Source organism: Rhinolophus ferrumequinum, chromosome 12 (assembly GCF_004115265.2).
Source record: "Rhinolophus ferrumequinum isolate MPI-CBG mRhiFer1 chromosome 12, mRhiFer1_v1.p, whole genome shotgun sequence".
Classification (NCBI taxonomy): Eukaryota; Metazoa; Chordata; class Mammalia; order Chiroptera; family Rhinolophidae; genus Rhinolophus; species Rhinolophus ferrumequinum.
Genome location: NC_046295.1, coordinates 74133820 through 74610701, shown reverse-complemented (window position 1 = coordinate 74610701; position 476882 = coordinate 74133820). Strand labels below are relative to the sequence as shown.

Below are 476882 nucleotides of genomic sequence, written 5' to 3'. Positions count from 1 at the left end.
GCTTGAACAGCAGAAATCCATTTTCTCACAGTTCTGGAGGCTGGAAATCCGAGATAAGGTGTCACAGGGTTGGTTCCTTCTGAGGCCTCTCTCCTTGGCTTGTAGATGGCCGCCTTCTGGCCTTCTGTGTCTTTCCTGTGTGCTTGTCTTGTCCTAATCTCTTCTTAGAAGGACACCAGTCACATCAGGTTAGCACCCACCCTAATGACTTCATTTTACCTTAATTACCTCCAAAGATAGTCACATTCTCAGGTACTGGAAGATAAGACTTCAGCATCTGAATTTTGAGGGGACACAGCTCAGGCCCTAACAGACGCTCTTGAGTCGTCCCCCTCCCCTGTGCTCACGGCCTCATCAGTGCTCTTTGACCACTTTATCGACTCTCTACTCACCCCTCAAGCCCACCCTCCCCTGCAGGCACCCTGAGCTAATCATGTCACCTCCTGTTGAAAATCGGCCCCGGCCCCCACCAGCCTCGGCTCAGTCTCTCCACCCTCGTGCCCAACACCTGTCACACCAGGACCAAGAGCTGGCAGTTGACTCAGGTCTAGCCTGAGCAGGGGCGGGTCCAAGTTCTTGAGGTGGTTTTTCTGGGTCAGTCTTCAACTCTGTTGGGTAGGTGCTGTCATTAGTTCTACTAATAGATGAAAAAACAGAGAGTAAGAAACTTGCTCCAGATCATAGAGCTAAGAAATGCGTAAGGCAGGAGTCAAACCCAGGCAATCTGACTATTCTTCCATATTCTAGACCACTGTACTCAATGCACTAGGCTGTCTCAGCCTCTGTGCCTTGGCACAACTGTTCCCTCTGCCTGGAATGCCTTTCCACCCCTTCTCTGCCTGGCAAACTTCTATGTATTCTTCAAAACCCATCTCAAATGTCCCTTCCCTTGGATGATAGTCAGCCTCTGCTCTATACCATGCCCACCCAGCTTTCATTAGAACACCAATCCTAGTTGTCAGTGATTGGTGTGACTATGTCTGCCTCTCTGGGTCCAGGCACCAGATCTGGTCCATTGGTACCGTGTTTCCCTGAAAATAAGACCGGGTCTTATACCATATTTCCCGGAAATTAAGACCGGGTCTTATACCGTATTTCCCCGAAAATAAGATCGGGTCTTATATTAGTTTTTGCTCCAAAAGATGCATTAGGGCGTATTTTCAGGGGATGTCTTATTTTTTCATGTACAACAATCTACATTTATTCAAATTCAGTCACATCATCTTCTTCTGGAACATTGTCATAACGTACTAAATGCATCCATCTGGCTGATGATCTTAACTGGGGTTTATTTTCAGGGAAACATGGGTATATTCCCCACACTCAGGATGGGCCAGGAATGTAGGTTCGCACCAGTAAATCAATGAGTGAGTGAACAAATGAACACTTCATCACATACAAATTATCAACTTGGGCATATCTTTAAGAATAGATTCCAGTTCTTTATTAAAAGAGTCAGATGTTTCAAATCCCCAAATACCTACTTTTGGAGAAAAAGAAAAGTAAAACATAAACACATCATCTTCTCATGGAAGGATACCTTTTTGCCTCACTTTTAATCCTGAGCCCAGCGCAGCCTTTTGGGCCTTTGTGACAAACTCACACCTAGTTCCTGGGGGAGCAGGAGGTTATCTAAAGCCCCAGGAGAAAGGTCGGGGGAGAGAAGGAGGGAAAATAAACCAAAGGAAGGAAGTTCTTAGCACCCCATGGTTCCTTCCACATCGGAATAGTTGAAAATGATGTTTTGCTTAAAATCATCATCATAACAAAGGCTTTGTTTTTGTAAAAATGACCCAGCCCCTTGTAAGTGACGCTCATAACATCGTTGAAAAAGATTTGAACCATCCAGAAAAGGACAGAGACGAAAATAAGATGACTCCACACCACACTGCCCAGCTGCTCACACAAGTGTATGAGTTTTCATTTGTGTAGTCCCCAAGCTGTGCCTAGGGTGTGAACACTCTGCTGTGTGTGTTGTATTTTAATAATAATAACAAAAAAACTCACCATCCACAAGAAGCTCTTGATGTCATCTTCCAGACCTCACTTCTGTGTCATGTAACATACTGATTCGTTTGCCTAACCAATTACTGTTTATTGAGTACCTACTTTGTGCCAGGCTCTGGCTGGGTCCTGGGGATAAAGGGTGGAGATGCCTCTATAGGACAGCTTTTACTCGAATAATGATACACGTAATTATTTAGTGGCAATTGTGGCCAGAGCTATGGAGAGGGTGCTGGTTCTTTGACCCAGCAGTGAGGATGGGGAAGGCTTTCTGGATGAGGTAACAGGTTGGTGTGAAGAAAGAAGAGGTGATAACCTGGAGAGACTGAGAAAGGGCACATCAGGCAGAGGACAAGCCCCCAGACAAGGAATTTCGGTGTGGCCACCAGGGCGAGCTGCTGGTTCTCCTTCCTCCCTTGCTGCAGAGACCAGATTGTTTTCTGGTGTCACCTCCTCCATTCTCTAGTTTACTCATTTACTCAGGTAAATCCTGATGAATCTAAGCCAATTATGGCCCTCATCTCCTTGCCAGTGGTTGGGGATGGGGGAGGGCACATGGTCCAGTTCTGACTATGACAAGGGAAGGAACAGTCTGCTGGAGGACTTCTGGGAAAAATCAGCCAATCCCTTTTCTGCTCTGGACACCGTTGGTGATGATGTGATGTCCAGAATTGCTGCAGCCATCTTGCACCCCAGAGGATGAGACCAACATGTGAGGGTGGCCAAGCAAAAAGAGAGAATCTGAGGGCAGCTGGTTAGCTCAGTTGGTTAGAGCGTGGTGCTGATAACACCAAGGTTGCCGGTTCAATCCCCACATGGGCCACTGTGAGCTTCGCCCTCCTTAAAAAAAGAGAGAGAGAATCTGGGTGCTTAATGATGTCATCGAGCTTTTGGATAAACAATCCTGGACTGTCCTACCCAGTCCTGTTGTTTAAGTGATTTTGAGTTGGGTTTTGGGGGTGTCAGGTTTTGTCCTGCAGTTGTTGCTTAATGAGACAAGCACATTGTTTTTACCTGGATTGTGGGCTTACTGGGGGTGGGGGAGTGGGGATGGTGGAGTGTGAAGGTGGAGCTAGAGCTTCATCCCTCAAATTGTCCTTTGGCTCCACTAAAGCCCATTAAAGGGAGTATCCTTTAACCCAAGAGGTATCGGGGCTCGAGCGCAGAGCGTAGTGGGGAGATATGGCGGGAGATGGCGGGAGAAGTGGACATGTATCTGTGTGCATGAAAGCCATGTGTTAGCCCCAGGTATCCCCAAGTTGTCCAGGCACCCTTCGATAGTCAACTGACTTTAGCTTCTCTTTCCACCAACTGTGGGAAATGCCCCTCCAAAAGTCCCCTGGATCCCTGGGGGGGCTATAGTCTCTATCATGTCACTGGGTTCCTAATCGTGGCTTTGGATTTGTCAGTTTCTCTCTGCAGTTCCGTCAAAATTCATTTTCCTGAAACATTTTTCACATATTGTAAAAGTCATCACTTTAAAGTGTATAATTCAGTGGTTTATAGTCAATTTGCAAGGTAGTAGAACCATCATCATTATCTTGTTCCAGAACATTTTTGTCACCCCATAAAGAAACCTTATACCCATGAGCAGTCACTCCTCAGCCCTCAGAATCTCCTGCAGCCCCTGGAAACCACTAATCTTTCTGTCTCTATGGGTTTGCCTATTCTTTCCTTTAATATAAATAGACTCATACAATATGTAGCTTTCTGGCCTTCCTTTCACACCAAACATCCCATCAGATAATGTCCTTAGAATGTACAAGAGCTACTGCCATTACCTCTTGTTACAAATAGCACTTTTCCCCTTGCTATATATACACAAAATTTTATAGAAGTAAAACCATACTATGCATATGGTTTAAAATTTTTTTTTACACAACGATGTATCAAGGTCATCTTTCTGTGTCAATACAGATCTGCATAACCCTTCCTAATGTCTGCAGAATAAATTATGTGGTTAAAAAAATAAGTCTGGCTCCAGCTCAGTGTTCAAGGCAGACTAGTCCCCTCTGGATGGGTCTTTACTGCACTTCCAGCTTTTCAAGAGTGTAAATCGTGAGATGGATATCCTTGTGTGTACATTTTCTTCAAGTAAAGTCTTAGACATGGCTGTGGTCCAAATGCTATGCGTGTTTACTTCTGTTTTTTTTTGTTTTGTTTTTTTTTTTTTTTAGTGTTCTGCCCTACTGTTTTCTGGAAAGGTCAGATCAGACAAACTGTCCACAATGGTGAAGCATTGTGGCCTTCAGACTCCAACGGCTTGGGTTTTAATCCCTTCTCTACTAATGTATCACCGTGCCTTGTTCTTAGTGGTCAGTAAATAACAGGTCCAGGTACAGTTTATTTCAGGCCCTTTGCTAAGACTTTTCATTCTTGATATGACCTTAACCTATCTGAACCTCAGTTTCCTTATTTGTAGAATGAGGATAATGAAAGTGCCAGTCTCATAGGATTCTTGTGAGAATTAACTTAGTGTAATACATGTAAGCAGTTCTCCACTGGGGGTGGGGGGCTTTGCCCCCAAGGGGAACATTTGGAGACATTTTTGTTTGTAACAGCTGGGGTGGGTATTGCTAACATCTATTGAGTAGACACTAGAGATGCTGTTAAACATCCTGCAGTGCACAGGACAGCCCCACGACCTCCCCAACCAAGAATGATCCAGTCCCAAATGTCAACAGCGCTGAGGTTGAGAAGCCCAGTGTAAAGGGCCTGGCCCAGAATAAGTTCTTATCAGTGTTGACTGTCATTATTTACGCTCCCACCATCCTTTGGCCAAACCTTTTTAAATCTGCATTAACTTTGATGGGGAGGACATAAGATGGTGGTAGATTTCTAAGCCATCAAAGGAGCATTTCCTTATCCTCTCATGGGCCTGACTTCCCGACACAAGCCTCCATTCGGCCGTGAGTTTTCAGGGAACTGGCCGGCAGTTGGGTCCAGCTAAGGAACCTTGACCTTGTGAGCAAGAGCTTCACAGTTCCTGGAATTACTTCATGGTGTATTTGAATATGTAGAGGCAGGGACGTGTGGCGGGTAAAGGGTGAATTTTGAAGTCAGATCTGGATTCAGTTTCCAACTCAACTGCTTCCTAGTTGTAAAAACAACTTAGTACTTTTCTAAGCCCCAGGGTTTCCCATCTGTGGAATGGGATTATTGTGAGGATTAAATAAAATAATGTATCACCGTGCCTGGTTCTTAGTGGTCAGTAAATAACAGGTCCAGGTACAGTTTATTTCAGGCCCTTTGCTAAGACTTTTCACAGTTATTCAGCCTAATGGTAAACTCTGAGTTAGTCATTGTGGTCATCACAGCGAGGTCAGGACGCCGTGTCTGTTTATCCAGGTACAAGGGAAAGCGTCTTGTCGAGCTTTCAGGCCACATTCCACAAATGCTTGCTGGGCATTCATATGCTCCAGACCAGGTGCTGGACACTGACAGATAAAAGGGGCTCTTAATTCTTTTCCATTCATATCAAAGAGGTAAAGAAATAAGAAAACACAAACAAGATGTCAGGGAAAAGTCCAGACATATTAGCTTTCACTAGTCATGTAAATGGAGTAATTTCTTTATTAAAGCAAAAACAACAGGACAAGCTGAAAAGGCAGGAACGAGAAAATTTAGTTACATGTTATATATAAGAGAACTAAAATAAGCTATGGAGAAAAACAAAAACCTCAAGTGAAGTGGCTCTGTATTTATAAATTATTGAGTTATATTTCAAATGAATAACAAACCACACTGAAAGGGGAATAAAATAACTAACCCAACTAACTTTTGAACACAGAACTTTGATATATACCATAGTCTAAAGATGAAAAGAATTGCAAACAAATACTGAAATTTATCTAAGAGGCTTGTTTTTCTTTTTTTTTTTAATTATTTTTTTAAATTGGGGAACAGTGTGTTTTTCCCAGAACCCATCATCAGTCGTTGTCCTTCAATCTAGTTGTGGAGGGCGCAGCTCAGCTCCAAGTCCAGTTGCTGTTTTCAATCTTACCATGTTTCCCCGGAAATAAGACCTAACTGGAAAATAAGCCCTAGCATGATTTTTCAGGATGACATCCCCTGAACATAAGCCCTAATGCGTCTTTTGGAGCAAAACTTAATACAAGACCCAGTCTTATTTTCAGGGAAACACAGTAGTTGCAGGGGGTGCAGCCCACCATCCCATGCAGGAATTGAACCGGCAACCTTGTTGTTAAGAGCTCGCACCCTAACCAACTGGCTGCCCCACCGGCAGCTCAGCAGCAGCTCATTGTCTTCAATCTAGTTGTGGAGGGCACAGCTCATTGGTCAATGCGGGAATCGAACCGGCAACCCTGTTGTTAAGGGCTCGCGGTCTGACCAACTGAGCCATCTGGTTGCCCCCTAAGAAGCTTGTTTTTCATAGTGGCATGGATTAGCGATTCTGAAACACTCTCTGTATTGGAGGACTGAGTAAAAGGCACAATATATTGAGGCTGTTGGTTTCTTACTGCTGTAGGACATGCAAATATGAAACGGGGAAGGCCAGTGAGCTGTGGTATTGGACTGGAACTGGAGGTATCAGTAAGAACTGGGTTTACACTTATGTATGTCTGTATGTATTTCTTAGTTCTGTCCACTGAGAGGACCCAGCACCAATGTGCTCTGGGAACAATGAGCCCAGTTAGCGCCCAGCTCCTTGCTTCTAAATAACATCCTCCAGCAAGGAACCAGGGCTCCTTGAAGAAATAGCTGATTGCTGGGAGAGGACAGAGAAAGTACAAAGTGAGCCTGGAGCATCTTATTGTGCCAGAAAGTAAGGAAGTACTCAACAAATAATAGAGACACATCAAAGGGACATAGCAGCCAGTGTGAATGAGCTCTCACTGGCCCAATCTGGAACAATGTGCTTAGCAAGTAAATAATGATAGCAATAAGTTGTAATCCACTAAATAAGATAAGATTCATGGGCCCACTGTCTACAGAAGCATACACTTCTTTGTATGCTCTTCTTTACTGTCAGATGCTGACCAATAATGATAGAAATTTTAAGTCACAAATTTGCAATCATCAGAGTCATCATTAATATAGGTAAGAATCCTCAAGATGCTATAGCTAGAGGGTAAAAGTATGATGGGAATATCTGTATTCCTCCACAAATTATTTATTAATTGTAAAGAGAAAATAGTTATTGTACAGTAGATAAATCTGGCAGACACCACCTCAACCAAACGATCAAAGTGACCAAAGGACAAATCGACACCAAGTGCTTCATTTCTGTCGTACCCCTGCCCAAAATGCATAACTTGAGTGAGGAAACATCTGACAAATGAAAATTGAGGAATGTCCTACAAAATAAATGACCTGTACTCTTAAAAAATGGCCATGTGATCAAAGACAAATGAAAAAAATGCTGAGGAAGCGCTTTGGAGTTAAGGAGATTAAGGAGACATGATAATTTAGTGTGGTGTGTTATTTTGGACTGGATTCTGAACTGGAAAAACAATGTTGTAAATTAGATACAATGTCATGTCAACGTTCCATTTTCTAATTTTGCTATTGTGTGGTGGTTACTCGATGTCCTTGTTCTTAGGCAATATACACTGAAGTATTTAGGGAAAAGGGGCCTCATATCTGCAGCTTCCCCTTAGATGGTTTAGAAAAAAGATGTACAGAGAGTGTATGATAAAGCAAAGGTCACAAAATGTGAATCGCGGGAGGAGTATATGGGGATCCTTTGTGCTATTCTTGTAACTTTTCTATAACTTTGACATTATGTCAAAGTCAAAAGTTAAACAGAAAAAAGAAAGAAGAAAACCTGTTTGGATTCTTTTCTTTAAAGAAGCTATTTTCCCTCAAGGAACTCATTCAAATGGTTGCCTCTTTAGCAAGCCTAGACTCTTCCTTAGCGATTTCAGTAAAGATGCCAATCTTTCAGAAACAGGCTGAGATTTTGTTTATGAGAGCTTCATTTCCCAGCCACGCAATGCAGGTTGTGCTTCCGGACCACCAATCCTTCCTGTCAGGTTCATTGACAATATCCACTGGATACTTTTGCATTGTACCATCTCTGAATCTGCAACACTCATCCCTACCGCCTGGCCAGAGCAGAAGTTCAGGGTAGGAGCTTTTGAAATTGAAAGATTGAAATATCAGATTGCCTTAGGGGGAATAGCAAGAGTTGGGATTGAGAGAGAATGGGGGAGGAAGCCCACTTGCCTCTGCTGAGGCAGGGACCCTCATGCATGCCTGGACCCTAGACAAGAAAGCTCCTAGGACAAAGTGGTGCCTTGAATCCTCCGCCCTGTGTCTTGCTGACAAAGGGATTTGTCTTGGAACAAGCAATCAGGAGAGCGAGCAGGGAAAACTCCCTCTGCAGGGGTGACTCAGGACTAATCCCATCAGCGTGCTGAGGGATGAGCTTTGCTAAACTGCACTTAAGGGTTCATTGGAAGTTTACCAGCTTCTTCCACCCGGTTAAACTTACTCACAATGCAGTGAGGTCTCTGGGCTGCCCCTCTGATTTTGATCTGATCTTGAGGGTCTGGGCACAGGGTTTTCGGTTTGACTTTCCAACCTGCCTTGAATCCTTTCATCTTGGTTCTTAAAGGTCGTCAGGTTGATGGGTCTTTGAGGCTGGGATATTTGGAAGTGAGTGGCCATGGATGGGCCTGGGAAGGTGAGTGGAGGCCTTGAATGTTACCTCCGGGAGCATGGTTTGATTCTCAGAGCCATGGAAGGAGCCACGGGACAGTGATAGATAGAGGAGTGAAATGGTCAGGTGTTCATTTCAGAAAATTCACTCTAGCCACTAAAGTTGAGGATCAACGGGTGGAAAGAAGCAGAAATATCAGTGTGGAGGCTGTTACACAAATCCAGGCAAAAACTAAAGTGAGAGAAGTATTATTTAGACTTTGCTCTAAAATAGAAATGGCAAAATGTAGCATACATTCTACCACCCGAACTTCTTCCTCATGCCCACATTGCTCATTGCTCAGTGTCCTCCCTGGGCCTGGTGGGCAGCTCCCATAGACAGCCACGACCAATCAGTGTGAGCAAGCACGCTGGATGAAAGAGATTTCCGCCCCCTTCTCTCTGTCAGAGAGGGCAAGGAAAGTTCTGAGGAAATGCTTGTATTTGCTGACAGTTCCCATTGGGTCTGACCCAACCTGAGGCCCTGGGGATCAGACCGAGGGTGAGGCCCCACGTTAGTCTCTTAAGTCGGTTTCGGTGCCTTGTGCCTCACACTGCTGTATGCCCTCCACATTCCCACCTGGAGCTGTTTCACATCCATTATTTCATTCCAACCTCTGGAAGGTCAATGTTGTCATCCCCATTCTAAAGATGAAGAAACGGAGATCAAAGACGTCAAGTAAAGTGCCCATGTTCCACAGGTGGCAGGTGGCAGAACCGGGACTCAAATTGACTATCTGTCTGGCTCCAAAAGCCCTGGCTCCTTCCAGGAGAATCTCGTGCCAGCTGCACCAGCCGTTTGCATTTGTCAGGGCTTCATGCAGAAAAGCCAGAACAGGTTGGGGCTGACATCCTGGTAACAATGACTTTTCCTGTCAGTAAAATCCCTGGCTTAAAAAGACCTGGGAAACTTGACTTTTGAATCACCCTTATCTAATCTGCTCTGTGCTAAGCCATGGAGAAGGGAGGCTCTAGACCCTGGGTGGGGGTGGGGGGGCTCACTGAGGGGGTGCTGCCAGTTGGTGAGGGGCGGAGGCCTCTTGCTGTGGAATAGAATAAAGTTTCTGTCCTTGCACAGTTGGAATGAGGGCCCTGGAGCCAAGCAGCCAGGGCCAGGGTGGTGCCAGCCAACCTTTGGCACGTGAAATGCCACCCTGTGCTCATGGCAGATAATTCTTGGTAATAATTCATCTCCCTGGCAGGCGTGCATCCTGAAAGCCCTGTCTGTTCCTCTCTCATGGGGTCTCTGCTGGAATGTGGGGGGGTCGAGGGGCTGGCCCCAGATGTGGGCAGAGTTCAGACCGGGTTGGGTGAGTGGAGCAGTGTCTGGGCACTGACTGGGGTAGAGGGAGGCTTTGTGCTCTGGGCCCTTGGAACCCACCCCCACCCGTCATCTCCTCATTGGGGAGAAATAGCTGGCACATGCAGGCGAAGGCGGGCTCTCTCTGCTCCCTCTTCTGGAACAGTCGGGGTGGAGGATGCTTTCCCGGGTGCGGCCTGGCATCTGACAAATCTGCCCCAACTCCATCATGCCTGGGGTGCTTTCTCTGAGCTGCAAGAGGGTGAGAGGCAGGGGCCTTTTAAAACACACCAACTCACTCCTTGCCCCCAGAATCTATGGTATATTGGTCTGGGGTGGAACCCAGGTGTCAGCACCTTTTAAAACTCCCTAGTGATTCTGACGGGAGCCGGGGTTGAGAAGCACTCTTGTGTTGTTTGCAGAGGATAGCACTGCAGCTCAGCCATGTGGCCATGAACATGTGATGGAGCAGTTGGTGCCTCAGTTTCCCCATTTGTGTAATATGGACAGCAACAGTACCTACGCGTGGGGTCACTAGGAGGATTCAATGAGACAACGCCGTCAGGACTTGCACGGCGGCCGACACAAGGCACGTGGATGTTCTAGCTCCTCTGGACAGTTATTCCTATTTTTTCCTTTCTCACCCCAGCCAAGGGGAGATTTTAGGGCTTAATGTCCCAGGGAGAAAGTCAAAGGGCAGAGAGAGGGCCCCTTTGAGAACCACAGCATTAGAGGTGACAGAGGAGGCTCTGCTCTGACAGAGGCAGGTTGGGAGGTGTTGGACCCTCCACGGCTCCAGAAGCCTCACCCCTTAGCATGGATGCTGAGCCACTCCCGGCCCTCCGCTCTTGGAGCAGTAAGAACACCCTGTGGGGTGGTTGCACCTGGCTTTCCCCCCTCCGCAAGCTGAGACCTGCTCAGCTCGGTGTAGGTCATGTTCAATAGCCCACAGCGCATGACGCAGACCTGCCAGGGGAGCAATGCCCTGCTCTGAGCTGGGCATTAACTGGTTGCAACGGCAATAGCCACCACTTCCTGAATGCCCGCTGCATGCTGGTCATCTCGCTTGGGGTTTACAAAATCACACAAGTGTTGCCATGGCTCCTTCTGGCAGGTGATGCCGTCAGCTAAGCTGAAGGGTGAGAGAGAAGTCTGTTTGGCCCTGAAACCCACTGAGCTCTATGGCTTCTGTCGGCCAATGAGTGGTCTTGAACACTGAATTGGGGATGGAGCTGTGTGCCTGTCATGTCCAGCGCTGTGAGAGTATTATTGTCACAAAGGCCACAGCTTTCTTTGCTGAGCAAGTCCCTGGTTGCAGACCAGGGTGGAGTGCTTAGGCAGGTGTTTTTCCCTGAAGATGGGTTTTTTTCTTTTCATAGAACTTCGGGGCGGAGAAGGTCACTGGAAATATCCCGTCTGCTCTCTAGCCTTGGTGATCCGAGATTACATTCTAGAGTTCCGAGTGAAACCTGACTTATGGCCTTGCCAAATGTGCTGCACAAATAAATGAAGTGTGGCTCATCCAGTGTCGTCAGAGCCAAGGGTGGCTTGCTCAGCGGACTGTGTATGAACTTGCCCAAGATACTGAGACAGATCGCTGTTATTTGCAGACACTTGGGAGGGGGTGTGTTGGGGGGGGCTGTGCTCTGGGTGCTGATGACCTAGTGGGCCACAAGCTCTGCTTTCAGGGAGCTGAGTCCAGTGACAGGAGATAGACCCTAAGTAAGTAAACTAATAAATACCTGCTGGTGAAGAGCCAAGAGAGCACATGAGGGGCAACTTTAGACACAATATCAAGGGATAGCTTCCCTGGGGAGGAGACATTTCAGCTGAGACCTGAATGAGCAGAGGGAGGCAGTCAAGCACAGGTGCAAGTACCACTGTACCAGACAGAGGGAATAGCTGATGCAACGGCCGGGGAAGATGGGCCAGTGGGGACAGATGGGACTGGGACTGGTGACGGCCAGAGCCGGAGGCCATGGTCCAGACCCAAAGCCCAGTCATGTCTGCACTGCTTGAGACTAGGTCAGCCCCAGTGGGTCTCCATGGTGAGAGAGACACGGCCCCATCAGCCCTGCCATGGCAGGAGTGGCACTGTGCTTCGTGCTGGTCCTGTGGGGAGTGGGATCCTTATCATTGCCAGGGGCCAGGGACAGTGACCAGCTCCCAGGTGAGGCAGGGGCTCTGGCGATGCTGGCTGCAGCTCAGGGAGGCTGGGGAGGAAAGACCTGGCTGAATAAGTGAGTGTGTTTTTGGAGAAACTGGTCTAAATCCAAGTCACCCATCAGTGGCTTGAGAGCTCCTTGGAGGTACCTACGCCACCCTGTGAAGGGCTGTTGAGTCTCATGTGAGAGGCTATTCCCTTCCAAACCCATCTCTCTGATGACATCAAGGATAATGTTCATTTGCTATCCCCTGAATTTTTGCTAATCTTTGTATACAAAGAGCAGTTGGGCCGGGCTCACAGGCAGTGTCCACCGGAATGCAGTAGTGCTGCTTATATTCAGTGCCACGTCCCAGGCCCCTGTGTTTGTGGTCACTGGCTTTCTTTTTACTGTTGTAATATATTTCCTTTAAGAAATTAAACACATTTTTAAAAATTTTTGTTTTTGCTAACAGCTTATAAAGCTTCCCTTTGAAATAAAAGTATTTTGGTCAAAAGAATGAAATCATCTGAAAGAGAAATCGTAAATCACATTGGAGATGGTAAAGGGGAGTAACAAAAATCACCAAGTCCATAAGTGAATGACTCAAGTTTGGGAAACATAGGACAAAGTGAGGCTCAAGGTCCCCTGCCCCAAAGCCATGATACTCTTTTCCCCAGGAAAGCATTTCTTTCAGTTCTTACCTCTCCCTCAGCCCCACATTCGCTGATCCGGGAGCAAGTGTAAACAGTGCTTCTCTGCAGCCAGTACAAGAAGGTGGGGCTGCAAGGTAAGGTCTGAACACCTTGGGAATGGCTCCCTTCTCCTTTCCACTGGCAGGGATCTGGTTTTCAGCCTGACTTGGATTCTCTGCCCTAGTTTACTATTCAGATCAGTTTCCAGCAACAGTATAACAACAAGGCCAATTCTCATATTAAAAAAAAAACTAAATATTTTTTTAAAGTTGTTAAGTGTCTGTGTTGTGATAAGGATGCAGACCATAGCATTTAGCCAAGACTTTTAAATTAAGCTTTTGATCCTGTATTTATTTAGGTATATGCCACCTTGTTGCAAAAAAAGGAATTGTGGCAACTTACAAAAATAGATAAAATACAGTAGACTAAAAATAGAGATCAGAGTAAAGGTAAAAGCAGAAAGGTAGAATGAAGCTAGAGTCCTGTCGGAGACTCAGTACAATTGTTAAAAAATAATCTCAAATTTGACTTTGAGCTTCCCAAAGGCCAAAGCAAAGCAGAAAACACAACTGATTACAAGATTCCTAACAACAGTTAGTTTGGGGCTTTGGTATAAATCCAATTGTCTTAGAATTTTCTTTTCTCTATTAATATATACTTAACTTTGTTCCAAATGTGACTGAAAGCAGTAACTCCTTGGCTTGGCATTCAAAGCTCTTTACAAGCTGACCCCAACCTCCTTCTTGGGTCTCCTATGAGGATGCAGTTTGTGGCCTGGCCACACTGTATAAAAGCAACAGTTACCATTTCTGGAACTGCCACTAGAGTGGCACCCAGTTGGCAAAAAACATGTACTGACCAGTCCTGAAATCCTGACTCTGCCACAGACTAAGCTGCTCTGTGACCTTGGGTAAATCCCTCACCTCAGTTTCCTCATCTATAAAATGGGCACATTCAGAGCATATACCTCCCATTGTTATGAAGATGCAAGAATATGCACATGGCATGCTTAGCACACTGTTGATGCTCAGTGAATGACACGGTTACATCACCTGATTTTGAAACCTGACCCTCCACTTACCTGCCTACATGACAAATGCCTTAACTTCTTTGTGCTGCAGTTTGACTGTCTGTAAAATAAGGAAAATAACTGTGCCTACCACAAAACCACATACAAGGGTCTGAAGACAGAAGGGGCTTAGTGAATGTTTAGAGGCTGCAGCCAGCATCATCTCCCCCAGAAAACAATTTTGCTTGTCCTTTTTCAAAATCGGTCCATTCTAAATTTCCCTTTTTTCAGACTAATGGAGAAAGAGGAGCCTGAATACTTCTCACATGGTTGGGCTGTGATATCATGAAAGACAGTCTTGTAATACCCACACCCAGGGTCAAGGGAAACGCAGCCCCCTGAAGAGCCTGTGAGCAGAGCCGGTGGCTGGCTGGGTGGGGGAGTCCACCACTATGAGTCAGACTTTCCTTGGCTGGGCGTCATCATTCCCCTTGATTTCAGGGGTGAGTTAGAGCTTAAACAAAACGTCACCTGACAATACAAAAATCACCTGACAATACAAAGAAACATATTCTGCACCAAATGCATTTCCTCATGCTCTTAGGTATGCAGCTAAATTTCCTAACGTGGCAGCTGGGTATTCAAATATACAGACATCTGGGAGCTGGCATGGGGACAGAGTGAGGGGAGCAGGGTCTGGGGGTTGTGTAGGGATCAGCAGTAAATACCCTTAAGACGTGTTGGGATGGCTTGGGTGCTGGGAAGTCGACTGTCTTCCCAGGCAGAGCTGCCTCTGTGCCAGGAGAATAAAAGATCTAGACAAAGGAGATTGCCTGTGTCATGTTCCCAGCATGCCCCAAGCCACTTTCTAAACTTTTCTGGGCCTCTTTCTCCTTCGGTGAAACGAAGTGGGACTGGAGAACTTCTTCCCAGCTGTAAAAATACTGTCCAAAGCAGATGCGAGGCAGGCTTGAAGGTCTTGTCCTCTGGGCTGCCTGGGTCTGAGGCTCCAGGGAGTCATCAGCAGTGCAGGTGAGGTGGCCCACCTGTGCAGCCTCAGTCCTGAGTCCTGGACTCGGGCAGCCCTGGCACCGACATCTCTGATGCCAGCAAGAGCTCTCTGGCTGTTTCTAGCAACCAGAAGGTCCAATGCCTCCTTTGGACCCACCTGCTCTGATCCCGGCCCGCCAGGCTGCTGGGCCATCCCACCAAATGACCAGGTCAGGCTGACAAGGAAGAGGGAACCTGCTTCATCCTGGCCTCACCTTGGCCTCGGGCCTGGGTCCTTGCTCATGGCAGACCTGAAGGTATCCCTGAGTGCATATAGGTTGTGGGTTCAAAGGCCCAGAGAGAAAGGACTAGGTGGACCCCAGGCCCCAAGACTCTGGGAGGGGCTGGGGAGTAGTCCCATAGCCTGGGTATGTGCCCAAAGCCAGCACTGCTGGGTGGAGAGGAGCCTCGGGGCCAGGCCCAGCTCCCCACCCTGGTAGAGTCGCTGCTGGCAGGCAGCTGCCTGCAGCCTTCTCAGCTGCTGCTGCAGAAACAAATGATGGCCCTGATGAAGAAGAGAAAACAAAAACGAGTACAGAGGGAGGGGGAACTTGGAATGGGGGCCGGTATTTTTTCTCGGGGTGTGGTTTCTGTTCAGTGGCTGGGTGACCATGGAGGTTTGGAATGTGGTTGGACAGCGAGTAGGGTAGGGTGGGAGGGCTGGCCACAGGCAAGGAGCAAGGACATTAGCTAAGGAGCCTGAAGCCCAGGGCTACCAACAGCTCAGCCAGAACGGGGCCTGTGCAACACAGAGCCTGGCCTCCACCCACCATTGGTCCCAAAGGCCTCTGGTTTTGAGTAGCCCTGGGAAGGGAGACCTAGTGGAGAGAACGAGAGAAACTAGGGGAGAGAAGAGAAGGCTGGAGGTAGAGGACAGCATGGTCAAGTCTCCTGATCTGTGAAACAGGGCTCTTGTGACAGCATGGCCTGCCTGATCCAAACTGAGGTTGTTTAAGCTAGGGACGTCGGAGCCTCCGTGTGCCCATGTTAAATGGGCTTACCTATCTCTACCTTTAAGGGTGCTCTTGGGAAGATGAAGTGGGTCAGTGCATATGAAGCTCTTGGCACAGTGCTCTGCAAGTGAAAGGACGACTGATTATTCGACTGGGTGCTAAGGAAGCTTTACGCCGGTTACGCCACGTGCCTAGCACCTGGCCCCGGGCCGGCCCCCCTATAAATATTTGCTGATGCAGTCCCTGTGGGGAGCCCCGTGCCCACTGCCACTCTTCTCCTATGAGAGCGTCCCGCTCAGACCACAAAGTGCAGGGTGTAGGTGAGCTGGTGGCCGTTGTCCCAGGCGTACAGCACCCGCTCCTTGGGGTTGTAGTCGATCTGCGTGGTGTAGGCGTGCTCATTGAGGAAGGGCAGCTGCGGGCGGGCGTCGGTCCCCGTGTGCGTGTCGAACGCGTAGGCCACCTGGCCTTCCCGCTGGTTGTACGTGTCCACCGCGTACAGGATGCCGCACACCAGGAAGCAGTTCCCGTAGGAGTTCCGCCGCAGCCGCGTCTTCCACGTGGTCTCGCGGTGCACGGAGAGGTCGCCGGGGTCCAGGCGGCTCAGCACGATCACCTCGGGCTGGGCCCCGTCGCGGTCATCCACCGCGGGGTAGATGACCCACAGGCCGCTCTCGTCCACGGCGAAGTCGATGTCCGAGTGGCCGCGCCACTTCCAGGGCGTGGTGTCCTCGTACACGGCGTCGGGCAGCAGCGCCCAGGAGGCCACAAAGCGCTGGCGCAGGTCGTACTTGATGATGTTCTTGGTGAAGGCGCGGTTGTAGTAGAAGGCGCCCTGGTACACCACGTGGCCCGTGCCGATCCAGTTGTAGGGCAGCTTGTACATGTTACTCCAGCGGCCTGTGTGTGGAGGGTGGCTCGTCACACCGCAGCCTGCCCGGCAACCCCCAGCCCACCCAGGGACCAGCGAGGCCACCCAGGGCTCTCGAATGGTCCAGCAAGCGAGGTACAATGGGCCTGGAGCTGCGCCAATCATCTTACCTCGTCAGACCGGCCATGAAGGAGGGACTTGATTATCCCATCTGTAATGTGACAGCATGACCTGCCTGATCCAAACTGAGGCTATTTAGGCAAGGGACGTTTGTTGTCTCTCTGAGCCTCAGAGTGCCCATATGTTAAATGGGCTTACCTATCTCTACCTTTAAGGGTGCTGTTGGGAGGATGAAGTAGGTCAGTGCACGTGAAGCAATTGGCACAGTGTTCTGCAAGTGAAAGGATGATTATTCCTCTGGGTGCTAAGAAAGCTCTACACCGGGTACGCCGTGTGCCTAGCACCTGGCCCCAGGCTGAGGAGGAAACAGGCTCAGAGGGTTCCAGGTCACCCAGTGATGGAATGGCACAGCCAGGATTTAGAAACAGGCGGACACCAGCCCCTGTGCTTTGTCTCATGCTGTTCCTTCAGTCTGTACTGCCATTCCCCATCTTATCTGCCTGGGGAATGCCTCCTTATCTTTCAGAACCCTCAGCCAATGTTATCTCCTCCAGGAAGCCTTCTCTGACCTCCCCAGCTTGAGTGAGGGCCTCTCCTCTGGCCGCTCATTCCCTTTGTCCTGGCACTTTTCACTGGCTTCCTCTATGCCAGCCTGTGAGCTGCTGGAGGCAGGGACCAGATCCACGTGATCTGGCAGAGGAAGGCTCTAGCTGTTCCACCTGTGACTCCACAGCTCTTAGGGTGAGTCCAAACTCTTTCATGTGGCTCACCAGGCCTGCCTCAGCTGATTGTCTCATTCTACTCCCTCTCCTCCCTTCTATGCCACCATGTTTCCTCTCATTGCCAGGCCTTTGCACACACTGGGACTTCTGCCTGGAACACCTTTCCCTCTCCCGTCTACAGGAGCCTTCTTCCTCCAGGGCTCAGCTCAGCGTCCCCCATCTCCCAGCAGGCTTCCCACAGCTCCCTAAGCTCTCCCTCTAACACTGTATTGAAATTGTTTCTTTAAGTCTCTGCCTCCCACACAAGACTGTGGTTTCTGGAGGGTGGGTCACGTCTAAATGACCCCTTCCCCCCAGCACCCCCAGATCTGATAACCACAGTTCTATCCTTCCCTGCCCAGACCTGCAGCTCCTCTAAGGCCTGGGGCCATGCTCACCTGTAAAACAGGGTGATAACCCTCACCTCCTGGAATTAGGAAGATAACATGAGCTGACTCACACAGGGTGATTAACACATAATAAGCACCAGTGGGAAACTCTTAAGTATTGTTTCCCTTGACAGTAAGTTATGAGGGCAGGACTGCGTCCATCTTGTTTGCTGGGGCATTCCAGTTCCTGGCACAGTGCAAGCACATAAGGGATGCCCCCAGACTCCCGCTCTTAGGGTGCCTGACTATTTGCAGCGAGGCTAGGCTGAGGAAGAATGGACTACAGGAAACTGCAAGGCAAGGAGGGCCAAGTCTCCATGGGGGATCCTCCCCAGGCCACCCACCCTGCCCCATTTCCATCTCCAAGGTCCCCGACCTTGCTTGAAGTTTTCCAGGTTGCGGAACTCCACAAGGCTGTTTCCATAGTAGTAGTTGGTGACGTAGATCCTGTCATCCCGCGCGGTAGGGTCCTTCATCCAGGCTCCCTCATGGCGCCCATAGCTGTGGTGCTTCACAGGAGGGTCCACGGCCCGGAGGGTGCCCTCACAGCTGGCCTCTCTGCCTGCGGGCAGCGAGGGGTGCAGCATTTAGTACCTAGACCCACAGGCCTAGGAACCCTATCTGGGTCTAACTTAAACCACTCCTGATGTTTTGCTGGCAGCCTTTTGTTTTTTCTTCCCTCATAATCAAAGCAATGTCTGATCATTGTAAAAAACACAGAACATTCAGGAAAGGAACATGGAGAAAATAAAAATCATTCAAAATTCATTATCTAAAGAAATTTTTTAACATGTTATATTTCCTTCCTTTTCTTTTTTCTTTGCGTGTATAGTCATGTAGACATACTTTAAAAAACCCTGATTCTTCTGAATATAGTTTTATGTATCCTGTTTTTCCCCTCCACTCAGCAATTTCTCATACCATTAAATGGCTTTTTAATGATGTGATTTCAAGATTCTACAAGGCCACCAGACAGCTGTGCCCTTGAATTTATTTAACCAGTCCCCTCACTGATAGACCTTTAGGTTATTTCCAGTTTTCTGACATTAGAAATAGGCTGCGAGGAAACCAGTTAAGCTGCAGCTGTTATCCACATTGCTGATGGATCCTTAGGAAAGATTTCTAGAAATGGAGTGTGCTCGGACCAAAGTAGGGGATGGTTGAAAGGCTTGCAATCATGGGTAGCCAAGACGCCCTTCAGAAGCATGGGCTTGAGGATTTGTACTGAAAGGCACAGGCCAAAACCACAAACGGGGACATAAAAACAGGGCCAGAGACTGGGCATAGGAAGTAAAGGAGTGCAAATAGTTGTTGGTTTTGATGGCGTTCTAGGTGACTTTTGAAGAAGAATTTGTTGAAAATACTACCTGTTTCACTGTAAATGTCATCAAACTTTTTCTGTAAAGGATCAGACAGTAAACAGACCACATACTTTCCCCCCATGTTCTTTTTTTCTTTTTTTTTTACAACCCTTTAAAAATGTAAAAACAGCTTGAGGGCTGTACAAAAACAAGCTGCAGGCTGGATTTGGTCCACGGTCTGTAAAATGGGCTGTTGTGACAGCATGGCCTGCCTAATCCAAACTGAGGCTATTTAGGCAAGGGTCGTTATCTCCTTGTGAGGCTTACCTTGGCTGGGGACTTCTGGGCGTGAAGGCTGGGGACTTCTGGGCTGGGTGGGCAGGGGACTGGTGGTGGGGGTGGGGGTGGGGGTGGGAGTGGGGGCTGGGCTCGAGGAGGGGGTGCCAGGGGCTAAGTCCGCTCCCTCTGAGGCCCTGGGCCCATCCTCCTCTCGCTCCGCTGAGTTGGGTTCAGGTGGCCTGCCCTCCACTCTGGGTGGCAGCTGTTCCAGCCAGGAGGTGCTCTTGAGGGTGTTGTCTGTGGAGAGAAGACCCGGAGCTCACATCCCATCAGCACCTGTTTCTCCCCAGGCCCACTGGACTCCCAGCTCTGGGGCGCTGGGGAGTGAAAAGCCTGGAAAAGGGGGCTTCAGGTCAGCAAACCAGCTCTGAGCCCCCTGTGCGAGTGGCCTCGGCCAAATCCCCTGCCTCAGTGGGCCTCAACTCCCCCTTCTGTGAAATGAGAGTCATGAGGCCCACTGCATTAGGCTGTTGTGTTGATTAGAGGAAAATATGTAAAAACCTTTGCAGGTTCTGGCAAATATGAGGTGCCAAATATGAGACCCCTTTCCCTCCTAAGTGTCAAACACCTTGTACCAACTCTTCCATTTTCTGATTCAATCCCAGGATACAGAAACCTTTCTCCCATTTTACAGACTTTCTCCTGGAACCCAGCCCCTGGTTTCTCTCACCTAGTATTTGACATTTTAAGCAGGGAGGGGCAGGTACAGCCAGCATCCCGTTACTTCCAGACGCAGGTGTCTGTTCCTCTCTCTGTCCCCTCACCTCCCATCTCTTGGCTTTCTTGGCACCCCTCCCCCAACCCTGCTGGCACGGGCTTTGCCGACAGGACTTTTTCAGCATCCATGGGGCCAGGTTTGAGGCCATTTGGGTCATCCCTGACCCACACACTCTTTTGGGCTGGGATGGATGGCGTCTGGGTAGGGAAAGCAGAAAGACTCAATGCCACACAGCAGGGGACAAAGACTCCTCAGTTCCAGGGACAGAGACAGGAAGGGGTCTAAGGCGGGCTCTGCAGCCTGCTGACCTGGGTTCTAGTTCCACCAACTCTGTGAAACCTGGAACCAGTCACTTCACCTTTATGAGCTTGTTTCTTCACCTGGATCAAGTGCAGCGCCATGTGAAAGTATTCAGAGAACTGTGATGGCAGCGACAAAGGAGTGCTGCTGTTGTTACAGTGATGGGGACCCCCAGAGGTACACCAAGGCCCCTTCACTCCAGGACAGTGACTTGATGTCTTCCTGTTCTCTCCCTGCTGGGCTTCCTCTTTGCACAAAGGTTTAGCCAGGCCCTGCTGTGGGGCAGCCCCTGGAGTATCTCAGGAATGGGGGCACACCCTCTGGTCGGGTGTGGGGGGGCTGGCTTCAGCAGCCTGTCAGGGCAGGGGGCTTGTTCCCACGGGTCTCACTGGCAGAGTCAGATGCCTGCAGCTGTTCTTGGGCAGTGTCCCAGCCAGGGGTCAGAGGCTCTGTGCCGTGGTCAGGCTGAGCTGGCAGGATTCATGGTCAGGAGCTGGCAGCAGGGGCTGGGGGAAGAGGCCCCTGAGCTCCGAGGCCAAGAATTGAGGGGGCTCTGGAAGGAGACAGGTCCCTCACAATTCCACCGCCCAGTCCCCTTGGACGTGGGCTGGGCAGAAGGCCTCACAGGAAGAGGTAGTCAGAGGACTCAGAAGGGGGAGCAGGCTTGGGACACTTCTCAGGGACACTGATGGAGAGCGGGCATCTGGGGAGGGTCTCAGAGGAAGAATCAGGAGCCATACTCTTGGGGTTGGCCCGGAAATTTGAGTACTCTTGGAACTTTGTCTCATTTCTCAGTTAATTACTTTGCAGCCCTTTACTGTGATCCAGGAGGGGGCTGATAGGTGTCCATGGGCTCTGGTTTGGGGAGATAAGAAGTGGGAGGTGCTGGAGAGGCCATCCATTCCAAGGCCAGTCTGGAAATGGCGCCACGTCACGTCCCAGAACGCTGGCCTGGCTGCGGCCCCTGCACTCTGCCGCCCCACCTGTGGCAGCTGCCTGCTCACGAGTATAGCTTTGCCCACTAGATTGTGAGCTCTGGGAGGTATGGCAAGTACACAGTGGACCTTCAGCAAATCTTTGAATGAAGGAGGAAAAGCTCAGCGAGGGTGGTAATGGCTGTGAACACTGGAAAGGACCTGAGTGGCCCATCATGTTGATTATGTCATTTCATCCCCAACAACCCCACAAGGGAGAATTGTCCCAGTGTGTACATGAGCCAAGGGTACCAACAGGTAACCAGTGGAGCTGAAATCTGGGGCTTTCTGACTAGAGAGAAGACCCTGGATCCCTGTGGGGGATCCTTAGGGTGTGGCCATCCACCCGGGAGCCCCCACTCCCCAAGGTTCCAATCCCTTCCCCAACTCACCAGCCTCGGGAGCTTCCTTCCGGCCTGCCTTGTAGTAGGTGATGCCCCGGATCACAGCCTGCTGCTGGGCCAGGGCCCGGGGCTTGGCTGTGGGCTGGGGGAATCGGCCCTGGCCGCCCTCCTTCCTCACCTTCTCCACCTTCAGCAGCTTCTCCTTAGGAGCTTTAGGGAGGGCCCTGTCTACAAAGCTCTTCTGCACGCTGCCATACTTGTTGCTGTCTTTGCCTTTCCCTCCAGCTGTGTCCTGGGAAAGAAGAGAAGTGTCAGACTTGGGGGCTGGTTAGAAGGGATATTGTGGGGGGGCCATGGAGGCTCGGCACATGGGGGCTGGAAGTGCTCACGTTGCCCCAGGCCCTACATCCCAGGTGCTCATGAAGTCAGAGCTTTCCTCCCATAGTGGCTACATCCGCCGCTGGGGCGTGCCTCGTTTCCCCACTTAGCTTTCTGGCTCCCTTGCTGGTTTGAAGGCCAATCTGATTGGTGAGATTCCTGTTTCATTTCCTAACCCTGTACATTCCCACAGGGTTTGGCTAAAATGGGAGGTTGACTATTAGGGGAGGTCAGCTTCTCCTCTCTGTCTCTCTCTCTCCTTGGTCTTTGTTTGTGGGCAGAGAAGAGGTTCTCAGGCCCCAAGGCAGGGTGACCAACTCATCCCAGTGTGCCCGGAACGTTCCCAGTTTTAGCACTGCAAGTCCTGCATCCTGGGAAACCCTTCGGTCCCAGGCTGACCGGGACAACTAGGATGGCTAGTCACCAGGGCATTGCCCTTAGGGAATGCAGTTTCTAACATTTTGTGAATTTTGTTCTTGTCACTTCTTTTAAATGTCTCCGATGCTGGCTTGGCACAAGAACACAGGGCCTGTGACGTCAACCACTGTTAGGCAGAATCTCCAGGAGATACAGCAAGTACAATATTTAGGCCTCTACATGATTCATTTGTGCCTGTGGAACTGGCATGAGAATCAGCAGGAAGCCAGCTCTGGGGCCAGGGCACCAGGCTTCCTCCACGCGCGGTCGGCATCTAGGCGGCCCCAGCTGCGGACGCAAATAGCCCCATCATCAGAATGTCAGCAACTGAGGCTGAGGGGTGGAGACGAAGAGCATGGATTTGGCAGGCACACACACTGGGTTCTGGTCCCAGCGCAGACACTCTTTGCTTGCATGACCTCACTCCATGTTACCGCATGTGCCAAATGGGCGGTGAGCACCCCTCCTTGTAGGTGGTATGGGATGAACTGAGGTAGTGTCTGTGAGCAAGTCAGGTGCAGAGCAGGATTCTACGACATCAGCTCCCTCCATCCCCGACTCACCAAAAACTAAGGCCACTGTGGAGGGTGGTGTCCTGCACGCGGGTGACTGGCCAAAGGGGCACGAGTAGGGCTGAAATCTAGTCTTGCCCCATTTGCCAAGCCACACACCCTGGTGTGTCTCATAGGAAGGAGCCTTTGTACAATTAGTCCACCCGAAGGGGGCGGGCACCTCTTCTAATTTATCTGCACAGAGGGAGAGCCTTTTCTGTAATTTGTCTGCTCAGAGGAGGGCCTTTGTCAAATTTGCACAAAGGAGTGTTATGTCAGGGGGCCTCTGCCTGGTGACAAAACTGCCGCTCACTTTGTGCTCTAAGCTGGAACATGGAATGTCTGGGGGTTTGCTGCAGTTCTCCACTCCAGGTTGAGCTGGGGAAAGTGGTGTTATTCTGCAGGGCTCCCTGAGGCATTGCCTGTCTGCCCTAGAGCAGGGGTCCGACCACAGCAGGGGAGGTTAGCAGTGGTTTGCTGCAGCAGAGCTGGTCTCCCAGGGCCAGGCAGGCAGGGTCAGCTCTACAACCCTGTTCCCTTGGGAACGAGAATTCTGCCCAACACCTGGCTCAGGGAACAGACCCCTCCACTGGATCCCCATGTCTGTTCCTAGCTCACCCTCCCAACAGTGCTCACTGCACAGTGCCCCCTGCCCGGCCATGGACTCTCCAGCTGTGCCAGCCCTCATCCTGTCTTACAGCCCCCAGTCCCACCCAGCTGGCCTTCAGGGCTGAAGTCCTGGCACCTCGAGCTCCCCAGCCCACCCACCTTCTGGCCTGAAAGTCAGAGCGACCTCCTCACCTGAGCCTTGCTACCAGGGCCGGTGGCTGGGGGAGCGGCAGGAGCTGTGGCCGCATCCTTTTGCAGCAGCTGGAGGCCCAGGCTGGAGAGCTCCTTCTTGATGCTCATCATGATGGCCGACTGGTTCTCATAGTGCTTCAGCTGCTCGCTGAAGTGGCGCACGCTCTCCCTCATCACCTTGTTCTCCTGGCTCAGGTTGGCCTTGATGCTCTGTGGGAGCGGGACCGGAGGTCTTTCCAGCCTCCTCTGACCACCTCCCCACCCCCAGCTTCTGCCATCCGGCTCTGCTGCCCCTTCTCCTGAGCAGGGCCCAGGGCTGTGGGCAGGGCCACCAGTGAGCATGGGTGGAATACAGCATGCTGCTAAGAGACCCTGTAGTGACGAATTTTTTACTTAAAAAGTGAATGAATGAAAAAATAGGTAATATATGTTCGTAGTACTAAATTAAAAAGACACAAACGGTATAAAAAATATGTCTTCCTCCCACCTTTGTTTCTCAGTGCCGACAACTGTTAGGAGTTTCTTGTCTTTTCTTTTTTTAATACTTTGCTTTTTCACTTGAGCCTATTTTGGGAACTCTTCCGTATCTGTACACACAGTGCCACCCCTGCCTTTTACTGACCAGTGAGTATGGATGAGCCACAGGGTAGTTAGGCAGTCCCTAGGAATCCATCATTTAAGTTGCTACCAATCTTTTGCTACTTTAAATTTACCTTCTAATTTCACAAGCAATACATAAATCTCTTCTTTTAATAAAATGCTCAAAAAATGAGACTCTTTAGAGTGTTGCCATGGGTGAGACTCTGATCCCTCCTGGTCGCGAAGTCCCTGACTTCTCTCCAGGATGGTGCTGGCTCCTCCCACAGCACTGAGCCCCACCGTTACTCCCAACTGTGCTCCTCCCGGGCTCATCTCCCTCTTGCTGAGGACCCTGCCTGGCTTTAGCAGCCCCCAGCCATGCCTTCACTGCCCCCCAATCTACCCCTGGGTCTGAATCCTGCTGGAAACAGATGGACTGCTCAGAACCGCCATGTTCCTCTCTGGGGATCCCCCAACCCAGGGATCCCCATCGCTGGGCCATTGCCCAGGCTGGCCTTGTCTATTGGGCAGGACTCAGGAAAGCTGGGTACCCTGGTATCAGACCCAGGTCCCCAAAGCCCCAGCAATTCCGTGGTATGTGTGGAATTTCTTTATCTGGGTCTACCTCTCAGCTAAAGCAGGAGAGAATAGAGTCAGATGCAGGAAGCACCTCTTTGCTGTGACCTCTTTGCCCTGGAGCATCAGAATTATGAGTTCAGAATTTCACTGATAGAAATTTTTACCAAGGAGAAGATAACCTAAAGGTGATTTATGTCCAGTCGGCCCTGGGTATGACCAGAGTCAGGGACCAAGGAGCAGCAGGCAGAAGTCAGACAGAGCTGGGTTCAAGATTTTGCTCTCTGCTTCCTGGCTGGGTAACCTGGAGCTAGTGACTTTACCTCTCTGAGCCGCAGTGTCCTTGCCTGTACAATGAGGGACTTGATCATCACAACAACCAAATATCAGGGTGACTGTGAGGACTGGAAGGGCTAAGGAACAAGAAAGTGCGCTCTTGGGGCCAGCCCGGTGGCTCAGGCGGTTAGAGCTCCATGCTCCTAACTTCAAAGGCTGCCGGTTCGATTCCCACATGGGCCAGTGGGCTCTCAACCATAAGGCTGCCAGTTTAATTCCTCGAATCCCACAAGGGATGGTGGGCTCCGCCCCCTGCAACTAAGATTGAACATGGCACCTTGAGCTGAGCTGCCTCTGAGCTCCCAGATGGCTCAGTTGGTTGGAGTGCATCTTCTCAACCACAAGGTTGCCGGTTCAACTCCCGCAAGGGATGGTGGGCTGTGACCCCTGCAACTAGCAACAGCAACTGGACCTGGAGCTGAGCTGCACCCTCCACAACTAAGACTGAAAGGACAACAACAACTTGACTTGGAAAACAGGCCTGGAAGTACACACTGTTCCCCAATAAAGTCCTGTTCCCCTTCCCCAATAAAATCTTTAAAAAAAAAAAGAAAGAAAGTGCGCTCTAAACTAGATCACAGGGAAGACAGAGGTCAGACTGTACAAGCAGGTCTCTCAACCGCGGCATTACCAACAGTTGCCAGAGGGCTGTGTTGTGGGGGCCGTCCTGTGCACGGTATCAGTAGGACGGTTAGCAACATCCCTGGCCTCTACCCGCTATGAGCCAATAGCATCCACCGCTCACCTCCCCAAATTATGACAACCAATAACGTCTCCAAATACTGCCAACTGTCCCCTGGGGAGCAAAATCGCCTGTGGTTAAGAACGTCTGCTGTGAGGGAAGAGAGCAGAGGGGGCCAGCTCCTCCAGGATGAGGCTGTTCTCTCTACCTCCTCCCAGGTTAGCAAAAAAAACCCCTTTTTTAACTCATGGAATTATCATGTAGTGAACAGAAGTAAAACACAGATAATGCAAAACAGAAGATAATTTAAAAAATCATTTCTTTGTGGCTGTGGAAATAATTTCTGATTTCCATGGATTCCCCGGTCCAGCAGATGTACCCTCCAGATCGTCTGGCTCATAGTTATGTGAAGTGAGTTAACACTTCCTAAGATTGCAAAAGGAAAGGTCAAAGGATAACTGCAGAGCCGGCAACAGGAGAGCCTGGCATGTACTAGGTGCACAAGAAATACTGGTGCACAGTAGAAATTCAACAATTATTACCTTTCTCCCATGCTGGCACTGGCCTGGTACATAGATACTCGCCAAATGCTTTTTGAATAATTAAAAAATATTCAAAATTTTAATAAAGGTTAATAAAGGTTAACCTTTATTTTAATAAAGGTTAATATATTTTAATAAAGGTTAATATTTTAATAAAGGTTAATAAAGGGTTAATCTCCCACCCTGGGTCACAGGATGCCCAGGTGCCCCCTCCCTCTGAAAAGGAAGCTGGGAAAGGAAGACCCCTACGCCTGCTCCTGGCAGCTGCATATCCCAGGCTCCCAGCAGCCCAGCAGAGGCCGGATACAGGAAACAGGCGGAGGCCAGGCTATGCCAGCAGAGATGCAAACCTCAAACCTGCCGCCTGGATCCCTGTGCTCACCCACCTCTGTCTCTGTCCTTGGGGGACTGTCCTGGTTGCCTGCCCAGTCCTCCAGCACAGTTGCCCTGACCAGGAGAAGACACTCGGCACCTCTGCCTCCACTCTAGGTGGGTACTAGGACAGCCATGCTGCCTCGAGCCTGGCCCCAGTGGGTTGGCCAGTCCTGCGCCATGCTGCACTACCCCAGGCTGGCACCACTCACGTGGTATTTGTGTGAATGGTGGCCCCGGTGCTGTGCAATGTGTGGGTCCTGGTCTTGGTGAACTGAGGGCACCTGCAAGTTCCAGCCCCCCCCCACCTTCATAAAAACCAACAGGTGACTCAGTTTCTCCACTCAGCCTTCTGGCTTCCTGCGGGCCCTCAAGCCCCAGTCAGAGCACTTCCTCACTGTCTGGAACCTATGGACTGCATCTCCCTCTCCCAGCTCCCCGCTCGAGTCCAGCTTTCAACAGCCACCAGGGTCAAGACAGAATTACCCAGGCCCCGTCGGACACTGCCCTTGGCCCCCAGCTGGTAACCCAGAGGCTATCAGCCTGGCCTCTGGCTGCAGCTCTGCCCTTACCTCTTCCAGCGTGTTCATCTGGGAGGCCACCTTGTGGACGTAGGCATGCACTTTCATCAGGTCCATGCTGTACAAGGCGCCCTCCAGGAGATCCACCATGGACTGCAGCTGCCCGGGAAGGGTGAGGTTAGGGAAAGGGCAGAGCACAGGGCACAGCACGAAGGGTGCCAAACTCCAGAACCCCAGAGCCTCAGAATGGCCTGCGTGGGCCCTCAGCACCCACTAGACCCAGCCCGTTAATAATCACAAGAAAAACAACAGTCCGTGTTTTGAGCACTTACCGCGTGGCAGGCACTATACTCGCGGCTTTAATGAGCTCCTTAATTCTCACAACATCCCTACTAGGTGTGTAGTGGACACCAGAAGTGCTCCATCCACACCCCCTGGGGTCCTTCCTACTGTTTCTCGTGCCCATCCACGTGCCTCCCTATAACAGCTGGCATCTGTGACTCTCTTCAAAGAGTCACTTTGTCCTCAAAGTGCCCGGGAGTGTAAGTCCTCCTGGGTGGCCCTTAGGCAATGTCTGACTGGTGTAGGCATCTAAAAGCCAGCCCCAGTGGGACAACTGAGCTGTCATTCACACTCCAGTGTCCGCTGGGGCTGACGCTGGCACTTGGCCTGAGCCCACAGCCCTGCTGGTCTTCCTTCCCTTCCTGCCCCCATGTCTCCTACTTTGGTATCAGTTTCCCCTGGGAGCACTTCTGTAATAAATCACCTGCACAGGAATCACTCGCTTCAGGGTCTGCCTCTAGGGACCCAACTGAAGACAAAGTTTAGACAACTTTTATCTTCATTATACAGACTGGGAAGCTACAGTTTAGAGAGCTGAAGTGACTTGCCCAAGGCCACCCAGCTGTTCAGTGGTGGAGCCAGGAGCAGAACCTGCTTTGGTTAAACCCAAACCTCTTTCCTATCGTGCTTTACTGCTCCTGTCTTGTGTTCAGATGGGAAAAGAGAGGACAAGAAAGGGGGAGGGGCTTGCACAACAGGTCAGTGGCAAATGCTGGATCTCCCTTGCCCAGCTCAGGGCTCTTCTCTATAGTGCCCTCTTTCCCTGTCTGTCGCACCTCATCAGGATATGACGTTTCCCTCCAGATGGCTAAGATGCCAGCGAGAGTGTCAGGAACACCTTGGCACAAGGGGCTGGTTGGGAAATCAGCTTCCCCTGGCTTCTCGGGCAGGGCAGTTCCTCCAGCCCACCCTCCAGCATGGCCCCAACCCCAGCCCTGCAGCGATTCTCAGGGCCTGAGCAGGCCAGTGCTCCTGTCTGGCTCTGGCCCCGTTTCCAAAACAGTTTTACTCCCACTCTCCCACGGGTGTTCAAGCTGTTTCCAGCCAGAGAGCTTTTCTCTGAGTAGATGTTAATCTCTTAAAGCAGAAAAAGGGGGTAGTGGGCTCTGATGGAAGCAGGGGTAGGGCCTTGAGTCTTCTCTGTTCCCCTACAACCTTGCTCAGGTCTCAGGTTGCACAGTCCCTGTAGGGCTCTGTGGAGCAGTTTGAGAACCATGCACATAGATTCTCCTGTGCCTCAGTTTCCTTCTCTGTGAAATGGGGCAATAGGGTTGTGGTTAGGAGCAGTAATGTCTGGGCAGGGCTCAGCACAGAAAGGGCACACAGCAAGGGCTTCACGAATATTAGCAATAACAACTACTTAAGGGGGCGTGGGGGGCTAAATGGGATCCCTCCCGCTTCACTCTGCCAACCTTATGGCCACCAAAACTGGCTTCCCAAAGCATGGTTTTCACCATGGGTCTCTCCACTTCCTGTGGCTCCCCTCTGCCCATGTGTGGCTTCTCATCTCCTGAGCTTGGCATTTGTGCCTTCCTTGATCTGCCCCTGCTACCCTCTTCAGTCTCAGCAAATATTTACTCTGGGCCAGGCACTAAGGACAGTGATATGTAAGACAGAAACGAGGCTTCATGGTCCTTCACAGGCTGGCAAGGAGAGCAGAGAGTAACACAGAGGTGCCCAGGCTGGGGAACACAGACGGTACCACACAGGTGCCCAGGTCATTCACGACGACATGTGACCTTGTCTGGGAGTGGCTGTGGACTCGTAAAGTCTGCCACGGTAGAAGTCTGGTTTGAGCTGAGCTCTAAGGGAGCAAAGCTGGCAGGAGAAAGGCATTCTAGGCCAACGGAACAGCTTCTGCAAAGAGCTGGAGGTGAGAAGAGACATGATGTGTTCGAGCCGTGCTACTCGAAGTGCGGTCTGTGGACCAGTGTCAGTCCAAACTGCTCCTTACCAGTCCATGATAAAATCATTACAAAAGGTGAGATTAGGCTTTCATAGACTTTTAGAGTCATTAGAAAGAGCATTTTTTTTAATCTGTTGACTCTCATAGTCAAACACTGGACTTGTATTTTGCATATCTGTTTTTGTTTCATTTTTCTAAGAATTCATTTTTAGACTGTTTTACAAAAGTATTGGTTCTTGATAGATTAAACAACTGGTCTTTTACCATAGCTAGTTTGAGAAGCACTGTGTTAGAGACATTGGCAACTAGCAGAGAGAGGGCAGGGAGGCATCCTGTGCCACAGCCACTCCACTTGCTGTCACCCAGAATGCTCTCCTTTCTGTTCTGCCTGAGGCACTCCTACACATCCCTCAAAGCCCTGCCCTAATGTTCCCTCTTCCTCTGGGTTCCCATGGTTCCTTGGACATTCCTCTACCCAGCACTGATTACAGTGCCATTGTGGGGGTCAGGAGCTGTGTCCCCACAAGACGAGATTCCTCAAGGATGGGGCTATGAATAGCTCACGTCCAGAAGGGAAGGGAGCAAAGAGGTGAGAGGTACCCGCCTACAACCAACCTCCCCAAGAAAGGGGATCCAGAATCCCTTCCTTCGTACTTGGGGTCATGCAACTGAAGCCAAATCACAACTGGAGTTCCTAGTTTGAGGAGAAGGGCTAAGGTAGCCCTATCCCCCTCCCTCCGAGGCTTTCTCTAACCTCCTCTCCTGGGGGGCTGCCCACACAGAGCTGGGGAGCCAAGCCAAATGGGAGAGGCCTCAGCCGTGTCTCATACTGCCTCTGCCCCTTTCTCCTCTTGGGGTTCTATGGGTACCCCTCGAGTACGCACCCCAGCTCCTAGGGTATCAACCCCACACCCTACAACCCTACCTGGTGAGTCAATCCCACCACCACCCCATTCTCGTCCTATAAGGCTAAATGAAAGCTCCCCATAGCTGTGGTACACCAAAAAAGCCTAAGGGACAATAGGCTCCTGGCTAAGAGAGCTTCCCCGGGGATCCCTCCCCTGGCAAGGGAACACAGCAAAGAATTCCTGAGTTCAAATATTAGTGCTGCCAATTTCTTGCTGTGTGATCTTAAGCAAGTCACAGTCCCTCTCTGAGCCTTAGATTCCTTCACAAGTAAACCTGAGACCATAAGTTCCCTCTTCAAATGGTTGTGGCAAAGACTAAGTTAGCCAGCTTTTATGAAAAGGTTCTGTGTATCTTCATGTCCAGTAGTTCAGATCTCTTGCTTTTCTTCATGTCTTGCATACAGAGGCAAAAGTTGTCTTTGTTCCAGGCCATGTTGTACAATGTGCAGCAGCCTTGGAACATAGAGACAGTGTTTCCTTCCGGAGCAAGGAAGGTGTACTCAGTATCCATTATAAAAGATTTGGATCCTCTAAGTTGAGAGTCCTCTCTTGAAAAACGGCCCATTGTGCATGCAGGTATTCTCTGGCCCTCACTGTATCACCCAATGGGAACGGGTGGGAGAGTCAAGGTAAGAAAATGCAGATCCTCTGGCTGCTATGAATGATAAACTCCTTTGTCTCTGACCCGGGAGGCTGCGTCTTCTGCTGGCATTCATGAAACTGGCAAGCGAACTCGGTGGCTTACATGTAGGGCGATAGCTCAGTCAATTTCCCAGTCCTTATCACCAGAAAGGCAGAACAGACACCCCCATGTTTGGAAGAAATTATAAAAGAAAAAGATAGTCTTAAAAGGACCAAATTATCTGGTCCATTACAAAAAGGAAAACAGGACAGCAAGGTGGTTTAGAACACAGGCTTTGGACACAGTAGGACCTGGGTTCAAATCCCAGCCGCACCAAGGACTGAATTGAGCATGGTATGAATGGCACAGAGGTACCGGCTGGTTGTGGGGACTACCATCCAGCATGCACATGTCTATCCAAGCCATGGGTCCCTGGCATGGGGTTGTGTCTCTCAGGGGTGGTGCTTCTTTCTAATCTGCCTATGGTGTTGAGGGGAGGTGCAAGCACAGAATTCACGTGAAAGTATGGTATATGAAAAAGCATGTCATTATGTGAGCTTGGGCCAGTGACCTAACGCCTCCAGACCTCAGTTTTCTTGCCTATAAAATGAGGACAGATTCTGTATTTCGCAGAATGGTTTAAGAATTTAGGGAAAATAATCTGTAAAAAGAACTTAGCACAACATCTGGCATGCAGGTGGTACTTGAATATGGGGAATCTTACTAATTAAAAACATTAAGAGGGGCCGGATGGCTCAGTTGGTTAGAGCGTGAGCTCTCAACAACAAGGTTGCCAGTTCGATTCCCGCATGGGATGGTGGGCTGCAGTCCCTGCAACTAAAGGTTGAAAACAGAGACTGGACTTGGAGCTGAGCTGCACCCTCCACAACTAGATTAAAGGACATCTACTTGGAGCTGATGGGCCCTGGAGAAACACAGTGTTCCCCAATATTCCCCAATAAAAAAAAAGTCTTAAAAAAACAAACATTAAAATGCCACAAAATTAAAAAACAATTTAAATACTACATAGAGGTGCCAACAGATGAACTGGTTTAGGTGAAATACAGGACACTGGACTAGATGGTAAGGGTGAGTGCCATTCAGGTAAACTAGCCAAAGGACAGTGCCTCCATCATTTACTGGCCGCATGGTCTTGGGTAGGAAGCCTGTTTCCTCACTGTGAAAGGGACGATAACAGCAGCTGTTGTAGAGTTTGTGGACTTCTCACCGTAAGGACAGCTGGAGCCAGCCCATGCTAGGTACCCACGCGGGAGCTGTTCCCATCCCCACTATCAACTCAACCCAGAAAGTCTACCTTGAGGAGCTCGGGTGCCTGCTTCTTGAGTTTCTCCATCTTCCACTCGTTCTCGCAGGGGTTGAGCGAGGAGGGCGGCGCCGTGCAGGAGCAGCGGCAGTCGGTCCCTGAGCTCACGGTCTCTACGGTGTAGAAATCCTCCACTCGTGCCCGCCCACTGCGCACGCGGCTGCACGCGTCCTTGCTCAGCGGTCGCATGATGCACTTGCAGCGGCAGTCGGAGCCCTCCGAGGTCATCCGCACCTGGTCCACGTCACCGAACACCTGCAAGAGGGGTTTGGGTGAGCCACAGGCCAGTGCTGGGGGGAGGGGTACAGAGGAGAAGGCGAGGAGAAGGAGGGGACAGGTAGCAGAATCCAGCCTCCCTGTCCTCTGGGGGTACCGGTAGAGGCCAAGCAGCCCTTACAAGGAAATAGGGGCCTTCTAATAATAATAGCAAATAAAATAATTACTGCTGTGGAAAACAATTTGCTAGTCTTCAATAAGTTAACTTAGAATTACCAGCATGGTGTCAGGAGGGTACTAGACTTACTGGGTGGAATCACTTTGTAAGTTATATAATGTCTAACCACTATGCTGTACACCTGAAACTAATATAACATTGAATGTCAACTGTAATTGAAAAATAAAACATAAAGTAGGGACACAATTTTTTAAAGTACCATATGACCCAATAATTCCACTTCTAGGTATATCCCCCCAAATAATTGAAGACAGTTATTCAAAGACTTGTACATAAATGTTCATAGCACGATTCACAATGGCCACAAGGTGGAAACACCCCAAATATCCATCAATTGATGTATGGATAAACAAAATGTGGTACTTCCATACAATGGAATATTATTCAGCTATAAAAAGGAATGAAGTACTAGATATGCTACAACATGAACGAGCCTTGAAAACATGACGCTAAATGAAAGAAGCCAGACATAAAAGGCTACATATTGTATGATTCCATTTATATTAATACCCAGAATAGGCAAATCCATGGAGACAGAAAGCAGATTAACGGTTGCCAGGATTTAGCGGGAGGAATGGGGAGTGACTGCTTAGTGCGCCTGGGGTTTCCTTTTGGAGTGATGATTGCACAACATTGTGAATGTACTAAATGCTACTGAATCGTATATTTTAAAGTAGTTAAAATGGTAGATTTTGTGTTATGTGTATTTTACCATAATAGTAAAAATGTGAATGGAGACCTTTTACTGGGCACTTACTACATCCAAGGTTTCACATACATCACACCCCTTAATAATACCTGTGTATGGGGAGGGGGTATTGTTATCTCCAAAGTCCTTACCATGGCCTTCGAGGCCTATGTGAGTTGACACCCTCCCCTCAACCCTTCCTCTTGCCACCCTTTCCTTCCCTCCACTCCAGCCTCAGGGCCTTTGCCAATGTGGTGCCCTCATCCTGAAACCCTTATCCCCACAATTCCCTTGGCTTAGTCTCTTACATCCCTTACACATCACCTCCTCCAAGAAGCCTTCCTGGGCCACCCACCTCCCATTACTCTCTGTCCCCTTATCTACTGGCTTTGTTTTTCTTTATTGTACCTATTACCATCTGAAATATTATATCTGTGTTCACTTATTTTTTTCTCCCCTCTACTGAAGGCACCATTAGAGGCAGGGATTTTCTCATTCCCTCCTATATCCCCAGAACAGTACCTGCCTGGCCTGTAGTAGGAGCTCTGTAAATAGGTATCTGATAAATGAGCCTGCATTTTGCAGACACGCGAGAGCACAGGGCTAAGAACCTTTCTGTGCCTATTTCCTCGTTTGTAAAATGGGCTCCTGCCTTGTGGAATTGTTGTGAAGATTAAATGAGTTAATATAGGTAAAGAACGAGCCTAGCGCATAGTGAGAGTGTCTTATTAATACAGCGAAAGAAACAGAGGCTCCGAGAGGTGAAATCACGTGTCCAAAGTCACACAGCTTTGACTGGGAAGATCAGGCTGTGGCCCTGACTTTGGATCAAAAGCACTGGTCTGTGCCGCTGTGTGACCTTAAACAGGTTACATAACCTCTCTGAGTTTCATTCCTCTGGTTAAATGGATTACTCTCCATATCCAGCCTTCTTGTGGTGAGAATCAAATGAAATAACGCAACCTCCATTTAGTGGTTGCCCCCCCCCCATTTTTCCTTCAATCCCTCCCTGGGAGCCACATACCCAAGTATGCTAGCTGTGGTCACTGGTCACCAGGGGCAGCAGGACTTTGTGCCTTTAGGAGTCAGCTCAGTGAGATCAGTGACAGGTGCCAGGCTCAGTCATACCCTGCAGCCTGCCTTGCCCTAACACACCCACTGGGCTCTGGGAGCCCCAACCAGCCATACCCCTAGCTGGCTCAGCTAGCCCACCCCGAGCTCCAGAATCTTGGGAGATAGCTCTTCATGGCTCAGTCAACAAAAAAACACCCCAGGCCGCATGGCTAGTCAGCTGTTGCTGAAGCTACCAAGACACAACTGAGTTCCGGGCTTTCTGCCAAGCCCAGCACCCATGAGTTAAATGGATTAGGGGTCTCCGAGCCCTGTGGGGAAGGGCTGTAGGACTCCCTGTCTGCTCCAAGCCCTCAGACATCTATTTGAGCCCCTGGCCTCTGTCAGACTCTAGGTGATAGGCAGAGGTGAAGAAGAAATAGATCAAGGTACGTTCTTGACTTTTTCAGCCATGGGAGAAGCCGGAATAGTGAGCTTTGAGAGCACAGAGAAAGACACCCATGAATTTTCCTTGGAGGGCATCTTTAAGGAGAAGCAGGGCATTCCACAGAGAGCAAATGAGTTATGAAAGACAAGCAAGGGCCTTGGAGGAGGTTCACTCTGGCTGGTGCTTGCAGGGAGCCTGGGGTACTGGAAGTAAGGCTGGGGGTGGCAGGCCGGGCTCGTGGAGGGCCTGAAAGCAGGCTGAAGATTTTGGCTTCTCCTGAACATGCTGGGGTGTCATGGAACGGTTTTAATCGGGGGCCAGTGTTAAATCAGCATCATGGGAAGTTCACTCAGCAGCTTTGTGGGCAGATGGTGGAGGGAAGCCTGAGATGCAGAGTCCAGGGCGGAGATATTTATTGAGAACTCACTGAACACTGGGGAAGTGTAGGGCCGTGGTTAGGAACACAGCCATGGGCCACCAACAGCTGTGTGCTCTTGGGTGGATGACTTAACCTCTCTGTGCCTCCATCTCCTCATCTGTAAAATGAGGGTACTACTAGTGCCTACCCAACAAAGGGCTGTGTGAGGACTGAAAGATGGAAGTCCAGGAATACGCTGAGTCCAGCACCAGGAGCACACACTGTAGTCCATATATTGTAGCTGTTACTACTATCACCAATAATCCTAAAAGGGGGTTGTTTTGTCGATTGTTTTTCTCCACATGGGTGCATTGGTAGATATTCTTAGCAGTATCCTACAGATGAGGAAACTGACCCTTGGAGCCATCAAATGACTTGTTCAAGGGCCCCAGTGGGACAAGGAAGGTGGGGAAGGAGACAGCTAGTAGTGGAAGCTTTACAAAGTGTATTTGGGGCACTGCGGGGCACTGCTCCCCTGCCCGGGAACACTGACAGCCATGCTGGGGGTCCTGAACATTCATTCCTTAGATCACTAGGGCCTGAAGCCTGCCTTCTCTGCGAGACTCTTGGGCCTCCTTCCCAGCTCTGCTGGGACCTCGAGCCGCGTCCACCCACTCCCCCAGGTGGGGCTAAGAGCCCAGTGGGTGGAGATGGGTGTGTTCTGGTGGCCAGGCCAGAGAGGCCTCCTCCTTGGTACCCACCCATCGTCCCAACACCCTCTCCCACCAGCAGCAGCCTCCGCATCAGACTGCAACATTCCTTCCCTCCTCAGATGAGGTGCTATGTCCTGATGGGGGCGGCCAGAAGTTGGAACAGCGCCTCTGCTCCCAACCCCAGCTGCCAGGAGCCCCGGCAGGGCCCTATCTCCCGTGAATACTACGTCCTGTGGTGCTTCGATTGGAGGAGGCAGAACGACATGGTGAGGAGCCAAGCCTAGACTCAAATCCCAGCTCCCACATCTCCCTGCCTGGCCTTGACCCCCGTGAGCCTCAGCTTCCTCCTCTGTAAAATGGGGAGGACAACAGTCCTTTCCCCATACACTTGTCCTGAGGCTGAAATGAGTCAATATATGCAGAGTGCCTGGCACCAAGCCTGGCACAGAGTAACTGCTCTCTGAATGGCACTTGCTATTCAAGTCGCTGCCGACAACCCTCCCTCACGCTTGCACATCATTTTGTACCCCTTTCTTTGCTCTCGCCACAACCCCATCTTAGAGAGGAGACATCTGAGCACCAGAGAAGACTAGGGGCTTGCCCAGGGTCACACAGCACAGCCTGACTCCAAACAGGATTTGGTTTACATGCTTTTCCTCCCGTGACCACCCATAGTCACCAGGCAAGGGCCTCTTCACCAGCGGGGACAAAGAAGGGGGCCCTGGGTTGGGCTATGGGGGAGCATAGGACCTGGGGCTCCCACTCGGCCTGGCCTACCCTGCCCTTGGCATGAGGGCTGGAGTTGCTGCCAAGCAGGAAAGTCCCTGCCTCAGCTCCCCATCTCTCCCTGCTGCCTCGCTGAGCACACACTGCTGCCAAAGCCCCCAGAAGTGTGGGTGGATGGTGTTTAAAAAGGTCTCTAGGTATTTGCAAGGAAATCCCACAATGAGATGGCGAGAAGACGTACTTGAGATTTTTCTGAAGAGAGATGGATAAATCTGGTCAGAATTGGGAAGAAACAGACTGAAGCTGTGAAATGTTCTAGAAATGGAACAGGTTCAAATTATGTCACCTTGAGGCTGAGTCTTCCCTCTCCTCTCACGGCCAGCCCAGACTCACTGAGAGGCAGTTTCCATATCCTCCTGCAGGCAAAGTCCTCCCTTACCTCCCACTACCAGCTGGACACCTCCTCCTGGATGCCTCAATCCACCCATAACTGGATCCGGCACCTTCTCCTACACCTGTGTCTGTCTACCCTCCTGGCCACCCCAGATCTGAATCTCGTTACTCTGGACAACCCATCAGTCATGATCTTCCGATTCTTCTTCGGAAGTTATTTCCCATCTCTCTCCCTTGCTCTCCACTCCATGGCTACAGCTTGAGTTCAGTCCGCATTAACTGCTACCTGGACCACACAGCAACCTCCTCTCTGCAGAATCAATCTTCCAAAAGCTCCTCTTTGGTGATCTGTCACTCTCTTGCTCTACAAACCTCCATGGCTCCATCACCTCCATGAGTTCTCAGCTAGGGGATGTGCCTCAGAATTACCTGGGGTGCACTTGGAAAGTGCAGGTGCCTTGGCCCAACTCTACACCCCTTGAGTCAGACTCTGAGGCTCCCCAGGTCATCTGGATGCCCACTAAAGGCGGAGAATCCTGGATTCTCCAAACTCCTCAAGCTCCGTCCATGATATTTGAGCATCCCCACCCTTCCTCTTTTGCCCCTCAGTGTCCATGTCTGTCAAATGGGGAGGGCCCACTGAAGCCTCAGAGTGTTGGCAGGAGGGTTGTGTAAGATCCTGTAGTAAGTGCTGGGCATGGGGATTGGCACGCAGGATGTTTCTCAGGGCTCAGTCCTGGGTGTGCCAGCCAACGGGAATGCTGGGGAATACCTCCCCTGCAGAGAGACTCTCCCCGTGCATCCCTTGCCTGCTCCGGATCCTGTTTCCAATTACACCCACAGGCGGAAACTCCCGGAGCAGAGGCACAGCAACACCTAAGCCCCCCGGGGCCAGCCTGGCCTGGAACATCTGATCCAGCCTGGGACCCCATTTCTTGCTTACGCTAGTCCCTCCTGCTCCCCTGGCCCAGTTCCCTTAAGTCTTGGCTTTTTCCCTGTCCTTGCGCCCTGATCAAAAGTAGGGCTGACCAAAGACCCCCTTCCCACACATGAATGCATGGAGACGCCAGCAGTCCTTTCACAGATAGGGGAAACTGAGGTAGAGATGGGTAATTCTCAGCCACATTCCAAGGACACAGAACGAAAAGCAGGTTCCCAGAGGTCTCTGGTGCCATGCCTAGGTTTCATGTGGTTACCTGTTTGTCCTTCCCAACCTCCATGCTGGGCAGCCCCTTAGAAATGCCAGAGAAGCTGTGAACTCCCTCTCTCATTCCCCAGGCTGGACAAAGCACTTCCTTACATGGAAAGTACAAATCCTGTTTCGGAAAGACCTTGCTATAAACACGAAATTAACACGCTGAGAGAGGAGCTGGCGAAGACCACCAAGTTCTGTGGGGAGCGCTGGGATTAAGCTGCCACTGCACCCCAGAAAGTACTGGGCAGCACCGGAGGCTGGGCCTCCTAGGAGCAGGAAGCCTGAGGAGGGGCCAGCTTAACCCATTAAAGCCCCTCTCCCAAGGGCTCCCCCCAACCCAGGAAAATAGGACAGAGAGGCTTGGAGAGGAAGGAGGATTGTTATGCAGGAGGGAGAAGGTGATAATGAAAACAGCTCTTTCTGCAGAGCCAGCAGGAGTCCGGCTGTGCTGAGGAATGCGGAGTAAATTCACCCATTACTTGATTTTTATTTTTCCCAGCTGGCAGAAGCAGTGTGGGGTGGGTGGTGTCTGGGGGAGGGCTGTGCTGAGTCCCCCAGCTGCTTCATCCTCCACATTCGAGGATGTGTCTCCCCACCCCACCAGCCCCAGCTTGCCCTGGGACAACTAAACACACACACACACACCCCCAACCTAGCAAGTGTTTGGCTGACTCACTACATAAACAGGGTGTTGGGTTTTCTTTGTCTTTGCTTTGTTTTGAATGCTAGCCCTCCCCCACAAGCTCTACAGCCCTCTATATGCTCAGAGGATGCCCAAGACCAATAGTCCTCACAGCTGGGGACATCAGAGGGGCAAAACAATGATCGGGTTATGGGGGTGGTGGTGGTGGTGGTTCTGCTCACTTGTTCCCATACCTGAGCCACGTCAGGGAATCCTAGATGGCCCTATATGGAAAGGAAGATGGGAAGACATTGTTTTTCAAATGGGGAAACTGAAGCCCAGAGACAGGCAGTGATTTGTCCAAGTCACACAGCCAAAAAAACAACAAAGGTTTTTTGATTCATAAGCCAGCTGCCTCTCTACACACCCTAGTTTCCCCATCTGTAAAATGGGAATGATATTCATTCCCTTCTTGTCAGGACTGTAGCACATGGTCAGGACTGCGGCCCACTTGTTTTCATACCCTGAGCTGAATCTTCAGGCTGAGGGTCTGCCAGTGTCCACTGCTCATATACTTACCATGTGGTCAGTGGCTCTGCCCTTTACCTTCTAGGGCAGCCTCCCCTTCTACCCAGGAAAGAGGCTGGAGAGACATCAAGAGAAATCACTCCTTTGCTCTTATGCTCCATGTGCAGGGGGCCCTACCTCCTTCCTGTCCCTCACTATAACCTCAGTCCAGTTCTCATCCTCACTGGGTCATTTCCAGAACACCCCGAAGGGCCCCCTGCTCTGCCTGACCCTAAGTGCTTGCTTTCTCTACATTCCGGGTTCCCTGTGGTGAGATTTCATTATCACGGTACCATTTGTTGGGTACCTACCAAGTGCCAGGTTAACATTTTCCAGGCACAATTTCATTAATCTAGGGATCATCAATGTAAGGTGCGGGAACTATTACTGTTCCTGTGTTTACAAGAGAGGAAATGGAGGCTCAGAGAGGTAAAGACCAGAGGTCGCCCAGCTGAGAGGTGGAGGTGGGAATTGAACCCAGGTCTGCTAGACACCAGAGCAGATCCTTTTAGCCACAACTGAAAACAGCTCAGGTCATTTCTGGAGAGATGGTGACCTCCAGAGGGTGCATCAGATAGATCCCTGGCAGGCAAGTGGCCAGTCCAGCTGGGTTCATTGGGAAAGGACTCTGGGTCCCTGGCATGGCCTGAATGCCTTAAGCCAGGGGCTGCTGCAAACCTGGGAGTCGCTGGGTAGCGGTTACCCAAGGGTCTGCCCTCACGTGGATCAGCCTTCCATGGAAATTGAGCCAGATCTCCAGGCTGCCTCTGCCCAGCGCTCCTGGGAATCCCTTCCCTCGGCTGGGGACTGCATCTTCTGTCCGCTCCCCCGCCAACCTTTCATTGCCCCCTCTCTCTGGCCCTGGGTTTCAGGGCTGACCTCCATGCCGCACTGGACTGGGTCCCAGCGCCCCTTCTTCAGGCTCCGGGTCCCAAGCACCACTACCATCTCCAGCGCTTCTTTCCTCACGCGCTACTCTCCCCGGGTCCTGACTCCAGGGGCTTCCGTGTGAAGCCAGATGACCACTTTACCCTCTCCCGGTCCTTCGCTCCCGACCCCGCGCACGCTTGGCGCGCACCCCCAGCCATAGCGCCCCCTCGCGCCGAGCTCCCCGCGGAGCTGCTCCCGGGTCCGAGGGCCGAGAGTACCTTACTGTCGGCGCGCACAGAGCCGACGCGGAGCAGCAGCAGCGGCAGGAGCAGGGTCAGCCACCCGGCCCGGGGCTGTAGGGTGGCCGCGGTCATGGCGGGGCGGGCACGATGGGGACCGACAGCCAGGCGCAAACGCTGGGAAGCGCGGGCCGCACTGCAAACTCTGTGCAGCCGCCAGCAAAGCCTGCGCGGCACGCCCCCCGCCCGCCTGCGGCTCCCCGCCCCGCGCCCCCTCCCGCGCTTCTGGGGGCGGAGCGAGGGTGGAGGGGGCCATGCCGCCCCGCCTGGCCGTTTCGCTGCGGGGCCACTCTCCGAAGCGCATCCCTGCAAGGACACAAAAAAGGGTCTTGTTGGAAGCCCGCAGGAACTGCGGGGCAGTAAGAGCAGCGTGTGCTCCCCACACGGACTGAAGTCCTGTCTGTGAGATGTGGGACCTTGGCTGTGTCTCTTTAGGCTTCAGTTTCCTCATCTGTAAAATGGGGGAAATAGTGCTTTCCCTTTGGAGTGGTGTAAAGTTCAGATGAGTGAGGTTTCCAGGGCGGGCGAGCCTTTGAACTCTCCAAACCCCGAAACTGCCAGCTTTACCGTTTTCACGGCTCAGACCTCTCTCTCCCGCATGTTCTATTTCTCCCTCCAAGACCCCACCCGTCAACCACCAACTAAATTCCAGTAACGCCTACCTGTTAAACACCCTCCCTCATCGCTATCCTGAGGACGGAGCGCCTCCTCTGTGATTCTTAGGCAGCAAAACTTTCCCCTGGAGCAGTCTGTAGTCGCCACTCCTCAGGTTCCCTGCCCATCCCCTCGTTCCACGGTCTTCGGGTTCACAGTGCAAATGCCTTGTTGGGGTCCCCGGGACCTCTTGAAACCGAACCCGGCACATGTCTACCCTCCCAGGATCCAAAGCTCTTGATCACGCCTCCTCCTCAAACCCTCTCCTCTCTTGGTTTCTTTCGGATTTCCCCTCGCATCTCACCCCGGCTCCTTCTTAATCACTTTTGCAAGTCCTTTCACCTCAGCACATCCCCAGGGGCCGGACTCCTTTTCTTCTCTTCCCACACTGTGTCTGTAGGTGACTCCCCCCCGAGTCCACGATAGGGTATCCACTTGTGTGTCTATTTACCTGGCCTTGTAAACTTCAACGGCTCAAAAAGGAACACTTATTTGTGCCACAAATGTTTCTACCCTCTACTCCTACCCCACCCCTACTCTCAAGCACTTCCTCCTCACCCACAACCCTCCCCTCTTCATCTTTTTCATAAAATGTATCGCTCTATGAAACTATCTTTCTACTTGGTATGTGTGTTTCTTTGTGTCGTTGGTGCCTTCCCTTGTGGGAGAGACATAAGGCCACCAGTGCACATACTTTGTCGGAGAGCAGCTAGCTCAGTGGTCTCAAAAAGTGTGGTCCCAGGACAAGCAGCTTCAGCATCACCTGGGAACTTGTTAGAGATGCAAATTCTCAGCCTCCCCCCACACCCCCAGAGCTAAGGATGCTGGAAGTCTAGAGGTGGGGGCCCAGCAATCTGTATTTTAACAAGTCCTCCCCGGATTTAAGGTTTTTGAACCACTGGCCTAGCACATGATCTGATGTTCCGTAACTCTCAGCTGAATTAAGAATCATGTGCAGTAAGTGTTAAGTACAAGTTAGCTTCTTTCATAACTAGAGGTCCCCTGGGGAGGCGTCAAAATCAGGGCTAGATTAGTGTAGAAAATAAATATGGTGTGTGTTTTTATGTGCACAGATTATCTGGGAATGGATGCAATGAATCCATGTGGTGGTTATTGCTAAGGAGTGGAACCAGATGTTGGGACTCAGAGTAAGGAGAAAAGCTTTCTTTTCATTGAATACTTTTTTGCATACTGGGGATTTTGTAATGTGTGTCCTCTCTATTCAAATAGAAAAAACCTACTTAAAACAAACAGAACCTGGCAGTTTCCCTTTTCTAGCCCTTTCTCCCCTTGCAGCCTGGCTCTGCTTCTGACTAAAAGGCCCAGAAAGAGCAAGGCTGCTGTCACCAGAGAACTCTGCCCCCTGCTGGCTGTTTTTCCGCATGGCCCCATGGTCTCTGGTTTCCTCCTCTCTACTCCTCTCCCTCAGTGGGCTCATCAATATGGATTCTCAGGTCCAACTTGGCCTCAGGACCTTTGCACACGCTGTTCCTTCCACCAAAACTCTCTCTGCCCAGTCGGACTTACTCCTACTCATCTTTCCCATTTTATTTCAATGCTCTTTATCCCCAAAAGCCTCACCTGATCATCACCCAGGACCAGAATGAGCCCTGTCCCACACTCTCATAACACCAGGAACTTGTTCTCTTGTAGCGCTTATATGCGTTGTAGGTTTGTGTGATTGTTTGATTTGATTAGAATGTTTCCCTCACCACAGGGCAAGGCCCCCAAGATGAAGCTCACACCTGCCTCGTTCTTGGCTGTATCCCTGTCTTGCCGTTTGTCTGCCTCTGACCTCAGGACTACTTCCCCGCAGACCCCTCCTTATCCCTACTTTCCTTTCCAGCTCTTCTGTCATGAGCCTTGCTGGTGGTGGGAGTCCTTTTCATCTGATTAATGTGTAAATTGGGGGGGGGGAGTATTGATTCCTAGGATTGTTGGGGGACACTGGTGGGGAAAGGCTCCATAGTAGGTACTGGATGCATAGTAGGTGCCTGCCTCACAGGACCCTATACACTTAGGACACTGGCGGGGATCTCAGAATATTGTAATTGCCCTCACCTTTCTCATTTTTGTGGTAGTTGATTCTTCCCAAGAAGCATTTTCAGAAGAGCTGTAACTGGTATTAACTAGGACCACTTTTTATACTAGTTACATTAGTAATAGGCCATTTATTAGGCCAGATCTTACATTGTTTTGTGTGCATTGCATCATCTTCTTTAATTCTTGTAACAATCCTGTGAGGTAGCGACTATCATTATTATCTCTTATCCCTTAGAACCAGGACTTTGAAGCTTCGAGGTAAAATGCCCAAGGTCAGTTATTAGTAGAAAAGCCAGATCTGTCTTATTCATTCTTTCACCCATTCGGCAATTATTGTGAGTCTACTATGTTCAGGCCCTGTGCTCAGCAGTTGGGGTTATAATGATGAGAGTGAGAATAAAGGGATTTGATTAGTCAGGGAGATCGAGGAAGGGTTTTGGAAGGAAGAGACAACAGAGCTGGTCTGAAGGATGAGTTGTTTCCATGGGCTGAGTGATTGGCTGAATTCTTCTGCTCATCTTTGAGGGTCAACTTAGAATCTTTGTCCCCCACTGAAATCCCAGGACTGCAGGAGATTTCTGCAGTGCCATTTAGCCTAATCGGATCACAAGGAAGGGGCATTCACTACCTGCAGAGGCCTGTGATCCAAAGGGAAGTTCTGGCCCTGGGAAGGCCACATGGTCCTAACACATTGTAGAATCCAGAGTCGAGGGTATGCCTCAGCCGACCCGTCTCCTCTGTCCCCTCACCCTCCCAAACACACACACTAAGGGCTCTCCTCCCACTCTGGGGCTGCGTAACGGTGGTAGTGGTGAAGCAATCACAGAGATCATTTCTCACAGTCCACAGGGAGATCAACAGAGCCTGAAGGGAACACAGAGGGAATCCAGATGGCCCCTGGGGGGAAGTATTAAAAACAGCGTCCCTGAGGAGATATTTTAACAGGATTTTGAAAGATGCATAAGGTTTTGGCAGTGAGGTGAAGTCAGCAGCATTCCAGCTTGAAGGAACCAAAGGATCAAGTTCTAATGTCTGACCCAATGGGTTTGGCATCCCTTTCTCTGCTGTCTGACTTCATCAGTGTATGATAGGGACAATATTGGAGCTACCTCATTGAGTCGGTGTGAAGTTTAGACAACATAGCACTAATGTAAATCTCTCAGAACAGCGGTGGGGCACAGATTCAGGATGCAATACAGGTTAACTGTATTGTTGGTAAGGAACCCGCAAGTGCAGGGAAATGTTGCAAAACCTCCTGTGTAGCAGGTGAGGGAAGGGGCATGATGAGAAATGTGGGTAGGGGTCAGACCAGACAGGGACACAAATGCCAGGATGAGGGCTTTTTGAAAATTAAGGAATGACATACATAAATAAGCCAACGGATTGGTGGGGCGGGGTGGGGAAAGGGCGGGAAATGGGCAGCCAGTAAGGAAGCCGCGGCATAACCCGGCAGAGCAGAGGCGGGCGATGCAGAAGTGTTTTTGTTCTTTGTCTTCAAGCAGGCCAGGTAGGGCTTAGACCTTGGGCGGCAGCCGCGAAGAGTCCTTCCGTGAGAGGGTGGTCAAAGGCAGACGCCCCGGCAGGTTCAGAGGCTGGTGGCCGCGCGCCACCTGGTGGCCGCGACAGGCTCAGCCGGGAGAAGCAGACTTTGCAAAATCCGGGAAACTGAGGCGGGGAGCGGGGGATCTTCCAATGGGATCTCATCCCGATTCCAACCCCATTTTACAGATAGGGAGACTGAGAAAGGAAGGCGAACAAGGATGGGTAAGGAGCCTCTCAAACCGAGAGCTTCAAGACACCAGTTAAAAGAGTCTTGAGAGTTTCTTTAATGGTATCATTGGCTTAGAGCTTAGTTTGCCATTCTGTTCCACGGGAAGGCAGAAAAAGAGGAGGAAGAGAAACTTTAGTCTTTCCCGCCCACCCGGAGGTAAAAGGCTTTAAAGAGTACCCCGGAAAGAAGAGTTTTATAGATTCCATTTGCATACGAACGCAGTCACCTCGAGTTAAACTCCGGTCCTTTAATCTCGGGTCCAATTTGTCCCCAAGCCGCGGAGGAAGGCCCTCGTGAATACCGCCGAACTCCGCCCCATCCGAGCCCCGCCTACAGGGCTGGGCTTCGTTGCACGTGCTCACCCGGCTCCTTCGCGACCCGCCTCCTAGGAAAGAATCATTGTGAGGGCGGGGGGGATACAAAGAGTCGTTGGAATGGTTGACCATGCATAAATCACAATAAAGAAAAGGCTCTGAAGTAATCTTTATTAAATTTTACCAGAAATTTTCATTAGGGTTCATGATCTCGAAACGACTTGGATTTCCCTTCTTCAGGGCTGGTTATCCTTCCTCCCACCCCTTCAATTGGTGGAGTCTCGCGTGGATGGCCTCGCCGGACGGACTCCAATACCCAGCGTGCTCTGCAGAGCCGTGCGTGGCAGCGGCGCGTGACGTCGGGGGAGGGAGCTGGCCAGTGCTGAGGGGGCGCGGCGCGGAGGGGCTAGGAGCCGGGCGGCTCGCGGCCCAGAGAGCGCGGTGGCCGGGAGCCCGCCGGCCCCTGACAGCCCCCTCCCCCTGGCGGACGACGACGACGACGGCGACGGCGCCGGTGATGGCGGAGCAGCGAACCGAGTGCGAGCCTTGAGCACCACCGCATGGAGCGGGACGAACGGCCGCCTAGCGGAGGGGGAAGCGGCGGGGGCTCGGCAGGGTTCCTGGAGCCGCCCGCCGCGCTCCCTCCGCCGCCGCGCAACGGTGGGTGAGGGGCGTGCAGAGCCTGGGCCCAGCAAGAACCGGCCCTCTGTCCCCTACCCCGGGGATTTCCCTCCTCTCAGCGGACTCTCCCTCTGGGAAGCTGCAGAGGCCCCGGGTCCCCTCGGCGTGGACCTTCACCCGGGTGGCTCTCAGCGCGGACCCTCCCTCTCCTCTCCTACTGAGTGTGTACCTTCCCCCTCCCTCCCCGTTCCCCTCAGCGCGGATCCTCCCCCTGCCGGGTTCCCTCCACCCCGACCTTCATTTCCCCCTCCCCCATGTCCCCTCTGCACTGGCCTCCCCTCCCCCCTTCCCCTCTGCGCGGATCCTCCCCTCTCCCCCCAGATCCCTTCAACGCGGACCCCCTCTCCTCCTCCCCCGATCTTCTCAGCGCGGAGCTCTCCCCTTCCCCCGGGTCCCTTCAGGCCGATCCTCTCCTGGTCCTCTCCAGCCCCCACCTCAAGTCCGGTCAGTGGGGGCTTCCCCGCTCCCTCGGGTCCGCTCTGCTCAGAGCCTCCCCTTTGTACCCCATTCCGGGGTCTCCTCTGTGGGAGCCTCTGCTCCACAGGGTTCCTTCAGCGCGGAGCCCTCCCCTCCCCCCAGTCCCCTCGGTGCTCCCCCACGCGGGTCCCTCCTTCCCCCGCGGACGCTCCTTCCTCGCCCTGCCGACCCGACGCCACATCCACGTCCCCTTGGTTCACTCTGCCCCACACCTTTCTGGAGCCTCTTTCCTTCTCTACGGTGCGGTACTACTGCGAGCCTCCACCTCTGCGCCGACCTTCAGATCGTTAGCTACCGGTCCAGCGTCTCCTCTTTGGACCCCTTGGTGCCTGTTCCGCACTCCGTTGCCCTCTGCTCCTTTCCGGCTCAGCCCCCTTTTCTGTTTGGCGAAGACTTGCTGCTGGCTCAGGTCTCCGGCCCAAGAGGGTGCTGGGGACACCTGCCTTTCCCTCTGACTGCCGGCGGGTCCCGGTCCGCGCTTTCCCCACCTCCGTTTTCCTTGTCCCTTTCGCGATCCCGGATCCCGGACCCCGAGAATTCCTCACCTGGCCCGGGCCTTCCTACGGCCCTCCCCCTGCCCCCAGGACCGGGCCAAGTCCTCTATTTTAAGAGAATGAGGGAGTAGACTTACATATTTCAAGCTAAGGTTCCTCGGGGCTGTCTCTGGGGTTGACTCGCCCTCCGCCCCCTGGCTCCCTCCCCCTGCGGGGTGTTTTATTTGTTTCTGTTTGATATTTTCTCCCTCGGTGTTTGCAGCGGAATGTTTTTATTGGTAACGTGTAAGGAGCTTTTGTGAGGTCGTAAAAGGTGAACTTTTGAACTTGGAAAGCGCCCTGGAGCAATTAGCGCAGGCGATAGCCCCGGGAGGCCTGAATTACAAAGGGTGCTCGTACCGGCAGGCAAACGCTCCGGCGGCAAACCCGATTTATTTATTTATTTGCCCTGTCTTCTACCTTTCACATCTCCTCATTTCCGAATAAAGGACAGGCTCTTGGAGCTCCGTGCCTCCTCCCCTCTCTGTGCCATAAACTCGCAATTCTCTGAAAGATCTAGGACCGAACAGTGTCTAACAAGTAACAGATTTCAAATTGAATGCAAACACCCGGGACAGTTAGAAGGCACTAAAAATTAATTGCTTCAGCAAGAAGTTTCTCCATCAGGACAGTGACCTGGCAGGTGTGAAGAAAGTAACCTGAATATAAGTCACTTAGGCTCTCAATTGTTGAATGAATGAGGAGCTACGGAAGGAGAGGAATCTTGGGGTTGCCAATTCAGTAGACCTGCAGTTTTTACCAGTTAAGGGTGAAGTGTGTTTAGAGGACAACCTGGTTAACTTCACTTGATGTTGCTAACCAAATAGTGATATGTTTTCAAAGCTCTTGTCCTTTTTTAAGATGTCTGTGATGTGTGGTATCTAGGTGGCCAACTGTCCCATGGGATGTCTTTGGAGACTAATTTCTGAATGTGAACATGTTTGAGATCAATAAAATCCGGTGTCACAAAGGAGGAGGCTGGAATCCAGTTAGGGTAGAAGGAGACAGTATCATAGGAACAAAGGATTTCTTTAATGCTTTTGACTTTTTAAGCTTTTTAAGTGGAGTTTGGTTTGGTATTAATGTGTGAATGTTGTAAATCCTGATCTAAAATTTACCATGCTGATTTTTTACCCCAGCCCCAGATCTTATAGCCCACATTAGTGTATTTTCATAATGCCTTTCTGTGTGTGTATACTTCCTGTACCCACCTGTGCATAACATGTAGATGGATTTTGCTGCAGACTTCAGTTTTACTTGAGAATATTGTTGTAAGGGAAACCTAGGAACTGCATTTGCTATTAATTATTCATTAGTACATTTTAAAGAACTCAGTGGTAATTTTAACTCTTAATCAAATTTCCCATTCATAGTCTCATTTCCTCAATTGGTCAGAACCATTTAAAAGAATGTTATCGAGCAATCCATTTACCGTAGGCTAAGCTGGCTTTAATATTTTACATCAGTCCTATTTAGTGCTTCCAAATATTTCCTTTTTATTGAAAACACAATGGGACTTTTGGCAGTTTGATGGGCTTAAAAGAAAATACATGAAGCAGTAGACTATTCTGGGGTGCTTTATTTTTCAGTGTAAGAACGAGCATTGTGTTCTGTCTTAGAATTTATGTTCATTATCTATTATCTCTTATAACTTAACACGCTCACAGAAGAATTACCAAAAAAAAGAAAAAAGAAAAGTTTATTTCTGGAATGGTGGGGACATTTTTTTCTTTTGTACTTCCTAATTGATATTTTTCTCTAAAAGTAAATGAAACTGCTTAAGTTCTAAGCAGAAAAAATGAATTCTTCTGTCTTTTTATCCTACCGACTGATTTCCATTTTGTATAAAATATTGGCAATAGATAGCTATCTAGGTAGGAAGTCTTTTGGTTTGTGTCATTAAGAAATAAGCTGGAGGTGGAATTTTAGAAATGTTTTCCTGCCGGAAACGCCATTGATATTGAATTTACAGTCCTTTAAATGGTTTTTATTATTCTATTGGAACAGAGTTGCTAGCCTTTTGATGCATCATCACCCTTCCAGGAATTCCCTCTGCTGACTGCGCTGGATATTTTCAGTTGTTGCTTGTAGGTTTTCATAACAAAAATGAACTCAATTTAGTCATAATAGAGGACTGCTCCCTTTTTGGGGTTTCAAAGGCAGATAAATGATTTGAGGAAATATATGCTGAATATTTCTTTTGTTCATTTTATTTTAAGAGAATGAGGGAGTAGACTTAAATATTTCAAGCTAAGGAAGGTGATAAGCCATGATCAGTAATTAAAAGTGTGTTTTTTATAATTACACTTTAGAGGAAATGAGAGTTCATTAAATCACGTGTTATCTTTTTCTTACTATGACCATGCTATCCAAATGTTTGTCCCCGAAAATAATTTAGCAAATATTTTCCGTAATTTAACTTCAGTTTTGTGACTTTAAAAATTAAATTAATTCTGAGTCACCTCTGAATTTTCTACTCTGATTTAAAAAAATATGTAATATAGTGCTGCTGTTTTTTAGAACAAACAGCACCGGGTTTTTGTTTGTTTGTTTGTTTGTTTTTGTTTTAGTAGGTTTGGGACCTCCACAGAACACTGAGCAACAGTGAACAGATTCACTGGTGATTTTGAGCAGCTGAGATGTGAGATGATCACATTTCCAATCTTAGATTTACCATCCACCAAATTCTGGGTATTTCTGTCCCATGTAATTAAACTATTATCATGACATGCTTCCTAATCTGTAAGTCATTCTGAATTTTATAGCAAAAAGAAAGGGAGTTAGATGGGAGTGGAGGAAACGACAAATTACACATTCACATCTTTTATTCATAATTTCTCGGTTTCTCAAAATTTTTTTCCTTTTTCTTGAGTTGCGGGGCAAAGGTAGAAAATAAACTTTAGATTAAAATACCTAATTGTAGGTTAGTGGGGCATGGAGGGTAGAAATGCCAACTGCTGCCATGATAGTGATGAAGGAAGTTTCTTAAATTACTTGTATTGCTTATTGTGCAAGTTGGCTTTAAATTGCTAATGATGCTTCCATGTTTTGGGGCCCGGGGCTGTGTAAGTGAGTTTCATCCTGTATTAAGACACCATGGCTTCATTTTATAACTAGGCAGTTACTTACTGGTTTGTGTTGAATAAATTGGTCCATTACTGAATTGTGTTCAGATGGCAACTTGTGGGTTCAGAATTCAGGATAGCTCCTTCAACATAGGAGACTTCATTTTCAGCATGCTCATCTCGATCTTGGGACCTTGTCTTAATTTTTTGTTACATTTATTTTGGTCTTGTAGCCAAGTTAAATGACATTTCTCTGTTTATTTTTTTCCATGTATGTAATTCGATTGAAAGTTAAATTTGGGCACGATGCCTTTTAAGAGTAAATTTTACATTGTTGGTCAAATCTATTATTTTAAAGTAGGACTATAAGAAAGCCTTATTTTGTGTGAACCAATCATCTCTTATGTGAAAAAGGGTCATAGGAAAAAATCAAAGTTCTGAATCAACAGATAAAGCTTGCATTTCAGCAAGGAATAAAAGTGTCCTTGAAACAATTTTAAACAGAAGGTGGCTATTGAATATGCATGCCCACACAAGTAGTGATCTAATGTACCCACCTCTTTGTTACACTTTGAAAGTATTTCCCAAACCAACAAATTGTGAAAGAAAATATTTTCTTTCAAACTTTCCTATTCTTAGGGTCAACTTTTTCCTGGCTCAGGTAATTTCTTATGGGTTGATGGATGCCTCTGATTGATAACTAGGGTTTAGAAATACCAGAATTATTAAAAGTCGGCAAGAAGTACTGAGCAGGTAATTCTTTTTTGGGCGTTGAGCTCCTGTTAGAACTGAAGTTTCAGATTCATCTGAGCTGAATCTTAAAAAAAAAAATAAAAATCTGTGGATGTAACTTTGATGTACAATATTCCTAGAATCAAGCCTACTTTGCTATTTATTGCTTATTTTCCAAAATGGCCTGTCTCTACGAAAAAGATAAGGCTGTTAGATCTTAATTTCCCTAATACTGGAAAATTAGAAGAAAACCATTGTGAGAAGTCTAACCTGCTTTTCAATGTGATTTAGAAATAACTATAGAGAACTTTATTTTAAAGAATAAAACATCTACTTTATTTTGTTCTTTTTTTATTACCTGCTATTAAACAGTAGCCTGCGTAGAACAGCTTCTCAAGAAAACAGTTTTCCTCTGGTTACGATTATTTTAAATAAGACTTTACTATGTAACCCCGTAATTCTAATTAACAGTGATTTAGTTGGGGAGAGAACCAGGATTTCCTCAGCTGGCTGTTGGGGAGCTGAATTGCTTTTTACCCCACCCCCAGCTGCAGCAAATCTTTTGATCCCTAAGCTACAGTGGTTGTCATTCGAGAAAGCAAACTGAGAGAAAATAAGTTGTGAAAATAGCGTACTTTTAGCTTCATTTGCATTTTGGAATTTTTGTTCTTAAAAAAATACAGGAATAATTGAACCTTCAAAATTTATCTTAAAGGGAGCAAAGTGACTAAACTCTAATAAATAGTTCCTGGATTTCCTTAAAACTACATTTCTTGCTTTAAAAATTTTTGGAATGTTTTAATATTGATAATCACTATTTCAAAAGAGAATTTATCCTAATTATAAATTCACAGGAGACATTCAGGTGTTTTGAATTTCCTAGGAGTTTGTGTTTGGGGAAAACAAAAGTTAGCCCTTATGTATTGTAAACATTTTCATTCAGGGTAGTTTGTGGTTTCTCCATCAGCATTATTGGAATAAGTTCAAAACGAGAATCACAAATTCTTATGTCGTATACTAAAGAAACTCTGCAATTGCTATAGTAAGAGTTAACTTTAAAAAGTATCTTCAAATGATGAGGTCTTTGGATCCTAATTGTGAACTGTGCACCCTTCAATTTGTTTACAAGCTATTCAAGCATAAACCACAGATGGCAGTAGTAGCATATTTTTCTGTTTTCTGGAAAGATTCTTGCCTTTAAGTTGGTGTCAGTTTTATGGGCACTGTTGATAAAGTCAGCTGGCAAGTGTAATGTTTCCAAAACCAATTCCCTAGGCAGCAACATGTAATGTATTCTGGAAACAAATCCTGGCGGTTTGATTTGAAGATATACTCTGTGGGTGGTTTGAACCAGAATAGTGACTTTGCTCTCATTGTCAAAGTGAGAAATTATAAAAAGAATTTGGTAATGGGGATAGAGGGAATTGTTTGCCGAAGAAGCTCTAGCTCATTGGACCTGTAGTGATGGTATTAGCAAAGGATTTATCAAGTATAGATGCTTGAACAACTATTTGCATTGGAAACGATTTATAATTCATTTAAAAATATACTCAAGGATCATAGTTGAGAGAGAAATGCACAACTAAATTTCTCATGGGAAGAGGTAGATAGCCTTCTCAGCTTTTTATTTCCAACTCCTTATATTTCATAGTAGTATACAGTTTTAGATTTGTCTATAAAAGCATTCAGAGGTCTATGAGTGGGTTCTGCTTGCTCTTGCAATCCATCATTGTAGTGTCAAAATTTGTGTTCTTATTTTTTCCTCTAAAACCATTGATTGAAAAAGGACATGATTGAACAGATTTTTAAACTTCTATGGTATTTCCTTTGAGTCCAAAGGAAACAAAGGTATGATTTTGTGGTTTAAGACTCAGGAATCATTTCAGTAACAAATATGCGCCAAAATGGAGGACAGACTGATGCAGTGAAGGAAAGTACCTTAACCTGTAGCGAGTTTTCATTTAAAAAATTAATTTTATTTAATTCATGTACTTATTTCAGTCCTGAAGCTTATCATCTTGGAAGGATTAAAAATTCAGTCTTGATCATTTTTGTTAATTCCCTGTGTCCTACTGGATCAGAGGCAGTGTTCTTTTTATCACAACGCCAATATGTGCAATTTAATTTTTCTCTCAAAAAAAAGGACACAACAATTCTGTGAAGCCTTACATACTTTTTATCCTGCTTCCTCACTTCTTGCCTTTTAAATTTATAAATGAGTAATGAAATAATACTCAGTTGGATTGTAGTATTTTCTACCATTCATTATTTGTTGAGCATTCATTACTGGATTGTTTTGTTTCAGACTTACTCTCTTCCCTCTTATTGAGTCATTAAATGTGATTTACTGTAGTATTTAAACCAGTGGTTTTCAAATTGTGGTCCACAAACCTTTGGGGGGTCCCTGAGATCCTTTCTTGACGTTCTTGAGCTCAAAACTATTTTTATAATACATTATTTGCCTTTTTCACCATTTTGACATTTGTATCGATGTTGGGAAAACCATGGTAGGTAAAAACTTGGCACCTTAGCAGAAATCAAAGCACTAAACTGTAATAGTAGTGATTATATTCTTACTCTCCATACACTTGTATTAAAAAAAAGCCCATTTCACTTAAGTCCTAGATGAAATAAAAATGATTAATTTTATTAAATCTTGACCCTTGACCACACTTGTTTTTGATATTGTATGATGAATACACACAAAGCATTTCTGCTGCATACCAAAATAGAATAGTTGTTTTAAGGAAAAGTGCTGTGCAGTTCATTATGTTATGCGCTGAACTAGCTGTGTTTTTTTTCATGGATCACCATTTTTACTTGAAAGAACAATTAAACTACGGTTTGTTCAGATTTGGGTATTTGGCAGACAGTTTTTTTGGAAAATGAACAGGAAGCCTGTAACTCCAAGGAAAACTGACAATATTTGTTGCTAGTGAATAAAATTTGAGCTTTCAGGCAACAATTAGAATTTTGGAGATCTTGTACCTGTCACTATAAGCTTAACAGCTTCCTAATACTTAAAGCTTTTTTTGATGAGACAGATGGTGGTGGTATTATTAACATGTGACTTTTTTGCTATCATATAATGAAGCGTCAACATTTTGAAGATCACCTTATTTCAGTGAAAGCGTATTTTCCAAATCTCTGGGCGTATGATGTTACAGAATCCTGCATGGGTAAAAGATCTGTTCAAAATGTCATATAGACCAATGGATTTTAATGTAACAGAGTACACAAAGTTCATTGATATAGTTTTAGATTTCACATTAACCTTTAAGAAATGAATATCTACTAAGTTTTGGTGTATTATCAGTGAAATATATCTACAATTATTTTAATAAGTAAACATTTCTGTCTGAGGCCAGATTTTCTGCCTCTATACTTCAACCAAAACAATGTATCACAACATACTGAATGCCTGTAGGAGAATCTAGCTGCCAGAATTAAGCCAGATATTAGAGATTAGAAAAATAGAAACATTGCCACTCTTTTCGCTATTTTTTTTCGTTTTGCTGGAAAATAGTTATTTTTCATAAAAGGATATTATTTATATTAATGTGTAATGGGTTAAGACCACTCAGACCAAAACATGCGAGAACCCCTGTTCTAAATGAACTAACTTAATGTGTAAGAAAATGGTGACTTCACCAGACACTGTTATTAGTACTCAATTACTTTGATGTTTCTTTCGTTTCCTTTTCTTTTTTTGCCTCCGTAAAAGGGCTCCGGAGGAAATAAAATTGAAAATGAGCTCATTTAGGTTTTCTTTGCTTGAGACTAAATGAAGTGTGTCATAGTTCACCCTCACTGAATTCTCTGATAAGGCTTTTGTTACCTGCTACATGAAACCTGTTGCTTAACTGTTAATTATCTTGTGGCAGAAATTTTCCAATAGGACCTGTTTCCTCACAAAGGGTAGATTTAAGGGGTACATTTATAATTATGGAAAGATATCTGACAACATAAAAGTACTTTCTTAATATTAAGAGTCATTGCTATAAAATAAATACTTATGAGATTAAAACTCCTTTATCTTTTTAAAATAAAATTTCCCATCAAGAATAAATAGCTTGCTTGTTTGCTTTCAGTAGACCTGTTTGGCTTTCTGAATCTTCTAAAGTTGTGATTTTGGCAATGCCGTTTTGTAGATTGGTTTGCCTTTTAACCTAGCTTTCACTGAGGGAGGGGATAAGGGTCTACACTAGAGAAGCATCTCCTGGCTTCAGAATACCCTTTCCTAGTGTGAGTGACATTTTAGTGTAAGTCAATTACGGTGTTGTTAAATAGGGATTTATTCCATAGGATAGTTGCTAGGTAGAACTCATTCTGTAGTGAAATTGTTGGCAGAAGAAATGTCACATAACAATGTGAATAGCAATAAGGAATTACTGGATCAGAATTTAAGATGATGAAGCTTGGTGGGAGACGAAAGATCAGGGAGATACTTGGGCTTCCTTCCTGAGAACTCGGTAATTATCTTGATGTTCTTGGGAGTGTCACGTAATGTACCTTTTAAAGCATTTTTGTGTTCTGTGGGGGTTGCAATTTAGTCGTAAGAAACAGTCCTTTCCTTTTTTATTTTAATGCTTGAATTTTATTTCAGATTTCAGATGAAATCTTTAAATGCATTCTTTATCAATTGAGTTAAATTGCTTTAATTACTACACTTAATAGCTGAAGCAGATTTGGTTTTTTCTTCCATATTGTTGCTGTACTGTTGAAATCTAACCTGTCAGGAGACTTCCTTTCTAGCCTTACAGTCCTTCCCCCAAAATGTCCTTTTAGCAGATTAATAAACCACCTGGGGGAAACCCCCCACTGATATCTAGTTAGAGGGCTTTGTTTTTGGAAGTGGCAGTCTAGTTTCAGCCTGGGAGGAAGGATTTTGGTTAGATGGTGTGAGAGGAAAGAGAAGTGACTCTGGAGTGTGGCAGAACAAAGATCACAGCTATGTGACTTTGTCACTTGACTTCTCTGAACTGTAGTATTCTCATTTAATACCTAACATTTATATAGGGCTTATTATGTAATTTCTAATCTCTTTATCCTCATAACTTCATGAGGTAGGTGTTTTATTATTGTCTCCATTTTACATACGAGAAAACTGAAGCCCACAGAGGTTAAGCCCCAGATTTCACAGTAACAGCATTAATAATTTGTTTCCTAGATGTCATCTCTCCCCCGACTCCCCACCATAACGTTTCTGAAATTCACTGTAGGGTTATTAGGTTAGTGACAAAGTCTGTAAAATGCCAAGCATCGTGTCTGCCCCAAAGCAAGCACTTGTGAATCCAAGCCATTTGTAGTTGTTGAGGAAGCCCAGAACTCAACTCCCTATAGATTAGCGAGACAGTCACAAAGACCCACTCTTACAGATGCAAGTGACTTTTTTCTTTCATGTTGGCTTTAATAAGCCAACCACAAACAGTTGACCAGAAAACAGTTTTGCAGACTCAGGGACAATCCTTGATGAATCTAAGGAGTGCTAAGGAAAAAAGGGGTTTTGAGCTACTCAAAGCAGAGGTACCATATCTTGTTATCTGTATGCTCAGCACTAAGCCCAAGGAATTGTCTTTTCATGAATGTTGAATGAGTGAATGAAAGAAAGGAATGGTCAGGTCAGGAATCTGAGTCCTTTGCTGATAGTTGGAGAAAGTCTACAAAATATAAGGGAAGGGAATGTGCTTTTCAGTCACTTGAGGCAGCTTGGGCCAGTATATAAGTCAAAAGTGTGTTGAAACTAAATCCAAGATTTGATGGGCCCTCCTGGAACCAGAATGTAGTGTCCGTTTGGAAATGTGGCTCTTGTAACTAAAGTGACTAGATACACTGGATTAAGACGCCATGGCTAATAAACACCTGGCTGTGTGCTTGGCTGCATTCGGGAATGCGGTTTAGGAAAAGGTGGCCTTTGTCCCTTGTCCCTTTATTTTTTTTTTGTATTTCTGCCACATAGAAAGAAGGTGGCTATATGAAAGAGAGGAGAACCAATCCAAGAAGGTTGATGTGACTCTTTGAAAATGGAAATATAAGAGCCAATTGTCCAAAGTTTGTAAAATAGAAAGTGATTTCCTAGCAAAGAGAGATGACAGAAAAGATGTGGCAGTGTGGATTAATAGATTATGGTAGCAGTGTCATCTGAGCAGGAAAGGATTTGAGAGAGGAGGCCAGTCACATTATTTGAAGAGGTATGAGCTGCAGGAAATAGTTGATGGGCCTGGATTTTGCCCAGATTCTGATTCTAGCTTTGTTACAAAGCCATGTCTCTATGGACCCACCTATAAAATGATGGAGCTAAATTAGATAATCCCTGAAGGGATATTTCAGCTTTATGATGGAATGAATTGGGTAAAACAGGAAATTGCAATTTAGGAAAGCCGTGCTTACGGCACATAGCTATGGTGCTCACAGCTAGATTCTCTGTGATGATTCTGATTTCAGATACTGTTCTGTCACCCATCAAAGGACATTTACACTGTTATCCTGTTTTGCTTTTAGAACACATGGCTGCTTTAAAATCTGTAGGATCACATAGTTTACATGTAAATTCCATTCTCTGGGGTTCATGCTATAGAAATGTTTTCAATTAAAATTCTAATATTTCGACAACTTGTAAACGTGAAACTGGATGTAGAGTTACCACTTTTTTCCCTTTTAGATGTAGAGTTTTCCTTTTTTTCCTTTTTAACATGATCACTTTTCCTATTTATAACTCCTCCATGGCATACTTTCTCTTTTGTAGGTACGATTTCGTTCACGGAGTCACACCTATAGTTGATTTCAGAGTTTTTCCTCATTCCTTGTAAAGGGATTTGTATCTACAAAACTAATTCAGCATTGAGGAGAGTCCTATCCTCTTAAGATTAAATGCCTTACATTTGAGAAGGTGGATTCTTAAGGAAAATTGCAAAACCTCCTTAAATGCTGTCCGTTTTTAAAAAGGGAACCCAGCAGGAAAGGGGCGGCAGTGCATGGGGGAAGGGGGAAAGGGGGGTAGTAAGGGAGCTGCAGTTGAAATATTCATCAATCATTTTACTGGCACCAGGAAACCAATCAGCCTTTTAGAGGAGAGAACTTAATCAATCACCTAATGTGGGAAATTACAATTGCTTTCCCACAAAAAATTATTCCTTTACTTGCTGACAGATCAAATCTGAAAGATAGTTGGGCTGGCCAGAATTCAGAGCTAACTGAGGGCAAGCAGTTACTGAAAGTTCTACTGTGATGAAGAAATGCATTTAACATTGGAAGATAAAATTTCCTATCTGCTGTGAGCCTTTTCAAAATATTTCAAAGGAAGTTTGCTTTTCATATAGTGTTTCCATTAATAAAAAACAGTTACCGAGCATTTATAAGTCATATGAAATATGTGAAATACTGTAAATTTATTCTCCAAAGCTAGTTGTCAGGACCATAGGTGGGGCTCCTGACTGGAGAATACCCAGTGCTGCCAGTGCCTTGTTTGTAAAGCAACTTTAGAGCATTGTCTAAGGAACACATCCCGGGAACACAGTTGGAAGTGCTTGCATGTAAATAAAAGCTGGAGGGATTTAGCTGTATCTTGTATTTAAATTTTAAATGGTGTGATCTCTCTGAGCTCTGTGCTGAATTGCCTGTGGCCCTTAGGTCCTTAGGTGTGAGCTGCTTAGGAGTCTAATGTTTTTAAAATTAGAAATGCATGATTACTGTAGAAAATGCAGAAAACAGAGGGGAATTTACCTATAATCTTGCCTCCAAGCAACTTCTATTAAAATTTTTTTGTTTTCTTCTGGACTTCAAATCCTAGGTTGTTTTTTTTTGCTTGTTGTGATCTTTACAGTATATACCATTATGTTTTATGCTTTTTGTTTAAAGCTTTTTTTCTTATGTTATGAACTTTACTCATTCTTTACGAATTTATTTAAAACTTTTAATAGCTATATGACAACCCATTGTTTTTCCTTGTTGGATATTTAGATAGTTTTTAGTTTCTCCCTGATATATCTAACAGTACTGCCCAGACCATCTTGTGGTCTTTTATTTTGGCTTATTTTGGGGGGATAGATTTTTAGATGTATCTACCTCAATGTACCTTCACCGACAACCAGCTCAATGTACATTAAGATGTCTTGTATACTAAAATCTAGTCTTGTCAGCAGTACATATTTTTAAATAAATGCCTGGTACATAGAATTAGGCACTATGGTAGGCTGTTTGTTCTCATTTTTTTGAGAGATATTAGTCATTCCCAATGCCTTTTGTCCTTTGATTCTTAGATTTCTAGCACCAGGCCTCACACGCCTGTTGCCTTCTCACGTCCCCATCCCGGCCTCTGCAGCCTGGTCAGAGCAGAGTTTAGGGACTCCTCTGCGGCTGCTTTCTCTCTGTTAGAGACTATGGGGGAATGGGTGGTGAAGAAACCCTGGAGAATGGAGTGTGTGTGTCTTCTAATAACGCAACTGTGTCATCTCTGTCAGAGTCTTAAATAAGTCCTGAAACTACAACTGAATTTGATCAGAAATTAAGTGCATGGAGAGAGAAGTTAAACTTATTTCTTTAGAAATTCTGCATAATCTGCACGGGTTCTTCCGTGGCTGGCTTCTAAACTAATCTTGCACAGGAGTTATAGTGAAGAGACCTAAATACATCTTCAAATGCTAATTTGAAAGGCATTTGCAATTTTTAACAGGGCTGGTTTCAGAATGGAAATAGAAATATTTTGGGAGTCTGGCTATTTACAAATTTTGAACCACAGCGTAAATCATATTTGTTGAAATTAAAATTAGAGTCTTCTAGTTTTTATTTATATTGATTGAGAATAAACACGGATATTTGAAGATTATTTGCTCGGCTTCTATGTGCTCACCAATGGTGGTCAGAGAAGTTGCAGTTTACCAAGACACAGTTTTTATAATGCTTTTTAATAAAAAAGTGAATAAGCCAGCTGCTCTTTCCCTCAACTATACCAATTGCAAACATCCACAAATCCTGGTTAGTAATTAAAAGCCTTGCGATGACCTTGAATCTAACTGAACTACAAAAGCTGTCTTGAGTTAAATTTATAGCTTTTGTTGATTTCAAGAGGTTAGGTAGAATCGCATTCTGGTTGCTAAAACATTAAGGATAGCCTTGGATGTACACTGGAGATCAAAAATAATTATAAAGAGGCACTATTAGAGTGGAAAAGAGATGCCTGAAATAGACTTAAAAATTAAGTTTGTCATCTCTTCGTTGAGCATTTAAAATATGTACTTGAAAAGGCTTAAGGTAGGATGGCATTTTTTGGAGTGTCCGTTTCCAATATTCAGGTTTGCTGAAAAGATCTCTTTTCCCCATCTTAACATCAGAGATTTTTGAACCCAATGAGGAATCATAACAAATGTTTAATGCTTTTAAAAAGTAACAGTTTGTTTCTTAAAATGTTTTACAGGAATGGAAGTTTATTAGTAAAAGTTTCTGATTATACTCAGTGTGAAAGTAAAAATATTAATATTTTAAATGGTTTATATATGGATTTTACCATAAGATCTGTGAATAGGGAATTTTTCTGCTTACCATAAAGGGCAGAATATATTTTCAGTTGTTTAGAGATCCGTGAAATACTATCTTATATTAATGTGAGAAGGAAATTTAATTATTACTGTAAGAATAGTCAGGTTTTATGTGTCAGTAGGTGAGATAAGACACGTCTCCTAGCATCATAAATGTGATAAATCCCTGAAGAGTCCAGGAGTAAGGTAAATAGTTCGTATAAACACTAATGTCTTACGTAGCTCTTGCAGATTTTAGGATTATTTTAGTTTTCACATTTATTTAATGAGAATAATCTAGTGAAGAGACCTAGACTTTGATCAAAATAATTGATCAGAAAATTGTATACTTCTGTGTGTGTGTGTTTAACCAAGATAATGAAAGGAAAAAAGCAGGGCTTGCCATTTTGGGACCCCTAAAGATGGTAATGGGCATTCTCAAGCAATTTTAGTTTTGCAATACTTGATCTGAAATCATGTGTAAAAAGGTTGTCCAGGCTAAATAAAATAATTGGATCTCTAAAATTTTGACTTTTTCCTGAAATTATCCCGTTAGTTTCGCAACAATACCATTCAATCTCTGAATAGCAGATAACATTTTTGCAGAAAAGGGCAAATAGTTATTGCATTATGATAGACAAAATTACATTGGTGGGGGTGGCAATTAAAATTATGTCAGCGAATTGTTATTGTAGTGGTAACTGGGAGTCCAGGAGTGTTAGAGCATGAGTTTTAGAGTTAGGCTTGGTTTTAAATCCTTTCCTCCTTTTGTGTGTGTATTTGTTTTTTGTTTTTGTTTTTGGAAGGTGGTGGTGATGGAACGTAGACTCACCACAGATATGACTGAAGAATGAAATGAGGTAGTGTGTGAAAAACCTAGAGCGTAGCTGCGTTACTTTTTAGGAAAGTTATTTAACATTTCTCAATTTTCTTACCTGTAAGTACGGTTAATACTACCTCGTTCATAGGTAAACAAGCCAGTTTACCGAAATCCAAGTCATTGAAACTAGTTTGTGAAATGTTCAATTTAGTCAATATCCAATTTAGCAAAAATCAATTTGCTGAATCTGATTTGCTGAACTTACAGAATTTCTTGTCACTTGCCATCCCCTGAATTGCTACTCTACCATTCTTTCCCCATCACCTGCAGCGCAGATGGGGCTGTATCTTTCTACAAGCAGAGCATCTCTCTCTGCCCTAATTCTTCCAGCGGAGAGCCAGAATAGAGACGCATTGAACACTCTTGAAAATTCTGCTATCCTGTTGATCTTAATTTGGCAGGAAGCTTTAAAAGCTAATTAAACCGTCACATCAATACAAATTATTATAAACTCTAAATATTTAAAATTTTGGTAAATTTAGAGAATAGGCTATTTGAAGATTTGGCCATTTGGTGAATTGACTTGGAACTGCCTCACAGGTATGTTTGAAGAAATTAGGCAATATACGTAAAATACAGTTCGTATTACTACACAATGGTTGGACTTACTAAAATAGTCAGTTCTTTTTTTCCAAATACTCCTCCTTAGGGAACTGGGAACCGTCCCTCCTCCCTCCCAAGGCTTCTCTCACCTGTGGGCTCTCGTTGGACAAATGATCAAGTGATCTAGGTTGGTTTATGGACCACCTAGTGACTTCCCCTCCCATTATAACATTGCTGAATTTACCCAAATTAAATACCTTCTTTTAGCTTGGACATCTGTTATAAAGTGGCCCTGCCTTTCTTGTTATCCTTTGGGGTCTGATTTCTCAGTGATTTAAGCTACGTACCACTTTTCTGAAGCACTTTATTCCCACTCACTTGTAACTAGAATTATGAGCCTTAGGAGAGTCAACTGCAGCTTTATCAGGGTAAAAAAGCAAGGCCAGGTCCCTGGAGGTTCGTGGTGGGAAGTATGACAACCAGAGCAAATGCTCCTGTCTCTAATACACAGGAAGCCTGGCTTCCAACCCCCAACCCAAAGCCTCTCTGGAGGTCTTTAAAAGGGCTTGCTTTCTGGTTATATCCTTAAAAAGGGAAGGGAACAAATGGTTGTTTAGTGTTCAGTGTGTGCCAGGAACTGTACTAAACTATCTAATGTAATTCTTTCCACAACTTTTCTTTGATCCGTGTGATATTCCCATATTACAGATGACTTAACTGTGGCTTAGAGTTGAAAATAACTTACCACTACTTTTGCCCCTAGTCTACTAAATCAGTATTTGTTAAACTCTAGTCTTTCCTGTATCACCATCATGATTTTTGTCATTTCCTAGTATATTGTTCATTTTATATTTTAAAATTTTGAATGGTTGGTTAATACTTTGCAATCCCAAATTTATTTTAAAAGGAAATTTTATCGTTATCTTCAATGAAAAATTGTTTGCTATAAATAGAAGGTAACAGTAAAAATAAATTTAATTAAAATAATATTGTGTTAAATTCTAGCTAAGATGTTGTCTGCCTAAGTGTCTCTGATCAGGCCTTTTTTAGAAAGGGAGATTAGCAAGTATTAGAAAGGTAGAAAGGCGATAGACAAACTAGCACCAAACTGAGATTTTTCTTCTGCTATAATTAGAAGGATTGAAAGAGAATTGAAAAGGTTATGACTTTGGAATGTTTTAAAATGCTTTCTCTTTGTACCACTTAAAATCTTCCAGGTCTCTTCCCTTTGGGAAACACTGGCATAAATGATGGTGTGCTCATTTTCCACTTGAGTAAGCTGAGGGGAGGAAATTTGTTGGAAGTGAGTTGAACCACAGTGTCACGGACCTTACTGTCTAGGCTACACCTTTCTTTTCCTCCTCCTCCCTTTTTCTTTCATTCCTCCCCTTTCATCATTCCTCTGCCTCCCTCTCTCCCCACCTTTCCTTTTTTCCCCCTCCCATCCTTTAGGAGAATTCAAGGTAATGTAGAAAAGGAGATTTTTAGATGCATTTTTCTGATGTCAAAGGCTGTGAGTTAGGATTTCATCTTAAGGAACACATGTCTTTCTCCAAACATTGCATTTCTTGGTGCTTATTGAATTCTAGAAGTTGGGTGCAAAACATACAGTAATTTTGTAGGTATTTGTACGTCTACATGAAGTATTTATTGAAATGCCTATAAAGACATTATAAACCTTTCTTTGATTTCTAATTAGATAATGTTGGAAAAACAAGTTTGAAAAAGGATACTGCCAGCAGGTTTTGAAATACGTTATCTCAAGCGCAATAAAAAGCAATATCTTTGATTTTATTATCTTTTATAGTTTTGTAATTTACAATAATTATAAACTTAATTAGCATTTTATTGCCTTATGTTTCAACGGAGATAATAGGTACCTGATATAACTCTTTCATAACTGAAGTCTAGATTATAGTTTGAATATTAAAAAATTCCATTATTTAAAAAAGATCGTTTACATTTTAATTTGATTTTTTCTTTAAAACATCCTGAATAAGAAAAAGCATTTTCTGTCATTTTTTCCTTGTTTAATTTTGTATTCTGTCAGTTGCTTGTTAAAATATGTAAGGAGGAATTCTATTGTTTTAATAATTTGTTTCTCTAGCTATTATACAAGGAAAAGATTTGGTTCTGAATTATTTTATTGCATCTTTACAGTTCTTCATAGAAACATTTTGCACTTGGAAAGAAATTATGAGGAATTTTCTTAGAAAGCAGTTATGATAATATGTAGATCTAAAGATAGAAGAGTTTTTCTTATTCATAGAGTTTACATTGTGAATTGATTTTCCTTACCTACTTTATTGTACTTTGTGCTAGGCATATCTTTGAATATTTCTTGTGAATTCTTGATAAATCATCTTATGAAATGTATTCCTAATAGGTTTCTAATCCCACAGCGTAGTGTACAGCGGGTCAAACTTGGTTTGATTGGCATTTTAATAAAATTTTTCTAATATTTGGCATGAACCAAAATATATAATTCACTGCTTTATGACGCGTTGTACCCACCAAGAGTTTCAACTCAGAGCTTAGCCCAGGGTAATATTTATCAGTATGCCTTGGTATGAAGTAATAGAGACTTCAAGAGTTTGAAATTGTATTACCAATATGTGCTCTATCTCTAATTTTACCATTTAAATTGTAAATCACAAAAACTTAGTTTCTTTCTTGCTTAGAGCGTGTATTAAACTATTAGGTAGGTGCAAAAGTAATTGTGGTTTTTGAAATTTTTTTTAATTTTAAAACTGCAATTACTTTATTTATTTTTATTTTAAGAAGGGCGTAGCTCACGGTGGCCCATGTGGGGATCGAACCGGCAACCTTGGTGTTACTAGCACCACACTCTAACCAAGTGAGCTAACTGGCCACCCCAACCACAGTTACTTTTGCACTAGCCTAATATTTGTGTTCATCCTGTTAAAAAGAAAAGTTTTTGTCTAAAACTGATTTCTTAGCTGAAGTGTGATTTAGTAACTCTATTCATGTGCATATTCATGTGCATAACTGAGTTAGTACTCAGTTGTGACCATTGTCTTTCTGCGAAAATTTTGTAGTTACAAAAATTTTGTAGTTACCGGTTTGCCTTTTTTCTTACAGTGAAATTTATTGTGTGCTCACTGTGTGCTAATTATATGCAGCAATCTTATACCGAGAGTTACATTATGACTGTCATTTTGCAGATTAGAGAACAGTGCAGTTACTTGACTTGGCCCAGTAAATGGGAGAGATGGGATTCAAATTCAGGTCTGTCTGATGCCAGGGCTCACACTCTTGGAATCTCAGCACCAGCTTCTGGTAGGGGAGGAGCCTAAGGACCATTTGTATTTGTACTTGAATGAATATAGTATTTAGAAGACATTACTTCAATGATAGATGCAAAGTTTAAAACCAAACTTCAGAGTAATGTCTGTTCCATTTTTAGGCATGGGGACAGTGTACTGTTTAAAAATTGCTTGTTTAAAATTTGTTAACTTTTTTTCTTAACTGGTTATGATATTTTTTTAAAAAGATACTTTATGTGTGTCCAAGGAAAAGAACAAAGTCCAAAAGCCAGTTTGTGGTGGTGGAGAAGTATGCTATTGTGGAGTTTAGGACAGATCCTTGCCAATGGGGAGGCAGTGCTGGCCCCAGGCATGCGATATGAAAGCTGGTCTCTCTGTAGAATGGGAGGGAATTTTAATACTTAATGCCTTTCAGAAAATGAAGCAAAATAGCCTTAGACTACTTAAATACTACTTGGAGCAAGATTAAAAGTGAATAACATGAGCTAAAAACATGAGTACTGACATGATAGGGACTGTAAGTGACCAGTGTGTTTGTACAGCTTCGATTTCCAGGTCAGCGTGTATTTCAGTCGGTCTCGTTTACCTCACAAGCATGCTCTTCTCCTTTGACATCATTAGCCAATATTTGGTTCTGAAAATGATGGTCACTGTGACTTACTCAGGAATGTGAGGCACATTCAGAGAGAGGATTGCTCAAGTTAGGTCAGAACAGCTGTCCGCCAAGTAATGGTCTCTTACCCTGGAAGCCTGATGTTCCTGGTATTCCACTGCATTTTGGGACATAGGGAAGTCAGAACGCTGCTTTAACATTATCTTTGTGCTAATGCTAATGCCAGAAGAACTTTACCTCTAAGTGGTTAGAACTTATAGCAGGTATCAAAAACTATAAGGAAGCATGTATTACACAAGTGGAGTGTGATTTTAGTGGGGCAGAGTAGGCTAGTATCTGCTGTTCTTAAACATGCCCCAATCATTTCTTTTATTGGTCCGGTGATCTGAGATCTGAATGGTTGACCCAGAGGTCAGTTTTCATGTGAACGCTGTAGCCTCATCAAGAAGCCAACGCACATCTCAGTAATAGCACTGGGTAATGACTTAATAAAAGGGCCGATTCCCTGTGCTGGTGCAGAGTGGAACAGTTTCTCTAGAGCTGCTGCAAAGAGGTTTACATTTTTAAATCAAGAAATCAGTTTCCTAAGTATATCCTAAACTTATATTTCTGGTTTGGAGGGTGAAGGTCGGAGTGACTTCACCAACTATGAGGAGAATGGCTAACCCTCATTTAATGTTCACTGTGCGCCAGGCATCTCTTGAGTGCTTCACATTTTTAAAATTTCATTCAGTCCTCTCAACAGCCCTGTGTCATGTAAGTACTCTTGTTGTTCCCGTTTTTAGATTAGGAATATGCCAAAGCCTTTAGGGCCATGGTTAGTGTTTAAGTTACAGAGAGATGCTACAAATCTTACTCTATTTACACAATTTCTCCATCCTGTGAAATGAGGATTAGGATTGGATGGAAGAGATTAGGGATGATTTGATTTATAAGGTTCCTTCTAGTTAAAAAAGTAATCTAAGAATCCTGGCAACCCGTCAAGGGTTCCTCAACTGTTAGCATTATATGATTTGTACCCCTAGTACACACCACTGCCAACTTTTGATAAACTCATAGACTGTAGAGCTGGAAGTAATATTAAGACAATTGGGTAGGTTCTCCTTTTACTGAAGAGAAAACGGAGCACAGATCACTCAGCATTACAGAAATGGCTTATTAGTAGAGTGGTTCCTTGATAGCTATGGGGGATTGGTTCCAGGACCCCCACTTTGGATACCAAAATCTGCGGCTGCTCAAGTTCCTTACATAAAATGGTGCAGTATTTACATATAACTTATATTTGCATGTAGGCTACAGCAGGGTACACCTGCATCTCACTTCATTTGCCTGGGTTCAGCATAGTGCTTGGTGCAAATTTTGCTTTTTGGAATTTTCTGGGATTTTTTCCCCAAATATTTTTGATCCGTAGTTGGTTGACTCTGTGGATTCGAAACCTGTGATACGGAGGGTCGACTGTACCAGAGAAGACTAGTGTTTGGGTGTCTTGCCTCCTAGTGAATTACTTTATTGATGTCCCAATATTAGGAAATTGCTTTAAAATCAGAGTTGGCATAGACATATTTATCTCTGTGTAAAGAGTTAGAGTTTGGAAATAGGAATTTATTCCCTTTTCAAGCTTCAGGAGATGTCAGGGAAATAATAGTTGTAAAAAGTAGCTATTTTTGTTTCGATATTGAATTTGTTTATTTCTATAATTTAAGACCATGAATCTCATGCTAAAGAGTTGAAGATGGGGAGCCAACAGGATTTTTGAGTGGATTAGGAAATCTAAGTTCTAGGAAGTGAGGGAAGAAAGGTAGCAGGCAGAACAGTTATAATAGTCTAGGTAGGATACTAGGGTGGTGAGAAGGCTTAAACTAGGTCTGTGGACATTTGAGAGAGAATGAAAATGCCCTGGTGATTAATTAGGTTGATTGGGGTGGGGATTTGGGGGAGGATGGTAAAGTGGGTGTCTAGGAGGAGTCCCTGGGGATCTTTGGTTTAAGGGATGAGAGTTGGTGGTCCCTGGAACCTGACTTGGGAACACAAGAGAAGCAGGTTTCAAAGAGAAAATAATAGGTTCAATGCGACATGTTGAATTTGATGGAGCCTACACAGGATTCACCTGGTAGATATTGACAGGCGTTTGGATAGATGGGTCTGTGTGGTTCAGGAGAACAGTCTCATTGGAATTGAAAGTTTGGGGGTTATCATTTGGGAAGTATAGGTGAAAACCTGGGTGAATGAAACAACCTAGGATGAGAGGGTAGTGTGTGTGCTGGGATAGGCACTTCTTGCCCTCTTGACTTCATTTAGGAAAGAACATGTCAAACAGGACCTATATAATCTTCGTCTGTTAGGATATGACTGCCTCTGGGGCAAATATTTGCCAACTGTGGGTAAGGACGTCCGAAAGATATATATGGCTTACTGAGTATTATTGACAGTCTCTCTGTATTTACATTCTGCCTTTCCTTCCTGACCTGACTCAAGTGCCATTCGCCATCAAGTCTCTGCCAGTTCCCATAGGAAGAAATAAGTAGTTAGGAAGAAACAAGGCCGCCGCTGCTAGTTTCTCCGTTAGGACACTTACTTCATAATTCCTGTGTCCAGTCAGTTTTTTATTTTCCCTTTTATGTAAGACTGTAGGGGTAGCCAGCTTTATTTGTCTTTGTATTCCTTTTGTAATCTAGCATGGTGCCCTATACATTGAAAACGCTAGGTGAATATTTGTTGAATTTAATTTTAGGATGTAGGCAAGTTTAGCATCTAAGAAAAAGCAGGAGTTTTTTTCACTCATAATCCTCTTTGTGGAGTATCCTTTGTATTTATAACATTGGTTAAACAACATGTTGGTTGTTACTTTCGGGTCTTGACTCCAAGTTTGAATAGTTTTTAAAATTTCTTTTGGGGTTATTCCGTAGATATGCTTAACTAGCTTTGCTTCAGATTTCAAAGATCCTGGGGTGAAAGGTTAAAGATGTTGTATGTCTTTGCTGCCACACAATGGATTTTTGAAGCTGGGTGACAGAGATGGTACTGAGCTTTAGGCAATAATGACTGAACTGCTATGTCAGAAAGATTAGTGCCCAGAATTGTGTTTCTAATAAGAAATAATTTAAAAATCATTTAGAGAGTGTCTGGTAGGTTTTTTTTCTCCTTTGGTTGAAGTGGTCGATTTAGAGAGTTAAGCCAAATCGTTTTGTTACTAGGATTTTTTTAATGTACATTTTTCTGTTTATAAAAACAACATATTTTCAATCAGAGAAGTAGAATAGAGGGAAAAAAATCATCCGTAATGCCCACACTTAGAAATAATCACTGGGAAAAAAATAGACCAAAATGTGCCTTTTCATGTATACATCGTGAGCGTGCGTGCGTGCACGTGTGTGTGTGTGTGTGTGTGTGTGTGTGTGTGTATGAATATAGCTGAGCTCATCCTGAGAGAACAGTTTTTTTTAAGGCGGGCACAGCTCACAGTGCAACCTTGGTCTTATTAGCACCACACTGTAACCAACTGAGCTAACTGGCCACCCCTGAGAGAACAATTTTATGTCATGTGTTTTCATACAGCATTTGTCCATTATAAACTCTTTATAAACATGTACAATGTTTGCAAAATACTCCATTTAATAGAGTACCATAATTTAATCATTCATTCTCCTATGGTTGAATTTTTAGGGTGGCTTCCTATTTTGTACTATTTGTTGCTGACCCTTTTCTTAAGGGTAAATTTCCAGGACTGATCCAAAGGGACAGACGTTTTCATGGCCCGTCATGCATCCATGCTCTTCCATTTTTATATGGCGGTTTTCAAAGAGAATAAGGAAAAGGTATGTTCTGCTGCCTGTGGGGCGTCTCTTTGGTTGCTTCTGCTTTTAACTAATGGGTTTCCTGAACAGAGCTGGCTTCTACTCTTCCATCAAACCATCTGCTGAAGATGGTATGGGCACTTTCTGAAATGACCTCGAAAGCTCTCTGTGTTCATACTAACTTCTGGTCTATGTGAGAACGAGCCGAAAAAGTCTCCTTCACTTTCCTTACTCCTGCTGGGAGCAACTTAATAATTTTTTCAAAAGAAGCTAGTTCTTGCCTAATTATTTATTCATTCATTTAAAGTTTTATACTTTGTTTTGATCTGGTTGGTGAAGTTACTCTAACTGCTTCTGACATGGACATCTTGGATTATTGAGGAGGAGGTTTGTAAATGGACTCATAAGGTGTGGTATGTTTCTTCTTGGACTCTGAGGCCCTGCTGTTGTGGGAGTGTCAGGGTTTGTTCTATGAAATGATGCCAAAATTCCCGTCTGTCTGGCTTTTGCAAAGCAGGTAGTAGGGGTTTTATTAGACTGCTCTGAATAGAAGTTCTCTTGTTTTGACTTGTGGCTTTCCATATAACATAGTACAATAATCTCTTTTAACCTATAAGATGGAGATAATAATAGCTACTTTCAGTAAGATTCGTGTAAAGCATCAAGCCAACGCCTGGCATATAGAAAAGATTCAATAAATGGCAACTAACATGATTTTATACATTTTCTTGTATGTGTACATTTTGAAATTTATTTAACCTCCAGGCTGAATGAAAGATAATCAACAATCCCTTTTGTTACTCCAGAGAACCAGAAATTGTAAATGAAAGATGTCAGAGGCTCATCAGTTCATGCAGTTTTCTGAGAAATGCAAGTACTAGATTTCTATAGAAACACTAGTGACCTCTGACTCATCAAACCGAATTGCCTTTCTAAACTGTGTCCACCTTCTGATTCTGTATGCACAGCCTTGAAGCTGTGTACTGTTTTCATTTTTTTTAAAACGTCTTAAAATTGAAATGTCATCATTCTTGGGCTGGCTTTCTGCTTTCAGTCTGGTTTCAAGGCTGAAATTACAAAGCTAGAAGCCTGAAAAACTGTATGAAAGGTGATGTAGGTTGATCAGATGGAAGTTAATTAATGTTTCCATAGAAATGTAGACACTTTTTATGAGCGGCATTTAAGCTGAGCAAATAAATATATGGGCACAATAGGTTATATAATTGAGAATCCTTGGCTTCCCCTCCCCCCACTCATGTTACTTGCCCATAAGATTTCACGTCAAGAAAATAACATTAGGAAAAGGGCATTGTTTTTGTTGCACTTTTTAAAACGTGACCTCGACATTTGCAGGTGGAAAAAGGGAAATAAGACTTGAAGCTCTGCCAGCTAGCTTTTGCTGTGCAGACTTGTGGGGCTACGTCCCTGCATTCAAAAGCATTTTCTGTTATTCCTGAAGTATGGCCGGTCAGGTTGCCTCAGAGAAACAAAAGCTCATGGCCCAAGTTGCAGCCCACTCACTGGATAGAAAGGGAAGAGGCAGATGTGAATTTAATGCTCAGCCAATCCAAAGAAAAGTGTTTCTGTATCTGCTTGGGTCTGGGACTAGTTTGCAGGCTGCAAACCTGGCTAGAAGGCAGGCCATGGTCTGGCTAGCTAATGTTTGTTGCCAAAAACAAAAAACAACCACATTCCTTCTCACCATCTACCCACGCCATGCATAGTACCAAAAGGAGTCTAGAAGATGAAGTTGGGGGAGGGCCCTGAAAAATGGGAAATTCCTAGAATTTCAGGAGTGGTAGATGGTTTCCCATGTGTATGTTGACTATCCCACAGTGCCTTTTTTCTTTCTTTTTGTGCTTTTAGTTTCCTGGTTGAAATTTTAGAGCCCGACATTGAAGGAGTCAGAGTAGGGCTGACAAACTTCCCAGGTGTATGTTTGTTTCCTTTCCTCAGTGACTCTATTGCCTAAAGAATAAAAGCCCAAAACAACCCATGTATGGCAGTTAAAAACCCTTTATGATATGACCCTAGGTAGGGCTCCTGTCAAATCAAATTACCGGGTGCCGTTCTGTTTCCTCTTTGTTCATGCCCTTCACTTGTGGCTTCCTCTGCATATGTTTCTCAGATAGCCCTGTTTGTCTGGTGAATGCTTGCATGTCCTTTCTCCATGCCTCTGGCCCCACGGTTCCTGCTTCTGCTCTATTGATCACAACTACCAAGCACTTTCCATTGACCTGAGTGTATCATCACACTGACTCTTCACAACAGTCTACAAATGAGGATGTCGGCTCAGAGAAGTGAAGTTGCTTCCTAAGCTAACACACTTAGTAAGTGATGGTGTCAGGACTCAAGCTTATTCTCATATCAAAATGTGTGCTCTTACTACTCTGTACGGCTTTCTTGTCCATCTGTCTCCATCATTCATTCCCTACAGTTAATTGTTTTAAAAAGTTATTTTTTATTTCACCATCTTTATTTCATTCGACTTTCATTTTGTTTTTATTGTAGTAGAATATAAGTAACATAAAGTTTACCTTTTTAACCATTTTTAAGTGTATAGTTCAGTTGCAGTAAGTACATTCACATTGTCATGCTCTATAGCTAGTTTTTGTCTATTCTGTACCCCTTTAGACTATTCATTCTCTGCCTGTAGGGTCAGTCTTATTCATATGTATGTCTTCCAGGCCGGGGCCTGCTACAACGTGGGCAGGTATAACATTAATAACATTTGAAGGAATAAGTGACTATATTTGCAGGCTGATGGAAATATTTTTCTGATAATAACTGATACACTTATAAATTGGATAGTAAATAACACTAGCATAAGCATTTTCATAGTTCATTTTCTTTAAAGCTGCAACAGAATCCAAAAGGTAGTATAATAAATTTAGCAGGATGGAAAGCTTTCTAGTCTTACCTTGTCCATCATAATAGCTACTGGCCTTATGTGGCTACCTTAATTAATTAAAATTAAATACAATTACAAATTCAGTTCCTCAGTGTGGGGACAGAGTCCCAGAAAGCAGTTTCTAGGCTATCGGCCTCACGTGGAAAGGTGCTGGCTCGGGTAGTAGATGGCCGTCAGCTGTGGCTGGGTGGCCGTCAGCTGTTACCGGTTAGCCGTGAGCCACTAATATAAGAGCCATGGCTACGCTAGGGGGTTGGTCGGTTGGCAGAGAAGCAGATGGCGGATTGCGGATCATGTTGATCCTACTTTCTGTGTCTCCCCCGGCTGCCAGAGAGACTGGGGTGCAGGAAGACCCCTTATTGGGGTACTGGCGGATGTTTGCTTTTGTATCTCCAACTCAGCTACCAGCAAGAATATAGTGGTATGACTCCCCTATCTATGGCTCTGTGGGTGTTCCTTTTTGGCCTAGCCGTGTCCTGTGTTCTTGTGTGGGGAGTGGGACTAGAGACCCTGTATGACAGTTACAGTAGTCACATTCTAAGTGCTCAGTAGCCATATATGGCTAGTGGCTACCAGATTGGACAGTGTAGACAGAGATCATTCACATGTAGGAATTTCTATTGTACATCACTTTCTAAACTTTAAAGGCAGGGAAGAGTGAACTGGAATTTATTGTGATGTCATTGTGGTTTACTACCATCGCCTTTTGGAGAAAGAAGTAGTTATTCAACATTACTGAGCAATTTTTCCTGGGATCCTGGGACATGCTTCAGCCCTAGAACTGAGGGTATAGTTAGGGCTGAGACCAGATCTGACTGAAAGAAGGACACAAAGTTTCATTGGGGACCTCATCATGATCAGGAGAGACAAAGCAGATGGGAAACTGATACAAATGACCAGAGCTGATTGGTCCAGAAAGGACCAGTGAATCACTGTTGTATATCAGTACAAATCCTAGGTAAAAAATTTAGCTTTTGGGGGGAAATATGGAAAATAACTTTCTGTAGAACCTGAATTCAGTCAATGGCCTTGATCATGAAGGGGAAGCTCAGGGACCTGTGGGAGATAGAGTAGGGGCACCTAACTAACCAGAGCAGTTTCAAAACCCTTTTAGACCCATGATTTATTTCTGGAAGCTCTGCTTCATTTCATATCTTGCATTTAAAACTATATAAAACTTGAATTGCAGTTGACTAGGTGAAATAATGCTATATTTCATATATAACTAAAACATTTTAGGGGCGGCCGATGGCTCAGTTGGTTACAGACCGTGCTCTGAACAACAGGGTTGCTGGTTTAATTCCCACATGAGCCAGTGAGCTGCGTGAAGACAACGAGCTGCCGCTGAGCTGCCGCTGAGCTTCCGGAGGGGCGGCAAGATGACTCACTCAGTCGGTTAGAGGGTGAGCTGTCAACAAGGTCACCGGTTCAATTCCCGCATGGGATGGTGGGCTGCGCCCCTGCAACTAAAGATTGAAAACTGGACTTGGAGCTGAGCTGCGCTCTCCACACCTAGACTGAAGGGCAATGACTTGGAGCTGATGGGTCCTGGAGAAACACACTGTTCCCCAGTAATCCCCAATACAATTAAAAAAAAAAAGTGTCTTTAAAAAAAATTAATTTCAAATTTGTAGGTCTGTTTTATTTATTTCTTAGATTTTGAAACCAGTTTTTTTCTTCTCTCCTTCAAAGGTCCCTGAAAAGCTAATAGGTTCAGTCATTGCATCTGTAGCGCCTAACGGGGACTTGAGAGTGTGTGGCAGAGGGAGGGGAAGGGTTAGAGATTTGACCTGAGCTCTGACATCAGAATGCTGAATGAGGCTCAGGTGGAGAACATACCTGGATGTGCGGAGGAATGGAGGCTAAAGAGCACGTTGGCTTCAAGGAGCCACTGGTGCAGGCAGGCAAACCTCGGAAATACTGTGGGTTTGGCTCCAAACACCTCAGTAACGTGAGGATCGCAATGAAACAAGTCACAGCCCTTTTCTGGTAAAGGATCTTGCCTTCAATTTATAAAAAAATGAAACCGTTGTGGAGCTCCATAAAACGAGTTGCAGTAAAACAAGGTATGCCTGTAGTTCGGTGTGGATGGAGTATACTCTGTGGTGAGAGTGGCGAGGGAGCAAGAGAAAGTTGAAGTGGTAGGCACGTCATGAAGGAGGGTGTCGCTATATGCTTTCTATTTGGGGGAAAGATGTGATTTTTGATCAGAATTGTAGAAATTTACCTTTTAACGGCCTTATCTTAATTTTGCCAGTGGGTTTCAAATAGATTAGGTGACAGAGTCCTGACCAGGGTCCAGGTCTCTGTTGTAACCATGCTGCCTTCCTACTGTCAAATGAAAACATTGCTAGAGTAACATTTAACTTGCTTTTGTAAAAGACACATTATAGATGACAATTAGCTAGTATTTCAGGCTTGAATTTATTGGTGTTACCCATAAGTTGTATTTGTTCACATTTGGAAAAAAAATGGGTACTCGAAGATCCTATTGTGGTAAATACATAATTTTATGGTCAAAGAGTAAATACAGAAAAAGATAAGTAACCTTTTATCCTGTTACTGTAGTCAATCACAGATTGAGCAGTCACTAATCTTTTTCTTTTTGCCAAATGCCTTTTGGAGAAAAGCTTGTTGACTGGATCTTTCTTTGTGTGCAAGAAATTTCCTAGACTTAGAGCCATTTATCTATCACTTGCCATAAAGTAGGTGATTTATGTATAGTCTCCAAATCCTCACAACAGTTGAACAAGATGGTTATTTTAATCCCCATTTTAGGAAATAAACATTGAGTAGTGAATTAAACAAAAATAGTGGCAAATCTGGAATTTGAATTCAACTCTGACTTGGACAGATGCCCTTTTCACTATGCATGTCTCTTCTAAGTTAAAACATGGTAAGTGAATATAAGCTTTGCACTAGATTTCTGATTGCTTATGAGCAACACTGACTTGGTGATATGTCATCTTAGGAAACAATCTGTGTTTCTTGTCTTTCCCTTTTGAAAGCAATTTAAGTCACCAGCCAAAGATTTCTCAGAATATACCCTAATCTGTTGAATGTGTTGTAGTCGGTCAGGCGGATGGTTTTGGGGGTATCTTTACATATTTGTGTGGCGTAGGAATCTGCTTTGTGCTGAACAACTCTGATGACCTTTGCCTTTGTGTTGGATTGAGCTGAACAAACGTTGGGGTTACTTCTAGTAGCAGTGATTTGGCTACTTCTAGCCAGGAATCATTTTGCTAGCTAGATCTGTTTGCTGAGACCCTGAGAGTGGTAGCCAGATCTAGCCATTCCATTCACTTGTCATCAGGAGGTAGGATTAGCATTGTTCTCCATATCTCCTCAGCCCCCTGCACGAATGGTGATCTGTAAAACCAGAGACATTAGCCAGTGGTCTCGGGGCTGGGTGGAGGGAATGGAGACATAGTTACTGAATTCCATAATCAGGGCTCTTTGTGACCATGAAAGGAATTTGTTTGAAGGCAAATGTAGAGTCCTCCTTTCTCGGGGTAGCATATATCTGGCATCACTGCATCAGGCAATTTACAGGCTCAAAATATAAACAGAGGTTCAAGAACCATAGCATGTACAGTGAAAGCGATATTGGTGATGTTAGGTTCCAGCCCAGGTCTTCGAGGATGGTCATGAATGGGTCAGTAGTTCCCCTCCTATAATGTGTTCTTCGCTACCACACACACAGCACTGGAGTGAATGGACCTAGGAATTAGTTAGTAGTAGTAGCTCACAGGCGAGTACATTGAGCTCTGACTTCGTCAAGTACTGCGCAAAGCCTTTACATACACCATCTCATTCGGCAGACGTGTGAGGTAGACACTGTTGTCAACCCCGATTTATTTATTTTCCGTTTGAAAACAGTCACTGTTTATTAACTGATCAAATGATAAAAATAACCGTGGTAGATACCTTAGTCCGTCCTTCTGATAAGCCTGTTCTGGTTTTCCGTTGCCAGCATCTCCACCTTCCACAAAATGGGTAGTGTTTTTCTTCATTCTGCCTCGTGGAAAAGATAATTTGAAGGACCACAGGAAGTTGTTTGCTTCCTTGAAGCATTTTCCAACAGTATAGATCTCCTGAATCAGATCCTCCATGCAGATGATGCCACATTTACCAAGAGATCGAGCAATCATTGTATTATCTGTCTAGGCAGTTTCTATTTGTTGATTTTGCCATAACCACGCTAGGTCATTCATTTACTGACTTCAGGTTTGGGTACCCCTATGCAGTATATGGTTCCACAATCCTAAGCATGTTAGTTAAAGCCTGTTGAGTTGAACAAAGGTGCCATTGAAGATTTAGCGAAGGTGAAGAAGCTGCAGCACCTTTCGGACATTTGGGCTCACAGAGTTACCATTGGTGCCTGATCCTGCTGACAAGTGTCAGTCTGGGTTCCGTAGGTACATAGAAGTTGCCAGCTTTTCTTACATCCTTGCCATCCGAATCTCAGTCCTGTACTGAGTCCTTGATGGCCTGTGTTCTTGGTGGTAGTGCTTCGCTTTTTCACAGGTAAGCTTCCTTGCCTTTCGAAGCATCTTTTGGGCAAACTTCTTTTTCAGGCGCTTGATCTTCAGCTATCTGAAATTCCTTCACATTTTATTAAGGGTTTCTGGTACAGCAGGGACCTTCTTCTCTGCACCCTCTAGGATTCTGGCCAGAAAAAGGGCTATTGTTAACCCCGGTTTATAGCAAGGTTAGGGTCCATCTCATTTGGGTCTTATGCTCTGAAAGTGTAAAAGGGAGAAGTCTCCAAAGAAAAATCAGGATGCCATTAACAGAAGGGGGGTTACTAGGCAGATAAAAGCAATAGATGGCAACTTTAACTAGTTTTTTTTTTTGTATTTTCTTTGTTTTTTAGTCACTCTCTCTTTATAGTTTATCTAGTTATTCTGAGTTCAGAATGTTGTTTGTTTTCAGAAAATGCATTAAGGTTTGTCCTTCCTTGAGACTTCTAGTACAGTCTTTTCATTTAATGTCCAGGATAGGGAGCAACTTGCCTAAAGTCATATAACCAAACTAAAAATGGCTTGGACTAGAACTTAGGTGAGATCTAACTTTTTGATTACGCTACACTGCCTTCCCATGCTTTTGTCTTATTTTTAAGTCAGTGTATTTTAAGTGAATATTTATTCTCAGTTTCACTTCTGGAAGGATGTTCAATATCGAACCCATGTGTAATGATGAGTTGTTTCCTCATTACCTGGCATCTCTCCACAGCTTCTCTGATTCCCATTGCCTTTAAGGAGGAAGGCTTTAAAGTTGCTCGGAGGGGGTCTGCTCAGGCATCTCAGCCACTTTTAGCAGCTTCCAAACTCTGGTGTTCCAGATCAGATTTTCTCATTCAGAACTTCCACACACTTTTCGGGCTACGCTTACTTAGATTTTCAGATTTTGTGACTTTTTCCCCCCAGATTGTGAGCTAGAGGCAGGCTTGTGTTTTCTGTTCAGTTCATCCTGCATTTGAACACCTTTCATAATGTATCAGCGACTGTTCTGGGCCTAGAAGCAATTCCACAGATGGATATGGCCTGGTTTCTACCCTTGAAGAGCTCACTTTCTAGAGGAGGCAGATATTTAAATTGTTCCTTTATCTTTTGGTAAATGCAGGAGGGGCCTCTCCTTTTTTCCATGTTGTACAGTGGTGGTGATATTTGAGCTGGATCTTGAAGGATGACTAGTTTTTCACCAAGTAGAAAAGGAGGAGGAAGCACAGGAAGGCAAGAAGGGATGTGGCATGTTTAGTGAATGGTGTGGCCAAAACAGTCAGGATTACAAAGGGCTTTCAAAGTTGTGATGTTGAAACAGTTTACCTGCTACCTGAATCCCTCATCTCCACATGACTCCCAGTTGCTGGTCTGGCTTTTGGTTGCCTAGTTCTGATGACAGGAAATGTTCTCATATACCTGTAGTCCTAGTTTTGCTCCATAATTTTTGAATTTACCATTGCGATGCTACAGTTGATGTTTATTGAACAACTACTTTGTGCTTGTGAGTGGTAATGGGGATACATTTGTGAATAAGAAAGGCCAGGTCCCTTGCTCCATGGAACAAACATTTTAATAGTGGAGTCAGACATTGAACAAATAATTCTTTGTTGATGAATACACGAAGTATTATAGAAAATTATAATGGAACTTTGACCTTGTATATGAGACAAGGGTAAGGCAGGCAAGGAAAAGCTTTTCTGAGGAAATATTTAAACTGATAATGAGTAGAAAGCAAACTGGAGAAAGTCGGCAGTCATTCCAGGAAAAAAGAACTATTCATCAGCTATGTATAGAACACCTACTGTGTGCTTGCCTTTTGCCCTGCTTGATTTTTCTCTTACTATGATAGTTACTCACCAATCAGACAGATGTAACTCAGACTTTTGGGGTCTGAAATACGCTTTGAGAGCTATTTATTTCAATCTGGATACCATACTTATTAATGGAAGAATTGCTTCTATTCATGTGTATAGGTCAAATTCTTCAGCATCTGTGATAATTTTAAGTAAAATTACTCTGTTTGATATTTGCCGTAAGTTAATATTTTGTATATTTTGCTTTCTTTTGGAAAATAATTGATAAGTAGAACATGACAGATATTAAATGAATTGTAATTTTCCTATGAATTTTTATTCCAGCTTACATTGCATACTAATTTATAATTATTTGTGCTGTTGTTTATTGAGCCCTTACTGTGTGCTAAGGACTGTGCTAAATTAGCACTTTATATTAGTGTCTCACTTAAAAAATCCTCATTACTACTCTGGTAAGTGCTGTTCCTATCCATGTTTTAAATTTAAAGGTGATGAAATGGAGGCTCAGAGAGCTAAATGTTACAGAGCTATGATTTAAATCCAGATTTGACTTTTGAGTATGGATTTTTTTTTTTGACACTATAATATTTGCATTTTCATATGGAGTCCCTTTGAGTAATTCAAGAATTATAATCTTTTTTTTCTTATTATTTTTCTCTTTAGGTTTTTGTCAGGATGAATTGGCAGAGCTCGACCCAGGCACTAGTAAGTTCTGAATGTAACCCAGTGTTCATGACTGAAAAAAAAGGATGTATGTGTGTATACGTATAACTTTTAAACGTATAACTTAAGATGTCATTGATAGGCCTTATGAACTCAGATTTTATTTCACTTTAATTTATAATTATGGGGAGGGCATTGTATCTTTTTTTTCCTTCTCTCAGTTACGTTTTTTTCCCTTCTCCCAGCATTCAATGGCTAGAATCTAGCCGTTTAATAGAAAATTGGTTTGCTGAAATTTTCTATTTGATACTTATTTCTTTGCCCCATTCTCCATCCTTATGAAGCCAGTAACGACAAAATGTGTGCTTTTATGTATGCACACATATAAGCATATACCCACAACCACTTTTCTAAAGTATTGACTAGTTTTGACATAATTTCTTTCAAAGGAGAATTATGCTTGGTTTAAACATTTAAAATCAATAACTTTTGCACCACAGTTTAATTTCTGAAGTACCTTCATCTACATTCTTAAGGGTAAGGTACTAGAGTGACCATTTCGAGGTCTAATTAAATTATGCTTCTCAGGACTATGTAAGTCTTGCTCATAGATAATCATCTGTGTTTCCAGTGCTCTCAAAATGTGGCATACGTCATTCTCAGATATGGATAGAACTATTAGAAACAGGACGTGGGAATATCTAGTGTATACAGACTTTATTTTGCTGTCATGCCAAAAGGTTGATTAATAGTTTGGATTGAGAATCCATGAGATGATTTAGAGTTATTGTTCTAGTTCTGGTACTTTTAGGAATATGGGGCTGGCTATTTGTCACCACCCTGCTGTTGAGGTAAGTGGTAAAGTTCACCTTCTCACCATCCTGCTAATAGCAGCTCTCTGACATTGTGGACCTTCTCACATATTTTCCCTACACACCTTCATAGTATAAACATTTATGTTTGTTTAACTAATGCTTCCTAATTGAGAGGCAAAATGCTTACCAAACACCAGGGAAATAGATTTGTCTGTCTAGAAGTTGGAAAGTTCAGAATCAGTTTTGTAGGTAGTATAGGCTCAGTTTACTCCACCCTAGCACCCGAAATCCCAGTACCTATGAGTGAACACAGTTTTTTCTTTGTCCTTCTCTTATGAATAACCTTTACTTGGGAGGAGGAAAAGGTACATTCCTGAGTCATGGTCCTTTCTTAGAAACATTTTTGGACGCTAGGAAGGACATTGAGATGCCTTGTAATCTTTCAGACAGAACTACACATAAAACACGCCAGATAATTGAGAACTCAGTTAAATATTGAGTGTTCTCTCTGCTCCACGCCCATTTGTACCCTCCAGGGATACACAGATAAACAAGTCTAGGACCTGCCCGCATGTAGTAACTGTCTATTAGAAAATATTTCCTTGTCTGGAATTATTTGAAAAATGCTTTTTAAACCTAATTTAGCACATAGTAACCAAACTTATTCTTTTCTGCACTTAGTAGCAATTGAAAATACCTCATGCCCATCTTTTAGGAAAGGCCCCTGATACTCTCATAATGATTATTATTGAATGATTCTTCTTTCTGGGCCATCTGATCCTAACCCATTTAACGTTTCTGTGTAGAATCTCTAGCTGGCTATGATTTTACAGACCTCGCCATTCCATGAGGATGAACAAATACTGATTCACAATATTATGTATCAGTGCAGAATGGGAGTCACCTAAAAAAAAATCACTTTTCTTTTAAAAATTGTCCTTAGCTTATGTGGCTAATGTTCTTAATAATCCCTATATTATCTTTGTGAAGTTAGCATTTTTATTCTTTCTCTCTGAAGAAATACATAAAGATCTGATATTGTAATAATAAATGAGCGGAAGTAAAAACTTATCATTTTAATTTGAACCAGTCTTGCAGTTCAAATGAGCATGCTCAGCCCTACTGAGTGATTGGAATCCTTAAATCTAAGATGGGCTGTGTGTATTGTGTTAAATCGATTATTGTTGATACTGCAAATTTCTTGGCTTCTGATGAGGAAGGAATGACATCTCCTATGTTAATACTTCATGACTGTTTGCACATGAGATTGAGAACAATAGGGATTTCTCTGTGATGCATCTTTGGAATTCAGAGATCCCAGAGTCTCCCCTAATCCCTGAATTCCTGATAGGGAAAGCCTACTCATACTTGCTTATTTTGGAACAGGAAATACCATTGTTGCTGATTTCCCATTGTGCCCCACAGTGGTTGTTGACAGCAAGTTTGGGATAACAGGTGGAATGTGTTGGAACTATATGAGGAAGGAATGACTTTGTCCACTTCAAATGGCCTTTTTTTTTTTTTTTAAAGCCTTTTCTGTGATAGAGCAGATGGGTAGCCATGTTTAGAATATGGGCAGCTGTTCATGCTCTAGCTGCCTTCCTATGATTCCTGGGCTTCCTGGAGTCCAATGTTACGGCACAGGTTCAGGCGAAGTTCATTTCTACAAGAAGTATCTCTGTACCCAGCCCATTAGCATAAGCTAGGGACAAGGGCAGTCAAAGGTCAAGAGAAGTTCAAAACAGCATAACCTTTCTGTGCTTCTGTTTCCAAATAACCCCAGTCCGCCCTGCTCCTCGAGTTTTTTCCTCAGCCATCGTGTTTACCGTGTAGTTGTAAAACTCGAGAACAAGGACTGGCTTGATACAAGGAAAGTTAGAGAATAGAAGTCATTGTTGCTTAAAACAGGAGAAATAATTGATTTATGTCTGGGGGCCAATTAAGCTATAAAACAGGAACAGTAAAGGGACCTATGACTTCAGGACAGCTACTTGCTCTGATTACTATCCCACAGACAAGAGGCTCCCCAATAAAGGCTGTCAGCTTTCTAGGCTAAATTATTAATTCCTTTCATGCCTCTCAGGGATTGTAAACAGCACATAATACAGGAAAACAATTGATACTGTTCAGTTATTGGCCAGATAGAAGGTCAAAGGGTAAATAGTAGGATTAGCAACAGCTGTTCTTCTGCAGTCAAACTTTTGTCCCTTATCTCTTTCAGCAAAGCCATTCCTGAGTTTTTGGCCTGTAAATAGTTAAATCCATTTTTCTTCTTGTAAAGTAATCCTACAAATAACTAGAGAATAAACAATGACCAAAATTGAAAATACTCATTTTAATGCAGTTTCCAAAGTTGAAAGTGAGTATTCTTTTTAGTATGTGCTATGTTGTTTAATGTTTAAAGGGTATTATCTCAAGGAAAGTAACTACTTGAAATCAGACAGTTAGAGCTTTTTAGCTGTTTTTTTAACCATCTGCTTAAGGATCTTGGTATAGCTTGATTAAAAGAAAAAACAATGCCTTTGTTTAAACTGATAGTAGGACAATGCAGTTTCATTGTTGAAAACACTGAAAGGAAAATACAAACACCCTTAATCCCACCACCTGGAAATAACCATTGTTTCTTATTTGAGAATATGTCCTTCTGTTTGCATCTGAGCTTATTTTTTTTACATAAATAAATAGGAAATATAATACGTACACAATTTTGTATCCTGTTCTCTACCTGCCTCCCGCCCCCTCAGCATTACATTGGGAGGGTTGTCTCAAGTCATGAAACATTTTTCATAAATATTTTTAATGGTAGGATTTCATTACAATATTTCATTGTAATAACTTTACCGTGATTTATTCAACCATTGTCCTATTATTAGGCAGTTAGATTGTTACCAGCTTTTTCTACATTATAAATAATGCCATAGTGAACATATTTTTTATATAATTTTCTTGTCTGCATTTCCCTTGAGCCATTTAGTTTTTTATATCAGCTAATAATCTTCAGAATTAAGAGCATGTTCTCTGGCTCAAGATTGCTTGGTTTCCACTTGGCTTCTATTTAGTAGCGCCATAATCTTGCCCAAGTTACTTACTTACTTAGTTTCAGGTGTGCATACAACATAGTTATTAGACATTTATATACTACACAAAATGATAAACCCAGTAAGTCTATTACCCACCTGATACTGTGCATAGTTATTACAATATTGACTGTGTTCCCTTTGCTATACTATACATCCCTGTGACTATTTTTTAAAGAAATTATAGTTGACATTCAATATTATTTTACATTAGGTGTACAGCGTATAGTGATTAGATTGGCTAACTTATTTAACCTCTCTGTGCCTCAGTGTTTCCATCTGTAAAATGGTGACAATAAAAAGCTATTCCTACTTTACAGGGCTGTTGTGAGGATTAAATAAAGTAATATATGTATTTAGAATAATTCTTGGCAAGTGGTAAACACTATTAAGTGTATGCTGGTCTAGGTTATGCAGCATAATGTTGAAATTCTCAGTCTCTCTGTACTTACGGGCTGTTGTAATTACACTTTATTCAATTAAACTAGCCCGTGTTTCTTAATGACACAAAGATAAATCATTCTAGATGTTAGCAGGTGTAAGTTACTTCAAGTAAGTAGTTCCCTCAGAGGAGCAAAGCTCATACACTGTTGACCAGTTTGGTCAAGACTGTTTTTTGCCATCTGGTTGACTGTTAGGATGTTTTGGGCCCCTTCCCCCAACCAGCAGCAGGTAACTTCCCAAATGACCATCTGCCAACCCATTTAACCTCTTTGGAAACTAAAGAAGTTAACCCTATGCTTATTTAAAACAAATACTCAGGTTATGCACTTTCTCTTTGGTCGATCAGTAGCAAGGCCTTATAGAGAGCATGCTGAGGAAAAAAATTGTGCAATTAAAAACCTGACCGTTACCATTTTAAAAACACTGTAGGCTTCGGATTCTTGCTGACCTAGACTTCAAAATATGTATGTGTGTATATATATGTATTTTTCTGCTGATCAAGGACCTAGATAAAAGAGCATTTCAAAAGAAAGTTGAAAGTTAATCTTTGTCCTCTCTTGCCATACTGATAGATGCCCACCAAGCAGGGATCCATGGGTGACAGTGGGATGAACAGGCAAGATAAAAAACAGCTTTAGAATAAGACAGCCTAACTCCACTAGCTTGCTTTGGCTTTGTAGTCATCTGTCAAGTATTCTGGGATCTCAAGGAAACTTTTTGGGGATCGTTCACGATACAAAAGAGAAACATACATCTTAGTGAAAGTAACTGTAAGTTCTATCCAAATTTCAATATTCTGTACCATGTCCTAATGGGTCCATTCCTAGCTGTCAAAATGTATGTCACAATTTTTGATCTCAGAAAACAGTTCGTATAAGCCCAGGTGTGGTCTGAAGGAAATGAACTTAAGGCTGTGTGTTAGAGATCAAGGAAGGAAAGAAAATTAAGACTTATTGGGCATTCCATATGTGCCATGGCACGTTGCATATATTTAGTAGGAATGAGAAGAATATATCGTATAAATTTATCTAATTTTATTTTATTATTTATTTATGTATATATTTTTAAGGAGGGCGCAGCTCACAGTGGCCCATGCAGGGATTGAACCGGCAACCTTGGTCTTACTAGCACCACGTTCTAACCAGCTGAGCTAACCGGTCACCCCCATAAATTTATCTGATTTTAAATTTGACTTTGTAATACTTACTTAGTCCATTGTTCTTTCCTTTCTTCCCCACTTCTCTTTTTCCTCTTTGATGTGTATGCCAAACTACGATGTTTCCCCAAAAATAACACCAGGTCTTATATAAATTTGTGTTCTAAAAGACGCAGTAGAGCTTATGCTCAGGGGATGTCATCCGGAAAAATCATGCTAGGGCTTATTTTCCGGTGAGGTCTATGGTGAGGGGGAACATGATAAGACATAACCCTAAGGGACTCTGGTTTAGTTAGAAAGACAGACATAAAACTTGATGATATGTGGCTTGTAGTAAATAATAATGGTGATGGTAATAATGATAGTTAAAATTTACTGCACACTAAATGTTTTTCATTATGTGTTTTTCATTAAGCACTCAAAAAACTTGTTTAAAAAGATACTATCCCTATCTTACAGATGAGAACACTGAGGCCTGGAGAGGGTAAATGACTCGCCCATAGTATGTAGTGGAGAAGTATCTGAGACTTCAGAGCTGCTCTTGTAACTAATCTTCTATCCTGTCTCTAGTGCTCTTGACTGTGACAAGTCTCAAAAGCTAATGGAAGAGTTTGAGGCAGTATAATGATTTCTAACATACATAATGGGGGCTTTTTGTGTGCAGGAGAATAAAGACTTCTAAGTGTCATTTGGACTGTTGCATATATTAGAATGATTTTGGACACAAAATAGAATAATTCACTGTGGAATAGGTTCTCAAAGAGATTTCTTCTGTGGCTCAAGTTCAAGATTTATCCACTATTTACCAGACAGGTTCTTTCCTGAAACAAATGAAGATAAGTTCACAAATCTCCCTTGTTTTCCCTTTATGCCACCTTACCTCCACAACATTCAGTTAGTGATATAGGTATTTTGCAATCATAACTGTTCCAAGAGTCTGCTTCCAAAACTTCAGCTGAATCTGCCGGATCACTGCTAGATCAAGTCTCCTGAATGTGACCTTTTGCTGAGGAGTTCCCTTCTGATAAGGATTCTTTTGAACAGGATGGGGGTGGCATGAGATCCAGAGCTTAGGCTGAGCTCTCATCCCCTTGACCTCTGCCCCTATTTCAGAGTTTATACTGACTTGGTAGGGACTCCCTATGGAGCCAAGAGCGAGGACTTGTTTACAATTGATGAAAAGATAGTTGCATTCAAAGGCTGTTGTTGGGTCCTTGGAGAGTCATGGATCTCTGCCATTATCTCTGGTGGGTGCACGGAATGTCTGAACATCTGGGTCTGGAGATTTGTAATGGTTGACTAAGAAGGAATGAGAGAAAACTTTGAAGCTGCATAGGGTGCTGAAATTGTTCTTTCTGTGTGAGCAGTACTGCAGTAGGATTTTGAGAGCAGAGGAAGATTCATGGAAACCTATGTTTTATTTCATTAAAAAAAGACTGACAGTGGTTGTTGAAATTCAGTATATGATAACAAGGGGCATGTGTAGGAATTTTTCTCTTTTTTTGATATCTCACCAAAGAGAGTATTTGCTGTGTTAGGTGAACGAGTCAAGTAGTGGAGGGAAACCCTAGATTACTAAAGCCACCCTCTTCAAAGTTATGCAGAGTTTTACAAATTAATATTTTCTCTAATAAAAGTCTTGTGGTGCTGGATGTATACTGGGGAGAGTACAGCCCCTCATTCCCAAATGAGTCATCATATGCATTTTCTGGGAACACTTTGGTAAACAAAGACCCTTCGTTAGCCTCTGTACCTGAAGTTACATATCTTTTTTTTTTTTTTGTCTAGTATTTGTTGTTGATAGGAATCTGAAAAAAAGGTAAGCACTTTTTTGAAGGGTGCTAATAGTCACTAATGACCAAAATTGAATAAATACATGGGAAAAGGTAAACTTCATGAATAATAAGGTTCAAAGTGAAAATACAGTGTTACATCTTTTTTACATTAGCCTAAAATTCCATGCGCTAAATGTAGTCTGGACTATAGATGTCTTTTGTTTGACTACCCAACTACATAAAAGCATATTAGTTGCCAACTTTTAAAAGTTGCAAGAATTTCATAAAATTTTGGGTTATGGCCTTGATAAATGGGTCTAACCCGGGGCCTGGATTTGTACGTGGCAGCTGTTGGCTGGAACAGAGTAGTGGCGGTCCTCTGTAAGTGAGCATGCGCTCTCAGGTTTATCATAAATCTATATAGCCTCCTTCATCCATCTGTTTGTCAGGCATTTGAGTTTGCATCTCCTACATTAAAGAATGATAATTGTTAATGCAGATGAAGATGTGGGACAATGGGAACTCTTATGAGTAATCTAATATCTGTCAAAACTGAAAATGTGCAGGTTTATTTTTGCAGATTTAGCAGTTTAAAATTTAAAATTGCAGATTTAGAAATTCATACATATTCATAAGTATTCATAGGTTTTTATCGTATAAGAAATGACAGGTATGCAACATACACGAAAATCGTATATTTCATAGATACTTCTTTCAGAATTTATAATAGCAAAAAAAATGGAAATAGTTCAGAAGTTTAATAGGGGACTGGTTAAATGGATTGTTATCTATGCAATGGAATATGATAGAATCATTAAGGAGAAGTCAGATTTTTTTAGTCTGGAAGAAGATACACTGAACTGTTTGTTAACAGTGGTATCGTTGGGCAAATGGGATCACATGGTAACTTTCATTATTTTTGTGTTTCGATTTTTTTTTTTTTTAAACAAGGCTCTTAAATTAAGAAAAAAGATACAGAATGTACTTTTTAAAAAAAATCTGTGGTTGTCATTTCAGCTGCCAAGTTTCCAAGGCTATTCTGCCAAATTGAGCCACCTGGGCTCCAGCTTCCCACTTAGATCAAGATTTTACATTCAAAATTCTCTAGAAATCACTCCAAGGAAGGGGAGTCAGTGTCCTCAAGTAGCAGGAACCATGTTGAAGCCCAAGAACAGGGCAAAAGCCTCGAGGAACATTTTCAGGCTTCTTGCAGCCCTGCCTCCCTTCACTGATCAAGCTATCAGAATCTGCCTTCTTTTCAGTGTCAGGCTTGACACTGCTGTACTATTGAAAATAAAGGAAGCTCTACTAGCTTCTGTTATGAATTGTGCTCTCCTGCAGTTGCAGGGTTATGTTGCTGACAGTGACCCTAGTGGAAGATAGCATGGTGCAGTGGGAAAAGCATGTGTGAGTTTGCATCTTCGCCACTTCCTTGCTGCCTGACCATAGGCAACTGTGAAGCTCAGTTTCTTCATCCATAAAATAGTAATATTCCTTTTTAAGGCCTGTTTTAAAAAATAAGTAATATACGTGAATTGCCCAGCACTTAGCTGCTCTAACCATTCCTCCCTTGCTAAAATACATGACAAAGTGTTTCTCACTTTTTTATTAACATTTAGTGAGCATTTACTATGCTAATGGTTTTGAAACATCTCATTTATTCTTTCTGGCAGCTCTATGAGGTTGCTGTCAACTCTTGTTCTCCCCATTTCACAAATGAGGAAACTGACAGTTTAATACTTGGCTAAGGTCACTCAGCTGGTAAATGGCAGAGCTGGAGCCTGTGTGCTTCCAAAGCCAGTGTACTTTTTACTTTTTTAAAATAATGGTATGATTTACATACAGTGAAATGCACATATAATAAGTGTAAGGTTCAAGTGGTTTTCACAAATGCATGCACCCTTGTAATCCATGTTCCATCAAGATACAGCACATTGCCATCCCTTCAGAAAATTCCCTTATGCTTTTTCTCAGTTGATCCCACTATTCTACCCCAAGAAGCAATAACTTCTGGTTTCTGTCATGATAGATTAATTTTTCTTCTTCTAAAATGTTATATAAATGGAATCATACAACATGTGCTCTTTTTTTTTTTTTTTAAGATTTTATTGGGGAAGGGGAGCAGCACTTTATTGGGGAAACAGTGTGTACTTCCTGGACTTTTCCAAGTCAAGTTGTTGTCCTTTCAGTCTTAGTTGTGGAGGCTGCTACTCAGCTCCAGGTCCAGTTGCCCGTTGTTAATTGCAAGGAGCGCAGCCCTCCATCCCTTGTGGGAGTTGAACCAGCAACCTTGTGTTTGAGAGCCTGTGCTCCAACCAACTGAGCCATCTGGCCATGCGGCAGCTCATTGACTTCATTCTAGTTGGGGAGGGTGCAGCTCGCCGGCCCATGTGGGAATTGAACTGGCAATTCCGTTGCCCAGAGCTCACGCTCTAACCAACTGAGCCACCTGTCCGCCCCACATGTGCTCTTTTGTGTCTAGCATTTTTAGCATAATGTTTGAGACTCATCCATGTTGTTGCAGGTGTTAATAGCTTATTTTTATTTCTGAATATTATTCCGTTGACTATATCACAGTTTATCTATTTACCTGTTGATACCTCTGTTGTTTATAGTTTTGGCTATTATGAATAAAGCAGCTATGAAAATTTTTGTACAAGGTTTTTGTGGATATATGTTTTTATTTTTCTTATACATCCGAGTATATCTAGGAGTTGTTAGGTCATATTGCAGATGTATGTTAAACTTTTTATGAAATTGCTGAATTGTTTATACATTTTACAGTTCCAGGAGTCTGAGTTCCAGTTGTCCTACATCCTTGCAAACATCTGATATTGTCAACTTTTAAATTTTAGTTATTCTAGTAAGCATGTAATGGGACTGATGTGGTTTTAATTTGCATTTCCCTGATGACTGACTATGTTGATCACCTTTTCGTGCTCTTATTGACCATTCATATAGTATCTTTTAGAAGTGTCTATTCAAAGCTTTCACTATTTAAAAGAAATGTTCTCTGTCCTATTATTGAGTTGTGGGTATTTTTTATTAATGATACAAGTCCTTCATCAGATATATGTGTTGTGAATGTTTCCTACCAATTTGTGGCTTTCTGTTCTACTTTGCTCATGTGTTTTTTGATCAACAAAAGTTTTACATTTTTATGTAAGTCCAATTTATTAATTTTTTTCTTTTATGATTAATGCTTTCTGTGTCCTCCCTAAGAAATCTTGGCCTAAACCTGAAGTTACAAAGGTATTCTTCTGTTTTCTACTAGAAACTTTATGGTTTTAGCTTTCACATTTATGTCTATAACCTGTTTTAAATTAATTTTTTGTCGGTATGAGATGGGAATCAGTCTTTTTACATGAATATTCATTTGTTTCAGCTCCATTTTTTTTTTTTTTTGGTTAAGGAGGGCACAGCTCACAGTGGCCCATGCGGGGATTGAACTGGCAACCTTGGTGTTATTAGCACCACGCTCTAACCAATTGAGCTAACCGGCCACACCTCTTCACCTCCATTTTTTGAAAGATTTTCCTCATTGAAATTTTAATACACTTGTTGAAAAATAATTTGATCTTTATATGTGTGAGTCTATTTTATAGACTCTGTATTCATTTCCATTAACCTATTTTTCCACCAACGTTTTGAGTATTACAGCTTTGTAATAAATCTCGAAATCAAGTAGTGTTAGTCTTCCAATTTCATTTTTTTCAAAGTTTTTTTGGCTATTTTGGCTATTCCAGGGTTTTGTTTTCATTAAAAATTTTAGAGGGGCCGCTGGTTAGCTCAGTTGGGTTAGAGCACAGTGTTCTTAACAACAAGGTTGCCGGTTCAATCCCCGCATGAGCCACTGTGAGCTGTGCCCTCCACAACTAGATTGAAACAACTACTTGGCTTGGAGCTGTTGGGTCCTGGAAAAACATACTTAAATAAAAGTTAAAAAAATAAAAATTTAGAATCAGCTTGTCAAAATTAAAAAAAAAATAGCCTGCTGAAATTTTGATTGGATTGCATTGATATTATCAATTTGGGGAGAGTTGTCATTTTAGGATTGAGCCTTGTAATCTATGAATTCCATATATTTAGAACTGCTAGAGTAAATGGTATTATTTTAATTTTTTATTTTTTAATTATTGCTAGTATATAGAAATGCAATTGATTTTTATATATTGAGTTTGTATTGTACAACATTGTCAAATTTGTTTACTGGTTCAAGTAACTTAAAAATAAATTTCTTGCGACTTTATGTGTACATCTGTGAATAAAGAAAATTTTACTTCTTCCTTTTTGATGTTTATGACTTTTGTTTGTTTTTCTTACCTTATTGCTTTGGGTAAGATTTCCAGTCCTATAGTAGATAAAATTGGTGAGAAGAATGACATTCTTGTCTTGTTTATGATATTAGGGGGAAAGAGTCCAATATTTCACTGTCAAGTATGATACTAGCTATAGGTTTTTTTTCTCCTTTTATTTTGAAAAATTATTGTAAAATACATGTAACGTAACGTAACATTACCGTCTTAACCATTGTAAGCGTTCAGTTTAGTGCCATTAAGTACATTCATAGTTTTGTACAACTACACCACCATCCATCCACAGAACTCTTTTCATCTTGCAAAACTGAAACTCTGTACCCATTTAACAATATGTGCCCATTCCCCAGCCACTGGCAGCTACCATTGTCTTTCTGTCTCTGTGAATTTGACTCTCCGAGGTATCTCATATCAGTGGATTCACAGTGTTTGTCCTTTTGTGCCTGGCTTGCTTTACTTAGCATAATGTTTTCAAGGTTCACCCATGTTGTAGCATGTGTCAGAATTTCCTTCCTCTTTAAGGGAGAAGAATATTTCATTGTATGTATTTATGACATTGTGTCTATCTACTCATTTGTTGATGGATACTTGGGTTGCTTATATCTTTTGGCTATTGTTGTTAATGCTACTATGAATATGAGTGTACAAATATTTCTTCAAGTTTTTATTTTTAATTCTTTTGGGTATATCCCCAGAACTGGAATTGCTGGATCATAGGGTGATTCTATTTTTAATTTTTTGAGGAACCACCATACTGTTTTCTACTGGCTGCACCATTTTACATTCCTTCTAACAGTGCGCACGGGTTTTAATTTTTCTGCTTCCTTACCAATATTTGTTTTCTGTGTTTTTGATAGTAGTCATCCTAGTATGTGTGAGGTTGTATTTCATTGGAGTTTCAATTTGCATTTCCCTAAAGAGGAATGATGTGAAACGTCTTTTCATGTGCTTACTGGCCATTTGCATATCTTTGGAGAAATACCTGTTTCGGTCTTGTCCATTTTTAATGTCGTTTTTTTTTTAGTTGTGAGAGTTCTTTGTATATTCTGGATATTAACTCCTTTTCAGATATATGATTTGCAAATATTTTCTCACATTCCACGGATTGCCTTTTCACTCTGTTGATTGTGTTCTTTTATACACAGAAGTTTTTAATTTTAATGTAGTACAGTTATTTTTTCTTTTGTTGCCTGAGGCTTTGGTGTTATATCCAAGAAATCATTGCCAAAACCAGTGTCATGAAGCTTTTACTCTACGTTTTCCTCTAAAGATTTTTATCTATTTTGAGGTAATTTTTTTTTATATGTGGTGTAAGATAATGTCCACATTTGTTCTATTGCCTGTGAACATTCAATTTTGCCATTACTGTTTGTTGAAATGATTGTCCTTCCCCCATTGAATCGTGTTGGCAACCTTGTTGAAAATCATTGACTACATATGTGAGGGTTTATTTCAGGGCTCTCTGTTCTGTTCTATTTGTCTGTATGTTTGTCTTTCCAGTACCACACTGTTTTGATTACAGTAGCTTTGTAACAAGTTTTGAAATCAGGAAGCTATGTGTTATTTGTAGATGCCTTTTATCAGCTTGTGGAAGTTGAAGTGCTCTTGTATTTCTAGTTTGCTAAGGGTTTTTGTTTTTTATAATGAATGGTGTCAAAATTTTCAAATCCTATTTTTGCATGTATTTAGATAGAATGTTAATATGGTGAATTACACTGGTTGATGTTTGAAAATTGAACCAGCCTTGCAATTCTGGGATGAGCCTTATAGGGTCATGATGTATTATTTTTTTTTATTTTCATTTTTTTTAAAGATTTTTATTGGGGAAGGGGAACAGGACTTTATTGGGGAACAGTGTGTACTTCCAGGACTTTTTTTTCCAAATCAAGTTGTTGTCTTTTTAATCTTAGTTGTGGAGGGTGCCGTTCAGCTTCAGGTTGTTGTCTTGTTTTTTTAGTCTTAGTTGTGGAGGGCGCAGCTCAGCTCCAGGTCCAGTTGCCTGTTGCTAGTTGCATGGGGCGCAGCCCACCATCCCTTGTGGGAGTCGAACCCGCAACCTTATGGTTGAGAGGACGCACTCCAACCAACAACTGAGCCATCCGGGAGGCAGCTCAGCTCAAGGTGTCGTGTTCAATCTTAGTTGCAGGGGGCGCCGCCCACCACCCCTTGCCGGACTCGAGGAATTGAACTGGCAACCTTGTGGTTGAGCCCACTGGCCCATTTGGGAATCGAACTGGCAGCCTTTGGAGTTAGGAGCATGGAGCTCTAACCATCTGAGTCACTGGGCTGGCCCCGTATTATTATTTTTTGTATATTGCTGAATTAAACTTGGTAAATTTTTTTCTGGATATGTTTATAATAGTCAAAGCCTATATTCTTAACTTCCGTGCCATACTGTTTCCAAAAGATTTTTATTTTTATTTAACTCATTATTTTGGACATATTTCTTTTTGTTTTATTTGTGTGAACCTGTGTTAGTTTTTTGTGTGAACCTGTGTTAGTTTTTTTGTGTAGCCAAATCAACTGGTTTTCAGGGTAAGTTTAGGCGTTCTTCTTCTACTTAAAGTTTGACGTCTCCATCTAGTGGTATCTTCTGGAAGCACAGTGTTGAGAACCTGTGATAATCCAATTGGTGTTTTGTCCTATGTAGTCCAGTAGGTGGCAATAGGCCCTAACAGAAGAGCCAAGAGCAAGGAATCAGACAGAAAAATAGAAGAAAACAATGCTTGTAAAACCCGTAGTTAAATAGAACAGAAAACCAAGGTTATTGCTAGGCACATCTAAGAGAAGGAATGAGCCTTTAGCTCATTCTAAGAGCATGTATGAAAATTCTAATTAAAAATATGTGGGATTTTATTTTGCTGCCTCCCTTTCCTTGCTTCTCATACTTCAGAATCTTGGCTTATTCAGTAGCTATCCAGTCGCTTTTCTTTGACTATTAGGGGAATTTAGGGGAAAGGTGCTAGACCTCACCCTTCATGCAAAAGCTTCTGAGTTTGGGGAGGGGGGAAAGAAGGATGTGTGTTTATATCCAAGAGCTGAAAATCTATTTCCAGGGAGACTACAGGAAGATAGCACTCCATGCTGCCCCTTGGATCTGAGACTCTTTTCCTTAGGCACGAAGAAAGAAGCTTTTATGAATGTTATAGTCTAGGTGTGGGTTTCCCTTATACAAATGGGAGTTGGGAGAACAGATTTTCCTAGACCAGGAATTGTTTAAAATAGGGTAGAGAAGGTCAGTTAAGGGGATGTGAGATTCTCTGAAGCCATGGGTAGAATCATGGGGCTGTGAAAATTAAAAGACGGTGGGGTGAGTTTGTAATGCTGCCTAAAGTAGTTAAGGAGATGAAAAGTTTGGGAGGACACCTGGGCTGGAAGCAGTGTGACCTGGTGGCCTAGGACAGCTGCTTGGTGTGGCAGTGATGCCATCTTTGTTGACCTCAGCTGACTTAGGCAGGACTCCAGCACCTACCTAACCTGCATGTCCCTGCATTCCAGCTGAAAACAGTTCATTGGCAGTAAACTATAATGTACAAAGAAATTTGGGGGAAGGATGATAAATGTGCTTTAGCAACCGAGGTATGTTTCATATTTGAAACATGACATATACATGTCCAAATCTAATTACTGGAGCATTTTAATATAAGAATACCATTGGTGCAATACCTGTCATTATACATGGCGTGTGTCAAACTAATTTGAAAACGATGTTGCTGATTGAGCCACAACTGAAGATTAAAAAGCAAGGCTAGCGACCATTGAAAGCTGCTACTAATTTCCCCAACAGTGATAGTGGAGTTCTTCTAAGAATTGCAAGGTTTCCAACTTATGTGTTTATTTGCAGTAGGATATTTGCAACATTCCCACCCATTTTGTAGCCCAGTCTTAGTATAATAGTAATGAGTCTTTTGTTAACTTTTGTTGATAAACACTGACTTTTGTCAGTCAGCTGACAAGTTACTTATAAGTAACCTTTTTTCATAAGTAGAAATGAATTGAACATGAGTCACTCATAAGATGGATGAATATTGGATTAATTTACCAGGAGGATCCTTTATGCCTGTACCTTGAGAATCACGGGGCTCAAATATTGGGAAGGAGGAAGAGAAGGTAGAACGAGGCTCAGTGCAACGAGCCTTTGGAGCTTAGGCGTGAAATAGAAAAAGGGAATTCCTTCTGTGACTAATATCCAAATCTCACTGTTCTATTTGTGTATATGTATGTAGAGATGTTTATAATAATAGCTCCAGTACTGTTGATAGAATTACTACTCATTATGTCATCAGTTCCGTTGACAGAATTAATATTTGTTATGTGAGACTAACACCAAATGATTCTTCTAGGAATTGTTTTTCCTTATGTTGAATGGAGTAGATCTACATAATTAAGAAGGAAATAAAGTCCTTTATGTAATGATTTTGTGCTGGGACTTTTGTTGATTTATTTTGTGTCTGGATTATATAGCATGTTAGTTGACCAGGTATTTGTCAACATAACTAAGATGCAGTAAAAGCCAAACCCTAAACATGATTTTTATCAAAATAATCTTAATTGTGGTATTAATCTATGTCTCCTTCTCTGTGTCTCTCTCTGTGAGAGGTTTTGTTAGACAAAAATTTAAAATTAAAATGTCTTAGTCACCCTTTTCTAATAGTCACGATAATTTTGGCCCTTAACTATGTTTCACCAAAACTATATATTACATTCTCTTCACTTAAGTTTGATAAATGTGATTTCTGACCAGTTAGTTTCAACCTCTGACCTTTGTTTTTTCTTTTGAAACAACTGGGTAAAAATTTCATCAAGAAACAAATCTCAGAAGCCGCATTGGTAAATTAGTGGACATGGCCCTGCAAGTGCAGATGAAAGATCACAAGGTCATTTTCAAAGCAAAAATACATCGAGACTAGAAACAAGTTTGGGAGAAATAAATGTTGACTGAGAGTTGTTATGGCTGCTCACAAGTTAGCAGTATAGTACTGTCAGGTGAAAAGAATGCTACCCAGCAGGATTTATTGTCGATTAGTCTTCTTGATATACTCGATGTCATTCAGATCCTAAATATTAGTGATGTGATTATTACCTAATATTCAGAATTACAAGTTTAATCGAGGTAATATAGAAAATAACTACCTTTTGTGGGGTTTGCTGCATGTCAGGTGCTGTGCCACGCTGACCTCCGGCTGCTCACAGCAGCCCAGCTCCAGGGAGAGCCGTTGTTCACAATCTTAGCTGTGGAGGGCACTGTTCACTGGCTCACATGGGAATCGAACTGGTGACCTCGACTTTAAGGGGCGCGGTGCTCCAACCACCTGAGCCACAGGGCCGGCCCTGCTTATTTCTATAGGATCTGTTTGAGCACCTACCAGGTAACAAGATCTAAGGCTGTCCATGTACCCCTACCCTAGCCTTGACTGGCTCTGGGGCTGGTTCACATTATATACACACAAAGAAGGTACTGGTGACTTCAGTTGGCAGGACTTTTGGGAAGTGGGAACTGAAAATGGCTCTTTGATATTTAAATTTTTGTATTGTTGCCTTTTGGAATTGAAAATAATTCCAGTTTTCTAGAATGACTTTATTCCTTTGCCTTTCCTCCTAAGGAGGGACATTTTCTCTCCTAAGTGTATTTTGGGATTGAGTTGTATTTGAGCATTTTGGGTATTATGGCAATTGGTTGTAATTCCAGGAAAATAGATTTGATTTCATACTGGCTGTTTGGGTTTAGCAGGGTTAGGATTCTATCACTTATGAGATTTGTGAAAACATGCCTAAGGACGAGATTCATTTTTGGCATGAGTGAGTGAGAAGTTCAACAAATCCATTCCCCAGAAAACAATTATAAAGTTGGACAAAACTATCAAAAATAACCATAGGCTTATGACAAATTGAGAAGCATTTATTCATAAAAATCAGAGTTTTAGATAAGAACACAAGTTAGTGGTCTTGGCCCAGGATTGCTCCCATTTTTTTTTTTTATAGCTTTGATAGTATAGTATTCAACAAGGGCGAGGTAAGCCATGAAAACCAAAAGTTTCACTACTTCAGTGGAAGGGAATCACTTGATTTTGGGTGTTGTTAGTTAAAAGTGATGATCTTGGTGGCAAGTGAAACAGGGAGAGCCAGCAACTCTGCTAGCCTAAGGTTACAGTCCTGTTGGCACAAACAGCGGAGAAGACTAGACAGGGCTTTAATAGAGAGGTCTGGGAGATGAGACAACTACAGGGAGCTTGATAAGCTCTCCAGATATCCTGGGTTGACTGGGTGCTTTATGCACACCAGAAACCAGTGTGAGCCCAAGCCATCTACACATCTCTGGGCACACATCAAAGGATATGTGAGAAAGCCCAGCAGAAAGTAAAAACTACAGCAGACTTGAAGGCCTAAAGTGTGAGTGTGTTCCCCATCCCAACCACAGAATCAAGCAGAGAGTAAAATGACTCAAGGTGATTGAATACCACCTCTGACCAATCAGTAAGCTATTCAGTCAGAGGGGTGACTCCTAGAAGCCAGGCTTCAAAATAAAAACAAGGTGGGGAAACCTTGAGCCATCAGAAACCACACATTGTGGTAGAGACAGATTTCAGATTTAGTCCAGGAAAATTAGTTAAAAAAAAGGGGGGGGCTTTTTGGCGGCCATTTCTCTTGGAGCACTGCGATACCGGCCTTGCTGTAGGTGCTCCAGTCACGAGGGATGACAACAGCAGGGTCGGGGACCTGTAACCTGCAGCATTTGCCCGTCGTCACAATGAGTTTGCCCCTCAATCCCAAACCTTTCCTCAATGGATTGACAGGGAAGCCAGTAATGGTGAAACTGAAGTGGGGAATGGAGTACAAAGGCTACCTGGTATCTGTAGATGGCTATATGAACATGCAGCTTGCAAACACAGAAGAATACATAGATGGAGCATTGTCTGGACATCTGGGTGAAGTTTTAATAAGTGTAATAATGTGCTTTATATCAGGGGTGTTGAAGAAGAGGAAGAAGATGGGGAAATGAGAGAATAACATCTTGTGGGGCTTTTTTATAAAATAAAAAAATTGGTTTTTCAGCTGAAAAAAAAAAAGGAAACGCAAAAAACCATCACCATCGTAAACTTTAGTGGGAGAAAAGTCAGAATCCAGAGTTGCTAGCAGTATATTATTTTAAGTGTTCAGTATTCAACAAAAAATTAGAAGACATGCAGAGAAACAAAGTGTAACCTATAATTAGAAAAAAAGTCAATCAGTAGAAACTATCTCTCAGTGATTCCACATGTTGGATGTGGCACACAGACTTCAAAGCAGCTATTATAGATACTTCAAAGAAGTAAAGGGAACCATGTTTAAAGAATTAAAGGAAAGTGTGGCGACAATGAATGAATGGAGAATTTCAGTAAAGAGATATTACAAGAGGGAACAAAATTGTTGAGGAGGGACTCAACAGCAGATTCAAGATTGCAGGAAAAAGATACAGTAAACTTGTAGATCAACAAAAATTATTTTATTTGAAGAACAGAGAAAAAAAGATGGAAAAACAATGAACTGTGCCTCTGAGATCTGTGGAATATCAAGTATATACATAAGGATATAAATTTATAGAAGAAGAGGAGTGAGAGAAAGGAGGAGAGAGTATTAGAAGAAATAATGACCCAAAACTTCCTGAATTTGATAAGCATGAGTGTACAGATCCAAGAAGCTTCATGAACCCCAACTATGATAAACACATACCAGAGTCAAATTGTTGGAAGACAAAGAAAAAAAAAAAAAGAAAGAAAATCATGAAAGCAGCAAGAAAAAATAATGATTCATCACATGCAAAGGAACAGCAATAGGATAGGGCTGACTTATCATTGGAAGCAATGGAGGCTTGAAGGTAGTGGGGTGACACATTCAAAGTGTGGAAACAAAAAAATTGTTAATCAAGAATTCTATATCTAGCAAAACTATTCTTCAAAAATGAAGGCAAAATAAAGACTTTTCCACATAAAAGAGACAGGGAATTTGTTGATTGGTAGCTGACATGCCTTAAAATACTAAAGGAAATCCTTACAGCTGAAAGGAAGTTCACCAGATGATCATTTGACTACTACATAAGAAGAAATGAAGACTATGGGAAATGGTAAATATGTGGGTAAATACAACGCTGTCTTTTTTTTTTTAAATTCTCTTTAATTTTTAGAAAAGATATAAGATTGTATAGAGCAATAATTATAACACTATTATTACGGTTATAACACATATGGTAATAACAGAAAGGAGGGAATTGGAGGTATATTAGAGTAAGTTTCTGTATTTCCTGGAATTAAGTTAAAAGTTGTCCTAAGTGAAGATGCATATTGTGATGCATGGAGCAACAATGAAGAAAATAACAAAAATGCATAGTAAAAAAGTCAACAGAGGGATTAAAATGGCACACTGAAAAAATTTTAACACAAAAGGGAAGAAGGGAGGTTTAACACAGCCATGAAACAAATAAAAAACAGCAAAATGGCATACATAAATCCAACCATATCAATAATTATATTAAATGTGAACAGACTAACTGCCTATTCAAAAGGTAGGGATTGTCAGGCTGGATAAAAAGGCAGGACCCAACATTGTTGTCAATAAGATTGAAAGACACAAATAGGTTGAAAGTAAGGAGATGCTAAAAGATAAATCATGCAAACAATAACCATAGGAGAGTTGGAGTGACTATATTAACATTAGATTAAATATACTCTTTAAGACAAGAAATATTACTAGAGACAGAGTGACATTTCATAAAGACAGAAATGTCAATGTGAGAGGAAAATACAACAATTATAAAAATAGGCCTAACAACAGAGTGCCAAAATACATGAAGCAAAAACCAACAGAAATTAAATGAGAAATAGACAATTTTATAATGATAGTTATAGATTTCAATATCCCACTCTCAATAATTGATAGAACTAGATAGCAAATTAGCAAGGATATAGAAGACTTAACACTATCAACCAATTTAACATAGCTCATATTTATTGAATACTCCATGCAGAATATACATTCTTTTTAAGTGCACATCGAACAGTCTCTAAGGATATTCTGGACTATAAAGTAAGCCTCAGTTATTTTTAAAGATTAAAACGATACAATTAAAATCATAAAGATTAAAATCTAAGATCACAACAGAATTAGAGATCCATAATAGAAATCAAGGGTATTTCCAAATATTTGAAATTAAACAGCATACTTATAAATAACCCAGAAGTCAACGAACAAATCTTAAGGCAAATTCAAAAATATTTTTGACTGAATGATAGTGAAAGCACAACATATCAAAATTTATGGAATGCAGCTAAAGCAGTGCTTAGGGGAAAATTTATAGCTTTTAAATTTATAAGTGTGTACAGGCATACCTTGCAGTATTATGGGTTCAGTTCCAGACCACTGCAATAAAGCAAGTTGGAATCTTTTTGCTGGTGGAGAGTCTTGCTTTCAGTTTGTAAAAAATGCAACATCTGTGAAGCACAATAAGGCGAATTGCAATAAAACTTAGGTTTCTGCCTTATGAAACTAGATAAAGAGAAAACTAAACCCAAAGTAAGTATAAGCAAGGAAATAATGAAGATTAAAATGGAAAATAGTGAAATAGAAAACAGGTAGAGCACAATCTTCAAAACCAAAAATTGGTTCTCTGAACAGGTCAACAAAATTGATAAACTTTTACCTAGAATCCAAGAAAATAAAGAAGACACAAGTCACCAAAATCAGGAATGAAAGAGAAAATATCATTACTCTAGAAATTAAAAGGATTGTAAGGGAATGTCACGAGCAACTTTATTCCAACAAATGAGACAGCTTAGATGAAGCAGACAAATTCTAGACCCAAATTCCTAAGACATAAATTACCGAAACTTACACAAGAGGAAGTAGAATATATGAAGAGACCTATGACAAAGAAAATGAATTATTAATTAAAAACCTTTATTTAAAGATATGCCAAGGCCCAGTGGTTTCATTGGTGAATTCTATCAAACTTTTAAAGAAGCAACAATACTAATCATTCACAAACTCAGAAAGTACAGGAGGAAGGGACACTTACCAACTCATTCTGTGAGGACAGTATTATCCTGATAAAGCTAAAGATAGCATAAGAAAACTGCAGACCAACATTCCTTATTGAGCAGAGATGCAAAAATCTTAAAATCTTAGCAAACCAAATTCAGCAACATATACAAGCAGACTATATACCATGACCAGTTGGGATTTATCCCAGGCATGCAAAATTGGATTAATATGTAAACATTACCAGGAGTTGGCAGATGTTCTCTTAAAACGCTAGGTGGTAAATATTTTAGGCTTTCAGACCATACAGTTTCTGTTGGAACTACTCAACTCTGCTGTTGTACTGCAAAATCAGCAGTGGACAGTATGTAAATAAGTGGGCGTGACTATGCTCCAGTAAATTTTTATAAAAATAGCAGGTCATAATTTGCTGACACCTGTAAAATACTATATTAAGTTAAGAGAACCCCACGCGATCATCTCAGTAGACACAGAAAGTTGACGAAGTCCAACACCCGTGCACGATAAAATCTCTCAAAAATGAGGAATAGGAAGGCAACCTTCGGAACTTGATAAAGAGCATTTATGAAAAGCCTGAAGCTAAAATAATACTTAATGGTGAAATGTGAATGCTTTTCCTCTGAGACTGGGAATTAGGTAAGAATTTCTGCTCTTACCATTTCTTTTCAACATTCACCCAAGGTTCTAGTTAGTGAAAAAGAGGGGATAAAGGTATCTGAATTGGAAAGGATTAAAACGGTCTTTATTCATAGGTGACATAATCCTATGTATAATCCTAAGTAATTCAGAAACACAAAAATAGAACTAATTGAGCTTAGCATGGTCACAGGATACCAGATCAATATACAAAAGTCAATTGTATTTTTACATACTAGCAACAATCCAAAAATTTAAGTAAGGAAACAATTCCATTCATGATTGCATTAAAATAATAAAACACTTAGAAATAAATATAACAAGAGATACAAGATTTGTACGCCAAACATTACAAAATATTGTTGAGAAATTTAAAAAGACCTAAATAAATGGAGAAACATTCCATGTTCATGGATTAAAAGTCTAAATATTGGTAAGATGACAATTCCCCCCAAATTGATTCAATGCAATCTCTATTTTAAAATTCCAGCATACTTTTTTGAAGAAATTTAATCTTAAATTTATATGGAAATGCAAAGGACCTAAAATAGCCAGTACAAGTTTGAAAAAGAACAAAAGTTGGTTGACCTACATTACACAGTTTAAAAAATTAAAGTTATAAAAGTTAAAGTTATAAAAGTTATAAAAGTTAAAAAACTTAAAACAATAATCAAGACAATGTGATATTGGTGTAAGAATAGGAACAAGAACTGGATTGAGAGTACAAAAATGTATCCTTACATATCTGGTCAATTGATTTTTGACAAAGATGTCAAAACAATTCAGTGGGGGGACAGATAGTTTTTATTTCTTTCAACTCCATGGGAAAATTGGGTATCTGTATGAAAAAAGGACTTAGACCCTTAATTTAGATACAAACATTAGCTCAAAGTGCATCATACACCTAAATCTAAAACTGTAAAATGTTCCCAAGAATGTCTTTGTGACCTTGGGTTGGCAATAGCTTCCTAGACATAACACCAGTGGCACAAACCATAAAAGAAAAATTGGATAAGTTGGCTTCATTAAAATGTAAAGCTTTTGCACTTCAAAAGATATAATTAAGAAAATGAAAAAACAAGCTACAGATTGAGAAAATATTTGCATATCTGATATCTGATGAAGGAGCATACAAAATATATAAAGAACTCTTACAACTCAAGAAAACAAACAACCCAATTTTTTAAAATGGACAAAAAATACTGTGTATGATTCCACTTATGAGATACCTAGAATAGGCAAATCCCTAGAGACAGGAAGTAGATTAGAGGTTGTTAGGGGAATTAGGCAGTGGACAGTTACTGTTTAATCAATACAGAGTTTTGTTTAGGTTTATGGAAAAGTTCTGGAAATGGACAGTGGTGATGGTTGCACAACATTGTGGATTTAATGCGACTAAATTGTACACTTAAACAATTTGTGTTTATGCATATTTTACCACAATAAAAATAGACGAAAGAAAATTAAAATAGACTGAAAATTTGAATGGACATTTTATCACATGAAAAGGGGCTCAACATCATTAGTCACTAGGGAAATGCAAATTAAATTAAAATTACAGTGAATTTCCCTTTTGGAATGGCTATAGACAAAAAGGGTATACAAATATTCTAAAAAGTGTTGGTGAGATTGTATAGAAACTGGAAACTTTGTGTATTGCTGTGAGAATGTAAAATGTTACAGTCACTTTGGTAATCAGTTTGGCAATTTAATTAAAAGTTAACAAATTTACCACATGATGGAGCAGTTCCACTCTTAGGTATTTACCGCAAGAGAAATAAAAACATACATCTACACAAAGACTTGTATGTGAATATACAAAGCAGTATTATTTATAATATAATAGCCAAAACCTGGAAACAATCCAAATGTCCATCAACTGGTGAATGGATAAACAAAATGTGGAATATTCTTATAATAGAATGCTATTCAACAATTGAAAAAAAATGAACTACTGGATACATGCTACAGCATGCATAAACTTCAAAAACATTATGCGAAGTGAAAGACGCCAAACTCAAAAAGACTACATATTGTGTGATTCCATTTCTATGAACTATCCAGAGAAGGCAAATTTATGGAGACAGCAAATTTATGGGTCTAAGGGTAGAAGTGGAGATTGATTGGAAACAGGCTCAAGAGAACTTTTTGGGGTGATAAAATGTTCTGAAATTGGATTATAGAGATAGTTGCACAACTCTATAAGTGAATGAATAGCAGTCATTGAATTGTACACTTATAGTGGATTAATTTTATGGTATATAAATTACACCTAAATGAAGCTGTTAAAAAAAAAATGACCTAAGATTGGTTGGAAGGAGGTAAAGGAGGAGACTTTTGGATAAAATGGTTTAAGTTGATCAGTCAGGTGATGCCCTATTGATGATTTGTGATGTCTCTCGTTAATCTTTGCCTTGGAAACCTATAGCCTCCTGGCTCCCAAAGCCCTCCTCTGTCCCCTGCCCCGCTGATGAATATGGGGAAGAACTTTCTCCAGTGGAGTAACAACGGTCTCTTGTTTGGGAGGACTGACTCACCTGTTCGGAGTGTGGCTCTGATGGACCATCTAACCTAATGACACTTAGACATAGAAAAATGCCTCAGGTTATAGATTAACTCCAGCTAGACATCTTGGAACACGTGCTACTGGTTGACAGGTAGGTGAGAGTTTGGGGAGTGAGGGAACCTTGTCTCCTGAAAGTGGAGAGAACTCAAGGAGTGGTACCATCAGAGACCAGGATGCTTTGGGCTGTACTGCTGTGTACTGTTTGCAGCACAGCTTTCACTGTGTTCTCGCTGATGCCTCACAACAATCCTGTGAGACAAGAGAGGTATCTTTAGTCCTCCTGTTACAGAGAAGTAAGGCTTACAAGGGTGAACTTAAATCCATGTTTTCTGACTCCATGTATCAAACCATTTCTTCTGTACTCCACTGTTTTGCCTCAACTGTTTAATGGGAAGAGGAGGGAAAGGGGCATGGGATTTTGATTGATTGCATGTTTTTAGTAGATTGAGTTAGTAGGAATAATGGAGGAAAAGTTGGGCTACAGTGTAAGTTCAGCAGTTCTGTAGCAAGTATAGTCAGATAGGTTTGTCCTGGTATCTGGTAGCTATTAAACTTATGCGTGGGTTGGAACTATAATTCATGGCACAGATGGCATGAAGGTATCCTATGCTTGGTTCAAGCAGCAGACCACCCTAAGTTATAAACATAATTGTGCCAGAATTCATAAAGAAATTCACTTGACAAACATTTATTGCATGTGTACTCCGTGCCATTCCCCTTGTCAAGATGTGGGATTACAAGGTCCAGTGGATCCTATTGAGATCCAGCCTGAGAACAAGAGTAGGCTGGAATTTCCTTCTTTTCCTTCTCTGAGGTTGATGTGTCTGCCCTCCAAAGTGACCACTTCCACCATGGACCCTGGAGTACCTTACGTTCTACTCTCCCTGCAGCTGTGCTTCCTACAGACCCCATTTCTTGATAAAAATCGTCCATCGTTTCTTCCTTTTTCACTGTGCAGTCTCTCATCTGCATTACAGTCAAACTTAAGTAGATCTTGCATCTAAGAGAAATCTTTGCTTTTAAAACAAGACATTTAAAAATAGCTTTTCTTAATTGTTGAAATAGTTCATGGTTATTGCTAAACACTTGGAAGACATAGATGAGTTATAAATAAACAAAAATCACATTTAATTTTACAACTTAGAGATTGTGTTAACATTTTTACTTCCAGTCCATTTGAACTTCTACTCTGCTTTTTACTTCCTATCAGCCAGTGTATGCTTGCGCATGCACACAAACTGATTTTAGTATTTTATTTAGTATCAGCTCTGTGCAAAATATTTTACATATGTTCTTACTCCTCAAGTAACCCTCTGAAGCAAATCTTATATCTCCTGTTTACAGATGACACCAACTTTAAAGGGTAAGGAACTTGTCTAGGTTCACATTGTTGGCCCAAGCTCTTCACCACTACCTTTCCAGAAATCCGTTTTCATCCATCATTGTCACTCCAAATATTGTTCCCTCCAAGACTATCTGTAATTTTTTTTTTTTTTTTTTAAATATCCTGCCTTCTTCTTTGGGCTTGTCTCGCGGCCTCTTCTCCGTTTTCTCTGTGCTTTAGTCACTGTTCAGTTTTGTGAAAGCACGATGCCCCTTTGGCTTGTACACATGCCATTCATTCCCTCTGCTTGAAATGCTCACCCTGCTTGTCTCGTCCAGGTAGTTAACATTTACCATTCAAGTCTTCCATTTAAATGTCACTTTCTTAAAGTCACTTGCCAGACCTTTCTCACTCCCAAGACTGGATTGGCCCCTTCCAATATTTGCTCCCATAGTACTTTGTTTTTCTCCTTTGCAGAACTTTTCACACTTGGAGTTATTTTTTCATTAGAATTTGATCTGCCATTTGTACTACATACTTTTGTTTCCTCCATATTTTCTGGCATCTGTTGCAGTCGAAGTGCACGGTAGGTGTCCAATAACTATTTGTTATCTATCTTTTTCTTTCTGTACTCAGCTCATTCACTCTCAGCTCCATGCTTATAAGTCACAAATGAACTCCTCTTTCTTCCAGTTTGAAATTGCTCATTTCTTAATGCACTCCAGGCTCCTAATCTAATCAAAAGAATCTGGCTCCGTTCTTGACTCCTTGCTATACTTTCTATTTGAGCCAGTTGAAAGGTGGATCTGGTCTGTTGAGCTGGGAAGCTGGCCACAATATTTTAAGTGAAAAAAGATTACAGAACATTATGTGTAATTTGTGGTATTTTCTCTAAATATAAATACGTATATTTTAAATATCTGGGAGAAAATACACTGAACCAGAATGATGGTCGGAGCCAATTAGTGGACTTTAGTTTTCTCTCTTTTGTATGAATTTTTCAGTGACTACATACTAAAATAAAATCCTATTTTGAAAAAGAGAAAACAACCCAAAACAAAATTAAATGCCTTTCTGAGATAGCCTTTCCATTCTTTCCACTCCTGCTGCCTCAGCTCATTTGTGCATCCGATTTCTGTTTCTTTCATATCTCTTCCCTTCTTCCCTTTTCAACTTCTTGGTGTTTTTTTTATTATGTCCTTTTGGAGATCAGCACTTCACGTGCTGGCCCCCCATTCCCCCACCCCATTGTACTAATTCTAAAACTTTTCTGCCTGGTTCACAAGGCCTTTGGTAACTTGTCCTCTTCCCTTTTCAGTGCTATTCCTCATGACTCCCTAACAGTCTCTGTTCTGCGCCTGCCCCCTATACATGCCACATGTTTTCTCTGTTGCTGACATTTACTTACTGTCCCATCTGCAGAAAACACCCGTAAACTCACATAAATTGTCTCTCTTCCTGTAGCACTTAGTTTTATCCAAGAAATCTGCATAGGATTTTGGGGGTTGAAATATGTAGTTTTTTTCGTTGGAATATTTAAAGGCTACCGATCCTCTTGTGTAAATAAATGGCATGCTCATTCAGGTATATGTTTTTCAAAGAACATGCCAGAAATTCTTTTATAATGTTTTCATAAAATTTGGGAATAATTGGCGGTTGAAAATAAATGCCTAGAATGATGGCATCCTGAAAAATAGTTCTATCTGAATTACCTTCTATGTGTCCACCAATTATGAAAGAAAGAAAACTTTGATTTCTATAAATACACCTTGGGTAGAACAGCTGTTCATTCATTAGGTTCTTTAGGGGAGGTTTTATTAGGTTGGTGCAAAAGTAATTGCAGTTTTGCAATTATTTTTAACCTTTTATACCGCAATTACTTTTGCACCAACCTAATACTTTTTGAGAGAACATAAACTCACGTGCATCAGTCTCTAAATAATATGAGACAATATGATACGTATTTGGCTGCCACAACATGGTACAAAGTTTGATGTACTCTGAGGAGAGATACTCAGTAGCAACATGAGTATGACTACCTGTCTGTACTCAGAAGATTTTTGGCAATATCAGATTGTGGCAGAAAGGTTTAGGCAATAATTGAGAAGTATATGACATGAAGTATGTGTGGTGTCAGGAGGCCGATGTTAAGTTGGTGGACTTGGCTTTGCTTGGACCAGCCTTTGGCAGCTCAGAATCACTTGGTGAGCTTGTTATAAAATATAGATTTTAGGGCACGACCTCCTGTCTGTGGTAGAACTCAGGAATCTCATTTTGAAAAGCAAGATGATTCTCGTACCCAACCAGGTTTGGGAAATACTGATCTGAGCTCTTATGTTTTTCCTGAATTCTTGTCATTTTTTGCATTTTTCTTTTGTCTTTGATTTCTCTTTTTAGTTCTTGTTTTACTACACCTGCACTTTGACTTCATTCCTATCCCTGAGAAAAAAATTTTGGAAGGCTAAGTTGACAAGAGTCTCCTCCTGCCCCCTTTGGTAACTTGTCCTCTTCCCTTTTCAGTGCTGTTCCTCATGACTCCCTAACGATCTCTATTCTGCGCTTGTCCCCTTTTAAATCAAATGAGACTCTTTTTTATTTTTCCAGACTTAAGTGTGTGGTAAATTATCATGAGCACGGTCCTTGTTTTCCAGTCATTATCATGAAAGGTTTAGCGGCCCATCTCAGCTTATGTTACAGGATTCAGAGAATTGACACTACATTTTAAATTTTGTTAAGAAAAATGGTGTGCATCTCCTATCCCACTTAGGTTTTTTTCTTATTTGAGGGACATGGTTTGCAAAGGCCAGAATTAACGAGCCTCACAGTGGTGGTTAAAACAGAATATTTAAGTACATTCGAACAATAATAAGCTGGGCATTCATACTAAGGCATATTATATAGTCAACAAAATGAGTATGATGTGACAAGCTTCTCGTGGAAGGCCATCATGTATGGCTGAGTGAAAAAGCAGATTGTACAGCAGTAAATACAAAATGAGCTTGTTTTTATTTAAGCCACCCTCCAAAACAACCAAAAAAGTTCTCTAAAGATATAAAATACTTAGTTTACGATATTTTGATAATAAATAGGTAATAAGTAAATAAGGTATTTATGACAAGTTATTAAACTTATTGTTTATTGTATCTATAGGTGATTCCTATTGAGGAAATGCATTGCAGATGATGAAAGGGATTTTCAATTTTTACTTTATATATTTCTATATTTGAATATTAAGTAATGCGGATGTGATTCTTTTTAACAAAGTGTGAAAGCATAGATTTTTAAAATGTGGTGTGATATCAAGGTATCTAGTTTATTCTTTCTATAAAATATCATTTCCTTAACTCTAGAACATCTTAAAAAAACAAAAAAGAAAAGACAAAAATACCATTTAGAGAGCTTATTTCTTATTAGAACCGAAGAGAGCAAAAGAAGCTTTGGCCAGGATTGGAGACAGCCGCAGCTCCCACCCAGCACAGCAGTGGATGTACTCCAATGACTGCAAGTGCCTTTGTTTCCCTCGGGTTGTTTGGTCCGCAGTTTGCATTCATTGATCAGTGAGTTGATTCAGACTCAAACCCACCGACAGCAATGAATGTTGAGTGCAGCCATCAGTGTTTCCATTTGGTGGAGTTGCCTTGGCCCTCCCCAACGCCTGTCTCTTCTTTTCCACACTGGTTCTCTGAGGTGTGTATCTGGCATCTCTCTTACTAACAGTTCAGGGTCCTGTATGATTGATAACAATGACACTAGAGCTGGGAGGTTCTTAAAGATGGAAAAACTGTGGTTCAGAGGAGAGAAGCTAACAGGTAACCCTGTGACTACACAGGCAGTGCTTGCTTACTGGTATGAGTGCTTTTTAAGGGAAATTAGCACAGGTTATGTTTGGGTTTAAATAGTAATAACAGCTTACATACACTGAGCATTTGCTGTGTGTTAGGTATCGTACAAAGCACCTTATATATTACCTCATTGAACCTCAAAACTCCACGAGGGTAGGTATTCTTATTATCCCCATTTTATACGTGAGATAACAGACTCGGACACTTGCCCAGAGTCACACAGCTAGTTAAGGAGTTGAGCCACGTTGCATCCCGCATCTGTCTGACTCCAAACTTGCCTTTTTACTTGAATTTAACAAACATTTAAATAAGCATATATGTGGATGGAAATAGTGAGGGCAATAGCTGCTTTCAAACAGCTCACATTCTAACAGGGCTGTCAAAACTTAACCACATTGACTATAGTTGGAGGCAGAATGTGATAAGGGCGGTGCAGACAGTAAAAAGTTGTGTGCTATTTTTGCTTATTAAATCCTCTCCTTGTCCCTAATTAAAAGTTTTAAGGGTATGTGGGAGAAATGGGCATAAAATGCTTAATTGGATTTTGTTCCAAACCAAAATACATGTTTTCAATAAATCTCTCTTTGTTACATCCTGTTTCTTACCAGAATGACATATTTCTAGGAGACATTTAAGTATATTAAGCATTATGGAGTTCTCCTCATCTTGTTGAAATGAAACACTTGTTTGTCAAAACCACAACAAAAAGCAAGGAAGAAACAGACACTAGAAGTAGAGGGGAGCTTTTACAAACTTCACGGGACCACCCTTGATGGATAGGCAGTGGGACTGGTTCTGATGATCTCTGGTGACATGTGACGTACAGCCTGCTCCTTTGCTTCAGGAAATGTAGTGTTGTCTGTGAGGACCCCGAGGTACAGTCAACGGTCGGTGGTTTTTTCAAATCCCAAACTCACCGACAGCGTTGAATGTTCCTTGGAGTCCTCTGAAGGCTGGATCCTGGCGCCGGCAGCCCTGCTTCTGCCTGGTCCCCATTCCAGGAGCCAGTGAGCAGTGTGGCCACTGCTGATGGAGGCTCTCACATTGCTTTCCAGGTGTCAAGTTGAAAGCATTTAAATTATGAAATCGATTTGTGTGTAGCAGAGAGCTAATGAACTTCAGGATTGTGAGACTGCGTTCTTTATACAAGCCAATGCAAATGGTGGCTGAGAAAATGACTTCGAGTGGTATTTTGTAATTCTGAAAATGTCAAATACCCCATTTTATAGTAGTAAATGTTAATCACTAAAGGGTGAGGGTAAGAAAGAACATACCCTACTGTGTGCTGAGATTGGTATATTTTTATCTCGTTAAGTTCTCAACAACCCACTTTCACCTCATGAGAAAACTGAGTCTTAGAGAAATGAAGTCATTTGCCCAAAGGTCCATCCGAGCCAGTTACATCCCGGCTCGTAGCCAGGAGCCAAGGTTACGAGCCAGAACTTCAGTACAGGACTTACGATTGCAGAGGTCACTGACCATACTGCCTCCTCCCTTGTCCACTACAAAGCTTACTGTCAAGTATTTGGGACAGAACCTTCAGTGAGCGCTCAGTCAAACCAGTGCACAGCCTCTTCTGGTCTGCCTGTGACAGTAGGTGGGGGGTGTGGAGGTGAAATGTTTCATAAAGGAAGATGAAACAAAATTAACTTTCAGAGTTGGTGTTCTCCCTAGCCGAGATCCTGAAGCACTGAGTTATCACAGAGGTTCAGTGGTAGTCTGCATGTTGTTTTTCTCATTGAGAAAGCAAAAAATAAACAAAAATCCCACCACCTAACAGAAAGCCTTCATTGCCCCTCAGTAAAGTTACAGGAAGTAACTAAAATGTCAGGTGTCTTCGGCTTTGGCAGAAAGGATTCCAGTGCATTGTAGACATACTAGTTATTTTTTATTGGCTGTTGAATGTCCTTAATGGAAAATGAATTATATAGAAATCTTCAGAATGTAGGATTTATGATAGGGGGATCCAGGATTGGTCAGTAGCCAATGGGCTGACAACTGCTAGCTGAATTGAGGTTAATCTTTAATCAGGTTTGCTTTAGGTTTAACTATTAAAGATTGACTATTCTCATTCATTTTTAAAGCAGACAAGTGGTACACATTAACAGAAAAAATCAACCACTGAAAATTTTGTTTGAATATAAACTGTTTGCATTCTATATCAGTTTAATTATTTCACCCCCTGTCAAAACACTCCTGTTAGCCAGCTTTGTTGAGTTCTCAGTGACATGACAGTTACAAATGACTACAACAAAAATCAAGCAGTTGTTACTGTGTAGTATTTAAAAACTCTAATGGGTTTATTTTAAATGGTCTTCCCCTTGACCTGATAATATGACGGGAAACCTTATATCATTTGGATAAATATTCAGACTTAAAAAAATATAGTAACTTCTGCTACACCAAACCATTAGATGTTTACAAAATACCATTGCTTAAATGTATGGCATTTTAAGAAAAACGCTTTTTATAGACTTGATTAAAGAGTAAAGGGTAGGTTTCTAGAACGACATAGGAGTATTTCCCATTGTGTTTGAGATAGTTAATTTTCATGACAGTAAAGCCTTCAACGTCCATATTCCTTTAATTTGCTTTAACTATTTTAGTTTTTATCATCAAGCGTGTTTAAGGCACATGTTTGTCTTTTAAGTGAGTTTGGCAAAGGGGTTTATGTACTCAACGAAAATCTGAGAATTAAAAAGGCTAAGGGTTCAATTAGGCAAGAGTTATAGAAGCTACATATTTTAATAAATTGGTCCGACGATTAATTTTTGATTTAGACTGTTTTTGAGTTTGTGAAAACTCACCGTGCCATTCTTCGTCTTTTCACTTACCTCCTTTCTTTCCTTCTGTAGAGGTGCTACAAAATACTGAAACCCACATTGCTCCAAGTTGGAGATGTAAATGTTTTCGTAGTTCTCTTGAGGCCTCTTGATATACTTGAAAGACACAAAAGCATAAACTCAATTAAATAATGTATTGTAGGGATTAGTAGCATAAAAGAGGAGACACTGTCTGAGGCCGCTGTCTGCCCAGACACTTCCCAGGCTCTATGCAGGGAGCATCTCTGGAAGTATTTGGGCTAATGCTGCTTGCCTGGCGGACAAATTCTGAAGTTATAAAGATGACAACATGTCAGCATGAATCCTTGTTTCTCTTAGCCACACCGCTGGTGTTCTGCTTTGTCCCTTTTCTAATTCAGCAGCAGAATCCTAGGAATTCTTTCTGCTGTATGTAAGCCCTTGGCATCATGGAGCCCATTGTCCACCCAGGGGACTAGACATAGACACAGCTGATGACAAAGGATGATCGCTGTGTTGGCAGAATGATCTGAACCATGTTAAGGAAGAACAGAGAAAAGAAGCGTTAATTCTGCCTGGAAGTGCCATGAAAGGTATATCTAAGTGGTCACATCTGATCTGGGCCTTGAAGGTGTAGTCTAATTTTTACTAGATGGAGAAGGAAAGATATTCCAATAGAGGGAAAACTCTGCACAGGAAACCCTAGAGGCAGGAAGTTCAGGTGATGGTGAGTAGTGAGATGAACCTCTCAGAGAGTCAGTGAAGATACAGGACAAAAGCACTTGCCCTTCCTGCACACAGTTTTGAAAAACTATTGAGGGAATTTGTGTGAAAGTAGCATGCAAATGTAATTGCTAGGTCTCCTTTTTCTCTCATTGCTCTTGGTTCACATGTGCTCAAATAGAATAAATAAAGTACCTTGTCATGATAGACGTTTCCAAGTCGGATTCTTATTTGGCTGTCTCTTTTTTTCCTTTAAAGTGGTCATAGTTTAAAATGTTCATAGATTAAATATTTGGAGAAGCAGTATTACAGCATAGCAAAGAGCACAACTTTGGAGCCAGAATCTTGACTTTGCAACTTACTAGCTATGTGACCTTGGGCAAATTACTTAACTTCTCTGTTTGTGTGTTTCCTTATCTATAAAACGCAGATACTGATTGTATCTATTCATAGGAATGTTGTGAGGACTAAATGAGGTACTATAGGTCAAGTATGTAAAACAGCACCTGACACATTGAAAGCTATATGTATTATGTGATTTCAAAATGATTTAAATTATTAAAATCATTTACAACTATTATTTACATGATACTACATCAGATTATGTGTTTCCAGATTTTGGTTTCTAGTCCATATGCACTAGTGTAAAAACCTTCTTATAGTTAAAACAATCTTTGACTAGCTACTGCATTGTATAGTGCATTTTAAAGACATTTTTGAAATTAATGCTCTACCACTGTCTTTGTGACCTTAGGTAAAGTTTTTATTTCCCATAAGCTTCAGTTTCCTTAATCTGTAAAAATGAGAATAATATTACTACCTACCTCATATTAATTGTGAGGATTAAGTTAGACAATATAATTAGAAACTCTGGGAAGCTCCCTAAATACATGCACATAAACACAAAATTTTGAAAGCAGTTTCAGTTATGGACTCCCAAGAACCCATCTATAACCTTCCTATGAACTTAAGGTTAAGAAATTCTAACTAAGCTGTAGACTAAGATTTTTCAGTTTAGTCTTGTCACTGGTGGTTGTCACTGGAAGTCTTGCTCTCCATTTTATTAGGAGTGGCTTCTTGCCAGCAGTAATGTAAACTGTCGCCATCATCTAGTTTCACCTATTTCTATATCATAACCTGTGCACTTCTAAAATTTCTAAAAGAATTTCTAAAAGAATTTCTAAAAGAAGTTGCCAGATGAAAAGTTACACAAATATTTGAATGAATTAAACTATCTTGTTTTGCGACAGTTCCCCACCCCACCCCCATGTCCACAGAAGCCATTTGGTTTGGATCTGATCCCAGCACCATAACTACTAATTCTGGCTTTAAGTTAGGCTGAAAGGATGTATTTTGAGGCCATGCTTACAGAGGAGACAGCTGAATTGTGTTTTTTTGACTATTAGGAAGAGGGGAAAAAGAGTGCACCTAACTAAGATTGTGATTGTATATGGAATTATTGGTCATTGTTAAATTTAGTCAGCTTGAGGTTTTACCAGAGAGTTGAGAAGTAGCAATAGAAATTTAAATTCAATAGCTTGGAACATTTTGCTATTTGACATGGCAACTTTAGATCAGATTACTTCAGAATATATTTTAGATGAGTCTGGAAGACGAGGAGGCCAGCTCACTGAGACAAATTGGCCTAATACCAAAGGCAGTAAATACTTCTCTTCAAACGGGACACATACTTCAAAACCTATCAAATTATTCCAAGATCTACCTGGATTCTCCATCCCCTAGTTGCAGCGACTTCACGTATTTGAGTTATTACTATTTTAGATTGTGTTGCAAACCCATAGGACGCACTACTTCATTTTCCCATGGGAAATTAATTCACAGGCTATCCCTAGTCAGTGAACAACTCCTCTGAGTAACTGTACCAAGGATTGTTACTCAGCTGAACTGAATAAGTGAGTACATAAATGAGTTAGGAATATGAAGTCACAAAAGGAATAAGAACCAAAGTCATGCAGTAGCTAATATTTGTGAAAATTAAGGAATGAGCTGTAGAGAATCTGGGTTTTATTGTAATGTGTAAGAAGTGTTGGCAGAGATTTTTAAAGTCCTTTAGAGCCAACAGACACGTGTTTGGCTGCAACCAGTTAATGAAATAAACAAGAACAGTCACCAAAGAACTCAATCTTTCCTTTTTTACAATTATAAAACCTTGATGATATATCAATAATTTAGGACTATGTATTTCTTTCTTTGACCTAACTTAGTTCGTTGAGTTAAATTTAATCATATGGCACTTTATGATTTAAAACCTTGATTTCTGTTCTTACAAAGTTTATTGTTGCCTCAGGTAGATTACAGCTTTCTTTGTGTTAAGGCATCTTAAGTTATAGGTAATTAGACATAGTCATTCCATAACTAACTTTATAGTCATTCATAACATTTAGGGAAAATGCATTTTAAATGTTGCTTTTCTTGGCTGTTTCCAGCACATAATCAAATCTTTCTAAAATATGATTTTTAAAAAAAAAAAGTTTATTTTTGAATATATTCTCTAGAAAAGCTATGCTTGGAACTACCTCATACTTTCATAAATGAAATAGTACTGTACTAGGTTGGGTAAGCTATTGCTATTTGACATATTTTTTTTAGACTTATGTCTCCATTACTAACCTGAAATTAGACAATACTTACGTTTGAGTGGGAATGCTAATCATGGATGGGGGGAAAAATTCTGGGATGAAAGAATACAAAAATAAATTTCAGTTTATAGTTGTATAACTTTTAAAACTGTCAGGAGTATTAAAGGTCAGGAGTATTAGTCTAATAATTTCCAAGCCTGGCTTTGTATCAGGATTCAAAGTGGTGGTGCTGGGAAATGTAGATTGCTAATAATGCCTATTTCTAGGCATCATCCTAGACTTAGTAAATCAGATCCTGTAGGAATGAGTTCTGTAGTTTGCAAAAGCCCCCAGGGGATTCTGATGTAGCCATTTCATGGACATTTGGGGATCTCTGATTTAGGCCAAGATCTTTATTTAATAGATAAGGAAGCAGATTTAGAAGGGAAATGAAAACCCAGATCACACAGCAGGTCAGAACTGAAATCCTTAACTCTGTGTGCGTGTGTGTTCGTGCATGTGTTTACTTATACCACACTACCTTTTCATCATGAAAAAAAGCATGCTTTTTGCAGATGTTTCCTGCTGTCCTGTTGGTCACCTGCAAAGTGCTTTTTTCAAGTCAATTTGCCTGGCAGGTCAAACATTTTAGCCTTCGGGATGCACCCAGAACTAGTACAACCGGACCATTGACTTGAATTTGGTATGCTAACGTGAAGCGTTTGACTAAGTAAGCAGTGCTGAGGGCTGTTGGCTTAAAAACTGTCCATGGTATAAAATGAGAAATAGCTGGAAGTGATCAAAACTCTGGGAAGGCCCCCCAGGCTCTGACATTTATCAGCTGCTGCTACACTTGAACACTTTTCTCTAATCAAAGGTGACTGCCACTGGATGGAGGAGGCTTGCAGATCCTCTGGCTGCTCTCTGGGGAGGAATTTATTTTAATTGCCAGTGAGAAGGTAGGAATGATTTCAATAAAGATCAAGAACCTCCAAATCCACTTAAGCTTGGGCTCCTGGCCAAGTGTCCATCCTCAGGAGGGAGTTGGTGTCAGCTGCTGCCTCGTGACTTGAGGTATTTCAAAAAAAGCCAAAGGCGTTACGGAAGCCTTTCCTGAGTTGGCAGGCAGGAGTGGCACCAGGAATCAAGGCCTGACACATGTCATGAGCCTGGAAAAAGTGGAGATTGGACACTAATGATGACTCTTGTCAAAGCTCAGTGTGATAAAACCGGGAGGACTCAGCTTAGGGGTTAGTTTGCATAGGAGAGAACACCTGCCAAGAGTTTTCACTGCCCCAGCTGTATGTCAGTGACAAATCCTTCACCCTGGACTCCTGTCACTTCTTTTTAATGGGTGATGGTCGAGATGCTGGAGAGAGAAGGGACAGAAGCGGCTTGGTTATGTCCAGCACGTTGCCCTATTTGCTTGTTACCTTGTCATTCTCTGTGTGGAACTAAATTTGTGTGGCCCTACTCAAGGCTAGTGTTTTGTTCTGTCTGTATCTGAAGGTATACTGGGCCAGTCACAGGTCCTCTGTTTCCATAAATGCTACTGCTGGTGACCACACAAATGTTTGATTGGTAGTTATGAGAAAGCATTTTTGCTGATACAACTTTTTAGAAGTGTTATTTTCAAATCCCAGCTCTGCCATTTATTAGCTGTGTGACTTTTTTGACAAGTGGTTTATTCTCCATTTCTCGTCTGCAAAATGGAAGTTAGTAATTAATTGTACATATATCACAGGGTTGTTGGGAGAATTAAATCAGGAATATAAAAATAACCTGGTACATAACATTCAAATTTCAGTGACTGTTGTTATAATTATTTGGTCAAACTTCCTGCTTACTGGGAAGAATGGAATGAGGGGTTTCTAAATCTTGTCTGAGTGAATATAGAAATTGTGGTTTAGATTGAACATAAAATTGAAATCAGAAGGCTCAGCTAGATTCAAGTCAAGACTATGCTATATGTCACTTCAATTTCCATTAAAAAAAATTACACTAACCAAAGACAAACAAAATAAGCATCTGTAAGATCTCTTGCCACCCAAAGAATCTTTATATTTGTAAAAATTATTGAGGTTCTCAGTAGCTTTTGTTTATGTGGGTTATAGTCTTTACTTTTTACTGTATTAGAAATTAAAACTGAGAAATTAAAAAATATTTTTTAATTCATTTAAAAGAAAAATATAAATCTACATATCAACATAAATAGCATTTTAAAATAAAAATAAGAATATACATTTTAAAAACTTAGAAGATTGATGCTATTTTATATTTTTGCAGCTCTCTTTAATGTCAGGCATCCTAAAAGACAACTGAATTCTCATATCTGTATATATCTATCTACCTCTGCATTTATCTTTTTCAATATGTTGTTCGGGTGAAGAGATCATACGTATCTTTTTCAATATGTCATATGATCTCTGTACATAGATATATAGAGAAAAAGGGAGGATTTTAATAGTTTCTTCAGATAATTGTGTATATTCTTCTTTGATACTAGACTAGATCTTAACTAACACTCGGTAGTTTCTTAAAAGTTAGTTGAAGTGTGGAACCTGAAACCGTATCAATGAACTTTCATAATCTATTTTATTAAAAATCCACTGGCTTATCTTGTATTTTGCATGGGTTGTTTACCCATGCGTGATTTTTGTAACAGTATGCATTGGCCATTTAGGAAATACCGGTTCACTGAGTTATGCACATTTTTTCTGAATATTGACATGTTTCATTATATAATATCAAATAAATCAATTTTGTTAATATCACCACTAATCTCATTGGAAACAACTTTAAATGTTGAAAAGCCATGAAGCTTATAGAGCCAGACACAGATTTTCCAAATTCTAATTTATGTTTGAAATTTCCAAATTCTGATTTATGTTTGAAAACTTGAATTTTATCACTGGCAACAAATTTTGCCAGTTGTTTTCCTTAAAATGACATGCTCACTTTGTTCATTTTCAAGAAAATATCTGTCAAACATCCAAGTCTGAAGAACCATAATTTTTGGTTAGTTGTTCTTTCAAGTAAAATGGTAGTTCTTGAAAAAATTGGCTTGAACTCAAACAGTAGCTCAAACTGCATTTCCTTGAGACAACCGGTGTACAGCAGAAATGCTTTATGTATACTTTCCATTTTTGTCACACAAAGTATTAAAAAGTTGTATATTCAAGATTTAATAATAAAAATCAATAAATCTTATTGCTTTATCAAGGACATTTTTAAGTTAAAATGTCCCCCCTCCAGTATTTGGCAGCGATGAATACATGTACTGACTGTCAGTATATTTTGGTGCCACTGCTTTGATTAGTGCAGAGGGCAGCAGTTTAACCCAACGTTGGCTTTGCGCCATCAGTACAAGTGCCAGCATAGTGAAAAACTCAAATAATGCCTTATCATTAGTACAAAAATAATTTTGACTTTGCATACTGTCTGAAAGGATCCTGAGACATCTGTGGACCATACTTTGAGAACCGCTGCTATAGAGTGCAAATGTCAGAGAACTCTAGGCAAATGGTGGAAACTGCCCTAATCCCTTCAGAGTTAAGACTCGGGGCTGCAGTAGGTTATGGGAGAGCAGACAACCCCTGCCATATTGTTTTGGCATCCCCCGGGGCATAGCATTGTATTTAGGGGCTTAATTTGCACGTAGTAGAACTCAATAAAGGTTGATCAGTAAATGCAGATTGCCTAAATAGTATATTGCAACTACTTTTTTCTTTTATACCTTATAAACTCAGTTTTTTTGTGTTCTTATGGTAAACACCATGTCTTTTCTGAGTATTGCTGATCCCTCTGTTTGTTCAAAGTTATTCCTTTATAACCTAACTTATTTTTTTTAACTTAACAGATACTGATTGGAAATAGTATTTCTACGTGTTTTATTGCATATATATATATATATATTTTTTTTTTTTTGTAGAAAGGAAAGGTTTATTCAGAATGCCGGGCATTTTGGGAGGATGGCGGACTCCTTCCTGTCCAAAGGCCATCTCCCCGTTCCTAGACCAGTCAGAAGTTTTCATAGGTACACAAGGAGAACAAAGGAAAGGGGGAGTTGGTCAGGCAGGTCCAAGGGCTCATATCTTTCTTGGGGTCTGATCTGTTTTAGGATAATGTTATCTCTGGACTCCGGTCTCGGACTGGCCACTGTGGCCTGGGGCTTTACGTGTATTCCAGAATCTCGGCGCCTGAAGATTAAGAAATTGTCCTCGTGTTTTTTATTTTTTGTGTGGGGGGATAAGTACCTTGTTTCCCGGAAAATAAGACCTTGCCAGACAGTCAGCTCTAATGCGTCTTTTGGAGCAAAAATTAATATGAGACCTGGTCTTATTTTACTAAATATAAGACTGGGTCTATATAACATGATATGATATGATATGATATGGTATAATTAATAGAATATAATATGTAATATAATATATAATATAATACCAGGTCTTATGTAATATAATAATATAATAGTGGGTCTTATATTAATTTTTGCTCCAAAAGACCCATTAGAGCTGATTGTCCGGCTAGGTCTTATATTTGGGGAAACAGGGTAAAGCACGTGGCATTTGCTCTTTTATGATTTTGGAAAAGTAAGCAGTTAAACAACATACCAAGCAATGTTCAGATGCGAAGGTTAATAGTGCCTGGCATAGGTTTCAGTATTTAGTAGCTATTTGTAATATGTCACCTCCTTTTCTTGAGCACATGTACGCGCATGTGCATATATACAAATATACAAACATCCAATATATGTATATTCACATATATGTAAGTATGTATGTATGTATATATTTAAGTACATACAAAAAGAAAATACATAAATATCTATATAGGTATTTATATATAGGTAGCACATATAAATGTCCTTACATAAATGTATAGATCATTCACATTTAATCTCATGACAGTCTGGCCAGGTATTTGGTATTATTCTCACTTTATACATGAGGAATCAGACTCTAATAGGGGATGTAATTTGCTCAGTGTCACAGGGCTTTGATTTGTCTGGTGCCATACTTTTCATAAATGCTTAATTGCTCAGAGGGGTGAAAGCAGTAAGGGCTGGATTGGGTAGAATCAGTTATTTTACCGATGCCAGTTTTTCCCTAAAGCCTTCCCAGATTTCTCCCCAATATCTCTTTGTTTCTCTGCTTGGTTCTGTAGCATTTCTCATGGTGTATCTTGTTCTCTTTTCTATGATGTAAACTCAGTGAAAACAGAGACATCTAGTTCATATGCGTATATATCTATATATCTATATATATAATGCACTTGATAAATGTTTATATTAAACTCAAGTGTCCCTTGCTTGATTCACTGTTTAAACAGTATATAAACAAAATCATTCAAATATATTAAGTTAATTTTTTAACAAAGCCAGTATTTCATTTTGAGATGTGAATAATAACCCCATGATCTGTCTGTTCTAGAAGTTGCAGTGTGCATCTGTTTTTTTGCGAGCGGTGTCAAATGCCTTACTTTCAACTGCTAAGTTTGAAAAGCAATGAAAAATACAAACATATTTGTTCATACTGCTAATGTCGATTGATTAGTGTCCTCTTTGGCTCCTTAGAGATGGTTCCATGATAAGATAATTGTGGAGGGGGTGCTGACTTGAGTTGATACTACATTTATTTTTTTAGATCAAGGCACATGGAAGAAAGTTGTAAAAGTCTAGCTTGCTAGTCTTTTTAACATAAGAGATTGTCAGTTTGCAGCTTAATAAATCAATTTGGAGATCAAAGCATCTTCCATAAGATGTCAGTCACAATAAAGCCAGTAACTGGCAGGTGATTATGTCTCCAAAATAAATAATCAGAAGCAGCCAGTTATGATAACTGCTCTATTTTTGGATAGTCTGTATAAAAAGATTATTTCAAGAGTAACATCTGTAGAAGTGACTAACCATAAATGCTGAGCTAGCATTTTGAGTGGAAATTGGAGATGTAAGTAGAGGAGGGAGAGTAGTTGTCAGTCGGTTCCTTGTAAATCACATGCAAATTGGGTATCTTTGCTTTTTAGTATGACCTCAGCATATTGTTTTTGTTTCTAGGAAGTTCTTAGGACTGGGGCTCTTCCCTTTGGGGCTTTCTAAGCTAACTTTTCAAAGTTTTATTTTCGTAATAGAGTCTTAACTAGGTTGTGTGAAAGCAAATTGATTAAAGGAATTTATCCCAAAGTTTCCTTTAACTCTTTAGAGATAATTTAGTTACAGATGAATTAATGAATGTTTTGGCTGTTAGAAGTAGAATCTTTATTTGTGCTGCTCCAGGATATGGAAGTGAGGAGAGGCATTTCTGTCAAATCATAGCTTAGTCCGTGTAAATCTAAGGGGTGAAGAGTGCTGAGGTGAGAGAAGTAACACCCTTTCTGTGTATTATCTTAGTTAATGCTTCCAACAACCCTTCTGATAAGGTAATGGCTATTGCATTTGTCACTAGATATTCTGTCCTACTCCACTGTTCTCCATCTGACCACAGATGCTTGGTTTACGTGTCCCAAGGAAATTTACAGTCATGTCGTCCAGTCATATGAACATACCAGTTTACCAGTGGTGATTATGCTGAGTATATAAGATCAACCAGGTTGTGTCACTGGATTGAAATACTTAATTCTATAGTTACTGAAGGGTGGTGGTACGCACATCATTCAAACAGAGGATTTAAATCCATGAAAAAGCTGTTGATTAGGGTGCTCTTTTAATTTGTGTGTGTGTGCTGGGGCTAAGATTGTGCAGGGATCTGGCTCATTTAGGAAGAATGTCAGCTTCTAGGCCTGGGAGTATGGCCTTCAAATGGTTGTGAACTTTAAAGAAAATGTAATTGGGGTGGGATTTATTCAGACACTGATAGGCAGTAAAAAAGTTAACATGCTGAAGGTTTAAATTTTCAGTTAAATATTCTCTTAAAAATGGTTTAGAAATATATACTGATTACAGACTTTCTTATTTAAAAAAACTAGTGCATTTTCTTTAGGATTTATTTAAATCAAAATGAATTCCATTTTTGCCTTTGTGTTTTTTTTTTTTTTATGTTAGCGTTCTCAGTCTTCTGCCCCCTTAAAAATGTTGAGGGGCTTATGTGCATTTTAAATATGTAGACTTTTTTAAAACTACAATTTTTAGGTCTTTTGTCTGTTTTTTGCTATTACTGTTATTACGAGTCTTATATAAACACCTTCTGTTTAATGGGGTAATGTGGCTAAAATATGTATGATTAAAATAGACATTGGCAAACTAAGAAAACAGAAAAGTAAAGTCTAGATCTAACAGGTGAAAAATAATGCTATTTGAGTTCAGAAGAATATATACTTTTGGGGAAAAAAGGTTACAAGGGAATCTTGTGAGCTGCTCTGAACATTCCATAATTTGCCCTATTTATATATCTGTAAAAATCCATCACACTTAAACTTAAGATTTGTTCACCTTACTGTATGTAAGTTATACCTTAAAAAATAAAATAGTAATAATCATATCTGAAGCAAATTGGTAAAATCTTGATCATTATTGAATATGAGTTTATGGTTCATTTTACTGTTATCACTGTTTTTATGAAAATTTGAAATATTTCATGATAAAAATGAAAGAAAAAAATCTGTCAGTCTAAACATGTCAAATTATATCTACTTTTTGAGAGCTAATTTTTTTTCCTTCTTTTTCTTTAACCTGTCATTTTCAGGTTTGGAATTTTGCGTTTTTCTTTGATGTTGCTGGAGAGATATAAAATCTGGTTTTTGTGATATCACTTGTTCAAAGAGCACAAACCCAATCTTGATCTCAAAACCAGCTTGTATGTAAATTCTTTCCATTCTTGAATCTGAGTGGAGAAAAGTCAGACCACTTAGCTCTCACGTGGTAGTTCTAATTAAACCCTAGTTTCAAAGGTTCGCTCTTTCATAAGCATACCTACTCATTGAGGACTTGCTATTGTGAGAGCTGCTTGGTAGGGTGATGTTGCCATTTCATTTTGCATTCAAAGACACTGAGGTCAAATAACTCTTCCAAGTCCTCTCCTTGCTGAAGTAGGGAGGGCGCCCCATCCCTGGCCTCTAAAGGACACCTAAGCTGCTATGTCACAGTATAAATAGGAAGGGAATTATCATTCTTTGTAACTGACGTTTGATTACCACAAATCGATAATCACTATTTTAAGACACATTCATGAACTGTTTTAGAAGTCTTTTTAGGGCTTGAATGGCCTTTAAAATTTCAGATTATTTCTAATACTTTTGTAATAACTTAGCAATATGACTTTGTCCTTTAACATAACTTCTAGATTAAAGAGACATATGTATTTCCCTTTTGTATGAAAAAAGGCTATTTGTAGGTCATCTTTTCTAAAAAGGCAAGAAATGCTCTTTCCAAACCACATTAGAACTCATGCCAACTTGGTACCGGGCCCTCACCCGAGCAATGATGTAAGACTTTGGAAGAGTACACAGTGCATCTGCCAAAGCTCACACTGGTTCATTTCAACATTGTCTGTCTGCCAGAGCCCACAGCACAATAATTTTTTTCTGCGTGTACCAAATTATAGTCACATATATTTATCTCTTTGGAGGAGGGGAGATAAAGAGTTATTGTTTGATCAACTTACTTTCTGAGGTAATGGTGCTGTTTTGCTTCTCACATGCTTCTGAGCATTTCCCCCACCTTCCTGAGTATTTATTCTCCTGGGTGAATTCTTCCAAAATGTGACACAAGGGGGCAATTTACACCTTTCCTGGTTCATGTTTTGCAAGGAAACTCTTCCCTTTGCGTGGTTCTCTATTCAGGAAGTTCCATGTGCTACATTCCATCTATTTGCCAAGTCTTGGACTCTTATCCAAAGTACAGCATTTGAGTATGCAATTACACATACATATACTGGCAACAGTATATTCTTTCCTGGCTTCTCTTAGAGAAAGCTGGAAGCCAGAGGAGCAAATCCAGATGTTCTTGAGTCTGGCATCCTCAGTTAAGAATTCTAGATGGCAAGAGTTCATTTGGAAGTGTATCAGGCTTACTCAGCACCTGCTCTTGCTAACCATCACATTTTTATGACCAAAGATTCTGGAAGTTGCCTCCTTTGCTGAGCAGAAAGACCACTACACCAGAGCTGCATGGGAAGTGGCTCTCCATCACTTGAGAGAAATCCTTGATTTGCCTGAGGAGGCATGTAGAGGAGGGTAGCTTTGCTGCTGGGAGTAAGTCTTGGCTGAGAGCAGGTGCAACGGCGGCTGTGGCTCCTTAACCAACTCTGGCCTTGTGTCTGAAACGTTTGGCATGAGCATAAGTGAACCATTGTGGGCTTTCTGGCACCTAACATAGCACCTTGCACGGGGGGTGGGGGGTGGGAGGGGCGCTCACTGACAATATCCAGTCACCATTTATCACCATCTGTGTGTACCAGGCAATGTACTAGATGCTGGAGATGAGGAAGATCTTCTTTTTCAAGAAGCTCACAGTCTGGTGGGAGGCACAGACCCTTATCCATATAAATTACAGTTCACTGGTTTTATTTGTTACTCATGCAGTGTAGTATTTTGTTCACTTTGTCGGTCAGCTACAGAAGCCAGTCCATGGAATGGACGTCATCACCTAAGCACAGGCATGGGATTTCCCTTCAATACTAAAGTATGCTTATTGGCTGGCATTTGTGGCCTGTTTAGGCAGCCTTTCTGACTTGCTTAGGGATGAACATTTGTGGAGCGTGGAAAGAAAATACTAGTATTGTAGTCCGCCCTATGGGGGGGGCGGGTAAGTTTCCAGGACCCTCAGTGGATGCCTGAACCTTACATACTGTGGGCTGTGCTTTTTTCTACTGCCATGTGCTGTGGAACGACATCACGGTCAACAACAGACGGCACTCACGACAGTGCTCCCATAAGGTTGTAATGGAGATGAAAAATTCCTGACACATAGTGATGTGGTAGCTGTGGTCACGTCGGAGCTCAACGCCTTCCTGGTGTGTGATCACGTGATGCTTGTGTAAACAAACCTGCTCTGCCAGTTGTATAAAAGTATAGCACATACAATTATGTACAGTACATAAGACTTGATAATGATAATAAACAGCTGTGTTACTGGTTGACATATTTACTATACCATACCTTTAATGATTATTTTAGAGTGTACTTTTTCTGCTTATTAAAAAAAAAAGTTTGCTGTAAAACAGTGCTATGCTGTGCTATGTCAGCAGCAGCCTCGTACATCTTGTAGTGACCGTATTTCTTGTTGTATTATTTTCTCTTGTGCTTGATTCAGTCTGTGTTGTTGTGTGTAGTAATATGTGGTACACACTTGTAGCCCAGGAGCAACAGGCCGTACCACACAGCCTCGGTGTGTAGCAGGCTGTGCCATCCAGATTTGTATAAGTGCACTCTGTGATGTTCACACAATGACGGAGTAGCCTAATGACGCATTTCTCAGGACGTATCCCCATCATTAAGCGGTGCGTGACTGTACCTACATAACTTTTCACTTAAAGGAAGCACTTTACGGCTTCTCTTTGGTGTATCTGAATTGCCAGCATCACTACTCTTGTGCTTTGGAGCAATTATTAAGTAAAATAAGGGTTACTGGAACACAGGTACAGCAGGATACTTCAACAATCAATCTGAGAACCGAGACAGCTACTAAGTGACTAATAGGCAGGTTGTTTATACGGCATGGATATGCTGGACAAATGGGTGATTCATGTCCCGGGGGGGTGATGGAGTGGGAAGGCGTGAAATTTCATCACGCTACTTAGAATGGGGCACAATTTAAAACTTAGGAATTATTTATTTCTGGAACTTTCCATTTTAATATTTTGGGACCACGGTTGACCTTTGGTAACTAGGACTGTGGAGAGCAAAACTGCAGAATCAGGGGGAACTATTGTATAATGCAGAAAGACAGTTTGAAGAAGACTGCCAGAATTGGTTATTCTGTGCTAAGTAATGTTTCCTTTATCTAAAAAAGATGTCAAAATGCACCAGTCCCCCTAGCTATTTTGGATATCAGGCTGTTGTAAGGTAAGGGTAGGAAAAATGATTTCCTTCTTTCAATGGAATGTAGGCTTCTTTCATCTGAATTGTTACAGAGTTAGGGCAGAGCCAGAAACACATTTTTTTCATATTTCTGGACAGATGAGGTCACATTTACTTAATAGTGATACAGTTCCTGTGTTGTAACTTGTTATTCTTGTAGCTTTTCCCTTGTCCTCCCCTACCCATTTTTAAGGATGAATACATTACTGTTTCCATTATGTTTCTCTTAACTATAAGAAGAATGTTAAATTGTTTTTGTCCAAACTTGTTTTCCCGTTTCTTTGATGCAAAGCAGTATCAGACAAAGGATGTGTACTGCTACTATTAAAATAAGAACAGCTAGTAATACTTACATAGAATTTATGTTCCAGGTTTAGGCTTTTATACATAAAGCACTTGAAAGAAGGGTTGTCTAATTCTCACAACAAACCAGTAAAGTAGGTACTTATTATTTTTCCTATTTTGCAGATGAAAACAGGAAGGCAAAGTGAGGTACATAACTTGCCCAAGATCACATAGAAAACAAGTAGCAGAGCTAGGATTTGAACTCAGAAATTCCAGACCCATTGCGTTTTTGATTAGTGCACTATACTATTTCATACTCAGTTTGACATTGAATGATAACAGAGTTTCCTAAAAGTAGAGAGTAATATCTATCATTTGAGTTTCTCCTGTGTAGCTAGCATTACACATGTGATTTTACGTCTTTTCAATCTTAGGGTATGTGACTTGGTCACGTGTTACAGGTGATAATATCAACTAACATTTATGGAGCACTTACTATGGGTCAGGCATTGTTCTAAGTGCTTTACTTGTGTCATCTTAGTGTTCACAGTAGTTCTGTGGATAACTATTGTTACCCTCATTCTGAACATGATAAAACTGAAGCTAGAGAAGGGCACTTGCCGAGAGTCACATGGCTAAAGAGGGACAGAGGTAAGATTTGAATACAGAGGTAAGGTTTGCCTGACTCCAGACCTCAAGCTCCTAACTACCGTACGGTACTTGGTGGGAAGCAGTAATTCACTTGCTATTCCAGTGATGCGCTGACTCTCCAAGGACAGCGTAGCTCGAAGTCTTGTTTCTCATCCTTAACCCTCACATAGTTTGTTGATGAATCATGACCTTTGCGTTTCTGACTTGTTCATGTTCTCAGAAGAGAGAAACTTGAGAGGTGTCAGAGATGGTCTGCTCATCTGAAAACACGTGATTCTTGTCTAAGTGACTGATGTCTTCATGAAATCATGGCATTTAGTCAACTTGTCTTTCGTTAAGACTTTGGCTTTTTCTTTAATTCCATTTTCTGGGACTTACCACTTTTTATAGATTTCCTTTTGTTTTCCTCTCCAGAGATTCCTGGAAGTTTATAGTGGGGAAATCGTACACATCTACGAGATTCCATTTTGGGAATACTGTGTAGGCATACCTCATTTTATTGCACTTTGCTATGCTGTGCTTCACAGATGTTGTGTTTTTTGCAAATTGAAGGCAAGACCCTGCACCAGCAAAAAAATTACAACTCGCTTTATTGTGATTCTTGGTTTATTGTGGTGGTCTGGAACTGAACCCACAATATCTCTGAGGTCTGCCTGTACTTTATTTTTATCTTGCCTCCTAAGGATTATAAATTTGTTTCCTTTCCCACCTAAAGTATGGCTGGTATTGAAGATTTTTGTTTATTTTAAATTATTTCTTTTGGTGTGTGGGAACCTTTATATGTCCCACTAAGTCTTGGTAGTTCCAGTCAGCTCTTGAATCTCAGATCTTACTCACTCCCATAGGCCAACTCAAATCTAGTGATTTCAGAAATGAGTATTTCTGTCCCTCCCTTTTCTCTTTCCCTAAATATCTTTTCTTTTTCGGTCATTCTCAGTTTTCTTTCTCTCTTACCAGTTGGTCACTAAGATTTTTTAAGTCTACTTCCCAAATATCCATCGGACTCTGGCCCAAGGTACTCAACATCACTAGATATCAGAAAAGTGAAAATTAAAAAACAAAACAAAACTGATATACTACTCTATACCCACCAGAATGGCTCAAATTTAAAAATCTGACTATACAAAGTGTTGGTGAGAATAACTGGAACATTCACGCTCTGTCAGCAGAAGTGGAGTGTAAATTGGTACAAACATATGAAAACTCTTCAGTAATGTTCATGAAAGTTGAACGTAAGCAATTCCATTTCTAGGCATAGACCCAACAAAACTGGATAAAGTGTGTACCAAAAGACATGTACAAGACTGTTCATAGCAGCATTTTTTGTAATAGTCCCAAACTGGAAACAAATATCTGTCAACAGTAGAATGGATAAATAAATTGTGGTATAATCCATAAAATGGAATACTACATAGCAGTCATAAGGATAAGCTATCACACCACGCAGCAGCATGGATGAATCTCCTAGGTAAAATGTTTCACAAAAGATGGCGGACACAAAAGATTGCATAATATGTGATTACCTTTATGTAAAGTCCAAAAATAGGCAAAATTAATCTATGGTGACAGAAGTCAGAATAGTGGTTACCTTTGCTGAGGGGACATGGTGACTGAGAAGGCACAAAGCAGGTTGCTAAGGTAGTAAGCGGTGTGTTCTATATCTTGATTTGGGTGCTGATCCCACAAGTGTATTTACTTTGTAAAAATTCATTCAATTGTACATTAAAATGAATGTGCTTTACTGAATTTTTACAGTTGAATAAACATTTATTTTTTAAAAATTTAGCCAGTCGCTTGGTTTTAAAGTTTGAGGGCAAGCCTAGGGCTCAAGGACATGTGTTAAAACACCATCATCTAGTTAATGGCTTTGGGTTAGTCACTTAAGAGTGTCCTTAAAGAATGCCTTTTTTCATATGTATTTGCAGTAAAGATCTGGAAGGAGGCACACCAAACCATTAATACTTGGGATCAGGAGGAGGGTAATGAAAGAATTGGTGGGGTTTCACTTTTTATTCTCTGTAATACTTCTTACATTTTGAGTTATTTTTCAGTAACATGTTAAGCATGCTTTTTCAAAAAATAATGACTTTGATGGAGGCAATGATAAGTAACATGATCAGTAATAGGGTAAGTAAGATATTTGGGACTACGTAGAACTTTGGCGTCTTACAAATCAGATCCCATTTAGCTATATTCATTTTACAGTTCAGTAAAATAGCAAGAGACATTGCTCAGAGGTTGAATAGAGCAGAATGTTAAAACAAATTAAAAAAAGCTTAGCTTCCCCTTTACATCGTTTTTTTAAAAAATTGTGGTAAAAAACAAATAACATAAAATTTATCATCTTAACCCTTATAAAATGTATAGTTCACTAGTGCTGAGTATATTTACAATGCTGATCAACAGAGCTCTAGAACATTTTCATCTTGGAAAACTGAAACTGTACATGTTCAACAACTCCCCATTATCCCTTCTCCCAGGTCCTGGTAACCACCTTTCTGCTTTCTGTATGTATGAATTTGACTACTTTTGATGCGCCGTGTAAGCAGAATTATACAGTATTTGTCATCTGTAACTGGCTTATTTCACTTAGCATAAGTCCCCAAGGTCCATCCACGTTGTAGCATGTGATAGATAGCCTGTGGTCGAAACCATCATCTTTTCATCTGAATGACTGCAACAGCCCAAGTGGTCTCCTTGCTTCCAGTCTTGTGCATCTCTAATTCATCTTCCACCCAGTGGCTAAATGCAGATTTGATTTTGCTTCAAAACTGAGGTCCTGACTACCTTTAGATAAAATTTAAATGCGTTAACCTACTTCTTAAGCCACATCCTTTCCACATTGCTCCCAAACTAAACACACCCATTGCTTCATCCACTCTGAATTTTTTCCTTCATCATGCTGACTGTTTCATGTTCCCGGTCAGTATTTGTTGACAGTAAATCATGACTTTTACTAACGCTAAATATCTTTGTCAGCTGCCTCTGCATGGAGCTTAATGTCAGAATGTAATAATTTAGTAATAAAATACAGACTTCCCATTTCCTAGCTTTTTAGACCTTTTCTCAACAACTGAAAATAGTCTGATTTGAAAACAAACAAAAGAATCTTAAGAAATACTTGAAGGGAAAACTAGGGGGAAGAAAAAGAAAGGAAGTTTCTTTATTTTAAAGTCTTCATTTTACTTGGCCCACGAACAGAATACATTAGAGGTTTCTCTCCCCTGTTCACTATAATTTGATTCAGTAATTATTTATTGAGGGTCTGCTATATATTCAGTTCTATAAATCAACAGAGTAAAGGTCTGTCGGAGAAGTCTGTACACCTTGAGCAGCCATGCAGACCTCAGTAATTACCCAGTTAGATAACTCATTTGGTTTCTCACGCTGTGTTTTCTAACTGTTGGATGGAAAGTGACTAGTGTTGAGAGTTCATATACCCACCACAAAACCAAGTATCCAAGTATGTTGATAGTTTTTTTAAAAGCTCGTTATTGAGGGGGAACTAGCATATTAGACTCAAATGGGATCAAAGTCACCCTCTTTACAGGAGTTTAGCAAATGACTGCATAGGATTGGAATGATTTTCACAACTTGAGCCTGACAAAGGAAGCCCCTACCTACCTTATCAACCTTCTCTGTTCCCCTTGAGTTCCAGCCACATTGCACATGTATGTGGTTCCTTGAATATATGATTTGGTCTCTCACGTCACTGCTTTTGCTCCTATTATTCCTGATGCTTGAAAAGTTCATCTTTTTCTTTACTACTAATTCTACTTATCTTTCAAGACTCATCTCAGATTCCTCCTCCTACTTGTCTTCCCCTTAACAGGATAAGTGCTTTTACTTTGGGCTTCCGTAATCCTAGGCTTTCCTACATCGTAAAACTTAGAGCACTATGTTGTCTGTTTAAGGGTTGTCTCTGCTACTAGACTGAGCTCCTTGGGGGGCAGGTTTAAAGGCATTTTTGTGCTTAGCCGGCTCAATGACTTTGAACGAATACACTGTACTGTTAATGAATGTTTGATAAAAAAGAGCTCTTGACTGAGTGAATAACAAAAAGACCAATTCAAACCTCCTAAAAACCCAGTTGATATCCAGCCACAAGTTTTGGGCAGTACAATCCCTGTTCCTATATAGGCCATGTCCACCAGCAATCTTGGAACTCTGACTCTGTAAAGAAAAAAACTCCCTAAAGGGAAGAGAACTAACAATAATTGAACCCTGCTTTGTGTTTGGCACTAGGCACTTTGTCATTTGAGACTCATTTAGTTGTATGAGGAACTTAGAGTTTTCCATTTTGCAGTTGAGACAACTGAAGCTCAGAGAATTTTAGTTAGAAATTTAGTAATGAAACTTTGATTAAACCCATGTTGTCTTACTGTCTGTGCTTTTTTCCCTCCACATTTTGCTTTCTGTCCAAAATTAAGGATCTTATCTGGTCATATGTTGTCGAAAAGTAACCACAAATTTCTAGGAACTGTTTTAAAGGAGATCAAGTGCCTTAAAATAATGTTAATTCTGGTTTACCATTTACAGAAGGCTTTCCCATTTATATATGATAATCCAGAGGTGCCATTCTTTTAAGATATTATATATTCTTTTAAACAACATTCAAATATTAGCACAGGGCATTGGTGCAGTGGAAACTGTAGTGCATTTTAACCAACACTGAACATATTTCTCCAAATTAGACTATATTTTTTATATTTAAGTAAAATCTTTTAAGCGATCATATATTTCTTTCTATTTTTTCTGGAGACTTGAAGCCAAATAAATTAATGATATCTAGCTTTTTTAAAAGTTTCATACATAATTTAGACTGTGTTTACTTGCTGACACCCAGAAATCTACTTTCATCGTATGTAAAATTGCATTGTACTGTCGTATATTCTTGTGATTTTGGAAACCAGTTCTTTTCAAAGTTAGGTGCAGAAAAAAATTATCTAGTATCTGACAGGAAAAATTTTAAAAGGAGGGAAAAGTCCCACTAAACCACAGAAATTCAAACCGGTTTAGTGAAATGAGCCCCCAAGAACAAGTCAATCTGGACTCGGTTGTCTTCTAGCAGTTTTGACAATGGACAAGTCATTTCTTTCCAACCTTCAGTATCTTCAATAAAACAGAGGCTAATAACGGTACCGGATTCTGAAACACATTAGGTATACACAGGTATTCCTGAAGTCTTTTAGCAGATGCAAAGCTTTCCCAGAAATCTGATCTTCCACACTGAGCTGATCAGCTTTCATTTCTGGAATATGCAGTTACTGTGACAAATTCTCTTCTACGTGGTACACATATTCTCAAACCTCTGCAGGAAACCCGGAGCATTATTTTCTGTTAAGGAGAAATCCCTCTTGTAAGACTCAGATTAAGCAGGATTTATAGGAAAAGTACAAAGAAATGAAAAATGATAGTAGTTTTATTAGTTATTCTGTGGAAGTAAGAGGTTTTTTTTCTTCCTGTCAATATTTGAATTCCTCTTGATTCTAGGTACTTGGGTAAACATTACTGTGTGCTAGTATGAGGCCATGTGAGCGCAATCTATTCAATTGCATTATGTTGACTTTGGTTTTTTTTTCCCCTCTCTCTTAGGAAATCTTGATTTTTAAGTTGATCATTCAGTACAGTGCCCTGAAAGGATTTCCTTTTTCTATAGCCATGGCCTGAGATATGTGATATTTCAGCAGTTAGGCACGCAAATGTTACGTGATGTGAGAGGGCCAGAGTGTGAAGAATACAAAAGGCAAGCCTTTTGAGGAAAGGACTCTTCTTAACTACTTTGGATCTCTTATACGTGAAAGCACCGGAAACAAAGTTGTCGTTCAATAAAGATTTGTTGAATAAATAATGTTGTTTATCTTCTTACTTTAATAATAATGTATAGCATTTTCTATTACATTTGGACAACCATAAATATATATCCATATTTAATACTCTTTGCTCACTATTAAAAGTTGAAAATAATTCAGATGTGAAAATATTGATTTTTGTGCGTCTTAATTTATCAACACAGTTTTAATGTCATTGTTCTCCCACAGGTGGGAGTGATTCTTGATTCATGTCATTGTTTCCAAGTAATGAAACTCATCCATGAGATAGAGTGTTTTTGTTTTGTTTTGATTTGTTTTACTTTTGAGACTTTTGGAGCCTAATGATAAACTTCCCTGTGTCCTATTGGAAGGTTTTCAAGATTTCTGTCAACTGCCTAGCATTTTTAGGGATGTATAATTTATCTTATTAGGGATATTCTTTTACTTTCTTGTCCTTATTTCACTTTAAGTTCTCCTTTCAAAGTTTCTTTTTTCATTATTGAGCAAACAGAAACTTCATTGTATTTGGGTACTAGATAATTATGTGTATAGCACATTCTCAGTGTCTGTGAGCTTTGGTGAGACAGGTGCTGTCAGTTCCTGTTGGTGGGAGTATAAATTGGTCAGACTGAAAAATTTATCAGAAATGTGGGTAGTGATACAAATGAGTTCACTACAGTATTATTTATAATAGAGAATAATTGGAAACCACCTGGATATCTAAAAAAGCCATTTTTAATGCCTTTAAAAATGCTTATAAGTGAATAAATTAAAATATGAAACTATGTAAAGAATTGATTCCATTGTATATGAACTATATCAAGATATTAATAAGGATTTTCTCTATGAGTGGGATTATAGGTGACAAATTTTCTTTGTCTTTATCATATAAATTTTCTGTATAGATTAGGCATTACTTGTAAAAGGACAGCAAAACTCCCAATATTTAAAAAATTATTAATACATTAAGTAAATACAAAATAAGACCAGCGGGAAATTAACTAAATGTTGACAGTGGTTATCTTTAAATTAGTGGGATTATGAATAACTCTTTTTATTATGAATAACTTTTTGTCGTCATATTTTTTGTTTCCCAGTCTATCTGCAGTAAGCATTTTTAATAGTCAATTCTTTTTTTTTTAAAATAGTCAATTCTTTAACTATTATTTTTATAAGATGGAAAAAAATAAGTTATTTTATAAAGTATATCACTACAGTCAGGCAGGAATTTGCTTTCCGATTAGTTTGTATATGAGACCTTATAATAATATTTAGAGGAGAAACAAGCTTTCTTTGCCCTTCTTGATGGTATGGTGGACTTGGAATTCCAAATCTTTTAGATATATTTTTTCTATACAATTTCTGATGAAATTAGGAATACTACTAGAGATACGGTACCCTATCCTTTGAAATCTGTGTGAGTGCAGTGATCCATTTCACCATTAACACCCCAGCTTCAAAGTATTTTTCTCATATATTCTTGCTGTCTTGTGTTTAGCATACACAGCCAGAAACTCTGATTGGGGGCGGGACACCCCCCCCCCCCCCCCCCCCCCCCCCCCCCCCCCCCCCCCCCCCCCGCGAGGAGGAGAACTCCACGGGAGGTTCCGGGACCTGGAGGGAGCGAGTCTGGAGGAGGGAAGGGCCTAGTGCGGGGGGAGGGTCTGTTAAACCTAGAATCTGGGGTGTTTCTGACAAGGGCATCAAGTCTCTGCACCTGCACCCCAGAGGGCCTGGCCCTCGGTGGGAGGGGCTGGGCAGGGAGGGAGGAGCTTACTTCGCCTGCCAGCTGGCTGGAGGGGAGGGCCGCGGAGGCCCATTCTTCAGCGGCGGAGGCTTAGGCAGGATTGGATGGCTGAGAGCTCCCACTGGCCCAGCCTGGTCAGCCCCGTCTGCGTGCCCCCAACTCCAGGACCTATTCAGCTCCTCCCCCAATGACCACTCCCTCACCCCAGCTCTCTGCCCCCAGTTGCCAGAAGCCCCCTCCAGATAACCAGAAGTAGCATATCATCCACTAATGGCTCTTATTCTGCTTAGCTCTTAACACCTGAAACAAATATTTTAAATACACTTAAGCCTTTGAAATCTGTTATTTTAAAAATAATTATAAGTGAATAAAAGAAAGCTAGAGTGATTCTCATATACATGCATATGAAAGCAGAATGGATAATAGTAATACGTATCTGCTATTTGTCAAACTCTACTATTTGCCAAGTGTCTGTGGTGGTCCAGGCACTATGCTAAACACTGATAAACGTTATATAATTTTTACAACATCTCGGTGGAGTTACCACTTTGAGAACGGGTGCCCTTATTTTCCCTTTCTTCCCCTAGAGGAGGGACCTGAGGTTCAGAGACGCAGCTTTGGCTAGGGTCACCCAGTCAGTGAGTGCTTGAGCTGAGGCTGGATTCAAGTCTTTGTGAGGATAGTGCCCAAGGACAGGACCTTTGTCTTGTTTGCGATTATGTGTCCAATGCCCAGAACAGGGCCTAACCAATACTACAAACTCAATAGATACCCCATGAATGAGTGAACTATAGACTGAGAAGCTTTTACGTGGCCAAGCAGAAGAAATTGTTCTGTTCTAGTAACATAGGATTATACGGAGAAGTGAGCCTGACAAAATCTAATGCTATTCGAAGGCTAAATGCAGGTATTTCTTCGAAAGTTTAGGTCGTGGTAACAGATGACCCGATTGGGATCCTCTTTTTTGATGTAACTGTCTAATTTGTTCTAAGTACATCTGCCAGATCTCTTTTCCACTTGACTTTGGTATTTAATGAACAAAGAAAAAGCAAAAGACATCCGATACTGAGTCTTTACCAGTGGAAGAAAACCTGGATGGAAACCCAAGGTTCCTGAAAGTGTCAAGGGACTAGGATGGGAATTTCTTATTCCTTTTTTATTTTTATTTTTTAAAGACTGGAAATTTCTTGATTGGGAATTTTGGATATTGGAAGCCTGAAGCTCTGTGGAGATAACACTGTGCTGTTGTGGTACATGGATGTGCTTTACTCCATTGGTAACAGTAACTTCTTTATGTATTGTCCTATGACAGCAAAGACCATATTCCAATTGGAAGGGAGGTTAATATTTAGACACCTCATATACATAAGTGGTTCTAGTTTGTGACATGAATTGCCACAGAAGCCCAGTTGTGACTTCAGCCTCTCCTCTTCATTTATCATCCATGTCTCAAATATTCTTGATTGCCAAAAGCCAGCAGTCATGGGTTGAGTACTAGCTAGCTGTTTACTCATGATGATCGTAGCATGCACCATTGAAGGAAATGGTTTAAGTGCTGAGGGCATACATATCTGAGGGAAGGGAGTAAAGGAAATACTATCACATGTAGTGCTTCAGTGTATCGTGATCTGCTCCTGGAGCGCCACTCTATGCCCAGGTCCCCTTTACTCTATCCCTGCCAGAAATTACCTTGTTCTTAAACATCCATCAAAAGGAGACTGAATTTTTGCATGAAATAGTGGTTTACCACATATCTGAGTAATGGTCATTATTAAATCAGCCTATGCATTTGAAAGTATATCATTTCCTTAATGGCTTAAAATCCATGAGATTTTGTAGTTTAGCATATCTCTTTGCTTCAATCAAATGGGGCTGAGGGTGTACATTCTTCTGTTATCTATAAACTATGTTTGTTCAGCTTCAACAGATGGCAAGGCAGTTTCCCCAGATCATTGGACCCATTCTCAAAGTTTCTGAACTCAGATCGATGCCATTTTTTGAATGATACGGCTTCTAGCCATGGTTATCCCAGTTTATATAGCTTGTCAACTGCATGGAGACACTCAACCTGGGCCTAGCACTGTGCATGACATACATTGGGAATGTAATATTTGTTGGATGAATGACTAGAGAAAGAGGTCTGTGCTTAATCAGCATTCATTAAGAACCCAGAAACACCTGCTGAGGAACCCTTCCTCTGGAGACCTTTTGTGACTTATTTATAAATGCTGGTGGCATCCATGGAAATCCTTGCAATCAGATCTATCGAGTCTATCTAATCTATCTGCTTAAGCAGTCCTGTAAAACATCTTATGGTAACTAGACTTTGCAGAGACTGAAATTTGAATACCCTGTGACAAATCCAAATTTCTCACATCTAAGTGCTATTTGCTGTTTAGCCACTGGTATGAATGTGTTTTTTTGAACTACGCCTGGTAGCAAAGACTCAGAGAGAAGTAACTTGTTAAAAGTCACCTCTTTAGTGGCAGAGCTAAGATTTGATGTCATATCTAATCCAGTCAGTTTCTGGGAGATAAACCTACCTTTTCAGATTTCCCACAACGCCACCCTATCTCCCTTATACTTCTTGTGTTTTCTTTGGAAAATCTACTGCTTTACATGGTCTGAAAAATTATGTAGCATGTCCACCATTTTTTGGTTATTTGGCATCATTAAGAAACACCTACTATTTCTAGTTCCTGCTGGATTATTTTCAATTTTAAAATGAGTCTATAGATGTAGTAGGAAAATGTTTTACTCCGGAATTCCTTCTATGGCTTTGATTTTTCTTATACTGGCAGGAGACCATTGTAATTTCTCAATCATGGGCAATATTTTAGAACTTTCATGTTTTTGTTTTAATGACCAAGAATAAGTAGAAGTCTCATCGCAAAAGAGTGTTCAGGAAATATTACTACTTAACTTAAGAAAATGATTCTGTGCTTTTTATATGCAATAGCATTAAATTAGTGTCAGTATTAAATTACATCTTATAATATTAAAATTTGATGTTCCACCTCACTTTTCAAATACTAATTTTCCTGTATTCATTCAGGCAATTCATTTAATGTTTATGTTTTTAAGACTTGAAATTCCTTATTCAGTATTGACAGTTTTTATCTTTGTATGTTTGTTTTAATTAAAATTTAAGCAGAGAATGGCCTGTGCTCTAAATCAGCCTGTAACCCTTCTATTTCCATTCTGTATTTGGGAAGAGTCTCAGACAATGTCCTGGCGCCTCAAGCCCTTATTGCATTTTCACAGAATTGACATTTCCAGAGGGTTTTCCATGTGCCAGGAACAGTTCAAGATCATATATATATATATATATATATATATATATATATATATATGGGATCCTTGAGCCTTAAAACGATCTGTCAGGAAGGCATTAATATTTGCATTTTATGTGTGAAGAATCTGAGACAAAGACAGGAAGTGACTTATTCAGGATCATAGTAAGTAAGTGCCAGAGCCAGGATTCCAACCCATACCCCCTTGAGCTTAAGACTCACGTTTCTTGGACCTAGCAGGCATAGGATGGGTTGAGAATGGCACCAGAATTTAAGAAACTCATATCCATGTTTATCACGTTTATTTCATTTGATGGCAGATTTGTAGGTTAAGACATGTAGTAGTAATAATGAAGTCACTTGCATTGTTTTTAAACCACTAAAGCCTTGAGGAGGCACCACTCATTGCATCTGGTCTTGACCATAAACCGTTCACAGTAATTGAAGGTCATAAGGCATTGGATGTTTTGCCAGTTCATTACTACTATTACAGTAATCTAGGTTATTTAAATGTTCCTTGAGAAAAGCTTCAAGTTCAGTATTTCTTTTAAAGATTTCTGTCTACAGTTTTTCTGTGTGCTTTGGTTATCTCAGCAAGGGAGAATGAGGCTCCTTATCATTGCATTTCTGAAAGGGCTTTTTTCCATTTTCTTGAACAGGCATCAGGTTCCCAGTATGGAAACCATTGCTTTGTATTCACTTAACAAAATGCATGCATCCCTTGGTAGAGTTTACTTTTTAGCTATAGAACATTGTCCTTCCATCTAAAACCTAAGCCCAGATCCATAAATGTAAGACTGAACATACAGGGACCATATAGGGACATTTAAGCCAAGTGTGACATGAGATTGTTCTGGCAAAGCCAGGTTGCATGGCAGCATCGTCACACATTGGCTGGGGAAAGCTGTCGGGCATATGGGTATTTCCCTTTTATTCCTGTTGAATTACCGCCATGGCCAGCATTAGCATTTTAGGATACTTGTTTACGAAGGCCGGCCTTGTGTGTTGCATAGTATCTATGTCTAAGGAGTCACGCTCTGAAGGTTTAAGGGGGAAAATACAATAGTAAATAATAACCACCCTTTTTTGAATCTCTACTATGTGCCTGGCACCTTACGAGATGCTTTACATACTTTATTGTGAGTCCTTTAGGGTAGCTATTTCCCCGTTTTGCAGATAAGGACACTGAATCTCAGAGAGGTGAATGAACTTGCCCAGCACCACCTAGCTAGTTAAAGTGGATGCTGGTAATCCAACCCAGGTCGGCTGACGTCCAAGGCCCTTGCTCTTTGCTGTGCTGTATTGTCCATGGCAATGATTCTGTGAAGGAGACTAGAGAATTAGTTGCTTCATGTGTTTAGGAAGAACTTTTTGACACTAAGTAAGTGCCATTCTGGAGCATTTTAATTATGTTGGCCACTACTGTCTGTCTGTCACTACTCTCTAAATGGTCTTCATAAACTGTTGCAGGCCAAGAAAAAAACAAACACCTTTGATTTCAAAATGTTTTTAAAAAGACGTTTCTCAAGTATCATGGTGCTAGCCAGGTACCTTGTCAGACTTGTCATTATATTTTTTACTTAGAGATTAATTTCTTCCATGTCCAGCCGAGTGTGTAGTTGAAGACAGGTGTTCTGGATATGAGCATTGTCTAGACCAGTGCTGTCCAATAGAACTTTCTGCAGTGATGGAAATGTCCTGTATGTGGGCTGTCGAGTATGACAGCCGTCAGTTACATGAGTGCTTGAAATGAGGCTAGTGCGACTGAATTGTTTTAGGAATTGAATTTCTCATTTTAACTCAAATCAAAATAGCCACGTATGGCTGGTGGCTATTGTATTGGACAGCAGTGCAGTTTGAGGTCCTAACTGATGAGCAATGGTAGAATTTGAGAAAATCCAGTAATTAGTAGTTTAGAAGCTGCTAATTTGTGTTTCAGCAAGATTAAATTTGGCATGTGTTCCACTTAAAGCCATGGGACCAAATAGAGTAGAACAGTTAAGGTTTCCAAAGCACTTTTTGATCCTTTGATATCATTTGATGAATATTTCAGGTATGATATAATTTAGGACTTGTATTTGCTAATGGATCACAGAAGAAAGGCAGAAGAACAAAATCATTTACAACTTCCTCGTACAGGGTGTCCTCCTGCTGAAATGGACACCAGTCTGGCCAGTCGGTGCTCAGGTTGCAGCATGAGCGTCTGGACAGGACCGTGTGTACTGTTTCCTTCTGCTCAGTGACTGAGATTGGAGAATTATCTCTCCCCCTTTCCTAGAAGATCCAGTCATTTTATCTTCTAAGTCTAAAGTGAGGGAAGGAGAGGCAATTTCTAAATTTAGCCCAAGAGCTACAATAATTTAATAATCAACAAAAGAAAATAATAGTTTTCCTTTCCAATATTCCAAAATAAGTCTTTAGGACTTTGATTTTAGTTTTTTGTTTGGGAAAAATACAACCCAGAACTCAGAAATGTTCTTTCTATGAAAGAGTAGGTTTTAAATTGATATATATCTTCCAAAGAAACTTTTGATGGAATTAAATAATAGATTTTCTATGATATTTTGAAGAAAAGTTTGTTTTCCCTGGAGTCTTGGTACATTTTAGTTTCATTTTGATTGTGTGGTCTTATGAAATAATTTGTAAAATTTATTAATTTTATTATGTGTCACTTCTGTTATTAAGCATATTTTTTCTCTGACGTTTTATTTGTAAAACACCCCTCTCCTTTCTATCATAGCTCACGACTAATCAACTCTGGATGCTTTTGATTTTTCTGACTGTGCCAGGGCATTGAATGAAGTTCGCTGTAGTGAGAAAAGAGAGCACATGGGACTCGTGACTTTATGTACTCCAACAATAGAGCTTTTATGACATTGGAGGTGGTTAAAAAAGCTAGAAGTACCTCTCAAACATGGCATCGCTGTGTTGCCTTTTTTTTTTTTTTTTTTTTGTATTCTCAGAGCTGCCAGGAGTGCATCAGCCTGTAATTTCCTGTCCTCTGAATTCCCCATCTTTCTGCAGCTCCAAGCTTTGTGTCCCACAGCCTGTGACTCAGTGCTAACAAATCGCTATTGTCCAGTGGGGCGAATGGTGGCTGGAACTAAAGAATTGCTGTCTGGTTTCTATTCAAATCCAGGTAGTGAGATATATGAATGGACTTTTCGAATCGTCATGTGAATAACGTCTGCTCGGCATGAAGGCTCAGAGCCACGCTAGGAAAGATTAGCTCCTAGGCTGACCACTAACCTCCTTTGTGGTAGGAGGTAGAAACATTCCCAAGTATCATTTTATGCACACTTCATTTTCCATTTCATCCCCTAAAAGCAGGGTTAGCCATTCAGTTATTCAGCTACTTTTCTTCAAGTTTTGCTGTTTCTGTTGATAATATGGAAGTTTGGGGAAATGCTAAGTTGTTTTTCACTTACAATACTATTATTTTCTGTCGTAAGTTTTCTACCTTACATTTGTTATGGCGTAAGTTATCTTTATAGCATACATGCAACAATGAGAGAGAACAAGCTGCTTTTTCTAAGAAGCCAACCCTTTACAATGCTTTGCAACCAATGAAGAAAAAAGTCCTTTTATTCAATGCATTCTGCTTGTTTGCGTTTTTTTCTCCCAAAGTCCAAATTTGTACAAAGACAATATAAACAACTTCAAATGCAATATATTAACCAAACAAAACAAGCCTCCTTCAAGTTAGGAACCAACTTAAGCATCTGTAAGTATAGCAGAATCAGAATTTTTAAAATCAGATTCGGAAGCTAGGCTATAATTTATAATTCTCATCCTTGGAAAATTATTTTATCTTTCTCCTGTATACCTGAAAAAATGTCCACGGGCTTGAAGGGCCATGCTTTTTACATTCCTTCCATATCGCAGGTACTATGGAATGGAGAGCCTTTTATGTTTCTTTTTGTCTTAAACTCAGACAGCTTTGTAAGCAGTAGTGTGTAGATTACAAGAGTTAGACAAAAGCAGGCGCGACTGAGAAGAGTTGGGTTGGGGGGGAGCTTGGGGCACTTCCTGTCACTCAACACATTCCAGATCACTAAAAAATTTCCACACCCTCTGCATTCCCACTTGCCCACCCCAGATCCTAGTATTTTCTGATTCCATATGTTGTGGTATTTATCACACTCCTGTCTATCACTAGGCTCTGGCAAGACTGCTTCACAGGAGAGGCATTCCTTTAGATTGCACAAAGCATAGCTGGGAAAATGGCTGGCAGTTTCAGAATCTAGTCACGATCGCACGCATGAGCACCTCACACATCCATGCCCCTTGCCCCCCCTTCTCCCGCCCCTGCAGCTGGCTGACCTGTCTCACCCACTGCTGGCCTATGGAACGGCCAGGACTGTCTGGTTTGGGCCCGTGCCTTTGTCCATGTCTGGCTTAGTTCCTCTCTGTCTACGCTGGCCTCTACCCCCACCGCCCCAGGCGGCGCAAGTGTTGGGCCACACAAAACTACAGATAGAAAAGGTGGTAAAAACTTCAAACTTGGCTACATTCTCCCACAGTTTATTCTTTTGTGAATTTCTCCCTTCACTAAAAACTCTGTTTTAAGAAAACAAATACAAAATTAATTATCAAAAGGCAAAGAATGCAAAGCAACCTTTGTGTTCCTTATAATAACTGACTTCATAACTCTCTCCAGCTGCGTTATGGGGTGTGTATAAAAAGCTTCTGTTCTGAGAACAAAGGAGCACGTGCAGAAATGAGACTAAAAAATCCACTGACAGTATTTCACTACACAAATTACTAAAAAGATTTTAGTCAAGCCTCTCAACAGATTCAATGTTATAATGGTTTTTAGTTTAAAAAAAAAAAAATTGAAAGTGCTTACCCAGTAAAAGAACCGAAGTAGTCCTGAACTGTTACGTAAGACTTTTTACAGTTGGATCTTTGTCAAAAGGGGGTGGGGGTGATGGGAGAAAAGCAGCAACAACAATCAAAAAAGTTCGAGCTGCTGTGGCTGGAGGACAACTTCTGTGTTTCCAGATAGGATTCTTGCTGTAGAAATGGAACTTCCAGCCAGCACAGCATCCTGTCCCAGTAGAGAAATGAGTTTGTCAGTAAAAAAAATTAGATACTGGAACCCAGGCTAGACGAGGTATTGAACCGCGCCAGATTTCCTTGCAGCCCTGTCTGCTCAGCTCGCATTGAACTATATATGACCCAGATGATGGACAGAAGCACATTCAGTCATGTGCACACTGGAAGAAAGCGGATTTGCTGGTCCCTGGCAGTGCAGGGGTTTGTCTTCTGATTGGGCTGTGCCCTGATCAGTGAAATGTGAAGCCCTCACCATTCAGAGGCCGTAATTCAGGGCTGGCAGTTTGAGTGTCTGGCTGCCTCTAGTCACGGAGGGAGACTTTGAAGGTGTTGCTTTTGTTTGGTGGCATTACCCACCCAGAGGTTGCTTACACCTAGGAACTTATGTCCCGAGCAGTGCTAGTTTTTCTGAAATGCAAGACAGCCGGCTTTGCCCGAATCCGTCATCTTATTGTTGATGAACTTGGCTCTAACTTAAACCGATGACTTGACTTGAGAATTTTTGTGATCCTAACCAAAGCTCATGTCCAGACCACACTCTGGCCTTGATTTTGATAAGGTAAAAAAATAAAGGTGGCATGTAGCTTTGAAGTCTTCCAGATGATGTAAATTGCTGTTGATGAAAATTGGATGAGTGGACAGCAGTGAAGTTAAGTTAGGGATTCTGGAGTCTCTGAACCTACTAGGGTGAAGCTGTCACTCTTATACCCAGTCTGGGTAGCTGGGGGGAAGCTACCAAAGCACAGACCCCCATGTCTCTGTGACATAGCCTTTAATCGTGCAAGACAGCCGTCGTCTACTGTCTCCGGTATGTTTGAACTTGGGTCCTTGGGATTTATTTCCCATCTTTCTGGGCCACTGGGAAACAAGGTCATTATATAGGACTGTCAGTTACGGCATTTTTGCTTAGTCTATGAAAGTTGCTTTGCAAATTAATACTTAAAACATTTTTTTTGGAGCGATAAAGTTGTATTATGAGACCTTGGCACTGATATATGAAATCTACTCTACGTAGACTAATCTGTTTCTTTTTTCTGGGGACTTTCTTATCTCTTCAGGAATTATATAATCCAAACAAGACATACAAATACTTCGGCTTATTTTCTGCCTCTCTTACACTTGTGGAAATAAACACATGGTCAGAGTATAGTATCTATTTTGCTGTAAATCTGGGTTTGGATGTTTGTGTATTTGTAATGTCTTAGTTGTTGACAACATTACACAGTGTCTTCTGTATGAAGACTGCCCCAGAATTCATCTCATGTTTTCCGTGGGAAAACTGGGTCGATATGATACCAGATATAAAAATGATCCAAGTTAGAGAAGAGGGGAGGCATGCTCTCTCTTTCTGTAAGCCACTGGACAAGCATTTTTTTTTTTTAAGTTGTAGTACAATATACATAAAGTTTACCATTTTAACCATGTTTAAGTTTACAGTTTTGTAACATTAAGTACGAGGTGTGATCAAAACATGTGGTAAATGTTTAAAAAAATTTACTACAGTAAAAGATACATTGCCATTAACCCCCCTCAAAATACTCCCCTTTGCTTCAAACGCACTTACCCGTCATTCTTGCCACTTTCTGAAGCAGTTCTGGAAGTCCTCTTTCGTGAGTGTCTTTAGTTGTGCTGTCATGGCTGCCTCGATGTCCTGAATCATTTTGACTTTGGGGAAGAGCCAGAAGTCGCATGGTGCCAGATCCAGTGAATAAGGTGGATGAGGACACACTATAATGTTTATATTTGACAGAAATTGCTGTACCAGAAGCCATGTGACGTGGAACCTTTCCATTGTGATCACAAAATACAGTGAATGCTGCTGCCGAGTGCCATCCAATGGAAAGGGTAGTGGTGCATCAATCCTTAGTAACAGTGTGTGACAAGTTTCAGCTTGTTCAGTGCAGTCAGCCGGGTGTGAGCTATGGTTGAGAGAAGGTGTGTTTTAAAGTGTGCCATAAATCATCCTCCGTTGTGACAATGCTCCATGTCACACATCGCTTCTGGTACATGGCAATTTCTGTCAAATAAAAACATTACGGTGTGTCCTCATCCACCTTCTTCACTGGATCTGGCACCATGCGACTTCTGGCTTTTTCCCAAAGTCAAAATGATTCAGGACATCGAGGCAGACAGGACAGCACAATTAAAGACACTCACGAAAGAGGACTTCCAGAACTGCTTCAGAAAGTGGCAAGAATGAGGGGATGTGTGTTTGAAGTCAGGGGGAGTGCTTTCAGGGGGGACTAATGGCAATGTGTCTTTTACTCTAATAAATTTTTTTAAATTTAAACATTCACCATATTTTCTGATCACACCTCGTATGTTCACATTGTTGGGCAGCTATCACCACCACCCATCTGAAAGAACTTTTTCGTCTTTTCCCCTCGCTAAAACTCTGTACGTAAGACTAACTTCCTGTTCCTCCCTCTCTCCCTCCAGCACCTGGCAACCACCATTCGACTTTCTGTCTCTATGAATTTGACTACTCAAAATAATTTATGTAAGTGGAATCATGCAGTCTTTGTCTTTTTTGTGACTGGCTTACTTCATTTAGCATAATGTGCTCTAGGTTCATCCATGTTACAACATGTGTCAGAATTCCCTTCCTTTTTAAGGCTGAATAATATTCTATTATGTGTATATTCCACATTTTATTTATCTTTTTCATCTGTGATGGACACTTGAGTTGTGTCTGCATTTTGGCTTTTAAGACAATTATTCTTGACCGTTCTTAAAACCTTTGAGGGCTTCTTTACAGAGCTCTTCTGACCCATCTCGAGCTGTTCTGTCTTATAAATTAGAAGGGTTTGGTGTGCCTTTTAAATCCAGAGACTAGGTCCTAATGTCAGGTTTAATGTCAGGTTTGCTAGAGAAGATCAGATTCTTTTCAATCCTCCTGGATGAGATTTAATGTGTATTATACTCCAGTAATTCTTTTATGCTTACTTTTTTTTTTCAATTGGGGAAGGGGAACAGGACTTTATCGGGAAACAGTGTGTACTGCCAGGTGTTTTTCCAAGTCCAGTTGTTGTCCTTTCAGTCTTAGTTGTGGAGGGCGCAGCTCAGCTCCAGGTCCAGTTGCCGTTGTTAGTTGCAGGGGGCGCAGCCCACCATCCCTTGGTGGTTGAGAGTCCACTGGCCCATGTGGGAATCGAACCGGCAGCCTTCGGTGTTAGGAGCACTGAGCTCCTACCGCCTGAGCCACCGGGCCAGCTCCTGTCCTTCCTATTTATGGGTTCATCTTTCTAATGCACTGTGAGCTCTTCCTGGGCAGGGACTGTAGCCAATCCCTGTTGAATTGTTCCTATGCCTGTTGTATAGGCACAGGACCTGTAACAAAATAGACATCAATAAATACTAGTTGGGAAAATGTGAATGAATGAATAATAATAAACTAATAGCTAATTTCCTTTGGGTTTTTATTATGTACCAGACATTGTGCCATATGCTTTTTTATACATCCGCTTATTTAATCTTCACAATAGCCCTATGTGGTCAGTATTGTTATCTGCATTTAGTAGATGAGGAAACTTGCCTAAGGCCTCATAGCATGTAAAGACAGAATTGGGATTTGAACCCTTGTCTCTCTTGGCTCCAGAGCCATTGTGCTAGAGGCAAACTTCATAGTGCGGTAATGATCAGTGGGTTTGGAAACAGGAGATTCAGCCTCAGCATTGATTCCAAATCAAATATCCTTTCAGTGGGCGTCATTAGCTATAGCCCTGTGGTAGGTGTGGCTCATGAGTGGATGCTCAGAGGAAAGCTGAACAACTCCTGTTGAACTCAGTTCACAGACGTCCCGGCATATGTGAATTTTCTTTCCCGTGTTACTTTGAAAGTACAGTTAAATGGAATATACCACAATGAACGCATTGATAGTTTTTATTCATTTGTTCATTTGGCAGATACATATAGACATACACATATAGGTGTATAGGTATATATACACTGTTTGAGGTGCTAAGGAGAGAATCAAGACAAAAACAGAAAAAGTTCTTACGGAGCTTGCATTCTAGTGAAGAAGCAGAAAAATAAGTTAAGAAAGTAATATGAAGTAAAACAGGAAACCATACTGTGAAGAACATAAAATAGGATCATGTGATGATGAAGATGCCTTGGGTGGAGTGGGATGGGGGACTCCTTTAATGAGAAAATAGTCAGAGAATACTTGCTTCTCTGAGCAACTGAAATACTCGGATACAAGCTGAGTGCCACATGATGAGAAGCACCCTGGCATACAGAGACCTGGAAGAAGTGTGATCTGGGCTTTGAGAACAAGAGCTCTAAGACAGTACTATTGAACTTAGTGTGTCTGGGGAGCAGAAACATAGTACTTATGGCTAAAGTGGAGTGAAAGCAGGTAGGACGTGATGTTGGAAAGGTGGGTAGGGCCCTATCATGTAGGGCCTTGTGAGCTGTGGTGAGAAATTGGGATTTTTTTTTTTTTTCTCCCCCAACTGTACTTTTTCCCAACTTAGATTTTTTTTCCCAAATGGTGGGAAATGGGAAAGTTTTCAGCAGAAGAGTAATTTGTTCTGCAGGCCAAAGAAGCCCTTCCGTGCAGCTATTGTCTATGTTTGGTTCCTGATGCCACCTTTACCTGGAGTCTTGCCCAAGGTGGGGACTTTGCCAAGGCTTTCACGTGTTAGTGCCACCTCTGGCTGTCCTAGCAGAATGGTATTTCTGTTACAACAGTTCTGGGGCTACTATTGGTTTCATTGCTCTTTCCATCAGAGAGGGCTTGTCCAACAAGAGTTGCTTCTGGGTGATTTCACACGTTGCTGTTGTCTGTATTAATTTCAGATAAAATTCAGTTCTTAATTAGATCTGATGTTTCTGTGTCACTAACTGAGAAGGACTGTCCTTGGCAGATGATGACGGCTGGTTGTTTCATTTGTATGATGTATTTAAAGGCATACTGATAGAAATCTGAAATTGACAAGTAAAGAAGAACTTTCCAGTATTCTTAAATAAGGTTCTATTCAGATATTTTGACTCTAGTAGAGTTAATTGCTAACATTTCGCCCACATTATTGTATTTTTTTCAAATTCTCATATTCTGAAAAACACAGAAAATAACATTAGACAAATCTGACAGTCTCATTTTATAGGTCAGTGGCTTTCAAGTTTTTTTTGACCATTATCAAAAAATGTATAGGGGCCGGCCCGGTGGCTCAGGCGGTTAGAGCTCCATGCTCCTAACTCCGAAGGCTGCCGGTTCGATTCCCACATGGGCCAGTGGGCTCTCAACCACAAGGTTGCCAGTTCAATTCCTCGACTCCCTCAAGGGATGGTGGGCTCCGCCCCCTGCAACTAAGATTGAACACGGCACTTTGAGCTGAGCTGCCGCTGAGCTCCCGGATGGCCCAGTTGGTTGGAGTGCATCCTCTCAACCACAAGGCTGAACCGAGTCCAGCCCGGTTCAACTCCCGCAAGGGATGGTGGGCTGTGCCCCCTGCAACTAGCAACGGCAACTGGACCTGGAGTTGAGCTGCGCCCGACACAACTAAGACTGAAAGGACAACAACTTGAAGCTGAACGGCACCCTCCACAACTAAGATTGAAAGGACAACAACTTGACTTGGAAAATAGGCCTGGAAGTACACACTGTTCCCCAATAAAGTCCTGTTCCCCTTCCCCAATAAAATCTTTAAAAAAAAAAAAAAAAGATTCCATATATCATTTAAAAAAAAAATGTATATAAAAAAAGATACTTTATATCACAATTTATTATACAGATATTTGTGTGTGTGTCTGAAACCTCACTTTCATAAAATAATACTTGTCATTTTTACAGGTAGCATCATTTGATACTTTTTTCTTTTATTTTTTTTTAACTGTAAAAAATGTTATTTGTGAGCCACTAAATTGATTTTACAACCCATAAAGGGGCATCCTGAACTTTGAAACATTACAGATGAGGAAACTGAGGCTCTGAGAAGGTGTGACTTCTCTAGTGTCCAGAGCAAGGAAGTGGCAGAGCTAGGATTTGAACCAAAGCTTGATTCCAAAGCCCTTATTTCTTCTACCACATCATATAGCTTCCCGAGTGACACTCATCTCTAATGATACTGAACAAACAAAAACCCCACCACAAATGACCTTTAATAATGACCATATAAAATGTAAATTTCCCAAAGCAGCGGCTATAGGAAGGGGCAGAAATATTTTTCCTCTGGCCATGGCCTCTGTAGTTTTCAAGGAGCTGTTTGGCACTTGGAGTTGTCTGTCCGTATCTTGGACAGAATGCAGTTGATAGTACTCATTAGTTATGCTGGGAACCCACAGATTCCCAAAGCACTTGTATTTCATTTTTCAGCCTAGTGCTTAGCTTCTTAAAATAATAGCTGTGTAAAACCTAGCTTGTGAGTGTGACAGTGTGTCTTCTCAAAAGTGAGCTGGTGGCAGTGTGACCTGGAGTGGGCACTCAGATATGGGAAAGGATACCTGGGGTCTGAGTCCAGCCCTGCCTGAGAGTTGCCGTGTACCCCCTTTCACACATACTGCACGACCGCCCCTCCCCCGCCCTCATCAACGTCCCCCCCAGAACTGACACATTATTACCCCCCAGAATTCTGTTTATATTCTGGTTCATTCTGGGTGTTTTACATTATGTGGGTTTAGACACATGTATCATGATATCACATTGGCTTTTTATGTGGAAATTTAGTTTCACTTCCTGAATATTGGAATTTGGAAGACATTGGTTTGTGGGGACCACAGAACAGAATATTCTTAGAAAATCCAAACAGACACTGTATGTATGTAAATGCCTTACGTCAGTTCCAGTGCTTTCTGCTTTAACTAGTGCTTGAAGGGGGCTCGGAGAAGAGTGCTGAGCCGGTGAGGAGCGAGAATGCAGGCTCAGGTGGCTTGGCAAAGCCTACCGCGGCCACCATGGAGCTGGTGTGAACTGGAGGTGATGGTCAGGTCGATCTGGCTTCTGACGTTCTCACGCAGCTGGAATTTGAACCCACATTGGTTTGAATCCAACTGCTTTTTCTTTCAACAGTATCTCTAAAATATGGGGCACATATTGAAAGCTCAGAAATTGGTTTAATCTTTGGGAAGATCCAAACATATCTGTTTTTCAGTTGTCTGGTGAAAGGATGGAAAATTAAAAGAGTCTGTTACTATGTACAGATTTGGAGTGGGTTTTGTGTGTGTCTTATTTGCTTTATTTTTTTTCTGATTATTTTTCTTTCTGAAGGTAGAATATCTTTTTTCCCCCTGATCTTAAAGGCAATACATGTTCATTGTTAAACATGTCTTTTAAGTTTATTTCTCCTAAGAGCCTTACCGTTAAGGCATCTGTCAGGTTCTCACTGTAGAACTGTTAGGTAAAACTGAAACCATGAAAAAAGCTCGGGAGACATAAAGAGTGTTTTGATATTTGATACAGAGACCTACCCTGACCCTTCTCCATAGCTACAGGCCAGAATTCTTAATGCCTTTCAAATATCCTTCTCCGCGTAGCACTGGTCCCTCAGACCTGCATGCTCCCCTGTCTTATTTCTTTTGGTGGGATGAGTCATGTGGAATTAAAGCTGTGGTCACCTCTGTTACTGCCTCCTCCATGGCCTTCAGACGCAGGCAGCCAGCTGAGCTGGTCGTCTCAGCCTCCACATTGTCTTACTGTTACAGTTCTGCTTTCATCACCAGGTCATCACCTTTGCCTCCCCAGCAATCATTTTTTTAAAGCTACATTTTTTGATCACTTTATATGTCAGAAACTATGCCAAGCAGTTCTCAGACAGGGTTGATTTAGCAGTGTCTGGAGACATTTTTTTGGTTGTCACAACGTGGGGAGGGTGAGTAGATAGAGACCAGGGACGCTGCTGAATATCCTATAATGCAGGACAGCTCCCCTATAAAAAAGAATGACTTGGCCCCACATGTCAGTAGAGTAGAAATTGAGAAACTTGAATTATGTTAATGGTTTTACATCTTATTTAGTTCTCACAACATGTCTTTACGTGGGTTTTATTATCCCTCCTTCATAGATGATAAAACAGGCTCTCAAGGTTTAAGTAACTTAGAGTCACAGCTAGTGATGGAGCCAAATCCAAACTTAGGCCTGTCTGACTCCGCCTGAGTTTATGGTGGTCACGATAGGCAGCCTATTCAGAACTGAAGCCCTTACCTTGAGCTTGGACTACTCTAGTGAGCTCCTCCCTGATCCTCTCGGCTCTTGTCACTCCATGCAAGTCTGTCTTAAGCAATACATAAGGCTTTAATTATACTGCCTCTCCGCTCACAGTCTTCCAATGCACGTGGAGTGTACGTTTGGTTCCTCAGCCTGGCGCTCAAGGTCAAGGCAGTCAGTCCCTGAACTACTTCCCAACTGATTTCCACAACGCCCTTTCAGAGTTTCTAAAACATGCTTTATATTCTTATTTTTTTGCTTCTTTATATTTCCCAATATTCTGTAACACATATTCTGTTATTGTAATTTATAAGGTCATTTTTTTTTTCTTAAAGATTTTATTGGGGAAGGGGAACAGGACTTTATTGGGGAACAGTGTGTACTTCCAGGACTTTTTTCCAAGTCAAGTTGTTGTCCTTTCAATCTTATTTGTGGAGGGTGCCGTTCAGCTTCAAGTTGTTGTCCTTTCAGTCTTAGTTGTGGAGGGCGCAGCTCAACTCCAGGTCCAGTTGCCGTTGCTAGTTGCAGGGGGCGCAGCCCACCATCCCTTGTAGGACTCGAGGAATTGAACTGGCAACCTTGTGGTTGAGAGCCCACTGGCCCATGTGGGAATCGAACCGGCAGCCTTCAGAGTTAGGAGCATGGAGCTCCAACCGCCTGAGCCACCGGGCCGGCCCTTAAAAGGTCATTTTTAATGGTGGAAAAGAGTAATCCAGCCCATCTGATAATTTAGGGATCACAAACTAAAGTGATGCTATTCTTACTTAAGACTGTGTGTGTGTGTGTGTGTGTGTGTGTGTGTGTGTTAAAAAGATTGGGTTCTTATACACTGATAAATTTTAAGATTTTGTTTAAGCCTCCAGACTTCCTCTGTGTTATTCTTTGTTCATGCTGTACACCGTTTGTCTGGAATCCCACACAAGCTCATTATCAACTGTTCAAATTCTCCTTGGCCTCCAGCACTCAGCCTGAACACTACCACCTGCCACCGAGCTGTAGAGCAAAGAGGTTAAGAGCATGTGCTTTCCACACTGACGGCCAAGTTTGTGATCTGGTTCTGTTGGTAACTGGCTATGAGACCTTGAGCAAATAACCCAACCTCACTAAGTCTGTTGCCTCATTTGTAAAATTGGGATGGTATCTCGCTCACAGAGGGTTTTTGGAATTCAGTGAGAGTTTGCATGTAGAGTACTTATGAGCACAAGACCTGTTCTCAATGACTATTAGTCCATTATTAGACCCTAGTATTGTTACTGTATTATTCTCCACTTCTTTAAGTCACATCTCTGTATCTCTAATAGTATGAGCTCTAGAGTCAGAATTCTTGCATTTAAATCCTGCCTACGCCACTACTAGTTGTGTAAACTCAATCAAATTACCTAGCCATTATGTGCTTCAGTTTCCACATCTATGAATATAATAATATTAATACTTGCTACATAGGGCTCATTTCAGGATTAAATGAGATAATATAGGTAAAGCACCAGACTAGGTCTGGCCCATGGTGAGCCCTCAATTATGTTGTTACCACTCTTCTAGCACTTACTTTAAGCTTACCCATATTACACTTATTTGTGTACTTGTAAGCTTCCTTGTCTGAAGGTTAGCCCCTTGGACACAAGGATTACGAAATAGTCATTCTTGTGCCCTGGGCAGGTTTTGAACTTAGTTATAATGACATAATCACATTTTACCTGATTAAGGACCTTCATAGATATCACCTTATTTGAGCCTCATAAAAATCCTGTGAGATAGGCAGTCAGAGTGCTGGTAGCTAAGTGTGTGCATAAGTAGGAGACGTAGTTTCGGGTGCCTGCCAGGCTGTAGGTGTTGAGTCCTTCCTTCACATTGTTCTGTTTGGCTTTCACTCTCCTGAAATGTAGTGTTTAGTACTGCATTTTAAATGTAAGGAATCTGAGACTCAGAAAGTTTAAGTAACACGGAAAAATTCAGCCTCCTGATGAGCTTCTGAGTCTGGACACATTACTACAAATCCTTATTTCTTCATCATTGTATTTTCATGGCCAGGTGTCACATTTGGTGGTATCTAAGCCACAATCTCATTCTGCTTCTGTCTCTGCTTTCGGGAATCTGGAACCTTGTCTGCTGAAAAAGCTGATGTCAAATGCTGTGGTAATGTCAGGCGGAAAAACCTTTGGACAAGGACCACTGGAAAAATGAATCTTAGATTTCTTAGGATCCTGTATCTTAGAGACTGCTAAGAAATAGTAGATGAACCTGCTCAGTCCGATGCCAGTGATTTCAAGGACTTTGGGAACATTTTTACGTACCACTCCGTTAGTTGGCTCTAGGCACAAGTGAGCGCATTCTGAAACTTACGTTATAACCTGTAGTATGTTGGAAAGAGCCCTAGCTTGTTTGAAACTAGGAGTTCCTATACCAGTAATCCTTTTCTGGTGAGATTTTCTGAAATAGACCTGAGTTGAGAAAGTTACTTACCTCTCGAGTCTTTTTTCTTATGTGAACAACAAGAAGAAAAATACCCATATGGCAGAGTTTTGAACATTAAATGCAGTAAAGTATGTAAAACACCTTGCCTAGTACACTGTAGATGTTTAATAAAATACGTTAATATTAATAAATGTATGTTATTCCCAGCTATGAAAACAGCCCAGCTGTTTAGCCTGGTTACATATAAGACTTAAACATTCCTCAGTCTCCTCTCCCGCCACTCACGGTCACGTGCCTTAAGCTCTAGCTACACACAATTACTCGTTTCAGAACCACCTGTGCTTTTATGCTGCCCTATAGCTTGTGCATGCTACTGCTTTTGCCTAGAATGCACGGTTCGCTCCCTCCCCCTTCTCTGCCTTTTGGGAACCTACTCCTTTAAAACAGAGCTCTAATGCCACTTCTGATTGTGAAGTTTTCATCAGATCTTCCCCCATCCCTCCTAGATTTGATTTATCACCCCTGCCTGTGAGTTCCCATTAGCATCTTGTTTGTGCTTTTCTCTCGGTGACACTGGTCTGTCTCCCCCATGATTTCTAGAGGATAGGGACCCTGTCTGTGTTAATGTTTCTCTAGAATTCTGAGGTGGCAGAGTGCATTACTGTATCTCACTTGGGACCACCTTTCAGTTTGAGTTCTAGATGTGAAAAATGTGATGGCAGATCTCTTTTAAACCTCTGTGAGGTATAGGCATCCATGGAGGTTAATCTCACTGCTCAGATTTGGCTATCACCATGTGTGCAGTTTCTGTAATCCTTCTGTAGCTATCAAAATGGATTTAGCAGTTGGCATCCTCTTTTTTCTGTCTGGGGCAATTGGAGCTTTATAGAATTTGGCTTGGAGGAGCAGTGACCTTGCCTCCCCAAGTTAGTTTGATCCTGGGGTATAGAATATGATGTCATTGAGGACCTCGCATGGCCCCCGTGTAGCCAATGGCTCTGCTTTTGTTTGTCCAGGAAACCAGGAATTACATCCGGCCTCTGATTTAATTTTCTGTGACACATTGAGTCTATGTTTTAGCCTACAGAACACTACAGCTGTGTCCTAATTCTCTTCACCCTACCCCTTCTCTACCTTGTGACCTTCAAAATCACTACCTTTTAGGCATTTTGCTCTTCTTGTCTGCTAGTCTTGCATTGGACGTCACTGCAGCACGGTGGAAAAGACAGCTCTGAAACATCCGTGTAAACAAGCAAAAGAATCACCACTGCAAAGGCACAAGTCGGGGTCAGTGGTAGGTGATCTGTTCCTGGGACTAACTTGTTGGTATTTCTCTACCAAGGGGGAGAGAGATCTCAGTTAACAGGAACAGTTGCATAATTTGTGTAATGACCAGTCTAAAGAGCAGTCATCATGATAATAACAACCCATATTTTCTGAGGGACTGCTCAGCATCCAGCCCAATGCCAGCCGGGTACTAGAGCCACAGAAATAGGTTGGATAAGGTCCTATTCTGGAGGAGTTCGCAACCTCGTAAGGGAGACAGATGCATAAAACCGGTTGTGTCGTTGCAGTAAAATCCGCTCGGTAATGCCGAGAAGTACACTGTGCTGTGAGCACCAAGGACAGACGTGTGTCTGAGACTGCGACTTAGGGAGCATAAAAGCCTAGGCCATGTTTTACAAAAGAATCATGGGTTTGACTCTTTTCGTGTGTCTGAGACTGCGACTTAGGGAGCATAAAAGCCTAGGCCATGTTTTACAAAAGAATCATGGGTTTGACTCTTTTCTATGGGTAGTTTGGCCTTTGCCTACTCACTTCATAATCTATTGCTTGAAAGTTTCTCCACCCCTCCCAGGTCAAATCAAGTCCCTTCATTGTTACACATGCCTCCTTTATCACATGTACCACAATTATAATTAAATACTTCTTTGCATAATCGCTTACTATTTGTCCCTTCTACGAGTCTGTAAGGGCAGAGACTGTCAGTCTGGTTTGCTCTGAATCCCCATCATGAGGATTGTAGGCACCCAATGAATATCTGTTGAATGAATGATTGAATCCTCACACTCCTCGAGTCCTTTGATTTTCTCAACAATGTATACATAGTGTGTCTGAGGTTTAGGGAAGAATAAGCCTCTAATCTTGTGAGAGAAGCATCCCACACCAGAATGAATGATTGTCCTCGCAGTGACACTGTTAGGTGGCCACACCTGTATTTTACAAGGAAATCCCTTAGCTTCTGAGTTGCAGTGCAGAGTAAATAATTCTGACACTAGGCTTTTTTTCTCTTGAATTTTCCACTATGTCAGTTTTTGATGCCACTATTCCCTGAAAAAAACACACAATAAAAACAAAAACAAGAAACAAGTGCCAAAAATGGCTGGCACAGTATTTTGATCCCCAATATCTCACCCAGTAGCTCCTCACTCAGACTCAATATGTGATTGTTTTTCTTTGAAACTGCCAACTTGGCAAAGTAAGCCGGGTTCTTCTCCGGGTTCAGCCAGCGTGTTACTGAGCACATCAGATGTGAGGCTGAATCTTTTTACATTCTTTCCATTTGACTTTTGAGGGTCAGGGTTTGGAATTGACCTGAGCAGGATCTGCGCCTGCCTTGAGGAGATGCTGGTGAGACTCTTGACAGTATCCATCTAGCTCACCATTCTATCGCTAGCGCCTAGAAAAGTGCCCGTTGCATAATAATAGTAGGTGCTCAATGAGTATTTAAATGAATGCATTTGTAGCCTTCATAGCACTTGGGCTTTATTTCCTTGACCCATGTCCACTTTTTTCAGGCAGCTATCATTTTCCCCTCTTTTCACCAGGATACTTCCCCCCCTTATCCATAGTGATTGGCCCTATGCTTCTTTAACAGTTAGCAGAAAAGATCAACATTTCTTCTGTTCACTTTTTTTAGGGTTGTTGAGTCCTTGGTTAGGTGGAAAGATTGCTGACGATATTGGCACTGTAACAGCTCAAAACATTGGTGAGCTGCATAAGAGTGTTTGTTTTCTCGTCTGTTCAGCCTGACTGGAAGTTTTGAAGCTCAGAAAATCCTAAAGCATCATAGCTGAAAGGTAGCCTTACACAGATATCTCCCACAACTTTCTCATTGTGCAGATGAGAAAAGTGAGGCCCATGGAGGGGCGTACTGTGCCTTAGGGTATCTAGTAAGTTAATGGTCGAGTCTGGACTAGAACCTTGTCCTGATCACGGTTCATCCTTTTTTTTTTTTTAACCAAACAGGTTGAATAACTGTAGAAGGAAAAGTTCACAAAAAGCAAAACATCTTAAAAATGAGCTTGTGTTGAAGCAGTAATTCTAGATCACACGTGATACTTCTGTTATAAGCCTGTTACCGTGTTTCCTTGAAAATAAAATCTAGCTAGACAGTCAGCTCTATCTAATGTGTCTTTTGGAACAAAAATTAATATAAGACCCGGTATTATATCATATTACATTACATATTTTACTATATGACCGGGTCTTATATTAATTTTTGCTCCAAATGACACGTAAGAGCTGATTGTCTGGCTAGGTCTTATTTTCAGGGAAACATGATAGGAGCAGCATTTTGCAAATTTGGGGAGATTTCACAAGTCTTCAGAATTCCAAACCCTTGTCCTAGTCCAAAAAGAAAGTAGTGGCTGCTGAAATTGAATAGATTTCAGTTTTTCATCTTTACAGGAGCAAGTGCCAGCAGAGTTGCAATGATGTTTGGGGAGAGATTCTTGGCCCCATTTTCCCTACAATGTATGCATCTGACAGCTGGCCCATCATTCTATTTTTAGATATAATCTATGGGATTATAGAGTGGCTTCATTTCTTTTACAGCTATGCTGCAGAAATGCAAGCTGTGTAGAAATGGTTTTGCTTTGTAGCAACTTGGAGACTATTTTGTACATAGGTTTAAAAATATTTTTTAATCAACTAATGTAGATCCCTTTATCCAAAGATTTCATTTTAAAGTCAACTTCCATTTGTAGCTGTATTCTAACTAATTCGGAAGAAATAAATGCTAAAATATAGAAATACTAGAAGTGGAAATAAGTTTTTACTACTTTGTATTATATCAATAATCTAATCTTCATTTCCCTCTCTCTGGGTTGTGTGAGGAACAATAGACAATCTTTATAAACATAAACTTTAAAAACAATTCAGAACAAGCATTCATTAAGCACCAACTGCCATTTATTGGACACCATCTATATCCCAGGAACTGAGCTAGCCCCATATATTCATTTACTTTATAAGTTACCATAACCATAAAAGGTATGGGATGGTATCCCCATTTTGTATGAGAAAACTGAGGCTCCAAGCAATTGAGTAACTTGCTCAAGGGTTAAAAGTATGAAATAGTAGAGTTAAGAATTGGAACCCAGGTGTATCAGATCTCAGAATCCATGCTCTTTCCCGTAAAGTACTAGACAGCCTCTACTAAGTTTTAAGAAGCTGATTGGTAGAACCAGAATGACTCAGTTCAGAAAGATGCAATAATTCAAAATATAATTTTGTTTTCTGCGGGGGGGAGGGGCGGATTATATAGGTCCTGTACTGTAAAATAGAATTCAGTATAGCTGTATTTTCATAAATATTTATTTTGATTTAAAACTGTCATTCTGCAGGCCTGTTACTTTCTGTCTTACATGAATGAAAAAATTTAGAATACATGGTTTACTACTTTAGCACCTCAAATGTATATTTGGAAAAGGCTCTTGCTTTTAAGTTCACAAAGTGTTTACAATTTAACAAATGATTTATGAAATAAAGTTGCTCTGAAATTGGGAGGAAAATCAGTATCACTTGAGATTAATCTTACCTATGCCGGTTACTACGTTATCTGGAAAAACCGTGCCAATGATTTAGAACTTAGCAGGTATGACTTTATTCTTTAGATTGTAATGTCTGAGAAGCTACTACTGTAGTAGTGTTTGTTATCCAACACTGTACACAGAACGATGGGTTCAGACAACAGGAAGAAACCATTCTATTCTCCCAGGAAATGGAGGAAGTTAGAAGTAGGACATGTCAAGAAAGTGAGAGGCCTAACAGACAAGACCTTAAGAGCTTTGGTAAATGGCCTTGAGAAAGGAAAAAAATTCAAAACTTGGAGTCAGGTCTTAACTCTGCCCACTTGGGCATTCTTCACAGGGTAAGAAACGGGGTAATGATACCTTCTTATAGAATTGTTCTGAAGTCAAGGCTCTAAGTGGAATTTTTTTAAAGATCAAGATGAAGAAGTATGTTTTGGAATTACTTGAATTGCGACATTTTACCAGTGACGTAGTTGCAACATAATTACATTTAAGGCCTGCTGTCACACTCTGTTGCAGAAAAATACCTTCTCATGCAGCTGGTTTCCATTTGGCCTATTTTAATGTAGTTAAAATTGAATTTTATTTAATTTATTTGGCCTAATAGCAAACAATTCTTGTTTCATTACTCCTCGTTCTGCAGGTTGCGGTTCTTGGTTGGTGGGCTCTGTACAACAGCACAAAATGCAGAATTAGTTTTCCCTTTTAAGTGTATGCATTTGTGGCAGGAATACTGTGAATTAAGGACGGATCCTGAAAGACCATCTGAGATGGGAAAAGGGAAGCACTGCAGGAGACAGAGGCCTTTGGCCTGGCTTTGGACTGACTTGTCACTCATTGTGGTCAGCGCGGAGAGATTGTGCTGGCTTGTTCAGGCTAAAAACAAAGGCCAGTCAGCACCCACCACCACCACCACCACCACCAGACGCACACCATCCTTCCCCCGTCTACATTTAGTTCACTGGGACCACTGCACTTTCTGTTGCTTTCCTTAAAAAATTCTTCTTTTGTTTGTGAAGATGTTGCTCTTTACACCCAATCTTTCACTGTAATGGAACTGCTCACTTTGACATCCTGCTGAAAACCCTTTAGCCTGTGGATTTTCAAAGCTTGCTGCAGCCCAGTGCTTCTTGTTTTCTACCTTTCGAGCTTTTTCACTCTCCCACATCTAGGAATGAATGGAGGGGAAAGAGTTCGCCATAGTTCATCACTCCCACTTTTTTTAAACTAAGGGTAGACTATTTAATATGTCTGTCCTATAGTCGGAGACAGGTTAGTAGAGTCAGTGAGATCCCAGCTCTGCCACATTCCACATTCCAGTTGTGTCACTTGTGCTAAAGCATCTCATGTCTCAGAGCTCACTTTTGTCATTTGCAGAAATGGGAAACATCGTCTTTGTCTCAACAGATGTTACGTGTTGAATAAAACAATTTATGTGAAACACCTAATAGTGCTTAGCACACAGGAAGTGCTAATAAAGGTATTATTTCCTTCCAAAAATATTTTCTAAATAGAACAACATTGATTCTGGCACTTATCCAACAACCGTGTATTAATCACTGTGATGTTAATCACACCTATAAGGATAGCTTCTCCGTCCTTTGTCCTTAAGCTCCATTTTATTATTGAGAAAAGCCTTTTAAGTTCCAGGAAGCTGGCTTAAACGTGACTTTGGGAACATGCATAATTTATGAATCAGGATCTGCCCTGATAAAAGACCTCTGGAGATAAGCCTCTGTATTGAATTTATCCATGACATTTTTGTCCCTTATTATTAGAGCATAGGATGGTCATTGTGAATTCCAAACAAAACTAGGTCCTAGATGTATTAGTCAGAATTCTCCAAAGAAACAGAACCAATATGGATATGTCTGTGTGTGTGTGTGTGTGTGTGTGTGTGTGTGTGTGTGTGTGTGTAGATAGATAGATAGGTAAGAGATTTATTATAAGGAATTGGCTCACATGATTATGGAAACTGGCAAGTCCAAAATCTGCAGGATAGGCTAGTGGCTGGAGACCCAGGAAAGCTGATATTCCAGCTCAGGTCCAATGGCAGTCTTCTGGAGAATGCTGTTTTACTCAGGGAAGGCGGCCGGTCTTTGTTCTATTTATGCCTTCCACTGATTGCATGAGGCACACCCACAGGTCTGCTAATTTAAATGTTAATCTCATCCAAAAACATCTTCACAGAAACATCCAGAATAATGTTTGACCAAATATCTGTACACCTAATGGCCCAGCAAAATTGGCACATAAAGTTAACCATCACACTAGGGTTAGTGAAGAACACAAGACTTGGAGATTCTTCTCTGTATTTTTATCATTTTTGTACCTCTTAATGACAGCATGACTGCAGCTCTCTGACGTACGTTATCTCAGCGATCATTGCAGCTCTTGTGAGGTTATTAGAGCAGAAGTAGAACTGCATTTGTTTGAAGAGAATACTAAGACTAAGACAGATTAGGAGACTTGCTCAGGGTCTCACAGCTAGTGAGTGGCAGAGCTACAATTGACACAGGTTCTGTAACTTTAAGCCCAGGCTTTGCCCCCTTGGCCATTCTCTCTCTGGCAGCTGGGGAATTCTGGAAATGGTTTTGAGAGCCTTGTGGCTTTTTTCTTGCAGTCAGTATCGTACTCTTGCTCAGAACCATTTTGTGACAGAAAGTTAACAAAATGTATTTTGGCAGAACCTAAACATGTTCTTTTCAGGTGACTCTAATGACACCCTGAGGCAGAAAAAGAGAGGGGGGGAGGGGTGAAGGGGGAGTAAAGAGGGAGGACATTAGCAGCCAAAAGTAATGTCAGAAAGTAATTAGAGCAGGACAAATGGATTGTGCTGCCATGTTCAAGGCTGTTACTTCTGCGGGCAGTGAGGAGAAAGGGCACTAATGCGACATGACGGATCTGGAGCAAAACCCAGGCACCGCACAAGCCGCGGAGGCTCAACCAATGGCAGGGCTCAGATCGCCAGGTTTCACTGAGCAGGACTCCATGCCTCAAAGAGTCGTTTCGTGTTGTTTGGAGAAATCGTTGTATCGTAGACCTGCTTTCTGGATTTCAGCTTTTGGGAAACAGCCTCAAGGTCCTCTGTCGTTCGTCAGTGTGTCCTAGGACAACTCCCCCCCAGCGTTCTGCACCTAATGTGCCCAGGCTGGGCAGGGACGTGATACCCACAGAGATTCAAAAGGGAAGATACTTGATGTAAAACTAATGGGCGTATTACCTCTGTGGAGGGAGAATGAACTGAAAAAGAAGTCATCCACATTCAACTTGGTATTAGAAAATTTTCCTAGAAAAAGACAGAAAGTAATGCTGTCATCGGTCTGAGGGCAGATGCTTTGATTTGCCAGCCTAGCTAACCTGTGGCTGTGATCCCACTGCTGCCACCACGTACAAGGAAACTGTCACAGCCCTCAAGAAAAGTAGCATGTCCATCATTTACCTGAAAGGAAATCTTCACAAGTAGAGTGCCTATCTCCTGTAAGTCACCGTACCTTTGAGGTCTCTTACTAATTGCTGCCACCACTATGGATGGCGTGGTAGTTACGAGCTTGTGTTCTAGTATTCAGAAAGTCCTACGTTCATAGTCTAGCTCTGCCCTTTATATGAGGGGTTTGACCTTGGGCAACTTACCTAACTTCTCTGAGCCTCAGTTTCTTTATCACTAAATAAGGATAATAAGCTTACTTCTAGACTTCTGAGATTTTATTAAGATGATACTTATAAAACATTTAGCAGTCACAAAGTAAGGGCCCAAATAAGGGTAGAAGAAAAAGTGTGGGGTCGGGGAGGCGGGTGTGTGTGGGGGAGAGAATTAAAGTGTCTCTCTGGTCTAAGCAGAGATAAATGGTTTATCCCTCAAGACTCTATATGACAGCTGAGGTAGGGCTAGAATTATTAAACCAGGCTGGCTTTCTTTACTCAGGGATAGGAAGGGAACATTAAAACAGATACAATGATTCTAAAAAATTGGACGCACAAGGTAGAGATTACTGCCCTTATCTAAAGGGAACTCCTTTCCGTCCTAGCTCTTAGCCTGCCTGAACTGCTGTCCCCCACCCCCACCCCACCCCAAACCCTCTGACAACTCAGAACTGACCAAAGATCAAGTCTTGATTCCCTGTCATCATATCTTTACCTTTCTTCAACTCACTTCATTTAGATGATTCTTTTCCCTTCCTTGTCATGCTCCATCTCTGCAGAGAGCTGACTGGTAAGAGGGGTAAAGAGAAATAATCCTGCCGCCCGGTACAGAGGCAGACCTCTTACTGGCACACTGCCGGTATTTCTGGACCTTTAGAAGTACTGTCTGCCTGGTGCTGGGTTCATAGCCCCCGATTTTTACTACAGTGTAAGTCTTCTGTGGTGTACCCCAGCACCCGTGGGTTTATAAACTATTTTCCAAGGTCTGTTTCTCTATACGTTGTGCCTTGCTTGTTCAGGGTCTGCATCTTTATGAGAAGGCCCCAGGAGCCAAGGTTAAGCTGTTTCCTGCTTTTTGGTTCAGTGTTCCAGGACTTTTCTTGGTTTGCCCAGAATTCCAAAACCATTTGTTGGTGGCTTGTGGCTTTTTCCTAATAGCCTTTACCTTCCCTAGGTACGTAAATCTTAAATATAGTATCAGGTATGAAGACAAAAATAAATCCCAAATAGGTTATAGTGGTCAAGGATTCGTAATTTTCTGATCTTACATCTTTTCTAGTTTACCAGTTATTTGTAAGGCCTTTCTTTTCAGAGAATGCGATGAGGTAAAATGATCTCAATTGTCAAGATTTAGGGCAAAGTGTTTTAACTCACAGTCCAAGAGCCTGATCTTTTGAGCAATGAGCAAAAGTGCTAAGGAAACTTTTGATACTGTGCTTGCCTAAACTTATTTTTCCATCTTTAAAATGAGAGGCAGGGAGATCACCCACATTATCAACCCAGTTTAGTGTGACAGACACAACCAATTTTTTTCTCCTGTAGTTCTCTGTCTGCACCTAGTTAGTAAAAGAGGAAGCTGTGGGAAGATATTGGTTGGTCATACTAGGCTTTTGTTGTTTCCTTAGTTGCTTTCCTGGTGCTGGGAAGGCTATGGAGGCTGTAGATGCAGGCAGCCTTTTGTACCTTTTTAGCAAAGTGGTTGCCAAAAATTAATGATCTGGCAAAAGAAAGAATATTTCGTATGGCTTATGGTTTGAATTTTATCTCGTCATTTCTCTCCAGTTTTTCTGTACAAAATGAAATGCGGGATGCATTTAGAATAATGTTCAAATTAAGCCTTTTAAATTTACAATTATTTTTCATTGAAGGAGGAAGCATATATTGACTCTCCACTGTATGCAGAACATTTTTTGAGCTCCTGAAAAGGAAATTTCTTGCTGCTTCTGGGAATTGGTGTGTATCCATAATGATCTCACTTTTAGCCAGGGTGTGAGTATAAGATGAAAAAAAGCATCTTTTATGTAAGATTTCTTAAATGCGCATGTATTCAGAAAGTTTAAAGATTTAAAAAGCTCCTGTCCTTGAGTATTCAGCTAGAGCATGATCACTGTTTGGTGATTATCCCTGGCAACTTGCAGTCTCAGCACAATTTTATTGCCACACTTATTGATTTAATTGTGTTTTGGAGCTAGGCTCTGATTGTTTTGCTTGCAGCAGTGGCTATGGGCTAGTTATGTAACTTCTTTGAACATCATTTTTCTTTTCTTTTCAAAGGGCATGATCCTTACTCTGTCTACTTCATGTGATAGGATAAGGCAAGTGAAAGTCCTTTTCCAAGGGGCAAAGCATTTTATGAGCATAAAGTAATGCATGGTTTATAAAGATATCTCTTTTACAATTTCACTGAGGCATATTTTACTTACATAATTCACTCTGATTGTACAATTCAGTGATGTTTGATAAACTTACCCTAGTTGTATAACCATCACCACAGATCAGTTTTAGAACATTTTCATCACCCCAGTAAGATACCTGTGTCCCTTTACTGTTTATCCAATTCCCAACTCCTGCTCCAAGCAGTCCGTAATCTACTATCTGTCTCTATGGGTTTGCCTTTTCTAGACATGTCATATAAATGGAATCAGACAATACGTGTTCCCATGTGTCCTGTTTCTTTCATTTGGCATGATGGTTTTGAGGTTCATCCATGGCATAGCATAAATGAGTAGTTTGTTTTTTCTATTGCTGAATAGTATTCCTTTTGTATGGTATACTTTACATTTTGTCTGTCCATTCACCAGTTGATGGGCATTTAGATTGTTTCCAATTTTTGATTGTTAGGAGTAATGCTGCTATAAACATTCGCATACAAGTCTTTGTGTGAACATATTTTCATTTCTCTTGAGTAAAAAGATGTATCTTTTAATTAAAAAAGTAATATATACTTGTTCTGCAAAATTCTTTATATACAGAAGTATAAAACTTGGTCAATCAGTCACCACGCTAATGATACTTCCCAGAGGTGGTGATGGTGATATAACAGTTACCATCATCTTCTGAGTATTCTGAGCATTGGCTGTGTGCCAGGCACTATGCTGCCACATATACGTATGTATATAGCAGCAATTTAATTCAATTGTGTGTGTGTGTGTGTGAATGAAATAATCCTTTGAAGTTGATACTATTTTTCCCATTTTATGTATGAGGAAACCGAAGTTTGAGGATTAAATGTAAAGTCACAGTTTTGGTAGTGGCAAAGCCAAAATTTGAAATTGGGAAGTGTGGTGTTATGTTCTTCCAGACTTTCCAAAGTATACATTTCTAAAAAAATAAAAACTGTATACTTATTTTTATTCTATAGCTTGTTTTTTTTGTTTGTTTCCACTTAATTTGTCTTAGAGATTGTTTCATGGTAGGATTTATACATTCATCTGTTGTTTTATGATAGTTACATGAATGGATATGCCAGGATTTATTTAATTCATATTTTATTAGTGGACATTAGATTGCTTTTATTCTCTATTGTGAACAGCAAATATACTTCAGCATTACTTCACAGCACAAAATCCTAGAAGTGGAATTTCCAAGTGAGAGGGTTTGTACTTTTAGATTTTGGTGTTTTAATATCCCCTCTACCTCCCATATGCGTGCGCGTGCGTGTTCACACACGCACACACACACTGAAAGATTATAAATCCACCCCCCCCACCCCCCGCAACTCCCTCACCCCTGCAGTCAGGATATAAGGAACCTATTTTTTTCATCCTCATCAATGCTGCATTATCTCTGTAATGCAGGCATTGATATCAATCATATAAATGTTTTGGGGGAAGTTAACACATCAGAGATGGGTAGTGGTGAATAGCTGGTAAATTCAGTAGTTTCCAGCCTTTTGACAGGTAAGGATTTGGCATTTATCGAGGCTCTCAAAAGCTGTAATATTAGAGTAACCCAAACTAGTTCAGATTAGTTGGGGAAGTCTCACTTAGTTGATGATTAAAAACACTGAGACATTTCAGCCACAGTTGTTTCCATTTTCTTTGGCCTATACCATAACTCTACGGCCAGCTGGTTACCTTTCACCGCATTTCTGGCAACACTATCCCTGCCTTGAGCTCAACTCTGTTTAAAGTGAAGTCTCGAAGAGGGGGAACTAGAATTGAGACATCTGTGAGAGATAAGTGTGCTTGTCCTTTCCATTCTTCCCTTCAACAAAAATGGCCAAAGCGAGGCCCACAGCCGCAGGCTAGCCACGGGCTAAGGCTCCAGTCAAATCTGTTGCTGGCAGGACACAAGTTGGCTTGGTTTCAGTAGCCAATAGAGCACTATATACACCAGTTTAAAGGGAGTTTACATTTTTTACCGTGGTGCCAACAAAGGACACAAGGACACAAGAACGTTTGATGTTGCTAGTTGTTAGTGATCCCCAGTTGTGCTGCAGGAGCTGGGCCAACCACAGCTCCCCGATCTCGGGAACCCTGCTTAGCACTGCTCTGGATGTTACCTTTGTCTCCTGCCCATCCCTTTCCTCTCCACTCCCCAAGCTTGGTGTCTTCATCCTCACGCTGTTAGTCTGGAGGATGCTGCCCTCTGCTGGTGGCCGGTAGGACAACCGCAGCAATTTGATTGGGTCTGATCCACCGGGAGCTCACAGGGCTGGGTGGGGCCAGTCACACGGCTTTCCATAGTCTCCAACTTCATGGACCAGTCCTAAGACTTTTTGCTATGAAAATAGTTGAGCAGGCATTAGAAAATATACAAGTACAGAGAGTTTCCTTGTAACTTTTATCTATAGTGGCATAAGAATAAAACCTAGGTATCCAGCACTTGGGCTTGTGCTTCCAGCTCCTAAAATGGCTGTGTAAAAGACAACATAGAAGAATGCAAATACTTACAAAAAACCAAAAACAGGCAGACTACACCATGGGAGATATTTCTGATGGAGGATAATAGCCAACCTGAAATGCACAAAACTATGGTCAAAGCTGGGATGATTTCCTTTGATGTTTCATTAATATTGCTAATAAAACAGTATGCCTGTACATTTCTTTAGTATTGTTATATTCTGTCCTTTCTCCTGAAACAAGTATTTGACGTTTGAGTGGCCTGCTACAAACATTTCTGTGATGCGTGATCCTCCTTCAGACCTCATTTTCCAGGACAGTAAGATGGTGCCTTACGTAGCAACTGACTGAAACAGGCACCCCAACTATTACAAAAACTTCCTAGGCAGGCTTCTCGCATATGGAATCTTCTATAATAGAGGAGGCCAGATAGAAGGTAGAAATTACTTTGTGTGATTTGACGAGGGCCTGACTTGCGTCCCGGGTGTGGGGTCTGTACCTCAAATGAGTGGGGTAGTGACAGCCTACAGCTTAGCTTATGTTTCTGAGCATTTTCTTTTTGTAAAGAGGCTTGAGGAGGGAAAGGAGCCTTTCAAAAAACCAAAACTTGTGTTTTCTGAAACTTAGTACATCATTACACAACATTTGGATGGGAATAAAAACATTGATTCGTATGTCTCTATCCTTTTCATTTAACAAGTAAATTACTCAGTTTTCAAAAGGGCCAGGACTAGAGTGAGGCAAATGAGATACCTACAGTGCAAAAGGTAAGACAACAGTCACCCTTGGGTTCGTGTAAATGCAAGATCAGCCGTTTCTCAGACAGTCCCTGAGTACCTGCTGTATCAGGCTCTGTGCTCAGCTCTGGGGAAACATTACTCCCGGTGTGACGGGGTACATTGTTCATGATCCTTTCTCACGCTAAGCCTGGACCTCGAGCCTGGGATCCCTGAGCTCTGGAAGCTGCTGCTGGTTGAACAGGTTTTGATCAACCTCTTGGCTTTCAGCTGTGGGCTTAACACAAGTAGCCCACTAATGAGTTAGTCCTTGAAAGTGTGTTTTGCACACTTTCTGAGTGACCCTGTGAAATCAACAGATTGCTTATGCATTTCTTTAAAAATCGCTGCCAGCGTGGGCTACCTACCTACCTGCCTCTGAACCCCTACCCCAAGGATGTACTTTGCTGCCTTTCGTTCCATTTTCATAAGGATCTTAACACCAGCCTGCATTGTTGCGCTGGAGATTCTGTCCAAATGGGTGTGTGTGTGGGGGGGCGGGGGGTGTCAGGAAAGGCCCGTGCAGGTAACCAGGAATGGATTGCCTGCCTGTTACTACTGCCTGATGTCACTTTAGGCACATAGAAATAGAGACAGGGGACTGGCTGAATGATTGACAGCCTGACTAAAATCCAGAATGAGTCTCGCAAAGTGACCAGGTAAGGTCTAAAAGTCTGTTTTCTTATCTCCTTAATCATTTCCCCCTCTTGCATTTTCCTATATTGATGAACATTTGAGTTTCTTTCAGCTTTTAAAAATTGTAACATGGTCTGTTCTAGTGATTTGTGTGTGTGTGTGGGTGTTTGTGTGTGTGTGTGAATGTGTATTTCTGTAAGATAGTGTAGTAAAAGTGGGATCCTTGGGTCAAAGAGTATGCACAGTTTAAACGTTGATAGCTATTATAAGCTGTATTCAAGCTGCGTATCAACCACCAGCATTGTATAAACATACCCATTTTCTCAAACCTTCTCCAACACGGAAATATTCTCAGCATTCTAAATGTTTTGCAAATTTGTTGGATGAGAAATGGTGCATAACATTTGCTTTAATTTGAGTTTTTAGTAGTGATCTTTTCATTATTCATACTATAATCATATTGGGGCATCTTTACTTGGTCATATTCTTTGCTCATTGGGGAGTTTACTTCTCTTTTTCTTACTTATTTGAAGGATTTCTTTATGTTTATAAATACTAATGTGTGTGTCTGGTTGTCTTTGCCTTTCAGAAGTTAGACATTTCTATAAATGCAAATATGATCATCTTTTCCTTAATATGTGTGGGTTTTATGTTACACAAAGAAAGAATTTTCCTCCCCCCATAGTAAAAAATATATATATTCCAATACTTTTCCAGTTCAATTTTTTGTGTATGTGATTAGTTCTTTTATAACTCATGAAATCTGTTTCATAAACTGTCAACACATTTTATAGCCAAAGGGGAAAAAAATGAAATTTTAATTCAGAAAGATAATAAAAACCAAAGTAGTATGCCGTTTTGTTGATGATTACCCTTAGGTTATGTACTTGGGATCAGGCTACCCTCCTCCTCTCCTCTCTGCCCCAATTATATATGTCCTTTTCTTAACTGTCTTTTAAAGAAGTACCTGTTTCTGCTAAAAATAACAATATAGCACTTATGTTTATAACGTATTTCTATACACGTTCTAATTTGTTCCTTAGAACACTCCTCAGTTAGGACAGTAAGTATAATTATCCCCATTTTACAGGTGAAGAAATGAAGATTTTATAAGTAATAAGTGACAGAGGTTTTCTGATTTCAATTATTCTAGCTATGGCTCATTTTAAGTTATCTGACTTCCAGGAACATTTGAGTATTGACCTTTAATCATTCTATTGTTCATCTCTTTAAAAAAAGATTTGTGGTTCCCCCTCTGCTTACAGAATTTGCATCTTCCTGGAAAAAAAAAGAGAATAAAGCTTAGTATGTTTTCCATGGGTTTATTAGGAGCCATGTGAGGGTACAGAGAGAGTTCAAAGGTTGGGATAACTAGAATTTAATAAAATGGGGCTTTCCTGAAGTTGAAAGAAATATTGTGTTGCTGCTTCTTTGGTAGACTTTTACAGTTCTAGTATGTGACCTCTGTAGAATTCACCATATCTACATTTAGAATTTTCAAGGAGCTGAATGGGTCTTTAACAGACCAGGATTACCCCTCCAGTTCCTTTCTTCTACTCCTGAACGCCTTGCACCGCTGCCTCTACGTCATTATTATTAATATTTTGCTGAGAGTTGATTTTCAAATCCTTGTGGCTCTTGTAGTGAAGCTTACTGTAAAAATCACCCTACCCATTTTCTTCTTGGTTAATTTCTCTTTTTAATAAGGTCATTAAAGTAATGGCACCATGGTCTATGCAGTGCCTTAGCCTGGAAATTTAGTAGTTTTCTTTTTATGCATTCACCTGAGAATTCTCAGTGTTACGTGATGAAGGATCTAAGCTCTCCAACTTTGTATTAACCTGATCTGAACAGAGATATTCAATGGAACATCTCTTTTTGTGAAAAGTGAACTTCACCAGGACCGAGTAAACATCATTAAAAGGGCAACACCAGATTTTGAATCCATAATTACGTCATTAGGACCAAAAGGGCAAGTAAGATTAAGAAGAGCCATTTTTCAGGAATTGCCTAAATGCGTTTGAGTGTCTCTTGCAAAGAAGACATGGTGAATGGGAAGGTCTGTTCTGGGCAGAGTTGTAGAGGCTTAAAAGCATTCAAGAAGAAAGAGAGAATTTCTAATGTGACTAGTTCATTGAAGAAGGATTATGATGTTATTTTTACAGTCATTTTTGTGCTAAGCTATTTTGCAAAGGGGACTTCTGCTTGTAGAGGTGGGTTTTGTCTATCCTAAGATGAGCCTGAGGCAGATTTTATCTATTCTCTCAACCTGTTGGACTTGCCTCTCTGGCTCCTGCTGATTTCATCCCCCTCTCATCCCCGCAAACTAACCTCCACCACCTGTTTTGGGTTCTATCCTTTATGGATTGAATGTGGCAAGTAGCCAATTTAGAAAACAACCAGCACTTTTAGGCCAATACCTGAGGGCCAGGTGCCAGGGACAAGAATACTAATCAGGATATTCAGGAAGTAAATTCTCTAATCCTGAAAGTTTCCCACTCTGGCTGGTGAGAACAAGGAAGAACTATCCCTGACCCTGTGAACGCACCCAAAATCATTTCCTCCATTCCTTTTGGGTGGTCCTTTTTTCTCCCCCACATGCACTCATCCGTCTGCAGTAAAGGTTCAAGAGAACGGTTATTGTACAGTGGTTTGCAGAAAAAACTGGATATGCATCTCGTCTCAGTATTTCCCTGCCCCTCCAAGGCAGTGCTGTGCTAAAAGAAATGCCCTGCCCTACAACAGATGTCAACACACCTGAGATAACTGGTGCCATTCATCATTTCACTGCCCTTTTCCCAGGTGTGGAAACTATCATGAGCCCCCCCGGAAGAATTTCTTATTAAGTACTTGGAGATCTTTTGAACTTGATGGCTGTTTGAAGTATTTAATGTACCTTTCCCCCTTTCCTCCATTTGAGAAATACAGAGGGTGGCAAAAAAATGGATACACATTTTAAGAAAGGAAAACTGAATTAAAATTGTAATACTGAATATATACTACCTATAACAAAAGATGAATACCAGTCGTGGTTATACATTTTTTTTGACACCCGCGATATTAATTGAGACCTCTGTGCCTAGCCCTTTGCTAACCTGCTGGAATACACTAATGATCGAAACAAACCCAAGACAGATTGACCTTCACGAAGATTGTGTCCGGTGGAGGAGAGGAAGATTCTACAAGTAATTTCGATACGTGATAATGAGTCAGAATTTCGGATACCTGTGCTATGAGAAGTAATACATTATGAGATCAAGGACAGCTATTTTGAGAAAGTGGGTTTTAAACGAAAACTGGAACGCTAGGTGGGAGTTAGAAGTTATCCATGCTTGGGGGCGGGGGCAGTCACAGTGGGCAGTCGAGAACAGGGAGGTGGCATTTTCCGAGCAGAGAGGATGGCCCATACGGGTTCAGAGAGAGCGGCAAATTAGATCAGCCAGTCGGTCAACGTCTATTAATGGACGACTTTGCTGCTGTTAAATATTATATTTACAAGTAATTATATACTACATATTTGATATAACTATATAATATACATATATTAGAAATTATATAATCTTTAAATATTTAAATGATATTTAATAACATTGGAGAATATGCTCAGTGAAAGAAAACTATGTGTAGTAATATGTTCAAGTTTTGTAAAATAATAAAAAAAGAAAAGCATATACACACAAAGAAAAACAGATGGCAGGAAGTACACCAAAACGTAACTGATATTACTTGTGGTTCTATTTAGGTAGTGGGATGAAAGTGTTTCTCTTCTTTACATTTTTTTGTTTTCTAGGTGTTTTCCCTACTGAACATATATTACTATATGAGAACATATATTACTATATGAGAAAAGAAACATTGTTCTAAATAATATCAACTATAAATTTGAGAATTGACTGTATGGTAGGCACTGTGTTGAACATTTTTCATAAGATTCTCTCTTTCAGTTCTCACAGATTCTGTGGGGTAGGTACTGTTAACCCATTTTATAGATGAGGAATATAGAACCAAAGTTACACAATTTACCTAAAGGCACATAGTTAGGAAAAGCAGCATCCAAAATTTGAATCTAGGTTTAACACCCAGAACTTGTTTGCTTACCGTCTTTATTTTCCTATAAAAGAGAAAGGAATAGTCGTGTGCGAGAGAGACTAGGGGTCGAGTCCCAAAGACATCCCGGAACCGTGTAAACGGTCTGTTCTCCTGTGTTCTGGAGTATGGATCTCAGCCTCCAATATCTCTGTTCCCTTTACTCAACATGTTCTAAAGGTCAAGCTGGTAAAAATTGGAGTTCCAAAGCCCAGGATTGGGTCAGGTTTCAAGATTTGCCAGAGGGGAAGAGAAGAGGAGTGAATATACAGAGAGGCAGCAGGTATGAGGAGAAGAGCAGGGGAGCAGCGCCCCCTTTCCTTCACCTGCCAGGCAAGTTGTAGGTTGACTCTATTGTTGATAGGAGGATGCCCAAGGCCTTTAGGATTAGACCGGCCGCCAGAGCAAACCTAACAGTCCTGGGTTTGCTGAATGCTGTCATTGACGTGAGCAGAGCACTGTGTCATGTTGTAAAAGATAATTTTAGTTACTTTGATCTGTGTACTTACTCTGATTTCATCAATAACCCTGTGGAGTGTCTGTTCCCGTTTAGCAGATATGGAAGCTAGGAGCTCAGAGAACTGAGAGTGCCCGGCCCAAATTTACAAAATCTAGTGCAAGTTGAGTAGTTGGTCTTTGATTCCAAATCTGTCTAATACAAAGCATGTAATTTCAGGCTGCCGCTTATTTTAGTTCGCTGTTTCTGTAGAATTACAGATTCATTGGAAGCCTAGGAGGGCCTTTAAAAAAATTACATCAAAGATGACTTAAGTACCCATCTTGTGCTAGGTTCTGTAGTAGGTGCCAGGAATACGGAGATGAATCCTGTCTTGTCCCTGATGGAATCCTCACAGACTCATGGGCAGGCAGGCACACAAAGGTATGAACCTGTAGAGAGTCATAGGATTGGAAGCCTTTGGGTAGGGAAGAGTTGGAGAAGATTTTTTGGAAGATGTAATGTCTTAATTAGCTGAGAATTAAATAAATAACTCAGAGACTAGCCAGGGAGAAGGAACAGTGCATGCAAAAGCACATTTGGGAAACTGCAAATAGCACTGTTTGTTGAGAGCACTGGGATTATGAGAAGGGAGAATGGAGAAGTTGACAAGGGTCTCAATCAAGAAGGTCCTGGTAAGGTTGGGAGGGTGGTTTGTTCTGAAATCAATGACAGATTTAAAGTGTCATGTTTTTATTTGGGTTTTAGAAAGCAGCCAGCGTTGGAGAATGGATTGGTGGGGGGTGGGGGTCGGGTGGAGAATAGACATGTAGAAAATACACACCTACAAGGAAACTCTTGAAATAAGCTAGATGAGAGATAATGGTGGCCCAGAATAGTAGAGATGAAATCAATACATGAATTCAGGAAGGTTTGTTTTACTTTATATTATTAGAATTTATATGGGCATAGAAATGCATGAAATAGTATAATAAACTGATGTACCCAGTCAGTCAGCCATCAGCCGGTGGCTAATCCTGTCCCACCCGTACCTCCACCCACTTCCTCCCCTTCCCTGATATTTTGAAGCAAATCTCAGTTGTCATATCATTTTATCCATTAATATTCCAGTATTACATATCTCTAAAAGATACTTTTATCTGTAGATTTCTCCTCCATCTTTTTTTTCTTCTATTTTAAGAGATTAGGTGATTTGTTTTGTTGAATTGACCACAGCCCAGATTTTGCTGATCGCATCCTGGTACCGTAGATGAGTGTGTTCCTCTGAACTCGGTAGTTCCTTTATTTTAGCAGTTGGATCTAGAGGCTTGAACACCTTCACATGCAACATTTTAGCAAGACGACTGCATGGGGATGCTGAGTTCTTCCATTAGAAGATATGTACTATCTTGTTTTCTCTTTTTATGTTAGTTGTTGATGATCAATATCTAGGATCCATTATTTCGTAGTAATATTCTAACTCCAGTATTTCTTTGTTCGTTTCTTATCTAGAATGCTTTTATAAAGAAATTTTTCCATTGCTATTTATTACTCGGTGGTATATTTCATCTATGAAAAGCAGGATAAATACTTGATTATCTTTATTTAATAATTTCTGTGTTGGATAGCACCTTTCAGTGGTGACAAATTAATTTTTTTAGAGTTATTAACTCATGGATTTAAACATTTGTGTTTCAGTTCATTGTTGTTGTTTTTTTAAGGATACTCAAATTATCCCATCTTTGGTTAGAGAGTGGCTGGTTCAGCAGCTTTTGAGGAGATAGGAAAAAATAAGAATAATGACAGGTTGAATATGGGTGAGAAAGGAGTCAAGGAAAAAGTCCCAGGTTTTTGGCTTGGGTGGTTGAGGCCATGTGCTGAAACAGGGAGCCCAGAAAGAGGAGCAGGTTTTAAAGAGAGGAGGAGGAGGGCATGTCTGGACATGTCTTAGGTGCTTAGGATAGAACCGTCTAGATGGAGATGCCCAGGAGGCAGCTGGATATCAAGATGTGAGGCTCAGGGGAACAATTCCTGATTCCAGAACCCAGTACAGAGCTCAGTCGCTGCGCGTAGTTGACTCAGGTTGGGTGTACGTATGTTCTATTTTGTTTGATAAAAATCAATGTCTTTCCCAACTGGAGCCAGGTTCTACCCTAGAGAAAGATTACTAAGCCCTGGTTGACTTCTCTTGTGCCTATCTTTAGAGAGTCAGGTTCAATCACTAGTAGAGTAAGAAGGACAGAGTTGGCTGCAGGTAGGATTGCCACTTGGCCGGTTTACAACCGGCCCTGTTGGTTGTCAGATTTATTACACCCAATCCGTCAATTAGAGGAGAGCTCTGTGTATGGGTAGGATTTACTAGAGTTGGAATTGAGGCTGTGTGACCTGGTTTTGGCTTTGCGGGCATGGCCTAGAGCAACCTTTTTGTGAATATTTGTACTCCTTAAAGATTTTCTTTCCCTGTCCCATGTTCCTGCTCTCTGAAGCAACTCCCTGCCTTTCTTCCTTTCTCTAGTCAACAAATATTCATTGAGTGCCTGCTTTGTGTCAGGCATTAAGGATATAATGGTGAACAAGAATAGGGGCAACATCTAGCCTGGAATCTAGTGGGAGATACACGAATGTATGTTGATTAGAACAGCAGCAGCAGCGTGATTTCACACTGATCCAGGAACACAGCAAATAGGACATGGGTCAGAACTCTTTTACCTCCAGGGTGGGCCTTCATTATTGGAACATTCAGTATCAGGTAGGCTTACACATGAGAAAAATGTGTATGAAACAAAGGGCCTGACAAATACACAACTCTGAAGCAGTTTGTAGGGGAAAACACTTCCTCTGAAATAAGATGAAAAAATTAGAAAACGTGAAAATGAAGCAGAATATGAATGTGCCATTACGTTTAATAAAAGAATGACACACCACACCACACACACACACACACACACACACGCATGCACGCACACGTGCACGCATACCAGAGCCTTCCAATTGCTTTAGCGTGTTGTATAATACATGCCTACTGTATCCGAAACCTAAGGCTGGACCCTGGGAATACCAAGGCTTGACACTTTAGCTGTACATGCAGATGAATAAAGGAGATAGAACGGTAAAATAAAGGTGATATGTATTATCATGGTATATTTTAGGGTTTCAGGCAGCATAGAAGAAGGGTGTGATTTGACTCTGTCCGATTTAAGGACTAGGAGGCTGGAGTCTTAGAATACCTCATAGTGGAGGTGATACTTAAATTGAGTCCAGAAAGATGAGTAAGTGGTAGTGAAAGCTATAAGGAAGTAGTGAGAAGAGTTATTCCATGCAGATGAATTCTTACTTGCGTGAAAAGTGGGTCAATATAGCTCGAGTGATGGGTGCTTACGGGGGTGGTAAATGATGCCAGAGAGGTCAGCAGCGGCGGGATGGTAAAGGGCCTTGGGCTGTGGACCAGTATAAGGTAGGTGCCTAGGAGCCATGGGCTGGGTGCTGTGAGATCACGCCACAGCTGTTGGAGGTTTTGTCTGGCAGGCCTTTGTCCAGCTCCTCACAGAGCTCAGTTACTTGTAGGTAGAAGCCTCTTCCTATACCATCGGATTTTTATTCTCTCTAGGTCAGGCGGATGGATAGATAGCAAATGAAACAACTTGAGAAGTCAAAAACTGAGGCCAGTTTATCTGCAAACTACTGGGCTTCAAGTGGTCTTCCTTTTTATGGGAAAGGCTGTCTGTCCATTTGCCCTGCCCACAAGTCTTGCCTTTTACTACTTTGATCTTTTCTTTACTTCATTTACACATGTTGCTTAACAGCAGTTTGAGATGTCGCTATATACAGAGCTACAATATTTATTTGCATTTATCTCCGGACTGATGTGAGTCTTAATTGTGAAGAAGGTAAACGGGCAGGGGTGCCCTATGGGATAAGTCCCAACTTGTTCCGACCTCTCAGGAGATACAACACTTGGCTGCATTTATGTTTGTATACTATATATCTGGTTCTTTTCTTTTTCTTTTCATTCAAAGGGGACTGACTTATTTGTACTATAATGTGTTCTTGATTGTGGTACTTTTAAAAACTCATGCACAAAATTTTGGGAAATTTATGGAGTTTTTTTTTAACGGAAGGGGAGCTTATTCTTTCTAGGTTCTTCAATTTGTGGGTGGGAAACTGATCTATTTAAATACCCTACCCATATTTAAATTTCCTTGATTGTCTCAAAAATGACTTTTTATAGTTGATCTGTTCAGATCGGGATCCAAGTAAGGTACATACATTGCATTTTGTTATTATATATAAGGCTATTATTCTTAAATCACACCCTGTAGTCTTTTCTTCCATAGCCAATCATGCGACTCTTTTACATACAGATTTAATTCCTGACTTGATAGCATAGGCATTAAAAAGTCTTCTGAGATCTTTCTTACTTTTACCCATTCCGTCAAGTCCTGAAATATCTTTCCTATCTGTCTACTTGCCGACTCCAAGGTTCCACTCAAATATCTTGCCCTCCCTAGGGCATCCCACTTCAGTCTAAGGAAGTGTTCCTTCATCTGTTTCCCTAACACTTCGTACCCACCTGTCACAATACTCATAATATCGTCTTGTCAGTTTTCTGTTTCATGTGTTTGTACAAGTGGGTTGGTATGCGTGGCGTGGAGAGGGATCAGATAGGCAAGGCTCCCAGAATGGCCATTTCTGTCACCTCAGCCAGCATAGTGCTGAGCTCACAGGAGACACGGCGAATGTAGAGTTGGATTTTAAAAAAACCTGGTTTCTGAAATATTTTCCGTTTAAAACCCTGCATTATTTTTTGTTTCCTGAACTATGAATTCCTCTTTCCCACTCCAGGAATAGAAGGCAGAACTGGCAATCATCTCCCAGTGTGCTCTTTGTCGCTCCGGTTCTTTTCTGCACCTGGGAGGTTTGCTTGTTGGTCCCACGGCATGGACCTTATTGGGCTGTGTTCTTCGTTATTCCTGTTCAGTAGAATTAAACTCTTCCCTTGCCATAGGGGATGTCTGTATCAAGGATCTGACAGACAAGAACCAGAGACCTTGGACTCTTATTTTGTGGTTTTCAAGATTTAAAAAGATTTTAAAACATTTTCTGCATATTTCTGGTTTTCTAAAATGGATAGAGGTTCCCTAACTAGTATTCCTCCATCAGTGGTCAACTAGCTTTCACTTTGCATCAGACTTTCATTGAAGCTTAAAAACAAACGAGGTTGAAATGTCCAGTGATTGTGTGGCCACTGGAATTGCTACCTTTTGTTTTACACTGAAGGGATTACATCTTGAATCCCCCCTTTAGCGTCAAAATCTGCAGTCTTTTTTGAAAGCATCCATGTAAATAAATACAAGTAAACAGATGTTGAATAGTAACATCTGAAAAGAGGCTCTTTTTCTGTCTAGAATATGTGGTGTGATGGAAGAAATGAAGAACTAGGATATTTAGTTTTTTTCCTCATTTGGTCTGATGACTCCTGCCTCTTTCTTTCTTTGGGATTCGATTTTCCATCTTTCAAATAAACGTGGAACCAGTCTCTTGCAAAGTTATCAAGATTTTGCCATTGATAATTTGGACTCGAATTTTGAATCCTATTAGATATGCAGTATGCAAATGCTGCAGATGTTGCTTAAATGTAGCATTTAGTTCATCTACTTTTTTTTTTTACATTACAAAGCTAATATTAGCAAGTAGAAAATGTTGCTGATTTCTTCTTTTCTCCTCTTCCTACTCATAAATACCAGGAATGCTTTACTCTTTTAAAATGATTTTTTCCTCCTGCGATTGTTCCTAACAATCTTACCGGGAGCCCTAGTTAAGATTTAATGTTGTCTTTTGTGTTCACCTGGTCGATGAGGTGCACGGTCATGCTCTTCCCCTTTCCTCTCAGTAGAAACTATAAAGGGCTCTCAAAAAACCTGCGGACTGAAGACGCTGAAGAAATATGACTGTATACAAAGATAATACTTACCGTTCTTTTTAAACTATGTTAAAGATCTGTTCTCAGATGAGTACATCAAGGATTATTGCTAAGACCCATCCTTAAAAATCAAGGGCTCTGCTTCAGTCATGATACCAGGATCCAGACTAATAGCTCCCATTTCATCTTCTCCTCCAAAGACTGGTTCCATAAAGCAAAGAATCTTACTGTACCTCTGTTGTGTGCAGGAACTGAGGTCAGGTAACCGAGTACCCTTCAGGGAGACAGAGCTGCCTCTTGAATGAGTGTTCCCAGTTGAATAACTTTCTCCTGGTGAGCTTTCCCCTTGTGCAGCTTTCCCCCTCGTTCTATTTATAGTCACTTTACTAAAATTATAAGAGCTACATTAACTTCCACAGGGATTGAGAAGAAAAATATTAATCTCTTGACTGGGTGGGTGGGAGTGGGGTAGAAAAGCTGGTTGATGTGTTTGTGTTTGGGGTGAGGTGTGTGGTGGCAGTGGCAGAGCATTTATTTTTAGGCAGATAAATTATAGCCGTCTCTCCTCCTCTAAATCACTTTCTCTTTAGGCCCTTACTCTGTAAGATGACCCGAATGCTCTGTTGGTTGGAAAAGCCCTCTAGTAACAGTGGTAGCAATATTTGCCATTCAATTACATAGCTTCCAAGTGACAGATTCCACTCCTATCCCAAGAAGTGTCTCCTTTTTTTCTGGAACACTGCTGTAAAATGTGCCTGGCCTTTAAGTTATTCCCAAGGCTACAGAGAAAGGGAGATTTCCTAGCATGAAACACTTTGTACAACTAAAAAGCATCCCCGGGAATCAGCCTCTCTTTGGATCATCCCACCGTCTCAGTGGAACTTGCCGTCTTATGTGTTCTGGTACCTGAATGGATAGCTGGATGTTTGACATCACGTGTCGTTAGCATATGACTCAGATTTGCCAGCCTCTGCAGCTCAGTGGCAGGGTTTGAGCAGTGTACATGCACACCCGGTGTGTCACACTCAGCCATGTGTTAGTGGTACGGCTCACAAATCAGGAGACGTAGCGTAACCATTGCTTAAGATCTTAGGAGTTTTAAAAGAATGAAATAGGGAGCTTACTTAAAGATTAAAGAATTTGGCTGGGGGCAGGGGATGGAATCTCTGACCTGTGCTTTCCAGAAGGATTTTGCAGCCTTTAGTTTCCTTTCTCAAACTAGTGTATATAACATAATTTCAAGCTAGTGTGTATAACCAGAGCATGGAAATTAAGGGCCAGAATTAAAGTGAACCCTGCAAATAACTCAGAGCTCTAAGTTTTCATTTTCTCAGAAGAATTTGCCTTGTCATTGTTTGTTACAATGACAAAAAGCAGGGAATCCCACTCCTCCCCCCACCGCAAACACATGCATAACCTGGAGGTTTTGTTTTTTCTTTTCCTTATGCCAAAGGTTTCAGCTCTAAATTTTCTAATCCAGAGTGTAGTATAGAATAGCTCTTAAAAGAAAGAAGGGAGGGAAAAACCCCACATATTAGAACTCTTTTAAATTAAATGAAAACCAGGTCTTTCTAAAAAGTTCCCTTTTAATTTTAGAATCTCAGCTCAAAGAAGACTAGAGGAGTATTTCCCGTTAAATATTCTCATTATAGTTTTCAGAGAGACGTGCTAGGCGTGTATTGTTAACTAGAGAAAATAAGTCTATCAGTTCCACTTAGATAACCTTTGGTAATAAACGAACTCCATACACGTTGTGACCTTAGCGCCTGAACTTTCTAATCACATGACCGGCTTGTAAACTGACCTGTAAGGATGACTGTCGTAGTCCCGGCTAAGAGAGAGAAATTGGTCAAGTATCGGAAGGGTGGTCATCAAGCTGGACTTGTCCTGTAATCTCTGTTTCTTCATGGCTGCAAAAGAACTTCTCAACAAACTCCAAGAAGCATGAAATGGAGACATGGGAAGGTAAGGGAACTGACTGTTTAAGTCTGGGACCAGATCGAAGGTTTAGAAATTTTCTTTGAAGGTTGAAAGCAAGTAGTAGCCTTGAGGGGGGAGGAGAGGGGAGGGAGGCATGTATTCCTTTTTTGTGTCTTGGCAGAATTCAGCCAGCAAGTTTTCATGGACATAGCAACTGGCTGCAAGTGTTTGGAGTAGAGAAAATCGTGGGAAACTGTACCAAGTTGATTGTTGTGGTTGATGTTTTTAAGAGAAGGAGCAGGAAAAAAGGGGAAAAAATTTGATTTAAATTTTATAGTGACTTGAAAAAAAATTTTAACTTCATTTTACTGCACAATCCTTAGGTAAAGTTTACATTTAAAAAGAAAACCTGTTCTGTTTACCTCTTGACAGAATTTGTTTATATTTTAAATTCCTTAATCCAGTTCACCCCATCTGCCAAAGCCTTATTTAGTACTGTTAATTATAGGTAGTATTGGGGTCATGAGGCCGTAGATAAGGCAACCTCATTCACTTTGGGGAACTTAGATACTTTGCAGTTTGCGGCATAAGACTAAAGCCATTACTAATTTCTTTTTAAGTGGGTTGTTTTTAAAATGGGTAATATTTCTCTCTCTCTCTCTCTCTCTCTCTCTCTCTCTCTCTCTCTCTCTCTCTCTCTCTCTCTCTCCCCCCCCCCCCCCCTTCTCATTAATAGCATCTAGTTAGTGTTGCAATTTGTATATTTGGAAGTAGTCTCCTACTTGTGTGAGAAACCCCAGTGCCCCAGGACGTTATTATTTGGGCCAAGAAAAACATACACAGCTAAAAAAAAAACCCAGCTAGACGATGAATCTAAGTGTTCAAGATTTGCTGTATTTGTTTGCTGTGTTTATAAAATATAGAGTCTAAGAGTTTGGTTTCTTGCAGGTAAGCACTGCAGAGCTATAGCCAGTTTCAGGCTCTTTGAGGTAGTTGGTAAATTTCTAGGGCATTAACCTATGAAATAGCCGGTCCTGGGAAAGTTTCCCAGCCCCTTGCAGCACGGCTAACATCTGCCACAGGCCAAGCTTTGCAGTTTCATTCTCATTCTGAGGATGCACAAACTAGGGAAGTGGGACCTCCTTTCATAACGTTCTTCTTTATAGTAATACTCCCTTCTGTGGTCTTTTCCAGCACTTCATATGCCAGAATCACCTCATTGGTTTTTATTGTAAATTAATAGGAACAAGAAAGTTTGTAGAAATTATCAGTTCCATGCAAGACCTGTTATTGACTTATTTATTTTTATCTTAAACAGCTTCCTCTCCTTCCCCCAATATGCACAGAAATTCCTTGTTAAACTATTCTGGAAATACTAGCTTTTCCAGAAAGGAGTAGTGTAAGATTTGCTCTGGATCCATTGGAACAGGAGTTTAGGGATAGGCTGAGATGCCAGAGCAGTGGTTATATGAGTTGGGCAAGGATCGCTCTGGAGCATTTGGCTTTTTTTTTCCAACCAGCTTGAACCTCTTAGTGATATATAGTCCACAAGTTCTGAAAGAGAAAAAAGATTTGAACAGAAAGTTCGCCCTCAGTGCTTATTTAACTAAGTACTGAAGCTTTGAATTTTTCTTAGTTGTTCAATGGCAGAAAATAATTTATGGTGCTAAAACACAAGAACTTTGATAAAGGAGTGACTTAAAATTTTTACCTGAATCTTTCATGTAAAATTCTAGTAAAACAAAATGAATTACTCCAGCTGAAGGAGGTCTTTGGAAGCTTAAAAAGCAAAATCAAACTACTTACAAAAGAGACCAGTGAAAATGCTACTGTAAAAAAGCGTTGCCTGGTTTTGGATATTGGGCCCTTGTCCATTTAAATTAACCTTTGTCACAGCTGGGCATACAAATGTTTTGTTTTAGTTCACAGAGGGTTAACTCTATTCAAGCTTTCACTGTGGCAGGCCTGATCTGTGGAGTCACACAATCTGGTCTTTCAGCACTGCCAGTCGCTAGGCAGGAAGTCTTATTTCTTAAGCTCTCTTTCAGAATGGGGGGTTGGGATTTGGAGAAAGGTGGGGGAAGGGCCTTGGAGCATCTGTAAGGATCAATAACAGAGCGACCGCGAGAGAGGCCATTGTGCACACTTCAAGATAGATGCAGCGCTGTGCACAGCCCCTGCCTGGCAGGACAGACACCTAAAACCAAAACAATGCCACCGGATGAATTCCTTGTGAAAATCAGGTTGCTCTTAAAGGAGAAAGAATACTTAGGAGTACCCTTTTAATGGGAATATTCTCATTCCTCACTTGCTAGGATCAGGCAGTCCCCACTAGAAATAACTCCAAATTGATTTTTAAACGCCCTTTGTCCTCATGCTAATACTGTATTGAATTGGAGAGGGTTATCATTTTGGTCTTCGTCATACGCATGAAAGCATTGAGTAATCTTTCTTCTTCTTTCATTCTTTATTTTTTCCTTCCCTTCTTTCTGTTTGATTCTAATGTTTGCTTTACCCTGTTGGTGTTGGAGGCATCGTTAAGGGGATGAAAAACCAAAATTTGGTTGGGATTTGAGTAACACATGTTTGAAACCCCTCCCCCAACAGCTGGTATTGGCTCTTGAAAGTTCAACTGAGCTAAACAGATGCTCTTGGTGTGTTATTTTGAGATCGTTTAAACCAAACTTGCAGCCAAGAAATACAGAAAACTCATAGGTCTTACTTTAAAATGTACTTAAGTTGTGAAGTCATGCCATATCTTAATGCATGTTATATGGGTGTTAAAGAGAGATACCTGAGCTTGGAAAAGTTAACCATTCCACCAATGAAAGTAGGATTTTAAAAGCACTACCAAGTTTGTTGTTCTTTTACTCCAGCCCAGATTTTCATTTTTTGCAAGTTTCCCTTTTCCAAGCCCAGCTGTAACATTCCTGTTTTACTGTATTCTTTTCCAACAGACTAAGGCAGTAGTTCAGTAGGTACTTTTATGATGCAAATTCTTTATGGCAGTTGGAAAGAGTAATGGAGTCATCCCCGCCTCTCTTCCACTAAACCCCCAAAGTATTGGTGACAACTGATGGTAACAGCTGTGGAAAATGGAATTATAAAGAGCCTTTCATATCCTCCTAATTTGAAATCTTCCAGGAATAAATGCATAAACAAACCTGGGGTCCATAATGTGACTTACAAATATACAAATGGAATGAGGGGGTGAGGTAAGGAAAGATCTGCAATTGAAGTGAGCCCTATGTTTAATTTATTTTATGCCTCTTGAGTTGAGACCCGACATATCTTCCAGACAGTTTTGAGGCTCAAGAGAATACTTAAGACACTTCACAATATATCCACCATGTGGATATATTTTTTTAATTTAATTTGTAATATAGTTTCAGGTATACAAAAGATTATACATTTACAGCCCTCACAAAGTGTTAACCCCCCCAAGTCTACTACGCCTCTGACATCGCCTCTGACATCGTATATAGCTGTTTCATATGGATAGTCTTAACCCATCTCAAATCTACACTCTTTTCTTGGGAAAATTATATAGAAAAAGAATATCTAATTTAATCATCACAAACAGTGCCTTGTTGATACCATTGTTTTGCCTTTCTGATAAATTATAATTCTGCATTAATATTTAACCCAAGAAATCAGTTCTTTTAATGGGCATTTTCCAGAGAGATACAAATATTAGTAACAAAACTTGGAAGTTCATTTACCACATACATTGTATTAAAATAGGGTATGAAACCTACCATGACCCTTTTGGACAATGTGGTCTTTAATGTGCTTTTTAGGGGGAGGGCCTAGTGAAGCAAAAGCCATAAAAGTCTTCAGGGTTCACGATGAGGTTGGGATTTTAGCCCATTGCTTTTGTCATTTTCACACACAAACATCACTGCAATCATGTTTGATTTAGCATCCTTAATACAATGAGGTGGGAGAACAAAAGGATATCAGAGGCACAAGTATGGAAGCCAAACATTCTCCATTCCCCCCAAATTTCTCAGATCATTCTCTTTTCTCTGTCTTCTCTGCTGCTGGGGTTTCTTCTTAAGCCAAGGAAATCGGTCCATTTGTAAGAATCTTCTTTTTGCATACCTCAGCAATTTCCTTAAGAAATTGAAAAATAAGCCACTCTTCAAATATTTTTTAGACACATAGGAAGTCATGTCCCTAAGACTTGCTAAAAACACCATAATTAGGAAAAATGCATCTACTCATATTTCAAGGTTGACAGTTTGGGGGCGTTCCCAGCATACAGCTGTTTTACATATCTTGAAAAGCCTGATAGATGTAAAGGTCATTGCTAACTCGAACTGGGTCTTGATGCTCACCCTGTGATCCAAGGACCTTGCATTCATTAGGATGAGAAGCATGGAAGGTCAGAAGTCAACTGGCTGGTGGGCCGCGGTGGATTGTCTTTGGGGCCAGTCAGAATTCCTATAGGATTTTTAGCCATTGAAACCAAACCAAACAAAAACAAAAATAAAACCTGCTACTGCTTCCATGGCCTCTGAGCAGATCCCTTGGTCTATCTGGGAAGGACTCGTCCCCTGCTGTCCTGATGGCTCATAAAAACTTGGCTGCATCCATTGCTTTGCTACAGGATTCCCAGTGTTAGGGAAAGCACCTGAGCAGCCGGCTGTCACTTGGCCAAGTCTCTTGACTTCTGTGAGCCTCAGTTTCCTCATATGTACAGCGGGATAGTAATACCAGTCTCAGGGTTTTCTATAGGAACTAAATAAGAGAACCTCTGTTACAGTGTCCAGCACGTGCTTAACATGTCTTGAAATTGGAATGAGTTTTAAAAAGTAGCAAATTTAGAGAGGTAAGAAAAGTAGAGGATTTTTGGGTGAGCTTGTGGCTGGTGCTGTTTATATTCCACGTAGAAAACTCCCCAAGGAGTGCCTCCGTTCAGTGGGTAGCAACCAGGGATGGGCCCTTTGGAAATTTAGCCTCAAAAATGCTGTACAACAGGGAGGTGAGCTGCTGAGCCTTCTCCTACAAGGAATTGCTATGCTATTCGTGGGCTGATGAAAATAATTAGTAATAAGTGGGTCCCTGCAATCTTTGTGGCTTTTCCCCTAAGTGACTCTTAATTGTCTTAATTACATGAAAAAGAGGGGATGGGCTCTAAGGGAGCGAAGAGGTTAAATCATAATCAGGAAAAGAAGGAGTCAAGTTTTCTTATCTCCTTCCATGTGTTTCGGTAAATAAATAGATGTCAAGACAACTGCCCTGGCCATGCTTAATAGCCCTTTCGCAGAAGCTTTACCATGAAGCGGTCAAGTTGAGAGTACTGTTAGCACGCTCATCATTTCTCGGCTTAATTTTTGAGCCTTCAGTCTTCTAGGGGTTCAGAGGTTGTATCAATGGCTCATTCTGATCTCTGTGTATAAAATTATAATTTATGTAGCAAATATTCATTGAGCATTTACTGTGTTCTAAGCCTTGGGAACACAGGTAAATCAGATATAATTCCTTACCTGAACTACAGCTCTGCTTTTGCACGAAAGAGGAAAAATCAATTTTAATATTGCTTGATAGATATTAATTATTCATCACTTAAAAGAGAGTTTTTGAGGGTAGTTGCAGGAAAAAGGAGTTATATTTGGCTACCAAAGCGTTATTTAAAACTGGTAGTGGGATTTGATTTCACTTTAGGGTCCTATATTTCTTCAGTGTTTTTTTGTTTGTTTTTGTTTTTTACACTATGTGTGACAAGCACTTTTTGTTATGGAGGATTATTTTTTTAATTTTTAAAAATATTTTTATTAAAAATATAGCTAACATACAATATTATATTAGTTTCAGGGGTACACTGTAGTTATTCAACATTTATATACCTAAAGACGTGATCGCCATAAGTCCAGCAACCATCTGATACCATACCACACTGTCCAAATATTGACCATATTCCCTATGCTGTATATTACATCCCCATGAGTTACTTGTTTTATGCCTCGAAATTCCCCTTCACTTTTTCCCTTCTTTTTTAATTTTTCAATTACAGTTGACATTCAGTATTATTTTGTACTAATTTCAGGTATACAGCATCATGGTTAGACATTTATAGAATTTAAGAAGTGATTCTCCAATTAGTCTAGTACTCATGTGGAACTATACCTAGTTATTACAGTGTAATTGACTATATTCCCTATGCTTCACTTTACATCCCCATGACAGTTTTGTAACTTCCAATTTGTACTTAATCTCTTCACCTTTTCCACCCTGCTCCCAACCCCCTCCCATCTCACTCCAACAAATCTAGTACCCCTCTGACATCATACATAGTTATTACAATATTATTGACTATATTCCTTATGCTATACCCTGCATCCCCATAACTTTTTAACAACCAATTTGTACTTAATCCCTTCCCCTTTTTCATCCATACTCTCAAACTCCCTCCCATCTGGCAACCATCAAAATATTTTCTATATCTGAGTTTGTTTCTGTTTTTTTGTTGTTATTTTGTTCTTTAAAATCCATATGTAAGTGCAATCGCATTGCATGTTTTTCTCTGTCTGACACTCCACTCAGCGAAGTACCTTCCAGGTCCATCCATACTGCCGCAGACGGCAAGAACCCATTTCCTTTCATGGCTGAGCAATATTCCGTTGTATATATGCACCACCTCCTCTTTATTCATTCTTCCATCGACGAACACCCAGGCTGCCTCCACATCTTGGCCATTATAAACAATGCTGCAATGAACATGTGGATGTACAGGTTCCCTTGAAGTAGCATTTTGGATTTCTTTGGATAAATACCCAGAAGTGGGATTACTGGGTCCCTGTTGGTCTCTTGGTATAGCCTTTGTTTTAAGGTCTGTTTTGTCTGGTGTAAGTATTGCTACTCCAGCTTTTTTGTTTGTTTCATTTATATTTTCATGAAATAACTTTTTCCATCCCTTTACTTTCCATGTCTGTGTATCTTTCAATCTGAAATGAGTCTTTTGTAGGCAGCATATATAAGGATTTTGTTTTCTTATCCATTCAGCCCTCCTGTGTGTTTTGATTGGAGCGTCTCCCCTCCATCTTAAATAAGATCCTCTAATATTCCTTGTAATACTGGTCTGGTGGTGATAAACTCCTTTAGCTTTTATTGTATTGGAAGCTCTTTATTTGTCCTTCACTTTTAAATGATAGCCTTGCTGGGTAGAGTAGTCTTGGTTGTAGGTCCTTGCTTTTCATCACGTTGAATATTTTGTGCCAGTCCCTTCTGGCCTGCAATGTTTCTGTTGAGAAATCAGCTGACAGTCTAATGGGAGCTCCCTATGAGTTACTGGTTGCCTTTCTCTTACTGCCTTTAGGATTCTCTCTTTGTCTTTAACCTTTGCCATTTTTAATTATAATGTGTCTAGGCGTGGGCCTGTTTGGGTTCATCTTGATTGGGACTCTCTGCACTTCCTGGATTTGTATGTCTATTTCCTTCATCAGGTTAGGAAAGTTTTCAGTCATTATTTCTTCAAATATGTTCTCAATCCCTTGCTTTCTCTCTTCTCCTTCTGGCAAGCCTATGATGTGAATGTTGTTACACGTGATGTTGTCCCAGAGGTCTCTTAAACTCTCATTTCTTAGGATTATTTTTTCTACCAAATCTCTGATTCAGTCTTCTGCTTCATCTAGTCTGCAGGTGATTCCTTACAGTGCATTTTTGATGTCAGTTATTGTATTCTTTACTTCTGACTAGTTCTTTATGGGTTCTGTGTCCACTTTTTATGCTTGCTATTTCTTTGTTGAAGTTCTCACTAAGTTCCTTGAACATCCTTATAACCATTGTTTTGAACTCTATCTCTGGAGGTTGTTGCCTCCATTTCATTTAGTTCTTTTTCTGGATTTTTTTCCTGTTCTTTCATTTGGGACGCATTTCATAGTTTCCTCATTTTGGCTGCTTCTCTGTGTTTGTTTCTGTGTGTTAGGTAGATCTGCAATTCTCCAATTCTTGGGTAATAGCCTTAGGGTAGTAGGTGCCTTTTGTGCCCTGGCACAGTCTCCCTGGTCACCTGCTCCGGGTGCTCCACGAGTGTCCATTGTGTGGGTTGTATGTGCCCTCCTATTATAGTTGAGCCTTGATTGCTATTGGCATGACAGTGGGTGGGATTGGCCCTCAGGCTCATTGGCTGTGGGGTTTGGCCACGTCCATAACTTATGGGCTCTTGTGTGGGCGACTTATACCACTAAGTGGGATTCACCCCAGTAGGCTCAGTTGCCTGTTGGACTGCCCATTTTGTGTGCTGTTCGTGGGGCTAATTCAGCAGTGCTCTGCTGTGGTCTGAAGCCAACCTCCAAGTATATTGGTTCTGGGGCCTCTTGGGAGGGGCTCTCGTGCAGGTGCAGGTCACTCACTGCCTGTGACAGGCCAGGGACTACCTGGTAGGAGCTACAAAGTGACCCCAGGTTGTTCGCTGCCTGTGCTAAACATGGAGGCACGTGGGAGCTGCCACATTTTGAATGTTGGACAGCTGCCATCAGTACCAGGCCTAGGGTAGTTGTGCAAAAAGCCAGGACATTCTGAGGCCTGCTGTGGTCTGCCAGCTCCCATCAGGTTCAGCCACTGATAAAGCCTCGTGTGGTACACAAATTGGATGAGGCAGGGTCTCAGGGAGTCACTAGAGTGGGAAGAGTTGTGGTCACCAGGTTAATGTAGAATCTGGTTTGGTGCCAATGCTGAGCCTGAAGCTACTCAGCAAAAGTCTCAGAGCACACTGAGGCCAGTTGCTGCCTGCCTGGGGCCTGTGGACTCCAATAGTTTTCCCAGAAAGAGTGCAATGTGGATGGGGCTGGTGGCTCGGGAGAAAGTGCCTCCAGTGTTGTGGGAGTGGGTGGGGCAGGGTCCCATTGGAGCTCACCAGGCCAATCAGATTCAGATTTGGCTGTATTGGGGAGGGCTCAACCAGGAAAATGGCACCTGCCTGCTGGGTTCATGAAAGGAAGATCCCACACAGGGAAAATGGTGACTGTCCTCCAGCTCTTGTCCAAAAGCCACACACCTCAGTCTGCCCACCCCGCCCCTCCACCCCCATGCTTCCTATACCCCCGAATCACCAACCATCCACCAGAGCCTAGAGGCAAGTGCCTGGGAGTGAGAGAGTCTGTGCATGGGCCACTTAAGATGACATCTGGGTTCCCCCGCAGCCTTCTCTCCCTCCTGGATGGTTGGAATCCCCACTGTTTTTCACAGCCACGTGTTGTGGGGGCTCCTCTTCCCGGCACCAGTTCTCTGGCCTGGGAGCCTGGTGTGGGGCTGGGTTCCCTCGCTCCTCCAGGGGAAACTTTTTTACCCCACTTCTTCCACTTCCCGTCCCACCCCCGACTACAGTTCAAGCCATTGTTTCTCAGTCTAGTTGTGTAGGACACAGCTCCCTGGCCCATGCTGGTATTATGAGCCTTGTGCTCTCCTGGGCTCACCAGTCGTCAGTCAGCCGCTCACAGCAGCTCACGGCAGCTCTCGCCGGCTGCTGGCCACTCATGCTGGCTGCCAGCCGCTCATGGCAGCCCACGGCAACTTATGCCAACCTCCAGCTGCTCACGGCAGCCCAGCTCCAGGGAGAGCTGGCATTCACAGTCGTAGCTGTGGAGGGTGCAGCTCCCTGGCCCATGTGGGAATCAAACCAGCAACCCTGTTGTTCAGAGCTTGCGCTCTAACCAACTGAGCCATCCGGCTGCCCCCAGGGGAACCTCTGTGGCTGAGATATCTCCTCCGATTCTCAACTGCCACAGAAAGGTTTGGGGCCATTTTGTGTCTCCGCCCCTCCTACTAGTCTCGATGTGGCTTCTTTATAATCTTAGTTATAAAACTTCTGTTCAGCCAGACTTTAGGTGGTACTCCAGGTTGATTGTTCTATAATTTAGTTATAATTTTAATGTGTTCAAGGAAGGAAGCACACACAGTATTTATCTACTTTGACATTTTCAATCTCCCACCATCGACAAGCATGTCTTAAAACGTTTTTGCTCTTGCCGATGTATGGATGCAAAATAAAATATTCAAGTGTTTTTCTTAACATAGTAATATTAGAGTCCTGGGTTGCAGTTGGTAAAGGTGTGCAGAAACTCTAAACCTCATTTCTTTGGGTCTCTGTTAGCATCCTATTCACTGTTAGCAAAAATTTTTCCTTTGATGAGGTTACAGCATGTTTCCTCAGTATGATGGCTACAGCAACCTAGCTTTGCTTTTCCAAGGAGCTAAGTTATGGATCACTTATTAAATGTTAATTACAGTTTATTGAATAACCACTCTACAACAAATGGATGTTTGGGACTTTAAAAAAGAAAAAAATAAACACCATCACAGTGGCCATTTAATCCCAACACATGTGCACATGAGTCAGTGTGGAACGAAGAGATGTATAAATGAAAAGCGTGGCACCCAGTAGGTGCTAGTCTTGAAGTCTTGGCTATTGTCGTTATTATTGTCGTATGTGTACATGTACACTAAGATGCAGTCATGGCTTTTGCTTTTTACGTTTGCCGTGAGATAGTTGTTAATTGCTGCTGACAAGAAAATCTACCGTCCTGACCTCTTTTATTTGATTGGGGGCGGGCTAGGAGAGGGGTGATGATGTGCCACAATCAGCATCTTTCCCTGTCACTGGGTATAATCCATCTGTCCATTGTTCTAACCATAACTTGTATTAAAATGGTACTTTAAGAAACTGATCATCACATTGTACTGTTAGGATTCCAGGTTCCTTTCAAATGCATAGAAATAATTCTCTCTCGGCACCACAGAATCACGTACACTAAAACCCTTGCCATGAGCTTACCAACCTGATACTAGAGATAAACTACCTACTGTAGAACAGTTTTAGTATGAAAAGTTCACATGCCATACGTTGAAATATATTTGGACTCAGTTTCCTTGTTCTTTATATCCACCAACCATTAATCTCACTAAAGTAAAAGAATAGTGAATGTCTAGGGTGTCTGAGGAGAGGGGGCAGGAGTGGCAGTTTTATGAAAGTTCTGCTCCAGTGCCTCGGGGAAGCAGAACCCTTGGGTTCTGATGGCGATGTTAGTAAAACCATAAGAGTGTAATGTGTGGAAGAGTGCTCAGATGCGCTGTTTAAGTTTCATAATTTGTGGTCTTAGTGATGGATGCAGAGACTCCCGCACTTATTCTGAACATAGTTTTGCACGTGGAGGTAGTTAACAAAAGCACTTTTTGGCCAATAGGGTGGGAATCTCCAGTAATGTACATGTCAGTGTTCTGGCCCATTCTTCTAAACCTGATCAGAATTCTGGAGAAAGTGGCCTTTTGGTAAGGCAGGGTGGCAGCTACATTTTCCACCCCCCTAGAACATACGGTTTCACTTAAAGCATGCTAATCGGTCTCTCTTTCACCCGGACCGGAGAGCTGGGCAGGGACCTAAGGAGCTGAGTACTAAACCTTGAGCACTGGCGCAAGGTTTCTGGGCTGGCCCACTAATTTGTCTTCTAGAGTTCTTGTAAATTGGGCACTGTGATTTGCAAGTAGAGAAGCTACACCATTCATTGATTCAACTGACAGTCACTAGTGGTTGCTCTGTGCTTGCTATATATTAGGGATACAGAAAAAATAAGAATCTTTCCCTGCTCTGTGGAGTATGCATTCAATAATTTAATACATCCATTCATTAAAAAAAATACAACAGACCCCATCTCTGTTTGGAAATTCCCCCAGAGCACAGATGGCCCTTAGGCAGAATGTATAACTTAGAACCATTTAACCAAGGCCTCCCCCTCTGTAGTACCTGGCAGTTTGTAACAAGGTAAAGGAAGGCTACTGCATACGCTAGTAGAGGAGATAAATATAAACAGCGAGTGCAACAAGGCGTTGGAGGCACAGTGGTAGCAATCCTGGAGGGTACAGACGTTGTGTAGTGGTGGAAGTGCTCATTCCTGTTTAGGCTCTCAGGAAAGCATCGTGAGAGATTGGGCGATGTTTGTCAGGCTGGTAAGTGAGAAAGGGTCTCCCAGGCAGAAGGAGGAGGAGCATAAACAAAAGCATGACAATATAAAATCAACTGACAGGGTCGGGGTGACTTACAAGGCTCATCTAGGACAGAAAGATTGTTAGTTCTGGATGCAAGGGAAACCCCAGAGAAAGCTTTGGTCTGTGAACGGATGCCCCACCCCCGTTGAGCAGAAGAGGGCCTTCTTCATGTTCCTGTTAGTTCTCCCCTTGCAAATCCTATGTGGAAGAGCTTAGTGGACTTGCTCGAAGAACACAAGTCCGCCTCGGAGCTAGAGGCCTGGACTCCGCTGCTGGGTTTAGGGAGAGCATGCAGCAGGCTTACTTCACCTGTTAGACATTGTCAGGCACTACAGAGGGAGAGGCTTGGTTACATGGTTCTAAGGTAAACACTCTGCCTCAGGGTCCTCTGGTCTGGGAGAACGTTCCAGACAGAGATGCAGTCTGTTGTACTTTTTTAATGAATGGAGAAATAGTCTTAATGTCTTACTTACCCAGACTTTTTCACTAGTTTAGACTAAAAGTTTCTTTTGGTTTTCTAGGGCAAGTTGTGTATGTTTTTACTGAGATAATCATTGTAGTTTTACTTAGATCCTAGTGAAATAGTTGATGACTTAGTGACCAAAGCATTATACTAATGTTAGATAGGTTGTGTTAGGTGCTTTCATTTTTTATTTCATGTTAAAATTAACATACTGTAAAATTGAGGGGTTCTGAGGGGGTGTGCAGTTCTTTGAATATAGATTTGTGTAACCACCACTAAAAGCAAGATACAGAACAGTTTCACTAACCCCTGAAAGTCCCTTATGCGGTGCCTTTGTGGTCATACCCTCACCTTACTCCTAACCCCCTCACAGCCACTGATCTGTTCTCTGCTACTATAATTTTATCTTTCTGACCATGTTACTTGAATAGAATCATACAGTATGTAACCTTTTGTAGCTGGCTGCTTTCACTCACTATCATGCCTGAGATTCATCCAAATTGTTACTTATCAATATTTCATGCTTTTTTTAATTGATGAGTACTGATCCATTGTATATTTGTTGATCCCTTCACCTCTTGAAGGACATTTAGTTTATTTCCAGTTTGGGGTGAATATGAATTGAGCGTGCTATAAATATTCATGTATAAGTTTGTGTGTGAACCTAAGTTACCATTTTTCTGTGGTAAATACCTGGGAGTGGACTTGATGGGTCATCTGGTAAGTATAGGTTTAGCTTTGTAAGAGTCTGCCAAACTAGTTTCCATAGTGGTTGTATCATTTTACATTCTTATTTGCAATGCCCTAGCTCAGGGGTGTCCAAACTTTTTTCAACGTTTTTCACCAAGGGCCATACGTGGTAAAATACACAAACAGCCGGGCCACTCACTGGAGGTGAAGTACGTATTGCCTCACTTGGTTTATTTAAGTAAACTAAATATATTTTTGGAATTTGCTGCGGGCTAATTAACAATGGATTGCGGGCTGCAGTTGGCCCGCGGGCCGCTTTTTGGACACCCCTGGTCTAGATCTTCATCATCACTTGTAATTACCATTTGAAAATTTCAGCCATTCTGATACATAGTGGTCTCTCATTTCTCTAATGGCTAATAATGTTGAACGTCTTTTCTTGTGCTTTGCCAGCCTCATATCCTCTTTGGTGAGGTGTCTGAGTTATTTTAATTTTTAAATTGGGGTGTTTTTTTATTATTGAATTTTGAGAGTCCTTTATTCTCTCTAAAGAAGGGCATAGGCCCTTCTTTAGGCGAGTTTTCTTCACAACTCTTCAATGACTGAAGATGGAAACAGGATACAATTTCTAGTTATTGAAGTGGTTTGCTTATATTTCCAGGTAATTGTAAACTCATAGTTTAGGTCTCAAATCTTTTACAACTCTCAGCCTTTTTCTTTAATACCCAGCCTGTACTTTGTCGTACAGGGTTGTCTCACAATTCCAGTGTTGTGCGAGATTTAGGAATGCTCAGCAACTGAATTGCTGTGTTGTGATTCAGTGCTCTGTTACCTTCTTTCTAGATATAAATTGCTCTTTCACAAGAGAAAAGATTATTTCTAGTGTGTGGCATAGTGAGCAGAGGAAAGCTAGATCAGATGAGCTCAGAGAATTAGGCCAGAGCATATCCACAGAGGGCTACATATAGGCCATAGATTTTATTTCATTTGCAAGAGGAAGTAATTAGAGTGTTTTGAACAGGAGAATTTTTAAAGATGCCCTTGACTGCACTGTAGAATGGATTGGAAAATTGTAGGGAAGTAAGGACCGTCGGAAGACTGCATGGTCGTCCAGGTGAGAGATGATGGATGGTAGCTTAAATGAGGGCTGGTCGTCGTAGAGGTCGAGAATAGATTTGAGATCTGTTTTAGAGGGAGAATTGATAGGGTTTGCTGATGGTTTGGATAACAGAATATAAAAGAAGGGTTAGGAATAACTCCTAGATTTTAGGCTTGAACAACTAATGGATAGAGGTTTCAGTTAGAAAGATGGGGGGAGATTATCCAAGAAACATGTTGATATAGAAAATAGGAGTAGAATCTAGAATTATGTTTGACTTTGGTAAGTTTGAGCTGCCTGTCAGAAAGCCAAATGGAATGTTAAATAGGCAATGTGGATGTAGCAGTCTGGAGCTGAAGGGAGGTTTTTTGATTAAATACACACTGTTGAATTATCACAATATCGGTGGAAGGCTGAAGTCATCTAAAGAGAGAATATTGGTAGAAAAGAGGCCGAGGGACTAACCCCTGGGGATACGACAACATTCAGGAATTCCAAAGAGTACTTAATAAAAGAGACTGAGAAACTAGTGATTTGAGAGAAAGGAGGAAAACCAGGAGAGTGGTATTTTGGAAGCCAAGGAAGGAAAGTGTTTTAAAAAGGAGAAAATTCAGATGCTTGTCCAATTTATTTCATCCATCCAAGCAAACATTCCTGAGTACTTTCCCTTTATGAGACTTCATGGATAGGTCCAGCAGGACAGATATTAAAACAAAATGCTAGTCCACAAAGCGTTTCCGTATACAGCCATGCGCCTAACGGTGACATTTTGGTCAGTGACGGACTGCATATACGGTGGATGGTGGTCCCATAAGATTACAATGGAACTGAGAAATTCTGACTGTGTAACGATGTCATAGCCATTACAATGTCGTGATGCAACTCACGGTTTGTGGTGATGCTGGTGTAAACAGACCTACTGTGCTGCCCGTCCTGTAAAAGTACAGCACATGCAATTGTACAGTACGTGGTACGTGATACTTGACAATAAACAACTATGTCACTGGTTTATGTATTCACTATAGTTTTTATTGTTACTTTAGAGCGTACTCTTTCACTTAGAAAAGAAGTTTGCTGTAAAACAGTGTGTTGTGTTACAGTGGCAGCAACCTCATACATCTCTTGTTTATTATGTATCTTGATTGCATCATTTTGTCTTGTGTTTGATTTAATCTCATGTGGTTGTGTACAGTAATACGTTGTACAGGCTTGTAGCCTAGAGCAACAGGCCGTACCATACAGCCTAGGTGTGTAGCAGGCTGAACCATCTAGGTTGCACTCTGATGTTTGCACAACATTGAAATCGCCTGACGACGCTTTCTCAGAACGTATCCCTGTCGTTAAGAGGCACATGACGATAGTATTTTAAGAGGTTCAGTGTGAAAGCTATATAGGGTTTCTAAGGGCCCATCTGTATTCACTTCTGATATTAAAATTTCAGAGTTGCCTTGAACACCTAAACACTCATGGTGAATCCACAGTGTTCCCAAGTTCTAGAAAGAGCCATCAGTTTACTGTAATCGAGAGTTTGGTATACAAACTTATCTGATCCATAATAGCACCTATTGAGTATTATAGAAACATAGGTCATTTAAAGGCAAATGAACTACAGAGGCAGCTCTACTGTAGAGGTTATTTACACAAACCTGCAAGTTACTTTAAATCTCTGAACTCAGTTTCTTCATCTGTAATGTGAGGATTAGGAACTTGTGTATTTCTTAAGCCCCCTCTGAATCTGAAACTTAATGATTGCATAAGTCGGGACCAAGTGTTCAAAGAAATCACAAGTGCCTGAGATACGGAACAAGCACATCAACCCTCAAAGCCTGTAATATCCTGATCCTCGAAACATTCAGGGGCCAGACCAACTTCTAATTGTCTGATGATGGAAGCGCAAGATTTTAACAGTTGGAAGATAAACTAATGAAAGTCCCTGGGAGTCTCTTTGGAATAAACCCAAAGACAATTTTGTGTACACGTATTTCCTAAGGATATTTTGACAACTCTGGTTTAACTATATAGTATAATTGCACTGTGTGAATTTTCACTGCTCTGATGGGGGCCTGTAAATTAAACTCAAAATCGTGGAAGATATTTCTAAGAAGAGCTATAACCCCTCGATGGAGAAATAATAACCACAATCATAATAAAATACAAACAAATTTGTTGATCCACATGTTCATTTCTAGTACTCTTTAAGTCTTTTACGTATTTTAATCTCTTCATTCTCACAACAATCCTGTAAAATGAATATTTTTATCTTTTTTGTTTTTGTAGATGAGGAAACTGAAGCTCAGAGAGATTGTCACACAGCTAAAATAGTGACTAGCTGTGATGCAAAGCTGGGGTTGCTTTTGCTTTGACTTTATAATTACAGTAAATATAAACAAACAAAAACCATCAAAGGTAATTTACTACAAAAGGTCAATAAATAAACGTTCAGTTCTCTAACCCAATCAGTAATCTCCAAAAGCTTAGGTCGATGTGAAGGGGAGCATCCAGGCTGCTGAGGAGAGTCAGAGATGTGACGCTACTATACGAAGGTGCTTTTCTTACAGTAGCTTACCCAGTAGGCAAACCCAGTAGGTCCCAGGCAGGCAAGAGTTAGAAGCTCACTCGGGTGAATTACCACCCTGAACTTCAGAATATTTGGGACACTTTCTCATACATTCTATTTTGTCCTCATCGGAGTTTTTCTCAGTGTCTTCTTTTTACTGATGGGTATCCTGAGATAAAATGGTGATGATATGATAATAGTGATAATAATAGCTTACATTTATTGAGCATTTACTATGTGCCTGGTACTTTACATGTATTTACTGTTCTCAGCACTAAGCACATTACATGTATTAACTCAATCCTCATAGCAGCCTTGTGATATAAGTACTATTGTTATCCCCATTTTACAGATGAGGAAACTAAGGTAGTAGGCCATACATTAAAAGCTGAGATTTGAACTCAGACAGTTTGACTTCATACCTCATCCTCTTCATCATTATACTTGTGGCAATGATTTCACAATATATGTAAGTGAAATCATTATGCTATATACCTTCAACTGATACAATACTGTGTGTCAATTATGTCTCAAAACTGGGGAAAAGTTTAAATATAAAAATGGAACTAAAAAATAAAACAAATGTTAATATGAAAAATCACTATACTTACTATATTACTTTTTGATACATAGAAAAATGACCTGCCTTAGATCAAAAGACTAGCTCAATCCTCACCAGTTTTGTATAAAAGCTGGAAGTACAGATGTGGAATATGGGTTGTGGGCTTCTATTGATGACCCAAAGCTAAAAGGGAAAGCTTAATAGGCAGGAACATCAAGATGACTCAAATGAGGTGATAAATAAAGTATTGTATTTGGCGCCAAGACCCAGCTCACCATTGCAGGATGTTAATGATGCAGCTTAGCAACAAAACATGAGAAAAAGACTGAGAAGTTTGAGTTACCACATACTCAGGACTGATAAATAATATTAATCCACTATGTTTTATGCACTCATAGAGTATATACTTTGACAAATACATTACAGCTGCCCTAAAGTTGACAAGCCCAATTTGCATTTATTAAAAACATAATAGAGAATGGGGAGAATAGACCCCTCTTTGTTCTGTACTAATCAAGCCATGCTCGATTCTGAGCATGATACTTTCATATGCTCCTTACAAGCAGGAACATGTCCGAGGGAAAAACAGATGGCCATTGTGATAAGGGGAATAGAAATCGTATGCCATGTAAGTCATTTATTGGGACTATTGGTGTTAAACTCCAAAGGCTGTGAAACTCTTGGTGGAAAAATGGAGGGAGCAGACTTGTTCAGGTTGGTCAGTGTCCACAGATTGAAGTAAGACTGGTGTGTTTTTATTACAGGGAATTATATTTAAGCTTCAGGAACCCTAGCGGCTACTCTCAATCCGTATGAAGCCATGTAGTACCCTCTGCTTTACTTCATCCCCAGCCCTCGTCACCACCATACCACGTAGGCTGGCTTCATCTGCTTTTCTAGAACAAGGCCATCTCACTGGTCGCATTCACAGTTCTAGTCTCATCAGAAGCTAGCAGTGCAATCTCTGTGTACCCATTACAAAACTTTGGAAACAGGGAATTTCATTGAACCAACTTGGGCTAATGTCTTTATTTCAGTCCAGATGGCAATAGCCAGTTTCCATTCCTGCTCCTATCAACTTGTCTAGTAGTGTAAACCTAGCGCTTCACAAAGGAAAGGATCGGTACCAGCGAGCAGACACCCAAAAGCCACCTATTACAGATTCTGCTCTCACCGTACACTGATCTCTGACAACCTCACGCACGCCCACAGCCTCCCTTCAGAAGACTCCAGAACTGTACATTCTAGCTTTCATCGAGGCCTTCCTCACCTGCCTCCGCCTAACTGTTCCCTCTGGCTGAAATGGACATACGTAGGTGCTAAGGCCCAGTTCAGGTGACACCGCTTCTAGATAAATCTTTTTTTCTGCTTCCCCATTCTCCAGAAGCACTCACTCGCTTCTCTCTGCCCACTCTGTCTTCTCTTTCTAGTTTAGCAATGACTGCTCTGTATTGAAATTGTAGCATTAAGGTCTGTCTCCTCCACTTTTGGGGGGTACACAAAGGAGCCCTCAAATAGTTACCAGTGAATAAATGTCAAGAGATGGTTTGAAGAAAGAAGTAATAATTATGAGTGAATCCGTGTCTGCTTCATGCTTCCAACTTCAGAAATACTTACTCGTTAGAGCTTTGGTTTGTGTCTCCCAGCTGTCTATTAATGAATGAAATGTCTGTTTTTGTTTTTTGTTTTTTCAGAGAAGAGTTCTCAGACTCAGCCAACTCATTTTTTCCTAAATGAGCTCCTTAAAAGTTCCCCATAACTGTCTAAATAAGACAAACCACAGATTTGCAGGTTCTTTTCTCCAACTGGAAAGCCTAAATTTGCATGAATATGAAAGCTTTTCATCCCAAATAGAAATTTGATTCCTAACTCAAAGATTACTACATGTAAGAGACAGGAAGGAACTAGCGACTGTGGTCTGAATTTTTATTTTCTTGCCCCCACCTGTTGACTGATGGGGTAGCTTTTCCCTGGATTCATTTCCTGTGGCTTCAGCTAATTCTTCTTTGTTTCCAGGCCTAAGTGGTTAATGGTGGTAGCATTTTCTTTTTTTTTTTTTACAGTGAAAAGCTTTTGTATTTAGAATTAGCCAGCTGGACTCAGTTTAGACAACCCCAATTTTGTCGGCAACACCCAAAGCATCATAGTGAGGAGCCAGTGGGACATGTGCCTTCTTCTCTCCATCAGGCCTGATCAGGGTGCTGACCTTGTCCGCCTCAGTGTCATGGAGCTTCTTCACAGCCTGTTGGATGTGGGGCCTGTTGGCTTGGACACCTACAATGAACACAGTGTATTGTTGTCTTCCATCTTCTTCATGGCTGACTCCGTAGTCAGGGGGAGCTTGATGACAGCATGGTGGTCAGGCTTGTTTCTCCTGGGGGCAGTCTTCCCAGGATACCTGGGCTGCCTTCGGAGCCGCAGTGTCTTTGGCCTTCAGAAGGTGGGTGACGTCCGGATCTTCTTTTTCTCGTGGCTGTGGACACCTTGCTTTGCCTTCAAAACCCTGGCTTTGGCTTCAGCTTTGGGAGGGGTAGGGGCTTCCTTCTTCGCTTTCAGTGCTGTCTTCATGAAAAGGATTTCCTTTTTTTTTTAATCTTTTACTCAGAAGGATAACTCCCAAACATTCATTCCACGCCAATCTCGTGAATTGCTCACTTGTTTTTATTCAAGTGATGTCACTTTTTAGAATTGTCCCCCAAGGAACTCCATGTGTGGCCTCTGGAAATGGACTTTATAGTGGTATGTGCAGTGTAGGAGTAGTGTATGAGTAGAGGAGAAATTCCATGATTTTCATTTATTTCTGTTTAAATACTATGTTTGCAAATGAAATTTTGAGGGTACCTGTTTCCAATTTCAATTCTGCCACACCACCTGAGGCCTTCACTTCAGATGGTGGCAACCTGTGAAACAGTGGAGTTAGTACTTAGCACGTGCAGCTGATCAGGGAGTTGGAACCAGTAATCCGGTTGAAATAGATCCCCTTTGTTGTAAATACCCTTTAGCCAGGCAAGTTCCAGAATGCCTTAGTTGTCAGTATAATTTTGGTCCAGTGAGCAGCTGTACTCTCCATTTCCTAAATCTGGCCTTCATCACAGTCTGAAAAGCAGGTTTTGATAAAAATCAGTTTCCAAATGTAATTTGTGTAACCTGAGCCCGTGGAATGGGTAAAATGCCCTTCTTGGGTGGGGGAGGTATTTTTGTTAACAGCAGGGCTGACTGTAGGTATGAGAGTAAGAGCTGTTTTTGGTAACAGGCTTTGGTCTGTATTTAACCAAATTGAAGCAGAACTGGTTGTTGATATGAAGGTACTTAGTACTCACAGGATGGTAAGAAGATCTCTAGTTAGTTTCTTATTTCACAGATTTTGTTGTGATTCATGTTGTCTCTTTGGTTTAAAAAATAAAAAGGCAGCAGCACTGAGGCTCAATTTTGGTACATACCGTCCTTCTCTTCCTCCACCCACCCCCGTAAGAGGTAGTTTAGTATAATGGGAAGTTCGTCTTTGGAAAAGCAGTAAGGTTGAAACTCAGCTCCATCCCTGACGGAATCACTCTGTGACCTTGGACAAATCACTTTTCTGACCCTGGGCAAGTAACTTTTTCTTAATAAAAATAAAACATATAAGAAAAATCAAAATGTTGAGCTTGTTTTACTTTTCTTGCAAGTTTTTATTTTGAAAGTATGTCTGAATTACAGTTCATTCTCTTAAACGCCTTTGTTCTTGTATTATCTTCTTTAAATACATATGAATCCTAGTTTTAAAAAAAATCAGCTTAAATCTATTGCTTCTTCCTATAAAATGTTTCTCTATCACTCAACTGGAATGATACTACCATTCAACGAAATACTTTTATTTCTTTACCACTCACCTGTTTTCAACTCCGTGTTTTTGTTCTAACCAGTTCACTGAAACTGTTCTCACTCAGTAGTGATCTTTGAGCCTTTTCTTATTCCTCACACATTTGACCTACATTGTATTTGACAGTACTCTCTCCTTCGTGAAATCCTTTTGTCCTTTGCCTTCTCATAATCATGGATTTATTTCTTCTTTGATCATGTCATCTCACTTTCCTTCCCTACTTCTACCTTCCCTCCTCTAATGTCTTGGTTTCATCCTGCTGCTGCTTCTTCCCCATACATCTCTTTCTTGGAGTTCTAATCTGTTGCCATAGTTTCAACTCTTCCACGTGTTGATGACCCCCAAATCCTTCATTCTCGCCTTAACCATTGTCCTCTAAATAACGGCCTTTGGAATATTTCTGTTTGACTCACTCATCATCCTCTCTCAAACTAAAGCCATTGATTTTGTCCCTCACTCAGCTTTTGCTTCCCTCTTTTCTGTCAGCGATACCACAGGGCCCACAACTCATTTTTTGATACTTGCCGATCCTCTTCTCTCGTCTCCCCTCTTCTGGAATCTACAGTCAACAAGCCCTCTCAGCTCCCTAAGCTTTCCTTTCACTTCCATTCAGCCATTCTTTATCATTTCTGTTACCTGGATGCCCGTGCACTCAATCTTGTCACAACCATAACATCAGTGGGAGATTAATATTCCTAAAATACTGCTTAGATCTAGACATATCTCTATTTAAAATCCCAGTAGCTTTCATCATAGGGTAAAACCTATTGCAGTCTATTCCAAACTAGTTTTCTAGACTTATCTCTGACCATTCCTCCATAAACCCTCACTACTTTAACATCCTGTGGAGTTCCCTGAAAAACACCTTAACATTTGTTTTCCTTCCTTTTACCATTGCTGATGTCATTTCCCTTTCCTGAAGTGCCCTGCTGGCTTTTGTTTGCAACTTTTTGTTGTGAAATAGAACACTGAGAGAAAAGTACATAGAACACAAATTTGCAATTCAATGGATTAACATAAAGCCAGCACCACCCAAGTCAAGAACTAGAATATTTTCAGGATCCAAAAGTTTCTCTTCACCCCAGCACTCTCCCACTATGTCTCTTTCCCTTCTGTGCCTGTTTTTCTTAATTTTGTTTTAACTTATCTAAAATAAATGGAATCCTATAGTATGTGTTTGTTGTTTTTTTCTGGCTTCTTTTACTCAACATTGTTTGTATAAGTCATTTATGTTACAATAGTTCAAATGACTGTATAGCATTCCATTGTACAAATTATACTATCTATAGCAATGTTGATGAATATTTGGGTTAATTTTAATCTGCCTCATAATATGTATGTGCACACATTTCTCTTGGAAATGGGTAGTAACACAGGTATGTCTTCAACTTTAATAATGAACACACTGTTTTCCATACTAGTTGTACCAGTAAACACTTCTACTAACAGTATATGAAAGTTAGTTTTTCCAATTTGCCACCATAACTTGGGGTCTTTTTTTAAAAAATTTTTAGCCATTCTAATGGATGTGTAATGTCCATTACACATTGTGTGGTTTTGTTTGGGTGTCCTCAATTACTAATGGATTTGAGCATCTTTTCATAAGTTTACTGACTGTGGACAGCCCCCCCTTTGTGAAACCCCTGTTCAAGTCTCTTGCCCCGTTTTGTGCTGGGTTGCTTTTTCTTTATAATGTATAGAAGTTTTGTATATTTTGGGAATGAGCTCTTTGTAGGTCGTGTGTATTACATTTTCTCCCATACTGTGGCTTGCCTTTTCACTCTCAAGAAAGTTCTTCATTTTTATGTAGTTCAATTTTAAGGTTTTCCTGTATGATTAATGATTTTTGTGGCTTGTTTTTAAAATGTCTAACCCAAGATGATGAAGATGCTCTTCATTATTATCTTCTGAGAGAAATACTATTTTGCTTTTGATATTTAGGTTTTCAGTCTCCTTTGAATTAAATCTTTGTGTGGTGTGAGATAGGATCAAGTTGCATTGTTTTCCCATATAGATATTTAATTGTGCCAAACTGTTGATTAAAAGTCTTGTCCTTTTTTCACTGCTTTGCAATACCACCTTTATCATAAATTAAATATTCATATATGCATGGTTATGTTGTAGGATTCGTCATTCAGTTCCTTTGGTCTATTTGTCTATCCTTCAGCCAATAAAACATGTCTTAATTACTATAGCTTTAAAATAAATATTGATATATGGTAGATTAACTCTTGTTTTTCTTAAGTATCTTTGCTATTTTTGTTCTTTTGCAATTCCGTACCATTTTAGCTTGTCAAGTTATACACACACACACAGTTGAGATTTTGAATGGGATTTTACTGAATCTATACATCTTTATAATAATAACAATTTTTCAATCTGTGAACATAGTATTTCTCTCCATTTACTGAAATCTTCCTCAATTTATCTTAGAAATATTTTAAGTAAGTATATTATTTCTCCATAGAGATGTTATATGTCTATTAGATTGCATGCTAGCTATTTTTATTTTTTGATACTGTTGTAAATGCCATCTTTTAAAAATTTCATTTTTTTGTAGCTGGTATCACAATATGGCTCATTTTTTTATGGTTCTTATTTTACTGTGTGACTACCTAGTACAGTGTTGAATGAAGATGTTGATAATGGGTCATCCTTCCCACTCTGGAAAAAAAAGAAAAAGTTTTTATTAAGCATTTCACCATTAAGTATAATATTTGGCATAGGTTTCTTTAGGTAACCGTTACCATATTAAACAAGCTTTTTTTTATTCTGAGTTTGCTGAGTTGAATAATGTTGAATTCTATCAAAGTCTTTGTTTATTAAAGCACTATTTATTGCTTTTGTTTAAGGTGGATTTTTTTTTTTTAAGAGGAACAAGACTTTATTGGGGAACAGTGTGTACTTCTGGGACTTTTCCAAGTCAAGCTGTCATCCCCCCAATCTTAGTTATGGAGGGTGCAGGTCAGCTCCAGGTCCAGTTGCCGACATTAGTTGCAGGGGGCGCAGTCCACCATCCCTTGCAAGAGTTAAGGAGTCGAACCAGCAACCTTGTGGTTGAGAACCCATGCTCCAACCAACTGAGCCATCTGGCACTGGCCCATGTGGGAATCGAACCAGCAGCCTTTGGCATTTGGAGCACAGAGCTCCAACCACCTGAGCCACCGGGCCAGCCCTATATTGGATATTTTAGAAAGGAATGAAATTCTTCTCCAGAAACCCAAGTTGAAGAGAGGTTTTCACCTCCAAATTTAAGACATGATTTTATATGCCTATTTGTATCCTCCTCTTCCTTCACTTGTCTAACTGGCAGTCATACTTCAAAACTCACCTTCTATAGGACATCTGTCATTACCTTCCCCTGCCACCAGACTCACTGTATGCTCCTCTGTGCTAGTGTAATTTTTAAGTTTTTTAGGTTAAAAAAGACAAAAGCACTTTACTAACAATTGTCACCCCAATAAATTAAAAAAAGGAAAAAGAAAAAGACAAGCAATGATATTGTCTGATACTTTAGTTTGCAAAGCTCTTTCATTCTAATACAGACCTCCATGTTATTTATAGGTAATCTGTTAACTCATTGATTCTCACAACAGTTCTTTGAAGAAGGTATTATTATCCATATTTTATTGACTAGAAACTGGAGAAATGTTCCAAAGTCAAAGCTAGCAAGGGACAGAGCCTAGATGAACTTAAGGAGTCTGACTCTAGAGTCCAAAGGCTTAATCTCTATGTTCTAGTGCCTCTGTTCAAGAGATTTATTGACCTGACAGTTTCCATCCCCGAGTTGAGACTTACCTTGCCATGGGCCCTGAGATTGATTCTCCCTCCCCACCCAAGCCTGTTCCCTCTACTGCCAGGCAAATCTGTCTCCCTAATCACAGTCTTCTCAATTAAAGTTTGAAGTTCTTCAAAATAGTCTTTGTTCTCACCCCCTTCTGTCCTCTTAACTCTTAGGGAGGGGAGCAAGAGAGGAAGATTCCAGTAGTTTTTACTTTAATGTTTGATTTTCCCCCCTTTATTCAATTTTCAGAGTAATGAATTGGTGTTCTAGCAACCTCCAGTGGTAACTAATGAGTTTTTCTTTTCTTTTTTTAAGACTTTTATTAAAACACAGCTAACGTACAATATTAATATTAGTTTCAGGTGGAGATCATAGTTATTCAACAGTACTCGTGTGGCACTATGGATAGTTATTACCACGTTACTGATTATGTTCCCCTTGCTAAAAAAAGGTCATCATTAAATCCAGCAAGCAGCTGACACCGTATTATGCTATCACAATGTGATTGACTGTGTTCCCTATGCTGTCCTCCCAAGACCATTGAGCTCCTTATCACCAGTGTTTGGAACTCTGTGTCTGGTAGATAACTTGTCTCCATTTTGTTTATTTCTTTTTCTGGAGCTTTGTTCTGTTCTTTCATTTGGGACATGTTTCTTTGTCTACCCATTTGGCTGCCTCTCTGTTTGTTTCTGTGTATTAAGTAGGGCTGCTATGTGTCTCGGTCTTAGCAGAGTGGCCTTATGCAGTAGATGGGCTCAGTGGCTCAGTCTTCCTGGTCACCTGAGCCAGGCACTCCCCGTGTGTCCTTTGTGTGAGTTGTGTACATCTGTACAAGACTCCTCTTGTAGTTGAGCCTTAGTTATTCGCACATCAATGGGAAGGACTGACCCTGGGCTCATTGAGTGTGTGGACTAGCTGTGACTGCAGTGGCAGAGCTGTGGTGCAGGGGCTGACCCTACAGAGCAGGATCTGCCTCAGCAGGGCTCTGGTGCCTGCCCTCTCTGCCCTTGGGTGTGTTGTCCTCGGAGGCGGCTGGGTGATGCTCCAGCTTGTTTTGAAGCTGGACATTGGTCATGCCAGCCCCAGGGCCACCTGGAAGGGAATCCGCTGCAGGTCAAGTTCAGCCACAGCCCATGCCCCAGCCGGGGCCACCCAGCAGGAGCCACAGAGCAATCTGCAGATGGCCACTGTCTATCCCATGCTTGGAAGCGCCTCAAGAGGCCAAACCATGAACCAAGAGCAGCTGCTGCTAGTGCCAGGATTAGGGCTGCTCAGCCAGAGGTACAAGACATGCGTAAGCCAGATGCTGCTTGTCTGGGTTCCATGAACCTTTGAGAGACCCTAGGAAAGTCTGCAGCATGAGCCAAGGCAGGCGGTTTATACAAAAAAGCCACTGGAAGTGGCTTGGGTGTGCCTGAAAGTTGGGCAGGGCAGGGTCTCCAATCACCGGGGTGTGGCCAGCGAAAGCCCGTTAGCCAACTGGATGGAGACTGAGAGATGGCGGCTGCCTGACCTGCACACCCGGAAGGAGGAGGTCTCAACAAAGAAACAACGGCTTCCGCCGGCTTCCGCCAGCTCCGTCGTCCGAGAGAAAGCTGCCCGTCCAGCCTTTGTCTTGAGGCCAGACAACTCAGGCTCCCCCCTTATGTCCCTCTCGCCTCTCCAGCTGCTGCCCCAGCACTGGAGGTCAGAGCCAGTGATTCCGTCGGTACGTCCATGCACAGTCCCTTTAGGGGAGGGCCTGGGACTCCAGCTGCCCTCCAGCTCATTCAGCCACAATCTCCCCTGTTTTGCACAAGAAATCATGGGGACTTCTCTCCCCAGCACCGGAGCCCTGGGCTGGGGAGGGGCTGGCACTCCTGCCTCTTCCAGGGGGAGGGGGACCCTCCACAGCCATGATACCCCTCTCAATTTTTAAGATCACACACAGGTGTGGGACCAGCCCAGTCCATGTCTCTACCCCTCCTACCAGTCTCCAGATGGCTTCTTCTGTATGTCTGTAGTTACAGGGCTTCGGTTCAGCAAGATTTCGGGCCATTCTCATGATGGTTGTTTTGTAGGTTAGTTGTAATTTTGATGTGGTCAGAGGAGGTGAACATGGCATTTACCTGCTCCGCCATCTTGACTGGATCCATGAGTTTTTCTTTTTACGGTTATTGTGAATGCACTGGTTTTTATATTTGAAGTGTTGTAATCTATTGCCATGATTATTCTTTTTGATGCATAGGTTGCTCAATTTTAGGCCAGTTTGGAGGCTTTTTATGTCGTTTCCTGTATCCTTTTGACACGACCCATTATTAACTCCTGGGCAGCACATCAAGACTCATCTTGCACATATTCTGCCTCAAACCTGGAATCAACTATTTCTCTAAGGAGTCCTGCCTCCTGTTTGTAGGAGGTGGTATTTTTAAAGTTCACAGTCTGAGCCCTTCTAGTACTCCTGATCAAGACAAACATTCAGTTTCTCTGATAAATTAGTAAGGGTCTACTCTCTCCTACACTATTTTTTACTCATTGCTATTTTTGTAGATAGCAAACTACCTTGTTCAGAGCTTCAAATACCTATCATTTTTCAAACCCTCAGCTTTTCATCCACTACTCTGTCTTTTATTTTTCTGATTTATGAGCACGACAGTCACTATGAGCCATAGTCTCCACTTTGAAGTGCTTATTTACCTGACTTTCTTCCCATTGTATTTTAGGTAGAATAATGCAGATTTAGAACATTGAATTAATAGGTTAAGAGTGCCTAATTGGGAATGGTTGTGGACCATTACTTTGTGATAGGCTCACTAGTCAGAGAATGCTGTAGATGTAATGAAACTGGAATTGCAGTGAGGCATATAACAGTCATTCATGATATCCTCATGTGTAAGATAGAGAAATGCAAGCCAGAGTAGATTTCCTAGTGTAATTAAGAGACAAAACTCGTTGACCAACTGTTTCCAGAATGCTAATGGTTAAGTCAGATTGGAGAAGGAGCTCTTGCAGTTTGCCTGAAGGCCACATTGTGTTTGTTTTCACTTCCATCTTTAAAACAGTATTAGTCTAATACTAGCCATACCTGGAGAAAAGAAGGAGGTGGGAGAAGTAATTGAGTGACAGGAACGATCCCCAGAGGATTTCAATAGACCAACGTGACATACAGAATTTATTATGTGAAGATAAAATTGATCAAGGACAAATATAGAGACTTACCCTTGGATTTAATATTCACCTTACCCAGAATGGAATAAGAAAGACATGGGTTAATGGTATGTGAGATAAATACTTCAGGTTTTAGATGTCTGTGAACCAGGTGTGAATTAATTGTAAGGGGGATTAGAAATATAGCTGTCTTGGAATTGGAAGATCTTGAATTCTAATTTCACTTCCACTCCTGACTTGGCTATGTAGCCAAGATTAAATTTCTTTACCTCTTTTTTTAAGTTTCAATTTTCCCATTATAAAATGTGTAGCATTTTTATGCATCAGTAATTATAAAATACTATGTGTTTACTGGTGCTGATGGCTGCAGAAACATCTAAGCAAAGCTAATTGAGTCTTAAATTATATTAAGAAAAACCATATAATTCTGGATACTTTGTATTAAGAGAGATTTTGATACTATCTGATTCTGCGAAGAATAAGAAATGATAGAAGGGGGGTGGCCGGATGCTCAGTTGGTTAGAGCGTGAGCTCGGAACAACAGGGTTACGGGTTCAATTTCCACATGGGATGGGGGGGCTGCGCCCTCCACAACTAGACGGAAGGACAATGACTTGGAGCTGATGGGCCCTGGAGGAACACACTGTGCCCCAATACTCCCCAATAAAGAAACAACAAAAAGAAAGAAATGAAAGAAGGAAAGTTGATAGTTGGGAACCTCATTTTTCTTTAAATCTCTGAATGGTTGGTATATGAACTAGGTTAGGTTACACATTTATTTTTTTGCCCATGAGCATATAACACGGGGCAATAGGGAAAGATTCAGGTTAACAGACTTTGGCTCAGTGTAAAGAAAAGCTTTTGAACTGTTAAAGCAGTCTAAAATGGAATGAAGGGAATGAAGTACCTAATTGAATCACTAGCTATTGTGCGAGTATAGTTGACCCTTGAACAACACAGATTGGGGTGCTGACCTCCACGGGCAGTCGAAAATGTAACTTTTGACTTGCCAAAAACTTAGTTCTTCGTTAGTATCCATGGGGATTGTTTCCAGGACCCCAGACCCCATCGATACCAAAATCCCCAGATGCTCAAGACCCCTATATAAAACGGTATAAATCAATTCATACAGACGGTCCTCCACATCCGTGGATTCCCAACCTCGGATCCAAACAGTACAGGTATTTATTGAAAAAAATCTACATGTCAGTGGACCCTTGTGGTTCAAGGAGCAACTGTAGAATGTGATCAAGGCAACCCCTTGTCTTGGAATATTGTAGCGGGAATTCAAGTGAAGGTCTGTTCAAGGCAACGATGGCTCTCACAGTCGCTGTAATGAAGAGATCAGACAGCATAGGTAAAAACTTCTTGAACGTTGGGTGGTAAACTGTTGGTACTCACTGAATGTTCTTTGCCATACCTGTAAGAATCCTTGCCCCGGCCTGGTCTGAGTGAGATGATGAATGTAAGCATGCTTTAAATACTATTCAAATCCTTTACAAGAATAGGTGTGGATATCTGCTATCTGACCGGGCACCATTAGGGGCATTTTGCTTCATTTTGTTCATTTACAAAGTGACACCTTAGCTTTTTAGCTTTTTTCCCCCAAGAAGGGTCTGATTTACCTACATACAGACTATGGATAGATTTGCCTTGCTGTGGCCACAGAATATGATGGTTAGGTGCATAGACTTTGGGGCTTCTTCCTAGCTGGGTGACTACTGGAAAGTGATGTCACCTCATGAACTTCAGTGTCCTCCTCTGTAAATAAGGGTACCTCATTTAGCTCTGTCATGAGGATTCAGCACAATACCATGAAAGTGCCTTGTACAGACCCTGGGCCGCAAGTGCTCCGTTAGCCATAGTTTCTCCTGTCATTATGCTCTTTTTCCACTACTGTGAGAGGAGTTGGCCAGAGGCCTCTTTGAAGAATTGGATTCTAAGGTTGATGGGGAGAGGGGCCTTTCTCTTGTAGGCCTTTGAGAAACTTCCTTCTGAATTGGTTCCTGGTCTATGGCATAGACCAGTGCTGCTTACAGAAATGGAATATGGCAGTAACATGAGCTATAGCCAGACAGAGAAGCAGTCATAAGACTCAAAGGAAAGGAATCTAGTTTCTTTATGCCCACCAGTGAAGAAATAGTCCCCCGTAGTCTTTGATCTCAGCGTGGCCTTCTTAAACTCTTACGCAAAGCCACGCAGTGTTTCAAGACATGAGCAGATTCTTAACAGGTCTGTATTTGACTGTCGTTCACTGGGCCCTTTGCTCTGGATCCACAGAATCCCGTACAAATGCTTTATGAAGAGGTTACTGAACTCCAGTTCTGATATTGGCATATTAGGGTCAGCTACATCCTAAATGGACAAGTGACTTGACGCTTTTTAAGATCTCCATTTTCTCATTCACAAAATGGGGATAACAGTTGTACCCACCTTTGGGATTATGAGAATTACATGACAACACAAACAAAGCACAGTGCCTAGTCGCTTAGTGAAATATTATCCATGAAGAAAGGAAGTTGTCGTTCTTATAGATGTTGATTACTCATAACTATTTTTAAGTCTATTCTAGGAGAGTTCTGGTTCATATTTTAATGCATATATATAATAGAACATTAAAGGTTTTAATTTAACATTAGAAAATTTAGATTCTTCTTCAGCCAATCATGATTTCCCGAGTGTTCCATGCTGTTTCGAAGCCCTTGCAGCATCTCAAGCCCAGCACTCTGGGAGTCCCATCCCGCACATAGTGCTGTTTGTTATACCATCCATTTTGCCAGTTCGGCCTTTCATTGTTTAGTTTTTTAATTTGCTATTGTAACTTTGCTCTAATGTTTACCTTGAGATTCCTTTGCCTTTTTAAAAGGAAAAGGAAAGGAATGCTTATTATACCAGGGTCATTTTTATAGGGTATCATAGCCAAGTTTCTTTTAGTTGCAAATAACAGAAACTCATTTAAGTTAGCTTAAGAAAGGAAAAAAGGATTCTATTACAAGAACTTTGGAATGTCAATTTGTTTCAGTTTTTCGATTTGCCCACAGTTAGGAAGTACATCCAAGCCTAGAAAGGCTTAGAAAAGTTTGCACCTAGGAAATACAGGTCCTCAAAAACCCAGGCAATTCCCTTTTCCATAGCTATTTCCCTAGCTGTGGGGTCTCGTATATCTGCTTTTCTCTGCATACCTGCTATTTGGGCAAGAGCCTTTTATGTCTGTTTCCCCATATGAAAAAAAAGTTGTATATTAGTTTCCTATAATGCTGTTTAAAATGTACCACAACCTGCGGCTTAAAACAACAGAAATTTATTCTCTCCCAATTCTGAAAGCCAGAAATCCAAAATCAGTATCATTGGGCTGAAATGAAGATGTGAGCAGAACCTCATTCCTCGCCTCTTCCAGCTTCTGTGGCTGCCTGTATTCTTTGGCTTATGGTCAACTTCTGCCTCTCTTCACATTGCCTTCTCTTGTGTGTGCTAGTATGTGCACGTGTGCATGTGTGTGTATGCACACGCTCTCCTCTTCTGTCTGTATGAAATCTCTTTCTGCCTCTTACACAGATATGTGTCATGGCAAGTAGTGCCCACCCTTATCATCCAGAATAATTGCTCCAGCTCGAGATCCTTAATTTGATCACATCTGCAGAGACCCCTTTTCCTTCCAAGATAACGGTTCCAGGTTCCAGGGAACCTGATACCTTTGCGTGTCCATTATCCAGCCTATTAAAAATGGGGATCATAAGGACGTGTCTCAAAGTTGGCATTTAATACAGGTTCCGTGAGTGCTGGCCTCCCTCTTGCCCTCCCTCCCTCCAATACATGTATACAGCGCCATGCCCCTCCTCTAACATTGGTAAGTGCTTTTCTTTTCAAGAATGTCATTATCACATTAAGTGTGATTTGTTAGGATAATAATGAAAAGAATAGCTATTTATTAAATGTCAGTTGTATCCCAAGCACTGTGTTGAATACTTAATCCATGATAGATAAGTAGTAGATTGGTGCAAAAGTAATTGCAATTATTTTTATTCTTTTACACTGCAATTACTTTTGCACCAACCTAATACTATAATCCCCATTTTATAGAGAAACTAGACTCAAAGAGGTGAAGTAACTTAATTTGCTCAAGTTCACCCAACTGATAAATGTCAGAACTAGGGTTCAAATAAGCATCTAATTCTTTTTTTCTTTTTTTTAAATTAAAGTTTATTGGGGTGACAGTTGTTAATAAAGTTACACAGGTGTCAGGTGTACAATTCTGTATCACATCATCTATATATCACATTGTGTGTTCACCACCCAGAGTCGGTTCTCCTTCCATCACCATATATTTGATCCCCTTTACCCTCATCTACCACAGTTTAGTGGTTACCAGATGGTTACCTTACCTTACCATCTGGTAACCACTAAACTGTTGTCTGTGTCAATGAGTTTTTGTTTGTTTGTCTTGTTGCTTTCAATTTTATATCCCACATATCAGTGAAATTATGGTGTTTTCCTTTTTCTGTCTGACTTATTTCACTTAGCATTATAATCTCAAATTCCATCCATGTTCTCGTAAATGGCACTACTTCATCTTTTCTTATGGTAGAATAGTATTCCGTGGTGTATATATACTACAACTTTTTCTGGTTCTTTCCATGTCTTGGCCACAATAAATAAAGATGCAAAGAACATTGGAGCACATATATCTTTACAGATAAATGTTTTCAGATTTTTTGGCTAGGTACCCAGGAGAGGGATTGCTGGGTCACATGGTAATTCTATTCTTAATTTTTTGAGGAACTTCCACACTGCCTTCCATAGCAGCTGCACCAGTCTGCATTCCCACCAACAGTGTATGAGGGTTCCTTTTTCTCCACGGCCCCTCCAACACTTGTTACTATTTGTCTTGTTGATGATGGCCATTCTAACTAGGGTGAGGTGATATCTCATTGTGGTTTTTATTTGCATTTCTCTGATGATTAGTGATGTTGAGCATTTTTTCATATGTCTAATGGCCATTTGTATGTCCTCTTTGGAGAAATGTCTCTTCAGGTCTTCTGCCCATTTTTTGATTGGATTGCTTGTTTTTCTGTTGTTGAGTTGTATGAGTTTCTTATATATTTTGGATATCAGAGGCGTTTCCAAAAATTTTCTCCCATTCTGTTCGTTGTCTCTTTATTTTGTTAATGGTTTCTTTTGCTGTGCAGAAGCTTTTTAGTTTGATATAGTCCCTTTCATTTATTTTAGCTTTTACTTCCCTTGCCTTTGCAGTCAAATTCGTAAGATGCTCTTTGAACCCAAGGTCCATAAGTTTAGTACCTGTTTTCTTCTATGCAGTTTATTGTTGTAGGTCTTATGCTTAGGTCTTTGATCCATTTTGAATTAATTTTGGTACATGGTGATAGATAGCAATCCAGTTTCATTCTTTTGCACGTGCCTTTCCAATTTTCCCAGCACCATTTATTGAAGAGGCTGTCTTTTCTCCATTGTATGTTTTTTGCTTCTTTGTCAAAAATTATCTGCCCATATTTATGTGGGTTTCTTTCTGAGTTCTCAATTCTATTCCATTGGTCTGTGTGTCTGTTTTTCTGCCAGTACCATGCTGTTTTGATTATTGTTGTCCTATAGTACAAGCTAAAGTCAAGGAGTGTGATACCTTCAGCATTGTGCTTTTTTTTAAAAAAGATTTTATTGGGGAAAGGGAACAGGACTTTATTGGGGAACAGTGTGTACTTCCAGGACTTTTTTCCAAGTCAAGTTGTTGTTTTCTCTGAATACTATTTGCTTGGAGTGTCAATTTCCACCCTTTTGCTTTGAGTCTATATTTGTCCTTGCAGCTGAGATGTGTCTCTTGGAGATAGGATATGGTTGTGTTTAGTTTTTTGATCCAATCTGCTACTCTGTGCCTTTTTATTGGTGAGTTCAGTCCATTTACATTTAGGGTGATTATTGATATATGAGGATTTCCTATCATTCTTTGGTTTTCTGGTAGGACTGTGTCTCCATTGTTTCTTTGCCTTTTTGTTGCTCTCTATTATTTCAGTATGGTGGTATTCTATGATCTTTCCCTATGTTTCTTCTTTTATTATGTCATATATTTCAGTTCTGGATTTTTTTGGGGTGGTTACCATTAAGTTTACTTAAAAGAAAGTTTCATATTTAGAATATTCCATTTTCTTCAGCATGCTTACTTTCTCCCTTCCCTTATGCCGGTTTAGACCTTTTCTCTCCCCCCTTTTATTTTTTTCTTAACGCAAATTATCCCTATGTATGCAGTGAGTTGATTCTTGCGCTGCAGTAGCAAGTTGTCTTTTTCGTCTTTTTCTTTTTTTCTTCTTCTTCTTTACCCTATATGTTATGTTTAAGTGTATAGTGTCTTATTTGGTGTAGGAGTTGCTATTTCCTGCTTCTGTCTGTCTGTTTATAATACTACTCATGGTTTTGTATTCTTTTGCTTTTGTTTCAGGTCCAATAGCCTCCTTCAGTATTATAGTGCAGGTCGTGTGTTAGAAAATTCCCTCAGCTTCTGTAGGTCTGGAAATGTCTTTATTCCTCCTTCATATCTAAAGCATATCTTTACTGGGTATATTATTCTTGGCTCATAATTTCTCTCTTTCAATAGTTTGAATATGTGAGTCCACTCCCTCCTGGCTTGTAGAGTTTCTGCTGAAAAATCTGATGATAACCTAACGGGCTTTCCTTTGTAAGTTACGGTCTTCTTTTCCCTGGCTGCCTTGAGGATTCTTTCTTTGTTGTTAATTTTTGACAGCTTCAATACAATGTGCCTTGGAGGAGGCCTGTTGGGGTTGAGGTAATTAGGTGTTCTATTTGCTTCTTGGATTGGAGGATACAGTTGTTTCCACAAGTTTGGGAAGTTCTCATCAACTGTTTGAATATACTCTGTGTTCCCTTTTCTCTTTCTTCTCCTCCTGATATGCCCATTATTCTTACATTGTTCTTTCTGATGGAGGAGAATTCTTGCATTCTTTCATTTCTTCTCTCAAGTCTGTCTTTTCTTCGATCTGTGTCATTTCCAGATTTCTATCTTCAATGTCACTGATTCTTTCCTCCATCTGGTCAGCTCTATTGCCTAAGTTGGCTATTTCATTCTTCATTTCTTTTATTGAATTCTTAATCTCCAGAAATTCTATTTGGTTCTTTTTTAAAATTTCAGTCTCTTTGGTAAAATGTTCATTTTGTTCTTTGATTGTGTTTCTGAGTTCATTAAACTGCCTCTGTGTTTTCTTGCATCCTGTTGAGTTTTTTCAGAACTGCAGTCTTGAATTCTCTGTCATTTAAGTCATGTATTTCCATGTGTTTAAGTTCATTTTCTGGAGACTTTTCATTTTCTTTCTGAGCTGCCTTGTTACCTTGGTTATTCATGGCAATTAATGAATTATTATTTCTCTTCCTAGGCATCTACAGGAGTGGGTTCTGCAACAGGTTGATAGAAAGAGGTCTTTCCTTTGCTTTCCAGTAGGAGTTGGTAGAATGCTTTATTTTCTTTCCATCTGCAGCCTTTAATTCTTTCTCATGCTGTAGTGTTTTCTGCACTGTTCCGGCTTCTCACACAATGTGGGGATTCCCTGGAAGGTGGGCTTCTCCTCTGTGAGCAGGTTGCCTGGGTTTCAGGGCTTGTGTGTTTCAGCAGCTCTGTTTACTCCTTCAGGAATCTGCCCAGATAGGTCAGGGCAGGGGTGCGGTGGGTTGTGAGAGGTGGCCCAGAGCAATGGCAGCGACCACCAGCACAGCCTGTCCTGCACCCAGGGCTCCTCCCCTTCTCCGGAACTAATTGGGCTGTGAGTCTTTCGTGGTGTACTGTAGTTCTTAGAACTGCAAATATTCTGTTTTGAATCTGGCACTGCTACTGTTCTGCTTCTAGCACTGGGAGGGTGGGAGGGGTCGGCTAGGCTCCATGCCTCAGCCCTTAGTTGTCTGCTCTGCAGTGAGGGTTTAAACCTCCATTTTCACCCTTTTTCCCTCAGGCGGGACTGTGGGCCATAAGGGGAGCGCTAGCAATCCGAATTCTTCCTTCTCCTATGGCTGCGGTAGCTCCGGAATGCAGGGAGCTTGGAGCTCCGAGCTAGGTCTGCATCCTGCGCAGGTAGCCCACATCTCCACACGTCCCACTTCCCTCCTCCCTCGCTCACCAGTTTTCCCACCTTTAGATGATTTCAGTTGCGTTTCTCTTCGTCTTGCCTGTCTGCTGCGCAGGGAGTCCTTTGTGAAGTTACAGCTGTTCAATTTGTTGTAAATTCCAGGGGAGATTTCAAGAGGTTCACCTCTTGCTGTTATTTCTATGACATCATCCTAAATCAAAATCATCTCTCTAACTAATTCTAAGGGCTGTGTCCTTAACCATGATAACTTGCCTGTTATATCTTGGCTTTAAGCCTGCAGTTCTAAAACTTTGAGGTTTCAGAGTAAGGCTCAAGAGTGAGGCTTAAATCTCTGGTTTCTTGCCTTGGCCTATGATCAAAACCTGTCCTGGAGGTTTCTTGCACCTATTAGCAAGGTGTGACATCACAGTTCACTTCACCATGGCATTTTTTTGTCATATGCCTATTTTGGGGCACTTTCTTGGTCCCGAGTTAGTGGAATTTCAGGGAAGAGGAAGTGGAGAGGTATATTCCAGCCTGAATTTCCTCTTTTATTAACTTGTTTGTTGCTAGGCAGTGACTTCCTTAACTATGGGGATCATGATGCTTTATTTCTGAATCATGGTACGTAGGACAGAGCCTGGATACAGAGTAGGTGTTTTGCTAGAATGGAAGCTCCACCAGGGACTTTTATTCAGTTTTGTATCTGTGCCATACAGTAGTGCCTAGAATAGGATAGTTGCTGAATACATATCTGTTGGATGGATGGATGGCTTGACTGGACATGGGTAAAGGTTCTTCACTTGTTGACAAGTACAGTTACCATTTATTGGGTATGCATCATGTGTGAGGCACTTAAATACATTTTCAGTAATCCTGCCCCCCTTCCCACCAAGTAGAAATGATGAGCTGTGGCTGAGGAAGCTAAGGGAGAGGGAGGTGTCAAAGCTACTGCCCAGGTTTCTGACTTGAATACTGTCCACGTGGTGATGAAATCCAGGGGGAGGAGCATGAGTCCTTTTTCCCAATAGTCTGTGTTTGCAGTACCTGCAGGTAGACGCAGGGGTCTGTTCCAAGGACAAGGGCTCTAAAGATACCCCGTTTGCCAGGCATCCTGAGAGGGTGATGTTCTTGATCTGCTCAGGGTGGGTTGCTTGTTCCAGAACTGCAGGCTTAACGCCTTTCTTTCCACGGTCTTCTAACGTGAATGTGTTCAGTTTCTGTTCCAGATGACCGGGCTGAACAACGCACCTGTCTCATTTGCGGGGACCGCGCCACCGGCTTGCATTATGGAATCATCTCCTGTGAGGGCTGCAAAGGGTTTTTCAAGCGCAGCATTTGCAACAAGCGGGTCTATCGGTGCAGCCGTGACAAGAACTGTGTCATGTCTCGGAAGCAGAGGAACAGGTGCCAGTACTGCCGCCTGCTCAAATGCCTCCAGATGGGGATGAACCGGAAGGGTGAGTGGTGCCTGCAGCTCTACTGCCCACCCTTCCCCCACCGTGTCAATGTTAGTGTCAGCTCTTCATTCCCAAGCCTGCAGCAGATGCTAGTTCTTGTACTGTGTACTCATGAGCCCAAAAATGAATCTGACACAGTTCCTGCCTGCAGGGGTCTCCCCGACGAGGTGGGGAGAAAGACTGGTGACATGTTAAGGATTCTGTGAGAATGAATCCACAGGCTCCATGTGGCAAGACCCCAATTAACAATCAAGTCCTGACTGGGATTCATATACTCGACCAGTTCTTCTCTCAGGGCATGATGACAGGAAGTAGGCATTTTAGATGAAAAGGCAGGAAGGCAGTAGGTGCCCTGAATGTGATACCATTTTGTTTGCTAGAATCATGGCATTTGCAGAGGCTGGGACATGCCCAGAAATCTGCATCCAGGTAGGTGAAGAATTTGGGATTTATTGGGAAGCTTTTCAAGAGCCATTAGCCTGAAATGACATGAATAAACATATTCTAAGAGGATTAACCCAGAAGGAGCTTTGAAGAATGGATTGGAATGGTGAAGCAGAAAGGGCACTGAGAAAGTTTTTAGGAGAGTCCAAAGGAAGTTGTGAAGGAAGGGTCTGAAGGAGGAGAAGGGAATGTGGTGGTGCAGATGTGGGAGAAGCTCACCTGGTAGGAGCTGGTGACATCCTGGATATTGGGCAGCACCAGAACTTGAAGATTTGGATTAACAGTAATGGCCCTGCCAGGAAAAACAGTCAGCAAAATGCTGGCCTTGGCAATGCTGAGTTTGACGTCCCTGAGAAGGACACACAGAGAAGTCCACCGAGGAAACTGGATATGATCAGAACTGAGGTGAAAAGTCCTGCCTATAAGTAGAAGTTTGTGGAGCTGTTGGCATAAAGGTGGTCAAGTTTTGTTAGTGGTAGGTAGGAGTCACCCAAAGAGCAAACTTGCATACAGGAGAAGAGGGCCAATGTCAGAACTCTAGGAGTAAGTGTGGAATAGAAATTAGTCAGTAGCGTTGCAACAAATATATATCATGCCAGGTGGGTACTAGACTACAAGACAATCACTGCATAAACTATATACAAGTCTAACCACTATGCTGTCCACCTGAAACGACTATAAAATAATATTGAATGTCAACTATAACTAAAAAGCAACTCGTATGCACTTTCTGTGCACAGTCTCATTAAATACACACAGCACCTGTGACTAACCATCACCCTCAGTTTACAGATGTAGCCTAGGGAGGTAACATGACCTACTAGTAGTTAGTTTAGTGGTGGTTAATGTTGATAGTTAATCATTGTTAAGTTGTAATTTGCTTTTAATCAAGCAGTTCATAATCCTACCCTAATCCTACGGACAGCATGCTGCTTCACATACCTACCGTGCGGCGTAGCTGTTTGCACGTTGGAATACCCTATTGTTTACTGGATGAAGAAATGGCAGGGCGTTTAAACTGTTACCAACTTTGTCCCTGGTCTATATTTCTAACCTCATCTTCTGTCCAGAACGTACTTACGGTGCTTCAAGCTTGCCTTGCACTGTCCTGCCTGTGCTCGTGTTTTTTCCTCTACCTAGAAATCCTCTCTTTACAGACATCTCTCCCAGTCACCAATACAGTACAAGTAATGTCTTAAAGAGAGATTCTGATCATCTACTCACCTCAGTCTGATTTGGGATTGTCCTCTAGTTTTTTTGTCTCCCTTTGTTGCCCTCACTGTAAATGTTTTATCGGAGCATGATTTGGGTTGCCTTCTTGACTACTTGATGAGACTCATCCTGCTTATTCAGCTGGAGTGTGAGATTCTGAGGTTTCCAGCCAAACTCCCCTACTTCAGCTTACCCTCATAACCTCTATGACCATAACCTGGAGAGGATGACACGGGGTATGAGGGGTGGGAGCTGCCTTCCTAGGCCCAGGTGCATGCAGAGCAGGCAGGCTCCGCTGCCTCGCGAAGGCTGCCTCTCAGAAGCCCTGCCACCTCCTGGTTGGTGCTGGGAAAGCGGAATTAAAATTACAGCTGCCTTTGGAATATTGGGGGGTGATGGAACTGTTCTGTGTGGAACTGGGGGTTTCCACACATAATTTTATGCGTTTGTCAAAACCTATAGAACTATGCACCACAAAAGAAGTGAATTTTACTGTATATAAATGTTTTTAAAAAGAAACCAGTATGTGGGGGAAAACACTAGAATGCAGACTGACAAATGAATCTAACTGATATTATAAACAAAACACACAGCCACACTGAAGGGAATGGAAAGAAAGGAGCTGACCTTGAAAAACAGTGTTATGACTGTATACTGTGAGGCTGAAGACAAAAAGAACTGTATACAAAAAAAGCACCCTAATTTGTAAATTTGTTTCTCTCAGGGTTGTGGGTTAGGAGTTCTGTCGCTCATTTATTTGTATACCAGGGTTGAACAAACAATATATTATAGATAATGATAGTCAGGTTTCTCATATCAGAGAAAGAAGTCATAAATCAGGAAAAGGGAAGGCTGGATTTGATTCAGAGGTATTAATACGGACTCGTGTTTAGATAGATAAATAGAAAATACAGATATGTGTGTATATACATGAGTTGGTCTACGTATTTTCTAGCTCTGGCTATTGAGAGGGCTAGAAGCAGTGATACCTCACTAGCGCCCAGATCTTGGTTTCTAAATATCAATAAAAGGAATTAGGACTCCTTGGAGAACTGATTGGTCCTAGAGCTAACGCAGGGAAAATGTAAGATGAGCCTGGAGCATCTTGTGCCAGAAAGTGCTATATATTTAAAAAAAAAAAAAAAAAATGGAAAGGAAAGGAAAGGGTGGGGAGAGGAAGCAAATCAAAAGGGCGTAGAAGCCAACCTGAAAAAGCTTCCAGTCGTCAACGTTGGAACAACTTAAGCAACAAAATAACTGTATATTCGTTTATAGTCTAAAGACTGAAATATCCATGACTTCACACTGACAGAACTAATGGAGTAAGTAAACAGAAGAGTGAGAATTCTTCCTTAACTAATTCTAATTAACAAATGTAGAAAATCAGTATTAGAAGACCAGCTGTAATTGCTGCACGCATACTAAAATAAGAGAGTGCAGGTTTGAACAGAAACAGAACGTTTGCGTAGTCTCTGAATATTTAGTCATTACAGAGGGAAAAATGGTTTCAGTAGAGAATTCTGACAGATACCGCTTAACCAAGCAACCAAGGTCAACATCACCAGTGTGTTTACAGTGACATCATGTAGCCCTGATGCTAAGGACACACGCACGCACGCACGGATAGATTCATTCCCAATCTAATCTTGAGAAAATAGATACGCCTAAATTGAGAGAAATTCTTCAAAATAACTTACAATCTATAAAACACTCCAGAAGTGTCCAGGTCACGAAAGACAAGGAGAGACTAAGAAACTGTCACAGATTAGAGGAGACTATGGAGACATGACAGCTACATATAATGAGGGATCCTGGGTTGGATTCTGGAACAGAAAAAGGACATCAGTGGAACTGGGGAAAACCGAATAAAATCTGTACTTTGGTTAATAGTGTTGTACCAAAGTTCATTTCTTACTTTTGATGAATATTCTATGGTTATGTAAGGTGTTAACAGAAGGTATAGAGTATATGGGAATTCTCTATATTAGTTTTGCAACACTTGTGTAAGTCAAAGCATTTCAAAATTTTAAAACTTAACTGTTAAAAAAATGCAGCTGCCATGTGTGAGCCAGCTCCATCTCTGGATGTAGATGTCTTTTCAGACCTGGAAGTTAGCTGTTCGGGAAATAAGTTAGAAGTACGATGACGGAGATTTAAATAAGGGTAGTGGGTGGTGGCTGGGTCCTGTCTGTCCCTCCCCAGTACTACCTCTGACCCTAAACACATACTCCTCACCCAGTTTTCAGTTTGAAGTCAGGCTCCACAGAATGATTTTCAAGGCCCTTCTGACTGTGGCACCAGCCACCTCTTCCCTTCCCTTTTCCCTCTGCTGCTCCCCACACACAATGCACTTTCTACCCAGCTCTCCAAAAACTGAACGATGCTTCTTGTTTTGGGGGCTTTGCATGTGTGATCTCATCTTCCTGGAATATTCTATTCGCTCTTCTTTACCTTACTATATATACTTGTCTTTTGAGGCTCAGGTTTTATTTGTTACGTCCTCTAAAAAGCCTTCTCTGACACACCCTCCCCCACACACCAGATGACCCCCCCGTGCTGCCACAGCCCTGTTTTGCCCTCTGCCATCATCCTGATCACCTTGTGCAGTCTTTGTTTACCTGTCTGTTCCCGCCATTGTTAGAGAATGAGCCCCTCAAGGGCCATGAACAAGTCCTACTCTTCTGTGTCCCTCAGTAGATAACCCAGTTAAGGCAGGGTGCTTCCTGGAGTGATGGATTGACTATGGTGCAGGGGGCAGGGCAGGAAGTGGGTGGAGGAAACACAGCAGTCCCCACTTACCTGCAGGGGGTACGTTCCGAGACTGCCAGTGGATGCTTGAAACCATGGATAGTACCGAACACCATATATACTGTTTTTTCTATACATACACGAACATACCTATGATAAGGTTTAATTTATAAATTAGGAATAGCAGTAAGAGACTAACAATAACTACTAATAAAATGGAACAATTAAACAATATACCATGATAAAAGTTATGTGAATGTGGTCTCTCTTTCTCTCTCTCTCTCATAACTAAGATGGCTATCGAGTGACTAATAGGAGGGTAGTGTATACAGTTTGGATATGATAGACAAACGGATGATTCACGCCCAGGAAGGTGCAAGATTTCATTACACTACTCAGAATGACGCACAATTTAAAACTTATGAATTGTTTATTTCTGGAATTTTCCATTTACTGTTTTTGGACCGCAGTTGACCATGGGTAACTGAAACCGTGGAAAGCGAAACTACAGTTAAGGGGACTACTATATTGTTAAAATTATCAGAGGCAAGAGGAAGCTACACTGAGCCTCATGGAGGAATTCATGTCAATTAAGTAATTATGTGAAAAATGTTTAAATTCCCTTAATTTTGTGGTCTCATAACTTCCTAGTGAACTAATTGAAAAGTAAAAAGGTTTAGGAAAGCTTCTTGAAGGAGGCTCATGGTTGTAGAATGGCATTATGCAACCCTGTGGCATTGCCATTTCACTTTACCAGGATAAAAAGGGAGCAATGAAAAAACTCGGAGAGAATATTTGAGCAAAATCTTGAAGGAAAAGAAGTTCAAACTCCTCACAAACTTAAAGACCTTGTAAAAGAAAGACTCCTCCTTCCCTCCATCTTTCCTTCTCTCTCTCTCCTCTCTCTCTCTCTCTCTCTCTCTCCCTCCTCACCTCCCTCTGTGTGTGTGTGTGTGTGTGTGTGTGTGTGTGTGTGTGTGAACTATTTGGGAGTAAGTTACATCATTCGCCTTTGCTTCTAACATAACCACAATACTCTTATCAAAATCAGGATATTTAACATGACTTAATACTACTATCTAATCAGCAGACCTTATTCAAATGTTACCAGTTATTATCCCAGTATGCTTTATAGCAATTTATTCTAATCTAGGAGCCAATCCAAGATCACACATTACATTTAGTTTTTATTTTTCGTTAATCTTATTTAATCTAAAGTGTTTTCTCAGACCATTTCGTCTTTAATAAAACATTGTCAGTTTTAAAGAAAACAAGTCATTTATTTTGTAGAATATCCCTCAGCTTGGGTTTGTCAGTTTCCTCATGATTAGATTCAGCTTATGCATTTCTGGAAAGAATGCTATATAAGTGATGTGTCCTCTCGGTGCATCATATCAAGAGCACGTGGTGTAGAGTTGTCCCATTATTCGTCATGTTAACTTGAATTCCTTGGTTAAGTGGTGTCATTTGGGTATGTTGGTGTTGCCGGATTTTTCCACTATAAAGTTTCATGCAGAGGCAAAACTGTGTAAAACAGTATGGCATGTTCAAGAACTGACAAATAGTTCTCTAGTTAGTGTATAAGTAGTTCTCTCATAGTGTAACATTTGTGGTGAGAGATGAGGATGGGGACCCCAGAGGAACCAGATCACTGAGGGTCTTAAATGCACAGCGAGGGAGCTCGGACTGAGCCCTGAGACCAAAGGGAGCCACCAATGGGTTTGGGAAAGGGCTTTGGTGTAGTAGTTTTGTGTCTCACTCACCCCTCTGGTTTCTGGGTTTGGTTGGCCGCCCAGACTTCCGTGGGGAATGGTAGGTACATGAGTTCCAGAGCAGAAAAAAGTGTGCTTTTCTGAGCAGATAGAAAGAACTCTTAGGCTTGGACAGTAGGTGCAGCAGAGCCATTCCTGTGATCTTGCGCCCAGAAGCCTTTTGTTTTTGTTTTTTTCTTTTTAATCAATCTATTACCAGAAAGACTCTCATCCCTGCTGAAAAACTTGCTATTACTCAGTGTAGCATCAAGGGACAAGCACAGCTTTAGAATCGGAAGACCCAAGTTGAAATCCCAGCTCTGTCAGCTCTCTCTGAGTAACCTTGAACAAATCCCTTCATGTCTCTGAGCTTCAGTTTCTTCATCTCTAAACTGCATAGGACAATAATAATGTGCCCCTTCCAAGGTTGTCATGAGGATCAAATGCACGAACACATATGTGAGTGCGTTACAAGCTTTACAATATGATCCGCATTTTTGTCGTAACAGAGGCACTGTGACACGTTGTATTGTTTCCCACACTTCAGGCAGTCTCATGCCATCTTGACAGATTTTACCATCTCTGACTAAACCAGAATTATTGTTTACTTTATATTCTTCTCTAAATCAGTTTTTAAAAATCCAGCTAATTTTCAAAGGGAATTTTTTATCACCTCAGTGAATGGGAAATCAATATTTTTTAATGCGTGTTGAGATAAGTGTAGTATTAAGGGTTTATCTATGCACCACCTAAAATTGTCTCTCCAATGGGATGCACACACTATGGGAAATACTAGTAATGGAAGGAAGGCTGGTCTTCGTCTGATAGTCTGGGTTCCAACCCTGATCCTGCTGTTTAGTTGCTGTCACCTTAAGCAAAATACTTCACTTCTCTGAGCCTTAGATTCATCTATTCAATGGGAGTGATGCTAATACTTTTTTCGTGGGTTTATTTTACCCAAGATAGTACCTTAACACATGGTAAACGTCTGTCATATACAAGGGTACAAGACAGCATGAACTTTTAAATATCAAAACAACAAATTGGCAAGATGTAAACCTTTAAGGTTTGTAGCCCTTTAAACAAAAAGGAAAGAATGTGGAGTTCCTTCCTCACCTCCAAGACCGTGAGAGTGAGATATCAAGTGAAATATATTCAGTGTCGTATCTGCTGGTGATCTTTGTTCCATACCTGTGAGCTGAAGCAAAGACATTTGAGACATCAGTATTGGAAATAGAAGTGCCTGAAGACTGTCGTTGACCCTGGAACAACAGAGGGAATTTTAAGGATTTTTCAGAACTTGAAATTGGGTTGAAAGAGAGCTCCCAGACAACAACCGGGCCTGCTTCTACCGTGTTTCCCCGAAAATAAGACCTAACCGGAAAATAAGCCCAAGCGTGATTTTTCATCCCCTGAACATAAGCACTAATGCGTCTTTTGGAGGAAAACTTCATGTAAGACCCAGTCTTATTTTCGGGGAAACACGGTAGCCCTAACATAGGCTGTGCATGTTTTTTTGTTTTGTTTTATTTTTTTATTGGAGAACGTTGGGGAACAGTGTGTTTCTTCAGGGCCCATCAGCTCCAAGTTGTTGTCCTTCAATCCAGTTGTGGAGGCCGCAGCTCCAAGTCCAGTTGCCATTGTCAATCTTAGTTGCAGAGGGCACAGCCCACTATCCCATGCGGGAATTGAACCGGCAACCTTGTTGAGAGCTCGCGCTCTAACCAACTGAGCCACCCGGCCGCCCCTCCGGCAGCTCAGCGGCGGCTCGTTGCCTTCACTCTAGTTGTGGAGGGCGCAGCTCACTGGCCCATGTGGGAATCGAACCAGCAACTGTGTTGTTCAGAGTTTGCACTCTAACCAACTGAGCTATCTAGCCGCCCTATGTGCATGTTTCTCACTCCAAATTCACAGCAGCCTTATAAAGCAGACTATGTTGCCTCCATTCCACAGATGAAGATACTAAGGCTCTAGCAAAGATGACAGTGGAAACTTGTTTTCATACCCCTGTGTTCAGAGAAAAGAGACTGGGGAGAAGGAAGGATTAGTTACTGAGTACCTACGTTGTAAGTTATAAGCCAGGCTCTATGCTTGGTGCTTCAGCCATACTATTTTATATATAATCCTTACAATGCAATGCCCCCACAAGACAGGTTCCCCTCTTTATTCTTCAGGAAATTTTATTTATTCAGAAGTTTTAGCCATTCAAAGATGTGAAGCAACTTGTCTGTAATTACACAGACCAAGCAGAAAGAAGATTTAGACCCAAGCTTGTCTAATTTTGAAGTTTATAATCTTCGAAGGATACCAGGAATGATGTCTGCTTTAAGGAAAATGATTTTCCTGTCAGCCTTTCATTTACCACAGGAACTGAGTTTGGAGCCCTCACCTTCTGAGGCAACCAACCCTGCCCCAAGGACTTTCTAATTCTTCATGTTAATTTTTTTTGAAGTAGGTATGTTATAGCAAAGCTTGCTCTCACATGATGCCATTAGCTTATCCACTGTTTATCCTCTTACCCCCCAAAACCACCCTCCATAGTGGCCATCACTGATTTTTTCACAACTGCCCACCTGACTTCATCTCTCTCCTGCGTTCCATCTTCTTATCCTCAGGCTCCTCTGCTAAAGGTCATGTGCTTGGCCTGGCATTCAAGGCTCTTTCTGTGATCTGACCCCACTTGGCTTCTCCAGCCTCATCTCTTGCTATTTCCCCACCCACTCCACACATACACACACACACACACACACACACACACACACACACTCAACATTTCAGCCAGATTGAACCACTCCATGCTTTCTTTCAGCTTTCAGCTTTTCTGTGTACTGTTCACTCAGCCTGGAGCACGTGTTTCCTGCCTGCATAAATCCTGTTCATTCATTAAGAGTCAGTTCAGAAGTAGTCTTCTCCAAAAAGCTTTGCCAGACATCAGAGCCTTTCTGTAATTGCAAATCAGGGGTTCCTTCTCTGTACCCCGATATTAAGTGGCTCCATAAACAATGCAGGTAATAATATTAGTAGTTGTTATTCTTGATGCGGCTGGTACTTTTTTTTTAATTTATTGGGGTGACAATTATTAATAAAATTACATAGATTTCAGGTGTACAATTCTGTATTACATCATCTATAAATCCCATTGTGTGTTCACCACCCAGAGTCAGTTCTCCTTCCATCACCATATATTTGATCCCCCTAGTACTATTTTTAGAGGATGCTTTTTATACTTAGAAAATGCTAAATACTTCCTTTAGTTGAATCACCTGAGTGGAAAATCAACTGCACAGGAACTCATTAGATTGACTGCCTTTGCAGGGAGGAACCAGTAAAGTCAAAATTCTGATTAAACAAACAAACAAACAAAACAAACCTGTTCTCATCCTACAAATTGGACTCAAACTTAGGCTGGAAATAAAAAACATATAAGAAGGAAAATATTCTTTCCATCCCTCTCCTTGAATTTACCAAAGCCGTCAGACACTTCATGCTGGTGGGGTGTTTGTGACTGTGGCACTATTAATAATGCTCTCAGCTTTGTGAGCATATTGAATGTATCCAGTGTGTGTAGTGTGTACCCTGTGCCTTGGGGGCCCAGTAGTATCTGATGTTTACGAGGTAGCCTGGAACAATGGAAGGAGTAGGTGCTTTGAATCCACGCAGACATGTGTTTTCGTCTTGGCCTCACTGATAACCACCTGTGCTTTTGGCCCAATAAGTTCTTCTTTTGTGCCTAGACTTGTGTGGGCATGCTGCTGACTGTCTTGCCTTGTGTTTCCTTCCAGCAATCAGAGAAGACGGCATGCCGGGAGGCCGGAACAAGAGCATTGGGCCAGTCCAGGTGAGTTCTAGTTCTCACTTTGGGATCCATCCTGGAAGCCCAGGGTTCAAGCTGCTCCTGTAGCTTTTCACCTTGATCCTCTCATGTGCTGCTGGGCAGGGTGTGGGGGAGGGTATCTTTGCTTCCCTCCCTATAAAACTGCTTTCTGGGGCCTGGATATGAACGTGTTTTTGAAATCTTAATACATAAGGTAAAAATGATTGGTTGAAGCTCTTCCTGTGATCAGTCCCTCGACCCTTCCTAGAGATTACACAAGAAGTGAACCCAATTCTGCTTCTAAACCATTCAGAGGATTCTTTATGTCAGTTATTTAAGGTTGTAGATAAACAGAGCCTGGCAGAAATCAGCAAGATAACTTTGCTATTCAGTGTCTCTAAAAATATATCAGCAGAAAGGATCGCCTTATTCGTAGAGCAGGAATGATAATACCCATTCCGTCCCACAAACATGACAGCTCTGTGCCAGCTCCCCTGTACCATGAACTCGGTCGAGTGCAAGACAGATACGGAAACAGACGTCAGAGTACAGTGAGCGATAACAGGATGCCCAGAAGGGAGGGGCTTCTTTTCTGTTTGGACTGGAGCCAAGGTTGGGGACAGAAGACACTCAGGGAAGGCTTTCTATTGAAGGTAAAGTTTGAACTGAGTCTTGAAGGAAGAATAAGAATTACACCTATATTGGGAATGGCGTGTGGAGCCAAACACCTTTTATTCCTGCTAGATAGGACAGATTGTTAAAAGACCAGAAGATGAATCTCTAAGGAAGGACAAGGAGTTTCTTCAGTCAGGCTGGAGCACTGGGCACAGGCGGTGGCGGGGCAGCAAGAACTTCATGAGGACAGTGGATTGGATCTGGTGATGACCCATCAGTTGAATCCCTCAGCACACTAGTGGACGGGGGCCATGCCCCAGGAACTATTGGTGTGGACCAGCAGGCAACCACTAAAAGCTTTAAGTAGAGAGAGGGACCTGGTCAGATTTGCATTTTAGAGCGATCATTCTAGCAGTGGAAATGGTTTGTGAGGAGCTGGGTAAGGAACCGTAAAACTAGGGGCAGAGAAAAAGTTATAAAAGAGTTTTACAGAAGTCCGGGCAAGAGATAAAGAGAGTGGTTTTAATAGGGCGATGAGAGTACAGATTGAGGGGAAGGAGTAGATTCAAGAGATCTTTAATAGGTAAAATTGATAGGATTTATCCAATTGAATGTGAGGGAATGAGAGAAAGACAGGAATTCAGAGTTGTTTTGAGACATACACTGCTGCTGGATGGCGGTTTCCTACCACACGAGCTTGGTACATACATGCTCTCAGTTGAGGTGTGGATGTGTGCTATATTCATTCTCTGCTTTTAAATCAAACATTTTTATTCATGTTATTCAAGTCATACATATCTTGCAAATTTATTTTGTTCTACACTCATAGCTGCTCTTTGGTGGTTAAAAAAACAACAAAATGAAATCTACATCCTTAACAAATTGTTAAATGTATAGAATGATATTAACTATATGCACATTTTTGTGCAGCAGATCTTTAGAACTTTTTCGTCTCGTGACTGAAATTTTATACCCATTGAATAACAACTCCCCATTTCCCTCCCCCGGCCCTGGCAGCAACCATTCCACCTCCCCATTCTAAGAGTTTGACTACTTTGATACCTCACATAAGTGGGATCACAGTTTTGTCCTTCCATGACTGCCTTGTTTCACTTAGCATAATGTCTTCAAGGTTCATACAGTTGTACCATATGACAGAATTCCTTCTTTTTTTAAGGCCGAGTAATATATAATATATATATAAAACATTTTGTTTATCCATTCACCCATCAATGGACATTTAGGTTGTTTCTACCTCTTGACTACTGTGAATAATACTGCAATGAATGTGGAAGTGGAAGTATCTCTGTGAGATCCTGATTTCAGCTCTTTTGGGGAGATACCCAGAAGTGGGGTTACTGGGTCATATGGTAGTTCTATCTTTAATTTTTTTGAGAAACCTCCATACTGTTTTCCATAGTGGCGTCACCATTTAACATTCCTACCCAGCAGTGCACAAGGGTTCCAATTTTCCACATCCTTTCCAGCACTTATTTGCTGTTGGTTTTTTTCCCCCCCCGATAATGGCCATCCTAATGTGGGGTGATACTGTGGTTTTGGTTTGCATTTCCCTAATGATTAGTGATGGTGAGCCTCTTTTCACCTACCTGTTGGCTATTCATGTCTTTGGAGAAATGTCTATTCAGGTCTTTTGCCCATTTTTTAATCATGTTATTTGTTTTTTTGCTATTGGGTTGCAGAAATTCCCTATATATCTTGGATACTGTGTTTCCCCAAAAATAAGACCTACCCCGGACAATCAGTTCTAATGCGTCTTTTGGAGCAAATATTAATATAAGACCTGGTCTTATTTTACTATAATATAAGACCGGGTCTTGCATTAGTTTTTGCTCCAAAAGTCCCTTTAGAGCTGATTGTCCAGCTAGGTCTTATTTTCGGGGAAACACGGTATTAACCCTTTATCAGATATATGGTTTGCAGATATTTTCTCTCATTCTGTGAGTTACCTATGCACTTTGTTGATTGTTTGCTTTGCAGAAGTTTTTTAGTTTGATATAACCCCATTTGTCTATTTTTGCTTTTGTTGCCTGTGCTTTTGGTGTCAAATTTAAGAAATTATTGCCAAGGCCAATGTCAAGAAGCTTATTTTCTCTCTCTATTTTTTTAGGAGTTTTATATTTTCAAAAGGTTTTAAGTCTTTAATCCACTTTGAGTTGATTTTTGTGTATGGTGTGAGATAGAGTCTAATTTCATTCTTTTGCATATCAATACCCAGTTGTCCAGCACAGCTTGTTTGAAGAGAGATCCTTTCCCCATTGTGTATATGATGAAGATCTTTTCATCATATATGCGTGTGTTTATTTTGGGGCTCTACTCTGTTCCATTGGTCTATATCCATAAGCCAGTACCATACTGTTTTGATTACTGTATAGCTTTGTAATGCTTTGAAATCAAGAGCTATAAGATCTCTGGTTTTGCTGTTCTTTCTCAGGATTGTTTTGGCTGTTTGGGATTCCTTGTGGTTCTATATGAATTTTAAGATTTTTTTTTTATTTCTGCAAAAAGTGCCATTAGAATTTTGATAAGGATAGCATTGCATTGACTCTGTAGATAACTTAGGGTAAAATGGACATTTTAACAATATTATATCCTTAATTTCTTTCAGCAGTATGCATGTCTTTCACCGGTTTAGTTAAGTTTATTCCTAAGTATTTTATTCTTTTTGATACTATTGTAAATGAGATTGTTTTCTTAATTTCCTTTTCTGATAATTCATAAAAATGTCACTGATTTTTGTATGTTGATTTCATATCCTGCAACTTTAAGATCATGTGATCTGTGAACAGATAATTTTACTTCTTCCTTTCTGATACAGATGCTTTTTATTTCTTTTTATTTTTGCTTACTTCCTCCGGCTAGGACTTCCAGTACTATGTTGAATAGAAGAGTTAAGAGGGGGCATCCTTGCCTTGATCCTGATCTTAGGAAAAGCTTTCAGTTGTTCACCATTGGGTATTGGGCTTTTCATATATGATCTTCATTTGTATTCATTCTTTTTATATTTAGGTACAGTAGAAAGTTTACCCATTGGAAGGAATTCTTAAGCATTTCCTCAGAAAAACCTTCCTCAGTATTACCCGATGTTTTTCTGAGGATGCTGTGTGGCTCTCCTAACCATGCCGGGGGATCTTCGGTTCCTTACGTCTCCAGACTCTGCGTCATTGAGGGAGCTGATATCCAGAGAAACCTATTTCATCTGTTGTTGCATTTGACTTTTTGATCCTGGGCATATAATTTTCCCTTTAGTCTTTTACAATTTCTAGGGTGTGTTAGGACGAGAGAACTATGATTTCCATTTTTATTAACTGTTTAATTATAATTAAAAATAAGAGATAGACTTTCCATTTATTGAGCACCTGTTGTGCCACCTGCATTTTATAACTTTATTTTAGATTAATCTCCCAAGTCTATCTGACTCAAAGCTGCATATTTCTTTGCTCCAGCACCCTGTGAGGGAACCCTGAGCTATGAGGGAGGTGGTATTATCTCTGTTCTACAGACAAGGGAGCTAAGGCTCAGAGAACTTGAGTGACTTCCCCAACAATAAGTATCCAGCTAGGAAATTGCAGACGAGATTTGAATCCAGATTCACAGCCCCCCTGTTCAGTGCATCAGTGATTACCCAGTGTCCCATCGGCCCCACAGGGAGAGACAGGTGCAGTCTCACTTTGCCTCCCAGCTGGAGGAAGCTGAGTTTACCAGGACTTGCCCTTTTCACCCAGCTCCAGTTATTTCCATGCCCACCAAGCTCTGGTCTTGCTCTCATCACCATCACTGAGGCTGCTTCAGTCAGGGCCTCAGTAGATGTCTTGTAGTTTGATGCCACCGTTTGTCTTTGCATGTCTTATAAAATACAAACAGTAATTTCAGTGTTCTAAGGACCCATAAGAGAAAAGTGGAGCGGGGGGTGGAGTTTTTTTGTTTGTTTTTTGCTACATTTGACTGAATAAAGACAACTCCTCCAATATGCAGTCCAAGCTATTTAAGACCAATCACTCAACTTGCACACCAGTTGATCATTTCTTGTTTTTCCTCCCAAGTCCTGAGGGCTGGCTGGCTTCCAGTTCGAAATGCCTCATGTATTAACATTGGGAGCCGCTCAAGGTTTCCTCACAAGCTCTCCGAGCAAGAATTATGCAGGTCTGAGTTAGTCAGACTTGGGAGAAAATATCCTCCCATAGGAATAAGAAATAAAAATTCATTTGGCCCTTCCTCCTTAGCACTCGCTCTCATTCTGTGTGCTGAGTTTAGCTGGTTAGGCCTCAACTCTAAGTTAGACACTTTATAGAAGTGTTTATTTACTTCCTATATGGTATACCAGCTAGAACACTGGACTGAATACTTGGATACTTTGGCCTCTGTCTCAAACTCCTGCCCAGACATGGGCATGCAGTGTGATCTTGAGCAAGTCAGTTCATTTGTCTTAGCTACAATGTCTTATTTATTCAGTAGGCTTAAGAGTGTCTTTCTTACTGAGAAAATCCATGTGAAATTTTGTGGTTAGTACTTAATTGAACATTTGATTTATCCAACATGTATTTATTAAGTACTTTTTTTAGGTCCTATCATAGTCTAAAGTTTTGTAGAGGATATTTTATGATTCATTACCAGAAGTGCTATAAAAATAACAATGATGGTGAAGATATTGTCTGTCTTCAATAGTTGGCTATGTGCTAGGCCCTTTTATAAGCATGTGATAATGTATTAACTAATTTAACCATCACAACAGTCCTATGAGATGTATACTATTATTCTCTCTACCATACAGATGAAGGAATTTAGGTTCAGATAGTTAAATGACTTACCCAAAATTGTTCAACTAGAAAATGACAGAACCTGGATTAGAACAAAGGTGGTCTAACTCTAGAATTCATACTCTTTTTTTTTTTTTTTATAAAATCATTCAATATGTCAGTTACTTTTTTTTTTTTTTAAAGATTTTATTGGGGAAGGGGAACAGGACTTTATTGGGGAACATTGTGTACTTCCAGGACTTTTTTCCAAGTCAAGTTGTTGTCCTTTCAGTCTTAGTTGTTGAGGGCTCAGCTCAGCTCCAGGTCCAGTTGCCTTTGCTAGTTGCAGGGGGCACAGCCCACCATCCCTTGCGGAAGTCGAATCGGCAACCTTGTGGTTGAGAGGTCACGCTCAACCAACAACCATCCAGGAGCTCAGCGGCAGCTCAGCTCAAGGTGCTGTGTTCAGTCTTAGTTGCAGGGGGCGCTGCCCACCATCCCTTGCGGGACTTGAGGAATTGAACAGGCAACCTTGTGGTTGAGAGCCCACTGGCCCATGTGGGTATCAAACTGTCAGCCTTCGGAGTTAGGAGCATGGAGCTCCAACCGCCTGAGCCACCAGGCCGGCCCCTAGAATTCATACTCTTAACCACTTCCTCTCTCAGAATACACAGAATTATGAGTGGATAGAAGAAGGGCTTAAAATTCTGTCTAGGTAGTGAATAGAAGGATCCACGAAGAAGGTGACGTTTGGATTGGGTTGTGAAGGGCAGGAGTTTGTTACTGAAAGTGGTGTTGCAGGGTAGGAAAGAACACTCCAGGATAAAGGGGAATGCTGGGGAACCCAGAGGCTTTGTGACTTGATGGGGCAAATGGGCAAAGGAAGCCACCGTGATAGGAGGCGAGGAGCCGGGCTGTCCTGGATGAGTGAGAGACCTGAAGTATGGGTGTCTGGCTTCTCTCTCGAGTTCTGGAACCCCCAGGAGGTTTAAATAAGTTCTCAGTCCTAAGGAAGGAACAGAGTATCCTGAACACGCAGTCTAACATGTACCAATTTCTTGTCAAAGATTTCGGAGGAAGAGATCGAAAGGATCATGTCTGGGCAGGAATTTGAGGAAGAAGCCAATCACTGGAGCAACCATGGTGACAGCGACCACAGTTCCCCTGGGAACAGGGCTTCCGAGAGCAACCAGCCCTCACCAGGCTCCACACTATCCTCCAGGTGAGCTTCAAGGCAAACCCAGCATCACCTAGGGACCACCCAGGCAGGGTGTGGACCCAAGGAACCCTCTGGGCCGGGTATTCCTGCCAGTCGGTCTCAGCCAGTAGTCCTGCTCCCTCGGCATATGGGGTGGGGCCCAGGATGATGCAAAGCAGCATGCGACAACCCAGTTTTTTAAAGACCTTGAAAGTGTTTCAGCAGTCTCTCCCGCAGACTGATAGAGTGCTATAGCTGCTCTCCGTGCCCATACGTTCTTCACCTAACAGAAGAACTTTTAAATGTAGCTCTTTTCTCCGATTTACTTTATCACTGAAATATTGACAGTATTAAATTAAGTTATAATTTCTCTGCCTCAGCAAGAGTGAAGATTCTCACTTTATAAATGTTAAGAAACAGTGAAGATTTTTAACCTAGTCAAATTTGCTGCTATCATGGAATACCACTTAAGAGACTCTTGGTTCCAGAATGGTATCTCAGGTTAGTTGTTAGGTATGAAATATAGCTATCAGCTACCAAGGGAGGCTTTCTTTCCCCAGAAATTTTTCTTACAGGAAAGGGATTGACAAACTGTCTATGAAGGACAGGTAATAAATACTTCAGGCTTTGCAGGCCTACGGTCTAGGTCTCAACTACGAGCAGATTGCAAAAGCAGCCAGAGACAATATGTAAATGAATGAGTGTGGCTGTGTCCCAATGAAACTTCATTTACCACAACAAGCCATGGGCCATAGTTGATGACCCATCACAGGAGATGCATCTAGGTAACGCTACAGGATTTTTTAAAAATTAATTGACAGAGTGGCTAGATTTCTCCCAAAAAAGGGAAGGAAGATAAGAATCTGCTTTTCTCTTCATATTTCATTATAACCTTTATTCATTCAGCTGTTCTGTACTTTGTTCTTTCATTTGAACATTTAGGGAGTTGTGGCCACGTGTCAGGTTCCTTGCTAGGTGCTGGATTTGTTTTGTACAAGGCACTTAGCCTATCTGTGCCTTACTTTTCCTGGCAGTCAAAAACAAAACACTTCCCGCCTTCCCGCACCACCACCCCCACCCCCGAAAAAAACAGCTCACCTTTGTCATCATAGCCTGTAAGTATCCGTTCAAAACTCTCCCAATTTGGCACTGTATGAATTCCTGTAGCCATCATTCAGGGTCTGCTCTCCCAGGTCCTGGGTGTCCAAGGGGAGCCACACAAACACTCACACAGAATCCCTGTCTGAGAGGGGAGAGATGCATGTAACCATTAATTCTGTCCCTGGCTTGATGAAGACGAACTGCATGGCTGAAGAATACCTTCGAGTAGGCCGTAGACCTGCCATGGTTCTGTCTGACGTGAGCCTTTCTCTCCAGTAGGTCTGTGGAACTCAATGGATTTATGGCATTCAGGGAGCAGTACATGGGAATGTCCGTGCCTCCACACTATCAGTACATACCGCACCTTTTTAACTATTCTGCCCACTCGCCACTTCTGCCCCCACAAGCTCGCAGCCTGGACCCCCAGTCATACAGTCTGATTCACCAGCTCGTATCAGCTGAGGACCTGGAGCCATTGGGCACGCCCATGTTGATCGAAGATGGGTGAGTGAGTCCTGCCCTATCTAGCCCTTGCAGCTTCAAAATGTTCTCTGTCCCACACCCCTCTTCATCCCTGGCGGCTGTACCCCAGGCTTCAGAATGAGTTGGGGATAATGAGTGAGGATTCAGCATCAAAGGACAAATCTGTGCTATCTTTGAAGTCAGTGGTCCCTCATTTTTCTCTTGAGCATCTTTTCTCATAGAGTTGTAGCTCTTTATCAATCCCTATGGAATTGGGATTAAACAGCTTTTGTTTCTTCTTGGGCCTAGGTAAGCCAGGCCCTGGGATGGGTCTGTGCATTTCTGAGCCAAAGATGAGCTATAATTCTGGGGACAGTCATACACCAAGTCTAGGTTCCTTAACAAGGCACTCGGGGCACTAACTGGTTGTGGCCTGTCTACATCTCTAGCCGGCATACCTATGGGTGGCCTCTGCTGTGTGCTCTCTGTGTGGGCTGAGTCAGTGGAAGGGAATACTCTTTCAATCCCCGTTGTCTCTGTGTGAGTAGATAGTTCAGCCCCTCCCCCATTGCTGCACCCATTACTCCTTTGGTCTGGAGCATAGGCTATTTGAGTGCGTCCAAGCTTAGGCTCCCTCCAAAAGTTCTCCTGAGATTTCTTAATCTGATCTCTAATTTCAAAGAGGAAATTCAGACATCTGTCTACAAGAAGGCCACACAAAACCTTCATAAATCTGAACATGGGGGTGTGGGAAATAGTCATGCCCAGGGGCCTTGAGAGAAAGAATCCGGGACCCTGGTGTCATCCAGCCCGGGGATGAGAAATGCCCTGTACCTCCCGACAGGCGCTTGGAAAAGCTGAGCAACTGTAGTTCCAGAACTCTCACCACCAGGGGGTGCAGTAGGAGCAGGAAAAGCTGAACGTGCGTTCTCTTTCAGAAATCTGGACCCAGGCTCATTTTGCCACCAGTCGGTTTTCAGTGGGCACCAGATCCCCCTAATGGAGCCCTCGTTGCCAAAACTAATGCAGGAGTGACTTGGAATATTCTGTAACATAAGAAACATTAGTGGACACCAACATTAAAAGTCATACTCCCTCATAATTGCACAAATTTCTGAGCTTCCTTTCCCCTCAGCAACCTTTTCTCACCAAACCCGCCTCTCCAGCCCTGAGCTTGCTGCTGGCCCCAGTGCTGCCCCTTTATCATTAGACTGAATTGAATGGAGCTGGAGATCCATGGTCAAGGGCAAGGAGCCCACCGCCAGAGACACTTTGTGCCCTTAGGAGAACCCTCTTCCTGTGCCTTCATCTTCGTCCTCTGGCCACTAGAAGTGACTTTCCCCCTGTCCCTATCCCCTAGATACGCTGTGACCCAGGCGGAGCTGTTTGCCCTGCTTTGCCGCCTGGCCGATGAGCTGCTCTTTAGGCAGATTGCCTGGATCAAGAAACTGCCTTTCTTCTGCGAGCTCTCAATCAAGGATTACACGTGCCTCCTGAGCTCTACATGGCAGGAATTAATCCTGCTGTCCTCCCTCACCGTTTACAGCAAACAGATCTTTGGGGAGCTGGCTGATGTCACCGCCAAGTACTCACCCTCTGATGAAGAACTACACAGGTGAGGGCTACTGGCTGGGGAGTTCCCAAGCAACCAAACAAACCACTGTCATCCCTACAAGGCAGCAGGGTTTCCTGGCACTCCTAAGCGGGCATTAAAGCCACACAGGGCTGCATTTGAATCTTTACTCTGCCACTGGCTAGCTCTGTAACCTCAGTCAAGTCTCTGATCCTCAGGTTCTGGATTTATAAGATGGGCCAGTAACAATACAAGTAACAAAGCGGGTAATAACAATCTCCCTGACAAGGTAGTTGTGAGGAATAAATGATATTGTGCAGCGAAGCTTAGCAGAGGCTAAGCTGTTATTTTGATCACATCTGGATTACTGAAGTAAGGCAGTGTATCCGAGAAAAACAAAACTCTGAACTTCGCCTGTGAGGTGAGGGGCTCGGGGCTGCAGTGTGCAATCTGGGAACAAGACCCGGCAGTTGCTGTGGCGCCCGCTCTGTGCCAGGTACAGCGCTTGGCATTTGTAGATTGCCTGACTTCTCACAGCCTCCAGCATGTAGGTGCGATTACGCCTATTTTATAAATGAGAAAACTAAGGTTCCGAGAGGCCTGCCTGACTGCAAAGCTTAGGCTCTTTCACTGCATCCAAGATAGTAAGAGCATGGGACTAAGAGACAGTTTTTCTCCTCGATGTTCTAGCATGAAGTCTCATCCCAGCTGGCCAGGAGCCTTCTAACCTCCATGTGTAGAGCAGCTCTTTTACTCACTCACTTTGGAGACCGGAGCACATAGTGACACCCCCAAGTCAGGCCAAGTGGTACAACTTTTCTGGCTTATTAGTTTATCCATGTGTAAAATAAAGCTTACAACACATTTAGATAGATGTTTCAATAATTCACCTTTATTGAACAGTTTCCAATAATGGAAGTCATGGGATTCTAGAGCACCAAGAAGGGGAGAAAAAAAGGTACCCCCATCGGTGCAAGCTGGAGAGGGTGAGGTACCAGCCCCCACACTTCTACACACAGGACTGGGGTACATCTCCCTCTGGCACTCCGTCTCATGGCACAAAGACAAACCGAGACTTAGGCTGAAAGCAAAGCGCCAAGACCCTCAAGGGCCCTGTGCTGAGGGAGGGGGGAGTCTGGGAGTTGACTTTCTCCCCAGGTTTTCTAATGTTTCCTTTTTAATGATGCTCACAGCTTCAGGGTGATCTATAAATGACAGAGTTTTGAACCCAGCTGACACTTTGTCCTGTAAACAGAGTTATCTGATTTTGCAAATGACCTAACCCCTTGTCTTGAGCCTCTAATTCATTATTTCCATCAAATTCCTGTCCTGCTGTGTAACTCTGGTCTGACCGAATGTTTGGATAGCAGTCAGCCTGCTCCAACACTGTCAGGGTTTGCAGAGCTGGCCCAGCGTGCCCGGCGTCCCTATTTGCCTGCAGTGCAGCCTGGGACCACCTCCAGAGTCAGCCTGTGGGCTCCACTCCCTGGAGAGAGCTGGGTTTTCCCCAGGCCTTCTCCAGGTAGGCAGGGACCACTGGCCGTGCAGGGCCTCTCTCTAGTTTTGAGCTTCATAAGGCACCCCATCCCACTATATGCAATCCCTTGCACCCCAAGTGCAAGGTAGCGACCCATATCAGCTGAATTAGTGAGGGAATTTTTATTTCCTAGGAAGTCTCCCTACCAAGGAGAATCTAGAGCTGCGTTTCCCAGTATTGTGCCCACAAGCGTCAGGTGGCTTTTTAATTTTAAATTAAATAAAATTAAGTAAAATTAAAAATTAAGTTCCTCATTTGCACTAGCCACATTTCAAGTGCTCAGTAGCCACATGTGGCTAGTGGCTACTGTATTGGACAGTGCGAATACAGAGCATTTCCATTATCGCAGAAAGTTCTGGTGAACAACGCTGACTCAAACACATGTTGCTGCCGAGCTCTCACGTGGGTTTGAGGATAGGAAATAGATTTTTTGTTAGGACTCTTATTCCACTATGGAGGCCTTCAGTGGAAAAGTGCAGGTTAAACTTCAGCCTGTTAGTTGTGATTCCGTGCCCATTCACTGAGCACCTACTGTGTGTTTTGGGAGGAGGGGTGTTGGGATTGCAGATGACGCAGACGTGGTTTCGTTATGTGAGAGCCCCTATTCTTGGTTTAGGGGGTTGGGAGGCCAGTAGAGCAGATACAATGTACAGTCTCGGGTGATGGTGGAGCTGGAGGGCATATGAGGGAACCGCGCAAGCGCAGACTAGGGAGCGAGTTCCTATACCAGCATAATCAGGGCGTTCTGGCTAGAGGAAAAGACATTTGAGTTGCATCTTGAAGTGGGATTTTTCTAGGTAGATTACAGAGAACAGGAGGAATGCAGGAGAACAACTGTAAGTCCTGGAAGTTAGAGATCCTGGTTGGTGGCTAAGTGCAGGGAACCAAAAGCAGTCCTGTAGATTAGGGTGCTGAGAGAATGTATCTGAGAGACAGAAATGAGGGAAGAAATGAGTGGAGAGAAAGGTACAGAAAAGACAGGTCATGAAGGTGCTCAAATGCCTAATCTAAAGAATTTGGATTTTGGCTAAATAGTATGAAGTCATAGGACATTTTTAAGTGGAGCAATCACGTGGTCAGGTTGCATTTTAGAAAGACCCCTGTGGCTGTAAAGCTCAGGAAGGGTTGGCATGAGCAAGGCTACAGGACGATGCTTGGATAGGAGACTGTTCCATAGCCCAGGACGAGGCAGCAGTGGCGATGGGAGCAGAGACGGCAGCACAGAGTTCAGAGGTGGCAAGGAGGTGAATCGCGTCAGCGGGACTTCAGTGAGTGGAAAAGGTGGGGGTGCTGCCAGGCAGGGGGACACCAATTTTCTTAGCTAAGATGATGGAGCCTGGGAAGAATAGGCTGAGAGATGAGCCACTCTGAATTTGATTGGGATCTGTCGAGTCTGAGATGCATGTGGAAGTGCCCCAGAGGTCAGAGGAAATGGAACTACGAGAACCTCTGGAATCAGGCTCGTCACTGTCAAGCAGACCCCACTCTGCTAGAAACCCAGGGTGTGGAATCTGTAATTGGCCGTAGCTCTTCCCTACCTTGCTTGCTCCTGCGTTCCTCCCACTCCCCCAAATGCCTTTACTTTTTCGCAACGCTGAGTGCAAGTGAGTTCCTGCTGTCATGAAAAGGCTTTTCCCCAATGATACATGACCACCTCCTTTTCTCTTCTCAAATATCGAATCGAATTTATGGTGCCCATTTTCCTTAATCAGGCCGTTATCAGACAGTGAGCCGGGTGAATTTGATTTAAAGCAGATTGTAGCACCAGCCAGCGACTGCTCCTGGCCCTAATCAAGACTCCTTCACGCTCAGGAGATGCCTTTCACTCCATGGGCTTTAATGGGCACTTCTGCCTCCCGAGCATTAGCTCCGTTTCTGCCAGATCTTCGGAAATTTCCCTCCCAGCTTCCCCACTCAGACCCTAGCTGGAAGGTTCAGGAAACATACAGCCTCCTTTTTGCTGTGGTAATGGGAGCGATGATGACGAAGCTAATAGGTAAGAATTACAGACTGTGTTGTGCCAATTCCATCGTAAGGGCTTTAACATTTGTTTAGTCCTCACCACCACCCTGAGACTGCACTAATTATTTCCCTGTTCTACCGATAAGAGGCATGAGGTTCAGAGAGGTGAAAACGCAAGGCTACAAAGCTAGGAAGAGATGGGGTTGAGATTACTACCTAGATCTTTGGTGCTCCAAAGCCCAGGCTCTCTGCCATTACCCTAGACTAAATTCTTTAGCCTTCTCAAAAGTTTGACTTTCTGGAATATGTCCCGGAGCTACTGTCTTACTGCTTTTTCGGAGCCTGTATGTGGGTACTGAGGTGGCAGCCCCTCTAAGGCTGTGGCTGATGACTGCTCCTGGGGTAGGTGTATTTAGATGAATGAAAAAGAGACAACTAGGCCGCTCAGCCCCCTTAATGGGACATAACTTATACAGTGTCAGCTTCAATTGCTGACTGAATGGTCCAGTGGTTTGGGGGTTCCTGGCAGGAATGTTTTCCTTGTCCTAGCATGCTTGTGTAATGGGAACCTAGAAGAAGAATGGGTGTGTTTGTCCAGCTCTCTGGCTTTGAATGCTGATAATTTGTAGACGGGGACTACAGGGGCGTTAGAGCCGTGGGCCGGGCAGCTGTGGGGGAGGTACGGCTGCAGGAGAAAGCGGGCCCATGGAACAGAGAACAATTTGTTTATCAAGGGTTGGGATGCGGGGTGTGGAGGGAAGCTTTGCAGTCAGGCGCTGGAGACTGAGTGGGGGCTGCCGGGCTAGCTGCCAGCCCCCACTGCTGCCAGGGGTCCGTGATGGTAGCCTGTCCTAAGAATTTTGGAAAAGAGGTATGTGCTGTCCCCAAGAGGAAGGGCAGATTGGGGGCATATGCCCAGGCCGGGCACTGGGGAGCGCCTTTGTGTGCCTCGGGTCAGGACTCAGCCCGGAATAGGTTTGGCACTCCTGGCGAGGGGCCTGGCCAGTAGCCACACACCTGCAGGCTCTGCGCGCCGGAGGGAGCACTTGGGGCAAGAGGTTGCTGCTTAAGGAGAGAGCTTTATCTGCGCTTGTCACCCTGCTCGGCCCCCGACATGCGGCACTGCTGCTGCACCTGCACCCTGCTTTCGTTTTCTTTCCCAAGTCAAGTTGTCCTTTCAGTCTTAGTTGTGGAGGACGCAGCTCAGCTCCAGGTCCAGTTGCCGTTGCTAGTTGCAGGGGGCGCAGCCCACCATCCCTTGCGGGAGTCGAACCGGCAACCTTGTGGTTGAGAGCCCACTGGCCCATGTGGGAATCGAACCAGCAACCTTTGGAGTTGGGAGCATGGAGCTCTAACAGCCTGAGCCACCGAGCCGGCCCCCACCCTGCTTTTCTATGCCCTGCCCATCCCAGCCCTCCCCCAGCCCTCCAGGCAGACCCTAGAGGGCATTTACACTGAAGACTGCTACCTCTCAGGAGCACAGAGTGATCTGCCCTCCCGGGCACACTGCCTGCTGCCAGCCTCAGCATCACGGAAGCTCTGCAGGGCAGTTGTGTGCGCTGCAGCCAGCCCAGCACCCGCTCTGGTTGGGCCCTGGGCTGAGTTGTTGTGGGAACAGAGTTCCCAAGGTGCCCTGTGGTAGCATGTGGTAGCTTTTCCCAGTTACCAGTTCACCAATTTAGAGCAAGGCAGCCAGGGAGAAGGCAGTGTAGTGCTGAGAAAGGGACAGGCTTGCAGTGAGAACACTTGGGTTTAAACCTTAGCTCATCACCAGTTATTTACTATGTAACTTTGGGAAAGGCACCTCTTCCGCTTCCTCACCCCTCACATGAGGTGATATTACTAATCTCACAGGTTATCAGGAGCGTCAAATGCAAGAATGCAGTTGGGGCCCAGTAACTAACCTCTGTGAGCCTTAGTTTCCACATGTGAACAAAGGATTATAACATCTACTTGGGGACTTATTGGGAGTATCCAGTGAAATTATGTATGTGGAATATTTAACAAAGTGCCTGGCAAGTAGCAAATATTCAACAAATGGTAGGTAAAGTTATCCATAGTGGTTATTCAATATGAATTTGTCTGTCAGCTAGTCTTGGAAAATATCAATGAAGCTGTAAAAGCAGACCAGGAGCAGAGAGAAACGGACTCAGCCATCGGAGTTCAAAAGCAGCACTGAGAGAAGCCCCAGCTCAGACTGACTAGTAGGAGCCAATCCTGGAGGCAGAGGGTCAGAGCTGCAATTGGAGGAGCTGCTGCTGGGCTCCCCCTGGTGTTTGAGAGCTGCAGGTGCCTCTGGCCCCAGCCAGGGCCAGGCTTGCTCCCAGGAGAAATGTCGCTGGTGCCCAGGAAGCCAAGCCCTTGCAAAGCCTTCAGAGTTACTGCAGAAAGCGGTAGTACATCCCCGGGTGCCTTCTTGCCTAGCACAGGGCTGCGCTACCCAGATCTGAACATAATTGCTCGGAAGCAGCCCTGGGCTGAGCCTCTGTCTGAGCTGCACCTAAGGCCTGTCTGGCACTCTCCTTGGCCCACAGGCCAGCCCACTCCTAGAAGGGCAGAGGCTGGGCGTGACCCCAGCTTTTATAAACTGCTTCCCCGTTAAGCCTTTGCCTCCTTGGTTTGGTGGTATTTCCATCTCTGATATGAGATATTCCCCACTATGACCCAGAGTATTAGTCCCTTAGTGTGGGGCTCCTTTGCCTAAAACTTGGTCCGTTGTCAAGGAGCTTACTCCTAATCCAAAGAAAAGAGCATTGAGTCTTCTCTGCTAGGGGATGCCACCTTAGATACTGGGAAAAACAAGGCCCTGAGAAGTTAGCCCCAGTTCCACGTTCCAGCTCTGTCACCACTAGCTGCCTGCTTGTGGACCAGTCCCCACTATTCTTTGAACTTCCGGTTCTCATCTGTAGAGTGGTGGTGATAATCTCACCTAGCCCATAGTGCTGAGAAAATTTAATGAGGTAATGCACATAAAGTGCCCAGCACATGGCGTGGAGGCTCAGTTAATATTTTCCTCCCTCCTAGCTGAAGTCAGAGATGCCATAAAAATTTTCACTGTGCATAACCTCAGCCCTGCTGGAAACGGTGAACCTAAATAAATAAATAAATAAATATAGTCAACAGCTTTTTCTGCATTGTGGCAGAGACTCACATAGAGTCACCATGGCAGCTGCCACTGATACTGGAGGCTGCATCTCAACAATATCAGTTATGCTGATGTCATTTGTTACCCCAAGCAGGCAAGCATTATTAACTTACAGAGGGGGACCTCAAAGCTTACAGGTCTAAGCCTAAGGTCTCATAGCTTTTATGTAATAGAGCTGGATTTGAACTTAGATTTGATCGATCCCCCCCAACCTTGAGAACAGCAGCTTGTATGAACTATCTTGGCTTCTAGATAAAACATGGATCCACACCAGTCCTTGACAAATGGTTCTGAATTCCATTTCCCCCAAGCTCAGCCTCTTTCTTCCGTCAGATGCCTTAAGGAGCTTTTAGGAAACCTCTGTCTTCCCTTCCCTGGTCTCCACTGGTGTCAGAGCCCACTGTTAACACCTGTGTCTCTTCCCCAGATTTAGTGATGAAGGGATGGAGGTGATCGAGCGGCTCATCTACCTGTATCACAAGTTCCATCAGCTAAAGGTCAGCAATGAGGAGTACGCTTGCATGAAAGCAATTAACTTCTTAAATCAAGGTGAGTGGCCTGGGCAATGGGAAGAAGGGACTTTGTTTTTATTTTTTTGCCCGTGAGCATTTGCCCTTATGTTTCATGCCCCCCTTTACCCTCAGGACTGTCACCCAGAATCTGACACAGCATGTGGGTACCAGTCTTGGAAGGCCTGTGCTCCCCTCATCATCATCCTGCAGGGCATACTTTGGATATTTTCTTCAAACCTAAATGCCACAGTCTCTATAACTCATAGCGGAAGGAAGAGGATTCGCTTTGTTTAGTTAGTTTCAATGCATTTAAACACAGACACCAAGGACAGTACATGCGTCATTTAAATTATGTACCAAGTTTACTAGTGACTGAAGAAGAGCAGAGTGACTGATGGAGCTATTGGAGATAAGGCCTCTGCAACAGGCTGGCAGTGTTCTGACGGCCCCTTTCGGGGCAGAGTGGGGGTGCACAGAAACACACATGCATATCAAGCATGGCTTTTCATTAGAAGAGTGCTGGATAGGATTTGTGTGAAGTAGTACCTAGTAGCGCTTGGTAGCTGCTGGTAACCAGAGTATGAAGGAGAATTTGTATTCCTTTTTTTTTTCCAAAGTAGCATATGAGTGCTCTGCTCTCAGAGTGGACCTGGGCTGTTTTGCTGCCTGTGGTATTAAAAGTGCTCTGTTCCTGTATTCCGTTGCCTAGTCTGAGACTCTGGGTCCCCGGTCTGTGCCCACACTGGCCAAACCTCCTCCCTCTGCTTCAGTACAATTCACGCATGTATCTGGTGGTGTGTGCCTTCCCTAGGCCAGGCCCTGTGGTGAGCATGAAAGACACTGAAAAATAAATTAGATCCCAGGTCCCTGGCCTCAAGAAATAGACTCTGATGGCACATGACACATTACTTGAGCTTCAGAAAGGGGGAGATCAGTAGCAACTACTTGGAGGAGAAATCTAAGCAGGGCCTCAAAGGCTGGGTAAGATTTATACATAGAATATCTATATTCTATATTTTATATAGAGATATAAAAAAGGGGTAGGTGTGTGTGTGTGTGTGTGTGTGTGTAAAAATAAGAGAAATCTACGTAGAAAAAACTGGACTGACATCCCAGATGAGCAGAAACCCGGGAGACCATGTGTGAATACTCATGTACTCGTATGTACAAGCATGAATGCGTTGGTATCAGCTAGGTTTCTGATGGGCTCCGGCAAAGTGCAAATTTAAAGATACTGTGCAGGATAAATTAAGAAAGGTATATTATTCAGTCAGTTGTTCAACACTTACTGGTGCCTTGTTTTGTGCCAAGCCCTGTGCTGGGAGCCAGGTGTGAAGACTGAGCCTAACCCTCAAAGGGCTCGGTCTAGTGATTTTCCTATATGATTTTTTTCTTCTTCATCTGATTTCTCTTCCCTTATCCAGAACTTTGTTCCTGCGTGTCAGAAAGAGAAAAGATCTCCTGCTGTGACGTTTAATAACTTTTAATTGAAAGATACACCTATTCAAGGAGTTGGTGTTTCTTCCACGTTAGAAAGCCCCTCCCATTTCCTGTGTGGTTTTCTTCACAGATATCAGGGGTCTGGCCAGTGCCTCACAGCTGGAACAGTTGAACAAGCGATATTGGTACATTTGCCAGGATTTCACTGAATATAAATATACACATCAGCCGAACCGCTTTCCTGACCTCATGATGTGCTTACCTGAGATTCGATATATTGCAGGTAACATTCTGGGTGCTGGGTTCCCAACGCTTCCTTGCTTCTCTTAGCTTGTGAAGAGAATGAAGCAGGCAGTGTTTTCAGGATACTCATTTAAGGCCCATCTCTTGCCCTCAGAAAAGTTATATTATAACGAGAAGTCTGTGTTTTCTTTGTAGGGAGCAGAATCTAACATTTCCTCAGCACCGATGATGTGCAGGGTACTTTATGGCCTTATATCATTTAATCTCAGAACAATCTCTGCACAGCTGGTGGTTGGTGATATTATGGCCAGTCTATGGATGGGGAAACAGGCTCAGAATTTCTCAGATTAGCTTCATTTCCTGAATTGTATACTGTAAAACGGTGGATTTTATGCTATGTGAATTGTATCTCAATTTTAAAAATTAACTTCATAGAATTGCCTGTAGGTTTTGGGGGATCGTTCATTTAAACGATATCTTTAAAATAATTCTCAAAAATCCTATGTTTGCAAAGGAATGTTTGTTATTGTTTTTGTGGTCTTAAGCCCGTTCTGAGCTTGACATTTAAATAGGTCTGTTTGAATTTAAAATCCTGGCTTTAGTTATTATTGCTTTACATCATTTGGTAAAGATTCTTATTTATAGTTATTCAGCAGATACTGAGGGGCAGCTCAGAAATGTGGCCTCTAGAGTTTGAGGTTGTTCCTGTCAAATTCAGCAATACAATTTTGAAGGAAAAAATTTTCAGTATGACAAAGGAATTTTTGTTCTACATTTTGTGCCTGGGGTAAATCTAGCAGATGTGAACTAGACCTAAACTATTGGAATTTGGGAGGTGTTTTGATATTTATGTTTCAGCATTTTCGAAACTAGGTTCTACCAAACGAGATATTAATCAGGTGCTCTCTAAAATAAAGGGAAGTCAGTAATTATACCCCACTGTCCCCCACAGAGCTGGGTTCTCACCCCTGGCAGCACTTGGAATCACCTGGGAAGCTTTTAAAAAATATCTGTATTTGGGTTGCACCTCCAGAGAGTCTCATTTAGTTGGTATGGGGAGGGGCTGGGGCATCAGTATTTTTTTTTTTAACTCCCCAGGTGACTCTAAGGTACGGTCGGGGAGAAGAACCACAGCCTCGAGTATTTACAGAGTGTGTCAGCACGGTGAAGGCTCGGAGAAGTCCTCCAGTAAAGACACCTGTATATCTTCGTTAGCCCTGAATTTCTCAATTTATTTGCCCCTGTGACACCCCCACCTCTTTTTTTCTTAGTACTTTTATTAACCCATTATACTACTCTGAAGAGCAATGTTTATAGAATGGTAGAGAATCTACCGGGAAGAATAAGAAAACAGGATCTAAGTTTCTCCTGGTATTTTAGCTCTACCAGGGCATCTAGGAATACCCTCTCAGTTGCAGATTCCTCATCTTTAAAATGGAGATAAAAAGTAGTATGTATCACACAGAAATATTGTGACAATTAAATGAGATAATGCATTTAAACACCTAGCACAGAGTAAGCCTTCCCTGAATAGTAGCAATGATTATAGCTTGTACCATTACTAGACTCCCCAGGGCACCAGCATGGGCCTGGGTACCAGGACGTTAGCCCAGTGTGTCTGACCTTTGTGATACTCCTGGCACTTTCCTTGCCCCAGTCACTCAATGGCTGGTGAAGGGCAGTATTCTCCCTTCACCAGCCCAAGAGGAGCCTCACAGGCGCTTCCACTGGCAGCCACTGCTAACTCTTCTTTTCCCACCTCGTTCCCAGGGAAAATGGTGAATGTGCCCTTGGAGCAGCTGCCCCTCCTGTTTAAGGTGGTGCTGCATTCCTGCAAGACAAGTGTGGGCAAAGAATGACCTATTCCCAGCGCCCCTCCTCGGGCCATCCGCAGAGCCTTGTGTGGGCAGGACAGGCTCCAGAAGAAAGAGCCAGCGAGACCAACGTGGAGGCTGTGGAGCAGCGTTTCCAGTTGCCTCCATAGCAAGAAGCGTGCTTGTTTGTTTGTCTGTTTTGTTAAGCTCATTTTTCTATATATTTATTTCACGACAGAGTTGAATGTATGGCCTTCAGCACGATGCACATGCTTTTGTGTGGATGCAGCCGATGCATTTCCTTGCAGTTTACAGAATGTGAAGATGTTTAATGTTACAGTGTTGTCATTGTTTAGAGATAGTGCTTTTGTATTTTGAGGGAGGGTGGGATGGGGCTGAGATGACTATTTCCATAATGTTGACAAAGACACTACCTCAGTGGAAAGGGAGGGTGTGGCCATCCCGACTCTTTCCACGTGTTCTCAGCAGACTCATACATTTGTCTGTCAGAGAGCAAACTGCCTTTTTCTAGCCACAGAATTGCCAGGTAAAAGCACATATGAAAGGGCAAAGTGCTGTTAGGAGGTTTACTGAGCAAAGTGGGTGGCACAGTGGGCACATGGCAGGAGATGAGGCGTTACGCCCCCTCTTTTCTTTGGAAAGCATGAAAGTTAGGTGAGTGGGACACAGTGACCAAATCTAAGTCAGGTGTCCTCAGGGAGAAGGATTTCTGTTCTCACGCCATGCTGTGGGGCCCCTCTCCCCACCGTCTGAACCCCCACTGTCAGTTTCTGCCACTGTCAGCTTTTCATCCAGGCAGAGTCCTGGCAATAAGGTATCCTTGGGACTTGCCTGCCAGCTCCGGTGGGGCTCACAGCTCCCTAGTTTCCTCATGTGGATCAAGCAAGGCCTACCTTCCTGAGACCCCTTGGCTCTCCCTTACAGATGGCTTCCTATTGGCCCTCTGACAACAACATGGCTGAACAAAATGTCGTGCTCTGAATCCTGGTGCCCACTACTGATTTCTTCTCCTTTCACCTTGTTCTGTTCAAGGGGTAGTGAGACAAAGTCCAGACTGCAAAAAAAAAAAAAAGAAGAAGAAGAAGAAACACTTCTCCTTTAGAGTTCTCTGTTCCTCCCTCCCCATCCCCTCCCACCCCATCGCATCCCATCCCAGGACTGAATCCAAAACCTGTAATCTCTTTCTCAGTGGGACCATTCATTCATTTGCTGAGCAGAATTTTTGCCTCTATATTCTACTCCGAGTTCTCCTAATCTCGCTAAAATGAGAGCAGGTTTCCCAGGACGGAAAGCCCAAGGCCTAGAGTGGCCCAGCTGCCCCTTAGAGTATCCGTGGCCTGGAGGGCTGGAGTTCCTGGCACCTGGAAGGGAAAGGGGGCTTTAAACTACCTCATGTTCCTACGGGCCTGGCTGCCCCCTCTGCAGGTACGGCCTGGACCCCTTGTTCTTTCACTACCTGCCTCCCATGTCCCGGGAACTGTTCCTTACCCTGTTGGCTTTGCCCAGCAGCCACACCAGACCTGTCTGGGAACTCTTCCAGGTGCTTCCTCCTTCTCTGCCTCACTGTACGGCAGTTGTCGCTACCCATAGCCAAGTGTGGGCCAGGTGGCTCGCATAGCCAATGCAGCAGACAGACCATTTAGAGGGGCGCATCCGAGGTGGCTAGAGGGGCCTGCAGCACCTCCTGGTGCCTGTTCAAAGGCCACATGCTGTCTTCCCAGCCCAGCCGAGAAAACTTAGCCGGGGGGCCACCACATCATGTGCACACCGGCGAGGCTGTGTCGAATCGTTTCCTTTCAAGTGAAATGTCACGGGTACCAGCAGAATGATGACTTTGTCCCTTGATGGATCTAAAACTCAGAGTGTTCCTCCTCAGTGCCATTTCCCCGGCTGATCTGAGAAAGAAAAAAGGAAGAGATGTGTTCCTCAGGAAAACCTCTAATCAGAATGTTTTCCACATGTCAGTGGGAAGGTGTGTGTGTGTGTGTGTGTGTGTGTGTGTGTGTGTGTGTGTCTGTGTCTGTGTCTCTCTCACTTCACAATATGTTTGTTTCCCTGAATGTTTTATTTAACCAACTAGATCGCATTCTTTGGCTATAGGTCAGACTCCGAGCTGCTTTCCTCAATATAGGGAGGAGACACATATCAGAAACCGTTTCTCCAAGACGACTCCTGTGTGCAGCATCTTAATTTGCTTAGACCTCCATCTGTCAAATTATTATTTTTTTCAAATGGCTTTTCTCTTAAATTAAGCATTTTACCGGTTGTGTTTGGGTATCGAAGGAAATTGCTCTCTGATGAGGCAAGAACATGTCTCTCCAATAATGCAGGATTAAACAGAGCAAGTTGTTAATTTGTGGAGTGGGGGAAAGGTTCTGCAAGTTGCCATTGTACAAATCCATTTTTACAAATGTTTGCAGCAGATTCCACAGAACAAAGAGCCCATTCATTTCCGAGAGCCCTGCAGAATCTCTGAGCCAAGTGGCCGTGTGTTCTGAGCCGGAGCCTGACCTGTGGGCCACCTTTAATGTCTTCTGCACCCAGTCCTTTTATGACGGGCTTTTTTTAAACAGGGTAAAGTGAATGTGTTGCATTGCAAACTCAGGTATTATGAGGAGAAGGTAGGAGTGTAGCTAGCACCGTGGAGACATTAGGTCAGCCACTAGATGTATTTGTGAATTTGGTTTGAAGGACACAGAGAAAGGTTGGAGGGGGAGGCTTGGTGTGTTTGTTTTTGCCTTTCTTCCCATACTGTTTGGTTAACAGGTAGCCTTTTTGCTAGTGGAAGAAGTTGTGCATGTGGTCTCAGTTCCCTCTCTTCTGTCCTCTCTCTGATCCCCTGCCACCAACAGCACTCACTTTGAGTGAGAGTTTTTCCACCATAAAAATAGGACCCTGAAAGCTGTGTGGTCAAGGAGAATCCCACCTCCTTGCCCTGCATTGAAACATACAAGCTTTTCCCTTCCTTTCCCTTTGAATGTTTTCTTGACCCAAGACAAAAGTTTGGAATCTTGGAACTTCACCTACAACTTACGCTCTCTGGTTCCTTTGTGAGACTTTTGGAATCTTTCACAAGGTTGGTAGTCTGGAGAAGCTCCCAAGAACCTGTCTCAAAGCACTCCACCTGGCTCAGAGGACACCCAGCCTCCATGCCAACCCATGAGTGATATGGGAGAACCTCGAGAGAGAGAGAAAGAGAGAGAGAGAGAGAGAGAAGGCAGCAGGCAGGACCCTTCCTGTCCTGTTCTCCAGAGCCAGAGGAGGGAGAGGGGTCTCCATGGCTCACTGACAGTCACCCACTCCACACCAGCCTGCTTCTTACCTGCCACTCAGGGAAGTGAGGACCTGCCATGGCCAATGTGTCACCAGGTCCTTAAAACCTTGGGTTCTCTGAGCTAGCTGCCTTGCTCGGTTACCCATTTCTTACCTTAGTTTATTTGATCCTGATTTCCTGGAGAATGGGCCAGATGGAGACAGATAAGCCCGGTGTGGGCAACATCTAAGCCATGTCTGAGGTTGGCCAAAGTACAGGGGTCCTGGCCTCCTGGTAGGGCAGGAAGCTGAGCAGTGGTTCCAAGTTTTTAGCTCTGGGCCCCTGGTTTGGCTTGTTTCCCTGTTTTTTAAAATTTTGCAATTGTTTTAAGAAATCCAGTCTTTCAGACCAGCCCTTTTATTTTCTTTATTGATTTTTTAAAAAGCAAAAAAACAAAAAAAAACAAAAACGAAAAACTAAACAAAAAAACCATTACTCTTCCTTTCCCCGACCTGATCCGTGAGCGCCCCCCTGCATGCCCCTCTGCCTTTGCAGTTGATCATTCCTCCCTTTTCCCTCAGCTTGAATCATCTATGTCCAGTGTCTGTGAAATGATGTTTTATCTGTGTCTCAGGATGAGAAACGGCAATCATTCCACCAGGTGCTGGAAACTGGTTAGCCTTGAGGCAAGGGTTTCTAGGGCCACAGCTCAGGGATGTGTATTTAATTACAGGGTCCCCAGAAACCCCTCTCTTGGCTGCCATAAGCAACCGTTTTTCTGGGCTTGGAAGCCAGACCTGGACTGTTTCCTCAGAGGCAGGGCCCCAGAGAGCATGCTCAGTCTGGGAGCAAACGGAGGCTTCCTCTGGCCAGACCTGGGCTACCTGGAGACTGGAAGACTTCTGTCTGTCCCGGGACATGAGCCGCAGTGGCCCTGCCTCTACCAGCTGGTAAAATGCCTGGTGCCTCTGCTCAGTCCAGTCCCTATGTGGCCTGACTCCTCTGGGCCTGCAGCCCTAAATGGACCACAGCCTACTCAGGAATCAATTGCAGGCCCAAAGGGAAGCTGCGAGTCAGGCCAGAGCTTGCTCCAAGCCCAGGAAAAAAGTTACTGGTGGAGGCTAGTCTTCCAAATCCTGGAGCCAGCCCTGCCAGCCAAAGTATCATTTTTGCCCTTTGGTGACCATTGTTTTCTTGCTCTGAAATGTCTTATGATAGGTGATAATGTTGACTCAAATTTCCATGAAAAAGAAGAAAAGAAAAAACTACCTCTTGAGTGACATCCTGGTGATTCCTCTCTGAGAAATCCTGTGGGAAAAGAATACTGTAGCCCCTGCTGTGTTTACATGTTTCTGTCGGGAAAGAAACCCTGCCTGCCCTGGGGTGTTGGTGTTTTTGTCTGTGTTGCCATCCCAGGCCTGCGATAGGGGCTTGTGGGTGCGTTGTAATGTCTGGGCCGCGTCTGGGGAGTCCTTCACACCTGCCCGGCCAGGAACTAGCCACCCCCTTGAAGAGGCCTCTGTTTCCTTCCTATGACCCAAGGCACAGGAAACACCACCTTCCACTACCCCAGGGGCTCTGGTGGCACCTGCATCCATGAGCCTACCCCTGGGCTACCTACCTTAGGTCCACTCTCCCCACAGTCCTGTATAGGAATCAAGTAAACGGGATGTCTCTGAGCCCTTGTCTCCAAAGGGCCGGCCAAGGGCTGCCCGCCAGCCTGGCTCCATCAGCCCTGCGTGACCAAAGGATAGTTGGCGGGCTCTGCAGGCTCCCCAGGCCCTCTGCTACCTCCCACCCTGCCAGCTGGCCAGGGCTGGGCCCTTTCTGTGAATTGACTACCTGTGGAAATGTGACCAATTAGTGTGAAATGCATGTTTAGAAAATGTTAGGTACTGTATTTGAACCAATAAATGTGAATCCTTCTGCACATGGCATCTGTCTGTGAAGCTTGTCTGGGGTCCTGGGCAGGGACAACGGGGTGTCCTAAAGAGCTGGCTCGCACCTTCTGATCTGTTGCTCCTGCTTGTAGCTGACACCCACCCAGTTCCTATTGCTGGGGGTCTGGCAGAGGGATGTCTCTTCGAACTGCTTGCATTAAGGAGCCAGCACTGACCGAGGGGCCTGCTCTTGTCTGGCTCTGTGTTGGGACTTTTCACAAACCTGAACCTCCATGAGCTTAGAGGATTATTACCTCTATTTTATAAATGAAGAAGCTAAGGTTAAGTGAGGTGAAGTGACTCAGCCAAGGTCACCCAGCCAGAAACAGTCCAGTGGGCGGGGCAAAGACACCTTTGCAGTGCAGTGGGCTCAGAGTTGTGATGGCCTCGCAGAGGGAGTGGCTTGTTCTATTCAGTCAGGAAGGGCTTCACAGGTAAGCGCTGACGGTACCTGGAAGCAAGTCACCAGACAGAAAGGACAGTCAGCTAGGTAGAGGGATCGACACCGTTTGAAGGCCTGGCTGTGATTTGGAAATACATGGAATATTCGGGTATGACAAGGGATTGCCTGACAGCAGTGGGGGCAGATGGAAGGGGTCAGCAAGACCTGAGGCTGGGGAAGTACTTGGGAGCCTTGAATGCCACATCCAGCAGTTTGAGGAAGGAAAGCCATCTGCTAAGTCTCAGGAAAGAGCTGCACCTCAGTCATAGCAGTGTTGGTCGGTTGCCTGCGTCGTGTGTCACTATGGTCCAGCCGATCAATACCTGTCCTTCCAGAAAATAAGTGAGGTTTTCTAGAGCTAAGAAAATGGAGACTCTGAGAAATCGAAGCATGTGTCCAAAGTCAGACAGAAAACGTCAGTCGAGACTTGAACCCAGACCAGCCCACCTCCTGTAATCCTGCTGTTCCTACGACCAGAGAAGTGGCAGAGTTTGGGCTGAGGGTCATATAAGACAGATGGGAAAGAGGAAGGCTAACGAGAGTCTGATCAAAGTCTATTACATCCTGTGTAAAATGAGGGGAAGACCAGCTGCCTTCCCACACCTCAGCCTCCTCCTGCACAAGGGACCAGAGAGCCCTTGAGGTTTGAAAGAGATGGTTTTAGAACAAAGGAAACGCTGCAGAACTCATTAATAGACTATTCTGTGCCCCACAAGAGGGAACAGATAAGACACAGAGGTGCATGGAGAAGAAACACGTTTGCTGACCGCCGGCTAAGGGAGTGCCAGGCACTGTGATCGGTGCTTTGCATGTATTGTCTCCTGTAATGCTCATGACCATTTTGCAAGGTATAGATCTCAGCCCCATTTTACTCTGAGCAAATTGAGGCTCAAGGAAATTAAACCATTTGCCTCAGATGACACATGAGTAAGTGGCAGAATTGGCTTTTGAATCCAGGTCTATCTGATACCAAAGTTACAACAGGCTTCCTCCCTGCTCGGCCTCAGCAATTCAGTAGTGCTGAGTATGAATGTCTGGAGTTTGTAACAAAGCTCAGTAATGGCCTTTGGTTGAACTTTTGCTATTAACAAAATAAACAGGACTCAATTAATAAAGGATTAATTTCTCTAAGGTGAAAGAACATCTGAAAAGCAGTGCTGTTCCCAATACATGAAGTGTAGAAGGCCACAGAACCAGTGCTCTGTGTGCCTCCTCGGAACAGACGACCCACAAGGTGGCTCCCTGGGAAAAGAAGTGGGAGTTCTAGTGCCAGAAATCTGGGGAATGCTGCACTCTGTCTTCCTCACTGATCACCAACCTTCACTGGCATATTAAAGGCTCTGAGAAGTCCTACCTGAAGGAAACTGTAATTTTGTGTAGCTCAGGGACTACCCAGAAGTACTTGAGCATGGGGCATTTTTTTCCTCCTATTAAAATTCTGTTGGGACACTTCCATAGCATAAAATTGAGGACACTGCTCTAAATTGATGAACTGCTATTTAACTGATGCCGAGCTTTTGGTTTCCTTGAGTGCCTGGCAGTAATCTGGAAGAATAATAAAGTAATTGACATACGGAGCAAAGCAAAGTGCTGTACGAAGTCTTTTCTCTGCATTTGATGACTGATTCCTCAAAGCCACTCTATGAAGTTGGTGCTAGAATGAGCCCGTTTTACAGATAAAGAAACTGAGGCCCAGAAAGGGTAAATAATTTGCTCAAGGTTACATAACTTGCATGTGACCTAAGGAATGAATCTAACGTAGTACTGACTGAATGCCTAGTACTAGGCGGGATCTGTGCTGAGATCCTTCTCCTTACGCAAACCCTCTGAGGTAAATGAGATCATCTCTCTAACTGAAGAGGAAACAGCTCTGTCTGGATTACGTCAGAGTCTGACGCCAGAACCTCCCAGAAGTAGTAATGGGAGTGTGTTCGGGTCACGTTGGATGGGGCCCTCTCGCAGGGATCATTTCCCGCAGGCAGCATGTGTGTGCGTGTGTGTGTGTGTGTGTGTGACAGCAGGCACACCGACCAGGGGGGCTTACCATCTCAGTTCTAATTCCAGCTCTTCCCCTTACCAGTTACGTGGCCTTGACCCAATAGATGCCTCTCTGATACTCGCTTTCCCTGTCAGATAAATGGAGATGGCGGTGCCTGTGTCTTAGGGGTTTAAGGATTCACTGTGGCTGGTTCAACGTAGGGGCTTGATGAAGTCAATCCATAAAAGGAAGCTGTGTGAGGGGACCTGTGGCTCCTCACACCCCAATAGCAGAAACTCAGCAAGAGCCAGAAGCCACCTCTCTGGCGTGGCCTGACCTTGGCCTGGCTACTCACCAGGGTTTTAGGTCCACCTAAAATGAACCTTTCTGAGATCCTGTGGCAAAAGTACCCAACTGTCAGACCCAGGGCTCTTGGAGTCTTGTTCCCTTGGCAACAAGTCTCACCATGGAGACCACAGCCACATCCCTGCCCTCCCTGCAAGCTTCCTCTCCACAGAACTTCCCTGTTCAACACCTAGTCCTAGGAGCAGTGCAAGAACTGAGGAAAGCTCCAAGGAGACCCTTCCTCAGGGTGAGGAGTTTGAGTAACAGCCAGCAAGAGAGGCAAAGAGAACTCCCACTTTCTGTGTCCACGTTATGCCTGGCAAGGTTCTGAAGAGTCTGCACGTGTAGGCTCATTTAGGTGGAAAGCCAGGCACTCACCCTAGTTGGACCAGCCAGTGTCTCACAGCTGCTCAGTACTGGCGCTGAGACTTAAGTCCAGGGTTTCTGTCTCAGGAACCCCTACTTTCTCGGCAACTCCCCACACCCACTCACATGGTCCAGACGCAGCCCCCAGCCTCTGTTTGGGGAGGGTTGGATAGTTGGGTGAATCCCCTCCACCCAGGGCCTCGGCTGGCAGCGCAAGCAGCGTCCAGCTGCCCTGTAAGCTTTGGGCTGGGCCCAGCAGCAGGAGAAGCGGAGGAACCGCACTATTTTAAGCCAGGGCCGGCTGGCCCCATGTGGGCACAGGGAGGGTGGCCTCGGGCCCTTGGCCAGCTTCCCGGAAGTCACCATGGCCTCCCTCCTCTCCCCTGAGCAGCTTTCTGAGGCAGTCACTTCCCTACAAACAGGAAGGAGGCCCTCAGGCCAGGAGACATCCAGCCCCACTTCCTCTTCCTACCCCCAGTTTTCTCTACTGTTTAGGGGAGCCCACCAGCTCCACGCCCTGCTCAGTGTCCATTATCTGGGCTGACTCTCAGCAGGGGTTGGGGGGTCGGGGTCTGGACTTCTGCTGTTTGGGCAGCCCCAGTTCTCCCATTAGAAGTCTAAGGCCTCCACTTGCCCGTGCCCTTTGCCCCCCTGCCCACAGCCTGACTCACATTCCCATTAAGGCAGGCCACTAGGAGCCAGGAAGACAGCAGAGGCACCCCCAGACGACTCACTCAAGGACCATAGAGAGAGTCTAAGAGACTGAAACGGAGAGAAATAAACTGGAACCTTCCCAGAGAAAGGTTGAGACATAAACAGTGACTGACACAGATTTATTGTGGCAGAGACAAAATTAGAGAGATGCTCAGAGACAAAAGCAGACAGAGAAGCAGAGACACGGCTGCGAATGGCTGGGGCCAAGAGGGCAACAGAATGGCTGAATGGTTGCTCCTGACCACCCCCGAGTACAGGCCCTGTTTCAGGCTGGGCGGGGGGCGGCGGGAGGAGGGCACCGGCTGCATGGCTGAAGAGGAATGTGGGGAGCAAGGCTGGGTCACCCCTTGAGGGCCAAACGTGTGCACTGAGAGATAAACTACCCCAGGAAGGGGCCCCAGCTGTGCAGGACTCTCCAGAGCATGGTGGAGAGGCCCAGGCCCAAGGCTGGAGCCCAGCCCCGCCAGACACCCAGCACCTCCTCCTGAGGCTCTCCACCAGGCCTCATATTCTAGAAGGTCCCAGGTCCCTCAGCTCAGCCCCTGAGGGCATTGCAGATTCTGCGAGTGACCCGATCTTACAAGAGCAGGGTGAGTCCTAGGAACCCTGTCAGCCACAGAGCCTCAGGTCTCCAGCTCTGGCTGCAGCCCTGGCTCGGGTTGGGGGCCAGGGCTCACTACGCTGACCAGGCTGAGCAGCGGCTCCAGCAGAGGGATGCTATGGTGGAGCAGCTGTGCACAGGACTGAACTGTCCCCATGTCGCTTTGTCCACTCATGTGCACAAGTGTGGGTCTGTGCATGTGCCCTGGGCTTCCTCACATGTGAAGGTGTGCAAAGATGTAGCGTCCACATATTGCCGGGAGTCCCACTGTGCCCCCACAAGTCCCTGCTCTCAGACTAGAGAAGTCCCCAGAGGCACCTGGTCTCTCCCACCCCCACCAGGTGGTCCAGCCCCAGAGCCATAAGGCAGAGGGGGAAGAGCAAGCAGGTCTATTGCCGTCCCCCGCCCCCCTCCCCACACTGCAGCTGAGGCTCCCGCTGGCCACGGCCTTGACCCGGCACTATGGACTTCTCTGACATTGGCATCGGATCTGAACATCTGGCAGCAGGCTGATAAGGGGTGCAGCGGAAACAGCCTCTGCTGCTGCCAGCAGCCCCACCCCCTCCGCTGCCCTGTGAGGGGTCTCCAAATCCATACTCCCTCTGCCTCCAGCTCTGGGCCCTGCCCCTCTCTCTTTTCTCATTCTGTCTCTGTCTGTCTGTCTTTCTCCTCCTCTCTTTCTCTCCCCCCACCCCGTTTCTTCTCTCAATCTGAATTTCTCTCATTCCTTCTCCCTGGCTCTCCCTCTCTCCACCTTCTTTCTCCTCTTTCTCACCCTCCCTCCCTCTCCCCCTCCCCCCACTCTTCTCTCTAGGACCACCTTTTGGTCTGTTATGCTGTCAATGGGTCTCCTTTTTCTCTCTTTTCTCATTTCCTGCCTCATTTCTCTATGGCTTCTTTTTCTGCCTGTCTGTTCTCCTCTCCATTTCAGTTTCTGGGTAATTCTGTCCCTCTTCCCTCCATTTCAGTTTCTGGGTCTCTGGGATTTTTTTTATTCCTTGTTCCACCTCCAGGAAACAGGCCTGGCACTTTGGGAAAGTCCCCGCTTAGAAGAGAGATCCTGGGCTTTGCTTGGGGACCGAGGGAGGGAGGGAGCCTGGGTCAGGACTACACCACTTCTCTTTCCCCTCTGGGTGGGTCTCATGGCCTGGGACCACTTGGGCTGGTGCTTGAAGGAAAGGACTAATAGTCCACCTAGCTTCTCTGGACAAGTGGAGAGGACTCTGAGTCGGCAAACCCAGGTTCTAAACTCCCAGGTCTGGATTTGAATCCTGGGTCCATCACACCCTTGCTTTGTGACTTTGGGAAGACACATCGTCTCTGAGCCTGAGTGTCTTCATCTCTCAAATGTTGCTGTTGGGAGGTAAGGGGAAAATACCACTACCTCCCAGGATGGTGGAGAGGGTTTGAGACGACCACAGGTGTGGACTGGTTAGTAGGGGACCCAATACATAGGAGGCACTTTTGTGTTAGGGACTTGCCGTTCCCAGCATGCCTCATCCTGTAAGGGGGAGGGCTAAGAAGGAGCAGCACAGAGGAAGGGGATGTCAGTAAATATCCAGGGTGATGAGGGGTGAGGAGCGCTCAGCCTGAGTGGTGGCAAGTGACGGCCGACTGCCTACAGAGAAGGCGACAGGACAGGAGGCACAGAACTCAACAGCAGCAGGCGCAGGTGGGCGCCTTTGGTGGAGACAAGCATGCCACACGCACTCACTGAGGCTCGCTCTGTGCCGGCTGCTGTAGACACAGATAAATCAGCCCTGAGCCTCTCCTTGAGGGTTCCCCAGAATGGCGTGAGTCACTGTCACAGAAGGACAATCAGTGTTCAGAATGATGTTGCAATCTCAGACTCAACACAGAAAGGGTCTCTGAGGACAGACTGTCGGTCTTTCAGTTTGTTGTCTGTTTTGCTAGCATTTACTGAGCACACACAACATGCCAGGCAGCCACTGCCTATGTTACATGTATTGTCTCCGTGTTGTCCCCATTATGTGGAGAGTATGTAAGACCCATAGAGGGGAAGTGACTGGTCCCAGGTCACACAGCTAGAAAATGGCAGAACTGGGATTTAATCCAGAGTCGCGCCACTAGTTCCTTAGCAATTCTCCTTGTTGGGTTCAAGGCCTCGCTGGGAGACTGGCAAAGCCAAGCTGGTTCTTTCCATGGCACCACGGTGTTGGAAGACCCTGTTTGTCATGTTTGAGAGGGCAGGTGAAATGGTTCCATTTCACAAAATCTTCCATCAAAAGAAGTGCAAAGGGCCATGACCACTCGTTCTTGTTGTTGTCACATCTATGTGACACGTTGGTGATATAGGATGTTTGCTGCGGTATTTTTTAAATTCAGAAGATGAGTGGTATTCATCCAGAAACAAAATCTTTGCATTGAAATGGGGAGACTAGTTCAGTTCAGCCATATGCAAGAGAAGTATATCTTTTAAGAACATCTGTGGGTGAAAAGACATAATTAGGAGGTCATGCATGTTGGGAATAAGTTGTATATTATGTCATAGGTCGAATTAGAATATATTAGTACAGTCAGTTAGCTATGACAGTCAGTAAAATTATTGTCTTGTATGTATTTTCACACACACAAAAATGTTTTAAGCGGCACAATGAGAAAGACACACTAGGTTTTAAATATAGTTGACTTCAGTTATCCAGAAAAACCCCTCTCGTCCCAAGCCCAATAAGTGAGGCATTCTATGTGATTTGCCTATTTCCTCAAATGAAGGAGGGTGTGGGGGTTCTCAGCAGTGATTACTTAATGACCCCCCTGTGCCCCTGCCCACTCCCCAGGATGAATGGCTAGGAGGTAAATCCTGCAAGGACAGAAACTTCTTTCCGTTTTCTCCCTTTTCTCCAGTGCCTGGCACCTAGTAGGTACTCAGTAAAGGTGACATGAACGAAGGAATGCAAAAAAGAGGATGCCGCGCACGTGAGAGTGGCCGAACAGAGTAACCTGGGTCCTATCGGTCCAGGACAGTTCAGGCCTTGTCTGGGTCTGGAAATTGGACAGCAGGGCCATCCTCAGCTGTGCTGGCTGGGAGGCCTGATCTTCTAGACAAAACTCCCTTCCCGCTGCCCTGCCCTATCCTGGCCTAGCTACCACTTGGCCCACTGTAGCCAACCACCTGACCCACTCTCAACTTCTCCAGCTACGGACTGGAAATCAGCAGCCCATGGTAGGTGGTGACGTTCAGAAAGCCAGCGTGGAATGATCAGTCAGCTCACCTGCTTGCCTTCTGGTCCCCTCCTCCTTTCTTCACCTCTAGAAGAGTCAAATGACCAGGCCAAAGTCGCAGGGCCACCTAGTCAAGTCATCCATGCCCCTGCCTCCACACCAGTCCGACCTGACTGCACTCCCATGTCTGGGCCAGACCGGACCCTGCCAGGCCAGGCCCCAGGGAGGTAGCCATTCAAGAGGAGAGAAGCTGGGCTGCAGGCCGGGTGGGGGAGCCGCCCATAAATCAGGCCCCACTCCCACCCAGTCGCTAACAAGCGGGGCTGCCTACCCGCCTACGTGGGGTCCCTGCCTCTGGGCTCCCACAGCGGCCTGGAACAGCCAGCTGGCCAAGGCCTCCAGAGTGCCTTGGCCTCCGCCCCCACCCGCGGCCCCCAGATAGATAGGGGTACTTTTTTTTTCTCTTAAGAGAAGGAAAAAAATAGACCTAAATGAAGAGAAACACCAACAAAGAAGGAGAGAGGCCTGCAGAGTCACGTGGGGGCAGAGACCAATTGGGCCTCTGGTGCCCCCCCCTAGGGCGGGGAAGAGGAGGACGGTTGGACAGAGCCAGCCTACTGTCCGCCCGCCGCCCGCCGTGGCGTGAAGGAGTTCCGTGTGCCCAGCGTCACCACTGCCCAACCTGGGCTGCCGGAGCCTCCCCTCGGACCCCCGGTGCCCCCTGCCCACCCTCATCCAGCGTGAGAGCTCGCCTTCCGCTCCGTAAGTGAGGGCCTGGGCCCAGGCCTCTAATGGCCAGCCTCCCTCCTCAGTGCCTCCCTGCGGCCTGGGCTGGCCACTGCCTGCTCTACTGGGTGACGGGTGCCCGCTGCTCTGGGCAGAGAAGGGGCCGGGGATCTCCCCAGACCTGCCCTCCCATCATGTAACCCCCCTTTTCCCGAGACGGCTGATGGGAGGAACTAGGCCTATGGGGACAGACTCAATGGGGTCTGGGGTGTCCTGCTGTCTATTGAGGGGGGGCAGTGTTCACAGGGCTGTGTTGACCCAAGTCTGGTAGTCTGTGTGTGTGTCCATCGTCCCTGGTTTCCCTGCCTGCATCTTTGCTGTCTCTGTGCGTGTCTCTGAGTCTCTGTGGATTCCCTGTCTTCAGTGTCCATCTGTCAGTCTGGGGTCTGTGGCTGGGCCAGGTCAATGTTTGCTTCCCTGGGCAGGTACGTGAGGGGCTGTGATTCCCCTCATGAGCTGGAACCTGAGGCTGAAAGGCGACTGCAATGGAACCTGGAGGGTCAACCCAAGTACCCCTGGGGAAGAGGAGGGTTGAGGAGGAGGAAGAAGGGGAGGACTGGCTCACAGCCCCGTCCCCTCCTCACCTGGCCTCCCAGCCCGGGCTCTATTTATACCCTGGGTCTTCCTCAACAATGTCCAGGGGACCCCAGTGGGCTTTACCCTAGAGAAGCCAAAAGGAGACCCCCTGCCCAGCTGTCCCCCTCAATCTCTTTCACTCCCCCTGCAGAGGAGGTGCTGCTCCTGTTTTCCACTTTCTGAGGGCCCCTCCCTGATGTTAAGAGACAGTAGACCCCCCCACCTCCAGCTCTGGCAAATGCTGTTCTTTCTCAGGGCCTAGGGGTAGAGGAGTCTGCAACTAACTGTGCTTCTGGCTCTCTGTCCTCCCTCTTCACCAAGATTCAACCACAGAATCTCTTGGAAACCGCAGAACCCCTTATGTAGGGAGGGCCCCTCTTTTTCATGTCATATACGGAGAAACTGAGGGTCACAGAAGCTAAGTGACCTGCCCGAACTTGCACAGCAAATCCCAGGCAGATTCTGCCCGTTATTCCGCCCGCCGGCTGAGAGAGATGAGGAGTGGTCTGTGAGGAGTCTTCCGCCTGGCCCTCGGCCCCTGGGCTCGCAAGATCAAGGCCCCAGCTCCAACCAAAGCAGGAGGCCTTCTATCTGGGGCCCAGATGAAGCCGGCTGCAGCCAAGGGTCCGAGCCTTCAGATCTGGGCCTTTGGGTCGGTTGCGTCGCAGCAGATTCATAATTAATTGCTCTATTTCCCATCTTAGTCTCGCTGCTCTCAACAATCTACTATACCCTAGGTGCCCGAAGGGGGTGGGGAGCCGCAGGATGCCAGACGGCCCTCTTCTCCTGCGTCTCAGCTTCATCTGAAAAAAAAAAACACGACAGTGACCCGGCAGAGCGAGAGCTCAGCCCGTCCCCGCCCAGGGAACCGCTTGTGCCCAGGGCTGCCAGCCTCTCCTTTCCCCTGCCCCCAGACCCGTTGGAGCGCAGAACCAGAGCGGGGAGGGGTTTCTCCTGCCCCGGGCTCTCGACTCCCAGCTCCCGCACCCTCGTTGGCTTCGGGTCCTCACCAAACCTCGGAAAACTCGCAGGGTGGGATGACCACGATCCCCATTTCCAGCCGAGCAAACCGAGGCCCACCGAGGAGAAAGGGTTTGCCCAGGTCTCATGGATGGACACTACTGATCGCCTCGCAGTACACGCACGTGCTTTGTCATCACCACTGCGGTTCATCCGAACGACCATCCTCAAGGAAGGCCAATCATCAGTCCCACTTCACAGATGAGCAAACTGAGGACCGGAGAGGCGGGAGGTGTGCTTAAGCTTCCAGTGAGACTTGAACTGGTGCCTTGGCCACGGCCCCCAACGTTCGGCCTTACCCACCTCCACGCTGCAAAACGACTAGCGCCCCTAGTGTGGCCCTCGCCCCCACTAAGCTGAATTGGCAAACGGGCTCTCTTCCTCCCACCACCGGCCGGTGGCCCTAGGCTCCCAGGCGCCCAGCACCTGCCTGATGCGGAGCCGCTGGGGCTCCGCGGTGGGGGCGGGTTGGGGCTTGGGGTGGGGGGTGCGCCCAGAGGGTTAGGGTAAAGGCGCGAGCCCGGCTAGGTGGCGGGGGAGGGCGCGGGCCAAGCCTGGGGTGGGGAGGACGCCGGCCTGGCCTCCGCCCCCGGATACAGCACGCGCCGATATAGAGGGGCCGGCTTTGGGCCCGGGGCGGCTGGTTCGCTCGGCGCGCACTAGCGGCGGAGGGGCCCGGGTCCCAGGTGCGCGGTGGAGCAGCCCTGGAGGCGGCGGGGGCGGGGAGGCGCCTGTGGGGGGAGCGCCGAGGCCCCGCGCCCCCGCCTCCCCGCCCCCGGCCCGAGCGGCTGTCATCGCGGGCGGGCGGCGCTGCGCCCGGGTGCGGCTCATCGCCGGCGGCGGCGGCGGCGCGGCCGGGAGGTGCGGGACTCGGCGCGGGCGGGACGCGGGCGCTGCTGCTCGCAGGAGCAGCCAGGTGGGCGCCGCGCGGGCCGCGGCCGCCGTCGCGCCCCTTCTTGCTTCCCGGTCCGGGCTCTGCGCGCTTCCCTCCGTGGGACTTCGACTCTCTGCCCGAGGTCGTTCCACCGCCTTGGGCTCGGCCTCCGGGAGCCCGCGGGGTCTCCGCCCGAGGTCTCTGCGCCTGGCGCCGGGCCTGCGGCTCCCCGCCCGGCGCCCGCTGTCTCTTCTGCGCCCTCTCTTCGTCTCTCCGCCCGACGTCTCGGGCTCGGTGGCACGGGCTGCGCCTCCCGTCGCCGTCGCTGCCTCGGGCTTTGTCTCTCCCGGCCTTTGGGCCCTCTGTCCCGGGCGCCGTCGTTTTCCATCCCTCTCGGCTCGAGTTCCCGTCTGGGTCTGACTTCGCGGGGCCCCGCCTCGGAGCTCGGGCTCCGATCGGCCGTTTTCCGTGCGGCTTCAGGTCCCGACCACCTGGCTGGGCTCCTCCGTCTCTCCAGGTTTCTCTTGGCTCTCGGCGTGTCTCATCTGTCACTATGTCTCTGGTTCTGCGTCCGTCTCTCCCAGGTTTTCTCGTTTAGCCTCTGTCTCTCAGTGTCTCTGCTCTCTCTTTCTCTGTTTCGTTGTCTCTGCCTCTACGTCTTTCTCGTCTCTCCAGGTTTTCTCTGACTCGGCATCACTGGGTCTCTGTCACTAGGATTTTCGTGTCTGTCATCCTGGGGGTCCTCTCTCCGTTAAGCAGCGCGGGTCCGTGTCTCTCGCTCTCGTCTCGGCCCATCTCTCTGTCTCTCCCAAACTGTGTGCCTGTGTCCCTCGTCCCTGTCAGATCCCAAAACACTCGGGCCCCACTGCGTCCGGGTTCATTGGCATCTCCCGCGCTGCCGAGCCCATCTCATTTTCTCAGAATCGGGGTTTTGTTCTCTGATGAACGAATCTGGATGGAAACACATCGAATGCGAGGGTCCGCGCTGGGGCTCGGCGGGGGCAGCGAGGGAGGAGCCCCCAGTTGGGGAGGGGAGCGCGAGGCAGCCACGGGGACCGGGAAGGAGAGGCCGGCGCGGGGCGCGCAGGGCGCTCTAATGGGTGGCCTGCCTCGGGCGGCTTAGCCCAGGGCGTTGTCCCAGGGGCCACAGGCCGGGCAGGAGGAGGGCGCCGTGAGCGCGCGGCCGCGGTGCTGCAGCACCCCCGGGACTCAGGTCTGCGGCGCTGCCAGTCGCCGTCCCACCTGCGTTGACCTGACTCCTTCCTCCCTCCGCAGACGGACGCCGCGGGCATGGACTATTCGTACGACGAGGACCTGGACGAGCTGTGTCCCGTGTGTGGGGACAAAGTGTCGGGCTACCACTACGGGCTGCTCACATGCGAGAGCTGCAAGGTGAGCGGGCCGCCGGCCGGCAAGAAAAGCGCGGGGCGGGGAGGCGAGCGCAGGGGAATGCGGGGCAAAGCCCTGCCAGGAGGTAGAGAAGGGTCGCCCCCCACCACGCTGACTCCCCTCTCCCTAGGGCTTCTTCAAGCGCACGGTGCAGAACAACAAGCACTACACGTGCACCGAGAGCCAGAGCTGCAAGATCGACAAGACGCAGCGCAAGCGCTGTCCCTTCTGCCGCTTCCAGAAGTGCCTGACGGTGGGGATGCGCCTGGAAGGTGCGCGCGCCGCGCTGCGGACCTCCGACCCCTGACCTCCGACAGAGCGAGTGTAGGGGGTGGAGTGAGACAGGAGAGAAGGGAGGGCGCCGCTTTCTGGGGCCCGGTGGTTGGCCCCTCACGTGACAGTCCAGCGGATCTCTGCCGGACAGGGGTAAAAACTGGCCTCGGTCCGGCCCAGGTGAGGGATGTGTGCAGGCCCAGCCTGGGTTGAGCTGAGAAGTATGTGAAAGTGGACCCCAGAAAGATGAGCCTCTCCCCAGCCCTTGGGCGGGGTGGGCTGCACTGGGCAGAGCCCTGCAGAGCTCTTCCCTCTGTGAAAAGTTCTGCAACACCCCCACTGACATCTAGCACCAGCCAGAGCAAGTCCTCTTGGCTGCTCAATACCTTTACTGGAGTTCAAGTTCCAGTGCCACCACTTACCGGCTGGGCGACATTAAGCAAGTTCCTTAAGCTCTGAGCTGCAGATTCCCCATCTGAAAAATGGGCTTCGTCGCAGTGCCTTCCTCATTGAGTTAGTGAGAGAATTGTATGAAAAGCTCCTAATATCATACCTGGCAAACAGTAAATGCTCAACGGGTTAGCTTTATTATTATCAAGATTCTTTACGATGTTATCTATCCACCATCACTGCGCAGCCCTCACTCATCCAGCCTACCCATCTGTTCATGTGTTCATCCATCCAGAGGATTCACTCAGTAGGCAAGAATTCCCACCCTGTTTTTAGCCAGACCCTGAGGGCTTGGGCCTGGGGAACAATCTCCCCCACAGGACTCAGGCCCATTCTTGCCTCCCTACCCTCAGCCCTCAGTCCAGAGGGAGGAAAGACTCAAGCTCTTTGAGGGTGGACAGTCATAGGCTTCCACCCTGGGGGCCCCAGCTGGGCTTTGCACTGAGCAGGCAGCTGATGGCTAAAGTTTTTAAACAACATAGAAGGAGAGCTGCAGACCACAAGTTCTGCCACAGAGGAAGGACTCCTGGATGGAGGTCTCCTGGCCTGTCTCCAGAGCCCATGTCCCCAGATCCAGGTCCCCAGGGGCCAGGAGAGATGGTTATTGTGAGCAGCATAAGCCCCTAGTGGGGCCTGAGCTTTCTGAGGAGGGCAACCCACCCCTGTGGCAGGAAGCTTGGCCGGGCAGGCGCCCCAAGACACGTCCCTTGCTGAGTGTTGCCCTCTTCCTCTTACTCTTCCTTCTCCTGGAGCTCAGGATAGGGTACTGTCTGAATAGGGGCTGGGGCCACACTGCAGCTGCAGAGATGCAACATTTGGGTCTAATTGGTGACATATTCGTGGCCAGGCAGAGAGACATCTGGTCAGCAAGGGGTTCCTTCCCCCAGCACAGAGCCTGAGCTAACTCTAAACTCAGGTTCAAATTTGAAGGCAAATTTGAGTCATTTTGCAACAGGGTTTTGACAGTCAGTAAACAGCTAGATATTGGGACCCAGGTGTGAACAAGGCTGTTTGGGGCCCACTTCCTACCTCCATCTCCCTGCCATGCCCTGTGCCCAACCTGAACCTATTGGTGAGCCCCCAGAAGCTCTCAGCCTGGGTCACATGGCATGGTACCGTTCAGCGGGGTGAGAGTGGGCAAGAGGCAGGACATCTCGAGCAAGGACAGTGGATTCTGCCTGGGTGAATCCAAGAATACTTCATGGAAGTGGTGATCTGAGGGCTGCGTGTTCAGCAGGCAGAAGAGAAGGAAAGGGTTGGAGGCAGAAGGAATATCAAAGGCAGGGTAAAGACGAAGAGGAGCAGAGAGATGAGGAAGGTGGAGTGGAAAGAACACAGGGTCTCATGAGGGAGACAAGGCCTTGGGCGCCCGGCTAAGGAGACTGACTTCACCTAACGCAGAGGGAGCCATGAAAGCGTATTGACTTAGGAGCCACGAACGCGTATCACAGTTAGATCTGTTTGGGAAAGATCTGTGCGTGGGGCAGTACAGAGGGTGGTTTGGAGGGGGTGAGCCTGACCCTTGCCTCTGTCCACAGCTGTGCGTGCTGACCGCATGCGGGGCGGCCGGAACAAGTTTGGGCCCATGTACAAGCGGGACCGGGCCCTGAAGCAGCAGAAGAAGGCACAGATTCGAGCCAATGGCTTCAAGCTAGAGACAGGCTCCCCCGTGGGGGTACCCCCACCACCCCCTCCCCCACCGGACTACATGCTGCCCCCTGGCCTGCATGCGCCAGAGCCCAAGGGCCTGGCTTCTGGTCCACCTTCTGGGCCACTAGGCGACTTTGGGGCCCCAGCACTGCCCATGGCTGTGCCTGGCACCCACGGGCCCCTGGCCGGCTACCTCTATCCTGCCTTCCCCGGCCGTGCCATCAAGTCTGAGTACCCAGAGCCCTACGCCAGCCCACCGCAGCCTGGGCCACCCTACGGCTACCCAGAGCCCTTCTCTGGAGGGCCTGGCGTTCCCGAGCTCATCCTGCAGCTGCTGCAGCTGGAGCCGGACGAGGACCAGGTACGGGCGCGCATCGTGGGCTGCCTGCAAGAACCGGCCAAAGGCCGCCCGGACCAGCCTGCGGCCTTCAGCCTCCTGTGCAGGATGGCTGACCAGACCTTCATTTCCATCGTGGACTGGGCACGCAGGTGCATGGTCTTCAAGGAGCTGGAGGTGAGTACCTCCTCCTACCTGGCTGGCAGCTGTATCTGGGTTGTCCTCTTGGCTGCCCAAGCCTCAGGGTCAGTCACGCCTTGGACAGGGATGTCCTGCCCAGACTTCAGGCAGTGTCTGGGGACAGGGAGGTGCTGAGTCGTGTTTCTGATCCGTCACAGCCATCCTTACTTTCCCCCCCATTCCTCACTCCCCCCTTTTCTTTCTCTCCTTCTCTGTTTCTTGAGTCTCTATCTCTCACAGCCTCTGCTTCTTCTGTCTCTGCCTCTGTTTCTTTCTGTTGTCTCACTCTCTCTCTCCCTGGTGTGCCGTCTCTCTGCTTCTCTGTGTTTCTCCAGCCCTTTCAGCCTCTGTCCGTTTCTCTCCTAGTCTGTGTCTCTATAGGCACTTATCTCCGTCTTCCTCTGAGATCCCGGGCTCCCCAAAGACTAGCTGAGTCCTTGGGAGACTGTCTCTGGCTGCCCCAGCCCAATGTCAGGGGGAGCGTCCCACCCACCCTGTTCTCCCATTTGGAGAAGCTACTGGTCCTCGTCAGCCTCACGTGTCATAGATGGAAGTCTTAGTGTCTCAGAGTTTGGGATGATTATGGGCCTTCTCCTTCCCAGCTAAAGTGACGGATTTTACTGTCCCTGCCTCTCTCGTGCGTGATGATTGTCGCATGTGTAAGTGTGTGTGTCTGTGTGTGTGTGCGGGGGGAGTTGAGAGGGAGGGAAGAGAGGGGATGGCAGGGCTGGCCACTGATCTTCCAGATGAGGCTGACTCTCTACTGCAAGATCTTCCATCCTCCTGGGTTGAGGAACCTATGGCTAAAGTAAGCAGGAAAGCATGAGGAGAAAATGAGGCCAGACAGGAAAGCATTTCCCAGTCATCCCGTCTAGTGGTTTGAAGGGCCCAAGGCCTGGCAGCTGCCCCTGTAGTGCCCTGGCTGCCTATGAACCTCAGAGGCCCCCCAAGCCCGGCCAGGCCCATCCTCTCTGGCCTGGGCACAGGCCCTCTTTAGCTCAGGCCAATCAGTGTCTGCCTTTCCCAAGCCGGCCCTGCTGGCTGTTCCGGGGCTGGGTGTAAACAGCGGGACCTGTTGCCCTCCCTGCTGGGGCCACTGCAGCCTTGAGCAGCATTGTCAGTGCTGACGTCACTTGGGCCTGGGCTTCCTCCAGGGGCAGGTGGCCGGATGGGCCGGGGGCACTGCCTGCTGGGCTGGGCATACAGGGGACTAAGGTGGGGGTGGGCATCATGGGCTGGGGGCCTGGGTTACTCTGGGAGTCAAGAATTGGTGGTGATGGCTCCTGCTTCTCCTGTGGAGGGCCTGTCTTGGCTGAGGCCTAGGGATATGCAAGGTGTCATGGGGTGGGTTTTCTCACCCCTGTCCCTTCTGTGGGCCAACTTCACGGGTAGGACAAAAGGCAGAGCCTTGAACAATCCCAGATGGATTGTTCCAGTCATGGCTGGAGGCCCTGGTAGGGGATGAGGACCCTTGGGTTGGCTGCCAGCTTCCCCTCCAGATTTCCCATGAGCCCCCTGTGCAGGGGAGGAGGAACAGAGTATTCCCAGCCTTCCAGAGCCCTGGATCCAGGGGCAGGGCACTTCCTCTGGCTGCCTTCCTAGTCTCTCGGGGTTTTTCACGCAGGATGGGAAGGGCTTTTGTCCCAGCTTTGCTGAGTGTTTTTTCCTGCCTCTGGCTTCTCTGTGGTCCAAACCTTCCTGCTTCCCCTCCCCAGAGTCTCTGAATTGAGCCCAGGAATATGAACCGTGGTCACCACCCCCTGTAAAGGAGCCTTGCAGATAAGTACCAGCCCAGTCCTTAGAGGGCTCTCATCAGCCATATGGAACTTCTTTCCCACTGTCCACTGAGTCCTGGACTGGTGTCTGTTTGCAAAGCCAGAAGTGGGGAGGCAGAAGCCGGGGAGGAGTGCTGAAGGACCCTGTTCTTCTCCCTTTTGGCTGACCGTTCATCATCCCCTCACCTCCGGACAGGATGCAGACAGCATCTTAGCAGACAGCAAAGGGGGCTCCCTGGCTTTGAGAGTGGGGCAGCCGTTGGGCTGGGCACTGGGGACGCTGAAATGAATTGAACCCAGGAGTCTGCCAGGCTAGAGGAGTAGACAGACATGTACATAGACAATGCCATTGCAGGGTGCCCAGGGCTCTGAGAGCAATGGAAAGGCGCTGAGGGAGCCCAGCAGGACAGCAAGTGGCCCTAAGAAAGTTAGGGAAGCTTCCTTTGATCTGTGCCTTTCCAGAAGGCAGCCTGAGAAGATTAAGGCATTCCAGGAAGTGGAAACAGCACAGGCTAAGGCCCAGAATGTGGAAAGGCAGCACGTGTCAGGGAGTTCCAGGTGGCCCTATGAGGCAGGGCTGGGCAGGTTGGCTGGTTCAGAAGCAGAGCTCGGACTAGAAGTGGGTCCTTTGGCAGTGGGTGATGGACAGCCTACCAGGGCTGGCTGAGGGCCACATCCTCCTCCCAGAGGCCCACTCAGCCCTCTGATGCTGATGTCTTGACGCCCAGGGGAAGGCCTGGGGTCTTTGCGGAGCTGTCAGGGATGCTGGGGGCCCAGATGTTGGAGCTCTGGATGCCCGTTGGGGATTCTCCTCCTCCATCCTGTTTCCCAACTTGGATGTCCCTCTGCCTCTATTTTTCCATCTCACGCATCATAGCATGTTACATCTGACAATGGCGCAGAGTTAACAGCAAAGACCAGAATCAGGGAGGCCTGTGTTCAAGTTCCAGTTCTGCCACTTACCAGGTGTGTGACTTGGGGCAAGTCACTTGACTCCTCTGGGCCTCAGTTTCCTCATCTATAAAATGGGGGGAGTTGAAATAATATCCTCCTCGTAGGGTTGTTGTAAGGGTTTAGTGAGCCAGGACAGGTGAAGAATTTAGCATGGGGTGCGGCACACAGGAAGCATTCAGTAAGTGGGAGCAGCAGCTGCATCCCCCTTCCTGTCTTCTCGGTTGTGAAACGATTTAACCTGTACTTGCAGGTAGTATAGAGGCCTGGCTGGGAAGCATGAAAAACAGATACATTGTGGCCGTGCGCCTCTGAGCACCTAGAGTTCTGGGAGAAGATGGGGCCCACTTGGCCTGGGTTTATAAAACAACTTCATACCTGCCAGGTAGTGGAAACCCACCTGTACCTGCTGCTCAGTGCGGGGCAGTGTGCAGGCCCAGCCAGTCAGCCTGTGTGGACAGTTCCCGTGAAGGACAGGTTGGGAGGATGCACGCTAGGAATTACGGAGTGGGAGGCAAGGGCCAGGAGTGCCTAATGACCCATCGTGACTTCAGTTCGCCCTCGACGTCCCGCTCCGAGGCCCTCGATTGGCAACAGATTTAACTGCTCAGATATATGGTTTCATTTAAGCGGCAGTAACTCTGTCAGTCCTAGGCTGAAAAACGACGGGCCTGCTGACGACTCGGCCAGGAGAACTCCGTGGCCAGCCCGTGGCATGTCAGCCACTGGAGAATTACAGAGCCTGCTGGCCTTCGGCCGCCAGACTGATCAGACCCCAGGGGGCTCCAGAGGGGGGCCTGCTGGGAGGGAGGTCAGCTCTGCACCCATAAATACCCCGTCTCTGAGGCAGGCTGCAAAGTGTCAAGGCTCCTGGAAGATTTGTGGCAGACAGCAGGAGGGGTGGGTGGCTGGTGGGCCAGGCAGAAGGGCCAGGCGACAAGGGACCCCAGGGCCTGGACTACAAACGTCCTTGTTCCCAGGACAGCAGGGAGGCCTGGGGCCGGAGGGGGAACATTTTGCATAGGGAGAAACTTAAGGAAGGTGAAAACCAATCCTCTTTGGTTAAGTGTGCCTCTTAGCCACCTGCTTTCCTGTGGAGAGGAGCTGGCAGCTACGGCCCTCTGGTTTTCTTTTAAATAGAAAGAGAAGTGTGTGTGTGTGTTTGTACACATGTGCTCATCTGTTTGGGGAGTGTTTTGGAGTTGGGTGTCTTTATGTGTCCATCTGTCCATCTAGTGGAAGAGCGAGTGAAAAGTCTGGCAGGAATGATTGCTTGGCTGGGCTGTGTGGGAACGCAGGCCGGGACACGTCCCCAGGTGAGCCAACCGTGGCCCACGGAGCCCTTACAACAGACATCCCCGTGTCCACACATTTTCTTTAACCGAATGAGGGAGGATTTATTTTTCCCACTCTCAGAACAGGAAATAAGGACAGAGAAGGATGTGTGACTGGGCTGGAAATAAAACAAAGGGCACGGGGCACCAAAGCTCAGCCACCATATTGCATCTCTCTGCCCCTATCAGCCCCGCTAGGCAGGGCTGCCCCCACTTCTGGTGCCTGAGGTCTGGGTACAGAGTCTGCTCCCAGGGCTTGGCCAGCCGGGTCACGGTGACCCCTTCTGCTTTCTCCCTAAGGCTCAGCCTGCTTATCTCCTAATTCTCCCCCTTATCTTTCCCTCTTCCACCTCCCCACCCCCTGTTCCTTCAATCTGGGCACAAGTGCATCTGCTCCCGAGGCCCCCATGGGTGGGGGGCAGAGCCGAGCCCTGCATGTCCTTCCTCCCGCTTTGCCTTCATCTGGGTCATCGAAGGTGGGCCATTTGACACCCAGGGCAGGTCCCCACCCAGCATTCCCACCGCCCCTCACCAAGACCGGCCCAGTTGGGGGCATTTGGGCAGAGCCTAGCTCCCTGTGTGTTACCTGGGGTGAGCCTCTGTTTCCTTATCGGGAATATGGGCAGAGTGTCGCTAGGGCAGGGTTGTGGAGTCCTGGCTGTACAGGGACCGGGCCCTGGTCATAGGCTCACCGAGCCTCACCTCCTTTGGAAACTGGTGCGGTGCCTCCTGCTTGCTCTGTGGGGTGTGGGTACTTCTGGGGGAGAGATAAGGTGAGACAAGGAGCGATGTCTTTGTGAATCCCCAGCTCTGGTTCTCAGTCTCTCCTGGCCCCTCAAGTACAGGCTGGCTGAGCCTCGGGTCACCCTGGCAGGGTTTCTGTTCTGACTGTAATGGGGCTGTAGGAGAACCTTCTGCCAGAGAGGAAGGAGAGGTGTGGGTTCTTGACGCCGAGATGAGGTGAGGAGGAGGGTGGGAGGTGGGGGACTCAGAGCAGCATGCAGACTGACCCTTTCTCCTGTCTCAGCATGTGGGCCGCGGCCGGGGTGGGCAGGAGAGGCCTGCAGGAAGCCTGACGGTGTCCACCTACTCGCTTGCTCTTTGTCCATTTCTTCTCTCCCTTTGTCTGCCGGAGGACAGGTCCCAGGGCTGTCCCCAGGAGAGGAGGGGAGCAGAGGGGACGAGGGGGTTTCTACCCCCCAGAAGAGAGCTCTTTGTTAGGCCTGGGACAGTTGCGCTCAGGCCAAGGGCTGCTTGGACCCCTCCGACCTCCGGGTTGGGGGTGGTTCCTCTGTGCTCTCTGTGCATGTCTTGGGGAGCATATATTTGTTCACCAGCTGCTCACTGACCCCTCCTATGGGGGACCAGTCCTGCCTTCCCAGACCCCACAGGTATTGGGGAAGGCAGAGGCATGAATACGTGCCATCAGATGTTGCAGGTGCCATGTCCAGCGGATGGGGAGAGCACCAAGGAAGGAGAAAGGATTGGTGAGGGTTTCATGGGGGAGGTAAAGGGTACGCCACGAACTCCTGGGTGGCAAGAGTGGGTCTTATCCCACCTAGTGGCTAAGATCATGCATGTGAGCAAGACAGAGCTGTGTGATCCTGGGCAAGTTACTTGACATCTCTGGGCTCAGTATTTTCTCTCCATAGACTGGGGATAACCACTATACCAACCTCATAGGGTTGTGGAGCTGCAGTGCAATGAGTGTTAGCTATCGTGGTTCGCATTTACTTCAGGGCAGGACCAGGAAGGTGCCCAGGTCATGTGACCAGGAGGTATCTGCTGGGTAGGTGGTGGCTGGCCGAGAAGCTGCAGAGGCTGAGAGGGACTGGATCTGTACTGTGTCTTCCTAGGATGACCTGCAGTGCCAGGAGGGTTAGTATTTGTCACTGTGGGAGCTGTGGACTGAGAATGCCAGTCCTGGCCCTGGCCTGGCTGTCTGTGACCCCATGAGGGTCCCTCACCTCTCCAGGTGGCAGATTCTTCATCTGGAAAATAAGGGTTTAGGTCCGGGCATCCCTCAGGGCCTTCTGGCTCTGGCACCCCACGGTTCTGAGTCCCACCCACCACTGCTGTGCCCACTCTCGCCGTGCTGGGGCACATCGGTCCTCAGAGTGGAGCCCCCTGAGGGCGGTCCCCACTGTGCACTGCGGGCCCCGACCGCAGCCCAGGTGTTCAGATCTGCCTGCTGTCACTTTTCTGTGGCTGCTTTAGATGCCAGACCACCTGCTCACTCCCTGGGCTTGACCTCAGGCCTCTTTTCTTGTCCTGAGCCTGAGAGCTCTGCATGAGGCGCAGGGAAAGCCCTGTTTCCTCCTCGTGGCTTGTTTTTTTTGAGTGATCGAGGCTGCTAGAGATGTGACCACAGGACAAATAGGCACATGGAATTAACAATGCTCTTCCCTACATTTGAAGGAGTCCTTCACAGGCACTTCCGTAGACATTATGCACGAGTGCTTGTGTGCTAAGCCACCTTTTAATACTCTGCCCACTTTACAGATGAGAAAACCGAGGCCTAGAAAGGTTACAGAACTTGCTTAAGGTCATACAGCTTGTAAAAGGCACAGCTGGGGCCTGAAGCCAGGCCCATCCGAGTCCTGAGAAACTCTGCTGGACCCTCTTCTTATGTTGTTAGACCCCTTTGATGAACTAGACAGATGGGCAAACTGGGCACAGAGAGGTTCAGCAGCTTTCCCAGGTCACATACTCAACTGAGCCTCTGAACTGAGAGTGGGAGGAGAAGTGAGAGGAAGGTCCCTGGCTGGACCCCGCTGGACCTGGTGTGCCTCTTCCTTGCAGGTGGCCGACCAGATGACACTGCTGCAGAACTGCTGGAGTGAGCTCCTGGTGTTTGACCACATCTACCGCCAAATCCAACATGGCAAGGAGGGCAGCATCCTGCTGGTCACTGGGCAGGAGGTGAACAGACCTGACGTGCCCTGCCCTGCCCCCACTGTGCACTTCCAGAATTCTGAGCCCAGGAGAAGTCCCAGGCCTCTCCAGGGCTGGCCCTGAGCACCCCGAATATCAGCCCTTTTCCCCAAGTTCATGCGGTGGGACAGTAGCTCTAATCAGGGCACCGGGGAGAGCATGCATGGAAGCACCAATCGGAGGCTGGGGGTCCATGTGCCCACGAGGGCTGGGAGCCTGGGCCCTGGGTATTAGGGCTGACAGGGTTCCTGGGGCCTGAGGAGATGCTGCCCCCACCCAGCTCAGCTCCATGGCTGAGCGAGGCCTGGCCTGGTCAGGGGAGGCTCTTGGAGTGGCACTGGATCTTGAGAGAATAACTAGGGGGTGGTCAGGTAGTGAAAGGTGCTGGCGTGCCGTCCCCACCTCCACCATAGGCAGAGGGAAAGCATGGGCCAAGGCTCAGGAAGGCACGTTTAGAACTCCTGAGCCACCAGGAGCCACTGGTGTGCTGGACTGTGGGTTTGGGGAGGCCGAGTGGGGGGTGAGACAAGCTAAGAGATAAAGCTGGAGGGATTGCTAGGGGCTGGGTTGGGTAAGACCTTGCAGGCCCTAAATCCTGAACGAGGGAATGAATAAATGAATGGGCAGAGGGGTCTGGGCCCCAAAGAGCTCAGAGTCAGAATTTGGGCTCCCCCCTGGAGCAGGGAATTAGAAGCACTAGGATGGGGTCTCTGGGCACAGACACTCCTGAAATGGAGCAGGGAGTAAGGGGGGGGGGCAAGAGGGGAGGAGCTTCCAGTGGGGAAGGGCGTGGCCAGGTTTGAGGAGGCACCTGAGGGGCAGGATGGCAGGTGAGGAGGAAGTGAGGCAGCCACCACTCAGAATGCTGGGCCCCTGGGGGCTCCATTCAAGCGGGAGAACCCCCAGCTGGTGAGAGCAGGTGCAGGGGAAATGGAGGGAAGTAGAAGGGAGACTGAAGACCGGGTCTAGCCTTATGGGGAGGAACATCACGCCCAGGGCAGACGTAGAAGGCAGCGTGGGCTTCACAGGTGCTCGGGTGGGGGTGGGAGACTGAGGCCCTGCCCTCCAGCCCCCACCTCCATCCCGGGCCCTCTGTCTTTCTGTCCTCATCCTCAAGCCTCACCCTGGGTGTCTTGGGCCATCCATGGCCAGGGGAATGCTGGTCCCAAGGGTGTGACACTGAGGCCACTTGTGAATTCAAATGAAGAGTCTGAGGTATGAATGTGTGTGTGCTGGCCTGTGCCAGCATGCAAATGAAAGTCTGAGGCCGTGGGAATGTGTGTGTGAGTGTGTGTGTGAGTGTATGTGTGTGTTTGCCTGTATTTTATTGTGCACATAAATGTGTGGGTGTCAAGACCTCACTGTCACCAAGTCAGTGGGAACACACACGTGGGCGTGTGTGCCTGTGTTGCCCTGTGATGTGACCATGCAAGGGGTGTGTGTGTGTGTTCACGTCATGAAGTGGCTGGACGACCCTATGAGTGTGTCCGTGTGTGTGTGTGAATGCGAGCTGAAGTGGGCCACGTCCTCAGCCTGTGTCCATGTGTGGAGCCCCAGGCAGTCTTGTGGTCATATCCACATGGATCCAGGCAGACCTGCCCCGCTCCTGCCTCCACGCCCAGCAGACATGGTATTTGCTGCAGACGCCACACAAAACACAAAAGCAGCTCTTTGTGTGTGAAGGACCCTTCAGCTCTCCTTCTGCACCCACCTGCCCGGTGTCGGCTCTGCTGCCACGGGGGGCCCTCAGCTGAGGGCGGGCAGTGTGAGGAGGACTGGGGCCTGAGGAGATGCTGCCCCCACCTGGCTCAGCTCTATGGCTGGGCACACGGACCCCCATCCTCCGATTGGCACTTTCCATACACACTCTCCCAGTCCCTGATCAGAGCTCCTGCCCCATCCTGCCCCATGCTCTGCCACCCTGACCCCTGTGGTCTGCCCACCCAGGTGGAGCTGAGCACGGTGGCTGCCCAGGCCGGCTCCCTGCTGCATGGCCTGGTACTGCGGGCACAGGAGCTGGTGCTACAGCTTCACGCGCTGCAGCTGGACCGCCAGGAGTTCGTCTGCCTCAAGTTCCTCATCCTCTTCAGCCTCGGTGAGTGGGCTGAGTGAGGCCTGGCCCAGCCGGGTGGTGCCAAGGGGGTATGCAGATGGCTGGGCTGGCATTGAGACCCCAAGATGGGGCTGTGCCCTGGGGCCTTGGTGGGGCGAGGACCTCTCCCTTAGTGAACAAGGGCATGAGGGGACCTGGTGCTTAAAATGGGGGTTGCTAGCTTTCTGGGCCTCAGTTTCTGTTTCAAAGTCCAGAGGGCCAAGATAATGTCACAAACTTGCGCGTTATAGGACGAGGCCCCCTTCCTAGAATCTGGTGAATTGCCGGCTGAAAGCTTGAGAAAAGTGGCCGTGCCACCTCCGGATAATGCACAGGTGGTTTCAGGGGCTTCTGTTCCCTGGCTCCCTTCCTGGGGTCCCTGTTTTTCCCAGTTTCCTGCTACACGGAAGGTCCAAATTCTGAGTCTGAGCTCTTTGGGACCCAGACCCCTTTGCCCATTCATTCATTCATTCACTCTACAGACATTTGCTCTGCCTTGCACTGGGGATGTGGAGTGAACAAAAAAGACCCAAATCCCTGTCTTCAGGGAGCTGACCTTCTCTTGGGGAGAGAGACAATGTGCATAAAATGATTAGTAAAATACATAAATTAGTGGAATGGTTAGTAAAACGTATAGCCTAGAAGACTGCAATAAGTGCTAAGGAGGAAACTGAGGGAGCAGAGGGCGAGCCCAGCCCCCAGCTTGCTCTACTCCCAAAGGCCCTGGCGTCTCCCTTCCATTGCCTTCCCAACCCGACCAGCCTGTGCCAATCCAGTCTCTACCCTCCCTCGGGGCTCTCATCAGGCTGGCCTCCTGTCCTTCACCCAACAAGCCATCTTCTGTGCCCAGCGATGCCACAAACACAGAGGTTTTCCTTGCTCTCAGGTAGCTCCCAACCTGGGAGAGGCCTCCGGCCAGCGCCATCATGGCTGGGCCAGAGAGATGGGGAATCCAGGACAGGGAGCGAGGGCTCTGCCTGGAAGGCTTCCTGGAGGAGGAACATCTGAGCAGGGTCTTGGAGGATGAGTGGGAGTTTGCTGGGGGAATAAACCTTTTAGCAGAGGTGTAGGTGGGATGGAAGGTTGAAACAGAGGGCTACGAATGCCTTATCACTGGAGGAGAGGGCAGATAGAGACATTGTCTTTGTGGCAGGTGGCATCATAGCCACAATCTGGCAAGAGTTTGCCTACCCAAGAGTTGTGGGAGGCAGAAGCAGAGGGGAAGAAGGGGGCTGGGAGGGGCTAATTAGTGACGTGTTCTTTGTGGGAAGCCCAGTACTCTGGCCATGGATGGGCCTGGGTGCTTGGGCAGGGTCTTCTGACTCAACAGGCTGGTAGCTGGAGGGCTTATCTGCAAAGCTACAGAGGTTGGTAGGGGCATCCATGGTGGGGGGGCGGGGTGCTGAATCTGGGGCAGCCAGTTAGGAACCGTGGCCTGAGGTCTTTAGAGGAGCCTCAGGGTCCCAGGCCAAGCTGGCTCCAGCTGGGGGAAGTCCCCACCTTCCTCTGCGTCCTAATCTTGTCTGAGAGCTGCTGGGCTCTGGGGTTCTGGGACTGGGTCTAGCCAAAGCCATGGATGGCTGTGCTTGCAGATGTGGAGAACCCAGGAGTTAGGTGTATGTTTGTACATTTGTGTTTGTATCTTTGTTTTCACACGTGCAGGCTGTGAAGTTTACATGTGCAGCTTGTGGTTTTTATGTGTCACATTGTGTGAAGAATCTGCGTGTAATTGGGGAGGGACAGGGTAGATAAGGAGATATGAGGAATGGATGGCGCTTGGGACATACAGAATTGGAGTGTGGGATATAGTGTGGTCTGCGTGGTTTGTGAGGTGATACATCTTGACACGACCACCATCAAGAGGCTGCCAGGGAGATCCAGAGGAGGGCTGGGTGGAGTGTGGGCCACCAGCTACCCGTCTTCTTGGCCAGGGCTCTATCTATCCTTGGGCAACCCCTGCAAAACAGGGACCATCTTTCGGTTTTCCAGACTACTTGGGACCTGAGACACAGCCTGTGGCCCCCAGCCCTCTTCCTTCCAGAGCCCCAGCACTGGGGACTTCCAGGCCCAGCACAGCGCTGGCCTCTACCAGGTAATCCGTGTAGGACTTGTCCTCTTACGGGGTGTCCAGAGGACAGCACAGCTGAACCCAGCCATCTTCCCTGGGTCCAGGCGAGGGGCTGTGCTCATGCGTGCCCGGCCCCCCTTCATGCTAAGCTTGATCCTGTTTTCCAGAGGAGGCAGCTGGGGCCTGAGCCTGGATACCCACAGTGCTTAGCTGGAGCAGGCTGGAGGGGTGGGATGGAGGAGGAAGAGTGTGTGCACGTGGGTGTGCCCCCGTGCCCGGCTGGGTGGGGCAGTGATTAGGAATGGGGACTAGGGATGGGCCACTTGGATTCTCGATCTGGAGTCTCTTTTGCCCTTGAGCAAACCACTCCCTTCTCTGAGCCTCTATTGTCCCATCTGTAAAATGACCATCATAGTAATCCTTAACTTGCTATGAGGATTTAATGAGAGAACTCCCCAAAGTGCTCAGCACATTGCCTGGCCCTTGGAACGTGTGTCAGTATTGCCTTCATTATAACCATCATTATTAAGTTGATGAGCAAATGAACAAGTTAATAATAGAAAGAATGAATGAATGAGTCAGTCTCCATCTCTATTGTACACTGTGTGTCTGGCACAGTGCCTGGCCTTTGGGGGCTTAGGTGGGTGAAGGAGTGCTTAGCCCAGCAGGCCTTACATTCTAGTGAAGTTGGGGTATGAGGAAAGAAGGAAGCCCCAGGACCTGGCCTGCCCAAACTCGTGGGAGAGCATTGAGAGAGGAGACCAGGTAAGTCACGGAGGCCATTGGCTGACAGGTTCCAGGTAGAAGAGGACCCTGAGCAGTTTAATGTGATCAGGGTTGGGCCAAAGAAGAGAAAACAACTACACCTAGGATATCAGGGAAGGCTTCTTGGTGGAGGGGCCTCTGAGCTGGGCCTTGCAGTATGAGTAGGAGTGTTCTGGGTGAAACAAAGCAAATAGCAGCAAGGACATTCCAGATGAAGGAACAGCTTGTCCAGTGGTATAGGAGAATTCTGAAAGTCTGCTGTGGCTTTGGGCAGGGAGAGGGTGCAGAGGAGGCTATGCAAGGACTTGAATGCCAGGCTTAACATCTTGAACCTTCTTCCCTGGGGAAGGATTTTCAGCAGGGGGGTAACATGATCAAATTTGCATTTTAGAAGGTGCTTCCAACTGCAGCATGGGAAAAGGATGGCAGGTGGCAGCCCAGAGCCCTGCGAAAGGCTAGACCTGGGGCAGGGGTGAAGTGAACAAATTTGGGCAAGATGAGAAGGAAGATTTGCCCAGAGTCTGGAAGGTGGGAGGGGGCTCCTTCTATGACCACCAGACCTGGGTTCCCAAGGGAACTTGAGGCCAGGGAGGGACGACCACTTACCCACAGACCTCTAGCTCGCATGCTGGGTGTCACCTTCAGGGCACCACCTCCTTGGGCTGGGCAGCCTGAACCCCTGTGGTGACTGTCTCCCTACTCCACCCCACCCTACCCCACTCTTCCCCCCCCCCCCCCCCCCCCCCCGCCACCGCCCTCCAGCCCACTCAGCGCCTCCTTCTCGCCTGCCTCCGCAGAAGGGTGCCATTTGGTGTCTAAATAGCCGTCTCAGGCAGGCGAGGAGGCAGGTAAGGAGGTTTAATTAAAATTAGTGCCTCTCTCCTGGCAATCACGGTGTTTATGAAGATGGGCCCGGCTGGCATTGTTCTGCAGAGGACTTAATCGAAGCTTAATGGATTGACCTAACATTCGATTTCCTGACTTCCATTGAGGCGGCGGCAGCAGCATTCCCTTAAGCGTTTGCAATTTACCCACTGCTCCTCGCCAACAAAAGGCGGCCTGAATAGCAGCCCCACTCGAGGGGCCATTGTGCGCGGGGGCGCCTGCCTGAGTCACCGCTATTGGGACAACATTCTTTATGCCTCACTGGAATGAAAGGATTATTCAAATATTCAATTAAACCGTGAAAAGGGGGCTTTTCTGAGAACCTGGGGGGCCCCAGCTCCGCAGAGCTAGCGGGCTGCTCTCTGAGGCGGGGGTGCCATCTCCCAGCCCCCTTCCCCCTCCCACCTCCAGGATTGCTGGGAGCTGAGCAGACTTTTCTAGAGGGTACCCATCTCCAACCTGTGGTCGCTCAGGGCCCCAGAGCTGGGCACACAGATTAGGTTCAGTTCTTGGGTTCCCTGTGAGGAGGCAGAGATTAATTTACCTCCATGTTGCAGATCACAGGAAACTGAGGCTCTGAGAGGGGAAGAGACTAGCCCAAGTTCACCCAGCTGGAGGTAGAGCTGGGATTTGAACCCCTGACACATTAAGGGGGCATCTCAGGTTTGTGTATCCCTGCTCTGTGATTGATGGAAGAAGGGCGTGGAGTTTGGTGGGATGTTGGCTCTGTCATATCCATTACTCCACAGTCTTCACACAGTCCCTTTAGATGGGGGCACAGGGAGGCTGGGAGAAGGGACGGAACTTAACCATGGTGTCCTTCACGGTGAAGGCAAAGTTGAGTCTGCAGTCCAGAGTAGCCTCTGGGGAAGCCTAGGACCCCAGGGTAAGCCCTTGGATGGCTCTCCTGGATCGGATGAACTGCAATGTTATCAGATCCAAGCTTTACCCCACCCTGCTTACCCACAGGGTTTTGGAATCAGAGAGACCTGGGCTCGAATCCGGACTCTGGCATCTATTGTGTGTCCCAGGCACGCCCCACCATTTCTGCACCAGAGGGGTGCCCTTTCCTGCTTGTCTGGGCGTCTGCAGGGATTAAACTGAGCTGGGAGCAAGGTGTCTGGTTGGTGCCCAGGAAACTGGGTCTGCTTATACTGTAGTTGTTGGGGCTTAATTAGTGAGTGTGTTTCCCTCCCCAGCCCTGTAGCCTACCTCAAGGGGAAAGCGGGGGGTCTCTAGTCTGTAGAGAGCTGGGGACCCATAGAAGTGCTAGGAGGGGGGCTATCTCTGAAAGCTGTCCCTGTTCTGCACCCATCTCCTGCACTCTGCTCTACTATCCCTGGTGCGTGCTACTGAGAACAGTAAATCCTGGTAAAGCCGAGGCTCCGGGCCTCTAGGCCCCTCCCACTCCTGCCTCTACTGCAGCATCCTAGCCAGCCTTCCCCTCCCCCCCAGCTGTTTCCTCTGGGCCCCTTTACTGCTGTGTGGCTTTGACCTAGTCCTCCCTTTCTCCGGACACCCAGTCTCCTATTGTGAATTGTCAGAAAACAATGTCAGGAGACTTGCCCTAGCCCCAGGGATGGTAGGGGGTAGAGGGAACAGTATTGGGATGGAAAGAGGTTGGGATAGGGATGGAGTTAGGTTGGAGAGGGGACTTCTTTTGACCTTTGAATGAGTGTGGAGCAGGTCAGGCGAAGGAGCAGGGCTGCTATGAACAGTTGGGCAGGTTGTTCACTGCACAAGGGAACCTAGGCAGGGCATGTGAAGGGGCTGCAAACCAGCTTGTGTGCCCCTCACCAAGCTGTCTCTCTGTGGATAAGGGGGCACTTCTTTCTAATTGACACAAAGGTGCCGTATGGCCTAATGTCAATCCTGAGGAGGTGAGGAAGAAAATGACCCTGGCTCACTTATTAAAGGAAGGAGAGGGGGCTGGGAGTGGGAGTGGAGGATCGGGGCCAGATCCTGCCATACGCCCCAGGCCCAGCTCGGGTTTCCTTAAATCCGACTTTGGACAACACAGGCCTCAGCGCGAGCGTTGGGGGCGGCTGGGGATCAGGGTTGCCAGGAGCATGAAGCTCTCCTGGCGCAGTGGGTGTTAAGAGGGATTAGAAGGGCCAAGGGCTGCACACGCTGGGCTCCCGACTCCTCCGCAGCAGTAGGGCTGGGGGTGGGGGGGGGACCGGAAGCGGGTGGACGGCCATTTTCTGAGCTGCTGGATGCCACATCCCAGGGAAGGCCAGGCTGCGATTTGGGGAAGAAGGACCGATTCTGTGGATTTCTGTTGACCCTCAGCCTGCAGGCAGGGCACCAGCTGGAGATGCTGCCCTGGAGCTGAAAGAGGTCTGTAAGTTGTGGTGAGGACTTTGTGACAAGAAACTGACCCTGTCTGGGCGCCCCTGGGAGCCAAACACCTGCATAGGACCCTGCACCCAGCTCTCACCCTGCAAAGTGGGCATGACCCCTTTCCTAGAAAAGAAGGCCTTTCAGGTCAGGAGGGGCAGGGCACAGGCCACTGCTCCTAAAAGGTGGGGCTGGGATTTGAACCCCCATCCATCTCACCCCCAAGACATTTTATTTTTTATCTCTTCGTTGGACCTCGGGTGTCCAGGGGTGCCTTGATGACACTCTTCCATTCGTGGCACGAAGGATCGTTGGTTCATGTGCAGCCAACCGGCCTCCACTGCCTCCCAGAGGCAACCCTTCCTTCCTGTGTAACTTGGATCTTTTGTTTGTCCCTGTTCTTACTCAATGTGCCTGCCTGCTTTGTGTACTCACGTTTTAATTTATGTAGAGATCTTTGTTTTCTAGACCTCATTCTGAATCTATCTGTTTTGCTTTGTTTCCAGTCAGCCCCATGTTTTTAAAGATCCACCCATCGCTCTGTGTTATGTCTGCTCCATTGCTGTCTACTGCACAGGACTCCCGGGGGGTGCAGCCACCACATGGCCATCCAGGCTCCTCCCCATCATCATAAATACTGCTGCAGTATTTATGGCCCCGTGGGAGAATCTCCTTGTGGTACTGGAGCCTCTTGGTTGATCAGAGGGTAGACCCAAGGAGCGCCTGTTGCTCTTTAGAATGGGGCCACCAGTACACACGCCTCACAGTTGTTGTGGTGGTTGCGACCACAGTCTCTGGTGGTTGCAGCGGGGTGGTGACATTCATGGGAATGATGGCAACAGGATAGTTTTGACCACGGGGATGGGGATGGTGTTGATCATGGCCACGGTGAGAGAAGTAAGAATGGTAACAACTGACGTATCGGGACTTATGGCTGTTGTACCAGACGCTGTTCTTCTGAGCACTGTCCATGTGTCAAGTCCCTGAATTCTCCCGACAATCTTGTGAGGTAGATACTACTGTCACCCCCATTTTCAGATGAGGAAGTTGAAAGGTTAAATAACATGCCCAGGGAGACACCTGGTGGGCTTGGTGATGGTGGAGGTGTTCCCGTGCCCACTGTGATGATGACAATGGCAGTAATGATGGTGACAGGTGATGGTGGCAATGTGTTGGTGATAACCACAGGGAGGTTGGTGTTGGTGACTGCTGATGATGGCGGTGTTCAATTATGGTGACGACGGTGATGGTGACAATGGTGGTGACAGGAATGATTGAGGTTCGGTTGATGATGGCAGCAGTGGCCATGTTTGGGGACAACATAGGGATGCAGTATTAGTGAGGGATGATGGTGGCAGTGCCCATGTCTTTGGTGATCACAGGGATGCTGGTGTTGGTGATGCCAGTGACTGTTGATGATGTGACGGGTTGGTGATGGTGACGGAGCTCCTCCCTTTGCAGACGTGAAGTTCCTGAATAACCACGGCCTGGTGAAGGATGCTCAGGAGAAGGCCAATGCCGCCCTGCTTGATTACACCCTGTGCCACTACCCGCATTGCGGGGACAAGTTCCAGCAGCTGCTGCTGTGCCTGGTGGAGGTGAGGGCACTGAGCATGCAGGCCAAGGAATACCTGTACCACAAGCACCTGGGCAATGAGATGCCCCGCAACAACCTGCTCGTCGAGATGCTGCAAGCCAAGCAGACTTGAGCCTGGGCTGGGTGGGACCGGGACCTGGGCCGGAGGGGCCGCAGCCACCCCGCGGCCCTCCAGATGGTTTATTTTATTATGCCGACCCAGGAGCCCCACCTTGTGGGCCTCTGCCCCTGAGTTCTCTGAAGCCCTGTGTTTGGAAGTGGGTGAGGGTGGTCAGGGCCTGGCGGAGGTGGGGTGGCCCCCTAGCCACTGGCACTGCCACTCAGAGTGCCCCAAGGAGGTGGCTGCTAGCCACCCCTCTCCCTCCTCCTGCTCCCAGCTCCCAGCTATCTGTCCTGGAGTCTGGAGCACCAGGGAATAGGTTGGGGAATCCCTGGTGGGCCTCAATGTCCTTTGGGTCAGAGGTCATCCCTCCTTCCTCTCCTGGAAACAGAAGCAGAAAGAAGTTGAGTGGGCATCATCTGGTTCTGGAGACCCCCCAGACGGACCAGGGGGGAAGCCCTCTGTTTTATAAACTAGGGATAACTGAGTTTGCAAAATTGGACAGGGACAGTTAGGCCCTGGAGGACACTGGGAGACTGGTTAGAACAAAATGACCTCCTCCTTAGCCCTCTACCCCATTTGAGTTCTGCAGGGGAGAACTTTGACACGTTATCTGAAAAGAATTTTGCTACAATCATCTTTCTATCCCTCTCCCACCAGAGGAGAAATTTGGCACAATCAACGTTCTAGCCCAACTCGCAATTGGCCAGCCCAGGCTGGTATTTATCTGCAAGGCTGTAGTCAAGAGGTTATTTGTTTTGTTTGTTTTTTAATCTAGATACTCCTTGAAAGGTGTGTATGTGGGGGGTAGGGGACAAATTTGGGGATTGAGGCTGGGGTTTGGGGATGAGCACCATGTACGGGCCATGGTTTCTCCCCAAACACCCTCATACCACGTACCTCACTGGTGGAGCTGGGTCGTTATTTCTGAGCCCTATTCCAATCCAGAGAAGAGCTGTTGCTTGCCCCCCACCCCACTCAATGAACAGCAGGATGCCTTGTGGGGGGCTCAGAGTCTCTGTGGTGGGAATATGGGTGACCTTGGGGAGGGTGTATGGGTCTACAGATGAGGGACATTGCCAATAAGCCCCTCCTTCATTGGCCACATCCCATTGGGTCCCTTGCTACAAGCCCTTGAAGTTGGGCCTCAACTCCCTGCCCTTTGTCCTAAAAGACACTCTCCAGGGCAAGGCACTCGGGAGAGGCCTCGGCTGTCCTCTGTCCCCGGGCTGGACATCCACTGCCTGTCCTGCTTTCATGTTGCCGTTGCAGCTTGCGCTGAGCCTGGCCAGTTGGAGGTGACTGGGCATCCCTGCTTCCCTGCTTTCCACTGCCCTGTCTCAGTCCTCACCCCTGCCCACTGAAGTGTGTGTCCCCACCAAGGCCGGAGACCCACAGCCCCAAACGAGAAGTGCCCTTAAGAATCTCCCAGCCCCTGCAGCCCTGGAATAAATTTTGCAATTAGTTTCCAGCTACCTTTGGCTATTTACATTCTGGGGCCAAAGCAGACCTCCTAAGAGGTTTGGGTAGTCTAGGGTGGTGCAGTGCTCCGATCAAGATGGAGGTGTCACTTGGATAATCTTTGGTTCAAAACTCTCGGGAGTCAGGATGGGGTGTGTAAGGGAAACCAGGCACTGGGGACCCTCCTCATCCCTGGGACCCTGCCATACCCAGGGGCCTTGGAGATGCTTGGGCCTTCTGGGGCCTCAGCCTCAGTGCCATTCTGGCAGTGCAGCTTAGTCGCCATCTTGGACAGAAGGGAGCAATTGTTTAGTGAGCACCTACTGTGTGCCATCCCTTATCTCATGTTCCTACAGTGGCCCAGTGAGGCAGGAGTTATAATCCAGGAGAGGCACTTGGCAAGTGCCCCTCAGTCAATGATCTGCAGGAACAGATTCAAACCTGGGTCCACCTGCCTTGAAAGCACTGGCCCTGTCCTCTGCCCACGGGGTGGCCAGCTACGGGCCTCTGGCCCAGCCCTCGAGCTGATTCCCTTGCATCCCCCTCCCCCACCGCATGGTGGCAGCAGTGAGCACGGCCGACATCTGAGCAGGTTTCCTGGGCTCCAGATGCTTTCCCAGGATTTCGCCTGCCTTGGCAGTCTTGTTCCATCTGTTCTTCGCAGCCCCAGTTATGATATGAGAAAACTGAAGTACAAAGGGGTGAAGTAGCCTGTCCAAAGTCAGACACTTAGAAGGGACAGGGCCATCGCCCTGACCCACCTTGTTTATGCCCAGGGCCACTTCTGATCCATCTGCCTTTGTGCAAATTAGGAAGAGGTGCCCCCTCTAGGCCGAGGTAGCCCGAGGCTCATGGCTTGGTAGTGGCTTTTATGCAAAGGAAAAAGCGTCCCTTTCCCTTTTGGTACCTTGAGAAAGGAAGCAGATACCCTGGTTGCTGCCCCTAGGGGATGTGCTGTTCTGTAGGAGGATACTGTCTTAATCAGATCATAATCCAATGTGATACGTCATGTAACTGAGCCAGGTAAGGTGAGGAGTGACTGACTGCTCCCGGGGGGACAGGAAGTCTTCATAGGAGTCACCCAAACTGGCTTTTGAAAGATTCCCAGGAGTTTACCAGTTAGACAACTGTTGGGAGTCCAGGCAGAGGGAACATTGTGAGCAAAGGGAGGGAGGGGTGTCAGCCAGTGGTGTTTGGGAACCTAGGAGAAGTTATTTGGGTTGGAGAGTAAAGAGAGTGTGTTTGGGGAGGAAGGGTATGAGCAGGTGGAGGGGAGACTGGAAAGGAGTCCTGGGTCCCCATCCTTCAGCCCCTCCTCCCACCAGTCCTTAATAGTTTGGGGGGGAGGCAGGAGCTCTTTGGAGATGAGGGGAAGAAGGCAGAGGACACTGCAAATGTAGGCAGTGGGGACCACTAAGCGCCCCTCCCAATTCAGCTTGGCCTGATACCCCCATTCTGCAGATGATGGACCGGGCTTCAGGAGGTTCAACAGCCTCCCATCCCCAGAACTAAATACCCAGAGTTCTGTCCTTGCGTGGTGGGTCAGCCCCTCACCCCCATAGATTTTGTCCCAGACGCCACCCAAGCAGGACCCAGGGGGGAAGCAACTTCTCAGGTCGTGGAGGGAGCAGGGGCAGCCTGTACCTTGCTGGGTCTTAGGGCTGATGCTCACAGCTCTGCCCGACCTCCAACCACCCGTGTCTGGGGTGGCTACCTGCCTCCCCCAGGGAGGCTGCTCTGACGCTCCTCAGCTGTGCCTCATCCTCTGGCCCCAGCACCATTCCAGCCAGGCTGAGGTCAGCAGGACAGTGAGCCTCTGTGCTCCGAGTCCCAGCCCTGGGTGCCCCTCAGCCTGGCCCTTTGATTTGGGCCTCCCCTCGCACCAAGCCCTAACACATCATCACTGTTCCTCACCTCGGCCCTGACAGCGTTCTACCCAAGAAGAGACCGAGACTCAGCGAGGAATGTGGCCTGTGGCCCCAGAATGGGTAATGGCAGGACCTGGTCGCACAGCCAGACTTGGAGTGGGGCCCCTCGCACAGCATGACTCTCATCAGACCTGGAGCCAGTCCCACCTGCCCTGATGCCTCCTCTGAGCAGTCTGCCTAGGTGGCTCCCACTCACACTGACTGCCACCCCATCGCCCTGTTACCCGGCTGGGGAGACCCAGGATTAAGCCATGACCTGTTCAGTTTCCTCCTCTGCACAATGGGGTGATGGGGGCCTCAGGGCTGAGGTGAGGACCTGTGGTTTGAAGGCAGTGAAGGGCTCAGTACCAGCCAGGTACATAGTAGGTGCTCAAAAGTGTTGGCGGCACCCACCCTGATGATGAAGCTGGAGCTGTCTAGAGTCCCAAAACCAAAGTGGCAGTTTGTCCGTCTCTCCCAGGGAGTTTGGCATCTCGTCCCCCTCCCCAGGCCAGGGGAATCCCAGCGCGGACCAATCACAGGAGTAGTTTATTACAAGAGACACCACAGGGCGGTCAGAACTTCAAGGCAGATGGGGAGGGACAGACGGAAGGGGCAGCCACAGACAGAACAAAGCTCGGGGACAGAGCTGTGGAAGCCGGAGGGGTTAGCGGGAGGTAGGGTGGCATTAGGAGGAGGCAGGGACTGTGGCTGCTGGGAGCAGGCGGTGGTCCATGCTGCTTTCTGTCCTTCAGGTGCCTCCAGTTGAGCCTATCAGACGTCCCAGGAGCTTGGAGGACAGCCCCAAGCACTCTCTAGAAACCTGGGAGGAAAGTGCACCCTTTGGTCTGGGTTTGCAGAGAATCAGGGTGGGGAACCCCGGCACCCCCCCAAGATAAGGAGGGGGCTGGGAACAGGCTGAGGTAAGACCTTGGGTGGGAATCCTGGCCCAAGTGCCCTGGGCAGCCTTCCTCCTCCCCCTTCTGAGTCTGTTTCTCCATCCGAGAAACACCTGCGCACCCTGACGCTCGGTGAGCTTTCAGGAGGACGGCGCGGTGAGCTGGCAGCGTTCACTTCCCCACACTTGTGGCTCAGGCCACCTGAGTAGGTCACAGGGTGGGCTTAGGAGGCTAGGGCGTCGGGAGGGCAGGGCCGGGCAGCAGGCTGAGGGGGATGCGGCTCTGTTGCTATGAGCAGTCTTAGCAACCCACCCATTCAGCAGAGACAAAGGCGTTGTCACTTGAACGCGGAGGCGCTGCTGCCGCTCTCTTGTTCCCACAGACGCACTGCGCCTACGGGGGTGGGAAGTGGTGGGGGGTTGGGGGAGAAGGCTGGGCGCGGGGCTGGGGAAGGGGGAGCAGAGGGGCAGCTCAAGCCCCCTGAGAACGCACCCGGCAGGCTGGGAGTCTGCGCCCTCCCAACAGGCCTGCAGGGGGCGCCTCCAGCCCATTTTGCAGAAGGGTAAGGTGAGACGCTAAGGGACTGGAGACACCAGCCAGGCAGGGGTGAGGCCAGCTGGGAGCTTGGGATCACACAGACCTAGGTTCAAATGTACCTACGCTTATACCCAGGTGACTACCAATGCGCCTCGGTTTTCCAACTGTGGGAGTGGGACCTGACCCCAGTCTACCACTGACCCTGGCTAGTCCTGGTTCCTTTCTGTGCCTCAGCTTCCTCATCTGTGTAATGTGAGGATGAAAGCACTTCCATTTCCTCGGATGGCCAGATTAAAGAGCCTGCAGATGCCTGGCGTTTAGCACAAAGCCCAGCCGCAGTAAGAGCTCCATAGATGGAGCCCTGGCTGGAAAGAATCTCGGGATTTGAGGCTGGGCAATGCTGAGCCCACACCTCATAGAGTTGCCTCTGGTTTAAGACTGTGAGAACTTGGGGTCAGAGAGGTTGACAGGGACCAGGGTGCTGGAGGTTCCCCTCAGGCCAGGCTGAGCTCCCCAGGCTCAGGCCTCAACTTGAGCAGGGCCGGGGGAGGCCCCAGCCTGGCCCCGCTGCCCACAGACCTCCCCTATGATGCCCCCATCACCTGGCCAGCTGGGAAACAGGCCTTGGAGGAGAGCACTTGTTTCTCACAGGGTTTGGAAGGCCTCTCAGAGCCAAAGACATCAGGATGAAGGGCCTGAGAGTGGGGTGAGGTGGCCCGACTTGGGGGCCAGAGGGAGTGGGTACACAGAGGAAGGCGTTCTCTGGTCAGGCAGACTTTCTGCTCACTGCTCCTCCTGGCAGCTTGGCCCTGGGGAGAGAACCCAAACTTATTCCGTAAGTGACCCTCTCCCAGGGAGCGCTGCGTTTTCACGGACAGAGCCCACAGCGTGCTAATGGAGGACGTCCAGGCAGCAACAAGGAGCAGAGTGAGAGGAAGAGCCCTTAAATTGTGGGAGGTTGGGTGTGGTTGCTTCTCAAATCCCTTCCGAATATGCTGGTACAGTGAGGGAGAGGGGGAGTCCAGGCGCCAAGGGGAAGATGGGGACCCCCTGAGGTGGGAGCTCTAACTGAAGCCTTGAATGCTGTCAGCTCCGAAGCCTGAGGACAGAAGATGCGCATCCGGGGAGTGTGCCCACCCTCCTGCTCCCCTTGCCCTGGACGCTCTCAGCTACCTTGGTGATGACTCCCCCACCCCCAGTGACCTTGGCATTCAGGTTCTGCCAGCCTGCAGTCAGCATCTCCTAGCTGCTCCCAGCACCCTTCAGCCTGGTAACTGAGGAATGGGGGCCCCTTGGATCCCCAGGGGAAACCCACCACCCCAGACACCTCCTAGTCCTTGCTTCCCCAAGGTCTCCCCAACTTTGCCGGACACACTTGCTACCCCTCGGCACAGCCTGGCCACCCCTGTCCCAGCCTCACTGGTCTCTCAGGTTCTGCAATGGAGGAGACAGTAGTAAGGATTCTGGGGCCGTGGATCCCTAGTGGGGGGAAAACACTCAAGTAGGTGAACTTTGGGGAGACTAAAGCAGAAGCTCTCTCTCTGCTCCCCCACCCTGGGTAGCGACCTCATTATCAAAGATCCTAAGAATCCACTCAAGGGTTGGTCCCCCCGCCCCTCCCCTGCATTTATGATGAGGAAACAGAAGGCCCAGAGAGGGAGGGTACCTTGCTCAAGGGCACACAGCAGGTGAACTGGAAGCTAGGATTGCAACTCTTGTCCTAGATTTGAAGTCACTCAACCCATGTCCTGTCTCAGGGCCCCGAACCTCATTTACCTACCTGCCTTTGAGAACCCTCAAAGTCCCTCTGCTTGGATACTTAGGAAAGGTGACCCTGGGCAAGCGCCACCTCTGGGCTGGGCACAAGGGAACCCTGTTCCCTAGTGGTGCTGGTGGGAGGAAACCAGCCATTTCTAAGCATCCCCCAGACCCCCTGGTTGCAGAACTTCCTGGGCCTCAGGATCCTTGTCTTTCATATGGGTTAATAGGAAGCACCATTGCCCTCCTGGCTCAACGTGAACACTGGGGAAGCTGAGGCATTGTGTAGCACTCCTACTGGAGGGTGATGAGGCCATACCTCTGAGAGCCAAATGTCTTTGGGGTGGAGCCAAGGCTACGGGGTTGTTCTGGGCCACCCCCCAAGGATCTGAGGTCCTAGGGTGGGCTGCCTGGTCCTGGCGTGGAGCGGGCCTGAAAGGAGAGGTGTAGCAGCTGGGACCTGTCTGTGGCCATGGCTGGGACCGTCTGCCCCGTGGTCCCTGTGCCTGCCTGCATCATGATGCCTCGACTACCTTCTTCTCAGTTGTCCTCTGCAGGGCCCTCTGGACCTGGGGAACGGGCCTCAGGGTCAGGCTTGGACCCTCCCTGGACCCCTGTGGAATGATGGAGCCCCACCTCAGGCAAGCCCCTCTTACCCCCAACCCCAGCCACTGGTGTCCCCAGACTTACCTCCCCATTGTAGGCAGTGTAGGACAGGAAGATGGACGGCCCCTGGGGACAGACCCAACAGATGTGTGGGCTCCCCCACTGCCTGGAGGACGTCCAGGCACCAACAAGGAGCAGAGTGAGAGGAAGGGCCCTTAAATTGTGGGAGGTTGGATGTGGTCGCTTCTCAAATCCCTTCCGAATATGCAGATACAGTGAGTGTCCAGGCGCCAAGCGGAAAATGGGGACCCCCTGAGGTGGTCAGACCCCCACCCCATCTGACCACATGGCCTGGGGCCATAGCAGAGACACACCCAGAGATACTCAGAGATATTCAGAGGGACAGGCTGAACACAACCCCTGCCCAGCCCCACCTGTCACACTGAGGGGTGGGGGCAGCTGTGGCATTCTGTGGCACGGAGAACCAGGAAAGGCCTCGCCCCATCCATCCCACCCCTTCAGCCTCTGGCCACCGGGCAGCCTCTCCGCCCTCCATCCATCCTCACAGCCTCAGCCCACTGCAGGGTAGGAGTTGGGATGGGTACACCTTCCTGAAGCACCAAGGCTAAATCAGGTCCTGGGATGGCAGGCCTGTGATTGCATTCTGACTGTGCCTCTAGCTGAGTGGCCGTTACCTCTCTGAGCCTCTGTTTTTTCATCTGGAAAGTGGGGATGAGGCCAGGACTTGTCTCCTAGAGGGATTGGGAGGTGCTGTGTGTGCAGGACTCAGTGCCATGGACCAGGAGGGCCTCACCACTCACAAAGTACCATCCCACTTGGGGTCTTATTGACCCTCACAGCTTCTCCATGGTGGGGATGGGTGCACTCATTGTCCCCATTTGATGGAGAAGGACCCTGAGGCCTGGGGTGGGGGCCAGAGCCTCAGACCTTCTGAGACTTACGGGGAGGGGGCAAGAGAGATGACAATCGGAGAGAGGGAGAGGTTGGGTAAGCAACAAAAGCCTGGGGGCTCAGAGATCAACAGAAGGGGAGACAGAGAGGCCCAGGAAGAGCCAAGTGGGATCCATGCCGAGGAGAAGGGGACAAAGAGAGGGGACAGTGACAGGGAGCCTGAGAGACAGAATCTCTCAGAAAAAATTCAGAGACAGAGACTAAGAAATGAGACACTGAGAGAGGAAATGATGAGAAGGGGGAGAGAGGGTGGCAGAGAGGGTAGGAATGGTGGCACTGCAGCTCTATCCACCCGAGGGCCACAGGCAGGGTTGGAGCTGGAGTCATCACTATGGCAACGGGATGCTGCTGCCCTCACCACTCTGTGACAGGTGGAGAAACCCAGGCAAGGTCACATGGCTAAGGAGGCAGAGCTGGAATTCGAACCCAGGGACCTCTGGGAGGCAGGGCTTGGAAGAAGGGCCAATCTGTGTCAGGGAAGGGGTTTCATTACCCCTCTCTGTCCCCTACTGCATAGGTACAGACAGGTCTCTGGGAGCCGTGTATCTTTGAGAATAGCTCTGAGACCCCAGTTTTTCTTCATTCTCCAGGCCCCTCTCTGGGCATGACCTCCCCCCCACCCCCAGCAAGTCCCCCTTTCTTTCCTCTCTTCATTCTCACACCTGCCTGGCAGAGGATGGCAAGTCCCCAAGTTCAGGGGGAGAAGACAATATGGGCCAAGAAGCAGGTGACCAACACCCTGTGCCCCCCTCCTGCTCCCTGCCTCATCCCTCCTTTAACCAGTCCCTCCCTCATCTTAGTCATGGTCTGCACCCCCCACTTATGTCAGCTCAGGGCATTTGGTAGCATCCTCTGATGCTGTGTTCTCAGTGCCTAGAGCAGTGCCCACCACCTGGTGGGCATTCAACAAATTTCACATGGGAGAAGGAATGAGTGGGTCAGAGCACCCCTCCCCACCCGAGTCCCCGTCTAGCCTGAGCAGCTCTTCCAGGAACAAGCCAGGCCCCACTGTGGTCGAGGCTGAATGCCCCAGTGGTTGAGAACACAGACTCTGGACTTGTCCCCAGGGCTTCTCCTTCCTACTGTGAGGCCTTGGGCAAGTGACCTCGTGGGGTCTCAGTTTCTCCATGTCCATATCTCCGATTGTTCGGAGATAAAAATGTGAGCCTGGTTCAGGACTCAGAGAGAGCGCCCAGGCATCCTAAGTGGCTGTTACCACCTCAGCCCCCTTCTCTGAGAAAAGGACGGAAGGTCCCCAGGAGGCCCAGCTCTGGGGACTGGTGGACCCAGGATGGAGTTTGCACCTGACTTTCTGAGCTTGCCTTTGTCCAGCCCTGGGCCACCCTACTTCTTGACCCTGTGAGGAATCTGGGCTGGGGATGGCTGGGAATAGTGGGTGCAGATAACAGGAACAGGTGGGGGTGGGTACAGTGGAAGCCGATGGGAAGAGTGGCGGCAGAGGGCCCATCCTCAGACCCTTTTCCTCCCCGCACGCAGCCCCCTGGGCTGTGGCTGTCTGTGTCCCTGTCTGGGTCCCCCACAGTCTGCAAACCCCCGGAGGACAGGGACCTGTCTGACCCATCTCTGGGGCTCAGGACACGGCCTGACAGGCACACAGGAGGGTTCCTGCAGTCCTGCCATTTCTGCTTCATTCGTGTGGGCCGAGCACTGTCCTAACCAAACCCTTTTCTAAACCGCTGTTCTCACATTGGAGCAGGTCATGCTGAGCCACTAGGAGGCCGCAGACCCTAAGGGCAGAGGTCCCTGGTGTCCTGCACCCTCTCCCCTGGCTTCCTGCCAAGGCCTGACGTGGTTCTAGCACCAGGCTGGGGGCTGGAATTTCTGCCTTATCCTTGAGTGTCAGGATGGAGGGATCTTAATGATCCCATTTCTGGGCCTCCTTTTCCTCAACTATCAAATGGGCCACAGAATCCTCGCTGATGTACTTACTGCTTTCTGTTTTGTTCCCGTCCCCACCCTCAGTATCCCTTCTCTTGACAATGTCCCTGGTTGCGCTTGGTGCCTCCCATGATGAGAAGGTCACTCGAATTCCAGTGCATGTTGGAGCCCCAGCCTCAGAGGGTCCAGGGCTTAGACGTACCTGAAAGGAATTGAGGCCCATGGCGGCATAGGCCCAGGCTAGGCTGAGGTGCCAGCAGGCCGACCAGCCACGTCAGGCCCAGGACAGAAAGGAGGGCCAGCGCCGGCTTCGCCGTGGCCCTGTGGAGAGCAGGCAGGGCTGAGGGGGGCTCGGGGAGGGGCTCAGACAGGGGCCGGAGCTGCAGACCAGGACCACGGCTCAGGACTTAGGTGTAGCTGCAACCTTCAGCTGGACTTGGCTGTCCCGTCTGAAAGACTCAGAGGTGGCATGAGGAGATGGGGGTTCCCGTCCACACCTGGCCTGAAGGAAGGGAATGGCAGCTGTCCAAGGGGGAGCGCTGAGGCCTGAGTGTGGGTCTGGGGGACATGGAATCTGGAAGGGATTCCTCTTCCCCCTCGTCAAGGACCCCTGGGACTCCCTGGATTTTCAGGGACCCACTGGCTTTGATGCCATGCCCTCGGCAGAGGATGGGTGGGGAGTAGGAAGGCCATAGTGGAAACAGAGCTTTTGCAGAAAGGCCATGGGGACCCCTCTCCAACAGGGTAAGGCCTTGGAGAGTGATGGGAGTCTTGCAGTGGTGGGGACCTAGGCCATCACCCTGAACTTGGACTCCGGGGGCCTGCCTGATTTGCAGGTCTTTCCTACCCTGTCCCTCAGGTCATCAGTGCTTATTGCAGATGGTGAGCCCCCAGGACAGGGGCTGATATCCACATGCCCCCTATACACACAGGGTCAGTTCCCATCTCCACAGGTGACAAGCATAGGCACATACTCACATCCACATGCATGAGCATGTATGCACACACATGCAGACACACATGCACACATATGCTTACAAGAGCCTGCACCCATGCACGCACATGGCCACGCACACACACCATGGACTCAACACATGCTCACACCCAATGAGCCTCACACCTGGCTCCCCCACTTCTTCCTGATTCCCCCAGTCTGGAGACTCACCATCCCTGGATTCTGATCTGCTGTTGCAGGCAGGGCTGTGGGTTCAGCATGCGGGCACAGCGGCGGGCACTGGACATGGTGACCGTCACCACATGGACCAGGATGCCATTGGCCTGGAGACCTGGTGTCAGTGGGTGAAAGGGCCTCCCCCTCCCTCACGTGTCCCTCCCCTCCAGGCCCCCAGGCCTCCCACTCACGGCACAAAGTGCACGGGCCACACAAGGCCCAGATGGTATCTGTGTGAACACTGAGCCAGCAGTGTCCAGTGGCCACGTAGTCATGGTGGGACATGGCCAGGGTGATGGCCACGATGGCCACAGGCATGCCTAGGACAAGCTGTGACTTCAGGACCCAGCCCCTCCAGAGTTTCAGCCCACTGCTGTCCCATAGGGGCAGGCATATGGATGGGCACTGGGGACATCTGGGCTGCGTGGGCCTCATGCTTTCAGGGTGGTACTAGAGCCATGAGTAGCTGGGGCGTGGGAGAGCTGAGACTGGCTTGAGGGTTTAGGGATGGGGATGGAGGGTTGGCAATAGGTATGGGGTTTAGCTGGTCATGGATTGCGGAAGACAGTGCTGGAAATGGGGAGTTGAAGCAATTGAAGTGGCGGATTAAGAAAAGCCAGGATTAAGAATTGGAGTTGGGTAAAGTTGGAGGTGGACGGAACTGAAAAAGTTGAGCTTCTGTCAGAGATGGATGCTGGGCGCCAGTGGTGCTGGGTGCTGAGAGATGCTGGGCGCCAGTGGTGCTGGGTGCTGAGAGGTGCTGGGTGCTGGTGGTGCTGGGTGCTGAGAGGTGCTGGGTGCTGAGTGGAGATGGGTGTTTGGTGGTGTTGAGTTTGGGGCAGTGGTGGAGGGCAATGGTGCCATGCAAGGCAGAGTTGAGAACAGAGCAAGCGTGGGGCACACAGGGGCCTCACCCCAGCCTGTGGCATAGGAGAGTGTCATCCTGGGGCCCGGGCACATGCTCACGGCCACCACTTTGCTTCACAGCAGTAGTCCTCCACCAACATCCAGGAGAATGCAACCAAAAAGAGGAGGCGCATGGCAGCTGTGACGGCCACACACGCCCCTGTGTGGGAGGGTGGGGTCCCCACCAAGGCCAGCCGTGGTTACAGTCCTGCCCTGGGTCCCACATCCATGCCTGGCATCGCCAGCCCAACAGGGTTTCAGTAGGTAAGGGCAGGACCCTGGGCCCAGCTCCAGCATTTAGGGCCTTTCCTCTCTGGGCCTCTCCTCTGGGGAGATGGAGCCAAGTGAAGATGTGGGAGGGCACCCAGAAAAGGCAGAAGGTGTTTTCCCAGGCCCCCCTGAGCTCCCAGACTCACTCACTGGCCACCCACCTTGTTGGCCTTTGCCCATTTGCTGGCCACGAGGAGACCCTTGGTGGAGGCCAGGCAGAAGTGAGGTTCTTGTAGACCGTGGTTCGCTCTGACCACCACCCTGACCTGACCAGACTAGGCCTCCCGCTGCCTCATGTGGCAAAGCTCCCAAAGCCACCGCCTCCACCCATGGTGAAGCAGGGATGTCCATAGGACCAGCCAGCAAGCCTGGGCCTGCACACAGCAGGCACTTAATAAGAGCATTTGCAGGTCCGCTCCCTGAACTGGCCCCAGTCAGCCCAGCTTTCACTGATTCAACAGCTTCTAAGAGCGTTAGATTGGAAGTGACTGGCATGCTGGGGGAGGGGAGGGGTCACGGTGACAACCACCCACTGAGGGGGCATACGGAGCTGTCATGGATTGTTCAGGAAATACGAAACGTCAGTGGTCTGTTTGGATAGGAACAATGCATTCAATAGCATGGTTTTTCTAGTGTGCACCCCAACATGCGAAGTGACCCCAGCGTTCCTGAGCTTCAAGCCCCATCTAACTCTCCCTCTTAGCAAGTGGCCACTCGAGTCCCTTTCAGGCTCCAGTGAGCCCACCTCTCTCTGTCTCCTGGGAGGTGGCTTTGCCCCCAGTCTGTAAGTGCTGGTACCTGTCGGGGCCTCGCTTGGTCGTGTGTCCTTTAGTTTCCAACCGCATCTCAGCCATGGCTTTTCTTACCTATGTACTGGCTCCTCATCTCCAGCTGAGACCTTTCCCTCCCTGAACACCATACGCACAGACCCCATGGCCCCTCAGACTGGTGGCCTGTCCAAACCTGTTACCCACCTGTCCCTCGTCCCCCAGTTGCCCAGTTCTTTATCCCATCACGACAACCCCCCATCCTCAATCCAGTCTCCTCAACTTCCCAGGCCCCTGGCCCAAAGCCCCTCCCCTATGCAGAGGCCCCGCCCACAGCCCTTTGATGCTCTTCCCCTGTCCCCAGCCTCATTGGGCACCAGAGAGCTCCCCTCTGGCAAATGTAACGCCTGCTTAACACTCTTCCACACCTGCCCTCTGCCAACAGGGTCAGATCCAAGCCTGGCATTCTAGGCCCTGTGTGATCTGACCCATGCCCACATTACCCTGCCTTTCCACTCCTGGGCCTCACTGGAAGCTCCAGACACATCAAAATTCCAGAATGTAACAAGTCTGCCATTTCTGGCCTTTGCTCTGACTGGCCTTCCTTGGAGTGCCTTTCTGCTCACCTCCTGTCCATCCTTTAAGACTTGGTTCCCACATCCCTTCCCCCACCCCCACCCCCAAGCACTTACCTGGACGTCGTACACCTGCAACAGGATGGCAAAGTTGGTGCTATGGTTGCAGAAGCAGATGGTAGAGTTGTGGTGCAGGGCAGCCACAGGAGCAGCCAGTGGTGGCCCAGGAGCCCCCTGTGTCTGGGCTGGTGGAGGGTAGGGAACAGAAGGGCTCTTGAGATAGGCTGGACATGGGGGTGGGGGGCAGGTGGCAAGCAGGACAAAGCGTCTCCCCAAAGCCTGGGATCCCTCAGTGCCCTGCCTCTAACCAGCTATGTGACCTTCCTTGGGCGAGTCACTGTTCTTCCCCGGGCCTCAGTTTCCCATTTGTAAAGTGTACTTAACATTCTCAGGAGTGGTAAGAGGACAGGGCTGATACCAGTAATCACCACCACATTGATTACTAAGTAACAGTGCTTGATGTTCAGTCCCTCAGTTAAAGATCCAGGGTGGGGAGCTCAGTAATCCCTGTACCCTCCTCTATCCCTTCAAATGTCCAAGAGTCCTGGCGCTGGACACATCATCAAGTCTAACAGCTATTCAACAGATGAGTCTCTTCCTAGGTACCCTGCAGAGTAGGTTTGCATACCTCCATTGACAGGAAGCTCACTACCTCCTGGGGAATAGACTCTTCTGCACCAGCTTTTCCCCCGCTGAGTGGGGCCTGGAGCCACCCCCATAAGGCAGTTGGTGAATGGAAGCCCAAAACACACCTAAATCCTGCCTCATCCTCAAGCAAAATGGATATCTTTAAAAAAATTGCCTTATTTAAAGAACTTGACAATAGAAACTCACCTGATGATGGTGAAGTTCCAGAAAGCACAGACAGGCTCCACCAGCTTCTGAGGGAAGGCCTGAGAGCAGGAAACAGGCAGGATAGGTGTGTGAGCATGTGTGGGAAAGGAGAGAGAGCCCAGAACGATGCAGGGGACTTTGAGGCCTCCTCATGTTTGAGGGACTGGGGCTTGCCCAGCACGGTCATGGGTGAAGGTGCTACATAGGTCATGGATGCGAGGGAAGGTGAGGTGGGCAGACTTTCATGCTGGCATTGTGTATAATATGGAAATAATGGGGCCAAGCTAAATGTCTACCCTTTGGGGAGGGCTTGAGCTACCATGACTCTGCCCTCCCTGGGTGCTGCGTATGTGATGAGAACAGATAGGTCTCTATCTCCTGACAGGGAAAGAGCTCTGCCATGTCGTTAAGTAAAGAAAAATGCTGCACAGTCTGAGCCCATTCATGTAAAAAAAAAAAAAAAGGTTTATGTTTTCAAGAAAACACACAAAAGGTCTGGAATCGAATACACTTAACGATCCTTAAACAACGGCAACAATGTAGGTTTTATAAGATGTCATTAGCAGTGAGGAGATGACAGCAGGCAGCCAGTGGTACCAGCTGGGTCCAGGCAGGGAGGCAGCCTGGGCTCTGGACTTGGGCTCTTTGTCCTCACTGGGGAGGGTAATAGCACCATCATCTCCCTAGAATGTGATGTTTTGTGTTCTGCAAAGTACTTTCATGTCCTTTATTGTGGTTGACCTTCATAACAACTTAGGACACAGCTCTTTCAGATGAGGAAACCGAGCCTCAGAGAGGGGAATTCATCTGCTCAAGGTCACACAGCAAAGAGTTGAGACTGGGTCTTGTCTTGGTCAGGTCCATGATGGTGCCTCCAGAGAACATATTCTTTCTCAGGTTAACTGAGTTATCATCTCTGGTATTCACTGGTTCATAATGTTTTTCCTGAGTCTCAGGTACTATGCTAGGTGCTGGAAACCCAAAGAAAACCTATCATACACTTTTAAAATGGATGATTGTTACGTCACTGGGAGCATCTCTTCAAGTGGTACAAACTGAAGTATCGGGGTAGCTGTAGACTCAAATTCACAACACTATTTGTGTTCACTGGCTCTGTTACCTGGCCATATATCCCCAAGAAATAGTCACCAGAATCAAAATGTATTATGAGCGAGGCTTTGCACAGGGTTAGGTGGGGTTAGTTGTAATAGGAAAAAACCTGCAGGTACTCTGCATGCATCACCAGGAAAGGGTCACGTTCATTTTGGACCTTCCCTTGGGAAGGTGGTGATTCTAGACTTGGCTGCAGTCAAGGCCTCCACATGTTAGGATCAAGCTGCAAGGGAGAGGGGACAGGATGGCGAAGGGACATCTGTGACTGAGACAATGCAGAAACCACCATGGAAAACTGTTTTCATGGCTCAGCTGAAAGAGCAAGGGCTTTGATATTGGAAAAGGAAAAAATATATATATAGTGTTATGTGCCCAGAAAAAGACAAAGGAAATACATCAAAATGGTCATAGCAGCTATCTCTGGTAATAGGATTATGTCTTCTTTTTTTTTCTTTTTCATGTATCATTGTTTTATTAATAAAATTATTCAACCAGGTGTTTACAAATTATTTTCCTTGCACTAAAGACTTATAGTTTGTTTTAAGCTCTGAAAAATGTGTAAGCATTACCCAACCTATTTTTGAAATCAGAGAAATACATACGTATTTATTCTTACTTTGCTAAAATCATGTTTTACTTATTTATTATGCATGATTTTTTTCATCTATACCATAAAAAATGATCCGAATTGGAAAGAAAAACAATAGATAGCCTGCAATATGTCCATGGAATGCTTAATTGAATCTTCTAACAGCACATTGTTTCAGCATCAAATTTTGGTTTATGATGTTTTCAATATTTGGATTTTGAGTTCTTGTATTCCATAATCCTAGAAGTGAACTAATACCTTTTGTAATGCCTGGTTGAATGGACTATCTTCTCATAGAGCTACCAGTAGTAGTTCATAGTTAGCTACATTTATTATTTCACCTACCAGTTACTCTAAGATCCACAGTAGGCAAGTTTACAATACGTGCTGAACACTTACATCCTTTAATGTTAGAAGTCTAGAACCAATTTTGCCTGAAATGTAGTAAAAAGCATCTACCCATCAAAATAATTTACTAGTAAGTTTCACATTGGCATATATATAAAACCATGTTAATCTATGAAAACATCTTAATATGACTTTCTTTTAATTTATAAAAAGATTGCTATTTTTTAAATTAGTTTCAGATGCACAAGACAAAGTAATACTTAGATGTTTATCATTTATATCCCTCACACTGTGTGACCCCCCCATCCACTATCCCTCTGACATCACACAGAGCCATTACATTTCCACTGTGTCTATTCCTAATGCTGTACTCCGCTTCTTGTAAGTATACACACACACACACACACACACACACACACACACACACACACATATAATTATAGTTGGCATTCATTATTGTTCAGCTTCAGGTGTACAGTGCAGTGATCAGGTATCTATATCTTCCCTGAGGTGGTCTCCCAAATGGGACAAGTGTCCATCGGATACCCTACAAAATCTTTACAACATTATTGATTACATTCTCCAAATTAATTTTCAAAACCCCGTGGCTATCTTGTGGTTACTGACTGTTTTCTAATCCCCTCACCTTCCCCCTTATCCCCAGCCCCCCTCCCATCTAGCAACCCTCAGTTTTTCCTCTATGTCTCCAAAACTGTTTCTGATTAGTTCATTCACTTATTCTTTTCTTTAGATTCCACATATAAGTGAGATCATATGGTATTTGTCTTTCTCTGTCTGACTTATTTCACTTAACATAATGTTCTCTAGGTCCATCCATGTTGTTCCAAATGGTAAGATTTCTTTCTTCTTTATGGCTGCGTAATACTCCATTGTATAAATGTACCACAGTTTCTTAATCCAGTCATCTACTGATGGGGATTTTGGTTGTTTCCTTGTCTTGGCTATTGTGTATAGTGCTGCAATAAACATAGGAGTGCATAAAGATTTTTGAATTAGAGTTTTGGATTTCTCTGAATAGATACCTAGGAGTGGAATTGCTGGATCATAAAGGTAGTTCCATTTTCAGATTTTTGAGATACCTCCATACTGTTTTCCATAGTGGCTGCACCAATCTGCAATCCCACCAACAGTGCACAAGCGTTCCCTTTTCTCCACATCGGCACCAGCACTTGTTGTTTGTTGATTTATTGATGATAGCCATTTTGACTGGGGTGAGATGGTATCTCATTGTGGTTTTTATTTGCATTTCTCTGATGGTTAGTGAGGTTGAGCATTTCTTCATATGTCTGTTTGCCATCTGTATGTCCTTTTTAGAAAAATGTCTCTTCATGTCCTCTGACCATTTTTCAACTGGGTTGTTTGTTTTTTTGGAGTTGAGTTGAGTGAGTTTTTTATACATTTGTGATATTAACCCCTTATCAGATATATATATCATTGGCAAATATATCTTTTCCCATTCAGTAGGATCCCTTTTTGTTTTATTGATGGTTTCCTTTGCTGTGAAAAAACTTTTTAGTTTGATGTAATCCCACATGTTTATTTTTTCTCTTACTTCCCTCGCGCGAGGGGATATATCAGTAAAAATCTTACTCCAGGTAATGTCTGTGAAGTTTCTTCCTATATTTTCTTCTAGGAATTTTATGGTTTCAAATCTTACATTTAAGTCTTTAAGCCATTTTGAATTTATTTTTGTATATGGTGTAAGGAGGTGGTCCAGCTTCATTTTTTTGCATGTGGCTGTCCAGGTTTCCCAGCACCATTTGTTGAATAGACTGTCTGTACCCCACCGTACATTCTTGCTTCCATTGTCAAAGATTAAATGGCCATATAGGCATGGATTTATTTCTGGACTCTCTATTCTGTTCCATTGATCTATGTGTCTGTTTTTATGCCAGTACCATGCTGTTTTTATTACTGTAGCCTTGTAGTATAATTTGATGTCAGGTATTGTTATACCTCCTACTTTGTTCTTATTTTTCAAGATTGCTGAGGCTACCCAGGGTCTTTTATGGTCCCATATAAATTTTAGGATTATATGTTCTATTTCTGTGAAAAACGTCGTGGGTAGTTTGATAGGAATTGCATTGAATATGTATATTGCCTTAGGCAGTATGGACATTTTAACTACATTAATTCTTCCTATCCATGAACATGGTATGTGTTTCCATCTATTTGTATCTTCTTTCATTTCTTTCTTCAGTGTCTTATAATTTTTTGAGTACAGATCTTTTACTTCTTTGGTTAAATTTATTCCCAGGTATTTTATAGTCTTTGAAGCACTTGTAAATGGGATTGTTTTTTTAATTTCTCCTTCTGATGTTTTATTATTGGTATATAAAAATGCAGCTGATTTCTGAATATTAATTTTGTATCCTGCTACTTTACTAAATTCATCTATCAGCTCTAATAGTTTCTTGGTGGAGTCTTTAGGATTCTCTCTATATAGTATCATGTCATCTGAATATAATGGCAATTTTACTTCCTCCTTACCGATTTGGATGCCTTTTATTTCTTTTTCTTGTCTGATTGCTATGGCTAGAACTTCCAGCACTATGTTGAATAGAAGTAGAGAAAGTGGGCAACCTTGCCTTGTTCCTGATCTTAAGGGGCATGGTTTTAGCTTTTCCCCATTGAGTATGATGTTAGCTGTGGGTTTATCATATATGGCCTTTATTATGTTGAGATATGATCCCCCCATTCCCATTTTCTTAAGGGTTTTTATCATAAATGACTGCTGGATTTTATCAAATGCTTTTTCTGCATCTATTGATATGATCATGTGATTTTTATTTTTCATTTTGTTAATGTGGTGTATCATATTAATTGCAGATGTTGAACCACCCTTGCATACCAGGGATGAATCACACTTGATCATGGTGTATGATCTTTTTAATGTATTGCTGAATTCTGTTCGCTAATATTTTGTTGAGGATTTTTGCATCTATGTTCATCAGAGATATCGGCCTGTAGTTTTCTTTTTTTGTGGTGTCTTTGTCTGATTTTGGGATCAGGGTGACAGTGGCTTCGTAAAAAGTGTTTGGTAGCCTTCCCTCCTTCTGGATTTTTTGGAAGAGCTTGAGGAGAATAGATGATAATTTTTTTTTGAACGTTTTGTAAAATTCACCTGTAAAGCCATCTGGTCCAGAGCATTTGTTTGTTGGGAGATTGTTGATTACTGATTCAATTTCCCTGGTGGTAATCAGTCTATTCAGGGTTTCTGTTTCTTCTTGAGTTAGCCTTGGAAGGTTGTATGCCTCTAGAAAATTGTCCATTTCTTCCAGATTGTCAAATTTGTTGGCATATAGTTGCTCATAGTAATTTCTTAAAATTTTTTGTATTTCTGTGGTGTCTGTTGTCACTTCTCCTCTTTCATTTCTGATTTTATTAATTTGGGTCCTCTCTTTTTTTTAATGAGTCTGGCTAAAGGTTTGTCAATTTTGTTTATCTTTTCTAAGAACCAACTCTTGGATTCATTGATCTTTTATATTGTTTTTCTGGTTTCTATTTCATTTATTTCCGCTTTGATCTTTATTATCTCCTTCCTTGTACACCCTTTGGGCTTATTTTGCTGTTCTTTTCCAGATCCCTTAAGTGTGAAGATAAACTGTTGATTAGTGATTTTTCTTGTTTCTTTAGGTAGGCCTGCAAATTCAATGCTATGAATTTCCCTCTTAGGACTGCTTTCGTGGCATCCCATAGATTTTGCGTCATCGTGTTTTCATTTTCATTTGTCTCGAGATATCTTTTGATTTCTTCCTTGATCTCCTGGTTGACCGATTCATTATTTAGTAACATGTTATTCAGCCTCCATGAATTGGTGTGTCTTCCAGTTTTTTTCCTGTAGTTCATTTCTAATCTCATAGCACTGTGGTCAGAGAAGACAATTGGTATGATTTCAATTTTCTTAAATTTATCAAGACTTGTTTTGTGGCCTAACATATGGTCTATCTTGGAAAATGTTCCATGTGCGCTTGAGAGGAAGGTGTATTCTGCAGCTTTGGAGTGAAATGCTCTGAAAATATCGATTAAATCCAAGTGGTCCAATGTGTCATTTAAGGCTGTTGTTTCCATATTGATTTTTTGTCTGGTAGACCTGTCCCTTGTTGTCAGAGGTGTGCTGAAGTCCCCTACTATGATAGTGTTACTGTTGATCTCTGTCTTTATGTCAGTCAATATCTGTTTTATATATTTAGGTGCTCCTATGTTCAGTCCATAGATGTTTACTAGGGTTATGTCTTCTTGTCGGATCGATCCCTTTATTAGTATATAGTGCCCATCTTTGTCTTTTAATATGTTCTTCATTTTAAAGTCTATTTTGTCAGATATAAGTCTTGCAACTCCAGTTTTTTTCTCATTTCCATTTGCATGAAATATCTTACTCCAACCCTTCACTTTCAGCCTGTGTGTGTCTTTTGATCTGAGGTGAGTCTCTTGTATACAGCATATACAAAGGTCTTGCTTTCTTATCCACTCAGCCACCCTATGTCTCTTGATTGGAGCATTTAATCCGTTTTCATTTAAAGTGATTATTGATAGGTACATAATTATTGCCATTTTAAAATTTGTAGTTAGATTGTTTTCATCTTTCTTCTATTTACAGAAGTCCTTTTAGTATTTCTTGCAATGCTGGCTTGGTGGTAATAAATTCCTTTAGCTTATTCTTTTCTGGGAAGCTCTTTATCTCCCCATCAACTTTAAATGATAGCCTTGCTGGATAAAGCAATCTAGGTTGTAGGCCTCTGTTTTCCATCACTTTGAGTATCGCCTGCCACTCCCTCCTGGCCTTCGATGTTTCTGTAGAAAAGTCATTTGATAGTCTTATGGGAGTTCCCTTGTACGTAATCCTTGCTGCTTTTAGGATTCTCTCTTTGTCTTTAACCTTTGCCATTTTAACTATAATGTTTCTTGGTGTGGACCTGTTTGGTTTTATCCTGGTTGGAACTCTCTGCACTTCCTGGGCTTGTATGTTGGTTTCCTTCATCAGCTTAGGGAAGTTTTCGGACATTATTACTTCAAATATATTCTCAATCCCTTGCTTCCTCTCTTCGTCTTCTGGTATTCCTATGATGTGCATGTTGTTGTGCTTGATGTTATCCCAGAGGTCTCTTAAGCCATCTTCATTGTTTTTTATTCTTTTTTCTTCCTGTTGTTCTGTTTGGGTGATCTCTGCTAACTAGTCTTCTGAGTCGCTGATTCGATCCTCTGCTTCATCTAACCTGCTGGTAATTCCTTCAAGTGAGTTCTTAATTTCGGTAATTGTGTTCTTTAGTTCTAACTGGTTGTTCGTTATGATTTCTACATCCCTCTTTATGTCGTCTCTAAGCTCCTTAAACATTCTTATCATCAGTGTTCTAAACTCTGTCTCTGATAGGTTGGTTACCTCTGTATCATTTGGTTCCATTTCTGGAGGTTTCTTCTGTTCTTTTATTTGAGACATGTTTCTTTGTTTCCCCATTCTGGCTGACTCTCTGTGTTTGCTTCAATGTATTAGGTAGATCCCCTAGAGTTCTTGGTTCTTGCTGGGTTATCTTATGTAGTATGTGTCCTTTCTATTTGACTTGCACTACTTCGTTCTTCTCCTCTGCATGTGCTCCAAAGGTGACTCTTGTGTTGTGTATATTGTCCTGTTAAAAAGATCTTTAATTGCTTTTTGCTTGTGAGTAGGTGGGGTTAACTCCTAGGCTGACTAGTTGTGAGACTTGGCTCTGCCCACCACAGGGTGTTCTGCTGCGTGAGGGTTGACCACTTAAATGTGGTTTGTCCTCTATGGGCTCTTGTGCCTGTAGAGAATTCCCTCTGGGTGTGTCACTTGTAGGTCAAACCCAGTAATACTCTGGTTTGGTCTGGAGTTGGCTTCTGGGTGTGTTGAATCTTGTGCCTCTTAAGCTGGGCACTGGTAGGGCAATTTCAGAACAAAGCAAATCACCGAGCACAACAACAACAAAGAAAAAATCAAATACATTCACATGTAAAAACAACCAACAACCCACACTCAACACAGGCAAAGATATCAAAGATATAAAGACAAAACAAAACAAAACAAACAAAAAAAGCAGCGCCAGTCTTGGCTTAAGCCCACCAAGTAATCTCCGGGTTGTCCTCTGCTGTACCAAAGAGTCCTCTGTGTATTGTGCAGGCAGAACCGGTCACCTGGTGCCCAGAGTGACGTTGGGACTGCAGATTTAGATGCGTGGGGCTGAGGGGTTTGGATGGTAGTTTCTACAAAGTCAGTGCTGTTTCTGCTCTTGCCTGCACATATGCGCACTGAGAGTAGCACCACCAGCCCTGTGTCCAGTTCTCCTGAGTCTTAGGGCTCTTCTACCGTGTGTGCGCGCGGGCGGAGATTTCTGAGCTGCTGAAAGCCCAGAGCTGTGCCTGCAGCTTACTGCTGATCCCTGGGATTGTCTCTGCAATTGTACTTGCCCCGCCCTAGGCAGGCCAGAAAGGGTGAGAGCTGGGGATGGAGGGGTCTTCTCTCTTTCTCTGTCCCAGCCCAGCCGTGCATCACCCTCTTCCCGCAGAAAAGGTGGTGGCTGGGGGTGGAGGAGTCTCTTCTGTCCTAACCCAGCAAAAATAACACTCTTCCCAGCCTCTTCCCTGGGTCAGAGCTGCACGCCAGGCTTCCCAGAGCCTGAGCACTAAGGCTCCTCTGTAATCTGACACTACTCCTCAGTTCAGGGGCCAGTTTAAGTCTCTGGAAGTGCGGGGGTAGGATTGGGAGAGTGGGGGGCGGGGCCCAGGTATGGAGTTTGTGTCCTTTGTCCGGCCTAGGGCCCAACTGGAGGTATCAGCTGAGGTTATTGCCTCAAATGCTGGATATGCTGCCCCCTCGGTGGGAGAGATCAGCTGTGAGACACAGGGAAAGAGCCCCCCTCCTGGCTTTTGTGTTCTCTGCTCCGTCCTGGGATCCCCTGCGTCTCTGCAGCTGCGGATGTCAGCGGCGTTTCCACAGTGGAAGGTGCGGGCCGCGTCTCCACTCCGCTCCCTTCCCTCTTCCCCTGCTCGCCCAATTTGCCCACCTTCAAGTAATCCTTGCACGAGTCTCTCAGCTGTTCTGTGTGATGAGCAGAGAGTCCTTTGATGGGTTATAGATGTCCCGATTGTGATAAGATCCGGAGGAGAACTCAAAAAGTGCGCCCCGCTGCCGCCATTCCTTTTAAGTGTGTTGTCGGGGAGTGGGTAGGCATTCTAGGATATAGGAACAAAGCCTCGTGAACAAAGCCAAGCAGGCCAAGCATTTATTAAAAGAAAATATAGTCCCAAAATGCAGTACATAAGTGCAGGAAGAAAGTGACTGCCAGGATTATGTCTTCTTTATCCTTTTCTATATTTTCTAAATTTGCCACAATGAGCAATCCATTTTATGGATTTTTATTTTATTTATTGTACTTAAAATCATATTATTAATTCATAAATACAATCTTAACCGTTCTTTGAAAATATAAACAAAACTGGTAACCTTCTAGCTAGAATGATCAAGAATGGAAAGGCAAACATCACGATGGATCCTAGAGATGTTAAAAGGATAATATGTGAGGATTATGAATAATTTTATGCTAGAAATTTGACAACCTACATGAAACGGACAAATTCCTTGAATGGCACAAATTACCAAAATCATCTCAAGAAGAAGTAAAACACCCAGATAACCTTATATCGATTAAAGGAATAGAACTCATACTTTAAAATCTTCCCACTAAGAAAACACCACGCCCCAAAAACTTCACTGATTTTCACTGGCCAATCAAACATCTAAGGAAGAAATAGTACCAATCTTGCAACACTCTGTCAGAAAACAGAGGAGGAAAGAACACTTCCCAACTCACTTTATGAGGTCAGCATTAATCTGCTAACAAAACCAGAGGCAGACAGTGTAAGAAAGCTACAGAGCACATTCATGAACATAAACACAAAAATCCTCAACAAATATTAGCAAATTGAATCCAACAATACATACAGAGGATAATACACCATAACCAAGTAGGGTTTATCCCAGGAGTCCAAGGTTGGTTTAACATTTGAAAATCAATCAATGCAATTTACTGTATTAACAGAATAAAAGAGAAAGCGATATGATCGTGTGGATGTGGGAGTCACATTTGGTAACATTCAACAGCCATTCACGATCAAAATACTCAGTAAAACAGGAAGAGAAGGGACTTTAATCTGGTAAAGGGCACCTATGAAATGCCACAGGTAGCATCACTAATAATGGTGAAAGAATGAATGCTTTCCTTCTAAGGTGGGGGACAAGACTAGGATGTCTGGTCTTGCCACTCCCATTCAACACTGAAGTAGAGATCCTAGCCACTGCACCAAGGAAGGAAAAACAGAAAAAGACATGGATTGGCAAGGAGATAACAGGACAGTCTTCATTTGTAGACAGCATGATCCAGACACACAAAATCCTCAGGACTTCATAAGAGAGCTGCTAGAAGTACTAAGTGAGTTTCGCAAGGTTGCAGGATGTAATGTCATTATATAAAAATCAGTTCTATTATTCTATGCTAGTAATGAACAATTGAAACTTGAATTAAGAAAACAGTACCATTTACAATAACATCCAATACAATACAATAAACTACGGAATACATAGGGATGTATTTAACAAAATATCTTCAAGACCTGTACACTGGAAACAATACCTATATCACGGCTGAGAGAAATTCAAGAAGACCTCAATAAACAGAAGGATATACCTTGATCATGGACTGGAAACCTCATTGTTAAGATGCCAGCTCTCCCAAATTGATGCATTCGATTTAGGAGACTCAATGCAAGACTAATCAAAATCCCAGGAGCTTTTCCATAGATATTGACAAGCTGATTTCTAAAATGTATATGGCAACGCAAAGAACCTAGGATAGTCAAAGCCATTTAGAAAAAGAAGAACAAAGTTGGAGGGCTTACACTACCTGTATTTCAAGGCTTAACTATACAGATACACTAATCAGGACAATATGGGCTTCACATAGGGATAAACATATAGATCAATGAAACAGATTAGAGAGCCCAGAAATAGACTTCCACATATATGGACAGTCGATTTTCAACAAAGGTGACAAAGTAATTCAATAGGAGGAAGAATAATCTTTTCAATCAATGGTTTTGGAACTGGATGTCTATATGGAAAAAATGAACTTCATATAGTACACAGAAATTAATTTGAAATAAATCGTACATCTAAAAGCTAAAACGATAAACTTCTTTGAGACTATCTTTGTGACCTTGGGATAGGCAAAGACTTCCTAGATAGGATACAAAAAGCATGAACCATGCAAGAAAAAAATTGATAGGTTGGACTTCATCACAATTAAAAAACTATCTTCCAAAGACACTGTTAAGGAAATGAAAAGGTAACCATAAATTAGAAAAAATTATACACAAAACATATATCTGATAAAGGTTTGTATCCAAAATATATAAAGAATTCTTACAATTCAATAATAAAGATTTAAAAATTGGGGGAAAGATTTGAACATACATTTAACAAAGGAAGATATGAATGCCTAATAAGTGTATTATGTCTAATAAGTGTAATATAAAAAATGCTCAAAATCATTGGTCCTCAAGGAACTGCAACTTAGAACCACAATGAGATGTCAATACACAACCATTGTAATGAATGACATTAAAAAGCCAGACAAAGATGTGGGACAACGAGAACTCTCATACATTGCTGGTGGGAATGTAAGATAGTACAACCATATTGGAAAACAGCCTCATAATCTCATAGGAAGTTAAACAAGCCAGAAAGTCCACTTTTAAGTATTTGCCCAATAGAAGGACATCATATGTCCACAAGTAGACTTGTTTGTGAATGTTCGTAGCAGATCTGTTCATAATAGTCCAAACTGGAAACATCTCAAATCTCCATCAACAGGTAAATGGAAAACAAATTGTGGTGCATCCATACGATGGAATTCTACTCAGCAGTAAAGAGGAGCAAGCAGTTGAAACAGGCAGCAACATGGATGCAGCCAGACCGCAGCACACAATATGCGATTCCATTTATATGAATCTTCAGGAGAGGCAGACATAATCTACTGTCACAGAAAGCAGGTCAGTGATTCCCTGGGGTGAAAGTGGGGAAGATTGACGGGGAAGGAGCATGAAGAAGCCTTTGGGGAAGGTGGAAAAGTTCTCTGTCTTCATTGGGGCAGTGGTATATGCATGTATACACTGGTCAATGCTCATCAAGTTGTGTCACTTAACAGGGATATTTTAATGTATGGAAATCGATATACTTCAATCAAATTAATTTTTAAAAAGTCTTGGGACGATAGACAAAAGACTGATAAGCTGGTGTATGTGTGTGTGTGTGTATGTGTGTGTGTGTGTAGGGGGTCAGGGAGGAGCTGTGGGCAGAGGAGCTGTTACTGATGGTCTGACTATCAGGAGGGGATCCCCCAGGGGCCTCAATTGGGCTTTAAAAGGGTATTCTTAGTGGGCGGGGGTCTAATTTATCACAAGCCCTCAGATCTCAAGGACTCCAAAATAGGGAGCATAAACAACCTTAATTCCGGCAGACACATTAAGTGGGTATCGCCTTTACAGGTGAGGAACTGAGGTGCAGGGAGGTGACCCATAGTGCCCTCAGACTCTTCGGCACCCTGGAAGGATGCTTACCACGATGGCATTGGCTGAAGTGTTGACTTGGCTGATAACATCCCGGCCAGGCCATGACTGGGTATCCTGCAACAGCTGATAGGTCTGTGCAAAGGAAGGGATGCCTCTGCCCAGAGGTAGGGATGCCTCCCACCCACCATGTGCTGTCCAGGGAAGAAGAGCACTTCGAGGGCTGTGTGTCTGGAGTCTTACACAATGTGTTCTAGATGGGGAAACCGAGGCACAGAATAGCAAAATCACTTGCCCAAGATCACACAGCTGGGATTCACCCCCAGGTCTGTCTGGCCCCACTGACCTGTGGTCTAGCCTCCTTGGAGGCCCTGAGACTCTGAGAAGATTCTGAACTCCCAGGCTGTGCCAACTGCTCATCCCCCCTCAACCTATACTGGTCAATACGCAGCTTCCCCTTCAGCAGAGCCCAGGGCACAGCCAGAGCGCACTTGTCAGGTAGCAGCAGAGGAAGGGCCACAGCTGCAGGCAGGGCAAAGAGCCCTCGGTGTGGGTCCCACGTTGGGCACTCCTCTGAGGACACTAGCCGGGGTGGGAAAGGTATCAGGGCCGCATCCTTGGCTCTCCAGTGGTCCTGGTGACCCACCTGCCCACTGGGACCTTAATGGCGCCTGCCCACGTAAAGGGGCGCCAGTACCCACAGCCCGGAGTTAGGGGGTGATGTGGGAACCTAGGAGAAGGGCGCTATAGCCAGCATCGGGGGAGCAGGTTGGCTAGCGGGTGAGCCCACTGAGGCTACTAGCACTGGAGGAATCCCCAAGGGATCCGCGGCCTGGAGAGGACTTGGCTAGAGTTGGGCGTGGCCCAGTTGGCAAGATGTGGGCTGGGTCGTGAAGTCGGAGGGAGTGTACAGGAGCCAGGGGGCGGGGCGTATAGCCAAAAGGCGGGGCGGGGTCTGTCAGGCAGGGGCAGGGCCGTACCAGGACAGAAGGCGCACCCGCACTGGTGGCAGCAGCGAGGGTGTGATGTCCAGGGCGCCCAGGTCCCAGCGGAAACGCAGGCCGCTGAGGGGCAGCGCGCAGGCTCGTGCCCGATGCAGCTACGCCGGGTTCAGTGTCCGGCCCCACAGGTGGAAGTCGGTGTGCGGCTGCAGGCAACCCGCGCCGGAAAGCCACCGCCCAGAGAGTCCTGATCCTGACCCAAGACCAGGATGCCTCCAGGTGGCACCCGGTGGTCCGTTCCCAGTCCCCGCGCACTGGCGCGCCTCCGCCCGTTGGCGAACAGCGCCCAGCGCCCACCGCGCTGTTCCCACGTTGCACACACATGGTGCCAGCTGCCATCCACGCGGAAGGCGGCGAGGACGGGCGCATGGTGCCCGCGCACCACGAGCGCAGCGTGCACGGCACTGCCCGGTTCCGGGAAGGCGTGCAGCTGCAGCGCGTTGGCCAGTGCCCACGTGGCCAGGGAGAAGAGCCGGCGGTGTCGGGTGACGCGGTGTCCCATTGCACGTGCACTCACACAGCGCCCCCAGCGCGATCAGGGGTATCCGCAGCCGCGCGCCGCCCTGTCCGCGGTCCTCTCGCAGAAGACCAGCGCTGCTGTGACGCGCGCGCCTGCAGCGACACACGGGCTAGGACCTCAGTTTCCCCAGCTGCGCACACCGGCCTGCCTCTGACGACCCTTTGGCGCAGCTGCAGGACCCTTCCTGGGCTTTGGGTGCCTCCCTTTCTCGGGAAGGAAGAAATAGGGGTTCCGGGCCCCATTCCCAGGAGTCAACCCTCTTTGCGAGGGAGACTACCTCCAAGCTCAATCGGGCTCCCATGTCTGGAGGTCGCCAAAGCCTCTGCCTCCCCCACCCCTGCTTCCCAGTATCCAGGGCCCATACTCACTCCTCCGTGGGGGGGGTCTTCGTAGAGGGGCCTCTCTTTGAGCCAGCCAGATGGGGTGGGGCAGGCGTGAAGCCAGGACTCCATCTGGAGTCCCAGTGCCAGGTGGCCAAACCGCTGCTCGCAGGACTCTTGGGCTTGCCACCAACTCAACTGCTGCCCTGGGAACTTGACATCCCTTCTGCAGTCTCTACCACCTCTCCAGGGGCCACTGGAGCTGCAGGGCAGAGGAGAGACAGTGTGGGAGAGGAGTGTGTGGGCATCTGACAGTTGGGGCATGGCAAGACCAAGGATATTGGGCTTGGAGCCATTCTGGGCTAGATGCGGCCAAACCTTGGCTATTCTCTATGATCTGGTAGGTCTTGTCCTGTTGCCGAGCTTGTTTTGTCATCAGTATAATGGCAGGAATGAGATGGACATGAGTGAAGCTTTCAGCCCAGGGCCAGGTGTTGTGGGGCTGAGCTAAATGGCATTTCCTCTCTTTCTTTGCACTGGAGGCCAGTACACCAGGTGGGCCACAGGCTGGCTGAGCTGGAGAATAGGGTGGGGGAGTCTTTCTGGGGGATCCCTCCTACCAACCTGTGATCCGAGGGCTCCTTGATTCACCAGGGGAGTTGGAGGGGGTCCCAGACAGACTCCCTATCTGAGAGAGGACAAGTGGGGGCTGGGTCAGGTCCCCACCCCATGTGTGCAGTTATTGAATGCTTGCTGTGTGCTCCAGCGAGGTGCAGTGGAATCTGCAGACTTTGAAGTCAGACCTGGGTTCAAGTCCCACCCAGAGTGTGATCTTGGGTGGGTCGCTTCCCTGTCCTGAGACTGTTTCCCCTGTGTGAGGAATAAAGAAGCTGATGACTGAATGTACAGGGTGTATGTAGCATGTAGTGAATGCTTTTATTCTATTTCTATTCCAGGGGTTTGTCTTGGATAACTTTTGCAGTGATCTCATAATATGAGGTAGCCACTTGGAACTCTAGTAGCTGTGAGTCCCCTTGGCCTCCTCCCCTGCAACACCCCCTGCCCCCCCAAGAAACTCAGGTACCAGGAGGTAGAGAAGGCAGTAGCACCAGGGGGCCATTCTGGATCCAGAAGGGGCAGATGAGGGACCGGAGAGGTCACAAGTGTGGCCAATGTGGACTGAGAAAGGAAAAAAGCAAAGGAAAGTGGCTGAGTGTCCTGCCTTGCTACCCTCTCTGTCTGCAGGGTCATCTTGCCCCTTGTTTGGCTCCCAAGCTCCACTAGGCTGGACGCCCAGGATGGGATGCCCACCCACTGGGGATGCCATTTACTTGCATAAATGGATGGTATCTAGGAGCCACTTCCAGGACTGCAGCTGGGAAACACTGTCACCCTGATGAGCTGAGGACGTGGGGAGTGGGGATGGGGTGGGGGTGGTGTGAGGGTGACAGAAAAGTGTAGGGTCCCGGCAGAGGGATGGGCGAGCTCGGGGCCCTGTAGGCTTCCTCCTGTTCTTTGAGTTCTCAGCTTGGCATTCAAGGCTCTGCTTCATCAGGCCTCTGCAAAGCTCACCTGCCTCACCAGTCCCATCATTGCCCCATGCAGCCACCTCTCTCCTGCTCTCCAAACTGCTCTCATCTCCCCATTTTTCTAGGTAGCATCTCTTCTCCAGATCTTTGACCATGCTGTCCCTCCTGCCTGGATTGGCCTCCCATTCGCTCAGCCGCACCACCTACAAGATGAGCTTGCAATCACTTCATCACCCAGTCCTGATGGCTAGCCTGCCACAGGCAGGTGCCATAGTAAGCTGAGGAAACCCTAATCACAGGTGATTGGGGGTTGCTTCTGGTGGCCTGGGAGCTTCAGGCTGGGAAGAGCCCTGGTCAGGCACAAACGGGTCTCAGAAAACACTGGAGATGAAATAATGCCCCACTGGTCCCCCAGAGGACCTCATGACACCCGAGTCTGGAGCCATCACCAGTGATAATTCATATCCTTTCCCCACTCCCAGATAGTCTGTAAGATGAAAATCAAATACGTCCAGCATAGGAGGACAGGAAGTTCACACGTTTAGGACTCTGAAAAGCACCAATTTATTGTCACTTTCCCCCTTTTAAACATAACCAGTACCTGCGTCCACCCCACCCCCCTAGTAGGTGGGAATTGTAGGAGTCTGGTTCAGAGCTGAGTCCCAGTACCCAGTATGTGATGGGCACACAGTATGGGCTCAATAAATGTGACCGCCTCACCTCTCCATTCACAATGGCCCATATTTTGCATCCCGCAAACTCCTTGGCGCCCACCTTCCTTGCCCACCGAGAGAGATGCGAAATTTGGCCGCCACTGCGCGGAACCCCACCGCAAGGGGCCCGTGGGGAATCACTAGCTAATGGGCCTGGAACAAGGGCCTCCCCTTCACTCGCGCGGATCCCTTCCCTGTTCACAGCCCGGGCCCTCACCCGCTTCGCCTGGCCTGGCACCGGTGGTCGGCTCGCACTCTGTGAGGTGTTCGGGGCTCTGAAGCACGGCGGCGGCCTCTGAAGGCTCTCCGCCTCGCAGGGCAGGCGGACTGACCGGTGTGGGGCGGTACCTGGGGGCGGTGCTAGGAGCCCCCGCCCTGCGGCCCCAGTGGGTCAGAGCCCGAGACCCCCGCCCTCCTGTACGCGCGGGATTGGGCAGGGGCCTGGACAGCCAGAGAGGTGGGCACGGGGTGGACCGCGGGGTAGTGGGAGGTTCTCAGTCTTTGGATGGGACCTGTTGTCATACATCTCACAACACACAGGTAAGGTCACCCTATTAGAGGGGCCACCTTGTGAGACTCTTATCCACTGGCCCTGAGTTGGCCCCCTACCTGCCTCATCTCCTTACCTTCAACCCACTGTGAGGAGCTGCCGTCAGACCCATTTTCCAAATGAGGACTGAGTGCTCTAGCCCCGGGTTAGACCCCTGGCGGGTAGCAGAGCCCGGCCTTGAACCTGGGTTTCCGGCTTTCATCCAGATCATTCAAAAGGTAACATGGAATGAACTAATCAGAAACAGTTTTGGAGACAAAGAGGAAAAACTGAGGGTTGCTAGATGGGCAGGGGGGTGGGGTGGGGGGGTGGGGGTAAGAGGGAAGGTGAGGGGATTAGAAAACAATCAGTAACCACAAGATGGCCACGGGGTTTGAAAATTAATCTGGGGAACGTAATTTATTTATTTATTTTTTTAAAAATTTTATTTTTTATTTTTTTAAGATTTTATTGGGGGAGGGGAACAGGACTTTATTGGGGGAACAGTGTGTACTTCCAGGCCTGTTTTTCCAAGTCAAGTTGTTGTCCTTTCAATTTTAGTTGTGGAGGGTGCCGTTCAGCTTCAAGTTGTTGTCCTTTCAGTCTTAGTTGTGTCAGGCGCAGCTCAGCTCCAGGTCCAGTTGCCGTTTTCTAGTTGCAGGGGGCGCAGCCCACCATCCCTTGTGGGCATTGAACTGGCAACCTTGTGGTTGAGAGCCCGCGCTCCAACCGCCTGAGCCATCTGGGAGCTCAGTGGCAGCTTGGGGAACGTAATTTAGTGGTTACCAGAGGGTAAGGGGTTTGGGGGGTGGGAGATGAGGGTAAGGGGGATCAAATATATGGTGATGGAAGGAGAACTGACTCTGGGTGGTGAGCACATAATGTAATTTATAGATGATGTGATACAGAATTGTACACCTGAAATCTATGTAATTTTACTAACAATTGTCACCCCAATAAATTAAAAAAATTAAAATAAATTAAAAAAAAAAAAGGTAACATGGGACAGGCCCTGTTTGGGAGGAGGATTTTTGGCCTCTGAGGGCAGAGCCTGGGCCAGGTGGTGGGGCCAGGAGTGCAGAGTAGCGTGTGCAGCTGGGACTGGAGGCAGCTGACTGCCTTAGTGGCAGGGATTCCTGCTTGGGAGGGAGGTCAAACATCCAAGTCCACCTTGTCCCTGGCTGAGGTGTTGTTGGGTCATTTCTCCGAGACTTGGTTTCCCCCTTAGTAACGTGTGGATGGTAAATAGCACACAACTCATGGAGCTGCTGTGTGATTTAAATTTTGACTTAATATGTACAAAGCCCATGGCTTGTACCTGGTGCCTGGCACATAGTCCCTTCAGCATTCTTGTCAAAACGCCATTTACTCTTGTTAAAATAGCCTGCTAGCAACACAATGGGTTTTTTTTATTTTTCCATGTTTTTATTGTAGTAAAACACACATAACAAAATTTACCATCTTATGACGCTTTATTTTTTAAAAAAGGAGGAGGGGAATCAAAGTGGATGCTACATCTGTGTTCAGTGTGCTCTTCTAGCTTTTCTCTAGGTTTGAGGATTTTCAAAGTAAAAACTGGGAGACATGAGCTCCGCACTCGGGGCAGAGCTTTGAGCACTCTCCAGGTTTTGGGCCAGCAGAGTGGACACAGGACTGGCTCTCCCTGTCGGTGACCTGCCTACTGCCCAGCTCAGGCTCTCTAGAGCCAGAGAGGAGGGCAGGAAAGAGAAATGGGAGGAGCCCTTGCTGTGCCCAGCCCTGGATGGGCCCTTCCACATGTTCACCATCTCTGTTAAGACAGGGACTCCTGGGGCCCCATTTTACATCTGTGTAAACTGAGCCCACAGAGAAGACAGGACTCACACAGCAGGGAAGACGTGGACCCAGGTCTGCCCCCTAAGCCCATACTCTTTCCCTGTGTTGGTGGGGTGGGGTTTGTGTTCACCCCAATGCTCCCAGCCTCCTTTATATGCCTTCTGGCCCTCCTTGCCTTGCTCTTCCTGTCCCCTGTAGCCTAAGTTATTACCTTCCATCCTTGGCAACATGTGCCTCTAGGGCCCCCAGCACAGCTCCTTCACTTCCATGGGGTCACATTTCCCAGGAGTCACTCCTGGAGATGGCCAAGTATTGAGGGGGGCTCTGTGAACCCCGAGCACTTGAGACCAGTTTGGGCCATGGCCCGTCCTTCTCTCCTCTCCAGAGCCTGGGTATTGTCTGACTGGCAGGCAAGGGCCATTCATTGGTTTTACAGGCAGGCAGCTCTGACAGGCCCCTTGTTTTTGTAGACAAGGCCTGGAGGCCATGAGTGAGTGACAGCCAGTGGGGCCTCTGGGCTCATTGTCTACACAGATGGGGTAGGGGCAGTGAGAGCAGCCAGGGTCCTCATCCCTGGGCCTGGCAGGTCCCTGCCCCTTAGCCAAACTGTCCATAGTCCAGGGCCAGGAATAGGGAAGTAGTCAGCAGCTGGGATGTTTTCACTTTGGGGTTGCCATGAACCCCACAGAATTGGGGCGTGGCCATCAACCAACTTTTAGGTGACCTGGGCATGTCTGTACTCAGTGTCTCCACAGAATGTGAAGAATCACTCCTTACGGATGCAGAGTGTGGCTGTGAGAAGAGCTGTGTGAGTACCCTGTTTCCCCGAAAATAAGACCTAACTAGACAATCAGCTCTAATGCATCTTTTGGAGTAAAAATTAACATAAGACCAGGTCTCATAGTAAAATAAGACGGGGTCTTATATTAATTTTTGCTCCAAAAGATGCATTAGAGCTGATTGTCCAACTAGGTCTTATTTTCAGTGAAACACGATATCTGGGTCAGGGGAGCCCCACAACCTGGGCCCGTTGTCACTTTTCTCTGGGGCGACACTGGCTCCTGTTCTCTAGACAAATGGAGTCCCTTCCCCTCCCCCCACCCCTACACATCCCGGTCCCAAGAAACCCAGATGGACCCAGAACCAGCCCTGTCTTCCCTCTTGCCTGCTCCAATCCCTTTTCCACTCAGCAGTCAGAATGACCTCCCTAAAATCTCCATCTGCTCCTGGGGCTCCCTGATGCTCCAGGAAACCATCCAACCTTCCACACACGGCTAACAGGATCCATTTCCGCCCTCTTTCTTTCCTCGCTGTGCCTCTTTCCCCTCACACTCGATAGCCCAGCATGTAGCCAGAGTGAACATCTGTTCTCACCTCCGGGACTTTGCATGTGAATAGGAATAGGCAGGAGCACCCCTCCTCCAAGTCCTTTCTGGCTCATGTCTAATCATCCTTCAGGTCTCAACTTAGATCTTCTAGGATGCTTTCCCTGCCCTCCACCTTAATCTGTTCCAGGAAACCCCAGATCCCTACAAATGCCAGGGCACTCTCGGCTGTCTCCACCCCAACCCCTCACCTGGGCCAGGATTTGAGAGAGTGAGTGCTTCCTGTTTGTTGAAAGACTGAAGGAACGATCCAACAGATTTACACACACATAGACAGACGCCTTGTTACTCTAGGTTTGCGTGTGAGTATGTGCTTGGAGTTCATGTGGGGGGCAGTGGGAAGAGGACGCCACTTAATGGGACCCCAAGTTTGACACCCGCACCACTGACTGTGGCCACCAGAGGGAGCAACAACTATTTAGTGCCAACCTGCTTAGGGCCCTCTTCAGCCAGTGAAGGAGAAGCCCCTCCTACCCACCTCACCACTTGTCCCCTCCAGACACTAGGGCTGCTCCAGAAGCCGGAAGCTGGAGGCAAGTGATGTAGTGGCCCTGAGCTGAGAGTCTGAACCCCTCCTTGCCCCCACTCCTCATTCCAGGCCCCTCTTTGACACCAACTAGTGTAGGGACCTTAATGACTCCAGGTCTCTGCTCTTGGTCTTGGCTTCCCTCTTCCGTAAATAGAGTAAGATATTAGGAGCATCAAAAATGTTAATATTTTTGGGTGGCTGGTTAGCTTAGTTGGTTAAAGCATGGTGCTAATAACACCAAGGTTGCTGGTTTGATCCCCACATGGGCCACCGTGAGCTGCGCCCTCCTTAAAAAAAAAAAATGTTAACATCTTTGACCCAAATAATTCTCCTCTATGAGATTTAGGCTTGGGAGACACCCAACTACCGTATTTCCCCGAAAATAAGACCTAACCGGAAAATAAGCCCTAGCATGATTTTTCAGGATGCTCGTAATATAAAATAAGCCCTACTGTATTTTCCCCAAAATAAGACCGGGTCTTATATTAATTTTTGCTCCAAAAGATGCATTGGGGCTTATTTTATATTACAAGCATCCTCAAAAATCATGCTGGTGCTTATATTCTGGTTAGGTCTTATTTTCGGGGAAACATGGTAAATGAGCCTGAAGATGTTCATTGTAGTATTATATATAATATTTTAAAAATTGAAAGCTACCTATGTTGAACAAATACATTATCCACGTGAAGAAATATCATCAAACCATTAAAGATGAGAATTGTAACAACAACATAAGAGTAGTGATCAGGCAATTGCAAATGATATAACAGTAAAACAAAAAATGAATGTGAATGAGATGCCTGGAGCTGCAGCAGCTCAAGTGACCATGAGGCAGTGAGGGTGTCAAAAGGCAACCTGTCAGGGATGATGGGGCAGTAAGATTGAAAGACCCTGGGTCCATGACATGGTTGTGCTACCTCCTAACCTAGAGACTGCCTACTGCCAGTCTTTCGGTATACGAGGAAAGTAAGCTCCCGTTTATTTGTTTGTTTGCTTGTTTGTTTATTTTAACATTTTAAAAATTTATTTCCCATTTATTTAAAGCACTGCTGTTGTTAGTTGCAGTTGACAGCATTCCTAACTAACACATGGACAAAGACTTGAAAATACAGTGGATGGTGCACAAGATTTGGAGTCAGACAAACCCTTGTTCAAGTCCCATTTCTCCTATTCTGTTATTGCGTGATTTTAGCTAAGCCACTTTCCCTCTGAGCCTCAGGTTCCTCAGCTATGAAATGAAACTAATGACACCCACCTGTTTGGGCTTTTCAAAGCTAGAATGACATGACCGATTTGTTAACAGTTAAGTGGTATTTAGGTTTAGTCTCATTAAACTAAAAGTCTGAACTAAAATAAAAAGAAGAAATGAGCTATTGTGTTAGAGGAGGGGAATTGATCATGATTTTTTTTCCTCTCTCTCTCTTTTTTTTTTTTTGTTTTGTTTCAAATAGTCTTTAAGGCTGCTCTGGCTGTCTCTCTTCCGGGCAGTGACCCGGTGACTTTGGAATGGCAGGGTCTGGGCCTGTGGCAGGGTCTGTTTCTTGGTCCTGTGTGGAGGTGGCGGTAGGTGGAGCTCGAGACTCATGGCAGAGGTGGACCAGGCGCTGGGCTCTTCACTTTGGCCCTGGCAGGCGGGTGGGCGCTTGGGAAGCGCAGCATCAGCGGCTGTGACTCGAGGTAAAAATAATCAGGAAAGGACAGCTGCTTCCTTGTCAGCAACCAAGAGGGAAATAAAGCTCATGTCCCCTCCAGCGAAAACCTGCTCTCTGGGTCCCCTGGCTCCTGCCACCAACTGCTCGACGTCCGTGTGCCAATCCAATTTGAACGCCTGTGATTCACCCAAGAGAGGGCTTATTTTAACTTCATCAAGCGCAGAGAAAAACATTCAGGCTGGAGTAAGTGGAAGGGGAGGAGCAGCTGTTTGTGAGCGCAGGCAGGGGGTGGGGTCCTGGGGCTTCTGCCCTTCCAGTGGTTGAACTTGGGGTCCCATCCTCTGAATCTGGTTCAACAATTGACCACGTCGTTATAATTCAACCAAAGCTCAGGGAGCATCACCAGGTGCTCAAGGGGATAAAGTCCCAACTCCTTGGCTCAGCTCAGGAAGTCCTTTTCAATGTCCTTAGCCTCCTCTTCTGTTTTCTCCAAACACCCTTCTCCGGGCTGTACCAGGCTTTTCACAAAGGTCCACACACGCCATGCTCTCTCACATGCCTTTGCACATGCCATGTCTTCCGCCAGAAATGCCTTTCCTCTGTTTCCCTGCCTGACGGATGTCCACAAACTCCAGAGTTCCTAGCCCTTCTCTGAGACTCAGCTCGGTCACTGGCCACTTTCCCACTCCTCTGGTGAGCTGTTCTCTATGGGTTCCTGCAGGATTTTGTACGTCCCTCTGTTTTAACGAGGAAGTAGGGGTTTCCCTCCCTTCCTCGCCATCGTTCTATCCCTTTCTCCTTCCCTTGTTTCCAACAGATGTACTGAACCCCTCTTCTCCACCAGGCTCCGTCCCTGCCTGGTGCTTGGGACAGATGGGAGTCCCAGCTGACCCCTGATCTCATGCAGCGCCATGTGGACCGTGTCAGTGTGAGGATGGGTGACCCTCGGCTGCGGGGACAGTGCAGTGACAGAGCCGCCCAGAAATAGCTGCCTGCAAATGACAACGTGCACAATTATGTTTGTTTGTATTTCTTCCCCCCCCTTTGTTTTTTTTAATCAACTCATGTGCACAAGGGACATTTCTGAGTCCCACTCCACTCACAGGAGACTCACATTTTCAGTTTATTCATTTCGCTGTTGTTTTCATGAGCATGTAGTACTTCAGTGATGAAAATAACAGCAAACTGTTAGATAAGAACATTTCAATAATAATAAATAGCAAACCAGCAATAAATTTAATAACCACTGAAACAACCATAAAAAGAATTTAAAGATAAGCTTTCTTTTTTGCCTGACTTGGTCTCTGAGGAGTATCAGCCCTGTCTCCCCAGGAGCGATTGTAATCTGCCTGCAGGTTAAGACGGAGAGCGGTGTCCTGGGCAGCCTGGAGCGGGGATGAAGAACTGCGACTGTGGGACGCGTGTCTCCTGCCACCTGCCCGCTCCCGGGTGGGAACAGGAGTGGTTGTTGATTGAGCCCCCAGCCCATCTATGACCCCTACTCCCATCCCAGGGGCGGGGGGGGGTGAATAGTTCAGGGGTAGGGGGCTGTTTTTTTTTGCATGTTTGGTAATTTGGAAAATCATAAAGTTTAATTGTTTCTTAGGCCATGTTGGAATGTCCTGGCATCAAGGAGATTGTATCATCATACCCCAGGCTAAGTCGCTGGCTGGGTGTGGTTGGAGCTGTTGAGGTGGGGCCTTTTGGAGGATAGGTAGAAGGAGGAAAGGAAGAACAGGGAATTCCAGGTGTGTATGGAACTGGGCGGGAGGGAATGTAGGCAGGCCTAGAAACAGGAATGAGGGATTGATGTGCCGGCTCAGAGAGGTAAAGCAACTCACACAAGACCTCACAGCTGACGTGCCTGAGACAGGCTTTGACCTCAGGTCTGTCTGGCTCCAACATTTCCACTCATCGTTTCCCATGAGGGACTGGCAGTGCTGGCTTGAGACGTAATCCCTGGGGTCAGCCCTGGAGCCCTCCACAACTTTGTCTTCCTGACCCCACACACACTGGCCTCCAACTGGCCCTCCTCAGACCGATCGCAGTGGGCTCCTTCATGTGCCCGCAGCTGAGAGGATGGGTAGGGAAGCCCCTTCTGTTAAGGCTGAAGTACTGCAGAGGAGGGTGGGGAGTGTCTGGTCTGGGAGTCAGGCAAACTGGGGTTCACTACATGCTTGCTGTAGTGGACACCCATTGCTTCCTGTGTGTCCAGCACACCCACTTCTTTGGGGGGAGTTCTCCTCCCCCACCACCCATGTGATTCCACTCAGACTGAAAAGCGAATGAACAAGTAACACAATACCCACCAAGTGTGGGCCTGGGCCACAGTTTGGCCATTCATTTAGTCATGAGTGTCACACTGGCTGTGGCACTCAGAGCTCTGCCCTAGATGTCTTGTGGAGTGAGAAGAGCAGGGGTCCAGACTGAGGTTTCTAAGTTGAAAATATGCAAAACTGGAGCTGCTTGTGGCCATGGGTCATGGAGTTAAGTTGAGCTGCACGGACTCCAAATGAAAAAACTCCAAATGAAAGTGCCTTAAGGGGCGGCCCGATGGCTCAGTTGGTTAGAGAGTGAGCTCTCAAACAAGTTTGCCGGTTCAATTCCTGCATGGGGTGGTGGGCTGCGCCCCCTGAAACTAAGATTGAAAATGGCGACTGGACTTGGAGCTGAGCTGCGCCCTCCACAACTTGATTGAAGGACAACGACTTGGCTCTGATGGGCCCTGGAGAAACACACTGTTCCCCAATTAAAAAAAAAAAGTGGCTTAAACACGCAAAGGTTTGTTTATTTACTTGTGCATGTAAAAGACGTCTGGTGGTGGCCATTCGGGCTCATTCCAACTGGGCCAGTCAAACAAGAAGAATGGGGGCCATCCCTGCCACAATTTAGGGAAAAGTCAAGTGAAAGCAAAGCCAACCCAGAAGAGAGCAAAACCAAGAACAGGAAAGAGTTCTGGAGGTCATTCTTCGTGTACCTGAATCCAGTCATCTCTGAAGTGAGCAGTGAATAATTTTGCTAAAAACCAGTTCTCCAAAAGCCAGTTCACTAAAAATCAATTAACAAATGATTAAGTCCCTTAAGAAATGGGCAGTTTGCCACCTGAATCAAATGTACTTATTAAACGAAAATAATTTAACTAGGGTTTAGAAGCAAGTCGATAACTTCTGCAGCAGAGAACTCCTCACCCTCAGAAAATCAGTCCTGCCTTCCTACTGAGCGCCTGACTGTGGGACATCAAGCGACTAAGAGATGTGAGCTGTCGGTCATGAGCTGGCGTTTTCCGATCCTCCAAGTGATAACGTCAGGTGGGTGCGGCCTCCCTTCATCAGATGATGGAAATCCTACACTGGAGGCCCACCCAGGTCCGGAGGACAGACGCTATGTGACTATGAGGCCCAGGCTTCCATGTCACCTCAGTGCAACTGCAGAGGCATCTCCCTCCACTCACACCTAAGACCTCATACTCGGAGCCTCCTGCCTCCCTCTTATAAGGACCCTTGTGAGTACACCGAACCCACCTGAATAATCCAGGCTATTCTTCCCATTGCAAGATTCTTAATCCTATCTGCAAAGTTCCTTTTAACATGTAAGGTGACATCTTCACAGGTTCTGGGGATTAGGGGCCAACATCTTCGGGGGGGCAATTATCTAGCCTACTGCATATACCAGTGATGTGGGCATTTATTCATGAGTTTCATTCATGCGTGCAATGGTTCAGTGATCAGCCAGAGCCTTGCTGGAGATGGTAAGAGCTTCTCCCCCAGGGAAATCAGAGGCTGCCATGTCCTGTGCCCACCCCAGGCCCTCCGGCTGCAGCTCCACTCCACTTGACCTCACGGCTCAGCCACTGCCTTATGTGGATGTGGGCACACACATGCAGGCTCCTTTCTCTCTCGGCTGGAGAACGAAATACATTCAATCTGCTTCAGACTCAACAACACTCTCAGGGCGTCTGTTCTGTGCCTGGCACTTCAGGTGCATTTGCTTTTTGCCACCCCAAGGGGTGGGCTTCTTTATAGGCATGGAAGGCTCAGAGAGGCCAAGTGGCTTGCCCAGGGTCACACAGAGAGGAAGTGACAGATTGGAACAAAGATCTAAGGGACTCCAGATCCTGCCTCGTCCCCCTTCACGAAACCATAGACAGGTCACAGGGATAGCAGCCTCTCCTTAGCTCTGAGTCACTTTTCCTTAGTCCCTCAGTTTAGAGTTCTCCTTCAGTTCTCTCTTAGTTCAGCGTGAGTCCACTCTTGGCTCTTGGGAACAGAAGACATTAGGCTTCCTGTGCTGGGGCCCCCTGGCCCCCAAACTGCTGTCACCTTTTAATAGATTTCTCGGGGAACAAGTAATTTGTTGCTGGTGCTGGTTTGGTGTTTAGCAGGAAGTCCCTGCAGGCCTGGAAGGTCAGTATGGAGCAACTCAAAGGCGACTGCTGGAGGAGGATACTGGGTCAGTGCTGGCCGCGGAGCACAGCCGCACCGCCAATTACCGCCTGGCCTGCTTCCTGCCGCAGACGTGCCCAGGGCCAGGGCTTTGAACCCTTGCAGGGAGGCCAGCTTCCAGTAAACAACCCAGGGCAGCGGACAGATTGACAGCAGCAGTGCAGGAGGATGGGCTGGCCATGGGTTCTGCTTGATGCTCCTGCTGGCAGATGGACAGGACCGTAGTCCCCTGGGGAGACCCCATAGTCAGGGCTCAGAGGGGCCGTCAGAGTGTCCGAGCGTCACTGCTGGGTAGACAGGCTCCTGCCATGTCCCGTGGGGTTTCTAAGCCATAGTTTCTGGGCCAAGGAAGAGGATTTTTTTCTGGGTGGGGGAATGAGCCTGGTCTCGGTCCCCTTCTCAGCCACCAGCCTGGGAGCAGGGATCCGGAGAGAAAGCCCACAGATGGCCATCAGAGCCCTGCTTCTTTCTCTCTCCCTAGGAAAGCCTCGGAAACATCTTATAGGCAGTGGAGGCACTGCTGGGCTTCCACCACCATTTTATTTGCCCGTTCACAGCAAGGAGATGTGCTCACTGTATGATTCCGTTCATGTGAAGTTCTAGAATTTGTAGATATTAGAAAGTGGTCACTTCATAAGGGATTGACTAAAGGGAGCGTGGGGGGAACTTTCTGGGGGTGGTTAGGGTCTGGTTACACATTTATCAAAACCATCCAACTGTATCCTTAAAATCTGTACATTTTACTGTCTGCACACTATACCTCAACAAGACAGAAAGGAAGGTAAAGAAGAAAGGGGATGCAGAGGCCTGGAGAACCTGGGAAAACACACACACACACACTTTTCTCTTCTACATTTTCTTTTCCTCAGTGAAGTTGCAAAAGAACACAGTTTTTCTTCATCTTTGCACCATCATTACACCAAAAAGTACATGGACGAGATGTGAAATGAGATGCCCAAGCAGGCTGGTGCCCTGTCTCCTTGAGATGGGGCCATTAATTAAAGCCAGGCTGTTGATGCTACTGAGACAAACCAGTCCCAATGTCCACCCAGCCCCTGCTGCTTCACTTGCTGCCTGCTGACCTCCTTCACGACCCCATGGGCCCGGAGGTGAGTGGCTGTGTCTGTGGTCCATGAGGCCGGATGGACCCAGCAAGGGTTCCACTCCACGCTGGAACATCCTATTATGCCAGAAAACAAAGAAGAACTCATATGGGTGGGGGCCAGTTTGGAAAGGCTGCAGTGGCCAAATTTGAGACAATTAGAGATCAAAATGATTAATAAGAAGAATGGATTATAACACATAGAGTAAAAAAAATCCTTGAATTAAAAAAAAAAGGAATAAAAAACAAAACAAAGCAGAAAACCAGAGGCAGCAGGATATGGGAAAGCTCTTCCTTATGGGAGAATGCCAACTAAGGAGTGAGAGAGACAGAAATTGGCATCTTACAATCAATATCATAACTGATTTGGGCAAAACTCAGTGGGTGTTGTCACCATTGGGTAGAAGACTACAGTCTTGAAGAATAACCCCAAATTACTTTTCTATTTTTTTTAACTTTTTTTTTTTTAAATTTATTTAAGTGTGTTTTTCCAGGACCCATCAGCTCCAAATCAAGCAGTTGTTTCAATCTAGTTGTGGAGAGTGCAGCTCACAGTGGCCCATACGGGGATCGAACCGGCAACCTTGTTGTTAAGAGCACTGTGCTCCAACCAACTGAGCTAACCAGCCACCCCTACAAATTATTTTTTTTTAATTACAAAGAGAAAAAGATACCTTTTCAGATGGAGAAAAATCACCCAAATGATTAAACTTAACACCACTAGTACTGGAACAAGCCAGTATGACATGTCCCTTGATGAGGTGCCCTGAGAAGGACACATCACTTATGAGGCACTCCTGCTAAAAATGCTTACCTGCCTAAATCATCAGACAAATCCACACTGAAGAACTTTCTTCAAAACAGCAGGGCCAAGGGCAGCTGGTTAGCTCAGTTGTTTAGAGCGCAGTGCTCTTAACAACAAGGTTGCCGGTTCAATCCCCGCATGAGCCACTGTGAGCTGTGCCCTCCACAACTAGATTGAAACAACTACTTGACTTGGAGCTGATGGGTCCTGGAAAAACACACTTAAAATAAATAAATGTTTTCAAAAAACAAAATCAGCAGGGCTGGCCTCCTTATGAAAGAGGAAAAATAGCTTGTAGACTGTTCCAGATTGAAGGAGGCGGAAGAGTCATGATGACTGAATTCAGTGGGGGATGCCTGTTGGGATCCTGGATCACAAAAATCCTGAAGGTGATATTGAGGACATTTGAGCGTGGACTGGGTATCAGATAATAATACTGAACCCATCTTAAATTTCCTGAATGTGATAATGGCATTGTGGTTTTGTAGGAGACTGCCCTTGTTTTTAGGAGACCCTTGTTCTAGTATTTAGGGGTAGAGTGTTGTGTAACTTTCAGGTGGTTCAGGAGAGGAGAGGAGAGGAGAAAAGAGGAGAAAGAGAGAGAGAGAGAGAGAAAGGTTTCTTGTACTATTACAACTTTCTGAAGGTTTAAAAAACTTCAGAATAAAAAGTTGGGGGGAAATAGTATTTACAGTAAAGAATTTGAAAAAAAAAAGTGCAGAGAGGCACAAATAGGAAAATAAGAATGCCCTGATATACTACCAGTGAGGAAGTATCACTATTAATAATAGGATGGGTTTCTTTTTTACATACATATAATGTACACGCATACACATAAAGTTGGAACCATATACATTCTGCCCATTTCTCACTTTCTTTCGTGTTATCAAACATGCATTGAAGACACAACTTTTAGTAGCCTCATATAGTCCATCATAAATTATTTCGCTATCTCTACCCAGCCCAGATCCCCAGTACAACACATCCCAAAGAGACCCACGTGGACTTGTCATCACTGCCACCACTCTAGTTCAGGCCACCTTAACTCTCGTCCTTGGTCCGTGACTTTCCTGTTTCCCGTCTCTCCCTGTCCATTCCATCCTCCAACCAACTGCCTGGCTGGTTTTCACAGCACATCATTGCCCCGATTAACACCCTGGAAGCAGCTCCCGGGTCCGGCGTGACCTGGCCCTGATGAGTTTCGGGCTTCCCACTCCCCTCTAACTCCTCTCACTGAACACTCTCCACCACGCCAGCTGTTTCATGACTTCCTGTGTCTGCTCACCCTGTTTTCTCCTCTGGAGCGCGCATCCTTGCCTTCACGCACCCCCAGCTAGCCTCTTGGTACCCTGTGTAGTCCCTATCAGAAACTTCCAGTCCCTTAACCTTCTTATTGATTTCTGTATCCATTCTGCTTCACGGCAGCCTTTGAGTTCCTGTGCCAGACACAGAATTGGAGTTTGTTTAAGGAATGTCTGAATGAATGCCTGAATGAATAAATAAATGAATGAATGAATGAATGGGGTAGCATTTTCCCGGCTGTGGAAGGGTGTGGAAGGTCTAGAACTATGGGGAAGATGATGAGACTGGAGGATGTGCCTGGGTGGCCACCTAGCAGGCGGACCGTGCAAGGCTTGGCTGGAGAAAGCATCAGCTGTTTTTGGGTGATGCGCTCTGCTCAAAGTCCAGTTGGCAAACAGGCAGCCCTTGCTCCTCAAAGAGGTCATGTTTCTTCTGTGCTCACAGCCTTCCTTAGCTCCCCAGTGCCCTTGGGACAGGCCTGGCTTCTACACCAGCCTTTGCAATTGGGGCCTGCCCACTTGCTAGCTTCACCTCTCCTACCCCACCCCTGCCCTGCAGCCACGCAGACCTACCTGTTATTCTGCAGGCCTGACATGCCCTCTCATTCGTTGCTCCTTTATCTGAGCTGTTCCATCTGTCTGGTATAGTTTCCCCTTCTCTCCACTGTCACCCTCTAAGACCTTGTTTCAGCTTCACTTCTTCCAGGAAGCCTGCCCTGACCCACCAGATAGTCACATCTACCTGAATGTCCCTTCTATAGGGAAAGCAATCCCACTTTCTGCAGCCTGTCCTCTAGGGACCCAAATCTCTGCTTTGACTCTTCCATGGGCCAGTTCCTGGGCCTTCTGAGTCTTAGTTTCTCCATTTGTTCCTTCCCCACTTACGGCTTCCCTTCCTCATGGATTATGAAGAGAACGAGATATACTGAAGGGGGAAGTTGGGTTAAGAACAAGTGGACAGAAGAGGCCTGGGTTCAAATTCTGCTTCCCCTGCTAACCAGGAATCTCCTCTCTCCCAGCTGTGAGCTGGAAATCAACAGCACCACCAGGTGGTTGGCAGACTTCGTGGGGTCGTGGCATGTAAAGTGCTTAACACAATGCCTGGCACATAGAAAGGTCTCAATAGATGTTAACCATGATTAAACCAGGTGGGGAAAGAATTTGTGAACTCTAAAGCGCTATGGAAGTGCAGTGCAGGTAGTCTCGTGATTTCCTGTGACTTGCACAGGCCCTGATAGGGAAAAGGGAGGATGTTCACTCCTGCTCATCCTCCGGGGTTGGCAAACTCAGGGCTCATCTCATCTCATCTCCTGGAGTAAGTAGTTGAACACCCAATCCCAGGCCCTGTTTACAGTGAGCGGGAGTCTGTGGTTCTCGGCAGGGCCCCAGAATCTGCTAAGTGCCCCAGGAGAGTTTGGAGCAGGTGGAGGGAATCCACACTTTGTGCCCTCCACTGGAGCTGTGTCGCTGTGGCCCATGCAGCGAGGCTCAGCACCTGAGTGCTGTGCCAGGGGCCCTGGATCCTGGAGCAGCTGCTCTAATTCATGCAAAGGAAGGTGCCCAGGTTTGCCCTGTCTATTTATAGCTTATTTATGAAGAAGGAAAAACAAGGACCCAGTTGCCTTAGCAACCAGGAGCATCATAGGCTGCTTTCCCTGCAATGGGAAGATGGCCAAGTCTTCTTGTGGGGGGCATCCCCGGATGTGTGTGTATCCTGACAGAGGATGGGGTGAGCCTTTCAGGGCCTGTCTCATGCTGGGTTCCTTACAGCCTGCAGGTCAGGGGAGGGTGCTTGCCAGGTCCTTGGAAAATGCAGACTGATGCATCCTCTGGTCTCCTGGTCTTGCTGCTACCTCCTGTGTTCTGGGCGCCCACCTTGCTGCTTCAGACCCACTGGAGGCCCTTTCCTGGTTGTGCTCTGCCACACATCCCTAAGGGTACTTGTCACAATGCACTGGAGGTATAGTTCCCAGATCAACACCCCTCAAGGCTGTGATCAGGCACAGGGCTGGCACAGAGCCCAGCACCAAGGAGAGGCTTAATAAATACTGAATGATCGAATGAATGAACAAATGAGGTACTTTACGGTTTATACTGTATGCTCTCATTTGGTGTCCATGAGGTAAGGGAAACTGTAAGTTCTCCCATTTTACAGATGAGAAACTGAAATGAAGAGACCAGCTTACAATGACACAGCTGGGAACTAGCCCAGCTGGGATGAGAGTCCTTGAGGAGGAAATATGCTCTGCCAAAGCCTCAGGGAACACAGGAAGTTGGGTTCCAACTGGGCCATAATTGTCGGGAGTTGGGGTGGGGGTGGGGGGTCGGGGAAGTGGTGCTGTGCCTGGTCAGGGACTGGGAGGGGTGTAGTTTGAATCTTGACTCTGTCACTTATCAGCTGTGTGACCTTGAGCCAATGACTTTACCTCTCTGGGCCTCAGTTTCCTCGCCTGTAAAGTGGTGCAATGATGCCTGGTCCTCAGGGACTGCTGGCTTTCTGAGGACAAGCTGTGACTGCCTGTGACTGCCTCTTGAGCATCTGTTTTCCTAATGTCTGGCACATTCTCGGTGCCTACAATGATCACGAGATCCTGTATATAAAGTGGTTAGATCAGAGCTCCGGACAGAGGGTGCTCTCAGGGAATGTTAGTTGTTATTATATTATTAGGAACTGAGGCCCTGATGGCTCCCCTGAGGTCACACAGCCAAATCAGAGCAGACGTGGTGGCTTTACTGGTCAGCTGGGTTTGGTGGCACTGCCAGGGATTACTAGGACTGTGTCCAGACCCTGGGGAAGGCATTCCGGGCTGGGCTGCAGTCCCAGGGAGCAGCAGTCATGTTGGACAGGGAGGCTGAAGCAGTGGTCTCTGATCGCTTGGGACGGAGAGCGGTGCTCCGCACGCTGGAGGTACCAGGCCGTGCCCCAGGCTGACTGGGGTTTCTTGGCCTTGGGCACCATCTCTCTGGCTGCCTTGGAGGCTCTCTGTCGCCCTCTGCTGGGCTCTGGCGGCCTCTGCCGGGCCACCTACAGAGGCCTTAGGCAATGCCACCGCCGCACCTCAGTCAGGATGTGAAAACCATACGAAAGAGACCCAGTTACAAAGAGAAATGCCCCGGGGACAAACGGAGGTAACACATCCTTTCCACATCCTTCCCTGGCTCCTCCAGCTCCCACCCAGACCCTATGGCAAGACAGGGAACCCTGCCACCAGTGCATCAGACTCATTACCGATTCCTGACGACAATGTGCGCCCAGGGTTTTTTGTTTGGTTTTGTTTGTTTCCTACCCTGGGCTTTGCTCATGTGTCTGTCCTTCCTGCCTCTCACCCATGAGCTCACACTTTGTCCTTCAGCGCCTCTAGGCTTCTGCAGGACCCCACTCACCATGTGTTCCCTCCACCAGCCCTTAGCACATTGAGCTGTGAGTCTTTCTGGGCTTCTCTCTTCCCTGGGACTGTGGACTCATGAGGTGTATTAGTCTGCTAGAGCTGCCAAAACAAAGTACCACACACTGGGTGGCTCAGACAACAGAAATTCATTGTCTCACAGTTCTAGGAGTTTGAAATCAAGGTATCGGCCAGGTTGGTTCCTTCTGGGGGGTGTTTCAGACCTCTTTCCTAGCTCTTGGTGGTTTACTGGCAATAGTTGATGTTCCTTGGCTTGGACAAGCATCACCCGTCTCTGCCTTCCTGTTCACGTAGCATTCTCCTGTTCATGTATATCTGTCTCCAAATTTCTGCTTTTCATAAGGACATTGGTCATGCTGGATGAAAACCCACTCTAATACTCTCATTTTAACTTGATGACCTCTGTAAAGACCCTCCTCCAAATAAGGTCACATTCTGAGGTGCTGGGGATTATGGCTTCAATATATGCATTTTGGGATGACACAATTCAACCCATAAGGTGAGGAGAGGAACTATCTCTGATTCGTCAGTGTGTGCATTCCAGCAGGGCTGAGCCCAGAGCAGGAGTGAGAGAGTTTGATGAGGGTTGTAGAGGCTGTCTTTCATTCTATAATCACTTACTGACTCCACAGTGTTCAGGGTGTGTTGGCCTGTACTGTCTAGGTCTTCTGGAGTTGAATCTCTCTCATCAGAAGTGGACTTCTCTAGAGCAGAGTCCAAGTCTAGAGCAGAGTACGTTCTTTTTTTAAATTATTTTTTATTGGGGAATATTGGGGAACACTGTGTTTCTCCAGTGCCCATCAGCTCAAAGTTGTTGTCCTTCAGTCTAGGTTGTGGAGGGCGCAGCTCAGCTCCAAGTTCAGTTGCTGTTTTCAATCTTTAGTTGCTGGGGGCACAGCCCACCATCCCATGTGGGAATTGAACCAGCAGCCTTGTTGTTGAGAGCTCGCACTCTAACCAACTGAGCCATCCGGCCAACCCCAAGTCTTTTTACTTTTTACATTAACATTTACATTTATAGTAGAAAGTTGGTGACACGGGAGACATTCAAACTTTTTCATCATTAGATTCCTGTAGAGGCAGGTGGGTGAGGCTTTGTTTTCCTAATTTCACACACAAGACCCAGAGAAGTAATGAAAAAGAATTTAAACTTTAACAAATATTTATTGAACACATAGTTGTGACAGACACTGGTTCTAGGTCATTGGGATGTCATTCATTCATTCATTCATTCCTAGAAACATGCTTGATACATAGTAGGTGCTCAATAAATATTTGCTGAGTGAATAAATGAACTCATTTCACAGTTACCGAGGCTGTCATTTACTTGCTATGCAAAAGTGAGCAAATAACTTTACTTCAATGAAACTTTTCCATCAGTAAAATGAGTTGAATTACATTACTACTTCTTAGGATTGTTGGCAGGATGAAATAATGTATTAACAATAACAGCTATTTATTTAGAAGCTGCAGTGTGCCAGGATAGGTGCTTTCCATATACAATTTTCAATTCTCACAGGAGCCTTTTAAAAATTGAGGTAAAATTAACATAAAATTCACCATTTAAAAATGTGCAGTTCAGTGGTTTGTAGTACATTCACAATGTTGTGTAACCATTACCTCTATCTAATTCCAGAATATTTTCATCACCCGGAAAAGAGTCTACATACCCATTCAACAGTCACACCCCATTTTCTCCCGCCCCATCTCCTAGCAACCACTAATCTCCTTTCTGTCTGTATGGATTTGTCTAGTAAGGACAGTTCACAGAAATGGAACCATGCAATATGTGGCTCTTTGTGCCTGGCTTCTTTCACTTAGCACAATGCTCTAAAGGTTAATCTACATTGTAACATGTATCAGTGTTTCCTTCCTTTTTACAGTGGAATAATATTGTGTTGTATGGATGTACCACATTTGGTTTTTCTATTCATCAGTTGATGAACATTTGGGTTGTCTCCACTATTTGGCTATTATGAATAACGTTGCTATGAATGTTTGTGTCCAAGTTTTTGTGAACATATGTTTTCAATTCTCTTGGTTATATACATCAGAGAGGAATCCTTGGTCTTATGTTTAACTTTTTGGGGAACAGCCAAATCGTTTTCTGGAGGAGCTGCACCATTTTACATTCCCACAAGCCATGTATGAGTGTTCCAGTTTCTCCATATCCTCGACAACACTTGTTATTGTCTATCTTTTTTATTATAGCCATCCTAGTGGGTGTGCAATGGTATTATTATATGTGGGTTTGGTTTGAATTTCCAATGACGTTGGACATCTTTTCATGTACATCTTGTTCAATTCACAGCAGCCTTTTGAGGTAGCTGTCATCTCCGTTTGACAGCAGAGGAAACAGATTCAGAGTTGGGAGGACTTGCTCAAGCAAGGAGGTGGTGGGGCTGTGTCTGGAACCTGGGTATGTCTGTCTCCGAAGCCCCATGGAGCCAAATTAACAGCAGAAACCACTCTGGTCTGGTGGGCAGGAGGCCTGTCGGGTGCGTCCACCTTGTCCCTACCATCCCCGCTCTCCCAACCCCCTGGCGCCGGGCGACAGTTTCTCTTCCGCGCCACTTGGGGCGATATACTCGAAACACCTCCGGGCTCCTCTAGGAGCCCGCAACTCCTAAAATCCCTGGCTCCCGCATGGAGTTTGCCCCGCCCCTTTAGCTCAGGTCGCCGGCGGCTCCGGAAGTACTCGGCTCTTTTTGTTTGCCCCGCCTCCGGCCTGGAAGTACTTTCTGGAGAAGATGGCGGCTGTGTCAGTGTACCAGCCACCGGTTGGAGGTTTCTCTTTCGATAACAGCCGCAGGTACGATCACACCTGGGGCAGGGTTCAGGGCGGGAGCGGCAGGGCAGTGCCGGGGTCGGCGCCGGGCCGCGGCCTGACCTGGGAAGTGCAGAGGCAGGTGGACGGCGGGGCCTGCTGCTCGCGGCCCGTGTGACTCAGGGGAATCGAGGCCTGAGCGTGGGTTTCTCCCGAGGCCGGGTCTGCTCTCCCACTTTTCCAGCGCACACGGACAGCTTCCATCTCCGTCTCCTTAGGCAAGGTCTCGCCCCCTCTGACGCTCTCGTTGCTGAAAAAATGAAACAGTAGTACTGATGTTGGGATTGAGTGAACAGATGGGGGTGAAAGTAAATAGTATATTGTTTTTTCCTAAATTCCCTCTGAGGCACCCTTCCTGCAAGTGCGGCGCAATGTGGTCCTGCCGTTCAATGCTTTATTCTCTCATTTGCTCTTAGAAATGCCTTCTTGGAAGCCGATTTTGCAAAGAAAGGGTACAAGCTTCCAACGGCCCGGAAAACTGGCACAACCATTGCGGGGGTGATCTATAAGGTAAGCCGGGACAGTGACCGAACTGGTTACATGAACCAGGCCTCCTTTACTTCTCTGGGCCCTGTCGGAAGGGCACGTGTTACAGAGTACATGAGGAAAAGGTCCTTTAGGAGAGACTGTTAGGAGGTTTTGTGTGCTTCTCAACAAGTTTAATTTCTTTTCTCACTTTGCAGTTTTTGACAGGTGGCCAGTTTACTTTTCTGTCTTAAGTTACTGCTTTAGAAAGTAGGATGATGTAATGGGAGAACACAAGATTTGGGGTCAGACAGGTATGTCTAACCATTTAACTTATATGCTGCTTCCAATTTGGGGCAGGTCACTTTCCTTCTCACAGCCACACTTTGTCTATCCATCAAATGGACATGATAACTCTGTCCTTAAATTGTTGTAAGGGTCAAAAGAGAATGATTGTTAAAGGTAAAGAGTAACGTCTCTTAAAAAGAAATTTACAAGAGGTGTCTATTTTAATGGAAGGATTTCTGTATCTGAATCCAGACTTCCCATATTAGCTCTGATTTGTAAGGAAGTCACTGAATCTCTAAGCCTCATTTGAAAACAGGAATGGTAACTCCTGCCACCTACTTAGGATTCAACCAGTAACATTTATTAATTAGCCTTTTCTTGAATTCTGCAAGTATAGTATAATATTTTTAGTAGGAGTTTTGGTCAGAGGATAGATGGTTGGGGGAGCAGGGGATGGGCAGCATTGTGTTCCCTAAACTAGAGTAGAGAGCTGTGATTTATATATGTAAGATTGTTTAAAACTATATATTTTTTAAAAATAGGATGGCATAGTTCTTGGAGCAGATACAAGGGCAACTGAAGGGATGGTTGTTGCTGACAAGAACTGTTCAAAAATACACTTCATATCTCCTAACATTTAGTAAGTATTGATTAGTTTGAATAACTCTTATATTTTCAAACATGTCAGCGTTAAAACTGAATTTACTGTGTTTCTCCCTAAAGTCTGTTGTTCAGTCTGTATTTTATTTCTCTCTTCAATGGCATTTTTATCCACCTGTCACCTAAGCTAGTTATCCTTAAGTCCGCTGTTTGCTTTAGTCTTTGATTCAGTTGGTACCTGGTTCTGCCTTCTGCGTGCCTCTTGAATCCATTCCCTCCTGTCCATCCCGCTGCTAAATTTTTTTGTCAGCTGGACTATTGCAGTTGTCATTTAAATGGCCTTTCTGCCTCTGGTCTCATTTCCATCTCTATTGTCCACTTTTCTGTCGTTGGATTTTGTAAAACACAGACCTGATTATGTCCCTTTCCTCTTTAAAAACATTCCAAGAGACTTTTCACATGTTTTCCCTGTTTTGAGGATAAAATTGAAACTCTAGAGCATGATATTTAAGGCCTTGCACAGTCTTACAAAAAGCTTACCTTTTCAGTCTTTTTAGCTGCTATCACCCCCTGCTCCAGTTACACCTGGACTGTCCCAAAGTCCCGATTCCCCTCCTCTTCAAACTGTTTCCCCTTTGCTTACGCCATCCTCTGCTTAGAAATGTCCTTTCCTCTTCTCTGTTTATACAGTGCTTTTATTTTACTCTTCCAAATTTAGCTCATCTAAAACCTCAAAGATCAGAATTAATTGCTCTCTCCTCCAGTTTCCCATAACATTTTGTACTGTGTTACTGTATTGCATTATACAAGGTATAATTTTTGTTTACCTGTCTCTTCCACTCAACTTTGAGGTCAAGTCCGAGGACTGTTACATTTTTATTCCCAGCACTCAGTGCGGTGACTGGTACCTAGTTGTATATACTTGGTAAATGTTAAATTGTAAGGCTTTTAACATGCCTTGCTTTTTTGTACAACTTGGATATGTTTGTAGGATAAGTAAAATGTACCCTCATTTAGAAACACAGAAACTAGTGATTTCAAATGTTCCGTTGGGTCACAGAAAATATATTGGCATATAATTAGATACATAGTCTCAATTTTATTTTTGATTGGTTAGACAGAGCAGTTACAGTATGGATACACTCAAAAACATCTCTTTATACCTGAACTTCGTGGAAGTTATCCAAGAAGCTCCACTTCTAATTGAGCCCTCTGGTGATTGAATTTCAGCTAAGTTTCTGTCGTATGTTTTAGTTGTTGTGGTGCTGGGACAGCTGCAGACACGGACATGACCACCCAGCTCATTTCCTCCAACTTGGAGCTGCACTCCCTCTCCACTGGTCGGCTTCCCAGAGTTGTGACGGCCAATCGCATGCTGAAGCAGATGCTGTTTAGGTAAGGTTCCAGGACAAGGAGTGATAGATAGAGTCTCTTTTTCTCATGACTTGGACTTTCAGCCAGAGGAAGCCCGGAAGCTGGAGAAAAAGCATTCAGAAATACACATTTTATTTTAGGACTCAATTGTTACTAAAAAGCCATTTTAATTCCATAAGGCTTTTGATAGTGGATTTGAATTTATGGATTTTTTTTTCATGAGTAAATCATGTGTGACCAGTTAGTCGTTTCCTGAGGCATAGGGATATTATTGGATTAAAAATACACTTTTTGTGAGGGGATTGGAGGGCAGTCGGTGACCACAGGATGGCCACGGGGTTTGAAAATTAATCTGGGGAACATAATTTAGTGGTTACCAGAGGGTAAGGGGGTTGGGGGGTGGGAGATGAGGGTAAGGGGGATCAAATATATGGTGATGGAAGGAGAACTGACTCTGGGTGGTGAACACACAATGTAATTTATAGATGATGTGATACAGAATTGCACACCTGAAATCTATGTAATTTTACTAACAATTGTCACCCCAATAAATTTAAAAAAAAAAAAAGGGAAGGTATTAAGAAATACAAATTTGTAGTTAATACAGTATGGAGAATAGAATCAACAATGTTGTAAAGATCATGTAAAGTGCCAGATGGGCACTGGACTTACCAGGGGGATCACTTCATAGACTGTGTAGATGCCTGACCAATGTGCTTGCTATACACCTGAAGCTGAAGTAGAATAATATTGAATGTCAACTATAACTAAATATATAGGTATATATAGTCACGGGATGTGGAATACAACATAGGGAAGATGGTACTGTAACAGCCATATAAGATGTCAGAGGGGAAGTAGCCCGGGGGGTGGCTTATCACTTTATGAGGAGTCTAAATGTCTATTACGTTGCCTTGTATACCTGAAACTAATAAAAAATAAATAAATAGTTAATAATGCAATTCATTTCCCATATACTAGGATTAAATATTTTCATTTTTAAATAAAAACTAAAACAAATACAATAAAAAAAATACACTTTTTGTTCATAGGAAGAAAGTGAGAGCTGGAAGGAACCTTTGAGTTCATCTTGTGAACACACACTAACACAAATGATTGTTTTTTTCCCCCCTTTCGAGGGGGAAAAAAACAATGAAATGAAAAATGATAACAATGTTAACCAATATTTATCTGTCTCTTTGTGTGCCAGGCTCTGTGCTACGTGCTTTATGCATGATCTCATTTTATCCTTTTAATTCTGAGAGAGGCTTCTTCAGTTTATATGTGAACATTGAGGCTTAAATAGGTGTAGCCACTTCCTGACCTGACCTTCGCTCCCCTTTGACTCCCACAGACAGTTCCTCTTAGTAGTTTTGTTTTTCCTTCTTGCTTAATAATCACGTCATGACTTACTGTTTGTATAGGTCTCGACAGTTTTAAACTTTTAAGTCCATTTTCTCATTTGCTCCTCATGAAGAGATGTAGTGAATTACAGCGGAAATAGCCTGGGTGTTTAGTCTTGGGTTGAAATACTGGCTTCTCCTTTTGGGACCTGCCTTATCTTTACCAAATTCTCTCCTATTTCCTTTGTAGATAATGTGCTCCTCATGATACCTCTTTTTTTTTTAAATTTTTTTTGATTTGACCCAGCATCTTTATTCTGGTCGTCATCATTCATTAAGTGGTCTACACAAAACCTTTTCTCTGCCCCCAGCAGTAGCACCTGCATCCAGGCCTGACAATTAAAGGGGAGCAGGAATAGAAAGAAAGCAAAGGTTATAAACTGGTGACCCAGAGGTCATAGTCTGCTTGTAGAGAAATTTTATTTGGGTCACATGTTCTTAACTAGTAATGGCCAGTAGTTGTAAACTGGGAGATTTGAATTAAAAATCTGGATTTCTGGCTCCTTTGAAAAATTCAGAAAGAGTGTGGCGTAACGTGGCAGGAATCTTCTGGAACTGAGTGGCAGATGCTGGCTTTAAAAGGGGAAGCGTATGTCTGATCTGTGAGTCCCTGCCTGGTTCACTTCCCTCTGTTTCCTGCCTGTCCCTGGCCTGCCTGTAAATTTGCAGGTCTTCACCTACGAGTCTAGCACGGCCTCTGGTCTCTCAGTAAGTGGATATTAGATTTAATGTAGTTCTGCAGCAACAGTAGGATAGTTCCCATTTTATAGGTGAGGAGACCAGGACTTTTTGAGTCACGTGGGCAAGAAGCCTCGTCATAGCCACCTAAATCCTGCTCAGATTGCAATGCGCCCTTATGTCAGTGATTTCCAGTTATTTGTGTACATCATCATCCTAACCTGGAGAATTCATGCCCATCAAATAAATTATCCCAGTACTGTGTGAGATCTTGTTATAGCATATGTCAAGATTTCTGCAGACATTTTGTGATTTTGATTTTAAATACGAAGCTCCCTCTGCTGGTTTGTGTGCTGCATTACATTTAAAACAATGTTTAAACTTGTAAAATTGGCGATAAATGGAAAATTTCGAGATTTCTTGCAATGTCATTTAAAGCATTTAGTTAAGTCTAGCAGATGTTTCTGTTAATCTCTGTAGAATGTTTTAGGAATTCTAAATTCTCTTTTTGTCAGTGTCTTATTATTTTTAGTTTAACATACTTTATAAAAATTAAATTTTATGAAAATTTTGAGACAAACGTTTAATAATTTAAACCAGGGTAATTATGGTCCTTTATATCTTCTGATATTTTTCTTGATACATGAAATGAATCAGTACTTTAAGGATTAAAAGCATAGGATTTGACTTTAGAACTTTGGTTCAACTCTCTTCTGCAGCACTTACAGTTGTGTGACCTTGGGCTGTTCATCTTACTTTTCTTAGCCTCAGTTTCTTCCTCACTAAAATGGGGATAATAGTTTCTGTCTCTCTTGACTTTTGAGGAGGAACTAGATGAAGAAGCCCTGCTATGGCAAGGCCTAGTTCAGAGCCTAGTACACAGATCCCCATAAAATTCAGAGGCTGAAAAAGGGTCCAAGATATACTCTTCTTGCTATTACTGTACTTTTTCCCCCCTGAATAACCCATTTCCTGTGAATGTGGATCGTGAGAAAAGAGGGTTTGATAAACTAAAGTGGGTATCTGTTTCCTTATTTAAGCAGGAAATACTTTATTGTGCTTGTCTGATGTTTAGATGTAGTAGTTGTGATACTTGGTCCTTCTGAGTATGGAGCCTCCTTGTTCAGTCTCATAGAAGTTGTTGTGATATACTGTCCTATATTCTGGGAACTCTGAGTACATAGAGGCTCTTTTATTTATTTTACTATATTAATTATACCCTTCTTTTTTCCTTATAAAAGTCATATATATTCATTGTAGAAAATTTGGAAAATACTGAAAAGCCCCCCCAAAAAATAAAAATTTTGCCATTCAGCCATTCAGGAAGAATCACATTTTGGTTGGGTATATATATTTCGAGTCTGTTAAGTTCATTTATTTGTTTGTTTGTTCCATCCTTTCCTTCCATATTATTTGTACATGTTCACTGTTAAAAAAAAAAAAGCTAGAAGATACAGATAAACTAAAAAAATATATAAAAATTATCTGGATTCCTGCCACCCATAAGCAATTGGTGCAAACAGATTACACCCTTCAAGGTTTTTTCTGTTTAATAATACATAATTTTGTTTTGTGAAAATGTGATCATAGTTGTGTATGTCCAATAATACAACCTAATATTTTCACCTATCACATCATCTTGAATAGTTTCCATGTTGGTGTGTTTCAAAATGAAAATAATCTTTTAAAAAATTATTATAAAAGTAATGTACGATCATTGTAAAAACTTTAGACACTGTAGAAAAGTGAAAGGAAGGAAGTAAATGTTACTTGATGTTCTGCCATGTAGACACATACATTGTAAATCTTTGAGAAACATTAATTCAGACCTTTTATACTACGCATATATGCTCATTTATGCATTTGCAAAAATGGAATCCCGTAGTAGGTAGTGTTTGGTAACTGACCCTGTTCACATAATAGTATATTGTGAATATTGTTCCCATTAGTAGAAGAGCTCAGCATCCAGAGTTTTTTCCTTGAGTCCATGCAGGAGTTCTAGAGACCTGTAATTCTCCTGAAAGAGTGAAAAACTTTTGTATGTACACTTCTTATGGGGGGGGTAGGTTTCCCCAGTTTTGATCAGTTTTCAAAGGAGTCTGTGACCCATACAAGTTTAAGAACCATTGATGAATATCATCTTTTTTGGTGGTATCGTAGTATTCCATTCTACTAACCAGACTTTGAACATTAACGATATTGCCTGTTTTAGGTTTTTAAAGTTTTATTAAGGTATTGTGTGAACCGTTTGGAACATAGAACCTTTAGGTACTTGTGTGATTAATACCTTAGGCTATATTTTAAAGTAAATTCCTAGAAGTGGAATTGTTGGATCAAAGCTATGCATATTTAACATTTTGATGTATATTGCCGAAACTATCCTTGAGAAAGATTGTACTAAGTTGCACTAGTGTCAGTAGTGGACGAGAAAATGTAGCATGGTTTTTAATGATTGTGTAGTGTTCTGTTGTATAGCTATGCTAGTTTAGCCAGTTTTCCCTCTGACTGTTAAACTTTTTTTAGCATCATAAACAGTACTGCAGTAAACATTCGTGTGCATTCATTTCTGCATATTTGCCCCATTACGTCCTTAGATTCCTGAAAGTAGTGTGGATCAGTTTTTAAGGATTTCAGTAATTTGCCAAAATGTCTTAGACTCTTTTAAAGGCATCAAACAGAGATTATGTTTTAGCTTGAAAGAAAACTAGCTGATTGTTATTGACTTTACTTAAACACTCTGTTTGGCAGTCAGTTGGTGTCGTGGACCAGGCACCGGACTGGGGTGGGAGCGGTGGGTTGGGGATTCTGGCTTCTCATCCCATGGATGAGCCATGGGGTGTAGTCTTGACCTTGTAGTAGAGTGCCTTACGACTACCTTCTTCCCCTATCTGGGCCCTTTCTTCTGACGCTGCTTCTGAAATCCTTTCCTGCTCTTCAGTTTTTCACTTATAAATAGAAGATTGTGAAATAACAATATGGTACTCAAGGGACACGGGAAATATTGGACTTGACTAATCTGTTCACCTAGAACACTTCCTGATGGGTCCCTCCATCTCAGACAATCTAAAATTATGACTTTGATTGGTTCTTGTGTTAATTTATATCAGTTTTAATGATTATATCATTAGGCAAATTCATCATGTGTTGGTTTCATTTTTCTTCCCAAAGAGCTAGAAGCTCACAGTGAAGAACTTGAAATCCAGCATGTTTATCGAGCATAGCAATTCTAATGGTAAACAATTGAACCAAATATAGGGAAAGCAATCTAGAGAAGTGGAAAACCAACCAGGTAATGGGTCCAAAGGAACGAACATGTGCACAGTTAAACAGAGGTGGGGGTGGGGTAGAAAACGTATTCCTGTCCATGTTCCTGAGAGGTACAGCTTTATCCTGTGGGTGGTGGCAATGGGTTTTATGGGCTGTCCTGGAGTTATTTCATCATTCGCTTCCCTGAATGATGAAATACGGTTTTACTCAACATGAGCTCATATCTGTGATTATTCTTTTGAGGACTTATTAAAAGGGAAGTTTTTTTTGTTGTTGTTTGTTTGTTTGTTTTTTGTTGTTGTTTTTTTTTTTTTTGTTAAACAACAGGAATTTTATTTTCTCCAGAAATTTATTTTATGGAGGTGGGAGTCTGAGACCAAGATGTTGGCAGGTTTTTGTCTCTCCTGAGGCGTCTCTCCTTGACTTGCAGATGGCTGCATTCTCTCTGTGTCCTCACATGGTCTTTCCTCTGTGCTCAAGCAGCTCCCGTGTCAAAGGGAAGGTGTGACATTGGTCATTTTCCTGTTAGGCTATGGTGAAACTGGTACTGAACAGCTTGAGTTTAGCAACTCCTCATTGTTAACTTGGAAGGGAGCTTATCTACTGGTCACAGAGAGGCCTGATGGGAAGGGTGCTGATAATCTTTGGAGTAAGCTAAGCTTGGCTTGAGACATTGGGCAAGCACTTCATGTCTTTGGGTTGGTTTTATCTTCTCTGAAGTGAGAATTATGGAGTCTTCTTTTAAAGGGGGTTGTGTTACTGAGATGAAATAAGGTACGTGGAGTGCCTCACACAATATACAGTTCTTATTGGCTGATATATGTTCAATTAAAGTGCGTTCCATTCCTCCTTTTGTTCCCATCAAAACTGTAACCACTTAATGAAACAGTAGCAGTATAAGAAAAGCCTTTTGTTTTCTGACTTCTCGTACAGCTTTTGGTTAAGTTACAGTGATGCAATGTAGACTCATGTTTTTTTTCTTATGCATACTCTGATCACCAGGTATCAAGGTTACATTGGTGCAGCCCTAGTTTTGGGGGGCGTAGATGTTACTGGACCTCACCTCTACAGCATCTATCCTCATGGATCAACTGATAAATTGCCTTATGTCACCATGGGTGAGTGTAATGTTTCCCTGATGTTTCAGAATGCTCTTCTTTACCAAGCTGGTCTCTTAAAGAGCTGGTCTATTTCCTGTTAGAGGCGGCAGCACAAACAGTGCTTCGATTCATTCTACAGCTGTCTGAGTTCTTCCTGCGGGTTGGGCCCTATTCTGTGTGGTTGCGATATAACGAACAAAATTTTGATAGATTCTTGCTTGCAGGAATTTGTTTCTGAGTGGAGGTGGACAGACAATAACAACAGCTACTATAAATATCCCTTTCTAGTGATAAATACTAAGAAAAACAAATAAAGTAGATGATAAACTTGACTACAGTTATGCAAGATACTACCTTTGGGGCAAACTGGGCCAAGGGTATACGAGAACTCAATGCATTATTTCTTACATCTGCATGTGAATTTATGATTATCTCAAAAAAAAATTAAATTAATGCAGGGTAAGGGACTTGGGAGTGTTGGGCTGGAAGGCAGACAGCAGTGTTACATAAGAAGGTCAAAGTAGGGCTCATCAAAGGTGAGGTTCGAATGGAAGAGCCTCCCGGGCAGAGGTAAAGCTAGTGTGGAGGCCTTGCCGTGGAAACAGGACTGTTCCCAGGCCTGTCCTGCAGGTTCGTTTGTTTTTTTTTTTTCCAAGCCAGAGTGACTGGAGTCCGTCTTTATTACTTAATCTCTGAGGGGTCAGGGACATTTAATTCCCCTCTGAACCTTGATTTCCTCACCTGTGAAATGGTATTAATAATAATACCTCCATACATACCAGGTTACAATGGTTAGAGATAACATATATAACGCATCTGGTCCAGTGTCTGACCTATAAATAGTAGTTACTCTTTTTAGATCAGCTTTTTATGTTTGTATTTTAGCTCTAGGTGTTAGATAAGAGTATTTTTTTTAATGAACAACAACAAAACGATAAAGTCATATTTAGCAGAATTGGGATTTTTAAGTTCTAACTTTTAGGTTAAATTTCTGAGTCAAATTATATAGGTCCAGAAATTCAGACAGGTCATGCGTAGCTGGTGTTTTTTCAGCTGTTGTTTACCTGTTACATTTTTTGTCTTGGTACCTTGGCTCCGCTGCCTTGACTAGTTTGGAAATTGCCAATTTGAGACTTTGCTATTCCATGGAGCTATCTAGCCTCTTAGAAGGTTTTTATGCTACAGATGTTCCTGGTGGGCAGAATGATATACCCCCGGATCCCATTTGGATGAATCTTTGTAATTATTAAAATGAAGATACTTACAGTAATTTTAGAATTGTTCTGAATTGCTTTATTCAAATGTATTTGTTATCTTCGCAAAGCAGTATTTCTCCCCATGATGCCTTTAAACGTAAAGGTGGAAAAGCCTTTTCTTTTAAGTATTTTAATTTCTTTTTTTTTTTTTACTTAAAATTCCGCAGTTGCAGAAAAGTAACAGTAATGTACAATGAACAGTCCTGTATACCCTTTACTCATGTTTGTTTACTCATGTTATTAACATTTTACCACAGTTGTTCTCTCTCTTTCACATTATTTTGTTATTGTTAATTTTGTGTGTGTGTGTATGTGTAGAACCATTTGAAAGTAAATAGCAGATACCATAACCCTCCAACTTTAAGTCCTGTAGGATATTCTCTTATGTCACCTTGATAAAATCATCCGTTTCTGGAAATTTAACAACGATATGAAGCAGTACATTTTTTAGGTGGGAAAATTGAATTGGTTTCTTTTGCTTTTGAACTGTAATAATTTGTCTTATGAGCATAATCCTGAATTTAGGAAAAGTTGTTGAAAGTGATTAGTAGTCAAGCAGATTTGTGTCTGCTCATTTCACTCCTGCGGCCCTGCTTTGTGCTCTGTCCTGGCCAGCAGTGTTCTGGCGTCTCTCCAAGTGTAGTGTGAGCCCAGGGTGATGGTTCCACAGCTTTGAGTTTATAGCACGCTTCTGTTCAGAAATCATTACTCCACGCAAATCTGGCTGTGCTCTCATTAGAGACCAGATTAAGAAGAACACGATGTCAGTAACATCTAATTTTACTGCGCGAGTAAATTATTACTTTGAGGTTTAGTTTGTTTGTTCATCTGTTCATCTGTCAACTGTTTCTTGAGGGCCTTTGGTGTAAAGGCACAGGAACAGGTTCCACACAAGAGGTGAATGCGTGGGTCCTTGCCCACACTATGATTGTGAGACAGTGCAAACCGACAGGGCAGGGGTACAAAGGCCAGCAGTGGCCCAAGGGAGAAAGGGTCTCATCTGACCACACTGGAGGGTTTCAGGAAAACCTTCACTTCACTTGAGCTGAATCTTAAAAGAAGGATAAGTTACTTCCATTCATTTGTCAGCTGTTTATTTAGCATCTACTATGTGCTAGGCCCTGTGGGGTGCTGGGAGTAGAGTGGTCAACACAGCACCTGCCCTCAGAGCTTATAGCCTTCTGGGAGACAGGAATTACCAGTAAATACACATTAACCTAAATGCACTGTGCTAAGTGCCCTGGAGGAAAAGAATAGTAATAAGAGAATAACAGGAAGGAACATATCGGTAAGGGGGGTTTGGGAAGTCCTTACTGGGCAGTTGACATGGAAACATTTTTTGATGAAAGTAATTTACAAACATGACAAAACATTCAAGTGGGAAAAAATATTACATAAGAAATAAGTCTCTTATTTCATATCCCTCTTCCAATGTAACCATTGTTAAGAATTTCTTATGTTTTTTTCCCAGAAAATGGTTTATGATACACCTTCATATATGTCTATCATCTGTTATCTCTCTGTCCCTATTAAAAATACGCAAATGAGATCATGCTCTACATACTGTTCCCTTACTGTTAATTGGTTTTGAAGATGTTTTCATATCAGCACTTGTAGCTTTATGTCATATCTATAATAACAGCTACCTAGAACTACATTATATGGCTGTACCATGATTTACTGACTCATCCTTTTATAGAGGATATTTTTGTTTTAAGATTTTTGCAACAAGTATGTCTTGGTGTACTTGTGTAAGTACATACTTTAGATAAGTTTCTAAGTGGCCTTTCTGGATTAGGGTGTGTGCACGTATTGCTTAGAATTCTTGGTTGCAAGCTGTGGAATCACCAGATGATTTAAGGAAAAGAGTAATTTTTTTTTTAAGGGATAGTAGGTGACTCACAGAATAGCTGGGAGGGCGAGAACTGGGTTTGGGGCCAAGAAAAGTGTCAGAAACCATGCTGCAGAATGGGCTGTTGCAGGCGAGTACGGAATGCTCACGACTGCACTGCTGGCTCAGCTGGTGCTGGGTGGGCCCTGGCTCCCTACTCACTGCTGCCCGGGAACCGAGTCTTCCTGCCATCTCCTTCACCACCAGAGAGCTCCGCGAGGACGGTGTGTATTTCTGATTGGTAAAGCTCGGTCACCCACTTATAAGGTGGTGGGGTTCCCCAGATGTAGGAAGGAAGAACAGCTGCTGGGCAGCCCAGAAAAGTGACCAATGGTTATACATTGTGTTTTACTTTTTGAAAGCTATTGCCAAATTGCCCTCCAAAAAGATTGCACTAGTTTATACTCTCACCAACAGAATATGAGAATGCCTTTCTCTTAAACCCCACCAACTCTGGGTCCTCTTGCCAGTCTGATGGGTGAAAGGCGGGAAGAAGTCACACAAGCTGAGACCTGGGGGATAAGTAGGAATTAGCCAGGGATCTGCCTCCCGCTCTACGCCCACAGGAAAGACTTTCCAGGTCCTGTGGTGCACAGGGCACTGGAAGGCCCTAGTTTGCTGGATAGGTGAGGCAAGCGCCTGGGTGGGGGTAGCATTCCATTGCAGGGGGCCCAGCAGCAGCAAAGGCATGGGTGTTCAGGAATGGGGAGCAGGGGCAAGGCTGGAAAGCGAGGCCCGGGAGCGTCCCGGTGATACAGGCTGAGTTCTGATTTTGTCCTGGAGGTTTCCATCTAATGTTTTCAAGCCAGGGAACAGGGAATGAGAGGGTAAGATTTGCTTATTACAAAGAGCAGTCTGATGACAGCTAGGGAGGAAGATTGGTGTGGGAGATGGGAGAGTCTGGAGGCAGGGAGGGAGGTGACGTATGGCCAGAAATGTTGAGGGTGTGGACAGGTCCAGTGGCGGTAGCGATGGCCACGGACAGTACAGAGATACACAAACCAGCCAAGCCAACGTGAGGCTAGATTCTGGGTCCTGTCATTCGTCCTCTCCTGTCTTCCTTAGTGCCGGTCCCTTCCTGGCTCTTGACCGCAGTGCTGGAATAACTCCTTTGCCTGGGGCCACCTCCATTCCATCTGGGCTCTAGGCCCTTTTTCCTGTCCCTTGTCTCCCCTGAGCAGGCTTTCACACCCCACTGCTGCAGTGCTGCCTTCTTCAGAAATGCCTTTTCTGCCGGGAGTGTTCTTACTTCTCATCCGAGGTCTAGCCCGGCAGCCATTCCCTTGTGACTGCCCCAGGCTGAGTCAGTACTTCCTCCCAGGGCATTTGGCGTGAAACATGATTCCAGCCTTGTCCACACTCACTTCCCCCGGCGCTTGTCCTTCCTGCCCCTGCGAAAATTTGAGATCTCAGAGTAGAATCCGTGTCTCACTCCCAGACTCTCAGAGTCCTGTGTGACTCCATGAATATTTGATGGTGAATTAAATTTCTGATCCTCGAACTTGCTTGTGCCAAGGAAATGTCTGAAACTCAGTGTTAGAAACCTTAGCTGTTTATTTTTGTGAACTGGCAGTTTACAGTACCCCTGGAATACAGTTGGTTTAGATTGTGTTTCCTTTGTGTGGCCCCATTTAGCACAGAGCATTGCGTGTGTGATAGGTTCTTTTTTTTTTTTTAAAGCCTAGTATTAGTTCAAATTTAACGCACATTATAGAGTATCTCAGTGCCAGAGTCTGCTGGTGCTGTCACATCATTTTCAGTTAAAATTCTATGCAAGAGATGATGTCATTACTGTTTTATTGATGAGAAACCTGAAACTTAAACGAGAGATTTAGTAACTTGCCTTATTGCTCTGCCTGTCAGTGGCAAAGCTTGGACTTGAACCTTCTCTCCCAGGTCAAGTAAGTCCCCGTACAACACAGCTGCTTTGATTTTATCATCTTATAAATGTTACTTCATTAAATTCTTAAGCCTTGCTTATAAATACTGAAAATATTTATCCCAATTCCCCATGGCATTTATTTATTTTGCATGTTGTTGACTGGTCTGGTCTGTGTGCAGATTTTCCATCCTGCATATTATCAGACAGTATTTACTGAAACAGCTTTATAGTATCAAAGGAAAATTTTAAAAATTATGCACAATTCTACCACCCCAAGACAACATGATTTTTATTTTATTTTATTTTTTCCAATCCAAGTCCATTGGAAGAGGAACCCGTTGCCAGATAATGGAAAAGAAAATACAGTTGTACTGTCCTGGTTTTGTCCTAGTCATTCTTTTCATTTCTCATTGTCCACTTTTGAGTGGGGCTCCGTCCATCTTTCCCTATGGTAGTAGCTGTGCAGTGCTGCCTTCCTAACGCAGGTGCTTTTCGGGGTTTTGTTCTAGTGTTGTTTTCAGGTCTTTTTATTTCTGAGGGGCCGGGGAGCTGGATTTTGAGAGACCCCCAGAATTGCCAAAATTTGGTGGACTTTGTTTTAATTCCTGTTCTTTATTTTGGGTGAGCTATAATCCAACCTCAAACTACAGATAAGATCGAGGGCCCTCCTGAAGGAAATGTTTCCATAGGGCATCCGCATTCACTGCAGGTTGGGCTTTCCATAAATGCAGCTTACGTAAGAGAAGGAAGATTTAATGTAAATTCTCTAGCTTTACTTAAATTATAAGTTTTTTATTACGAGAAATAAAAAGAAAACTTACTAGTAATTAATCCTTTTTTATCTGAGTGATTTGACAGTAAGAGCTGGAAGCTACAAATTACCCGAAAGACAAGGGTGTCTAAACATTGTCTCCCCAGGGGCCTGTACTGGCCACTGGCCAGGCGACGAAGGTTACTCGTAATTTGCATTGACTAGAAGACCTGTCTTGCCTTTCACATCTTTAACATGCTGGCACAGCTCGTCGTGCTCCTGTCTGAGGGCTGGTGGCCTTCCCACGGGTTTACTGGGGAGAAGGATGTATCAAACTCCTTGTCCTGTGGCCCTTGGTCAGTTTCTGTCCTAAAACCTTTTTTGTGGACGTGATGTGACCAGAACGAGAGCATCGTTCATACAGCAGCTTTCCAGCTGCCATACCAGCAAATGTTGTGAGATGCTTTACTGATTTAGTCTTTGCAAGACCGTGAGGTGAGTACCATCACCCTGGTCTTTCAGAGGAGGACATTGAGCCTCAGAGAGGCATGCGAAGGTCACATGCCACGCGGGCCATGATCTGGGCTGTGTGACAGTTCCCCCTTGGCTGTGTTATTGCGGTGAGTGGGGTATGGCATGTGGTCCAGGAAATATGATTGGGTTTATTCTCGAAAAAGAAGGGCCCCTCAGGTTTCATTTAATTACTTCTTTTGTAAGAGAACAATTTGCAAGAGACTGCAGGTGATCGATGAGTATGATTGCTGAAAGCCGGGCATGATTCTTTGACTTTTCTATTAAAGGCAAAGGGTTATGGTGTTTTTTTTTTCTATAGACAAAATGTGGGTTCTTCTCATTCTCGGATTAATTAGCTTTTCCTTTTAAGTTGCCAGCTTTCCTTTATTAGGCAAACTGAAGTCGTGTCAGGAGTAGCGTGGGGAACCATCTTTTGCTATTAGTTTGGCAGTGTTCCTCATAGCAGCATTAGCAAGGCGTATAAAATTTTTGTTTTTGCCCACTTACTCACATGGAGAATTAATATGAATACAATTTCAAGCATGACATTCCCAGAAATGAGGCCCTTGGACAATTTAGGAATACTAACTTCAGGAATAAACGTGGATAATGCGCCGTGAGGGAAGACTTGGGGTCACAGCCAGGGCCGTGCAGGTAAAATCTGATCTGCAGATAAACTGGTTATGCCGTTTCCTAATTACTGGAATGTGCCTCGTAAGCCCCAGTGTACAGAGCACCCCAGCAATTAGAAAGATTCGGGACAGAGGTGTAAACATACCGATGTCTCACCTCGTGGGCACAAAGGAGTCTTAGAATGAAGCTGGAACTTAAGAACAGCCGGAGGGAATTCAGGCCTGCCACATTCTCTATCTTTTTACACTGAAGTGCAGCCTTTGTGCAGACATTTTGGTATCTCCACATGACTCGATTTTGGAAATTTTTTCCAGTGCTGGATCAGATTAGATTGTTACAAGATGGCAGATGTGTTTTCCACATGCATTTTCGACCCTTAAATCAGGTGTGAACTCCGCAGTACTGTATTTAGTTGATAGGCCTTCTCAGAGGGCAGGTGGCCTTGATAGCTCTAGTGTTGCTGGAAATCCTTCTTCCTGACTTGTATGGGCCATGGGACTGAGTGCGGGGGGGTTCCACAAGCATGTGTCTCCATCAGTACGCGGGCCCCTGCTCTCTGTGGCTCAGGGGCTGTGCAGCCGAGGGAACCGCATTCTGGTGGGAACTCTGGTGGGAGTTCATACAGTCAGTGCCCACCCAGAGCGGGCTTTTTGTAACCCCTTGAGGTATAACCTAGAATCCTAGAAAAAGATGGAAGCCCTGGATTCAGTCCCAGCCCTGCTTGACGGGGCTACTCACCTAACCTCTCGGAACCGCAAAGCCCTCCCTCATTTCTCAAAAGAGGCTAATTGTTTTGACTCGGGAAGGTCACAGGGCTACTGGCATGCCGCAGTGTCGTGTTGTGTGTGGACATGCTCTAAAGCACCTGGGGCTTATTCCGTGCATTTGTTACTCTGGGCATCATTTTTTGAGATAGAATGGGACAGGGAAAAGAGCTGGTCTTTGGAGTCCAACTGGGTTCAAATCTGAGTCTAATATTTATTAGCTTTCAAGTATGAACACTGATGTCTTCTTCTGTAAAGTGGTTAGAGGACAGTTCCTGTGGGAAATGTGTGAAGACTAAGTGAGATACCATACGTAAAAATCTTTGTATGTACCGTGTTTCCCTGAAAATAAGACCAGGTCTTAAATTAAGTTTTGCTCCAAAAGATACATTAGGGCTTTTCAGGGGATGTCATCCTGAAAAATCATGCTGGGGCTTATTTTCTGTTTAGGGCTTATTTTCGGGGAAACACGGTAGCACAACATTGCTGTTTGGTGCATGGTGTTTTGATAATTTTAGTGCTAGCACATTCTCTGTGCACAGTTCTGTGTACTAAGATTTCTCTGGCATTTTTTCCTGCTTTGATTAATATGTGCAAGATGCATTTCAGAAGATTTAAAATGTGCATTACATGGATTTTATGTCTTAAAATTTATGCTGCAATGGAATGCCAGGAATTAAACAACTGGGAACCAAAAGCCCATGAAAAGTGAATTATGCTTCTTGATTCCTGGTGGCTGCAAAGGTGGTACTAAGCCAATAGATGGTGCTGTTATGTTAGGAAATGAGAAAGTATTGACTTCTAAAATTCATCATGTTGTTACAGGGAATGGAATATATCCAGCCGTGGCCAGTTTTTAATCTATTCTAATTAGAGTGGACTTTGTTCTTGATGCTGCAGAAAAAATGTTAAATGTTTATTGTAGGTAAAATGGTGAGGTATTGAACTAATGTGTAGGGCACTGCTCCTCCTGTTTTTTTCTGCTCTGACATTTGCCATGAGGTCCTCTCTGACTTGAGTTCAGTCCTTGGTGTACGACCAAGCAGAGGTCTTTGCTGGGAGTATGTTTCAGAACCGTTAAATGCAGTGTTCGCAGTTTCAGGTCCTTTGTTTTTGACTCCACTTCAGACAGAGTCAGGTATCTAATTCATCTTTACTTGCTCTTACATCAGAATTGGCCCTGCTACAGAAAAGTGCCTTTATACTCTCATAACCCATGCTTGATGGTCTTTTTACTTATTGGGCAGACTAAGTGGAAAGTCATTTTACGCATTAGAAGACTCTTCACTGCAGAGATCATCGAACTAGGGATTTGTTATCAGGCAGATCTGCCATTAGTAGCTGTGTGACTTTGGGTCGGTTCCTTCACCTCTCTGAACTTTGTTTTTTTCCCATCTATAAAGTGGAGATATAGCATCTTGTCCACAGAAAAATGAAGTGCGAAAGTATATGTAACAGTATTACACTTTTTTTTTTAGTAAGTCAGATTATTGTTTGCACATAGGCTCTATGGACTAGATAAATCTATACTTAATGATTAAGAAGAGATGTGTTTTATAAATTATTAAATTCTGTGGTCCTTTGTCCTTGAATGTTCTGAGGAACATGAAAACTTGGAAAAGATCTGCAAAGTGGAATAACTTGCAATTTCGGAAGTTATTTTGGCATGTGGGCCAGAGTAAAGGATGCCTTTGAACGACCTGTCAGCTCCGACTGACTGGAGCTCCCGCAGCAGGAGGGAGGAGTGTACGCCTGCGCTTGCGGAGTGAGAGCTGCTCTTTCCTCGCCAGGCCTGATGGTGGGGGAGGCTGATTAGGAGAGGCATGTTTTAAGGTAATTTTCATTCTCCCTCTTAACCCCTAAACATAGGGTTAGGTGACGCCTGTTTAAAGGAGAACAATTTTCGGTCCTGAAACCTTGTGGCATTTCATTAAAATACATTAATAAAATCAAACCTTTCACTTTTTTGGCCTGGATGTCCCGATTGTTAGTCTTTTCTTAAGAATAAGTGTTTATAGTGTGTCAGGTCAATGTGATGTTGCACTTGCAATTATAAGAAAAATCCCTGTTCAAGTGGTGTTTTAAATTATTTACTTAGAGTAAAATTTAACTCCTTTTTGACTGCACAACATTTAGAAAAGGAACTTTTTTTTTAGAAATTACTTTTGATTGAAAATGATCGATGCTTTAAAATCTATTTCTAAGCATATTAAATGGAATAATTTTTAAAAATTCATTAGGAATAAAAGATAGACTCTCTGACATTGAGGTACATTTGCTGATGAAAAGGAAGCATTCTTCCCCCTCATGAGGGGTTTAAATGTAATACTCAGTGCTTACTCAGGAGTGAAAACATCAAATTAAACTGTTTGTGCTGACAAAGGACAAATCTGGATTTCAGCAACCCATGCAAGATTGTCTGATCACTTGGCCTGCCTCTCCTGGAAGCTTTTGGCCAAGACTTATAATGAAATGCATGCATACAATTAAACCACTTCAAGTCAGTGTCTTGAGTTTTCCTGGAGCCAGGAGAGGTGCTTCACTGCTCTCTAGTGGCGGAACATGGTCCCCTGGCACCAACATTGTTTTATATTCATAAATCAGCTCTTCACACACTGGCGGCGTTGGTCTCCAGAGCCAGCACCAGCACCAGGAGACTGGGTCTTGTAGACAGGGAGGGAGTGAAAAATGATCCCGCTCCATGGAGCTGTGGAAAGCACCAGACTTTACCCAGGATGTGTGGCCAGTTGACTAACAATGAGGAAGTGTGAGTAAGCACTGTGTCAGGGGGAGCTGACACTGATGGATTAGAAAGTTCTGCGAGTTACTCTTTTATCGCTGCATACATCTTACACCTTGGCAGGCCACGGTGGCAAACGGGTCCTTGGGTGCTTACAGTGGGCCCCTCCTTAGCAGAAGGAGCAGCTTTTTTCCTGAAAAGATCTGGTTAAATTGATTTGGGGAAAAGCAGTAGAAATCCATTCCTGCTGGTTCTCAGAACTTCATGACTTTGAGAGGAGATTTTGAAGACCTCTGTTTCCATTCAAGCCGCCGATCCTGGAACTTGTTGAGAATGATGGTATACAATAGCTCTTGGGGAAGGGGGACCTTGTCGTAGAGTAATTACGATAGCCAGCTCTTACTGAGCTTTTACTGCGTGCCAGCCATTCTGCTTTACATGTGTCACCTCATTCAGGTCACCCAGCCACTGTGAGGAGATACGTCGTTCTGTCTTCATCCCTTTGTGCGGGGAGGAAGCTGGCGGGATAGGGCTGGTGCACTGTTCCAGGGCCAGCATTCATGTGCTTGATGTGATGGTGTCTTCTGGAGTCCCGTGGCAGCCTTGCAGGGCTCCGAGGGCCTCAGTGATGTGCTGGGGGAAACGCGAGCACGTGCCAGAGCCGTGTGTTCCCAGAGCCTGCGGCCGAGCGGGCACCTGGCGTGGTTTGTTGGGCAGAATGAGTGGGAAGTTGCCCTTCTGAAAGGTGCAAGGGCTTAAGAGCCACAAGGCCTAGATTTGACTCTTGGCTCTGCTTATTGGCCGTATTGCCTCAGTTTCCTTGTCTGTAAAATGGAGAAAGACCCACTCACATCACTTGAGCTCAGGATTCGAGATCTAAAAGGCCCTCAGTAAATGTTCCCTTTTGTTTTCTCTGGCCCTAGTCTGAGAGTTTGTGAGCATAGACCTTGTTAGGAAAAGCAAATTTCTACCTGTTGGCTTTCAGATCCTTCCTCGAGTTGGACTTAGAGCAGCAGGTGTTAGAAAATTATTTCAGTCTCATTGTTTCTTCAGCATGTCTGGTAATATAGTTTCTAGAATCGGGTTTAAAATTCTTTGATGAACTCTATAAAAAGAACGTTTCATTTCTTTTTTAATCCCACTGTCCTCAAGCAATATTAATAACAGTTGTTTTTAAATATATAGAGCAAGTAAAAGCAATATCTTAGTAAAATTTTTTCGATTCATTACGTATTTTGTTCTGAGTTGGATTATTCTCTCAGAGAAAGTCAGTTTCAAATTGAGTTACTAATGCTGATAAACACCTTCAGAGGTTTTAGAAAATGGAGACTAATTTCTTTCTTTTTTTTGAATGGGTCTATTTTTAAAATAAATATAGAACAGATACTTGAGTGGCCTTGCTAAACAGTGAATGGCTTCTCTTCAGTTATTTAAAACATTTAACTAAAATCCCAGTCTCCTTTGAATTTCCAAGCAAAGCAACACAAATTAACTATATGCAGATGTGTGATAATCGGGTATACTAAAATCTGAAGAAAAAGTAAGTTAAAAAGCATGCTTTTTTGGAGTAGGGTGCTAAGAAAATATAGCTACTTTCATGCTTCCTCTAATCTTGATTTTAAGATTTTGGCTTTGTTATTTACAAGGCAACACGGTGGGATGGAGGGAATGTGGGACACTTTGCATTGAGGTTGATCTGGGTGCCGATTCTCAGGTTCGCTAATCACCGGCTGGCTGTGTAATCGGGGCGGGCAGATTCCTTACTTCTGATAGTCGGTCTCCCCTTTTGTCAAATGGGACTGCTGCTACGTGCCCTGTCTGAGAGCACAGAAAACTGATGTGACTGCTTTGAAATGCCTTTTTTAAAAAAATATACGTGTGTGCGTGTGTGTGATTAAAAAATTAAAATTTATTGGGGTGACAATGGTTAGCAAAATTACCTAGGTTTCCAGTGTACAACTCTGTACTACATCATCTATATACCACATCGTGGGTTCACCACCCAGAGTCAGTTCTCCTTCCATCACCATATATTTGATCCCTTTTACCCTCTTCTATCAGCTCCCTCCCCCCTTATCCTCTGGTAACCACTAACTATTGTCTGTGTTGCTTTGAAATTTCTTAACCACATGTACTGTGTGTGCTGTCCTTTTTGTAATTTGTTGGCCACAGAGTAGACTGGACAGGTGGGATCTGGCCTGGCGCTGATAGGCTCGGAGCACTATAGGATGCTTTTACCTCTCAGGCCATCTTCAGGAAGCCCTTCTGAAGGATGCTGGCAGAGACGCGGTATATTTATTTGTTTGTGATGATTGATTGCTGTCGTTACTTGGGACTGTTGACTCATGCGTGGATTGACCTTCAGGCCCCTGTGTACAAATCTTAGGAATAAGCTTCGGGCTGCTGCTGTTACACAGCAAGACTGTGACAGTTGGTAAGGTCTTGGTCTTTCTGTTTCTCTCCCCACCCCCATCCCTCCCTAGTCATGAATCCTTGTTTTCTCCAAGCTTATATCTTAAAAAATGCCATGTAATGCATGGCCTTTGAAGAAAAATAAGAAAATATAAGTAAGCAAAAAGAAAATAGCTTATTTTCTATATCTCCTGATTGTTGGATCTTTACACTTACCTTCAGTTTTTTTTTTTTACTAATCTAAATAATGATCTTTTTATATACATAATTTGGATACTTGTTCATTATTTTCTTTAGAATAACTCTCTAGCAGTAGAATTGCTAGTTTGGAGGGTATATAAAGCTTGATGCTTTCGACTGATATTTCTAAATTGCCCGTTAGAAAATTTCTATCCATTTTTGCTTTTACAAGTATGTTAGAGTGCTCATTTCACTACAGCTTTGTCAGCACTGGGTATTTTTTCTTTTTATCTTTGCTAATCTTCTGCTCCCCTTTACCCGCCTCCCCCAACTCCGGTTCAAGCCGTTGTTTCTCAGTCTAGTTGTGTAGGACACAGCTCCCTGGCCCATGCTGGTATTATGAGCCTTGCGCTCCTCCTGGCTGAGGCAGTTGGTTGCCAGTTGGCCACTCACGACAGCTCTCACCAGCTGCTGGCCGCTCACGCTGGCCACCGGCCGCTCATGGCAGCACACGGTAGCCCACAGCAGCACACAGCAGCCCGCGACAGCTCACAGTAGCCCACGGCAGCTCATGGCAGCTCACACTGACCTCCAGCTGCTCACGGCAGCCCAGCTCCCGCTTTTCACAATCCTAGCTGTAGAGGGTGCAGCTCACTGGCTCTTGTAGGAATCGAACCGGCGACCTTGGTGTTAGGAGCACCGCGCTCCAACTGCCTGAGCCACTGGGCCAGCCTAATCTTTGCTAACTTAAAGGCAAAAAAATAGTTAATTGCAATTCATATTTCTTTAATTAATAGTACATTTGAACAGTGTTTCTAAATGTGTACAGGCCTCTCTGCCTTTTCTCTTTTTTGTAAACTGCTGTTTTCTTTCTCTGTTGGTGTAATGATGTTATTTTTCGGTGAGCTCTTTTCAGTTATTAATGCCCTGTAGCACATGTTTTTCTGAGTTTGAGGGCTTATATTTTACATTGCTTATAGGAGTTAGTCTTTTTTTTTTTTTCTTTAAAACTAGTGTCCTGCTATTAATAAGAACAGATACTTCATTTTAAAAAGATTGGCTGGAGATGTAGCGCCTTGTGGCATTTGTGCCTGGAACCCCCCCCTTCTCCTGGAGGTCAGTGTGGGTGACACACAATGTCATCTTGAAGGTCTGTGGGTGAGACAGGCCCTGACAGTCAGAGATGGGGAGCAGACCGTGTTTTCCAGGACTCGCAGGGGTATCTCTTGTAGGAGGAATTCTTTTAGTGAGCACCAAACAGGGCAGCCAGGGCGAAGTGGTGCCCGCCAGGCTGGCTGCAGTGGTGGGGAGTGCAGAGCAGTTCCTGGCCCCCGGGTAAGAGAGCGGGCTGAGCTGTGTATCCTTCCCCCACCCCTGTCTCTTCCCACAGCCTGGCTGCTGGATGCTTTGGGAGTGGGCGTGGTTGAGCAGTGTGTGAAGGTGGCGTGGGTGAGCTGGGGCACGTCATTGGGTAACTAGGTAGTGTCACAGTCCTATCTCCTAAACGCTGGTCACTGAATGGTACCTGGTTTTTCTGTTTTAAAGAGCTTTGTTCTGGAAGCCCAACTGGATGCTCAGTAACTGTGGGTGGGCTGAGAAAGGCAGCCTTGGTGGGGGTTGCTAAGGAGCAGCTACATGGAAACTACTGATGAGACAGAGAGAGCTTTGATACTAAAATGCAGAAATCCAAGGAGGGCATTTCACTCCTATGGCATCCCAGAGGTTTGGACCAGTCTATGACGTATAATAGGACATGGTTTTGTGGGTTAAAGCCTTTTTTTCTTTTTGAAAACTGAACTTGCTTTACATTTGAGTTCATCTTGTATTCATGACAGTATGGTAAGTTAGTCACTATGTGTTCTTTTACACTTTATCAAGGCATTTACTACTGTCATCACTCCTAGAGGGCCAGCTCAGAGTCTCCCCATGCCTCCACTTGGACATTTATACTCAAATCAGCCCAGCTTAGTTGAACAAATTCTATCTAGTGCTCCTTGTGTACCAGAGACCGCAGGCATGCTGATGCAGTTTGAAAGGATGGGCAAGTTGCAGAGATGAGAGTGATAAACTCTCGTGGGCGTGTGGTGGTCAAGGAAGGCTTCTGGGAAGAGGTAATCTCTCAGCTGGGGTTTGCAGGGTGACCAGGAGCTTGGTGGGCTCTCAGGGGGGCAAATGGACGACTGTGTGCCAAGGTGGGAGAGGCTTGAAATGGTATCAGCATTTAGGGAATTGTTGTCAGTTTAGTGCTGGTGGAGTGTCAAGTGTGTGTGTTGGGGAAGAGGAGGGGCTAAGACCTGGTCACAGGAGATCATCATGTCTGCTGTGAACTATGGGGCGTGCAGAACTTTCTGTATGAGAGCGGGGCTTAGGGTCACACCTGAGACAGGATTCCTGCCCTGTGCTTGTTTGTTCTGTAATCCTAAACAAGCTTTATTACTTCAATGGGTTGCTATCACTAAATGGCATATGATGTGTGGCACATAGTAGGTGCTCAACGAAATGCTGTTTCTTCCCTCTGGCTGCCTTCTCCCTACTGTAAGTTCTTTGAGGGCAGGCCTCACACCCCTTGCTCCTAGAGCTCATCCTGCGTTGGTGGAAAGCATATCCCTGTGATACTTGTTTCTTTCACCTAACATGCCTGCTGTGTGAAGCACAGGCCCCTGTACCATGTACAGTGTCCCCTGGCTTTTCTGTTCATTTATTCCTTAATGGGAAACCAGATCATCTGACTGATTATCCAGGATGACCTTGTCTTTGGAACAGAAAATCAGGGTAAATGCTCCTTCAAAGGATTTTTGCCTTGAATTGTGGTATGAAAGTGCCAGGTTAGATAGGTGGATGCTGAAGGAATGGATTGTTTCGGGACATTCTGGGGGAAGTGGGATGTATTTAAACACAGCTGCTATACTAGTGTGGCATCTGTCTGATGATTTATTGTATTACACATAGTTTAAAGTGGCGTTGAAACAAAATCTGGGAAACTTGAATGAAGTTATTGAATACTGGTCTCCTTGAGTTTATCATCTTTTTTCTTTTTAATGGCCAGCTTCTTGTTCCTTTCCCCAGTTGCATTGCCTTGAAATGATGTGAGAAGTTGCATCTGGTTCTCTTGCCACATTGGGCAATTTACAGTCATTTGAAATTCTAACTTCAGTTTTCTAAATAGCAGACACACAATTAGAGTTTCCTGGAAACCTGTTGACAGTCAGTTGTCCTAGCACTTTCATGTATTTCTGAAAAGGGGGCGCCAAAGTCCTCCTTTCCTAAAAAGCTGGGAGCAGGAGCTAATTGTGAAGTGATTTAGAAATTGTTTTCATTGTTGAATTTCCCTTTATTTTCAAGTTTATTTGGAGTCCGCTTATCTTTGATCTCAGGGGAAGCAGAATTGGGCAGGTTAGCAAGCTCTGGCTTTCCAGAAGACTGTGCACGTGCGTGTGTGCGTGCGTGCGTGCGTGCGTTGGGCGTGGTATAGATAGGGAAGCAGAAATACAATGTGATAAGAACCCATGTCCCATGTTTACCTCTCCTATGCCTTCCAGCTCTTTAAAAAAAAAAAATCACTGTCTCTGATAATGTGAGAAGCATCCCCACTTTTTGTTGTAAGAGTGTAGATGTAGTATGTAATTTCCACTTACAGAAATTTTGTCTGCAGCGTTGTTTCTAAGCAGGAAAAAAAGTTTTTGATGAAGGAAGAATTATTATATTGGGAGGGAGATATTTTTCATTTCTTAAAATGTTGGATGGAGCTAAGCAGAAGGAAATATATGTGCCCAGGAAAAATGAGAGCAAAACTAATGTATTTACTGTGAAACTGCCAAAGAAAGGATGGCCAAGAGGAAAGACAGGGTCAGCATAGTTTAAGGAAAAATGCCTTTAAGCTTGCGTTTCCCTTTCACAGTAATTGACTCCAGCTTTCCACGTTGTTAGCTCTTAGGTAAATACCTGCCCTCCCCGTCCTTTTTTAATGTTTATTTCGGGCTTCTGGTGCATTTACCCCTGGGCTCTTCACAGAGATATTCTTGGACTGGGTTGGAAGGAGGCAAGCCTGCTGTTGGGTGCTCTACAAGAGCATTTTGTATCTGGAAGTATTTTTTTCTGAGATTTCCTTATTTGCAATTTCCTTGTTTCTTCACAACAGTTGTACTTTTGTTTTCCATACAAAACCGGCTTGTTTTTCACTGCTAAGTCTGAGACTGGTTCTCACCTGTGCCTTAAAACAGACACTTGGGTTACTTTCACCCACTGCTGCCTGAATCTCAGTAAACGTGTGACTCACAAAATATTGGTGGACTTTGACTCTATTTCCAGATTTTCAAGGGCATGTTTACTATGAAAGTAAGAGGTTTGGTTGTGGTGCATTTGCTCTTGCATATATGTTAGTTTCATGTGGTGCTCCAGTTTAATATCTGTTTAATTTCTATGTCCTTTCCAAATGGCTTTTAATATCCCTTTAGATAACTCCCCGTTTTTTAAGGAGAAAAAATTCTGAGAGGGGAAAATGGGGTTGCCTTTTGCTCCCAAAGCCTAAATGAATAGTCATTGCTTGTAATGCCGGGCTACACTTGACGCTTCCTACTGCTTTAGCTGTGATGTATCTGGTGCTGGGAAGGTAATGATCCTGAACCGCAGCAATATCCCGTAACAGGAGTATCTGTCATATTCATTGGGATTACCATGTTCATTGATTTGTGTCTGTAAATCTGCTGTTTCTACCCTTTAAATTTGATCTATAATTGGACCTCCTTAAATGGTTCAGATAAGGTAGTCTGTATTTTCTCAACGCAGCGTTGCTGTCAGCTTCTCCTTTTTCATTATACATTCAGCAGACTTGATAAAATCAGCAGGACACCTCATTTGAAACTGTTTAATCGCTGCCTTTTTCCTTTGCTAAACCATTGAGGTGGTCAAGCGATGTACACAAATCATTTTAAATAGAAAATATGGTTTTCTCCGTGACCCAGCTAAATAGATAGTGTTATGCAAAACAAGTTAAAAAGTAATAAATGCCAAAAAAATCTTCTAATTGGAGTAAAAAATTGTGGGCAACTCTATCTTCTCCCCAAAAGTAGAATATCCTGAAATATTGCCAGGCCCCTGTAAAGACAAGATGATGGTTTTCTAAAGATTCTCCGAACAAAGCTAGTTTAATTTAAAATTTCAAATAGTGCTGAACTGCCTTTTACATCCATTCACAGGGAGCCCATACTTATTTGTAATGCCTTTACTTTACATCCCACTTTCGTAGAGAGAAATTTGCTATCTGTTAATATCTATGCAGCATAACCTTTCAGCCATTTGCTATTGTGATAATAAATTTTTGTTTCTTTGTCTGTCATTTTGTCTACTCAGCTGTTACTCTTCAAAGTACAAACTAAAAATAATAGCTCCAAATAAATGCCACATAATAAAGTGTTTTACAGTTGTAGCTGGAATAACCTGGTGGCTGCAGCTTGCAGTCCTATTACCATTGCTAGTGCTGTAGTTTCTTCCCGGTGTGTCAAGGTGACTCTACCAGGGCCAGCTCATTAAAACAGTCTATTCTTTCTAACTGGCTTGGTATTTAGCGCTATACCCAGCAGCCTGCCAAGGCGCAATTGTGGAGCACAAGATTTACAGCATAGGATATGTGAAATTATGTGGCATTCACTTTTTTGAAAAAATACAAATTCTCCATAACCTCATTTTTGTGCTTCAGCACATTATTGGGAATAATTTACAATTACTTCTGTCTGTAGTAGAAGTAGGGCCAGTTGCATGTGTACCCAAGATAGTGATACATGTGACTCCAGGCTTTTGAAGAGCGGTGTTTCCCTGGTTTATGTGGCCCTACAGGATTAATATTTACACTGTACTTGAATGTGACATCGGGCATGTTTTGCCATTTTTGCTGCCCCGAGGTAATCTTGAGAAGCTAGGAGTTGGTAAATACACTTAAAATGTATCTTTTTCTTACAGGTTCTGGCTCCTTGGCAGCAATGGCTGTGTTTGAAGATAAATTTAGGCCAGATATGGAGGTATGTAAGTCCCCGCAGTGTTATTCCTTCAAATATTTTTCCAGTTGTGTGCAAATTGATTGCCGATGCCTCCAAAGCTTGTGCAGCACTGTTGTTGGTTGTAATGCTCTTTGGCACAGATACTACGTTTGCGGAGAAGACCGGTTGCTGGGGAAAGCTTCATTTTGGAGTGGCCCTGCCGTGCCCTCCCTCGGGCTTGAGGAGCCAGCACTGTTCAGGTCTTTGCTCTGGCTTCTGGGCTGTCTCGGAAACTTCTTGGCTGTAAATGCTGCTGCATTGTGGAATGTTTTCATGTGCACTAAGCTTTCTGTGCCACGATATCTCAAAATGACAGGGGTTTTTTTTGGTTGTTGTTGTTTTCTCACTAAGAATTGAGAAATGATGTATGTCTTTGCATGTCACACAGTCCTGGCCTGAAAATGGGGGCAATTTTAAAAATCCCTGTAGCTTGTTGTGCATCTGGCAGCAGAAGATGGGGACAAGATTGTGTGTGTTGTGGACTGTTCTCAGTGTGAGGGATCTAGTATCTCCAATACATTTATAAAGACATTCTTTTCTTATCTTTTCTTTGGTGGTGGGAGAGGGAAATGGGTATCTTCTGAATGACATTCCACCTAAGTCTGCTTTATAACAGATGTTCTCCCGATTAAGCAGCCCCGTACCCCCAAAATCTCCAAGAACAAGCCCACAGGCCTTCCATTGTCACTTTCATAGGAGTGGTTAGTATGCTTGGATACTTCATGGCACCACATTATTCCTCCACTGTGCTTTATTCTCGCCGCTCAACCAGCTTGTGGGCACACACGTCCTTCAGGCAGCCTTCAGCATCTGCCCTTGGTTTGTTGATAGATGTTAATGTTTTGACAGGGAGTATCAACTTGTTTTCAATCATTAGTGGGCTGTTTATGAGTGGCTTACTCTATTTCTTAACATGTAGGTTTCTGCTGTTTCTGCCTTCTCAGTATTGTTGTGTTTAGATTCTAAAGGATGTCTCCGGGAATTACTGTTTGACAATGCTTTATGCCTAATCATCCTTAGAGAGCATTGCGTATTTAAAAATTTTTGTTCTTCCACCAGCTCATTGTCATTGGAGCTCTGAAGCTCCCTCTGCCCTTTAGGTTTGGGCCAAGTGCCATATGAGCCAGAGAATGAGGGTTGTGGATGCTGCTCAGCCAGGGCAGGGCGCTCCTGCCAGAAGCTACTGCGCCCTTGGTACGTGAGGATAGCACGCAAAGTGACCTAATGGCCGATGGCTGGATTTCTTCCCTTTCTTGGACATCTGTAGGAATAAAAGCACCTGACTAAAGATAGGATTTAGCTAAGTGTTTTATACTAAAACAATAGTGTCTTGCTCCAATTAAGAATAGTAAACAGGTCCAAGTATCAACTATAAATGAGATTAGGATTGTGTTCTCATTTCTCAATGTGAAAATTTATTCCCATATCAGCATTATTTTCTGTTTGGGGTTCTTAAATACAGAGATAAAAGAAGATATACTAGGTCACTTAAAATGAAAAAGAAGAATAAAGGTCTTCCAGTCTTGTAACTAAAGGAGAGGACTTGCTAAGGCTCCACGCCCCCCGCTACCCCCCCCCCCCATTAGAACTAATGAAGGAGAAAGATGTAGTTTTCGTTTAGAAAGTGGCCTCAGTAATGTCAGGCCCTCCTTTAAACCACATTAATCTTTTCATATTTTCTTGAAAGCTTTGTCTATTTCCAATTGATTGGGACCTCCATATGTTTAAGAAAAATGAGAATTGCTGAAAAAGTTGAAAGTATGGGGTATATTAGAAGTGACTTAACACTCTGCTAAAGTAATTTGACATTATTTAGAGTTTGGATTTGAAATGATTCAAAGGCCATGAGTTTGATATTGAGGTGATTTGAGGAAGTAAAGGGAAATATGATCATCCCTTCAATAACACTTCTAATATTACCAATCTGAAGACTGTGTTCCTTAGATCAATTTTATCAGTAACTTGGAGAACTTAATGTTTTGTATTAGCTGTGAGACCTTAAAACAGGTTGACCAAATTCCCATTTCAGATTGGTTACTTAAATTTACAATTTCATGTGACTTTTTATATTCACTGAAGTTACTGAAACTTGAAGCTGACTATCAGCAAAAATCACTTTATGAAGGTGAAGGTAGCACCTGCTTTTCCAGTGACGTGAGTTTAAAAGCAAATAGCAGGCAAATAATAGTACAACAACTGTCAGCAGATAATGCTTTAAAAATCTAAAGGCATGTTAATAGATTCTAAAAAAAATATTATTGTGAAGACCAACTGCTGGTCACCTTGCTTTCTTCTGTGAGGAGGAAACTGACGTGCTTTCAGTGGAAGGCTCAGACTACTTAGCAGCTTTGGGAGACGCTGTTGTGGTGACTGTCTTTGTTGTAAAAGAGAATTCAGCCCAGGTGTCATTTCTGGTTTGCATTTGCATAGAAATCTTGGAAACGTTTTGGTTTCAAATCTCCAAACTTTTTATTTTCCATCTCTACAGGAGGCTGTTTTTCTGGCGCAGGCAACCCTCCACAGCTTTTCTTTCTTGTCTGTTTTGAGACTGCAGGGTTGGATGACTAAGTCTGCTTATTTCCTTTCGGCAGGGGAGAGGATTCTGGACATGCCTCAAACAGAAATCCAGGAGAGAGAGCATTTCTGCCTCTCAGATCTTGCCTGGGTTGCCAGGACAGTGACGGCTGCCCCCTTCACAAAGGATTGCTTTGGGAGGGGGCCTTTTTAGGTTATCATAATTACGAATTGTTTGCCACACAGTCATTTGTGGGACAGACTCAGGAAACAAACTCTTGGCTTCATTATGAAAGCTAACACGTTGGAGGAAGCCCATACTTTTTATTTTTTTATTTAACTACAAACCTGTGTCTTGGACAGTGCAGGGCCTACACTGTAGTATTGATGGAATAGAAGTCCCTCCCTCCTTTAAACCTTTAACGTTTTCTCATTGGCTTTAGCTGCACTGTCCAGTACGGTAGCAACCAACCACAAGTGGCTAGTCAGAATTGAGAGGTGCTATAAGTAGAAAACACCAGATTTCAAAGACTTAGTACAAAATAAAAAAATAAAAACTCAATATTTATACTGATTACGTGTTAAGTATGATACTAGATTATGTTGGGTTAAATGAAAATATTAAACTTAATTTTGCCTATTTTTACTTTTTTAAATGTAGCTACTAGAAAATTTAAAGCTATATATGTGGTTCACATATTTCTGTTGAACAGGGCTAGTCTAGCATCGTTTCTTGAGCTTGGCATTTGTGCACCACATGTAAAATTAATGCCATATCCGGGTAGCGCCTGTAGAGTTTTGAAATTTTTCTTTTATTTATTTATTTTTTTATAAAGATTTTTTTTTTTTAATTGGGGAAGGGGAACAGGACTTTATTGGAGAACAGTGTGTACTTCTAGGACTTTTTCCAAATCAAGTTGTCGTTTCAGTCTTAGTTGTGGAGGGCGCAGCTCAGCTCCAGGTCCAGTTGCCATTGTGGGGGCACAGCCCACCATCCCTTGCGGGAGTCAAACCCACAACCTTGTGGTTGAGAGCCCACTGGCCCATGTGGGACTCGAACCGGCAGCCTTCGGCATTAGGAGCATGGAGCTCCAACCGCCTGAGCCACCGGGCCGGCCTGAAATTTTTCTTTTAAATGAACTCAGTTTTATAAATAGAGGTATCATTTACATATACTAAAGTGCACAGTTTGCTACCGTGTTTCCCCAAAAATAAGACCTAGCCGGACAGTCAGCTCTAATGTGTCTTTTGGAGCAAAAATTAATATAAGACCCGGTCTTATTTTACTATAATATAAGACTGGGTATAATATATGTTATGATATGGTGTGATATGATATAATTATAATATAATATAAAATAAAATACCTGGTCTTATTTTTCTATAAGACTGGGTCTTATATAATATAATACCCGGTCTTATTTTACTATATAATACAATGTTGTATTTATATAGTAAAATAAGGGTATAATATAATATAAGGCCGTGTCTTACATTAATTTTTGCTCCAAAAGACGCTTTTCCCCCGATTTGCCATTGAGAGAGGGCGATCCTTGAGGGCAGGAGCCATGAAATCATCTCTTTGTTAGCTCCTGATGTTCAATACGTGTTTGTTTAGTTGAGACAGGATAACCCTGAGCTAAAGTAAAGTCTGAGTCATCAAAAACTACCTGGGAAATGGAGGGGACTCTCTCTTCTTCCCATCTGGAAAGTGCTGATTTTTTTTTTTAGATAATAGAGGAAGATAACTAGTGTACTTTTCAAATAATATACACTGTTGGAGTAGAGTCAGCGAAGCAAACACACCATAAAGCACACAGGCAAAACGAAGATGGGGCAAAGGGCACATGCTCATTGGAAAATTACAGGCCAAAAAGCAGAACAGTGAAACCCAGTTGGGATTCAGAAATGCCTAAGACGGGCCTCTGCCGTTCCCAGTTATCTGAGCCAGTGACTTGCCCCAGGTAAAAGCCCGGGTTCAAAGTATCAGAGAAACTGCCCCCCAACCATGTGAGTTTAGGACACATTAAAAATCCTCCCCCACTTGTCGGCCTGACACTGACTTGAGTGGTCTGTCTTACAATTTTCATTTTCTTGTTACTCTCCTTGCTGTGAGCCTGGAATTTCTCTGAGGGCAGGAACTGTGTGTATTCATTTCTGTTTCTTTATACCTAGTGTGGTAACTGGTACATAGTCGGTATTCAACCAGTATTTGTTGAATGAGTGAGTGCATTGAAAGGTGTCAAAAGCGACTTGGTAGTTCCCAATTTGATAACTTCACCTTTAGTATCCCTAATACTTAGCAGCCACAGAAATGAAGGCATAAAAAATTGCATTACTTACTGGTGATAAATCTCATGCTTTATTTTTTATCAGCAAAGGTGCTTATTTGGACATTGCGTGTATGTATCAGCAGTAGTGGATTTTAAAATGTGTGAGTTGACCTAATGACAAGGAATCACTTACAGGGTTTTTTTCCTGATGATAAATTGTATGGAGGCATTCCCCCAGATTTTTTTTTATTTTTATTATTCTGTTAAGGCTGGTATAGAAAGGAAGCCCCCGATCCTGGCTATGACCCCCAGGCCAGCTGGGCAGGAAACTACTGATACCCACACTGTGGCCTTGTGAGTTCGTGTTCCTGTTAAGTATAAGGAATTTGATCGTAGCACCTGGAATATGGTTTTAGCTTCATAGGGGTATTGCTGAAGTTGCTGAAATAAGAACAGATTTTATTTTAAGGTGGGAGGGAATGAAGGCAATGCATCAGATAACTTAGGTTACTTTTCCTTCCATCCCGTTTCTTTGTAAGAAGGAATGTTTTCATTTGGCCCAGTGAGAAATTTAAACTCTTAAAGATTATAATTCATTAAAATGGGTAGAAGATTAATATTTAGTCTGTCAAGATCAATACTGTTCCCTCTTTGCACTAATTGTCAGAATTGCGTGCGAGGGCCGCTGAAGGGTAGTGGTGTGCGGTGGGACCCCACATCACAGGGACAGGATTCAAAGGCAAACTGCCCTGCACCCTCTGGTATCGACTTGCAAATTAGCATCTGGAATCTAATTAAACAAGCTTAATGAAAGTAGCAGCTGAATGCTGCTGGAAAAGACAATCCGCTACCCCCCACCCCCCATACATATTCTGTACTATTGAAGTTGGTCACCAAACACATCATGTGAGCCCAGTTAAAAAAAATTAGCATTTATTTGAAGAATAGAAACTGTTTTTCATTCTGTTATGCATTTGGCATGCTCTGGCGTCCCATGAGAGCCATGCCACAGCAGATAGTGCACAATATTTATAAATCCATGACAAGCAATAATAGCAACTTGAAAAATTCTTTTGCTAGAATCTCAAGTTGAGAGCTGCCAAAAGCTGAGAGGATCAGATCTGCAGTGGCAGCTGCTGTGCCCTACAGTTAGAATTCTAGACTTTGAAGATGCTCAACTTAAAGAAACGAAGACTGCAGGCTTAGCCAATTTTTGCAGGTTTCTAGAGCTCTGGCTCTCTGCCTTTTGAAGATGAGTTGCTGAAGCTTCTACCACTGCCTGAGGCACGCTAACACCAGCAGGATCTTTTTCCCCCTAGTCTTAGTGTATCTTCAGTTTTAAGTAGCACATGCTTAGTCAGTGCCAACTGTTATGGTCCTTTCTCTGGTTGCAATACCGAGGGATGAGCTCTTACCCTATACCCTTCAGAGAGAAGCTACGAAGATAGATGGTGACGTATACAAGTGCCACTTCAGCTGTCTGATTTATGGAGTCATATTTCATCACTCGGCAAGTGCTGGCCTCTGGAGAAGCCCTTATAGATTGCTAAAGATGTGAGCTGCTATCGCCCTAAAGGCTTGTGGTTACCCCACAAACGTAATGCCAAACACCTAGCTACTGAGGAAACAGAATTAATCTGTCATTGCAGGCAGCTATAGATCTACTTTAAATAATGAAAGAGTTGATAACCAATATGGTGTCCTGACAGCAAATCTTAGAAGTGACTTTCATTTTCTTTTTAAGTCCAATAATAGAAAGACACTGAAGTTACAGATTACCTTGTGCTTTGCAGATAGACAGTAGTGTAAGAGATCGGAATTACTTTGATTAAAAAAAAAGAATCTGTTCAGTTTGGCACATCGGCTGGTCCCCAAGGGAAAGACAGAGCATGAGTTCAGTGTAGTCAGATGGAAAGGGGCGTGGGAGTTCAGGAGCTAGAGGACTGGGCTTGTGAGTGTGTTTCCACTGGACTCACAGCACGACTCTGGGCGAGCCACAACCCACGACTGTCCTTCTCGCAGATGGGGATCCAGAGACCTGGCTGCAGGCTGCTGTCAGGGTTAGGTGTGGTCTGTAAAACACCTCATATGGTGGCTCACACAAAATTGGCTCTAAAATATGGCAGCTGCTTCTGTTTTCTATTCGATAGTAGGATACAAACATCACATGTAGCACGCTTATTTATACTTGTGTCAGGCTTGGTGATTTATAGTGTAATATAGATAGATACGATTCTTCTTTCCCATCTGAAAGCTTAAAGTTAGAGACAGATCTATGTAGTGGTCATAATGACAGTGGAAGAAGCCGGTTTAACACATAATACAGGCCGTGGAACGATACGCGTTTTTGTTATGGGGGAAGGTATTGAAAACACAGCAGTCGTAATAGCTGATGCTTGTTGATGAGTGCTTCCGCTGTGTCAGGTTCTTTCCTCACAGCCTCTTCTGCAGCCTCTCATTTACATTTCAGCAGTCGTGTGAGGTCTGTACTTTGTGATCCCCATTTTTGTAGAGAAAAAAATGAAGCTACAGGGAGGTCAGATACCTTGCCCGAGGTCACACAGCTAGTCAGTGATGGAGTCATGGTTTGAACTCTGGTCAGTGTAACTTTCGAGCCCTCTGATGGACTTCATCAGTGTGCTGCCCAGATTCTTCGCTAGGCCTGTAATTCTTTGACGGCGGAATGGGGAAGACATCTTATTCCAGGTGAGCAGAGGTGTGGGCTGCCTGGTCTCTTCCTTTTCTCGGATGAGGTCTTGTACATATGGCAGGTAGCCAGCGAGACGAGTATCACAGGAGGTGTGTAAACCTCTTTGGTGAGCTCAGTGACCGAAGGAACCAGGAATAGGACGGTGCAAGGAAGTTAGAAATACAGAGATACTGGGTAACATAAATAAGGGGTTTGGCTGTGCAAGATGCGGTTTTCTTCTCTTTGAATTCTAGATTTGTTTTCATCTTTTAACTGTTCTCCACCCCAAATATCCTGGCTTTTTATTTTCCCCAAAGTTTTCAAATATTCTTTACAAGAGAGCTGATTTTCTCTGTATAGCTAATGTTCAGATGGCATAGCCTTCCTCAAATTTAGTAATGAGACCAGGAAGTCTTATATGTTGGTGAATGGCATTTGTCCATTTGAGGCAAATCATGAATAACTTGAACGAAAAGAAAAATAAAATAAGCAAGACTATCATGTTTGAATAATGAGGTGCTCTTTTTTTCCCAACTGCCAAAACTTTTTAATCTTTGTCAACAATTGCTCTGTCCGCGTCTTATTTAAGTTGCATCTGTGCGACTCTGAGCTCAGGAGCCCTGACAAGCAGCATACGAATTCTGTATTCATTAGTGATCTTGATCCAAATGCCTCTGTCCCTGCCACGGGGGCTCAGGTGTGGAAGCTGCTGGCTAATCCCACCAGCTGACATTCAGAGGTTTAATGACTCCATGGGAAGGTGACCACTTGCTGGGAGGTTTGCCGAAGGAACCCACACAGCAGACAATGGAGATCAAGGGAGACGATCAGTGTTTTGCTGAAGCACCTTCCTGTGCAACTTGAACCCTGTTGGCATCAAACGGAGTTTTAAGTCAATGCAAAATTTAAAAAAAATCTGACCTCCGATAGCCATCCCACCAGTGATTTTCCTGTCTGTATTGATATTGATGATGTTTAAGACCGTTTTTCGTGTAGCACTTTAATAGGTGTCAGTTTAATGAGCTGAACTTGATTCACTTTTCCAGATTTTTAGATTTTAAGGTTATGTTTGGTTGCTACATCTGTTGCGGTGTCTTGTATGCCTGGGAAAAAATACATAGTTAAAGCCAAAATTCATTCTTATTAAATGCTTTTAAGGATTTATGCTGACATCTTTGTTTATTGTGCTCTGTAGCTTTAAAAAAGTTACTGTTAGTTAGAATGTGAATTCTTTGATTGACTTGTGACATGTCACCAGATGTTTTGAACTTTTTTTCGGTCTTCTAGTCTAAAAATGTTGGATGCCTTACTATTTTAATAACAGCTTCATTGAGATGTAATTTACACCCATATAATTCACCTACATTAAGTGTACAGTTCAGTGGTGTTTAGTACATTCAGAGTTGTACAACTATCATCACAATCGATTTTAAAACATTTTTATCACCCTCAAAAGAAACTCCATACCCATTAGCAGTTACTCCCCATTTACTTCCGACCCTCCCAGCCCTAGGCAACAACTGACCCACCGCTGTCTCTATGGACTTGCCTGCTCTGGACGTTTTCATTTGGTAGGAATCATACAATATGTAGTCCTTTGTGACTGGCTTCTTTTATTTATAATATTTTCTTAATATTTCATCCATGTTGTAGCATGTACCGGTACTTCATTTCTTTTTCATGGTTAGATAGTACTCCATTGTATGGACATACCACATTTTATTTATTCATTCATTAGCTGATGGACATTTGGATTGTTTCCACGTTTTGGCTATTGCAAGTAATGCTGTTGTGAACATTTGTGTACAAGTCTTTGTACGGAAATAGATTGTCATTTTTCTTGGTATATACCTAGGAGCGGAATTGGCTGGGTCTTATGGTAACTGTTTAACTTTTTGAGGAACTGCCAGACTGTTTTCCACAGTGGCTGGGTCACTAGCAGTGTATAAATACTCTAATTTCTAATCCTCACCGACACTTGTTATCTGTCTTTTTGATTGTAGCCATCCTGGTGAGTGTGAATTGATATCTCATTGTGGTTCTGATGGATTCCTTATTGGTTAAGAGCTAATGCAGCTATGGGGATATTTAGATGGAGCTGTTGGAACACTTGACACCCTTCTTTACACACTAGATTTGGACAGTAATTGGGTTGGTTGTGCATTTGTTTAAATATTGAAAGGTCCTTTTTAGATGTTCTTCCTGAGGCTGTTTCTGTTGTTCGCTTTTGGTCCTAATTCTTGCTTATTGGCTTTCCTTAAGACCTGTTAGACATAGTAAATTGTGTATTTTTAGATAAATATATTAATTTTCCCCAATATTTTTATCTCTGATTGTATATAATGTGAAGCATAAAATTTTAGAGATGTCAGAACCTAAAGATACAAGTTCTATGGCCTTGATTAAAATTATTCTTAGTAGTGTTTTCCAGTGGCATTAAACAGTTAATTTTTGAAATGAACAGATACTGAAAGTTGGCATATGGTGCCGTGGGTGATTTGGAGAATTACCATTAGACCTTTAGATTAGATAGCAGTGAGAAGACACTGCTGATGGTTAAGACTTCTCACCAGCATCAGGTATTTTGAGTTGTCCTCTTAAAAAGTGAGCTTGTTTTCCTAAATTTGATCCTTGGTAGGCCAACTTTGGAAAGGCAGAAAGGGACTTCTTGAGTTAGGGTTACTCCCTGGGATCTTGCTAATGTTTTCATTTTGTGGTTTATAGGGCAGATGGAAGTTTTCTTTGGTTTTTCACCTAGTTCAAGAGCAAGACTTTGCTCCTACCACACAGAGTTTGGAGTGTCACATGTAATTGCTTCTCTGCCTTTGATTCTCTAGGGTTCCTTAGTCTTCCTTGACTTAGAAATGGCCCCGACATGTCCGTTCCTCTGGATAAGTCGGTGTCGTCCTCATCTCTGTGTCTCTGGAGCCCCATTTAATGGCTGTGGCAGGTTAGCGTTTCCACCCTTTCCATTGTATTCTGCCTCTGATAAAAGTTGAAATTCAAAGTGGGATTTTCAGGGAAGGAGTGGAGGAAATTTTAGAAAATAAGTTTTTCCCCCATTTAGCCTTGGGAAGGAAAAGGGTTTAGTTACATGGGAGGAGGCCGAGAAGGAAAGGTATAGTTTAACCACCTTTTCCAGTGAGCTGGGAATGGATTCCTCTGGCGGCCTGGACTCTGGAATTCAAGATTCAACAGATCTTAGTGACCTTTTTACAAAAGTGACCTTGTATACAATTTGAAGGTCTCTATTTCCAGTTCTTTGAGAATTAATGAAAGTACTACAAATGGTGTAACTGCCATAGTTACTGATTTTGAGAATTCTTTGTTGATTTTTCTGCCAAAAATATTTCTGTGCAAAAATTTTTCTCTGTCTTCTCTGTTCTGTAAACACTGAATTTAATTTTCTTATATAATCAATATGTAATCAGTCAGCAGGTACTTACTGGGGACCAGCTGAATGCATGGCATTACACTGGGTGCTGTAATCCAGAGGTAGTATTGAAAGAGGCCCTTCTATATGGTAGTAAAAATTCCTTATACAGCTATATGCAGAGTAGATTGAAAAGAAGGGATTATTTTACTCTGTAGTAGATAGGTAATTATTTGTGATGCATTTCTTTGGAGCAGGTGTTCCATTTGAAATGTTTTCACTTTACATATTTCCTATAACTGGAATGTAGGGGGAAATATATACCATATAGGAGAAATATTTCACAAAGTATATTGCTTGCTGCACCTGTGGCAAAGATCCAGCAGGCAAAACATAACTTCTTTGTGACCAGAGACTCTGTAATGAGAGAGAGGCAAGAGCTAGATCCAGGGATAATGTTGAATAGAAATAAGTATTTAGTGACTTTCAACTGTACAGGTGGAATTAAGAGGAAAATATTATTGCTAAGAAAATATTCTGCATCATGGCATCAAAGAGAAAACGGGCTTCTTTTTCCATCTCTTATCATATTGAATTGCCTTTACTAACTTGGGTTTCAGGGACATAATTTAAGGCACTAAAAATGCTCCCTTTATCTAGGTTGTCTTTTTCTGTTATTCAAGCCAAGCCAAGATTTGGAATGTCGTAGCTCCTTGGGCAAAAGAAATGAGAAGTTCTTTTATTATTCACTGATTTCATTCCATTCTAGAAATATTATTTTGTAACGATTTGAATCATAACCACTTATTGAACGGTGGCTTTCAGGGGAACGGGGAACCTCCCCTGAATTTCACGTCAAAAGTGAGTCTCTGTGTTACGAATCCAGAGGTCATCTGTGCTTAGAGGCCTGCAAGCTTTGGAACAATGGCTTCCCACTTTTCTTGTATGTAGGTTAGAGAACTATAAGGAATGAAATATAGGACTGAGTGTTACTGGATGGTAGCTTAGAATCTTGTAAGTTTTGCCTTGGCAGGTAATTTGGCATAAATTGTTAATGTAAATCTGGGTTAGTGGTGAAGACGTTATTTTAGTAAAAAAGATAAACTGCTGATTAATTCAGCATAGAACTCAATTACAAATTGAAAGTGTCTCTGCGGGACTCCCAGACCCTAAAGACAGCAGATGTTGAATTGATACTCCAGCATATTTCACAGTGGTATGAAATATTAACATGGTTTATTATACTTGTGTGGTGTGCAGTATCAGGAAGGGGGAGTGGTGGGCGTGTGGGTGTGCAAAGCGGCCAGACACCACACATTTGCTCATCTACACTGAAGTGTGATTAAGAATTTTAGAAAAGTTTCTTATTTTTTTAAAGTTAAATAGCTCTGTGGAAAGATTAAGTTTAAAATGACATTTGGGGCTAAATATTTAAATGCAGTACCTACGTACATTTACATTGTACCTGTAAGTGAACATAAAATAAAAATGGTAACCTTACTAATACCGAATTTTTAAATGTTAAATGGGACCACTAGCTATAAGAATAGGGGAACTTGAGGGCTTGAACTGTATTTCAGTGAGTTAATTGTCAGCTTTCCTGGGCTGGAAAGTTTTCATGGGCTGCTGTACTGTTTTTACCTTCTGATCTAAAACATATGGTAATTTTAAAATGCCCCTATAATTTGCACAGGCAGAAAAGTTTCATTTCTAGCCAGAAAAAATAAAAAATGAAAAAAGCTTCACAGTTTTTATATATCTGTATCAACTCAAAGGGGGAAAAGTCAGCAAATTTTATATATCGGAGGATCTGAATAAATGAAACTGCCAATATTTGAAGGGACTGGCAATTCTTAAGAGGCATGAGAAGAAAGTTGGCTTAGATGAGATATTTCAAAGCAATTACTGCTATTACGACAGTTACTTTGTGTGTGTGTGTGTGTGTGCGCGCACGCGCGCATGCATGCATCGCGGCCTACATCAAGTCGGTTTTGCTAGCTGAAGTAAAAACAGTTGCAGAAATAGCCCAATGATTACAGGAAGAACAGATACACCCTGGATGCCCTCTGCTATTATGAAGGTTTTTTTAAAAAGGTGCTTTCTCAAAAACTTCTGAGATAAAATTTGGCAAAGGTAGAAGGGCAGTGGGCAAAGAAACCAGAAGTTTCTTGGTACCAACACCACCAGAGAACATCTTTTATACCCCAGTTGGAGTCTCCATTAAGGCCTTGTAGACTGTTAGGAGGTGGTGGTCATTCCAAGATGGGAAGGGTGGTCTTGCGTTCCATTCCCCCGCGTTTTACTGCTCTCCAACCAAGTGCCAGGTTCTGTGCCTGGTTGGTTAGGAGACACAGTCCTTTTCTTACAGACATTTACAACCTAGCGGGGTGGACAGGCCCACAAACAACTGTTGAAATCATGGCGTGAAAAGTATGAGAACAGTACATATTAGGGGGCCATAGAGGAAACACAGAAGAGAAGTTGGTGGCCTCTACCTGGGGGACTTCACGATGGCCTCAAAGAGCATGTGATTCCTCAGTGGAAATTTTTTTTTGTCTTGGGGTTTGAGGAAGGGGTGGGACAGGGAGGCTAAAGAGGAGAGACCATTGTAGACGAGGGGCGTCACGCACAAAAGCGTGGGGGGACTCCTGCTCTAACTTTCTCTCAGTTGTGTAATTCTGGAAGTTTGGACCACTGAACATACTTGGAAATAGGAAAGCGAAACTCCAGACAGTGTCTAAAGTGGTCAGGTGGTCATTTCCCCAGTCAGTGTGGCCTTTTAATTAGCATGCGCTCTTCAGTGTGGGACAGGCCGAGCCGAGCATCCCCAGGCCTGCGTGTGAATATTTAGTTAGAAAGCTGCCACGTTCCATTAGAGGCCGTGTGTTTCGGCAGTGGGTGCCAGAGCTGTGTAGACTTTTCAGATGTCCTTTGAGATTTACGTTGCAGTGTAATTGGGAGATGCTGGTACTTAGTGTGTTGCGCATGGCGGGATGTGAGATTACCTGCTGTAATGAGACCCCAGCAGCAGACCGCGGGAAGGTAGTTAAAGTTTTAACCTTAACAGATAATGTTACTTGTGGGTTGCCGTGAGGTAATTTATACCACGCTCCCCTCACCCTAAAATTGTGCAGAAACAAACAAACAAAAAAAATGGTATGAAGTTGTGCTAAAAGTAGCTATTTTAAAATTCCTCCTAGTGGTACAGATTTTTAAAAAGATTTGCAGTGAATGTTGTGTCCCAGTTGGAGCCGCCATTAAGAACGCGATCACGCGTGTAGCCGTCATCACCCCATCAGCATGTTGGAATACAGCTTTTCTAAAATCAGAGCTTCGGTGATGTCAGAGTATTAAAAAGATTTAAGGACTCATTAACTTGGACTCTTTGACGAATACACTGGTTTCTTTTTAACTCAGATAAATTGAATTGGGGTGACAGAGGACTAGAAATAGGGCATGATGAAAAGTGCGCACATGCGCTTTGAAGAGGTCTGGGTTGGAAGATGAATTTTTGCCTCTTGTGTACCCCTGTAGCCCCAGTTTATAAAATATAAAACTCATTTGTAAACGGGCTTAAGTCAGTACTTGAAGGGATTGTTCGGAGAGCTATGTTTGTAAATTGCAGTCTGGTTTAACAAGTTTGCTGTCTTATACTTCGGTTACTTCCTGCCCTAAAATATTAAAAGAAAATTAAAGTGCACTTGGCTTTTCTTGGTCAGTTTTAGTTAAGATTTACAATCAACAAATGGCCTGATGGGAAAAATAAGTTAAATGGTATCTTTCTTATTGACATACAGGGTGGTCAAACAACAATTAGACTCATTCTGTTTGCTGAGAGGTTTTATACATGTATTTTAGGGAAACATAAACATTTGAATGTCGGACTGATACCGTGAGTTTGATAGGCTTTTTCTTTAGTATTTGATGAGTGTACATTCCGTTTTAGAGAAATTCATTAGGACGGTCTTAATTTTATCACATGTAGCAAGCAAGATGAATGATAGAGTAGCGTTATTTAAGCAATGTATTTGCAACTTGGGAGAATTTTAGAGGTAAAAGACTCTACAAAGATAAACTCACAAGGGACTTATCAGTTACATCTCAGAACTGGATGGACGTCTGTTTTAGGAGTCTAATTGTCTGGAGGTTCTGTTGTCTTGAGTGAAAAAAACCTGGTCTCTGGAGTCAGACAAAACTGTTGGATCTCAGACCTTCCCGTTGTTGGCCATGTGCCTTTGGGTTAGTTTAGCCCTTTTTCCCTGGCTGAGCTTTGGTTTCTGGATTTGTAAAATGGGTCGAAGGGTAGTACCTACCTTAAAGGGTCATTTGGAAGAGTAAGTGGAAGAATGTACTTGGCTCAGTGCCTACACAGTGAATACAAGTTTCCTTCTGCCTCCTTTTAGAATATAATTTCTAGTGGAATATAATAAGTGAAAATGTGCTACTTAGTACGCTTATTAACATGGCAGTAAATTCTGTGTGGAAGATGCGTGAGGAACACAGCGTTTTATGGCATCATTTTGAATTTCATTTGCAGTATAATGGCTACTTTCACAATTGATTTGCTTTGAATTGGGGGGTTGAAAAAAAAGGATTGAGTTATTATCAGTTGCCCCTTGCATTGGTAGTTCTGAAGGAGTTAGGCTTTTGATAAGTATGTGTGAACATTAGAGAAAGGGGCAGAGTTCAGTCAGGTTAGCGCCACCCTGCGATTCCTGCATGCCAGGCACTGCGCTGGCATTTTCTCCTGTACACAGAGTACGTAATGTAGCCATCGTGACCACCCTGGTGCTGGATGGCTTTAGGCCTCTTTGGCACATGAGAAAATTGGGACTTAAAAATGTTAAGTGCCTTTACCACCGAGATTACATGGCTCGTATGTAACAGGACGACGTTTATACCCGGGTCTCCTGGATCTTCATTCTTTTGGATTCTTTGCATGCTTCTTTGGGAGGCTCCCCCCTTCACCCCAAAACCTGAGGCAACTGAGTGTGTCTAAAGTCGGCGTGTGCCTGGGGTTCCAGGAAAAGGGGCTCATCCAGGGGCCATGGAGAAGTATTTGGGTTTTACAGCTCCTTAAGACCGGGTTCCCCTCAACCCCGCAACCCCCAACGCCCTGCTCCAGTCTGCTCTGGGCTTGTCTGCTTTGCTTGGGCCTGTCCACTCCTTCCTCGTAACTTGACCTTGCACGTGGCCAAACCCTCATGACCATGACTCTCCTTTAGAGCTTCTTTCTTTTACATTCTTTTGGTTCTTGCCCCCAGTTAACCAGTCCTTACTCTTTGTACCACACTCCAGAGGCCAGACAGGTATATTTTGAGAGGCCCTGCTACCAGTGAAATGGCATTTACAAGTTGGTTCCAGCCTGTTTTTCTTTTTTTTTTCTTCTAGAACAACCTCAGCATACTTTCATTGGCTCTACTTTTGTCCCTTTTCGGTGACACCCTTTAGAAAGTGCCTCCCGCAGAAGCTTACCAGTATCTAGAATATGTAATGAACGTAATTGTTGTCTCCCATCAGCCCACCAGAAAAACAGCTGCCAAGCAGTTAACAGAGGCCTTTCTGTGAAGACTGGGCTTGTTCAGAGTTGGGTCATTGCCTGTGACGGTTGCTGGGAGCCCTGTACCCCACCTGCCCCCGCGGGCCCACCACCATCTCGCCTTGGGACTGTTACAATCACCTGCTTTCCTGACGCCTGCCCTTGGCTTGTTCACCACTGTGTCCACTAACGTAAGGGTTTGGCAGTTTCAAACAACGCAGATCTGAACTACATCATTCGACAGCTTAACATGTTCACATCTTCCCACTGGCTGGCATGAAGGGCCTGCTCTCGGGATGGCCCGTGAGCTGCTCTGGCATTCAGTCATACCGAACTACCTACCTGCCGCATCTTCCTCCTTCCCGTTTTCATGGCCATCCTGCTGTCATCACTTCTACCCTGTGGCTTGGCTACCATTTACTTGTATGTCAAGACGCAGCCCAGTCTGCCATCACCTGCGCCCCATGGGACCTCTGTACACCCGTAGTTCCATTGTCAGGCTTGCCTCTTAGTAACTTGTACCATATTGTACGAGTGTTTATCTGTGTGTCCTCTCTGGACTCTACATCCTCCGTGGGCAGGCTCTGTCTGTTCAGACCTTATCCCCTGTGTTTATCACAGTGTCTGTGGAGAGTATTAGTGTCATGGCTTCAGTACGTGCTTGCTGAACTAAGCTGACCTGTACATTTCTTTCAGGGGTTTTGCGTCATTTGAAATTTGCTTTATATGTGTGGCCATCTTTAACCTTCCTAGCACAAGGGTGCCCTGTATTTTCTTGGGTCTCCTTCCTGTCCTTCCTACTCCTTACTGGGCTATACAAGCAGGGTCATGCAGTAAAACATCGTCCCCATAATAGTCTTCCTACAGGCATGCTGTAGTGGTTTCCGTCCTCCAGCCTTTGGGGGTGGGTAGGCTCAGTGTGAACGTGGCTCTTTTTCGTCTTGATTGTGTGACCCAAGGAACAAATTCACTTCATTTCCTCGTGTGTTTTCAGGTGATATAGCCCTTTCAGCATCTCCAGGATATATTGGCAGAGTTATCCCATTGACCTCATTGTTTTGTGGAGAGAGGGAGAAATATTATTAAGATCTTATTACTACCTGGGGCAGCTTGGTTTTCATTTGGAGGATTGTTGAGCATATTTCTCACTCTGTCTTTAAACCCAATCTTTCTTGTTTTTTTTCTCTGATTATATTTGATTCAATGTAGCCTTGCAAATATATATTTGTATATACATATGCTATGAATGCTGATTTCTTCTCCTTGTGGAAAGCAATATGTTCCCCTCTCTCTTGGTCCTTATCCCTCTGGAAGCTTAGGTGTTTTTCCTTCTATTCGCTGCCTCAGAATCCAGCAAAACCCCTTGTCCACCACTGATTTTCTTGTGGCAGGATAGGAAGACACAGGCTTTGGTGATGCCAGGCCCAAGTTGGCACAGATCATTGACTCCCTCTTGTAGACAGCCACGGTGCTTTGAGTGCGTCAGCCAGCTTTCTAGAGCCTCAGTTCCCTCTGCTGTACATGTGGTGATTACATGGGTTAAATAAGTAACGTAGGGTTTGGCTCGGACCCAGGGATGTGGTGGGGGCCCAGGTTAGTTCCCTCACACCCGTGCCTCTTTCCTCCTACCCTAGAACTTCTAACAATTCTGTTTGTAAAATCTGTGTATCAGGGACAATCCTGTCCCATCATGCCTCCACACAGCCCTTGGACAAAGGCATTCTCCCCATTCTTCCGACGGGCCGCCTATAGCTCAGAGAGAGCCGTGTTCACTAGTGACCCAGCTCTGCTGGGCTTTCCTCATTCTTTGATGCTCTGTGACGGCTTTTTGTGGCCCATTGAGGTTGTGCAGCCTTGGACATCTCCTAGCGTCATTCAGTGACCTGAGAGAGGCCCAGTTAGCAGTTACTTGGTTGGCAGTTCCTTGAACAAAATACCCCCTCCCATCCCTGCTGAAAACCTCTTAAATAAATCACTCCTGCACCCACAGCAGGCATGCCCTTCATTATTTGTATCAGCGAGATCCTGGGTGCCAAAAAACGCTGTCCAGGAAAGAAATGGCCTCACCGTCTAGACCTTAAAGACACGGTCACTAATTCACGCCCCTCTCTGGGCACACCCAGCAGCAGCTGCAGCTTGATGCCACCTGACAATTTCCAGGTGTTCACACAGGTAGGCCTTGTTTACACAACACCTCAAGCCAAAAACAAAACTCAGACACCTTTGCTTTTGTCAAACAGCCCAGTCTGAAAAAATTAAATTAACCTTTTCCACTGTAAAATACGCGGCTACACATGGGACACATGAGGTCTGCTACACAGTGCAGGAAGCATACTGCTTTTGGGGGACTGTTTAAACACTTTTTGAGCTCTTTAAATTTTATTCAACCATCAGCCATGAACGACTCCTTTAGGCCGCGTCAGTGGCGGAGTCAGAACCTTGGCCTGTCAGCCGGCCACTGACAACACTGCGTTTCAGCCTCTCCTCCGGGGTGTCTGGCTGCCTTTGGATGCTCTTGTTCCCTGGTCCCCAGTTGGTACTTGTGCCGTTTTGGAATTACCCCTATTTTGATATTGTTTGGTCATATAATTAATCTCGTCTTTTAGTTTGGCGAAGCCATGAATGCATTTGAAGGTGATGTTCCATGTTTTCGTTTGTTACCATCCAGGCCAAGCACTGCTGCCATAGCTGCCTGGGACAGAGGTGGAGACGGCGTAGTTTCCGTCCCCTTTTAGAGTCCAGACGCGGGTCGCACCCAGACGTTTACAGTAGCATTTTTTGCTGTTTCAGATCAGAGTGACAGAGAGAATGCAGCTTTTCCAAGATGAACATGACTGCTTCAGTTCTCATTGAGTAACATCCTTAGCTTTTAGTAAAGGAGCAAATTATTGTGAACTAAATGGTTCTTGTGGATAGAAGAACAAGTAGGGAAAGTGACGAAAGTTGTGTGAGAGCTCAGCAATGATGGCACCCACATCCGTAATGTCCTTGAGCAAAGGTGGCAGAGCCACTGTCTCCTGAGTCCTGGCGTGATGGTGGGGTAGAAGGCAAAGGGACACCTCTCCAGTGCCCTGAAAAACAGTAGAGCCAGAGGAACTCTGTTCTTCATGAAAAACGCTGAATATTTCTTCCACTTTCAGCTCCCTTAACGCCAGCACCTTGGCTACGTAAATGAAATACGTTTTCCAGCAAATAACCAATTTTATATTTTTAAAGAATTAAAAATATTTGTTACAAATAGATTGTTTCAGCTAACTTACCATATACATGTATTTTCACATTCCAAAGCTGTATCTAAAATAGTACATTAGGTTTTCAGTCAAATGCATATTTCATATTTTGCCTGCCCCCAGTGTAAGTAAAGCGTACTGTTCAGAATGCATAACTGAACAGTTGGATGTAGGTTTATTTAAAGAGTATTAATTTGATGCTGAGCTGTCCATTGTGCCCATTGGCTGGGGAACCTACATTTTCCTCTGGTGACACTGCCAATCTAAAAATCACGCAAGTGAGAAGAGGAATTCGATTGTAGCTGTAGACAGGAATGATGTGGAAAAGTTTCTTTGCAGTACTATTTTGGACCCGCACCATAGCAGGTGCTGAGGTCATCTATCAGTTTGTGAGTGTCTACAAAACGCAACTCTCTAGATAACAGGTTTAAAGTAAAGATTTAATACAGTCTCCATCTCCTGTGATGTTGCAGTGACAGTTTAAAACTCATTCTCTAAATCTCTGCAGACTTTATAGCTAGCAGTGGGCCAATATAAAGTTTAATAGCATTACAACACATAAATCATCTTTTAAAGATGCTACTAGTAGCTCCAATATTAAATGCAGACAATCGCCTATGTTATAAATAATTTATCAAACACCATTTCAGATTAGCCTTCCATGCTGAGTTATTTATTTTAGCCTTTTCTGTACGATTCCTAAGGCACTTTTTGAAAGATCCATTACTGGTCAGTTTAATGAACTTGGGGGTCTGTTTTGTCCCCTCAAGCACTCGGGTACAGCTGTGGTGACCATTACATGGCCGACGTGGACCTCTTTGTGCCTTTTACAAGTGCTGCCCATTTGTCATGTAGCGGTAAATGGAGCTGCACATTGGAGTCCAGGGACATATTGTGTGGTGCAGTGATGGAGACAAACAGATAGCTCTATAAAGTGCTGCTTGTCACAGCTGACTTGTAGTACAGTACATCACTCTTATTGTAATCTCATTTAAGAAGCAGGGGTGGCCCGGGGGACTGATATTCCCAGTTAGTTTGGTCTTTGTAGCCATAAAGCAGGAAGTGCTCCTTTTATAGTCTCTGAACTTTTAGGGAGTGTGCTTTTTGCTTGGATTAATTATTATAGGAACTTCTCCAGCGCACTGTGTGGAGATTTGTCAGCAGGTTTGTTTGGACCGCCTTCTCCTGGACGGGTTTAGTGCAGACAGTCACTGCTTAGAGATAAATTGTGTCTCTTGGAGCCTTCTGAGTTGCTTTCTTAAATAATTTATTTGTTAGGCAACAGATACGTGCCCGGCACCATAGTAGGTGCTTTCTATACTTTTTTCTAATCCTTGCAGCAGTTTTGTGATAAATGCCAGTTTATCATCACTGTGTGACAGAAGGGGAGTGAACTCATAGGTGAAGTGACTTGCCCAAGGTTGCACAGTAGTTAAGTAGGAAACTGGGGGTTCAAACCCAGTGTCTCTGCCTCCACATCTGCCGGATTACCTTGAACCTGGGTCCCCCAACTAACTTTTGATTGCTGGGGTCCTGGTGGCCTTTTGGCTCAAAGTAAAAGGAAACTAACACCGGCCTGAGGGCTGTTTTTCTGCTGGCCAGGATGAGTCCTACTGGTCTGTCTACACTGAGTCCAAGTTCCCCTGTGACTAGTAACGTAAATCTGTGAGCAGCTGGCCTGGGAGGACCCGACCCCTGCAGTGGCGGAGCCTCGCACCTGGGCCTAGCCAGCTGGGGTCCCAGGCTCTGCAGGGCCATTGTCGTTGTCACAGCCCCTCAGCAGCAGCTGTCTCCAGGCAGATGCTGCTCTGAACTCAGGTCACTCTGCATCTTCCAAAAAAGGGAGGTGCAATTTCCCTATGAAGAAAGAACTCTGAAGGAGGAGACAGTGCTTCCTGCATTTGTTGTGAGACAGATAAAAATGTGGTGTTTTCCTTACCTCTTGCTTTTAGTTTCTGGTTTTTCTTGATAGTTTTCCTAAATATTTGGTAGCACGTGTTGAAGACAAGAGTTGTTTAATTGTGAAATTCTACTATAAAGAAAACAGTATGAATATGCCCAGTAGTCTATTTGCATATGTGTCTAGAATTCAGGGGATGGAACTACCGTGGTAAAAGACAGTATCCGACATCTGAAGCAGTTCCTGGAACATCGTAGGTGTCTGTAAATATTTGTTGAAGACATTTTTAACTATATAAGTAATGGGTAGACAGTAGAGCCTTGGTCGTTTGCAGCCTGTTTGTATTTTTTGAGGGCTTTCGTGGGGGTGGGGACATGTGAAGTAAGACCTAGGATCTTAATATTGATCTCTGCCATATTTCATTGTAGAAACGTTTATTTGGATGATAGTCTGTGGGCAGTTCCGGGAACACGGTGCTCCCCCACCCCCATCAGAGGAACCGCTAGTCGGCCCAAAGAGAAATTGGCAAGCGCCGTGCTCTCCTAAATTTGCCCGCATTCTGAAGATCCTTGGTGGGAGAGGGGCATAGCCTGAATCAGGGAACCGCTGTCCACTGCCCCCAACTCACCAGGAGCCCCCGCCCCCAGCTGAGACGGGTTACTGGTCAGCTGGTGTGGTGCTGGGCATGCTGGCCCTGGAGCCAAGGACCTGTTCTGCTGCCAGCTGTGTGACCTTGGGCGAGGCGTTGGTTCTCTCAGCCGGTTTCTGACCATAGCAACCTCAGAGGATGATTGGGGGCAGGGATAAAAACGAAGATCATCAATGTGCCTAACCCAGGACTTGGCACATTATAGGCGGTGCTCAATAAATGTCAGGCTCATAACATCTTTGAGTCCTGTGTATATGAGAAGGGTAGGACTGGGGGGGAAGGCAGGGACCTGTGAGATTTCCTCCCTTAAGGAATTATCTTCCCTAGAATTGGTGGGAAGGAAAGGAATTTAAAAAGGTATATTCCCAGTTTTTAAAAGCCTTTACACTTAACAGCACGCATAGTAATTTTATGAGTAAATCAAGCTATACATAATATATTTCAGATTTGCATATTTTTAAGTTTTATGAGTTTATCTACTGACAGAATATTTGCAGAATAGGGGAAATCTCACCTATGGTCACAGCACTGTCAGCATTCTTGTGTCTGTGTGCAGTCTGATTGATCGACATTAGATAAGCATGCCTGATATCGTGTATATTTGTTTCCTCTAAGTCACCTCCCCCATCCTCACCCGCAATATAAAATAATTTGGGGAATGGGAATCTGCAGTCCTAAGTGTGCTACCAGCAGGATTTGTGATAGCCACCATGTACTATTGGCTGGCTTAAGGCACCAGCAGCAATGATGAGGAAAGCAGCGATGACAGAGCAAAGGAAATAATAAAAACAGCAGAGAAGAGAAGGGAAGAAGAGATGGTAGGTCAGGAGCAGGGGAATAAGTAGGATGCCCCCGACACACGGCACATGTGCAGGTCTAGGGTCTAGGGTAGTTTAATAAGAGAAACAAGTTGGAGTGAGGTTGCATTTGTTAAATTAGTGGTTGGTTTTTGTTGTCTGTAGTAGTAGGATCTGCAGCAGCCATCTCCTCTGAGATGCTTTCTGTGCTACCACCTTCGCTGGTTGCTGGTAAGGTTTGGCCTCAGACTGTGGGGAGTCCCAGGAGAGACTTCTTGATTAGAGGATCCTGTTTGAATGAATTCTTACGGGGCTCTTTATTCACAAGAGGCTCAGCGGCTTCGTTGGCCCCACATCTGTGCCAATCAGGAAGTGAATTAACCTGGTGGAATAAGGATCAGAATGCCCTCCTAGCCCCTGCTGCGGGGTTCCTGAGGGTTCCCACTTCCAGCAGAGCCTTCTCTATCCTTTCAAGTCTGTAGAGGGCGCTCGTGCCACTGGAATCCCACTTCCTGGCTTAGGGCAGACAAGAGCAGGAGCCCTGAGTGGTCGCTGGATTTCACAACGTGAAGTCAGCGAATCTGCCCTTTGATGAACTCAGGCTAGAATTGGGGGCAGGGAGTCTTGTTTCTCAAAGGCTATTACTTGGATGAGCTCTTTAGTTCAGCTTGCATGTTTATGGACTCCAGTGCCCTGCTGGACTAGGAAGGGGTGGCAGCACAAGTAGAGTCCCTTCTTTGGGAGATCGGTTCATTTTTGTCCTTGTTGCATAAAGAGCTTGCACTTGGTGTCCCTTAGGTCCCGCCCACCTGGCTGCCCCCGCTGCCTGCCTTCTGTTTCTCTGCCCTGTTTCTGAGCGCCTGTTGGATGGCCTGTCCTTCAGACCTCCCTGAAGCTTTGCTGAATGAGGCAGTGTTCCCACCGCTCCTTCTCAGTTATCTGTTAGCCCTTATCACAGTGCATTGTAGTCGCTTGGGTCTGATGCTCCCACTGGACTCAAAGCCCCTACAGGGCGGACACCTTGGGGCCTCATCCATCTCTGCAGCCCGAGCTCCTGGCATAGGACCTGGCACATGATAGGCTTTCTTGGACAAGAAATGAATTAATCCACTTTTTACCAGTAACCGTTCAGGACTTCGACTTGCTTCTTAAAGGAGAAGTAGAAGAAAGAGTGATTCAAAGAAATGAATCACTTCAGTGAACTTGTAGGCTTGTTAGTGGGAGGCAATCCATTCTCTTCGTCAAGAGGTCATACCCTGGGCTCTGCTGCCATTTTCCCGGAACGCTGCTGGTCTTGGTGTTAGTTACTGTTTTCCTGTATGGTGATTCCCTTTATTATGTTACCCGTAAGCAGGTTTAACTGTTGTTGGACATTTTCGATCAGGAGTTAGTAAATTACGGCCCATGGGGCAAATATGACCCACCACCTGTTTTTGTTAATAAAGTTTTATCAGGGCACACCATACACATTTGTTTCTGGGTTGTGTATGGCTGTTTTGTGCTACCATGACTGAGTTGAGTAGTTATGACAGAGACTGTATATACACTGTATATACTGGACCCCCTTTACAAGAGCTTACTGACCCGTTTTAGATGATAAATTGCTCTCCACCAGCGCATGGTGCTCAGTTATGCGCTGATTGTCTGACGTGAAGCAGTGTGTTCAAGAGCGGGTGTGTGCACAAGGGGTTTGGAAGGCCTGGGTCCTGCACTTACCAGCTGAGGAAGCTTCGACAAATTGAGCTACTTTGAGACCTCTTTTTCATCTATAAACGGGCACTGAAAACAGTTCCTACCACACAGGTGGTTTGGTGCACTGCTGGACATTGTTGTTGCCATTCTTTTTCACAGGAGGAGGATGCCAAGAAGCTGGTGAGTGAAGCCATTGCCGCTGGCATTTTCAATGACTTGGGGTCTGGAAGTAATATTGACCTCTGTGTCATCAGCAAGAGCAAGTTGGATTTTCTCCGCCCGTACTCAGTGCCCAACAAGAAGGGGACCAGGTAAGTGGAGGAGGTACAGTTCTTCCTGGGTCCCCTGACTTCTGGGGCTACCCTTGACCTGTCCATGGCATCTGGATTCTTACCCATGTTAAGTAAATCCAGTGTCCCCAAACCAGCCTTACACAACAGATTTCTGAGTTATTATTTGCCTTATGATTCTGGGCTGCTATCAGGTGTAGAAAAGTGATTTAATTTATAAAATGTTGACAGGAGAAGTGGAATGGGGCCCAGGAAAGAGCCCTAGGCTGGGGGCTTGGAAGAGGTTTGAACCACCTGCTGTGCTTTCTCTAGTCTCTTAAAGAATCCTCTGGATGCTGTGTGAAATTCTGTGAAGTGCATTTTTCAGGGCAGCCGGCCCGTAGCTTTTCTGAGAGTGGTGCAAAAGTCTAATGCAGCTATAAACCACTGGTTAAGAGTCTCTGAAGGCTAGCCTTGGGAGCTGACTGTGCTTCCGACGCTCGAGGGAGCCATGCCGTTTAGCCTGTGGATGTGCTGAACGTCAGGCACTGTCTCTGTGATGCAGCCCAGGCTCGGGGGACAAGCCCTAGCTGGTGTGTTGGACAGGATAGGGCCCTCACTTGTGCGGCCCTGCCTAGTTGCCTGGCTGCTTGTCCATCCTGTGGCTCCTGACCCTCCTGGAGCCGGAGCAGCTCAAGGTGTGGCTCCCTGAGCTGTGCTTCCAGCTGCATTCCCCTGCGGATAACCAGCACAGCATCTTCTGGAATGCTTGCTTTCACTCCCAGTGCGGGTATTCAGAGTCCAAATCAAGTCATTCACAAGGGACGAGTAGAACGTTGAGGACCAGCAGGTACTCACTGCCATGTACGCTCAGCATTGTGGAAACTCAGCATTGTGCTTAGTAGGGCCCAGAGCTCTGGCTCGGGGGTTGGGGAAAGGACATTGCCTGGCCGGTCAGTCTCCCTGTGTGAAATGATGGAGCTTGACTCTGTGATCTCCCACGACCCCGTGGGGTCTTTAGCAGGAACGGAAGCGACCTTTGAGGCCTGGGGCTATGTTGAGGGGAGCAGATTTTGCTGAGCTCTCTGAGGTGCGAGCCAAGTATCCCTGCATGACCCTCTTCCCTATTATTTGCATGATGCTGCATGACCTGAGCAAGTCCACGATGAAGTTCAGGAAGGAGGAGGTGGTTATACTCCATCCAGACTGAGCAGTGTGCTGGGAGAATTCTGGAAGCTATTTGAGCCATTGAGAAGTAGTGTTTGTGGCTGGACGAGGAGCCTCTGCTCACAGGAGTCCTTATCCAAAAGGAAGTGCAGCAGCGGCATGTCTTACTCCCTCAGGACTTAGGCCACACGTCTATAAGGAGACTAAACGCATGAGAACAGAAATAAAGCGACCCCTCGGCTGCTTGTGAGATGACGTGAGGTGGTGGGAAAGGTGCTGGGCCCGCTCTGGCAGGTGTCAGGAACCTGCTACCCCTTCCGTGTCCAGGCCCTGGAGCGGTGCCTGGTGCCCGCGGGCACTACAGCAACAGAGCACACTGTTGAATCTTACTGTCACCTTTTCTGCCATGGCTGACTGTGGAGGTACTTGCCTGGGTTAGGGGAGCCTTTCCCAGGTTGACAGTCAGGTGGGTGCAGAGCCTTAGGCCTGGGCAGCAGCCTGTGCCCAGTGCCTGTGTGGACCTGGCCTTGCAGATGCCCGTTGGCTCCTGTGCTTTCGGCCCCCTGCGCCCTGGTTTGCCATCCACTGTTGCCCGAGGCAGAAGCCCCCCCACCCCCGCGTGCTGTGGAAAGCAGGCCTTACCCAGGGCGGTGAGGCGGCTCTGGCTCTGAGGGGACGAGCTGCTAAGAGTCCAGCCTGGGGGAAGGAGCCACATTTTCACAGCAACGGGGGTGGGGGCGCATCTTAAAAACGTGCTGCTGCTGCAAAGGAGCGAGTGGAGGGGACAGGATGGCTTAGCAGAGATAAAGGCCAGCCGTCCTTTGCCACACAAGCCTCTTGAATTTATATAGAGCTCTGTAACATCGCCCTCTTCTGCTTCCTGCTTCTGAGCACAAGTGCTCATTTGAGAGGATGGGTTTTCGAGGAGCCATGTGGTCATGACACAGCCAGCAGCCTTCTGTTAGTCCGTGCCAGGCTGACAGAAACAGTGCCCCAGCCGAGGACAGTCCAGAGGAGCAGTTGGATTTGTACTGCTGTTCGACGATAATGTAATTCCCGCCCCAGCATGAGAATGAGCAGTTCGCATATGTATCTTCTAGACTGCCTGTGCTCAGAGAAAGCTGTCAGATTCACTCCCAGAAGGGGATTGGGTAACGTGCCCTAATGGTGACCCACCAAGTCCCTGCAGGGGACAGTTAACTCTCCTTTCTTGATTATTGAGAGTGGGGTCTAACATGACAAGCCCAGAGTCTGTCTCTGGGTCATTTTTATACTGTTTACACTTCCAAATATTTTTAAAGTGTTTAAGGTAACAGGTCAGTCTTGTTGCTACACAAGAGAAGGGCGGTGGCAGCTTAATGAAAGGACTTGCTTCCTGCTGGTTACTGAAAGGTGCTTTCAGGAGGTTGTGAAAGCCTGAGGGCAATGACCAAATAATTTCCAGCATCTTCTGGGGATGGTGAGGTGGGCAAGGAAATTTGAGAGCGAGCCTGGGGCATTTGAATCCCCCAAGGTCTCAGAGCTGGAATCAGGAGAGCCAGGATTCCAGTCCAGGCTTGTCTGCTGCCTCCCCTGAATCCTCGTCCCTCTCTCCAGCCCCCTGTTGGGCCCCTTGAGGGGATCCTAACTCTTGGCTACTGTTTTTTCTCACTAGGTCTGGTCGGTACAGATGTGAGAAAGGGACCACGGCAGTTCTCACCGAAAAAGTCACTACCCTGGAAATTGAGGTGCTGGAAGAAACAGTCCAGACGATGGACACTTCCTGAATGGTGTCAGTGGATGGCTGGTTGCTGCTCTAGAAGACGGGGGGGGGTCAGTGGAGACTCCCCCTGTAAGACATTCATTCGGCCAGTGTTTGCTGAATGAAACCAATAAAAAATGAAAAGCAGACTGAGGTCTGGAGGCTGTGAGGGGTTTTTGGCCATTAAGGCCCATCGACCTGGCCTCCCCTTCAGGATGTTAATCCCTCCCTGTGCCAATCTGTGTTCAGGTGGGAGCAGGAGCGATGCAGTCCTCCTGAAAACAGACAGGACCTCAGGTTAGGTGACTTGGATTCTCCAGGTGAACATATATACCCACCCCTTGTGCTAACTTACTTTCTCTTTGTTTATGGTGGTCCCAGCTTTTTCTTTTTTTTTAGGACGAGTACAGCACAGCCTTTTACCCCAGCAGCCAAGTAGGAAAGAAATAGACATGATCAATTCTAAGTACCAAGAAAAAGCAGGTAGGTGGACAGTCTGCTTTGCCATGGCTGCATGAAACTGGGTAAACACCACTTTGGCAAGTTCACAGAAGTCAGAGGGCTGCTTTGGGGGTTACTGTTTGTAATAATTAGGATACAGTTATTTCACCAACACTCAGGCCTGGTGAATGGTTGCAATTGTACTCCTCCAGAGGGTCCTAGTAGGCAGAATTGTTCTCATGACATGCAGAAAGCAAGTTCATCTGTGTGCAGCACACATTCTGCCAAGGGAGATGCAGTAGGGGCTCTGAGAACTAAGCAGAATATCTGCAAAAGGTCTGTCTGGAATCAGAAAAGCTTGCAGTGGTTAAGTGCTAGGTCGGAGGCAGGGCCTTGACTCTTCCTCCGCCAGAGAGCCCAGCAGCATGAGAAAGAGGCCCGGCACCAGGTCTTCCAGGGAGAACCCACTCGGGGGCCAGCCTCCCTTGTTAAAACTGCCAGGAGGGGGGTAGGAGAACAGTGAAAATATTTAGGGGAGCAGCTTGGCAGATGACTGTCAAAATGACCTGGGAAGTGTGAAAAAGTTTCGGGATTACTCAAAATGTCAGGAGCCTGAGAAACTGTGTTTGTAAAGATGGCTCAAGAAATTGTGCTGCAGTGTGAAGCTGCTTTAAAATTATCCATGAATCGTACTCATTCACAAAAGTAACCCCCCTCACCCTGTTTTATTTCAAACATGGAGAACACGTACAAAGCAAAGGTTGCATCTGAAGAAAATCCCTCCAACCCAACAGTGTTACAGTAGAACAGAGTTCACACATGGAAACAGGGCAGTGGCCCAGCCCGAGTCCTTTGTCCCCATGGAGGCCTGGTCCGCGAATCGGCCGCAGTCAGAGCCCCTGGCCAGGACACAAATGGAGCGGGCAGGTGTGTGCTCTCTCTGGAGGGCTGAACTGTCCCCAAATTAGTGGACGACAACGTAGACCATTTGAGGATTAACTTGAGTATAAAGACAAAATTCAAACTATTTCCTTCAGAGCTTGAGTTTTCCTTAAGTTCACATTTATAAATTAGTCTTCACAGTTAATCCTATTTGGGAACAAGAAATAAAGGAACACATTTCTAGTTTCCTACACATAAGACACTTGTACATTAATCCTTGACTTATGCGTACATGGTCCATGAACTTGAGTTTTGTGAAGGGGTGTGTGGCTACCATTTTTGAATCATCTACAATGTGCTAGACAACTTGCATATTTTATTTCAAATTCTGTCAGCACTCTGAAGGTAGGTGTCATTTTACAGATGAGGAAACTAAGGCTCAGAGAGGCTAAGAAAGTTGCCCAGGGTCGTGGTAGGAAGTTGCAGACCAGAACTTGTACAGAGAACAGCCTGAGGGCATGTTTTATATTTTTCGTATGCCATGCTGCCTTCCCACAGAGGAAGACACTTAACACTGATCATTAAATGAACTGCCGGCATTTAAGCAGGTGGCGAAGTGCCTGGTACAGAGCAGGTGTTGGCAGAAGGTGGTGGGGCCGGACTGCATGGAAAACACTTGTGCCTTTCGAATACTCTTTGTCTTCTGATGCTGGGTTCCCATCCTCCTTCATCGAGTTATACGCGTAGATAAAAATATTAGGAAAATCTCCACTCTACTAGAAAAAAATTAAGCCCACTTTATCCCTTTATGACAGAGTAAATTAAGCACACAGCTTGATTGTTTGAAAAGATTCTAAGAGCTAAACTGAACCTGCTACAAGCCATTTTCAAAGGCTCAGTACAAATCACACCGTCTCCTGCAATTGTGTTACTATCAGCCTTGACCAGTCAGTGAAGAGATTATCCTAAAGATTCACATTACAGTCCAGATACAAGGGGTGCGTCCCTGGCTCGCTGAACCACACCTCTGTTAACCCAGCCGAGTCCACAACAGTTTAAAGAAAGGACCTTTGAATGTGACCACCAGTAACTTGTGACACTGCCCTCCCCCTCTGCACTCAGCATCTGCTGTAAAGCCCGCCCACCTCCAGGGAACCTGCTGAAGCCTGTTGTCTTAGTTGGTCTCTTGTCCTAGTTGCTCTAGGCTACCAGGTGGCCACTTTGGAGAGAAGACAAGTCAGGCAGAGAGGTGCTGGCTCTGATACGGCACGCCGCGTCCAAGTTCAGGTGCTTGATGTCCACACGTGCATCTGTTTGGCGACCTGGTGCACATATCCGATGTCCGGCCTCTGGTTGGGGTCGGGGTAGATGCACATACTGACCAGTTCTCGTAACTGCAAGGGAGAGGACGGCGTGTTAGCCTCAGGCTCTGTGGCAGCACTGTGCACGGACTCGTAGTGCTCAAAGCAACTAGAAGGTGAGGGATGACGCCTAGGACAGTGATGGGTGCATGGCCACAGCCACCGGGCAGAGCCAGGACCAGTCCCAGGTCTGTCTGGCCCCAGAGGCCATGCTGTGCTTTGAAACCCTGGGAGTGGTTACCTCCAAATAACTTTGAACTTTCAACTGTCCACACTGCTAGGTGAATATGTGAGAGAGAGAGAGAGTGTGTGTGTGTGTGTGTGTGTGTGTCGCACACGCGCACGCTGTCAGTCATGCAGATGCCCAAACCAGAGGACAAAACTCAAGGCAAGGGCTTATTGATCATAATAAATGCATTAACATGCAGCAGGGCTGCAGTCTGCCTACCCCCTGGCCTCTTTATTGTGCTCGTGAAAGACGGAGCTTTTAATTATACAGACACTGAAGGCTGCGCCCGCCTGGGGTGGGGGAGGGGCGCCTTGAGCCTCTGATGCCTCCCCTCTTCTGATAGCCAGAGTGCCAATTATTTTAATAGTAATTAAAATAATGACCTTAAAAAGCCTACATCTTAACTTGCATCACTGGGCTCATTGCGATTTTTTCATTTAAATACCTGCTGCTGGAGGGGCTGGCTGGCCCTGCGGGGGTTCGGGGCAGCAGCCAGTGGGTGGCTGGTTCTGAACCAGGGGGCTCACATGGAGTCAGTGGCCATGCCCAGGGAGTCTCGGGAGGGTGGGAGGGCCATGCAGAGGCCCCGGGGCTACTGTACACCCTCCATGTCATTCCTGAGGTGTTTGGGGCTGCAAACAAGGGTCCTCTGGCTCAGGCATTTTGAGCATCCCTCCAAGCTGCGTGCTGCCTTTCTGGAGCTCCACGGCCTGGCCACTCCTGGAGACAGGCTGCCCAGGATGAGACGAGGCTTTGCGGAACCTTACAGTATTCAGGAAGGTAGCTGTGGTTGGCCTCTGACAGGTGAAGTCTGTGTGACCCCAGTTGTCATTTGTGAGTAGACCACGTAGTCTGCAGTAAATGTTGGTTTGAAAATTTCAGAAATCAAGAGAAACAAAAATAATCAAGTGTCTTATTTCCATTTCTAAGAGGTGATAGAGGGGTTCGAGTGCTAAGGAGCCCCTGTTGCTCCCAGACACACAGCCTAGAAATGTTGCACATAACTGGAGGCCGGGGAGCTGCAGCTCATGAAGGTGGAGGGACTGACTCAGGAGAGAAGGGGGCGGAGGGCTTCATGCGGGTTTATTCATTTCAACTTCATATCTGTAAGGCAGCAATTACGGTTCCCTTTTATAGGTGGGAAACTGAGGCACAGAAGTTATGATTTGCTCCAAGTTGCATGGCCCCAAGCTCCTTCCAAATAGTACAGACTTCCAAATTTAAACAAAAGGTGAGAAAAAATAAACCAAATGCAACTATTGGGAAAGAAATCTAACTAGTTCTTTCCTGCCAACTTCCACTCTAGAGCATAAGTCCTTCCCCCCAAGGTACGTGGAAGAACTCTAAGCCACTGATGCAAAAGCCGTGAAGAGAGCACGCATAGTCCTGCTGTCGGGGCGGTGAAAGCTCTTCAGTAAAATTATCAGGCTGGCCCTGTGGGGGTTGGGGTCGGGGTAGGGGCAGCAGCCAACAGGCTGCTGGTCCTGAACCAGGGGGCTCATGTGGAGTCGTGGCCATACTGCCTGCAGGGGCCTGTGCTCCTGGCCCGGCTCCTCTGTCCTCTGGAGTCTGAAGCCAGTGAGCATGGCATTTAGTACAAAAGCTGCCAGGGTGACCCTTCTGGTCGCCCTGCCTGGACACAGGGTTAGAGCACACCGGGAGACCTGGTCTCTGCGGGTTGGCTCATCCAAACCCAGGCCTCTGGAGAACAGTGGTTGCTGCTTCCAGAGCCTTCGAGCCTTTATGATTGGGATTGCAAGAAGCTGCACAGACCCCTACCCCACCTGGACAGCTGGCTACTAAAGAGGTGTGCCATTAAGAGACAGGATGGCACAGTGGTGAGGTGCAGGGCCATCTGGGTTCAGATCCCACTATTTGCAAGTTACATGACCTTGGGCAAGTGACTTAACCCATCTGTGCCTCAGTTTCTTCACTGGTGACATGGGGTGGGGGAGGACTCAACACAGTAGGTCCTGAGTGGGAGATGTTATTGTGAGGCAATGGCCCGTGATCGGGCAGGGCAGGCCCAGGGAGGTCTCAGGCTCCCCTTCACACCTACTGGTGTTGACCTTGGACGGAAATAATAACAGTCTATTAGCATTAACCTTGAATAGAACTAATGTTAACAGTTATGCTTACAGAGCATTTGCTCTGAGCCAGGCCCTGGGCTACATCCAGCGGCTACTTTTGATGACAGTGGGGTAAATGTCAGGCTGGTCATGCATCACCTGAATCCTTACACTGACCCTGTGAGCCAGGTTCTAGGATTATCCCCATTTTACAGATGAGGAAATAGAAAAGGTCAGTGACTCACCCAGGAACAGTGAAGGGGGTGTGTAAACCTATGTATGCGTCTGTCTACACCCTCAGCCGTGCTGTGCTGTAAACCTCTCATTTCATCCTCAGATTTTATCCATGAAGGCAAACAGCCCTGTTTTTCAAGGTGATGGAACTGAGGAAGATGACGGTCACACACAGTACCTGGCATAGCCCGATGCCAGACCTGCAGCGTCTGTCCAGAGACCCTGCACCCGGTGTAAAATGTTGCAAGTAAAAAGGTGCGACTTAGGTCTGTGACAGCACGGAGGCCAGACTGGTCTCCTTGCTGTGGTTTCCTGTCATGGGAGCAGAGCAGCAGCCAGCAGTGATGTGGGACAAGCCAGGGCCCTGCCACTGCGGCCTCTGCGTCTGGTTCCTGTTGTCTGGCACCATGGGGAGTCCGTCTCGGACCTGCGGCAGCAAGCCTCACACTCGAGCCCCAGGGTGGGAGCCAAACAGGCAGAAGTGTGCAAACAGGGCCTCCTCGGCCAGCTGCAGCTGGTCTCTGTGCCCGTGGGCCAGCCACAGTCCTGAATCCGGGGCCCAGACTGGTGTCCATGAAAGCTCTTCAGTAAAATTAATCTACTTTTTCCCTCTCTGAGTCACGTTCCCAGAAATGTTCCCTCCTCCACCCTGTTAAGTGAACCCAAGCTCAGCCCCACGGCCGTGGTGTTTTGGAACTGCCCCTCCTCACGAGGCTGCCTGGGGCTTGCCAGGTCTGGCCCTGGCGGCAGCGGACTCACCTTCTCAGAGTAATGTTCTCCAGGGAGAGGTGGGTAGTCACACTGCTCGATCTTCTGGCAGAGGGAGAACAGGTTCATTTTATCTCCATAGAAGGGGCTCTGGAGAGCTGCCATCTGCACGGGGAAGGGGATGGGAGACATGAGTTTTTGGCCTGAAGTCCAGGGGCAAAGGGACCACTCACTCCAGATTGGGGGGTGGTCCTTCTCTGGGCCTCACTACAGTGACTGTCCAGCAGGACTTCCCCCCCAAACCCCAAGGAAGCTGGGATTCAACAGAAGTGACAGTTTACCACCATCCGTGTTACATAAGCAAATTAAATGGGACAACGGTTTCAGTGACAAAACTTTAAAGGCAGTGAGGAAGGGGTAGCTGAATGCTGAGGGCCAGCCCACGCCCTGCCTCACGCCTCAGCTCTCAAGGACTGATTTTGGTCGTGTACACATAGCAGATGGGGAAACAGAGGCTCTGCTCACTGGGATTGGAGCCTGGGCCCAGCAGGTCCCCTCTGGTGCATTGTCCTATATTTCTAAAAAGCAATTCCAAAGACACCCGTGGGAAGATGCCTATTTAAGTAATAAATTTAGGAAATTACCTAAGGACTAACATCTTGGCAGGGGGAGGTGAGGTATTTCATTTTTGACTTGCATTCTGGCGTTCTTACCAGCCCACTACATAGCTGCTGTCTGAAGGCCTGGCTACTGCTGTGGCGGAACCTGGATACCCAGACATCCTCAGGGAGGGCAGGCCAGAGGAGGACGGTGGGCGGCTGACCACCGCGGGGTGCTGGGACCCTGGGCTTCACAGAAGCTTCAGGGTGGAAGGGAAGCAAGCTCCCGGCTCTGCAGCCATCCACTGCTTCCTAGCTCAGCACTTGTTTGCTGTGTGTCTGGCTTTTGATTTCCTCATCCGTAAAATGGGCAAAGGCTCCACCTGCAGGGCTGTGGTGAGGCTTGGCTGGCACAGGAGGAGGTGCCACAAGCTGAGCCATCAGCATCTCTGATGAGGCTGGTGGCACCGGCTCCACCCTGAAGGCAGGCCTGCTCCTGGGGCACTGGGAAGCGAAATGACTGTGGTGGCCCCAGCGGGTTCTCACCCAGTCAGGGAACTACCAGGCCTCCCGCTTCTGGAGGGCACCCAGACTCCCCACCCCACCATTCAGAGCACTTTTGGGGGTGCGGGGGACCCAGGGGGTGGCTCCGTGAGGCAGTGGCATGGCAACCCAGCACAGTGCCCGCAGCCCCATCTGCTGATTAATCCATAATGGGATTCAAGTGCTTTTTGTCACTGCCGCTCACTGTTGCCTGCCGCCAAAGACGGCCCACCGCCTCCTGCTAATGAAGTGCCGTCGGGTAATTGTGCCTGCCTGTCCGTTTGGCCCTAGTTCCCTTGGAAGAGCCAGGCTGCCAAGGCCACTCTGTGCAGATCTCCGGCGGAGGGGTCCTGGGCTCTGGCTGTGACGGGGCGTTGGGATAGCTGAGGAATCCTCTCTGTCCTCGGGCCGTGGAGGGTGGCCCAGCAAGCCCTATCTTGGGGTAGGAGGAGCCCATGGTAGTGGGTTTGTGGGTGCCCATTGGCTTTAGTTTCCCGGTCTGTCCCCTTCCTCTGTTCACCCCTGTGAACAGGTCTGGTGACCCCAAAAGCAGAGCCTGCCTCCTTCAGAAAAGCTTCAGAGCCCAGGCAGTGTCCTTGGGTTTACAAATGAATGGCCTTTGGGGAGGCATCAGTGTGGCCTGGAGATTTGGGGGTTCCCTCTGACCCAAGTCTAGGAGTCTGTCCGGGCAGCACCTGTGGGCCCAGGTGTCCGGGCCAGGCCGAGTGCCTCCAGGTGGGGATTCAAGGCCAGCCTCACCTCTCTCCTTCTGTGACCAGGGGCTTGGGCCCCTCTGAGAGGGCCCAGAATCCATCTGGACCCCTTTCAGGAGGAGGCTGCATGGAGTGAGTGGCCCTGACATGTGGAGGAAAGGATGAGTGTGCTGTGGCCCTGCCCACTGCAGGCACCGCTAGCCCACTGGAAGCTGGCTTCACCACTGAGTGCAAAATGGCATCGCCTGGGGGATGCATTTCCAGTAATTAAAATGAGAACCTTGGGTGCAAAGGGTTAATTGGGCAGTTTCCGAAGGACACCTGTTGCCACAGCAGAGAGCAGCTGAGGCTGCAAGGCAGTCACCTGGGGTGCTCTGAGTGCTCCCCGAAGTCATCGCCGGGGCCTGGGGGTGATTAACATGGATTTTCCTGCAAAGTTTCTGTTCAGAGTAGAAAAGGGATGTTCCAAAGCTTCTCCACTAACGCAGGCCCTGGTTTTTCATGTGTCCGATCTGGGCCGGTCTTTGCTGATTTGCACAAACCTTGATGATTGGGATTCCAAAAGGGCCCTAGAAATTGGCGAGGGGCGATCTCCTTCACATCACGCCTCCCTCCTTGCCGGCATCCTCCCCCCACAGTTTCGGAAAAGCCTCTTGAACAGGATCAGCAGTGGGCTGTGCCAGAGGAGGCCAAGAAAGCTCCCTGCTTACAGGGACTTCTCCACCCAGGAATGCAGATTCTAGTGGAAGCAGTGTCCCGCCCGCTTCCCCTCCAGCCGCCGCCACGGGCCTTCCACCCAGATCAGAGCCGTGGGCTGTGAAGGCACCTCAGGCTGTTCGAGAAACTGGGATGAGAACGATTACCCCGGATGGCGAGATCTCCCCGTACCGACGACCACCCACCTCTGACTGGCTGAAGAGAAATTGCTCTTCGGGGCTGATACTGGTTGCCTCGTTAGAACTGCCAAAGCCATGGCTCTCAGCGCTGCCCCTCAAATGCAGAACTTTTTCTGTCTGGCTTCATCAGGATGACACACAGCCAGGAAAATGCGACAGTGTAGGCACTTGCCCCGCTGGGGCAGCTCTGAGAAACTGGTGGGTGATCTGAGATGTCTCATGGAGAAGGGGACTCTGACTGCAGAGAGGGCAGTGACAGCCTTTGACGCCCACCCTGAGGGCCTCAGACACCCCTCTCATCACCAGTATCTATCTCCCCATCACATCCCGGAGTGAAGGCTGAGCCCAGAAGCCCACTGCCAAGCATTCTGCAGCCCTGCTTCCCCATGAGGTAGGGGGCTTCCAGACCATTCTCCGGCTCAAGCCAGAATTCCACAGCAGGATTCCATACAAGGCGCAGCTGTCTGTCCCCCAGCCTTTCTTGCTGGGTCTCAGTCTGACATGGGCCCCTGGAGGCAGCTGTGAGAGGCCCCCCAGCTTAGGATCTTGGAGCTGGCCCTGAATGAGCCAATTCCTTCAGCTCCCGTGTAGATAAATAAATTCTGCAGAGCCAGGCAGCCTGCTGGGCGCCTCCACGGGGCGTGCTGGGTAATGAAAATAAAGCACGGACCTTCCAACATGGCCAGGCTTGGGCATCTCTTCTGGGAGCTCCTTGGAGCAGAGGAGGGGCTGTGAAGTTGCTTCCTTCCCCTCACAGGGGCTCCGGGCAGAGACCCCAGCTCTCTCTCCACCAGGTACCCGGTGGCTAAGAAGGGAGAGGGCAGGCTTTGACAGACAGCCTGGGGATCAGGGCCTGTCCTTGGTCTGTGGCCTTGGGAGGTCTGTCCACCTCCCCAAGCCTCAGTTTCCTCCCTTACAGCAGCTGGGAGCCACCTGAAGTGATTCCTGTGATTCACTCCAGCAGGTGCTGCTCCAGCTGCTGAGTCGTGTGGCATGTTTCTCCTATGCTGACCTCTTCAAGACAGATACCACTTGGCACCTACCCTTGAGGGCACAGGCCAGATGTAGTGCTTTGTGGTACCTCCTCACTAGCTGTGGGTCAACAGCATCATCTTAAGGTGACCTCAGGAGGTCCTCGGGGGACATGGGGATGCCCAGGTGAAAGGGGGTGTGGTGGGCTGAATGGTGGCCCCTAAAGAGGTCCACGTCCTCATCTCTGGAGCCTAGGAATGTGGACCTTATATAACAAAAGGGATTTGGTGGGTGTGATTCAATTAGGGATCCCCAAATGGGAGGTTATCCCTGGTAATCCAGGTGGGCCCTAAATGTTACCACTAGTGTCCTTGTAAGAGGAAAGCAGGGGGCATCTGACTACAGAGGAGAAGGAGTTATGTCGACGGAGTGATTCAAGGACGGAGTCACGAGCCCAGGAACGGAGGTGGCAGAAGGAACCAGCCCTGATGTTACCTTGCCTTTAGTCCAGTGAAACTGATTTTGGACTTCTGGCTTCCAGAATGCTAAGGGAATAATGTTATGTTGTGTGAAGCCATCAATTTCAGTAGCCCAGGAAATCGGCGAGCGGCTTTGATTCTTCCAGCTCTCACTGAAGCTCCCCATCCGGGGCAGCTTTTCTCTGGCTCTGTGTTGTCACCCCAGGCCCCAGGCCACCCTGGCCCAGGTGTGCTCTACTGGGGCTGTGCTGACTCCTCAGACGAGGTCTGAGTGGGTGGGGGAGCCTCTGTCACAGCTCTTCAGGCTGGTGCCCTGAACACACCACAGGGCGTGCAGCGGGAGCTCCAGTCGTGTCTGCGGGATGTTTCCTTCCAATTACCAAGCCCTGGGCTCAGATGCGTCTCCCTTCCTGTCTGCTGGGAAAACATCTGCTTTCACTTCCCTGCAGGGCTGGGGAAGTAGGGAGAGGGGTGGCAGTCCCGGGCAGAGCCCCTGCCGCCTGTCACCTTCGGAGGGACTTGCCACGGCTGGCCACGTCAGCCACACAAGCCCCATTCTGTGGAAGGCCAGGGCCATTAGGTTGAGATCAGCGCCCACTGTCCCCTAGGATGTCAATGCCCACAGGACTTGACTGATTGATTTCATTGACTTTCCACGGTATGTCCCTCCCAGGCTGCAAGCCGCGTGGCCCCACACACTGCCAACAAATAAATCAACCCGGCGAACCAGAGCCTGCATGCTGGGGAGCCACTAACATGGATGCTGCCTTGTTAGGCATGTGTGAAAGTGCTCGAGATGAGGACTCGGAAGGCATCCTGGCCCAGAATCCACCCAGGCAGGCGCTGCAGCCCGGCGCAGACTGCCTCTGCCTCTGCCTCCAGGAGCTGAGACAAAGGCTGGGGCAGGGAGCTGGGCTGGCTCTCCTGCTGGAGGATTGGCACGAGCACAGGGAGCAGCTGCCATCCTCCCACCAGCCCTGGGGACATGGGTACCTGTCCCACCCCGCTTGGCCTGCATGTCTGTTAGTTTACGTTTGGTGACCCTCATCGTTCACAGTGCAGGACACAGCTTATGGAAATCTTGAACACAGAATGGAAAAATAAGGACCCAGGGACAATATCCATGAGGGCAGGAGGACGAACCTGAGACCTCCATGGGGACAGACGCCGAGCCACACTTTGGCTTTCCCTCTGGCCAAAGCATAAAGGGAAGGGTGGCCAGCTGCAGAGTCTTAATGCCAGAGGTGGCAGCGGACGCCCACCGCTGGGCCTGCACTGGGTCAGTGGGCTCGTGGACAGCAAGGAGTGACAAATAATGCTTCTGAGATCTGCCCTCCACTGCCCCTGGGCCTTCCCTGAGCCAGGCACCATGCACAAGTGTGATGCCATTTTATACTTGGGGCAACTGGAGCTCCCAGTGGGGGTGCTGACTTGCCCTGGGGCCATGAGCAGGTGGATTGGGAGCTGAGCGTTGAACTCGGGTTCTGCTGACCAAAGTCGGCCCACACCAGGACCCTGCATGTCTCTCACCCAAATACCATGGGACACACACACACACACACACACACACACACACACAGCTGAACAAAATCAGCCTAGTTAGCAGGGAAACCCAGGCAGGAAAAGCTGCAAATGTGGGGCAACCAGACCACCCACTCCTTCCATCACACAAGCAGACACTGGACTCCCTGTCTGCTTCCAGTCTGTCTCCATTCCCAGATCTGAGCAGCCCACAGGTGAGACAGCACCCAGCCTGCCATGGCCGCCCCTCTGACAACCTCCTCTAGCCCAACGTTGCTATTCAGGCAGACATTGGGCCGAGTGGGGTGAAGGACAGGGCCTGGATGGCACCAATGCCACAAGCGGACGTCATGCATCCCTGGGTTCCCACCCTGAGCTGGAGGGGTGAACACTATCCCGCTGGGCTCCTGTCACACATGCCCTACCAAATGTCACTGAGCTCACCTCGTACAGCAAGCATCCCAGAGACCAGATGTCAGACTTGAAGTTGTAGCCATTCTCGTGGATCCTCTCTGGTGACATGTAGTACGGCGTCCCCACTGAAACACAGCAAGGGGGCGAGTGCTTATGCTCTGTGCAGGGGCAGGACACGTGGGTATGGGGGCTGGAGAGACATCCCACCTCAGTGTCACTGGGACCCTGGGAAGCCCCTCTCCCTGTCCTCCTGTCCCCTCCTCTTTCAAATGAGACGCTGGGCCAGATTGGACGTCCCATGCTGGTATGGCCCTAACATACCATGCTTGTATGGCACTAACAGGCGCTGGGGACAGGGACCCACACAGACCTGAGAACCAGTCTCAGGGCTGGGCAGCTGGGGATTGGTGTTTCTGTCAAAAGGGGAGTGCAACGCAGCAGCCAGGCTCTGGGCAGCAACTGGCCAAATGTCCTTTAACGTGGTTGCTTGAATCCCAGAAGAGCCCAGATAAGGCTGTCAACAGTGAAAAGGAAACCTGTGAAGGTTGAGTAAGCATGTCACATGTGCTGGGTCATTCGTGTTCCTAAGTCCCGTGAGGAGGCACCCCCATTTTACAGATGGGGATACTGAGGCTCAGAAAAACAGCAGGACTGGGCTCAAACCTAGATCTTCAGGCTCCAGAAAAGGAGCACTTAGCCACCACCTTTAGCTGGCACCATCTGGCACATCCAGATTTGAGGTTGGCAGAGATTTCTTAAACAGGACGAAAAGACACTAACTGTAAAAGATTGATAAACTGGACTTCATTAAAATCGGGAACTTCAGTTGAACCAAAAATCATTTAGAGAGTTAAAAGGCACAGCCACATATATACCCAACAATGGCCTCATGGACAGAATACATTTGGAAACTTCTATAAATCAGTAAGTAAAAGACAACACTCGCCCTCAAATTAGCAAACAACTTGAAGGGGGCGCTTCACAAAGCGGATCTCCAAATGGCCAATAAGCGCAGGAAACTTATGTTTTTCATTACTCATCAGAGCCATGGAAATTAAAGACACAGTGAGATACTGCCATCCACCCCCTGAATGGTTCAAGTTAAAAAGACTGAGACGAACCAAAGCTGGTGATGTGTGGAGCGCTGGAACCCTTACAGTTCTACTCCTACGTACATGCCCAGCCAGAGACATGATCACCAATGTGCAAAGTGCCTTTATTTGGAATAGCTAGAAACTGGAAACAAATGTCAATCAACAACAGAATGGATAGACTGATAATGTGGTCTCTTTACACAATGGAATACTAAACAGCCATGAACAAGAACAAACAAACCTCAGGTGCATGCCACGAAATGGATCAGTCTCCCAGACGTGATGGTGAGTGAAAGCAGCCAGGCACAAAAGAGCACACACTATGATTCCATTTTTATCAAGATCAGGAAAAACTGCTCTATGGGGGGGTCGGGGGGGCAGTGATCAGGAAAGAGCTCGAGGAGCTTTACTGTTCATATATCACTTCTCAGTTAAAAAGCAGAGGGGACACACTTTTGAAGACCTGGAGCTGTGCAAAGATGGGAAGATTTCCTGAGAGGAGGTGAGCTCCCCATCATCAGAGGCATGCAAGCTGCAGCAGGGCTGATTTGGAAGGGCAGAGGAAGGGCCCCGAAATCTGGATTTGTGACTAGAGATTTTTAACCTGAGATTCTGTTCTCAGTCCATTTGGAGGATGATTGTTCTGGAGGCTTTGGAACCAGATTTTAAAGGTTGCTCTACAGAAGACATTTTCAGTGGCCTGGAGATACCATATGAAGGTGATGGTGATTGCTGCTGTCCTGGCCAGAGTTTGTGTGGGGAGCTGGAGTCCAGCATGGCCGAGGCTGAGCCTGAGATGTGGTTTATGCCCCTAGAACGAGGGCTATCCAGCACCACAGAAACACACAGGACCCTGGGAGGACAGGCCTTTCAGTGAGCTGGACTTGGAAAGCTTCAGCATTTCATGGGCCAAAGATGTTTGGGGGCAACTAAATTTTGCTGAGTAAGGGTGTTTCACAAACACAAAACCCCAACTACCATTTAGTGTCACTATTATTTTAAAAAGAAAAGACAGTTTGACCCTGGAATCAGAGAAAACTCAACCTCAACATCAAAGACAATCCTTTACATCAAAAACATTTACTAAAGCTGTTTGAAAACTTGATCGTCTTGTTTTTCTCATGGCATTGGAGATCTATAAGAAATTCTGTCACACCATGAAGTGTGGGGAGTTCCTGCTCTGGGCTCCCAGGGGACAGGACCTTGTTTACCAGAGTGCCAGGACAGGTCACTGTGGGCCCCTAATAAGCATCTACTCACTGAGTCAATGAATCCATCCACAAGTTACCAGATAGCAAACGTCAGTGTTCACACTTTTCTTGCAGCCTAATACACTGTTTACTTAACTGATGGCTGCCCAAGAGACTGCCTGATTACTGCTTTATCAGGACACCAAGCACCCTTTGATGGCAATAATCCCCGAACAAGGACAGCAGCCATCACTTAAATACATGGTTTGAGAACTGTGTCATCTTACATGCATACTTTATGGCTGAAATCAGGGGCTACTTGCTTATTCAGCAGAAAGAGCTGTCAGCCAACAGATGAATCCATGTGGGATTCCCTAAGCAAATTGTGACTTCCTGTAGCAGCCCCTTGTATATTTTGGTCACGAGGGAGCAAAATGACAATGAACGGGCAAGTGTGAAATGGATGACTTGTCATATCCAAACCACAGGGTGACATCCAAACAGTTCTCAGTTACCAGCAGGAACCTCAGCCCAAACTGTAAGTGATTCCGGCGCCCAGGGTGCTGCGGCTGGACGTACCTACAAGGCGACAACCGCCCCCCACACGGAACAGCTACGTGGGGCTGACGGGATACAGGAAGAGACAGTGGGAGCCATGGGGGAAGGAGATCAGAGGCCCTGTCCTCAGTGAGGCACAGCAGTGTCCACTGTCTGGCTGCATGGCACCCCAGAGATCCCCTGTCAAGCCCCCTCCTGACGGGGAGTGTGTGTCGGCCCTGACCCCTCTTGCCACCCTCAGTTTTGCCCTCCTCCTGGGCCTCTCTATAGGAGGGACTCAGGGGAGAGAGGACCTGCAGAGTGGCCAGGCTTTGCCTTGGCCAAGCCCAACTGAAGGTGAAGGCTTTGCATGCCTGGCCCCTCTTCGAGTCCCCCCACATTGCCCCCCCCAGCCCCAATCCCAGCCTGCTCTTCAGTTCACCTCTGCACTTTTGCACATGCGTTCCCTTTGTCTCCTGCTTCTACTGTCTTCCAGCTTTTACCCGTTTCCCTTGATGTAAGGGAGAAAAGACAAACAGCCAAATATAATCTGGACTTTCTTCTAAGATGCCAGCGCTGCCGTGTCATCGAGCCAGACATACATCAGTCTGTCCATCCATCATCCAGCCAGCCAGCCAGCCAGCCCTCTTCCATCCGTCCGTAATCATCCATCTATTGTCTGCTCTCTATCCATCCATTCAGCAGCCTATCTGTCCATCCATCCACCCATCCATCCATCTGTAGCCAATGTTAACTGAGCCCTGACATTGTACTGGGCCCTCCTAGGAGCGGGCCCATCAGGAGGTATTGAGTTGTCTGTTCAAGGAAGTGTCTAGAAGGAGCCAGTTGATCAAGGAAAGGCTGGACCGATCAGTGGCTGCAGCAGAATGCGCTGGAGGAGCTCATTACAAACCTTGCTGCCTGCCCCACCCAGACCTAAGGGACCAGAACCCCAGGGCCGGCACATGGACACCTGAGTCTCTCCCAAGATCCTGGTGCCTGTTAGTCTGACAGGAGCCGCGCAGAGCCTCACGCACCCATCAGTCTTTCAGATGCTCAGACACATCAGTCATGAATTTATGAAGCATTAACTGAGGGAGGTTTGGGCCATCACTGCCCGGCAGGAGGTCCTTCCATCCTGGCTCCTGACCCAAGGGAGGGGCTGCTCCGCTTTGGTCTGTAAGTCTTAAAGTTGGGTGCTCTGCCTCATTAGAGGGGTCCTCAACTTGTTTCAGGGGTGTACAAAGCTTCAGGGGGTGAACACAGCACCTCCTGTTTTGCCAGCATCCCCTGGGAATAAGTCTGTAAAACCCGATTTTTATACCGACAACCGATACTCTAACATTATGAAGAATAATGCACAACTTGCACGAGTTTTAAAGATAAGATGAGAGACTTCAAAGAAGTTCCAAGCTTGCAGCAGGCCCTGGAGGATGTGTCCCCAAGCCTCAGGGGAGTAGCAGTTCTGGGGAAGAGTGGGAGAAGCTGGCAAGAGGAGCTGCCTGGAAGGCCACGCCCCCAGTCCCTTGTCCTGCCCCAGGGGGTCTTCTGTGGGCACTTCCCACTGGCAAAGCTACAGCACAGTGTGAAGGAGATGCTCAGACGCAGAGACAACACCGCCTGGGTCTCAAATCCCCTTCCAGCAATCTCCCCATCAGCCCTGCTAGCTTGAGGCTCCCCCTGCCCCCCCCATCCCCTCCACTCCCTCTCCTCGCAGTGGGGGACCAAGTTCTGCATATGAAAGAGGAGCCCAAGAAAGCCTGACCTTCCCATGTCTTTACCTAGAACGCCCAGATTTCAAACCGGGCAGATATCAGAGGAGAATGCGGGACCTCAAAGCGGAGGCTGATTAAAGGGGCTCCTGCTTCCTGGAGATGCGCCACTCCTGTCAAAACAAACTTTGCTGGGGTTTGAAATGCTCGTAGTGTTTGAAACATGTTCATTAGCTGTGAAAAAGGCAAAGATTTCACATGAAGGCGAGGCTGGCATCTGTGGTGTTGAAAATGGTGGTGTTGAAAATGGTGGTGTTGAAAATGTCTGGAGAAACATGGTGTCGTTGTCGACATCCATGGGGCACTCGGGGTGGATCCTGGACGGCACAGGCTGGGGTGTGGACGGACTGGGAGCTGCACCCGCCGGTCTGACCGTGCTTCAGCCACTCACCGGCAGACAACTGAACTTCTCCCTCTTAGCTTTGGTTTCCCCATCGGTGTAATGGAGGGGTTGAACTCAATGGTCCCTGGTGTCTCCCCCCCCACTTTGGAGCCCTGATGTGCAGGTTGAAGGGCTCTGGGAAGGCCGCACTGTCCAGAGACCCTGGGAGGGAGAGGGTGAACTAAGGGAAGGAGGGTGACAGAGAGCAGGGGAAGAGCAGGTTCTGGAACCCACAGAGCAGCGCCCTTGGTGTGAGGCAGCAGGACCTGCATTTTCCTCTCTACATAACAGTCCTGGCAAACTCCCTCCCCACCCCCAACATCGCACCAGGCCCCACAGCCTCAGGATGTCCCCTCTCCGCTGTCCCCTGTCCACTGCCCTGGCAGCCCCATCTAGCCTCCCCTGTCCTGCTCATGCCCACCCATGCCCACCACCTGAATCAATAACCAGCTGACCCCATGCTGAGCTACACACAGTCCCCACGAGAGGCAGTGAGGTTGGAAAAACACTCCTTTTATCAGCAGTCACTTCATTTCAGATTGTTTACATCCCTACAAATACCTGCCTATTTCTAGTTCCCACACTGAGTGTCTCTAACAAATGTGACAATAGGTGGCTCAAGTTTTCAGCTCCACACAGCACCCTGTTTCCAGGTGTAGGTGTCGCATCCAAGGTGGTGCAGGGAGTCTCCATAGACCAGATGGAAAACTGGTCTATGGCCGCACCTCGGCCTCACCCTCACCCTCACCCACCACCCCGCGGGCAGCACACAGGTGCTCAGCTCACTGCCCCTGAACTTTCTCCTCTGACAACCTGCTCTGTGATGATTGCCACCCGTAGGTGGCTAGAGCACTAAACCAGGTAATACCGGGGAGGTGATTAATGGAACAGTGCTTGGTTCCCGGCGAAGACTCTAAGTGGTTTTTCCCTCCAGGCCGTAAGTTCCAGAGGCCAGGGGCCTTTCCCGGTGAGCAGTCCCAGAGCCTGACACAGATCCTTCTTGAGTGAATGAATGAACAAATGGACAAGCTGTAGTTTGCATCCTAGACCCGATCGATTCCTCATTTGCTGTCCCCTGGAGACCCTTCCCTTCCCTGTCTGGTTTCAGCTTATCTTATTCTAACAGTTTGTGCCCCTGGAAATGCCAGAAATGTGGCAGACAAGACAGGAGCCACCCGCCAGCCAGCTGTGACCTCCCAGGACCTCCTTCTCAGATGTCAACACTCAGAACCTCAACCTACCTGCTGAAGCAGGTTTTCTGGGCCAGTTGTTCCCAGGTGTCCTGGGATGCTGGGATGGATGGGACAAGGCCCAGGGATGCAGCTGTGACCACACTGACAGGGTCCCCAGGGATGCTTGGCTGTGAGGACCGTCTTTTCACCTGGCAAAGGTTCCATGGGGCCCACCTGGTGCCAGGCACGGGCATGTTCACGCTGGCACTGGACAAGAAAAGGAAGCTCCATTTTCTTCCTCTGTGGCCCAGGACAAGCCCACGCTGTGAGGTTGGATGGGCTTACCCCGCCCGTGCCCGAGTGTCCAGGCAGTGGGTGCCCTGGGTGTTCCTGCACCCAGGCAGCTCGTCAGGACCCAAGCCCACTTCCCAGCACGCTGCGGGCTTGTGCCTGGAAAGGAGCCGACACCCCGAGGGTTCCAGTTCCCACTCGCCAGGCGACTACCGGAATGTGGTCTCCCTTCTCTGAGCCTCAGTTTCCTCATCTGAGAAATGGAGATAGTAAGGCTTGGTGGGATAAGTTTTTTAAAAGCAAAATATTTTTCAAACATCTTTTAAGCCTTCTGTTTGTTGTTAGCTCACCTCTCTGGTGAGTTCAGTGACTACAGAAAACTGAAGTAAAGAGCAGCCCTGGGAGGGGCTGAGATGGCCCTAGGCCCCCAGGGACACTGGGCTCCTCAGTGCAGTTTTGTCACAGAGCCCAGCACTATGGCTGCACACAGTGGGCCCTCAGGAAAGGGGTCTACCAGTCCCATACCATGCCACCCTGGACTGACTGTCTGTCCCCTCACCAGTCTGGGAGCACCCAGAAATCAGGGAAGGCTGCCAGGGTCCCCTACACCCAGACCAGGGAAGTGAGAAGGAAGGAATTTATGCCCTGTGGCCACGCCAGTGGTTGGCTGCCTGGGAAAGCCAGCATGCCCTGACCGCTGTACCTGACGGAGGTCACCCCCAGCCAGACCGTCTGCCCAGCGCCAAGAGGTGGTCCTGCAGAACCCTGGGTGTGCGCTGGCCTCCCATACCACCCTGATCCCAGCCTGAGGCGGCCCTGTCACCACTGTTGAGAGCAGGGCCTGCTCTCCCGGCCCCACAATTTGTCTGCAGCTGCTGCTGCTGCTTGGAGCGAGACACTTGCTTGTAGCTTGTGAGCTGTGTGTAGGCAAATCTTTCATTTTTCTTTCATTACGCCGGCGTGTACTGTCACTTAATTTTTATGTATGCAATCCTTCCTGACAAATATGATCTGCTGCCTAGTAATTCGTCTGACGCTCATTCTGTTCCTCGCTCTAATTACAGCTCCGATTCCTGACACCGAGGCAGTCGCTCTGCCACTGCTGGGTACTGCACCTGTCAGCCCGGCCATGGCATGACTAATGCCCTTTCATGCCAGCCTCGTGTTAGCAAATACGGAGGCAGGGTGAGGCAGAGGGAGATGGGATTTGCATAAGTCCAGCCATGGGTCAGCAGCCCAGGACAGGAAGTGGTTGCCAGGGCAACATGGCTGCCACCACAGCATCCCCGCATAGTAGGTGCACACGGATGGGGCAGATGCATAATTCATACCCATGCATGGGTGTGTAGGAGCCTCCAGCCCCTGCACCCTTCCTGAATCACGATGCAAACAATTACTTCACTCTCTTGCCCCACCAAACGTGTGTGCAAGACTTGGTCTGCTGTTTGCGGAGCCTCACTGTGGAAAGAGGGTCTTTCTCTTGCCTCTTGGAGACTTCAGGCCCTGGGCTGTCACCGTCATGGAGCCTGGTCCTCAGTTCCGGGAGCGTGTCCTAGACGCAAGCACACGGCCCCAGGAGGCTGGGTCAGCTGCTTGGAGGCGTCGGGAAGAGCCCGGCTTCCGCAGACAGCCTTTCCCAAGTTCCAGTTCCTTCTCATTAATATAATAAGTGCAGCAGTCCAAGTCGATGAACTGACGCTGTCGGATGAGCCCGTATTTCTGCCCGTTCGTAATGATGTGATCTTAACCGGCTCTGACGAGTGCAGCAGTCTTCTCCCCAGCGGGACCGAGAAGGGCTGGGACCTGACTGACAGGGGACAGGAGGCAGTGGCTTTAACTCTTCCCTTTGACGGTTTCCCTTGAGTTTTTGGCCTTTTTGAAGCTCTTAAACCACAGAGGTAAATAGTCCCAAAGTGACACTGATTTTCACAAAGAGAAGGGTTTGAAGGGACTGGGAAAGGCCAGGTGTCCTTTCAGGGGAAGGAGTTGGTGGCTGGGCTCCGGGAGGAAGTCCAGCATTATCTTCCAAGGGCCCCGACTCTGATCTTCGAGAGGAAACGTGGGCTGTGCAGTGTGAAGCCTGAACTCAAGTCCTGGCCCTGCTGCTATAAGACTCAGAAATGTCACTCAAGCTCCCTGGATTTCAGATTTCTCCTTTGCACAAAGGAGGATCCTATAGATCTCCACGGCTCTGAGGTGTGAATGAAGTGTCATAAACTCATGGGATGGCAGGTCCTTACACATCCTTTCCTTTTGAGCTAACGGACGGCCAACAACGTGCCCAGTGTTCTCCAGGGTCAGACGGAGCCGAGAATTTCAAAGTAACCCCCTCTACACACACACGCACACCTGCATACTCACACATGCACACTCACACTCCACACATGCATGACAATGCACACTCACACGTAAATGCACACACGCTCACATCCCACCCATGCACACTCATGCATGCATGCACACACAAACGTGCACACACTCCTATACGCAGCTGGGAGCACCTGATCTTGAGAGTTAGTACATTTCTCCTGACCGTGTGCTGTATAAACCCTGAGAGCCTCTAAGCCATTGGGACCTGTATGAAGAGTGACAGTTTCCACCAGGAAAGTGTTTCTTCCAGAAAGTACCTCCACCATCAGCTGGTGTACTCATAGCATGCTGCAGGCACTCGGGGTCAGAGGATGGGAGACATGGGCTGGGGCGGGGGATTGGCTGGAGACGAGTGGAGAACAGAGTGGTTTTCAAGGGAGGTGTTCACAGGTGCACAGGTAGGGGAGCCTGGGAGCACCTTCGTCTGCAAACGCCACCCTAAAGAGCAGGAAACTGGCTTCTGGAAAGAGATGGCCCTGCCTACCTCTGCAATGTTCCCACACGGCCCTGGTTAAATGCCAATATGCACTGTTATAATGCACGTGGGAACCTACGTCCGTGTCCAACTGGGGAGGGGGTGGGGTGGGGGCTTTGCTGGCTTCTCTATTCCAGCTAAATGTAAAATTCTCCATGGTCCATCGTTCCAAGTTTCGCATTCAGTTACCTAGCCAGCATATGGTATCTGAAGCTTGCCACTGCTCCACATGACCCAAAACACACATCCAACCCATGTCTCTCCATGCTCAGTTCTTAACACTCCTGGGATGGTGCCCACCCACTGAGCCCAGCATTCAAGGGCCACTGTCTCCCTTGTCACCCGAGGTCCTGGGGACCCTGCTTTCCAGCTCCCTGCGTCCCCCCTCACTGCCCCGCCAACTCCTTTATACTCCCCACAGTCCAGCTACCATGTCACCTCCTCCTGGCTGAGAACTTGGCTCCCACAGCTTCAAAAATGGCTGTTTAAAAGCCCAAAACTGGAAACAGCTCAAAGGTTCCCCAGCAGGAAGCAATGACCAAGTGTGGTGCACCCACATGACGGAACACCGCGCAGCAATGGAAAGATGGAATGATTCCGGCGTGCAACGACAGAGCCACGTCCCGACTCCACGGACTGGGCTCAGTCATCCTTTCCTGGAAGGGGTTCTAAAGAGGCAAGTGAAGACTTGGGGTTCAGAAAGGCGTTTTCCTGCACTAGCTAACCAAAGGCTCTGTGGGGACAATGTCCACAGCTCCCCCAGGGTCACTAAGAACTGGGGGCCTCTTACCTAGAGAGTGGGCCGCAGTGGTCTCGGAGCTGAAGAAGCGGCCCAGGCCGAGGTCACCGAGCTTGACGACACCCGTGGCCGTGATGAACACGTTGGCAGGCTTGATGTCTGCGGGGGAAGAAGAAAGGGTTTGGTGTGGAACAGAAAGGAGAAGGAAGTCGGGTTGGGCAGAGGGGTGGGCCCTTCAAGTGATAAGGAGGGGGGCCTGTCCTGCTCTGTCTCATGCTCACTCACTCTGAGAATTTGTGTTAGCAAGTGAAGAAAGCACTCAGTGTGGTAACCTGCACTGTTCCCCAGTGACTAGAGCTGTGCCGCCCACACAGCAGATTCTGGTAAATAAAGGTGGAATGAAGGAAGGAAGGAAACAGTAAAGTAACCTATGTAAAGCACCCAACACCCTTCCTTCTTCCTCACAACTCAGGATGACGTCAACTTTCAAAAATATTCTTTTGTAGGTGTCTCATTTCCTTTGCCCAGCCAACTCCTACGAAGACTTCGAAGCCCATATTAAGTTCCCTTTTCTAGTATGTTTCCCCTGCCATTCCCGGCAGAGCTGGCAGCAGTACCAAAACTGGTCTACCCCACCGCCCATCCTTGCTTCCACCCTCTCTACATGGGCCCCAGGGTGGTACTGGGGACTGGAGATGATGTACTGAGCGAGGCCTGTGTTCCCTGGGGTCCATGTAACTATGTAGCTGGCATTTGGTGCTGCCACCACGGGGAGGCACCGGGCACGAGGCATGTGTGTGCATCTAGCCCAGTGCCTTGCACACGCCCATTCTCTGAACCCACTGACGACAGGCATGTTGCTGGACACCCACTTGTCTGGGGAATACAAGATGGTCCACCTTCCCCAGGAGGAGCCGAGGGGACAGCTATGTCCTGGGGCCCGGGGGTGCTGGCCCAGCAGCTCTGGGAGGGGTGGGCACACACACCTCGGTGCATCACCCGGCGGGAGTGCATGTGCTCCACGGCGCTGCACAGCTGCACGAAGTACTTCCACACCGTCCTCTCGGGAATGAGCCGCTTCTGCTTCTTGAAGTACTGCAGTGGGGAAGACAGACAGACAGATGGACAGGCGTAGGTGGTGGGCTGAGAGGGAGGGCAGCTGCAGGGTTCTGTGCCGCCCTGTCCCCAGCAGGCAGCTAGAGCCTGGCCCAGCGTGGGCAGTTGGGCTGCTGAACAAATGATAAACGTGGAACGAAAGGGGCTGGGTTCACATCTCCGCTTCAGCCCAGGTCTCCCTCCATGGTCCTCTGTCCACCCTCACCCGGCAGCCAGCTCTTGAGGGCAGGGCTGGGGGCAGGCCTGGCCCAGACTGAGGTCCTGGACAGCTCTGCTGAATGGATGCCTGGACGGCATCTTGCAGGTTGCTCTCACTCATACTTTTTCTGGAATCTCCTGGACACAAGCCCGTGTCCTCCCTCTACCTGACTGCAAGCTCCTTGTGGGAGGGGACTGGCTTGGCCTCTCTGTCCCCAGCCCCAGCCTGGCCCACGATGGGCGCACCCAAGACGTGCTTGGTAGTTAAATCACAGCTTCTTCCCCCACCCGCTCAGAACCGGCAAATCTCATCCGACGGGATCGTTCACACACGCGGCAAGAACCTCAAGGAAATGGGTTTGACATTCTCAAATGGACCCCCATCTACTTTATTGACTGAAAAACTATATTTAACGCTCCAGAAACCAAAACAAAAAAGCCTGAAAACCACCCAGGCTGCACTGAGTGAGCCGAAGGTCCTGGGAGGAGTAAACCAGGTGTGTCCTGCCCACGGTTTAGATCAACATCCCATCCCCCCCACCGCCAGGGGTGTCTCCTGTGAGCTGTAGTCGGGGGTGGTGACTCACACCAGCAACCTGAGTACCAGGGTTTTGCTCAGGGGCTTTTGCTCCAGACCAACCATCTTTCCCCAAAGCAGCCAGAGGTGATGCCGTGGGCCTCTCCATCAGGGCAGCTGCTCTTGCGCAGGGAAGGGGGCTGACTCGGGATGCACTCCCGGTCCTGGAAAGGGGGCATGGTGTGGAAGACAGGACCTGAGTGAACATTTGCTGAGCACGTGACTTGTGTAGCCCCTGTGCTGGGCCCTAAGCAGGGATGACTGCACCCATCTTGAAGACGGGGAAACTGAGGGCCATACCATCTAGCTAGTAAGGGTCTGGGTCACAGCTCAACCCCAGGCCTTCTGCCTGAAAAGCCCAAGCTCTTAACCCACTTCTAATGGCACCAGTAAGTATCTGATGAGGAACTGAGCTGAGAGAGGTTCAGGAACTTGCCCAAGGTCACCCAGGTGGAGCGGCAGAACTGGGTTTGGATCTGGGCACCTCCAACAATGGGACAGTCACACCCGGAAGGCCCCCGGCCTGGCACTAAAGCCCCCGTGAGGCTCTCCTGAGGCTCCATCCTGGGAGAGGGGCTTTGTGGGTGAGCTTCCCCAGGCTCCTAGCAGAGACCCTTCCAACACAGGACCCCCACCCCCTGGGCCACCCCAGGCTTGTGCGTTGGGCTGGGCTGGAGTGTTATTTACACCATGATGTTAGTTAATCCTCATTACAGCATTTAAGTGGGATGTGCACGGCTGCAAGTGGTGATTTTCTAAATGTCACGTCCTATAAGCGCCGTGTGACATTTATTGGGAAAGCGCTCAGTCTCTGGTGGGTTTCGAGGTGGCGGCAGCTCCTGGTTTCACCATCCACCGTAAATAACACTAGCACCGTGGCCATCGTGGTGCCGCTTGGCCCCTGAGTTTGGGGGCCCTTGGGACGCAGGGCCTGCTGGTCAGCAGCCCCCCATGCCCTGCAGTTCCCACTGTGCCCTCCTCCTGTATCTCTCGGGACAGGGGTGGAAACTGAGGTTCGGGGAAGGGAAAGATTTGATTTGCCCAGTCAGCCCTGCCTCCGCCTGTCAGACTCCAGCCCCACTCCACGGATTCAGAGGCTGCGCGCGGTCTGGGGTCTCTTGGGGCTGACGGGTACGGTACCCTCACTATGGGTCCCATTCCAGAGTTTCCTCTCTGTCATCTCTGCCCCTCCTCCTGTTCTCCCCTCCCCGATCCCACCCTCCATTGGGCAACCAGTCTTTCTAGAACACAAAGCGGACCATGTTTACTGCCCATCACCAGTCTTAGAAAGCTTCTCGCTGACCTCAGGGCCAGGTCCTGAATCCTGAGCCTGGCCCATGAGGCCCTGGGTAGTCTGACCGCCTCCCCCTTGCCCAGCCCGTACCCCCACCTCATCCAGGGCTCTTCTGGTCCCCTGGCTTTGTGGACCTCTGGGCTCTTGCACAAGCTTTCTGCCACTAGACTTCGGGTCTCCCCTCAGGTCTCTGCTCAGGTGTCACCTCCTCCAGGAAGCCTTTTGTGGCTCCACAGGCCCTGAACTTGGCTTATTCTCACCGGCTCCTGAATGATCGTTCACGGGTCTGCCCTCCCCTTAGGAGATGAGCTCCGTGAGGGCAGTGTGCGTGCTGGCAGCACTCCTAGGTGTCGGGACACAGTGGGTGCTGGCTGCATGTGTGTTCAGTGGAAGAGTGACATGTGAAAGAGAAACAAAGTGTGGCACTGGGAAGGAGAAGGAGGAACTAAGACATGATATAGCACATCTGTTCCCATCAGGGATCCGTGTGGAGATTAACATCCCTGCAAAGGCATTAATATGTCAACAAAAATATAAACGCAGGTGATAACAGCTCAAGTAATGCTGCTTCCCAGCGGCTCCCGTATTCCTAAGAGCCAAATTTCAGAAGCGCAAGCACCGAGCAATGTCTCAATCCCCAGTGCCTGATGGGAAAGATGGAGAGTCCACGTCAGGCTCCATTTGAAGGATGGCTGGGAGCAGGGCGGGGGCTCCAGCTGGCCCAGCCTCACTCAGAAGCAGACAGACTGAGCCTGGGGGAGGGAGGCAATGAGGGCCCACAACAGTGGCCTGCACACTTGGGTTAAGTCAGCAGGACAGGGAGGGCCTTGAGGGAAAAGCAGGAGTGGGGCTGAGACCTCGGGCCTGAAGGTCCCACTTAAAGGCTGTGCTGCCTCAGGTAAGTGACTAAACCTCTCTGAGCTTTGCTATCTGAGGACAGTGTGGACTCAGCGAGTGATGCATGTGCGCAATGTGGTTGTGGCCCAGAGTAGGTACTCCATCAGTGGGGCTGCGATGGTCCCTGAGTCCAGGCTCATGATGGGTCTGGTCCTGGGGCCCAGGAGGTGGGGTAAGGGGGTGGAGCGGTGTGGGTAAGGGGGTGGGGGCTGCCATAGGATGCAGAGCAAGAGCCAGGCCTGGTGCTGAGCCTACCTGTGGAACTTGGCAAGTCAATCAACCTCTCGGAGACCCCTGGCCTTGGCCATTACATGGGAATGAAGATGTCCCTCAAGGGCTGGAGGGACCTCAGGGAAATCAACTTGGGGACAATATCCACTGGAGGGTCCCAGGCCGAGAAACAGAGATCTGGGCCACAGGCCCAGCTCTGTCTCCAAGTTGCTGGGTATTCTCAGGCAAGTCTCTTAACCTCTCTGGACTCAGTTTTCCCTCCTATAAAATGAGGCAATTTGACCCACAGACAATTTCCCAGATTCTGTGAGCTGGGTTCCGACCTAACACAGGATTCTATGCCCATTCCTTCTGAGACACAGGAGAAGTGGCCCATGAGCCCATGGGCAGGCTGGGAAGGACAGTGGGGGCAGCCAGAGAGGTCCTTTCTGTCTACGGCTGACCATCTCCCAGCAAATATAGATGGGGCACCAAAGGGGCGACGACTGAGGCTGGTGGGCAGCGGCAAGGAGGGCGGAGTGTCCCCAAGGGGCTGCCTCTGTCTGAGGCCAGAGCAGTGAGGAACTCGAGCTGAGGAGGGGATCCCTGTGTCTGGGCAGCCTCCAGGCCCCGCCCATCTGCCAGGCACCCTCACCTTGATCATCTGCGACAGGTCACCTGCGTCGGCCAGCTCCAGCACAATGTTCAGCTCATTGTCCTCAATAAATGAGTCCAAATACTTGATGATGTTCGGATGGTTCAGTTGCTGCCCAAGGAGAGAAGGGGGGAGGCAAAGCCAGTGAGAGGTGGTACAGCCCCAGCTCCTACCCAGTGCTGGTACCCAGCTGGTACTCACTAACAGGGCCCTGGCATTTGTTGATGAGTGTCTTGGCGGAAAGGCCTGTGCTTGGGAGTCAGGCAGACCTGGGTAACACTGGGAAAGCCATTTTGCATCCCTGACTCTCAGTTTCCTAATCTGTAAAATGGGCATAATTCTCTGAGGAGTAGTTGTGAAGATCAGATGGAATTAATACCCTTGGAATGTCCAACACAGTGACTGCACAGAGCTAAGACTCAATAGATGCTTGTGGAAATGGTCCTTCTCTTCTTCTTCCTCCTCATCACCACGCCCATGACCCTCCAGGGTAGGGCCAGCCCCACTCCACTCTGTCACTGTGCTCAGCAGGCCTGCAGCTGGTACTCTGAAGTGTCCGTCTCCTTCCTTCTTCTGTCCCGCTTCTTGTCAATTTCTAAGCCACCCCTAGTAAAATCTTGGGGGGCAGAAAAGACCCCATTCCCGCTGTAGGAGCTGCCCTGAGTGGTCTGTTCATTGCTGAGGCCACTGGCCTGACCACCACAGCCGTGCATTTGCCGAGGTTATGTGTGGAGCCCAGGGAGGACAGCACCCCACTGGCTGAAAAGTCACCCCACCTGGCTAAGAGGAGACCCTGGCAACTGTTTATAACGGAAACAGACTGTTGACACCAAAATGATTCCAGGATCTGGGAAAGCAGAGGGAACTCCAACATTCTGTCACAGTATGGTCAGCCCAGCTACAGGGGTTCCTGTCAGCCAATGATCAGGGCCCAATTTAGAGGACAGTTTGTAAATAGAAGGCCTGCACATTGCTGGGAGAGAGTCTGCGTCTGTGCTGCAGACGCCGACCTTGGATGCTAAAATGAGGGGGCCTTTGGCAGACATCACACAGCCAAGCCATCCCCAACCGATTTCCCAAACCAGCCCTCCCTGGGAAGGCACCCCGCAATGTGCCCCCAGGGGCCACAGGCGGCCTCTACTATTGGCCTTGGTTCCTGCCCCACATGTCTGCCCCTCCCTCAACACCCACCAGGTCCCCCCAGAGACTGACAGCACTCCACCGGGGGCCCACTGCCTGTCCTAGTAATCAGGCCCCTCGCTCCCACCCACCCCCTTGGCCAGCACTGGCCCATCTCACAGGGCTGTCTGCAAACATGAAATTATAGTTTTAGCTTTTCCGTTTAGGTCTATAATCCATTTCAAGTTAATTTTGGTATATGGTGTGAGGTAGGGTCAGGGTTCATGAATGTCCAGTTTTCCCAGCACCGTGGATTGAAAAGCTTTCCTTTGTCCACTAAATGTTTTTGGTGCCTTTGTCAAAAATCACCTTCCCCAGTTTTTGTTTTGAGGTCTCCCTGGAGTTCACACTGGCCAGCATATCCGCTGCTCTCAGCACATATCACATTCTATAGATATAGTTTCATTACAAAAAAGTACCAAAGTAAGTGAATGGCAAGTTGAAAATGTTTTAAAATCTCTAAAGCATGTTACAAAGCCCTGGCGTTGTTGCTATTATTGTAAATGAGAATCCCCTCTTCTTTTACCCCCCTCTGGACCTCACTTCATTCCTTCACTGGGAAATCTCACCCCTCTCAGGGCGGGCTCCCCAAAACCCACCCAGGTCATCCGAGGTCTGGGCATCAGTCTTTCCAACAACTTGGAAAAGTCAGAGGGGGGCTTGGGTGGGAACTAAAACTTCAGTCGAGGGGGCTGTCCCCTCAAGGTACAGGCTCCTGGGGAGAGGAGGTAGGAGACCCCTCTCCCCTTTCCTATGTCAGGTCTGAGGCCAGGGGGTGAAATAAGTGCTCCCTCAAACACCCAGTCAGTTTACAAAGGCACAGGCTGGGGCCAAAAGGGGCCCCAGAGGTAACTGAGCGAAATCTCTGAGGCCTGGAAAAGGAAGGGACTAGCTGGGGCCCAAGCTGAGCCAAGAACTTGGTCCAGGGAGCAGAAAGCCTTGTCCATCTGGAGTTCACTTCTCAGCCTAGGGTCTCTAGGTGAGCCCAGCTGGGTCTGAAAAGGGACACACTTGGGCCAGGGATGCAGAAAGTGCTCCAAAGATGGGAGTGTTTGGGTTCTGTCCGGCAGTGGTTTGTGAGTGAGAGATGGGCAGCTGCGGGAGGCAGAGGGTTCCCCACTCTGGCTTCATGCATCTGGGGTTCAGGACAGAGTCGCACCCAAGATTCGTCTCCTCCTGGCAGCCTCAGCCCGCCTCTCGCTCTCTTGTGTCCCGACATTCCATGCCCACATTTCCCCTGAGGTTCCATCACTAAGATCTGACAAAGGGCCCTCATTGGTCCTCTTTTCTGCCAGACTTTGAGCTCCATGGGGTGGGGTTGTCCCCGAGGCCCTGGGCCAGGCCTGGCTGTAGTGGTGGCTGCTGAGGGATGGATGGAGGGCAGGGCTGAGAGTAAAGGCCCATCAATGTACGGTCCCCTCTTCTTCAAATTTCTGTACCCATGGCCCCTCTGGTGCCTGATACAGAATGAGTCTGTCTGTCTGGGATCTGTCTTTCCCGCTGGACTGCATCTCTCAGTGGTACTCAAAAAATTTGTGCTGAATATACGAGTACATAAATCTGTGCCTATTTTCTAATAGAGCCTGCCTTCCCGCCCCACGTCTGGCAGCCTCTGCCCTGGGAGGTTTTGGGTTTCGGGTCCTGGTGTGAACAATATGAATGATGTTGCCCAGGGTTCCCTCTGAGGACCACGTTTCCCTTTGTTTTGTAGGAAACACTCCTGCCCTGGCACATCCTGTTGACTTCCCATGGACAGGCCAGGAAGCTGGACTGCTGTTGAGAGGGGCTGGCATTGCCCAGTCACGACAAGGGCTGCCTCTGACCCAGCGCTTAGCACACATCCGGCACTGCACAGAGCTCCGCACTAATTTCCCCAACCCATTCCCCTGGACAGATAAGGAAACTGAGGCCCTATTGGTGAACAGCTTGCCCACGGGCCACACAGCTAGTGAGCAAGGGGTGTGCCCGCCTCTGAAGCCCCTGGTCGTTGGCACTCAGCTGCACCACAGCCTGGGGAAGGGACAGAGCCCCCTCCTGAGCCGAACTAGGTCACACCACACTAGGCCTGCTTCACTGAAGGGGCTTCGGGTGCACATTTCTGTACCCAGGGACCTGAAACAGGCCGGCTCCTCCACACGTGTGTACAATTCCTTACTCAATGTGCAAGGCACATGTGTGTTCTTGGCCACGGGTGGGGCGAGGGGGTAGGTGACTGGGACAGCCGTTCCGGGGCTGGGTAATCAGGCAGAGCCCCCAAATCACAAGTGGGTCCCAAAGGTGACCATTCTGTAACGTTTGAAAATGTTATTTGAAGGGTTTTGGTGTTTTTTTTTAGTAAAGTAGCGATTTATTAGTGAATTTCAGTAGAACTTTTTAAATGAAATTGGTAGATGGCATCTATAACCTTGGTCATAGCTATTTAACTGTAGACCACAATGTACTTTTTTTTAGTTTCAGGTGTACAAAACAATGTAATAGTTAGACATTCATACCCCTCACAAAATAACAACCCTCCTCCCCCAATCTACCACCCCTCCGACATCGCACGTGGCCGCCACAGTTCCATCACTGACCCCATTCCCTGCCCTGCCTCCACATCCCGCGACTGATGACATGATACTATATATAGAGAACCCCAAAGACTCCACCAAAAAACTATTAGAACTGATAAATAAATTTAGTGAAGTAGCAGGATACAAAATTAATATGCAGAAATCAGTTGCATTTGTATACACCAATAATAAACTATCAGAAGGAGAAATTAAGAAAACAGTCCCATTTACACTTGCTTCAAAAACTATAAAATACTCAGGAATAAATTTAACAAAAGAAGTAAAGACCTGTACTCAGAAAATTGTAGACACTGAAGAGAGAAAGTAAGAAAGATACAAATAGATGGAAACACATACCATGCTCATGGATAGGAAGAATTAATATAGTTAAAATGTCCATACTGCCTAAGGCAATATACATATTCAACACAATTCCTATCAAACTACCAAGGAAATTTTTCACAGAATAGAACATACAATCCTAAAATTTATATGGAACCATAAAAGACCCCGAATAGCCACAGCAATCTTGAGAAATAAGAACAAAATGGGAGGTATCACGATACTGACATTAAATCATACTACAAGGCTACAGTAATCAAAACAGCATGGTACTGGCATAAAAACAGACACATAGATCAATGGAACAGAATAGAGAGCCCAGAAATAAATCCATGCTTATATGGCCATTTAATCTACAACAATGGAAGAATTTACATTGGGGTAACAACAGCTATTCAATAAATGGTGCTGGGAAACCTAGACAGACACATGCAAAAAATGAAGCTGCACCACCTCCATACACCATATGAAGGGTATTTTTGGACCTGTAACAGTTGAAAGTAAGGACAGCTCCCTACAAGCCTCTTCGCCTCCAGCCTCGTCACCATGACCCATTGTTACCGGGGGCTACCCCAGGGAGGGCTCAGAACTCACATCTGGCCCCATCCTCCCACCCTGCTCTCAGTCACTTCAGAGATTCCCCTTTCATTCCCACATTTAGTCCCCACATCCTGAGTGTGGCATTCGAGGCCACCGTGATCTACCCACCCCCCGTCCACATTGTCGGGACTCATCTTAGCCTTCCAGGGTCTGGGACAGCGCCTGGCCTCCCCTGGCTTCATGGCCCCTGGGTCAGCCAGCATCTTCCTGAATGGTCACCATCTACCTGGGAGCCCCTGAGGACGGGATACAGGTCTGAGAGCCCAGGGCAGAGCCTGGAAGAATGAACTGCGCATCTGAAATTCCACAGCTTCGGCTTTGAAGGGTGTCACTGCCACCAGCTGCCCACTTGACAAAGCTGCTAAGCAAGGTCTCTTGTTTCGTGGGAAGGGAGGAGGACACTGAGCAAGCACCTACTGTGTGCTCTACTGTATGAGGCCCTCTTCAGATATTAGTTTATTTAATCCTCTCAGTCTGCCTGTATGCTGTGAGGCAGGTGTTCTCATCATTGAGCAGAGGGGCAAACTGAGGCTTAGGGAGGCTCACTCACTTGCTTAAGGTCATTTAACTTGTGAATAAAAACATCAGGATTTGAACCCAGGTTCCTGGGCCTCCAAAGCCTCTATCTTTTCCCTCCTCCATCACCTCCGGGATCCCAGGCAGAATCGTAAACCTGGGGAGTAGGGAGGGCTCCCCAGGAGAGAGCAGCCTAAAGCCAGGGCCGACCCTAGCCCAGAATGTCGCATTATCTGGGGACTCTGGGCCACCCCCGTGGGGTCCCCCTCCGGGCACTGACCTTCAGGAGGCCGATCTCCTTGACGCAGTCCTGCCTGGCCTTCGCGTCCATCATCTCAAATATCTTGGGGGAGAAAGAGAAGTAGAACGGTTAAAACCCAGCACCAGCATTCCGGTTCCTACACTTCCTCACCAAGGGGCCCCACCCCCACCCCATAAGGACAACAAGTCTGCCTAGTGGGCCCCCACGGCATGCCACGTACCATGCTGACCACTTTATGCCAAATCCTCACAGTGACTCCCATGGGGCAGGACTTATTGTCACAGACAGAGGAGACTGAAACCCAGAGAAGTCCAGTGACTTGCTGAGGTCACACACTGGTAAGTGGCAGGCCAGAAAACACGCTTGGGGCCTCAGTCTTCGCTTCTGTAAATGGGGCTGAATAGCCCAAGCTCAAAAGGTGGTCATGCGGACAGAGTGAAAAGACAGACGAGGTCCAGGCCCCGGCTCCGTGCCCGCCGCGGCCCCGGGCCCTGCAGTGCTCACTCAGCTGGGTCCTCCCAGCACCTTCCGACTGACAGGAACAATCAGAAGGTGAACAGGGCATCAGCCCAGCACAAAACCCATCACGTCACGGGACAAATAAACCAAGACAACGGGAGCCCAGGTGAGCCCCTCCTTGGAAGACAAAGGGCAGAAATGAGTCTTTTTTGCACGGAGGAGCCCATGTGTCCTCCAGTGACCTGGAGCTGTGTGTGGGTCACAGACCAACATGGAAAGTCATGCCAAGGTCTTAAAGCTGGAGTTCCTGGCCCAGCTCCCCACCCCATGACTGGGCCTCCTCTGCCCAGGCTGCTAATCTCATTCTTTAAGGACAAATGAGCAAATCCAAGGCTCAGGAAGCTCTGCTGGAGGTTTAAAACCCATTTCCTGCAGCAAAGCAGTGGTCAAATAGGCCCAGTGGCTCTCACTGAAATGCCTTCTGGCTGGACTTTGCTACTTAAAACCCGTCTGCTCAACTCCCTTCCCTTATTTAGGAGGGACACAGGTCAGGAAGGACATTCAAGTCCAGAACCAACCAACAAGTCCAGCCACCAGGGTCAGAAGGACTTAGCTCAGTCTGGGGACCTGGCGAGCTGTTCCTGGCTCGACACTGTTTTCCTCATCTGAAAAATGGGACACTAATCCCCACCCACAGGGCTGTTGTCACGATTCCGGGAGCTCCTAGCAGGACCCAGTCAGTATACAGCAGGTGCTCAGTGCATGCTCATTTTTCTTTTTCTTTATGGCTCACAATAAGCTTTTATAAACAGGAGTGCACCTGATTCTCTCCATAACCCCGTGAGTTGAGTACTAGTTCCCTCTTTATGGCGGAAGGCTGGGGAGGGGACGGAGGGACCAGCCCCTTAAGGGCACAGTACTGAGACCGGAAGCTGGCTCCTGCGATGAGGCTTTTGACCCCGTGGGGTGGTTGGCTTACCTGCACTTTCTTCAGAGCCACCGTCTTCCTGTCCAGCAGGCAGGTGGCCTTGTACACCTCGCTGAACTGCCCTCGGCCGATCTTCTTCTCAATCTGGAAGTCTGCCAGTGAGCAGCGAAAAGACAGGGCGTTCAGGTGCCTCTGGAGGGGACAGACAGAGGACATCAGTGAGCAGCCAGGCTGGAGTAGAGGCCACTGCCCCTTCCCAGCAGTGCCCCTCTAAGGTGAAGGAGGGACTTTGATCACCAATCCCCGTAAGAGCGTCCCCTCACCATGGGCCTCTCCAAAAGGGGGTCCGTGTCTTCATCCCTCCCCGTCCCCGGAGATGAGGCTCTGACCTGCCCAGAGCAAGTGCTCGGGGAATGTTTGTTGAATGATACAAGGAAAAGTGCTCCAAACAACTTGGAGCACAGTGGGACTCTGTGACCTTTCCATTGTCACTTCTGTGAGTGCAGCCGAAATGACACACCCTCAGAAAAAGGCAACTTTCTCAGCACTGGGAGGAATCACACACACTCATGAAAATAATGACGCTGTGTCAGTTACTGTACTGGCTGCTTAGACAGGTTTTATGACACATTTCCGACTAGCCTTGTAAAGAAAGGCTTATTAATCCCATTTTATGAATAAGGAAGCGGAGGCACGGTCACACAGCTCGTCAGTGGGTAGCTGGGACTTGAACTCCCTGATGATGTACAGCCAGCTGAGTTGCTGGGTGACATGGGGCAGAGTCCCACCCCTCTCTGGGCCTCAGTTTTTCCCCAGGGACTTGACGGGTTTGGAGGATGTGATCTCTGAGTCCTTGTTCTGGGAATACTGGACGGCTTCTCCTGTCCTGAGCACTCTCCACCAACCCCAGAGATGTGTCCCAGAGGTCACCCTGCCCAGCCCCACAGCCACGGGGAAGCTCCCAGAGGATGTGGGTGACATCCCAGCTGGCATCATTGACACTCCAGCTGCAAATCTGCATATGTGATGACCCAGATTTGCATTTCCTGTCACAAGCCATTCGACCTAATTAGAGGACGAACCTGTAGGGCAGGTTACCCAGGCAGCAGCCCCCCATGTGAGGGTACACAGTCAGGCAGGCTCTGGGAGTGGGGGCACCACTGCCCTTGCAGGGGTTGGGATGGGGCCCTGTCCTGGGATGGCCTCTGTTCAGGTGGGGGGCACTGTGGGACACAGGATGCCTGGATGCAGCAGCCTGAACCAGCAGAGTCCTGACCCTAATTTAACTCAGGGCTGTGAGTGGAAAAGGAAAAGATGAACTGAGTTCCTGCCCCAAAAGGCCAGGCCTCTCTCCACTGCCACCTCCCCACCTGGGTCAGCCCTCTGGGTCAGCAAGTTGCACTCTTGCCCCTGTAGCCGAGTGAGGTCATCCACTAACACCAGCCTCCGGTTTCCCTGAGGGCTCAGGGGGATGATATTGGTGAAAAGGGTCTGTCTGGGAGCTCTAAACTCCTGGGCAAGCACGGGGCTGGCCCTGGACAGCTTGCGCCATGGTGGATCACAGTAATAATCCCGATGGTCTTTCTGAAAACCGCTCACCTAGTGCTTACTGTCCCGTTTGATCTGGGACCCCATGCTGGCTCCTGGGGAAGATAAACACAACTCCTGGGGCACAGGTTGGCAGAGAGTCGCCCCAGAAGCTTGGGTTCAAACCCCAGTTCTGCCACTTCCTGGCTGCGGGCCTTGCGCAAGCCCTTCTGGGCCTCAGTTTCCTCATCTGTACAATTAAGATGATGATAGTACCCCATTCAGAGGGTTAAATAACTTAATGAACGAAAGCCCTTGGCACGCAGGAAATGCTGTCTGTTTGTTCTTATTATTGGTATTGGCATTTCGGAATGTTTGCAGAACAGCAGCACCTACTTCCTAGGGGGCTGGGGATGAACTGAGGCAGGGTGGGCACAGTGCCTGGCCTGGTGAGCGCCTGGCCCAGGGCACAAGTGCAAGGAGTTCTCACTGGTGTTACCAATATTCCAACGTCCTCACCCCCACCGAGGGCCTGCTCTGAGGGTATTGCCAGCTCTGGGCTCTTTAGCGTGAAAACTAAAATGAATTTTAAAATATAAGAATAAGATCAATAACATATCATTTCCTTAACACCCATGATGTTGGATGCCATGCTGGATGTTTAAAGTACACCATCTCACTTAGTCTACACAGCCACATTTCGCAGATGAGGAAACTGAGGCCCAGAGAGATTCATTTACCCGTCACCTGTCCACTGTAAAGCAGTGAAGCTGATGTGCCCCTGCAGCGTTCTGACTTCCCCACCCCCGAGCAAGCCATCTGGGAGTGTTTGCCAAGGGGCCGTGCCAGACAATGAGGTTGACTTGCCTCGCTTCACTGCACTGTGGGTACTGGAGGCAATTTCTGACTCCTCCTCCCTGTTCCCCAGGGTAGAAGACCCTTAGGTCATCCCCAAAGGTAGAAGAGCTGGATGGAGGGGCCTGGAAGGGGGCGGCAGGGATGCTGACGCATGCTTTGCTGCCAGGCGCAGTGGGTCCGAGGGAGGAGGTCTGGAAGGACACCCAGTCTGAGAGAGAGGAGGAGCTGGGAGCAGCTCTGGAGGAATCGGCGGATGGCCAGGTCCCTGGGTCACCTCTATCCCCAATCCCACTCTCCCAAGAAATGACACCAGCCTTCTCAGGCCAAGGCTGCACATACAGGGAAGGGGGTGTCTTGAACCACCCCAGGACACCCTACCCCAGAAAGCTCAGAGAAACCCAGCTCTCTTCTCCAAGTCAGATCAAATTAGGCCACAACCGGCCCCCTCACCCCCAGCCTGTGCTAATTTGAGTTTAAAATGTTTGAACCAAAATAAGCCTCGGCTATTGACAAATCCCACCCCCCCTTTTTTTTGTTAAAGCAGGAGCATAAAATTACATGTTAAAAGAATAAAAATGCATTCACCCAATTAATTCTCTGAAATCTCATTAAAAAATTTAGCCTGACTAAGTCAGACTTCTGACCTGAATTTTAAACATCTTTACACTGGATGGGTCTTTTTTTCCCCTGATATTTGCAATGCATCATTAATTTTAAGGCAACCGTTTCTATGATTTTAAAAAGCATACTTCATCAGAATGACATTTCCTGTAAACGAATTTCACCTTTAAAGACATCTGACATTGTGTACAGGGAACTTCTAATGGATTCAGTATATGTGTATATGGGGATGTGTTTTAAGTCCACGTTGCATAAAAGAAGGACACGATTTACCAAGAGTCCATATTGTCAGGCACTTTACAAGGCCAACTGCACTCAGGAATTCACATTCTGGCTAATTTCAAACACAAAACCAATCTTCCTTCTCTCAGACTTATGGCAAGAAGGCTCATATGGGGCCACAGGACTCGAGCGACCCCTGGCTCTGCCCCTTCATAGCAAACGGGCAAGTTCCTTATCTCAGTCCCCACCCCCCTCACCCCAATAAAATGGAGTTCTGAATAAGACCTACTTCTCTGAGCTGGTAAAAGAACAACACAAGGTAAGTGTCAGGCGTCACACTATTGGTGCAACCACCACGATTGTCTCAACCTGGACGCCTACACTCAGCTCCAAGGGAACAGCGAGCGAGATGCCCAAAGCATGGCAGACGCCTGATAACAAAACCTGAAATCATCTCAACTGGAGTGGCTCCTCCAGGCCGATCCCCATTAACGGAGCTCAGACAGAGCGGAGCTTAAACATACCAGTGAGAGAACCTGCCGCCAGCTCCGACAACTGACAAGCAAAGACTCGAAGAATGAAGCCGTACATCAGCTCCCACCCAGAAAGCTGGACACATGGACTTCCCTGTCCCTTTTCTCTCCGTTACCAAGAGCAGCTGCATTTCTCCCCTGGAAGTCTCTGGAATCTTCCCTCCCATGTGTGGCCCATTTAAGGCCAAGGGATCGTCTCACCTGGGTGAGACTGCCTCCTCACCTCCTCCCCTTACCTCCTTACTTGTGCTGCAAGCCCCAGCTGCAAGTGATCTAAAACCCAAACTCACGTCAACTGTGCACCCATAATGGGCCCCCTTTCGCTAAAGAGTCAATTCCAAAGGACACAGCATGGATTTCCCGGCCCTTCACAAACACCAGCCACTGTACCTCATCTGAGACCGGTATTTAAACACTTATCTAACCTGCCGGGTCCTGCACCTTCATGTCTGGCTCCTTCCTCTTCCTGGAACAAGTAGACCCGAGGCAGAAACGAGACAAGCGCTTGCTGAAGTTACAACAAAGCAAACACTTCTTGAATTTTAACGGCTGTTCATATTTGGTCATTAAATCTTATCTAACTACCATCATTGGTTTGGGAAGATTTTCCATCAAGATTTGGGCCTGTGCAATGCTGACCTAGTGACAGCTGTCCCTATTCCCTGTAAAGTTAAGCACATTCCACTCTCCGAATAGTGCCGAATATAACAGAACTTGGCACGTCCGGCGTTGGTCGGCAAGGACTTTCCAGATGGAAGACACATTAGCCAGGCCTGTCTCAGACGAGAACACCTTTCTTCTTTTTGGAAATTCATGTGGTTCTTAGTGGGTCAGCTGAGCCTTGCATTTCATTCCTGATGAAAATGCTCCGTAGCAAAGTGATAAAATCAAAAAGCAAAGGGCATTCTAAGCTCTTTTTCTCAAATTCCTTCATTCATTCAAAAACCTCAATAACAGCAAGCATGTTTAGCTTTCCCAAGTATATACGTATTTCACATATGATTCTGCCGGGTTCAGCAAACATATTTTCATAGGCTGACAGCTCTCAGACCTAGGAAGCTCCTTGAAATCAACAAACCATTTGTCTTGGGCATAGGTTAATAAAAACTAGAGTCTGAGTGTTTGCTAAATTGTTCTTTCTACACCCGGGGTATTTCCAGCTCTGGGCTCTTTAGCTGAAAACTAAAATGAATTTTTAAAATATAAAATCATAAAATATATGATATGCCATTTCCTTAACACCCATAATGTTGGATGCCATGCCAGATGTTTAAAGCATAGCATCTCACTTAGTCTTCATGGCTCCATTTTACAGATGAGGAAACTGGGGCTCAGAGAGGTCATTTACCCCACGTCACTTGCCCTGTGAGGGACAGAGTTGGGAACTGAACGTACCCTGGTCTGGCACACAGCATTTCTGCCATTGAAGCCTGGCTCCTTCCTCTAAGGATGATTTCTGGGGAATGGTGTGCCTCCTGCCATAAAGGAAAACACCTCTCTCTTCTATTTGAGGTGTTTCTATATTCTCAAATAGGCAAGATTCGGGCCCTGATAGCTCCCCAGACGGTGGTGCGATACCATTGTTTCAGGAGTGAGAAAGTGCCTGACTGTCCTCTTTCTAGCCCAACCTACAGCAGTTCTACTTCCTCACTGCCGTGACTGATTCTGCAAACCTGGCCAGATGCTAGTGGGACCGGGGGCATCTTCAGCGACAGCCCCTAGCCAACACCACGTAATCGTATCTAATTACACTTAACTATGTCATTACCACTCCAACATGTGCAACGAAACGCCACGGACACTGCTGCCACCGCAGCCCAGCGCCTCATCTCCTTGATCGTGAAATAATTACGGGGCTTTTTCCTCTGCCAAATGAGGCTGTAATTAACCCTAATTGCTCAAAATGCAACTGGCTAATTCTGGGAGATTAATCAAGGGGGACTCAATTGTTAGTGAATGACTTAATATGACAAATTGCTACATTACCCGAAGAGGCCCCGCTGCCCCCAGCCATCAGTGAGTTGTCCTGGTGGACTCTGGACCAGCCGTGTCCACGGGCTGCCCAGCTTTCTGGGATCTGCCTCCCCAAATTCTACCCAGGAAATGCGCCCCTGCATCTCAGTCAGTAATGGAAATGGATAGTATGATTAATACTAATGCCTTTGGACCCTCGTGCATTTGTGTGCAAGTGCACACACACACGCGCACACACACACACGCAGTTTGTCCTAGTTCTTGTGTCACCTCTGTGTGAATCTATAGAGGTGCTTCTTTCCTGGAGCTGATACAGTCTGCACCAGGGAGCATGGTCTGACAAGAGTTCAGGGGCAGAAGCAGGATTTCAGACTCACCTGCCTCCTTGGCCAGGCCCCTTTGTGCAGTGTATAACCTGTACAACTGGACACGGCCACCCTGCCAAAACAGGTCAAATGCCAGTCCACCTGAAGTCCTCCTACAGGAACTAGGCAGTTAGAAGCTGTGATAGTCCTGCCATGGCTCAGGAAGGTGACTGTCTCTGTCTCCCCCTGATTTAGGTCGCACAGCCTGGGGACAAACGCCAAGCCTGGACAGTTACTTCATCATTCCAGGCTGCTCATAGGACACTATAGCATCTGGTCCCGACTGATCTGCCCTGTCAAGCTCTGTCCCCTCCAGGCCTCTGCATGCCACTTCCTCAAGGAAGCCTCTTGGCCCCCCAGTTCAGATCAGGTGCCTTGGTGGAGCTCCACTGGCTCCCGAGTTTTTCTGCCTTCTTTCCTGTCTCTCTCTCCTGTGAGGCCATGTGCACCCTCCGAGCAGATGTGGGTCTGCCTCACACACAGCCACCGTATCTACAGTGCAGTAACTCAGCAGGCACGAGAGGCTCCCCTGCGCCTGGCCCGGGATGGTGCGACCTACGAAGCCCCGCCCCAGAGGATTCTGTCTGGGGAGGCAGATGCAGGAACCAATCCCCTGGTGGGATGTGATCATGTGATCCTGGCCATGACCCAGTGCACAGGTATAGAGGCAGCAGAGAATCGGGGACGGGGTGGAACAGGAAGGCCCCGCCAGAAGCAGCGGCATTTGGACTGAGGCTTGGAGAAGTCAGGCAGGGTACTCCAGGCCCAGGAACAGCATGTGCAAAGGGCCTGGGGTGTTCGAGCAGCTCAGAACCCCAGAAGTGGCCTTCAGAAAAGCTGCGAAAGGCTGCCTGGCTCTCCGAGGATTCACAGAGAGGACGAGGCAGGTGGAAGGAAACCAGTGTGTCTGAGCTCTGCTGGTTCTGGATAAAGAGGGTGAAGAGGTCAGAACATGGCGCAGACCAGAAAGGGTGGCAGACATCAGCCAGAGTAAGGAAACTCTTTGACCCCCAAGTTCACCCTGCACCCTCACTCTCTCTTTGGGGCCTCCCCAACTTCCTCTACGCCCCAGTCCTTCTATGTGGTGCTGATCCCTCCGAAATAAAGCTGTTCCATTCTCATGGGAACACCCAGAGGTGGGACCAGGCGTGGTATCCCACAGAGTCCAGCACAGAGAGACTTCTCTGACGAGGTTAGGTCGTGAGCTCTGCTCCCATCACGGGAGGCGTGCGAGAGGCTCTGTCTTGGGGCTGCCGAGGGGCTTCCTCCAGTGGCTGCGACGAAGCAGCCTCAGAGATCTGTGTTCCTCGGAGACTCTCCAATGCACTGCAGACAGAGGAAAAGGGCTTACCTGTGGGTCAGGAGGGTGTGCAGGCCCCGGGGTGTGGCAGAGGTTGTTCGGGCTCCCTCCGTGGGGCATGTGGCTGGGCTGTCCTGCCATCCTGCATGCCAGCCTCACAAGGGCATGGGCTGCAAAAGAAAATGAGGGCTTTCTTATACACGTGCCTGTTCACCTTCTCTTCTCGACAGCCCTCAGGATGAAGGAAGTACTTTCACTTGCCCCATTTTACAGATGTGTGAGTTGAGGTACAGAGCAGTTAAGTAACTTGCGCACAGTCACCCCGCTCAGAAGAAGCAGGGCTAGGACTCGACACCCTGAGTGACACACTTTCCCTCCATTATGCTGTCCTGACTAGGTTGCTAGGATTATCCCCATTGGACAGAGGGGGAAACTGAGGCTCTGTGTAGGGAAAAGTCTAAAGGTGGCTCCCCTGCCAGCAAGGGAGGGGCCAGATTTAACCCGACATGTGCCAGTCTGCAGAACCTTGTCCTTTGCACATTACTGTCTTCCATGCCTCTTGCAAGCAGTTCTGCATCCCTGTCTGCCATCGTCACCCCCACATCAACCCAGGTTGGCAGCCTGGGTGGTCAGGAGAGACGGACCGTTAGTCAGACTGCAAGGAGCAGCTGCAGGAAGGAGCCCACAACCCCATCCTTGCTGGGCTCTGTGCAGCGAACGCTGGGAAGGCCAAGACCATGGGTCCCGCTCACCGTCCTACACAAACCTCTGGGCACAAGGAAGCAGCCCCCTCAACCTCTAGGGATTGAGCCGCCACGTCAGAGGTCAGGATGCTAGTCACCAGTTGCCATGGGAACCGCAGCCGTTGTCCCTAATGAAGTACCACCCTGTGCCCAGGCCTGAGCCAAAGGCCATCTGAGTGCCACGCTTAGTATCACTTCAGTCCAGCCTCCCAGCAGATGAGTGCCTCTGGGGCAGGGGGGCACCCAGCGATACTCCCAGCTGCAAAGGGGCAGCGCTCCTCCTTGGGAGGGCAGGTCTTCATTCACCCACAAGCATTTCTGCAGCACCTTCCACGTCCAGGGCCAGGCCTGGGTTCCCCCAGGGCTGCAGAGGATGAAAAGGGCTGATGCCTAGAAGACACTGGCGCAGTGAAGGCATGTAGTCGGGGCCCCCTGCATCAGGCTGCTGTACCTGGCTATCCTGAGGGCACCGCTCACCTGACACATCCCAAACAGAACCCTTAAGGAGTGGTCCAGGCCATTGGATGGGCTCTGTCCATCACCTCTGGAGGGCCAAATTCCCTAGGAATCAAAAGCTCGTTCCCTTGCCTGAGGTCAGGACCCTGAGGTGTAACCCACATCCGGAGACCTGGGTGGGGCCAGCCGATCTGGTCTGAGATGGCGCACCCGTTTGTCTGCCTCCCCCACGCCCTTCAGTTTTTCCTGTGCAGCCTGCTCTCAGGACCTGCTTCAGGAGAAGCCAACCTAGACTCACCTTTCTTCCTAGACAGACTGCCTCTCGCAATCTTTAACCCACCCAGTCATCTGCCCCCCAGCCGTCCGCACCAGCCAAACCCTAAACCGAGAAGCCCGTGGTTGGCAAGGCCTGCTGCATGCACCTCTAAGTAGACACACACACCCCTGGACAGGGGTGTCGTGGGCAGTGGGGAAGGAATCCACACCAGCTGTTACAGGTTGTTACCGGTTGTTACAGTCAGTGCCCGGGAGATCTACTCACGGGTTCTCTGGCTGCAGTTCACTCTTCCTCTTCCCCACCGTAGTGTATTCCGGCTGCAGTGGTTGGCGGCCAGCCCTCTCAGGCTCAGGGATGTCTCTGCCCTGTCAAAGGATGGCCACCAAGCCCTGAATCGCCCACTGAGCTTGACCGTTGGCCTCCCTGCCTCTGCCTTAAAGGCTCCCGAGCCTCTTAGAATCCCTAGAATCTGTGTGCTGGCATCCAATGCCCCATGTCCTCAGGGCAGGCCCAGCTCCTCCCTCACACCTGCCATCAGTGTTTTGGGGTAAAACTGCTCTCCAGCACACTGCACAGATGGCAGAAAGCGAGACCACATGGAGCAGACAGCACAGAGTGCAGAGCCCCCCAACTCAGGTTGGCAGGGGAGCCCCCAGCCAGGACAGCGTCCTCCGAGCACAGCCCGGCCTGTGTGGTCTCCTGTCTGTGAAGTTGCTGAAACTCAACCAGTTTTGACAACATGCCCCCCTCCCTCCAACACACACAGCATTTCACGTGGTTCATCATAATGTATACCGATAAAGGTAGGTCTCTTGCTGTCTGTTTTTTCTCTTATCTCAAATCAGTGTCACGTTGAGGGCATTATGGGGGGGGTACCTGTCCTTTTGAGGCCTCTCCCCTCCCCCACACCCTTGCCACCCCTTGGACCACGGGGTCTCCAGCACCTGGTGTCCTCCCTGCCAAGCCGTCCTCCTCTGTGTGGGCCACTGAGGCCATTTCCTGAAATGCAGATGGGACCACGGCCCCCTCAGCATCTGTCCACCATCTGTGCCTGAGCTCCCGCACCGAAGCGCACACCCCCAAGTGACACAGTGAGGACCCGGGTATGAAAAGCCCCAGGATAAACAGATAAACACGAGCAGCTTCCCGAGGCAGCACTGTTACTCAGGGGGGAAATGTGTGCGACGATACACACACCGGATACAGAGGGAACAGAATGTAAAATGCGCATGAATTTTAAGATAAAACCGGAGACTCCTGCAGGCTCTGCCGCTGCTTCGGGCTGCACCCCTAGACCCCTCGGGGTAACATGTTCATCACCCTCTGCCCTTAGGGAGACTCTGGGGAAAGGTGGGAGGAAAACTATCTTCAGCAGGAAGGTTCTGTCTTTATCTCAGAAGGCACCGGGCACAGCCCACGGCACCGCTCACCTGCCCACTTGCTCAGATTTCACGTGGACCAGAAATCACTGTCCATCACTCTGGCTTCCCCTCCCCTCATCCCACCTCACGCAGCCACCTGTGGCCAGCAGGCCTGGGTTTGTATCTTGACCCTGACATCCCCAACCTGGGACTCTGGGCAAGTCCCATTGGGCAGAAACTTATTTGTGAAGGTCATTCCCCGACCTCCCCACATGGCATTCCCACATCTGAGCGCAGAGCAGCAGTCGGCACGTCCTCAGGAGCTTCTCAGGGGCTCAGCCCGCTCCTCACACAGGGCTGCAGGAGCTCCATGAGGGGGCCCCCGGGCCTCCTCAGAAATAATAGCAATTGTAAGCCACCAAACGTGTGCCCTCTCAATGCTGGGCCCTGCTCCCCACACTTCAACTCTAGTAGCCCACCTCATTTGAACAATTCCATGAAACGGGGTCTCTTAACAGGGTCTCTTATTGTTCCATTTCACAGACAAGGAAATTGACGTACAAGGCGGCTTAGAGATTTGCCTAGATCACACGGATCACAGGGAGTGGAGCCAGGATTCGAACCCACGGAAGCATCTTTGCCTCAAATCTCCATGCTGCGCTCCTCCCAGCTTTTCCCAGCAACACATCATCTTCCCTCAGGCAGCTCCCTACTGAACAAGCCCCTCACTCAGGAACGGGGCCTGTGCTGAGTGGGTAAGGGTGATCCCAGGGCCAGTGGGCCATGAGGGGCCATTTCCCCCACACTGGGGCGCATGGACAGGAGCCCCCGAGAGTCCTTGCCCTTTAGGATGGCAGCAGGCCGATGCAGCACTGCTGTCCACACACCTTTCTGCCAACCCCTGGAGTTTCGGTCAATTACTGTTCCTAAGAGCTGTTCTGTCCAGAAGCTAATGGAACATGCTGCAGCATGCTGCCCAGTGAGGAGGAAGGGCCTTTGTTTCAGGGAAGCAGCAGCCAAGGAGGACCTTGCAAATCAGAGCACCCATCCCCGCCAAGTGCCAGAGAAACCACTACGAAGGGGCAGGAGGCAGTGAGGGAGGAGATGGGGAGGGGTAGAGGAAGGCAATGAAGGTTCTCTGAGCTTCCAGTGGGCCAGGTCTTTCCCATTCATCCTGGGACTGCTGGTGGGCCCATCTTACAGATGGGGAAGCAGGCTGAGAGGGGAGGCTCAAGGTCAGGTCATGAGTGAGCTACAGAGGGGAGATTTGAACTCAGCTCTCACTAACTCCCAAGGCCCACCTAGGTCCCAGACGACCACCGCCTCTTGAGGCTCTCACAGGTGCTGCATGTCAGAGGATTTCCATCCCCTCTGTCTGTACTTCAACAGAAACCCAACCCTTTTACCTGCGAAATTCCTGCCAGAAACTGCTTCTTAGGGGGCTCAGAGGCAGAAAGACCAAGGTAGAGGATTTGGATTTGGAGGGATGCCATGCAGAGCAGGGCAAAGACCAGGGCATATGCCAGCATCTCTGGGTAAGACGGGGCGCTGCCTGTCACTGTGGCTCCTGCCAAGGTGCAGAACAACGACAAGCAGGCTGCCAAGCCCAAGTCAGCGGCCAAAACTCTGCGGAAGGCGAGACCCGGAGCACAGGCCTCACTGAGCACCACCTCCAAGAGGGCCTTTCTTCGCAGGCAGCAAGGGCCCTGCATTTCCACGGCACTGTGGACACTCAGTGCGGCTTCCCAGCCCGTGTTCCCGATGCGAGCATGTGACATGTGCATGTCTACCAGGAGCCCAGGGACCGGATCAGGACTCGCCCAGGAATTAAGGCCTAGAGCCTGTTTGGGGCTGGCACCCTTTAACCGTGCAGTGACTGTTTACTCATCTGGAAAATGGGGCTAATAGGAAGATCTATCTCTTAGGGTGACTGAGAGGATGAAACATGTTAATAGATGTCACCTCCTTAGAACAGAGCCTGGCACATGCAAAGGGCCCTCTGAGGCTTTAGATGCTACCATGGTTGTTAGTGTAAACTGCCACCAGGCAACGGAGGAGGGAGAGAATCCATGTGACAGACACAGGAACGGGGGCTCAGACAGGGGCAGGGACGTGCCCAGGGTCACACAGCTGGTGGGAGACACGCCTGGGGCTGCGGGACCCCAGATCGTGCTCTGTCTACTGCATGGCATGGCCTCGTTGGGATACTCTGGGGCAAACAGCTTCTTCATCACTTACGGGGGCTGTGGCTACCTCTGGAAGCCCACTGATATGCTTCTCCCGACCCTGGCCTGCCATATGGCTCTTTCTACTGTACAGTGTGACCCTAGGGGGACTTGGGGACTTGGGTTTAATCTGGGCCCTGCCTAGAAGGGATCGGCTCCCTTGGGCTTGGCTCTGAGGTTTTCCAAGTGGCGTTTCTGACCCTTGCCTCCCAGTTTCTGGAGACTTCATCTAGGGAAAAGCTGGGTCCCTCCTTTGCATCCTGCTAAATGCCACACCTCATGGAGGCTGCTGGCTCATTGAGGCCCTTCCCCGCCCACGCCAGATGACCTCAGACACCGGGAGGCGCAGGCCAAGGACCTGGCCTGGGGCAGGCGTGGGGGACGAAGTGTGTGCGCTGGGGGTATCCTGGAGGGACACTGTTGAATTGTGTACGTACTTGTCACTTTGCTCGCAAGCCGAGGTGGAAACAGCGTGTGTCCCTGCCCTTTGCTGCATGTGTTGGGTGCTCGTGCCCATGACATTGGTTTCTCCTGGTGACGAGGCCGCGGGCTCAGCCATGCTCTCAGTCCATCCACTGATGCAGGGGCGTCACTGCCCCTTGTTTGGCGTTGAGAGTGGAGGTGGCGATGGCCCCTGTCGCTCCTGGGCCAACAGATTCTGCCAAACCCTCGGGAGAACCGCACAGACATCCTTGGAGGCATGGCCCCAGCTGGATGCTGGACCCTGTGCTGCGCTCTCCGAGGAAGGCCCCTCCCAGACGAGTGCACAGCTTCACAGTTGTTTTCCCAAAGCAGGAAACCGTCCCATGACTTCACGGCCCCCTACACACATGGTTTTCTTTCCCCCAAATGAGTGACCCAACACCAGTGCAGGAACCAGGGGCTATTTCCACATGGCCAGCAGGCTCCCGGCTGCGGATGCTTAGAATGGATGCCCGCTGCCTGGGGTATTCGGCGAGCTGGGAGAGGACAGACGCCACAGGCGGCACTGCCCAATGCACCCCTCCACAGTGGAGATCTAAAGCCCAGGGAGACAAGGCAGCTCACAGCCTGGCGACCAGTGGGGTTAAGGCCAGACCAGATTCAGCATCAGCCAACATCCACGCCAAGCGCCCTCCCTGAGCTGAGTGACTTGACACCTCCCAAGAAACCCAAGAGGTGTCGTCAGCCTCACTTTGAAGATGAGAAAACCGAGGCTCCAAGGTGTCATGGGCTGTCATGGTCCATACGATGCAGAGGAGGAAACAAAGGCTCCGACTGGTTAAGTGATGGGCCCAAGGTCACACAGCAGGCCACAGGGGGCACTAATACTCAAAACCAAGTCTGTCTGACTCCACTAATCCAGCTGCCTTGGAAGAGTGAATGAATGAATGAATTCTGGCCCAGAGGTGTGGCTCTGGCTGTTGTGTCTTATGCCTACCTCGGCCCCCCTTCTCTTCTGGTCTTGGGATAAGCAGACGTTATCCATTCATCACTTGACAGGAAGCAGCCAGATCTCAGGCCAGAGTCATGGGGGCCTGGGAGCTGTAGGGGACAAGCCACAGATGGTGTCTGGTTTCCTGACTGGTCCTGTGTCCCCTCACCCCACCCCCAAAGCCACACGTGCTGCTCAGATTCCTCAGCTCCACGAGCCTGGCTTCTGTAAGACATGGGACCACAAGCAGCTCTGAAAGGACATCGTAGCCTCATCAGGGAGGTCCCTGACCTCCCGCAGGGTGGGCCTGCAGAACGTGGAGGCCAGCAGCTGAGGGGCGATGCTGGAGCCCCCCTCCACCCCCAGCCGATGGGGCTTTCCTTCCCACTCACGTCCCTAGCACCCCAGCTCGCCTCTCCTCATCCACCACTAACCCCTATCCTTCTCTGTCCAGCCTGGGGGCTCTCTCCAGAGCTCCAGACCCCAACCACCAAAAGCCACAGGCACCGAAGACTCACTTGGCCCAACTGGAGCTTTTGCTCACCCTTCCCAAGTCCCCATCTCAGCAACGGGGCTCCTCTCTGTCTGCCCAGGAACCCAGGCTCACCTCACCTTATGCATTTTCCTCCGTCACAGCCCACAGCTGGTCTTCATCCAGGCCTGCTGATTCGCTCCCAAAAGAAGTCCGCACTCACCCAGAGAGAGGCCCTGCCCTGTACTGGCCTGGCCCCTTCTCAGTGTGGTCTCTGCAGTCACTTCCTGCCTGATGACCCAACCTCCAGGCCACCATGGGAAGGGCCTCGCCCCCAACACATAGATCCCAACATGCCACTCCACACCCCAACCTCCCCCCAAAAAGGCCCACACGCCTGAGCAAGGCATAGCCAGCTCTGCCCAGCTGGCATGGGCCTGCCTTCCTGCGTTTCCCCCAGCTCCTCACCCTATCCAGGCCCTGCACCCAACCACACAGCACCCTGGCCCTTCCGGGCCTTTGCACATGCCAGCTTCTGCCTGGAACCTATGGCCTGGCACCAGGCAAAGTCCCACTCATGCATCGAAACAAGGTCCTGGGTCCTACTCAGTCTACCACACTTCTTGTGGTGTCTTGGGGAAGTCCCACCTCCTCTCAGAACCTGGATTTCCTCATCTGTAAAGAAACAGCCAGTCCGCACATGGTGGGTGGGCACTGAGGGGCAGTCAGGCCGTACCAAGGCCCCTCTCTCCTCCCTATCTGACGGTGTCCACATGGGCTTCTCCTCTAAAGTCCAGCTGTTCAGGGGCAAACTGCTTCCTGTGTCATCCTCTCCTCTTCCTCTGCCGGCCTTTTAAGGCGGGGACTGGTCTTAGCAGTCATCTCTACACCGCCAGTATCTCGTCCAGGGCCTGGCACAGAATGGGCACCCAGTGGCAGCTGACTGAATAAACTTCTGACCAGTCAGTGGAGGGCGCTCCTCCCACCCTCCTGAAGCCCCAGGCAATAAACATCTGCCTTCATGCTCAGGGTCCCCTCGGGGACCCTGACGTCTCCCATCAGGCAGAAATCACCCGGCCATTCAAAGCACACCGCACCTCACACTGCAGGGCTTCCCAAAGCCTTTGCAAAACCGAGGAGGTTCCTGATCACCTTTCACTTCCTCCTTCTTGCGTAATAAAACCCAATTTTGGAGGAAAAAAAAAAGCAGGAGCTGAAAGCATCTCTCAGTTAGAGCAGTGAATCATTTGGTTTCTGTCCGGGAGGTCTTTGGCTCCGGGACATGAAGAAGGCTGGCCTCGTCCCACCTCTTTGAAGAAGATCTGCTGGGCCCTTCCTCAATGCCAGTGAGTTACATGCAACACCTCAACTGTTTCTGCTGCATGTATTTGATGGCCCATTTTACAGATGAGGAAACTGAGGCACAAAGAAGTCAAATGACTTGCTAAGCCCATGCTGCTGGTAAGTGGTATGCCCTGTGTCTGAACGCAGACCTCTCTCCAAAGGCTAGGTTTCAATCTCATTTGTCTGGGGTGATCCTTGGAGACCACTGTGGAGCCGGGGGAAGCTGGAACCTCTCTGCTAGAAGCCTCAGGCCCCTGAGGCAGGCCCACCGTCCCAGGGCCCTCCAGGGAAATGAACTTGCTCTCTCCTCAAGGCCTTGGAAGGCTCACTTCCCCTGCCTGGAATGAACTGCTTTCCAGAAATCCTGGCTCTTCCTTCAGGGCCCAACATGCGGCACCTCTTCTAGGCAGCCTTCCTGGATTCCCCCAGATAGCCAGTTACTCCTGATTCCACAGCTCTGGTCCCCGTGCTGTCACTGCCTGTTCACATGTTTTCCCCTCCCTCAAACGGAGATCTCCTCGATGGCAGAACTTATGGAAAACTTACAGCTCAGACATTGGGAAGGGGCTCCAAGACCCACCCCAGAACTTTTTCTGCTTCCCTGGTAACCTCAGGAGTCCTGGTAAAGCCCAGGATCGCTCAGTGTGAAACCGACCCCCACGCCTGGGCTGTGGCAAAGGTCATACCAGGCTGATGGCATTGGCCTCCTGGCAGCCCCCACCTGGAGGAGGGTCAAGTGGCAGCGGTGGCAGAGGTACAGCCAAGGTCGGGTGCTTTGTGAGCCCAGGTACAGGAGATCCCTCAGGCTTTCCTCCCAGTCACTTACTGGGCACACCCTCCAGGGCAAAGGCAGCAGCCCCAGGTGGCAGGAAAGGGCGAGGGGCTCCCCAGAGCAGGAGGAAGGGCAAAGGCTGGTACCTTGCAAAGTGGCTCTTGAGAAGCTCGGGGAAGGTCTGCTTGGCTCGGGGTTGAAGGTAGATGCTCGGTGCCAGGGCCTCTGGGTATCTGGGTGGCCTGTGCTAGAGCTGGTGAAGGAAGAGGGGCCAGCCCTGCCTCCGTAGGGGACTTCCCCTGCCCAAGACTCCCGTCCCCAGCCACTGCCAAAAGGAAACTCCCCCACCACGTGCTGCTCCAAAAATAGCTCCAGCTGCCACCTCTGTGGTGAACGGAACTTAGTACAGTCGCCAGGGAGCCCGATGGTCACCAGGGACTAGAAGCTGATGGCAGCAGCCCCTGGGCAGTCTTGGGGAAAGTTCATGTGTGTGCCCCAAGCCAGTGTGCTTGGAATGCACCCCGGGATTACCCAGTTCTGCTCCCCTGGGAGCAGGAAACTGAGGCAGGAGGCAAGAGACTTGCCAGGGCCATGAGCACAGCAGTGGCAGCACCTGGTCAGGACCCAGTCTTCTAAATACACTCCACACCCACAGTGCTCAGGCAGAGCTCTGCCCTTCAGGCTCTACCAACCCCTTACCCCCAACAGGAACCCTGAACACTGACAGCAGTGCCAGGATTAAACCAGCCAGGGCTCTGGGAAGGACGAGGGGTCCTTGTGCTCTATCCCCACCTACCCCCACTGGGGTCCCGCAAATGTTAAGAAGCATAAAGGTTCTTGCTGTCCCTTTAAAAGCTTAACCCTTTCTCCTCTCTCTTTTGTGAGCAGAGCCAAAAATATTTGTTGCCTGAGAGATGAGCCGTGGTAGGCAGCAGTCCTGAGTTCAAGTGAATCCGCCACATCCCAGTTCTGTGTGTCCCAGTGTTCTCATGGGTAAAACGGGGACAAGAATAGTATGTACTGCCCTGGGCTGTGGGAGGGTTCCTGACATTATGTGAATCAAAAGTGCTTAGCCCCAGGCTGGCACGTAACAGACACCCAATCAATGGCATTACTGTTCGATTATTATTTTATATCCTCTTTGAGGCCGCACACTCTCCCAAACAAGGTGTGTGTCCAGGAGCTGAGGACTCCGAGGGTTCCTGCTCTCCCTTCCTTCCACACGTCCTTTCCGCTGCCTCCTCTGTGCAGGGCCTGTGCTGTCAATTGGTGACTCCAAGATGCCTCTTTACAGGGTCCGCAGGAGAGAGCCCCAGAACACAGGGACAGAGACCCACAAGCTAGAAAAGAGCATGCGCAGCACTCCCAGGAAGAGGACTGATGAGCTCTCATCTCATTTCTGGCCAGGCCAGGTCAGGGACAGCTTCTCACAACAAGTGGAGTTTGAGGTGGCCCAGGATTAGGACTAGAGGGAAGGGCATTCTGGTGGGATCAAAGGTGTGGAGGCTGGAGGACCTGCAGGAGTGTGGGACAAAGTCAGGGGAAGCGGCAGGCCAGCCCATCCCCCATCTCCAAAAAGAGCCCCTGTGGTCAACATCTGCCTCTTTCTCTAGAACAGAGCTACCTCTACCCTGGGCAAGCCCCACGCCCCATCTGTGGCTCGACTGCTAGGACTGACACAGGCATATGGCAGCTGAGGCCCTGGAGGACACGCCGAGCCGGATCCTGGCACCAGGGCTTGGCCACCTGCCAGCACACCTTCCCCTCCAGCCGGGCTCAACTGTTGGGCATATGCCAGGTGCCAGCCCCCTGGGTGGCCATGGCTGGGTCCAGGCCAGCTGCCCACAGGCCTGCAGGGTGGACCCCCACCCTGGTCCTGGTTCATGTGGCACTCCTTGAGGACTGTCCTCCATGAACTGGCTAGGTGGGTGGCATAAGCCTAGACTCACATAGGAGACTTCAGATTGGCCGGGTCACACCCCTGAGTTAGCCACTTTCTGCCTAAACTGTTTTTCTTCTGTTTCCAGCCTCCTGTCTGCTAGAGAGGGATTCCCTCCAGGGCAGGGACAGTCCCCTCAGAGACAAATGTGCACAGGGCAGCACCCGGGGAAAATGCAACGTGAGACAGCCCCACGCGGCATTCCTCTTCCTTCTGGGCCCGAGGCAGCCAGAATCTTCCAGAAATATAACTTGGCTCTGATCAGCCTCTGTGCCCTTGCACACACGAGTTCGCTGCCGGTCACTCCCCGCCTGTCCACCTGAGACACAGAAGAGAGGATGGAGCTGCAGTGAGGGGCACAGACAGCCTGAGGTCCTGTCTGTCAGTGACTGGACTCGGGGCCTCCTGAGTCACCACGAGCCTCCAGCACAATCTCCACACGCGGCGTGTGGCTTGGTGTGCAGGTGACAGTGTCTCTTCTCCATCCAGTCCTGGAGTTACATGTCAGCATGTAAGTATGGCTGCCAGGGCCACACCATGGCGACACCCTCCTGTGTCGTGCTCCTGGCTGACCCGAGGCAGGCCATTTGTAACTCCTCGAGGATGACTGCTGCTCTGAGCCATGACGTGTGTGTCATGATGGCTGGGGACTCACCGCGCTGCAGGGCCTTGGGAAAGTTAGAGCTTGTCTCTGGGCCTCAGTTTCTCCATCTACAACATGGGAGGGTCAGGCTCCACAGAGTAGGAGGGCCCTTTCTGTGCCGACGTTTTTGATGAGGCAGATGGAGGATATATGACTTGTCGTCACGCCCTGAAACTGGGATCCGGGATCCTGTATCTAATTGTCCACTCGTTTCTGGGAGGAAAACCGTATGTTCTGGGTCTGAAATTGCTAAGGGGACACTCGCTGGCCTTGGAAGGCTTTCTGAGCCCTCTAGCACCCTGCATGCTGCCCTCCTCATTCACAAGCCACAGCCACGCCGGGGCATGCTTAGATGCCTCCCAGGCTCCCAGACACACAGCCATGGAGGTAGGATGTCCGTGGGGGCAGGGGGCCACACAAAGAGCACCCCCTAAGTGTCCAGTTCTGGGCCAGACCCTTCAGCAGTGTTGGCAGCTCGTGTGCTCATAAAGCGACCCTGCAAGGCAGACCGTGCATCCATTTGACAAATTTGGAAACTGAGGCTCTGAGAGGTCATGTGACTTGCTGGAGGAGCCCCAGGTGGAGAGAGGCAGAGCCTGGATCCACCTCATGGGGTTGTTATGAGTACTGAGCGAGAACATGCAGGCAGAATGCCCGCCCAGGACTATCAGGACCCAGGTATGCACAAGAGCTTAATAAATGTGGCGGCCGCTACTATTATGATTACCATTATCAACAAAAAAAGCCAGTGCTCATTCAACAGCAATATCCCTGCGTCAAATATTCCTAGCAACCCGCGTGGCAAATCAATTGTCACAATAAAGCCAGTCCTCATTCTCCACGGGACCCCAGTCTCGTGGCCAACCAGGCCCTCGGGCCTGTGGCCATGACAGGAGGTGTCCATGCCCTCTGAGGGTTCCCCCCACACCCTTTTTGGGAGGATGGCAGAGGCCACACTGGCTCCTACTGCCTTTTCCCAGAAGCTGGGATGTGATGGCAAAGCATTTCACAAAGTTACCGGGATGATGAACCTGAGCCGTCCTCCCCCTCCCCCACTGTCTCAATAAAATAAATCTTTGCCCGTGGCTGGTGAGAGACTTTATATATTTACATGACGATCGTGCCTCATGATCACAGGGCTCGTGCTTCCGGCAGGCAGCGTGTGGCAGGGATGACAGGGGTCCTAGGAGACTCACTATTTTCCGGCAACTTTTATTGTCCATTATATCCCAGCGTTTACAGGGCTCTGTTCTGGGCCTGGCAGGAATACTGCACACGGTGAGGCTGGCAGGCCTTCAGATTCTAGTCAAGGGGTTGCATATGCGTCTTCGGGTCTCATCCATCCTGCCCAAGTCTTTGTGTGGCACCGAAACCCCAGGGAGCCCCAGGGGCTCTGGTGGGAGAGGGCTGGGGAGTCTAGAAGCACAGGTATCCCCACCTTGGCTCCAGTCTGCTGTCCTGGGCCGGGGTCACTGCTAACGCCAGCCTTCCTCAGGTGTGTGAGGCGCTGTGTGAAGGGCAGGGGTGCACAGGGGCACTGCAGCTACATCTACTGGCTTGTGACGGCTGACGCTAAATTCTCAGGGAATCTGTGAGACAGTTTTCGTGTTGTATGCCTGAAATCAGGCCCTGAAGGAAGATTTACACCAGGGAAGTTGGCAAATGCTACGGATAAGGGCTTTGTACAAATCCTCTGCCCCTTACCAGCACACCCCGGGGAGAGGTGACCCTGGAGGCCATCTGAGTACCTGGAAGGGCGTGTGGAGAGTCAGGGGTGAATCCTGACTTCCTCAACCACTTGCTGTGTGGCCTTACAGAAGTTACTGTGCTTTTTGAGCCTCAACTGTCTTAGTTGTAAAATGGGGACATACCTAAATTGCTGGGGCTGTTGAAGGTAACCCTTTTATGGAAAGTTCCCTAGGTGATGCTTGGGCATGTAGCAGATGCTTAATAGATAACCATTTTTTTAAACAAACTTTTATATGAGTTCATTTGAGCCAAACTGGTGACATATGTCAGGGAGCAAGATCTCAAGTGTCCCCTAAATAATAACTATTGTCATTCATTCATTCAACACTTACTGAGCACCTACTCTGTACCAAACACTGAGTGACATGGATACAGAAATGCCCCAGGGGATGACAAATATCAAATTCTTCACTCCTGAAAAGTTCCTAGTTCTTGATCATCTGCAGAGAGATTTTTACCCACACCATCCTATGATGCCTCATGACAACTTTGAGAGGTGGGAAGAGCAGGAAATAGGCCCATTTTTGAGATGAAGAAATGGGACTCAGGGGTTGGCATGACTTTCCCAAAGCCTTTGCCAGGGCGTAGCAAGGTGTGGCTCAGCCCTGAGTCCACTCCAGGGCCACCATGGTACCCATCTATGAATTCCCAGGCCCAGCCAGGCTGACCCGAAAGTGAACGCACAAACAGAAGACAGGAGCACCTGGGGGTGAGGGGATTCCTGGTCTAGGACCCTGGGTTTTAGTCTTGGCTCCAGGCCTCCCTACTCTAGGTCCTGTCCCTCCTGGGCCCGTGGCTCCCCATAAAAAGGCTGCGATGACTGCACTCAGGATGCTGTCGGTCCTGATGGGTGAAGGTCTATCTCCAGGCTTCCTGGCTTCGTCAAGTGCTCCTCTGTCCCCCACAGCCAGGGAGGACTCAGGCATATCGGTATCTACTGTGCCCCAGCTGGAGCCCAGGTGAGCAAAGGCCTCTCAGGCAGGAAGGAAAAGGGCAGTGAACTGGAGCAGGACTCCTATTTTGGGCTTTGCCATCTCACCCTGCTGGCAGGGCTCATCCACCCATTTCACAGATGAGACTGAATGAAGCTCAGAGAGGGCTGCTGTCAACAGCCTGGGAGCCAGGATTCACACCTAGGCTAGCTGCCTCCAGAGCTCATGGCTGGGGTGCCCAGCAGAGATCAGAAAATCACCAAGCCCCTCAGTTCTGACACCTGGGAGCCCTGCAGACGGGACACTGGCATCCTGGCCTCAGCCCAGTGGGATTGAGGAGTGTGACGCTGAAACAGGAGAGTGAGAAAAGTGCAGGCAACTCTGATGACTCACATAACCTTTGAAACTAGGAGGTAGGCGGAAGTGGGTAGCATTTCTGGTGGGTTTCACCTCACTTCCTAGAAGGATGCGTCATCCTCTTTTCTTTAGTCAGCATTAACCCAACAATCAACACGGACCTGCGTTCGGTGTGGTACCTTTTAGCTCGCTTGTTCCCAGAGCAATTCCAGGCTGGCAGATAGGGACCGTCCACCTGTCAAAGGGGGGAACCTTTTCATTTCACAGATGGGGAAACTGAGGCCCAGAAAGGGAGGGGGTGGTCTATGGACACACAGCAGAGACCTAAGTCTTCAAACTTCTTTACCAAAAGGCTAATTTTTCTATTTTGGGGAGATAAGAAAGGAGAGACCCTCTAGAGCTTTAGAAGAAAAAAATGGAGAAAAAAAGAAGTAGCAACTGAACAGAATTGCAACAAGGCCCCCAGCCAGCCCAAAGAGGTTTCTGAAATTCTGTGCAGTCTGAATTCCTGCTGGCTGAAGGGTCACGAGATTTCCTTTGCAAAAGGCAGAGTTGAAAAAGTCTGACTGAGGGGGAAAGGGGAGGAGGGAAATGTCCACGAGACTGGAAATCATGAGTTTCAGCCTGGCTGTCCCCAGTGACCTACTGGGTGATCACAGTTGAGCCCTTTGCCCTCTCTGGGCCGCAATTTACTCTTTTTTTTTCTTTTTAATTTACTATGCATCAAACTTTGTTCTAATACACTTAAGAGATATCAACCTACTTTCCCCTCATAGCACATTATTATCCCCATTATCCAGAAGGGCGAAGAGGCATGAAAAGGTCAGGCACGATGTCCAGAATAGGTGGAAGAGCCGGGATGGGAAGCCAGGTAGTGCGGTTCCAGACCCACGCTCCTAACCACTGAACCACAAGGCCCTCACGCGTGCTTAGTCCCTCGCGTCCTTCCTGCTCTCAGGGGCTTTGCCTCTGTGGCTTGGATGCCAGCAGGCCTGTCTGGAGACCCTGAACCATCCTCCTCAACTCGGCTGCTGGTCCAAGGCGCTGCCTCTCCGTGAACTCCGATTTCTTCGGTTGGCTCAGCAGCCTTTATAACCACAGCCCAGGAGACCCTCGGGAGCCCCCCAGGTCAGGGCCTCCATTGACCCACCTCTTTGAGCCTGGCTGGGAGCCGCGAGCCCGAGTGGGAATGGACGGCCCCACTCTGACGTCCATTTTGGAGTTTTACACTCATGTCGGCCTATGGGACCGCAGGAGGGAGACTGCCACTCAGGCATCCAAGAAAAAGACAAAAACATCTATTCAATGCCAGACAGAGCCTGCTCTGTGGAAACAGTGCTACCGAAACGTGACAAGCAGCCCAGCTGTGCGAGAGATTCCCAAAAAGCCTGACCTGGGAACATCCATGTGGAAGGCTCAAAGGCTCGGGTGGTCACCAAGCCTAGCCTGGGTGCTCAACCGTGACATTCCTGAGGGAATGAGATTCGGACCCAAAACCAGGGCTTATCTTCCAAAACAAAATTCTTCAGACAACAGACATTTTTTGGCTTCAACACACAGACCGCTGATCTCTGTTTTGCTCTGATCTCTAGAGCAAGGAATACTCATACTAAGAACAGCCCCCCATATCATGTGTCCCCACCCCCTGCCATGCACTGCACCATGTATTTGGGTCCATCTGCCAGGCCCATGAGGTGGGCATTACTATCTCTGTTTTGCAGATGAGGAAACCGAGGCTCAGAGGTGCAAATCTGCACAGCTGGGAGCTGGCAAAGGGGGGGTTGAAATCTGGTGCCAGCCTGGCATGTAGAAAGTTGGGGAGGAGCCCAGCAGCACCTGCCCTCTGCCCCACTAAGAGGAGCTCTGGACAGACATGGAAACACAGAGAGAGCTCTGTGGGCAGGTGCATATTAAGTGCCAGGCTCTGGACGCACACATTCTTGCCTCCACAGGCACGGGAAGAATTCCTGCAGAGGGACAGGTGGGGAAGGGTTGGCCCGACGGCAGTTAGAATAGCTCCACTGAGGCGGCCTCAGCCTGCCTTTTCAAAGACACTGGAATCCATTCGCTGGGAACATTGTGCTGAGTGCCCAGCAAATCCCTCGCTTCGTTCACTTGTTGTATCAATGGCAGATAATCATTAAACAAATACGCATGCAGTCACTGCCACGCTCCCATCAATTCCTAGGAGCAGGAGAAACCCCGAATCCACTCATCTGAGGTCTCATGTCTCCCTAGAGGAATCTACCAGTCCACATCCTGCATTTGAAAGACAGGAAACTGAGGCGTGGGGCAGAGAAGTGATGTGTCTAAGGACATCCAACCGTCTATTCATTCACTCAACAGTGGGGAAGCAGGGAAGGGGCACACCAGGCGGAGGGCACAGCATGTGCAAAGGCCTGGCGGCTAGGCAAGCCCCCACATGGTTGTGGGGTTGAGGCCCCAGCCACAGCAGTGGCCTCAGGTCTGCAGAGGGGAAGGGAGACTCAGGAGGACCTACAAGGAGCGGTGAGCATGGGCACACGGGGCTGGTAAGGGCACAAAGCCAGGGCCAGAACTCAGCTCTCCAGACCCATCCACTGCGCTTCTGCATAGCACTCCGCCTCCCCTAGTACTAAGCCCAGGGATGACTGGACTCAGTGGGTCACACGGTGAATCAAAGCTGCAGACAGTTTAGCGGCATCTTTCTTCTGCCAATACTGTGAGCACACACTTGACCTCCCCACCCCTGCCCTGGTCCTCTCAGGTAACTGCACCCACAGACAGGAGGAAGGAAACGCTTACAGAATCTCCCTCTCAGGAGACCATCCTGGGGCCGGATCTCAGGAGTGCCACATTCCAGGCTCCAAGACCCTCTCTCTTATTTGGTGAGTGTTTATTGCGCACCTGTGTACCAGGCCCCATGTTGGGCACAGGAAGGATTTATGAAAGGTGGTCACGACCTTTCACTCCCTTAGCCGTCTCCTAACCCTTCTGGGATGGGCACAACTGGAATCTACTGCTTTTTCACAGGAGAGGAGATGTGACGCTGGGAGGGGCTCCAGGACCTGCGTGCACAAGGTCACTGGCTAGGAGGTGTCAGAGTTGGGATGTAAACTAGAAATTCTGACCACAGAGCCTTTGCCAAAATAGATAAGCGTCCCTGGGGGACCGAAAGAGCCTGGATCCCTCCTTCCTGCCTCACAGGCTGCCCTTTATCCAAAGCAGGCAGAGGTTGCACTGGCAGGGGCCACCAGCAACGGCGGGGTCTCGTCATTACTGGGAGGGGCTGCTCTCCCAGTCCAAAGGAACACGGCAGGGCTGACGGCTTGTGCCAAGACTGAAGGCTCTCAGCCCTCAGCTGTCCTGGCTGATGCCCCCAAATGTTGATGGCTTGTGTTTAGGAAAAGCATGAAGTGACCCAATCCACTGGTCTGGTGTCTGTATTAAAGTGTATAAACGAGTCTAGGACCCTGGAGTCAGAGTACCCTTGCCAGCTCATCTCCTTGAGTCTCTGAGTCTGTGTGCTGGGAGTGATATGACCTGGTCTTAGCTGTGGTGACAGTGACAGCTCTCTGTCCCCAGACTCAGGTCCTTGTGCACATGTCTCCTCCACAGGAATGTCAGCCAGCTCCTTGGGTCCACTGGCCTGTCCTGTTCAGCCCTAGCCTGCCGCCTGGCACGGGGCATGCCTGACACAGTGTGCTGCTTACAGGCCATCCTCATGCACAAATGAGCAAGCGATCCCAACTGGGAACTCTGTTTCAACTCCACTCAAATGGCTGCAGACACTCCAAAGTACTAAGGCGTGGCAATGCGCGACGTGGACAGACCTTCCTCTCACCCCTGCGCGCCCTGCGCTGGGCTGAATAGTCTTCCTATAAAACTCATGTCTACCTGGGACCTAGGAACGTGGCCTTATTTGAAAACAAGGTCTCTGCCGGTGTCATCAAGTTAAGATGAGGTCATATGAGATTAGGGTGGCCCTAATCCCACGACTGGTATCCATATAGGAGGGAAACTTGACACAGGCACACAGAGGGAGAAAACCATGTGACAGAGAGGCAGACAGTGGAGTGCTATGTCTACAAGCCAAGGGACGTCAAGGATTGCTGGCAACCATCAGAAGCTGGGAGAGAGGCCCGGAACAGACTCTCTTCCAGAGCCTCCAGAGGAAACCCATGCTGCCGACACCTTGATTTTGGAGTTCTGGCTTCCAGGGCTGTGAGAGAATAAATTTCTGTTGTTTTAAGCCACCTGGTTTGTGGCGCTTTGTTAAGTTGGCCTTAGGAATCTAACAGTCTCCCAGCCCACCCTCGGAGCCCAGCTTCCCACGTTCTCCAGGCACTGCAAACTTCATCTAAGACTCCCTCAGGCTCAACTTCTGCTTCTGGGGCCAGTGGTTCCCAGGCCTGGGAATTCCCCAGGCTTGTCAAGCTTCCTCCAAATTCTGAAGACCAACATACAGTCGCCATTTTTTCTGGGTAAAATTTCCATCTACCATCACCATGCTGCATTTGACGGACACCTGACATAAAGAAAGTAGCCAATGCCAGGCCTGTTCTGAAGTTTTCTCCTTTCACCATGGATGGGTGAGAATCTCACACAGCCCTGAGCTGGGCCTGGGTCTGACATCTGGAAACCAGCAAACTTAAGCCACTGTGCCCTGCTGGGTGATTTATTTCAATCCTGGCAGAGGAGAAGCGAGGCTGGCCTCCTCCACTCTCCTGTGAGTACACAAAAGAGGTTTCTCCATCTCAGAAATTTGACTAGTATATTCCAGTTACCTGGTGGATAATTCCAGTTAATCCCTTCTGAGGGCTGGGTGATGTCCCAGCCCGAGAGAGAAGGCATTCCAGGCCAGTCAAATGAGGAAGGGGGCAGGAGGAAAAGAAAATAAAAATGAAAAGCAGGAGAGGGAGAAGCACTGACCCTCCTTATGAAAAGAAAACCAAATTGTGAAATTACGCAATGTGCAGACATCACGGCCTGATGACTCCAGCTCTCTTCAAAGTCACCTCATAAACCCACGCCAGCCTTGGAGGGAGAGGCCAAATGCCTGGCTTTTGAAACATCTGGCCCCAGCAGCCTGATAACCTACCGGAAGCCAGTCACCCTATGCTTTGTGGATGTCGCACCCACATCTGCCTCATGGTAACCAGTGAGGTGCGCTGCGAGAGCCTCCCCAGTGATGAAGATTTGTGTGGGCACGAGGAATGCTTCTTTTCCAGTAACTCAGGCGTGCTAATCCCATCTCATAGGATTTCCTGGATGCTGGGGACCTTTTGCCTGGAACACTTGGGCTAACGGCCATGCCCAGGTGGCCTTGTTGGGACAGTCTTGGGTGCAGGGCAGCGAATCTCAGATGATAAGGTCTGACGCTGTCGCCTTCTAGGGGCGGAGTCCCTCTCTCCCTCCCTCCAATTCTGCACACCCAGGGCAGGGGCAGGGTGGGCCCCAGTTCTCAGCAAGCCAGGAAACACACTCTTTTCTGGGCTAAATGCCCAGATTCCTTGAGCAGTCACAGGACACGCTTTTTCTGGGCTGATCCAAAGCCACAAGCGCGGGCTGGAAGTTTCTGTGGGCAGCACGAACCTGCGGGGACACAGACCGGCGCACCTGGAATTCCAGGCTGCACGCCGGTCAGTGAGAGAGTCCCCAGCTGGCCCCAACAGGCAGGGAAGGGCTCAGTCCTGCCCCTGCAGTGTGACGGAGGGCACAGGTCTGTGCTCTGCGGGTCTGTTTCCTTTTCAAGAAAACGAGGGTTCATTCATTCCATCATCATTCATCAAGCATTTTTTGAGAGGCTCACAGAGCCAAGCACTGTCCCAGGCACAAGGCAGGGAAGGGCACACCCCTAGAAATGGAAGTCATGTGGACAGCAATACGTGCTATGAGGGAAATACAGCCAAGGAGTGGGTCAGGTGGTGCAAATGAGGGGACCTGGCTTCACAGGGTGGTTGGGACAACTAAATCAGATTGTACAGCAAATTGCTTAGCACATAATCAGTACTTAACAGATAAGAGGGGTCCTCCCGTCCTCCCATTGCACAGGGCAGGGGGCGGGCAACCAAAGCCAGAAAGAGAAGGGCTGCAGCAGGTTGTGTAAGGACTGGGCTGGTACGGGCCCGATTGCTCCATATTTCCCAAGGAGCCAAAGGGACACCCCCATCCCACCCTGCCTGGCCCTGGCAGACTCTCTGCTCTTTCTTGGTGGGAAAGCTCTGCCTGTGACATCATGCCCCAGGCTAGCCTATTGAAAAAGTGTAGTCTTCTAAAACATCATGCCTTAGTCTAGCCCACGAAAAATGGGCCACAGCCACCTATTCTCCCACCAGCAGGACTATTCCAGTGGGTGACTGTCCTCCCTGAATTTACATCTGGGATCCTTCATTTATACATTGAGAAATCTTGTACAGTATCACTTCTCTGAGCCTCATTTTCATGGTCGGAGAAGACCTACCTAAAAGGCTCACGTGTTCAATGAGATCTTGTGGGCCAAGTGCCTGGGGTGTGCCTGGCACATGGGAGGCCCACCTGCCCAGGTCTCTGCCCGGCACTGAGGGGAGGGCAGGCCACATCCAGCTCTCAGCGTGTCTGGAGGGAAAGGCCAAGTAGAGGAACCAGCGCTTTAATGGGGAGCCGGGAAGTCAGCCCCAGGGTGGCTTCTTTGCTGGGTGACTTGGCCATAGTCTTCACCTCTCTGACTCTGTTTCCCCAACTGAAAAATGGATTCTGGTGATGATAAAATGAGACCCCAGGTATACGAAGTCGCCCAGCCACTATGTGACACCCCCATTCATCCATTCAACCTAAAACGATTCGGACTGCATCCCACAGGGGGGCTAAGCCCTATGGTGGGCCCGGGGGGGGGGGGCCAGGCGTGGCTGAGCCCCTTGTTGGTGGGCAGAACCCAGTCTCCTCCAGAACCACCCTGCCATTACCTGGCTCTGGGAGGGGGTGCGCGGGGGATTGGGGCTAGCCTGGGCTCACCCTCCTAAGAGCCTCGCCTCGGAGGAAAACAATGCCCAGCCAGACCGTGGAACTGCCAGCTCCTCTGTGGGGCGCTGCCTGCCCACCACACTGCCTCACACCACAGCTGCCGTCAGGACCTGCACACCACACGTCAGCTCAAGACCGGCTGACTCCCAGGGGGCCAGGGGAACCTCTGACCCCCGCCCACCCCCCAACACGAATAACATGCCACAGACATATGTGAAAACTCAGAGCTGCTCGTTTGCACAGCTTTGCCTCGGACTTCTCTAGATCAATCAATCAGTCACTCAATCAATCAAGGGAGAATTAGAATTCAATCACAGTGACAACTGGCTCCCCTGGAAGCACATTAGAATGGGGCGCTTGCAGATTAATGAGAGAGCCTGGAAATGGGGGGAAATAAATGTATTCCGTGGCAGACAGACTTGAACAGGCCTCGGCTGATGCACTCCCATTAACTATGGCTCCTCTCATCCCCGGGAATCAAAGCAGCTTCTCTGATGGGGAAGAAAGAAATGACACGCAGAAATCCGGATTTAGGGAAAAATAACACATCCATGGCACTTTTTTCTCTTCCCAAAGCAGCGCTGCGAGCTTTACATATTTTATCATTTATTCTCACATTGTCCCCAGCAAGTTGGTAGGCGTCGGCCTTGTTTTTCACAAGAAAGCTGTGAAGGAGGCTGATGGTGCGGAGGTGAGGGGTCTCCCGCTCCAACACCCAGCAGGAAAGGGCTGGGGCGGGTGGGGGTGGGAGAAAGCCAAAGGTTCTTTGTGGGCGGATCTGTGGCCTCCCGGGCAGCTAGGAGGCTCCGGGCAAGCCCACAGCAGCACCCACACTGGGGCTTTGTCGCCAGCCTCCCCGTCTCCTGGCATAAACCCTACCCTCCACAAACCGTTTTCCACACGCGCCACCAGGAAAACCTTCCTAAAACACTGACCTGTCCACACCCCCTTCCCTATCAATCTTCAAGGCTTCCAGATAAAGTCATCACTTCTGAGCTTAGCATCCAAGGCCTCCCTACCTGACCCCAATTCCACGTGACACCTGTCATTCATTACATCAGCTCCACAGGGCCTCTTCGTTTCCTGCAGCCTGGCGCTCCACACCTCTGGGCCCCCGTGAACTCCCCCCCACATGCTCTCTCCACCTGGCAAACTCCTACCGAACCTTGAAGGTTGGTGAGGCAAGGGCAGGGTGGTGACAGGCGTCTGCCCTGGGAGTCTTCGCTCTGCTACTTCCCATCGCCTCTGGAGGGGGCAGCCCAGGAAAATGGACAATCCCAGAGCTACCACTTAGGAGCTCCGTGATCTGAAGCAAGTTGCTGGACTCTGGGTTTCTGCTGTTTCATCTGAAAACGGGGCCAATGACACCCACTCCCCAAGACATACCCAAAGCAGCGGGCACAGTGCCAGGCAGATGTGAGTGCCCCATAAATGCTGGGTCCTCCTCCTTCCCTGCCTCTGAACTCAAGGGGCTTCTCCATGCTCTGCCACACTGCGCAGGTGACAAGCCCTCTTCACAGTGTCAGGAACTGGGGCCATCACATGCCCTGTCCACTCTCCTCTGAGAGGTGGTCCAGTGTGGCTTCAGGAATGTGAACACGAAGTGGTTCTGGACCCCCCCACCCCCCCCCACCCCGGTCCCTTTCCTCCCCAGCCCAGGCTCCTAACACCAAGGAATCATCCATTAATAAGAGTTTGGTTTTTCTCTCTGTCTCTCTTTTTTTTCTTTTCTTTCCCCTCCAAGCAAAACTGCTTGACGGCCGCTCCTGCCTCTGTCCCCAAGGCAGTTCCAAAGGGCCCATCTCGTCCTGCAGAAGTGATGGCGGTACTTCTGTTAATGGGAAGCAAGACGGATGGTACGCGGCGCCCAAAGTGTACACAGGAGGCGAGCGGAGTCGGGCCGCCCTGGGGGGAAGGGAAGTGTGGCTGGAACACACCCTCCTTTGGGGCCTTATTAGGTCTTGAAAGAGCTGCCGCACTCACTAAAACCTGCTTTTGCCAGCAGAAGCCTCATTTTACAAATATACAACAACAAAAAAACCCGTAAATGGGAAGAAAACCCTGAAGATTACGCTCCCCTGCTGCATCGAGCCGGTGAGCTGAAGTCTTTAGCCTCGTCGACTCCAGGTTTAAATAAATGGGCCTGAACGCCAGCTCTCCATTTTGTGAACGCGGCGGTTTCTTTGCCGTTTAAGGACTGTTTGCCAACAGTGGGATGGGACAGCTTTGGGAACGTTTTCTTTTAAAAGGCTTGTCAGTCCCAGATGCCATAACGCCCTATGGCCATCACATCAGTCCCAGGAAGAATCCGTGACACAGCCACCACCTGTCACACACCCACGTTGCATACTGTCACTTTGCCTGTCTTCTCCTGCACTGAAAACTCAGTGGCATCTCAAAGGCAATTTCACTGTGGAATGGGCGTCCATTTCCACAATTACGAAAGGGCTCACCCCCTCTCCAATTTGGGCTCAAGCCACTGAGTTGTTCTTTAGGCTTGTTTGGCCAAATGCAAAATGAGTGTGTGGAGGCCGAAGCTGTTAACAGACAGCTGTGGTTGACCACAGGCAGCGCACGTGGATGTGGAGTCAAGCTGCCCAGGGCTTTGTGACCTTGGTAAGCTGTGGAACCTCTCTGGGCCTCAGCCTCCTCATCCTTAAGGCGGGGCTAACCCCATGCATCTCACAGCCCTGGAGCAAGAAGTAGATACATCCTGGCTAACGTCAGAAACAGTCACTTCTCAGGCCAATTTGAAAACCAACAGTCTTTCTGTTCTCAGCCACACCCTCCCGCAATACCCAGCACCACCCTGACACATAGTAGGTGTTTGTTGAGCATATGCCACTTTGAGCAGAACCTGTGGCCTTTTTGCTACCTGGAAAAACAAAAACATCCTTTCACACTAGAGCAGAGGGGTTTAGGGTGTGTGCTCTGGGAACCAAAGGCTCTAATCCTGGCTCAGCCACAGACCTACTGTGTGCCCTTGGGTGAATGACTGAGCCTCGATGCCTCATTTGTAAAATGGACTAGTAGAACCTGCCTGACAGTGTCATGAAAAAAGTCAATGAGATAATACATGGCCAGTGACTGCCCGGGTTGGCCCTGGGGACCAGCAGCCTTGAGATTGAGCAGTTGAGAGTCTTGAGAGAGCCTGAAAAAAACTCCATTCATACTGGGAAAACCTTTCTTGAAGATACCTGAGGCAAAGGAAGCCCAACAAGGCTGTCATGCAGGGTGGTATGCGGGGTCTCTGGTCCCGCTCCCCACATAAGAACGCAGGACATGGTGAAGCCAAAAAGGAACACCCATGGAGCCATATATAGGGGAGTCATACCACTATAGTCTTGCTGGCGGCTGGGCTGGAGACACAGAAAGCAGGAGCCACAGAATATGCAATCTTCACTCCGCCGCGCTAACTGCAATCTGCGCTTGCCAGCCACCATCCTCTTGCTAGCCCCCCATTTTCTGCTAGCGTCGCCACGGCAGTTATATTAGTGGCCAATGGCTCACTGGTTACAGCTGATGGCCAACTAGCCATAGCTGATGGCCATCCAATCACAGTTGATGGCCATTTACTACCTGAGCCAGCACCTTTCCACGTGAGGCCGAGAGCCTAGAAACTGCTCTCTGGGACTCTGTCCCCACAATTGGTGACACTGAACACACTTGACTCATTTCTTGCTTATGACTGCTCTCCCCAACCAGAATGCCAGCTCCATTTTGCGTCTTCTGTTCATTATGCATCTGAGAACAGTGCCTGCGTGTGTTGAGTCAATGAATGACCAAACAAAGCAAGGAGGGGATGAATTCCTTGGGAGGGCAGCACTGGCTGTCATTTCCAATGAGTCTCAGTGTGGAGAGGTGCTCCTGTGGGTCAAGGGTGCCACCAAACTGCAGTCCTCACCCCATACAGTGTCATTTACTATAAATACAATAACGGTCACCAATTGCTGGGTGCCTGCGGTGTACATGCTTTCCTCACTGGATCATGAAAATTGGCCCGGAGACAGGAACTGAGATTACCCCTCACTTTGCAAGTGAGAAAACTGGGGGCCTCAGCGGGGAGTGACAAGCCAGGGAGATAGGTGAGCAAAATGTGGAGATGTGTATGGCATCCAGGTGTGTCCGACCCCACTGCCTGCCTCCTCCATCTCTGGGCCTAAGCATTGCCACAGGGCTGGATGGATCTTGGAGGAGAAAAACTGGACCTGGAGCCTCGGGAGCTGCTCCCTGCCAAAAAGGGTGATTGCTCAGAGGCAGCAGCTGAGGTCTGGCTCCTGTCCCGTCCCCACGCACATGCAGCAGACAGTGGGGGCAGCAGGCTCAGCCCGGCAGTGACCCCAGCCATCCAGCCATGCCAGGGATTGTGTAAAAAGCACTGGCTTCGGGGGTCAGCCCGGCCTGGGTTCAAATCTCAGTTTTCAAACTTTGTGGCTTATAGCTTCAGACAGGTGACTAAATTCTCTGAACCTTAGTTATCTTCATCTGAAAAATGGAGTCAGCCCAAAGTTGTGAGGATTAACTAAGGCCATACAGATAAAGTGCTTGGCTCTGTTCCTGGTGCACAGTAGGTACTAAATAATAAGCTTTAGTTAACTCTCCCGAGCCTCCCTCATTCTGTTTTCAAGAGTGGCCAGATATCCACATCCTATGGTTGCCAGGCCCTCCAATTACAGAGCTGGGAGCAGCGTGGGTGGCTGGTGGAATCTGAGCTCTCCGCCCTCTCTGATCTCTAGGGCATCACCTGGTCTGCGATCATCTCGAGTGATCAGGTCAGCCACCCTGTCATTTGGTTTCTGACCCTTGTCACTCAAGGACAGGAAGTCAGAGGGGATGGGTTTGTCAATGCAATAACATCCGGCAACAATGTGAAGGATGAAATCAGGGAGGGCATTTCCAAGGAAGCCCATGTCCATGCTGTGTCCTTGGGACGAGAGGCCCTGGGTGACAGGGAGACTGGCAGGCCGACTGACATTGGTCACATCCTGGGCAAGTGGTTTGCAGACAGTGCCGCACTGTGGAACTTCTCCTTCAAATAAGATCTGGCCCCAAGCCCATGGAGAGACCAGACACAGGGGACTTGCTCTCTGAAATGTGGGTGCAAGTGGGAGGAGGCCACAGCCCTCCTGTCACAGCGAGGTTCACGTGCAAATAACGAGTATAGTCCCATCAGGCCCTGCCCTCAGAAGGGAGCTCTGTGCTTGGGGTTTCATGTTCTGTGTTTGCTGTCTTGAAAGTCCTCACTTTATCTTAGAACTTTTAAGTGAAGTCGGATGGGACAATGGTGCACATGCTGGGGGCTTAGCGCCTTAGCTCACATGTGGCCCACCTACCCCAGGAGGGGTTCTCACTGACCACTCCCCTCCCCACCTCAGGACTCTCTGCTGCCTTCCATCCTTGCAGGGGCCTGGCTGCAGTTGTGGGGAGGGTTGGGGTCAGGTGTGCCCACCCACTGAGTCACAGGGTGGGTACCCAGGGTACCTGTGAGGGTCTGTACTTGCCCTGCAAGTGTCCCTATGCCCAAGGGAGCACGGCATTAAATAGCTAATAAAAAACATCATGACAGGTGGAGACAGAGACTGCAAAAGGAAAGAAAAAGCTTTTTTGTCCTGCTTTCTGAACAAGGGGAACTGCATTTTCATTTTGTACTGGGCCCCACAAATTACGTAGCTGGCCCTGCCTTCCACTTATATGACCCTCTGGCCCCCTCCCCTACCCTGGAGGCCCCTGGGTATGCTGCCAGGCCTCTGCTGAACTAGAATAGAAGACACCACTGGGTCTCAGAGTCACAGCAGGAGAAGCTTCTCAGAACTCAGCCCTTCCTCCTATCCCATTGGCAGGTTTTGTTCTTTGAACCCCTATGATCGGTCATTTATTGCTATCTCATGGGCCAGGCCTGGTTTCCGGTGCTGGAGATGTGACAATCAAACAGGACTCAGAGCAGTGACGAAACAGGCAGGACTGACGCTAGCAGTCAGGCAGAGGAAACCCTAGCTCAGTGGAGACTCAGGGAGAGTGTGGAAGGAGCCGCTACTCCGGCTGGCACATTCAGGCTGCCTCTGGAAGGCAGGGATGTCGGAGTCCACTCTGGGAGACGGCAGGAGCCCCTCATCTGTAAAGTGGGGACACCCTGACTTACCTCTCGGGGCTACTGGAGACTGAAGGGGCTATCGTGTCTGAGTGTGCCCAGCCTGGAGGCAGGCACTGCAGGGAGAGTGAAGACAAGCAAATGCTGGGGGCACAGGACACAAATGTGGGGACAGTCTACAGCGAACTCCCTTTGGGGCCATGGTGGCTCTGCTGTCTCCTAATTGTCTCTCCTGAGTCAGATATTTGTTCCTTGTGGTTTCCATTCCCGCCCACATTTTACAGGCATCACCTTCTTTTCTGTGACTTAGAAAGTCCAGTTACTACCAAGCAAGGGCTCAAACCAGCTGGCGGCGGGCTTTTCTCATTTGACTCGTCACTCATAGAGCAGAAGACACAGTGAATATGAGCTCAGACTGCAGTCGGGTCACCCTGGGTCTGATCCTGTGCCACCTCCCAGCTGGGGGACCTGGGGTCCATCCGACCTGCCCTGAGCCTCAGTGTCTCATCTGTAACTTGGGGTTTGTAAGAGTCCCATCCTCAAGAAGTTGCTGTGATGATTAAATGAAAAGATGTCACTGAAGGGCACGGCATACAGCAAGTGCTCCGTAAATGGCAGCCATGGCGACTGCCACAGAACCCCAAAACATCACATCAGAAACGCGAGCATCTCATGGCGCTTCCCAGGATCCGAGAATGTGCTTCCTCCTTTCCAGCATCTGCCAGGACTCTGCTTGGAGACTGCTCTCTCTCCCATTGTCATGTCACATCCGTCCATAAATATTTAAACAACATGTCATCAGATTATTATAACATATGATGTATAGCACTGATGTGCTGCAGTTCTACGCATTTGGGCTTCGTTTTCAGAATATCGAGACATAAAATATTTATGTATTTAGCCAACCACGAGATCTCACATTCTGTCTCAAAATGCTGGGTGGTGGCAAGACGCTGAACTGAGATGCGACGTGTGAAGGGGATGCCTTGTTCTCACATTGGTTCCTGGGGCATCTGGATTGTTTCTGGTTCGTGCTGGGAAAGTTGTCATGTGGCCTGTGCACAGTGGCTGGCTGGGTTTATCACCAAAAGCAGAGGGCTGGGACTAAAAGACCCCATCAGAATGGGTGGTAGTTCAAACCACTAGGCTCTGTGTCATTTTCATTTCTGCATCTAACCTGGGTGTGCGCATAGTAGGTGCTCAGTGAACGTCCACTGGAAATGAATTAACTCACCTGTAGCCCAAAGCACCACCCAAGAGGTTGGCACCCATCACAGATTTAGTAATAATATTTATTCTCCTGTTTCATTCCATCCCCAGTGCCCTGCACCAGGCCAGGCACGGAGTGGGACCCAGCGAATGTTGCTGGATGAATGGCAATTGTAGGAATAAACTCACGACCAGATAAATCACTTAATTAGCTAATAAATTAATGAGGGCTAATGATTCCCTGTCTGCTGCTCCGAATTACACTGTGTAAGACCCTCCTCCTGAGAAATAAAGGCTCTCCAGTAACCCGTAGTGGGTAGGCAAAGGGGTTTTTCTGGGTAATTAAATACCTCGATTGCTAGCATTAGCACATCACAGGCACCAGATGTCCCAGAATTTTCAGCACTGTGCAATTTCAAGGCTGCTGCCCCTGACGCCCTTCAAGTATCCAGGAACTTCTCACACACCAGCGACCAAACAGCATTTTCCAAACTGCCTCTCCTGTCCCCTAATGCCACTAAAATGCTTTCACAGACCACTGCCCTTTTGAGAGTTTGGAAACTGTTTATCATGTGCCTCACCTATAGATGATTGATGTCTGAAGACTTGGGATATTATAGAAGTATGTGCAAACCAAAGTTATTAGCTTGGGGTAAAAGTATTTTCTTAGCCTGTTTTCCAAATGCCATGCTGTCACCATCAAGAGCAGGCAGCCCCCACCCTGGTCCCTGGCCTCTACACAGACAAAAATCCAGTCTTGTTTCCTCTTGGGTTAGCTGAGGAGGCTGGCATTTAAAACAAACACAAAAGGCCACTAAAATTCCTGGGGGAGACGAACAAAGGAAATGCACACCCACTGAGTCAGACACGCCAAGTCCGCACTTGAAATCCTGGTGTAACTACATCTGTTTGGACTCAGCTGGGCCTGCCAAACGCAAGGGCCGGGCTCCCTCTCCCCGGCTCCCTGTCTGTCTGCCATGTGGTGCCCAGTGGTCTACCAGCTAGGGAATCATTTTCTCTTCCAACCTAGGATTCCCCATTTCCTGGGCTGGGTGGAATCTGGGGTCCCGTTCATTTGCCACACAGCCATATCTGTGCCCAGAGGTGACTTGCAAGGGTTTAGCTCCTTCTCCTTCCCTAAGCAACCCCCCGCCCCAAAGATATGCCCTCTAGGGAAAGGAAGGGTGCTTGATAGAAAATGCAGCTTGCAGACAGGGCACTTGCTCACCCCAACCCAAAGCCACTCTGATATAGACATTCATGAGTGGTCTCTGCATTAAAGGGGCAAAAGAAGGAGACCCTTTTACTCTGGGAGGTACAAGCCCTTGTCGGCTTACGTTCCTCTTACTTGGAATAATTTAAGGATGTCTTTCTCTGAGAAACCTTCTCTGCACAGAGGAGGGTCAGTCAGGCACAGTTCAGCCCTTTGCTGCCCGATGGGAGGGGCAAAGTTTGCTAACAAATTCAGAAACTCCATACAACCATTCTCCACTTGCCTACTTAAAACTTTCCATTCATTCAATAAATCTAATTGAGCACCTACTATGAGCCAGGCACGGTGCTGGGAACTGAGGATACAGCTGTGGTCCACAGACCAAGGCTTACCCTCATGGAGTTTACGTTCCAGTCTGGGAGGCAGATAACAAACATACGTCAGGGAGGAGTTAGGGCCCTGAAGAAAAATAAAGCCAGGCCAGGGAATGGAGAGTGAAGAGGTAAGGGACTAATGTTGATAGGGTGGGTCTCTTTGGAGAAGGAACTTTTGTGGTGTCCTAAATGAAGGCTAGGAGCCAGTCATGGGAATATTGGGGGAGGCGAGAGTATGCTTGGCATATGTGAGGAAAGGTAAGGAGGCTGCCTGGCTGGAGGAGAATGAGTGAAGCGGAGACTGTTGAGACGCGAGGTTGCAGGGGTAGCAGGGGAGCTTGGGGCTGCTGTCGGAATGAACACCAAATGTCCCCCAGATCCCAGCGGGCCTCAGCAGCCTTCCGCCCACCGTCTGCCCGTTTTCTGTGGCTGAGTCCCCGGCGCCTTCTCTGAGACAAGACAAAGGCTCTGTGGCCTAGCACGGTACCTCGGCTCATGCTGTTCCCTCCAGTTATCTAGGAGGCCCTGTCCCAGGCCCCGGGCCTGGCCACCGACTCATAGTCCACACAATGGGCACTTTCAGATGGCAGCCTCTGCCCTCCGACTCTTCAGAGCAGGCCCTGGACTGCGGGCTCCTCACAGCACTCAAGCGAATGGTATTTAAGCACCATATGTCCTGGATTCTCTTGTCTCTGTTTCTCTGTCCATAAAATGGGCATATATCACAGAAATGCTCAGAGGATGAAGTGAGTTAGCCCACGTAAAGGGTTAGAATAGAATGTGACATATGGTAAATGCTGGCACAAAGGATCTATTGACGTGCTCAAAGGCTAAGGAAGTGGCAGGAAGTTACTGGCTTTACACTGCTTGGGGTATGCCCACAGCGCATGCCCCCAGTCCTGCTCCCAGCAAACCGCCACACACACACACACACACACACACACACACACATTCTGTGGGCTCTCTGCTCTTCACCCTCTCCCTCTCAGGCCTCCGGTCCTCCTGACAGACACCCGGCCTGGCAAATCAGGTCTTTGGCTCAGATATCCTTCCTTCCTGGGAGCCCTCCCACTTCCCCAGAGAGTGAGTCCCAAAAGATCCCTACTGCAAATTGTTCACAAGCACCTTCAAGGGATTCATGACACAACTTGAGTCCCCACCAGGTGGTGAGAGGCCCAGGGGCGTGGCCATTAGAGGGTCTCTGCGCCAGCTCCCAGCCAGCTCCCAGCTTAATGGCTGACCCAGAATGTGGGGAGGTGTTTCTTGAATGAATGAGTGAAAGGCAGGCCACATACCAAACCAGGCTGGGTCTATCTGGTTAACAAAATAAGAGTCCACTCGACCCACACAACACTGAATGGTCTGTATTTCTGCATCGAACATTTCACCTCCAGCCCAGGCTCAGGTGCCACGACCAGAACCTTGGCCTGAAAGTGGGCAGAGTGATCTGATTTAAGCCACAGAGCAGCCATGGGCTGCTCGGGAGACCTCAGTCTCCCCATCTGGAAAATGAGAGGCTTTCACGCTTTTATTTTTAAGCATCAGAACGTTTTCTTATAAAAATTTTCCACGTAACATAAAATTAACCACTTTAAAGTGAACTATTCAGTGGCATTTAGCACATTCACAATGTTGTGCAACTGTCATCTCTGTCTAGTTCTGACACACTTTCATCACCCCAGAAGGAGACCCTGCACCCACACATTATGCAGTTGCTCCCCATCCTCCCCTCTCCTCAGCCCGATACCCACCAACCTGCTTTCAGTCTCTATGGATTTATAGATTCTGGATATTTTCATGTAAGAACCTTTTCTTAAAATGACTCTTGTGCAAAACCTCCTCGTGTGGAACAGATGACAGGAGAAGCGCTGTGGCTGAAGGAAGGAGTAGGTCCCCCCTGAAACCTCTCAGCCTGGAACTCACATCCCTCATTCACAGCAGCTTTTCAGGGAAGGCTCTGATCCCAGGCTCTGTCTTTTCAGAATTCTAATCCTACAGTTGGAGTTCTAAGGCAAATCACCCCAAACGGTGCCCGAGAACCAAGGGCCTCGAGCCTGGTGTTAATGGCCCATTTTCCAGATGAGGAAGTGGAGGCTGGGCCCACATGAAGTGCTCGCCTGCTGGGTGACTGATGGGAATGGAGACGCTGGATGCAAAGATCTCCAGAGCCTGCTGGTGCTCTGCCCTCATCACACACACCACGGCAGGGTCTCGGGTGTGAAGAGCTGGCCACTTCCAGGGAATAAGGATCTCTCCTTACCCTCAGGGAAAACAAGCCAGCCCGAGGGAACCTCAAATGGCTTATTCCATGCCAAATACGCGTGGATTCCCTCAGGCCTCACTGTGCGTACCCTCCATGAGGACTCTGTGGAGGGACAGGGCTGCTAGCTCACTTCTGACCAAGAACTACCTGTCCCCCTGCCCCCCTCCATCTATGACAGCCGCTTCTGTCAGCACAGACGTCTAATGGGGCTGACACTGTGTAAATAATTAACACAACATCTGCCTTGCTAATAACACACTGTGGCTGGCACAGCTCTCGGGGCCTCCCGAGACCCTCCAACTCCAAGAGGACGCACCAGAAACTTATAAGGCTTCACTTCCTTCGCCTTGTGGGGGTGGGTGGAGAGGAACAAAAAAACACTGATTTCTGAACATTTTTCCAAGATGCCCAGTGTCATCTAACATTTAAATCTTGCCTCTTTCCAAATTGCTGCTGTCTCCTCCCCATCGACTCTGAGGGTCACTGATCACAGAAAAGCGTTTCCGTGGCACCTGGAGGGGGCCTCCCGACACCCCTTTCAGCCTTGTTTAGGGCCTCAGTGTGCAGGGGTACTGAGATGCTCTCGACAAGGGACAACCTTCCTGGCTGTGGGACCCTGGGCAGGTCCTTAGTAATTAGTTTCTACGTCTTTCATAAAAACTCAAGAAGGTAGCGTTAGGCATTTACAAGGTACAACCCACATGCTGTGCATTTTATACGCATTATTTCATTTAGTTCTTCCCTTAAACTTTATGAGGTCATAATATTGTCCCTGTTTTCCAGATGAGGAAACTGAGGCTCTAAGAGGTGAATGACTTGCCCACAAGTGGCGGAGCTGGGGCTCTGACATCACTCATTTTGGTCCTAAAGCTCTAGTTCTTAAAAGTGATTATGGGTGAGTGCCTTCCCCTCCCTGGGCCTCAGTTTCCGTTTTCTTCTCTGGGTTGTGAGCCAACTGAATTCCTCATCTGCAGCTTGGACTATTCAGAGCTGAAGGTAGTTTGTAAAGTAACTCCCGTTTCAAAGACTTTGGGGACAACAAGGAATAGAGAGGGCAGGCTTTGGGGACAAATTCCAACTCTGCCGCACACGTGCAGTGAGAAGGGTCTGGGGGACTCAACCCAGTAGCCTCGGCTCAGGAAGTTCTCCTTAAATGGCCCTCCTGCGCACTGGGGTCAAGCATTGCCCCTTCCCCCAGCCCAATTTTAAAGTGTGAAGGTTAAACAACTCCAGGAAAATGCAGGCACTGCAGGCTCTGAATGGCAGCTTCCCTCCCCCTTCCCTTGTCAGAATTCCTTCACACTCTGTGGAATTCCTACATAAAGCCCCTTTTTCTTTTCTATGAGGTCACCATCATGCAGATGTCTAAGAGAAAGAAAGAATGGCTCCGTGCAAATCAAGGCTGTTGGAACTGAATGCACTTCAGACCCTGGCTGGGCCACCTTTCAGTTCTGTTGGCCCCTCCTTCACCTCCCCAGACAGAGCCAGCCACTGTAGCCAGTTGGGTTTGGAGGGGTGCAGTGATCCTGCCAGTGGATGCCAAGAAGGCCTGACTAGAAGACCAGTCCTTTGCCACCAGAACAACTGAGAAGTTGTCTGTGGAAAAATCCAGAATTAGAGACAGCAGAAGAGGCTGTGTATGTGGGCCTGTTTCTACACAAGCAAGTCCTGTTAGAGGGACAGATGTCAAAATGCTAGATCACACTCCAAGTTCAAGTTCCCAACTTGAACGTCACAGGAAATTACACCACCTACCGTTCTGCCCCAATGTCAGCTCCTGTCTGGGAGTCGAGTCTGGGAAGGCTGTTGGTCTAATTCCATTTTGGCCAAAGGGAATGTGTGTATGTCACCCAGCTCCAACAGGAATGGGTGAAGCCACTGATTTTTGTCTTTTTAAACTAACGTTTTCCCAACAGGCTATCTTGTCACTACCCAAGAGTCAGAAACAGAAGATGGACAAATACCAAAAAGCCACTGAGGGTCTTTGGCCAAGCCTGGCCATCCGCCACCAGCTCTTTTCCAAGCAATTTCACAGACATTCAGAGGGTGCCCAGACCTCCCCAGATGACTCCTCTACCCCAGGAACCCTTTTGTTTCCCAGAGCTCCACATTCTGGCCGCCATCTGGGGTGATGGCCAAGAAAAGGTCCATGGCAATATGCACACTGCTTCCTAAGAATGACGTCAGGAAAAAAAAAAAGATTAAAATGTAGAAACAAGGACTATTTTTACCTCCCCAAATCACAGGCCAGACGGGAGAGAAATCCATCAATGCCAGAAATGTGGCTGAGCCTTCGCACAAGATCTATTATTTCACACCTTAAATTAACGCATCTCAAAGCAATTTGCAAATGTTCATCAATTTGCAGAACATACTCGGAAGGAAGAGAAATACCTTTTCCTTTCGACACCACAGGACACTTGCAGGGACACCACAAACTCCAAAGCGCACTGGTCTGCACACACAACATTCAAGTACAGTGTAGTATAAATCATGATATAAATGGAAATGAACTAGGGAGACAAGCGCAGGATTGAAATGGCAAGTGACAAGAAGACTACATGGAAATGATCCCGTTCAGAATTGGGAGTCAGGCCCCTTGGAGGTAATTCTCCATCATCAGGGGTCAGAAGGCTGGGCTCTTCCGGAGGGCAGTGTCCCAGCTTGCTTATTCCCCACACAAGCCCGGCGGAGGTGCCAACTATACTTAATCTCGGATGACTCACCAGGGTCCTCCATTCTCCACCTTCTTGCTTGGTCTGACCCAAGAAGAGGAAGGGAATATTCTTCTCTTTGTGACAATTGTTTTGACACTTCCCTTCTGAAACCAATCTTGGGCACTTAGAGAGGAAAGAAAAAAATGTGAACTGCAGCCCTTTCTATCTGACAGCTCTGGCCCTGGGCGTTGGTCACTGGCGCCAGAGTGACAACAGTGGACAAGGAAGGAGGGCCAGCCTTCAGACAGACCTGTCCCAGAAGGCTGGAGCCCAGCAAGGAACCCAGCCCCACGGGAATCTGGCGTGTCTTCATCCACTTGTTTTTCAGCACATGAGAAGAGAAAAGCAGGACAAAGGCAGGCCTGGTTTAAGGTTAAGAACTTCAACTCAGGATCAGAGCCGTGGGTTTGGATCCGGACTGTCATTTGCCGGTTTATGACCCTGCCCAAGTTACTTAATCGCCTGGAGTCTTCATCTTTCTCTCTGTAAGATCAGGATAACAATCCTGAACCTTAGCCCTGGACCAGACACGGTACATACACGTATACAGTGACTGTCACTTTCCAGGTTCTTTGGGAAGACTGAGCTCTACCCAGTCAAGTCTTGGTTCAAATCGCATATTAGCACATGATCTTCAGCACATTATTTAATCTCTTTGTGACCCAGTTTCCTCATCTGTAGAAGAGCACCATGAGAGTTCCCATTTCTTGGTGTTGGTGAGTGGATTGAGTGAAATAAGGTACTAAACATACCCTGGCTGGCACATGCTGTACCCTCAATAAATGGTGGCGGTTAGTTGTACTAGTAACACTAGTTATGTTACTTTCATCTCTCTGAGCCTCAGTTTTCTCATCTGTAAAGTGGAATGATAATAACCACCTAGCTCGCAGTGAAAATTAAATGAATGGATATGTGTTAAAGCACTCAGCACCCAGTCTGTGCTCCTTTGAAGGCAAATAAATGTCACACATCTGGTGTAATGGAAAGAGGACGGGCTCAAAGTCAGACAGGATTCTGCCTCCACTTCCTTCAGCAGTCCCAGGCCACAGGATTGACCTCTCTGAGCCTCAGTTTCCTTGTGCGTATAAACCCAAAAGCCATTCTCCGCAGCATGACTATTGGGATTATGGATACACAGGGGATGCTGCATAAATGTGACTTCCTTTCTCTGTTCCCTGCTTCTTCCTCGCTCCTAGCCACTAAAAGTGCCACCTGGCAAAGCCAGGAGCTCTGTTTCTTGAAACCTGAACAGTCCTAAACCTAGATGGACCTAGGCCATTGCTTCAGTCTGAGGTTTTAGTTTGTGGAGATAGAAACTACTTTTTAGTCATTTCCGAAGCAGACAGGACGGCAGGGGCTGACAAACCACAGGGACCATTTTAAATCCTCGGCCTTTCTTCTGGGAAGTTAGGCAAGAACCTTCCCAAATGTTTGCCCGTGGGGCTCTCTGCCAGGGAGTGACTCATCCACAGCTCCCCACAGGCATATTTTATTTGGGGGTGGGGGATCAAGGGAGGGCCTGGCCCTGATGGGGGAAGGGCAGGCAGCATTTCCAGCAAACCCAGAAGGTGTTTTTTTCATTTTTTAGGACAAAAAAGAATAAGAATGTGGGTCTTTTTTGTTTCCTTCCAGGTTTTGTTTGCTGAAAGAAGACGTCCAAAGTTCACTCAGTAAGCTGTTGCGCTGGAAACAGTCACTTCCAGCCGGCTCTGCATCCCTTTCAATGAAATTCTTCTTCCATTAACGCCGTGGTTTTTAACTGTGCCTTCAAGGTTCCTCTGTGCTCACACGGTGCTCCTAAGACGACATTTTTCCCTCAGAAAGTCAGGCTAAATTTTGACAATTCAGGGGAACTAGGGAGACCCAGAGTTTCTAAAGTTTGTCTTAAAGCAATTAAGACTTTCGACGGCACAGATTTTCAACATTTATAAAGCACAAAAAAACTGTCAGTCAAAACTGTGAGGACAGACCTTGGAAGACAGTGTCTCAAGCCTGCTGTGATCAATTTGTTAGTGTGTTGGGGACTCGTGGGGGCCCAGGCCCAATACAAATAAATCAGATGAATAGCTATCTACTTAGCAAGGTAAGCAGAGAGAGACTCCCAGACACACAGACAAGTGTCCCCATACCCTTAGTCTCTCCAGGCCCCCCCACCCCAGGCCAAGAGAAAAGGTTAAAATTAGCCAGGGCGAGAGAGGAGCAAAAACAGAGTCAGGGGACCCAGAAGGGTATGTAGGGAGAACAGAACACAAGTCCTCTAGTGTCAGGCCCACCACAGCCTGGGTCGTCTGTTTGTCTTGGAGCCCCAGAGAGGGTCCTGCCAATAGCCCTGCTAAGTTGTGGCTCTGAGGCTGAGCCCTCTGCCAGATCCAACCAGACTCTGCAGGTCTAACCTCGGGCCCCTTATTTATCAAACAAGGCCGGGCACCCACTGGGGAGCCACACCAGGCCTGGTTCTCTCCATGGGCTCCAATAAACATAATTCGCGTACTCCTGTGCACTAATCACAAGCTCATATCCACACATGTACACTTTTGTCCTCACAGGTTCATGAATGCACACACAAATCACTTATGAAAAGTCACGCATGTGTACTCCCTGAATCCACAGACTCAGTCACAAAAATGAGAGCTCAGATGAAGTGCTGGGCACACTCCTTGGCACATAGTAAACACCCAATAAATGGATAAATGGGAGCCATGCCCATTTCCCCCACTCATTCTCTCCAAACCACACAACCTGGCACTCCAATGTGCACACGCACCAACTCCGCCACAAGCACATACACACACTCCTGCGAACACTGCCTGAGGGACAGATGGGTACACCAACCACGCACGCTCGGACACACGGCCGCGGACACACTCAGACTTGCACTTTACACGCGGCCCGACCTCAGGCGTACACACCTTCCTGCTCTACCCCGCCGAGCCTCGGGATCGCGCGTGCGAGCATGCGCGCCCCCCTCGGCTCGAGTGTGGGTGACGGCCCCACGGCCCGGCCCCCGCCCCTTGCTCGGGCCAAGGGCCCGATCCAGCTCAGCCCCGGCTCCAGGCCACTCACCGGCGCGCGGCGGACTCGGCTGCAGGCGGGGGGACCCGCGCACGGGACGGCGGGCGGCCGGTCGGATCGGTGGGTCCCACAAGAGTTGGCGGCGCCGCAGCCGCACGCTCGCCCGCTCGGTTCCGCCGCCTGCGCGGGCCCGCGCGCGCGCGCTCCCGCCCCTCCCCGCCGCGGGGCCGCGCCGCCCCCTGCGCTCGTGCGCGCTGCCGCCACGCAGGCTGGGGGGCGTCCCGGCTGCTCCCTCACCACGCCCGATCCTTCAACTCCCCCAAGCCTTTTGGATGGCAAGTGACCCGCTCAGCTCAGGCTTTTCTCCCATTTCAAAGATAGGGACACTGAGGCCCAAACTCACACAGCGGGTCAGGCCCAGCATTTCCGCCTCTTCTCGGGCTCCAGACACTTAGGCTTAGGGTCTGCAGTCAGCCATCCCCATGGACCCCCTCCCACTCATTCTTGGGTACCCCTCACCTAACATTGCTCCCACCGTAGCCTGAAATTGGCGAAACGCGCTTAATTTGCGCCTGCTGAATGCGGGGCTCCAAGGGTATCTAGATGTGGTGAGGGCGCTGCTCCCTGCCTTCCAAGGGCCAGCACTTCTCATCTGGAACTCCCCACTTCCTGTGGACCCCAAGACCAGAAAGAGACTATGTGCAGAAGTTTCTGGAAGAAATAGGACTCTCCTAATAAATGCTTAACATCTCCTCTAAGGAGACAGTCTCCATGGGGGACCAAAGGCAGCAACTTAGTTCCCTGCTTCACTTCCTCAGGGGCAGCTCCTGGCTGGTACAGTTCCTGTTTCCACACTTGCTGCTTCTCCATATACAAAACTGTGCTGTGTCTCCCAGGAGGGTGGGAACCAGGGACTGACACTGACTGCCTGCCAGCTGCCCAGCTTGGGCACGGGGGGATGCCTGCTGGGCCTTGTTTGCCCAGTGAGTGAACTAGCTTCAACTGGCTATGATCTATAATGATGACAACAGCTGAGCACCCACTGTATGCCAGACTTGAGTCTGCACGCTCTGCCAGCCTTGTGGTGTTCTGTCCTACAGCCATTCTATGAAGGAGGCATTATGCTATTTTTGTGCCCATTTTACAGATGGGGTAAATGAGGCTTGGAACTGAAGCTTAGAAAGGAAATTCAAAGCCACCCAACTGGTAAATGATTAAGCTAGGAGCTGGACCACAGATGGTCAAATTTCAGTGCCTTTGCCTAGACAGTCCCAACCTCATGAATAGCATAGCTCTGGGCTGCTGGTATAAGAAGGGGTAGACCAGACAGCAGCTGGTCCAGAGGAGCCAGCCCAATCCCAGCCCTTCCACTAACTAACAGGAATGAAATGGATCGTTCTGTAAATTGGTTAGCCATTTAGTTAGGGACCTGTTTACAACCTCACCTCATACGATACACCGTACACTAAATGTCAAATATACTGCAGAGTTAACTATAAGAAACAAATACTACAAAAAATAACAGAAAGAGCTAGAAGGGATGAGACAGTGTGTTGCCGTGTTACTAGCGGTCAGTGATATCTACTATATTCATGCAGCAAACATCAGTTTATTCAGGTGAATGATCACCTGAGCACCTTCTACGGGTCTGTAACTATTCTAGGCACTGGGATACAGTTGTCGTGAACAAAATATATCTTCAGTCTGGAGGTGGGTTGTATAAGGGTGAAATTCAGGGAATCAATAACGTAGTTAGACTTAGCTCATTTGCAGTTTAACTCACCAGTAAGCTCGTTATCTAGCTACCTGTAATTAGACTTAGTTTGTTTGTAGTTAGATCCATCCTGATATTCATCTGTTTTTTTTTTTTATTTCTCCCCTCACTGATTAATTGAAGAACTCTGTTTGTTCCCTTTCTCAAGGCTACCCATACCTCGTTAATTAACAACATCCTAACCTGAAAAGAGCAATTTCTTAATCCTCAGGCGCCCGGACACCGGAATCCAATTTATAACTCCCTTGCAGTTTTTACTGGTGACGCACAGTCCCAGGCCGCGGTGCCCGAGGCCAAGTCCAGAGTCCGAAGATAACATCGTCTTCAAAACAGACCAGACCCCAGGAAGCCATGTCAGCTCTCAAACCTGCCTGACCTACTCCCCCTTTCTTACATAAGAAAAAGCTAACCTGAAGTTAGTGCAGCTGTCCTTATCAGACTCTGCCCCCACCCCCCGTGCACCCCGCCCCTACTCCCCTTGCCCCCATCCCTGCCAGCGTTTCTCTACCCGCGGCAGCCATCATCTTTAGACAGTGCCGTGGGCATTCTCTCTGCCCGACCTTTAATAAAACCTTTCTTCGCTCTCCCACTTTGTAGAGCCTTGCATGGATGCTTTCACCTTCTGCAAACGACCAGGGGTTAATTCCACGCCAGAACAGTTTGGGGGTTGGTGGTGGAGAAAAATATCTGGCATTTGAGGATAAGTTTGGTGGAGAAAATTAAGCAGGGAAGGAGTAGAGGGTGCTTGAGAGAAGGCCTCCCAGATGAAGCGACATTTGAGCAGAGGCCTGTATGAGAGAGTAGGGGAAGTGACTGGAGGCCTTCTGTGTGTAGGACAGGTCGCATGCTCCCAGAGCCATCATGGCGCATGACCTACAGAGCAAGAACCTGAAACTCCCCTTTGAAGGAAACGTTGGGAGCAGCACCAGACCTTTGGGACAAGAAGCACTGGAGCCCCTGCACATAGTTTCTGTGAGGAACTCCTAAGGTCCTCATTTTCCAGTTAGGAAACTGAGGCTCAGAGAGGTCAAGCAACATGCCCCAGTTCACACAGCCAGCCACAGTCAGCAGAGATGGGTCTGGCTGCATGCCAGCTGATGGCTGCTGCTGAGTGTGAGGGGAATAATGAAGTCCTGTCCACCCTGCTTTCCTCCCTTTCGGACTACAATTCATGAACAGGCAGGGTTGGGACATTTGCTGTAAGCTGCTAGAGACAGGAGGGTTCAACAGCAGGACTTGGGGGGAGGAGAAAAGTCTTCTCCACCCCATTTTCCTGGCTTTCTTCCTCCCTGCCCCTACTCTTTTTCCTGTGGCCTGGTCCCAGCCCCTGGTGACATGCTGGGAAAAAGCATATTAAATTCCACCCAGAGACCCTCCAAATTCCCCACGTTGCCCCCACGACCCTGGCTGGGGCAACGGGTGGAGGGAAAAGGTTCAGAGCAACCAGAGCCCCACTCAACTTTTGTTTTTAACTCAAAGGATTTTTTAGCGAGTCCCCAAATGAGTCACCGTGAAGAGGTGCTTTGCAAAAT

General features: G+C 46.0%; 7 protein-coding genes and 3 pseudogenes across 10 annotated transcripts; 4 read left to right on the top strand and 6 right to left on the bottom strand.

Annotated features, from left to right (window-relative positions):
* Window positions 1-15836: 15836 nt before the first annotated feature.
* Window positions 15837-41353, bottom strand: OLFML2A (olfactomedin like 2A). Its single transcript, XM_033123818.1, has 8 exons — window positions 41155-41353; window positions 32784-33047; window positions 27742-27849; window positions 24083-24292; window positions 21984-22227; window positions 19588-19836; window positions 18336-18521; window positions 15837-16718 (listed from the first exon to the last, which is right to left on the bottom strand). Exons 1-8 carry the CDS (start codon window positions 41248-41250, stop codon window positions 16114-16116), a joined length of 1962 nt encoding a protein of 653 aa, XP_032979709.1. The 5' UTR covers window positions 41251-41353; the 3' UTR covers window positions 15837-16113.
* A 4997-nt stretch (window positions 41354-46350) lies between these two features.
* Window positions 46351-254532, top strand: NR6A1 (nuclear receptor subfamily 6 group A member 1). 3 transcript variants are annotated; one of them, XM_033123665.1, is made up of 10 exons: window positions 46351-46617; window positions 79968-80009; window positions 218771-219013; window positions 228951-229006; window positions 235419-235573; window positions 236927-237154; window positions 238473-238727; window positions 245757-245878; window positions 247412-247564; window positions 249295-249663. In XM_033123665.1, exons 1-10 carry the CDS (start codon window positions 46518-46520, stop codon window positions 249381-249383), a joined length of 1443 nt encoding a protein of 480 aa, XP_032979556.1. In that variant the 5' UTR covers window positions 46351-46517; the 3' UTR covers window positions 249384-249663. The 3 variants fall into 3 exon arrangements, with proteins under 3 accessions (XP_032979556.1, XP_032979557.1, XP_032979558.1); XM_033123666.1 differs by having other exon boundaries at window positions 46494-46617; window positions 236930-237154; window positions 249295-254532; XM_033123667.1 differs by lacking the exons at window positions 46351-46617; window positions 79968-80009 and adding an exon at window positions 181255-181374 and having other exon boundaries at window positions 249295-254532.
* Window positions 76914-79387, bottom strand: LOC117032279 (60S ribosomal protein L7-like; annotated as a pseudogene).
* Window positions 98230-98566, top strand: LOC117032278 (small nuclear ribonucleoprotein F-like; annotated as a pseudogene).
* Window positions 200790-201253, bottom strand: LOC117032277 (60S ribosomal protein L23a-like; annotated as a pseudogene).
* Window positions 254533-264966: 10434 nt separating the features above from the next.
* Window positions 264967-266232, bottom strand: LOC117031577 (translation initiation factor IF-2-like). Its single transcript, XM_033122055.1, has 2 exons — window positions 266135-266232; window positions 264967-266002 (listed from the first exon to the last, which is right to left on the bottom strand). Exons 1-2 carry the CDS (start codon window positions 266230-266232, stop codon window positions 264967-264969), a joined length of 1134 nt encoding a protein of 377 aa, XP_032977946.1.
* Window positions 266233-266719: 487 nt separating this feature from the next.
* NR5A1 (nuclear receptor subfamily 5 group A member 1) lies at window positions 266720-287354 on the top strand. Its single transcript, XM_033123520.1, has 6 exons — window positions 266720-266829; window positions 266957-267098; window positions 269088-269713; window positions 276579-276698; window positions 278658-278805; window positions 286322-287354. The coding sequence occupies exons 1-6, from the start codon at window positions 266728-266730 to the stop codon at window positions 286567-286569; spliced, it is 1386 nt and encodes a 461-aa protein (XP_032979411.1). The 5' UTR covers window positions 266720-266727; the 3' UTR covers window positions 286570-287354.
* A 3662-nt stretch (window positions 287355-291016) lies between these two features.
* Window positions 291017-315331, bottom strand: ADGRD2 (adhesion G protein-coupled receptor D2). Its single transcript, XM_033122054.1, is given in 15 exon segments — window positions 291017-291025; window positions 291137-291217; window positions 293810-293851; window positions 296799-296850; window positions 296852-296917; window positions 297762-297882; window positions 297962-298087; window positions 298682-298765; window positions 298768-298833; window positions 299101-299166; window positions 299169-299190; window positions 300403-300569; window positions 314320-314410; window positions 314826-314927; window positions 315056-315331. Coding segments are annotated over 15 exon segments (1371 nt in total).
* Window positions 315332-337550: 22219 nt separating this feature from the next.
* PSMB7 (proteasome 20S subunit beta 7) lies at window positions 337551-393921 on the top strand. Its single transcript, XM_033122482.1, has 8 exons — window positions 337551-337690; window positions 338122-338215; window positions 339001-339098; window positions 340313-340453; window positions 346783-346898; window positions 365858-365916; window positions 390750-390901; window positions 393681-393921. Exons 1-8 carry the CDS (start codon window positions 337629-337631, stop codon window positions 393790-393792), a joined length of 834 nt encoding a protein of 277 aa, XP_032978373.1. The 5' UTR covers window positions 337551-337628; the 3' UTR covers window positions 393793-393921.
* A 1948-nt stretch (window positions 393922-395869) lies between these two features.
* On the bottom strand, window positions 395870-473767 carry NEK6 (NIMA related kinase 6). 2 transcript variants are annotated; one of them, XM_033122481.1, is made up of 10 exons: window positions 473628-473767; window positions 435087-435205; window positions 427687-427827; window positions 426267-426329; window positions 420798-420908; window positions 416837-416945; window positions 415902-416009; window positions 405859-405953; window positions 399743-399856; window positions 395870-396484 (listed from the first exon to the last, which is right to left on the bottom strand). In XM_033122481.1, exons 2-10 carry the CDS (start codon window positions 435174-435176, stop codon window positions 396374-396376), a joined length of 942 nt encoding a protein of 313 aa, XP_032978372.1. In that variant the 5' UTR covers window positions 435177-435205; window positions 473628-473767; the 3' UTR covers window positions 395870-396373. The 2 variants fall into 2 exon arrangements, with proteins under 2 accessions (XP_032978372.1, XP_032978371.1); XM_033122480.1 differs by lacking the exon at window positions 473628-473767 and adding an exon at window positions 444246-444336.
* Window positions 473768-476882: the final 3115 nt, after the last annotated feature.

Coding starts and splice junctions, on each gene's coding strand:
- OLFML2A (XM_033123818.1), bottom strand. CDS start 41,250: ATGACCGCGGCCACCCTACAGCCCCGGGCCGGGTGGCTGACCCTGCTC. Junction 22,228..24,082: donor GCCCTGGTAGCAAGGCTCAG/GTGAGGAGGTCG, acceptor CTTCTTTCCCAG/GACACAGCTGGAGGGAAAGG. Junction 16,719..18,335: donor CCTGGAAAACTTCAAGCAAG/GTCGGGGACCTT, acceptor CTCCACACACAG/GCCGCTGGAGTAACATGTAC.
- NR6A1 (XM_033123665.1), top strand. CDS start 46,518: ATGGAGCGGGACGAACGGCCGCCTAGCGGAGGGGGAAGCGGCGGGGGC. Junction 229,007..235,418: donor AGAGCATTGGGCCAGTCCAG/GTGAGTTCTAGT, acceptor TTCTTGTCAAAG/ATTTCGGAGGAAGAGATCGA. Junction 237,155..238,472: donor CCCATGTTGATCGAAGATGG/GTGAGTGAGTCC, acceptor CCTATCCCCTAG/ATACGCTGTGACCCAGGCGG.
- LOC117031577 (XM_033122055.1), bottom strand. CDS start 266,232: ATGGGCCGAGACGAGAGCGAGAGACACGGACCCGCGCTGCTTAACGGA. Junction 266,003..266,134: donor ATCCTAGTGACAGAGACCCA/GTGATGCCGAGT, acceptor AGACGGACGCAG/AACCAGAGACATAGTGACAG.
- NR5A1 (XM_033123520.1), top strand. CDS start 266,728: ATGGACTATTCGTACGACGAGGACCTGGACGAGCTGTGTCCCGTGTGT. Junction 267,099..269,087: donor GGTGGGGATGCGCCTGGAAG/GTGCGCGCGCCG, acceptor CTCTGTCCACAG/CTGTGCGTGCTGACCGCATG. Junction 276,699..278,657: donor TGCTGGTCACTGGGCAGGAG/GTGAACAGACCT, acceptor CTGCCCACCCAG/GTGGAGCTGAGCACGGTGGC.
- PSMB7 (XM_033122482.1), top strand. CDS start 337,629: ATGGCGGCTGTGTCAGTGTACCAGCCACCGGTTGGAGGTTTCTCTTTC. Junction 338,216..339,000: donor TTGCGGGGGTGATCTATAAG/GTAAGCCGGGAC, acceptor TTTTAAAAATAG/GATGGCATAGTTCTTGGAGC. Junction 346,899..365,857: donor ATTGCCTTATGTCACCATGG/GTGAGTGTAATG, acceptor TTTTTCTTACAG/GTTCTGGCTCCTTGGCAGCA.
- NEK6 (XM_033122481.1), bottom strand. CDS start 435,176: ATGGCAGGACAGCCCAGCCACATGCCCCACGGAGGGAGCCCGAACAAC. Junction 426,330..427,686: donor TGGCTCTGAAGAAAGTGCAG/GTAAGCCAACCA, acceptor TTCTCCCCCAAG/ATATTTGAGATGATGGACGC. Junction 416,010..416,836: donor CCGCCGGGTGATGCACCGAG/GTGTGTGTGCCC, acceptor CTTCCCCCGCAG/ACATCAAGCCTGCCAACGTG.